Source organism: Oryzias latipes, chromosome 7 (genome assembly GCF_002234675.1).
Source record: "Oryzias latipes chromosome 7, ASM223467v1".
Lineage (NCBI taxonomy): Eukaryota > Metazoa > Chordata > Actinopteri > Beloniformes > Adrianichthyidae > Oryzias > Oryzias latipes.
Window position 1 is genome coordinate 22520527 of NC_019865.2, and position 484686 is coordinate 23005212.

At 41.8% G+C, this 484686-nt stretch overlaps 2 protein-coding genes, 1 long non-coding RNA gene and 1 other non-coding gene across 6 annotated transcripts; 1 reads left to right on the top strand and 3 right to left on the bottom strand.

The window, feature by feature from the left end:
- Positions 1–14225: 14225 nt before the first annotated feature.
- On the bottom strand, positions 14226–23691 carry LOC110015376. 2 transcript variants are annotated; one of them, XM_023956838.1, is made up of 5 exons: positions 23571–23691; positions 23053–23244; positions 21787–21906; positions 20905–21057; positions 14226–14475 (listed from the first exon to the last, which is right to left on the bottom strand). In XM_023956838.1, exons 1-5 carry the CDS (start codon positions 23641–23643, stop codon positions 14435–14437), a joined length of 579 nt encoding a protein of 192 aa, XP_023812606.1. In that variant the 5' UTR covers positions 23644–23691; the 3' UTR covers positions 14226–14434. The 2 variants fall into 2 exon arrangements, with proteins under 2 accessions (XP_023812606.1, XP_020560528.2); XM_020704869.2 differs by lacking the exon at positions 14226–14475 and adding an exon at positions 17907–18176.
- A 2117-nt stretch (positions 23692–25808) lies between these two features.
- mir205 (microRNA 205) lies at positions 25809–25887 on the bottom strand. The gene has a single exon (NR_107117.2). It is a non-coding gene; the product is annotated as a microRNA 205 (primary transcript).
- Positions 25888–99217: 73330 nt separating this feature from the next.
- LOC110015377 lies at positions 99218–100144 on the bottom strand. Its single transcript, XR_002290573.1, has 2 exons — positions 100042–100144; positions 99218–99466 (listed from the first exon to the last, which is right to left on the bottom strand). It is a non-coding gene; the product is annotated as an uncharacterized LOC110015377 (long non-coding RNA).
- Positions 100145–230558: 130414 nt separating this feature from the next.
- Positions 230559–479193, top strand: LOC101158766 (plexin-A2). Of its 2 annotated transcripts, none has more exons than XM_020704870.2 (32): positions 230559–230615; positions 265941–267271; positions 274566–274748; positions 327460–327594; positions 365002–365102; positions 374777–374900; positions 380523–380676; positions 383564–383660; positions 386534–386648; positions 387089–387289; positions 387742–387838; positions 388584–388783; positions 395390–395541; positions 405583–405700; positions 406798–406934; positions 411228–411395; positions 413730–413823; positions 424508–424747; positions 426091–426234; positions 426656–426890; positions 430341–430483; positions 432068–432336; positions 454050–454116; positions 454252–454398; positions 454985–455144; positions 457989–458092; positions 463192–463291; positions 466836–467026; positions 468455–468624; positions 468711–468923; positions 469208–469358; positions 475778–479193. In XM_020704870.2, the coding sequence occupies exons 1-32, from the start codon at positions 230564–230566 to the stop codon at positions 475871–475873; spliced, it is 5889 nt and encodes a 1962-aa protein (XP_020560529.1). In that variant the 5' UTR covers positions 230559–230563; the 3' UTR covers positions 475874–479193. The 2 variants fall into 2 exon arrangements, with proteins under 2 accessions (XP_020560529.1, XP_004071029.2); XM_004070981.4 differs by lacking the exon at positions 230559–230615 and adding an exon at positions 231014–231448.
- The last annotated feature ends 5493 nt before the right edge of the window (positions 479194–484686 follow it).

A 484686-nucleotide genomic window follows, 5' to 3' on the forward strand; every position in this document is an offset into this window, starting at 1 on the left:
CCAGCCGCGGACCCCGAGCCGCCAGCCGCGGACCCCGATAACCATCCACCTGCCGCGGATCCCGAGCCCGAGCCGCCAGCCGTTTGCTGGTTAGACTGTCGATGCTGGTTGGCGCTGCCTCCCGGCCGCCCTCCGAATCCGCTTCGCCGGCCAGGGCGGTCTCCAGGCCGTCCTCCGGACCCGCTTCGCCGGACTGCTGTTGGCCCTTGGATTGGCCTTTCGGGCCCCCTCCTCCTGGACTCTTGGAGGAACCTCGGTGCGGTTCCTTGAGGGGGGGGGGTTATGTAACGGTTTCAGTTCCTTTGTGTTTTGTTCCTGGATTTCCTGTTTTATTCTGTAGTATTTCCTGTTTTGTTGTTGTTTCGAGTTTTACCTTGCCCCATCAGTCCTGAGTGTTTCCACCTGTCTTGTTGCCTTGTATGTATTTAAGTCCTGTCTTTCCCTTCCTCCTGTGCTGGTCCATATTGTATTCTTCCCCGGTTTCGAGTCTTTCTAGTGTTTCGAGTTTTGCCTGCCTGTTGCAGTGGTTTTGTTTTTGTAGTTTCGAGTTTGTTATTAAACACTATTCCCTGCATCCTCCTGCCTCCTCTCCTCTCTGCGCCTGGGTACTTCCCTTTCCCCTTGTGACAAAAAGTGGACGCATCAGACTCTGCTTTGGCTTCTGTGCTCTTGAATCAAATCAAATAGGTTTTTAATAATCTTAAGGAAATTTAAAAATGCCCATCTGCTCACACTCATAAAACACACACATACACACACACACACACACACAAACACCTACACACGCACGCATACCCACACACGCGCACACACACGCTAAAAATAATAAAGATAGTAAAAATAGCAATTGATTAAAAAGATTAATAGATAAAAATAGATTTAAAAATCAGTGGCTAAAAAACATAAAAAACAAAAATGACAAGAAATGACTTAACATGCCCTGACAGAGTTGTATTGCCTGATGGCACGATGAACAAAAGATTTCTTCAGTCTGTCTGCGGAGCAGCGCTGGGACAGCAGTCTGTTGCTGAATGTGCTATTCCTGATGATGATGAAGGTCTCATGTAGGGAATGTGAGGGATTCCTCATGATGGCCCTGAACCTGGTCAGAGTTTTCTGCTCTGCCACCTTCTCCACAAAATCCTGCTTCTGTCTCACCACTGAGCTCACCCTCTTGATGATTTTGTTGAGCCTCCAGATGTTCTTCTTGCTGGTATTTTACCAGTATACAGCAGCATAAAAGAGAGCACTCTCTACCACCAACTGATAAAACATACGGAGCAGTTTTGTGCAGATTTTAAAGGAGCGCCGACTCCGGAGAAAGTACAGACTGAACTGTCTTTTCTTGTAAAGCTGGTCCGTTTTGGTAGTCCAGTCCAGCTTGTGGACACAACCCCCAGGTACTTGTAGGTCTGTACCATCTCCACGCTTTCTCCTTCTATGTGCACGGGCTGAGGTCTTCGAGGTTTCCTTCTGAAATTCAGAACCATCTCCTTGGTCTTTTGGAGATTCAGCTGCAGCTGATTCTACCTGCACCAGGCCACAAAGTCTTCCACCAGCCGCCTGTACTCACTCTCCTCTTCTCCTTTGATTTATGCCACAATAGCTGTGTCGTCCGAGAACGTCTGCATGTGGCAGGTCAAGGTGTTATAGCGGAAGTCGGATGAATACAGCGTGAAAAGGAGAGGAGACAGCACCTTCCCCTGTGGTGCCCCTACACTGCAGCCGAGGGTACTGGAGACAGATAGATCCCCCCATGCGGACAAATTGCTGCCTGTTGGTCAGATAGTCCATAATCCAGGACACCAAGAATGGTTGCACAGTCATCTTGGTGAGCAGCAGGTGAGGATATATGGTGTTAAAGGCACAGAAGAAATCCCCGGGGGACAGTCTATCAGCTGTCCCCAACTTACCCCCTTCCTCATATAACCTCATAATAGGGTGAGGGGGTGGGGGGCTTAGCCTGCGATGAGCCTTGGGGGGGGTTTTGCTAGGCAGTGGCCCCCCTCCTATGGTTGCCGTATGGAGTGGGCCCCCCCTCTTTTGGTTTTATTTGCACCTTAGACATGTAGGGCCCTTGGTAGGGGGGGTGCTTGGACATCACTGCCAGCAAGCAGCGGATGTCCTCCTAGCACCCTACCCGCCAATTTTAACCGCACCTTAGACATTTAGGGCCCCTTGGTGGGGAGGGTGAGGGGACGTCACTGTGAGTAATCAGGAGATGTCCCCTTAGTGCCCTACCCGCCAATTTTAACTGCACCCCCCTTAGTACACACACCCCTCCCCCCTCAATATATACATCCCAACATAAACACACACACATGCACACACACACCCTCTCAAACACACATACACGCACACACATTTTGCAAGGAAGGTGGGACCTGGGTCCATCTGTCCCCTGCCTCTTCCCTGGTGGGGGGTACGGGCCCCTTTGCAACGGCGGCCGTGTCCCCGGGGTGCCGGCTTCCTGGGCCCGGCGGTGCCCTCTCCGCGCGGTGGGGGGGTTCACATTTCATCTGAGCCGGGGGTGTCTGGTCCCTGGGGGGTGGGTCCTGGTCCTTGCTCCTGAGTGCTGGGCCCCGCCAAATTTCCAACTGTGGCCGAGCCTGGTCGGGCCATATTTACAACACCCCTTGTGGGCCCTCTTTTTTCCCCGGGGTTCCCCCCTCCTGGGCGGGGGCGGCGGGCCCCTGCCTCGCTCCTCCCTGGACCAACCGTGGGCCGGGCGGATGGCTGCCTGGAGTGCGGAGCGGGTCTCCCTTGGGGGGTCCTGGCTCGTACCTGGGGTTGGGGCGGGGGGATGCCCGGAACTCCTGGGTGGTGGTGGGGTGCTCGTTTGGGGCTGTGGGCGTCCTTCTCCGGTGGGGCCCTGCGTTGGGTTCTCCCGGCGTGGCGGGGGGGCTGCTCTCCTGGTTGGGCTGGGGCGGCGCTCTCTTTCCCTCCGTGCCTCCCTGGCCTCTGGGGGCCTTGCGGCGGCCCTGCTGGCCCTGGCCTGGGTGGCGGGCTTGGTCGCCCGGGCGGCGGTTGTTCCCTGCCGGTTCCCGTGTGGCGTTGGGGGGATTCCGGCTGCCGCTGCCGCTGCTGCTGCGGTGGGGGTCTTGGGGTGGGGATGGCTGGGCACTCTCCCTCCTTCTTGTCACGTTCCACCATCCATTTTAGAAGAACATAAACACTCACCTGAGCACAGGTGTTAGCTCACCTTTGCACTAACAGTTTGCATGATTGAATGACTGAAATATTTCACACTAGTTGGTTTTAAGGCATAAGTATGCGTGTGAACACTATCTGTTTTGTGTACATGTCGACAGGTGGACATTTTTGCAGCTAGCAGGTGTGTTTATAACATTTGAGTGTGTGTGTGGACAGGCTCCGCCCTTTTTTTTTTTTTTTACTACATTTGAACCTTACCATAATGATTAACAACCAGTAAACTTGTTGCTTTATGCTGCTTCATGGTCTTATCCCCCTTCCCCTCCTATTATCACCCCCTACCCCCCCTCTCTCTCTAACGTCCCTCTCGCTTCTTCCCCTCTTTCCTTTTACGTCCGGTCCAACACCAAAGATTTTCAGACATGATTGAAATTAATAAAGTTTGGCCTCAATTACAAAGGGGTTTATTCAGACATACCTTTGGTTTGTCTGAAGATTAATAACCCCTCTTGTTAAAGTAAAATATGTCCAACACAAGAGGCCCTCAGCTCTCATCTGTCTGCCCAGCTGTTGGACAGGACAAGTTTAAAAAATAAAAAAAATAAAAAAAAAAAGGCACAGAAGAAATCAAAGAAAAGCATTCTCTCACCACCACCTCTTTCATCCAATTTGGAATAGGTGCGCTGTGGCAAGTAGAGGATTGCGTCTTCCACCCCTACTATCCCTGTATGCAAACTGCAGTGGATCTTGGACATGCTGCACCTGTGGCTTCAGCTGCTGAAGCACTAACCTCTCAAAGGTCTTCATCACATGTGAGGTCAGTGCTACAGGCCGATGGTCCTTGTTTTCTTTAGGATGCTTAACTTTGGGGAGAGGAACAAAACACAAGGTCTTCCAGAGGGATGGAAAACGTCCCACATTTAGGCTTTGGGTGAAAAGGTGCTAAAGAGGAGACCCAAGCTCATTTGCACACATTTTCAACAGCCTGGGACACACTCGTACCTGCACCTGCTGCTTTCCTGATGTTCAGTCTCTGCAGTTCCCTCCTCACCTGATGTTCAGTGATGTGGTGGGGAGCACATTCTGCAAGTGGAGGGCGTGGATCACATGTAGAGCACATGGGAAGAGAGAGATCATGGCTGGTTAGTGATGAAGGAGCAGCCTGAGCAGCTGGGCCCTCCTCTGGCTGAGGGGTGAGGACAGGTTGAGGAAAGGGCACTGTGATGGGTGTAGCGTGGACCGGGCTGGTATTGGAAGTGGGGGGGAGTAGCGGGTGAAATGTCAAACCTACTAAAAATGGTATTCAGCTCATTGGCTTTTTCTGCGCTTTCCCCCTCTACCTTTGTCACCTTCTTGCACCCTGTGATTGTTTTCATGCCTTCCCATATTTCCCTGATGTTGTTTTTCTCCAGTTTCCTCTCCACCCTGTCCTTGTAGGTATTTTTTGCCTCCTTCAAGCAGCTCCTCAGTTCTGTCTGCACCTTTTTCATTTCCTCCTGATCCTTTTTGTTGAAAGCGCGCTTCTTTTTGTTTAAAATCACTTTCACTTTCCTCATTATTCAGGGTTTGTTATTTGCAAAGAAATGGCCTGTTTTGTGGGCACAATAATATCCACACAGAAGTTCATATAGTCTGTTTTGCATTGAGATGCTCCCTTGATGTCCTCTCCAGCAGAATGCTCCAGTCAGTGCTTCCTAAACAGTCCCTAAGCTCCTCCTCAGCCTCAGGTGTCCACCTCCTCACGCCTCGTTTTATTGCAGGTTGTCCCCTCACCAAAGGTGTGTAAGAAGACTGTAAGGAGATCAAAACCTGATCTGATTTGCAGAGAGCGGGGAGGGGTGTGGCCTGATAGGCATCTTTGATGTTGCAATTAAACAAATCAATCGTCCTGTCATTGCGAGTTGGGCAGTTCACGTACTGCTGCATAGATAAAAATGGGGAATCCAGGGAGACGTGGTTAAAGTCCCCTGAGATGACCACAAGTACCTGTGGGTGTCGTGTTTGTAGTTCCATGACCGTACAAAAAACCCACCTCCATCGCTGTCTCTGCGTGCGCTCTGGGAGGAATGTAAACACAGACAGCCAGACATGCGTAAACTCCCTTGGTAAGTAAAACAGCTGAATGCGTACGGCTAGCACGGTCAGTACGCACCAGAGAGAAGCCGGGTAGCTCCATGTTGCTGTCGGGTGTGTTCGCTGTTCGCCAAGTCTCTGTTAGCATGAATAGACAGCACTCTAGATCCTTTGACTACCGACAACCCAAGGAGTTCATCTGCCTTATTTGCAGAGGCATTTACATTTCCCATGATCCCTGGTGGGACTGGTGGTTTATATCTCCATCTGCGTTCTTTTTTGGCGATGGCCCTTTTTCTCCTCTTTGCCCCAGCACAGGTCCCTCTGTATCTTCTTCTTAGTGTTCCAGCCTTGCTTTTCATCATAATCAAGAGTTCAGTTCTCTTGTAAACAAGCTTGTGGGTTTTAGAGACTTTTTTACAGTTTTTCCTTTCCCACTCACATTCAAACAGAGCAGTAAACCGGCAGCACATTTGACCCAGCGGCGCCATCTTATCTTATATTTTTCTGACTCTGATAACAGTCATGGGCTTTCTTCTCCAGCAAACTGACCTCATGTAAAAACTACAACATAAGGGACAAGGAGCTTGGTGACAAAGGATAAATGAAGGTTGTCTAAAAAGACGAGGATTTCGTCCCTGCCTCCCTGCTCCCATACAGGTTTTTTTAAACTAACATCTTACAGGATTAAAGTGAAGTTTGAAGATCGTTTTGAGGCCTTTACAGTGAACGAAATCTTTGCACGCACAGATAAAAGTTAGCTTTGAACACACCTTTATCTGTCAGAGGTTTCATCTCTGTTGCATGATAGCAGATCTTCATCTCAGAGAGCTGTTTGACATCAAAAGCTTTACCTCAACACAATTTCAATGATCTTTGTTTTTGTATTCAGTATTGCAGGATAAACAGGAAAATTAAAATGTCAAACCACACCGGTCATGCCTGATGTTTAACACTATTTCAAACTCTACAAAGGGAAAAAAAAGAGCTTTAAAGATAGAAACATACAGTGGCTGCCCTGTTTGTTACAAACAGACACACACTACGTTTGTCAGCTTTCAGCTCTTGACTTGGAAAATTATTCTCTAAATGAAGAATTTACGTGAACATTCCAGTTTCATGCTGAGTTTTGCTCAACAAACTACAGCAAACAGTAAAAACTCAATAATCAGGTTTTTATTGAGCATTAATAAACTGCATTCACTGCTAACTGCTATTATTTTGCTGCAAATAAAAACACTTTTTTGTCAAAAATACTCTTTTTGACAATTTTAAGATTCTCTTTCGCTCCCCAGCATGGAAAGAGAATAGACTCACTGGATGTGTGTGTGCGTAATTCTTGATTTGTCATTTGTGTCTTCCTGTTTGTGTGTGACATTGGATTTGTTCGTGTGTAATACTTGTTTGGAACTCATTCAATACATTTGGACCTCGTAATCTTTGGTGGATAGGCTCAGGGCCGATGAGTTTTTGCATGTGTGGGACAAACTTAGACCGTAGATAAATTAATGTATATTTAGGTATATAAAAAAACTATAAAAAATGTTCATAAATGCGTGTTTGCAGGTTTCTGGGTCCAAAGCTCTCGCATTCATGAGTCGCTATGCAAGTGTTTATGACCGTTTTCAGGCTTTATATAAAACAAATGCAGCTACTGAATGATCTTTGAAAGTTACACCAGATTAAACTACTGGCGGTTCTACACTAGGTTACTCCCCAGGGGCGAGTAACATCCCCCCCGCAAACACATGAACATGCAAACAATCTTGTGTTCCCTATTTTTATTTGCCCATTTTACACAAAAAATGCATGACCGTTGTTCACTCAGATTACAGTGGTGTCAAATTCAGTAACACAGGAGGCCTAAATGCTTGGTGTGTGGTTTCCTGTGTGGGTCTTTGTGAAACGTATCAGAGGGATTTGAATTTTTTTTAAAACATTGAATAACATTTTTTGGTCTTATTAAAAATTAAAAACTAAATCATAAAACTAATGATGGGAATTACTCCAAAAATATTTGGCATTTTCCTAATTGTGTGCAACACCAACAGTAAAAATCCAAAAACCTTAGTACATTCATAAACAAATGCTTTATTGTTTATTATCTCAAAACACCAACTAAACAACAGGCAAACGTAAAAATTACATTTTATATGGAAAATGCCCTTCACCCCTCCCCTTTTATTTCACAAATACATTATTTGCGGCACCTTCTCAAAGACCGGTTACAAACTCTGTGATATAAAAGAAATAGTGAACTACTAGTGGCGCAGGTGTTTTCCTTTTTTTTATAAGCACTGAGCTGCCGCTCCCCTTTAAATTTGCGCCCCGGGAAATTGCCTGTATGTGTGTGCCTAAAACCAGCACTGGATTGAACTTTGACCAATAGGGGACTCGGACTTTGTAGTGACATTTAGATCGCTTCCTTTTTAATTCCAACCAAAGTGCAAACCGTTTAAAAATTAATCATCGAAGAGAAATTCATTATTGCAGTTTTCACCCAGCCAGAATTTTATAACACCAAGTCTTTCATATAACGGAATGGAGCTGTGAAAAAAAAAGCCTGGAGAAAGATTCACGAGATTTGCACCGCTTTCCGCACATTTCACACCAAGCCTCTTCCAACTGTAGGTGGCAGACATGCGCAAATATCAGGTAGCAGTGTGAACACCATGGGCTAGACGCGCTTTCAAGCGTTTAACACAGGGGTCACCAACCCTGTGCACCCCTTGTGGCGCCCGCAGGGAATGCACCCAAAAAAAAATCTTTTTTTCTTTTTTATTGAAGCAAATATTCAACAAACAACCACCGCATGTCTGTCAATGACAACAATATCAATTCTGAGATAAAGGTAGACAAAGAAAACCCAAATATGTAAACAAATATAACTTAAAAAATAATCACTAAAAGTAAGGGTCTATTACAAAAGTTTAAATAGATCAAATAAATTACACAATTTCTGGGCATTCTTATGATTCATGTAATGTAAAGATTTTGAGAATAGGTTGAGGTGGTTGAGTAATCCATTAATGTGAGGATTAATATTCCTGTCTGTTTTTATTTACATTTATGTTTAAAAAGTTAAAATTAAGTTAAAGTTTTAAAGGTTTAAAAGTTTAGCTTTAGTGTGTTCAATAAATATTTATCTTGTTCGGCTGCAACCTAAAGTCTGTTTTGAAATTAGGCTCCCTCTGCAACTGAGTTTGACCCCCCCCCCCCTGTAATACGAGTCTAGAAAATTCATGCATGTTTTTGTGTGTAAAATGAGCAAATAAAAATAGGGCACACAAAAGGAAGTCCTCAAATTGTGTTGTTTTTTGTTTTTTTTTGGGGGGGGGGCTAGGAGGTTTTTAGTGGCGCCCTTCATACCACTTGGTGCCCATGAAATAGCCCTCGGTCTCAAAAAGGTTGGTGAACCCTGGTTTAACACATTCAAGACATCATATTTATATCTGCAGGCAATAGTCAGAAATAGAGGGCCATTCATAGACTGTCTGACCACTGAGAAATTTATCATAACACTCTCTTTCCTCCCTTTACAAAATACTTTTGATACTTTTTGTGCAGGTCAAATATGTTCTTCACTTCACCAGTCGGGGGTGTTGCGACTCTGCACATCCAAACAACAAGCAGGACTGCAGAAGGCCGCTCTGAGCCGTCGTGTGCCTACCTTTCAAAATAATTGTGCAGAGGACCTGCTGAATCTGCGGTCCTGCTGTAATTAACTGAGAGTGATCATGACCACAGCTGTGAGCTGCAGACTAGCCAAGGTGCAGTGGAGTGTGGTGAGAGGCTATAAAAGGGTAACCGCAAAGGAAAGAAGATTTACCCAGAATCAGCACTTTTTTAGCTTTGCCAGGACCAAACTTCCATACCTAAAACTACTAAGGAGGGGAAGTTAAAAATATAAATAAAGTAAATTGCTGGGATATAGGGTTAAAAATGAACTCTGATGGAAGCAGGTGAGAAAACACAACACACAGAGACGCAATCTTAAAAGTGCTGTCACATAGTTTCAATACATTGTTTGAGTAAAACTTAGTGACGAGTCAGCAGAAGTCTAGTAAAAAGTTGTATCAGCACATTTTTTGCTGAGTGTAATTAGTATTTTAATGGAATTTCTTTGATAAGATACTTGATTAGCAACACCGGGCCTTCTGAAGGACCATGAATCAAAACAACCTTCTGTGCGGGACACCAAATGTTTCTCTTGTGCTTAACTGCCAACACATATAGATCTGCAAAGGTATGCTAGAAAGTTTTTTCTGGTGTGATTAATCATGGAGACAATTTTTTTTCCTAATTTTCTTTACTGGCAATCAAGCCAATAAGAAAAATGCACATTCTAGTGAGCAGCAAGAAGAAGAAATTTAAACTACTGGTAGGTTTGAGTCTTTTGAATTACTGAAAAAAAAATAACTTAGTGACAAAAACTTTGTAAATGTTACCAAAGTTCATTCTAAGGTATTCAGACATACCTTTCACTCCTATTTTACAGCAAATCTGCACCTCAAGATTACAAGCTTCTGACACTAATCAGCATAATTTGGAGCCCAGGGAAGGCCTCTCATCGCTTGATGTGGATGATTACATATATGTGTGTGGAAATGATTTTACCTTTTCTTCTCTGGCTTATTGTTTTTCTAAAATTAGCATTTCTCAGACTTTGCTTTTATTTGAAATACAGGGGTGCTCTGATAGAATATTTAAAATACAGAGAAATGTTTTATCTTTTTATAATTCAAGTATTTCATTCATATTATCCCTTTCAGGGTCACAGGGCTGCCAGAGCCTATGCCAGCCACTTGTGGGCAAAGGCAGGGTACACCCTGGACCACAAACACACACCCATTCACTCTCACCTAGGGACAATTTAGAGTTGCCAATTGACCTATGAAGCATGTTTTTGGACAGTGGGAGGAAGCTGGAGACCCCGGGGAGAACATGCAAACTCCACACAGAAAGGTCCCCAGTTGATGTTCTGTTTCAAGTCCCCCAGCCGGGACTAGAACCAGGGGCAAGAACCTGTGAGGCAAGAGCGCTAACCACTGCGCCAACGTGCACCCCTGATTCAAGTAGGCAAAGAAAAATTCTTAAATTCAATGTTTTTGTTTACTCTGTGTTCATTCTGAATGACACAAAATGACAAACACAGTAGCCATTAACTTAGAGACGAGTTCATTTTAACAATCAGTAAGAAACAGCTCTGCAACAAACTAGCAACCTGTCCAGGGTGTACCCTGCCTTCACCAAAACAGTAGATGGGGTAGGTTCCAGTACCCTGTGACCCTTTCAGGTTCAGCAGCAGGCCCTGAAGATGGATGGATGAAAGTAAGAAACAATATTTTTAAAGAGTATCATTCAAGAATTGGAAATCTAAGAGTGAAAAAGATTTATACCAGCTGGCAATCAGTGGATTGATTGTTCTAAAGCCTGATATGTAGCTGCTAGGGTTGGTGCTAAATAAGTAGCACCAACCCCAGGAGCGACATATCAGGCGGAACAGGTTTGTTTTAACCTGTTAAAGATAAATATTTTAAGGCAGAACCCTGGAGGTGTTCAAAGTTTATGACTTACTGGTTCATTATTAATGGAGCAGCTGGACCCCGACCAGCACCGTACATTCTACAACCATTAAAGCACGCAGCTGAGCACCTCTGATTTAGAGTCCTCAGATTTTGTTTGGTTGATGGTGTGTTGGGTCTGCCAAAAGTAAAAACAAAAGGTCATGATGGGGCGCAGCTATGGGGAGACAAGGAGACGCAACATCTCCGCCAACAAACTTAAATAGAAAAAAAAAAAGGTTTTTTATTTTTGCCAAACAAAATCAAAGAATGTGCTCACCAAAAGTTCTGGGAGCACATATTGCAAACCACTGCAAAACTGCTATATCCAGACCGGCAAAGTTTAACCCCATCCCCCACCCTCATAAAGGCTTAGCCCCTCCCACAGGCCAATAAACCAATCATTTCTTTCAAATAAATTTCTGCCTTACAACTAGGGAAGTCTTAAGCATAATCCAAAAAAGTGGAAATATTTAAACATGATTTTAACTTATGAAATACAAAAATAAGTTCAAAATCATTTTGGCAGAAAGAACAAAAAACTGTCAAATGAAATTCTGACATATGAAGTCACTTCCTGTTTCCTGTTGTGGATGCTCATGTGTGGTAATGTGTACAATGCTTTGGTTGGAATGTTTGTGATGGTGAGTAAAATTCCATTTAAAACGAAGTGACACCCCTTGGAATTAAACAAAATTGGGTATTATGTTGTGGTAAATTCCGAATGATTTATGTGCCTGAGTGTGTATTGTGATAGATGGGTGTGTCTGGTGCAAACTATAGACTGCTAATACATTCAGAGATGAATGAAAGTATTTTGTTTTAACATGGTGTTGATATAAGCAACTGCAAAGAAACCTCCAAACAAGCAAGAATTCTGCCCCTGTTACTTCTTCTTGAAAACGCTCTTCTATCCTCCACTTGTCACCTGTATTAATGGCTCTGGCTTAAACTGGTTATCTTTATCAAATACACCTGTCCACACCCTTAAACAGTCAGACTGCAACCTCACCACAGAGACCAAAGAGCTGTCTATGGACACAAGGGACAAGATTGTAGACCAGAAAAAGACTGGGATTAATTTACAATAAGCAGCAGCTTGGTGTGAAGAGAACAACTGACGAAGCAATCATTAGAAAATGGAAAAAATACCAACAAACTTCCTCCATCTGGAACTCCATGAAATATCTCACCTGGTGAGGAAAAAGTAACGTCTTTTTAATTTAACTCAAGTCTGTTATCAATTTTAAGATAAAATTGATAGTTTTAAGAAAAGTGAGGAAACAGTCCAGAACTACACAGGGGGAAATGGGAAAATAGGTGGGACCACAGTAACAAAAGTTACTATAGTAACATACCATGTTGTCATGGATTCAGATCCTGCAGGGGTCCAAAGGCCTCCCTGCTTAAACCAGCACATGTCCAGACCCATCTGAAGTTCTACAGAATCCCCCTGGAGACCAAAATGAAACTCTTTGGTATAAACACCATTTGGCAAAACGTAAGTTACATCCCGAGAATGTCAAACCCACTGTGAAGCGTGGGGATAGAGACATCATGGTTTGGGCCAGGATAACTGATCCATGATGAAATAAATGAATGGAGCCACGTATGGAGAGATTCTGGGCAAAAACATACTTCCATCAGTGAGAGCATTGAGGATGAAACATGGTTAGCTCTCCCAGCACTGATTACAAACACATCGCCTGGGCAACAAAGGAGTGGCTACGTAAAAAGCCTTCTTAGATTCTAAATTGGTCTAGCCGGTCTCTGTATCTCATCCAACAGAGAATCTGTTCAGTAGTTGAAAGTCCCTGTTGTTTAGCACCAGCCCTAAAACAACCCAGCTCTCTAAAAGATCTGCATGGAAGAATGGACCAAAATAGCATCTACAGTGCAAACCTGGAGAACAGCTAAGAAACATTTGACCATTTGACCTTTGACCGGGATTACATAACAAAGTATTGAGTTGAACTTTTGTTTTGTCCAAACCCTTCTTTACTTCGCTCCCAGAGGTCAGAAAGTGAATACATTGACCACACTAAAATACATCCATCTGAGTTTTTTAATGACTAACTGATGCAATGGTCTTGCTTATGAAATCCATATTTTAAAGTTCAGATAAAAAATGAAATTTAATCAATTATTACAATAGATTTTAATTAACAAAGTATGTTCAGTTCATAAAAGCTTTTTAGAAGTCCAAGGCCCAGAGAGATTTTTATGTTAAATTTGTCTGAATATCCAGTGGTTCCACACTATGGAGACTAATTGCAGGGTGTCGGAGGGCATCTCCTTATTGAGTCACAGAACCTTGACATTTAGGTTCCGCCTGCCTTCACAGAAAAGTCTTTGCTGACAAAATTGTTTGCTCTGACCTTTAGAAACGGAAAGATTTAAAATTATGAACAAGAATCCAGAAAATCTCATGTTGTAAAAAGATTTAAACAAAAACATAATGGATGAGAAGGCAGGAGGACAGTGGAGAAGCGGCAAAATGTCTGGAAATGTGAATAATGGAAGCTATGACATTGATTAAGCGACAGTACTTAGCTCTTTGCATATGCATTTCGCAGACAGTGTTTGGGGGTTTATTCTGCATCATTAACAAACCAGATTTTTTGCCAGGAACCATAAATCTCAATAGTGTAACGTCAGCAAAATGTATTTGGACAGGGCTTATTTTACGAACTTGCTGAGAACAAATCAGACCAGCGATAGCTGGCGTTAATTAGTGCTGCACTTTGTCTCACTCTGGTAGTTCAGCAGCAATTAAACACACTAACAATAGAACACTTTTGCATGATTAATTAAGCTATAAATGTATTGAGTCTGCACCTCTGATTGCAGACTGGGTAATTATTTGTACATGAATTAGGCCTTGGACCCTGTGTCTGATTGAAGGTACCACTCCAACCATTGGGGTTTATCTTTAGTAGCTTACAGATGTAATGAATTTGTTCATTATGCCGTCATTATTGCAAGAAAGGTAATCCAATACGTCAACCGTTCTGGAATTATAGTTTTGAGCTGCCTGAACAAGTAGATGCAATGATCATTTTCTCTGGAATTGGGATAGAAACAGGGAGATGTGCAACCACTGAGATAAAGAAAAGGCATGCAACCAATCTCTTTTATCAGCACGTCAACTCAGTAAACACCACAACTGTTTTCATCTTCTAATTAGATGAGGAAATAAAAAAAGGATTGAGTGATAACTGTAGATATATCAGCTCCTTACTGAGCTGCTTGGCATCAACACAGAAATAAGATGAAACAATGTAAAAGCAATGTGGTGCAGTAATCCAGGGGCTCATTAGAAGCCTGCAGCATTCTGTCACAAGAACAGGCAGACTGCTTATTCCAATTGCAGCAGGTTTATTCAGCTAAAAGTCTGCAAAGCTAAACCAGGATCAGGCAGGCAGGGGTCGATGCCAAGCATAAGTTCATCAGAGGAGAGACAGGAGTAGTTAGGATCCAGGAGAGATTTGGGGGAGGTGGCAGGAAAGCTGAGTCAGAGACAAAACAGGGTCAAGAAATCAGCAGATCATGTCTGGATATAATGCTCAGTAATGCAGGCAGAGTGGCACAAACAATGCTTCACAATGAATGAGAGTCAGGTGTACGGGACTCAGGAACTGCACTCAGGGGTTTCTGGGAGATGTAGTGCGTCTAGAACTGGACACTGGAAAAAATAAATGAAAAAATACATAAGTTTGCACGTGGCATTTTTATTACATTTAAAAATAATCACAAAATCAAAGTTCCTAAAGGAAACGAAAGGGAAAAAAAGCAGTGATTTAGCAACCACTGTGCTGCAACAATTAAAAAAAGTCTAGTTAACACATTTAAACAGAAGTAAAAGTCAAATTTATACATTTTTTTCAATATTCTGTATTTTTATTTGGCATAGACTTCAAAAACAAACACCAAATCATTAGAAATCGACATTAGAAATAAACGTTAACTTAAACGTTGTCTAAGATGAATGAACTGGGAATGCTTTGAAAATTGATCAAAACATGATGGGAGGACCCAGAATAAAGACAGATGGACAGCTGTAATGAGAGGTGATGACCGCTAGATGGCACTGTGGTTTCATCTGGGAACACACACAGCCACACATTAGCATCAAAAACTTTGAAGAAGTCTCAGAGCCCCTGAAGGAAACCATGAAAGACAAAGTTGTGAAAGCCCATGCAGAGACGATTAAAAAAAAGAGCTGCTGTTGTGATCTTGCTTCCTGTGATCCATATGTATTGAGCAAAAAGAGAGTGATGGCTAAGTGGGGACTACAGCAGCTCCGTGCCTCTGCAGATGAATGAATTTGCAAATGCAGGGAGGGGGAAGTTAAAACCTTTAATGGCACTAAGCACACCCCAGAGGCCGCGCCGCAGAATGCTCAACCTCAGCACATCATGGCTCCCGCTGCCTAAGCATCCCCTCGGCACGCATTACATCCAGTTCATCTGCATTTTCATGCAGACAAACACTTGACTCCATGTGCAGAGCCGAGCCAGTGACAAGAGACAGATGCGCCCTCCTCAGAGAATCCATCCGATAAGCTGCTGCTCCACAAACTATTAAACACCCCAAAGAAACTACCGGAATGAGAAAACGCTCTATTTTACATGAGAATGGAAATGTCTGGAAATCATACCCTCGTACAGTGGCTTCGCCTTGGCTGCAAATGTCAATTTCATGTCAGACTCCATCTCCATTCATCCATGTGATTGCTTTATCGCTTTGCATGACAATGGAACAGTGGGCTATTCTTTACATCTATGAAAATAAAATAAAAAAGCTGAAAGGATGGAGTTGCAGATGGTCACATGATCAAGTTTGGCTGTGTACAGTACAGAGCTGACTGGGGTTTGAACTTTAGTGACATTTCTAAGGATCTTCCCACTTTCATGCTAATCCTCATGCAAAAAAGATTCTAATAAGCCAAATGAGGAAAAAAAGTAGTCTTTTACTTATTTATAGATTTAAATAAAGACATTCTAAATTTGAAAGCTGCTGGAGTTTGAAACGTCTTTGACTTTGTGGTTCGACAGCAATGGTTCACAAATGGTTTGCCTCAACAAGCTCCTCATCGGCTAAGAGGCATGGTGGTGCAGGCCTGCAAAAGAGTGTCACAACCACGACACTGGCCCCATGTGGCATGTTGTTTCTCCGGCTCAGTCAGGCATACAAAACTGCAGCTTTCCTCTTCACTGCTTGCAGAAATGCAGGCCAGCCTTGGGCAGGTGAACCTGTCACAGTCAGCACCTGCAGGAGCCTAACAGCCAGTGGGGGAATACAAGCAAAACTGAGGAAGCTTTGTCATGAAGTGTTATGAGAAACTCCGTTTTTCTTTTTAAAAAAAAATCTATCGTTAAAATGTTATCTTATTGTCTTCAAAAACCAAGATTTTTCATGATGCAAAAGTCTTTTGTTATTTTTATGGATTACACTGCTCTGATAACTAAAAATATAACATGATTCTTTGGTCTTTTCACTCTTTGCTTGCGTACTTCTTGGCACCATCATTTGTTTAAATGTTGATTTATGAAGTAATGGGCTGTAATTGCTGCTCAGTGCCAGAGTTAATCCAAGCTGCCGTCCTCCTGAAGCACATTAGGCTAGATTTGTATAATGAAGTAATTAGCTCAATTATGACAAAGAAAGTTAGGACACTAAAAAAAAAAGAATTCATGAAGCCAGAGCGTACTCCTGTGCCACTAGCCTGCATTTCTTCTTGCTGTTGTTAAACTGCATACCTCAGAAGAGTAAGTGGAAATAATCTGGCTGTTATTGATTAACTACACTAATTAAAGCCTAATCAGTGCAGTCATTTTTGTTATGGAGTGATATATTTAATTAGTTTTGGTTTTCTTGCAATAGCTTTGCACACACCCCTTCTTCTCCTTTCTAAATGTTGTGTAAAAATTAAAATGTTTTTGTTTTTGTTTTCTGTATGGCATTTATTACCATCGCCAACCCCAAAAAGAGAGCTTCATTTTCGTTGCACTTTCGCTGTTTTTTAGTCTGTTCCTGGCGGAGAATATCAGCAGTCAAGCTGGATAATTAGTAGTTTTTGATAAAATGATGGGAGCACTGCCATTACTTGGAGAGGAGATGGAAACCAGCAGAGTGACACCAGACGGTTTTGTATGAGAGCCATTCTGCTTGCATCCGTCACTTTACTGGTAATTCACTCATTAGTATAAACCAGGGGTTTGCAACTTTCAACTCTTAAAGTGCCATTTGGGTTGATTTCTCACCAACAGTAACCCAACAGGAATGCTTCACACTTAAGACACTGATTTGTGTTTATGTTTGTTACTATAATAATAAATGTATATAAAAATGTGTTTTTTTTTTGCATAAATAAAACATAAAAACAAAAAGGAAATAGCCGTTTTTTGAAAATATAAAATAGTTTTGATAGATTTACATTTTCCTTTCAAAATAAAAGACATCTAGTACCACAACGGATTATCTCAAAGCAGCAAATGTGGGTAGTGCAATGTCAGTAGTAATAATTAACTAAATTCTTTCTTTATTTATTTGTTTATTTTACCATTTTGGTGTATCTCAGCCAGAAATTCATAAATTTGACTACCTAATATTTATACAGAGCTAAGTTTTTAGCTTATAATCCTTGAATTTTTCTGAAAAATAGAAAGTCTGCCTTATTATCTGGGGTACTTTAAGTCTGAATTCTGGTTGTACTTAATTACCTCAAAGTTTTTTTCTGTGGTATAGAATCTGTCTAAATGCCGTGCAGCTTTATGGATTGTTGAGCATTATGGGAAATGTAGTCGGGAGCCTGGTGGAGTCGAACCTACTTCGCATCAACTGTAAAGTTCGAGATATGACAGTTTTTTCTTTTTTTTTTTTTGCTTTTGATGTGCCTTGTCGTTTGAAAAATAGGTAAAGTTTTCAAATGAAAAACATTTGATTTTTCTTTAACCAAAATCCACAATGGAGAGGTAAAGGAGCCACGTCTGGCTCCAGAGCCTCAGGTTGAAGACCCCTGGCATAAAAAATTCATTGGAAGATGTGGTTAATGGTTAATCATTCAATGCAAAAAACAAAAACAGAAAAAAAAAAAAAACATTTTTGCAGCAGTTTTTTTTTCAGTTTTCTAAAACCTTTATTATTTAAATTTTGAGTTTGACATCCCAAAGGTTGCATCTCCCAACTTCACATCTCAGCTTTGGCCCAACTCCCAACATTCTGTGAGGCACTGGCCTCGCTCAGATCTTTTCCGAATGATGATGATGAAGAGGACAGCTGCAAGCAAGGTGACTCCTATTGCCAGAAGTGTGCCGTACAAAAATGGCACAACCACAGATGAAAGGGCTCCTCGGACCAGGTCAGGCCCTGGCAGATCCTTCCCTAGTGTCGAAAGGGGAGGTGGTACAGCAATAGTGTTAATGTCAAGAGGTAATGAGTTGGAAGTGTGCCCACCCCCACATTTAATCCACATCTCATCTGCACTCCAAATAGATTAGGGCAAATACCATAACTCTTTCCTTTTCATGGAAAAAAAAAAGAGTACTTTTTAGGTAGGCTTTATGGAGGCCCACCTTGTTTTGTTTGACTAAATACAATCCTATGCATTTTGTCTTATCTTTTATTGATAGAGAAGTCTACCTGTGTGTAATGCTTTATTAGCACATTTGTTGTACTTTATTAGTCAAAGAGGGTTTTTCATGCCAGGTCCTCAACACCTTCAACCTGCATGTGTTCAGTGCAGACTAAAGACCTGATTAATCTCATCATCGACCCTAAAGAGATCTAGAGCAATAGTTATTAAAGTCAGGTGTATTTGGGAACAAGTCTGAGTTCAAGATCCTGAGTTTGTGTCCGAATTCATTCACTACTCATTACTTTGTGAACTATATAGTGTTTGCCATTTTACAAGTAGTGCTGTCTGAATCTACAATTCCTAAATCCAGCGCTCTGGAAATTTCACCAGTCTATGCAAAAACCCAGTGAGCATACTCACTAGATTGCTGTAAAATAGACCACAATGCATTGCTTTTAAACAATTTTTCATGAATTTTTTTAAAATTAACTTTTTATCCAAGTTTTGATCATCAGATGGATCCATAAATCGTCATCATAAAATGCTCGTATTTGTTAGGTTTTTACTTTTCTGTGATGTTATATTCTGTGTTTTTATAAAAGGTGGTGTCCAAAATTCAGAGCACTAGATAGTCCCTTCACTTTGCAGTTTTTTAGTATTTAGGAAGCAGGGAGGGAATTTGGACATAGCCTCAGTTTCAATACTCATTCAAGTTTTTTCTTTGCAATCATTGTAAATTAGCAATTGACCAGAAAACTGCTAGCGCCACTTTGTTTAGCTAAGAAAGTTATAAAACAACATGCTATCATGTAAACTTAACAGCCTGATTTTTGGCTGTTCATTTTTAAAATTGTTTTTATGACTTATTTCAGACTTATTACTATAAAACATGTAGGTATTTCAGACTTATTACCATAAAACATGTAGGGGTTAGCAGGGTATACTGTCAAATTTGTTAGGCAAACATCTGCAACACCTCCGTATTTTCCTCAATAGCTGACCTCTTTTCCAACATTTCTTGCCTTTAAAAGCACGTCTCTGCTTCCAAGAAAACAAAAAAGGATGACCTTTTCAGTGACTGCTCACATGTTTCCTTTCCTTTTGGTTGTATTTTTTCAAATAGCTTTGCTGTATTTTTCAACTTCTGTGTTCCATAGGGTAAATATAAAGGTGGACGGTTGGAGGTTAGCCCTCTTTACCTTCTCATGTGTTCTTGTTTTGATTTTGCAGGTTTCTTCTGGAGGAATTACGGGGAACTTGGGGCTGTGAAAAGCCAGGAAAGCCAAACAGAGAGGAGGGGGTGCAGCTCCATGCAGCAGGGTTGGTCTGCCTCAACAATCACTGGATGAAATTCAGAAGTGTGTCTGCTGTGCTGCTTTAACTGGGTCTGTCCTGATCAGAATTTTTTGTCCCCGATCATTTGATTTTGATACCAATCCAGAGTCCCGATCCGACACTTTGACTTTCTTCCAAAATTCTTATTGTAGCATGAATGTGATCACTTTCATGAATAGCTCATATTAGTGAAAGCGTTTATTGGTTTTGGTTGTTTTTTTGAGAGATTATGGGTTTATTTATTTATTTATTTTAATTCCCCAAGAGCCTGCAAGCTGCCGCCGCCTCACGGACAGCTCTCTGTCAGCAGCAGGGGAGCGCCGTTCTCATTACAGAGAATCAAAAATCCAATCTTTTTTGTGTTGAAATGCCTTGGTAGGTCATTTGCGTCACAACAAAAAGCAGGAGACACTTGCTGTCAGTTAAACCCCAAAGTCAGAGTCTGCGAATATCTTGCTAACTTTACAGAGCGGTTTTCGTCAGCCTTTAGCCTCCTGCTGAAACTGCTGCCGTATTCCGCTACGCTTTACGGCACTGAATTCTGTTCGATCTGTTCATGATATGCAGACTCCTACTAGGACATTTATTTGAAATATACAGCGCTGATTTAAAATAATAAATGAACAAAAATCAGATCCTGATCTGGAGACAACATCTGATTTACGATTAAGTCAGACCCTACATGATTGGGCCCGATTTCAGATCATGTGATTGGATGGGGACATCCCTATATAGCTTTAACTCTTTACATTCTTTCAACAACTATTATGAAGCAGAGAAAAGCAGCTTTGCACTAAAATGCAATCAACATTAATCTGCTATACAGAGTGAATCGGCGAAAAGTCACTTTTCTCCGCATCAGAATCAGCTGATCATGTTGTTGGCAAAAAGGTTACAGTAGGTCAAAGGTCGTGTGTTATTCAGGTGTTGCCGGTGATATCTCTGGTGTTAAAGGGTTAAATGAGTGACACCATAATTTCTATGATTTATGAATTTGTTCAACAGGGATTTTTTATCGTGCCGTGGATCTAAATCTTCTGAACAAACTTTTTTTTGAATTTGTTTTTCCACAGGAAGCCTGTTATAGGATTTGTTCACAAATCCTGACACAAACCTGGGCCTACACTCTCAGCTTTAAACAACGTTTTTGTGATGCATCAAACTGAACTAGGCAGTAAGCAAAAAGATGGATGGTCTTACCTGCTCTGTTTGAGGCCCTCTGATGTGCACGCTGATGGGTTTTTGTGGCTTCCTTCAGCGATGGGAGGTTCAAAGACATTACATATTTATGGTAATCCTCAACGTAGCGCTTCAAGCTCAAGGCTTTGTCCTGGTTAATGTTCTTCCCCACTTCTGTCAAAAACAAAAGCCCAAAGCCACGTTTATATTATCAAAGTCAATGTCTAGGAACAAAACTTGACTTTATGAAAAAAACAGTTAGAGTTGCAGGAGAAAGGATCATAACTGCTTCATTCTGTTTCACAGTATTCAGAGCCTCTAAAGCCTCGGCTCCCCTCCTGTTTTACAGCTCCCATCATCTCCTTGTGATTTTTATTACATTCTTTTTTTTCCTCTCCAAAGCTGCCGATGAAAGGAGCAGATGGTTTGTTCCCTGACTGATGTCAGATCTGCTGAGTCCTCTGTCAGATCATTTACACCTTCTCCTATCCAACGCCACTCGGCTGTGGAGTGGAGTTGTGCACATGCTGGACGGGAACACATGCCAGAAGCCGGCGGTGTGAAAACTATGTCACTTTTGAAGATCCAATTAAAGCAGATATTCGATTAATAAAGCAATTACACTCTGTTGTTAAAATCTTCAAGAGGCCTTATTGACCAAAATTAACTAGTTTTGAAAATAAACCCTCATACAGGCAAAACGATGCTTTGGTCCATTTTTTCTTTTGTCAAGAGACATGCTGCTTCCAGGGATTTGCTGCAATCAACTCTATCCTTCAAGCAGTAGTTGTTCCAGTTCCAAAGTTGTACTATTTGTGGCATCAAAGAAATCATCTGTAATATAATTACGAAGTGGTACACACGTGTGTTCTTTTTTTTTAATGTCTGTATTTCCTTTCTCACCAATGGCAATATCTGTTCTGCCGATGTGCTGCAAGGCGCGAGAAAGTCTGTCGTAGTAAGTCCTCTCACCGTTCTCCAGCATCCAGCCTGTCAGGGCTGCTCGACACTGAGTCTCATCATCTAGAAAAACACAGATGATACCGCCTCAGAGAGACAGACAGGCCTCTGACTGTCAGCTTCAGACAAACTCTTCAATTTGAGAAAGGCAGATAACAAAACGGACAGCTTTTATAGTGAGCTCTTACATGATATATAGCTTTCACTGTTTTTTGTTTGAGCCTCTCTTTGTTTTTTTCACAAATTAGGGGATAATGGTTGACTGGGGTCAGTGATGCAGAGTTTTTATTTGTTGTTTCATCTATTAATCAGTTTAATCTATCAATTGCTTAGTCTTAGCTCTTCCCCCCAGCGACAGTTCAAAACAGGCCCCTTAGAAATAAATCCAAAATTCTTCCCCCAATTGGTAGATTTTCTACAAATAGGCACAAACAAAATCTGCCAGTGGGTTAGGAAAAATTGTTTTTACCAAGAATTCTTATTTTAAGAAACAAATTCTAGTCACCCAGACACGTTTTATCAAATTAAGAATATTTTGCTACTGAAATGCTCTTTTGAAAAGATGATTTTTCTTGCAAGACAGAAAAAATAACTTTTTTTCTTTACTTTTTTAAGATTCAGTTTTTGCTCTGCATGAGCTGTAGATCAAGAATAAACAGCTATACAGGGGACCAAAATGAGCATAAGTAGGGTTAAGATCTTCTTTTGAAATGTGATGCAAAAATGCTTCCTGGATGCCTTCCTGTGAGGTGAAATATCTCAGCCATGGTTAACCAGGAGGGCCAGGGTCACTCGCTGAAGACATTGTATCTGCAGGTTGGCCTGGGCATGCTGCTGGATCTTTTTCAATAAGATGCAAAACATGGTTAGGTGTAATGGAAGTGCGAGAACCTTTTTGTTGAGTCTTCTGGCCCTGCGACCCGAACAGCAGATAATGAATGGGTGAAAATATTTCTGTCTTTCTCTCAACTGTCAAAGGGTTGTTTTTTTCCCCCAAACGAAATATCCTGCTTGCAGTTTGCAGTCAGTAACTAGGTGGTGGACTCTTACTTCTAGCTAATCCCTTGTGCTATCTTATATGTCCCCACCATTACATTGACATGTTATTCCTACCATGACATGACATGTCACATGTCTTCATCTACAGTTTTATGGAATACACAAAAATCATAAAAGGTCAAAGATCTCATATGTAAGAAGAAGACTAGCCTGCTGCAGTAGACGTGTCTCTCTTGGCTCGAGGTTGAAGACCTAATTGATTGTTTTCTGGCGATAGGAGTTGGATGTGCTGGAAAATGTTCTCCTCTGGGTTTGACAGGGCAACCAGGAGGTCCTCACACTCCTTAAATGTCAGCAGATCCACTAAACGTTCCAGCTGATGCACACTGATGTCCTCTGCCACTAAAGAAACAAAGAAGCACACTGAGGACCGTGCAAGAAGTGGCTTCAGCTGAAAGGCAGAACAGCCAACTGTCACATGACGCCTCGACTGTGCTGAACAGTCCTCAGCTAATTCTGAGTAATGAAGCATGCTGTTGATACCACACAAACAGTACTTGCAGCATGATGGTGCTTTCAATTAGCAACTGCTGCTCATGTGGCGTGAGACTGTCATTTTACCCCACTCAGCTGCCGAGAACGAAACCTGAATAATCCTCATTTTCAAAAGCCGTCTCGTTTGCAGTGTCAGACTGGCGTTGCACCTGCAGCAAGAGTGCAGCTCTCACCTGTGTCCTCCCCAGACATCCAGGTCGGTGGCAGAAACAAGAAAAAAAAGACAAGCACTTCCCAGACCTTCATTTTGGCTGTTAACCTCTGTTGTTCACAAGTAAAGATATTTATTTTCAAAATGCCCATAAAATCTAGAATTATTTGAAAGATAAACAACCAACTAAGTGGATATTTAGAATATTTTTAGGTACATCACCATTGGTTCAAATCTGCCTTATTCTTTCCAACGGAGCAGATATTTGGGGGGGGAAACTTTTTTTTCTAATCTTTTTGCCTTACTTACTCACAATAAAAATCCAGATCACACTAAACCGTCAAAAAGAAATGCCAAAAGTGACAGAAACAATGTTTATTCTTAGTCAGTAAATGGCATTAACTAAAGTTACATTTGACCTAATTCAAAATGCAAAAACGGAATATTAACAACGTAAAAATACTCTTGAGTCTTGGAAGAAAAAAAGTTGCATAAAAAAAATTCTATTGCATAATATTCTTAGTGACAAAACACGTCTTAGTGACAAGAATTTTTTTCTTAAAATAAGAATTCTTGGTAAGATCTTTTTTTACACCCAGTAGCAAAATCAATAAATTTACAATACTAAAGTTGTAAAGTTATGAGCAAATAGTTGTAAATTTATGAGAAAAAAGTAAAAAAGGACAAGAAAAAAGTGGTAAAAAGAATATGAGAAAAAGTTGTAATTTTATGACAATAAATTCATTGAATTTTGTGTGAAAGAGTCAATATTTTACAGCAGTAAATTTGTTGACATTTACAAGTGGACAATTGGTAAGATTAAAGTCTTACATTTTTTAAGCAACAACAACAAAATAGGAACCAGTCTCATGTTTTGAGATGGCTTCATTGATGGATTTAGTCAACATGTAGCCCACTGTGGATGGAGGCTCACACAACCAACACTATATTTAAAAACAAAAAGGCTTTTTCCATGTTAAATTACAACTTGTTCTCATAAATTTACTATTTTATATCCTTAAAATTCTGACTTTTTCTTGCAAATGTATGACTTTCCTCACAATTTTACAACTGTACTTTCATAAAACTATGACTTTTTCTCATAAATTTAAAAACTTTATTTTCGTAAATTTATTTTTACTTCTTTTTTTATGGTGGCCCTAATACTCTATTTAGCTTATTCAATGACCCCCCCCCCCCCCCCATTTTAGGAGTGACATGTTTCTACGGGGTATGTTTTTGTAGTGCATTTACTCTGAGCTTTTTAGATTAACTTTAAAAGGACATTTGTCTCAGGTTGGTTTCAATCATTGTTCTGTCCAGATTTGACATCTTCTTGTTCATATTAGTTAATTTTGTCTTAGGCCTGGATTTCTTACTTTTCATATTTGTTATTTTCCACCATTAGAACTTGTTTATTGACTCAAAATCACCTCATATAAGTCAAATTCTTATATAAGTCTTAACTTCATTGCACTGGGACTGCCTGGAGAGTACATTTAAATTCACGAGTGTATCCTTATATTTGACTTAAATTATAATGGTTTGCTCTTTTGGGCTTTTTCAAATGTTGTAACATGAAGGCATCAAAGAAAGCAACAAAAACTTATTTTTGAAGCCTAAAAGATGAATCTGTAACAAAAAACGTACAAAAACTAAAATCTTAGCCCCTCTATTTGGATGAATGCACCTACGTAGCAAAGAACCTTACAATGCTTAATATTTTTATTAAATATAACACCAATAATTTCAAAAAAGGTGATTTTATTTTATTTTATATTAATGTTTTGCTTTTTTAACCTCTCCATAAAACATAATAGTCCATTAAATGACTCATTCAATGGCATGAATTAGAGAGCTCTAGTGAGGGCATGTTTTAAATTGTTAATAAGCCTCATCTGCCAAGAAGTAAATGTTGTTTGTGTGGGCTGAGTTTTGAATCCACAATGTTGGCTAATAGAAAAATATCGTGCTGTGGGGCTGAGAAACAGAAACTCTGGTGTGGGTGGCATAATGGCTTTGTAACGGTTGGAGATGTTGAACTCAGAAAGAAAAAAAAACACCAAAGACACAAGGTCATGAGATTTATTCACAATACACCACAGATAACATTTAAAAAAAAATCACTGTTTTTGACAAAAAAACCTCAATAAATTAAATAAATTAAAAAAATCTAAAATTGTTTCTTTTGTCTAACGGACAATAACAATCCGGGATCCTTTTTAAACTTCCCGGTTTCTCTGTGCTGAAGTTTTATCCCCATGTCTTTTACACTTCACACCACTGAAATCTGGTTCCATACAGGCACAGACTCCGGTGGAATGAAGGACAGAAAACATGGAATATTCCTGCTGTTTCCTGAAATAAAGCAAACCAATTGTCAAAAAAGAAAACATTTGTCATCTCCATCTCACTCAGACTTTAATTCGGTCCCTGATTTCCGCGTGAAGCAGGAAAGTGCCTTTTTATATGTTGAAAAACAGTTTAACGAAAGCCTCGAGGTTTCTGTGTTGAGCACCAGGAGAGATGGCCCGCCCTGCAACCAGGTGCAGAGCATGCGGCTGTGATTCATCCGAAACCCTCCGGGGGCCCAGGCGGACGCAGTGAGCACAGCAGATTTGGATCAGAGCCTCTCCCTTTCCTACTGGTTGAAGTCAGAGGCTGAGCGAGACCAGGCCTGTCCCGCTGCGTGGCTCCAGGGTTTCCGGCTGTTTTTGAAATCTTCGGCTCTGGCATGTTGTCACAGGTCTGAACCAAATGACTGTTTAGTCATCAGTGATGCAATACCACCGCTTCTCAGCTCCAGTCCAACTTCAGCCTCGCCGTCTGCCCGCCTCAGAGTCCTGCTCACGGGCAAACACGACATGCTGCTTCCCTCTTACACCTTTCTGATCAGTTTTCCATCTTTTTCTATGATTTTAAGGTGATTTTTTTCATTAAAAAAATCCAGTTTGTTGCTAAAACTGGCTGCTGATCTTGAAAAAAAAGAAAGATTAAAATACATTTAACTGTTACATAAAAACTTACCAGCGGATAGATAAATACCTCATCCTGGCTTAAGATCCTCACTTACATCGTTTGTGTCCAGACTTCCTCTGTTACCCCGCTGTGAGTTTGAACCAGAGAAATTCTCAAAGTGGGCTAAAGTTACAACCGACAAGTTGCTGTCAGGTTTTCCTTTGAGTTTTTTCCTGTAGCTTCCTCAGGTATTGGTGTTTTTAGAAGAATCCGCCAGCCAATTAAATGCAAGCACCTGAGAAAGGACCACCCTCTCCTCGGCCATTAAGTCCTGCCACACCTTGCTCGACTTTATTTAAGTAACAGAAAATAAAAAAAATAAAAACGTGTAAACACAAGGAATTACATTTTGATACTTAAAAAGTGACTTAGTATCCAACAAAAAAAAACAAAAAACATTCATCATGAAGAATTCTCATTACAAGGATATTGGAGGAAGACTTGAGGGTAGCAAAAACCTGCAAATCAAATAAAGAGCTTTCATGTAATATTCATCTCATAGGAGCCTTGTGCTCATTGTTTGATGAGTCTCAGCTGTAATTTGTTCATTTTTCTTCACAGCCTCGAGAGGAAGCTCCGTTCTTTATTGAACCATTCCACCAGTCTCCACTGCAAAAACCAGTTTGTGAAATGTAATTTGCAGCAGAACCAAATGAAAACACGTCCAGTTTCTTAAAAAGCAGCTCACTGTCCGGCTTCACCACCGTTCCAACACCCTAACGGTTTCCAAACAAGGCTGCGGCTTTTAGGAGTTACAGGTAAATATCCAAGTCGCATGCTTGAATGAAAAACAAGGGGAGTGACTTCCATGACTTTTTGAAAAGGATGCCTTCTTCTCACAATAGCCAGGCTAAGAAGGGAGGGGTTGGGTTGCTGGCGCATTCCTGAAGTGGAGAGCTGCACCCAGTCCTCCCCCCTAAAAAAGATATTCCTCTCGGGGCCACATCCATTCAGGCCCAGTCCTTTTTATGTGTGATCTTATTGACAGGGACACCAATATCTTTGAGTTATGAGCCGTTATTCTCGGGGGACAGGCTGTGCTTTATCTCTGTGTTTGGCGAGAGCCTGACACCTCTGGACACTGTGACTTGTTCAGAGTAATCCTTTGGACCGTTTGGGGGTGCCAAATGACAAACGAGCATGTAAAAGCAAGCAACTCCTTAAAGACCCACACCAATGAAAAACGTGTTTTTGGCGTTTTGAACATGTTCTTGTGGCATTTTTCTGATGATGGAGGACAGTTATTTCGAAAATTATGCTGAAAATTGCATTTTATGAGTATATGTTTATTCAAATTGTTGTGAATCCGGAGCAGACAAAAAAAAAGCGTATTTGTTACAAAGAAAATACACTGGCTGGTCTCCAAGTATATTTTGTCCAAACACCAAATTTGTCATAGATGTACCTTAGAATCTTCTCTTTCAGAAAAGCACGTTAGCTACCAAAAACAATCCAAAATGTTTGTAAAGATGGCGGTCATAGACTCAATTGTTACAGAAACAATGTTTACTTGTCCCAGTCTCAACAATACAGGCTCTCCATGAGAAAAATCCAGACTTTAAACTTGAGGGGTTTATGCTGAATGTATACTTTATATAAAATATATATATTTTAAAATCTAGGACTTTCCTGTTGCCAACATTCTTTTTCTGAAAGAGGAAATCCTTAGGTACATCCATGCTAAGTTGGGTGCTTGTAGCATAGGATGCACAATTATTTCAAAAACTGGCTCCTATATGTGGCAATGTTGGTGCAGGACACTTCTGTAACACTTTCTAGCCTGTCTCTAAAATGTTAAATATAAATAAAAAAGAAACTTTGACAGTGAGGACACAGCTTCCATGACCAGTGAAAAATAGCATCTTTTTTCAGTGAAATTTGAAACAAAAATGAAAAAGAGACTGTTTTCAAGGAGTTCAATATCAAAAGAGGCTTCCAGACTGGAAATGCACGGTGTGAAAATTGACAATAACTTTGGTGAAAACTTATTAAGATGTACTTGTTTTTTTATGGGAAGAAATTAAATGTTTTTCTTTGCAATAAAACATTCATGAAATAGTTCATTTGCATGTTATTAAAATAGTTTGAAGAACGTCAAGAAGTTTGGACATTCCTAGTGTAAACAGATGGGTGATGGGAAGTGGGGGAGGGAAGTGGGAACAGCCCCACCCACAATTTAGAGAAAAATGTCTCATGAACTACTGCGGCTCTGCAGAAACTATGCCTTAAAAAACAACACTTTTTAAAAATTTATTTTGGCTTAAAACAACACCATCATAATGAAAAGACCACTGGGAATATTTTTACAGAAGATGATGGGAGTGGATCCTTGTTTTTGGCTCCAGAGATTGTTGTGCAGCACTGCACAGAAACACGGTTATATCTCCAGCTGGTGTTGTTGCGTCGCTACAATGAAACCTGCTTTTATTCTCTCCTTTGCAAGACTTTTACAATACTGCCAGCACCCGTCAGTCTGCCTCAGATACATCAACGGATGTCTCCTTGAAGTCTGACAAAAGTGGATGTTGTTTTGAGCAGGCTGTCAGTGCGGGGCTCCACAGTGCTGGTGTTAAAATCCACAAAAATCTCAGCTTTTCTCTTCATTGGTATTGCCAAAACAATATTGCGAAACATGAAAGCATCAAAAAACCGAGTCGTTTAAGCGGTCTTCAAAGACTGCACGAGTGCTTCTGATGCTTTAGATCATGGAATTTGTGTAGTTCTGTTTAATATCTATCAGGAAAAAATATCTTTCTAACAAGCGTGTTTGATGCTTCAAGTAGAAATTATGTAGTGGCTCTGCTGATATCAAGTTTTACATATCCAGCACTACTAGGTGACACAATTAAAAGAAAATGTCTGCAAAACAAGGATTAGGAATAGCTAACCATTCCTATGTTGGTGTGCGACATGACCCTGAAAGCTCAGAGATGTTGAAAGAAGAAGTGCCGTGTTTCAGCATCACATTCCCTGAAGGAAACAAAGGGGTGGATGTGTTGCAACACGTCACACAGAGGAATGTGAGCTAATTAAACTCACAGAAATGCTTCTGCAGTGCTACACGGACATGCGTGAGTTTCCATGGATGTACAACGTCCAGCAGGTCTACTTCAGAATATGCTCAACTGAGCTCAATATAAAACTTTCTTCAATCAGATAAACATTTTTTCAAGTGTGAACTAATAATGTTTAAACGGAAATGATGGAGATTTCTCATGCAGGTATACTTTCCACCTTTTGAAGTTCTCATGACTTTATGTGGCGTGAACAAACGATTCAGGGTTGAAAGATCCAAACTAGTTTTGTTAAAAACATGCACCGTTCCTTTCGGTTCTCACACTGTCACACTTCAGTCACACTTTCAGCATTCATAACAGCAGTAGTTTGCAGGCAAGTTCAGGCATCTTCATCTTTGGACATACAGAAAGAACATTTGAGTTGTGAACATTTCCGCGTGCATCCATTAAGCCTTAATCACAAACATTCCTGGAGTTGTCCGGGCCTGTAGGGGATCGTAGAGAAGAGGGGCTGCAGGTGAAAAGTAGTGCAGGTGGGTCTCACGTTTGTAAGGCTCACATGATCACCTTAAGTGAAGATGTGCGTGTGATAAGTGGATTGTGAAGTATTTCTGAAGTACTTGTAAGAGTTATGTCAGATACATGCACTTATGATGTACGGGTTATAACAGTCAGGGTTCGAGCAAGGATCAGGCAAGGACCTCGCATGTATTACTTGAACAGTGGTATCGAGCCCCGTGCGCAGTTGCACAGAGTGTGTTATATACAGTGTGTTATATACAGTGTTCACTGCAATCTGTTAGCCACAGTGTGTCCAGAGAAAAATATGTGCTCTACGGGCTAACCAAGCGGTTAGTAGCTGCGTTTCCAGTGACTGTGAAATTGCACATACTGGATTTGCGATGATAAATGTGCCAAATGGAAATGTGCCAATTTTTGCACTTGGAGGAGGTGGTATTTGAGGCATATCAAAATTAACGTATTTGGCAAAACTGCCACAACCGGATGCAACTGGGCACAACAGTAGGTTCCACAGCCAACTACGATTCCCCAAAATCGCGTAACCCTTGTGATATCTTAGATAACCCCACCCTTACATTGACATGTTCTCCCTACCATGACAAAGGTGGATAAAGGTGGAAAGATTTCATGTAATCCATGGACACCAGGAAAGATCACAAATCATTGAAGAAAAAAGGTTCAGAGCACTGTCTAGTGGGTTTACATGACCCAACTCCCAATGTTAAAGTGCCTAGGATAGCACAAGGGTTAATCCGTTGCTGTTTCCATGTGTAAGGAGCTGTCTGCTCCATGGCCTGAAACAGACGCCCACGACTCATTTGATGGATGATTATTAGCGCTAGTGCAGTGGCAAAAATGTGAATGCATTTGCTGTAAATCAAAGTATTGCTCAGATCCATGTTTATGTTGTGAGTTGGTTTTTGTTTATTGGCATAATTATCGTTTAATGGAAACAGTGTAATTGCAAAATTGTGTTTTTTCAACATTTCTAGAAATTTGATACAGTTTTTGCATATGTGTAATGTAAATGCAGCTACTCACACTTTAAACATTTATAATACCAATAGTTTGCAGGCAAATTTAGACATCTTTGTCTTTGGACATACAGTAAAAACATCTAAGTGGTGAACATTCCTGCATGCATAGGCCTTAATCACATGCACCCATACGTGGGGCTGACCCGTCCGAGTGCTGCAGGATTCTGGCTTGTCAGGTCCCATTAGGGGGTACTAGAGAGGCTGCATCATGAAGCGAGTGTAGGTGTGTCTGACAGTCTCGCTGAGGCTTGTACGGCCACCTTAAGGGAAGTTGTGCATGTGGTAAGTGTATTGTGTAGTAGGATTATGTCAGTTACACGCAGTTATGGAAATAGGATGGATGGTCTTGGCACTTGGGCTGTGATTAATTGTCTATTTTTAAGTTTTGGGAAATATTTATAACATCAAATGTGACAGTTTGCTCAACAGAAGTTTGGTCATATAAACTCATCTTTATGCATTTTATCAATAAAACAAAAAAAGCTACCTCAAACAATTCATATTTTTCAGAAAACAAGAAATAACAATAGTTGTCATTGAATTGTCATTTAGCAACGTTACGACAGATAAAGTCAAAGCTTAAATGAAGTACTTACTTAATCAGGGAACCATTTCAGTCATTATCAGTATCAGAACTTCTTGTACATAAAAGGCCGGACTTTGGACATGATGTCATGAGATGGTCATTTCCCAGCTCCTGTTTCCGTTCATTACATTTCTGTTAAAAGAAGCTGCACTCGAAAAGCGTTGAAAAAATAAGTTAGCCTGTGCTTTGTTTGAAGAATAAAAGTTCTGGTTATTTGGGAATAAATTGCTTTAGAAAATGCAAACAAAACAAAAAACATATTTATGTTTGGGGGGGGGGGTTCTCTGCTTTAATGGTCTTCTCTTTCTACTGGTTTTTTTTTTTTGACGCCTCATATGCTTTTTCCGTTCTGATTGGTCTGGCCAGGAGTGCCTCTGCTTCCTAATGCACTTCTATGTTCAAGCAAATTGACAATGAGAAGTGCCATCACTTTTTTTCTGCATAAATATTTCATTCTCCATTTAGATGCAGATGCAGGATGTCACTCCCAGAATACAAATGATCTGTCTGACTACATGGAATATAACACAGGCTCCGCGTGAATATGATTTGTGCGGGCTGTAGGTGCGATGTGATTAAGCCTCATCGAGAATCTCTGTCACTGTAAAACAACAAAATAAACAAAGAATGATTTACTATTGAACGGCATCGTTTCAGCGGCTGGAAGCAGGCAAGCGAGGAGCTTACCTGACAGCTCAACATGTCTTCATTAAGAAGCAGCTGCGTTTTTTTTCTCTTCCGAATTTAATGAAAACTGATAAAGCAACACTGACGTGAAGCTGGAGCTTGACAGACGGAGGAATCAGAGATGCTTTTAAGATGCTGGTAGGAGAAATCCTCAAAAAGAAATCAAAGAGAATCTTTCATTTACCACATCAAACACTTATAATGTGAACCTGGGAGTTACTTTAATATGCAATCGATCAAAAAAAAAATAAAGTTAAATAAAACATATTTGATTCTAACATTGTTTCTATCACAAAAATTTCAAAACACAAGAGATCTGGGTATTAGTTCAAGTTCAAAACTTGGAGACGTGAAAAAAAGTGTAATAACAAAATAAGACAAGACAAGATTAGATGAAAAAAGAAAATTATATAAAACAAGACAAAATTATATACACAACAAAAGTGCAAAAGGGAATGAGAAGAAAAAAATCTTATAAACTCTCAGCCCCTTTACCTTAAGTCATTACTTTCTTAGTACATCCACCATCAAAGTCCAGTGCCGTACCCTAGACCATATTCGGTTACACCTGCATACGTAATTCTCATTTCCAAAAACACCCAAATGAATGACGCAATCTTATTTTATAAGCATTCAATGTACAAATGCTGATTTTCTGTCTTGTTTTGTATTTGTAAATATTTATCAATGATCTTATTTCTGTATTTATTTCTGTATTTAAACTCTTTTATGATTGGACATTGTTTCGAGCATTTACTGGTTCTGTTCCACAGCTTCACTCCACATATTGAAACATAAAATCTTTTTTTAAATTTGTACGTGCTTTATGTGTAATTTATATTTTTACCCTAAAATTGTATTTTTCCTCTTTTAATGAATAACCTTTGGATATTTGTCGGTAGGTAATAAATTGATTTCTGCCTTGAAAATTATTTGAGCTGTACAATACTCTACTAGATGATAAAATTATAGTAATTTGGATTGTATGAATAATTTGTTCATGTGGTCAAGGTAACTGACTGTGTATAATTCGTATTGCTCTCTTTTGAAAAATTGAAAGTGAATGTAATGTTGTTTTATAGTTGTTCCCCCAAACCTCTACACAATAAGAGAAATTTGGTAAGACCAATGTACAGTATAACATGTGGACTGATTTGTGCTCCAGAACCAGTTTTGCTTTATTCAACACGGAGATCCTTCTGGACAATTTAGTTTGTAAGTAAAACAAACTAAATTGACCATACAAATGACCATACAGCAGTCAAATTGACTCGCTTTTCACAAGCTTTTCCCTATTTGCTACTGCGGATTATGCTTCTAAATTAGCATAATCACAGTAATGTTTGTTTTAACAGTATCAGTCTGTTTTTTGCTGTTCCAAACAAGGGTGGGAGTTACAGTTATAATGAATATGCAAACTCGGCTAACACTTCTAACATAACTAGAGTGTCGTAGCAGTGTCGGACTGTGTTTTTTGTTTTGTTTTTTATTTACGTGTTACTGACAAGATTGGGATTAAACGTATTAATTGCAAGATTTGGTTCTTGTGGTATCAATCTATTTTCTTTTGAGTTGCAAAACAAATTTGGAGTTATAGGCTTTGTGAATATGCTAACGCAGCTACAGCTTATAAGGTGGCTAACGTCTAGCGTTTTACTGACAATTTGTGGAGTTACTGTAAACACAGTTAATGAAGTCTGATTGTCTGCCTTTTTATCACACCTTATGCGCCTCATAATCCCGTGTGCCATACTGTGCAGAACATTCAGTACATGATAAAATCTATAATGTTTAAAAAGCACTTGTAATTTATCACCTTAAACTTTATTATATATTCTGCGATTTAAAAATAAAACGATCGTTTTGAAAAAACACAAAATTTCTCACAAAATTAACATTTTTTATTCAAATCAAATCAAATCAAATCAAACCAAACCAAACCAAACCAAACCAAATCAAATCAAACTTTATTTATAAAATAGGGGCTTCTCATGCATTTTTGCAGCTAAAAGCACTTTAACATTAAAAACAGAAAACACACAATATTACAGTAAAAACCCAACCCACCCCACTCCACTCTGTTAAAACATATGACCCATGGCCCCCACGTACAATAAATAATGACTATGTAACTGTAAAATAAATAAAAAAAGAAAGAAAGAAAGAAACAAGTAAGGCTTGGCTCTGCTGTGAGGAAATAGTATTTGGAAATCTCTCCATGCCAGGAGCCAGCTTGGCCATGGGAGCATCGCCACAGTGCCCACCCAGACTGGGACACCAACGGGGTCCACTTCACAGCAGTGAGGCTGCAAAGTTAAACTCCAGCTGCCCCAGCCAGGGCGAGAACCGCGACAACAACCACTGACCAAGCTGACAAGCCCTGGAAGAAAAGATCCCCATAAGAAACACCTGGGCTGAAATCATGATAAGACACTCAAATTAAAGACATAAGATATATATAAAAACATAAAATTAATAATAAGATGCATAAAATGAAATTCAATGCATAAAATAGCCTATACTAAAACTAATAAAAATAAATTAGCAGTTAAAATCAACTAAAAGCGAAATTAAAATAATCCCAAAACACCATATTGTCTTTTTAGGGACTTTTTAAGCTTTTAAGTGTTTTATAATGTTTTTTCCACATAAAAAACAACCCCAAAGCAGGACTTTGATCCATTCACACATGTTTGAGTATTCCTTTAAAAACCTGGTCTCTGAGCCCCAGTCCCACCCAATACACGAAAAATAAGGGGTTCTCACATTGTGATGTCACAAAGTGCAGAACAGCCCCAGGAAAAGTCTGCGCTCCCAGCAACTCCCACTTTCTCTGCAGCGCTTTTATTTGCACAATATGCAATCCTGAGAAGTTGTTGTTTGTTTTTGTGGGTGAAATGACTATATGCTGCCGAGGACGGCTACTGTATGACATCATGAAATGGGCGGCACCTTTAGTGCGCCAAAGGTACAGGAATATATTTTCATATGTATGGATAACTCTGACATAACTCTTACTCTGACATGCTTAAGAAAAGCGCGTTATAATCCCTTTAATATTAGGATCTTTTACAGTTTATTTTGGTCAAAAAATGGGAAATTAACTTTTTTTTGCATTGCATAAATTGGTAAATTAACATACCAGGTGATTTACATATAGTGTGTCTTGTATACTAGTTTGTAAAAACAATATGAAATACTACAAGTGTTTACTGTAATTTGTCATCGTTTTTATATCGTAAAGGATCCTAGATCTATCATAAAAGCTTTTCAACACAGAGCAATCAATACCTATTTGATAACCTAGAAGTGAATTAACTTAGCTAAACCTTTGGGAAATATTGTGACTTCTAAATAAAATATAACAGCATTCTATAGAGGCTTTGAGGAGCTGTCCAGGTCCACCTCCAGACCAACTCTGCATCGTGACTTATAATACACTGCATGCATCATTCAAAAACTCATGGCCCAAAATGAATCTGTTAGGGTGAGAGGAGCTGGATAATTCCCCTATTCATGTGTGACAGTGGGGGGCTGTCAGAACCCTGTGTTTATGCACTTCTCTCACTGACGTGGAACGCTCTGTAATAACAGTGGAGGGATGGCATCGCAGCGGGAATGGCTGAAAATGAATAGAAGTGAGGCTGGAATAGCCGCCCGATGCCATTACTGCAGCACACAACCTTGAAGATGCTGGATCCGTTTTGTTTTCCTAATTTCACCAACCATTAAGTTGTAATATGACAGTTTCATTTCATTGGTGTTTTTGCATTTAAACACACTCTTCGACTAAAACTGCAAATGCAAGCGCTTCCCCAAACACTCCCAGTAGTCCTAACGATGTGCCGTGGCGAGCGGGTCTGAACTCGTTTTCTGCTCAGACTGCCTGTCTGGTATTTCAGCAAGCCTCTCCTGTAGAAACCAAAGAAATTCCAGCTGGTTGGCGCTGGAGGTGTCTATTAGAGTGCTTTGTGTTGAATGGCAGGGCGTTCGTCTTCTGCGGGGAGGGGATGGGGGCAGGCGTGGTCGAGAGGTCACTGCTCTTCTACTGAGGAAGGTGAGACAAGCAGGAGCAACCCCCCCATTGATTAGCTTGTCCATTAGTTAACCTGCTCAAACAATAGACCAACATGGGGAACCTGGGTCAAATATCCTACTGCAGGAATTTGGTCCCCTTTTGTCCGTGTCCGTGTGTCTTTGCACAAGCACATAATTCTGTTCTGCCAAGAATTATAGGTGAAGTCCTGCAATCTTGTTCAGCTCTGACTGAGCCGCCGCTCAAACTCTGACATAAATAAATTTAATCAAGAAGCTTCTGCCTTTTTCAACACACAGATTCTTCTCTGGATTGATTTTTGTCTCTTTCAGTTTGGGTACAGCCACATGGAAAGTCGATACACGGTCTGAGGGAGCTGAATGGGGTCACCCAGGGCTAATTTAGATTCCTCGGCTCCTCAAGCCAAAGTTAATCCATAGACAAAGGAGGCAGAGGAAAAAGCAGGGAAGGTGTGACTGGGCCCACATTGTTCCGATTGCACCTTTTTGTAAAGGTTATTTGATCATATACTTTAAGCAGCAGGCAGCAAAATGCCCCATAAATGCATCGGGGGTTTGTTTGAGCTCAGAAATGTTGTACAGAAGTTTGAAACAACGACGTTTTTTATTTCAAAAAGCTTTGAAAAAGCTTTTAAATCCAATCTTTTTATTATTTTTCACTTGACTGTTTTTAACAATTCCTTTAGGTAACCTGCTTCCTCAGGTGAGTGTTGAGACATTTGGAATACAGATGTGAGCTACATAAAGGCCTCCAGCAGCCTTTTTTTAAATGAACAAAATAAAATCTGGTAACAATTTCCAAAGCAGAAAAAACACGGATTTGCACTTTTTTGTGTGTATGTGTGTGTGTCTGTGTGTACCTTTTTGTAGAAAATGAAAGAAAAATGCATTGAATTTGAACTTGTTATGTGGTAATGCCTGATATTCTTTCCACTGAGCCCTGCCGATGCTTAGTTGAGGTTGTGCTGCAGATTTTTTGCAACATTTAAAAAAATCATGTTAAAAATAAAAAAAATCATAAAATACATTTAGAAACGAGTCTTGACTTTACAAGTTAGCTTGTATGTACTGTAGGTATTTGAATAATTTCTTCTGATATCATAAAAGGTTTTTATGATTTGCTTTTACAACCTCACTTGAGGAATGCACCTTTAACTTTTTTTCTCATTCATTTGGTTTAAGGGCAAATGCTAAACCTCTAACTTACACTTTTCCCCATGATTCATGGTGTGACTACAGCCTTTGCTTTTAGCAGTTCTATAAAGTGAATGAAATTAGCATTTGTTTTGAAATTCACATAATATTATTTCCTATGCAATTTGTGCATTTGTGAAAATGACTCATGTTTAAAATATTACATTTCACTTCACTTTGCAAAAATTGATCAGTTTTTGTTCAATATTTTATTATTGAACTGTGACATTTGCTGAGACAGGTTATTTCTTTTTTGGCTTATTTCGATTAAATAGCAGAATTTGGATCTTCTTTTCCGCCTTCTTGGATTTAAAAAAAGTCTTTATTAAATGATCAACAATGAACATTCAGAACCTGCATTACGATAACACCTTCTTTGGGATTTTGACAGAAAGTTTAAGAAAAAATGAGCTTATGATCAACAACAGGTTTATCCTAAGAACTAGGCTGATTGCCTAAAAAACCTAAGGCTGCTTTTTTTTGGGACGCCGTTTGAGGAGTCAATCGTCACCCCTCATCGTGGGCGGGTCCAGCCATTTGTTACCGTTGAACAGTTTCAGTGTGTAGGTGTGAGTGAGGCCTGTTGACAGTGGAAGACTCCATCTGACCGGCCACTGATGTGACCACAGCCTGCAGCTTAACATTACAAAACAACAACATGCTGACCTATCATGACGAGGAACATGAATTTAAAAAATTTCCAACGTTTTTATAAATTGTTGACCAGTTTATGCAATGTTCTCCATGGTTTACAGAAGATCAACATAGGTTTTGCTTGTAATTTAAAATTACTTAGGGTTTCCACTTCATTTTCCCTGTTAGTTTTTTATGTATTTTAATCTGGACTTCCATAGGGACAAAGGGAGAGAATTTATAGGAACACTCCAGTGTGAAAAGACCTAAAAACAGTTTTGAATCTTAAACAAAAGTCACCACAATCATTGCATTGATTTTTATTTTTATAAAAATGTATTAAGATATTAAACCTATTTACTTTTTAGAAAAAAAAGGAGTTTAAAATATTATATTGAATAAGAAGCGGAAAGATGACGCTCGATCCTGGAGGGGATTTGCGAATTGGTTAAGACTGTTCTTGTGATTTCTTTCCTTATTTGTACATAACAGGAAAAAGAAAATGAGACTTCACAATAAGAGCCCCAGCTGCAAGTATTGTCCTTCTTTATCCTTTGTTAGCACAAAGTTAGATGTAGGAATAAATTCTGTATGAACTGGTACTGATAATTTAAGATCTCTCAATAAAAAAACAGGACATCAAAGATCATGTTTGTCGTAAAGTCAAACTAAAAACCTTGGTTATATCTGGCTAAAAGCGGTGTCTCTGATTCGATTGAAAGTAAAGCCATCAAGTTTGTGATAAATATTCATCCTGTGGCCTTTTTAATTCAACTATTGTGAAGCTCAGAATTAATGAGAGTCTTTCTCATCATTAAGTTGAGCCACTAAACCCTGCAGCTGATCCCCGGTATGTCCCAAATTTGTTTTGTCATAGTATAATAATTATTTAAACTAAATTCTAAAAAAGGACTTTGAAGATAATAATATATCTGTTTAATTTAGAGAAAATTTAATGGATAAAATGGTTGACATTGGTTGTAGCTATAGACTATATATGAGAAATACTGCTATTACTCGGTCAATCTGTTTGTCAGAATTTCAATTCTTCATCTGTTACATCTGTCTATGTGGTCTTGCTAATAGTAATTCATCATGATATGTTATCTGCAGTGCAAGTTGTAAACTGACCAATCAAAAGCCTCAATAATAGAATGTGATCTCACATCAAATGTTCTAAACATTTGATTGACAGATTCTCCAGAGTCTGCTTTCAAGTGGTAGGGGTGAAGTCTTCCAGCAAACTCGTACATGATTGGCGAGAGAGGTTGTCATAGAAATCATAAATTTGACCTCCTGGGATCAGTCACTGCTAACTGGCAATGTCTGGCTCCAACATGGCAGGGTCCATATTGTGAAAAAAATGGCGACAAAATTGACTTCCTCTGGTTGGAGCTGAAAAACATTTTCTATAGATGATGTCACACTCACTCAGTACAATTCTCTTATATAGTCAATAGCTGCTAGACCTGAGTGCTGCCTTTGATACTGTTGATCATGGGATCCTTTTGCACAGACTCCAAGACTGGGTTGGCATCTCTGGATCTGCCCTAAGTTGGCTCAAGTCTTATCTAGAAGACAGGAAATATTTTGTTGAAATTGGGAGTTGTGTCTCAGACTACATGGCCTTGACTTGTGGTGTGCCCCAGGGATCGATACTGGGACCCCTTCTGTTCAACCTCTACATGCTGCCACTAGGGCAGTTAATACGCAGTAATAACATATCTTATCACAACTATGCAGATGATACTCAGATCTATGTGTCACTGACAACAGGTGAATATGGGCCGGTGGATTCACTCAGCCACTGCCTCCAACAGATCAGTGCGTGGATGCAGAACAACTTTCTCCAGCTAAACTCAAACAAGACCGAAGTTATTATTTTTGGCCCACAGAAACAAAGAGAAAGTCTCAGCAGCTACCTTCATTCTCTGTCTCTTAAACCCTCAAATCAAGTCAGAAATCTAGGGGTAATCATGGACTCTGACCTGAACTTTAACAGCCATATCAAGTCAGTAACATCAGCTGCATTTTACCATCTGAAAAACATTGCCAAAATCAAAAACATAGTGTCAAAGCCAGACCTGGAGATACTTATTCATGCATTTGTCTCCAGCAGGTTAGACTACTGTAACGGCCTGCTCACCGGCCTCTCCAAACGCGCTGTAAAACAGCTTCAGTACATCCAGAATGCTGCTGCTCGAGTCCTGACCAGAACCAGGAAGTATGATCACATTAGTCCTGTGCTCAGGTCTTTGCACTGGCTCCCTGTACCTCAAAGAATAGACTTCAAAGCAGCTCTGCTTGTGTACAAGTCTCTCCATGGCCGAGCACCAAAGTACATCTCTGACATGTTAGTGCCATATGAACCATCTCGTACTCTGAGGACCTCAGGGGCCGGCCTCCTATTGATTCCCAGAGTCAGAACTAAACAAGGGGAATCAGCGTTTCAATATTCTGCAGCTAAAATCTGGAACAGCCTTCCTGAATTCGTAAGACAGGCGTCTTCTGTGTTCATGTTCAAATCTAGACTTAAAACATTTCTGTTTAGCCGTGTATATGACTGAAAGGTCCTATCTGCACTTTTCTTTCCTTTCCTTCCTTTATTTTTAAATCAGTTTTCAATTTTTTTTTTCTTTTCTTTTAAAGTAAATTTTATGTTGATTATTTCTATGATGTATTGTGATTTTAATGCATTCTTCTGTTTTGTGAAGCACCTTGAATTACTTTGTGTATGAATTGTGCTATACAAATAAACTTGCCTTGCCTTGCCTTGCCTAGTTATAGCCTACAAAAATTAGGCCCAAAACCAAATGAACATGTTTCATCATACATGTAAAAAATGTTGTTCAGGATGAACTAGTTTGTAATAAAAAACAAAATAGTTTGTTCTTTTATAAACTAAATGGATTGCGTAAACTCTGTCTTCTTAAGAGCTCAGTTGCTTTAAGGGCATTATCAGTTTCCTTGAACTAAACTTCAACTCAATGTCGGACCTTCTGCAAGCCCGCTCTCACAGTGAATGCTAGGATCAATGCCTGCGCATTATTACAAATGTTTGACTATTTGCCCCACAAGTAAAAAAAAATCAACTCTTGGAGAGAAAACAGGCAGTTTTTTCTTTTAAATATGTCATTCAAATTTGGTACATTTTGACTTATGGTTTGTCTCATTGAGGGTAGTTCCATTTACACTGATTCATGCTGAGTCATTTTGAACGAGTTTGCTCACGCCTTGGAATGTCGCATTATTCACATCCCCTCTCAGGAAAACTGCACCCGCTCTGGCCCACTTTTTTAAAGGCGGCTGTAAAGCTGTGAGATTGTGCCCCAGGATGGAACAGAGCGTTCACACTAGTCAAACAAAACTCACTCTGAAGGCGAATGTGCTCGGACATGATGTGGATTGACTAGTTTGAGTGTGTACGAAAATGTTATACTGTGCAACTCAGTGGTCACGGAATTTTGTGTGGTATTGTTGGATAGTGGAGATGATTAGGAACAAACATACGTCACATAAGGGTCACTAAATCTTCAAAAGTCCCCAAATGTCTGTGGACTAGGGGAAGGTAATAATGGATTCAGCGATATGTCCCCATATTACATTTGGCGATACTTTTATCTATTTGAAATGCTTCAAGACGATAATTATTTACTTATGTATGAGTGTCCTCCAGCATCTGACTCTTGTTTTCCACGTGAACCTCCAACTGCCAGTTAGCAGCAGAGCGCACTGAGCCTCTATGAGCAGCTCTACACCACACAAAACGACAAGATAACGCGAGAACCAGCTTGTGATAAATGTTCAGTCAGGTCCTTGCAGTTTTTGTTGTTTTGAGACATACACTACTTAGTTTTAACTTGGGATGGGTAATGAACCAATAAAACTCTGTGCCATGTTTCTGCCAGTATCATATAAAAACGTGGATTGCGGTATTTTGTAGCGGGCTCAGATAAGAACCAGTAAAGCACTGCAGCTGCGCAGCAGCTAAGGCATGGAGCATCAGGCAAAATGCTGTTTGCAAAGCGGGTCAAAGTTCTGCTGAACTTACAGCAAGAGATTCTTATTCAGAGACCTGATGAATCAGAGTGCTGTTCACAACGCTCTGAAAATCAAAAAGGCCAACGACGTGGCAATGATCAGTGAAATGTTTAGCTCCATGTGTGAGAAAACTGAGCTGCAGAGCTTCAGTGCAGACTCTCATGTCAGTAAAGCATCTTAGCCATATTTAAGGGTTTTGCATTTTGTTAAGTCACAAAGACATTGCACATTGTGTTCCTTTTCTTCTGTCTTTACCACTCATCCTTTTATGTTTTCCCTCTTAACCTAATTTTAACAATCATGAGTTGTTCTTGAACCCCCAAAAAGGACTAAAACACTGTAGACAAGTCTTGCATAACTACAAAGAATCTCTTAGAAATCCTGCAACAAGTCTGCACAAATGTTTTCTTCTTCTTAGACGGAAGCTTCCACGGAATTATTCAACACTGACAATTATTCCCGAGTTGCATAAACATTTCAATGAGGGATTCAGTCGCTCTCACTTTCCTTTAAAACTCTCCACCCCGTGATTCTTGTAATCTCTCAGGGAGGAATTTTCCAGAAGGGTTTCCACAGAACTGGAATGCCGGCAAGCTGGTACACGTTTCTCGGTTTTTGCCGTATCCAGAACATGTCTTTATTTACCTTTGCAAACTAGGTGTAGTGAAAACTAAGGAGCAGGTAATCTTTGAAGGTCAAACAATTTTGGTCATTTATTGCTTGACAAAAGTATAAGTCCATACATTACGCATAAACTACGTATAAACTGACCAAAAATTTTAAACAGTTCAAAACCAAATTTACGTAAAGATTCTTCAGCTGAAACCCTTGACGGACATCTGGGCACATCGACAAATGACAAACGTATTTGTGGGGGGGGGGTTCGGCCTTCGATGCACCTTGGGGGGAGGAGCCACTTTGCAGTGTTTTTTGTCCAATGGTTGCCGTATGGAAGGCCCCCTCGGTTTTAATTGCACCTTAGACATCTAGGACCCTTGGTAGGGGGGTACTTGGACATCACTGCCAACAAGCAGGAGATGTCCTCTCAGTGCCCTACCCACCAATTTTAACTGCACCTTAGTCATTTAGGGCCCCTTGGTGGGGAGGGTGATTGGACATCACTGTGACGAATCAGGAGATGTCCTCACAGTGCCCTACCCGCCATTTTTAACTGTACCCCCTTAGTACACACACACCCTTTAGCCCTCAAAATATACTCTCCAATACAAACACACACACATGCATTTCACAAGAAAGATGGGACCTCGGACTGGACAGCTGTCCCCTACCCCATCCCTGGTAGGGAGTACTGGGCCCTTGGCAACGGCGGCAGTGTTCCCTGTGTGCTGGCTTCCTGGGCCAGGCAGCCCTCTCTCTACGCAGGGAGAGGGATCCCTGAGTTCTCTTGCAAGACTAAGAGCCGGGGATCACATCACATCTGAACCGGGGGGTGTCCGTGTCCCTGTGGTGTGGGTTCTGGTCCTTGCCCCTGAGCGCTGGGCCTCGCCAAATTTTCAACTGTGGGTGAGCCTGGTTGGGCCATGTTGACAACACTTTTTGTGGACCCCCTCTTCCCCTGGGTGTCCTCCTCCTGGGCGGGGATGGCTGGCCCCTGCCTTTTACTCTCTCCTGGACCAACCATGGGCCGGATGGGTGTAGCCTGGAGTGCGGGGCGGGTCTCCCTTGGGGGGTCCTGACTCCTACCTGGGGTTGGGGTGGGGGGATGCCCAGAACAACTGGGTGGTGATAAGGTACTCGTCTAGGGCTGTGGGCGCTCTTCTGTGGCGGTGTCCCACGTTGGGGGTGGTGGGGGTGGGGGGGGGTTTGCTCTCCTGGTTGGGCTGGAGCTGCCATCTCTGTCCCCCCCATGCCTCCCTGCTCTCTGGCTTTGGGGCCCCCCGTGGTGGTCCTGCTGGCCCTGGCCTGGGTGGCGGATGTGATCACCCGGGGGGCGGTTGTTCTTTATCTGCTGCTGTGCAGGTGTTGGGGGGTTCTGGCTGGCGCTGCTGCTGCTGCGGCGGGGGTCTTGGTGTGGGGATGACTGGGCACTCTCCCTCCTTTTTACATTTCATCATCCATTTTAGAAGAACATAAACACTCACTTGAGCACAGATGTTAGCTCACCTTTGCACAAATAGTTTGCGTGATTGAATGAAATGTTTCACACTAGTTGGTTTGAATGCATAGGTGAGTGTGGGAACATTATTTGTATTGTGTAAATGTTGACATGTGAACGTTTTTGGAGCCAACAGGTATGTTTATAACATTTGAGTGTGTGTGTGGACAGGCCCCGCCTTTATAGACTTGAAGTACATCTGAACCTCACTGTAATGAGTATAACCATCCAGAAACTTGTTGCTTGATGACGCTTCATGGTTTTACACCCCCTCTCTAACATCCCTCTTTCTTCCTCCCTCCTTTCCTTTTCCGTCAGGTCCAACACAAAAGATTTTCAAATATGATTAAAATGAATTAAGTTTGGCCTCGATTACAAAAGGGGTTTATTCAGACATACTTCTAGTTTGTCAGAAGATTCATAACTACTGTTGTTAAAATAAAATATGTCCAACACAAGAGGCCTTCAGCTCTCATCTGTTTGCCCAGCTGTTGGACAGGACAAGTTAACAAAAATAAAAAATAAATAATAGACAAACGCAAGAATGACTTACATTTATCAAAAATGAATCACAAAAGACCGAAATGTCATACGTGGAAAATGCGCAAAAAGCATGTATTGGCTGTGTGACACGGCCTAAAGTGAAGTTTTACCAAAAAGCTTAGACGGAGCTCTTCATGTTCTTTTAAACAAGCTACTGTTCAGTTTTCACTTCCTCTTCCTCCTCCTCCCCCACATCCAATCCAAACAAGCCGAAGCATCCTACTGAGGTTACTGCAGGAATCTGACAGTGGAGGATGCCAGTGTTTTGTCTCCTGAACAATACTGGCACACAGAAACATGAGCTGCAGCTTTGTGAAGCTTGTTCTGTCTGATCAACTCTGGTTCAGTCAGAGGACCCGCCTGGTGGTGAAACCTGATGCAGTGGTCCGTTTTACTTTGAAATGCAGAGGTAATGCACTCAACTCACCTCGAGGATTGGAAACATTTTGAAGCTTCCTTGACTCTGGGCTGTGGGAGTATAATCAAAATGCATGAGTGCCCCCGTTTGTCCATGGACGTAATGGTGTTTGACTCCTACATAATTAGGAACAATTGAAAAGCTCATTTCTGTGGGATGGTAGCAGCAGCACTGCTTGACCATTTTCCACTTTGATGCTGATGAAAATGAGGAGAGATCCCAACATTTAGCAAATACCCCCACATTGTTCTTTAATTAGAAAAATTCCAGTGAGGAGTTATTCCGTTTTCCTTTGGGTAATGGAACGAAGCGAGTCGAAGGTGGAACAGTATTCAGCGGCACCAATGACCTTCAGCAGCAGAAAGTATTGGTGTTACATTACGCAATCAGGAGCAGGAGATGCTCTTTTGCGCCATCTGTTGAAGCAAATATAGAATTTTTCCATTTAAAAATAGGATAAAATACTTTCATATATTTTCTGGCAACCTGTGGGATCATTTAAACCAGGGGTCTTCAACTTTTACTGCTAACAGAGCCATTTGGTCAAATTTTTACCAACCAAACATCCAGCTAGAGCAGCAAAATCACACTCTACCATACAGAAAAATACATTTTGTTTATGTTTGGGACTTTTCAGCCGTTCTAAATAGATACCAACTTCAACATTTTTACTTTTAACAGCAGCACATGCACAGTCATTTCAAAATAAAGTACACCTTGTGTTAAACAAGTCCCTCCTGATTTACTTGCATTTTATTTACTCTTAAGAATTTTGCTTCTAAACAACAAGAAAACACTTTTGTGCACCTGAAGATAAGAATATGTGCTTTAAGCTTATTCTTATAAGAAACAGCTTTGACAACCAGTTAAACCAGGGGTGTTCAAGCTTTTTGCAAAGAGGGCCAGATTAGTTGAGGTGTAAATGTGTGAAAGCCAACCATTGAGCCCAATCTATTTTTCAACTTTTTTAATAACGTTAATTTTAAATGAACTTTTTTATAAACATTTTTTTGCAATAGCATATTTGACATTTCTTCCCATACAACAAATACATCTAAATATGTTTGTTAGTAAAATGACAGTCAAACTGTCATCAATATTTTGCACCATTCATTCTCAGTTAGCTTGTTGTAGATAGTATGTCTCGTCTGGCAGCGCCTCTTCATGGTGAATGTAAAAACTTTATTTAGTCAACTACATTCAAGAAATCGTACACAGTTTTTAATAAGGACTGGGGGCTGCATACTATTGATTTTTTGAAAGGAACCTGTGAGTTGTTGCAAATATGAATGTGGTCCTCAGGCCGGACTTTGGACATGCCTGGATTAAACCTTTAACCATCATTTTGCTTAGTTATCTAATGTCTGCATTTTGGAGGACTGGTAAAGCACAAATAGCCTCTTAATTTAGTGTAATGTAAGCACTGGTTCAAAAACAATATCACTATTAAAAGATAGCCTTAGTTTAAAGATCTAAACATAAAAAAACATTATTTATTCTAATCGTCAGCTTTGGCTTCGGAGCCTCAGGTTGCTGACCTGACCTAAACCTTTAATGCACTTTCTTGTTGATCTAAATTTTAAATAAAACAGTTAATATAGGAAAAAATGCATGCTTTTATTATCTTATGATGTGATAAATAACTGTAAGACATTTGTTTCTTTTTTTTAGCTTACCGTTATATAAATGTTTAAAATTTTCTGAAACTAAAGCAGATTTTTTAACAAATCAACATTTTCTCATGAAAGTCCGATGTTTTTGATACAATTACTTTCTAAAAAAAATAAAGCTGTTGGGTGACTTCTATGAAGATGATGAACAACATTTCTTTCTGAAGGTAGAGTAAAGTGCAGGCTTAAGTAAATGATCTTTCTGGGACATGATAGGTCAGGGGAATAACAGCTTTTGCAGAACCTGACATTTCCTGGAATTTGTCTTTTATCTCCCGACTATTTTAGGGTCAGTAAGTCTCCTGGATCTTTCTTGCTCAGAGTGTTTGAAACCTCTGTAGGAATTTGATTACAATTCTCCGCGGGTCCACCTCATGGCTCTGCAAAATGTGAGACGAGCACCCTGTTTAACACCTTCCCACTCCTTCTTCCCTCTGTGACATTTAATTCGGTTTCGTTCAGTGACTGTGTTCACGTCAGCCTGAAATTTTTGATAAGATTGTGTTTGATGTTTCATTTGACAAAAAGTCGAGCCGTGCTGTTCTTTGTTCTCAAAGTGAAGTCTATAGATATCAGAAAATCTGTGAAAATTTGTTCTGATTACATTCAGAGACAGATCGGCGACATTAGACATCAAACATAAACTATTTAAAACTTTTACTTTTTGTACAAAATAAAACATGGAAAAGAAACCCACACACTTATCCGACAGCTGGTGTTCGCACATCAGCATACAAATATGCACGTGCGTTAGTCTGTATATGTAAAATGCGGTAAAGTCCTGATATAAAGTAAATGTTTCCATATTACACACTTAGTCCTATGTTAATTTTGTATCGTGACTTTCAATCCTCCAGTGGTCGTCAGGTGCAGCTTTTGCAGATCACTACAATAAACTCCAGCCTGAAAACTGTTGGTGGAGGGAAAGCATGCTACACATTTGAAGTGCATTTACTCCTTATGCATCTAAGTAGTCTCACTTGCCAGTTGAGGCCTTAGTCGCGTGCACCCATACAGAGGTTGACCCTTATAGGCCTTTGCAGCTTTTTGGGTGTTCTGGGTCCATGGAGGGTCGTAGAGAGCAGCAGCTGTGTCTTTACCCTTGTGCTTTCTTGTGGGGTCCAGATGTGCTGAACCTTTTTTCTTAAATGATTTTTGATCTTCACTGGTGTCCATGGATTACATGAAATCCTCTTCACCTTTACCTGCCTTTGTCATGGTAGGGATGACATGTCAATGTCAGTATGGGGTCATCTGGACCCCATAAGATAGATCAAGGGTTAAGGGAAGTTCAGGTGTGTCTTGCAGTTCCCCTGAGGCTCATGCGGCCTCTGTAACCCTTGTGCTATCCTAGGCACTTTAACTTTGGGAGTTGGGTCATCTAGACCCACTAGACAATGTGCTGAACCTTTTTTCTTCAATGATTTGTGCTCTTAACTGGTGTCCATGGATTACATGAAATCTTTCTACCTTTCTCCACCTTTGTCTTGGTAGGGAGAACACGTCAATGTAAGGGTGGGGTCATCTAAGATAGCACAAGGGTTAAGGGACTTCATGAAAATGGAACGTACAGTCGCTGTGCGTATAAGTGTATCGTTAGGGATTTGTGAGGTAAACGTAAGTTGCACGTTCTTATGACATACAGGTGATGGTGTCATCCGCTGCACTTACTGACCGCACACACAATGCTTTAGCCCTTGTGCTATCTTAGATGACCCCACCCTTACATTGACGTGTTATACCATGACAAAGGTGGATAAAGGTGGAAAGATTTCATGTAATCCATGGACACCAGTGAGGTTCGCAAATCATGGAAGAAAAAAGGTTCAGAGCACTGTCTAGTGGGTCTAGATGACCCAACTCCCAACATTAAAGTGCCTAGGACAGCACAAGGGTTAAACACGGCATTGCAGGTGATACACAAGAACCCGTAGGATGCCTGCAGATGGGATGCCCATACAAACTACACTTTGATTATTTAATTTCCAAATTTCAAACAGTCAAGCTAAACACAAGCAGCAATTAATTACCACTTACCCTTGCGTGTTTTTAAGTGTTCACAATGACCCGTCACCGCTAGTCTTGAATGGGATTGTCCATTGTTCTTCCACAGACAGCCACATCCACCCGTGGGGGCAGTTGGGACAAAGGCATTTACCTTCTCCACTGTGTATTCGAAAATGTTTGTGGATTGGAGGGAATAATTTGTTTAAGGTATTCATCATAGTAGTAGGTTTAACCCTTGTGTGCTATCCTAGGCACTTTAACATTGGGAGTTGGGTCATCTAGACCCACTAGACAGTGCTCTGAACCTTTTTCTTCAATAATTTGTGATCTTCACTAGTGTCCATGGATTAAATGAAATCTTTCCACCTTTATCCATCTTTGTCATGGTAGGAATAACACGTCAATGGACGGGGGGGGGGGGGGGGGGGGGGGGGTCATAGGATAGCACAAAGGTTAAAGGTCGTCATCTGGACTTGGTTTTTAAAGTTGAAGACGTTTCACCGGTAAAACATTTTCAACTTTAAAATCCAAGTCCAGATGACAACCTTTAAACCCACTACTATGATGGAATCTACCTGGATGACTGAGAGTCTTCATAGACATATTGTGCAAGGTTTTGGAAGATTCCATTTGAGTTAGCCTAATAAAGGGGGTCGTTCCTGTCACTCTTTTGTTTAAGAAGAATCTTGATACAAAAAACAGGTAAATTTTTTTTTGTTTTGCATTTCTCTTTATTTGCAGTGTAGAACCCTCAAGTAGTAAAATGTTTGTGCCTAAAAAATTAATTGCTGCTAGTCTAGATTCTGAGAGGAAATATAAACAATGGCATAACATAAAAAGCCTTTAAGTAGGGAAATTTCTTCTATCCATCTATTAATATGCGTATGTAGGTTTTTATAATTGCTTTTTTCATAAAGGTGAGAAAACTGGTCAGTACTGTATAACAACCATCTGTGTGACTAAGCGCAGTTTTCTTCACATCCTGATTACTTCTTTCTTTTTTTTTAAATCACATATATTATAGCAGGAACTCACATGAAAATACATCACTTCCACTTCTGAAACCTACTGTTTACGGCTTTTTTTTTCTTCCTATGTAGGCGAGTGACTCGGTCGGAGATATTTTTCTCCTGCTGTGGAAAGGACATAAAGAATGAAGCAATATTATTTCTGAAACCAAGCTGACGTTATTGCAGTTTTATGTGTCACGGGAAATCATTGTGTCCTGGGTTGCAGCAAATGATTATTGAGAGCTAATAGTCTGCGATGGTTGATATAAGAGAAAGAATTGAAGAAATCAGTCACAGCACCTCAGGGAACAAATTAAGGGTGAAAAAAAAAACAGGATCTGAGATATCTCTGCAGACAACGAAACTTTATTACCATCTGCCTGCCCCCCTCCTATTTTTTTGACATTACAGAGGCACATACTGCACAGCTGGTTGAGAACTCTATTCCCAGTCTTCTCTGGAATGAGCAGTGTGTGTGGACCGCAGTGTTTACTGTAGCCAATTCACACGGCAAATATTGACTTGTGAAATGCAGGGGGAAGTCAGAGTGGCTGCAAACTCCTGAGGCAATCTGAGGTGTTGCCTCTTTTTTGGCATATGTTTGACTTTGCAGTTTTACTGTCCCTTCATTATAAATCTTGTTTTCTTGCGTGTACGAAGGTAATCAAACGACAAAAAAAGAGTTGGTCAGATCATGCATAATTTACGCCTTTAACCTTGTGCATCCCTGTGTTTGCTGGTGTCAGGGCATCGAATCCCCAGCATCTTGGCCACAAAGCAAGCAGAGGAGGATTTGTCTCATTGACCTTTTTTTTGCGTATAGGTGTGGTCTCCAGAGAGCTACCTGTGTGTGGGCGTGCTTATCAGCCAAAGGAGCCTTTTTTCCTATCCTTCAACAAAGGGCACCTCCAGAGACATCTCTGCACAGTGAGCTAGCCAGAAGCTAGGAAGGCTCCACACAGGGCAAATATATTCAAATAAACTAGCATCCATAATCATTTTAAATGTGAAATTTCTTTTTTTTTCAGTTGACAGCTGTAGCTCAAACAATAGATTATTAGATAGATATAAATTTAACTTTTTGATGGAAGTTTGTGAGCAAAAAACTTTACAGCTTGAAAATGTATTATATAAATGCAGGAAAAATATGATTTTAAAAAACAAGTTAAACATTATCATTAATATTTTGTGTGTCATTATGTGACATTTACAGTATGTCATTTACACCGTGGTCCGGGAATACTGAAAAAAAAAAAGGAAAGACAGAAAAAACATAGGTTGTCTTATGTTATTCCATAGTATATCGCAACAGGAAGACAGTTGAACAGTTCAGTGATTTTATAGTTTACTTTAACCTGTTTGGGTAATTAAATCATTGTGAAGTCTGCGACACAGCAGGGCTGACAGATGGAAAAGATTAAGCAGGAGGAAAAAAGACATGAGGAGGAATGAAGTTATTTAGACTTTGTTTCTTTGAAACAAACTTTTGCTTCATCATCTGGACAAAAACAGAGGTAAACTTTACGTCGTAAATTATGCTTTTTAAATATATATATATTTTTTTTATTTGTCCTGTCCAACAGCTAAGCAAACAGATGAGAGCTGAAAGCCTTTTGTGTTGGACATATTTTACTTTTACAGCAGGGGTTCTGAATCTCATTATACACCAGATGTATATTTAAATAAACCCCTTTTGTAATTTCAGCTAAACTTTATTCATGTTAATTATATTCGTAAATATTTTCTTTTTTGGTTGTTGGACCGGATGGAAAAGAAAAGGAGGAAAGAAGAGAGAAGAATGACAGATAAGGGGGGGGGGGGGGGTAGAGGGGTGATTATAGTAGCGAAGCGTCAGAAAGCAACAAGTTGCTGGAGCTTTGTAATCACAATTGACAGGTTAAGATGCATGAAAAATCTAAAATGGGCGGGGCCTGTCCACACACACACTCAAACATTACAAACACAACTGTTGGCTCCAAAAGTGTTCACATTCAGACTAACACAGGTGAACATTTCATTCAGTCACACAAACTGTTTGTGCAAAGGTGAGATAGAACGTGTGCTCGAGTTAGTGTTTATGTTGTTCTGGGGTGGATGATAGAATGTAAAAACAGGGAGAGAACCCAACCGCCCCCCCACCAAGGCCCCCACCGCAGCTGCAGCAGCAGCAGCCGGGACCCCTCAACACCCGCACAGTACAGCAGATAGAGAAAGACCGCCTGCCGGGCAACCACATCCAGGCAGCCCCCCCCTCAGGCCACAGTTAGTCCAGGAGACAGCAAGGCAGGGGGCGGCCCCCCTGCCCAGGAGGAGGACGCCCAAGAGTAGCGAGGGTCCCCCAGGGGTGTTTTAAATAAGGCCCGACCAGGCTCAACCGCAGTTGGAAAATATGAAGAAGGCCAAGACCAGAACCTACACCACCAGGACACGGACACCCCCAGGCTCAGATGTGATATGATCCCCAGCTCCCGGTCTTGCCGGGGAGCTCAGGGATCCCTCTCCCTGCGTGAAGAGAGGGCCGCCGGGCCCAGGAAGCCACCACCCCAGGGACAGGGCTGCCGTGAGAGAGGGCCCCGGTTCACTTTGCCAGGGATGAAGCGGGGGGACAGAAGATCAGAAGTCCCTCTTCCTTGTGTGATGTATGTGTGTTAGTGAGCGTGTGCGCGTATGGGTGTGTGTGTTGTAGTGTGAATTTGTGATGTAAAGGGGGTGTGTGTACTAAAGGGTGTGGTTAAAATTGGTGGTGGGGGGGGGGGGGACATCTTCTGTTTGCAGACAGTGATGTCCAAGTACCCTCCCCACCAAGGGGCCCTGAAATGTCTAAGGTGCAGTTAGAATTGGCGGGTAGGGCACAATGGACATTTACTGCTTGCTGGCAGTGATGTCCAAGCACCCCCCCTACCAAGGGTCCTAGATGTCTAAAGTTCAATTAAAACCAAGAGGGGGGGCGCATTCCATACGGCAACCAAGGGAGGGGGCCACTGCCAAGTAGCTCCTCTCCCCAAGGTGCATCGCAGGCCGACCCCTCCCCCCCATCACCCTAATAAATGGTTATATGAGGAAGAAGGTCCACCCATCCATCCATCCATCCATCCATCCATCCATCCACCCATCCATCCATCCATCCATCCATCCATCCATCCATCCATCCATCCATCCATCCATCCATCAAGTCCTAAATAAGTCATCCTTTTAAAACCAGGACCTTGGATCTTTTGATGGTTATAGATAAAAGGATGGAGAGTACTTACACAGCTGGCACTGTATATTGTTTTAATAAAAGATTCCCGAAAAGAATCAAACTGCCTAATACACTGAACATGAGCTCATGGTGAAAATAATAATATTATTCACCCCCCCCCCACCACCTTTTTTTAAACTTAATTTACAAGAAATTCAAATAATCCCACCAACCTAAAGGTAGAACAAACAAATCAAAAAACCTTAAATCCTTTTTTTAGTTTAACTTTAACCCTTTAACCCTATTTCTGGCCAAATGATGAGTCGACTGATAAACCAACCTGGATGGTTAATCTGCCAATGTTTGGTATTTTGACCTAATTAGTATTGGCTTTTTTGATAATCTAGTCATCTGATTGGAGGTCAATTTTTAACATGACTTTAACTCCGGACGGACTTACATGTGATTTTCCAAAATGACTGTGCGAGGTCCGAGTTTACTTATCTTCATAGAAGGCTTTAAAGACGTAAACTTTAAAACGTACGGTCTTTTCTCTATCTGTAGCCATTGTAGTTACAGGTTGATCCACTTTTATAAATCATTATTAAAAGTTCAATTACGTTTTTGGATGTTGCTAATGCCAAATATTCTAGAAATTCTTTCCTTCTTTCCAGTCCTTCTGTGTTCAATGAAACCATGGAAGAGACCTTTCCCATTATTTTGAGCAACTAGAAATAAATGATGGGATGATCTTGTTGTTTCTGTTGCAATAGTTTCCCCTTCTCTTTTTCTTTTTCTGTAACTATCTTTCTCTGTAACTATATTGGGAAATATATATACAGTATATCCCTTGTGCTATCTTAGATGAGCCCACCCTTACATTGACGTGTTCTCCCTACCATGACAAAGGTGGATAAAGTTGGAAAGATTTCATGTAATCCATGGACACCAGAGAAGATCACAAATCATTGAAGAAAAAAGGTTCAGAGCACTGTCTAGTGGGTCTAGATGACGTGCCTAGGATAGCACAAGGGTTACACATATACTACTTTGGTTTTCATCACAACTGCCCCTACTAGGTGTCTGTGGGTCAAAAATGGATAAACCACTGAGTCGGCTCTCACAAAATATAATAGTTGTAGACTGTTTGGTGAGCCAGAAAGAGAAAATCTTTTTATTCAACACGTTCAGGTAAGTAAGGGTACAGTCGGTGTGCACTCTTTGCGAGCAGTAGTTAGACAATTAGACTGTAGATTGTGCCAACATCCTAATGGCGTTTCACAGGGACTAATGTTTCACGTGCACACCTAAACCAGTTCCAGCATCTTACCATCGACTGGAGTGTGACATTAGGGTACTGTGCGACCGCATTACTTGTACATCATCAGAGCGTGTAACTTAAATTCTCCTAACAAGTACTCCAGGATATACTTACTATGCTCAGGACAATGGTACGTTCCATTTTCATGACGTCCCTTAAGTAGGTTTGCAGGAGCCTCAAAGGAACTGCGAGACACACCTGCGCTCCCCTTGAGATGCAGCAGCTCCTCTGTACAACCCTCTATGGGCCCAGACAACCCAAAAATCCACATCATGCATACGTGCCAGCCCCCGTGCATGTGACCTGGGCTTTTTTTTAGTTTTTGGAAGGAAAAATTAGTAATAAAGTCATAGCTACAGAATTGCCATAGCTTATGATTCTAAAATGCCAAAATTCTTAATTAAAACCTGTTACACAATGTTTCATAAGACAGAGTTTTAGTACAAACTTGATTTCCCATGTGTCTTCCCAGTTATATTACACAAGGTTGTTGTTGGGGTAGGCCTTAAAGGTACCGAACTATTTCTCATTAGAATAAAGGTTGCTGTAAAAGAGATGATATGGGCTCAGGGTTAGACAAAGTCAAGATAGGAAATGCACTTATGCTGTTTGAAGTGTAGTTTTTTACTTATTGAAGAAACATTTACTGCATCCACTGTCTATACAGAATCTATTGCATGAAAGGAAACAACCTTGGCACTGTGGTTTATGACTTGTTTTGTTGTTTACTTGGAGAAAGCACATAGCTGCTACATAAGTGATATGGAAAAAGTAATAAATGATGGCTGTCATGTTTGCTTAGGCAGATCTGCGTCTAAGTGCTTGTAATTCATTGATAAAAACATAATTGCTGTTGAATGAGTCAAAAATGCTTACAGTAGCTTTCTCCACTGACATTTGGCCCATCTCTGGGCCTCCCCCAGCTTCATCTCGCAGTGCTGGAGGTCTCACCAGAGTGGCAGCGGAGCGATTAGTGATTAAGTTGGAAGGTCAGGTGGAATTGATTCCCATCCCAGTGGTACACTCCTGCAGCACTTAGACAGGAAGCGAGAGCCAATTTGTTTTGGGAGCATAGGATTACTGGGGAAAATCTGCTTCTTCCTTTCATTTCCCTTCTCTCTCTTGGGAATTTCATCCGCTGCCGCTGACCCTGAGGAGCAGCCGGACTGGACGGCAGCAGCAGCGTCTGACTGACTGGGAGCCAGGCTTCAAGTGACCAGACGTGGGGGAAAGAATTTAAGTCAATTGCTCCATAAAACGGCAATTTGGAAGTCGGAACGACCTCTTGTGATGATTCATTGAGGCTTTAATCATCGTTTTAACTAATAGCTGCTGGACACAAAACAGTTTGCTCCCAGTTTTGTGTGTGTGTGTGTGTCTGTGTGGGTGGGGGTGGGAGGGGTCTTCTATTGGAGATGCACAACTAAAAGATGGGCTGGACCAATCATCACAATTACTCTTACTTTTCTACACAAAGACATGCTTTCCTTTCACTTGTATTGAATCAGTGATGTGTGGTCTATTCTGCCATTCTTTTGTGGATGCAAAGGCAGACGTTGTGTATTCCATGTCATGCAGACAATATCCAAGCGGCGTTAGCCTCAGTTTGACAACTTGTCCGGTTGTCTTAAAGCCTTGTCAAGCTTTGGCAGCAAACTATAATTGTTAGCAGAGCCTTCTGTTTTGATAGAAATGACTGACGCAAAGCTGACAGCGCACACAGCCGCCATTAGCTGGGGAATGGCTTATATTGTCCACATTTTATTTAAATAAACTGATTTCTCCTGCTGTGTGACAAAAGGATAACCAAGATGTACATGTTTTTGTCCATGGATATGCAAAATACGATTTTTTTATATACCTTGCAAGTAAAACATTTTTTTTCAACATAAAAAAAAAAATTGTATTTAAGTTATAAACTGACCAATCAGATGCCTCAATAGAAGTATGTGGTCTCACATCGAACGTTTGAAGAATTTGATTGACAATTTCTCCAGAGTCTACTTTCAAGCGGTAGGGGTGTGGACTTCTAACATGCTCACTACTGATGGGAGAGTGTGGTTACCACAGGAATGTGGACTCACACCACCTTAGACCAGTCACCGTTTACTGACGATCCACCAAATTATGAAAAAAAAATAGCAACTGAATCGACTTCTTGTCATTGTATCCTGAAGCAGGTCATTTTCTATAGGTAACATCACAGTGGGCTTCAGGATCCCTGCGACCCCAAAACGGGCTTGAACATTGGGTGGATGGTTGGACATTGGAAAAAATGCTCAGGTTATTGAGTATTGAATGTCCCATATGGAATTATTGGTGGACTCTACAGCAGGTAGTTGGTTTGCTACCACCCCCACCCTCAAAATGTTGGAAACAGATGAAAACACTCCATGTACCATGTAAAAATGCAATTGCTAAACTCAACTCGCTTGGCTTAAGCCATCAGGTATAAAAAAAACTGCGGTAGCCTCGTGATAGTATGGGCTGCACTGCTAGCAGGCCAAACTGCCTCGATACAGCTAGTTACTGCTTGGAATGACAATGCAGTTATGATTACAACTTTGAGGGAATGTCTTCATAAATGTCTGCTCTCAAGGGAGGCAGCAAGGGGATGCAGAGGCTCTTGTGCGGATCGGCTGTTTTTGGCATGAATAAATGCATGTCCACTCTTGTGTGCTGCCGCGGCTTGTTTGCTCATCTCGTATGCAGCTGGCACAGCGGTCTATCCCAGGAGAGGAAAGTTTGTAAACATGAATAATAATTAGGAACAGGTTGACGAGCAGGTAATCTGAATGTGGGTTGCAAAGGTGCAGTGCCCCATATGCTGCCAGTTGGGTGGTCTTTCGTTTGGTCAGAGCCACAAGTAACAGTCTTACCCAAGCATAAAAATTTAATTTCTAATTTCTTTAAAATACGTTTGAATCTTAGAAACTCCTGGGTAAAGTTTACTTGACTTTTTATATAATATTCATCCTATACTTCTCCATATAATAAAATAAATAAGAAATAACAGCAGAAAACACATACATGTGTTCATAAGACTGTTATCCATCCTTGACTGTCAATGAATTCAATGTAAGACTGATACAAGAAAAATAGCTCATTAAAGGTTGAGACACACTGAACTATAGAGTTCAAACAGGTGGGGAATACAGCTGTACCAGGTCCCTGACCTGTTAATCTAATCACTGCTTTCTAATGAACAATTAAAACTTTGATTTTATTACTAATGCGGGAAGAGCGAGCCGTGATCTTTAGATGACTTTGGAGTGGAAAAAAAGAGGCCATATTTTCCTCAGGCACTAACGAGCTCAACAAATCTTTGATGCGTGCCCCTCCATACCCACCCCTCCCCACACTTTTATAGATGGTCTTAAGACTTTAATCCGGATGCAGTGACAGACTCATCCCCAGTCAATAGAGTAAAGAGAATATCATGCGCGGGATGTGCGTGCTATTCCAAAGGCTGCTTCAAATGTACATGTTTAGAATGTTAATCTGGAGCTCACCTCAGACGAAGGGTATCTGCGTGATTTGACTCCTGCTTCACAAACTTTTTATTTTGCAGATCTGTGGCTGGTTTTATGGTGACAAATTGGCAGAATTAGTTGCCTTGTAGTACTTTTTTACCAGTTGAAACAGTCGTCATAAGCAGTCAGGCTTTTGGAAGCATGGGTGCAATACCCCGCATGTGTTCCACTTGGTTCATGCTCATGGTATCTTTATCCTGTCAGCAGTGATCTATGCTCAGTCACATTCAGAGCTTTAAGCAGGGGAGTGTGAAGGATCTTATGGTTGGAATTAGGTGCCCTGCAGGTCGCTATCTGTCTTTGTTAGGCCTGCTGCATGTCCTATCGCACCTGCCTTGGCAAAGACTGATTACAACCATATTCACCAGCATGTGCAGCCACAGCTAATATAGCGATTCGTATGCACTTTGTAAATGTCACTAGTGGCATATTATCTCTGTTCCTTCTGGATAGAGACCCCTCCCTCTTCAATAGAATATGCAAAAACTTAAATAATGAAGCCGAAATTAGATTTTCTTTCTTGATGATTTGTCAGAAATGAATTAAATGTTATGAAAGGGAATCTTGTTCAGGCTCTGCAAGCCAGCCAACATCGATGAGACTCATTGGGCCTCCAGTCTGAGTCCAATAAAACTTAGGAAAGAAAAGTTAAGGCTGAAAGTTAGTTGATGGGTTTATTCACATCAACTTGCTTCCTTATGGTGTCCTGTGAAGAAACACAGTTTCATTAAGAATCCGCAAAAACGAACACAATAAAAGTACAACAGAGAGTTTCTTTTGTCCTATTCACAGAGAGTGACAAACACAGCTGCCATCCTGCACTCAAGTCATTTCAGCAGGCTTCGCTGCTGTACACTTGCAGCACATTTCAACTCTGCAGAACTTTGACTACAACGTGTTGTGATGGATATTTGCATTGATTTCACACTAGGATAGACGCGTGGACTTAATTTGAATATGTGGAGAATGCTAATAAATTTTAAACAAAGAAGAAAGTAACTCGCCCCTCCAGCCCTTTGAATGTGGAAGCCTGAAACGCACATATATACGCATTTACATAGACTTTTAATTGCTGAGGGCAGTGTGAATTTAGCATTCAGCATATTGTGATGCATCATTCAATTCTTCTGGTTCCCTTCCACTATTTTATCTATTTACTTCCATTTACTCTCAATTGAACTGTACTAGAGTCCGTGAACCCAAACCCTTGTTCTCAAACAAACCAAGATTAACCAGGAACCAGGAGTTTTCAGACTTTCCAAAGAAAGCAGAATTTTACAGGAAAGCTTGTGTGAATTTAACATGTTGCCATGAATTCACGGCTCGAAAGCTTTTACATGGGGGGGGGGGCTATTACCACAATGTCAAATGACAGTTAAGAAGCCTTATAGATTTGTGTGTGATTTTCCTAATCAGCACAACACAACTTTGTGTCGAACTCCTACAAAACCCACATGACATCTGTCTATGACATTGCTCTTCTCAGCTCTTCATGAATTTTTGTTTTGTAAGAGAAACAAATCAAATGTGTGTTCCTGGTTAACACAGTCAAAAAATAAAATAAAATCATGGTTGGAATATATGTTTTCATGTGAAAAGTTCATCAATATAGAGCATCCAACACCATAGATTACCTTAACCACATCAAAGAGCAAATCATCAACATAACTGAAAAAACAAAATCTAAAAAAACAACTTTTCTGAAGGTGAAAAGAAGAAGATCTGTTCAGGAACCACTGAATATGTGAGTTTAAATACACTTAAGACTAATTACAGACACAAAATTTCCAATGTCAAGCTGTTCATGGTGAGTGAGAAAAGCAGTAACAGCAAAGTGAAATGAGGGCCAACCGGCATCACTGCCTTGTGCATTCACTGAACTCCGAAACTTGAAACACGACCCTGTCCAACTCAGTTCACAAGAATATTTACTGGCAGTATGAAAAATGTGGAATTGCCTTTTTTTTTTTTTAAACAATCAAAACAAAAAAGACTAAAGAAGACAAACAAATGGAAACACATAAAAGGAAAAGAAGGCACCTGCAAACACACATACAGTTTGAATACCTATTTACATATATATCAATACATGTTGTGTATCTACAGTACATACACAATATATATGGATATACTGTATGTTGTCCATCCACATCCACGTGCCATTTCAACCACACCGAACTACTTCAAGATTCAATCATGTGGTACAGCCGGGCAGCGAGGCTTCGGACATCACTATTTTTAGCTCCGCCCCTAAAAAACACAAACCTCAATACGTACATCGTGGAAATGCCCCCTCCCTTACTTTTGCTAATGACGAAGCCACAAAACAGAACATCACATCACTAAAATAAATCTCTGTTGAATTCATGGACTGTTAAAGGTTAATATTACAGCACAAACCAAAATCAGACCATCAAGCTTCCACATCTCTGCAGCATCACCTCAGGTCTGATTAGCTTAGCTGCCAATGCTATATTTGGTTGGTGTTTTTGATCAAGGCCACATCCAAGCTTGGTCACAAATTCTGGTTGCGGCATTAAGTCAAACAGACTGTCCCTCCCCTTCAGGCTACTCATTGTTCTTCATCCATTCATCCCCCATTCCTCAGTTCAGTACCACCCCCTCCTCCAGTTGCACCCCCATTTTTTATCCCCTTCATCCTTTATGTTTATCTTTATACCACTTCATCCATTCATTGTCCTTATTCTTCATTTTCTTATCTGACCCTCATCCTTCTTCATGTCATTCATGCATTCATTCCTACTCATCCCTCTTCTTATCCACTTATCTGTTCCACCCTCCTTCCTTTCCTCTCTCTATTTATTTTTATGTGCCATCTAGGATCTGACAGGTCCAAGTATTCTCAAATGGAAACGTGACTCCAAATCCCTACCACTTGAAAAAGCTCCTGTTGACCCGAAAAACGGCTGATTTCTCTTCTCCTGTGTTCTACCAGTGGAATAACCTTCTTCAAATAAAGAAACTGACTCAGTTGCCGTCCTTGCGAGTGACGTGACACTTTTTTGTGGAGACAACGAGGCCTTGAACATTTGAGTTAAACACCATAATTTTGTCCTTACTAAGACTGTTTTGTTGCTGGATTCGTAAGAGAACGGACCCACCATGCCCAAGGTGAAACTAAATGAAAGAACAACAATGTCACATTACAGTGTGGCTCTCTTTTACTATTCTCAGTAATTAAGTCTGCCACCATCCATCAAACCTCCACATGTAACCTTGTTTGCTCATTGAAAAGGCGGACGCCTGTGTATGCTGCCAGAGTGTCTGCAAAGAAAAAAAAAAGGTCATTAAAAAAATGGATGGAATTATTTTCTTCTGACAAACCAGTATCATTGGGGTTGCTCGAAAAAAAAAAAACCCACAGAAAAAGAAACATACTTGAACGGAACCATCTTGCAAGTATACTGTGAAAACTATTAACAAGTACATATAGGCATATTAGCAGTAGATACACTCATTGTCTTTCAACCAGAGATGTTTACAGTTGTTTACAGTGGCACTCATCCGCTTGAACACCAGATGTTAATACCTTTTCCTAATCGAACTGACAGGTATTGTACTTTTTTCATTTTAGTTTTCTAGTTTCTTAGTGAAGTGGCTCTCCTGGAGATCATCAGAAACGTGATTTTTCTGCTGGAAATTTTATTCTAAAAATCATTACACCAGTCCAAGTATAAGTTTTCCTTCAGAGTCTGCTGTGGTTACAGCTGAATTTTTGGCTTTGCTGTCTTTAAGGTACATATGAAGTTCTAGTACAGTAGCCCTTTGTTTGTTGTGGGCGTTGCGTTCTAAAAATAACCTGCTATAGATGAAATCTGCGAAGTAGAATTATGTTTTAAGGCCGTAGAACTCCTCAATACACACTTCATAATCATTTTTTCAGACAGGTATGAACGTTTTCACACTTTTCTCTCTTGTTCAAACGTGATCAGATCTTTGTTTTAATTCCATGATAATGGACTTATTTTTCTGTGAAGGTTTGAACTTTGATCGCGATCAAAAATAAATGTAGATTTGAAAAGCTGAATACATTCTGGGTCCCCCTGTGCCGGTTACCAGCCTGGATAAAATACAGGGTTGTGTTGGGAAGGGCATCCTGTCTGAAAATCTCTGCCAAACCACGTGACTCGCTGTGGCAACCCCTGAAGGAATATGCCGAAAGGTGAACAACAACACCCATGTGTTAATCCTCTAGCCCACATGTGTCAAGCTCATGGCCCGGGGGCCAAATGTGGCCCCCCAGGTCACTTTATGTGGCCCGCAAGATTTTTTTTTTTTTTTTTTTTAGTTGATTACTATATTTTATATTATTATATTTTTTCTGTGTATCTGCAGTTGTATTTATTCAATGTTTGCAGGTCTTATGTGTGTATGCAGACAAATTGAGTTGGATGCAAGGCTGTGTGTAGCCTTTTTTTGTAAAACGTTACACGTATAATACATGTTCTTTCTAGCTCAGTTTGTTATTTTTCTTTATTCACTTGGACAGCTTGATCCTGGGTTTTAATAAGCGGACAAAATTTAGAAGGATTTATGCTAGAGTAACAAGCAAACATATGCTTTCTGTGCAACTGTGATTGTCACTATAAAAGGTTATATTAAATAAATAATTCGTTATTTAACATTAAGGAGTAGTTACATTTATTTTTCATTAGATTTAGTTACATGTCAAAGTTATATCTGGCCCTTTGAGGACAGCCACTATGCTGATGTGGCCCTCAATGAAATTGAGTTTGACACCCCTGCTCTAGCCAATCAGAAAGCACACCACTAATACACAAATGTGAGCTCTATTTAAATCAAAATTGTTAGTACAAAATCAGCCTCCCCAGTCATGAGTAAGAGATGAAGAGAAAAGGTTGTATTTGTGTTTATTTTTGGTGTAAGGATTACTCGTTAACATTGGAGTCACTGGAAAATTGTTCCGTTTAAAAAAAAAAAACCTCAAGCGTGTTATGGTGCCTGTCAGTCTCCTCCCCCTCCCCCTCCTGCTCTGCTCCTGACTCCACCAGCTGGGACCAATTCACCTCATCACCTGCTTCTGCTCATAAGGAGATCCAGACTCGGTATCCAACGCCAGTTCGTTGCCCCTTAAGGCCCGTACACACCGGGACGAATATTCGTCAGGCGTTATTCACCAGCGTTTTTCGCCACGTTTTTTGTGTTCACACCCAGGCGATTTTCGCTGACGATGAGCCGAGCGAACATGCAATTTCATTCCCTGACATTAGATGGCGCTTAATGTAAAACAGAAATACTCCTGTACACAAGGTGGCGCTGCGCAACTTTACGCTTCTTAAAGTCGCTTTTCACTCAGAAGAAGAGAGCAAGTATTTACGCGCTTGTCAGAATCATACAAAGAAAACATGAATATTTCAAGCACCAGTGTCTCCAACTGGTGCTTGGTTCGGGGATATTTTAGAATGTCCGTCATTATTTTGTCGCGGCAGTGTAGACGCTACTTGGCATCTATCTTCTTCGCTGATATGCTTGCTCAGAAAGGCAGTTTTGTGTTTGAGCGCCCCCAAGTTGTGTTTTACTGAAACTTCAGAAGCTCCAGACACGTGTGCAAAAGCGCCATTCTCATTGGTCGCATAGTTTTTAACGTGACGCGACGCGTCAAACCAAAAAAACGAACCCGAGGCGTTTTTTAAAAAGTGACGCTTTGACGTGTGGCGTTTTTTCGCGTCGGTGTGCACACTCACATTGGTGCCCTTTGTTTCGTCACGAGGCGTTAAACGTCTGCGAAATTCGTCCCGGTGTGTACGGGCCTTTCGGGTGACTTAAACCTGGTCTCAGTCTAGTTCCTGTTTCTGTGTTCAAGTCTGGCCTCGTATTTAACTTGCCTCTCCCTGTCTCAGGATTCCAGTCTCCCAGTGTCTCCTGTGTGGATGTCAGTTCGAGCCCTCCAGCAGTACGGTGGAAATTTCAAGCTTCGCCAAGCCGCGCTATTACCTCCAGCCACGCCACTAGCCGCTGTCCTCACCAGCTTCATACCAAGCAACCAACAACCCTCCTGGAAGGAAAATAAATACTATTACTTACCTTTCACCTACCCTTGTCCTCATTCTGGGTTTCAGCATCTGGGTCTGTCCTTCCTTCAAGTCATGACAAAGTGGTCATTTCATGAACTGCAAAATTCAGTATTACCTGGTTTGCTTGAAATTCATTCAGTAAACTGAAGCTAAAACCTTGGATACAAAGGTTGATGGTGCAAATACTATCTTACATTTGTCTGACGTTTCGCGACTCAACACTGAGATCGGACTTCACTGGAATAGAAAAAGGCCTGCCATCAGATCTAAGCAGGGTTAAGCTGCTTCAGTGATTGGTTCAGACTTTTAGATTACTGTTACATCACAGTGCATAGTCAATCCATCCAACCCTACATTGCACCACAACTGTGGTGGCTAAAACAAATAAAAAGAGGCTGCGTCCGCTGTGAAAGAAGGCATAAAATTAAGATGGAAAAGCCTGTGTCAGTACCGCACCACTGTGGCATTCCAACCAAAGCGCATTACAAACATTTCATTAAGTCCCAGAAAATAGTGTCAGCTTGAGGAAAAAGGACACAATATGTCTCCTTTAGAAGGATATGTTTTCAAGGTGAAGTAAGGAAGATTAAATGACATTTAGGACATTCAGGAAGCTTTCAGGTCAAGGCCAACTGGATGCCTCTTTCCTCACACTTTCCTTTGAATTGTAGTGAAAAAATGACATTGGCCATTCAGGAAAGCCCTGAAAGCCATTTGCAGGTTCTGCATTTGCTTTGGAAATACAGAAGTCACACAAGTAAACGGGTAAATGAAAGGAGTATTTAGATTGGAAATTCCTAAAAATCCTGTTCTCATTTGAGATAATATTTAGATTAAATTAAACACCAAAAAGAAAACACATAGCCAACTATTTTCTAGATTTGCATCAGCTAAACTGAGTGAAGCAGAGCCTAAATAATTCAAGGTAAGACTTTTTTTGTCACTAAATCTTTGGCATGTTTAGCTCAACATGTCTAAACATGCAACAGATCAGTTGCATCAATCATGCACCACCACCCTTGTTTAAACATGAAGCACCACAGTATTGACATGTTATCTTTATCAGGATGCCAATAACTATTATCGCCTGACTTGTCTTGATCATCCTTTGAGCTGTAAAATCAATCAGGCATAATCCGATCCTTTTCAGTGGGTCAAAAGTTACTGTTTGAAGGTACAATGATGGATTTCTTTTTTCAAGCTTTTGGTTGTCAATCACATATTACCATTTTTGAGCACTAGATGGAAAATATAATTAGCAGCACAATGGCATCAAGTTACCAGCTTCTAATGCAAACGAAGCAGATGACCTATGCAGATGTCAAAAAAACCTGCTCTACTCAACCCCAGTACACACAGAACTGCTCACATCCACCTTACACTTATGTGCCACATCAATACAAGTCTCCCCAGGTTATTAGTCTGTAAGCTCTTGGAATGATTCCATCAAATAAAAAAGGGGAGAGTGAAAAGAAACAGAAGTAGCAATAACCCCCATGTTTCCCATGGCAAATCCAATTTCAACAGCATATTGAGTCTGCATAGGTGTTCATTCTTGGCTGATTTTGATGGAAACATGCAATACCGTGAGCATGCGTTTCTGAGATAATGCAAAGTGACATTACCACAGGGGGAGTTGTTTTTTAAACATTTGTCTTATATAATTTACCGACTCCCAGCTGGGTCTGAAAACTCAGCGTTTAAGAAAACAAACACAGATTTTGATCAGACAAATCTACAAATCAGCAATACAAAAAATTCAGCAGACATTAAAAAGTTCACAGTCATTTGAATAATCAGCAGGCTGCAGCTTTCGTAAGGGTATAAAACAGAAAAGAAAAGTTGCAGGTTATGGAGGAATTTTCCCTGCTGTAGCTGTGGCCCAAGACCTCCGTGTCTCTGGATCAGAGTACACTAATTTGATTTCATGGCATGCTGTTGAAGATGCATTAATCTCTCGTGGACCATCGCATGCCCCAGAGCAGCTGGAGAGGGAGGGAGAGTGAGACGCAGACAGGGAAGTGGGGTCGCCACGACGTGCCTCCCATGCAAACCATGCTCTCCTGCCAGCAGGAGTGCTCCCCTTCAGGCAGGCTGTGTAAACAGTGCCACCATCTCCAAATCACATCACACCCTTTGAGACTTTCCTGGCTCTTTGTCCCTCTCCATATCTTTTCTCCCTCCAGCTGAGAAAACATGAACAATCAGCTTCACTGGCTGATTAGGCTTTTCCTTTAAGGGTCATTTTCTTTGCAATTTTCTGTTTTTGTCTTAAGTAATCATTCACACAGAACTGTCGCTGCTCAATACAAGTACAGTTTCCCCCTTATTCGGTTAGGGACCAGAGACACCCGCAAATCCGTTGAATCCCTCACCGATCCTTACTCATCAAAAACCCTTCTGAAACATTTCTGATGCTTTGTGAAATATTCATTAAAGAACATTGGACTATTGCTCAACATGAAGAATAGTTTTTTTTTTGTTCAGAGCAATAGACTGTACTGTCGTGTACTTTATAACGCACATTTGGACTGACACTCTGTGCCTTAAAGCCAGGAGTCTGTGCTTCCTCCTTCATCAGTTGTGCGAGAGGGCATCTTCTTCCAGAAGAGACCAGTTTGATCAGTCATTCATTTTTTTGGTTCAAAAACTCCTTCACTAAAAAACAATCTTGCTGTTTGCTTTCTCCTCTCCAGCACAGTTCCTTTCGTGCATTATTTCCACTTACTGAGGCCAGGTCTCTTTTATACTTGACTGATATAATGTGTGGAAGTGTGGAGCTATTCTACTCCATGCTTCTCCCTCAATGGGAGGTATGTGCACTGTGAGAAACAATGATCTGAAGAGTATTAATTAATAACTATTAATTAGTTAAGTAAAAGAATATTAATGTTAAGTAATACCTCACTTAGGGTCAAGTAAGAGTAGCCTGATGACGTACACAGAACCCCACTACAAAGTGACACTTAAATGATAAATGCCAGATGTGTTTAGTAACGCCCATCCTAAAAACATAAAACATTTAAGGTAGGATTAGTAAATGTACTTGCAAGCCAATACTTTAGCTTGATAAATCCAAGTAAACAATCAAAATTAATTATTACTTGAGCCATCATCAGAAATACACTAACACATGAATTAATAATTAATGCATAGTAATATATACATAACACTAAGCATTTAAAAAGCAACATTTTTTAGGCTTAGTAATGCGTTAAGTAAAGTTAAAATTATTAGTTAACTACTTACTAATTCATTTTTATTGTATACTCAGTGATGCATAGTATGATTTGTTAATACATTGTTTATTAGAGCAATACTGCTTAATAATGCACTAATTAATAAAGGGACTCTTATTTAAATTGTAACCTGGACGGGTTGTGTAACTATTAAGACTAGACATATTAATATTGCTATATTAGAGGTTTTTTGATAGTTGTCCAAAAGCAACTTACCAAATCAAGACATTTCAGGGGTTTTGCATAAAAGGATGTAGAACACAGCAAGTTTACATTTTGACCAGTTCTTGACCCTGATTTTTGGTAAATCTTTAACATGATAGCATAAAAATGGAAAATTATGATAGACCAAACCAATATTCATAGATCATCCTCCATAGAAAATATTGTTTTTCGTACTTAGTACGCTCAAAGTTGATGAAGTTTATAATTTTGTGCAGTGAATCTTTAGTCCCCACAATCTTGTTGTGGACCCCGTACCCCGATGCAGCTGTGTGCACCGATAACTTAAGCCAAGTAATCAAAGTGAAGACGTAGCTTTGAGGCAACTCCCTACAATTTGTTGCTTCGTAACAAAGTCCATCAACGAGCAAATGCCTCCCAGTCATTTCTGGTCAACGAACATCAAATAAAAGAAGAGAAAATGGGGAGTGGACTGTGGAGGTAAGAGAAGAAAATGATTTTTGTTTTTTTGTTTTGCTGAACTCACCTTCTGTCCCATCGGCCTACCCAGCTGTCATCTCACTCAGGGCGGCAGAACAGGCCTACCAACCCCTTTTTTGTTGTTGTTCCATTGATCAACATTAACACAAAGCGGCAAGTGAATCAAACACCACAAGCCGCGGAGGATTCGGACCTCCCTCCCTTTAAGGGTTTCAAAGGAAATGGTGAAGGAACGAAAATATGAAAATAGTCTTTGTAGGGGTCTCGGAAGAAAGGCCTCTTCCATCATGACCATTTCTATTTTTCATGTAAAGGAAAACAAGCAGTTTCTCTGATGTCCATAAACACAAAGAGGCGGGGCTCTCCGTCTGCTGGAGCTTACAGCGAAGACAGAACAGACTGAGGGCGCCAACAGATCTTTTTTTTTTTAAAAACTGTTTGGTTTATGCCCTGGGGTATGCAATCATAACTGCTGCAGATCTGCAAAACGGCTCATTTGCATGTTTGTGTTATTTGCTCAGATGAAATTTTCCTCTTATCTTTTCATTTTTAACAAATTGTTTTTGTGATTGCAGCACACAGGAGGATTCAGAAAAAGAGAAAAATAATAACTAACATAGCAGATGCTGAAATACATTAATGAACATTATAAAAAAATCTTAATTAAGAGAGTTTAGGTCAAGGAAAAGTGACAAAGCCGAAGAGTTTTTGGATCATATCGTATTTTACGCACTAAAAGGCGCACTTAAAAGCCTAATTTTTTTTCAAAATTTAAACGACAGTGTGCCTTACAATCTGAAGCATTTTATGTTTAGATTCATTCTAGTTGTGTTTACTGATATTTAAGGAATTTTGACATGGATATGTGAAAATGTAAATCTGTCTTTTTTACGAGTTTCGAATAGGGTTGGGTGTTATGGTGAATTTGCTAACACAGCTAACGCGTTGTTGTGTTAGACTGTTTTTTTAATGTGTTACAAACAAGGTTGGGAGTTACAGGTATTGCGAATATGCTAACACTAATGTGTAGCAGCCGTTGACACAGACACTAAAACAAACAAACAAAAAAGTAAGAATCGAAATCTTCTTTACCAGGCAGGGTAAAGTGAGGTCTGAGCAATGTGCTTGAAGGTGATGTGCCCATATTAGATTTTGATGAGCTGCACTTGCCTGGCAAATAAGCAAATTAGTCTTGTCTAATGTCCTTGAGATTTATTCAGCTGGCGTCCTCATAGGAGAGCAGCAGTTAATTAAAATCCCACACAGGGATGTGGTTCTTTTGACCCATTCATACACATCGTGTTTGGGTTGAGTGGCAGACCTTGGCTTTACTAAAGTGCAAACATGACAGAATATCTTCCTTTCAGAGGAAATATATATATTATTGTTGAAAGTTTTAAATGGAAAATCTCCCATTAACAAGCATTTCATGATATAGCGGTCAGGCAAGGTTGTTCTATTGATTAGGTTACATTTTTCTGCTCCTTTCAGCCATCTTTTCTTTAAATCTCTTTTCCATGCAATGCAAAAAGATTTGAATTTCACTACTGATGGAGTACTGAAAAACAAACATCCATTATTGGTTATGCCCTTTACCCAAAAAAAATCTATCAACCAGATTTACCGCAGTCCGTTTTCTTCAGTTCATTTACTTAAAACAATTTGTAACATTTGATACAGCTGGGGCAGCAAGGTGCATTATTATGGAGCTTTGAGGGATCTCAGCAAAGTCTTGAAGAAGCAAAGGTAAGTTATAACCAAAGCCGAAAGGCCCGTTCACACCGGGACGAATTTCGCCGGCGATTTTCGCCGACGTTTAACGCCTCGTGACTAAACAAAGGGCACCAATGAGAGTGTGCACACCGACGCGAAAAAACGCCACGCGTCAGAGCTTCAAAAAAAAAAAACGCCTCGCGTTTGTTTGTTTTTTTCGACGCGTCGAAATCTACTCGACCAATGAGAATGGCGCTTTTGCACACGTGTCTGGAGCTTCTGAAGTTACAGTAAAACACAACTTGGGGGCGCTCAAACACAAAACTGCCTTGCTGAACACACATACCAGCGAAGAAGATGGACGCCGAGTAGCGTCTACACAGCAGCGAAGAAATAATGACGGACATTCTAAAATATCCCCGAACCAAGCACCAGTTGGAGCAACTGGTGCTTGAAATATTCACGTTTTCTTTGTATGATTCTGACAAGTGCATAAATACTTGCTCTCTTCTTCTGAGGGAAAAGCGACTTTAAGAAGCGTAAAGTTGCGCAGCGCCACCTTGTGTACAGGAGTATTTCTGTTTTACATTAAGGGCCATCTAATGTCAGGGAATGAAATTGCATGTTCGCTCGGCTCATCGTCAGCGAAAATCGCCTGGGTGTGAACACAAAAGACGTGGCGAAAAACGCTGGCGAATAACGCCTGGCGAATATTCGTGCCGGTGTGTACGGGCCTTTAGTCACATGCATCTGTACGGGTCCAGCAGGTTTTTGTCAGGCCCCATGGAGGGTCACACAGAGGAGTGGCTGCATATTAAAAGAGAGGGCAAGTGTGTAGCTGTTTGTAGCTGTGTGTGTAGCCTCCCTTTAATCTATGCAATTAAATGCATTTCCTGGAAAAACAAACCTCTTGGACATGGGCCCCTTTTGAACTAACCAATTCAATTTTATGCAGGCCATCAATCATTTTTTGACTGCAGACAGCCTATCCACCCATAAGGGCAATTGTGACAAAGACTTTAAGCTACAAACACACCAGGCATGTGACTCTCATGTATTTTAGCCCATGGTGTTCACACTGGATAAACAGTGTGGAGCTTGTTCTTCTTTTGCTACTGTTCACTAGAGCACAAGTTAAGGTGGTGCAAATCATGCAAATCATGCAAATCGTCTTTCACAGCTCTATTTTGATAATTGAAAGACTTGGTGTCAGAAAATTCATCATGGAGGAGAAATGTATAACTGCGGTTTGTGTCCGCTTGGAATTATAAAACAGTTGGCACTTCCCTGAATTGAAGGGGACAACATGCATAGATCACTACCAAATCCGAGAGCCTGATTGGTCAAAGTTTGACCTGGTTTGACCTTTAACATTCATCAACAGCTGCACATATTGTACTAAGAGCCTGAAAACGTTGAAGAAACTTGCATGGCTATGTGTGAATGTGAGAGTTTAAACGCAGAAACCCGAAATGCCTTTACGTAAACTTTTCATTGAAAGCGGAAACTCAATGGTGCATTGCCAAGGGCGGTGTAAGTGTAGGTTATGTATCATGCCACATATTATATGCAGATGACTTACGGCTGTACTCTTCAGCAGAAATTAACAATGCGGAATTTTTAGGATCTGACTGTTATTGTTTTACTTTTTTCTTACTCAAGAGTGCAGTTTAGCAAAGCAAACAAACAACTTTTAAAGGGATGGACAATATCCGATTTTTTCGGATGATCAATGTGTCTGTATTTTAAAACAGAAAACACATTTTAAAGACTTTTTACTCTTTATGCTGCCTAAACATTAAAAAAAAAAAAAAAGAACAAAAAAGCTTCCTTGGGGCTTATAAAAACTAAATATGCACCAAAGAAGTAACAACCTTTTTATTTAGGTGTTCCTTTCAGGTATTCTAGGATTTTTTCCAAATTTTAAATCTTATGGTATGTCATCAGAAAACTGTTCACCCTGAATTTTTGAAGTTTCTGCTCCTTAGTCTTCATACTTCTGGAAGGAATGTTGTCATTTTTGACTCTGCAGTTATCCTGAAATCCAATAAAACAATTACCCAAAGCTATTTCGGAATGTTAAAACATTTTTTATTTTGCCCTCTTTAAAAATATGAGCTGCATTTGATTTCCATGCTGCTATAAATATCTTCTAATAGTCAGTCACTGTTGCTTTATTTTTTAATGTGACGTTGTGTACTTGAAGAGGAACAGCAGTGTTTGAAAGGGAAAGCAATTCCAACCTTGTTTTTAATGGAAGCTCACACGAGTGTGCACGCCATTAAGGAAGTGCAGATGCTATCAGGGAGAACGCACATCATTATTCCTCACCGTAACAGCTCATTAATATGTTTTTTTGTCTGTTCATTTTATTCCCCTCGCAGCCCCCCTCCCTCCCTGAGAGGATGGGGGCTAGATGGGACGTGACAGACGGATGAATCTCTCCGAGTCCGGGCAGATGTTTCCTGTTCGGCATTTAAATTACGGACACACCTCGACAACAGACTCAACAGATCCACTGCGAGACAAACCCAAGCATCTCAGAAAAATATTTTGGTGTCCTTGTCACATGCTTTAAATCTCCCCCAGTACTTAAAGGTCAAACGGCTGAGAGGGAAGTGTGATCTATTCCAAGCTTTGGGCACAAACGGCAGAGTCTCTGTAACCTTTGAGGGCTGTTGTGACCACGGGTCATCATCGTCTCTGAAAGCAGTTGGAACCTCAACTTCAGAAAAAAATAGTATTCTTTGGTGTTTTATACATGTTCTTATGGCATTTTCTTTATGACGGAGGACAACTATAAAGAAAATTAAGCTCAAAATTGGATTTCTCAGTATTTCTTTATTCAAAGTGTGGTGAAACAGGATCAGATGAAAAAAATTACGCTTGAAAAAACTTGTAGCTGTGAACTAGAAGCTACAATCGACTGGCACAAAGCTCCCTGCTCCGCTCGATTCTGATAAATCCATTTGTACACAAATACATCCATGTAGGTCTTTGATTTCCTGATATGAGGGCAGGCTTGCTCCATGCAAATGCCCTGAATTCAGAGGTGAATTTCTAATAACATACTGCCGCTCTACAAAAACTATGACATAAAACATGACACAGGTTTTTTATTTTGGCTAAATAATTTAATTATGAAAAATCATAATGAAAAGACCACTAGGAACGCTTTTAAAATAGATCAAAAGATGATCAAAGCGGCATAGAAGTATTTTTTTAAAATTATTTTTGGACAGTATTTAAAAAAATGTTTTGCTCACATCACATGAAGCTAATCCTCCCTATTTTTTATCTGCACTCTTATATCTTTATATCAATAGTTGTGTTTCTATTTGTTCTCAGCACAGATTGCATTCAAGGGGACTTTCCTGGTCCAGACTAAAGCTTGTGAACAAAACCATGTGACTAAAGATCTCTTTTCTCATTGGTCATATATTACAAGGGCGGAGCAAAGCAACTTAAGACAAAAATTATGGAAATCCTGTGCTTTTAGTTCATTCAAATGTTATGTTTCACCCACAAGTTTTAAACATACTCTATGTGTCAATGTCAGGTAAAACAATTTTTACTCGCTTTTTTTGGTCTGGTAGAGGCATGCAGGGAGGTTAGTGGCAAAAAACAGCTAAGAATGTACACTGCTTAGTGTCTATGACATGTAGATTGTCGGGAAAACAGTGAGAAGCAATTAGTATCACATTCAAAATAGTTTTATGTCTGAATTCATCCAATCACATTTCAATAAGTTGGTGTGCCTCATTGTTGTGTTGTTATGGCATTATTTTAAGAAACTACAAGGTAGCTTTTAGGATGATGCCATTTAACAAAACACAGAAAAGCATGTAAAACGTGTTTTCAGTAGTGTTCTGAACAACATTCCAAAAAATAAACAGTTTGACCATTTTTTTTTTTCAGACAACAAATGTCGCTTTACATTTCAGTTGCTTCATCCTACTCTGTTTACATCGGCCACAGTGGGCGTTTTGGTTCAGTTGTTCTGCTCTGAGGACAGATTGCATTCAGACTGAGGAATCTAAGAGTGAACTGAAGCTCAATCCAATTGGAAACTAACAGAGACCACCTCCGTAGACGGGTCTGAGAGCGGTTCCTGGTCCCAAACCAAATGTGTCCAGCCTTATGTAGCATATATATTACTAATAGGGATGGGTGTAATCACAACCTGTGAGTAAGTGCAACCCAATCTGAGCAAAATATGTAATGGTAAGTATAATGGACTAGTCCTCAAAAGATTTAGGCACGGCTGAAGGATATAGGAGGCAGAGACTGGAGGATTTGCTTTTGGTTAGTTCCTTGTATTGAGTACCGGTAGACATACACAAAATAACCAAACATGTAACAGAACGAATGGCCATTCCTGAAAATCTCAGTACTTGCAATGGTTTCAATATTCAAAAGAACTGTCCATAAGTTTATCTGGAGCATACAGATCAGTGTGGAACAAAACAACCCAGCAGCAGTTCAAAAGTGGCGAGTGTCCACTGAAGGAGTGAGTGAGAGTCATGAAAGAGCACTGGGTTGCAGGAGAAGTGTGAAATCAAGAGTCTGTTGGCCACAGGAACCTCTTACCACCCCAGAATAAGCAAAGGGATGGAGGAAGTTCCTCGGAAGGCTCCAATAGTTGAGTTTGTTCAAGTTCAGGCTTAACTCTACCATCAACATATGGCCTATTTCGTCAAACACGCAGCTCATTTGGGGCGGGTTTGGACTGATAGTCGGCTTCTCGTAGCAAACATAATCCGGCTCTCCACTTATGTGTTTCCGAAAGCTTCCTGGTTAGCGGATAAAAAAAGCTAAGCCAATGGGTTGGTTGTGGTCACATGAACCAAGGCACGCAAGGTACGTAGCAAACACGCAGAGCAAGAGAATACGGCATATATTGTTTTGGCACCCGTGTCACACTCACATTAGTCTTTGCTCTAAAGACGACTTGTTTCCTCACATGAGGAATTATGTTTTTAAGTGATACTAACTGAAATACTGTTTTTTTATGTGACAGGTCAAAATCTGACGTTTCCTTCTGCTGTTTTTAAAAGGTAACTTGTTTCTTTATTTTCCTTTAACAAGACAAAGTAAAAAAGTAAATCCAATATTCAGCCTTCGACAGCCTCAGCTTGGGCATTCTCAGTTGCTATGTGGCAATTCCACAAAGAAACATTATTGTTATATATGACTTTGTTTACAGTTAGGGCCCTGCAGTTGCACAACAGTTATTCATCTTCAGCACCTTATTACTGTTATATGCTACGTGTTTTTCAAGACTTTTTTCCCGCATCTAACTAGCCCAAGTGGGAATTATTTTGCACAGACGGATATGACTGGGAAGCATCACCATCCGTCCTCCCCAGATTACTGTCATGTTATAGTGCTCCAATATAATTACTGTATGTGACTAATGCAGGCCAATATCTCTTGACAAAGAAGGCCCTAAATTAGACCCTGAAGGAAATCGAACTGTTAAAATGGAGAAAGTGTATGATGTACTGGTCCAATATGATTTCTTCCCCTCCAAATTCAGCTTCTGCTTGGTGCTAAGGCACTAATCAGGACAGAAATTCAAAACACAACTCAACTCTGTATATCCTAATAATTAAAGTTGGAAGTGATTGGTGCCATGTGATGGTCAGAAAGTTTATCACTTATCTTGAGAGAGGTGGACTACTTTTAAGAAGTTATAATTCTCTTCTTTTCAACAACTGCATCCACAGGTATCCAATCAAATCCAATTTATTATTTATTTAGATGGCGTACATGGCGTATACTTGTATAGCGCTTTTCTACCTACAAGGACAAAGAGCTTTTACAGTCACCGACCCATTCACCCAGTCACACACTGGTAGACGCACTGTTGCCAAACACAGGCGGCCGCCTACCACCAGAGGCAAGGTGGGGTTCAGTGTCTTACCCAAGGACACTTCGACTCATGGGCATGGAAAGCGGGAATCGAACTTGCAACCTTACGGTCATGGGTCGACTGCCCTACCACTGCACCACGGCCACCCCACCACAATTTGATACAAGGTAGATACCACCTGTTTGGTGTTGAGAAACTGGCAAATTTTAACGGGGAATGCAAGTATCCCGTACGAAATAGCAAGGTTATAGACTGCTTGGTTTGCCCATAAGGCAAACATTTCTATGTTCATTAGCATGTTGTGAGTGACAGGTTTTAACTAACAATTCTCAACATGCAAGGGTAAGTAAAGGTGAAAAGGTGAAATAAGTGAGGTGCAGAGATGTGTAGATTTTTCATGTATTTTGCACCTGCCCCTCAAAATCTGCGAGGAGGCTTTTAGTGCTTCTTTTCCCTTCCTAGTGGGCATCCTACAAGCACTTACATATCTCTGTGAGTGCAGCAATTGTTGACGGTCAGTAAGGATCCAGTGCGTGTACCTTATTAATGACAAATGTGGCGAAAGGACACCATATGACAGCACCACTCTAATGCAATGAGTGCATGCAACTTCCATTAACCTTATATATAGTGTTCCCTCATTCACCTGCACAGGTGAAATCCATGAAGTAGGATTACAGATGTTTCATGGTTGTAAAACCCCTCACTACACACTTTATACACTTAGCTCAGACGGACATGAACATTGTCAGACCGTCCTCTCTTGTTTACTCCTTTTCACTAAAGCTTTAGTTCCAGTGGTCACATTCTTTCGGCTACCGTAACTATTCAGCCGTTCGCGCAGTTAAGGTAATTCCAGAGAGATTCTGAATCAGAGAAAAACAGCTTTGCACTGATATCTGACACTTTATGCTAGTATGGTGTTGCATATGGGTACAAAAGCTGATGTGAAAAGTCTCATTTCCTTGCATCAGAATCAGCTTATTCATGTTGATTGCATGGATGGTCAAAGAGTTACACTATGTCAAAGTTATTTGAGAGTCACTGCCGGGCATCTCCAGGGTAACAGGATAAAACTGTCAAAGTTCAAAACTTCGTGGAAAAATATGACCAGTATTGTAGAATGAAAACATTGATTGAAGATTCAAGTAACTCTGGCAAACTGAACACATTCTGTGCAGGAGACACGGCACAGAGGAGATTGATCGACAATAGTCTAGGCCAATCAGAACACAAAACAGTGCGCTGTTTAAAAAAATACATGCAAAATTCCACTGAAAAATCAGCGAAACAGCAAGACTATGAAAGGTGAACAGCAATACAGCAAGGGCCTTGTTGGGCTTAGACTAAGTGGCACAGTGGCACAAAAAGGTCATTTCTTCAGACCTTTGTGTGTTTTTTGAATGTTATCTTTTGCGTGTTTCACACCATTTATGGATTTGGGCACAAACTACAGCTGTATGGACTTTCTGGACATTGGTTTCCAATAGAAGATGACTACACGTTATGTGTCATGAATTATGTTATGTTTTTTATTTTGAAAGTACAACCGAAGTTCTTAATTTGGAACCTGGACTTTCCTTTTTCTCTGGATAGCTCTGTTGTTTAATCCAAGGACTGGCACATGGGGAACCAGGGTTTGATTCCCCAGGGGGCGCAATGAGCTCTGTGCAGTGTGGGACCTTAGATACCAGGGGGCCCAAGTCTGGGTCTCTCTGTGCCGGTCCCCAGCCCAGATAAAATACAGCATTGCATCAAGAATGGTATCCAGCTCACAAATCTTTGCCAAACCACCCGTGAGAATCAGTGAAAGATGATTCACGGTACACAAACTTTTAGTTCCAGTTTCTCCGGCTTTTTGCCCCAAAATGGATTCGTCAACGGACTGGAAATAGAACTCCTGCTAATACTTATATGGACATGTCCATATAAACATTCCGATTGGTTAATTCACATTCTATTGTTTTGTGTCAACACAAGGGGGCACAGTGTAAATCAGGGTTTATGCTTACATTTTTTAAAAACCTGATCAGGGATAACAGCAAAAACCCATGGATGTCATCTGTTGGTCACTTTTGAAAGCAATTTTGACACAATCTGGCACCCTATGCCAAATGTAGGAAACAAATCTAGTTTTGTTTAGCACCTTCAGGCAACCTCTGATGTGAACAAGAGCTTTATAAAGAAACTGGACGGACCAAAAGCTATTTTATTCCCATGAACTGCATTGGATCTACCAAAAAAGATAAAAGACTGGCTTTTTTTTCCCTCATACCTCTGAGCATTGTAGATACAAGAAAGATAACCTTTTTATCTCCATGAACTGTAAGCAAACACACAACATCCCCAAGGATTAGCTGGACTGGGTGAGGCGGTCTCAGAACGGCTGTTGGAGTCAAAATATTAAAATTACATTATTCTAGAATGTTCTATTTCCCTCAGGACACAGCACCACCTGGGTCTCCTCTTTATTCCCTCAATCCCTTATCGACTGAAGCCTTCTTCAAACACTGAACACCGAAATGCAAACAGACTAATGAGGAGTTTACCTACTTCCTCCTTTTGGACTCTCACACTTGTGGCCTGTGTTGGCACAGTTTTCATCCTCACTGAGATCTTAATCCATCTGTATGTCCTTGAATGTAGCACAGACAAAAAAGAATCTTTTAAGTCAACAGAGTAGAAGCCACCCCAGTGTTCAATAATCCAATTAAAATCATTCCTCATTCCATTACCAGTGCAACCCAATCAGCAATGCGGGGGGTGGTTAAGCGTTGCATCGCTTCTTGTGTGAGGCTTGCCACAAAGAGCTCCATTGGAGGAAATGCTCTGCCGTGCCTTAATTACCCTCCGGATCGCTAATATTTCCTGTGGATAATCACTAAATCACTTCTAGTTTAGCACAAAGAGCAGGACTGGGACCCAGACACAATAAACGATCAGTCGTAGCTCCTCTTGGAGCTCGTATCATACATTTGTGTCCTCACGCCCAAGAAATATGTAGTGAAATCTTTCAGGAACACATCAATTACTATCTTTAATGGAACCCTCCTCGAGTATTCTGAGAGGGGGGAGAGGAATTCTCACTGCAATCATCCTAAATATCTTTGGACTCCTCTGCTTTGCTTCCCCTGTTCCTACTCTTCATTTTTTTTCCTCTTTTCAAATCTCCTTTCTGTTCAGCAGGAGCTGATGAGAATTGGGACTTCATTATGCTATGAATTAGTGGGGTGTAATTGGCTCCCCAGTCTCAGAGGAGGTGCCCTGCTCTGACTGGTCCTGCAGAAAGGAGCTCTTGTGGCCCAGGTGGAGGCCTTTTGTGGGCTTCAGCTTTCATCTCAGCAGCAGCTTCATTCATTTCCACTTAAAACAAACACAACAAAGTCTCATCCGAGCTGTTTTTGAACGGGTTTTCGTTTAATCCTTCCGAACTTCCCGTATTCATAATCATACTTGTAAATTGCGATCAAAATCTTTCTTCTTCATAATCATAAGTTAATTAACACTTGCTATTGACTTCTGCGATGCTAATTGAGAGCTTTACAGCAAACAGGCGACGCGCTGAGAGAATCAAAGGAGCCTGGGACTGCCGAACGGCTGGCTACAGGTGCACGGTCCATCACTCTTAGAAATGTAGATTTTACAAATCTTTTGTTTTGCTTGGCTAATTACTCCAAAGATGGCACGTTTTGTAAAAATGCTCTACAAATGTTTTTCATTGGACGCAGCCAGATCTGTTTCCTCCATCAGTCGAGTGGATTAGAAAGACTGAGCGTGATTCAGTCTCAGAAATAAATGATCTAATGTTGATTGCTAATTGAAAAATTAGAAAGTCAATTAGAGGCTAGAGATCTAATTAAAGTGGAACTGAATGGAAATCTTTCTCAGGACTCAATTTCTCTCTCTGCTTTCTAATCGCTTTAAGGCTCTGATTTGTCTGGTGAGTGAACACAGCTCTCCTCTGCGTGCTGCAGAAACACAATCAGCTTTTCCAGCACAGCAATCTGACAGATTGATTTGGATTTGGATTCAATCGCCGTGCTCTTGCTAGACGTGTGAAGGATGAAAATAATAATGTAAAGTCAGTACGTGGATGGCAAGTCTCTGAGCAAAAGCAGACCGGTGCGTGTGCTCTTCCCTTCCTGTGGAGCCATTTTCTAATTCGCATCTGAAGACGGTCGGCAGTGGAGTCCGCTGTGAGCTGGCATGCTTCAGCAGCTCCTCCACTGTTTTTGGTTGAGGAAGCTGCAGCTACTCTTGAAGAAAGTCTCACTCTGATCTATTTTAAAAGTGGACTTTGAATCAAAATTATGTCGTTTTTTATGACAGTTTCTGCAGAGCAGCAGGAGTTCATTAGAAAGTCACTTCTGAGAGGAGGGCAGAACTGGAGTAAGTCCTCCCCTTCCCATCATCCATCTGTTTACATGCTCTCCTGTTATAGCTTACAGCCCCTCACATCCCCAACCTCAAATGAGGAAAACAAAGACGTTCAGGAATCTATTTGTTTGCAAGTGGCTTCATCAAAGGGTGGAGCAGGGAGCTTTGTGTCTTCTCCTGATTCAAAGCTATTTGAATATAGAAATACTCAGAAATGCAATTATAAGCTCATGAGAGTCATATGAAAATGCTACAAGAACATGTTAAAATCAACAAAAGCATAATTTTTATTCGAATTTTTTTGCAGTTTTGCAGAAGAAGAAAAAACAATGATAACAAATTCATCCTGATAAAAATTTTCTTTGAGCTTTCTTTCTTGTTTCTGTTTCCCTTCAATCTGCTGCATCTTTTGCATTAGTCTGCTCTGTAGATTGCTATGAGCAAAACCATCTAATTATAAATAAAAACAGCCCCAGGGCTCAATGTATAATATATCAGCTCTGCAGTGTTCTGATGCATGGAAACCAACAAAAACATGAGTTCTTGTGAAGGAAACTCTCAGACAAACTGCTGCAGGCTTAAAACAGAGAAGTAATCTGACTGAACCAACTACTCCTGGCTACAGAGGCGTTGCTCACCGTGAGCGGGGTTAAACGTGTTGCACTCTGCCCACTGAATGTCACTCTTCTTCTTTTTCACCACAATCGCCGTATTTATTTTTGCATTTTATGTTTCCACGTCCAATAATGGCACCTGACGGATTTGGGAGTGTGTCCTGAGATGATTAAACTAAAGCTCTCAACGTACTATTTTTTTTTAATTTAGAAAAAGATTTGTTATTTTGATTTTAGGACATGGACACTCCTGCTTTTTTGAGAAAAACAAAACACACAGCCCTTTTTATTTATGGCTACAGGAACAAGAAAGGCAGACTGAACAAAACTGCGATGTGTCGCTCGCGAACGAAACGGCTCTTATCTCTTACATATAACTCATATTTTGTACTAGACTAGGAAATGCAATTCGCTTCTTTTTTCCGGCTTTGTATTCCCCTACTTCAGCTCAGTGGACGAACACACCAGCCTCTTCTGCGTCAGCGCGTTTGCAGTTCTCACAGACAGTCGCAAGAGAATCTTCATCTAAACAGAGTAGATCATTACTGACTGTAGAAACCAGATCAGCTTTTACAAAACTCATACACTTGGTATTTTTGAATACCAACCTTTACTGTGACGAAAAATCCCATACAGTGGCTCAACGCACTTAACTCCGCCCTCGTTGAGGCACGCCTCGGCCTGCAGACTGCAGCCGGGGGCTTCTTGACTGATATAAATCTCTATTTTTGTTTGACGGATTTTGTGTTCTACTGAGGAGGTTTTTTTTTATAGTGTGGCCTGGATCATTTTTCTTTTTTTACTGTCATCTTCTTTCTTGCCTCGGACATTTGGAGATTCATAAAGAGAAAAGGGCCAGATCTTTCAATATTCTAAAATAGTTCTACCATAAAAATTTGAAGTACATTATCTCCTCACTATGAAGTTAGATTCCTGTATCTTCTGCTAACCTTCTGTGGGCACCTCAGCCTCTTTTTTTTTCTTGCATCCCTTTTCAGTTTCAGTTTGCTCTGGTCAAAAATGTGGTAAAGTAAAAAAAAAAAGATAAAAGTTTTTGCTCGAGGCAAGAACAGCAAGAAAATTACAAGACTGCCGACCAGCAAGACTTTTTAAAGCAATTTAGCAATCACACATTCCTATTTCTAAAAAGTGGATGGATGGACGGGTAGACAGAAGGATGGAGAAATGAATGAAAGGATGTATAAATAGATGGATGGACAGGTGGAGAGATGTGAATGCTGTTTAATTTTGGAAAACTAGTGTCAACTTCTCATGTGTTTAAATTAAGTATTTTTTGCTGTTATATTGGAAACATCAAAACAAAAAATTTAAATAAGACCTTAACAGCTGTGACAGGCACTACATTTTTTGCCCACCCCTAGATAGCCTGACAATTTGTAGAACTTTTTTATGAGCTTTTGGTCACACTTTAACTTCTGTGTTGTTTGTGTCCAATGCGACCTCAATGGGGTCAATCCAGTGTTTTTGTGAGCTGGTCCCATGTCCGGGTAAATGCAGATGGTGGCGTCAGGAAATGTTTGCAGCGTAAAACCAAAGCCAAATCACTGCTGTGAAGAGCAGATTCGCTGTGGTGTCCTCTTAAGGAAGCAGCAAAAAGAAAACCTCGAAGTGCCACGTTTGGTCTATTTCCTTAAACTTATTTGATAAGCCCCTTACTATTAAATGTGCGTGAAAACCATGTTAACTGTGCCATTTTTTTCAGTGAAATCCACAAATACATGACTTTAGAGAACAATGATTCTAATCGGACCTGATCTACAAACACAGAAAACATTTGATCTGTGCTTCATTAACCAACGCTCTTTCTGAAACAAACCAGATCATTTGCTGAGGTTTGACTTTGCCTCTATGAAGCAATTTCTCCCTTCTCATTATCCAAGCGCACTCTTTCATTAACAGGGGGGAACAATTGTTCACCTTTGCAGTTCTGCTTCATTTGCTTCTTTCCTGAGGTGGGCAGAAGTTATTGAGGCAGACCAAACTGGATTTTAGCGATATTCTGACTCACATCCTGGCTTTAAGTTGATTTTGCAAAATATTATTGGTTTTTAGGGAATGATGTATTGTTTTAGTTACCCACTAGTACAGGGGTCGGGAACCTATGGCTCGCGAGCCATATATGGCTCTTTTGATGGTCACATGTGGCTTGCAGACAAATCTTTAATTATACTTTTTTTTTCTTTCATTAGACCAGTCCTTCTCGGGCGCGATGCGATGCCAGAGGCGCGCAGTAGTATCGGTGCTTGGAGAACAAAATCTGCGCCAGCGCTATCAGTTTACTATTATCTATTATTTCACAGAGTTTGTACCAGCTGAAAACCTGTGAATTGCCGTGCCTAAAACTGCGCGCTCCAGTCTCTGAGAAAGAGCGCACAGTTGCGGGGACGGGATGTGTGAGGGAGAAAGCAGAGGGTGGGGCTGAGGTGTTGTGGGGACAGGCAGCAGGTGAATCGCGCAGGGATTGTAATAACGTAAAACCCGCTGCCCGTCACTCACTGCAGCGTGTGAGTGTGTGTTTGGCTCCGCGTCTGCATGTGAGCAGTCTTTGTCACATCTACAGAACATTCAGACCTACGATCACGTTTAAAGTATCAACGCCTGCGTGAAGCAGAAATTCAACACGTATCAACCGGACTAGACAATCAGCAAAACTACCACGAGAAATACTCATCATTTATTAGCAACAGCATAACAATGTTATTAAAAAGAATCCACAGACTTATTGTACTTTAAAAGTGTTGAATTTACATCAAATGCACACACTCATTTGTATATTTAGTTTTAAACATATTGACGCGGACTGAGTTGGATGGCTGTTGGGCCGCGTTAAAAGTTCTGGAGTTCATGAACGCATCAAGAAGAGATCTGATTGGCTCTCAGTTCTGTCGCTCAGCCTGTTGTTAGGTAGTTTGGACCAATGGGGTTCAGCTGTGAGCCGAATAATGGAAATGGGAGGGCTGACGCGGCAGGAGCGAATCTAAAGTTGGGAGAAGCGCTCTCTCTCGTCTCTGCGAGAGAGATTGAGGAGTTGCTGAATTAATTGTACGGCGTTTGTTGCAGTCTACAGTAACCAGAATAAAGAACCTTAAGAGAGGTTAAGTCTCCGTGCCTCAGTGTGGGAAAGGGACACTACATTGTTGTATGGCTCTTTCGAAATTACATTTAAAAATATGTGGCGTTTATGGCTCTCTTGGCCAAAAAGGTTCCCGACCCCTGCACTAGTAGATAAGTATTCTTCCTTTTTGTACCTGTATTCCTTCCTTGTTATATTTTCTTTCAGTGCATTTTAGGGGGAAATCAAAAGAAGTGAAGGTGGGACTTTTTTTTTCTGACCCCCCCCCCCAAAAAAAAAAATTGGATTGTGTGTCTCCTTATGTTTACCAGGTAAAATACTTTCCTCAAGATTCGGTTGAAACTTCGATTTTTGGGTCACGGTTTATTTTTTTCACGGTTAATTTAGACCATTGTCCGGGTGAATACTCGATTCTGATTGGCTGCTGGGTATGCGTTAAAAAGTGATATACCACAGGAGAACCGCACGGTGAGACAAGAAGTTCCGGTCACCTAGCTTAAATGTTTTGTATCACTGCGCCGGCTTCTTTAAAAATAACCTTTTGCTTCATGTGGACAAAAACAAGCGGTAAGAGATGAACTTTCTCTCTGAACTGATGCTTTATTCAACCCGTCGTAAAGAAATCGTAACAAATACTCTCCTTTTTGTGAGAGAAGCGATACAAATCGGAAAAAAAACCAAGAATTAAGGACTAAAAATTGGTTAATATTTAATGCTTTTGTAAGTGACCATGGTATAAGCGGGTTAATGGCCTTTGAAGTGTGCATTATCACTTTTTAACGCAGTCCTTACTTGATCTTTAAGTTTTGTATTAGAGTACACCCTTGTTTTTCGCGGGGGTTACGTTCCAAAAAGAACCCGTGATAAGCAAAATCCGTGAAATAGAAATCTTTTTTTATTTTTACAATTATTATACAATTAAATGCTCTATTATACATTGAAAAGAAAGAACAAACCATTTTACAGGCTCAAGCATTTGTTTCACAAATCAAAGTAGTTTAGAAAATGATTTTTTCAACAAATAACTTCTGTACTGTACTGTCAAATAATAATTTTAATCATCAATGTGAACAGAAGGATTAGCCCCGCCCACCGCGACCCGAGTAATTGGATTAAACAGGAGAAAATTAAAAATGATTATGAAAAAAATACAAAGTACAGTTGGACAAATAGTGACTCAGGTGTATTTCACTGCTCTTCAGACTGAGCCGCTGCATCCTGACTCCACTCTGCAGTGTTTTCTTCTTTTGAAGCCCGCGGTGCAGGTGTGTTTGTTCGGGGGAAGAACATAATGATAGGCAGTTGTCGCTCTTTTTTCTATGGGTTTTAGAGAAACTCAAAATTGCTAGAGAATTTTCATGTATGTAATTTAAATTTGGCAAGCTGTTTTATGAACGTGTACATATTAAACTGCAACGTTATTGACGCACAGGTAGAGAAGAAGCGGAGTGACTTTTTAGCCAATCAGAATGCAGAACACAATGCAGGATGCAAATCTGTGAAGTAGCGAAACCGTGAAAAGTAAACCGCGTTATGGCAAGGAATCACTGTCCAAAAAAATAACAACAAAAAATTTAAAAAAAAAATTTTTTTGACTTGCTAACAACCAAATAAGAATGAAGAAAAAGGTCTGCTGCAATGTAAAAAAAACAATACCAAATCCTTCCTACATTTAGCACAACAACTGCTTTACACTTTCAATGTAAACATAATGGTATTCAGTTGGGATGCAACGATTCACTTTCCCTATGATTTGGTTTCATGGTGTAACACAAAACGGTTCAGTTTCAATAATTGTGGCATCCCAAGTATTAGCAGTTTCTTGGCAATAATTGATATGCTAAAAAATACGAGAGTTTATGAATGATATAGCAACGTAAAGCTTTTATTTCCTTTTTTGAAGAAACACTATATGTCACAAGTGCTTTATAAACATTACAACCAAGTTCGTCATCTCAGACATTTCAACATCTCTCCTACAATATTAGTCTGTTGAATTGATGCATACAGGTTCATTGTACAGTGCAAGCTGAATAACTTTACAATGGCCTGTGCTGATGTTTTTATATATATATATATATATATATATATATATATATATATATATATAATGTATGTATATAGACTGTGTTTACTTTGATTTCATTGTGCAATTTTAAAAAGAAGCACCTACAGACGTACGGCCTAGTGTAACTAAATAAGTGTAAGGGTTTATCATCATAAATCTACTTGAGGAAAAGGATAAAGTTTGGTGCAGAAAAATAACTTTGAGGAATACAATTCTCACCAAGTTACTAAACACTGGAGCTGTCATTGGCGACAGCCAATAACTCACACTCTGTAACTTTTCGTACATTTACGCAATTAACGTAATTCTAATGGATTCTGTAGCAGAGAAAAACAGTTTTGTATTGCTGTGCAACACCATATGTTAGTAAATTGTAACAGTTACAACTGTAAAGCTTTGCACATCAGTGTAACTGCATTACTGCGTAAATGACTGAAGAGTGACGGTGATTCAAAGAACATCCACACGAGCTAAAGCTGGAGAGGTTGCAGGCAAGAAATAAATAACACGTGCTTTTCAACATGCCCTTTAAAAAGCAGCTTTTCATGTCAGCTTTGCACCAATGTCCATCCATTCATCCATTTTCTTAACCCTCTATATCCCTTTTGGGTCACAGGGTTACCAGAGTCTGTCCGGGTTTTTGTTTGACAAAGGTGGGGTACACCCTGGATGGGTTGCAAGTCTGTTGCAGGTTTGCACCGACATGAACCTACATTACTAATCTAAAGGGTTGCATAATGGTGCACAGCTGCTTTTCTCTGAATAGGATCAACTTGAAATCCATTAATTGTGTAAACAGCTGAAGAGTTACAATAATTGACGTAAACATTGAAGCTAAAGCTGAGGTGTAAAAGACTTAAATATATATATATATATATGGTAAATAAATGTACCTGAGTAAATGTACATTTACTCACTGAAAACATAATTAACACAAATGTTAACAACTTTTACACTTTAACACTTGTCGGGCCCTGGTTTATCACTTTCACTTGGCACTATACGCTTGTGTGTTAAAACATGAGGATAAAGCTTTCTCCTGTCTATGGCCAGTTATGCAGAATGTCTTTTGCTTCATGGAAGCCAAATCCTGAATGTGGTTCTAGGAATACTTCATCTTTGGCATTTAGAACTCTTAAATAGATTGACTTGTGGCTATTATCAAAAAAATAGCAAGTGTAATAGTCCTTTAAGATGCCATTAGAGAGTAAGAGGTAATAAATTATGAACAATACGCTAATGAGCTTGTGGGAGCAGCCCTATAGAACTTCCTAATGATGATTGGTCACAGACACTTGATTTAAAGCATTAACACAAATTCATTTGTTCGTTTTGATCAAAATGAGTTTGTGGGGGCGGGAGATGTGAAAAATGAATTGAAGGAGCCAAAAATGCCTCAAATATGAAATGACTATCCTGCCGTTTCATGGAACGTTCTGCTGCAGAGTCTACAAATGATAAAGCCTCCCTGCTTTGGAGCCAGTAAACACTTGGCACCATGCATGCTCTGATGGCTTTGAAGGAAATGAAGCCACACTTTCAGTCTTATGCTACGTTCACACTAGTCGTGTGACACGGGTTTACCATTTGGTGTTTCTTACTGGTTTGTCGCTACCCTATACTAGCACATGTATGCCACCTGCAGTTGGAAGAGGCTTGGTGCGAATTGTCAAAGCAGTGCAAATCTCGCGCATCTTGCTTCAGGCTTTTCCTTTCACAGTTCTGTTCCAAGGTATAAAAGACTTAGTGTCATAGAATTCCGGTCGGACACAAACCACAGTTGTTAATTTCTCCTACAACGGTTGGCACCTCCATGAATTCGAGGGAACGCCATCTAAATGTCACTACCAGATTTGAGTTCCTTATTGGTCAAATTTTAACCTGGTTGAACTTTGAACATGTGTTCACATTTTCAACATACAGCCCGATAACGGTTGTAGTAACCTGCGTAGCTATGCGCGAACGCCAGATTTGTGCGTAGAAGGCCAAAACACGCATTTACGAGCGTTTACATAGACTTTCATTGGAAGTGGTCACTTGAACATGCGCTGCCGAAGGCGGAGTGAACGTAGCTTTACAGCTACTATAGTCAGGAGCCTGGTGTAGTGATATGTACTGTACCTTAACGTAATGAATTGAAAAAGTGAGAGTATTATTGACTTTTCATTAAAAGTGGTCACTTGAACACACTGCCAAAGGCGGATTGAACAGAGCTTTAAAGGTGAGTGAAAGTGTGACATCTGTACATAGAACAGCGGGACATTCCCGTCTTTTATGAGAAACAGTGGAGAGACGGGGTGATGGAGACAAGCAGGGAGGGTCAAGGTCTAACTACCCACTCTCGTGGCTCACCTCCTCATCTGTGAGTACCCCGTGGGCTGGGCAGCTTGCCCCCCTACCCACTCTCCCTGCTGCTGTGTCCCCTGTAGTTGTGTGTGATGGGGCCCGCAGTCAGGGACGAGGGAAAAGTCACTCCCATCTGGTACAATCGGATCAGCATGGACTGAAATGGGGGTGTGAGGGGTCATGTGTCCCTCTAGATCAATGACAAATCTGCTGTGCCAGCAATGACACGCTATTTCACCGGGAAAAGCTGGTTTTCTTTGTCTGAGAGAAATAGGACAAACGTTTGTTTTCTTGGGGGGAAATACACAGGGAAAGAAATATATATATATATATATATATATATATATATATATATATATATATATATTATAAAGTTCATGGATTTAGGGTAAAATTCAGCCTTTAGGAGGTATAATAACAGCACAGAACTAGATCAGTTTTTTTAGTTTTATGTATGTTTTCAGCAAAACAAGCAATGTCTTAAATTTATATTAAAGTAGAAAGGCTAAGTGCATGAAAACTTAAGAAAAAAAATTACCAAAGCATTTAACAAACCCGGAAAAAATGCATAAAATAGTAAATGTAAAACAAAAAACTATTTAAACTGTAATTGTATCAGAACAAATTGTTAGATTAAAAGGGTAAATATTGAGAGAATGAAAGCATTTATCAATAAATTATATTTTTAACACTTGAAGTTTAATACTTTTTTTTATTATAAATTAGTCCTGTACTAAATATTTGTTATGTTGTTGTTTCATCTCTTAAATTTTATACACAAAAACTAAAATAACAAAATAATATGAAGTTTGGCATGCATTTTAAAATGAAACTTTTTTTTTTAATGAAAAATATTGGACACAGGATGATCAAGCAGGGACATTAGGGAGAAAAAGTGAATGATTTTTTTTCTTTTTGTCAAAGCTTCTTTAAAAACTTCCATTGTACTGTGTAAAGTCCTCACAGGAAGTGATGCTCTGCAGAGGAACCAACCCAACATGCACAAGATTCTCTTTTCCCATTTGTAAAAATGCTGGGCTCCAGAATGTGAGTCAGTGGACAGAAACCTTAACACACGCTGCTCAGCACAGACCGTGCACAGCTGCTCACAGACAAACTGACAAATAGTTGGGTCTTATTAGAATTTTAAAAGTAATGGCACTTAGGGGAAAATTGCCTGAAGCCAGTGGTGGCTTAGCTAAGCAAATGGTGTGATTAAGAATTAATGAAATCTATGAAATGGAGGTAATAAATCACAGGATTGGGAATTTAGCTAATCGCTTAATCTGGGGCTCAGAAAGATAGAAAACAAATTACACATTTAACTACTACTAACAGTATTTTATAGTTGAGTAATTTTAGAAAAAACTCTGGGTTTCATGTTTTGCTTATATGCCTTCACATAACAGTGAGTTTGGACTTTAGAATCAATTGAGTTTATTAACGTGAGGAACTAATTATTAAGTATTAAAAAAGATCGTTATAAATAGCCATTCCTCAGTAAGAATTGTGATAATTCAGCATTTCCTACTTTCTTTAACATAAAAAACCTCACCCTTTAAATATTTATGGCTATAATTAAACTGTCTTACATTAATCTTTTTATACCATTTACATATATGCTTCGTCTTACATTTCCTGCAGGTTTTTTTTTTTTTTCTATAGTGATGTGTTACTGTTCAGTCTTCCTGCGCATAAAGTTAAAATATTCCACATATAAAATGCTATTTGGAGATGGAATTTTTACAATCAACTTTTTTTAGGACAAAGGGATTTTTTTTAAAAATATGAAGTCTTTCTGGTTGTAGTTTGTATGGTTGCCCTGAAGTGTAAATGACTGCAACAAATCACTCAAACAATAAAACTTCAAAGATCACAAAAATGTTCAAAAAAGAAAAGAAAAAAAATTACAGTTATAAATCAAAACACAATTCTAGAAAATGTAATGAAAGAAAAATTAGACCTTTCAGAAAATGACATACAATCAGAAACCGGTAAAGGTAGCTACTGTGGGACATCGCTGATTGGATGATGATGTTTAAGTGTTTTTGAATGTATTTTTGATGTCCCGATACTAATAAAGGTTTTATTTTTGGCACAAAGAATATCCTGTATCGCTTTATGCCAAATAACTTTCGGCTTAAATGATGGACAAACGTCCTGATCCAATCAGTAGTGTCCTATGGCACCCACCTTTTTTCCAGTTTCCCTAAAAAAGTTTGAAACTTTTCCAAAAAACAAAACTAAATTCCAGAAAACAAAATGAAATGTTAAAAAAAAGGAACACAGAAAACAGGTTCCAGATCAGTAAGCATAACCAGATTTCATCCAAAAGGGGTACCTGGATATAAGGTGAACTGTTAATTTTTGGGAAAACTTTGGGATTTTAAGCGATTCTCATCGCCCCCAATAATGGCAAATTTAAATAATAAAGGACATTTTATTAGAAAACTGTCAGACGCCATGAGGACCCATTGGTTGACTTCATAGAAAGACAGCCGGCTGTACCATCCAAGTCCTATAGTACCTACCTTTTCCAGTTTCTTGTTGTGGTTCTTTTGTTTTAAACAATATATTGCGATTTCTAGAAAATACTTCGTTTGTTCTCAGAAACGCTTCATTTCTATTTTATTTAATTTTTTTTTATTGTGTTTTGGTATCTGGAATTTTATTTAGATTTCTAACATGTAATGTTGTTTTTGTTGTTGTGATCTTTAAAATGTTTTTGCTTTGAGTGATTTTGTTGGTGTGATTTGCATGTCAGGGTTTGTCCTATTTGGGATTCACTGACTACAAAAGTAAAAGCCTTTGCCAAGTTTTGTTGTTCTCCTTGTAATTGTCTCACCCTGGCTTTTATGTTAGTTTATTCAGCTGCAAAAAACACTTTTCCGTTCCACTGATGTAATCCAGCAGAGTTGAGTCTTTCTTTTAGTCTAAAGGAGCTCAAAACGGCGACTTTTTGAAATATTACTCCTGACCTTTAATCTTACCGGATTAGCGTGGCTATCATAATTATCAGTGAGATTTGTAATTATTATGTGACAGCTCTCCCAGGATTAGTCCAGAGGGTTGGAAGAAAAATCAGAACACAATGAGAGCTACACGTCTTTGCCTTTTCAAAGGCAAAATTGGACACAGTGACGTTCAGTCTATCTATTTCCATTTGCCCTTCTCCGTTGTTCTGCTTTAATTCCACGTCTAATCCCTTTTCCTCTGGTGATGAGATGGTCAGTAATTGCTTGATGAGCAGTCAGGGAACCTGAGCCACAGTTCCACTTTGTTTTTAGAAGGATCTGGGCGTGAAGGGCACAAGCAGAACCTATAAGGTGACTTAAATTACTAATTATTCTCCGGTTGGTCGGTGGAGCATGCCAGTGGTTCTGCCCTCTGCCCTAAACTATCTGTTAATCAGGATGTCACGCACAGACTGATTACTTAGCAGGAGAGGAATACAAAAAAGATAAAGAAGTTCAACCTCCAATTCTGCCGATAAAGAAATTTCATTATATTCTTCTCTTTATGTGATAGTATTTCAATATATATGTATATATAATACATAAGATGATTTATTTTATATATATATATATGATTTAGTGTCTTTAATCTTTAATCCCTGAAAAGTAATGGACTAAGCGTTTTATGTATGATGTCAGCAGTTTCCATGTGCCCTTTCAAATAACTGTCTTCTTCTCCACTCTGCAATTCCAGGAAATCAAAGTGAATAACAGTGATGAAAGTGAACAAATGAAATCAAATAAAACAGGGTCACACATCACTGGAAGGGCAACAAATGGTCACCGAATTGGAAGTAATTCTTTTTTCCCTTGTGTCTCAACAGAAATGGGGAAAAAACCCATCAGTTCTGGTCAAAAAGCAAGTTGTCATTTTGCCGAAGGCTTCGCAATCCGCTCTAAGGGGGAAAAAAATAGGTCCGTAAAGAACTTTGTGTGACAGGGGAGGGTCACTCATTTTAATAGAAAAAGACAGTAAAAAAAAAAAAAAAATGCTGAGCGTTTCAAATCACAAGCGAGTTGGTGTGCAGTAAGGAAAAAAGTTCAAACCAAAAACTGGACAACGGTCTAACAAGTAAAGCTTGTCTTGTCTCTTCCTATGCTAAAAACGTAAAAAAAACTAGACAAAAAAAGAAATGTGAGCATGTGTTTACTGCTAAATAATAACGGTTTTATCTGTTTCTGACAGTTACAAATATGCAGCCTTGTTTTTAATCATTTTTTGGCATGAATAAATTAAAAAGAATGTTTATGATTCTAAGTGTCCTTATGTTAACAAAAACATCATGTAAGTGTTTTTTTTTTTTTTTTTGGGTGGTTATCCTGCCAGTCTTGATTTAAAAAAAAGTGTTTGGAAGACAAAGATCCACACTACACTAATGTTTGAGTCACTTTTTTCCCAGCAGAGCTATTTACACTTCTGAAAATTAACAGCTGCCCGATAAACACATCTGGAGCAGACAAACAACCCAAACAAATTTTAAAAAACTATCTCCTTACTAGTAATTTAGATGAAGATAGAGACAAAGTAAGCTTGGGAGGCCCCTTTTTATATATTTTTTTTAATTTTGCCAGATTTATTGTTATTTTCATTTTTCACATTACATAAAGCTCAGAGTTTCCTGGGGAAACCAGGGCACATGCACTATGTTTTTACTATGAAGGTGACCATTGGGTCAGAATGTGTCTGACAGGTTTCTGATTAAATGGTTGTCCTTTATTAGTTTTAATTTACTGGGGGTTTTTTTGGCTTTAAGGCACACTTAACCTAATCTTTTACTTGTCTCAAAAATTGACAGTTCACCTTCTATTCCTGTGTGCCTTGTGTGTAAATTGTGGTTATGCTTACTGATCTGGAACCAATTTCTGTGGTGCACAGCGCTCAAAAAGCTGTCAAAGTGATAATTTCGGGTTTGATTTCACGCTAAATGTGCATTTAGCCTACAGTGTTCCGACAGGACTAGCAGGGAGGGGTTTCTTCTTCTTTTTCTACAATTTACTAGCGCATGTCCACCACCTACAGTTGGAAGAGGCTTTGTGCGAAATGTCAAAGCGGTCCAAATCTCGCAAATCCTACTCCAAATGTTTTCTTTCACAGCTCTAATCCTACATAGAGAAGACTTGGTGTCAAATAGTTATAGCCAGACACAAATGCAATTTGTCAATTCTCCTCCAATTTTTAAATGTCTGGCAACTCCGTGAATTAGAAAGGACACCATCCATTTGTCACTACCAAATCCAGTTAGGGTGGTTTAACTTTCAAAGTGAGTTCAATGACCTCACATTTAGTACGTGTTTAGTACGTGTTCCCAAAAAATGATTGTAGAAACCTTTGAAGCAACGCATGAACACAGGTTTTGCCCTTTGGAGCCTGAAATGCACGTTTACATAGACGTTTCATTGAAAGTGGTTGTTTGAACGCGCGTTGCAGGGGGGCGGTGTGAATGTAGCTTCACAGCTGCCAAAATCAGGAGCTGAGATAGGCTGAAATATATGTACTTTACTTAGACTTAATGAATTAGAAGTGAACAATCCTAAGAGCTTTTGTCAATAAAGTTTTACTTAATTGTCGTGTTGCAAAATCTAAGAAGACGACTTTTTACAAATAAAAGAGGCAAACTTGAATGACAACATAGTTTGCTAGAAAATCTTCCCATCATCCTCTAAGACCATTCGCCTCTTTGCCCCCTTAGGCCATCTGGATAGTGTGCTAACCACATTATATGACTGTTCCATCTTACATGATGCCCACTATAATCCAGTGAGCATTAGACTCCTAAAAATATAGGATTGTGTTTTAACCCTTGTGCTATCTTAGATGACCCCACCCCTACAGTGACGTGTTCTCCCTACCATGACAAAGGTGGATAAAGGTGGAAAGATTTCATGTAATCCATGGAAACCAGTGAAGATCACAAATCATTGAAGAAAAAAGGTTCAGAGCACTGTCTAGCGGGTCTAGATGACCCAACTCCCAATATTAAAGTGCCTAGGATAGCACAAGGGTTACATGTGTCCTCTGTACTGACACATTCACTTGTGTACTTTGCAGTGGCTCGTAAACTCTTCAAAAATTCAATATGAGTGAATTAAAAACACTCAAACCTGCTACTAAAGGGTAACTGTAAACATCTCGACAGCTGTTAGCCCTCCTATCACACTCGTGTTTCCATCCTTCCCTTCAGCGAATGCCCGGGAGATCCCACGGATGTACCGTTTATCTTCCCTGGCAAGCAACTTTCTCCGGTGATGGGGGGGTGGGGGTGGGGGGGATCTGACACAAGCTGGAGACAGTTAGGAGTCTGTGGCCACCATGTTCACCACTGAGACTGCGGCCTCACCTCCTCCCCGATGATCCAAAGCCTTCTTGACAGCATCCCCGGCATGCAGCCTGCATGATGAATCACACAGAGCGGGTAAACAGTAAGTATTACCTGTCCCACTGTTGATGTACAATTACATGTGTGTTTGGGCCTGCGGAAATGACAGTCTAATGTGGTAACAGCCCGCATTCTTCAAAAATATAGCTGCAAAAGGCAGACTGTAACACTCCTCCTGCAGTTTCCGAATGTGATTGACAGTGAAACAGTGGAATTGTATGGTATTCTTTTTTTTCCATCATGTTCTATAAATTTGCTTTCTGATTTCAAACAGGTATTTTCCTTTTATTTTATTTATTTTTTACCCTGACTGACATGCAGACATGGCAGATTGAATATGAGTCATCTATGAGAGAAACAGGAGCAGTGGTAATAACTGAAGGCCACGGCCCTGTGGGGTGCCCGAACCCACTGCATATTCACCCCCTCCCCTTCCTCCTCCGCCCTCCATCCCCAGCCCTGCAGGCCTGGCACATGTGTGACATATAATTGATTCATTAATAACGCGAACAGATGTTTCTGGTCCAGTCTGGCGTCATTCCAGCTTGCCAGCATTTCCCCGTCACAGCTTGCCCAACTGCATCCTATTAAATGCTCATTGACACAGAATGGAAAGAAGGTGATTTATTTTTAATCCCAGACCGCGCTGAGGCATATAAAAGGCTAGGTTTAGCCAGGATTTGTTGTAGATTTAGTGTAAAACTTGACAGGGTGATTTTGAACACATCCATGCTTTGCTTGGCATTGATAGAAATGATCAGTTCCTCTCTGAATAAGGTTTTCACACTGATCGATGTCTGTCTCAGGATTTGACATAAAAGTGCTGATTAAGGAGCAGACTCATTATGTGCTGCAGGTGCTGGACTCACGCATACATTTGTGCGACAAGCAGTATGCTCATCACAGCAAGGCTGCAGAGAAACAAAACTGGCTCTAAAACTCGTCATGGTGAACTTGTTGGTCTTTACATCATTTAGTGTCAGTGTTGGTCAAGAAAACCAACAAAAAGAAAATCCCAGAAAATGATATATTCTTCGGGATTGATTTATTTACAATGTATTGTTAAAAAAAATTGTTAGGCAAGTTTCTCACTTTCTGCTGCTTCTCAGCTCAACAATCTTAAATCTGATTGTCTGATTGTAACTGCAGTCTTTAAATTTATTTTACCAAAAAAACTGTAGTAGCCAACTATGTTCATGGTTTGGATTAGAACTTGGTTTAGGTTTGTTTTGGTATTAGCTTGTGTCGATTTCAGTTTTATTGCACTGTGTCTGATATTTCTGTCAATTATTGGTTACACAGTGAGCTTTAAAAAGCACCGGTGTCGGTGTAAAGGTGGTTTTCTTCTCTTTTCTTCTTCTGGTGACATGGTTTCTACTGCTTCACTAGGTTACATATTTTGATTTGTTTTCTAGTCAATTTACAAATGAACATGGCAAATACATCTGCTATGCATATATATATAAATATATATATATAAATATATATATATATATATATATATATATATATATATATATATATATATATATATATATATATATATATATATATATATATATATATATATATATATGTATTTTTATTGACCTTTTTTTATTCATAATTTTATGTAACAATTGTCACTCTGGATTTAGTACACAAAATCATCATCAATAAATGGGAACACAAACCCAAAAGTCTTTGAAGCGCCTCATTGGCTCCACTGGCACTTTAAAGTCCCACTCTAACTATATCTTGATCTACAGTAAAATCATTCCTAGTGGTCTTTTTTTAAGACACTTTCTGCAAAGGGGCAGGAGTTTATTAGAAATTTTCCTCTGGGTTGTTGGTGAGACTGTTGGTGCAGAAGTAACCCTCCGCTAGTATCCCATCATCCCTTTGTTTCTGCCACAAGCTCACAGCCTCTTATAACTCCAAGATAACATTAACATTATTATCAAATAGATGTGAGATCATTGAAATACACCCATTTCTTAACTGTCATAAACAAACAAATGAAGTAATATACATTCAAAAGATCCTTAAAACCAGTCCATAAAGATGTGGATTTTGTAGGGGTATAATGATAGATTTCAATGTTTCGGTTGCTGGTACGATTCATAGGATTCATTGGTTCATTCTGAATGATCCAATTCACTGACTTACAATTGAGTCCGGACATCTTTAGCCAAAAATTCAACCAGTGTGACTCAGAGAAAAATACCTGGGTCCTCAACAGTGACATTTTCCAGATTCCTTGTATTCCTTGCAAGATAATCAACTGTAAATTAAATATGTGTACAAACAAACAATTAAAAAGAATTAATGGCAAATCCATTCATATTTTTGTTTCCTAAAGTTCAGCCCAATGTTGTTTTTTTGGGCTGGAAAGATAGACTGATCATGTTTTGCTGTCACAAAATGATCAGTCCATTATTGTTGCCCGCTGGGATACAATTGGTTGTTTTTACGTTATGGTAAAATCAACCTACCATACCTCAATCCAAATAGTATTTTTCCAAGATTGATTACAAGTTAGTTCTGTCATTTATGTCAAATATTAATTTATTAAACAATTAACTAAGTTAATAAATCGTTACACCTCCATTATTTTGGTGCAAAAGTTCCTTGGGTCGTTTCTGCAACTTTCCTCCAGTGGCTATTTGAGGCCTGTATATCATCATAAAACTAACACACCAGCCCATCATGTCACTGCTTCTATTCAAACGGTTATCATCTCTTGTTTATAGCAGCTCAGGATCCTTTTCCTCTTTTCCTTTTTTTTTAAGTCTTTTAAATCTTTTTAATTTGAGTGACTTACCATTAAAAACAAAGGACATAACACAATCATTTCGAATAGTTTTTTTTTGGCAGTGCTCCTAGAAACTCCTTAAGTCGCTTGAGAATTTGCTCTCTCTATTGATTTCTTCCAATTACTAAAATTTGCTTTGCAATTTCCACTTTAGATGGTATTTCCAATCAAATTTCCAATTAAAATGCATTTTTCCTGTTTAAATAAACCTCATAATTGTTCTGCTTCATCCATTCGCCGGTTTATACTGACACCGGGGAACTCATCTATGTCCTTGCTTTATTTTTCCTTAGAATATTGAAGTTCTTTGTCATCAGGAAACATTCTGCGTTTTTAAAAAGGCTTACATAGATGCAGACTTGTGTCTTTTGTAGGTAGCTTAAGAAAACAACACTCCACTCCCCCCCCTCAATCCGCCATCTTTGACTATGACAAGGTCGCAGAACAAAAAAAGGTGAAAAAAAAGACCAAAAGTGTGAAAAATAAAAGACCTTAACTGTGTATTTGTGCTGTAAAGTGCGTCAGGACTCTTTGACATCCTTGCACACCTCCACAGAGTCTCTTTTTTGTGTGTTAATGGCTTGTCAGAGCAGCCTGACCTCAGTTCCTTGCTATTCAGTCTTAGGCCAGAAATAAAAAATTGAGAGCTGAATGACACAAATAAAAAAATCCATGAAGGTATATGATAACATTTGAAATATCAATATCTACAAAAAACAAAAATACCATTAGACCTGTTAAAATTGTGTGTTTTTGTTTTAAAAGCTCAATCTTTGGTTCATCTTTTTAAAGGGTGTTCTTCCAGAGGCTAAGTGACTTTTCTAAATGCATTGTGTGAACTTTATTTTTCAATTTATTGTCTTCAGTTGTCTCCATGATGTTAACTTTGGCTAAAAACATTGAGGATGGTGTTCTATGACCCTGATTGTGTGTTGTTGTTTTGGTTTGTTTGTACCTGAAGTTGCTCTGGAGTATAAGGCAGAGCAGCCAAAAAAATTCATAAAAAAGAAGAAAAAAACAAATCATATAAAAGTCGTACCTTTGGGTCAAATTGATTTATCAAAATATGGGAACAAGAACAGACATTTCATCTGAAAATTCAAATCATACTAACAGAATAAATAAAAATAATAGGCTGAACCGTCCGACTTACAAAACCAATACATATTAAACATTAACCAGTCCGCTTTTTCACAAAAAGCAGACTATTTGTTATGTGGTGCGGCGCGACGCGCCTCATCACCGCTGCAGTCAAGATTCGGCGATATATAAATGCTGATCTTTCCGATGGGTTGAATAAAGCAACAGTTCAGAGAGAAAGTTCACCTCTTACCGCTTGTTTTTGTCCAAATGATGAAGCAAAAGCTTGTTGTAACCCTTGTGCTATCCTAGGTACTTTAATATTGGGAGTTGGGTCATCTAGACCCACTAGACAGTGCTCTGAACAATTTTTCTTCAATGATTTGTGATCTTCACTGGTGTCCATGGATTACATGAAATCTTTCCACCTTTATTCACCTTTGTCATGGTAGGGAGAACACGTCAATGTAAGGGTGGGGTCATCTAAGATAGCACAAGGGTTAAAGAAGTCAGCGCAGTGACACGAAACATTTAAGCTAGGTGACCGGAACTTCTTTTTTCACCGTGCGGTTATCACTGTGGTTTATCCCTTTTTAATGTCCACCCAGCAGCCAATCAGAATCGAGTATTCAGCCGGAACATGGTATAAATCTATTGAATTCCTCCTCTGTGTTGCCTTATGTAACGCTTCTCAGGTTATGGGACTAGACGCAATAATCAGAATTCGTCTCAGGGAGCCCAAAGTATGTAAATGAAAACAAGACAGCGATGAAAGTAAAAGGCAATCGATTGTATTAACAGAAAATAGACATTTAAACAATACAAAAAAACAACAACAAAAGGAACCGGGATATGGGTCTGAGTCCTATTGAGTGGTTTCCAAAAGTCTATTGGTTGGGATGTAGTTGAGGTTTGCTGCAGGTGAGGAGTTGTTATTGAGGGTGGAAGTATCAGGATCTCAGATTTGGGTAGCTCGCCATCAAGTTGTAGATCAAAGAATACATAACAAAAACCTGACCTAGAAAGGGTCAGAAAAAACAAATCAAGAATTGAACAAAAACAAGCCACAGTCATTTCACTGGGTATACTGATAGGTCAGATTAATCATTGTAGAAAGTAAAAACAAGAGAAACAATATTCTTATCAAAAAATCAAATAACTGTTTCAAATAGAATTCAAAGTGTGTACACAAGTCAAACAATTCCATATCAAGGTTCAAATCAAAAATGTACTCTGAAGTTACCAATTAATTTTATCCCATTATTAATCAAAGTAGAATAATTTCAAACAAATTAAACTTTCAAATTTCAAATGTTGCGCAACATGGTTTTTCATTCCATTATCTAATTCAAAGACAGTGGCCATTTTGGCATCATGGAAATAAAAGTAACAGTTCAAAGTGTTCAATTAACACAAAAGGAGGAAAGCGACTTAACAAAATTGCTTCGGCTTGAATTCAGCCAACTAAATTAAAACAACCAAACAAGAACCATTAAATAAAACAAAGTCTCAAAGGTGAGGCAGCATTAGCTTAGCTCTGTGACTATGATAAAGCTTTTTTCTGGTTTCGGTGTCGCGACCGCAAAAACTCACCAATGAGCAGGTCTCTTTGGGGTTAGTTAGTGTCCAAAGGTAAATGCTGAGGTGTCCAAATATGTTCGTATTTGTTCGTATTATTCGTAATATGTTTTAGGCGTCCTGGCAGTGGCGGTTCTACACTAATTTACTCCCTGGGCGAGTAACCCCACCAGCGCCCCCCCCCCCCCCCCCCCCGCGCACACATACAAAATTTGACAACATCCTGTTGTGTTCCCTATCTTCTATTTAGCCATTTTACTCCAAAAATGCATGAATTTTCTAGACTCGTATTACAGGGGGGTCAAACTCAGTCACACAGGGGCCTAAGTTAAAAACACGCTTAAGGTTTTGAGCCGAAGAAGATAAAGATTTACTGAACTACACACTAAAGCTAAACTTTTAAACCTTTTACACTGAACTTTTTGAACATAAATATGAATAAAAACAGGAACACTAATCCAGAATAACTCAAGTTAAACCTTAAATAACTTGTAATATTTTGTTCTCCATTTAAATATATTCTGTCAACATTATACAAATATGAACATGCTGCAGGACAAAAAACAAAGAAAGCCTGGAAATATTAATAAGAAATTACATATCAAATAATTCCATTTTTTTTGCTCTTTCATCATTTTTTAGAGCATTTTTTTAGAGCCGGACTCCTGCTTCATTTTTAGCAATAATTTCTTAATGTGTGACGTCCTGTGTGTGTCTTTGTGAAACATATCAGAGGGATTAGATCTAAAAAATAAAACTTATTGTGATTAATATGTTTAGGTCTTATAAAACATTAAAGACTAAATCTTAGAACTCATCAGTGGGATTACTCCAAAAATATTTGGTATTTCCCTAAATTTGTGCAACACCAACAGTAGAAATCCTCCAAAAAACCTCAATCCATATAAAATGGTCTGCGCTCACCCCCCTCCCCCCCCTTCCCCTTCCCTCTCACACGCGGCTCCGTCTCTATAACGGGAGGCGCAGCTGCGGCTCAGAGTTGATTGTCAGATAGAAAAAGACTCCCCTCACACCTGTTAGTGTGATTCAGCCAGCCACCGGCGAGTTGCGCTCCCCTCTCGAGTTTTTTTTTACTTATGTTCCAAAGACTACCGCAAAGAGGTGTGGCCGCAAGCGTCTTGCAGCAGAGGGCGGTGGTCACGTGCGCATCGGGTCTGCTGTGTCGGAGCAAAGAATTGTGGGAAATAATCCCCATTGCCTGCTTTTGTCGAAATTGGGTTGAGCACGGATGTTTGTTCTGCCTAAATCCTTTTCATGTGCCTGTTTTACGTTGTTTCACTCTAAATTATTCTTTTTTTTTTTTTTTTGCACCATAAGTGTGAAGAGGAAACAGGAGGAAGACATTATTAAGAGTCTGATGTGTCAAAATAAAAGTATTAAGTGTCGGCTGCTGAAGTAATTTCAAATTAAAACTTCAAGCTACCTCTTTGAATGTTGTATGTAGCACATTACTCATCGGACACGGCCAATGCCGCCCCCTATGAAGTGCCGCCCTGGGCGACCGCCCACATCGCCCATATCAAAAACCGCCACTGCGTCCTGGTGTGGCCACAGCAGCAGCAACAGCTGAGAGCAAGAAGCAGCCAACAGGAAGCAGGAAACAGGAAGCAGGAAGTAGCAAGCAGCAAGCAGGAAGTGCACCAGCTGACCAAGAACTTATATACACACCAGGCCTCTCACAATAAGGGCGGGGCCAGGTGCTCACAGTTAGTCTGATGGCTTGTCTGATGCCAAGGGGTTACACTTGGAACAATTCCGCCAAACGTGGTGTAAGACTGAGTGGCAATTCATCATCTCTGTTCCTGTCAGTAGCAAATACTGACACACACATCTCCAGTGCCCTTTATGTTCCTATTTGTTTATTTATTAAATCACATAAAAGTCGCATCTGAGTGTAAGGGTGTATTCAGACTGGAAACATTTTGATTGACTTAAAGTGAACCAGAGTTCATTTCCCTCAATGATACGGAACAAATTTTCAGTCTAAAAATGCCCAAGTGGATTCTGGTCCGGAACCAGGAATCATCTTTGGAGGTGGTCTGGCTTAGCTTCCAATCGGACTGAGCTCTGTGTATCGTTACGTGGCATGTGCCCGGCGCTGCTGTGATGTCATTCTTTTTTTTAACTTGTCCTGTCCAACAGCTGGGCAGGCAGATGAGAGCTGAGGGCCTCTTGTGTTGGACATATTTTACTTTAACAATAGGGGTTATTTTTGGTTATCTTTGGGTTATGCAAAGAACCCTTTTGTAATTGAGGCCAAACTTTATTAATTTCAACCATGTTTGAAAATCTTTGGTGTTGGACCGAACGGAAACGGAAAGAAAGGAAGAAGAGAGAGGGATGTTAGAGAGAGAGAGAGGGGGGGGGGGGGGGGGCTAGGAGGGTGATAATAGGAGTGGAGGGGGGATAAGACAATGAAGGAGCATAAAGCAACAAGTTTACTGGTTGTTTATCATTACGGTAAGCTTCAAATGTAGTACAAAAAGGGCGGGGCCTGTCCACACACACACTCAAATGTTATCAACAACACACCTGCTAGCTGCAAAAATGTCCACGTCAACATGTGCACAAAACAGATAGTGTTCACACACGCATACTTGTGCCTTAAAACCAGCTAGTGTGAAATATTTCATTCATTCTATCATGCAAAATATTAGTGCAAAGGTGAGCTAACATTTGTGCTCAGGTGAGTGTTTATGTTCTTCTAAAATGTGTAAAGAAGGAAGAAGAGTGCCCAGCCATCCCCACACCAAGAACCCCCCCGGAACCGGAACCCCCCCAACGCCACACAGGAGCAGGCAGGGAACAACCGCCCCCCGGGCGACCAAATCCGCCACCCAGGCCAGGGCCAGCAGGACCACCGCGAGGCCCCCAGAGCCAGAGAGCAGGGAGGCACGGGGGGAAAGAGAGCGCCGCCCCAGCCCAACCAGGAGAACAGCCGGGAGAGCCCAACGCAGGGCCCCACCGGAGAAGGGCGCCCACAGCCCCAGACGAGCACCCCATCAGCACCCAGGAGTTCCGGGCACCCACCCGCCCCAACCCCAGGTACGAGCCAGGACCCCCCAAGGGAGACCCGCTCCGCATTCCAGGCAGCCACCCACCCGGCCCACGGTTGGTCCAGGGAAGAGCAAGGCAGGGGCCCGCCGCCCCGACCCAGGAGGGGGGCACCCCGGGGAAAAAGGGGGCCCACAAGAGGTGTTGTAAACATGGCCCGACCAGGCTCGGCCATAGTTGGAAATTTGGCGGGACACAGCGCTCAGGGGCAAGAACCCGAACCAACCCCACAGGGACACGAACACCCCCAGCTCAGGTGTAATGTGAACCCCCTCCCCGCACGGAGAGACCACCGCCGGGCCCAGGAAACCGGCACCCAAGGGACACGGCCGCCGATGCCAAGGGCCCCGTAACCCCCACCAGGGAAGGGGTAGGGGACAGATGGTCCTAGGTCCCACCTTCCTTGCAAAATGTGTGTGCGTGTGTTTGAGAGGATGTGTGTGTGCATGTGTGTGTGTTTATGATGGGATGTATATATTGAGGGGGGAGGGGTGTGTGTACTAAGGGGGGTGCAGTTAAAATTGGCGGGTAGGGCACGGAGGGGACACCTCCTGATTACTCACAGTGATGTCCCATCACCCTCCCCACCAAGGGGCCCTAAATGTCTGAGGTGCGCTTAAAATTGGCGGGTAGGGTACCAGGAGGACATCTGCTGCTTGCCGGCAGTGATGTCCAAGCACCCCCCCTACCAAGGGCCCTACATGTCTAAGGTGCAAATAAAACCGAAAAAGGGGGGGCCCACTCCATACGGCAACCATAGGAGGGGGGCCACTGCCAAGTAGCCCCCCCCCCCCAAGGCGCATCGCAGGCTAAACCCCCACCCCCTCACCCTAATATGAGGTTATATGAGGAAGGGGGTAAGTTGGGGACAGCTGGAAGACTGTCCCCCGGTGGTCAAACCCCCCCCCCACCCCCAGCGTAGGGGCCCAGGTCCACCCAGGCCAGGGGCCCCATCCCCGGAGGCGCCGACACCCCAGGCCCAGCACCACCCACCCCACACAGAGAGAGAGGAGCCAGAAAGCGTGCCCCCCCCCGGAGCAAGTCCAGGCCCCCACCCCCAAACACCAGCCCTAGAAGAGCTCTGGTCAGGCCTCGACGGGACCGAGGCAGCCAACCGGCCAGGGCAACCGCCGCTGTGATGTCATTCTTAAAGCTACCTTGTAGTTCCTTAACAGAATTCTCTTTAAAACAATACCATAACACACAACAATGAAATGTGGTTGGATGAATGCAGGTGATTAACATGATCCACGTTGGTTCAAAAATGGTACAATTGGGACAATTATTTATATTTTATAACGGAAACGCTGAAAATATCGTACCGTGCTCAGTAGAAAAATGAGGCTATAATGATATTCTGACAGCTTGAATATCCTTTTCCACAAGTTTACAGTGGCTCACTTTGTCTTTTTTACTTTGTTTCTTATATTATTTGTAAGGTTTTTGCCATATTTCACCTTGTGCTCAATCAAGCCATGCCCGTTTTTCTCTTTGTTTTTAGTGTAGCCTATCTTTTCCAATCTTGTAAGAGCCTTCCTACACGTGCCGGAACATTAGTTTTGTGACAAATATTAGTGTGCATGCTACTCCTCAAAGGGTGACAGCTTTCTCTTTGAGAGATGGAGTGGAAGTAAAATTAATGATCAGTCTTTATCATGTAAAGTAATTCTTAAAATGGTTTAAAGGCAATTCTAAAAACGGACATTTTTCCCACTGAGATTGTTCTATGTTTTTCTTCAAGCAAATGCTCCTGGTGAAAAAATCACTAGAGGAATTCCTCAAGTGATCAATTTCTCCACCGTTTTTCTCAGGTGTGTTTTTACTTTGTCATTTCAGCCTAAAAGTAAATCTATTTTTATAGTTAAAGTTTTGTTTGAAACGTTTTGTTGCAAACCGAACTTTAGTGGTTACACAACATCCAAACTTCTTTCAGAGACAGCTTTGAGCGTCTGAGGTCTGACACTGAAATCATCAAACCGTTATCATTATCGCCTCCAGCTTCAAGACTCATTGTTCCTTCACCACTGGTCAGCCTGCAGCCTTGGCCGCTGATGAGTCAGAACTGCAGTAATCTGTGGAAAAAGAGGTTGAGATCAAAATAGTTGCGGGGTATGTTGCAAAAAGTAAAGCTAAAGTCATCTCCAGCAACTGTAACAGCAGTCTACACTTAAACCTTATCAGGCAGTTGTGCATGTGGGGAATATCAGTATTCACTGAGCTGAAAGGATAATAAGTATTGTACCCAAGAAGTGAGGGCTTTTGTTCTAATGGGATGGAAAGGAGAGGCTTTAGAGCTCATAGTGACGGACTAATTAATCAGTCTCTGTAGCAGTTTCCCACAGCTATCCATTAGGGTTTCATTCAACAAGTCACTGGAGCCTCAATCGCCTTTCCATTGTTGGAAAATAGGTCCATAATAATAGCATGATTGCGGATTGATCACTGGAAAGCTCTGAAGGGAAAAAGCATGCAGGGAGGAATAATGATGCCCTGTGTGGATAGCCTTCAACAAAGACGTTTGATACAAAATTCAGGAGTCGGAGCCATTTTGAATTTGTTCCAAATCAATTATGTTTTTCCATCAACGGAAAACAGCTTGACAGCTGCCATAAAACATTTTCATCACACTCACTCAAACTGTGTGTATCAAGCGCAATTCTTGTTAGGAGGACTACTGCTAAGAGCCGCCTTTGTTTCACATATTAGGTTTAGCCTCTTGTTGTCAACATTAAACACTGTAATATTGGGCCATAAACTAAAACAGAGTAATGTAAAACGGCCTGGTGGTGTCTGTACTACAAGGTATATCAATGATGGGAAGATTTGGTTACAAAAGAAAAAAAGAAAAAAAGTAACTTGGATGTGTGTTTGCTAATTTTTCCTGTTGGAGTTTACCTGGTGGAAAATTTTGAGTTAACAAAAAACAATTTCATGACAACGGCACATTTTACAGCGGAAAAACTGTTGGTTGAGATCAGCTCTGCCTGTTCACACCCAGTTTACACCCTGCAATAGGCAGTCACCTATTTTCATCTCTATTTTCAGTCTATGTTCACACATCTGACACCAGGAAGTCTGCATTCCATATTTAGTCTCCTGCAAATGTAATCGGTGCTTATGCCCACCAGGATTTTAACCCTATTTTTGCTCATTATTAGCAGATTATGCCTTAGTCTATGATTCTACCTTCTGTGTTTGTCTGACTCGTGACTTCAGAGACTCACAACATTTTTCAAATCATGGAGGACATGTATAAAGAAAATTAAGCTCAAATTTGCATTTCAGAGTATTTGTTTACTTAAATCGTCGTTAATCCTAAGCAGACGTTCAAAACAAATCATATTTTTACATAGAAAACATGCTGGGTGGACCATGGCTCCCTGCTCCGCTCCATTCTGATACATCCACTTGCAGACAAATAGATCCATTAACGTCTTCATTTTCCTCCTCTGAGCTGACATCTGGCTCAAAACTGTACAGCTCCAATATTGCTCGCCATTTTTATTGAACCGATTATGTTAGGTTGGTGTGTGAGGGGCTGTAAGCTAGTGGGAAAGCATGTAAACAAAGAGCTTTTCTCAGTAATGGGTCACAGAAAGAGGGGCGGGGTTGCTCCTTGCCAATGGGCTGCCCTCGATTCATAGGCAAATGTCTGATGAGCCACTGCTGCTCTGCACAAACTTTATTCTAGTGGATTTTGGCTAAAAACTGCATAATCATATTTAAATGACCACTGGAAACGCTTTTTCTAATAGTTTAAAAGATAATCGGAGTGGGACTCTAAGCCCTTTAATTGGGAGTCCCTCACTTCATTTTCTGCACACCTGTTTCTGTTTCTGGAACAGTTTCAGCTCAGCTCAGCAGAGAAGAGAAGAGTACTCAGGTGGAGTGTTTTCAGACCTCAGTCAGCCATTGTTGATTCACCAAGACTGTACTGATCAGTTTCTACACCTGTTACCATCTACAAGAAGCACAATGATGCTAAAATAAACTCTGTCATTCCCTTCCTGTTCTAAATTATCTTACAATTTCCTCACCCATTTAAACATGCACACTCTTGCCTTAAAGGAAGAAGGCACTGGTTCAAATACCGGCTGGGTCCTTTCTTTGTTTGTATGTTCTCGTCATACATATGTGGGCTTTCTCCAGGCTCTACAGCTCCTCTCTGTTCAGAAAAAATGGAATTGTAGGTCAAATGGTTGGTCTAAAATGTTCCTTAAATGTGAGTGTGTGGACTTGTAAAACTATCCTGAGCTTTAGCTCCGCTATTGACATTTTCTGACCACCGTAGCTCTTCAACCATTGACGCAATAATGTATTTCCAGTGGAATCCGAAGCAGAGAAAAGATATGAAAACTTTTTAGCAGTAAAGTATTTACGCAATTCGCATAAATCAGCTGATTCTGTTTACGCAAATAGTAATGTCTGGTATTCTGGTGCAACGGCAAAATTAAAAGCTACTTTTCTGCGTGCCGGAATCAATTGATTTCCGCGAATTGCGTTAATGGTCAAAGATTGACGGTATGTCAAAGACGTGTTATTTACGTGTCGCTGGTGACATCTCGGGTGTTAAAGGGTTAGGAAAGTTTGGAGAATAAATGGATGTATGTATGGCATTTAATTAGGGCATAAACAATGTGCTATTAACTCTGAACTCATTTTATGTTGAGTGTTTGGCTTCTTTTCAGGCTGAGTGTTAGATCTGTGATTTATGCTGCTCACCACTATATGAGCAAAAGATTGGCCCAAAAATATTGGCAATTTGCTAATTGGTTTTAACCAACTTCCCTAAAAGTTTTTTCCTCTGCCTGCATTCATTTTAGTTTTGTGATAAGAAGTCTTGATTTGCACTGCAGCATTTCGTAATTAGACCAAAAACAACACACTCCAGTCTCACACTAAAGTCCTCAGTAATGCAGTTCTAGCTTTAAACTGACTGATATGCTGAGATTGTTGAAACAACGGCAGAGGAAACCAGCTACCTGGAAGATTTAAAAGCAGAGATTTGGCTATTCTGCTGGTGTGGGCCGGCGCTGTTCTTTTGCAGTAGGGTTTGTTTCTTAGTTACCATTGACATTTGTATACAAACCATCTCACCATTTTTCACTTTAAATTCCAGCGCCAACCATAAAAGCAACAGAGAAGTTACGATTTACATTTACAGTCCAACCCATTTGGCTAAGCTGTGCTTGCCAGCCTTATTCTCTCACTTGAAGTTACAAGCCATGAGAAAACAACTCTCCGGGGCCTACTTTGTCAGTAATCAGCCTTGGGACATGTACTTTTTCAAGCAGAGTCAGTGTGGTGTTAATTCTAACAGTTAGCACAGGATATAAAGTAAATCAGCTGTTCTTTGAACTCTGCATCTTTTGTCTGTTATTTTAAGGCAGTGGGTTTACTTTGGGTGTAATATCCAAATATCCAAACAGAACATAGCTTTACAATACTTTTAAAACACACACTTTTGGTGCCTGGCACAAAGCTGCAGATTTGACGTGAGTTGAGGTGTGTTCAAGCAGCAATATTAAATACATAAGAAACACAACCCCTTATATATAAAATGAACTTGTAATACTTTTGTGTTGTTATGTGTCCCTTCTGTGTATTTTCAAGAAATGAGTACTAACATTTCCTTCACCTACCTACCTGCCTATCTACTACAGACCGACCAATCGACCTGAGAAGCACTCACACGGCATCCAGTCTGGTCCGGCCTCTCCGGTGCTCCAAATCCATTTTGTTGGTTTCAAATTTTGGGTGGACTCCGGAGCCAGAATCACCCCCATCCTGTATGATACTGCACATGCTTTTTATTAAAATAACGACAAAAAGGACATAGCCTGGGCTGCAGCAGGACTGCAGCCATCCGTAGCCAACGTGAGTCATCTGCCATAGCTCCGGTGGCTGCACTGGAGCGGTCTGGATACAGTGTGAGCCCAGGGTAAGCCTTAGTCACGTGCACCTGTATGGGGATTGACTTGTACATGTGCTACGGGTTTGGGATTGTCTGGACCTGTGGAGGGTCTTCGACAGGAGAAGCTGCATCTTAACCCTTGTGCTATCCTAGGCACTTTAATGTTGGGAGAGGGGTCATCTGGACCACACAAGACGGTGCGCTGAACCTTTTTTATTCAATGATTTGTGATCTTCACTGGTGTCTATGGATTACATTAAATCCTCTCCACCTTCATCCACCTTTGTCACAGTAGGGATAGCACGTCAATGTAAGGTTGGGGTCATTTTGACCCCACAAGATAGCACAAGGGTTAAGGGGAGTGCAAGTATTTTTTTGCAGTACCTTTTACGATCGCAAGGCTACCTCACGGTGCATCATGAAGATAAAACATACCATTGTCATGCGTGAGGTGAATGTATCGTGACGTATTCGAAAGGATATTACAAGCTCCACGCTCTTACAGTGTATGGATGACGCTGTTCTACAGTGACCTTTACGCAGCGCTCCAGTCGTTAATGAGATGTGCGCACTGGCTCCTTACTGGCCCCGGGTTAATGCTTTGATGTGCACGTGATGTATGAATGCCCGTGGGATGTCCACATAAACTTGGCTCTGATTGTCAAATTTTCTCATTTCAAAATCCAGATTGTGTAATGGACACACATGGAGCACCCACCATTCCCTTGAACAGCACTAATCTGTGCACAGGATTCATCCTTACTTCCCATCACGTGTTTTTTTTTTTGCATGTTTGCTACAAGCTGTCACAACAATCATGCCGGTAGGAAAAAATCTACACGAACATTTTCACCCTGCTGGTTTACTGGGTTCACGTTGCAAGTGTCACCCGCAGACAACCTGTATCCACCTTTAAATGCAGCTGTGACTAAGTCTTTACATATGAAATGGCCCCACCTACTACTAACCGAGTAAGACACTAATTCGTAAAAACACCAAAAACAGTATGTCATCTCTTCAAATAAACAGATATAAGAAATAAGGAAGAAACACTTTGACACAAATAGTCAATAAATACCTGCCTGCTCCAAAAACATTTAAAATGGCTTCTAGTAAGCCCCGCCTTCCCTAACATCCATGATCAAAATGGCTGCCACAGGACCTAACAGGTAAGAATTGTTTGTTCATTTTTTTTAACTCGAATGTATCAACCCATCTTTACCTAAAAAAACACATCTTAAATATAAGCTCTTATAACATCAACATTTTTTTTTTCCCCCCATAACAGTTATTTTAGTACAATGGAGGTCTGGTCATTGTTCAAGTGTCGGAACGTGCAACTGAGAAGTATATAACAGCTCATCTGTGTAGCTGTCAGAGATTTAAACAGAATGAGGGAAATAATCACTTTAACAATGGCAAGAATGTTGGACGGAGCAACGCATGAGCTCCTAAAATTAGTCAATGCTAGTCACTTTGTTTGCTTTCTGTCTGTTTGTCACTTCAGTACTATTATAAGTTGTTTTGTCACGCACTTCGGAAAAAAAACAAGTATGACCGACCAATTAAATTGACATGGGTCAAAACTTCTGCCTTCGGGTTGATATTTTTACAAGAACAGTGAGTGTTCTCACTCCTGGTTTCTATATTTACACATAAAGTGGACTTTCTGTTTAAAGCTGTTAAATCAGCCATACATGATACATGTGTTACTAATGCTGTGTGACAGTCTGACTGTAAAAGGCATGAAAATGATGAATTTAACTGTCAAATCAACCGGTATACAATTGTTGTTTTGAGAAACCGTTTGAAAAGGTTGTAATTTTTTTTCCCATTTAGATAAGACTTAACAGTTATACATTGTCAAACTTTATTTATTTAAAGAAAAACAAGACAAAAAGTCTACGCTTTTTAATAACTGTGCTTCTTTTGTTTCAAAGGTGTGACACCAGTGGACTCACTGTTAAAAAAGAAGCTTTAAATGAATCCGTTTCTGAGTCTATCAGCACAAACTTTGGCACATTGAGAAATATCCTATTTGCGGACGTTCAAATGTGTCTGACTGTGTATATGTCTGTGAAACCCACCTTCAGGAATTATTACCTGCACACAAGGCTGAAAAAATGATCAAGTTAGACAGAGTAATACAGCGGAAAATTAGATTGAGGACAAGTTGTCTGGGGTTTTATGGTGATATCAAACTGAACTGACTCTGTTTGTTAATAAAATTAAATGTCATGTTGATTTACATGTTCACTCCTGATTGGAGCGACTGGTTGCCATAGAAACGTAGACAAAGACCGACACAGACCAATCACGGCCTTACTGAGGACGTCTGGTTCCAACGTGGCGTCGGATACATCACGGAAAATGGCAACTTGATTGACTTAATTTGGTTGTAACCACATGCAAGACATCACAGTTGCTTAGTACAGTTCTTTATATAGAGTCAATAATTGGGCCACAATAAATCAAGGGGTGACATGGTTGTGATGATATTTATTTTCAGTAGTGGGTGTTTGAGGTGTTTGAGTATGTGGGTTAGATTGGATTGGAAATGGTTTATTCAAAGCAATCAAAGCAGAAATAATACAAAAACCAGACAAATAAACGTAACTTGCTTACGATATTATTAAATGTATATAGGGATCATTAACTAAAGACATGCTGAGCTTGATTTATTGCTTGAAAAAGAGTGGGAAGAAGCAAGCTTTTGTTAAATATTACTGAAAGGTCGACATGATTTGGTCTTTTGTCTTCAAGTTGAAAACAAATTCAAATGGAATGAGAAGTTGAGAAAGAATAAGTGGACACACTGATGTTAAACTGATAATCATAACTTTAAGTGTTCTTCTCTAAATCTCTGGAGTCATCCATCTGTGAATTCAGGGAGTGAGGATGATCTTGAGCCAGTGGCCTGATGTTCCATACGTAATTACCTCATCAGCAATTTGTCGTAAATTTTTATACAGCCCGTTATGGGTTATTAACATCAGCTTATTGAAGTCTCTGCCCTTGAATTGTGTTTATGGCAGTCACGGTGCACATATTTTACACTTGTCGCATGAATAACTATTTACCCTCCAGGACTCTCTGTTCAAAAATGGTAAAAACTGTTGAAGAAGCCAAAAGTGGGGGACAATAAATCGGAGACATGGAAGTATCTCCATTCAGCTGTTTTATACTTTGAAGACAGTACCTTTTGCCTCAATCAATAGTTGGTAAAAACTTTGTCTGAGCATCCGGGATGGCCACTCTTTCTTTCTCTAGCAGCTCCGGTGGTAACACCTTTTACTCCAATCAAGGACGAGTGGGACCTTTTGGCTCTTCAAATGTTGTTTTGTTTGCAAATGAAATCACAAATTTTTTGTGTGTAACAAATATTTGGCATCCGCACACACACATTGGCACTGATTGGATCCTTATTAAGGGGAAACTGGAATTTAAAAAAAATACTTTGAGAATCATTAAACAGTGATGAAATGTTGGGGCCTAATGAGCCATGGAAACAAACACGACATTCACACAATGTGGATCTTCAAAGACGGAAGAAATTCACACCTGGGGAATAAACAAGTTTCATTAAAACTGAAATGACTTTCACTCTACGGCAACAAATGGGTGAGACCAATGACGATGCTTAAGCCAACTGATAACCATGAAATGTAGTGACCAAGAGTGTTCAAAACAGAAACGGTGGCTTAGGATGACACAACTTCTAGACTTCCATATGCACCATTCAGTAGATTCTGTTGAGCACTCATTTTATTGGTTTACAATTTAACACTAAATATATACATACATATACATAGCTCTCTGGTCTTTCTTATGGACCACGGTGGTGTTTGGGACTCGGGCTGGGACTCATTTTGAACTTTAGATCAAGATGACATCATAGCTCTGGGGACTTGCCGCCCAGTACATTTGTGAAGCGTTGGCACTACTTCAATACGGAAGATCTATCTCAGTTTCAGGTCCTTGTTGCATCACGCTACATGCCGTTCACCAATCAGTTCACTTTGAACTATTTGCTAAATTGCCCACCACTTTGTTGTCAGTCAAATCACAATCAAAGGTTTATCTTTAGGTTTATGGGTACTTATTTTTCCACATTCTAGTCATCTTCGCCGGGCCTCATCCACCAGGAACAATGTTTTGCTAAGGTCTGGCCTCTAACCATCACCTTCTCAACTGTGTGTTTGTTTGTTTTTTACATCCTGCATGCTTATACCAAGCATAGTGTGTGATTGACACGCAGAATAACTGCCAAAAATGATATTATTTTTTGCACATCTTTTGGTGGCTGCATAAATCTTTACTAGCATTCCTAAGATCTCTTCCTATTGAAATCAATCACAGAGACACCAAAGTGGATGCTCTGACTGATCGTGTGGGTCCTGTTTGAACGTAGCATCAAGGGGCAAGACACACTCCCCTTAAAATGTGCTTTGAGTCAGCTGCTCCCCTTTATGACCCTCCCCGGCCCCAAACAACCAAAAAACCTGCTACACCCGTACGGGTACATGTGACAATAGCTTTAATGGGTTTTGTTTTTTTGTGTGTTCATACTATACCACAAGTATAATTTAAAAAGAAAAGTGTACCATAGATATAGTTTTAAAAGTTTGACATGTATTAAAGCATTATGTTAAGCCTATGGATGTGAACAGAGTTGTTAGTGCCCAAATGTTAATGAAAGAAAATTCCACAAGTTTCCTGATTCAACACAAAACTGGAAAAAATTAAAAATAAAGATATTCCATATTTGTATCCGCATCTGTTATGTGGGTGATGTGTCTGGGTTGCAGATTAACGCTGAAGCTGCTAGCTTTTTCATGAAATGTAAACTGTTGCCACACTCGCGGGTGTTTGGAGACCGCGCAGCACTGCACCCTGCAGGGGGGAGCATTCCTGAGAGCAGCACACCATGTGGGAGAGATATGGCCATCACTTCCAGCCACCCCTCTGGTCCTGGAGCAGGCCACCATGGTGCTGAGCTGTGTGTCCTTGTTAACATTATTGGCAGGTGGCGCATGAAGCCAGTTGTCCTTGTCAGGACCCCTAAAGGCATCTTCCCGAACAAAACTGAAGTCCTGGAAACGTTGCTAACTTCTTTTCAATGGTGAGTGGGGATGCCACTGTGGATCAGGGGAAACATGGCTTTATTCTGAGTAAAAAAATGGGAAAAAAAGATAGTTCAAATAAAATATAAATAAAATGCCATGGATTCCATGCCCTGACATAGAGGTCAGAGAAAGCAATTGGATAGCTCTGAAACACTTTTTTCTGCCTGAGGAAGGGTTAAAAGGGCAGTCAGGAGTCTTGTACATTTCTTGACCACATTTATATTCAGTGCTTCTTTTCCTGTAATCATCTCCCATAGAGGGTGAAGCTGAGCTGACACTTGCAGCACCTAATTTAAGCCACCAATGAAGACGTAAACACTGATGAAGCTCCAGTTGGGACTTGAGTGAAACCCATCCAAGGGATTTGTGTTTGAAATCTTTGCTTTAAATCATATTTTTAATCTTTACACCAGAGGAAACCTACTCGAATAATGTATTTCCTCTGGAATAACAAATTTTTGTATTCTAACTGCAGGATGGAATCAGCTGCTGGTACTTCTCAAGAGTGCAACCAAAAGACTGATGAGAGGATCCTGGCAGATCTAATCCTCTAAACGTGGCTTGGAATCATATCCAGATCGTCGACAATTCATCAAGTTGGAGGCTTGGATATAATGTATAAATATACTTGCAGATGTTTATTTGCTCTCTTCCTCTGGCAGGCTATCTTGAACAGATTGCCTCTCCTCAGCACTGACACTTAAGTGCTGACACATAGACAGATGGGCTGCTGGTTGGCCCATTGGTCTCCTGATGGCATCTACGAGGATGGATGAGCTCATTTTTAAGGTACAATTGGTCATCTAACATGCTGCTGTGTATTTACTCAGTCATGTACTTGCATGGAGCTCATTTGCGCGTGGTAAATAACTTTAATTGTGAGCACATGCTGTGCTGAAGGCAGGAGCAAAATAAAGAAATACGGAAGACGGACAAGGAAAACCTCAGCTTTACGTTTTTTTTTTAGTTTTGTAAAGAAATGCCAGCTTTTTGACACAACTCCACTTCTCCCAGCTGATGACAGTTACAGCAGAAAGAGATTCGAGCTTCCCGTTCATGAATGGACCACATCAGTTGGTATTTTTGAGCTTTCTGTCTGGGAGGTTGCTGTGCCAGGCCGGAGAGGGGATCAGAAAGAGTTCCACAAATCTAGACATTAAACTAATGTTCTGAGATCAAGGGGCCGGCGCCTCACAAGCTGTCTCTTTGGCGAAAGGCTATAATATGAACGGGCAGTGAGTGAGCTCTGGCATCGGTGATGGCACAGAAACGCAACACCTGCCTCTTCCAGGCTCCATAAACACATGCATTTCCATCCAGTCATTGCATCCTCCACTTGTGATTAGTGTGATCAGCAGTGGACGCAGGATGAGATGGCTGTCTCTGGTTTGTTGGCTGTTGAGAGTCAGAGACAGAGGCAGTTATGTGTGGGAGCTAATAATTGGAAACGCCATTATGCTTTCAGCAAGAACACAGGGGATGGCTGTAAATGTGGACTTGCTTTGTGCATCTAATCCCTGTCTTCAGCTCCTACTGACTTACAGCTGGTGAAATGTAGCTTCAGGAGGACGTATTCTCTTATCCTCTTTTATTTCTCTAAAAACCTCTAACAGCAGCGATCAGCGGAATCCTTTTGGTTTGCAGCCATTAACCATCAAAATGATTCTTTTTTTAAATAAAAGCAGAAAGACATTGAAATTTCTTAGCCCTTATTCAGAAATGGGGCAAATTGAAAATGTCACCCAATTAGCACATTTTCTTGTAGTCCACCACAATTTCAGTGCATCTAAAAGGTTATTTCATGTTTTCAATTTCCTTAATTCTTTTAGGTTTGCAACATGCATAAAAGTTTTTTTAAACAAGTGATGGTCATCAACACCTGTTTCTTGATATTGCATTGAGTCCAACAAACTGATTCATAAATGTACATATATTTGACAAAAAAAAGGACATTTAAATATATAAAAGTCTGCAAATTTTAGTTTATAAAAAAAGTCAGGCCAAAATAGCTCTTCTTGCACATAAGCAACATGGAAGCAGAGTTTCTTTTGTCTGCTTTTAACAATTCTCCCTGTCAGGTTTTCAGATAAATCTTTTTTTGTTGTTATTTTTGAAAGGTCTGCATGACATTCACTTTAGACCAATGAAAATGGTTCTCCAGGATGTTCTCCGCAACAAGCCCAAAAAACAACCTCCTCCTTAATTAGGCCATAATGCCTTTCAGATTCTTTACTATAATATACAAAGTATAAGGATAAAATGTAGATACTTATCTCTTTAAATTATCTTTATATTGACTTTTCTTGGACTGGGATAAACAGCTGCACAAAATTGGCAACACATGAATGATAGCACGCCTCGTTGTTTTAATAAGCAACTTAAGAAATTCAAAAGTATATCTGCTGTGCTGCTAAGAAGAAAAAAAAAAAAGAAAGCTCAATGTCATGGGTTTATTGAGATGTAAAGAAGCAGGCTTCAGCTAGTCAGGAGCTGTATGAAGCTGCATTTGAAACCAGAGAGACTTATAACTAAAACCACTAAGTCTGTGTTCAGAACCGATGGTCAAAGCATAGTTCTGAGTGTTGTGAAAAGTTTGAGTCTGGGAATGATTTTATTTTGTTTTTTAATAAAGAAACTTTAAACAGCTCAAAACCGAATTGACATAAAGACCTGTCGGCAGAAACCCTTGATGGACATCTGCGCATATCGACAAAGGATGAATGCAAGAAACACTCCTGAATTGCATACTGTATATCACGCATAAATCACGAAAGACTGAAATTTCATACGTGGAAAATGCGCAAACTGAGACACGGCCTTAAAACTGCTTGTTCTAAGCTGGAAGAAAGGCAAGAAGACCCAAAGGTGGCCGAGGAAAAGTGGTTGACCTCTGATTGGAAGACTACATACATGTTCAGTTCCCGCCTTGTCGGTGTCAAATGTGTCAAATTGTCCTTGGGCAAGACATTGTCCTTGCAAAGTAGAAAATTGGCATACAAGTATGCGCCATTTGCCATTGCTTTAAAACATGTTGATATTGCAACTCATTTGGAAAATAAAATCACCTAATCACCTCTAATGTCAAATGCACAATGATTTCAAGCATCCCAACATATTTATATGATAACAAAATCTAATATTTACCATATTAATGTGTGTGGATCCATTCAATAGCAAATTAAGAAAATAAGAGCTGTTTTAGAGAAAAACCGTCACAGCTTTAACTGATTTTAAAGCTTGCAGATGCAACATTACCTCCGTACAGTATTTTATCAGCAGTCTCTTCTGGAGGGATAACTGTGACCTAATAATTTAATATCAAAGAAGCTTTATTTTTATTCCCAGAGATGAATTTTTCCTGACACGCTCCCTGGTGAAGCAAGTTTTTGCCACTGCGCTCTGGAGTGTAGCCTTTCCTTCTGGTTAAATAGATCTTTTTTTCCCCCCAACTCCTAAAGACATCTTTATGTCGCTCTAATTTCATCTCTGATCTGTCTCTGCCGCAGCGTTGCCACATCAAATTCAAGAGAAAGGGGTGCCGAGGAAAGAGGAATGGATTTGCTGTCTTAGCGCTGTCACATTTAAGCCCCCTGACACTGAGAGTAAGGTAAAGAAAATGAAAGTTGGATGTTTGAAAGGTGGTGCCTCCTCAGAAGGATGTGATCTAGAGCTCCTTTTCATTATCAGGAAGGTTTGGAGGGTGGAGAGTTGTTGGGTTGCACTCACAGCCTGCTGAAGATGGCTGGGAGATCATTTTCCACCAAACTAGGACTCGCTATCTATTCCCTTCCTAAAGTCCCGGCGTCTGTTCTTGATGCTGTGGCTCATGAGAGAATAACATTCTCTCCTTGTCTGACATGAGCAATTACCGTCATCGCGGAAAGGTCAAGAAATGTTTTTAAAATGCAACCCAGGTCTTTGCCCGGCTGCTCCGCAGAAATGTTCTCATACATTTATTGGGGGATCAAATGAGGGATGTGCGCCTAATGCCAGGAAAAAAGCCTCGACACGCTGACATTTCAGAGCCAGGGTGAAAGGCTGTCAAAGGACGCCGCTGCACCCTGTCCTTCCATCTCTCCGTAATCCTCGCTGCTCCAGAGTTTAAACGAATTTGCAAGTTGACGTTCCGACTTGTCCCTTAGGTGTCAAACTTTGAAGGAATCAAGTTCAGAGAAAGAAAGTTACTTGCTGGTACCTGCTGATAACTGTGGATGAAACTCAACGCTGGAGAAAAATGTTGCATTGCTACAATTTATTTATCTGTGACCTCTTTGGAAAGCTGAGCAGAGGAATGAAGAAATACAAAGAATACATGAGGTCACAGAAAAATGAGATCTCCCTTTTTTACAAAAGAGAATCTAGAGTCTCGCTTGTGTAAAAAGTAAAGTTATGTAAATAAATAATACATATTGTATTTTCTGCACTATAGGATGGAATTGTGGGGCACACTGTCAATGAATGGTCTATTTCTGAGCTTATGTCATAAAACTATCAGGTGCATAAGGCGGACAAAAGAGTCAGTCATGGTCAGTCAAATGTTAATGTGTTCAGTTTAGGTCTAGAACTTGTATAACGCTAGATTTGATGTAATTATATTTTCAAACACATAAAAAGGGGAATTACAAACAGACTTAAAACAATAAAGTGCTTGAAAAAGGACTGGGTAAAAGAAAATGTATTAATTCCCACCCCTAACCTCGGCACATTTTATTCTTACATTTTTACACCCCAAAAAGACGCATTCCTGTATTTCATCCGGGCTAGGGGCAAGCACAGGGAGACCCAGACTTGGTATGATATATTGGGTAAAAATATTCCCGGCAAAAGTAATGGTGTAACTTTTTAAAGCCAAAGTGCTTTAGGGTTTAAATATGGTAATGTCTTTTTTTTTTTCAAGTTGAAATGCGATTCTACATAGACCATCTGCAAAAACAGCTAATTTGATGGTTCAGTCAGTTAATGTGGCAAACTTCACCCTCTTCTACCAAAGATGTCAATGATGACGCTAAATAACACGTTCTTCGCACTACTGTTACTTTTTAAAGTGTTGCATATCAGCACAAAGCTACTTTTCTCTACTTCAGAATCAGTTAGAATATTGGTAATAGCGTAAATGGTTGAGGAGTAAAATGAATGTCAACAGTGGAGCTAAACTCCGGTTTTAAAGGGGTTAAGATGCTGAGTCATGAATCTACAGTAGGCATCTACATGACAGATTGTTAATGAATGCTTTTGCACCCCTTTATTTGCACCGAACAGATTTTAAAAAAATAATTGTACTTTTGGTGTGTCATAAAGTGTAAAAAAATGTTTCCATTTAAAAAAAAAAGTTTATAAGAATGGGGGCAAATGCATGTCGGAACAAACCACCTACAGCTTTACAGTCTTTAATATAAGATATCTAAAGACTAGATATTGTGGATGATTAATAAGTAGCTGTATATGTAAATGAACCTGCTGTGGCAACAGACCTCTCAGGAAAAAAACTGCATTGAAGATGCGTTATGCTTCATTCCTCTGAGTTCAGCCTAAACGTTCTTTTCAAACACAGATATGCAGATGGATGAAGAGCTGTTGGCTTATAGCAGGAATGATGTCAAAAACACTGCTGATGATCCCTTTACATGCACCTTTAAAGCAATGTTGTTTATACCGTGTTTTACTATTTGATTTTGTCATTTGATCCACTTAAACTAACAATTCTTTTAATTATGGTATTCCTTACCTGTACAGGCACAGATTTAGCCAACCCCACTAGTGCAGGTATATCAGGGGGGCAAGTCTGGGGAATGGAAATCACTTTATTACAAAAACCTTATTTCTTAAAAGTTATATTCAAAGATGCTTTTAGAAAGAGTTGCATGTTATTTTCCTTTGGTGTGCTGAGTTTGGGCTGTCATATCTGTCTGAGCCCCTTAAATGCATTAAAACCATGCTGCCATCATATCATTTCATCTATCCATATATCTATCTTCACCTATAATCTGTTTTAGATGTCTTTAAAGTTTTATTTTGAATGCTCTTCCTAACACTGCCCACTGCTTTTTACCGGGCTTGGGACATGCACAAGTAGGACACTAGTTTGTTTGTTTGTTTTCTTTTTATGTCTATCCATCTCTCCATCCAACGTTACCTTTTTTGTCTTTTAGTGAATTTTTACGTGTTTGTATTTTTACTGTTTCTTGTTTTGTTTGGGTTTTTTTATGGGGGGGGGGGGGGGGGGTAATTTTTACGTCTTTAGTTAATTGTGGATTTTTCTGGGTTATCACGTTTAACCCTTGTACATATTTACATTTAGGTCGTTTCACACAGTTGAGTTATTTTATTGATGAACTGCAAGTGAACCGGGTCCAACCACCCTCAAAAGATACTGGGTGCTGTGTGTGTCCTATTGATGTTGATTTAGAACAACACAACTGCTTTAGTCCTCAAGATCCCACAGCTCTCTGTAAGCAGAGAAAAACACAACAGTTACTATAAAATAAAAACAAGTAATGATAAACTTTCAGCTTTTTACTCAGAAGCAGCTGACAGTTGTTTCTTTGCCTTACCTAATTAGAGCTCATCTAAATAACAACGTTCCGTTTTAGAAATAATTGCATTTTGGGAGTCGACACTAATGCCAAAGGCAAGAAAATGAATATGTGTATTCACTGGGTGTTACTATCTCACCTAGTTAGATGGAAAACCGATTAAATGTGTGAACAACAGACATTACACAAACAGACTTTCCATAAACTTCTGTTTGATAAAGTCTTACATCTGTAGATTATACTTTTACATATTTTTATTTCAAAGATTTAAATTCTCAAAAACACGTTATTTATAGGTTTGGTGCATCTTTTCCGCACTGTAATTCATCATCATTCCATTAGGAGGAGTATAATGGCTTTTCCCGCTTATTTCAAAATGGCTGCCTCCTTGAAATCTCACAAACACTTTTTGGCGGGAAACATTTAGCTAATTTTCTAAACTTATGATGAGAATAACTTATCTATTGTTATTCATTTTTAAATGACTATCTCCTGCAAAATTTGCTGGTAATTAATTCTTTATCGTACTGATACTCTGATCAAATTTGAGACAGTGGGTAAATAACGTGTTTTTTTCCCCCCTGAACACAGCAATATTTTTGCAACATTGTTGTGAGCAAAAACGTATCAAATCACCAAATATATCATAATTTAAATTATCTGTATGTGTTTGATGTATTGGGCTGTGTTCAGGTTGGCTTAAGGGTCAGTTTTTATTAGGCTAAAGGATCTAACTAGTTTCACTTTGGTTTTAAAATTAACAGTAAACCCACTTCGGAGGTGAATCCACTTCACTCCTCTACAGCTTTGGTTCAGCTTTATCCATCATGGTTGGAAGTGCACGGATGTCAAAATTTCAGCTTTATTACACGTGGAGATGCAAAATTGTTTCTTATTTGAGCTTTGGTAATGCAAACACCCACTGGACACCTAGTAGAAATAACACCTTGCTCTGTTCTTTCCTTTTTTAGTGGGATTGTGAAGATGGAGCACAAATAAGAGACAAACAAAACATGTATTTTAAAGGTTACGTCTGTTTGGATCAGGTTTTGTTTGGGTCTCCTGCTAGTGGCTTTTGGCAATTTGTAAAAACAAGTCATGTAGCAGAAATGCTGCATCAATGAAGAAAAATAAAAAAAAAAGTTTGTCTTCCTATATTTAAAATGCAAGTTTGTGCAGTTTTTCTTCAAAAATAAGTAAAGATTAAAAGGCAGAAAACGTAATTTAATTTGTCTCAGTGACATTTCATTTGTTTTCTGCTCTTTATGACAAAAATCTAAATAACTCCCAAAGATAAAAACAAATTAAATGGCAGATGAGCTATATGATCACTTTGAAAAATATATTTTATTGGAGTAAAACATTTCATAAAAGCATCCAGTGGATCCCAATGGAAGACAACTCATTTGTTTTGTGTTTAAAAATGAGTTCCCCAAAATAATCCTGTAATGCGTGATGGATAACATTCATTCATTCATTCACATTCATTTTTTTTTTCTGTTAAAACAATGTTAGGAGATATGAACAGGGTGCTGAAGAAGGTTATTAATCTCTGGATTGGCTGGATCGCTATCGCCTGGCCTGTTTTTTAGCTTTCCAGAGATAAGAGGTCGTATTATTTGTCTAGTTTATAAATGAATAGTTTTTGTTTCTGTGGCCTTTTCTTGCATTTGATGTGCCCTTACATGCCATCACATGTATCCCAGGCTGGCTCTGTAGATAAAAAGTTCTCAATGTCTGTCTGGTACATTATAGATAAAATAAACACACATTTTACCACATCCGTTGTGATGATAAAGTTGTTGAAAACGTTGACTGTGAAGCTTTTTGTTTTACTCCCACATCTATTTGTAAAGTTGAGTTTACTCTGCTCTCTCCTTGTGATATGTAGTTTTGTTACTGCTTTGGTTTTACATCTTTTGACATCAATGTGGTTGGCCTTTACTCTGAATTTGGCTTGTTCCTCTGGAAAAGGTCAGGCAACTGCAACAGCTGTTTGTTTGGGAGCAATAATATTCAAAAATAACCAAGCGACCCCCCAAAAAAAAAAAAAAACTGGGATTGTCAAGGTATAGTTTTCAGACTTGATGAGCAGATTCAATTCCTCACAGCACTTTTACAGATCACCTATCAGTAATTCCGTTTTTTCAAAATAAATAGTACTCAAGTCACTTAATATGTTATTTAATATAGTTGTGCTCTTTGATCCTTTGGAAAATTGATGTCAGAGGTGGAGCTACAGGGGGGCAAGGGGGGCAGCTGCCCCTCCAGCAAAAAGCTTTGCCCAGAGCTTGTCCTGCTAATTTTTGAGTCAAATTTTAGTATCATTGTTAACAAAGATTAGGAAATCATCAACACAAGCTTCTTTGAGCCTTCGACATAGCACTTTATCTTAAAGAGCTGCTGTTTAAATATTAATAACAGAAATACAACAGTTTTAAATTGGTGTTTTGGATTATTTTCAAAATACAAATACCAGGGTTAAAAAGGATCCTGAATTGGCTAAATCTGATGCGGAAAAACTGCTTTTTATTTTGGTGCAAAGACGCCTTTCTATGCATCAGAATCAGCTGATTTCTGTTGATTGTGTTGAGACTCACTACTGCTTTTCTCTGCCTTAGAATCCGCTGGAATTGCCTTAATGGTGTCAACGGTTAAAGAGCAGGACACAGCTGTATAAAGAATGAAAACACTGGAGCTGAACTTCTGGTGTTAAACGGTTAAGCCTTATTTCCTTTCGCTATTTCAACTTTATTCTTCTTGACTAACACTTTACTGAAGTATACTCACCCAAGTGTAAGAAAAAATGAATCGTGAAAAATGAACTACTTTGTTTTTCCTGTATAGCTGAGGGGAAAAAATGAGACCCAACCTGAAAAGCATTTGTTTTTTCTCGTACAGCCAAGTGAGCACACTCAAGTCAATGTGGACAAGCTTTGTAGCAAAACACAATCTACTACTGCTGCTTATTTCTGCTGTACAAGACAAAGCCACTGATCCTCTCTGTCCATGTCCTTAAATTAAACCCAACCCCGACTTGGCTTGATGTGATCTGCTGGCAAGGAGAAACCAAAACAAAAATCAAAGTAACAACACATTATGCTACCTAGTAGTAACACTTAAAACTCCAGGATGGCTCAGTTGGTCAGGTGCAAGAATGGTTGTGGGATATCAGGGTTCGATTCTCAGGGTGTTCATTGGGTCCTTTGGCAAGACCCTTTGCACTAACTTCTAACTATGTAGCCACAAGAAGACCCGAGAATGGATCTCCCTGTGCTGGTCCCCAGCCCAGATAAGGTGAAGAAAAAAAAACATTCAAACTGTTCCAAACACTGAGTCAGCACTAATAGAAACACCCCACACCAATCACAGCAGACAACACTTGTTTCCCTACAGCTGCTATGCCCTAAAGAATAAATCTGCTTAACAGAACTTTGCTTCAATAAAAGCTAAAGGATAAATCGTAGCTAACACTCAAGCTAAAGGGAATGTGATTAGATTGGTTAAAGAAGAAAAATGAATCCGAATGTTGCTCAATGATGTAGAAAAGTATTGCAAAGTTTGGAGACACACATTAAGGATACGCAAAGTTTGAAGGATGATTCCATTTTGCTTTAGAAGTGTTTTTTTTGTTTTTGTTTTAAATGCAAAAAGAGCAGAGAAGAATAACAAGCTGTCTTCAAACTTAATATTTACAATAAGAACATAACAAAGAAAAATGTTGTGATGAGACAACTGCATGAGGATATAAAGAGAAAATCAAGTTTCTCTCAAACGCATAACAATCACAAAAAGCCCTGTGGCTGCTGAAAGACATCAAATCTCCCACACATCTAATGGGAAAATAACACCTTCATTTACAGTGTGAACAAGAACTGCAGGATGTTGAAAATGTCTGAAAAGAATGTTTTTTTTTCTACAGAAAGAATGTTCAGAGAAACGGAAGAAAAAAACCCTGTGTTACTGTCTCATGATGATCATTGATATCTCGGAGCCCCTCTGACCTTTCTGATTAATTAATGGAGTTCATGCAACTATAACAGGGTTTCTTGAGCGTTTGTTTGCACCGGAGTCATTTACAGGGTTTGGGTTTTGGCCTTTGTTGGTTCCTAGCTTTAAACCTTCACCAATTAACCCTTTAAAACCAGACTTTTTGGTTCAGCGATTGACATTTTTTTTAATTCTTCAACTGTTTACGCCAGGGGTGTCAAACTCATTTTGGTTCGGGGGCCACATTCAGCCAGTCTGATCTCAAGTGGGCCGGACCAGTAACGTAAAAGCAAAATAACAGCTTTGTTTTAGTTTTTTTACTCAGGGGAAAAAAATGCCTCAACAAACATAGTAGCCTAATCACTTGGGGCCAATGGATCTCAAATAAAATTTATTTTACTTCAAAAAAAAGTTGCTCTATTCAATTTTTTCCAGACTGAATATTTGACATCTGACACTGAATCAATCCCGATAATAAGCTTAAAAGGGGCTACAGAAAAAAAACGAAACACCGTGCCTAAAATGTAAATGTCCAAATCATTAAAAATTAAATTAAAAATTAAACCTGCTAACATTTGTGAACATAAGAATTTAACCTCCCTTTCTCTCCTTAAACTTCTCCTGACCATCAATATCAGGATTCAGATCCTGTGCAGAAACACATTTACTGTCATTCAAGTGTGCAAAACACAATCAAATGTCCTAGAGTCTTTTCCTGGTTTCTGCCTGAATTTTGTGGCAACACCTGCATTCTTCCTGACCTTTGATGGGGCGCCATCAGTGACCAGACTGACATCAGTGACCAGTTCACTTCAACATCGTCTGGCGCAGTAACTAGAGCGCTCACTATGTCATCAGCTGTTGTTGTGTCCATCAACTCAAGAAACTCAGCTGTGACGGTTTCTTTAACATCTTTAATAAATATGCATGGCTGTATATATCTGTGATGTTGGTGTTTTCATGAACAGCAACCAAAAATGCAATAAATGAGTGAACTCCTTCATTTGGCGTCCAAGCCTTCTCAGAGATGTATCTGTAATCGTAATTGACAGACTCATGTTGGCAAAGGTCGACTGCTTTTTGGGGCACAAGTTCACCTCTGAAAATGGTTTAGATGTTTACACCAACGTGTTTACAATAAGGTTGCTGTCACTGCTCCATCACTGATGTACATGCTGCAGTGAATGCAGACGGTTGTTTTACAGTCCCGCTAATTGTTGGTAAATCTTCTCTTTTCTTAATTGGTCATTAGAGTGTCGCTACTGATCATTCTAATATCAAGATAACGGGTAAGGATCATAGGGAACCAAAGTGCATCTCCCCAGCTGTTAGGTTTGCTTTTGGTACATACAGAGATATGCTGTCTCACCTGTTTTACTTTTCCTTTGCTCCCCCTAGTGGCCGAATTGCGCATTTCTGTTTTTTCTTTAAAAAACAATAACTCGCCACAGGAATGGACTAGAAACCTGCTTTCTTTTTTAAACATCTTTATGATTTTTACTCTTCGTGCATGGGCCAGACTTAACCACCTGGCGGGCCGGATACGCAGCCCTTTTAAGTAGTACTCAACATAAAATTGAAGTTATCTTACTTAAAAATTATAAGTTAATCAGAACTTAGAATGTTTGAGTTGAGGAAAATATAACACTTTAACAAAATTTCAACTGTAACTTTTTTTTAACTAAATCATAGATTTTTACTTTACTAAACTTGCATATTTGGATTTTATCAAACCTTAATACATTACTTACCGGTAAATAACTAAAAAGTATAGGGAGCTGGTTTAGCTCGTGCTGGTTTGCGGTGCCTTCCGTCCGTGAAACCTGGGTTCGACTCCGGGCTGCTCCCTGTTCCCTTCTCTACTTCTTTGCCGGTCCCAAGCCCGGTTGCTTTGAGAGGGTTGCATCAGGAAGGGCATCCGGCGTAAAACATTGCCAAGTTTACCGTGCGACTCATTCGCTGTGGCGACCCCTGATGGGAAAAGCCGAAAGGGAAACAAACAAATAACTAAAAAGTATTCATCTTCTAAATCCGCTTTGTCCCTTTCGGTGTCACAGGGCTGCCGTAGCCTATCCCGGCCACTCGTGGGTGAAGAAGGAAGGGGACACCTTGGACAGTGTGTTGCAGGGCCACAATCACACACCTAAGGGCAATTTAGAGCGACCAATAAACCTATGAAGCATGTTTTTGGTGGGAGGAAGACGGAGTCCCCGAAGAAAACCCACACATGCACGGGGAGAACATGCGAACTCCACACAGAAAAGTCCCCCACTTGCTGGTCCTTCAGCCGGGACTTGAACTGGGGGCCTCGTGGCTGTGAGGCAAGAATGCTACTGTTAGCCACTGCGCCACCGCATCTTGAGTTCACGTTCATGGGCGTACGTTATGATGTAATCACGTCTCTTCACTTATGAGTTTTGACACAGAGGTTTCATTTACTCAAAATCTTTTATTCCAATAAAGATATAACTGAAGCTGACTTGACTTGGTTGCTACTTTTGAGTTCTATGATTATAAAACTTTTGAGCTCAGTGTACTGTTTGGGTTTACAGTGAATGTGTAAATGGTCATTATTCTGAAGGTAGACATTTATAAAGAAAATTAAGATTAAAACTGCATTTCTGAGTATTTATTTATAAAAATTGTTGTCATTCAGAAGCAAAAAAAAAAATGCTGTTGGAAAAACCTTGTAAGCTGCAGCACTAATGTCATGTTGAGGTTGTGAGGGGCTGTAAGCTAGCGTAAGAGCACGTAAACAGTCTGATGACGGTAAATGGCGCCAACAGGTCCACCCACAACTCAGAGGTAAATTTCTAATGAACTCCTGCTGCTCTGCAGGAACTATATCCTAGAAAACGACACAATTTGTTTGATTTGGGGTAAAAACTGCATAATAATTAAAATACCACTAAGAAAAGAACGCTTTTAAAATAGATCAAAAATGATTATCGAACTTGGACTTTAAAGTTTTAAAGACTTTTTCTGAAAATCAAAACTAGTTTATTGACCTTTTTCAATACTTTATTAGGAATTTCATTCTAAATATTTCTTTAAGCAAAGGGCGGTTTTTCCTCACACTAGAGACTCTTTGATAAAAAAACATCATCTTCAAAATGGGGAGAAAGATCTCCACTTCAGGGATTTATGAGGCATTTGAATTTCATCATGTATTTTGGCGACTGAATGAATTATGATGGAACATACGGCACCCTCATATGTCAGTTATGTTGCAGAGACTGTGCACCAAAGCAAAGCCATTGTTTTGTCCCGTCAAGATGGCAGGAAGGAGGATTGGCAAACACTGTAGCTGTGATTGCAGGACAATGTTGATGCCATGTGGGCCTGTGATGTTCTACCAGAAAACAAAAACATGTGATCATAGAATCTGCAGGAGGAACATGACAGATGGGTAAAACAGTACTCAGAGGAGGTACAAAATATGTAGTTTAGCTGTACCAGAGCCACTTAAGTCTGGGAATAGATGTTTGCTGATGAAAGCGTTGGATGACAAAAAACAAATGCAGGAACAATGTTTACTCAGTTCCTGCAAACACAGGCTTGTATCATGAACAATGAGGCTGCATGTACCAAGTTAAAATAGATAATGGAATTGAATTGGAATGCAAATACGAAACAAAGCAGGGCTTTGAATACCTGCAGCTCTGCCCCTGAGGTTGAAGGTTTTAGGCTTTTGTTTGGATAAGAAACTAAAGTATTTGCCGTTTCCAAAGGTTTTCTGAGTTTCTCCCCATTGACTGTATCAGAGAACTGGACTGAGCGAGTGTGACATCCAGTCCCAATGACATGAAGTCAATTCAGTAGCCTTTTGTTATTTATCTTTTTGCCATGTTGGAGCCAGGCGAGCTAGTAAGCAGTGATGGGTCCGAATTAGTCTACGTCAGCATTTCTATGGCAACCACAACCAATGAGTTGGAAGAAATGATTACATTATGTTTTGAAAGTTAAACATTGTAAATATTTGTCATTAGAGGCATAGGAAGGACATTTTGATATGGGGGGGGGTGACTTCAGAGAGAACAGTGGAAGGCCATTACAAATGAAAGGGTCAAAAATATGTTTTTATGTTTTATTATTGCTACTGTTATTGATACTAAAACAGAAGCTAATGTGTTACTAAAGATGCTTGTATTTATGGTTTCTTAATCTTTGTCAATGAAAATACTAATATTGACTCAAAAATTGGGGGGCGCACTGCTTTTTGCTGGAGGGGCAGCTGCCCCCCTTGCCCTCTTGTGGCTCAGCAACTGTTTATCATATAAACGAATGTGTTTTTTTTTGGTCTAAATCCTTATTAAAAAAGTTTTTTAAATCCTTTTTAAATATATTTGAATTATTAAACGTTATTGGTTGAGTGTGAGGGTTTGACTGTGTGATGACCCAGAGCTTTTGGGGTTCACTGCAGACAGATTCCCGCCCCCCCCCCACTGCATCAGCGCTCTCATAAGTTAACGCGTCGACAGTTCCCCATTTGCCTCCGGTCGTTGTCACGGGACCTCTGACAAACTCCTCCCAAATGCCGGTCCGCGTCTGAAGCTCTCCATCTCGATGAGTGAGTGCTACCTGGACCCAGGCAGACACTGTGAAATGGGTCTGGATCTGGGAGCCCACACTACCCATGTCTGCTCCATTTACCAGGGGCCCATTTGTGAGATCATACTTAGCTGGCTCCACAGCTCAGCCGTTTTCTCATTCTGCTGCGCTAGGAGAGTTTGACCAGACTAATGTTGAAGGTAGTCTGCTCAGCTCACTGGGTAGCTGCGGCACTAATAGCCCCGAGCTCTGCAGGCTGGTAATGACTCCAGACCGGCTCAGACAGGCAGGATTGATAGTTTTGATTAGATGCAGTATCGTAGGGAATTAGATGCTTAGCCTTATTGATTTGTTTTGGGTGTTATATTAATCACTGCAACACACATGTTGGGAGATTGTGGGTGATTAAATTCTTATTAACTGCTATGCTATCTCCCAACTGTCAAAACAAATAATCACACAAAGAAGATCAATAAAGTTACCTGTAGTTCAGTGCTGCAACTGCTACATCGTCTCATGTGCTTCTTTGTTAGTTTATGAGTTCTCTGCTTATGTGTTGTGCGATTGTGTGTCATAAGGCCACTATTTCTGTCATCCCAGTGATTTATTACTTAGCCAGGCGCCCTCTGACCTGGCTGTGGCCATCTCCTCAGGCCACAGGAGTCACAGCATGCAGACATCACACAGGCACACATGCCAGCGTCTCCCTGCCTCGCTTCACTGATGCAGATGACACCTGCATTTTGCCAGGAGAAACTGCGGCCTTATGTTGCAAACCTCACAGGTCAACTGCGGTGGCCACAGGTTAATGTGAAAATAGATTAAAAGCCATGCGAGGAAAGTGGGGTGGCATGTCTCTTCTCTTCAGAAATACTGGAATGTATCATGTGGAAGGTTTCCAAAATATTTCAGGGACTCCATCTCACCCTCCAGTCAGTTTTGCACAAACTTTCATGAAGAAATAGGAGCAGAAATGGACACGCGTTCATCTAAAGTCTGTACTTTGATTACGCGCCATTGCACATTTCAATAGATCGATTTAGGGTCATTTCTTTAACATAGCACATGCTACACTGCTAGTTATTAATTTTTTGCTTTTTAATGTAATGATATTAACTGCCCTAAAATTGATCCAGGATGCCCAATACTGAACAGTGCAGGTAACATTTTCCAGATTCCTTGTATTTCTTGTAAGATAGTCAAGTGTAAATTAGATATGTGGACAAACCAACAAGTAAACAACAATCGATGGAAAATCCATTACGTGAAGTTCCTATTGAAGGCGGTTAGGATCATATTTAAGACAAATCGTGCCTTTTCCGGTACAGACACCAAATTTGACATGGATGTTTCTTATACCTCTCTTTCATATATATGGTCTGTCCGTCCGTCCCTCCCTCTCTCCCTCTCTATCGGCTAAGGTGCTTTTCTTAAAGAGGGGATGCATGCATACTTTGGTGCTTGCACCTCAAAACGCATGGCTAGATAAACAACTGGCTCCAGTATCAGTCCACTGTTGTTCTTCCACATCAAAATAATACAAATGGAAAATTTTACTACACACACATCTTTGTAAAGTGTTTCCACCATTGAACTTTAATGATGGTTGGATATTTTTTGCTGATGCCATCACTTTGCTGCACTTGGTCATTTTTAGTTATAGTAAAAAAAAACTATCATGCCACAATTCAAACATTATCTGTTATAATTGATTTCTTTATTTTGGAAATGATTTTCTAATGTATGGGTCAATTTGATCATAGCCTCAGACAGATTGATTCGGTTGGATCGTAGAAATAGAAATCGATTAATCATAAACTTTCACACTTTCCTGACAAAGCAGACTGTAAAATATTTTAGCAGTAAAATAAATCTGAAGTGAAGCCAAATGACATAAAAAAGGCTATTGTAAAAGGGTAACTTTAAGCTCATGTAAGAAAAGGAAAAACACAGATACTCTGCAGCCAAACTCAAAATTATTCTCACTCAGTGGTTGGATGGATTTCATGGATCACTCTAGATTTTCCTTAAAATTGTATTCAGGCTCAGGAATCTGGTGGCAAAAGAAACAACAGAAATGAGCCCTTTGGAAGTGCGATTTAACCATATGTGCTCTAATGAGGCTAATGAGCGATGGTGAGGGCTACTAAGATGCTTCCCTCTGGCAGATGCTTGTTAATGTCACTGTCACTTTGTCAAGCTCTGGGCCTTAAGATCAAGGGCACGGAGTGGTACGCCACCAGTGGGAAAAGAGCCTCTCATCATCCTCCAAACCAGAACATTTCACATTTCTCACGCCACCTAATTGCCCTGTGAATTATTAACCTCAATAGAATGTCTGATGTGACTCATACAATTCTCCCAGCCTTTTGTGAAAACGTGAGCGTTCTCTTTAGAAATTCTTGTCTTGCTTCTTCTAGAATTATTTAATTAGTATGTTGTTTAAATATTGAAATATTTATTCAAAATAAATGTTATATATAGTGTAAACAGCGCTTTTCTACCTACAAGGCCCAAAGCGCTTTATAGTCACAGACCCATTCACCCAGTCACACACACATTCACACACTGGTGGCGGCTCCGCTGCCGAACACTGGCGCCAACCTCCCACCAGAGGCAAGGTGGGGTTCAGTGTCTTGCCCAAGGACACTTCGACTCATGGGCTTGCAAGCCAGGAATCGAACCTGCAATCTCACGATCATGGGTTGACCGCCCTACTTCTGCACTACGGCCGCCTGTCACTGTATATATACAGTCAGGACCATAAATATTTGGACAGAGACACATTCTTTCTAATTTTGTTTCTGTACATTACCACAGTGAATTTAAAAAAAATCAACTCAGATGCCATTGAAGTGCAGACTTTCAGTCCATGGAAGAAAATAGTGGTGGATGATTGCAGAATCATTTCCATGGTGAAGAGGAACCCATTCACAACACCCAACCAAGTGAACAACACTCTCCAGGAGGTAGGCGTATCAATATCCAAGTCTACCATCAAAAGAAGACTGCATGAAAGTAGATACAGAGGGTACACTGCAAGATGCAAGCCACTCATAAGACTTTGCTAAAAAGCATCTAAAAAAACCAGCACAGTTCTGGAAAAACATTCTTTGGACAGATAAAACCAAAATCAACCTCTACCAGAATCATGGCAAGAGAAAAGTATGGAGAAGGCGTGGAGAAGCTCACGATCCAAAGCACACTCCATCATCAGTAAAACACTGTAGAGGCAGTGTGATGGTCTGGGCGTGCATGGCTGCTAGTGGCACTGGGACACTATTGTGTATTGATGACATAAGACAGGACAGAAGCAGCCCAATGAATTCTGAGGTGTTCAGAGACATACTGTCTGCCCAGATCCAGGTGAATGCAGCCAAACTGATTGGGCGGCATTATACAGATGGACAACGACCCAAAACATACAGCCAAAGCAACTCAGGAGTTTATTAAAGCAAAGAAGTGGAATGTTCTTGAATGGCCAAGTCAGTCACCTGGTCTTAGCCCAATTGAGCATGCATTTCACTTGTTGAAGACTCAACTTCAGACAGAAAGGCCCACAAACAAACAGTAATTGAAAGTCATTTCAATTGTCCAATTACTTATGAGCCCATGAAATGAAAGCATTGTGTTTAAAAAATGCTTTAGTTTTTCACACATTTATGCAATCTTTTTGTTAAACCCATGGACTAAAAGCTGATAGTCTGCACTTCAATGGCATCTGAGTTGTTTTATTTAAAATTCACTATGGTAATGTACAAACAAAAAATTAGAAAAAAAGTGTCTCTGTCCAAATATATATATAAAACACCCCTCTGACCATCCGCGGGTGGCTCTCCTCCAAGCTCGGGTCCTCTACCAGAGGCCTGGGAGCTTGAGGGTCCTGCAGTATCTTAGCTGTTCCTAGCCCTGCGCTTTTCTGGACTGAGAGGTCTGAGGTCTTTCCAGGTATCTGTTGTAGCCACTCCTCCAGCTTGGGGGTTACTGTCCCGAGTGCTCCAATTACCACAGGCACCATTGTCACCTTCACTTTCCATGCTTTCTCCAGTTCTTCTCTGGAGTCCCTGGTATTTCTCCAGTTTCTCATGTTCCTTCTTCTTGATGTTTCCATCGCTTGGCACTGCCACATCCACCACAACGGCTTTTCCTCTGTTCTTTATCCACCACTACAATGTCTGGTTGGTTCGCCATTACCATCCTATCAGTCTGGATCTGGAAGTCCCACAGGATCTTTGCCCTTTCCCATTTTGACCTTCTTGTATTCCTTGATGTGGCGCTCCCTGTATGCTTTACCTGCCAGCATCTTACTCCCTGCAGCTATGTGCTGGATTGTTTCAGGCGCCTCTTTGCACAACCTAAACACAGCATCTTACAACAACATACAGCATACATATATATATAAATTCCTAATGGGATCTTTAGGCTTTTTTTTTACATGTAACTTCAGAACAGCTGCGGTAAACTGAAATCCTCCACTTCCATGTCAAATCGTCTCCTCTGTTGTTGAACCCCATATTTGCTGATTCCACTGTAGATCACAGCCCTTCTTAGTGTTTTAATCTCAGAGCGTTCCCCGTGTTGAATTATTCAGCAAGCTCTGAATGAATAATGATTTTCTACTGTCTCTGTAAATGACAGTGTAAATGCCACATTCTTTGTGCATGTGAATGACTTATTTGAGCAGACTCTGATAGCATTAGAGGCGTCTGCGGAGAGGCATGACTGTGCACTGTGAGGCGGGGGGAGAAATTCAATTCCCATTGATCGGTGCGGTTAGTGAACTTTTCATTTCGTCCTAAGGAACTGTACTTTGGAGGAAATTCTACTCTAACCTTCGAGGAACATTCTAGAAAAAATGGAAGTATGGCTTTCACCTGCCGACACCGTGTTCACAGACTCAGCTTAGAGCCCGTTATCTACAGGGTTTGGAGTTTGACTTGGATGTGGTGCAGCAGGCCTGTCCTCATTATAGTGTCACTGTCGCTATTCAATGGAAACCTAAACCTTGCAATGCAGTATTAACTGTGAAATACACCCAAAAAAACAATACTAATAATAATTCTAAGGTCATAACTTCCAGGCATAAATACTGCTCAGGTTTCTCCTTCATCCTACAAAGTCAGAGTTCTGATTAATTTGACCAAACTAGCATGGATGTGAGGTTAGCTTCATGATCTCTTCCCCCATGAAGATCCATCCCTCTACAGGTGATGAAACAAGTTTCAGTTTTTTGTGCAAAGAAAAGTCTGTTACCTCTGCTGAATACACTTACTGAAATAAAAAATTACAAAATTGTGTGGACGCAATTCTCATCGATATAAACAGTAAGGATAAAGGCTCTGGGTCATTTGGAAACATCATATTTTTTGAAGTCCCGATTTTTGCATAGTTTGGTCTGAGGTACCACTCATACTCAGGTGCGACTTATATGGGATTTTTTTTATAATCAGCAACAACCACTAGAGGGCACTATAGGTGTGTGTATCAGTAATTGCTACTAACAGCAACACAGAAGAAGTGCCACTCAGTCTTACAGTGGCTTTGGCAGAATTATTCCAAAGTGACACAGAGGATGAAGAATTTAACAGATTTAGTGATTTAAAGAGTTTAGTTGATGTGTTAGCATGTTTTTTAGGCTATGGTTAACTGATTAAATGTTCATATGTTGTTAATTTACTAGATTCCTCCTATGTTTCATTAAATTATTTGTCACGGTTTTAGGTTCTTTGCCTTTATGTTCTAGTTGTTTTATGTTCGGGCCTGTTTGAGTTACTTCCTGTTTTATTTTGTAGCATTTCCTGTTTTGTTGTTGTCTCAAGATTTACATTTCCCCATCAGTCCTGAGTGTTTCCACCTGTGTCTTGTTCCCTTGTATGTATTTAAGTCTTGTCTTTCCCTTCCTCCTGTGCTGGTCCATTTTATGCTGTTCCCTGGTTTCGAGCGTTGTGTATTTTCGAGTTTCTAGCCTGCTAAGCAGTGGATTTTGGTTTGTAGTCATTTGTTATTATTAAAGCTCCGTTCCCCTGCAACCTCCTCCCTCCACTCCTCTCTGCGCCTGCGTACCTCCTATTCTCCCCGTAACATTATGGACCAGCCATACCAGTACCCAGCAGAGGGGACCTGTCTCTGGTGGACCCCTGGGTCTTCCCCGGTCTACAAGGACTTTAAGGGGAGTCGCCTGGCCGTAAGAGGGGGTCGTCGTCATCACCGCCGCCCCCATTCTGATTCCTCCCCTGTTTCCTGGATGGAGCAGGACGTTCTCCGGCATAGGTCCTTCCTGGACCCCCTGGACCAGGACCTATGGCTCTGGGAGGACTTGTTTCTGGAGGAGGAGGGGGCCGCGACCCAGTGGACCTCGGAGTGTTTTCAGCTCCCCGCCTCCGTCTTCAACGGGAGTCGACTGGCTGTGAGGAGGGGCCGCCGTCGTCGCCACCGCCCCTCTCGACGCCCCGTTTTAGTTCCGGAGGTGGACCTGGAAGCACCATGACCCGTTCCTGCGTCCAGGAGGGTGCCGGACCCACCACGACCTATTCCTGCGTCCAGGAGTGTGCCGGACCCACCGCGACCCGTTCCTGCGTCCAGGAGGGTACCGGACCCACCACGACCCGTTCCGGCTCCGAAGTGGGTGCCGGACCCACCACGACCCGTTCCTGCTCCCAGGAGGCTCCTGGTGAGGGGGAAGGCAGACCGGAGGGAACTGGAAACGCCTCAACCCCTTCCTGCACCAGACGTCTGGCCCGAGCCCCCTGCCCCGGACGTCTGGCCCGAGCCCCCTGCCCCGGACGTCTGGCCCGAGCCCCCTGCCCCGGACGTCTGGCCCGAGCCCCCTGCCCCGGACGTCTGGCCCGAGCCCGAGCCGCCTGCCGCGGTCCCCGAGCCGCCTGCCGCGGTCCCCGAGCCCGAGCCGCCTGCCGCGGACCCCGAGCCTGAGCTGCCAGCCGTTTGCTGGTCGGACAATCAAGGCCGGAAGGCGCGTGCTCCCGGCTGCCCTCCGGACCCGCCTCGACGGACAGAGCGGCCTCATGGCCGTCCCCCGGACCCGCCCCGCCTGACTCCGTGGCTGTCCGGCCGTCCTCCGGACCCGTCTCGCCGGTCAGAGCGGTCTCCGGGCCGTCCTCCTGAACCTCCACGCCGGACAGAGCGGTCTCCGGGCCGTCCTCCTGAACCTCCACGCCGGACTGCGCGGCCTCCCGGCCGTCCCCCGGACTCCCTAAACTCTGTTGACCCATGCAGTTGGTCCTCAGGGCCCCCCCTCCTCTTTGGTTTACTTTGGAACCTCGGAGAGGTTCCTTGAGGGGGGGGTTATGTCACGGTTTTAGGTTCTTTGCCTTTATGTTCTAGTTGTTTTATGTTCGGGCCTGTTTGAGTTACTTCCTGTTTTATTTTGTAGCATTTCCTGTTTTGTTGTTGTCTCAAGTTTTACCTTTCCCCATCAGTCCTGAGTGTTTCCACCTGTGTCTTGTTCCCTTGTATGTATTTAAGTCTTGTCTTTCCCTTCCTCCTGTGCTGGTCCATATTGTGCTGTTCCCTGGTTTCGAGCGTTGTGTATTTTCAAGTTTCGAGTTTCTAGCCTGCTAAGCAGTGGATTTTGGTTTGTAGTCATTTGTTATTATTAAAGCCCCGTTCCCCTGCAACCTCCTGCCTCCTCTCCTCTCTGCGCCTGGGTACCTCCTATTCTCCCCGTAACATTATTAGCATCAAACGTGCAGAAATTCAGGTGATTATTGTATTGCCGTTACTTTGATTTGTCTTTCAAGATGAAATGCATGTTTTTGTTCATGTATTTTGTCAAATAAATTTCTCCCAAAAGTGTCACTAAAGTGTTTTTTTTTCTTTGTTATACACTTTTTGGCTACAGGCCCGAAAAAATAGATCTTTTAAATGTCAATAGTAATGTTTGCATTGCCTCCATGTCTGCATTTGATGTCTTTCCCTCTGCCATACAAGCTTTACGTAGACGTTCTGTTTCCAGTCCGTTGACCTGTCAATATGGTGGCATTAGGGTTACTTTGTGGGAAAATCTGCATCTGAGTACACTCAAAGTATGTTTTAGAAAACTGAAACACATCCTAAATGTGCATTCATTATTTAAAGAAAGATGAATTGCTTCTTTGGCACAGTTTTTTTTCTTTCTCTCGAATGGAAGACAATTAAATCTAATACCTATACTTGTGTGCCAAGGGGATCAAAAAGAAAAAATATATATATCTTTGCACAATCTGAGCTATAAATGTGGATCTCAAAAAGACCAAATAGCTTGGCAGCATTTCAAGCCTAAAACATTCAGTGAATTAGTAAAAGGCAATAAAAACAATGCTCATTTTAAATATTATTGGCTGACCCTTACAGCCCGTGTAAAGTTGGTCTGTTTGTTTGAAAATATTTACTACTACTTTGTGTTCGAACGAGTGCTGTTCACACATAAATATACATATTTCATTTTAAAAAATTAAATTAAACTGATAGGATAAAATGTATTATTTTACTTGCAATAATCCTGAACTGTTGGTGAGCACCCATACAGATGGGTTTTTTGACACTATAGCTTTAAACTACATCCAACGCGATTTGTAAGGCAGGGGCGTCCAGTTTCAAAGTTAAGCCGATGCAAAAAGGCAACGAGAGATCCTGTAGTGAAGCATTGGGTTTGACGTGATCCAATATTTCTAGGAATGTCTACACTCTGGCGAAGAATTCACATCGCATCAACCAATAAGGTCCAAAACTAACATGGAGGAGAATCTGATTATTGCCATTTGCTTTCCTCCTGAACTTTGGTATGTTTCTTATTCGTATTGAGGAAACAATAAAAAGGCCCTCAAATTTGTATGTTCCCTTCCTCAGACTGACGCAGGACAGCGAGTTGTCAAACTGGGTCACAGACAGACGGAAGCATTTTTGAACAAGCATCGAGCAGAAAAGAGGCGTTGAATCCAAATTTGATGCATGAATTGCGTATGGTGAAGCATTATTAGTCACTTGTACCAGTGGTTCACCTGTATGGATGCTGTGGGTTTTTGGGTTGACCAGACCCATGGAGGGTCATAGACAAGACCGGCCACATCTTAAAGTGAGCGCAGGTATGACTTACAGTTGTACCCTTGACATTTGTTGAAAATGGAACGAACCATTGTTGTCCTGCTGGAAAGTGTATCATGAAGTATTCATAAGGCTAATGCTACTTCCACACACTTTTAACATACTGTATGAGTGATGCTGTTGTATGGTGCCCTTACACGACATTCTAGTGGTTAGTAAAGGCTGTGTCACACGGCCACTACATCCATTTTGAGCATATTGCACGGATGAAAGTTGGTCGCACGTGAATATACGTGGACAAAGTGAGAAAAGTTGTTGTCTTTATGTGAGATTTTCACAGATGTATCACGAATGAACCACAGATGTACGAATAAACTGCTCAAAGAACACATAAATCAATGTAGAACATGAACTGTATGTGCAAGTCATTGGTGATTTGAGCGTCAATTACGTCATTTTTGCGTGTTATGTGCGCCGTATAAGCGGTATTAAAGTTATACATTGGTAATACATGCGTGGAATGGACATGATTCCTAAGTTAGACCTAAGTGGACGTATGAGGAACAATTATGGAAAGCCACAAATTTGGCGTGTGCATCTTGCGAAAATCAGACACAATGGGGTAAGATTTGCGTAATAATTGGATACACAAAATACACGAGAACTGCTTAATTTTCTTCCGACCAAAAATTTTAAACAGTTCAAAACCAAATTCACGTAAAAAACCTGTTGGCTGAAACCCAGGACGGACATCTGCGCACATCGACGAATGTCAAACGCAAGAAACACTAATGAATATCACATAAATATCCCGAAAGACTGAGATTCCATACGTACAAAATGCACAAAATGTACATAGTTACTGTGCAACATGGCCTTTAGGTGCAAGTATTTGACCCCACATGAATACCGTACATATGAACGTAAGTAGTAGTTGCCCAAGGGAGACCCACACAAACTACGCTCTGATGGTCTAATTTCCTAGTTTCTGACATTCAGGTTGCACTTATCACATGAACAGCGCTAAGAGGCGCAGACTGGAGGGTTTGGGGGGGGGGTTAAAAAGAAAAAGAAAAATCTGCACAACGTGCCTGCATCTCACCTACTTCACCCTTACTTACCTTTGTGTAAGTGTTCTCCATGACCTGTCTCTCACAGCATTCCCGTAGAAAAATGAACATTTTTACACTATGGGCTCACAAAACAGTCTACGACCTACAACCGGAACAAGTTTACCTATTTTTCACCTGCAGACAGTCTGTATCCACCAGTAAGGGTAGTTATGACAAAGGCTTAAGTAGAACCAGTGCCTTAGTTCATTGGAACCATTTAATTGCCTCATGCCAGTAATATTTATCCAATGGCTTATCTGACGACATCATTTCCACTTTGCTAAACTTTAGGTCTCAAGTGCCAGCAGGTTAAAGCTGATTGTGTGTTTCTTTTTGTCCTCTTCTTCTTTGTTGCAGACAATGTTGGCCTCATCTGTGCCGTCAGGGGTTTGACTAACTTTGTTATTTGCAGCTGACTCTGTGTACTGTAGGTCAGCTGTCTCCGCTGAGCCTCGTTCTGGAGCCTTCAGCTCCCCAGCGTCCCTCACAGCCAAACAGCCGCGCTCGCTTCCAAGCCAATCCGACTCCTGCAGCTGACATCTCACCGAGCCATCTTTGTAATTGAAGACGTAATTCCCTTTTCCTCTGAGCAGTATAAAATCTATATTGCAACCATAAAGCAATCCAGGCTTTCCTCTGAGCCTTTTTTTTCTCTTTATGTATGCAGAGACTTATATTGGAGATGTGCAATGGCAAGCAGTTGTGATGTCTGAAAGGCCAAGCTGCAATAAAGAGAAATGAGGCCACATCCCTGGTCATCGTTGCAGAGCGGATTTCTGCCCCTACTTTGGTCCGTAGACTTTATTTGACTGTAATGCAAATTTGGTTTCAGCCTCTTCTCTTCTGCAGCAGCAGCATGTTTGTCGCCATCCCGTAAACCCACAGCAAAGCATTTTTTAAAAACAAGACTGCTCACTCTCCCCAGACTTCACAGGGTTTTTCTTGTCCATGTTGAAATGTTCCTTTTTGACCGTGCGGCTTTTTTGTTTTTTTTTGGCGCTGGCTACTGATTCTTGACTATAAACAGTGAGCGAAATAATGATTCTCCTTTTTTTTTTTTTTTTTTTTTTTTTTTAGTTATTTAGCCTTTGCCTGACAGAAATGTCAAAAGCACTGAAATTCAATTTTCTATTGTTGTGCAGTGGGGTAATTATGCATGTCTAAATCTCCAGCTACCGTAACAATTTGTGCTTATGAGGCTGCTCATCATGGCAGCTCCATGTATCTGCTGCCGCTGAGGTTCCAGGCATTATTCCACTTCAGCCTGACACCGTTGTCTCTTCCAATTCCGTCTCAGCACGTTAGTCATTAAGCCCGGCACTGACACCACCCATCATATCATTTCCTTAATCACGTCTGAGCTCCACTGTGTACATATGACCATATCATTAACACAGACTTCCATCCCGAGTCTGCTCCGCTCTCTGCTTTGGTTTTATCTCCTCTCGCAGATCTGACCCTGTGTTTCATCCATCACACTTGGAAGTCCTCGGGTCTGTTCAGTGACTAATGATATTCACTTAACACAGATTCACCCGCTGATTATTTCCCCCACCATCTCGTATGCAAAATTATTCATCCCAGAAAAGGTTTGTGGGTGGTAGAAAAGGTTTGTGGGTACATAAAAAAAAAGAATGAAAAGTGAGGACTTAAGGAGTTTTTTTGTTGTTCTGTGTACAGGATACACAATAAACCAAAAGTACCGGATGTTTTTTTTGTGGAAAAACACATATTTACATCTAAAATTAGATTTGTCAAGAACTTTTGGGACAGGGGGTCTGATTCGGTGAGAACATTTTTTAGGAAACATGCCAGCCAGACATTTGTGAATAATTATTAATCACAATTTTCTTTATAGTCATTGTATGCACAACCAAATTATGATGCTCTCCAGGGGACGGCCGTGGTGCAGTGACAGAGCGGTCAACATCGAATTGGAAGTTCGGTTTCAGCTCTGAGCACCTATGTGTTGAAGTGTCCTTGGACAAGACCCACGTTGCTCCTGGTAGTTATAGGTTGGCGCCAGTGTTCGGCAGCCATTAGTGTGGGAATGTGCGTGTGTGAACAGAGCTGTGACTGAAAAGCAATTTGGGCGATATAAGTATATGCCATTTACTGTTTATAAAAGTCAGGGTTGGAAGAAAAAATTAAAATACGTTTAAAATGTAAAATGTGAAAAATCTAAAATATGTAAGGTAAAAACACAGAAGGACAATAACAGACCGCGCTGGTGACCAGAGAGCGGTGTCTTTTTGCAGTTGTGACCAATAAATAGCCTATAATTACACTTATATAACCACATAAACATGTAAAACAGTTTACACATAATATACATTTTTATTTGTACATTTAAATTTAAAATTTAAATGAATCTAGCAACAGAGCTTCAGCTCTAGTGTTGACTTTCTTTGAATATATATACTGTAGCTCTTTAACTGTGTAAACAATTAACATAATTTAATGGATACTAAATCAAAGATAAGTGCTGAAATGCAAAAATTTACATTAGCAGGGTATTGACAAAATTAATGTGAATCAACTGATTCTAATGCGGAGAAAGGTAGCTTTTTGCCGATATGTGACCCTTCATCGATTGGAATCATGTCCATCGAGTAAATGTTTACTCAAGAGTTTTACAGTAGTTTGAAGAGCGTGGGTTGTTTCGTGCTGCCGGTGATAGTTCCAGTGTTAAAGAGTTAATAAATACTAAATGTTGTTCACCTTTCTACACATCCTTTCAGGGGTCGCCACAGCTTTCTCTGATTTGCAGGTTTGATTTGGCAGAGATTTTTTTGCCTGCCGTCCTTCCTGACATAAGATTGTATTATATCCAGGTTGGGGACCGGCACAGGGAGACTCAGATTTGGGCCTCCTTGTGGGTTCACAGTTAGGCAGTATTGTGAATGGTCTTGACCAAGGACCCACACTGGATGAAGCTTTTTGCACCCCCAATGAAATGAACCCTGGTATCCAGTGTGCTTTAATTATTAAGACAGATTTCACAAACAGCTAGCTTTGTCATTGCTTCGGCTAGCCATTATTTTGCCAAAAAATTACTCTTCCTTTCATGCTTGAAGGCAATGTAAAACCAAAATATTCCTTATTGGGGAAAGTGTGTTGTTCCCTTATGGCACAGATTGTCTTGTGTGATTGGTGGCTGTCACAGGACCTCAAAGTGTGTCAAGCATAACACTGCTTTGCTAACAAGGTGCTAACCAAACTAAATAAAATTGGCATATGAAGACAAGCTTTGTAGTCTGGCTGGAGAGCTGCTGCCATCTTCTAATGATATATAAAATACACCTTTTCTCCATAATTTCATGTGAAATAGATAGCTAACTTGCTTGGCCAGCAGGCCAGACTTTGGACATGCCAGGCTGAGTCCCACTAAAAATAAAATGACCCAACACATCTAAGAGGCAACCACCATAAATAAAAATGCATGCAAGAAAGTCCAAGTCGAATTTCTCATTTCTAACAGCAAAAAATAGTCTTAGCAATCACCTGCAAATGGAGAAAAGCTTATTTTCACCCACAATTCCTTGTGGCAACATCATTAAAGTGAAGCACCATCCTCTACTTTTGGTAATTGGGATTTCTGCAGATATCTCCAGTTTCCCGCAGAGTCCACTGATGGCTATGAATGAACTGCTATTCTCAGTCTGACCGCTATTTTCCTTTGAGAAGTTGTGTTTGATGCATATGTTTTACAGTCCTTCACACGTCTTCAGGTCTGCATGACACAGATGAGAAGACCACACAAGGGGAGAGACATCAAACTGAGTTAGAAAGTTTTGAAAACAGTGATAACATGCATACAGTGAAAGCAGTTGTGATATCTGACACAAATGTAGCTCTTAATAGAAAAAAAAAATTAAGTGAACACACAATGAAAATGTTTCAATCATAAGAAATGTTTTTAACATGGTTTTTTGAGCATGTTTCTCATGATGGGAGACATATAATGAGAAACTTCAATTTAAAATTACATTTTTAGGTATTTCTTTATTAAAATTGTGGTGAATCAGAAGCAGGCAAAGAATGCCATTGGAAAAACTTTGATTGTATGACCTAAGTGGTTTTCTACCTTCCTTGAAGGCCCAAAGTACTTTACAGTCTCCTGAGCTGCAGCTCACCGCTCCGGATGGGTCAACTGTGGTCAAATGTGGAGAACATTGTGGGAAAAATACAGTATAATAAAAAAATAAAGAATGCTTAGAAATGTATAAACAGATCAAATACCACTTTGGGATTTTTTTGTGTGAATAATTAACATTATAATACACTTAAAAGCTTAAAAAGTAGATTTTTCATGATAAAGGCGCTTTAAAGAATAAGAGATAGGATGTGTATTGTTATAAAATTTCACACACATCATATTTAGGTTTGCTCATATTTTACAGTGTTACTTTTTGTCACATATATTTTGTTGCTCGTTTTCAGTAGTCTTTTGTTGTAAGAAAACATTATTGTTGATTTATTTAAGAAAAAAGAAAAAAGTTTCAGGTCATGGCTGTGAATTTTTTTTAAACCAGCCCCATAATGCATTGGGGCAATGCATCCCCTCCCCATTTTTCTTTCTTTAAGAGAGAAATCTAATTTAGGGGAAAAAGTTACTACTTTTTGAACACTGTATTGGAATTTAGTGTTGCACTTTCATCCCTAACTTTCCTTTGTAGTGTATCTTATTAGTTTTAGCTCTGGGTAAAACCCAGCAGATAGCTCTGCATCAGGACATAAATGCATAAAAGCACTTTCATCTGCTGGATGACAGTATATACACCATGGCACATAAATATGATACTGCAGTGGGTTTTATTTCACCATCACCTTGTAAAGAATTAATCTTTGAGTTTGAAAGTGCAGCCATGATTTCTTGTTAGCTAACATGGGATGAATTATTTCTGATGCCAAACTCTGGGCTATGCTTCCATCTCATTGAGATGGATATATTCCTCTCAAAGTGCAATTTCATTGACTTTGTCTTCTTCATTTCAGGGCACTTCATAACAGGCTATAGTGGTTAGATCTTGACTGAAGCTTCTTTTTTTTTTAAACAAGCAGGTGTTTGATGGATTAAATGCAGAGGTACCATGACATTTTATCACAGCAGTGATATACAGTTCATTTCCTGAAATCTTTCCTATTGTGATCTAGTTTTTGTGTATTGACTTTAAGACACTTCAAGTAATGCCTTAGTCACAACTGCCCTTACGGGCACACTTGTACGATGCACGCACATACTTTAACATCGCAGACCGCCCGGTAAGCCTGTAAAGCAAAAGTGTTCATGCAGGCAACAGGTCGTTGCAAACACTTACAAAAACACAAGGATAAGTAAAGGTGAAGTAGGTGTCGTATAGATTTTTCATTGTTCAACACCTCTCCAAAACTTGTGGACTGTGCAAGGGGCCCATTGGTGTTGTTCAAGGGAGACGTTTATGCTCCTTGTGCGCTCCATTCGTCGAGCCGGACTGTTAAGAATGAGAATGTTAAACGGTCAAAGAAAATGTTGTTTGTATTGGCGTCCTACGGGCTCTTACACATCATTTGCACACCCTGTCGGTGAGGCATTTGCACGCAGCCGGTAAGGAGCCAATGACCGCACCATACTAATGACTAGAGCGTGGTGTACTGTCACCATACAACAGCATCCCCCGTACGTCATAAGTGCGTAGAACTTACATTAGCCTTACAAATAAGATTAATCCGAATTGCTTCCGTACCTACCTACCTATTGATACTCCCTATTGGTCCAATTGTAGGGGCATTTGGAGCTATAGCAGTGTCCGAAAGTTTTTTTTTATCCCTTGTGCTATCCAAGGCACTTTAACATTGGGATTGGGGTCATCTGGACCCCACAAGACAGTGCACTGAACCTTTTTTCTTCAATGATATGTGATCTTTACTGGTGTCCATGGATTGCATGAAAATCCTCTTCACCTTTATCCATCTTTGTCATGGTAGGGATAACACGTCAATGTAAAGGTGGGGTCATTTTAACCCCATAAGATAGCATGAGGGTTAAAGAGGAGCCGAAGTGACTTAGGGATGGCTATCCTTCCGCTGATAGGGTGACCTGCACTGCACTTGTGGTGCAGAGGAGAAACACATTTCTTCACACAGGTGTGAAGGTCTGTGAAGCACAGACGTTTACACTTAAATGTATTGACTCTTTGTGTTTGAGTAACTTTTTAAAGTTATAAAACTGATAATAATTTTTTCGAAAAATGGCAGCTACACGCTATCGTGGCTTACCGGCGACTATTGATGAAGTCATTAAGCGGTAGTAAGGTCCGAATCTGAAGACACTATTTTTTCCCATATCTCTCCGCTTGGAAGAATAAATGTAGGAGTAGGTAAGCAATTCAGATTCAGCCACACGTCCAACAATCGAGTGCCAATCGTGAGCCATTTTTATGACGTCCCTTAAGGTGGCTGCATGAGCTTTAAGGGATCTTCAAGAGACACCTGTGCTCCCTTTAAGATGCGGTCGTACCTTTCCTCCATGACAACCAAAATACCCATAGCACCCAACTCCTATGTGGCTGTTTTCTTTTTTACTTGACTGAACTCTGTCTAGTTACACACGGATATAGTGGCCAGCATACGGTGAATTTGTCTATTATTTCCTTGTAATGTTTAACAATGTGGAGAAAGTTCTCAGAAACTAAGAAGGGTCTTTAGTATCTATGACAACAAAGGTGTGTGCTCCTCCTTGGGCTTCGGCGGATCAACTCTTCTCTTAACATGCCCCACTTTTAGTCGTGACTGATGGTCGTTACATCCCAGGACCTCAGGAGACTGTGCAATCTGCTGCAGTCAGAGGTTTAGGAGGAGTTAACACAGCTGCAGTTGATGGTAAATGACAGATGCTGAGTCCCACCAGGGACCCACCTTAGCCATGCAATAGTACATCTGCCTGCTGATTCTTCAGCCTGTGTGATGCGGGGTAATGAGTTTTGCTCAGCCACTCAGGTCCTCAGAGATATGAAACCTCTCATTGACTCTCCACACCTTCCTGATAAAAAACTGCTGCGGGATCAGACATAATGCCAGGAACATGCCGGAACCATCTGCAACACAGCATCAGGACTGTGACCAGGGTTGAATCAAATAACCAGTTCTGTGTTCCAGTTTGCAGTTGTGCAAAAGTGGATGGGTTAATGCAATTGAGCAGTTTTTCTAGTATTTTTTATTTTGAATACGTACAAAACGAACGTATTGGTCTATTTTACTACACAGAAATTATGTTGTGTAGCTGTCATCAAAGTCAAGACGTTTGGGTTTTTCATTTACTACATCAAAGCTGTTCCCGTCATAATCAGAAGAAACGTTTTGTTTAAGGAAATATTCTCTACTCTGCTTTGTTAGTTGCCAGGATTGTGTGGAGGGTCTTGTTGATTGTGTTTATTGGGGACGACTGAACCCGTCTTTGCCTCTCGGCTGCTCCCTTTAGGAGTTGACACAGCATGTCATCCATCTAACCTATCCTCCTCGCTAACCCCCCCTCCCATGTCCTCCTTGACCTACTTTGATTTGGTCTGCCTCTAGACCTCCTTCCTGGTAGCTCAAACCTCAGCACCCTCAGCATGTCAACAAGTTTAAGTCATGTACTCACTCCTGATCCTATCCATCCTCGTCACTCCCAAAGAGAGCCAAAACATCTTCATCCCTGATACCTCCAGCTCTGCCCCCTGTCCCTTTCTCAGAGCCATTATCTCTAGTCCAACAAGATGGTGGAGTAATCATACTGTAATATACAGTGGTATAAAGACATCTTTGATACCCTAACAATGGAAAGAATTAATGCAAAATTAAGGGATAAATATGAAATTTGTATGGAACTACGGCAGCCTCTGTTGGAACATTAACCCAGTGATCTGATATTATTCAAAGGGGTGTGGGTTCACTGGAATGGGGTGCCTGTTATCTGACTGTTCTATCTGCTTGATATGACCTTTGTCATGGTTCCCGGAACGTGGCGGACCCAGGTGCTGAAACCCAGAAACAAGGCCGGCGAGTAACAGGTAAGAAGAGTTTAATTGGATCCCTCTCCGAGGAGTTTTCTGCTTGAGATGGCGATGGTTCAGAGATGGCTGGTGGTACTCGTGATGAGATTTTCTTGTAGCAGGAGAACAAAGTTAGGGCAGGAACAAGAGCAGAATAACAGCAGAGCATCCTAGACGTGAGACCAGGGTAGTCACCATAGAGGACAACGATCTGGCGTTGAATGATGGGGTTGAGTCTCCTTTTAAACAGCAGGGCTGATGAGGTTGAGTGGCAACAGCTGGAGGTGGTTTGGAGTGGAACTGAGATGGAGGGGGAGGAGACTGACCAGACCATGACAACCTTCTCATATACCCTTATCAACATCACCTACTACTTTTCAACTTGTATGCATAAGGAGATTGTGTACATGTGAACATCAGCTATTTATGCAACTTGAACTTGTCCACGGATCTATCCCTAATTGTACGTTCATTTGTTTAACTGCTGTTTTTTTATGTGGTTTTTATTATAAATGTCGTTTAAATTTGATTCGCAGAAAATAAGGTGGTGGAGTAAACACTCTTCTCTCTGATAAACGGTCTTTATTTTGGACCATAGACATATTTACAATAAACAAATAATCTCTGAAATCAACTAAAAAGACTCTGAGCAGACAAAGCAAAGCCCGAGTTTGTTCCGCCCACCTCAACAACGTACAAAAAAGAGTGACAGGAGAGTTCTGTTGGGTCCATATATGAGTCCACCCATCTGCCAATCAAAAATCCCACCAAGAATAGTGCAGAAAATGTTGTTCTAATCAAAACAAAACAACACAATGGTAGTCGCACAACTTCATAGAATTACACCGTAAATATGGTTTGCTTGTGTAACCCCCCGCCTCAGCCAGTTGTTGGGAATAGAAATAAAAACTAGCGAAAGAGGTTGCAACCTGTCAGGTAAGTTTAGGTCTTTACTTCAGTGTCCTCTGTGTGAGTGGCAGCTCTGTCCTATCAAAAGGTCTTTCTTCTGTGCCTTTGTCCAAACAGATCGAAGAGTTTGGCTGCCCTGTGCTGCTTTATCTGCAAACTTCCAATTGTCTTCAAATGATGACCCCCCCATGCTATTGATTTACAATCCTTCCAAAGAGTCGTTTGACCCTCCAGACAGCTATTCCTGAGCCAAATCGCATCAATGTCAGAGAGAAACAGAATGCACAGACTCAGAATAACTGACTGATTACATAAACGATTCAGAGAGGACTCTGCTCCACAGCTTTCTATTTAAGCAAATATTCACATTCACACTACACAGCTTTGTTTTCTCTGTAAAGTTGCTATTTAAACTCACTCGGAAAATGTGTCTCTGTGTCGAACACGTGTTGGAAATAATAGGGAATAGACTCTCAAATTATTTAAGTTGAAGTTTGAATTATTTAACCATTTGATGGCTTCAAATGACTAAGAAATATGTATTTTTTAAATTCAAAACAATTAGGTTATGAATTAGGTAACAGGAAATGGACTGTTGGACTCTAAACAAGACCTAAATAACTTTTTTTTCTTCACTTTTTAAACATTCTGATTTCTGACTGGTAAAATAAACGACAGAAAGTCGAAAAGTCCTGTTACATTAGCAGTGCAAATAATCAAAGCCCTACTCACTTGAAAAAGACCCATCTATTATCTATCTAAATGACTATTCCAATGTTTACAGCTATAGATATGCATTCTACATTCACGAGAAAGCGATGCACAGAGTTCTATAGCACAACTCAGTTTGAACATCTAGCAAAAGACTATCTCACTCATTGTATAGCAGTCCATCGTGTTTTCCCAGTTAGAGCCACCTTTATTTAACAAAAAATGATACATAACAGAATCCATTTCAGAATCTGTAAAAATCTTCTCCATCAAGAAACATACGGTAAGAACAAATGGGTGTGGCTAGGAAATGTATTTTGTTATTACCAATTAAAGTATTGCTGACATTGTTGTAGTTTCCCTGTGTGATTGACTAAAGAAAAAACATGCATCCCTCTGAGTGTGTATCATGAATTAACCTGTAAATCAGATCAACTAGTTCAAGTCGCATCAATTCTGACATCTTCTAACATCCAAAGTCATATTAAATACCAATTTAAAACTTTATCTTGATTATATAATAATTAGAAAAATAGCAATAATTTAGAAGGTGCATTGATGGGGGTTTTGTGCTTTACAAGCCATTTTTTCAACCTTTGAGAATGCAATGGAGGGCGCATAAAGAAAGATCTGAAATGGTAAAGCACAATCTACGCAGAATCACTTTGGTGAAAGTGACTGTTCAAAATAAGCATGTTCAAGGATTTACAGTATATATATGGCACGGATTGTTATACTGTTGTAATCTGCCTTGTCATTGTAAAAGTTTTGGGTGTTTTTAAAATGTCCTAAGTAGGATTTGGTTTGTAAGATGACGGAATGTTCTGATTCTTCTGAATGAATGTTCACACATAAAATTGCATAGATATTTTGGATTGCTGTTTTGATGCCATTATCTGAGACCTTTCTAGCCCAAATGGGTTTCAGTAGAAACATTTGGTACGTATTGGAAGGTAAAATGTCGTCTGTGAAAAAAAAATCAGGAATAAATGTAATTTTGAAATCGGAGTGTTTATTTAAAATCTAAGCACTCTAATATACGTCTACAAATATCCAAAGATTAGGTAGCTACAAATGGATGTGTAGAAGACCTCTATTAACAGATATCTTTCAAAACACTGGTAGACCTCTAAGAGAGCATCAATCAAGTGGTCTGAGATGTCCAGTAGACATCTACAGTAGATAGACATAGACATACTGTGCACTTTGGGTACGATTCAACTTTGAATTGCTCTGTCAAACGGTGTGTCCTTTAACTTCAGCAAACAAATGTAACAAACACACTGCAAAAGTTCATGGACTGCGTTTAGACGTAGTATACAAGTACTGCAAGAGTTGTAGATGCTAGGGCTGTGACAAAACTTGGTTGATCGAAAGGGTTTTATTAGGACGACAACAGATAAGATGTCTTTGTCAAAACTGAGCCCATGACTGATGTGTACTGCAAATGGGCTTATGGCATCATCTTGTAATGTCATTTATTCTGAAAAAGAGATTAAAAAAAACTTTTTACCTGCACTACCAAGATGCCATTAATCATTTTTATTAGCCTGACGTATTTGCTGTGCCGCCTACAGGCATCCATATAAACTCACAGGCAGAATCAGGAGAGACTTGAGTTAGAAGAGCAAAAGCAGAGACACTCTTATGCTACATACACACCGTGTATTATACACCCATTCAAGAATGCGCTAAATGGGCAATCTTTAGCATACAGTGTTCACACAAGACTGTTCCAACCCGACACTAGCGTATGTACTCACACTTGGAAGAGGCTTGGTGCGAAATGTCAAAGCAGTGCAAATCTTACAATTCTTAATGCTGAACGGACACAACCCGCAAATATTAATGTTTCCTTCATGATCACTTTGAAAACTGTACACATTTCTGTGTTTTGAAAATGATGCTACCCATTTGTCACTACAGAATATGAGCTCCTGATTGGTCAAAGATCAACTGATTTAATAATGATAAATCATATAATAAAATGGTTGAGGTATAACGGGTTGGATTATATAAGTTCGCTTTCTTCCACTCCCTATCAAGCAATATTTTTTAACATGTCTAAATATCCTAAGTTTGATTCGTCATTTGAGTGCCAACCATTTCAAATCAAATCAAAAATTTAACTTTTAATGTTCAATGGCTGCATATTGTGTACATAGCGCCTGAAAACAGACTTAAAATATTTGCATTGTGACTCGTGAACGCGAGAGTTTTGAACGCAGAAGCACAACAAACGCATTGACACTGGCTTACCTCACGTGTTTCCGACCCCAGTGGGAAACATAGCTTTAGCTGTGTGGCAGATGTTTTAGGAAAAGACAAAAAGCTTTCTTTAAAACAAACTGATGATGTTGCCAGAAACGGCAAGGTTTGCTGCCTCAGTATAGAGACAGAGGACAAGGAGTCACTTTAAGAAAAGAGACACAACATTTTAGATTAATTAATTGGAAAAATGTGAAAAAAGATCTTTTGCAAATTGCTTTGTAACACCATATTTTAAATAACATTTTTAAAGAGGAATTCCATGATTCACTATGATGGACTATTAATTATTGGACTTTGAAAATGCATATAAAAACACAAGCTAAAAATGAATTAATTCGTAATATCTATTAAAAAAAACCTTTTTGTTGTAAAGTTTTTAAAAAAACACAATTACTTTTTCAATCCATTTTTCTTTTTCTCAGCTGAATTTTCCGATCCGTTTTTGCGATTTGGATGACAGAAACGGACTTATCGGGAAATACTGCGACATTTTTAAATCGTAACATTAGTCAATCTCGAATAAATAATTCCAATCCCTCTTCTGAAATGCAATTTAAAAATGTAAAAAGGCAAAAAACTTTGACGTTTAATTGATCTGTAAATTAATCGTTGGATTAGAAATCCTATTTAACATTATTTACATTTAATTCACAATCTGCTACCCATCATTAAACAGCAGAACTACTATTTTAAAGTCACTCCTGGTCCTGGATAGATAAGGACACGATGTGCAAAAAAACAGGAGCTTTTATAAAACATTTTAATGACAGTGAACAGTGGTGATAACGGGCACTTGTCCCGTCACCATCTGTTCACTAACAGTCGCAGCAACTATGCAGCTCTTTGTGTCAAAGACAGCCACCTGCTCTGTCTAATATACTGCAGACACCTGCTGCAGGAGGCATCACAGGCAAGTTTTGGTCTATTTAGACTCACCAGCTTAATCCCATTGGGGCAAAGCCATCAAGTTAGCAGCATAGTAGCACGTCCTGTGGAGTTGATTAAACTTTTGCTTTGACTTATGGTATCTTTTATGCACAAGTACTTTGATGCTCCTTGTGAGTCGGTCATTGGCGTAATATTTTTACAAGCTTTCTTAGCCTTGACCTTGACAGTTTTTTTGTGGTTTTCCCGTTGACTCTATCTGAGAACAGGACTGAAAGACTCCTCCGGCCTCACGTTCACATTAGAGATAAACCCAAAACCCATAGCTCTTTAGAGAAATAAACGGCTATTACTCATTGGATTTGTCAGAAAACCATTCAACTTTTTCTTTTTTACATGTTCTTTTTTTTTTTTTTTTTTTTTTTTTTAACTTGTCCTGTCCAACAGCTGGGCAGACAGATGAGAGCTGAGGGCCTCTTGTGTTGGACATATTTTACTTTAACAAGAGGGGTTATTAATCTTCAGACAAACCAAAGGTATGTCTGAATAAACCCCTTTTGTAATTGAGGCCAAACTTTATTAATTTCAATCATGTCTGAAAATCTTTGGTGTTGGACCGGACGGAAAAGGAAAGAGGGGAAGAAGAGAGAGGGACGTTAGAGAGAGGGGGGGGTAGGGGGTGATAATAGGAGGGGAAGGGGGATAAGACCATGAAGCAGCATAAAGCAACAAGTTTACTGGTTGTTAATCATTATGGTAAGGTTCAAATGTAGTAAAAAAAAAAGAAAAGGGCGGAGCCTGTCCACACACACACTCAAATGTTATAAACACACCTGCTAGCTGCAAAAATGTCCACCTGTCGACATGTACACAAAACAGATAGTGTTCACACGCATACTTATGCCTTAAAACCAACTAGTGTGAAATATTTCAGTCATTCAATCATGCAAACTGTTGAAAGGTGAGCTAACACCTGTGCTCAGGTGAGTGTTTATGTTCTTCTAAAATGGATGGTGGAACGTGAAAAGAAGGAGGGAGAGTGCCCAGCCATCCCCACCCCAAGACCCCCACCACAGCAGCAGCCCCCCCCGCCACACCGGGAGAACCCAACGCAGGGCCCCACCGGAGAAGGACGCCCACAGCCCCAAACGAGCACCCCACCACCACCCAGGAGTTCCGGGCATCCCCCCGCCCCAACCCCAGGTACGAGCCAGGACCCCCCAAGGGAGACCCGCTCCGCACTCCAGGCAGCCACCCGCCCGGCCCACGGTTGGTCCAGGGAGGAGCGAGGCAGGGGCCCGCCGCCCCCGCCCAGGAGGGGGGAACCCCGGGGAAAAAAGAGGGCCCACAAGGGGTGTTGTAAATATGGCCCGACCAGGCTCGGCCACAGTTGGAAATTTGGCGGGGCCCAGCACTCAGGAGCAAGGACCAGAACCCACCCCCCAGGGACCAGACACCCCCGGCTCAGATGTAATGTGAACCCCCCCACCGCGCGGAGAGAGCACCGCAGGGCCCAGGAAGCTGGCACCCCGGGGACACAGCCGCCGCTGCAAAGGGGCCCGTACCCCCCACCAGGGAAGAGACAGGGGACAGACGGACCCAGGTCCCACCTTCCTTGCAAAATGTGTGTGCGTGTATGTGTGTTTGAAAGGGTGTGTGTGTGCATGTGTGTGTGTTTATGTTGGGATGTATATATTGAGGGGGGAGGGGGGGGTGTACTAAGGGGGGTGCGGTTAAAATTGGCGGGTAGGGCACTAAGGGGACATCTCCTGATTACTCACAGTGACGTCCCCTCACCCTCCCCACCAAGGGGCCCTAAATGTCTAAGGTGCGGTTAAAATTGGCGGGTAGGGTGCTAGGAGGACATCCGCTGCTTGCTGGCAGTGATGTCCAAGCACCCCCCCTACCAAGGGCCCTACATGTCTAAGGTGCAAATAAAACCGAAAGAGGGGGGGCCCACTCCATACGGCAACCACAGGAGGGGGGCCACTGCCTAGTAAACCCCCCCCCCCCCAAGGCTCATCGCAGGCTAAGCCCCCCACCCCCTCACCCTATTATGAGGTTATATGAGGAAGGGGGTAAGTTGGGGACAGATGATAGACTGTCCCCCGGTGGTCAAACAGCTGTCCCCCGCCCCCCCCCCCAGCAAGGGGGCCAGGCCCACCCAGCCCCGGGGCCCCACCCCTGGAGGCGCAGACACCCCAGGCCCAGCACCACCACCCCCACACAGAGAGAGAGGAGCCAGAAAGCGCCGCCCCCCCCCGGAGCAAGCCCAGGCCCCCACCCCCAAACGCCGGCCCTAGAAGAGCTCTGGTCAGGCCTCGACGGGACCGAGGCAGCCAACCGGCCGGGGAAACCTCCGATGGCCTCAGCGGAGACCCCGACCCGTCAACCCCCCCTGCCCCGTACCAATAATGCCCCCCCCCCTCCCCCAGAATGCCCCCCCACAGGACAGGGCCGACAAGACCCCCACCCCACCCCCCCCCAGACCCCGCAGCCGAAGCGGATGACACCCAGAGCGACCGGGGGCCCAAAGAGGGTTGCCCCGTCCCGCCCCAGGGCCAGGGAAGGGCCGATCCCAGCCCCAGGTGTAGATGGGAAGCCCATCCAGCGCCGCTGGGCCCCCCCCCCCCGAGCAGCGCCCCCCGCCAACCCCCCCCAGCACAGGCAAAGGGACCACCCCCCCAAGCCAAGCCAGACCACCACCCCACCCCCCCACCACGCACCCCCACACCCAAGCCCAGAGGACCACGCAGCGCCCCAGGCCGGCCCACCCAGGCGCCGGACCCGACCCCCCGACCAACGGAGCCCCCACCACCCCCGGCCAGGCACCGGAGGCCCCGACCCCCACCCCGGCCCACGGGGATTAGCAAGAACATTTTTTACATGTTCTTGCTAATCCTATTTTTTTCATTACATCTTTTCTTTACAGCAAGTTATTCAAGTTATGAACTGGCCATACTGATGCCTCAATAAAAGTGTGTGGTCTCATGTGGAACTCTCGAAATGTTTGACAGATTTCCTGTAGCCTACTTTAAGGTGGAAGGGGTGTGGACTTCCAATCACACCCATTGACTGTAAAAACAATGGACAGCTCAACCCCTACCTTCTCCTGTTCCCATATCGGAAGTACCATTGCTTCCTAATACGGGCACCGGCATGTTGAAACCAGTCCACATTGATTGGTCCGAGTCGTTCTGAGTCATCGTATCTATGGCAACTATTGTCACCATTGCCACAGATACGATGACTCGGAGCGACTCTGACCGACTGTCGACTGGTTTTAGCATAGCGGCATTCGTATCAGGAAGCAATGGCGAGGAATTTTGCCTCATTTCGCGAGAACCAGAGGTAAGGCATTTTTTTATGGGTGACGACACACCTCGATTCATCTCTTATTTTTTCAGTCTATGATCAAAAAACGGCTGATTGGCAAGAGTGGTTGCCATAGAAACAATTACCACTACACTACACGTGGCTTGCACGTTCAAAAAAAGCATAGCTACGTACATTATTACGTTTTCGGCCTCTGCGTATAAAACGTGCGGCCATTGAACGTACGCTAAAAGGTAAACCAGGTTGAACTATAACCAATCAGGGACTCCTTTTTAATTGACGGAAGTGCCAACCAGAATTCTATGACACAAAGACTCATATCGGAATAGAGCTGTGGATAAGAAAAAGCCTTTGAAGAAGATTTGCAAGATTTCATCCGCTTCAGCATTTTTTATCAAGCCCTGTCCAATTGGCAAACAAAGGTTAGCAAACAGTAGAAAAAGAAGAAGAAGCCACTCCCCGCCTGTCCAGTGTGAACACCATGGGCTGAAAAACACTTGTTTAAGAATGCACATCACATGTCCGGTGTGAACGTAGCAGGAGACACTGCTTACTGACCTCATCTGGCTCCAACATGGCAGCATCCATTACCAAAGAAATACGGCGACTGAGTTGATTTCTTTGGTTGGAGCTGACAGTAAGCCATTCTCTACGGGTAACATCTCATTGCTCTGTCTAGTTCCCATATACAATCAATGGGTGTTCCATATGCGCATTTTAGTTTAAAGAAAAAAAAAGTGTCCCTTTTAATACAACAGTGCCGTTTTGTTACTGTCCGTTTTGAAAAGAACAGAGCCTCCCTACCCTTCAAACAACACACTGAAAGAGTGCAGCCATGTAAGGACATAGAAAGAAACTTGGTGTTGTGTGCATCCGGACAGCCTAAAAATAAAAAAAGAAAATCATCATTTTGCTGAATAGAAGACCTCAGCAGCAGCCACAGTGCAGCATTTCCTCCCTGCGGCGGAGTCATTTAACGAATGATGCCAACAGCCACAGCCAAATATTAGTTTTCTCCGTCTCCTTCAGCACACAACTGGAGGGGCTCTCATTCCTTCCTCCCTCTCTGTCCCTTACCCCCGCCCCCCACCACTCTCCCCACCCCTAAATTACAGCAGCACTCATTACTTCTGCAGAATTGATGTTTTCGTTTTTAAAAGCGCCAAGCTGATATTGCATGGATTTAGAATGAATAAAATATGAAGAACATTAATATTTCCAGCATTCACATTTTCATGTCATTACAGGAGAGGGAGGGAGGGAGGGGCGGTTGAAGCCCCTGACTCAGGCTGCCTGTCAGTCACCCTCCATGCACGCTACAGCAGGCGGGCTGGAGGTGAGGCTGCTGACAGGCTTCAAGCATGTGCCTCAAGGACACCAGAGGGTATGTTGTGACACTGGCAGCTTATTTCTATACCGTCCTCTGCATTTAGGACAGCCATGTGGGAAAGCAACAAAAAACACGTCCATCTTTGATTTCTGTTAGCAGTTTAACTGTTTCAACACAGTCATAGCAGAGTTATCTGTTCTGAAATACAGAAAAAAGAAAATAAAATAAAAAAGCTCCCTGTTCCGCTCCATTCTGATTTATCCACTTGCAGACAAATAGATTCCAATATTCAATTCAATTCAAGTTTATTCATATAGGCCAATATTACAGAAATAGTCGTCTCAGTAGCTGCAGTTCAATGCCCAAAATGTCTTTGATTGGATCAAAGTTTGAGTTAGAATTAAACTGTGTTCATGGGCCCAGAAAAACCTTTTCCAAATATAACAATTGTTTACGCCACACTTTCGATCGGAAAAAATAATTCTTACATGCGCAGAACTCTCTGAAATATCAGAAACGACCGTAGAGGAAGAAATAGCGAGTTCCGTTGTAAACAAACAAATCTGCGTCATAGAGTGAGATGATCTTCTTAACGTGCTTTTAATTATTTTTATTATTATTATTGCCAACAACATTTAACCGTGGGCGCAGTTAAAATCTGTGCTGTCAATGCCGCAATGTGCATCTTGGCTGCACGCAAATATGTGGAAATAACATCGGTCTTTATTTTGTCTGGACACAACTGGAAACATGTTTTTTTACATGGTTTCTCAGGACTGTGTGGAGCGGCATTTCTGCATTCAAAAGCCGCCTCTGCCAGCTCACACACCTCCCCAAAGCCACTCCTCTTGCAGCTCGCTCACACAGAGCAGCCGGATGGACTGGGGTCCATGACAAAGCACCCTTCCCTTGCCCACAAACACGAAGCTATCCCTGCCATTAGACCCTCTATGTGAGCCTTAAATGATAAATCCTGGTCAAATAAAACCCCTAGGTTTCTAACTGTAGAATTAGAGGCTACATTTACGCCATTCAGGGAGACTATCTGAGCAGACAGGGCATCTCTGAGGTTTTTAGGACCTAGTATAATGACCTCTGTTTTTTCTGGGTTTAAGAGGAGGTAATAATATTGTCATCCAGGTTTTAATGCCTTTAGTGAAGGCATTAAAATTCTCTATGGTCATTCTGGTTAGGTTTAATGAATAAACACAACTGGGTATCATCTGCATAACAGTGAAAATTAATGCTGTGTTTCCTGATTATGTTTCCTAAGGGTAGCATATAAAACATAAACAGGATGGATCCTAGAACTGAGCCTTGTGGGACTCTGTAGCTAACTGGAGTGCATTGAGAGAACTGTCCATTTACACATGTGCTGATCGTCCCGATGGGTTGAATAAAGCATTAGTTCAAAGAGAAGTTCACCTCTTACCGCTTGTTTTTGTCCAGATGATGAGAGCCTCAGGGCCGCAGAGACTGTTCTTGTTTTTAAAGGAAGGCTCAAAACCTACCTTTTTAATCTTGATTTTATTGAATTTTAGGAATTCATCGGATATTTTTATTTTCTCTTTTTGTCAATTTGATATGTGTATATATATTTTTTAGATATTTTTGTTTTTTAATTTTTTATTTTGAATCAATCTATTTATTCATTTTAATGTATTTAGTCACTTTTACCATTTCATATGTCTGCTAAGGTTTATTTATGTATTTATTTTCTTGTTTAATTAAGTTATTTTATCTTTTTTTTTACTCCTTCTACATTTGAGCTGTAATTCCAGTTTTCCTCCTTGGGATCGTCCACATCGGTGATGGACCCTTCTCAGTGAGCGGGGTCGCTGCAATGGGATCTCCCAGGTCTGGCTCTTTGTCTAGATCTGGGTTTTTTTAATTACATGTTTGTTTGTCTCGACCTTTGTTTTTATATTTCATCTTGTAAAGCACTTATAATACCTTGTGTTTTAAAGGTGCTATAAAAATAAACTTTGATTTGATTTGATAAAGGTTGTATTGAAGAAGCCGGCGCAGTGATACAAAAGATTTAAGATAGGTGACCGGGACTTCTTTTTGGGGCGTGCGGTTATCGCTGTGCGTTATCACTTTTTAATGCACATCCAGCAGCCAATCAGAATCGAGTATTCACCCGGACCGTGGTATAATGAGTCATAATCGTGTTTGACTTTAGTGCTAAGAAGTGAGCTAGACTGTGATTTTACTGCCAAACCACCTCCTTTCCCTAATATCCTGGATTTCTGACAGTTATTATAACTGAGGAGGGTTGCTTCATTCAGCAACATAGTCATCTTGTTGTAGCCAAGTTAACTTCTCACTATAAGGTAACCACACAGGCCCTATTTGGGTTATATTAAGTGAATTATACATAATCAAAATAATTCCTGAACTGATTAAATGTTTTCTATTACTTGCTCTGAAAAATCTTCTCTTTTTTCCCCACACTGTTTTAGTGTGTAGTTCAAAGGTTAATGAGTCTGTCTGTTGCTTGATTAGGTCTGCTACTGTAACCAGCAGGTAACCAGTAGTCCGGAAACAAAAACCGCATTTAAACAGAGCACGATAAGCTAAACCTTCATGTTTCTCCCCTCACTGGTGCACAGGTCGTCTGGCATTGAGGCTGCAGGTGGGTTCGCCTGACAGTCTTTAAACGCCTCAGATAAGAGCGAATAATTAATTTATCAGAGCAGTCCAGGCTTTAATCCCGTGGTGTCCTGGCGATAAGGGAAGGTTTCTTCTGCCCTGATCCTCCTGCCGATAAGAGCCTTTTCCTTGGCGGTTTCCTGTTAATAAGCCTGTCAAAGAGGCAAACGGCTCGGCGCTCCGTCCCATACAGGTTATCTCTGTGTCGCATGTCCCCATCTATTCCCTGACAGTCAACAGCATCCAGGCTGCTGTGCCTTTGAAACCCCGGGAGAGTAGGGACTTGGGGTGTCTCTCTGAAGCGGCCCCCGTCAATTTAACCTGCTTATTTACACATCATAGGGCTTTGAATTTAAACATGACAGAAAAAAAAGGGGAGGAGAAGGAAGAATACGTTCTGTCGTGACACAAAAAATTCACCAAAATTCCAGTTGCATTTTTCTTCTTGAAGCTCTTTGCCATCATTTCAGTTTCCTCTTTAATCAGTGTATCCATCTCAGTGAGCCCTATAGTGAGGCTGTTGGTTGCTTTTCAGATTAAAATACTTTTTTTAACATTGACATATTTTGAGTTTTAAGTGTGTCTGGAAGGGTGATAAAAAATCTTCTGTGGAGCTGCTTCTGCAAAGACATATGGTAATCTTTGTCAAACCAGACCGCAGCTTTCAGGAGGTGGAATTCTTTAGAATGCAGGCATAGAAATAATAATCTGACATATCCTCAGACATCCTAAAGCGCAATTAAACAAGGCATATTCTTGTCAGCCTCCTTTAAAACAGGAAGTATTACCATCACACTGCCTGACCTTTTGAACCCAAAGGGGGAAAAGTAACTCAATTAACTTCTTAGGACTGAGTGCGGATGTTTCTGCAAATAACGGGCGACACAAAGGCATGTTCAGTTTGAATATTGAGAGCCGGTGACCTGCAGAGCCAGTCAGGGGCCAGTGCATATCGCAGCGGAACAGGAGGGTATCGGTTAAGCAGGAGTGTGTGTGTGTGTGTGTGTGTGCTGGCCTTTTCTGCCATGTGGTGACTCCACATTTCCCTAAAGCCTCATGTATTCTGCAGGCTGGCTGCATGCATTATCATATTTTACCTGGGTCAAAGAAAAAAAAAAGAAAAACAGATGAAGCCACAAAAAAGTTGCTCCAGAGAATTTGTATGTATAAATAGCCGGTGTGTGTCCTTTACTTAATTATAATATTTTTTTGATCTTTACGATTTTTCTCATTTATTTTCTGTATTTTCCACACTAAAAGGCACCCTGGATTTCAAGAGGCATCATCAACGAAAGGTCTATTGTGATATGCGTCTATATGATGCATACCGAACCATAAAGCTACGTTCACAGCACCGTCAGCAACGTTCGTTCAACCAATCACTTCTAATTATTGCTTAAACACGCATAAACATGTGTTTTGGACTTGCGTGTTTAAAACCCTCGTGTTCACATGTCGCTGTGCAAGTTTCTACGACCGTTTTCGGGCTCTATCTACCAAACGTGCGGCCATTGAATGTGCATTTAAAGTTCAACAAGGTTGAGGTTTAACCAATAAGGGACTTGGATTTGGTAGCATAGATGGCGTCCCTTTTAAAACACAGAAATGCCAGCTGTTTGAAAATTGATAAGGAAAATTAATAATTATGGTTTGTTCTTGGCTGGAACTCTATGACACCAAGTTTTTTTTATATATCAGAATAGTGCTGTGAAAGAAAAAGGCTGGAGTGAGATTTGCACCACTTTGACATTTTGCACCAAGCCTCTTCCAACTGTTGCAGAAGACTACCTTCCCACTCTTCCAGTGTGAAGACTATATCCTAAAAGTGCTAAGAATACGCGCTTGGCACATTTTTGAACGTGCATTTAATGCCTGGTGTGAAAGTAACATCGGGCACATTTAGCAAGACAAAGAGTAAGGTTGTGTCTGAATTCCTTCCCTACTCACTACGCAGTGGACTATAAGCGTGTTCGCCATTTCGCAGTGCTGTCCGAATCTACCATTGTAAAATCGAGTGCCCTAGAAGTTTCTGCAAAACACCAGTGTGCATCGATGCTCACTAGATTGGAAAATATAGACCACAATCCATTGCGTTTGAACAATTTTTGCAAAGAAAATGTATCAAAATGCATCTTTTTATCAAAATATCAACGTATAAAAACTTTAAAACACAGTGGATTTATAAGTGGTCCTTGCAAAACGCTCAGATCAATTAGATTTGAACTTTGTGAAATCGATGACGTCATATTCGCCGTTTAAAAAAAAAAGTAGTGAGCATGGTGTCTGAATTGCTTTTAAAATCCAGGGCACTACATAGTACCGCACTATTTAATTTTTTTGTAGTTAGGGGTTAGGGTGGAATTTCGGACATAGCCTAAGAGATAGGTTTGCCTGTCAGTCAGACTTTATCAACACAGTAATTCTAGAACTTGTTTGTAGCACGCTACACATTATCACGTTTGCGTTTTCACAATACTTGGTATTGCAAACACCTAATAACTCCAACCTTGATTGCAACACATCAAAAAACGTTTTGATATTGCTTCAGCAAACGTTACTTTGACCACGATAACTCCAAACCTGATTAGCTAAAGGTAAAAAAAAAAACAGTCCAACATTGCTACCCATTAACCGCATTGGCATATTCAGTGTCACGTACCTCTCAAAATCACTTTGATGTAAGATGCTCTAAATTAAAAGTGGTTTTATTAAAAAAATTAAGGCTTTTAGGTGTGCCTTATTGTGCGGAAAATACTGTATTTGTTCATTTGACGGGGACATTGCACATTGAAAAAGCATCACTGCAAATGCACCAGTTACCCAAAAGACTAGTTTTCATCTGTAGTCTCTATAAATATGTCCCCCTGAAAACAAAGTGAAAACGTATTGAAATTAACAACAAAAACACAACAGAAATTTAGAAGTATATATCAAGGGTAAAAATAGAATGTAAAAAAGAAATATATAACATTTTTATGGGCAAAAGCAGACAAATGGAATTAAAATACAATGTAAAGCTAAGTTTTTTTTCAACATCCTTCTTGATGGTTCATTTGATTGTTACTTTGCTATTGATCGGCTCTCAGCTTTTTTTTTCTTCTTCAAATCTTCAGATCTGCACCCCAGTTTACCAACAACAAAGTCAAGGTCAGCTCTGAATGGTTCACTTTGTTCTGCCTATCCGTCCGTCTTCCCGCTAACTGGAGCACTTCGATCAGTCTATCCCAGGAAAAAAAAAACATTTAGCCAATGCTGCTTCTTATCTTTTCTTGCTTCTCTAATCTCTTGTGAGCTGCAGAAGTGGAAGTACCGATGTGTGTGTGGGAGTGTGTGTGTTGGGGGGAGAGGTTGTCACTGTCCAGGGCAGTGAACCTGCAACCTTTTCAATTTCTCTCTACACCTCAAAGCCCTTCCACCTGGACCATCTCACGTCCCGGATAAAGGTGCCGTTTGCTTTTCATTTCATCTGCGATAAGTGGGGGGAAATAGAGCATTGTATATTGCAATGCTCCCTCACCTTACTGACATCAGCAAAATTGAGGTGCGGGTGAAAGATCAATACAAATTAAAAGTAAATACAAGAAAAAAGCCAATAAGCAAGAGATGCATGTTTTTGGACTACATTTGTTTTGTCTGGCTCTTTTTCAACTATCCAGTTTAGTTTGTTTGGCAGACAGTAAGAGCATTTTTATGACTGTATTTTCTGCAACTCGCACTTAAATGCTTTCATTTTTTTTTACAAAAAACAACAGTGCGCCTTAAAAACCGCTCTGCCTTTTATATATATATATATATATATATATATATATATATATATATATATATATATACACAAGAGTGAAGTAGTTAAGACACAGGCGTGTTGTAAGATATGCAGATTCATGGGTCCATATGACTAAAGCCTTAGACTGCACATGTATTCAATTCAATTCAATTCAATTTTATTTGTATAGCTCAAATTCACAACAACAGCCGTCTCGATGGGCTTCGTATCTGTAATTGAAAAAGTTCAACATAAGATCAAAATGATGATGTATACAAAGAGTTCAATAGGAAAATACTAAATTGAACTAATAAACTGACTAAGCTAAACTGGCATCCCTGTCCTTAGAGCCCCCTTCGCGGTAAGGAAAACCTCCTAAAAAATAATGGATTCCGGAGAAAACGAAGAAACCTCAGGGGATGCCCACATGAAGGAGGGATCCTCCCCTAGGATGGACAGGCGATTTAACAGAACTCATAGAAAAGAACTAACTTATCTAACTCTACAACTACATATTTAAAGTCCAGCAGACGAGCTTCATCCAGATGGAGTTGGGGGGACAGTCAGGGGCGCGAGTAGAGCCAGAGACAGGAGCCACAGCCAGGTGTAGGAGTAGCAGCAGAGACGAGGTACACAGCCAGGTACAGAGCAGAGATGAGCCAGAGACGAGGTACACGGTCAGGTACAGGAGCACAGATGAGCCAACTGGAATCTGGAAGCACTCCCACTCCCCAGGAGGGGAGAGGAAAGAGGGACAGTACATGAATTGCACTGCACCAGACAGAGGCATGGAGAACTAAATGATGAATAATAATCAAGAATAGAGGAGAGAAGGAGGGTAGAAGTAGATGAGAAAAGAGGACAGAACCCCAGTGCACCATAGCTACCCCAGCTTCAACTTCTAGCAGCCTACTAAAAACAAATAGTTATTGTTATTAAGTTTAATTTAAACACATTGACATTAAATTAAGTAATCACAGAATACTAGCTAGTCTGATAATAAGCCTGTCCAAAGAGGAATGTTTTGGCATGTACTGGCTACAGTTTGATTCTGAAGCAATTTTAAAGCCTAAACTGTCAAACTCTTTCCATACTCTTGTCATTAAAGCTTTAAACAGGAAAATGAGTTACAAGAGTTACAAGTACAGAACTGGTCGTTGCTTTGTGGTTGTTTCCTCAAACTCAAACTGCCACCACACAGCAGCTGGTGTCACCAGAATAGCATGATGGCTCATCTGGACCAGTCCACCGCACTCCCAGCTGTGTGGTCAATGTGGTGTGGAAAAAGTGTGTGTTTTCACCCACTCTGCATTCACATAAGAGCAATGAGCCACGGTGGTGCTGTGGAAGTGTCCCGATTTGATTGATTGCAGCTTCATTTCTCAAATTCTCCAACTGAACATGCCACTTAAAAACTTTTCAATTCTGTTTATCCAGCATGCCCTCCCTGCCACACATGTCCCGTACTAAAATTTGAGGAAACACAAAACGTGACATTAAGCAGATTACATCTAGCTGGAAGCGTGTCCCAGTGTCCAAACACACACCCCTCGGCCAGGCAGGTGCGGCTGCACATCAGTCAAAGTCACCACTGCCAAGGCTGGCTGGCAGGAACAGGAAAGCGCGGTTCACAGTAATGGCGCCTGCTTCCACTACTCCACTCTCTGATGGCACCAAATTACCACCGGAATGGCAGATATCACACAAATCCACAGGAGTGCATGAGAGCTGGGAAGGTGCTATTTTTATCTGACTACAATTTTTTTTTTTTTCATGGATTTTGAAGTTATAACTTTATCAAACAACAAAACCCTGAAAGACAAATAAGTCCAATTGAATCCAGATCAGAAAAATAACGTTGGACATTGGATTGGAATCAAATCAAATCATATCAAATCAGATAAAAATCTTGGAGTCTGGAGCCGAAAACAACCAGTTTTAACCTTAAAGCAGAATTATGAAAACTTTGTTCTGTGGAGTAGTAAAGAAAAAAACAAGAAGCATTACGCAGTTGCATAATATAGCCTGGAAATAAATCTTTGCTGGTACCAAAAATAAAAGCAGATAAACTGTTTGTATTCTTTATCATAAATGTAAAATAATTAGAGTGAAGTCACAAATTTATGAGAAATAGGCTGTACATTTCTGAGGAAAAAGTAATTTTGCAAGAATAATGTGGTACATTTATAATAAGGTTATAAAAAGTTATAAATAAATAAAAAGAGTAGTAATTCTATGACAAGTCATACGTTTCTGAGGGAAAAGTTGTCATTTTAATAGAATAAGGTCTGAATTTGTTTTAAAACAATTAAAAGGTCATAATTTTACAAAAAAAAGTTGTACGAGAAAAGCTCCTACATTTATGAGGAGAAGAAATCGTAATTTCACAAGAGAAATGAAATACATTTAATGAGAAGTCCTAATTTTACGATGTTTTTTTTAGAAAGTTCTAATTCTATGTGAAGTGGTAAATTTATGAGAAATAAGTTGTGATTTTAAAAGAATAAAGTCTAGATTTTTAGAAGATATAACTTTACAAAAAAGTCGTATATTTATGAGAAAAAGTTGTAAATTTATGAGAAAAAGTGATGAGGAAAGAAATTGTAATTGTACAAAAATAATATCATAAATTTATGAGGAGTTTTAATTTTACAAGAATTTATGAAAATTATTAAATATTTATGAGAAAAACTTGTAATTTTACAAGAATAGGGTCTAAATGTATAAAAAAAAAGAAAAATTTGTAATGAAAAAAAGTTGTGAATTTGTGATAAAAAGAGGTCGTCAGTTTATGAGAATAAAGGTGTAATATTAAGAGAAATTATGAAAAATACATGCTATTTTAAAAATAGTTGTTTGTGTAGGCCTCCATCCACCGACTAAATGCGTGCAGCCATTTGTTTTGTCATAGAAATACCATGATGCATCTAGACCTCTGCAACTAGGCCTACTGCCGACGGCGTACGCCAGAAATCAAGTCCTCATGGGTCAAAAATCTTCTTCTGAAGATGCCCAGTTTCCTGCAAATTCTTTTCCATGTCCTTATATGTACAATAAAACTATGTTAACTCACTTAAAGACTTAGCGTTTCCTTATTTGTAAAACAAAAACAATGCGCGGCAAACAAGAACATGTTTGGTTCTTATTTTGTTTGTTTTTTCGTGATAAACAGACTTTTGCCTCATAAAAGTATGACTTTGAATCAACTTCTAACTTATTAAATTATAACTTTGTCCTTGTAAAATATTTAGTTTTTTCCTCATCACTTTAGAACTGTATTCTTGTAAAATTACTACTTTTTTCTCATAAATTTACGGACATTCATTGATTTTTTTCCCCACATTTATCAGCCCATTGTATAAATGTGATTATACACAAACAGACACATGTGAAACATTAGCGTGAATTATCTATTTCCTAAACCAATGGCTGCCTGTATTGCTAGAGTCTATGCAGCTGAAAATATTTGCAGGCTTTCGTGTCAACATTTCATGTCAGTTTGGTGGAGAGATGTCCGTTGCAGCTAAAAAAAATAGCAGCTTCACTTCAGATTTGGTGCACACCCTTCTCTCCTGCCAGGGTTTGTTTATGTTGCTGGTAGGGAGTCCTCGCCACGTTGCTTTAAAGAATCTCTGCATTCTAGTCGTGACCAAAATGCATCAGTCCTCTCCGTCTCCTGCTGACTCCCTGACACGGCGAACACCACGATGAGCGTTGAAAGAGAATGGAAACACTAACCTTTAGGAACCGAAAACACAGATGCAGCGTTTATGGTCATTACGAAATTACACTTCCTTTCCCATGAATATTTATGGAAATTTAAAGCAGAAAATTAGGTATTCAGTGTCTGCACACACAGACAACGAGGAGCAAGCAGCCCTGTGGTTCCAGAAGCTCAGAATACAAAATAGAAAATGTAGCAAAGATTTTTCTAGAATGAAGTGAAACTGAATTTAATGTGTTTTCTGCCCTGTAGGGCACATCGGATTATACGACGCACCGTCAATAAATGGTTTATTTTTGAAATGATGTCATAGCATGCGTTGTTTACACTGGAGTGTCGCTACCTTAACCCTTGTGCTATCTTAGATGACCCCACCCTTACATTGCCGTGTTCTCCCTGCCATGACAAAGGTGGGTCAAGGTGGAAAGATTTCATGTAATCCATGGACACCAGTGAGGTTCGCAAATCATTGAAGAAAAAAGGTTCAGAGCACTGTTTAGTGGGTCTAGATGACCCAACTCCCAATGTTAAAGTGCTTAGGATAGCACAAGGGTTACACAAGCACGTGTACCTATTGGAAGAGCCTTGGTCAAAGCGCTCCAGGCTTTCACAGATTTATTCCAATTAATGAAATACTTTGTGTCATAGAATTCCAGCCTGTCACAAACCGCAAATCTTCATTTCTCCTCTATAATTAATGTTCAAATGGTTGGAACTTCTGTGTTCTGTTTTTCATCACTACCAAATCCAAGCCCGTCATTGGTCAAAGTTCAATTTGTTTTACTTTCAATGCAATCAATGGATTCATGTTTTGTACTTAGAGCCCAAAAACGGTCTTAGAAATGTGCCTATACTCGTGTACACTTCTCAAGGGGCACACGTGGCTTTTCATTGATGCTCATGCGTCCACCTTAAAGGACGTCATAAAATCAGACTGTCCAAGTGTACGTCACCTGTGCAGGTGATACCATATAGCATCCACACAAACTACACTCCTCATTTCTAACAGTCAGGCTCTCACCCCAACAGCACTAATATATATCTTAGCGTATTGTATGATATATATATATATCATACAATATGCCTGCGTCTCACCTACTTTACGCATTGATTTGGTGACCTGCAACCTGCGACCTGCAGAAAAAATGTGCACCACCATTTTCACCCTACAGGCTAACAGAGAGATCTAGGGTCTTTACATTTCATGACCCACGTGTCCCAAATATGTTTGCCCCTTTTTTGCCCACAGAAAGACCATACCCACCCATGAGGGCAGCTCTGACAAAATGTGATATTTATAAACCCAGGATCTTTAAATTAAAGCATCACTAGAAATGTTTACTTTGAGGGTAAGTTTGGTGAAAATACATTGGTTCAAAACAACTTTTTGATGAAAATGGTGTTGCTTTAAATATTTAGTTAAACTAGAATTAAGTTATTGTTTCAGAGATTTGCATCAAGTAAAAATTTGCTTCAAAAGTGACCCCAAAACCAAAAAAAATAGGAGAAATATCATAAACTTTTTTGCTGTATTTTAGAAGTAATGTTTTAAAAGAAAGCTAAGAAACCTAGGAAAATATGAAAGAATATTTTTATTTTTATAACCCATCCGCATTAAAAAGATTATTCTCAAATCGTATAAGTTACAAAGAAATCCTTTGGTAAACAGAGAAGTAGAACATAATAGTACATGCCTACCGTATTAGTTTTCAAAGCTTTGGTCCCTGCAACCCCAAAGCCTTACCTTGGGCTGCCAAACACCAGACAGAAGTCGTCTGACATCCTGACACCTGATCTCAATTCTGCTGTCATCCCTCTCATTGTCCGACCCAAAGGTCCCCTCCCCGTTCTGCAGACACAGCCACTTGATTGTAAAAAGTTGCTGTGTTGGAATTTGCAGCAGTGACCTCCGTGGTGTACGCAGACGCTTCTTTTCCTCACGATTAAGTGAAAAAGAAAAGTCCTGATAGCACAATGTCATGGTAGCAGGTGAACATTTGAGCAAAATCAAACCCCCCTCCCTTAAAAAATACCATATTGTGTGTGAGAATGCATCCTGACTGCAGAGCACAAAATCTGAGGCTTGGAGAAGAAATAATTGAGTAATTTTCATATCTGGATCATTTTCTAGTCTTATTTTTGCTTTTATTCAGGCAATTTCTTAAGACATTTTTTTTCTTTTGTAATTGCTCGTGAGCAACTGCAAAATCTAATCATTTATTTTCTTTAGGAGCGCCTTTCAAAAAATCCAAGGACACTTGAATAAAACTAAACACACAAAAATACAGCAAGAAACAATATTTTATTTCTAAACACTGTGTTTGGATTGAGGTCTCATTTCCAGGCTGCCCCGGGTAAGTAGACCAGGGACATGCGGTTATCATCATCCTCATCTGCCCCTATAAAATACACTGTTACCAAAAGTATTTGCTCACCTGCCTTGACTGACATACAAGAAGGCCCGGCTCTCAGTCTTCGCTCTGATTCATCCCAAAGGTGTTCTATCGGGTTTAGGTCAGGACTCTTTGAATTTATTCAAACGACTCTGGTAATTTCCATGTTTTTTGCTATGTTTTTTCAGTATTTTTTTGTTTTGTTTTGTGTGCGAATTTCGAAAAATGTCTGCACAAAGTTTCCTACCTGTAATCTTAACATCCTGCTTACATTTACACCAACTGTATAGGTTTGTATATTGTAGTAATAAGGAAAGACTATTTTGAACAGCACTATCTGGGTGCACAACTAAAGATCTTGGACTGTTATGATCCTGAGGACTTAATAAAAATCAGTAGGAGCTTTACCTTCTCCTCTTTGCATCTAAATATACGAAGTATCAAAAAACTTATTTAGATCTTTACAACTTAGATGGATATATGTTGCATTGCAAAAATAGAGCTGGTAAATTTGGTAGAGGAGTTTGTCTATATGTGAGCTCCTTATATTCAGTAAGGGAACACACAGATGTTGTATTTGACGATTGCTTTTCAGGTTCACTCTTTCTAGAACTTAAATGTAATAATGCTAAAAGTATAACTATTGGAGTAACATTCCGCCCACAAGACTGATTATGATACTTTTAGAGACAAACTTGAAAACATTCTTCTTGACATAATTCTAATGAAGCATATATGCTAAAAGGGAAAAACAGGAATCTACAATGTACCAGTTTTTCTGTCTGCACTAGAGTCTTCACAATGATGTGAAACAATCTGCGACAATATAGAGATTTAAAAGGAAGCTGAAATTGCAATTATTGTTAACTCACCTATAGCTGTCTCTGTTATTTCTCCCCGTTTGTGACAACACTTTGTAACACTTTCCAATAATATTTCCGTTAAATTCTTATATTATCATTTTATTTATTTGTTATTATATTTTTCTTTTCCGCCTCTCATTTACATTCTTTTGTGCTTGGCTAAAATATTGGACCCCTGATAATGAGCATCTGCTTTGGGGGTGTCCATTTTTTCCACGTTTGTACTGGGAAATGATTTCTTGTTTGTGACACACTGTTGAAAAACAAACTAAACTAAACCAAACTCTGTGCAGGCCAGTCAAGATCATCCACACCAGACTCTGTTATCCATGTTTTTAAGGACCTTGTTTTGTGCAGGAAGAGAGATCCCTGAGTTCTCTGGCAAGACCATGAGCCGGGGATCACTTCACATCCGGGCCTGAGGGTGTCTGTGTTCCTGTGGTGCGGGTTCTTGTCCTTGTTCTTGCGTATTTGTGCGGTACAACACAACTGCAACACCACGGAAGTACCTATCACAATCTCAAGTTGTGATAGAAGTTCCTGTTTGTGGATGTTGGAGAATTGAGCTACTATAGTTGTTTGGCAGTTAGCCTTGATTGTGGGTTTCGAAGCACCAATTCTCTCCACACTCTCTGCATGTAACTTCTCTGGGTGAGATTACTTGAGTAGTAACATTCTAACAGAACCTTGTTCTCACATCTAGTCCATTTTTTTCGTGTTCCAGTAGCCCACTGTCCATCAAGTAGCTCTAGTTTCCCATCACCTGACGCAAATTCTGTTTGGCCGGGCGACATCTGAGGTAGGAAGGTCTTGGGTAATTCCAATAGTTGGTTAGTTAGTTTGGTAAATTGGTTTTGCAGGGGCAAACTCTACTAAGTTTGCAGACTTTTTGACGCAAACCTTTGAGCAAATGTGTACAACAGCACATTAATGTACAACAGAGTATTTATGTGTGAAAGATGGGCAGCAGGTCAGACTGTACCAAATAACTTACCAAGACTGACTTTTAACAATTTTCTTCACCTTAAAATTGTGCTCCCAAATGTGCTGAAAATTATGAAAATTATGTTTTTGGTATTTTTAGCATGATCTTGTGGCATTTTGCTAATGATGGACAACATATATATTAAAAAAATTCTTAAATATTTATTTCTGAGTATTTCTTTGTTCAAATTGTTGTGAATGAGAAACAGATGACAAAAGAGATATTTGTGATGCAGAAAATATGAGGGCTGGCCACAAGCTCCCTGCTCTCAGCAATGGGGAGGGGAAGGGGGGCGGGGTTGCTTGGGGTCATTGGTCCAGCCCACAACTCAGAGGTGAATTTCGAACTAACTACTGATGCTCTGCAGAAATTATGTCCTAGAAAACAACTCGAGTTTTTTTTTGTTTTGGCAAAAATGGCATAACTATCATTAAAAGACCGCTGGGAACGCTTTCAAAACAGATCAAAAAATGATCATGGTGGGTCTTTAAATGGTAATTTTTATTTTAAAAAAACCTAATTATTATGAACTTAAAACTAAAGTAATCACTCCATCATTCAGTGTCAGTCACTTCAGTTCCCACCTTCCACAGTGGGGGAAAAAGCACACAGTAGATGACAGGGCGGGGAGATGCAGGGGCCTTTCCACTGTTATTGCTTCTGTAAATCCCAGTGGAACCGAGGGATTATCATCTCAGCAAATTAAAAGCAAACAGAGAATGAGGAAGAAAGAAAAAGACAAAAATCGGCACCTATTGCTCCCTGATTCACGGCCCTCGCGATCCTCAGAAGGTTGGGTCAGAGGAGCTAATGAGTGTGCATTCCAGTCCCGGTGCCAACTCACCTGCCAGTCAATAACCTATTTAATTTAATGTCACAGCCTATATGAGCAAAGCATATTGACAAGCTGCAGAATGCAACCTGAGAGGCCTGCAGCTGGAAATGCCAGATAAACTGCATTTGGAAAATTCAATCTTGCGTCCACGGATGCCCCTGAGTGCCTATAAATTATTAAAGCTTGCCCACCAATAAAGGGTGGAGGGAGAAAAAAAAAATCTTCAGGAGCTCATGTCAGCGATTTGAGCCGATGGGGTGTTACCTGCAGAAGCCACTGTTCCTGGATCATGTCTGCAACCACCTGGCCTCAGAGGTGACATGGACACAAACTGGCTTCATGAATCTTTCAGAGGAGCTGGAAAATACCACTTTTCCACATTCAGTTAGCGTTTTTTTCCTCACTATAGGGCAAACCGGATTATGAGGTTCACCATCGATGAATGGTCTATTTTTGAACTTGTGTCATATATAATGCGCAAAAACTATCGCTAAAACAAACGTCACTGTGACTACGCTAACTCCCAACCTTGTCAGTAATTTATAAAAATCGGACTGATATCGCCAAAACAAACGTCACTGTGACTACGCTAACTCCCAACCTCGTTAGTATTATGTAAAAAAAAAATGTCAGACACCACAACATGTCAGTGCTTTAGAAGCGTTAGCCATGTCTGCATATTCACAAAACCTTTAACACCCATCTTTGTTTGCAACATGTAAAAAAAAACGATTGATACCACAAAAAACAACGTCACTGTGACTGCGCTGATTCACAACATTGTCAGTACAGTATAATAAACATACACGACATCACTACATGTTAGCAATGTTGGCCGTAATAGCCACATTAGCTTATTCACAATACCAGCACCTCTCATATTTGTTAGTAACAGGTAAAAAAAACAGTCTGATACATAACGTTACTGTGCACTAACTCCCAACCTTGTAAGTGACATAAAAAATAAAATAAAAACGTTAGAGACCGCTACACGTTAGCCATGTTAGGGTATTCGGCAAACACTGTGGCAATGCAACAAGACTAACTGTTATCTGTTTTGTTTTTTGTTTCTTTTAATTAAGGCTTTAAGTGTCCCTTATAACGCGGTAAATATGGTGTCATTCCACAGAAAATGCTGGCTCCTTGCAATAGACAGACTTTTTTTAAAAAGAAAGAAACCCCTTTGATTTTTTTTTTGCTGACTTTGTCTTACAATAGTAACTATCAAAAATAATTAAAAAACACAAAAAAAGGACTATGTGATCTAGGGACAGCTGGATGCTAAAATAACATCAGACGGTGGTGTGTGAAACCTTTGATCCACCTCTTTGTGTGTCTTGTCTGCTCGGGTGCCATCTGAAGGTGACTTCCACTACAAGTCCACATTTTTGATGCCTCTGTCCTGTCACAGTCAATAAGCCATTTAATCTCGGGGCTCAGGCGAGTCGATGCGGCCGATGTCGTGTCAGGGCTTTACGGGAGACGAGATGAAGGCTCTGCACAGCTCTGATAAACCATTCATTTCCTTGAGCTTCTTTTGTCTTCCGTCTGATTCAGGAGAAAAAAGAAAAAACGGGGAAAAAAAAGAACTCTTGGCCTGTTTCGATCCCGGGCACCTCCTTTTTAATGAGCTCTTTAATCCATAACAGGGAATGCAGCTTGCCTTTCGGCGTGACACAAATGCGCCAGATTAGAGGATTACTCTCATTCTTGCATTCATGTTCTAATTTATGAACATAAGTCACCCTCGGAGTCCAATGCTAAATAATAACAGTGATAATGAGGGAGTGTGTTCTGTACATGTCAACGTTCAAAAGCGTGTGAAGTGACATTAATAATATGGAGTGTTATTTGGCAAATTCCCAGATAAACACATGCCGCCTTTCCTGTTAGGAACGTAAGTGACTTTACATTTCCATTCACAGATAGTCAAGAAAACTCCATATCTTACAAATCTTACAAAGCAACATGGAGCACTGATTAATACTCAACTATTAAATGCCTAAAATGGATTTTTAAAATCCATTTTATTATTTAAATACACTAACATAATATTATAGGAATATATATTTTTTGTCTTAATTCTTGTGGCATATTTGGCAACTTGAGGTCAATCTCTCCATCTATTTATTTATTTGGATTGGTTTTGTTAAGATTTGACAAAATGCCACCGCTCTGCGACCTAAATGCAAGTTTTTCAGCAAAATCGTCAGGTGGCCGTGCAGCCTTTGTAGGCAGCTATTTCATTTGTACACACCATGCAGCGGCCATGGATATTTTAGGAACATTTTGAAAATGAAACAGCAACCGGACAATATTTTGACATTGGGCAGTGGCTGCCCGGGCGTTTTGGAGGTTGCGTGGTGGTAGTCCAGTGAGAGGGAGGTGGCATGAAGGCAGCAGCGTGGTGGCGTTCATGTTGCACAAAACTCATCATGGAGTTGAAAGCACCACAGCGACTCAAAGACCTGCGTGTTGACGAATTGCAGTTGATGCTGAGAAGAATATGAAGAAGACAGAACAGCGTGCTTTCTAGGGAGGCATGTCATCTGAAAATGTGTAAATTGACAATGTTTGCTCAAAATCTGAGTGGTGCACAATGGTCCGCTTTTAATATACCCCCACTGGCACTTGATATGAACGCCTGCTGTCCGGAGACATTTAGACACCGTCCAATCAGAGCTGCTGCAGGCCTGCGATCTGGCCGGCCACCCAGCTGTCGCCCGATTTGGTAACAACGTTATCCCCGCCTGCCTGACGGCCGCTGTCTACATTCATGACCACGCCAACGATTTTTCCAAAAACTTGGGCAGCTGCAGCTGATCTTGAAGATTCTGCCATCGCATGGTGGCAGTTGTATATGTGACCGTAGCGGAAGCAGGATTTTTTCTCCCAGTCCTTTTTGGTTCATGTTGTTTATTGTTTAGAAGTATTAAAATTGTTACATTTGAAGAACCAAATAAACTTCAAACTTCTTTTGAAAATGCCAGGAAATCCATCCTTCCATCCGTTTTCCGTTTAACTTGCTATATTCTTTTCACTTGGTTGCCGGAGCCTGTCCAAGCAAATGTCGGGTGAAGGCATGCCAGGAAATGAGATGAGATTATTTGAAGTGGCCAAATTTTTTTTTTATTTATGCAGTTTTTTTAAACTTTTACATGTCCACATTGTAATTGGAATTTATCGACTGTTTGTAGTTTTTGTGGGATGCATGTGCGTTGTTTTTTTTTTGTATCTTTTATGATTGCTATTTTTAACTAATATTTTTTACTATTATTTATTTATTATGAAGAGTGCTATTAGGATACTCTTTAGCAGTAAAAGTGCTATAGAAATAAAGTTAAATTTGAATATTTCAAACCTTATTATCTGTCAGCATTACCTCCTTTAAGTACGACGGAGTTTTAGGGCCACGGGGAGGAAAAAAAATTCTGGCCAACATGACGAGATTAAAGTCGTCATGTCGACTTTAATCTCGTCATGACGAGAAAAAACTCGACACAAAGTTTCGAGAAAAAACTCGTCCTGTCGAGATAAAAGTCGAAATAAAGTTTCGAGATTAAAGTCGCAATGTTGCGCGCGAGCAGTGAAGTTGAGTCTTTCAGGAATATTCTGTGTTATGGCTAATGTTAGTGAGCTAGTGGCTTTGTATTTAAGAGTTTACGACAGAGTTTTATGGCCACCAAAAAAAAGAAATTTTATTAGGAGATAAAAAACTCGTAAATTTACGGGAAAAAAGTCATAGATTAACAAGGAGAAAACCCCGAAGTTGTCTGTTTATCGGAGCCTAGCTTGAAGAGGAAATATGTGGAGCCTTTTGTGAAGCTTTATTTCAGGATTATAGGTTTAAAACAAAGAGATTCTGAGTCTTTTGGCGACTCAAAATCAGATTATTTTCCGTGTAGCAGTCTTTCCGGGGTTCGGTGTCAGTAAAGCGGACTTTCATATGTAAAATAAGGAGCTCAGAGACACGTTTGGGTGTAGAGGACCGCTGCAGCCTTTATTCTCCTTTTCATTCACATAACCTGAAGTTCATCTGTCACATTACGTCATGAACCTGTCATCCGATCACCAATGCGGAAGTAAACAGTGTTACATACGCCCCCTCCTGCAGATGAAGCGACCCGTTTGATCATTAAAAACAAAGATGAATGAAAATAGTCTATTATTAGCATTACAACGTTGAAAAAGGCAAAAAGTGCTTCTCCTCCTCAGACGGAAGCATCACACAAACGTAGAGATCTGGTCTTTGGTGGAGGAAGAAAGGATTCAAGCAAACAGCTGCAGGGACACCCGATGACGGCTTCATCGGGCTGCAGTGATCCTGCAAACCAACCATCAATAAATAAAACTTTAATAACTTGTAAATCAAACAAATGAGCTTCCAGACATTTGGAACGTTATCAATAAACATTCAGCTCACCTGTTCAACAAAGTTTAGTCGGTCTGCTCTGCGGCTGCACGGCGTTCACCTGCTGCTCTGCATGCTGCTCACTTCCACAATAATCTCGTAAATTTATGAGTTTTTTTCGCTCGCGCGCAACATTGCGACTTTAATCTCGAAACTTTATTTCGACTTTAATCTCGACAAGACGAGTTTTTTCTCGAAACTTTGTGTCGAGTTTTTTCTCGTCATGACGAGATTAAAGTCGACATGACGACTTTAATCTCGCCACGTTGGCCAGAATTTTTTTTCCTCACCGTGGCCCTAAAACTCCGTCGTATTTAAGTGCTTATCAGGGTCTACTTTTTTGGAGCAATATGGTTGGGTGTTGTTGGGCAGACAAAACGCAGCGAGACGCCTCCCAGGCTCCTCTGGATGTGGCCACAGAACATCTCAGTAAATGCGGTCAGACAGATGAGTCTCGCCTCAGAGAGCTGCCTCCCAAGGGCAAAGTGACATTTTCTGAGGGGACAATATGGGACCGTAGTGACACAGAAAGCAAAAAAAATCTTCTTAACACTGCTGACTTTAGTTCCTCCAACCCTTCCTTTTTTTTCTGTATTTTTTCCAACTTTTCTCCCTCGTTCCTTCTTCTCTGCTAATTTCCTGAGTCCTGAGTGCTGCAGTAAGTGACTTCTGCCTTTTCATTCCGTTACAGGTCAGGAAACTTGACAGAGTTCCAAGAGCCTGCTGGCACTGCACCAGGAAGCAAAACTGACGAAAATGTGACTGCGCTCAACAAGGCAAAATGATTCCTGACAGTAAAGCAGCATCTAAAGGGTAGACGGAAAGTTTCCCAAACATAATAAAAGGCTTTTAAGCGGTTAAAAATATGCTCAAATGGCTCCCCGACCTGCTGATGAAATATTAAGAACAATTAATTCTCGTCCCAGTCGTATTCACTGCTCAGCCGAATATACTGCGCTGTCATCCGTTCGAGTCAAACTGCACATCTGTCAGTGAGGATCGGCACGGCGGTCTGTGTGACAGATGAGTCCTTTCCCTCTCAGCGGGGGCTCTCTCCGGGGAGGTGCAAATTTCTGCGCATCCAAGCATTGGCAATCAGGCGCGGCACCTTGATGAGAGACAGGCCCCCGCCGCTTGATTGACGGGCACGCTAACATGACGCGATGGCGACAAACACCACACATAAAGACCTCGGGCGAGCGTCGTCGACCTCGACAAGCGGAAACACGCTCCGATCCACGGAGCAAATCGCTGCACATTAAGAGCTCATCGTCCGCCTGTCTCCTTTGTACGGCATGGCGCAACTAGCTGATATCCGTGCCTAATCTCATTATGGGATGTCACAGAGCGGAGGGTGGGTTGCATTGGAAGAATGAGGTGTTCACACAAATACACTCTTCACTGTCCGCTTCAGATGAGAGTTACGGATTCAATCAGGACTATTCAAATCTGCTAAAAAAATGAAGGTTAAAAGTATCCAGTTTGTTGAATTTGATTATTGATTTCTATTTATGCACCCACAGAAATTGGAGAACTGGGAGCAATGAGATATTTACAGATTGACTCAAATGTTGGTATCATTAGACAATCCCGAGAGCTCTAGGGCTGTCTGAGCCGGGTGGACATGGGCTTTCTGTGGGGGCAGAGTGGGCAAACCTGCAGGTGACCTGTATGAAAATATCAAGGTTGTAGACCGTTCATGGAACCCGTAGAGAGAAAATGCTCACAGGGTATAGTGAACACTTATACGACACGTAATGGTGAATTAAAATTTACATTTTTTTAACCTCCTCCCAAACCCTGAGAATTGCACAAGGCGCCATTAGTGCTGTTCAAGGGACAAGCTCCTTGTCCACACCCTGTCTGTTGGAAAGGAGGAAATTAGACAGAGTGTAGTTTGCCTGTGCGTCCTCCTGTATGGGCACTTACATATCACGTGCACATGCAGTGCGTGGCGCATATGTGCGTGGTAATGAGGCATAAGGGCACCATACGACAGCTTTAATTGTGAGTCAGATGTGTGTGTATCTTACATCATCCCATTAATACATTACAATACACTTAGCATGTGGTGTTGACACCAGAATGTCGCTACCCGATACTAGCCTATGTACTCACAGTTGGAAGAGGCTTGGTGAGAAATGTCAAATCTTGTGAATCTTACTCCAGGCTTTTTCTTTCACAGTTCTATTCTGATATATGAAAGACTTGGTGACATAGAATTCCGTCCGGGCTAAAACCAAAAATATTCATTTCTCCTCCATAATCAATTTTCAAACAGTGGGTACTTCCCTGTTTTGAAAAGTACACTAGCAATACATCACTGCCAAATTTCTGATTTATCAAAGTTCAACTAGTTTAACTTGTAACGCATGTTCGATATGCGTTTTGTGCGTATAGAGCTAGAATGGATTTAAAGATTGCGTAGTGGCACGTGGACAGCAGAGTTTAGAAGCCTGGAACATGCAGCTATATATATATATATATATATATATATATATATATATATATATATAGCTCTGGTCCTCTACCAGAGGGCTGGGAGCTTGAGGGTCCTGCAGTCTCTTAGCTGTTCCTAGCACTGCGCTCTTCTGGACTGAGAGGTCTGAGGTCTTTCTAGGTATCTGTTGTAGCCACTCCTCCAGCTTGGGGGGTTACTGCCCCGAGTGCCCCAATTACCACAGACACCACTGTCACCTTCACTTTCCAGGCTTTCTCCAGTTCTTCTCTGGAGTCCCTGGTATTTCTCCAGTTTCTCATTTTCCTTCTTCCTGATGTTTCCATCGCTTGGCACTGCCACATCCACCATAACCGCTTTCCGCTGTTCTTTATCCACCACTACAATGTCTGGTTGGTTCGTCATTACCATCCTACCAGCCTGGATCTGGAAGTCCCACAGGATCTTTGCCCTCTCATTCTCTACCATCTTCGGAGGTGTTTCCCATTTTGACCTTGGGGTTTCCAGTTCATATTCTGCATACGTGTTCCTGTATATTATTCCAGCCACTTGATTGTGGCTCTCCATCTATATTTATTGGGTGTGAGACTCAGATCCTGCAGGGAGCGGGGTAGAGGAAGGACCCAGCGGTCCAGCTGTTTGTTTAAGAGCAGCAAAGCATGTGGAAAAGTCTAATGGCTTATATATATATATATATATATATATATATAAATATCAATATATATATATATGCGCGTTTACTTTTTTTTTTTTTTTAAAGGGGTCACCCAAATGTGCATTTTCCAGCTCGGTTTTAACGTAGCACAAGACATAATGTGGAACCATCTGCAAAACAAACAAGAAGCTGCCTCAGATATATGCCACACTTCCCACAGTGTCAGGTCTTGATAATGAGACTTTGTGTTCTGCGTAGGGTTTACACACATCCACAGACAAGAAACGTTGACAACAAATCAGATAAACTTGAATACATGGCTAAATCTACATCTGCTAATTAAAATAATCTGTCCTAAATTGAATTTAGGACCTGAGACTGTTCTGCCTACATGAACACTTGATGAATGTGATGATTCCAAACAATCGTATGATGTCAGGATACAGAAATAGGCATATTGTTGCCCTGTTGGATCCAGTCACCTCTGGTTTAGATGCGGCTCTGTGGTGTCCTGAAGGTCCACGTGCCCACAGCAGGAACCGGTGTCTGTAGAGGGCCGTCTGTAACACAAGAAGTGCCTGACACTCCCGCTTTGATTACTTTTTTTCCTGTTCTGAGGCTCGCTGTTGGAGGCTGACAGGCTCCGTTCGAGACAGTCTTTGTGTCTGTCCCCTCAAACGAGCACCAGCTCGGGGCTCTCGCAGCAGGATGCTGATTGGGTGTGAGACTCAGATCCTGCAGGGAGCGGGGTAGAGGAAGGACCCAGCGGTCCAGCTGTTTGTTTAAGAGCAGCAAAGCATGTGGAAAAGTCTAATGGCTTAATTGGTGTGAGTGGCAACGGACGGTACCTGACGAGACCCATTAGTCAGAGCGGGGGATTGAAAAGGCTGCAGGCTACTTAGACAGAAATGTGTGCATTGGTACCACTTGTGTGCTTGCAGGGGGGGGGAGGCTTTAGCAGCCTTCTATTCCTGCCTCCCACCCGCCTGAGACACCCGCTGACACCCTTACAGCTGTGGCGTCGCACTCGGCTACTCAAGCCCAAAGCGAGCTCAAGTAGTTAGAATCTGTTCTTCCTCCCAAGTGTGTTCTCCGTGCATGGCACAGACTCATCAACATTACGCCATTAAAAAATAAGAAAAAAAACCTCAACACCGTGCTCTACAGAGACAAGATCTCCTTCCTCTTTTGCTTTTAATCTCTATTTATCATTACCCAACATGGATACTCTTTTTAGGGGACGTTTCTGTGTCACACATCTCTGAGAGCAATCCTCATGAGGCTGATGCACATGCCCAAAACACACAACACACACACACACACACACACACACACACACACACACGCAAAGTCAAAGTAAAAACAGGCACAAGCTAAAAAGTTCTCCCTGAAGGCCAGAACTTCAAACAACAGCTAATGCGCAGCCTCTTGATTTTTTTTTTTTCCACAGCACGAGATGAAGAAATGCTCTTTTCACTGCCTCGTCTTTCTCACTGCATTCCTTCAGCTCATTTGCCCTGATCTTGTCCAGGTCACTTCACCTAATGGAGGAAAATGAAGGCCCTGAGGGCAGAGCGTGTCTTCCAGACACAAACATCCATGTCGCAGAACAACGCCTTGCTTTGTTTTTCACCGCTCTGCCCTTGTTTGTCTCCCCTCCGGCCCAAAGACGGCAAAGTCCGCTAACGGTCTCTTCCGGCCCGTTTTTCTTTTTGTCCTGGCAATAAATGGGCATCCCATTGAAGCAAAGACTAGCCTTTTAGATTTGTGCCACTGCTCCTTTGGATGCCTCCTGCCCTTCAGTACTGTTCTTAATGGAAGCTTGTTAACTATAGTTTTCCCTTGGTTATTGTGGAGCGGCATTCGAAAATATCCAGCGATAAGTGAACTCTGCAAAGTAGTCAACTTTATTTTGTTTACAGTTAATTTAGATCTTTCAAGGCTGTAAAACTCCTCACTACACACTATACTTTTTTCAAACATCAACATTTTTACACTTTTTTCCTTATTTAAACTCTCAAAGCTCAAACCTTTGTAAAAAAAAAATATATATATATATTAAATGATAACAATAAAAACAACTAGACAGTTTATGTAAATGTGGTAAGCTGAGGCCTGGGGTGTCGGCGCCTCCGGGGGTGGGCCCCTGGGCTGGGTGGCCCTGGCCCCTTTGCTGGGGGTGGGCTGGGGGACGGCTGTTTGACCACCGGGGGACAGTCTACCAGCTGTCCCCAACTTACCCCCTTCCTTATATAACCTCATATTAGGGTGAGGGGGTGGGGGGTTTAGCCTGCGATGCGCCTTGGGGGGGGGCTACTTGGGAGTGGCCCCCCTCCTATGGTTGCCGTATGGAGTGGGCCCCCCCTCTTTCGGTTTTATTTGCACCTTAGACACGTAGGGTCCTTGGTAGGGGGGGTGCTTGGACATCACTGCCAGCAAGCAGCAGATGTCCTCCTGGCACCCTACCCGCCAATTTTAACCGCACCTTAGACATTTAGGGCCCCTTGGTGTGGAGGGTGAGGGGACATCACTGTGAGTAATCAGGAGATGTCCCCTTAGTGCCCTACTCGCCAATTTTAACTGCACCCCCCTTAGTACACACACCCCTCCCCCTTCAATATATACATTCAAACATAAACACACACACATGCACACAAACACCCTCTCAAACACCCATACACGCACACACATTTTACAAGGAAGGTGGGACCTGGGTCCATCTGTCCCCTACCCCGTCCCTGGTGGGGGGTGTGGGCCCCTTGGCGATGGCGGCCGTGTCCCTTGGGTGCCGGCTCCCTGGGCCCGGCGGTGCTCTCTCCGCACGGTGGGGGGGTTCATATTACACCTGAGCCGGGGGTGTTCGTGTCCCTGGGGGGTGGGTCCTGGTCCTTGCCCCTGGGCGCTGGGCCCCGCCAAACTTCCAACATGGCCGAGCCTGGTCGGGCCATATTTATAACATCCCTTATGGGCCGCCCTTTTTTCCCCGGGGTTCCCCCCTCCTGGGCGGGGGCGGCGGGCCCCTGCCTTGCTCCTACCTGGACCAACCGTGGGCCGGGTGGGTGGCTGCCTGGAGTGCGGAGCGGGTCTCCCTTGGGGGGTCCTGGCTCGTACCTGGGGTCGGGGCGGGGGGATGCCCGGAACTCCTGGGTGGTGGTGGGGTGCTCGTCTGGGGCTGTGGGCGTCCCTCTCCGGTGGGGCCCTGCGTTGGGCTCTTCCGGCGCGGCGGGGGGCTGCTTTCCTGGCTGGGCTGGGGCGGCGCTCTATTTCCCTCTGCGCCTCCCTGCTCTCTGGCTCTGGGGCCTCGCGGCGGTCCTGCTGGCCCTGGCCTGGGTGGCGGTCTTGGTCGCCCGGGGGGCGGTTGTTCCCTGCCTGTTCCCGTGTGGCGCTGGGGGAATTCCGGCTGCCGCTGCTGCTGCGGCGGGGGTATGGGTGTGGGGGTGGCTGGGCGCTCCTCCTCCTTCTTTTCACATTCCACCATCCATTTTAGAAGAACATAAACACTCACCTGAGCACAGGTGTTAGCTCACCTTTGCACTAATAGTTTGCATGATTGAATGAATGAAAGATTTCACACTAGTTGGTTTAAAGGCATAAGTATGCGTTCGTGAACACTATCTGTTTTGTGTGCATGTTGACATGTGGACATTTCTGCGGCTAGCAGGTGTGTTGATAATATTTGAGTGTGTGTGAACAGGCCCCGCCCTTTTTGTACTACATTTGAACCGTACCGTAACGATAAACAACCAGTAAACCTGCCTGCTCTATGCTGCTTCATGGTCTTACCCCCCTTCCCCTCCTATTATCACCCTCCTACCCCCCCCTCTCTCTAACGTCCCTCTCTCTTGTTCCCCTCTTTCCTTTTCCGTCCGGTCCAACACCAAAGATTTTCAAACATGATTGAAATTAATAAAGTTTGGCCTCAATTACAAAAGGGGTTTATTCAGACATACCTTTGGTTTGTCTGAAGATGAATAACCCCTCTTGTTAGAATAAAATATGTCCAACACAAGAGGCCCTCAGCTCTCATCTGTTTGCCTAGCTGTTGGACAGGACAAGTTAAAAAAAAAAAAAAAAAAAAAAAAAAAAAAAATGATAACAATAAAAACAACTAGACAGTTTATGTAAATGTGGTAAGCTGACTGCATTCTTTACCAGAGACACGACACAAAGAGGACTGACAACAGTCTACAGCCAATCAGGATGTAGTTTGAAATACCTTACATTATTTAAAAAAAAAAGAAAGAAAGAAAAGAAAATGCATGCAAACGTGTACTGCAAATAATTCTGGAAACAGCGAAACCGCAAAAGTTCAGCCAGCAAGGTTGGTACCCCAATTTTCCCAATTTGAACAAGCAGCATGACTGTTCACCACCCTCATGCAGAGAAGCTGCTGTTCCACCCATCAGTATTGTTTTTAAACGGAGGCATCTCTATAGATGTCTTTGCAGCACAGAGTACCTACTTGTGCAATCCCACACAGCAACCCCCTCCACCACCACCATCAAGGGGATGGCAGTTTTTTTTGTGGCAGGCACGGTTTTCTTCAACTGTCCGCCCACAAAAAAACTCATCATGTTAACAGAAGGGACAGTTCTGTTGAAGTAAAATTTAATAAAAGCTGCAGGGAGCATTTTGAATAGATGCCACTGCTTGGGTGTCTGCAATCCTGACAGCTGGAGGAGAGCTGCTACTCTTTATTAGAAGGAGAGAATGTGTGTTTGCATGGGTTTTGTATTTGGAGGGGACAGGTAGAAAAGGGGGAGCTGCTTCTTCATTATTGCCATTTGAAAAGCGGTTTGCTCTGATGTGTGGAAGCACATCAGTGACAAATTGCGTCTGCATTGCCCACCCTCTGTTTTATTTTTTTATTTTTTTTTACATAACCTTGCTGGTAGTGCATCGCAAATCTGTCTCTTCACATTTGTAAACGTATGTCGGGTTGCTTCACGGGGCATGCATTCCTCATTCACGGCGTAAAATGGGGAGGAAAAAAAAAGCAACGTAGGAAAACCATCAGGCGCTTCCTTTTTCACATGACTGCACTCGACTCATTGCTCTTTGATAGCACGGCCCTGTGACTTTAGCTGTGAATAATGATGCTTTTGAGTACTTTTGACCTTGACTCGTACACATTGAAGTCACATTTAACATGTTACACTCCTCACGGCCACTGTCTCTCGGGATGATTGGGGCGCCAAACTCCTGTGGAGGTCAAGGAGTGGAAAGCCTTTTGGTGTCGCCCAGGTAAGCAATTGCAGGCAATCGCGCGGAAGAAAGAAGTATTTCATCTAAAGGGCTGCATACTCTAACGGGAAACTACTCTGCAAAGAAAGCGGTCGACAACACAACGGGAAAAGACTTTGAAAGGCCTTGATGAAGTCTTTTTTCATCAGCCCCGTCTTAAAAGCTTGACATATTTTCCTTTTCTTTAAGTGGTATTGATCAGAAGGCTGAGACAGCAATCAAGACACTCTTACATTTGGAATCCATGTTTTTTTGAAATCCACATTGATTTTTATCAAAGTGGGGGCTCTTCCAATTTTCAGGTTGTACTCTCATCCAATTCTTTTCTTACCAGCAATTAGGCTTTTTTTTTTTTTTGCAAAAACTTCAAATGTATTCTAAATTAAAGAAATGTTTTTAACTTTGCTTTGCATAGATTTGATGATATATTCTTAAACCACTCCTCATCTTCATACTACACATTTTTTTTAAAATAATGTAATCTGCTGATACTGGCACAATGCATCAAGTTGACAAAGTTATGTAAAGGCGAAATCACTGTGACGATGCTTGGTGGCTTATATGGAGAAATTATAAGGCACACCGCCAATGAACGGTTTATTTTCTATCTATTCTATCGGCGCAATAAACATTACATCACATCAAGCGAGAAAAGCAAGACTTTATTAACTGTGTTCACAGTAACTAGAACTTTATTTTGTAATGCGCTACACATCAGCCAAGTCAGAAGGGTTGGCCCCATTAGCCTATTCACAACACCTGCAGCTACCTACCTTGTTTGCAACACATGATTAAAACGGACTGATACAAAGCAAACATTACTGTTACTACACTAAATTCTAATCTTGTTAGTAACAGGTAAAAAAAACTCAGTCTGACACCACTACTAGCAAAGTCAGAAGCGTCAGCTGCGTTAGTATATTTAAAATGGCCGACCCGTAACTCCCAGCGCCCTGGATTTTAAAAGTAAAGCACCACGTTCGCTGCTTCTTTTTTTTTTTTTACTGCGAATATGACGTCATCAATTTCAAAATTTACTTGATATGAGCTTTTTTGGATGGTCATTCATGAGTACACCGTCTTCTGATGATAAAAACGTTGATTGGTTTATTGAAAAAAAGAAATTCATTTGAAAACACTTTTTTGGCAAAAATTGTTCCGATGTGGGTACCTGATGTTCTCGGGTTGCCGGATGTTCTCGGGGTCCGTCGGGGTCCTTCCAATGAGTTATATCACCAGAGGAGACATCACGTGGTTCCTCATGGGAGGAGAGCACCGCCATCTTGGCAAGGTCAAGTTTTGAAGACCAAACCACTTTTTATAACATTTAATAAAGAGCTCTGTTTTTACTTTCAATCACTTCATTATATGAAAAAGAAGAATGGCTTGAAATTGCTTAGTTTTGTTCAGAAATACAAACTTCACGAGTACCCCTAACTTAACTACTATTAGACTATTTAGATTTTTTCTATGTTCCTTTTTTTTATTTTACTTATGTTTTTATTTATTTGTGTGTTATGTTCATTGTTTCTTTTTTACCCCTCTATTCTTTATTTTCTATGTTAATATGTTATGTTTGGCAATGGTGACTGATCTTCGAAGCAATATTCATTACATTGTTATTGTTCGTTGTTAACGTTAATGTCATTGTTAATGTATGATACCGCAATTGTCAATAAAGTTTTTTAAAAAACTTAGCGACGTTAACTCATTGGTCGTGGCAACTTACAGCCAATCAAATAGTGTGACGTCATCATTGGTCGAAGGACCCTGAAGGACCCCGAGAACATCCGGCAACCCGAGAACATCCGGTACCCACACCGACTCAAAGCACTGTTGTCTATATTCACGAATCTAGTGACCATCCATGCACACTGGTTTTTCGCAGAGACTTCTGGGAAACTTTTTAAGGCACTCTATTTTGGAATTGTATATTCGGACAGCACTACGAAATGGCGAACGCGCTATAGTGCACCATGTATTGAGTTAGGAAAGAATTTGGACACAACCCCAATCTTGTTTGCAACACGTACAAAAATAAAATCAATTCTGTCACAGCTACAACAGCGCAACGTTAGCATGTACCTTTCAAAATTGGTTTGAAATCTGAATTAATTCCCATATAAGGGACTTAATTTGGGTGCCATTTTGTTTTTAGAATAATGTTGGGCGTTTAAGTACAACCTAAGGGACTTAAAAAGAACAAAATCAAACCGTCAGCTTGGCTAAGCATTTAACACTCATGTGTAGCTTCCATCTTAAAATGTTATTTGAGCTTTGATTAGCTAAAGTTTAAAGCTTACAAGTGCGTCCCAGCATGTATTCTTGCAATTTATCAAAGAAACACGTATAATAACAACACAGTATTTTTATTTCTTCAACAAGGAAAGGGAAAGAAAAAATATGAAACGGAGCCTAAAAAGCTCTAAAAGCCCATAAAGCTGTCAAGTGCTTCTGGTTGTTTTTGATTAGCCAGATCATATTCATTATTAAACATGACAACTATCCAAACACCTAGCCTCTGTGATTTAGGGTGATTATTAATTATTGCTAATTAATTCTGCTAATACTAATTAATAACTGCAAATTGATAATAAGTAATATTTAGATCATGCAAACATATTGCTTTTCCACAAAAAGGTTGATTGTGTAAAAGCAATAGGCTAAATTTAACCATATTTTCCATAACTGTTTTCTTTCAGGACTTCTCTTTTTGTCCGTGTGATTTAAAGAATGAGCAAAAGTAAAAAAGATCCCCCCCCCCCCCCCCCCACAGTCATTGCTCGTGCTGGCTAACACACTCATCGCCTCCTAGTTTGTTCCTGTTTCTCTGTCGCTCTTCATTAATTATGAGCGCAGCATCAGCACCGCATCTCACAGCACGGGGTTAATGTCGAGAATATGCCGCCTGGGGAGGCTGAGGCATGACTCGAGTGAGTTCTCTGCACCTCGCCATTCACACAGTGTCACCCCCATCCACACTCTTGCTGCTCGAGCCCGCCTAAGTGCTGCTCTTAATCTGCTTAAAGAACTTTCCTGAACATTAGCCGCATTACAGTGAAAATGTAATTTTACCTGCCAAAGTGAAATATCTAGCGCTGTTGGTACTCTGCTTTTCGAAGTGACTCCCACTGACAGGAAGAAAGCGTTATATTTGGACACATTTTAACATTCAGATTAATGCAAAGGTTTGTGGCTTTTGTGTTTTGCATTTCATTTCCTTTGTGAAAAGAAAGTCTGACAGAGTTGACTCAGAAAAGGGCGTGGAGCCAACTTTTTAGCATTTGTTAAGTTCCAGATGTCCATTGAGATGACTGTTGTTGTGAATTTCGGCTAAACAAATAAAATTGAATTGAAATGAATTGAATAGATGTGTGTCTGTTTTCATAAACAAATTGGCAGTATTGCATTCTTAAAACAGTGCTTGTGATCCTGCTACTCACTTATATTACTAATATTTCCCAAAGGTAATTTGTACACAAGTTAAAAACATTGTCTGATTACATCTCTAGGATGCAACAACTGACATTTCAAAAACCGTAGACAGTTCGTGTTTAATATTAGCCCAAATAATTTTTGTCCCTTTCTAGACAAATCTTAAACAAATGTCAAATAAATGATTATTTCATCATCTTTACCAGATGCACACATGCAACAGTACACTTGCATACATGCAACAAAAAGTGAACTACCAAAAATTACCATATTTTTTGGATCATAAGAGTTTTGGGGTTTTTTGTTTGCATAATTCGGCCAGGTTTACAACTTAGGAGTGACTTATATGGCATTTAAGATACATTTATATATTGGCTCTGTTATTTTCCCACTAACAACCAGTTGCCCTTTAGCGGTTCTTTCCCACTAACAGCCTCTAGAGGGCGCTGTAGGCAGGTGTATCAGTATTTGTTACTGATACCAATGTAGAACAAGAAGCGTCGTCCAAACTATTCACGATCGGTCTCCTGAACCTTAAGATTTTTTCTTATTTGCATCAAGACATATTTACTCTTGTTTTCATGTTTTCCTTCCTCAGACTAATGCGAAGCAGCAAGTCATCAACAGACAGACGGAAGTACTGCTGAACCTTTCTCCCAAAAGTGTAAATTATAATCCGGAGTGACAAATTTATGGTTATTTCTTCTTTGTTATGTTTTTTTTTGGCTCCTGTGACTTATACTCAAGTAAATACTGAGTTTTTCCACAACATGTGGAAGTAATTTGTTAAATGAGTGATCACGTTTGATTCATAATATTCTATAAATTGAAAAGTCAGATGGTAACAATGAAGGTAGTGGTGGAGCTGACAGCTCACTGCTGGTGTGGCTTGAATGTTTAAAAAAATATATGTATTTTTTTTTAATATGCTGAATTTTAATAGTTTACTAACCACGTTTTATTGAGTCCCTGTTTTCTCAAGGAACATTCATGGACACAGTTATAAAACTAGAATTTTGATGTAAGTTAAATACAGATTTATAGTTTAATTTAGTGCGGGACGAGTTGATGTGCTTCAGGAGGCGGGATAAGCCCAATTTTCTCATCTATACTTCTCCATCTACAGGAGGTCTCTCCTGATCTGGTGGACAGAAAAGGGGACAGGTCCGATTCTAATCTAAGTCATAAACTCCTGTGGAGATAATCTGGCCTACAGCATCACTTCACTGAAGTCACACAATCTGCCAAAGCAAAGATGGGGCTGCTTAGGCTTGACTCGCAACTGCCCCTACGGGTGAGTACAGGCAGTCTGCGGGCAAAAAATTGGGAAAATCTACACGGGGAACTTGGGTGGTCCACATGAAATATAAAGGTCGTAGACCAGCGGCCTCCAACTTTTTTCAGGCCACGGACCAGTTTAATGTTAGAAAATATTTTCATGGACCGGTCCGAAACCAGGCCAAAGTTAGTGTTTCATATTTTTAGGCTTCTGAAAAACGTATTTTCCAAATAAAAAATGTTCCTACAAGAAATTTTTTTTTTTAAATCGGAAAATATCAGTAGATTTGTATTTATTTATTTATTTATACTACAGATGATGAAGATTCAATAAAACAAAGTTGTAGATTTGTAGAAGTTGTTTCTGATTTGTAAAAAGTTGAAAGGAAAGCAGCATTACAGTTTTTTTTCTCCATAGAATACCATTATAACACAGAGAAGTCAGTCAACTCTCAGAGAATTATTCAGATTTATCCTATTTTATTTTTACATAAATCCTGATTAACTGTGTGGGTTTTTTTTAAGAAAGCGGAACATTGTCTTTGCTAAAATTTCTTAACAGATGCCTGCCAAAGTCGCCCTTGGTGTAAAAAAAAATCATGAATTGTTACAAGTTTTCACATATCAGCAACTTTATTTGATAGAATCTTTCTTCTCTGTGAAATCTTTGCGGCTGTCACGGTGCCCCCGGCCGGGCCCTCGTCATCAAGTCCACCTGCTGACAACGGCTGTGCCTCGTCAGCGTCATCAGGACCCAGGCTCTTAAGGAGGACCAGGACCTGTACTCGACGCTAGTTCGTTGTACTCCACGGATCCTGCCTTTGTCTGGAACTCAAGGCCGCACTCACCTCTCGCTGTTTCCTGTCTCGGCGTCCCCTTTGGTATACCATTGGACCACGGTGTTCGCCCGCAAGAACCTCCAACCATCTCCTTCGGACTCTTTCCTGCAAATTCTGTCCACAGAATTAAAACTCCTTACACTTACCATTCTGTCTGCCGAGTATCCTTCCGGGTTCCAGCATCTGGGTCTGCCACAGCCTGCTAGCCATGACAGCGGCTGGTGTAAACTGAAACTTTGTGATGAAGATTTTCAAATTTGGTTTTTATTAGCTTTTTAGTTTTGAGCTACTAACAAAAACCATGATATAAACAACCCAACCATCTGTTTCTGATGATTAAAAATGAGTGAGGGAGATGATGAATCAGGATTTTGTTTACATAAACCGACCATGTTTCATCTAGGTCTGTCAAGACTTGCCGGATCCATTTTGTCTTCTCCTGAATGCATCATGCATTTCCGAATCAGAAGTTGTAAAAGAAATAATATATTTTTTTAAAAGTGTAAAAAATGAAGTGGTGTAATTTAATTTAATTTGAAAACTAAAAATGCTGCAAATCTGAGGTGTACACCGTGAACCGGTATGGAGAGAGGACAGTGCCCTTTGGGGCTCCCACACCACTCAGCACCACATTGGACAGGACACCAGCCAGTCGGACGAACTGTGGCCTGTCTGTCAAGTAGTCAGTGATCCAGGAGACGGTGGACGCACCAGCCCCCATCAGCCGCAGCTTCTCACATCTGCACAGTCTTTCATTGAACTCTCTTTAAAAAGCATTATACCCTTCTTGTGTCATACATGCTGTGATGTGCTTTTTCATTCCTTTTATTTGCTCTGTTGGATGAGTTTCAGAATCCATGAAGGCTCTTCGGAGAAACTGACTATCATGATTGATTTGTCACAAAACATTACTTTTTTTTGCACTGACTCAGCTGATTTCAAAATGTCTTCAAACAAAGTAGGGATTTTTGCGGCATGCCTTTGATTTTGCTCACGCACAGTAAATCTCACGCTCAGTCAAATGCAGCCCCCCCCCCCACTAGCCGCCTGGGAAATACAACCCATTATTGCTTTGGATAAGTAAATTCAATTACCTCATATGTATCAAAGAACTTGGCTCTGCTTTGCTGATTTCAAAGTGATTAATGTTGCATAGGGAGCGCTAACAGAAACATGGGAGAGCCTTATTGACATTAAAAAAGATATCATCATTGCAGAGCAGACTCCACCTGTCAATGGAAGCCTCCCCAGCCAAGAGGCGAAGCAGAATGAGAAGTTTCTAATTTCAGCCTCAGCTTATTGAGGCGTCATATTACACCTGCTGCGGGCTCTCACTCGGGTGGCCTCTCAGACCTTAGCCTTTCTGTCTCAATCAGGGAAAATGATTGCCTGGCTGGCTGCTGCCTACCTTCGTCATCCTGTAATTACACTTGCTTCCATTTAGAGACACATGCCTGGGAGCTCCGACTGGGACGCGACAGCTCCCACCGAGGGACTGTGGGGCATGTATCTGCAGGGGCTCAGCTTGGGGACACTGGATGAGGTCACACTTTTCTCCGCTCTGCGAGGGACCAGAACGGGTTCAACATCTCTGGATGTGAAAAGGTGTGATTTCTAATTGAATCTGCTTTGATATGTTTTTGTTCCAACCATTGACACTATATGAGAACTGGACTGAGTGACCCCTCCCACTTTGCATTTCAAACAGGAAATATCAGAATTCCATCATTCCACCTTTCAAAATAACCATTTTTACTCTTCAACGTTCTGTAACATGTTCTTGATAATCCTCATTATTTCATTATATTGTTTTTCTTTATTGGAAGTTATTCAAGTTATAACCTGGCCAATCAGATGCCCCAATAAAAGTACGTGGTCTCACATCGAATGTTTGTAACGTTTGATTGACAGGTTCATCCAAACCTGCTTTCAAGTGCTAAGGGTGTGGACTTCCAACAAGCTCACTCCTGTTTGGTGAGAGGGGTTGCCATAGAAACGTTCTCTCATACTAACTGGAACCCATCCCTGCTTACTGACGATTTCTGGTATCAACATTGCGGCGTTTGCATCGCAAAACTCTACGAATAAGTTTGAAAAAAACGGCGACTGAATTGACTTCATTTGGTTGGAGTCATTTTCTATGAATGATGTCACAATCACTTGGTCCAGTTTTCACGCACAGTCAATTGTTCCAACAAATGTTCAATTAAGACAATCGCAGAGTCATCACTGTTGTCTACCCCCCCCCTCCACCAACTGTTTTTACATTTGTTTCAATGAGTCAGCTCATAAGGTAGAGAAACATAAAATATCAAGTAAAAACACAAATAGCAACTATTCTCTGGGATATGTTAGTCTTTGTATGCTGTGAATATTGCCTAAGTGCACGACAGAACTTGAGTTAAAATCAGCCGGGGCTTTACAGTTATAGCCTTATTCACAAATTCCCTTACGGCTAGATATGGGAGCAAGAAACATCGTGGTCGTAGGGAAAAATTAGACAACACACAAGGGTTAGGAAAGGAGTAATAGGTGGGACGCAGTTGTACGGAATTTTTTTTTTCGACCCCTCCGACCTGTGGACTGCACAAGGGGCTCGTGAACGCAGTTCAAGTGACTAGGACAGATTCCTCGCACGCAGCTTGACTATTAGAATTTAGAAAATTAGACAATTAAAGGGTAGTTTGTGTGGGCATCCTTTACATTTACAAATCACGTGCACATCTCATATGTCCGGCATTCGCGTAATGTTAAGCCAGTTCCTGCACCTTAGTAATGACTAGTGTAGCATAAGGTCACGGTATGACAGAATCATGAGTTTGCACAATTTCCATTAGTCATACAGATACTTGACTTGACTTACCACACTCGTGAAAAAACCTGCAGCACCTGTTTGGAGGCATGTGACTAGGGCTTTAGGGTCCAACCCCTCCAAAGTTTGCAAGCTGTCAACAGTGTCAGATTGGTGCCCATAATCTCCAGTAGATCCAACCTCCGTTTAACAGGTCAACAACCCTTCAGATGTTGTCTCAGGTTAACAAACATTCTCTGACTGCAACAAAACCCAGGATGGCTCTGGTTGAACTTGAAACGGGCCGGAGATACCAGCATTGACCCCATTCACAAATGCAAACATTCCGATTATCTTTGAAATGCAAAGCTGCAGGGTAAACTGGTAGTTTGCATCATTCAAATCTTCATCCAAATCCTTTTACTGTGTGGATTTTTCCTGTGGGTCTTCTTCCAGATATCTATCTTTCTTCCTCAGACTGAACACAAGTTTCATAGATTTACAGATTAAATTGAGTTTCACTCACAGTCATTGACTTAACATGAATAAGACAATAGAAGAAAAGCACACATTTGTGTTTTATTAGCCTAAATCCATCTGTCTTAGACATTTAGATCTCACTCCCTGTCATGACCACATGCAGCTGAGAGTAACACTGAAACACTCGTTCTCACAGTGGGAATCCCAAATCGAGCGTTTAATCTCTTTTCAAAATATCTCAAAGCCAACTTGAGTTAGCCTTGACTTTTTAACCTCACAAACAGAAGCACAAAGCTGTTGAAGCACCACTACTGATTATGTAAACCCATCAATAAAACCCCAGTGTTTAAATGCAAATGTGATGATATAAAAAAAAAAACTGCCCTGACAGCTTTTTTCTAAAATAAACTGAGAATAAACTTTAATTGGTAAAAAGACCATCCCTTTAAATGTAAGAAAAAAATGTAGCCTTGATTAAAAGAAATGCACAATAAAGAGGGACAGTAAATGCAGCCACTTCCAAGCAGAATCCCAAAGCTTCTGACACAGCGGGCGTGTGACAGCAGTTTGACAACGTGCTAAATGTGCTAAGCACGTTAATGCTGGTCCTTCAAATGGGGTTTAGCATATGATGTTTACACTGAACAAGGACATTCTTTTGCTAAGGTTTACTAGCGCATGACAGTCCTCCACCTTGGTAAAAGAGGCTTGGTGAGAAATGTTAGAGCAGTGTAAATCTCTTAAATCTTGCTCCAGGCTTTTTCTTTCACAGCTCTATTCCGATATACTGTATGAAAGACTTGGTGTCATATCATTCCTGTCTTATTTAAATTATTAATTTCTCCTCCAAGATCATTTTTTCAACAGTTGGTAATTCTGTGAATTAAAAATGACATCCTCCATACGTCACTACCAAATCCAAGTCCCTGATTTGTCAAAGTTTAACTTGCAACGCTCGCTGAACGGTTTGATCAAAGAAATACTCAGAAATGTAATTTTTCTCAAAATATGTCCTCCATCGTGGAAGGCCCACAAACATATAAAAGAACAACACAATTTTCATCGGAATGTGACTTTAAGAGCTGTCAAACAGCTGCAGTCTAGCCCGCTCGCATGTCTGCTGTGATTTGACATTTTTCTTGTTTTGTCCCTGTATGTTCATCAAAACAGGCAGAAAAAGCTGGTGTAGTTTTCAAGATACAGCCCAGCTGGAGATGTTGGCTGATTATCAATTCAATGGAGTTTCCATCCGTCAGAGAAAATTAAACACCTGTCTGTTAAGAATCAGTCATTTTTTTACAAACTCTGGGAAGGAAAAAGTACTTGATAGTACATGTCTGAAAACTGTTGCAAACAAACAGGTTGAAATCTCTTAGGTGGAAAATATTTTGTGAAAGCAAACACATATAGACAAACTGACGGATTTAAAACGAACACATTTGGGATCTTATTGTAGCCTATATGTTATGAGCTGAGGTTTTTTCATTCTCTGGTTCTGGATTTCTTTAGCTTTGATCTGGTTTGCACTGGCAGCTCATTTCATTGCTGCTATTCTTTATGGAACTTGGCAGAGGAAGGAAGTCCATTATTGGATGAGCACATAGTTGCAAAAAACCTAGAGAATTTTCCTCAGATGGCCCTGACATGCAATGCATACTGGGAACTTTTATTCCATAGCTCCAAAACCAACTTTGAACACGTCTATTTCAAATCTTGCTTTGCAGATCATTATATCCACTTTGGGTAGCTGCACTTGTTTTCACACTTGACTTAATGATTTCTCTGAGATCAAGTTGAATCAAAATCAAGTCACTTTCATCTTTATTTTCAATTCCACCTAAATGAAATGAGGTAGAGACAAAAATGTGCAACTTTATGCAACTCTGATATAAAAAACGTGAATTATTATTTCCTGCAGCATAAAAAAACACATTTTTATATATTTGGCTCTTTTTGTGCCCCCTTTCTCAGCTAGCTGAAAGAGGTCAGCTAACAGACATTAACAGAGAAACACTTGCCTAGATTTGGGCCAGGCGAAAATCATACCCGGTTGTGCTAACAAAATGAATTGCAGTTACGTTTAGTCTGTGGTGTTTGAAGCAAACATTAAAAGCATTAGCATCACGACAGAGACAGGTACAAATAAGACCTACAGCTGGAATACCAAGACGAGTAACACACATGCTGTTTGTGACACACCACAGCTGAGGGATTTGACAATAGCTAATTTATCTGTCATGTCCGTGGCATGTGCCTCAATTAGAAAGTAATTTTCTCTAAAACTCTTTTCAATTTTTTGGGGGCTAATTTTCCTGCTTTCCACTGGGGTTCGGCTGCAACAATGCCATACATTAGAGGCATTATCGCTGCCTCCAGGGGCTTTTTGATCACAAAACATTGCATTCAGGTTTTTAGGTGGCTGAAAGAGAAATGTAGGGCAAGGGTTATAAATTGTTTCATGATGACGGGCCATTTTTGGTGAATGGAGCCCGATATGGAATTACTTCCTTTAGGAACTGCAGAAATGGCCATCAGAGCTGCAGGCCAGAACAAAAAGGCTGCAATATCATTAGAGGCTTACATTCTGTTACTCTCGGAGCAAAGAGGAATCAAATCGAAAAAGGAACCAGCAGAGACGAAAAAGGGAAAATGCCAAGATAAGAAAAACAAATTGTTTAAATTACTTTTCAATAATTGCATTGACTTTTAGAGACAATTATGTCATGTATCTGCTGTATGTAAATGACAAATTAATGTTGGTGTGCAGTAATCATAGACCATGTGTAAGATTGATATCTTCAATGTGATCGAAGAGATCCCGATTGACAACAGTAAAGTCTACAGTAGGACAGAGACTTTAGTTAGAATGTATTCTACTCACCTCAACAATTGACCAAAATAGGCAACTGGGTGGGACACATAAACATTGAGTTTTGGTTGTGTTCACTCATGGGTCCACCTCCTTTCTATTCAATAAAAAAAAAAAAGTCTTCACCTAATTGACCTCAAAACAAAAACAACATAAAGCAATACATACAGAATTGATTATGAATATGTTTATTGGTGGTGGCAAACAAGATTCTTTCACTATGAAGTTGATGGGAGATCATTTCCTTTCACAAGCTCTCTCCAGCGGCCATTTGAGGAACTGCAAGATTTGCTACTTCTTTGTTTGCAGTGAACCGAGGAAGGATAATGGCTGTAACTGACTTTTTTGGAGTTAGTTTTTTGAGTTAAAGTTAAAGGAATGCAGAAAGAAGTATACCGCAGTTCCTTTTGTCCCTTATCGTTGCACCTGTCTGCGTTCATGGAAAGGGCTGGTGATAAGTTAAAGTCCCATTACAGTAGTTGTCAAACATGCATTCTCGTATAACCCATCACCTAAAGGTCTAGTCACATGCAATCGTACAAGGTTACACCTGCATGGGTGCTCTGGATTTTCAGGTTCTGTAGTGTTGTGGAGGGTCGTGGAGAGGAGTGGCTGCATCTTTAAGGTGGCACATGTGTGTCTTTCAAATTCCTTATGGCTCTTTAAAAATGAAACATTGATTCTTGTGCACGTGGTAGGTGTATCGCGAAGTGTTCGTAAGGTTAGCGTTGGTTAAGGCTAGCGTACTTATTACATACAGATGATGCTTGCGTTGGCAGCTCCAAAAATGTGTTCATAAAATTGACACTCCAGCTGGGAGTGGGAGGATTTACTGCCAAATGTTTGTCGCCTGATCGTTACATGGAACAGTGTTTTTGTATATCATCTGAATGATTGACTTAACATTGGCTGCCTCTGATACGTAAACCTCGTTTGGTATAAACACAGCTTTAGGGTTGCAAGGTTTTTCTTTTTTCATAGCAATATAGGGTGCTTCTGGTTCCAGCCAATGATTTCTGGTTTTGGACGTTGAAGTCTGCACCGCGACCCTCATGATTAAACTGAACTATTTTTTTTAAATAGTGAAACATCTGCTTTCCTTTGTAACGCAACATTCACACACAAGCACAGCCTTATAACTTATTTTCCTTTTTACAAAAGATAGTTCATATACAACTACACTAGAGTAAGATTTTGCCAGAGGGCCAAACAAGTCCTTTTCTATGTCTTTCTTGGAATTCCGAAAGTAAATGTCTAGTTATCAAGCTGTTTGTCAGACCTCAGTCTTTTACCAACCAACTGACTCTAAATTTCCAGCTCCAGTCTGTTTCTCCCCCGTGTGTGTCAGAGCATCCTGTTCTTCCTCTACTGTATTTTAGGTCTCCGTGCAGAGTTCATTACTCTCTTCTTCGCTTCATTACAGCCTAAAGATGGGCTGTCATCACCGCTGACATTTCTGTATTACTGTCCCCACCTCTCTCTTTTTCTCCGTCTATCAGGATGGCAGGACACCTGGTGGGGCACAGCGGGCATGGCGGCGCCGTGTGGCACGTGCGTGTTTTCATGTCTCTTATTTTCTAGACGGAATCACTAGAGCACTCCTGGAAGAGCTCCCAAGAGCTGTTATCACTGGAAACAAAAGTCACCTGTCTTTGAGGGATCCACGCAGATCAAGCAAGGCAGACGCGGGGGAGGAAAGGGGGAAGGAAGAAGGATGGTTCTAATTAAAGCTGATGGTGAATTTTTTTTCAGCAGCGGTTGTTCGCTGGAGATGTCTGCGTGATGCTTCAGGGACCTGGTGCTCCTCTTTAGCCTGGTACTGGCAACATCCGAGGTCTGCATGTAGAGATAATCAGCCTCTATTCAGATGAGCATCGGGCAGGTTTTGTTTTTGCTGGAATGTTTCACTCCGGCTCCCAGCCACATCAAAACCATGCCTGGCTGGAAGCTGTTGCTGCTGTCAGAGGTGATGGAGAATAAGCATAGCCTCTGATTGAATTACAGCTTTCATCAAGTCATTTTGTTCGGAGTCGCTGAGAGTCACAGCCGCTATCTGGTCGCCTGCTGAAAGGCTTTCATAATCAGGAAAAAAGTTCAGCGAGCAGATGAGCCCGTTAAACAATGACTTATCAAAGATCGAGTTTTTTCAATCTGTAGAAGTTCTTCTGTATTCTTTAATGTGTTACTAACAAGATTGGGAGTTGCAGGTATTGTGAATACGCTAACATAGCTAACGTTGCTAACGTGTAGCGGTGTTGGGCTTTTTTGTTCTGTTACTAACCAGGTTGGGAGTTAGCATAGTCACAATAACATCCATATTAGCGGTATCAGTCTGATCTTTACATGTTATTAACAATAATACAAATACGCTAACATGGCTAATGTGGCTAACATTAGCCGTTTTAGCTAGAAAACCCATAAAGAGAGTCACAACCTCAATTCATTTATTCCCTTTTTGTTTCCTATAAATGTTTTAAAAAACAACCGTTTTCATTTCTTTAGGGCTTTAACTTTTCTAAGAACCTATAGTGACCTCAAGGGGGCAATATGAAAGTCCAGTCCATCAAAAGTGTTTGACAAACTGGAGCTTTAATTGGGGTCTAAAATCAGTGGTGGGGAACATTTTATATATCGAAGGGGGCCAGAAGATGTTGGAAGGATAGGAAATCAGAACAGCAGAGTGGATGGCCATTACAAATGGAAAGATCAAAAATACATATTTCCAACAGTTTCATTTGTCAGTGATTCTTCTCTGCAATGCTCAAAAACAATTATTTTCATGATTTCTTAGTCTTTGTCGATAATTATACTCATATTGAAACAAAAATTAGGGGGCAAGTGAAAGAGCAAGCTGTCCCGCTTCCCCCCCCCGTAGGTCCGCCCCTGGTTTAAATCATGTATGGATGGTCAAATCTCAAAGTAATAGCTGCTTGATTATCCTATTAAAAAATGATGAAAAGGAATTCTAAATTATTGTGTTGTAGAGAATAAAAACACGTGGGATATCTGTGAAGTGTGTCAGTGTGGAACTGGAGTCCATCTGTGACAAAACAAGAAGGTTCCTGTGTCATTTCCCACTCGGCTGCACTAACATCTTCAATTAACAGCAGCCAGATACTGATTACATGCTTTCAGGATGTTGCTCTGCCTCCGTGACCGATCTCCTCACACTCTGCTGGCTTCCACACCACCTATCAGAAACCAGAGTTTGCACAGATGTACCGCGGAAGCGTCACCTCGCTCTTCATTGGTTTCCACTGCTTTCCCTTTGGGAAAGAAAAGCTAAGTGGAACTTCAGAATTGGTGTATAATCACGACTCCAGGTGTAAAGGAATTTGCAGCATCTTTTTTCCCCCCAAGGCAGCATATGGGATGCATAATCAGTTAACACTTGACCTTGGTTAATTTAGCGCGTGAACTGTCACCAGCTGTGCTCGGGACTGTGATCTTTGCTTTTTGAAGGTTAAGTTTGAAGAGTGTTTACTTTCCTTTGAAGAAGAAGCCTCATCAGACATCTGCTACAACATATCTGTTCATCTTTGGACTTTTTTTTTTTAATCTTAAACACTTTAAAACTGAAATTGCATTGAACTAATGGCCCCAATGGTTAAGTTGCAAAGAGCTAGAGACCCACACTGCTCATCTTTGGTGCTATTTTTTAAAGCATTTCAGTGGTCTTCTATTATGATTACCATATTTTCCCCACCATAGGGCACACTGGATAATAATTTGTCTCGTCAATGATTGGTATGATTGCTCTATTTTCAAATGTATGTCATAAATAAGGCACATCAAACTGTATTGCTACGTTCACACCAACCTCAGCAACGCACTTTCAAGCGACCACTTCCGATAAAAAGTCTATGTAGATGTGCGTTTCAACGCACCTTGAAAGTTAAACCAGTTCAACTTTGACCAATCAGGTACTCCGATTTGGTAGTGACGTATAGCTAGGTAGCGTTCCTTTTAACTCATGGGAGTGCCAACTGTTTGTAAATTGATGATGGAGGAGAAATGAACAATTGCGGTTTGTCTTTCACAGGTTGGAATAAAGCAGTGAAAGAAAAAAGCCCGCAGCAAGATTTGTGAAGTTTGCACCGCTTCAACATTTTGCACCAAGACTCTACAAACTAAAAAAATAAATAAAATACTAACGCTAGGGGTGAAAATACTAACTGTGCTAGTATATTCACAATGACACCTAATCTTGTTTGCAACAGCACCACCAAAATAAATCCATATATTAGGCACTCTGGATTATAAAACATACTCGGTTTAGTCTTTTGTTTAGTGTAGTTTTGTTTAAGTGAAGCTGTAGAGGTAAACTGACTTTTTCTTTAGTACTCATTTTCTCTTGTTTATGTTAGTCCAGGGAGGTTAGTGTTTGTCTTTGTTTTCCCTTTTCTTTTGGTTCAGGTAAGAAAACACATTTCGGTTAGGTGGGGCTTTGTTTGTTATTTTGGCCTTGGTTCACCCTGAAGCCTTTTTGCTGCACTTTAAGTTCTTGTTGGTTTTTATTCATTAATTTGTAAATAAATGTTTTTTATTTTTATGGAGACATTCATTTGGTGTTATGTTATATTTAAACGGGCAAAAACATTTACTTTGTATGTTTTGCAACTCCAATTACCCCTAGACCTAAAAAGGGGCGTAACATAATTGGGGGCTCGTCCGGGATTCAGGACGAGTATACATAGGACCAATTTGGAGAAATGGAAATGAAAATGATGTATTTAGTTGTTTGCTATTTGTTTATGTATGGCAGGTTATACTGTCATCGCAGTATTGATAACTAATATCGCAAATTGAGAGTTTTCCTCATATCCTGCAGCCCTGAGGCACACCGATATTTTTTACATTTTTTTTTTATTAAGGCTTATAAGCGCGCCTTATAGGGCCTTACAGTATGCCGTTTTTAGCCAAAATTAAAGAACAGTTTAGAACCAGATCCCAGCTTGGACGAGGAAACCAAGATGTACATGGATCTAGTGGTCTACGAGTGGATGCAGGGTATAGAGCCCAGCGTATTTTCTACATCACCAATACACTGCTTCTGATTCATAATAAATGGAATAAAGAAATACACAGAAACATAATTGTAAGCTGAATTTTAAGTCTTTATGTATGCCCACATGGGAGGACCAGGGTTAAGAGATGGACTTCAAAAAGCTCATCAAGCCAAACACGAATTGGCCTTTGAGACCTCGGATCTTCCCGGTTGGCGTCTCCTCATCTCTGGTTTGGAAGGATACATCATGGTGTTTGCTCTTCCTTGTTTGCAGAACCAGAGAGCTCAATCAAATAAAAGCGCTGATTGAGGTGGAGCCCGTGAGATATGTTCCTGTCTTCAACCTGATGGGGCTATCTCAGGTGAAATGAACTGGAAAAGCGGCTGTCAGGAGGTGCCAAAAGGAGAAACGGGGGAAGGAGGGAAAATGGATTGTAGTCTGATCCAGATCAGACTTTTGATAACAGGCCGGTCGGTCTGTGAGTCAGAGGACAACTGATGTGCCGTTAGCAGGTGCAGTCAGCCTTGGAGTCGATATGAGTCACATGAACCATGAAGAGCAGAGGTCAGTGGAGGTCAGCCGCTGCCTTGCAAACCAGCAACGGGGGGGAAACAGCAAGGCCGGGGGCCGTTAAATGACGGGGAGCATCTTTGAATAAGTGAAACCAATCCATCTGAGAGGAGACTGTGACCGCTCAGCTCACCTGAATAAAGGTGACCCTCTGTGGAAGTGTATAAATGCCTTATATTCTTGAAAATTTCAAAATAAAACAAAAAAAATTTAGAACTAAAAACAAAGTCTATCATTTCTATGGATCGTTTCTTTTTGCAAAAATGTACCAGAAGAAAACGTTTTTTTATTCATTCTACATTTTAAGCAAATAACCTAGAAAAAGAGAAGAAGAAAAACCTTCAACATTTGAGGCTTCGGGTAAATGATATGATCATTTTATGACAAAAAACACAGAGAATCTCACAAAACCTTTCCTGTTCTAGATTAATTTAATGTTTATATATATTGAAGAATCAATACAGATTCATGTAAAGCAAGAAATGTATATACTAATAAAAATAATGTTAAAAACATCTTAGTCTGGCAAGAAAAACTATATTTATAAATCAATTTTACATTTTAGGAATGCAAGAAACTCTGTTGGAGTGTCATGCTTGGAAAATCATTTACAGGTTCACAGTAATATGCCAACACGCAATGTCATAAATAAAAAAAACTCAAACTCACAGAAATATGAAGGCAAAAAGGACCGGCTCCTACCCGCCTCACCCACAAGCAAGCTGAACAACGTTGTCTCTCCTCTGTGCAGAACATGCATTAGAAAATTACACATTATGGACAAAAACTAAAATAGAATAGTCCCTGAACAGATGTGGAAATTCAAAAACAAACTCACGCCGTCCCGTAGCTCCGTAGCCTTGCAGAACACCCCGCTAGTTAGCCTTGCGAACTAGAGCTCTTTTGATCAACAGCGCAGCTCACTTCAGTCTTTACCACACGCCGTCGCGCAGCTCCGCGTCTATTCATTTCACCAGCTAATAAAAGCTCTTTCACTCCAACAGTGCAGACTATGTCGGTACTGCACCAACATCTCTCAAACCCTTCTTTGCCAAAGCACATGTGACGACCTAGGACCGCCAGGCTGCCAAACTGTTACCCCCTGCCGCCCGTGACGACATCCTGGCCTGTCAGCTTTGAGTCCAAACAAAAAACACACAGCGCCACTTAGTGGCCCCTCCCAGCACCAACAATTTTAAATTAGCTTAACTCCCTTGACCTGGTCATATTTAATAAATTGTAAATTATATAAATGAGCTTCCAAACATTTCAGTTAACATTCAGCTCACCTGTTCGACTAAGTTAAGTTCTCTGCTCTGCTGCTGCACGCCGCTCACTTGAAGCTCTGTATGCTCTCTTCCACTTGAATCTCGTAAATTTACGAGATTAAAAATGAAAATTTATTACTTCAAACCTCGTAATATTACTCTTTTTTTGGTGACCTAAAACTCTGTCGTACTTCTGTGAAGAAGCTAGAAAACTGAGGACAATAAACTGTTGCCTAGTATAAAAACAGGTGATAATTAGTCATGTGACAAAGTTTGTTGACTGGAGTTTTAGGATCTTCAAAACGTTTGCACATTTTGGTTAAGATAAGATTCATATCTCCAATAATATTTCCTAAAGATCGGAAACGACTTTCTTTCAAAATTGTAGCATGAATATGATTTTTATGACGAACTCGTACTAATGTAACCATTTATTAGAATTGTTTTTTTGTTTTTTTTAAGATTATAAAAGTGTTTTATACCTTTTCTCAGAGCTTGCACTTTGTAGACAGTCCTTTGGCAGCCATCTCACTGCCATTTCTCCATTTAATTCTTAGAAAAAAGAACTGGAAATAGAACAATTACAATTTCATAGATGCACATAGAGACAGAGCTTTAACATTCAGCACGTGTGAGTTTTTGTGTGACAGAATAAAAATGTCCTCTGCTTAGTCCTTTTCTGTATGCTGTTCTTTGCATTACTTCAAGCCAATAGAGACACTTGTTTTTGGTTTTAATTGAAGGAGTCACTGAGGCTGGAAGTCTGTGAATATCTCACTAACTTCACCAAACTGTTCGTGTGCGTCTCCTCTTAAAACTGGAGCCGTATTCCCTTCCTTTTTCTGGCAACACAATTTTGGTACCAAGTTTATGATATCCTCAAATATGATCTGAACATTAAGAATAAAATAAATATCCAATCCCTTATCGGGATTCAATATCCGATTGAAATCGAAACGACATGATCAGACCTGATTTCCGATCACCGGATCGAGTCGGGGCGGCGTCTTTAATCCAAACTGATACCAAAAAGATCTTTGTACTGTTTTCTCAAAGATGTATGAAGAGCAAGGTGGTGTTTTCTTTTCCAAATTGGATGTCAATATCTGCGTTAAAATCGGAGTGTCCTCATTTCTCTCCCATAGATTGGAAAGGAAGTTGAAAAGGTTTGTGTGGTGAACGGAGGCCGTCTGAGAATGGTGGGGGTTTAGAAGTGGTGGGGTGGTGAGTTTGAGGGATGGATCAGGGGAATCTGGATCAACAATGAGCAAACCGAGACGGTCACAGCCAAAGTCACAGCACCGGGGCCAAGACGAACAAAAACACCCTCCCACACACCCTGCCCTATTCACCCGTAGGCTCGTCCATCAAACGTTTCCCTCACACTTTGCTGTTTCAATCTAAATACTGTTTCCATTTGGTACCAAAAAAAACCCCCAATGTGCTAAAAAAGACAACAACAAGATTTCTCAATTCTTTCTCCCATTGTGTTTATGGATTTCTGAATCAACATCATCATTTTCTGACAGTCCAGGGCTGTCTTTACAGCATTTGTGAAACGTCGGCCATCATGAGGCCTTTCCATCTCGGCTGACCCAAACAGCTCCTAAACGTTAGGAATTGAGGCTCCCAACGCTCAGGCGTTCATGACACCCCACACCGCCCCCCCCATTTGTTTGCTTTCTCCCCCCGAAGGTCAGAGCAATGCAGAGAATTGTCCGCTGTAACCGAATTAGCAAATTTAATCTTCTAAAACAAGATCTCGTGTGCATCAAAAAGGACTTACTCCACACTTTTAGCGTAATTGCTGAAACAGTTATGCTAATTGGGGGCTTTTGCACACGGTGCAGAAGACGTTTTAACCAAAATCCAATGCTAATTTAAAGAAAGCGTTCTTCCGTCTGAGATAAAAGGGTCATGGAAATTGCATGGCCTTTTTTTGTTTTTTCTAAATGCCTATAAGTATTTTTGTGCTGGAGGTTTTACATTTTATCCAGTTTTGCCTTTTATTTTTCAATTTATTTCAATATTTTCAACATATGAAATATTTATTAAAATACCAAAATAAAAACAGTTGTTTAAAGAAGAAACAAAATCATATTTTATTGTCAGTTAAACTAATTAGGGAGAAATGCTTTCAGGCTTTTCCAACCCCAGTTGCTCCATTAAACGTTGATTCTCCCTGCGACGTGTCAACAAGATAGGGCAGTGCATGAAGAGTCACATGTGAGCGAATTTGTCTTTCCTTCTCTGTAGCTGATCACATCTGCCCAAATGAGCAGAAGAAGAGAAGAATAACAGACGTTCAGGTAGTGGGTGCACAACCCTCAGGGGCGGTGGTTGCTCGGCAACCCTAAAACTCCAGGTGATTGGGGGAAGTCTGCTTGCCTTGCTGATGGATGGGGTTAAATGAAGAGGTGATGAATTGGAGCTGAAATGGCTGCACTCAGCTGCAGACGACCCGGCTACCACGCTGTGAGTGGACAGACAGAACATCTGAGCCATAAATAACCATATTTAGATGATTTTCAAACTATTACTAGAATAAATCATCGGGAGCGAACACGACCAATAGAGAGGGGGAAAAAGTCTCAGGTATTTAGAGAAGACACTTTGATAGCAAACAGCGTGTTGTTTTTAGGACATAGTTTCTGCAGAACAACAGGAGTTCATTAGAAATTCAAATTAAAAGTCACCTATCTTTTTACACTCCCGCTACCTTTCAACCCTTACCCTAGCATTAGAGGTGCAACAAAAATGGCGAGCAATATTGAAGCTATCCAGCTGTACAGTTCTGATCCAGATGCCAGCTCAGATACTAAATTTATTTATAAAGCACTTTAAAACAACTACAGCTGAAACTAAAGGGCTGTATATCTTTTACAACTAGAAGCAAACAGGCATCAATGTGTCCACATCTCCTGAAAGTTCCTGCTCTTATGATTGAAGATTGAAGGGTAGAATCCTTCCACCCAAAAAGAATTGCCCGTCTGGCCTATAGGGAGGCAAAAGAGAGAGTTTGTTGTTTTTCTCGGGTCATGGTCACCCTCTCCCCAGTGATCCCAAACAGAGCAGTCATAGGGTTTGGCCGCTGAGTGACTTTAAGTATCCAGGACAAGGTTAGAGACACCTCCATCCAGAACCTGCTGAGGGATTGACAAGACCAGTACATGAGGATGAGTGTGGCTTCACCAGTTTTACATGTATCACAATGAGGACTGATGTTTGGGTCGATGTGGGATAGTTTAGACTTAGAGATGTGTGACCTGTGTACAACTTTAAATTGGATTAGACAATGGCGAGCACAAAGAGATGAGGAGTTCACTTGTCTAAATATTAAATTCCAGGCTTGTGGAGAAAAGGACCAGATAAGTCCAGATCCTCCTCCCATGCAGTTCTGAGCTGGGCCACACGGTGAGATTTTAGGTCTGACAGAAGGTTGTAGAGGACTGAAATAAGTCTCTTGAGGTACAGGTTTAAGGAAAGGACGGTTTCAACAATTGTTGAATCTCGGAGAGCGACAAGGACAGGCCTGAGGGAGTGGAGGTGCTGTCTAATTTGCAGGTATCTGAAAAAAACTTTTACTAGACCAAATGTTCTGCTTAGCTGCTCAAATGAGACCAGGGTGTTCTCCAAAAACAGACCTTTAATCTTTTAATGCTCATCTTGCGCCACTCCCGAAAACCCATGTCGTGAAGGGGAGGGTATGAAAAGATGATTCGAAGCAATAGGACTTAAAGGTTTATTTTAAAGAGACACACTCCGCCCCCACACTGCTGAAAGACTTGTCTTTCATTAACCCCATAATTCTATACAACGTTTACTCGTGGTTTACGTTTTACAGTCTCACTTTTCAGCAAATGTTTTTCAGTGCAATATTGCTTTTGTTTGTTTGTTTTTACATGGCAAAGTGTGTTCTTTGTCTTGATTGGCCAGAAATACCCTCAACTGTTAAAGACAGAAAACTGCCTTTGCTGATGCTAAATCTTATTTATTTATTTATTTATTTATTTATTTATTTATTTATTTATTTATTTATTTATTTATTTATTTATCTGTTTATTTATTTATTTATTATAATAGCGGAGCTGCATTTACATGCGTGGATGGATGGATGGATGGATGGATGGATGGATGGATGGATGGATGGATGGATACATGGATGGACGGATGGATGGATGGATGGAAAACTTGTCTGCATAGTGTTATAAAAAGAGCAGAAACTAAACAGAAAAATATTATAATAAGTAAGTGTCATGGTCAGCATTTAATCTACCTCACCAAGTTTATATAAAAAATAAAAGTGCAAAAATTAAAAAAAATCTGAAATACATTTATTAAAAAATGTAGATGTTTATGGGTTTAATACATGCTTTTATTTTGTTAATTGTGTCACTTTTAGTCCACCATCTAAAATTGTCTATTTGTGGTATGCGTCAAAATGCATCATGATGCTGTTTGAGTGCAGAGCCTCTGGGCGCAGCGTTCTAATTGCTGCATTTCTGATCCAACCCTCCACAGGGAGCAGAATGTACAATAGAGCATCAAAATGGATAATTAACTTCATTGTCAAGTAATGTAGATTCTCTCAAATTCAAAAGAAAACACACATAATGTTAGAGATATGATTCAACCAAAAAATCTTTGCAAGGATATTTTTCTAATTTCCTGTTTAATTAATGATCATGCTTCCTATGAGACATGATGACTGAACTGGTAATATACTGATTTTTTTTCTTTTTCATTATTTATTCACCTGCATATGCAACACTTTGGATCCTAATATTACAGTGGCCCTGAAGTGCAAATCGCATCAATAAATCAGTCGTTGCAAAGTCACAACAACAATTAAAAAAGCAAAACCAATAATAAAGCAACAATATTACAGTTTAGAAATCATAATAAAATTCTAGAAAAACCATACATAAAATATAAGCCATTTTAGACAACAAAAGTAATTCCCACAAATCAAAATAAAATCTTAAAAATGAAACAAAAGAATATTTCATTTTGATTCCTGGAAATTACTTTTGCTTTCGGAAGCGTTTTATTTATTTATTTAGTTTACCTAGCCAAATTGTTTTTTGTTTTGTTTTTAAAATATTGTTTTGGTTGTTCTTTTTTTTTCAAAGAGCAGTTAAACTATGGAATGATTTTTTTTTTCCACCTTGAAAAAAGCTTCCTCTCTAGAAAAGTGTTGCATTTAGCAAAACAAAAGAGTCAGAGATAAGTCCGTCAGTCGGTCAATCTTTATTAACTGCGCTCACAGTAACTCTAGAACTTGTTCGTGATACGTTACACGTCAGTCAACTCAAGTGTTAGATGCATTTGCTTACTTCCCATTCTTGAAACTCCCAACCTTGAAAAAAAACACATCAATATTGTTAAAACCAAAATTTACTGTGAGCACGCTAACTCCCAACCTTGTTGGTAACACGCAAAAAAACTCAGCGCGACACACACTACACACCGCGTTAATGTATTCACAATGACACCCAACACGAGATCAAACAGACTGTTACCGCTAAGACAAACGTTACTGTGACCACGCTAACTCCCAGCATTTTAGTAACAGATAAAATAAAAACAGTCCAACATCGTCACGTGTTAGCTGCATTAGCATATTTTTAATGATACCCAATGTTGTTTGCAACACATAAAAAGACTGATACAACTAAAACAACGTAACTATGACAACGCGAACTCCCAACCTTGTAAGTACCACGTAAAAAACACTCCCAATGTTGTTAGTAACAAGAAAAAAAAACAACACAGTCCGAGCACCACTTCATGTTAGCCACGTTGCCATATTTACAACAAGACGTAACCTTGTTTGCAACACGTAAAAAAGCACACTGATACGGCTAAAACAAAGGTTACTATGACAACGCTAACTCCCAACCTTGTAAGTACCACGTAAAAAAACACTCCCAATGTTGTTAGTAACAAGAAAGAAAAAGCACACTGACACGGCTAAAACAAATGTTACTACGACAACGCTTAAGCACGTAAAAAAACACAGTCCAACACCGTATTCACAATAACACCCAACAAAACATTTTGACAGAGTACAGTGTGCCTCTGAAAATCCCCTTCAAATCAGTAAACACAACCAGAATTGATCCATACATAAGGCGCTGTAATTTTTTGAAAAGAACAAAAAAAAGGGTTAGAGCGAAAAATGTGGTATATATTGATTTTTCTTTGATTTTTTTTTTGCTCCAAAGACTAATTTTTCTTGAATTTGAAATGTTGTAATACAAGTCACAGAAAGGTACTTTTTAAAAGTAAATGTTTAGAAATGACAAGGTGGCCTAATTTACGCAGCTTCTGTGCAACACCTGGTCATATCACCATGGCGCCCTCGCAGTCTGGCAAAGAGCAGTCATGCATGGTCAGCAATCATGTGGTGTCTGTCATGTGCCTGAAGCTCCCAGTCAGGATTCAATCAACCCTGGGCGGCTTAGAGGCAAATCAACTCTTCTGCAGGTGGACAGGACAGAGCATCTGACTGGCAGCTTATTCTGTCTGTCAGCAGAGAAATGAGGAGAAATCCAACACAGCCTTCCTCCTGCAGAACCCCCACCCCCTGCTGAGATTGTATGAGTTTTTCAGAATGACTGCCCATCGTTGTAATGATGCAGCAGCAAATTCAAAGCTTGATCTTCACTGCGTTTTCCAGTCTCCGGGCAGCATAACGAGCTGCTCGAGTGTTTGAAAACCCGTGAAAAGGATCGCGCTGGATTCCAAAGTCTGGCGTGAAATGAGACGATGGAGGGTTAAGAGCCCATGTCATTTGGTCGGCAGCTGATCATTTCACATTTTCACAGCCTGATGCAATGATTGCAAACAGCGTCAAAGAGGATATTATCGTGGAAGAAGGCATGGTAAAAGGCAGGATCACTTTGGACAAATTTAGTTCTTCAGTCCGTTTGCACAACGGATAAACTCAAGGGACAATAATGATTTAATGGTCAGATTTGCCTCTTGTAGTTAAAAACATCAATTTTCTTCTGTAGGAAACAGGAAGATCAACATGGTTGACCTTAATAATGCCTTGGTCACATGCACTGTATGAGGGTTCACCTGCAGGTTTTTATGTTCTCCGTGCCTCTAGAGGGTTGTAGAGAGGAGGGGCTGTACAGACTTGCCCATTTTTTGCCCACAGAAAGCCTGTATTTATCCGTGAGGGCAGTTGTGACTAAGCTGTTTGAAGTAACACTTCAGAACGGAGTTGTATTTGAGATTTACCTCAGTTGTTAAGTTTATAGGAGTTTTTCGTATTATTTCATGATTTGTTTTTCATGACTTAGGTGTATTTCTGTCTGTCTACTTCCGCTTTTTCATTTTGTGGGGAATATTTTCAGCAAAACTGTGTTTATTCCAGGAGTGGTCTGGTTTGTACTTTTACTCGTGGAAAAACAATCCTCAGGGGATTGAAAAAACTCTGTTCAGTCACAACCTCTGAACCTCACGGCTTAAGCCTTACCTCAGCTTTACACTGGTCCGTCTGCAGTGCATCTCTGTTGCGTTGCGTGGGGAGTCCGCAATGCAGACAGTTAGTTTACATTGCCTCTGTTGCGTCTCCGGTCTGTCCCCGCTCCCCCTGGCTCCCAGAGGAGTGGTTTATCCTGCCAACCCCCCCATGTCTTTTTGTTTGTCACGCTCTCTTTGCTCGTGCAAAACTTCAAGCAACCAGGCCCCATGCCCTCTCCTCCCTCACCGAGTCCGTTTTTAATGCATGTTTTGTGTCATAAATGATGTTGTGCTTCTGTAATTCTAAAATTAAACTTTTGTCATCCATGGAAAAAATGGACGCCGGTGTTATCTGTGGTATTAACGTGTGTTACTGCGTGAGCACATCACCGTAAATATAAAATACATTTTTATAAAGTTTTTATTTTAAAGTACAGCAGCAGTTATTTATTTTAAAATCGCGTCAGTGGACTGGAAAAAGAACTCGTGTTGCGTTGTGGAGAGACAAACGTGGGACACAGACACGACGGAGACGATGTAAACATTCCGATTGATTAGTGACCACTCTATTTTTTATGTCAACACAACAGAGAAACACCGCAGACAGACCAGTGGAAATCTGCCTTTAAAGGGATCACAGGTGTGTCCTGCACTCCCTTGATCGTCATTGGGCTACCTCAAAGACAGCCATAAAAACATAACGTACGATTGTTTCCGTGTGGTACGTGTATCGTCAGGCTTTGCAATACATCTTTAAAACCCAGGAACAGGAATGTTTATTAATATGTGCTGTCCCTGTATCAAATAAATAAAAAAATCTTTAAAAAAATTTTTAGCCAAAAATAAAAGTATTGTAATGTGGGCTGAAGGCATCCGCTCAGTCAACATGCTGCACTGTTGACCCTTTTTGTTGTTTACAACAACAGAAGAACGACATTAACTCCAGAGAACAACAAAAGTTTCACGTCCTCCTTAGAAGTTCATTTCCTCCTCCCCGAGCAATCGAGGAGATGCATCACTCAAGGAAATGAGAGTTTAATTTCATGCAGCCACTGCAAAACTCGTTCTAACTTCATTAGCCCTCTGGTCAGGAAGATGCATGGAAGCTGGAACCAAATGCAGTTGTGATTTAAGAGAGCCAACTTTAGAAATTATTCAGAAGTGCTGTTAGCTGGTTTCATGACATCAATGCATCAGAGTACTTTAAGCTAAGCTAGAAAATATCATAGAAAGGTAAGAGTGATTGTAGACATGTTTCTACAAAAAAATGTCGCTTCAATTCTGTTTTGCCATCATGCTTCTGGTATTTAGTTAATATTGTAGTTCAGAGAAAAGGTATGTCAGAACATTGCATTTGACAGCACCAATGTGACCTCCAATGTGGCGATAAGCAGTCCCTGTTTTGCCTCGTGAACAGGAAAACAAGCCTAAGGTGAAGGATCCAGTGTAGCAAAGTTTTGGAAAAGGTGGACACACCCCATCATGAGTGATGTTCCATGACATTTGGGTCAGGCTGCACAAACACAGTAGCATTACCCGGGGTCTTAAAAGAGACTGGGTGCTGGGGGGAATTGACGGGGTACACACACACACACACAGTCTCACCTTTTATCATTACTTAACCCTTGTGCTATCCTAGGCTCTTTACCATTGGGAGTTGGGTCATCTAGACCAGTGTTTTTCAACCTTTTCTGAGCCACGGCACACTTTAACCTTAAAAAAAATCCCGCGGCACACCAGCATCCAAAAATTTTAAGAAAAAGGAGAAACTCATAGTCTGTATTGATCTACAGCCCCTCCGCAATCTCACATGCATTTTTGTGATAATTGTTGCAGAAAAAGCTGGAAGTTGCAGCTGTTTTTTCTAAAAGATGCAATAAAAGATAAGTTAGAAGATTTAAAAACAGTTTGATGTGTGTTCGTTGGTTTCAAGACGTTTAACAACAGATCTCCGTATGCGCTGTCACTCTCACAACCCAATGCATCATGGGAGATGTAGTGCATAAAACGGCCGGAGATTGCTTTTCGGAGCTTCATTGTTTTGTTCACTTGTTCCACGGTCTGATACCGGATTCTGTGGAAAGCTACACCACTAAACATGAGCTTTAGCTGCTATTTTTTTTTAGAACTGAGCGACTTTACGAGCTAAATCGGGACAAGGAAGTGAAGACTTTAACCACTTCTGATTGGTCAGACTGATGACATGTGATTAAGCCTTCAAGAATGATTGGTGGAGACAGTTAAAGGGACGGGACGTTATCAAAATACAGCCGAAGGTGCAGCTGAATCGCGGTACCTTATCAAAATGTCTTTAATAAAATAAAATAAACGCAAAGAAAAAGTTTTTTATGATCTTTTATATTCCTAACTCCTCAGTGTTTTATCAGGGCCTGTTTGGATGAACAGAGAGCTGAAATCCTGGAGATGGAAAATGTTTTTAGATCAGTTAATGAGGGCAATTTCCCACGGCACACTTGACCATCTCTCACGGCACACTGATCTAGACCCACTACAGAGTGCTCTGAACCTTTTTTCTTCAATGATTTGTAATCTTATTATTTCATTACATGAAATCCTCTTCACCTTTATCCACCTTTGTCATGGTAGGGAGAACACATCAATGTAAGCGTGGGGTCATAGGATAGCACAAGGGTTAAAAACCCGCTGGACCAAGTTATATCCAGTGGGTTAAAAACCCACTGGTCCATGTTTTTTTTCCACTAGGGGCAGTAGAAGGGCTTTTATTTATTTTTTTTAATTTAATTTTCTGAATTTTACGGTAAGGATAACTCACCTGTTGTTATTCTTTTTTTTAATTTCTACTTTGTGACTTCAAAGAATGCCAAGTTAGTTGACAATTGATTCATTATAAAACAGTTATACCATGTCAAAAATGCCTGGAACAATTTTGAGACGGTGGGTAAATAAAGTGCTTTTATTGCTGAGCGTTGTCAATTTTGCATCTTAAACTACAATTGTTGTTGAGTAACTCAACGCGACATAAAAGGTACTATCAATAGCATTTTAAAAAAATGAATTTGCAAACTGTCTTTGTGGATTTCATCAAAGGGTTTAAAAAATATCATTATTCCCCAAAAGTTGAATCGTCTGTCAATTTTTAAAACAGTGCAGTGACATCCGATCAGAAGAGGCAAGTGAGGCACAGCCTCACCTGTCATAATTGTGATAAAACAGAAACATGTAAAGTAAGTAAATATTATTTTTTACTGATCTGTGTTAAATATACATTTTTAGTCAACTCAACATGTTTTCCACAGTTTCTGAAGTTAAAATCACTGAATTTGAGTGTTGCGCGATCACAAACGGAGCGGAAACTCCGGGTGAGGCCCTGAAGCGCTGTGCCTCATGTCTGACTGCAGGGCTCAATGTTAACAGAGACGTGTGCTGAAAACACTGGTGTAGGCCCACAGAAAAGGCTTTAGGTGAGGCATGTCTCACCAGCAGGGGCCAGACGTGAGCTGACAGCTGCTCTGTAGCTACATTGGTGCCGTAGAAAAAGAACAGAAAGAGGAGACGTCTGCATTGGGAGGGAGAAACTCATTAAACTAAAGGAAAATAAGGAGGACACATCATAGAGCTTTTTTTGTGGAAAAGGATCGACACATGGATGTGTTTTTCAATGTTTGTATTTTAAAAATAACATGGGTGGAAAAAAATGTAAGTAAAATAATTTGATTTATTTTTATGATCATTTTTCACAGACAGCATTTAATAACACTGATTAAAGCACTAGAATTTGAAGTTGGAAAAACACCAGAAATAGTTAGGGGTCAAATGTGTGCTGAACACTTTTGTATACTTCTGTATAATTTGTTTACAGTACATATGAATAATACACAAGAAGAGTGTTCTATCCATGTCTATGAAATAAATATTCTCTGTAGGACAAACATGTTCTTGTGTGTATTTAATTAGCTGCCGTTGGATGAAAGGTGAAATATTTAGTTCTTTTATTGTAAATCTGACTCTGGAGGAGTCAGTGCCTCACCAGCCATCAACCTCACCACACGTCACTGATATAGTGGGCTTTACAGGGTTAGTGTAGGCAGAGGAAGATGGTAGTTTTTTTGTCTCCTGGGATATATCAAGAATGATAGAGCACTAAATAAAGGGATAAAAAAATGGCTGGATTTCAGATTCCAAATAAGAAATGGAGCTGATTTTAGCTATGATCATACTATTATTGATGTGCTTACAGGTGTTTCTGAGTTTACTCTGAAAATTACACCACCAACAAATAACCATGTTTATCATACATGTAATATTTTTTTACTCACCCATTTTCTTTTTTTTTTTTTGTTGTTCCACTGGTGGAGTAATTAAGAACATTTGTCCACTTTCCCTGAGTTGCCAGGAAAAGTGTGAATAAAGTTTCCAGAGTTCTAAAACAGACTGAAGAGACAATTGAAACAGCAAACATGTCACTGTCAGATCCCATTTGAAATGTTCCAGAGAAATTCTACTCCTCTAACCCTGCTTTACTGAATTTGACCCCATTCCAAAGAGAACATTTATGTGGATTTGTCTTATCAATTATAAGAAATATTAGCCGTGGTTACATGGGCAAAATATCTTGATCAAATCAATGGTCGGATTAAAATTCAACCGTGCACATGGGCCCAGAAAACCTTTTTCCGATTAGAACAAACGTTCACATGCTCACACTTTCCGTCGGAATAAATGGTTTGGGCGTGCGCAGTACTGTTGAAAATACCGGAAAAAGGAAGAGTCCCACAGTAAACAAACCTTTGCTGTCATATACACTTATGCAGCAGCTCGGTAATATACGAGACGATCTTCTAAATGTGCTTTCATTAATGTTATGAATATTATGAAGCGCCTGTTCGCTCATCATTATATATTTAATCTGTGTGGTCAGTGCTTTTCTTGTGGAAGAACGGAGCTCCCAGGAGAAGCTAGCACGCGCTAACAACATTAGCCTTGTTTGATAAACTCATTCCGGATATGCCCCAATCTGCATCTTGGCTACACGTAAATATGTGGGAACAACATCAGCCTTTATTTTGTCAGGACACGACTGGAAACAAATCCCCGTGATTGTTTGAACGGTTTCTAAGGATTGAGCGACATTTCTGCTTTGAAAAGTTCGCACACCGCCCCAAACCCGGTGCTGGAAGTCCGAGCTCTGCTTGGACACACGGTTCTCCTGACAGCAGCTAACCGAGAGCGGAGGGGCGGATTACAGTCACACAAACAACAAAACGCACACGTAACAAAGCATCCTCCCTCCCCTCAAACACAAAGTTATTAATCCAGCTACTCTGCTCAGAGACACAGTTCGTTCGGTCCACCGGCACAAGAGCCAGGACCGTGCAGGGTCCCGCTCCTCCCCGGCACCCCCCTCGTGAGGGATGTAAGAGAGGGGAGAGGCGGAGTGGCGCTTCGCACCGGGCGTCCGCAGAGCAGCCGGTCGGTTTGAGCTCCAAAGCTTTCTCTGCGAAACACTGTCTATCCATGACGTGAAACCAGAGCAGAAGTGACACACGATCGGAATGAACCGTTTACATGCAACACGATCGGATCAACAATCGGCATAACCCACCTATCTCAATGGGAAAGAAATTTTGATCCTAACGAGTCTGATCGGGGCAGACTATTCCGAACGGCGTGTTTACATGACGCGTTTTCCTTCCGATCAGGCATTCTTTCCGATTACTTTTGCCCATGAACGCAGCTATTCTGCTGAGTGTTGCCATTGACTTTAAATTGGCTGCCTGCTAGCATGACTCTACAAGAATATTTGACCTTGTCTTAAAAATGTAAGATTACCGTATTTTCCACACCATAATGTGCAGATAGAAACCTTAATTTTTTTCAAAAAACAACAGTTCATCCTATAACCTGGAACACCTTATATACTGTATGGATTAATTCTGGTTGTGCTTCATGATGTTGTGGTGATTTTGAGAGAGACTCTGAGCTCTGTCAAAATGTTTTGGTTTATATCAGGAGTCGGGAACCTATGGCTCGCGAGCCATATATGGCTCTTTTGATGGTCACATGTGGCTCGCAGACAAATCTTTAATTATAGTTTTTTTTTTTCATTAGACCAGTCCTTCTCGGGCGCGATGCGATGCCAGAGGCGCGCAGTAGTAGCGGTGCTTAGAGAGAGAAATCTGCGCCAGCGCTATCAGTTACTATTATCTATTATTTCACAGAGTTTGTACCAGCTGGAAACCTGTGAATTGACGTGCCTAAAACTACGCGCTCCAGTCTCTGAGAAAGAGCGCGCAGATGCGGGGACGGGATGTGTGAGGAAGAAAGCAGAGGGTGGGGCTGAGGTGTTGTGGGGACAGGCAGCAGGTGAATCGCGCTGGGATTGTAAAAACGTAAAACCCGCTGCCCGTCACTCACTGCAGCGTGTGAGTGTGTGTTTGGCTCCCCGTCTGCATGTGAGCAGTCTTTGTCACATCTACAGAACATTCAGACCTACGATGACGTTTAAAGTCTCAACGCCTGAACGAAGCAGAAACTCACCACGTATCAACCAGACTAGACCATCAGCAAAACTACCACGAGAAATACTCATCATTTATTAGCAACAGAATAACAATGTTATTAAAAATAATCCACAGACTTATTGTACTTTAAAAGTGTTGAAATTACATCAAATGCACATATTCATTTGTATATTTAGTTTTAAACAAATTGTCGCGGACTGAGTTGGATGGCTGTTGGGCCGCGTTAAAAGTTCTGGAGTTCATTGAACGCGTCAAGCAGAGATCTGATTGGCCCTCAGTTCTGTCGCTCAGCCTGTTGTTAGGTAGTTTGGACCAATGGGGTTCAGCTATGGGCCGAATAAGGGAAATGGGAGGGCTGCAGCGGGAGCAGGGGAATATAAAGTTGGGAGAAGCGCTCTCGTGTCGGCGGGAGAGATTCAGGAGTTGCTGAATTAATTGAACGGCGTTTGTTACGGTCTGCAGTAATCGGAATAAAGAACTTTAAAAGAGGTTAAGTCTCCGTGCCTCAGTGTGGGGAAGGGACACTACATTATTGTATGGCTCTTTCGAAATTACATTTCAAAATATGTGGCATTTATGGCTCTCTTGGCCAAAAAGGTTCCCGACCCCTGGTTTATATGAATACTCCAATCTGGCTATCATGCAGCAGTGTCAGACGGTTTTTGTTATTTTAACGTGTTACTAATTAAGTTGAAAGTTAGCGTAGTCACATTAATGTCTCTTTTAGCGGTATCTGTCCGTTTTTTCATGTGTTGTAAACAAGGTTGGGCATTGTGAATATGCTAACGTGGCAAACGCTTCTTACATGAATAACGTGTTGCTGTGTCGGACCGTTTTTCTTTTACGTGTTACCATGATTGAGGGTTAGTTCAGTCACAGTAAAGTTTGTTTTAGCGGTAAACGCTTGATTTTTACCTGGTTCAAACAACAGTGGGAGTTATAGGTATTGTGAATACACCAATGCTTCTTACACAGCCAACATGCAGCGTGTTACAAAAAAGTTCTAGAGTTACTGTAAACACAGTTAATATAGTCTGGCTGACTAACGGACATATCTCTGACTCTTTTGTCTTGCTTTATAGTTGCGCCAACATAATACCGAAAAACAGACCATTCATTGACGTGGTGCATTATAATCCGGTTCGCCCTATAGTGTGGTATACAGTATTTTGTCAGGTTGGGAGGGCTTATAAGCGTGAAGGACCCAAAATACAGAGACGGGAGGCACACGGTGCTAGGGCAAGGGGTTTATTCAACTTAAAAAGTACTGCAGAGCAGGAAAACAAAATTAAACTTACTATGGGCTTACTGTGGGAAGACGGACAGGGAACAGACTGTGGTGGACCAGCACAAGAGGAAGGCAGAGACAAGACTTAAATACAGACAGGACTGACAAGACACAGGTGACAACGATCAGGAGAGATTGGAACCAGGGAAGTAAAACTCAAAACCATGACATAACAGTAAACCTTGCAAAATAAAATAGGAAGCAGGACTCAAACATGACAGAAACAAAACGGAAAGCAAAAGCCAATACAAAGAAACCCAAACCGTGACATATTTGCTACTGATTTTCTTCTTAAGATTAGTGGGGGTTTTCCTACTGTTAGGGTATCTCTTTTTTCAGTGTAGATATAATCTCTTCACTCCTTTCAGAACCACCTGTCCCCTCATTCCAAGTACTCATTTTCATTTCTTGTTTGTAGCAGCACTGCTACAAACGTTGAGTGCCCAGAAAGGCGCCATATAAATAAAATGTATTATTATTATTATTATTATTATTATTACTGCAGTTCGTGGACATTGTTTTCAGCTCCTCACACTGCGTTTCTGCCTCGTGTCCTAAAGGCGGTGCACTTTCCTTTTGCCCTGCATGGTGGAGTTCCATCTGCCCGGCATCCTTTCACCAAAGGTCGTCTCCGAGATGTCTGGGCGAGAGCAGATGTGGAATCGTAAAAGACAGTCCTCGGGCGAGGCGTACATATTTAATATCATTTTTATGGGTAATGATGGAGCTCCTCCGGGATGCATTTGGGAACGCTTTGGTTATTTCGGTGCTGAATAATTCATGGTTGAAAAATGAAACTTTGACTTAATCTGATTTGAATTTTTCTTTTTCTTTTTTTAAAGAAAATAATGATTCAGGTTTGGTTTTTTTGTGCGTTGGTGTGACCCGTTGGAAGACAGAGCTCCAGATCACAGGAAGATGTGGAGTTGCGGAAGCATGAATATGCTAAACACTAAAACGTAATTACCGAGGATAAAAAATGTGTCTGTTTGTTCAGTTGGTGCAGAGGGATGAACTCATGAAACCATATTTGCATTTCTTTCTTTCTGATTATGACCCCCAGATTGTGAGGCAGAAACTTCCTGCTTCCCAGTTTGCATCTCATATCTGCTGGAACCACCGGAGCCTGGTGTGAAAGGCCAAGTTGGATTAAGGTGTCTCCTTGATGGTATGATACCGTATGGACAGGGAGGCCCCCATAAATCCCTGTCTGGAGCAGAGAAGGTCTCAAGCTGCTCTAAGCTCTCATCAGTGACATCCCCTTTTTCACTCACCCCACCACCCCCTTAAACCAAACGGATTGGCAGGCATGAAGGCATGTACCGGTAGACATAATTGCTTTGTCTTCCATCTATCTTTTTTCTTATTTCCTCTTTGAGGTGGAAGAGACCAAATGAAATTAAGTGACACACGAGGGGGCCACAATCAGTCACAGGGCCCGCAGCTCTACGACTTCCATCCATAATGCCTTAGCCGCAACTAGCCTTACAGGTGGATACGGGCTGTTTTCAGGCAAAAAATGGGTAAATCTGTATGAGGCACGTAGGTAGAAAATGTAGGATCGTAGACCAATCAGTGAATCCGTAGAGCGAAAATGTTCACGCACATTTTTTTCTACAGGTACACTGCAGTGTATCCGTAGAAAAAATGTGCGTTAACATTTTTTTAGCAGCCGGTCATTGTGACCACTTATAAAGGGTAAGTATGGGTGAAGTACGTGCGACACAGGCACACCTTACAAATCTTTCATTGTTTCTGGGCTGAAACTTGTTAGTCTGTAAGTGCCACTCAAGTGATGAGTGTCCTCAATCAGAGCATAGTTTGTGTCAGCCCAAGCGTGCAGCATTTGCGTGGTCAGTAAGGAGCCAGTGCACGCACCTTACTAACTGCGTAAAGGGCACAGTATGTCATGAGTGCGTGTAACTTCCCGTATCATGACAAATACTCTGAACAAAAATGCAAATGAAACACTTTTGTTTTTGCTCCCATTTGTCCTGAGACGAACTCAAAGATCGAAACCATTTTCTACAAACAAAAAATAACCTCTTCTCAAATCTTGTTCTCAAATCCTATCTAAATCCATTTTACAGATGTGCCATATGTAGATGCTGATTAGACAGCATGATTACTGCACAACTGTGCAATCACACAATAAAACACAATAAAATAAAAGGCCACAATAAAAGGCCACTCTGAAACGTACTGTTTGGTTTTACTGGGAGGGTCTGGGGACTCAGAAAACCAGTTTGGTGCGACTACCATTTGCCTCATGCAGTGCAACACATCTCCTTTGCTTTAAGTTTATCAGGTTCTCGTGTGGCCGATAGTGGGGTTGGGGTTATAGTATGGGAATGTGTATGTTATGGACAAAGAACATAGGTACATTTGATTGCACAGACAAACTGCTCATTGTTGTACCATACATCTAAGATCATCACCTCATGTTGCAGCATGATAATGCACGGCCCCATTTTGCTAGGATCTGTACACAAGTCTTGGAAGCTGAAAACATCCCAGTTCTCGCATGGCCAGCATACTCACCTGACATGTCACCCATTGAGCATATTTGAGATGCTCTGGATCGGTGTATATGACGGCTTTTTCCTGTTCCTGCCAACATCCATCAACTTCACACATCCATTGAAGAAGAGTGAACCAACATTCTACCGGCCACAATCCACAACCAGATCAACTCTATGGGAAGGCGATGTGTTGCACTGCATAATGTAAATGGTGATCACACCAGATACTGATTTCTGGTTTCTGAGCACCCACAGCCTCCAGTAAAACAAAAAGGCATGATTAAGAGTGGCCTTTTATCCTGGCCATAAGGCACACCTGTGCAGCAACCATGCTATCCAATCAGCATCTTGATACGGCACACCTGTGAGATGGGATGGATTACCTTGGCAAAGGAGAAGTTCTCACCATCAAAGATTTAAACTGATTTGTGAACAATATTTAAGAGAAACAGTTGTTTTGTAGAAAATGTTTCAGATCTTTGGGTTCATCTCCTGAAAAATGGGAGCAAAAAGAAAAGTTTCGCTTTTAAATTTTTGTTTGCGATACCTTTACCCCACACGCATAACACAAGATTTATTTTCATGATGTCCTTTAAGGTGGCCGCAAGGGAACTGAAAGACACAACCTTGATTCCCTTAACCCTTGAGCTATCCTAGGAACTTTAACGTTGGGAGTGGGGTCATCTGGACCCCACAAGACAGTGCGCTGAACCTTTTTTCTTCAATGATTTGTGATCTTCACTGGTGTCCATGGATTATATGAAATCCTCTTCACCTTTATCCACCTTTGTCATGGTAGGGATAACAAGTTAATGTAAGGGTGGGGTCATTTTGACCCCACAAGATACCACAAGGGTTAAGGCAAGGCAAGGCAAGGCAAGTTTATTTGTATAGCAAAATTCGTACACAAAGTAATTTAAGGTGCTTCACAAAACAGAAAAAATGCATTAAAATCACAATACATCATAGAAGTAATCAATGTAAAATTTACTTTAAAAGAAAGAAAAACAAATGAAAATTCATTTAAAAATAAAGGAAGGAAAGGAAAGAAAAGTGCACATAGGACCTTTCAGTCATATACACGGCTAAACAGAAATGTTTTAAGTCAAGATTTGAACGTGAACACAGAAGAGGCCTGTCTGTCTTAAGATGCAGCCGCTTCTCTCTACGGACCTTCGTTGGCCCGGACAACCCAAAAACCTGTACAACCTGTACTGGTCAACCCTCCAACCAAATGGTAAATGGGATATACCAATGTAGCTTTGCTACTTTTTCAGAAGCCCAACTCGCTTTACAGTCACACTCCCATTCACCCATGCACACACACTGATGGTGGCTCTGCTGCCAAACACTGGCACCAGCCTATAACCACCAGAGGCAATGTGGGGTTTAGTATCTTGCCCAAAGACGCTCCGAAATATGGCCGGGCAGGATGGGAACCCACAATCTTTTGATCAGAGGTCGACCTCTCCACCTTTGTACCACAGCCACCCAATAATGTATTGGTGCAACGCTGGACTGGCTGCAGTCCAACACCTGGCAGCAGTTTGTTGTGTGCATCGGCCCTGCTCAGCATAAGTCATCTGTTTTGGTATGGGTTCAGACCAGATGCTGCTGATGGAAGACACTGTTATTTCTCTGCTCCGCAGACACTACAAACATGTTTTAGCTCAGCAAAACACGCTCATCAGCACCGGTAGCTGCCAGCGTATCAAGACCAGCTAAGCTGGATACACCCTTTCCTCCCATAGACTCCCCTGGATTAAGTGAATGTCTCCCGCTTTGACTGGGAAAAGGTTTCTCGTTGTAGCAGAAAATATCCATAAGCGTGAAGGATGAGGATATCCAAGGTCCTTTATTTGTATGCAAACCAATGCATCCTATTTTTCCACCGTGTCTCATTTTCATTTTCAAACGGGGGAAGGAATGGAAAATATGCAGGAGATTACTGTGTTAAACAATTTGGTTCTGCTTAATAGTGGCTCCTTTGATTCGGCGCAGGGCCCCTGAGACGAGCGCCGACGTGGAGTGATTGAGATGCGGGGCGCGCGCCTGTTCCCGAACGCTGGCTCGACTAAGCAGGCCCACTTCACAATAATAAGAGGTCATTCCTGGTGGAGTGTGGAAATGTCTCTAATTAAAACAAAATGCTTTATCAAGACTCCAGTCTGAATGAGCAGCCTCGCCAAAATAAATAGCTTGCAATTTCTCCAGATCCCGACTCAGATAAGTATCTTAATAACAGTCCAGCATGTAATGGAAAACCTGCTTTTATTTGCTGTTTTCTTTTTCTATTCTGCTCCTTTTTTACCCATAATTCCTCCTATTTCAATCTTTGAGTATTTGCCAAAACGTATAATTTCTTGCATGCAAAATGTTACTCAACAAAATAAAAGCCTTGCTTACTTTGCCGGGCGTTTTGGATTTTGCTCACCTGCCAGTTGGGCAGAGTGTAAATTGCTTTGTGCTGTGGGCACAGAGGGCTTAATTGTTTTTTTTTATATCTTCATTTTGTGTGAAAGCTGAGTTGAGGCTCTGATGTGTTGAAGGATCTGTACTCTCTTTCTCACTTCCTCCTTCTCTGTTGCTATTTTGGCAGATCCGTGTTTCCATACTGATCCCATCTGAGTCCATGGTGGATTTTTTTTTTTTTTTTCATTGCTGATAAATGAGATTGCAGTGAAAGCCTGGTGCCAGTAAAATATCTCCATGCAGGAAGAGCATAAAAATAATAAAAGGAAGAATTGCATCTTTTGGAAATTAGTTTTTATTTTATTTTATTTTTTGCGTTAAGTAAAATTCTGATGAGCTTGAAAAATCCAAAAAAGCAGCTTCACTTCAACTTTGGGGGAATTCTTTTGACTGAAAAAGAGAAAAAATATCATAACTGGAATCAAACTAGTGGAGAAAACACCCACAGAGAGTGTCAAATTGAAAATTGTTTCTTACTGATGTAGTAGGAATCAAATTCAGTTAATATATTGTGTTCAGATTGTGTTCTCAAGAAAGGTTTGAGGCAATTTATTACATTTTAGATCAATTTGGTTCCATATCTGCTGACTAAATTTTGGAAATGTAGTTTATTTTGAGTCCAAATGTGAATACCAACCTCTGATCTATGGACGGATAAAAGTAAATTACTGAACTCCAATGACCAAACATTCTAAAGTCTTTGTCCTAGCATGTTGCTGCAGTTTTCTTGTTGACTTTTTATGCTAAAATTTAAAAAAACAACAACAGCAAACAGCGTAAAAATAGTTTTAGCCAACTACCAAGGGCAGCAAAACTTGCCTAGTTTTGGGCTCCTGTATTTGCACTATGTGTGTGTGTTTGTGTAGGTTTCAGCAGCTGTTAGGTGTACTGTATCTAAGTGTGGATGAGCGTGTCTGCAGACAGGCCCAACGCATTTTAGTAAACATCTACATGTGAAAGTTGTATTGATACATTCGAGCAACTTGACGCCTCTTTTTGTTTGTAATACCGCCTCCATCTTTTGTGTTACATTTCAATGAAAACTGTGTGTTTGCTTTTTTTTTAATAGTCACATGTGGCATTTTGTTAATGATGAAAGACATATATTAAACTCAAAATTGCATCGCTGAGTATTTCTTTATACAACGTGTTGTGAATCAGGAGCAGACAAAAATTGTTTTGAAAAATCGTATTTGTGACGTATAAAATACGCCACAAGCTCCCATTCCGATCACTTGTAGACAAACGTTAGAATAATAACGACGTTGCTCACCGTTTTCGGTGGACCAATAACGTTAGTTTGGGGGTGTGAGGGGCTGTAAGCCAGCTGAAGAGAGTGTAAACAGAGCTCTCATCAACAAGGAAGAAAAGAGGGGGCAGGATTGCGCCACGTGAACCGTCTCACCTACAGCTCAGTAGAGAATTATGTCCTAGCGAATGACACAATATTTTATTATTTTGGCTAAAAAATGTAAAATCCAAATCATAAATTTTACAGAAAAACTGGCAGCTGTGGTTACCCGAATAATTGCGTTGAAACTACTGTGTTCATATAAACATTTCACTGAAATATAACAATATTGAATTTTAAATATTACAAATTGTTCCACCGTTTTATTCTGTAATGCCACCATAGCTGTAATATTTGGTGCAAACTGCTTTACATGGTGGAAAAAAAACGCTTTCACTCACCAAATAAACAGCAACCCCCAATTTTATGTATAAATATGAGCTCTTTGCATTCTAAATACACGTAAAAATCAATAGCTTTTAAATAGATGTGCCCAAAAACGGACTTTTAAACTGTCAGCATTTTTGACTTGTGTTTCTTTCTTTTTTCGAAGCCTTTCCTCCCATTTGTTTTTGTCTCTCCTAAGGCCGACAGTTTGATAGAAGAGAGGGAATGGAAATTTAGCAGAGTGGACACGTTGCCCTGCTCCCTCGTGATTTCTTCAAACATGGCTGGAGGGAGAAAAAGAAAGACGTCACAAGTGGACGCTTTGAAACCCTCCAACATGGTATGAAATCGCAGCGCATGAGCACTTTGATCAGCAAACGGACAGCCACAGCCCCGCTGTTTGCCATCTCTCCGTGTAATCACTGAGTGCCTTATTTGGAGGAATGTGCACATCCGTCCACCAGACCATCATTTCATTTGAACATTGAGCTCATCTTGCAGTTACACTTTGTGCTTTGCTTCCAATCAACTCCATTTTACCATGTTTTTTCATTATACATATATATATAGAGAGAGAGAGAGAGAGAGAGAGAGAGAGAGAGTTTGGTCCATGTTGGCATGACAGCATCAAGCAGTTGCTGCAGATTTGACAGCTGTGTTCATCCATGATGTACGGCTGTCTGCTGTACATCTGCTGTACAGGGCGGCAGTGGCTCAGGCGGTTGAGCAGGTCGTCCAATGATCGAAGGGGCGGCGGTTCGATCCCCGCTCTCCCCAGCCAACTGTCGTTTTGTCCTTGGCAAGACACTTCACCCTCCTTGCCTCCAGTGTGGCTTCACTGGTGTGTGCATGTGTATGAATGATACCGGTGATGGTCAGAGGGGCCGGAGGCGCGAACTGGCAGCCACGCCTCTGTCAGTCTGCCCCAGGGCAGCTGTGGCTACAACAGTAGCTTACCATCACCAAGTATGAATGAGGAGTGAATGAATAATGGACACAATGTAAGCGCTTTGAGTGACTTGAAAAGCGCAGATAAATCTAATCCATTATTATTATAACAATCTCCCGTTCCACCACATCCCAAAGGTGCTCTGTTGGGTTGAGATCTGGTGACTGTGGAGGTCATTTGAGTCCAGAGAACTCATTATCATGTTCAAGAAACCAGTCTAAGATGATTCCAGCTTAATGATCTGGCACCTTATCCTGCTGGAAGTAGCCATCAGAAGATGGTACACCGTGGTCATAAAGGGATGGACATCTGGAACCAGTCTGATCATTCTCCTCTGACCTCTGGCATCAACAAGGCATTTCCACCAACAGAACTGCCGCTCACTGGATATGTTCTCTTTTTAAGACCATTCTCTGTAAACCATAGAGATTGTTGTGGGTGAAAATCCCAGAAGATCAGCAGTTACTGAAATACTCAGACCAACCCGTCTGGTATCAACAATCATGACACGTTCAAAGTCCCTTCAATCACCTTAATTCCCCATTTTGATGCATTCTGATTTATTTCTGTTTGATGGCCTGTGATGTACCCACACTTTCTTTGGGAAGGGGACCCCTGGGTTAGACAGATGGATAAAGGCTGTGGAAGTAAATCATGATTCCAATCACTGCAATGTTTTATTTGATTTTTTTTTGTGTCGGCTATATTTAAAATAAAAATCTTTAAATTAAAAAAAAAGGCGCTTTCAGGGCCTGTTTTTTCATCTTGCACTCACAAGAGCAGCAACTCTGAAGCTTTGCATGTAAACATGGTTAAAAATAACAGGGGAGCCTGATGGACCAATCCTCTGCCTTTTCAGAGATTCCGAGTTTAAAGTTGACGGCATATTTGGCCGTACAGTTAAGACACTCAAAAGGCTCTGTAGTGACAGTACGGTATGGACAACCCAGAAAGGCCCAGACTCATGCTCTGGAGTGGAAGGATTATATGTTTAATTAAAACTCTGAGGACTCCAACCAGGGGTGCACTGCAGCAGCCCAAGGCTTGACGAAACGAGCAAATCTTCCGGTGGCTGGAGCTGAAGGAGACAAGTTAAGTCCTTCTGCTGAGTGCGGGAGCGTTACACAGCGGGAAAATGAGTCTTGTGTGACTTCTGCTTGGTACACAACATGACTGACATGAGTGAGGCTGACGGACGCTGGCTAGCAGGCAACGATGACGGTTAAGAAGAGGCTTAGTGCTGAGTCAGAGTTTACAGAAGCTCTTCAATGACAGGGTCTCCTACAAACTGTCAGACAGCAATGCAAAAGGGTAATCTACAGGAAGCTCCAGGCCTATTGACAAAAATCTAATGATGAACGCACAGAGGGAGAGGAACGGTCAGGAACAGTACAAGGTCAAAACTAAAACTTGAGAAGCAAATGGGTGCTCGACTCTACCTATAACTTATGAACCAGAAGACCCGGTAGAGCTGTTTTGAGTTGTTGTTCGAAGGATGTCAAAGTCATGTGACCACAGAAACGAGGCCTTGTGACATCAGGTCTACGGGTTGATCAGCTTGCTGGTTTGTCAAAAAACGTGGAGGTGTTACAACCTATCAACTTAACTGATGAATCGATCTATATCCCAACAATCCAATTAGATTGATCTGTCTGAGGCAAGTTGTTAATTGAATCGACCTAAACCATTACAAATAGTTTCTAAATGAGATAAATGGATTGTTTTTTTATGTTTGAAATACCATTTGGATTGAGGCACGATAGATTTATATTTTACCATGAGGTAGACTTGGCCATGTGAATCACATATCGACTATAAATCATATCAACAACCTCAAATTATGATGGGAATCGAATCATTGTTAAAATTAATCATTACACCCCTACACAAACTACAATTCTGAGCAACCCTACAGCAGTTGCACTTGCAACGTTCATTGCAAACAAGATATGAAGTAGAGAACATTTGCTTCATGGCAACGGCAATCGCATCTGGAACTCCAACTCTGTAACCACAGAATGTGCTGGAACCCTGAAAATGGAGAGCATATCTCTGTCAGTGCAAGCAGGTTATGACTTCTTGTTTTAAAAAACAGTTCACATAATTTTCAGAGAGTTTACATTTCATTAGGCAATGGGAGAAACAGCTACGTCAGCCACAACACCTAAGCAGGACAATTTATGGGAGCTTTTGGACAGCCCAGTTGGTCTATATTTACCATGCACATTTTTATGCTACCTGACTAAGTTTTTTGTTGTTTTTCTGGATCCCAGAAGTCGCAGAATGATTCAGCAGATACTGGGCGACACAAATAATGCTTCACCTGAGCCTTTACAAGCCGGCATCTGCATATGCAGCCACAAATGAGAAAATTCCCAATATTAATGTTGATTTGGTTGGTGAGCACTGAGAATCCTTTCTCTCGTCTGACGCCTGCAGTCTGCTGATGGCGCTGTGTTAGAAGCCTCGACACAATGTGTTGATGCACTGCTCTGTCAACCATTGTGAAGCAGAATCCCCAAGTGTTGGATTGTCCGTTTTTCTCTCCTGATGAGTTGTTGGAATTGCTCAGGAGGTCGCTGTGATGCCGTCCTTGTTACTTCAGTTTTAATATAATATCCCCATTAATTGGTGGGTGGAAAACCACATTGAAGGTGCATGCCCACCACCGAACGTGCAGGAAGTCAGAGTGAGGGACTTCTCCTGTGAGGTAAAAAGAAAAAGGGAAGCCCGAAGGTTCAAAAAACTAACATACTGCTTAGGGTGAATGTAATAGTGTTTGTGGCTGCCTCTTCAACCAGCCAGCATGTGTCTTCACTACAAAACTGACTGATGGAATTGAACTATGGGCAATGGCTTGGCTTCACCTCGAACCGCAAGTTAATCTGTCATCTTTCTCTGCCGAAAAGCAGGACAAGCTCTTCCCAGACAGGCCTGGACCGTCTGCTCCCTCAATGTGAACCCAGTTATTTTCCAATCAAAACACAGCGACTCCCTCCAAACAGGACTGTGAGTAATGGATCGAGAAAGTTTGTATTTGATTACCCCCGCCGCCCAGAGTTGACGAAGATCCATCTGAGAGGCAGCGCAGCGGAATTCCAATATGGACGCCCTCCAGCTATTGACCTTATCTTTAAGTGGGCGCTGTGCTTTTAGTGTACTTACACTGGTTGCTCCACATCTCCCTCCTTCTGGCAGTTTTGCAATACTTTTGATGGCAGACACTGGCTCCATTTTCTCCACTCTGCATTATTGATGCATCAGAAAACGTGGATAGCCTACTTTTTTTTTTTTTTGTAATAACCCAAAAAGCACAAAGTTGCATAAAGGTCAGCGGTTTGAAACTTCTTCTTTCTTCTTCGTTCTTTTTATTTAGTTATTTTTTTCTCAACATTTTCTTAAAGTGAAGAAGCCCATTTGTTGAAGTGGATAAAGTTTGCAGCCTTACTGCAACAGAAACGTATTGATAATAATTGTCAAAATCTTGCAACTTTTATTGGGGCATCTGATTGTTCAGTTTATAGCTTAAAAATGATCATTAAAAATAGGATTACCAGGAACCTACTTTCCGGCCCTTTGACTTATGCCGCCGCGTTCAACGGACTAAAACTAGACCTCCTGCATAAGCTAGCGTCGCGGTGCGGAGTGACGCAGCCATGACGTAGGCGATGTAAACATTGATTAATAAACGTTCCATTTCTTTATGGCAACACAACGTTATTCTTAAAATAACAAATTGAAAGATTGTTTTTGCTTATTTAAATAATTTGTTTTCTTCAAATTTGAAGAATGTCCAACTTATTTCCATGGGGGTTGTGTCAGGACACTGGAAAATATGTTTTTACCTTCATAGAAATAATAATAATAAAAGACATTTAGGTAGTTGGTCCTGTACTAATAACTGCTTTGACGGTGGACTTCTGAATAATGACTCGACCAAATTTCCACTTCCGTTGGCCAGCCATGACTCAGCAGAAATTAAGCTAGCTTGTGAACAGCGTCAGGGCATCATGACTTGCTTTGACTTTAACATTTTGTACTTTTTTTCATGAAAATATTGGTGAAACATCACACATTTTAGTATTTATAAAAATATATATTTATTAATCCCCCCCCCCCCCCCAAAGTGTCTAAAACTTTTAAGTGTTTTTTTTTTTTTTTTTTAGATTAGATTTAGATTTTCAATAAAATGCCCAACATACAAACAAGCACACAAATAAATACAGTCTGTGACCGTGTATGGGGGGTGGGTTGGTGGGTGGGTGGGAGAGCAGTTTAAAAACTTCCCCCTTTGGTCCATAGATGGCAGTGTTCTAATAGGAACAGCTGGATGAGCGCGCGCCAGGGTCCTGTGTCCCGTGAAGACGGAATTCCTCTGACGGGTAAGAAGACTTGAGTCTTTTATTTTTGATAGATTTGTGGATGAATTTGATTTAGCAGATACATTGATGAGGTTTTTTTTTAAAGAAAAAAAATATGGAAAAACGTTTTATTTTTTAATGATCAACTTTTATAATAATTTTATAAATGACTATTTAAAGATGTATTTTTGAGAAAGATACTTTATTAAATGGTTTCCAGATGTCTGAATTTGATTTTCAAGCTGTTTTGACCTCATTTCCTATAAAATGTTCATTTATATTGACATTTAAATTAGATTAGATTTTGGTTAAAAAGTGGTTTGATTGCGCTTTGATTGATTACTGCGTTTTTGGAGTGAAATGGTTAACACCACGGCGCGCAGGGGTGTGAGGGGGCTGGGTCTGCGCGCGCGGCGTGCCAGCGGCGGCTTTTCACACACGTACAGCGCTCGGATGGAGCCGCCAGTCTGTGCGCCTCCGACAGACGAGGAGCCCACGCTGCGGGTTTGAAGTGCGAGTCCGCGCCAGGGCGCACGATGGGCCGCGCATAACCTTCCTTCCTTCCTTCCTTCCTCCTCCTCCTCCTCTTCCCCACCTGGAAGAAGCCGGAGAAACGCGGTCCGCGCGCTGACACGCTCCACAAGAGCCGCGTGACGGGGAAGTTTACGCGCTGAATCCGACGCAAGGGCTCCCTCACTTTGAATGAATGACGCCGCAGACACGCGGGTCCTCTCCACGCCGAAAGGATCGGAGCCTTGACTGATAAGATTGCGCGGTGTTTTTTTGTTTTTTTTTTGAGTGTATGAGAAGAGCCGTGCCGGAGCGAGCGGAACCGGGAGAGGTGGACGCAAAAGGTGAGCTTTGGGCGCAGACACACTGCCACGGCAATCTGCAAATATTTCTTTATTATTTCCTCCCTCCTGACAGTCGAAAAGAGCCGCTTTCCTCTGCGTGGAGCTCATTTCACTGCAACCGGCAAAGAGGATGCAGGCTCTCCACATCCGTCACATCTCACTCCTGGACGCATCACCAAGCGATGCCATACATGCTTTTAATCTAACCTCACACCGGAGCTCCTGCAGAATCCAGACTGCAGCCTCCAGCATCCCTGCTCCATACTGTCTGTCTGTCTGTCTGTCTGCAGAGTCATTGACTTCCAGATCAGACTAGGTTTGCAGCATTCCTTATCACCACAGGCTATTTTTAGTGTTTTTTTTTTTGTGTGTGGACTCAGTTGAAAGATACACAAACACACAAAAATCTCCTTTGCAGTGAGATTCGGTGGCGGCTGACCTATAGACCCTTTGTTTCCCCCCCTGCAACAAGTGACTGATTTACTCTGAGGTAACAAATCAAATCTGCGTCAACTCAATTTTTTTCTTTTTTTCTTTTTATCCCAAATGGTGTAAAATCTAGAATGAAATGTCCAGTTTCAATCTGCATCTGTCCAATCCAGCAGATGCAGCTACAAATCTTAATTCTCCGTCAGACTGTCAGCGCTCCGGCTGGCGAGCGCCCACGACAATGACCCTAAAGGAAATAAATGTTGTCCTAAGTGGGAAATTGCCTCGCATTTGCATGAAAATAACTTAACATCTGCCACGGCTGATGGGTAGCATATTAATCCCTCTGCCCTTGCAATCAAAACCTATTTCTTTTCGGGTAAAATCGCTTCTTTTTCTCCCCCTTGAGTTTATTTTCCTTTCTCTGCCACTGTTCATTCCAAAGTGATAAGCAGAGCCTGACCCTCAAAGCAAACCACCGGGGTGGAAATTGCTGCCTTTGGAAAGAACAAACCAGCCCTCAGAATTGGTTTGATTAGAACATGCTGATTACATTCAGCCAATTAATTCCAATCTAAGGAAGAAGCGTCGTGTGACGGACCAGATCCGCTCATTTTCTTCATATCTACAACTTCTTAAAAATTATTAATTTTTTTTTTTTACGTTTTAGCATTTTTTAAGTAAAACCTCCCAAAAAGTGTTTGTTTCTTTTGTGAATCATCACAAAGTCAGCGCTCTGCAGAAGGGAAGCCTCTGAAGGCTTTCGGGAACACATTCATCCGATCGATAAGGGTTAATCTCAAAGCTGCAGAGGAATTGAGTGGAGTGGACAAACTCAGATCTCGCTCTGCTGTTCCTCCTTTTGATGGGATTTGATGCCGGATTGGGATTCCCGGAGCGGGTTTTCCACAGCTGGAAAGATGAGGGTCTCTTCTGGACACTAAAACTTCCACGAGATTTTTCTAACGGAGAGACGACTTTCAGTCCGAAAGGTTTTGAACTTTTCTGCCGTCAAAGTTTGACGTTTTTTTTTGGTTTATCCAAATGGATTCATCTAAAGAGTCCTAGATGGATGCTTCCATTTTTGGGGGCTTCCTTTATAGCCTGTCGCTACGGTTACCAAAGCCACCATCAGCATCTTTGAGTGTTTGCGCCAAACAGCCGGCTCGAGAGCGACCCCTGTTGAGCAAAACTTACAAACATTCTCCTTTTTGAAGCTTTGAGCCACCAGGAAGCCTTTTCTCCGGCTCCAGTCGTTTGGCTCTGAAGGAGTTGTTTCTGCTTTTTTTGTGTGCATTGTCACCATCAGGGTTTGTACAGCATGCTGCACGCTCCACCACAGCACCCCCCCCTTCCCTCCCCTCAAGGCAGCCAGACTCGCCACAATTTAGCTTGAGAGCTTTTGACAAGTTGCTACGCATGCGGGCAGAATCCTTGACCTATTTCTTAATGAGTGAATGCTGCAAACGTGCTCAGTGACTGTGAATTCTGAGCCCCCCCCATACAAACACACACCCCGTCCTAACTGTGTTACACTTCCTCACTCATTGAAAAAAATAAAAAAAGCGTCTTTGGCTGACTCCCACAGACAGGAGGTGCTTCTTTTCCGATCTGCTGAAGTGGACAAACGGAGCGTGTTTGTTTGATTGCGTCTGGGCCGCTTTATCTGATGCCTCTGGACCGTCCAGCTGTCACAACGCAGATCTCAATCTCAGAATGCGACCCGCGTGTCTGGGGTCGGTGCAGGGGAGGGGAGCGAGCCCAGCGGAGACTCAGATCGCTGGTGACGATTCATGGAGTGGAGGGCAGAAAGACGCCACTTCGTCCCCTCCGCAGATTACAACTTCAGCTGATCAGGTGGGGGGATCGTGGTGAGGCTCCTACAGATCAAAGAAAACATTTACTAGCCTTGTAATTGCCACACTGTGATTCGGAAGCTCCCGAAGACGGCAGAGCAAACAGAAAAGTTAAAGTCTCATTAGTTGTCACACACTAGGATGAGTGATTCTGTTCTCTGCATTTAACCCCTCCCCTGGGGGAACCATTTAATCCCCCCTTCCAATCCAACCCAAATAGTATGACTCATTCGTGGATTTGAACTCACAACCTGCCAGTCTCAGAATGGACACTGTACCATAAAATGAGTCGGTAGCCTCAGACTTTCTTGGGTACCTCCTCAGCCAATAGATGCAGAGAACCACGGCGGAGCTCCATTATTGCTCCAGTCATGCTGCTGTGGCCGTTTCCATCACCTTGAGTGGCGGCGTGTGTGCGCGCCCGCGTCTTTCAGGGACTTATTCAATCGTTGAAGCCATTTTAAATTGACGAACTGCGGGCCGCTACATTGTTAAGTAGCAGCTTGGTCTGTATGAGCAACGCATGGCGCAGAGTGAAAAAATCAATGCCACTCTAATTTCATTTTTCTTGCTGCACGATAAGCCAGTACCTTTTAAAAGTGCTGGGAGCACTTCAGAGGAGGGGGAGCACCTTTTTCCATCTGTTGTGGCTATCTCAGTGGGATCCTTTTTATTTTTTTTTTTGAAAAACCCTCTTTAATGTTCATAACAAGCTCTTGTGGTTGGACATAAATAAGTACAAAATTGTGTTTCTTCGCATCGTTTTTTTTAAGCGTAAGTCACGTTTTTTAGCACAGTTTGGCCGGGGGGTGACTGATATGCAGGTGCAACCTATTAGTAATTTTTTTTAAATAAAAAGCAATGACCACTAGGGGGCACTGGAGGTGTGCGTACCAGTAATCGCTACTGACAACAAAGTAGAAGAAGAAGTACCGCTCAGTCTTTCGCCGGGTTTGGTGGAATTGTTCCAACAGAGGATGAAGAATTAGATGAATTTATATCAAGATTTTAGTTGCCGTGTTAGCATGTTTGTTATGCTATTGTTATCTTATTGTTTATATGTTGCGCTAATATACCAGATTCCTCCGATGTTTCATGAAGCTCAATAAGCATCAATGTGAAGCGTACAGATAGTCAGTCTGTTATCTATTCTGTTTTTATGATTTGCCTTTCGAGTTGAAATATCCGTTCTTGTCCCTTTATTTGGTTAGATATATGTCTAGCAAAAATGTGACATTTGTACGATTTTTCTTCTCCTTTGGCAGCAGGTTAAAGTCCGGATAATACAGTATCTTTTGTACTCAAATTGTTGTGAATCCGGAGCGGACAAAAAAATCCAGTTTGAAAAAGATCGTGTGTGTTATGTAGAAAATACGCTGCATGGACCACAAGCTACCTGCTCCGCTCTATACGACTAGATTCATGTACGTCTTTCTTTTCCCCATCTAAGCTGACGTGTGGCTCAAAACTATACGGCTGGATGGCTCTGAGATTGCTCGCCTTTTTTGTTGCATCAGTAATATTAGGTTGTGAAGCTAGCGGAAGAGCGTTTAAACAGAGAGCTCTCAGCAGCTGTGAGGGAAAAGAGGTGTGCGGTTGCTAAGCGCCACAGTCCCTCCCAAAACTCAGAGGCAAATTTCTAATGAACTCATGCCGCTCTGTAGAAACTATGTTCTAGAAATGTAAAGACGTTGGTTTTTTTTTTTTACATCTTTGCTAAAAAACGGTACAATCATTATGAAAAGACCACTAAAATAGATCAAAAGATGATCGGAAGGAGCCTCCAAGTAAGAAGCGGGACACGGTTAACCTCTGGCGGGTGCATCCGTGCCCGTCCAGCTCCCACTCCCTCTATTGATGGCAGCAAGTCAACGTTGAGCCCCAGTGTGCTCTCTGCCGTCCCAAAGGCTTGCCAGCTTTCTCAGACAAAGCCCTTTGTAAGGGCACTAAATCCAACAGATGGAGAAGTGAACAGTAAATGAAAGTAGAGAGGGAAGGGGGGGTTGAATAAAGGAATTTAGTGGAGCATGTTTGTGGATAGGCATTTAGGCTACTCCTTTGGGAAGCCCTAACACCCTCACAATGTAGGACTGGCAGGATCCAAACGTCCTCTCGTCAGCAGGCTGCAAAAAGCAGCTTTGGGCCCCTGTGTGAGTGGAGAAGGCAGGCTGCTCATGAGGGCTCTCCGGGGCCTGGGAAGCCTTTATTGGGATGTATTAAGATGTTAATAGAACTGCCTTCATGAGACATTTCCGTGGGATGGGAACCCTCTTCTCCACCATCCTCTGTCTTTTTTCGCTGCCAGTTTAGGCATTCCAGCCCCGTCTCCACATCCCGCTGGCCCAGACACTTTCCCTCCTTATCAGATCTCCGCTGTCACAAGCCGTCCCATATTTAGCACGTGTAACAAAATGCCTTGATGCCAATGATAAGGGTGTGTGTGTGTGTGCTGGGGGGACGCTTAGGTTTGTGCAGAGGGGACTGGCATGAAGACCCGGCTGTTTGTTTTGGTTTGGTTGTGGCTCAGGTGAGTCTCACGAGGGTTTGTGTCATTTCGTTTTTTTTCTTCTCCTCATATCTTAATACGGTTGATAGCGTCCTGATCTCTGTCTGGTCCCGGAGCTTTCCGAACTCTCAGGTTTTCACATGACTTCTAATGTCAGTCATGTAGCCTGGCACCGTAGAGAATCAATTAGCGGGTGTCGCAGGAGGACGCGCGGTTTTCTATGGAAACTTCACAATAAGTGATCAACAAAAGGGAGACAGGCAGAGAAGAGAAGGAGTGGATGTATGTGTGTGTGTATGTGTGTGTTTGGGGGGGGGTTGTGTTTAGCGCCAAGGGGCATCTGTCAGGAGCAGATGACAGTGTGCATGTGTGTGCGCTCGGCTGCATGTGTTTGTGTCCGTTTACATTCGGTTTGACTGCGTGTCATGTGGGTTGTTTGCACAATCGTGTTGTGGGTGTGTGTGCAGGATGAGACACCAGGGTTGCAGTGTGGGCAGCGCAGTGTAGTGCCGCTCACACTGCCCCCTGGTGAAGAGGATGCCTCTGGCTGCCACTGTCGCCATAGTTACTGCAGAAAAAAAAAAAAAGATGCGCCGTCTATTCCACACATGTGCTTCCGTTATACCTGCAGTCAGACCCAAAAGGCCTTCTTGTGCATCAACTATTGACTGTATGTGACAACTGGACTGAGTACCCCCTTTATGTTCCAAACAGGAAGTACCTGCTGGCTCCAAGAAGCCAGAATCCCACTTCTATTCATAAATAAACAGCTATTACTCAGTCATTCTATTTGTTAGAATAACCATTTTTGCTGTAAAACCTTTTTAACAAAACTTAATTAGGGTTGGTGTATCACAGATAAATGGCGACTGAATGTACCTACGTTTTTTTGGAGCCGGAAGTAATGCCTTAGCCACGCTGGGTGGATGCGGGCAACCTCTCCTGTCTATGACCCTCTATGGGCCCGTACAACCCAAAAACCTGAAGCACCCGTACGGTCCCCCAATCATTATCAATAACATCATACTCACTTGCTCCAGTTCCCATATACATTCAAGTGGCATCACCTACAGCCTGACCTCAATATTTTGATGTGTTTTGTAGATGATAGAGGATTTTCAAGGCTTTTCTGAACTGTCTACCATTAGATTTTTAGGCAGAACATTAACAAAACTTCCCTCATCCTGCTCCATGCTAGTGACATGCAAGCACTTGCTCTTTGGCTCGTTCCATTGTTACAAATTGTCAGGAACCATGGCCTTATCTGGGTGGAAAGCTGCCCTCAGTGTTAACCAACACTCAGAGGGGTGGGAGGAGAGAAAAAGCAGGGAAATAAGGTCTTCCAAATTCATTCCCAGGACAGATAGAAAACAGAAAAGTCAGCCTCTAACCCCCCCCCCCCCCCCCCCCCCACACACACACACACACACACACACACACTCACCTTCCGCTGCTGCTGTATCTTGTTCCGTCTCTCCTGTTCACGCACATCCTCTTGATGAACATTTTCCTCTGTTTCAGACCAAAGCGAAGTGTGTTTAACTGCTGATGAAAGAGCTTGAAACTCCCATATTTTGGGGGGAAAAAAATACCTAAATGCATCACAGGGAATTTGGATTTCTAGACAGTGTTGACCGACTCACAAGGAAAGCTAAACAAAGTTTGAGGTCACATTTCCAGGCTCGCCTTCGGATGCATCATGAACCTAAGCGGAGGGTAAAGCTACTGCTGCAACTCCAGACTCTTTACTTTGGCCCTGGGTGATTTATTGTGTCTGGGCCAGGCGGGGTGGAATGAGTTCTCCCGTGGGACAATATTCACGCTGACTCAGATCCTCACAGGGAAAACCAGCAGGAGCAGAAGGATGAATGTAAAACTTTAGGAAAAAGCAACGCAACTTCTGTGAGGATGTGTGGCTAACTGAACTTCATGAAAACAGCTGGCGTATTTTCCACATAAGGCGCACCATCAATTAATGGACTATTTTCTAGCTTGTGTAATTGGCTATATAAGGCACACGTTAGCCGCTTTAGCTTATTTACAATACCTGTAACTCCTAGCCTTGTTTGCAATACATAAAAAACAGACTGAGAACGCTACAATAAATGTTACTGTAACTATGCTAACTCTTAACCTTACGGGTAGCAGAAAACACAGTGCGACAACCCTACACGTTATCCAAATTAGGAGCGTTAGTCGTGTTAGCGTAGGAACAATACCTGTAACTCCCAACCTTGTTAGATATACATTTAAAACACTGATACCCCTAAAACAAATATTACTGTGACTATGCTAACTCCAAATCTCGCTGGTACAAAAAACAGACCAACAACTCAACATGTTAGCCACGTTAGTGTAGTTACGATGTCTTTAAAGGCGGAGAACAAATTTCACACACCTAGATTCATGACAACTACTGGGACTTTAACTTAACTCTAGAGCAAACGTTACTTTGACTTCCAACCTTGCTAGTTATACAAGAACGCGGTCCGACGCATTAGCCGTGTTAGGAGCATTAGCCGAATAAGTGTATGAACAATACCTGCAACTCCTAACCTTGTTTGCAATAGGTAACAAAACAGACTGACTAACTTTACTATGACTACGCTAACTCTCAACCTTGCTATTAACAACCAAACAACCCTACACGTTAGCCATGTTAGTGTATTCACAATACCTGTAACAATAACAAGAAGACAATGATTGTGTTCAAATGTTTTCAATACTCACTACATAGTGGACTATATAGTGTATTTGCCATTTTGTATTGCTGTCCGAGTGTTTTTTCTCTGCGAAAAACCAGTGTGCATCGATAAAGTAGTCTGCATGGTGTCCGAATTGCTTTTCAAATCCAGGGCACTGCACAGTCCCGCACTTAATAGTTGTTTATTAGTTGGGGATTAGGGCAGGAATTCAGACATAGCCAATAACACCCAGCCTTATTTGTAACTCGGAAAAAAAAAAAACAGACTGACATTAAGACAGAGTGCCGTATATCTCCCAAAATTGCTTCAACATCGGCAAACAACCAGAATTAACCCATTTATAAAGTGCACTGTTGTCTTTTGAAAAGAATCACGACTTTTAAATGAGCCTTATGATGTGGAAAAAACTGTAATATTGTCTTGATTCCGACCAAAGGTCAATATTGTATTTATAAATAAAGTTTGAGCTAGAACGAGCAAGAACTATAATCTTACAGATTAGAGTCCAGTGAACTATAGCTTAGGTCTTTGAGATATATCTTCCCTTAAACCCTGCTTTGGAGCTTGAATCATCAGTTGAAATCAGTGAAACCACCACAGCTCGTCACTTTAAAGGAAAACCACCAAAGGGGAAGTTGAACATGTTGTTTCACCAACTTACTTCCTAATCCTCTTCACTATCAAAGGGAAACACTATGCGGTGAGCAGAGGGAGCTCGCCCAGACAGACACTCTTTTCTTCCTCTGCCACATCCAATGAAACGGGGGGGAACACGACAGCAGCATCTCCACGAAACCAACAAATAAAATCATTAACATAGAGCAAATGACAGGTCGGGATATTGCGGCGAAGCACGAAATCAAAATCCACCACAGTCTCACATGTCACTCTCCTCATTGTTTTCCTTGTAACGTTTAAGAGGGAATGAAGCCGAGAATCAGGGTAAATTATTCTTGGTGTGACAGCCGAGTCTTTTGCGACGGGAGGACATGAGAATTCCTCTGTTGTCCATAAAGATGTTGATTCAATATGACTGTTTGGAAACGATTGCTCGCCCTAAAGGGAGGCAGTGAAAAGGAAAAACAGGGAGAAAGAAAGCAGTAAGAAAGTAAGCAAAGGGGGACTGGGCAGGTTTGTACATGAAAAGCCATGAATGAGTGTCATTTTCTCGCCTTAATCTGCAACAGTTAGGGATTTACACGCATCGTGGAAGGTAACCACTGCTCAGATGGACGGTTTATTTGACGTCCCATTGATTTGGTTTCTCTTTTAAACTCATTCATTATTGCAAGGATGAGATTAAAATTCTAAACTAGGGATTTTGAAAAAAATGTTTTTGTAATTGGTAAAAAGGCATTTCTCAACTTGTCGTAGTTTTTCTCGTGAAATGATTTTGTTTCCTTTGTCTCCACAAACACATTTCACAGGCACGTTTGCCGGATGAACAGATGAGGGCGGTTTTTATGACAAATCTAGGCTTCATGTTGGCGAACATACCTTGAGATTAACCTTTTTAAAACCAGAGCGTTAGCTCAAGTGTGACATTCTTTCCACTAGCATATCTATTCAAACATTTACGTAATTAATGAAATTCCAGTGGATTAGGACATGGACAAAAGCAGCCTAGTGCTGATATCCAAGTTCTTACATAATCAAGGTAAATCCGTTACACTGTTGTGCAACACTACACTAGTAATGTGTAGCCTAATGGCGCAAAGCCGCTTTTCTCAGCGTCTGAATTGTCTGATTCACGTTGATCTTATAAACGGTTGAAGATTTACTTAGGTGTCACCAGTCTTGTCTCCAGTGTTAAAGGACCACTCTGATGAAAATTGTGTTTTTACATGTGGCATTTTTCTGATAATGGAGAACATATTTAGAGAAAAACACAAGCCCCCTGCTCCGCTCTATTCTAATGCATCTGTCATGATTTGAATAACGAAGCAGACCCAGACGCTGGACCCTGGAAGGAAACTCAGGAAATGAGGATTGAAACAAAAAGGTTTAATTTCCAGAATGGAACTTAAAGATGAGTCTTGACGAGTTTCGAGTTCATAACAAGGAGTTATGTGACCAGAGGCTGCAGTTTTGCCGTGGCGGGAGTTTAGGTGTGGCTGAGGAAGCGGCGTGACTGGAGACAAGGCTTGGCAGGAATCTTGACGTGGCTTGAGATTGGAAGTGTGGAGTCGGACCAGAGAAGGTAGACCCAGGTGGACACTCATGGTGAAAGGACCTGAAGATGAGGCGAAGAAACAAAGTAAGTAAATGCTAATACTTGGAAGCCGAGACAAAACTTGGTGATCAGACTAAGCATCATTATGGTTACTGAACTGGCGATGAATGCTGGAACAGGATCTCCTTATGAAGGCAGGAAGATGATGAGGTGAGTGTCCACAGCTGGGTCCAATCAGGAAGGTAGAGGGAGGAGAGACTGCCAGAGGCACCATGACAGTATCCACTTGTTGCTGGGAGTGACTCAAAACTGTACGGCTGTGTAGCTCCAGTGTTGCTCACCATTTTTTATTGCACCGATGACGTTAGCTTGGGGTTGTGAGGGGCTGTAAGCTAGCTGGAGAGTGTGCAGATAGCACTCAGTTATGGTGATGGAAGGGGAGGGGCTGCTCTGCACCAACAGCCCTGCCCACAACTCAGAGTTCTGCTCTGCAGAAACTATGTCCTAGAAAACCACACCAGTTTTTTTTTTTTTTTTTTTCATTTTAGCTAAAAACTCCATAATCATAATTAAAAGACCACTGGGGGCACTTTGAAAATAGATCAACCATGATTGGAACAGGTCTTTGAAGGGTCAAAGCTCTAGACTTAACCTCAAGCTCTGTAATGAATATTTTCCGTACTTAGGATTTGATCAAGGTGTTGTAAAAATGGGCTCGTCTTCCCTCTTTTTTGTCTGATCCTGTCTTCATCTGCCTCCATCTTCTCTGGGTTGTTTTTTAGGCTGTTAGAAGAGCCAAACTGCTCCAGGTGGAGGTTTGCCAGAGGGGGATTGACTTAGACGCTTGGAAGGTTTCAGCATATTTCACCTGCGCTTTAAGACCCATCCTGCTTTTCCATCCTCAGACAAATCTAACAAAAGACAGAAAATAAGAGTTTCAGAACGCACACATGCAGACAGCATTCGTGCTTTTCTTTCTACAGTGTTGTCACGCTGTCCTTGTGCACAGACGCTAAAGGACGATAAAGGACACCTTGGTGCTGTTTATTTTACCAAGGCTGTCATGTTTGCAGCTCGTGTTGTACAAAAGCATTACTTGCTTGCTTAGGGTTTGAAAAGCAAAGACGTTGTGTGTCTGCTCTGGCTGGATCTAACCCCCCCCCCCAGGCGCTGAGCATGTGCGGCAGCTCCATGTCAAGGCAAACAACCCCACCTGTCTTTGAATGGTACCGCTCAATGTGACCAATCAGCAGACGGGGAAACAAAAACCGAAACACTACAAAGGAAAACCATGTGATGTGACATCTGAGGCGTTTGTAACACGCTGCAACAGAGGCGCTTTACTTGGGTTGTTTATCTCTGAGTACAAATTACGTCACTGTACGTAAGACTTGAATTTAACCAGCCGAACTATGGGATGAAGGTAGAATACCAGGGGGGCAAGTCTGGATGTGCTAAGAGTTTGGGCTGCCCGTAAAATGCTTAGAAAACTGTGCTATCTTCATATCACTTCATCTATCCATATAAAGTATCTATCTTATCCTTGCATCTGTTTGTGATGTCTTTAACGTTTTATGTTAAATGCTCTTCCTAATAAAACCCACTGTATTTACCGGCCTTGGGACATGCACAAGCAGAACACTAGTTTGTGCCCCTTTAAGGCTGCATTTATTTCTTTTCATGTTTATTTTGTCCGTCTGTCCATCCTTAAGTTTTTGTCTTTTATTTTATTTTCTTTTTTGTATTTTAGTTGTTTTTGTGGGATTTTTGTTTGATTGTTTTTAGTGTTTTTTTTGGTGGTAATTTTGATTTCTTTTTTTAATTTTGGTTTTGGGGGGGCATTGCCTATATCCGGCGTTGCTGTAGATGACTTCATTTCATGGAACCCCTCTCCCAGCGGTGTCACCGCCGCCTGACGGGCCGTGGGCTGCTGCCTGCAAAGATGAACATGAAAGGCCTCTCTGAGAATCCGGCTTCAGGTGGTGCCAGCAAGCCGGCTCAAATCTCCCCTTCGCCTGAGTTCAGGAGAAAACGCAGCATTCCTAGCCTTTGGTCCAAAACAGCGGAAGAAACAGGGTGGCTTTTTTTTTTTTTCTCTTTTCTTTGCACTGAGTCAGACAGGAAGAGGAGAGGAAGCTGAAAGGGAGGGACGGAACAGGAAGGCAAATTTCTTTTTGTGGAAGTAAGGGTTTCTGTGTGGCTGAAAGATGGACGACTAGGCAGCTTTAATATGGTTAGCTACTCTGGCTCACAGAATCTACATGCAGTGAATAAAAATGGTCTCAGTCACTCCTCGTTGCTCCCAACCAGACTGAAACAGCAATGAACCAACCACCAAGTGTCCTAATTAGCCCACTTCTGCACGCCAGTGTGCCCCAGCTGCTCCTATTTATGTTACCAATGAAATGCTGAATGGCTTTTTTTCCTCCTCTCCCTTTCAGTTACATTTTCTCAAGGGTAACAAACAGTCGATTTTTATCTTTTTTTTTTCTTCCTCCTTCTTTCCTGTTATTGCACTCTCTTGCTGGAGCATGATTATATGTTTTCACTGCTGCTTATGCAGTTTATGGGGAGCAGCAACAGCAGGAGTGTTTTGTTTGGCCTAAAATGTTGGCTGCCAAGTACCCTCCTCCTGTTTTCTTCCTCTCGATCCCAGCAGCTGACTGGGAGGACGAAAGCGCAGTTTCATGTTTGTGTGGACTCAGGCGTCATCAGAATGGCCTGCGTATCGCGGAAAGGCTTTAGCTGCATCCCATTCTCCCATGGATGAAGAGGCTGGCTAGCGACTCCAAACCTCACGTTGCTGCGGCCCCTGAGACAGCGATCTGTGCGATCGCTTTCAAAGCAGCCGAGCTGCAACTTCCTTCGACTCGGCTTCATTTTCCGTGTGTGCGGTCTGGGGAAAAAAAAGTTAATACGAGGTGGAAGCTGTCATAGAGGAATTCAGATCGTCAGGGTTTGGCCAAGACTGTGCTGGCCAAGCATGAGAACACTCTTTTCTTTGATTAATTTTGAGTTAATTCTCCATCTCTGAACTGCTTTTGTTAGCCACAACCTTCTAGACTTTAACCTCGCTTACTGCCTTGTCCTGTGGAGTTTGTCCCATTCGACCACAACAAAGACAAAAAGGCTCATTTTATTCATCGCACTAGCAGGAATTCGCCTTTGATCAGAGTTTGTGGTCAAAAACTCGGTTCCAGTCGAAGAAGAGGAGACGTTCTGTGCCTGAGATTTGGCATCTGTGGAAATGCGTGGTACTTCACTAGAGAGCTGCTGCTTTTGAGCGATTTTCAGACATGTGTCTTGCCTAACATTTTAAGTCTTAGTCACATTTCAATTCAATTTAATTTATTTATAAAGCCCAATATTTACAACAATAGTCGTCTCAATGGGCTTCATGCCGGTGATTGTATAATAAACATGAATCATAAAGAACATGAAGTCGTTGGAATTCAAGAGCTGATTGCTAAACTAAACTAAACAGACTAAACTAAACTGGGCATCCCTGCCCTTAGATCAGGGGTGGGCAATTGTTTTAAGTCTGGGGCCACATTGGGTTCTAAAATTGGATAGGAGGGCCAGACCAGGAGCAGATGCGTGGAGTGAGAATTATATAACATAGAATGTAGATGAAAACATTTGGATTGAAAATTATATTCTAAAACAGAATATTCTAGAGTTTTTAGTTTAAAACTTTTGTTCCCATTTTAGATCAATTTTTGATTGTGAAGCCTTTTGGTACCTTCAAGGAGTTGTAAAGTGCTGTATGAATAAAGTTTTATTCATTCATGATCTTTTTTTAATAAAATAAACAACATTATTTATGAAATTAAAGAAAGACCAAATAACACTCTATGAATTTCAAAGACAAAAATTCAGGAAAAATACACTGATACATTTAAAAAAAAACATAAAAAAAATTAAATAGTGGATCCTCTCCCATCATAACCTTAATAAAGACTTTGAGGGCTGCTGTTCCTCACGCGTCTCACAGTTTGTGCAGCTGCGTTGTCTCCTGCACGTCTGTTTCTCACCCAGTAATAATGTAAAAGCACATTTCTATGTCTTCTGCTGCAGCTATGCATATATCTGCGTTACCTTTTCACCAGGACAGAGTTCCCTCTTTTATTGCAGGAGTTACGTTCTAAAAATAACCCGTGATCGATGAAATCCACGGAGTCTGTCTGATTACAATAACAGACGTTTATGGCAGTAAAACTCCTCACTGCCCATTTTATACACATTTCTCAAACAGACATTAACATTTTCACCCTTTTCTCTCTTGTTTAAATTCTCAACCCTTCGTAGAAATTAGGTCCAGGATCTTAGATGATCTTAGAATGAAGATCTGATCGATCAAAGATTTCTGATCTGAAGAGCTCCGCGTTTTTGTACAGGAGACACGGCTCGGATGAGATTGATTGAAAAGGTCTCCAGCCAATCAGGACACAGGACAGGGTGCACTGTTTGAAAAAACAATATAATCGCTCTAAAAGAATGAGCAAAACCGGGAAAGATGAAGTGCGATGTAGAAAGGGAAGACTGTCTTCTGTTCTGTTTGACAGGGATTTTAGAGGGTTTCAGGTTGGAGCACAGACTGCAGAAGGGGGGAATAAAATGTCATGTCTTGATTGTGTGGCCAGATTAAAAAACAAACAAACATGGGTCTCTGATATTGTTCAAACATGGAGGCGGGCCAGATCCAGCCCGTGGGCCGTAGTTTGCCCACCCCTGCCTTAGACCCTCCTTCGCGATAAGGAAAAACGTAAATAAAGAAGATACCACAGGGATGTCCACATGAAAGGGGGGTCCTCACCCTGGACGGACAGGCAATATACCAGTACTCTTAGAGAGAATTAGCTTATCTAACTCTACAACTACATATTAAAATAGTCCAGCAGATAGGCTTCATCCAGATGAGTGGGGGGGGCACGAGACGAGTCAGGGGTAGGGTCCATATGCCCTTGCAGGTGGATACAGGGTGTCTGCAGGTAAAAAAAATGGGCAAACCTGTACAGGGAACACAGGTGACCTGCACGAGATTTCAAGATTGTAGACCGCTTGATGAGCCTGTAAAGTGAACATTTTCGTGCAAACTATTTTAACCGGCATACTAGATGACAGGTCATAGCGAACACTTAAACAGCATGTAAGGGTGAAGTAGGTGAGATTTAGGTGGGTTGAACAAATTTTATTTTTTCAACCCCCCTGAAACTTGTGCACTGTGCAAATAACCAGTTGTGATACGTACATACTCCTCAAGTCATGACTGTTAGAAATTAGACAGTCAGAGTGTAGTTTGTGTGGACATCCTACAGATGTCCTGCAGGCACCTGTGTCACCTGCACACTTCGTGCATTGCACACGGTCAGTATCCGCACCTTACTAACGACTTCCGTCTTGGGTAAGGACATTGTACCACATTATCACGCATACGTCAGGTGGAAGCAACTTACATTATCCTTAAAAATATTTCATGATATCCTTTGCACACACACGACAATCGTACATTCCATTTTTATGATGTTCCTTAAGGTGGCCGTACAAGCCTAAAGGCCCGTTCACACCGGGACGAATTTCGCCGGCGTTTTTCGCCGACGTTTAACGCCTCGTGACTAAACAAAGGGCACCAATGAGAGTGTGCACACCGACGCGAAAAAACGCCACGCGTCAAAGCGTCAAAAAAAAAAAAACGCCTCGGGTTTGGGGGCGCTCAAACACAAAACTTCCTTGCTGAGCACACATACCAGCGAAGAAGATAGACGCCAAGTAGCGTCTACACTGCCGCGAAGAAATAATGACGGAAATTCTAAAATATCCCCGAACCAAGCACCAGTTGGAGCAACTGGTGCTTGAAATATTCATGTTTTCTTTGTATGATTCTGACAAGCCCGTACATACTTGCTCTCTTCTTCTGAGTGAAAAGCGACTTTAAGAAACAAAGTTGCGCAACGCCACCTTGTGTACAGGAGTATTTCTGTTTTACATTAAGCGCCATCTAAAGTCAGGGAATGAAATTGCATGTTCGCTCGGCTCATCGTCAGCGAAAATCGCCTGGGTGTGAACACAAAAAACGTGGCGAAAAACGCTGGCGAATAACGCCTGGCGAATATTCGTCCCGGTGTGTGCGGGCCTTAAGGGGGACTATAAGATACACCTTCCCTCCCTTTAAGATGCAGACGCTCCTCTCTATGACCCTCCACGGGCCCGGACAACTCAAAAAATCCCTGTCAAATCATTGCTACCAATTTGGTACGTAAAACAGGGTTTCAGGAATTATTTCTGTATCTGTTTCTCAAGACCTACTACTGCTGACACAAGTACATTTGATTCCATCACTGATTTCCTTCCCAGAGAAGTCTCCCTTCTTCTATCCAATACAGACGTAGCAGAATAGGAGTAATGAGGGAGGCTCAGCGGCCATATGCATGGAATATGTTCTACAGCATCTGTCTAGAGAATATGGATGGCTTTGACTGTCTCTGTGGTAAATCTGCAGCACAGCGGAGGATAGACTCTGGAATCGGTGGCCTGTGAAAATGAATTCAAAGCACTTCATCCCAGGTTCACTGATGTATCAGACTGGCTGCGGTTGCTCTTCATGATGCCCTGACATACAACTCTGACTCATGCGCAGAAACAAACATTCTGCCAGGCCTTCTTCACCACTGGCCTTAAGTTTACTCAATGGTTGACCTTCTCCACCATACTATCACCAAAACAGTAGTCACAGTATACTCTGTTAATGCGTCAGCCTGTCAATTTGAAACCTTAAAATATTATTTTTTATCTTAAGACTTACTCTTGTACAACTATATATTGAACATCAGTGTCAGTTTCTCTAGAGAAGCATTGAGGAAATGTACATAACACCATGTTATACATAAGAGGATTGTCCCCAAGCGGCACAATCCTAACAAGCAGTCCTGAGTTTACATGTGTGCCAATATTTCCAGCTGTAACCCAAAAAAGTTCTTATCCAGCTATGCCTGAAATTTAGGTTTTTAGAATTGGTGGGGGAAAAAAACTCATAATTGAGATCAAAAAGTATTTTGCGACAAAGTCACACAAAGTCATACAAACAGAATTTCAATTTCAGTTTGTTGGTGGATTATGCTGACATGCATAGCTCAGTGTGAACTTTGCCAGTGGTTAGTTGTAGCATAAATGATGCAATAATCATTCTTCTAGTTGCTTAACTTTCCATGATTTAGCAAGAAAAGGCATAACACCGGCCTGTTCCTGCAGGTGTAATGATTAGAGGGGTGTGTGAGTGGAAGGAAGAGACGAGGAAGCTGATGGAGTAAGAGAAAACCCGGGCAGGAGGCATTTCGGTATTGCCTGACTATTAAAGTTTACACAGCCATTTCTCTTTCCTTCCTGCCCTTGCGGCTTTGAACATAATAAGTGTTGGACTTCCCCTTCTGATCTCTTGCCATTTTCTGTGCTTCATCACATTGGGGCCCAAATAAATGGATGCATCCATCTCTTGTGCACAGTGCAATACTCAACCTTCACTGCAGTGCCGAACCAAAGCCTGAAATGCTGTTAGTCTGCCAACACCCTGTTTTTTACATCTTAGACCTTTTAGGTCACTATGACATTCTTTTCTTGCTCACCAATCCTAATATGAGAGAGAGGGAACAATTGTGGCACAAGGGTAACTAATAATCTTATGTAGGACATATACTATATGACTGCCTGTCTTTATCTATTTACCAAAATACATATATATTCTTTTTTATAAAAGCTAAAAAATAGTTTATTGCAATAATTCTGTTTGTTGCCATAATTTGCATACAATTTTTGTTTGGAAACGGACTTGTTTGTGGTGGTGACTCGCCTGCTCAGCTCTCAGGACACCGCCTCACAGGAAACCAGCCAGCGGCTTGACTTTCCGCGGCCAGCCAGTGCCGCATCCTGTCCCGGGTTCATTCGGCACGGGCTGGAGGGAGTTCTGATCCAGCAGAGCTGCTCTGTCACCCAGCCAGCTCGCTCTCTGAGCTCAGTGCCATCCCATTCACTCGTGTCCTGGCACTGCCTCGCGGCAGCTGCTGCACTCCACGGGACGATCAGGTGCATTTTTCTACACGGCGCTCGCTGCTGTTGTATAATTCATCAACATCGCAAGGCCCAGTTGGACTTTCATGCAAATGTTATGAAAGATACTCTCTGTTTTGCGACTTTGGTAAATCTAAATCATTGATGGAGTTTTATTGGAAACTTCTGAAGCTCCTGTACTGCTCTCCTCTGTTTCTCACACTGCAGCTAATAATGCATCAGACATCTCTGCATTACATAAATCTCCAGTATGTGCTCTGTAAACCCATTGAATTTTCTTTAATTTGCTCAATTCTGCTATTGCAGCTGTTGTAGTCTTAGTTCTCATTCATTTCGATGCTGCTGCACCCCGGACAAGCCCCCACCGTGGTTTTAATCAACACAGGAACCAGTGCATTTTGTTTGCTTGCTAGCCATGTTCCTGTGTGAGTAAGCACCCAATTTCCTCACCACATGCTGTTATTGCTCCTCATCCAGTGGGAGATTGGGCTAAGTAACTAGCTGTAGACTTGATTCTGCAGAGCTTTATCACATCTGATAAAATTAGGGGGAGCCTCTGTCAGGCAGAGAGGTGGGGAGGGAAGTGGACCGGGAGCGCGCAAGAAAGAGGCTGAGGCCCTCATGCTGCTGTGATGCTGCTACACCGCAGCAGAGGTCCAGATAACAGGCTTTAATGGTCCTCCGATGGTAGGGTGATTTAAAAGACAGGCGGCATTATGCTCAGGGTCACAGCAGGTCTGTAGCACAATGAGTAAAGGTTTCTTTCTTTCCTCCTGGTGAAGTTTACATAACATTACAAAACCTGCACAATCTCTGTTAGGAACAATGGATTGTGGGAAATGTTTTCGCAGTTTTCAAGCGTCTCTTTGTGTTTTTGCTAAACCGCTACTCTCATGTGAACACGAATCAACTTTAATTACAGCAAATTTTCAAAAAATGTAATCGTATAATCCCTAAAATGACTGCACTCATGCAGAGGGAAGAAGGTATTATATATCACAGCTTTGTAAGAGCAGACATTTTGAGAAGCTCTCAGGAACGTCTTAACTTCATTTGAATAGTGATCCTTAGCTGTTTTCACACTGGAGATAGTCCGCCATAATCTGTTGGATTAGGCGGGGCATATTTGAAAAATGTCACAATTTAATTTGGTTTGCTTTTACAAACAAGAAAAGGCTAAAGTGGACCAAGGCAATAAAAAAAGCATGTTGAAGAAGTTTATAGAAGGTGCAGTGGTTAGCGCTCCAGCCCCACACCATGAAGGGCCTGGTTTAAATCCTGGTTGGGTTCTTTCCATATGGAATTTTCATGTTCCCCTTTTCATGCGTGGGTTTGCACCGGGAACTCTGACCTCCTCCCACAGTCCAAAAACATGCTTCATGGGTTATGCGATGTCTCTAAATTGTCCGTAGGTGTGAATGGATGGATGGAAGAAATTCATTCTTCTTTCCATTCAATCATTGAACTTATGAGCGAACCAGGGTTTGTTTGGTCGATCAACACTAGAATACCTTTAGAATGGCTTTAGATTTGTTGTAGATTTTCCAAATGAGGGCAACAAACATTGAGGCAAACTAACACAAGGAACCCAAGAAGGAGCAAATGTTGCTTTTGATTGTCCTTTAAACAATTGTAATACAATATCTCTCTCCCCTAAAAAAAAAGCAGAAATTCAATCATTCTGGATTAAAAGTAAAACTCACAATTACACATTTCCATCCTGACAATGACTATAGGTTAAAGCAGGTCTTCGGCAACAAGGGTTCTAAAATTGTTTGAACAGAAATGTTTGGTTAAGCTCAAGCAAGGAAAGTCATGTTGTCAGGAAGATCAGTCCTTCACAATTGCTTGCGTCATCCAGATAATGTTAACTCGCAGGTTTCAGTGATGAAGGATGTTCTTTCCAGGCTTTTAATCTGCTCTTACTTAAAAACCTTAGAACCTAAGGAAAGGTAGACTTTTCTCTGGGCGGGATCAGCTGACAGATGCCGTCTGTCTCTGCTCTGGTGTGAATGTTTAGAGTTCTGCAGCCGTGAGCGAGTGTCAGAGGAGCAGACGGCGCACAGGCAAGACACCGTGTTTATTCTTTTGCAATCAGTCTGGAAGGAAGAAGTCATTAAGGTCGGACAGCTCAGCGTCTCACAAATGCTTTGATTTCAAATGCTCGTGCTTTTTACACAATGAAGTGTCTGTTGTTGTCGAGCTGGAGCAACCTGGAGGAGCACTTGGGCAGAAAAAAACAAATTACAGATGTGCTCACGGCCATAGTTCCATGATCTCTGTGTTCTTAGCCAGAGGACTTTTTTGTCTTTCTGTGTTTGCTAGAATTTCCATAACGAAGCGTAAGAGTAAGGCTAGCTGTGTGCGGATACCCAACAGAAACATCCAGAAGAAATAAAGACTTTTATACTTTATGAGAACCACACACTTGCTTCTTTTGTGCAAAGGTGGTGGAGGGAAAAGAAAATTGAAAACATTGGCAGGGATAGTTTTTTTGTTTGTTTGTTTGTTTGATGGACGAGAAACCCATATGAAAGTTTAAAACAAAGATGGAGGAATTTGTTTTGCAAATTTAGGTGGTTGTCAAGGAGATTACAGAAGAGGGACTAATGGACTGGGGTTGATTACCCCATACAACAGCTCAGTCTTTCAACCCCGTAAAACAGGCGGAGTTACTGGTGACCACTAAAGAACAAACGCTCTATGACATTTCACAACTTTTGAATTGGTCATAACAAAATTGAATTGTGAGCAGTTAACACCACCCAGTGAGGGCCCTTGGGCAAGACCCTTAACGCTACTGCCTACCAGCATGAATGCGCATGAACGATCCCGGTGATGGTCAGAGGGACCGTAGGCGCAAACTGGCAGCCACACCTCTACCATCACCAAGTATGAATGAAGAGTGAATGAATAATGGACGCATTGTAAGCGCTTTGAGCGTCTGGAAAAGCGCAGATAAAATCCAATCCATTATTATAACTGCTCGGCCATTTATATGATCATTGTGAATCAGTGGATTACGTTACTGGCGTAAACAATTCACTGCTGTAAAGTGTCCCATACCAGCACAAACCTGGCTTCTTCACTAAAGAATCCACTAAAGAAAGAGAGTTTGTTACAAACCGGGCATGTCCAAAGTCCGGCCATGGGCCAAATGAGGCCTGTGTTCAAATTTCCACTGGCATTTTCATAAAACTTTGCAAAAACTTAACAAATTAACAGTATGTTTGCTAAGTACATATTTAGTTTGACCAGTTTTCAGATAATTTCATACGCGAAAAAACGCAACTGCAATGAATTGTTCATTAAATAGTTTATTTGCTTTTGATGTTATTGAAGCTGTTCCGCGAATGTCAAAGATTTTCACCTCACCAAATCTGGCCCTCTTTGCCAAACGTTTGGACACCCCTGGCGTAAGCAAATGAAGACTTACAGTAGTCAAACGAATGTCAACAAAGAGTTCAATTCTGGCCACTCCCACTGAATTTCACACAAACTTCCTTGCATAACAATTGAGTTCCAAAGTTCAGTTGAGTTCCAAAGTTCGAAATTTGTTTAAAAAAATGACCAGCAAGAACTTCAGAATCCAGCTGTGAGAAATAAATGACATAAAGGAGAGGATATATGATCTCGCTCGTGAGAAAAATACATGACTCTGTTCTTGTTGATAATGAAAGAGCCTTAAAAATTTCCTGTTCACCTGTATGACAGGTTAGAGACACTAATGTGAACGTGGCGTGAACCCATGAGCAAACGAAGCTACTGCAGCTCAGGACACCGGTGAGTTTGTCTCATTATAGCTGAACCAAACTCGACCGTAGCACTGCCACCACGAGTGAGATGCTTTTACAAACCAGTAAAGGAGACCAAGGGCGCAAACGCCCCTCTGTCATTCTAATTGCATCGACACAAAATTGATTTCAGGCGTCGGTCGATCGCCAGCTGTGTTACATGAGTCTGTTACATCACAGGTCTCACTGTTATCCCTGCAGCTTGGAGCCCCAAACGAATAAGCAACCTTCAAACTCAACCCCACCTGTGCAGCGTGTGGTATCTAAGCAGTGTCTGGTGGGTGGTGGTGGTGAGAGGGGGTCGATCATGATGAAGATCAGTGGAAAAGTGTTCCTCCTGTTGAGCTTCTAGGGCTTGGATTTTAGCCAATCCCAACTAGCCTCATCCTTTCAGTCAGCATGTGATTACAGAGCTGCGGGCGATATCATACAGTCCTCAGATGAAACAGTAGCAGGGGATTACGTTGACTGACACAATCATTTTTCCAACACCCCCCCCCCCAGTCACTATTATATAACAGATCAGGGTTTTGGCTGCTGGAACAATGCCTGTCATTGTCTAATAACTGGATTTCGGATACGTTTTGACCAAAGGAATAAGCCTATCACCATTTTTATTTATCGATGTGACTTCATTATCCTCTTTCTGTCTGAGTCTGAGTGTAACAACCCCCACCCCGACTTGAGTGTGGCAGCCAGGCGGTGCAAATTTGCTCCAGATAATGGTGGATGTACCATGCCAGCTTCTGAAGTTGTGGCTGCCGCGGCTTGTTACTCCTCTTGGAGTAACAACCGTGCGGCTTCCTCTCCCTCCTTTTTTTTCTCCTTCACTCAAACTCAGAGGGATTGGTGTGTTGTTTGACCTCATATACCCACTTTCCCCAAACCATCTTTCACAGTTTCTGTCCCCTCATCTCATTTCTGTCTCGCTGTATTTTTACTTCCAGCTTCATCATCCCCTCATTCCTAAATCCCTTCATCTGCAGTCATCTTGGCTACTGAGCCGTTCTTTGGCGCTGTGATGAGACAGATGATTAAGAGGGTTGCTGGATACATGGTGATGTGTGACTGCTGAAACGGAAGCCCCTCTCAATGTGATCTCCGCTGGCCTGATTGCAGTGTTTCACGCACGCCCCATGCAACAGGGGACAGCTTTACCCCCCCACGTGCAGAGCAGCGCTTGGTTTTGACGTGCTTATTTGGCGTTCAGACAGGGGCTTTTTGAGGAGCCGACCGAAACATAACACCTTTGTGAGGATCGCCTGCAGATAAGGGAGGTGCTTGAAAAAAGCAAACCAACGCACGCAGACAGTAACTATCATAGTGCTGGACTTCCCGTGCAAACACACAGGTCAACTCTGTGCTCTGACCCTGTTTGGGTTACTGTCATCTGCACTCACTCGGTCGCCGTCGTCATTGCATCACATCTAGTGCTGCAGGACTGGATGCAATCTGAATGCAACAGAAACCATTTGGGCCGTTTATGATTCTCAAATTCTCAGTAGCTCATAAAGTGTTGTCCCTCTGTAGACCCAACCTGGTGATCTTTAGCACCTGGAGCTCCATCATAACTCCTCATTCTGCCATGTCTATTTGTCTTTTTCCGCAACTGATGCTTCATTCTCATCCCTTTCAAGTGACCACTTTCAATTGAAAGTCTTTGTAAACACATGTAAATGTGTTGTGTTTTCGCATTGTTGCGCAAGTTCCTATGACCGTTTTCAGCCTCTACATACAAAACGCATGTTCATTTAACCATAAATTGAACTTCGACCAATCAGTGACTTGGATTTGGTAGTGACGTATGGTCTTTTAATTCATGGAAGTACCAACCGTTTGAAAATTAATACATACAGTTGAGAATTAGTCTTTTTTCAGCATTTTCTGCTGATTGTGAGACTAATTTATGGCAACAACCACTTTGCCCCATAGATCCTCGACTACAAAGATTTCAACTGGACATTTTTGCACCTATACATTTTATATTGTGCGTGTGGTGTTGATCAAAAAGCCCAATACACGTCAGTGTATTTGTTAATCCAGGTCAGATTGCTGTTTTCTCACCCAAGATTCTTTTACAATTTCACTTCCTAGATTTCCTCCAATACAAACAACAGTGAGGAGGTGAAAACCTTCATATTGCAACACTGTACCTGAGAAGACTTCACATTTAATACTTTGGTTAACTCAGCAAGAGTGCTGCAAAGCTGTTATTTTGAAACGCGACGGAGACAAAAGACGTAGCAATTTAGTGTAGATCTGAATTTGCATGTGTAGCTGTTGTTTGCATTCGCGGGAACCTTTGTTTGTTTGTCTGAAACACCCATTCTCTCTTTGTAGGAACATTAGCGTGGATGGGAGTGAGCTGGTGTAGTTGAAAAGGGTGTCAGCTGTGTGTGTGTGTGGGGGGGGGGGGACAAAAATCACTAGATCTACAGAGACACTGTAATCTCCCTCAGTGCATGTGGGAAGCTTTAGGTGAACACCAGCCTTTTTTTCCTCTGAGTTTCAAGTGTATGAAGTGCAAGGGAAGCTAAAACCGGTGATTCCGACTTCCTGATTGACACACTTTTAGCATTTTTTTCTGCGCAGCCATTCGCTTTAATAACCGGCAATGTATTTTTGTTTGAGTAGCTACTGGAGGCAGACTGAAGCAGTGTGACCACTCTGTTTTCAGCTGAAAGTGGTGGAAGGCCTCACAGCACGCCTCTGAGCTTAAACAGTCGTGAGCAAGCATGCTAATGTGGGTCACTAACAAAAAGATAGTTTCATTAACCGCATGCAAAGTGCTCAGTTGGAGTGCCCTCTGAGCACATGCTTAATTGTGGATAAGTGCACATTAATATACTGTGCGTCAATAACTTGCAGCTCTTTTCGACGCTGCTCTGAGTCTTGTGCGTGTCATTCTAAAACATAAATAAAACAGCAGATTAGCAAAGCTTAAAGTCACATTTTTATTAATCATTTTAAAATGCCATTTTTATCTTTTTTTATAATTACGCTCAATTTTTCATCTCCAAAGGCTTGTTTATTGTATTTTCCACACTGTAAGGTGCACTTAAAAGCCTTAGTCTTTTTTTTTTTTTTAAAGAAAATGACCCTTCCCCTTACAATCAGTAATGCTTTGGGTGTGCTCTGTCAATATATCAGTCTGCTTTTGTTTGCAAGTTGCAAACAAGTTCCGGTGTTGGGGATAAGCTAACATGACTAATGTAGATAACGTGTAGCGGTGTTGGTTATAGGCTAACGTGGCTAACATGGCTAATGTGTAGCGTGTTGGGGATAAGCTAACAAGGCTAAAAGGGCTAACAAGTAGCGGTGTTGGGGATAAGCTAACATGGCTAAAATGGCTAATGAGTAGTGGTGTTGTGGATAAGCTAACGTGTAGTGGTGTTATTTTTACATGTTACTAACAAGGTTGGGAGTTATACGCTATGTCCAAATTCCTACCCTAACCCCCATATGGTGCACTACATAGTGTGTTTACCATTTTTTAGTGCTGTCCGAATCTACAATTCCCAAATCGAGTGCCCCAGAAATTTCCCAGAAGTCTCTGCGAAAAACCAGTGTGCATTGATACTCACTGGATTGACGAATATAGACCACAATGCTTTACTTTGGAACAATTTTAGCCAAAAACAATAAGTACATGTATGTTTTTAATAAATCATCGTTTTTATCTTAACAAGACAGTGGACTCATGAATAATCATCGCAAAACGCTCATATTAATTAGATTTTAACTTCGTGAAATCGATGACATCCACTGTTTAAAAGAAAAAGGAAAAAAGTCGTGAGCATGGTGTCCGAATTTCTTCAAATTCAGGGCACTATATAGTGCCGCGCTATATACCGTAGTTTTTCAGGACCTGTAGTTAGGGGTTATGGTGAGAATTCGGACACAACCATAGTTATTGTGCATACAAGAAATGACGAACACTTGTAAAGTGGCGTGGCTCAAACAAGTTCTAGAATTATTGTGAACGCAGTTAATAAGATTTGGCCAAATCGGAATTTTTCCCCTGCGGCTTTTTCCTACCCCGGCAATTGTAGGGGCATTTAAAGCTGTAGTGGTGTCCAAAAGGCTTTTTAATGGAGGAATGGTAGGAACTAGTTTAGGGTTAGTTATTCCTCCGCTAGTAGGGTGATCTGCTGTATACATGTGGGCGAAGGAGAAACACATTTCTTAACTTGTTTCACAATGAGCGACATCTCAAGTTTTCCATATCTCTCCGTTCAGAGGCCTAAATGTGAGAGTAGAGAGAAGCTGGAGGGAAAGAATTCGAATTCGGTCTTTGACTGACCGACTGACAGATCTCTGGTTCTTTTGTGTCACTTAATCTGCTTATACCCGATGAACCTTATTATATATGACACAAGTTCAAAAGAATACAATTCATTGTATACCTAAAATCAGGTGCACTCTAGAAGTGCGAAAAATACCACATCTCTTCAAACTCACCTTTTTAACTTGTCAAGCTATTAAAAATGTAAAAAATGTAATTTTATAATTCAAATTACATGGTTACAATTCAAAAATAATTAAACTAAAAGAATTTTCAAAAGTAGAAATGGTAGAACTAATCCCTAAATCTAAAGTTCGGGTCACCTTATTTCTTTTCATTTTTTTTTTCATTTCTAAAATATGTGAAGCCAGTGCTGAACATTTTCTGACCACACTTATTTTGAATGCTGATAAAACATTGCTTAACATAGCTGCACTTAAAATATTCACTCTGCCATAATTACCCCTTCAAATACGTGCAACAAACAACATCATTTAGCCCTGGACGCACTTAAAAGAGGGGCAGGCTCTGCAACAATGTCCATTTTGGCCCCACGTAGCATGATTTTCTGTCCATTTTTTGTGCATAGTCGCACTTAAAATATGTGCGATTGACATCAGTCCACTTTTTTTAGACTTTCTGTTTTGCAGCGTCTTAGCCAGTTATGCAGTTAGAAGCTTTTGCCTTACCCTGTGTTAGTATTTAATAGACTGGCATTCGTTGGTGCATGCTCAATAAGGCTGATCTAGAACTGAGACGCTTGTGATGTTTTGTGGAACTTCAAGGAAGAAGATTTAAATTGACAGGTTTCATAGAAATCCAATCCCTAATGAAAGTGAAATAAATAATAAATGTTGCAAAAAAGGTGGAAAACAACGTTTTTGAGACTAAACTGTACCTTTGTTAAATTGCGTGAATGGGGAGAGTGTTGGATGTGTAAGCCAACCATAGTGGTTATTTGTTGAACTGCATCTTGTTTTGCAACTGTAAGGTCTTGTATGACAGCAAATATGTTCTTCAAATAAAGCTGAATTTGAATCGTCTTAAAAGGAGCTAAAGGTTTTCCACTTGTATGGAGATCACCCTTCATGCTAACAGAGTAGCTTCCATGATTCTGCGTGACATTACACAACAGTTTTTTCCTAAAACAACTACATTTGTGAGTTATTGCCTTGTAGAAGGGCTGTTTTTGAAAATCCTTTCCCCGCAGTAGTATTATGGGTATAGTTAAGTATAAATCATTTCACATCCACATACACAGCCATTTTTTTTTCAAAAATGTGCTATGTTGCCTTTACTTTTTTATGATTTTACAAAAAAATGTCCCCATAGGCAAGATTAAATTGCATCACTTAAAAAAAAAGCTCTTTTTTTTTCTTCCAAAAATGGTATGATGTTTAGTAGATTATTTTTGACTTAAGCACACACATTTCATGCAATTTTTTTAATTATTTAGAGTATAAAAACATTAATCCAAACCATGAAATTAGGATCTTCCATGTCCTCTTTTTGTTTGTATCCATCGACAATAATTTAGCTCTGTAAACGGATTTGGTTAATGCTCTTTATCTTTACATAAATAAGAATTTAAGAGATCAAAAAATTTGGGTTTTATTGTTAAACAGCTGAGCGTGCAGAGACAGGCGGGTCGTCACAAAGAAGACCTCGTATCTATTTTAAGTAAATCTAAAGTTCAGAGTGCCACTCAAAGCTCTCCTCTGGTTTGATCAATGATAATCTGCCATCAGGAATGTTTTTGGATTGTTTGTGAAGCCAATCACCTTCTCCAATTCTCATATTTTTACATATGATCCTGTTGTTTCTTTTATCCTTTTATCGTCTTTCCATAAAAAGAGCTCCTTTGATCAAAGTCATTGCGTGTCGTCCAGTGGGGTTTCAGCAGAGGACTGTCATCCAACACGGGGCCGGCCCAAAGGCGGTTGATGGGGCCAGTTTGTTTAACAAGCTCTCGGAAGCTGCCTGCATTGAGTGGGCCGACGCTGCGTTTTTGTGTGCCTGCCTTCTCATTATGAGTGGGAAGTTTAGCAGAAAGCTGCCTTTTCTCCGAGCCATGATCACAGCTTGCGAGCTGGAATGCGAGTGACTCTTGACTTCGTGTTCCTCTTTGCTTTGCCTTTCTGTGTGAGCCAAAAAAATGCTCCAGATGAGTGTTTGAAGGCAGATCTTCATCACAATAACCTTTTTTTTTTGTGGGTGGAAGTTTGTTTTTTAAATGTAGTGTATCTGCGTCTTGTTTTCTCCGATAGTTTTGCATCTTAACGGGCAACAGCTGCAATGCCTCTTTTAAAGTAGCAGGATGTCGTTGACTGGACGTTCACTGTAAATAAAGATGAGTGCGATGGTCACATGACCAACTGGGTTCTTAAAAGTTGATTGAATACTATTAATAATCTGTTTAATCATTGGCATTATGGCAGGATATATGATGTTGCCAAACCCTGAAATTAAAATAAAAATTGGAAAAAGTACAGTTGACAGCTTCATTGACAATTGTTGACCTGTCAATGAAAAGGCTGCATCCCATATGAACACAATTCTGAGGTCAACTCTAAAATATCCATCCATCTATTTTGGTGTAGTCCCAGTGTAGTCCCAGTTGGGGTCACAGGGTGCCGGAGCTTACCCAGATCCTGAAGGCCATTGAAGGCGGGATACACCCTGGATTGGTCCACCCATCCATTTCAGGGCTATAACATAGCATGTAGTGTATAAAAATGTACACTTTGATTCAGAATCCAGCCACAGAGACAAAAACATGCCTGAAACCAATAGATATCAATAAATATACATTACGGAGGAAACTTAACGTTGTGCGATATTAGTGCTGAATGTTGCAACGACGATGAGACTTGCGATGTTTCCAATTTTTTGCAACATTTTAATTTAAATAAAGGTCAACACAACTTTAATTATACTCCAAACCACTCTTGTCTACATAGAAGGCATTTAACATAAAAAGCCTCGATTTGATCTGGTCAAATGTGTGAAGGACTATAATTTGTTAAATACTGGGACGCCAAATTGTCGTTACATTGTTTTAGTATGTGTCCAAACATGTAAATTAACAATTTATAGGAATGCAAGCCTAATATACGTCTATGTTGGTTTAAAGTTGAACAGTTTGGGATTGGCTTAAACTGAGACTAACCACAGGCTTTATTCAGATGGACAGTGTGGGTCTACCATTAGTTTGTAGCCATTTGGCCCATTTAAATTCAAGTTTTAAACTCTTGCCATTCTTGTTGGTTTTTTAAACACAGAATTGTGGTATTTCCAAAAATTATCCAATAGCTGCTGAAAAATGTGCCCAGTTTAAATCACTTTACTGCTGATGGACCATATTTAAGGGCTATTTCACTTTCAAATATCAAACTGACAAAGTTCATAGAAATGATCCCCTGTTTTGTAGACAAATAGTAATAAAACATTAATTTTTTATTAGATTTAAGTAGCTAACACTTCAAACAGGAAGTCAAAGTTATACTAGCTTAATTTAGTAGCAAAGCTGCTAAATGAAAGTCGCTACTTAGTATTGTCTTTATTGACCACTTAACTAGTTTTCTTTCAGTATTAATGCTAACTTTGCTGCTTTAACTAAACGTTAATATCTGCTAGCTAATCTAAAGAACCAAACTGAGAAACTGGAACCTCCGCTTTTGATTTGTTTCCCCTCCTGTAATTTTATTGATCGCCACAACAGTTGTTTCCTCCCTGCTTTTCTTTAGTTAACTTGGTAATTGTGTCTAAGTGTGAATTATTCCTTGTTGCATTTATATGTTAATGTTCTTCCCCGTAAACAAAAGAGAGGCTTTGATGTACAGAGCACCATGGGTGATCCGGTGTTCTTCACCTTCTTTTCAAGTCTCCCGCACAGCTGCACAGTACCGAGAACTTAGACGTCAGCCTCCACAAAGGGCTGGTCATGCAATCAGCTTAAACAAAGGCTTCATTCCCGGTCTTGCTGAAAGTAATATGAATGGATAACCTTGGTTGAGGCTTTTCTTTGCACCATTCAGGCCTTTCCTTTCCTTTTTTTTTCTTCTTCTGCTTCTGCAGCTGTTGTCACAAGTGAGAGAATGATGCGTTTATGTCTGACAATGGCCGACGAAGCTGGGAAGAATAAAAAAATAAAAGAAGAGTAAGAAACGCTAGATGGGAGTTTACCGCCTATACGTGTATACAATTAAGGGGCGGAGGTGTATCAAAAGCCTTAAAGGGCAAAAGGCTGCGGGGTTGGTGCAGAAAGCCAGCTCAGCAGGAGGTTGATTACACCACCAACAGGCTCCACTTCACACATCCAGCTTGTAAACTCAAACAAAGAAGCGCAGCGGTGCACAGGCAGCTGAGAGGGAGGACTAGGGCCTGACCCACGCCGCTTTTTTTTTTTTGAGGCAGTGGCACTTTTATGACCATGCTAATAAAGTGCCTCTGAGACAGAGCACCTCCCATAGCTCCCGCCTTTACACACGCCACCGACAGCTTGACTGGGCCTTAGCGCCTCTGTTTATGGACACATGGATCGATGCTTTTCCCCAGGATCTATGTTTTAAGATGCTGTTGTGTGGCCTTTTCAAGAAATGGGTTGGAAAGGCAACCCAAGAGGGTCATCAGTGGGTGTGGTGCAAAGTTGGAAAAAGAGCTGACACTGTTGTAAAGGGAATCCCTAAGCACCGTCTGGGAACCTGTCCTGAACACATTTGGTGTGGTCTCCTGGACCATCTAAGCCCACCTTGAGTTACAAGCATTAACTGTATATAAGAACTGGACTGAGTGGCTCCTCCCCCCTGGTGTTGCAAACAGGAAGGACTGCTGGTTCCAAGAATGCAAAAGCCCTTAGGCCTTTATAGAGAAATAGACAGCTATTAATCACCCATTCAATTAGTCAGACTAACCTTTATTGGTCTGATACCTTTTTTAACACGTGTCGACACATGCCGAGTTATCTAAATGTTTGACAGTGGACTTCCAACAATCTCACTCCTGGTTGTGGGGATGGTTGCCATAGAAATTTACACCAGCTCGGACCAATCACTGCATACTGACGAATACTGGTTCCAACATGGCCACATCTGGATCATGAAAAAAAAAAAACAATTGAATTTACTTAATTTAGTTGTAACCAAAAGTAAGTGATTTTCTACGGGTGATGTCACACCTTCTCTATCCAGTTCTCATATACAAATAATAGATACGAGTGCTTTTAAATTCAAGGTGCAGTTACTGATTATTCCAGCTGCATATTTCACCCTTGATCCCCCCCTCACTCATCCCCTTACTGCTGGAAATGCAAATTTGGAGCATGACAAATGATGTGGGGCCGTCTCTGACACGTTTGAGCCCCCGGCGTCCCCGTGTTGCTCCCCGGCTTACCTCTTTCAGCTCCACAGTAATTACCCTTGTTGGATCACTACGCCTGATCATACTTGATTTTGGGATGCACTGCCATTCTCTCCACTTGTTAGCCCCTTCACACTGCTTGGTGGTGATGGAGCACGGCGATAATATAGCGGGAACGAGCTATAAACACACGCGCCGCATATTCTCCAGGCTTTTATGAGGGGATTGTGTACGGACCCAATAAGGGTTGCTGATTTACTAAAGACAATTGGCGTACCGGTGATTAACTCCTTTAAAATCTGATCATGGCATCAAAAGATGAGCAGCATAAAAGGATAAAAAGAGAGCAGACAAGTTTAAAAGAATTAATTAATAGATAGTGATTCTATAAATTGTGCCCCTTAAAGGGCAGGAGGGGGAGGAGGGTGTATGCAGAAATGGTTTCCAATTTGTTCTCCGTTTGTTTCAGTAATAAGATCCAGGCCTCCTCTTCCAGTGGATGAGATAATTAACTCCTGGGGACAGAGTGCCCCGGGGCTTTATCGTTGTGTTTATGGCACACGCAGTGACAAATCTCTGCAGCCATGCTGAGGCAGGGATGCATACTTAGGGGTTGATCATATATATTTTCTATAAGTGGTACCAAAGGAAGTCAAAAATACAAAGACAAGAGGAAATGTGCAAACAAAACAGGGAACCAGACCATTAAGATGAGCATGTGCAGCTCACACATTTATCTTGACCATACAACCATATAACCATACCGGTCTTATTTAACACCTCTAAACCTACCAAATGTCGATTAAAATTCAATTTGGTGGGAAAAATTGAATCTCACTACCATCTCCTGTTATGTTCTTTTTGCCTTATTCCTTAGTTAGTCACTCAGACCTGGATAGGGGTTGACCCATATGGGAGTACTGTTGTTTTTTTGGGGTGAATCATAGACAGGGGCAGTTGTATCTCACAGGGAGCACAATTGTGTCTTGCGGTTCACTTGAGGGTTGTACGGTCTAAATGGATGTCATAAAAATGGAACTTACCATCGTAATGCATGTGATAAGTGTATCGTATTAGTATTAGTTTGGATAATGTAAGTTACACACATTTATAACACACAGGTACTGCAATCATACTGGTGCCCTTATGCCACACTCTAGTTGTTAGTAACTGGGTCTTTACTGGGCACATGTGCCCATTGGACACCTGTAAGATGTCCACACAGCCTTGAAACCACTGAAGAAGTACGCATAAACCACGCAAAGAACACGTTAATCAGCGTAAAGGACTTCATGTCCGATTCTTGGCCTCACCCACACAGTTCTTTGTCTTCTCCTACTCCTTCTCTGCCTCTGGTTTGGGAGCGTCTGGAGCTGGACCAGTTTGTTAGACATACGTGGACATACATGCAACAGTCGTGGAAAGCCACAAATTTGCATGTGCATCTTGCAAAATCATGCACAATTATGTAAGATTTATGTAATAATTTTGTATAAACTACATCAAATAAGCATAAACTGTGTAATTCTCAACCAACCAAAGATTTTGACCAGCTCGGTGAAACCCATGACGGACATCTGTGCACATCGACGAATGACAAATGCAAGAATCACTTATGAATTACCAATATCACGCACATATCATGAAAGTGCGCAAAATGTAGGTAGTGATTGTGTGATGCACCCTTAAGGCATTATGGGTTGGAGCTCAGTCACTACATTTTCTGTGAACCCTTCACTTTGACGCTTCATCCATTCAGTGGTTTTGTGCTGACGTAGCCACACTTGAGTGAGGGTGTGTGGGTGTTTGAAGCATATTACATCAAATTGTTTCATGAAGCAGGATAAATGGAAGGGACTTTTTAATGTACGGCAAGGATGAGAAAGGAGGTGAAGCAAAGCAGAAGAGGGATGTGTGGTCATGAAAATCTAGTCTATGACCACAATTACAACATATTTGACTTAACTGGCCTGATTGGTAGTAATAGTAATTGTATCTATCAACAACTCCCCGTCACCATCTTCTGTCTCGTGCAATACTTTCTAGGTCTCTCCTGGTGTGACTGGTCTGCTAGATGTCAGCCTCCTCCACATGTTCCTTAGTCTTCCTCACTTTCCATTCCCCTTGGGATTCTAGGTCAGTGCCTGACGGGTGATGCAGGATTTTGGTTTCCTCATGGTGTGGTCGATCCAACTCCATCTTCTTATCCTTATTAGTTCTTCTGCTGTTGGCTGGGTGGTTTTTTGCCATATCTCTTTGTTGCTGATTTGTCCCATTTTAATATCTTTTGAAATACATGACTTTAAATCCCTCTTTAAGGGAGGGGTGGCCATGGTGCAGAGGTGGAGCGGTTGACCTCATCAGAAGGTCGCAGGTTAAGTTCCCACTCTGCCCGCCTATGTGTCAAAGCGTCTTTGGGCAAGTAACTAATACCCTCATTGCTCGTGGTGGTTATAGATTGGCGCCAGTGTTAGCAACAGTGTGCGATGGGTGAATGGGACCTTAGCAATTTGGGCCTTCTAAGAAGGCAGTAAAGAGCTATACAAGTAAACACCATTATTGTTAGTGATATTATAAAGTAAATCTAATATAAAAAGTTTTAAATTAGATCAAATTATTTTCTGTAAGTTCCTCAATTTATTGATAGAAAATGGAAATGTAGGAAATATTTTTTCTGGTGCTTTTAATATAAGCAGATCAATGAAAGCAATTTATAGCAATTGATAATTTTCCTGCTTTATAAGTAATATATATATGTATATATTTTCCCCCATAAATAAATGTTGGCTAGTTGAATTTACTATATGGGATTTGGAATCTATTTTCCATAGTGGATAGAGTTTTAAAAGTTAGTTTGGAACCCTCCTACTGTACATTTAGATTAGCCAAATGTGCTATTTTTTGTAAGGTCAAACCTTTAATATGTGAATTTTAAATTGTGTTTCAGGTTCCGGGGTGATTTCTTTTTTCCCTCTTTTACATGAAACCTTGAGAGATGCTGTCTTTGTACTGTGTCTCCGTCAGCTCTTACATTCTTAGAAACCTTGTGACAGAGACAGATTGAGCATGAGTCATATCAGGCTCATTTCCGCCGCTGCTCTCCTTCCTGCATTGCCTTGCCCTGTCCACTGGCTCCTTTGGAATGTGCACCATAATGGTTTCCCCATATTGTCATTTTTTAATCTCTACTCCCACTTACTCCAAAGTCCTTTGCTCTGTTGAATTTAAACTGTTACAATAAGCCTTTCCGTCTGCCCTTGTGGGTCCTTGTGTGTGTGAAGTTATGCGATATCTAACTCAGTTTATTTCTTCTTCTTTTTTCCAGAAACATGTGAAAACTTCTGCGAAACCTCGGCCTGCAAGTTAGCCCTCGAGAAGAAAAAGGCACTCACCTCTACTCTTCCTCACGTTCGTTCTCCCTGCTTACTAAGCAGTTTCCTTGCAGGTCTGTCAAAAATGGAGGGCCAGTGGGCTGCACGCACAACATCATCACCCTATCGTACATATGGTGCAACAGCCGCTCTGCTGGGACTCTGGCTTCTAGCAGTCCCAGCCGAATCAAGTGGGCAGACCTTCACCAGCTTCCACCCTGAAAGACGGGACTGGGTTTTTAACCACCTCACGGTTCACCAAACCACCGGTTCTCTGTACATCGGAGCAGTCAACCGGGTTTACAAGTTGTCAGGAAACTTGACCCTCCTTGTTTCCCATGACACAGGCCCCGAGGATGACAACAAGGCCTGCTACCCTCCTCTGATTGTCCAGCCATGCTCTGAGCCCCTTGTTTCGACCAGCAACGTTAACAAGCTTCTTCTGATCGATTATTCTCAGAATCGGCTGCTGGCCTGCGGCAGCCTCTACCAGGGAGTCTGCAAACTCCTGCGGCTGGACGACCTCTTCATCCTTGTGGAGCCCTCCCACAAAAAGGAGCACTACCTCTCAAGTGTCAACCAAACAGGGACCATGTATGGGGTCATCGTGCCTTCACAGGGCCAAGATGGCACTCTCTTCATTGGTACGGCGGTTGATGGTAAACAGGACTACTTCCCCACTATTTCCAGTCGAAAGTTACCGCGGGATCCGGAATCCTCCGCCATGCTTGACTATGAAATGCATACAGACTTTGTCTCGTCCCTCATCAAGATCCCGTCTGACACGCTGGCCCTGGTCTCCCACTTTGACATCTACTATGTTTACGGCTTTGCAAGCGGGAACTTTGTTTACTTCCTGACTGTCCAACCAGAGATCCCAGAGAACAGCATGTCATCCAGTGGATCCAACAACGACCTCTTCTACACCTCTCGCATCGTTCGCCTCTGCAAGGACGATCGGAAGTTCCACTCCTACGTCTCACTGCCCATCGGCTGCGTGAAGAACGGCGTTGAATATCGGCTCCTGCAGGCCGCATACCTCGGCAAGCCAGGCCGCATTCTCGCCAGCTCTCTAGGTATCAGCGCCCAAGATGACGTACTATTCACCGTCTTCTCCAAGGGCCAAAAGCAGTTCCACCGACCGCCAGATGACTCAGCACTCTGTGTCTTCACCATCCGGGAAATCAACGCAAGAATTAAGGAGCGCTTGCAGTCCTGCTACCAGGGGGAGGGAAACCTGGAGCTCAACTGGCTCCTCGGGAAAGATGTGCACTGTACCAAAGCGGTAAGAAAAGCACATTCTCACTTTCTAGGACATTCAACCTCTTTGCATTTCTGTCACGACAAACAACTGAAGGACAGCTTTACCATGATGTGATAATTAGTTCAAGATGAAATCCCAAATGGTCTAGAGGTTGAACATCTGCAGGTTACGTGTCAAACATGGTGCAATTTTTCCCACTTAACCTAAACATACCAGAGCACCCAGCACTTGGACTGCACGCTCTAATGACATAAACAGCAATCACCTGGAAATGTTTTGAACTGTATATTATTGCATCCACTCTATTTTTATGTAACACTGTCAAGTTCCTGATATCCAAGGTTAAGCGCTCGCACTCGTGTGTCAGCAGCAGACACTCCAGAAATTAGGCAGGTTTTTTTTTCACAGCCATCAAAAAGAAAGTATTCTCCATGAGCAGTTCCCAAATAACACCCTGCTCTAGATCGTAAAGTGCATACATGTGTGTGCACTTGTATGACTTGCTATTTTAGTAGATATAATCAGTAGGGATGTAGATCTTTTCCTCTCACATTATATGATACGCTCCTCAATACATAGTCAATGAATTGATACATAAAAGATTCAATTAGCCTTTCGGCAATACGACTCAGTCCAATTTCTATTCTTAAATAGGTACAATTTAGTGCTAAAAAGCCTTTTAAAAGCCTTTTTTCACCACTCAGACTTAAGATGGTTCAAATAGCTTGTTACCGCCAACAACTGTGGAAGGGCTTACAGTACACATCCCTCTCTGTGGTTCACCTTTATCTAAGTAATGTCTTTTTGCTTGCATCACATGTACATAAAGAGGCAAAGACAAAGCCAATTATTTACATCCCAGTCAGTTTTATACCTTTTTACTAACAATAATTTGTTTTGAACCAATACTACTGTTACTGTCAGTGCTGTATTGATCTGTTATCCTTTACATCCCTATTAATTACCCATCTAAGCATCACCAAAATTCTGAGTCTACTGCAGAGAAGGGGCTTTAATTGGCTTTAGTTTAGAGTTAAACACTAGTAATTAAATGTCTGTTAAAAAAAAAAGAAAAGTTTTGGGGAGAGTTGACGTGTCTGTACTCCCCACTGTCTTTCATCTCTCAACTTTAGACCCCACACCATTTTTATTTCTGTTAAAATACCCAATTATCCTGTTAAAAGTCAGTGTATCTGCCACGTGTTGTCAAAGTAGAGTTATGTGTCTTGATTCACCTCGTTCCCTGGTGGTCGCTGTTCCTTTGTGCTTTCATTATGCAACTGTGAATGGTAGCTAAGGATTATTAAAAATTAATGACTGCCTAAGTGGATGACTTGCACATTGGTCTGTGCATCAGAAAGGCTTGGTGAGAGTGCACACTCTGTGGAGTGGGACCTCAAGACATCTCCGTCCCTTAGGGTGATGAGTGCCACTGATTAGCTTCTTTTGTTGCTAATCTGCCAGACCGCTCTTATTAAAATCAGTCAATTCGGCACTTGTACCATTTTGGAGGTGATTGTCAGGAGCAGGGAGACATGATCCGGAGCTGTCTGTTGGGCTTTATTAGCTCCACCGAGAAGGCAGGGGAAGATGTTGAAGAAAGCAGAGGGGAGGGGGGCGTGAAAAGGAGCCAGCGGTGCATCGCGATGACAGCGGTTGGGAGCCTCATTAACGGTTGGAGCTCGAATTAGAAAAAAAAAAGTTCCAGTTTCCCAGAAGAGCCCCCCCAGTCATTGGCGTGTGCATTGAAGGTTGCCAGCTGCTACCTGTAAAGCTCTACCACCCACTGCCTTCTACAGAACAGCAAGTGTTTGTCCTTTTATGGTTTTCACCAAAGCGCTCTGCCTTTTGCTTCATCAAATTATGTCTTTTTTTTTTTTTTTTTACTTGTCCTGTCCAGCAGCTGAGCAAGCAGATCAGATAAGAACTGAAGGGTTTTTGTGTTGGACAGATTTTACCGTTACAATAGTACCAGCTCAGTGGCCTTGTGGTAGAGTGTCCGCCCTGAGACTGAAACTTCATGAGTTCATACCAAAGACTCCAAAAATGGGACCCAATGCTCTCTTGCTTAACACTCAGCATTAAGGGGTTGGATTGGGGGGGTTAAACCACCCAATGGTTCCCGAGCTAGGTTGTGTCTGCAGCTCACCGCTCCCCCAGGGGATGGGTCAAATGCGGAGAACAAATCTTACACACCTAGATGTGTGACAGCTACCGTATTTTCCGGACTATAAGTCGCCTTTTTTTCATAGTTTGGCAAGGGGTGCGACTTATACTCCGCAGCTACTTATATTAGAACTAAATTGAAATAAATACATTGTTAACCCTCCTGTTATGTTCATTTGTGAGGAACAGAGATGATGTTCCTGGGTCAATTTGATGTATGAGGTATGTTAAGTGACTCAGAGAATCAGCAAACTTTTTTTAAAGTAAGATCTTGAAAGCTAACAACATACTATTCTATTTTCCAATGATTTCATAGATTCAGAAATACAATAAAAATGACAACTGTTCCTACAAATACAGGATGAAAACAGAGTATTAGTTGGCCAATGATGCTTCATGAAAGGAATAAATAAATAAGTATGAGAAAGAATTACTGTGAAATTATGAGATAAACAGTCTGCTATGATTTATTCATATGAGTTTGTGCAAGTTATTATATCTTGGTCTCAGATTTTGTCAAATAAATTTCCCGTCAAAATGCGACTTATAGTCCAGTGCGACTTATCTGTGTTTTTTTCTACTTTATAATGCATTTTTGGGCTGGTGCGACTTATACTTCGCAGCGACTTATAGTCCGGGAAAATACGGTAAGAGGACTTTAAGTTTAACCTTAATAGGGGATTATGAATCTTTGGACACATGAGGAGTATAATTGTATAAACTCCTTTTGTATTTGAGGCTAAACTTTATTTGTATAAAATGTTTAGGCATATATGTTTTTTTTTGGACCAGAAAGATAAGAGAAAAAAAGAGTGGGGTATTAAAGATGGGGACCAAAAAAAAACGTTGGAGGACAAAAAAATAAGGATAAAGAATAGGAGGGGATAGGGTTACAAAAATAAATGATGCTTTTAAGATCAAGAGTAGATTATTTGAAAATATTTGATGAAGGAAGGTTTAAATCCTTGCAAGGTAGCAGACAGATGTGCCAGCCATGTTGATGTTGGCAGGCAGATGTGAAATCATCAGCCTTAAGGAGTGTAGCTGCTCTCATCCACACATTTTCCTTCCTGTCTCTGGTTCTCGGAGTCTCTGTGTGAGGTTTTTGAAGAGAGCCCACGTGTTCAAATCATAAAATCCTCTCACTGTGATGTGATTTCGAGTTCCACGCACCTCAAAGATGGAATTTGTTTGCTTTGCCGTTAACTCACCCCCTCTTAGGTCTGCAGGAGTGCTTTTTGCATTTCAGTGTCTTGCAACCAGTGAGTCGCTGGCACACTGAAACTCGTTTTAAGCCCAGCTCTCTGTTTTTTTGAAGATGTTTCCCTGCGCGTTCTTCGAGATCAGGCTGAAATGAAACGGAGGCTGAGCCAAGGGATTCAGACCCAGCAGCCAATCAAAGATTTATCTCCCATCCGTCCAGCCTCCTGCCATCTGGAGACTCACACGTGTGGAGGAGCGCCATGATGGGATTCTTTTGTATCCGGCCTGTCTGTGAGGGCGTCTACTCCCAGACTATCACCGCCGCGCTTTTTTAAATATACATTTCTGCTATCGTCCTGCCAACTTTTGTATTTTCCTCACTATAGGGCACACCGTCACTGAACTGTCTATTTTTGAACTTATGTCACAAATAAGGCGTACAGAACTATAAAGCGCATAAATGAGACAAAATAGTCGGAGATAAGTCCGTCACTCAGTAAGATTTTATTAACTGTTCAAAGTAACTCCAGAACTTGTTTGTGACATGCTACATGTTAGCTATGTTAGAAGTGTTGGCGTATTTACAATACCTGTAACTCCCCAACAACACAGCAGATCACCGCTACATCTTAGCTGCATTAGCGTATTGACAATACCTGTACACCCTTTTTTAACTGCACTCATAGTAACTATAGAACTTGTTGTAACACACTTCATGTTAGCCACGTTAGCGTAGTTACAATATCTGTAACTCCAACCCTTGGTTGTAACGTGTAAAAATCAGACCAATAACACTAAAACAAACATTACTGTGACTACGCTAACTCCCAACATTACTTTAGCACCGTTTACATACCTACTATAACACCCAACCTTGTTTGTAACTTCTGAAAAAAAAAATAAAAAAATAGACCCATACCGCTACATGTTAGCTGCATAAGCGTATTAACAACTAAGCACCAAATCTGGTTTTTGACAGAGCACCGTGGAGCTTTTCATCAGTAAATGCTACCAGAATTAATCCATATCTCTGGGTAAGGTGCTCTGTTGTTTTTAGACAAAAACTAAGGCTTTTCAGTGTGCCTTATAGTGGGGAAAATAGGGAAGAAAAGGCAAACCACTGATTACAATTATATGCCCTAACGCTACGTTCACAACAGGCATTTTACACACTCAAAAAAGCACGTTTAGCACATGGTGTTCACATAGGACTGTGGCTACTCAATACTAGTGCATGTCCGCCATCTACAGTTGAAAGAGGCTTGATGAGAAATATCGTAGAAATACGAATCTTGTGTATCTTGCTCTAGGCTTTTTATTTCACAGCTCTGTTCTAAGACTTGGTGTTATAGAATTCCAGCCAAATAGCAATTAATGTCTCTTCTATGATCAATTTTCAAATAACAAACTTGGTTTTACGTTCAACCCGAGCCCGAGAATGGTTGTAGAAACTTGCGTAGCTACTCGTGAAAGCGCGAGTTTTCAACACCTAAGGCCAAGATGCACATATATGAGCATTTACATAGACTTTCCTTGAAAGTGGTTGCTTGGATGCCCGTTGTCAAGGGCGGTGTGAACGTCGCTTAAGAGGTAAGCTGTGATAGGAGGTAAGCCATCTCAGCTGACCCATCCTTTATTCCAAGTTTGAAAAAAATAGATCCAAATTTTGCTAAACTACCTTAATTTATCTGCTTTAGAGAGAGCAGAATGAAGCCCTGCCAGGTTGTTCAATAAGGAGTTCGATGAATCACAAAACTTTTTTTACTTTTCAAAAAAATCTGTTTCCTTTCCTTTCTACAAGCCACAAAGAAAAGGCAAAAAGGAAATCTGCGAGGGGGTGAAGAAGAAAACTCAACCACACAGATTCCAGTGGGATTTAAGGGTGTTTGCCAAGTTTGCTAAAGCGTACATCATCTGAACAATCTCGATCTAATCAGAACCAAATGGTCTGGAGCCCGGCGGACCATATGTGGAATAGCTGCAAGATTTTTAAGAGACTCGCTGTTTGAACGGCAAGAGTCTGGATGTGACGGCTGTTCCCCGGGATAGCTGCGAGCTCTCCCATCTGATGCATTCTGTGCAGCCACACATAAAAAACATGTTTAGAAAATGAAATAAAAAAGTTTAGCATTATTGCTTTAGAAAAAAATGTACAATAATAAGCTTGCAATGTTTTTTTTTTTTTTGCTTCCTTCTGCCTGATTAAAATTCCGCAGCCGAACACTTCCTTTGCTCTCTGGGCTATTTTAAGCAGAGGACATAAAAAGAAGTGCCATAAAGTGAGGGGCGGGACTATAGTGGCGGATGCGATTATTCACAGTCAGCGTTATTGCTGTAGGAAATGTGTGCGGAAAATGCTTTACAAGCGCGGGGTGCGCTGAGAGGCTGATCTGAATCCCAGAGTGGGAAGTGTCACTCATCTGTGTGTACAGTACCTCTGTGACAGGGACATAAACAAGGACACAGGGATGCTCCACAGATGCAGCAGATGAACTGACACCAGAAGAAATGAGTCGATGGTAAAGACAGGGGGCATGAATATTCAGCGGTTGTGCACAGACGATGGGATGATAGCATATATAGTACAAAGGAGCCTAATTCAGGAATAGAAAACGATTGTTTTTCCACTTCATCGCATGTAATCTGATCTAATTCAATAAGTCCTGTTCTTGGTATTTACTGCAGAGTAAGCTTTGTTGTTATGTAATTGTAAGTGCACCCAAATGTGCCAGATTTGTGGGAACAAACTCCATCCATTCATCCATCAATTTGTTTTCTAAACCCGCTTGATGCGATTTGGGATCAGAGGTAAATGGAGCAAATCCCAGCCTCTAGGTGAAGGTGAGATGCACCCTGCAAGGGTCGCCAGTCCATCCTAAGAAAATATCAATAAATTAAAGATGCACTCAGATGAAAATTGTGTGTTTGCTGTTTTTAACATGTTCTTGGCAAAAATAAAGTTGGAAAAGGCTTGGAGCAGTTACGTACAAGCTATTACGGCAGGCTTGTAGACAAATAGATTCATGTATGTCTTTGTTTTCCTGGTCTGAGCTGGAATCGGACTTTAAACTGTTCACATGGACAGCTTCGATCCTGCTCAACATTTTTGTTCCACCACTGATGTTAAGTTGGGGTTGTGAGGGGCTGTAAGCCAGCGGGAGAGAGTGGAAATGACGGGATAATGGTAAATGAGGGCAGGCTCACTTTACACAAACTGTTTTGCTCACAACTCTGAGGCGAATTCCTGATACATTTTTATCATTTTTGTTTAATTGTTTTTGTTAATTCATAGATCAAAATATTTATGTTTTTGAATAATTTACTTGTTTTCTTACTTAATGTAAAATCATGTAAATTCATCTTACTTCTTTCATTTTTTTCCACATTTATTGCTTGATTATACTTGAATTTTGATGTGAGCTTGAGCCGATGTTTTCGTCTCCACGGCCCGCCTTGTTTATAATCAGATGATATTATCGGCTTACAGTTATTGATAACTCCTGAATCAAACTCTGTTTCTATCACATAAGTAATTAAAACATAAACTATATATGTGGAAGGCTTCAGTGATGTTACATCCGAAGTGAAATTCTTTACATTTCATTATTTCACACAATTTTTTGAACAAACTTTATAGTTTTCTGTGAAAACAGACTTTTAGGTAGGAGTGAATTAGAAGTGAAAGCAACCACAATGCTCTCCTCCTCGCCACAGTCTCTCTTTTTTTGGTTTGAAAGTGTCATCCACAGCATTGCCCATCACTGTCTTTGCATCTGTCATCTTGTAACATGTCTGCTGCGTCTGGAGAAGGTTTTCTACACTCATTGTATCTCTGACCTAATTCCCAAACTCTCTTTCTGACATTTGTTTTTCCTTTTGAACTCTCTTTTGTTTTCTCCTTTCTTTGGTTTACATTTCTTCTCGTTTTTTTTCCCTCTGCGTGCAGCCGGTTCCCATCGATGACTCCTTCTGTGGTCTGGACATCAACCAGCCGCTCGGCGGTTCTCAGCTGGTCACTGGCCACACGCTCTTCACTGAGACTCGGGACCGTATGACGTCTGTGGTTTCCTACGTCTACAATGGCTACTGCGTCGCTTTTGTGGGCACGAAGAGCGGACGTCTGAAGAAGGTGAGCACAAACTCCTTCTGTCGTCTCGGTGGACTTTGCTTCAGTCTTCATTCAGTGGCTCTTTATCTTATTCCATCTGTATACTTTAGGGACACATTTATGCAACAAAATAAAGGCACGGTACTTTCTAAGGTTGCTGTGGCATCTGGACAGTTAAACAAAAGAACATTTAGTATTTCTGATTGTGGTGTGTTGGACAATTTCATCATTTTTTTTATCATCAGAACAGATAATGAAGTTAATAATATGAACATTCAAATGTTTGACCAACAGCATCATGGCTGTCATTAGTGTTTGGATGAAAGTTGGCTCTGTAGATTTTGGTGGTACACAAAAATTACTGATGCAGCCAGAAGTTTTGCTAAAGCTTGTTCACAGGCAGCATCACCTATTCCAGCTTGTTGGATCCTTTATGACATGGTCAAATCGTTGGCTTTATATCCACACGTTCTGCAGACTTAAGAGCTGCCAGACCTAAAGGTCAAATCATGGTCCAAAACATACAGTAGATGTCTGATGCTATGTACACACCGGGCATGTGATGCACGTTTAAGATTTCGATAAACAGGCATTCTTGAATGTGATTTTACGACATAGTGTTCACACTGGATTGTGGCTACCTGATACTAGTGCATGTACTCACATTTAGAAGAGATTTGGTGCAAAATGTCTATTCTCTCTCTATTCTGATATATAAAAGACTTGGTGTTATAGAATTTTAGCTGGGCAAAAATCACAGTTATTAATTCCTTCTCCATGATCAATTTTCAGTTGGAACTTCCGTGTTTTGAAAAGGATGCTGCCCATATGTCACTACCAAATTCAAGTACCTGGTTGATCATGGTTCACCTAGTCTAACTTTCATCGGGCGTTCAATGGTACAATTGTACGTAGAGCCCAAAAATTGTCTTGCATTTCTGAGTTTGGTGTGATGAAGGCGCACAGAGATGTATGGATGATTAAACATAGAGTACATTGAGTTTTAACACAGTAAGTTACATTGTACATTACTGTTGTATAACCAAATATTTGCTGTGAAAGAATGTACAAAATGAAAGTCTGAAAGCTTTGTGGTCTGTTAGCCTCCTTTCCAAAGTCTTTTTTTAACTCTATACGAACTGGTATGTCAATGTAGGCTCTCGATCATCCGAGTGACACAGTCTTAAAGTTGAGTCATGGCGTCCAGACGTCTACTGAATCGTTTCATCATACGGACTTTGAGAAGTGGCCATGCAATTCAAGATAAGAAGACTTTAAGTACAAATGCCACGACTCAACTTTAATAGTCTGCTGTTCTACAGAAGTGATGTACGATCTGAACATCAAGTCTGTTAGGTTTTATAGACTGAAAATGGGCTTTACGTTGTACTAAGAGGTAGAATTCCCTACTATCTTGTAGATCCATTAAACGCCTAGGGGTGTAGCTGTTCCAGCGATACCTTGCCCACCAAAATGGACTTAACAAGCTATTGGTTGAGTGAGTTCTTATAACTCTACATTTGAACTTTGTTACCTTTCTACTGGTCCCTACATAAGGCATAGGGACAGTAGTTGCTGTAGTGAGAGACTGCAGCAGCCTCAGAGGGCAAAGGGGCTCCCGGCCAGCTCATAATGATAGATTTCACACCCCAGCCACGGGAAAAAGGGTATTAGATGAAATAGCACTGATAGGATAACACAATGAGGACAATAGGCACATGTTCTGAGTTCAGAGATGAGAACTCTGGTTTCCATTCGGTTCTGAGCCTTTCCTGAGTCATTTGAAGCACAGTCAGTGGTTGATATCAATCAAAGCAGTGCAGTTCTATATGCTTTAAGCCAATAGATGGTGCATCAAGAATACATATATCCCATAATGCCATGTTCTTTGTCTGAAAGATGTTTATCCACATTTGTTTGGTCTTAGGTCATTTATTATTTATGTTTTCACCCTTCGGGCTGCTAGTGGTGGAGGGTAACATTCATGATGCAATTTCCTGTTGGAAAAACTCTTCTCTTCTGGGAAGCTCAAGGAAATGAGACACAAAGGGAGGGTTTGCCGCTCTTTTTAAATTTTTCTTTACACACCATTTTTATCTCCTTGCTTCTTCTGTTCGCCACGTTTCGGTCTGCGGCTGGGCTGCCAACCCCCCAACGTCAGAATCCATGCAATCCATGCAGAATGTGTGTGTGTGTGTGTGTGTGTGTGTGTATATATATATATGTGTGTAGATGTGCGTGTTTACCTAGACTGGCTTCTCACAGGGCCGTGACGGTAACCACAGTAACCCCAAACAAGAGGGGGAAACCAACAAGGATGTCAGAGGAGACAAAAGCAGCAAGTTCCACAGCAGAATAGAACTAGCACCTGCAGAACGTGCATGTGTCACCTCTTTAATTCATCATCAACTACCATCCAACCACTACCAGGTAGCTGGTAAACATATGCTAGAATCCTCAGATTACACGCATTTTCAAAGGTTTGGGTAAAATAAATCATCAATTTAAAGCATAACTTTCAATGGCTTTAAGAAACGTTTCAATTTCAATGTTGGAAATGTGATCATACTGTTGGAGCTGGATTGTGCTTGACTGAATCCATTGTGGTTGAAAAGATTTGCCCAAAAAAGACAGAGGGACAATAGTCAAGTCTTTTGCATACTGCAGGAGAAGGACAATTACAAGCTCTGACTGTTTCCCTAACATGGGAGAACAACCACAATTAAAGGCGGGGAAGAAGAGAAATTTCTTATGAAGTATTTGCCCACTGCGTCCTCGGTGTAGGGTATGCCTTATTCCATTCACGCTCTCCAGTGTCAGAGGCAGGGCAGACGGATCAGGTGACCCAACCATGTTTGCAACTCCTCTGCAGAAAGAGGATACATTCGCTGGGATGCGTCGGGCTTCCTGTCGATCCAGGAACGACACCGTTTGGCTGCCAAGCTTTGAAGCATTTTAAGTGACACTGCACTATACTGTCAGCTCTTTACTGCAAAGATGATAGACAGATGGGAGAAATGGAGGGGTGGGCAGGAATGCCTGCTGTAGGGGTGTCTGTGTGTGTGAGCCACGGCGGGAACGGCGAAGGAGTTGGAAGACGTGTGAGGGGGAGAAAGAAACTACTGAAATGTGAATTTAGAGTCACCAAAGAAACCAGGACTGCGGTGCAGCTTGTAATTGGATTGGCTCCCTTCCCGAAGTTGCCCCCTCCTCATCCTTCCATTTCCCACTTCTCCATTGAATTGCGCATCCCTCCCCTCCACCTCCCCCGCGCTCTCCCTGTAGACTGGCTCCTGTATATACTCTGCTGTTTCCTGGGCTTTGCTGGAGCATGGCGAAGCATGAGGGATGGTGCAGGCGGATCTCGCAGTCTATGGCAGACCTGTGTGGGGGATTGATAGAGGAAGAGGAGCTAAGGGGGGTGGGGGACAAGCAGACATAGGGTAAGGAGATTGGACATGTGGTTAGATCGACCCAAAGAAACAATAACATTACACTTGTGAGCTGCATTCAATGCAACAGCTCTTTTAGTCCCGGTTTGATGTGTACACAGCATGAAGTGATTACATTTGACTGTGTGATCCAGGATCAAAGGCCCTTGTGTGTGTTTTGGATGTTCCCAACGACACCATATGAAGGGGTTCTGCTCTTGTTTTCCTTGCAGTTCAGTATATTTGTGTCATGAGACCTCCAGGAGTCGATTCAGGGGTCTTTAGGTCGCACCCTTGGAGGCAGTGTTTGTTGTAGGGAGCAAGGGCTGGAGAAATCTCCACCAACAGTCCAGGACCTCGCAACATAAAAAAAAAAGGATTTCATTCTCCAACAATCCAACAATCTCTTGAACATAAAAGGACTGTAACGTTTTACATAAAAAGGCTTATTCACAACTGCCCTTGCCGGTACACACAGCTGTATGCGGGCGCAAAATGGGTGAACCCATACAGGGCACGAAGTGAAGCATGCTGCGAGGAAGTAAGGGTGTGTAAAAATGAAGTAGGTGAGATACATGATGTTCAGATTTTTCATTTTTAACCACCCCCCCGTGCAAGAAGCCAGTTGAAGTGATGAGTGTTTGTGTGCAGCCAGACGGTTAGAAAAAAGGAAATTTATTGGACAATCAGAGTGCAGTTTGTGTAGACCTCCTATAGGCACATTTGTATCACTTGCTACTCCCATTTGTGCAGGTCAGTAAGGAGCCAGTATGCGCACTTTACTAACAACTAGGGTGAGGCATTAGGGCGCGCGATGTGTTACAACAGCATCGCATGTACATCATAAGTGCATACAATTTCCATAGTCCTTACGAACCCTTCAGGATAGACTTACCATAGCGTGACAATGTCATGCTAGCATGACAATGTCATGCTAGGGAACTGCAAGACACACTTGTTCTCCCTACAAAGATCAAAGTATGTGGCACGTTCAAGAACCCGCTAAACAAACAAACAAACGTTTGAATGCACTTTCAGTGTATGATGTTTCCAAAGGTCTGTCGCCACCCAATACTAGCACATGTACTCACAGTTAGAAGAAGCTTGGTGTGAAATGTCAAAGCAGTGAAAATCTTGTGAATCTTGTTTCAAGCTTTTTCAGTCACTGCTCTATTCCGAGTATATTTGGTGTTACAAAATTCCGGCCGGACACAAACTGCAATCATTATTTTCTCCTGAATGATTTTGTAACAGTTGTCAGTTCCGTGTTTCGAAAAAGACGCTACCCAAATGACCCTTAAAATCTGAGTCAAAGTTCGACCTGGTTTAACTTGCAACACGCATTTGATGGATGTAGAGCCCAAATATGGTTGTAGAAACCTATGTGGTGATGCGTGAACATGAGATTTTTGAACATGGAAGCCTGAAACACGCATATGTGTTAACATAGGTTTTTTATTGGAAGCGGTCGCTTGAAAGCGCGTTTCCGAGTATGATGTGAACACAGCATTAGATGCACCTGCTCCCCTCTACGACCCTCCATGGGCCCGAACAACCCCTAAAACCCTCAGCACCTGTACACATCAACCTTCCGTACAGGTGCATATGACTAAGGGTAAGTTAATAGGAATCTGGTTTATCCTTTGTTATCATCATCTAAACAAGTTCTAGGTGTTCACGTTGAGCACAGACGTGTTCCTGACAGGAACCAGGGACGGTCAAAGTCATGGGCAACATCAGGGAGGAAGGGAGTTGAGGGATCTTAGGCTTTAGTGCACGTTTAAAAGTTGATATCAAAGCTATCACGGCAACACATAAATCAAAAGGCAAAGACAGGATCAGCAGAATCACATCAGGTTTTTACTCAATGATCAAAGCCAACTGGTACACGGTGAGAACTACTTTTTACATTGCCGGTTATCTTAATCTACTATCATATACCAGACTCAATGGTAACTTCATAAAGTTGAAAAATTATAGCACAGAAAGGAAAATACAAGCTCTCCTGCTTAAAAGTGCTGCTTAAATGTTAGATATTTTGTTTTCTCCTCAATTTTACAAAATGAAATACTTGATTTCTGAGTTGTACCACAGTCAACTAATCTGACTGCACTACGTTTGTCCAGTTTGGTTCTTAAACAGAAATCATGTTTTACTATCAAAAATTGAAATGCTTGTTTCAGATAAATAAAACTTCACACTCACACTCATTGATCGTACTCACCCAAAAAATATGAATATGTGAAATAAAATACTGTAAAACAGAAAGACATGAACCATGGCATACATGCAAGAGAGAAAGTGTCATCTGGAAGGTCATGGAGGACTGATAATAGCTTTTTACAGTTGAAATTAGCTACTATCAATTCAATTTAATGTTTGCTATAAAACAAGTGCTTTAATCTCGTGATTTAACTATTTAACATTTCTCAGGGAACCGAAAAACCACCATTAATAGTTTTTATTGTTAAAGGGCAAAGAACTTTGACCAGTTCTAGCTGTTGCAAGCTATCGTTACCGAGATTCTTTAGAACAACAGCTTGTACATGAGAACTGACCCGAGAAAGAGAACATTTGGGTCAATTCTTCCAGATGCAACAAACTAAAGTCAATTTGGTCTCAATTTTCATAGAGATGTTCGTATCGCAAAAGAATTGTCAGTAAGCAGCGATTGGTTAGAGTTGGTCTGTGTCGACGTTTCAATCACAACCAAATCAGAAGTGCACTTGTTGGATGTCCACTATCACTGAAAAACAGGCTATGAACATTCTATCAATCAAACATTTGGTACGTTTGACATGAGACCACATACTTTTATTGAGGCATCTGATTTGTCTTTTTTTTATTTGAGTAACTTTCACTACAGAAAATATTCAAATGATCAAATGATGATTTTTGAACATGTTAAAAAAAAGTTTTAGATCAAGAAGGTTTATTCTGACCAATAGAATGACTGAGTAAAGCTGTTTATTTCTCAATAGAGGTCTATGGGATTTTGGCTCCTTTGGAACCAGCGGGCACTTCCTGTTGGAAACGCAAGGGGACAGGAGTAACTCTAGTCAGTTTTTTATACAGTCAATGAGTTGAACGAAGCAAATGCACACTGTTTAATCACACCTACTAATCAAAAGGACTGTGTTTGTTTCTGATAGAAGTTTTAAAAAACAGCAACAGTGGAAACGTTTTTCTATCGCTTTGTGTCCTAAAGAAAGTATGGATGAGTACAAATGATTCCAGTTCAGAAATTCCTTTTTTCTTTTCATAATGCACCACTACATAATTGTGAAGTGGTTTGGACGGTGTGCTTTGCTGTTGACATAAAGGACTTTAAAGGGGTGGGATCAGGTGTCTGGATGGACAAATGTCCTGGTGAAACTGGTTCATGTAACAGAGGGTCACAAGGCTCCCGCGCTGGCCTGAATAAACAGCGTGTGGCGTGCAGACTGTCACTGAGGCTAGCAGCTGACCAGAGCGCATGAAACGATGCAGACTTGAAAGACTTGTATGTAAGAGGGCAGCTGCTACTGCAGAGCCCTGGTGGACACCATCCCAGAACGTCCATATATGGTGAACGTGATCTGAGAGCGCCGATGGTCTGGCCTGCAGGGCCAGAGGCTGCGCACCAGCGTTAGCACGTTCTTGTATTCATTCACCTTTCAAGTGATAGATAAGCTCATCGTTGATGTGTTCTCTGATCCCTTAAGCTCTGTGTTTGCTGAAACCCAGCTGAGGTTTGTTTCACTTCAGCTCCAGTGTTAACTTTCTTTTAATTGCCATAACTCTTCAACTCTTGATGCGATTCCAACAGATTCTGAAGCAGACAAAGCAGCTTTGTGCTGATAGGCAAGACTATACAGTAGGAAAGTGCTTGCCCGATCAAATCATGTAAACCCGCTGATTTTGCCTGTCAGAATCAGCTGATCCACATTGATCCCCGAGACAGTTGTAGAGTTGTACTATGCCAAAGAGCGTGTGTTATTTAGGTGCTGCTGCCATCCTCTCTGGTGTAAACGGTGTAAAGTCAGTGTGTCCAGATCAGGTTTGACAAATTCGCCTTGAGTTTAAGTCAGAATTGGTCCCTTTTTTGCTGACATGGACGGCAGAAGTCCTAAATTTGGTAGTGCGACTTCTGTTTTGCCGCCATGTCCGTGCATACTTTAATAACTTTGCTCTACTTTTGCGGCAAAATTGGGAGAACATTTTACATGACTGGACATTTTTAGCAAGCAAGGAGAGCTCATGCATGACAGCAGATGTCAGGATGTAATTTGGAAGATAATGAGGATGATGTGCACCACCTGCAATTAGGGATGGAGCCGTGAGACGGTCTCTAAACAGGACTGTGATTAAACTGGGGTTGACAACAATGATGAACGCATCTTCCCCACATCAAAAGGCAAAAACGAGCACAGTCAGGCATCCTTTTCCTTTTAGTGTTTTATAGAGTTGTGTGGAAAAAATAGGTTTAAAACCAGCCCAGATTTGGCCAGCCCCACTATAGGGGGACAGTAGAATTTCAGAAGGGATAGTCTGGGTGTGTTGAGAGTTTAGGATGTCATATCCCTCCAAGGGATTCTATCGTCATATCATTTCATCTATCTATATATCTATCTATCTTTTAGCTCTTTGATTTATCTTATTAGTTGTATGTTGAATGCTATTCCTGACACTATCCTCTGCATTTACCGGGCTTGGGACAGGCACAAGCAGGACACCGGTTTGTTGCCCTGTTGAAGCTTTTTTTCATCTTTTCTTTTCTTTTCTTTTAATGTCTGCCTGTCTATTTGTCCGTCTGTCCTTGTGTTTTTTTGTTTTGGTGTATTTTAACTTTGGGGTGCAGTTACGGCATTTTAGGAGGGCATTGCCCCCCATTGCCAATGCCTAAATCCAACCCTGTAAAAGTGTGATAAAAGGTAAATAAAGAGATATTAAAAGTAGAGTTTTAAAAATCTTAATTGGCAAAACAGTGGGCTGCTAAAATGTTGAATGTGTTGGTATCGAAGATACATTTGCGTCCCAAACTTTTGATTGACAGATTCTCCCAAGCTAGCTTTCAGGTGGTAGGGGTGTTGCCTTCCAACAAGCTCACTCTTTATTGGCGAGAATGTTTGCCAATGGAGCAGTAACTTGAACCAATTCAGATTCTTAACCGAATTGTTCTGTGGCATACCGATTCGGACCAGTCACTGCTTGCTGACAATTAATTTTGGGTTCCAACATGGTGGCGTCCATTTCATAAAAAATTGCGAAAGAATTTTATAAATTGAGAGGGGGTTGGAACTGCATGAAAGCTCACATTTTGTCTGAATTATAAAATATATAATTAAAAAAACAGATAAAAAGCATTAAGTTCCGTTTATTTTTGCCTTTATTTACTGTTCCTTATTTGTAATTTCTCACCCGATTGCAATAAACAAGAGAAAGGTAGAAAGAACGATTCATTTTAATTACTTTATTATACATTGCTGTTATCTCAGCGACTGGGGGTGTGTTAACCTTGTGGTGCCATTTGAAGAAACACAATTGCAGGAGAAAAGAGCCACCAGGTAGAATTCTTTCCAATCATCGTAAGCATGAATTGTTGTTTCTCATTAAATGGCTCCTTTTTTTGTTTAGTTTTTTGTTTCAATGGCTGTTGCATTTCTTTGTTTCTTTAAAATGGTTTGGTGTAATTAATCCCTCGCAGAACAAATAACTGCACCCTTTGGTTAGCCCATTACCCTTGCTTTGTTTTCATTGCATGAAATGAAACGATAAACCAAATACACCCGCCCGACTTATTATTACTGCTGGCATTAGTAAAAAGGAATCAAATTGCTCGGGGCAATAAGACCTAATTATTATTTTATCAGAGGAAACAGGTACCGATCCACATTTACGGTGGCTATCTTTAGGACTCCTGCCTTAAAGATCTCATTTCCAGCAATCCCATATAATTATTTAATCCCACCAGCTCTTCCTCGGTCGCCCACAGGCAAAAGCTGCAGGTTTGACATAGCCCAGAGAAATTGCTTTTTGCAGCAGGCAAACCGTTTCCGTTTTAAAACATCTTGCAGCACTTCTGCAGAGTGTCAAGCTTCTGTTTTAACCTTTAAAGCGAGAGGCCGACCGAGTCGAGAGCAAGCAAAGAGATGGCGTTTTGGGAGCGCTCCTGACGAGGAGGAGGTCTCAGAGTGAACACGTCTATAAGAAGCCTCGAGTGAGGTTGTTTTCACTCCAAGGTAGTTTGGTGGACTTGGTTTAAATAGACAAAGAATGGAGAAAAGGGGAAGAAAACGCATCAAAATGGATGTTCTTTTAACAAATTCACATTTTATTGCAGACTGGGGTTTGGTTGTTGGTCTGCATCAGAGTTCCGGTAAGCGTTCACCTGCTTCCAAACTAAGCAGAAGGAAACAAACCTTGAAGTGGAGTAAACATGAGCAAAAAGTGCAAAAATCTTTTCCTTTGGCCAAGCATAAGTGCGCATACAAGGAAATTTGACTCACGTAGCTTATATATTCATCCACAAAGGCAAAGTATAAAAACAATGTCTTCCAAACTATAATGTGCAAAAAACTGCAGTGCTCATTATAATCCAGTATGAATTAATTAAGGATTCATTCTAGCTGTTCTTACTGATGTCAAAGTAATTTTAAGAGGGCTGTGAAAAGGTTTAGTTTGGTGTTATTGTAAATATGCTAACACAGCTAATGTAGCGGTGTCTGATGTTTTTTTGTTTTCGTGTCACTAGCAGTCAGTTTTAGCAGTCTACATGTTGCAAACGCAGTTGGGAGTTACAGCTATTGTGAATATGGTGACGCTTCATACGTGGCTAACGCGTCTTATGTGGCTAACGCTTCTAACATGGTTTGCACGCGGCTAACAGTTCTGGCTTGCATATCTAATACTTTCAACATTGATAATGTTGCTAACGCTTCTAATGTGGTGACACGGCTAACAATTCTAACAAGGTTACATTTCTTATGCTAACGCTTCTTACGCAAGTAATGCTTCCAATGTAGGTAACTCTTCTAACAATGCTAAATGCTTAAATGCTTTTAACATGGAAAAGTTAGCTAACACATCTTATGTGGCTAATGCAGCTACCAATTCTAACATGGCTAATGTAGCTAACCCGGCTAACACTTCTCACGCAGATAACACTTCTTAAACTGCTAACGCTTCTTACGCTGCTAACGCTTCTTAAGGCCTGTTCACACCGGGACGAATTTCGCCGGCGATTTTCGCCAACGTTTAACGCCTCGTGACTAAACAAAGGGCACCAATGAGAGTGTGCACACCGACGCGAAAAAACGCCACGCGCCAAAGCGTCGAAAAAAAAAAACGCCTCGGGTTCGTTTTTTTTTTTCGACGCGTCGCGTCGAAATCTATTCGACCAATGAGAATGGCGCTTTTGCACACGTGCCTGGAGCTTCTGAAGTTACAGTAAAACACAACTTGGGGGCGCTCAAACACAAAACTGCCTTGCTGAGCACACAAACCAGCGAAGAAGTTAGACGCCAAGTAGCGTCTACACTGCCGCGAAGAAATAATGACGGACATTCTTAAATATCCCCTTACCAAGTACCAGTTGGAGCTACTGATGCTTGAAATATTCATGTTTTCTTTGTATGATTCTGACAAGCGCGTAAATACTTGCTCTCTTCTTCTGAGTGAAAAGCGACTTTAAGAATCGTAAAGTTGCGCAGCGCCACCTTGTGTACAGGAGTATTTCTGTTTACATTAAGCGCCATCTAATGTCAGGGAATGAAATTGCATGTTCGCTCGGCTCACCGTCAGCGAAAATCGCCTGGGTGTGAACACAAAAAACGTGGCGAAAAACGCTGGCGAATAACGCCTGGCGAATATTCATCCCGGTGTGTACGGGCCTTTACGCTGCTAACGCTTTTTACCTGGCTAACGCTTCTTAGGCTGCTAACGCTTCTTAGGCTGCTAACGCTTCTTAGGCTGCTAACACTTCTTAGGCTGCTAACGCTTCTTACGCTGCTAACGCTTCTTACGCTGCTAACGCTTCTTACGCTGCTAACGCTTCTTACGCTGCTAACGCTTCTTACGCTGCTAACGCTTCTTACGCTGCTAACTCTTCTTACGCTGCTAACACTTCTTACGCTGCTAACACTTCTTACGCTGCTAACGCGTCTTACGTGGCCAATGCTTCTTACACTGCTAATCTACTGAGGCTAACGCTTCTAACATGGCTTGCATATCTAATGTTTTTAACATGTATAATGTAGTTAACGCTTCTAATGTGGCGAACGCGGCTAACAATTCTAACACGGCTAACAATTCTAACGCGGCTAACAGGTTTAAACATCATAAAGAATTGTTATTTCAGATGACCCAAGCCAGCCTTGTTTGGCTGATGATTGTCTGGATCAGCTAAGTTCAAGTCAATCCAAATATGGAATCCTCTGATTTGGCAAAATCTCCCACAACTGCAGTTGGAGCGCATACGATCAGGAAGAGGAAGTTAGACATGCTAGAACTATCTGCTCCTGGCTCATTCTAACGCTGTTTATGAAAGTGTGGCCCAGCAGGAGGTCCTTGTAACATTCTTAAAACTCACCCTGATCTTGACCCCCTCCTTACACACTGCTCAGATAGTGACCCCTGGTCACATGAAGAGGAGGCCGGGGACAGCCTGGAGCCCCAGGCGCAGGCCGCCCCACTCTCCTGACACTCTGCATGCCCAAGCCTCTTCATCCACCAGACTCTGTCCCAGCGTCTTTTAAATGCTTTCGTTCAAAGGCCAGCCAAAGACTGAGAACCCCCGTGGTTTGCCTCATATCTGCCTTTTTTCTCCCCTACACAGCCTCCTTCATGCGATCTCATTCCCTCTTTCTTTGAGTTAAATGTAGTCTGGTCAGCCAGTTGAGTTCTCATCTCCTTCTTGCTTTTTTTCCTCCCCCACCCCTCTCATTCCCCTCCATCTTCTCCCCTTTTCTTTTTTTTTACTCTCCGTCTCAGTCTTTGTGCCAGTCTATTTTTCCTGCTTTTACTGCACAGACTATTACAATGACACCGCCTTCCCTGCAGTGATCTCATTAATCACATTCAAACAGCTCTCTTGCTGTCTCTCCTGCTATGTGTCTCCCTTTCCTTTCACTTCCTCTAATTGCTTGCTCTTTTCTCCGCCAGCCTCTCCAAGAAAGCGTCTCTTATTATCTAACAACGCGGGACAAATACTTATATTGTGCATACATTTGATTTCAGATGGATGTTATACGCTCAGACTTAAGCTTTCTGGAAGATAAGTGGGCGCACGCATTCGTATGCAGAAACAGCAAAAAGACATGCAAGGTTAAATCTGCCTTGCTTATTAATTAAGCACCGAGATTATTTTCATATTCTGATTGGGCCACTTGATTTTATTTATTCGATTTGCTGTTGTTAATGTCTAGCGCTTTTATTTATTTATTTTGCAGAAACCAATTACTGCAATGAGTGCTTCCCTTATTTGAACTTTACTCAATGACCAAGATTAATTAACCGGTTATTGATTAAAGCTGCTTCTCTCCATAGAAACCAACCTAAAAAAAGAGACTTTCTGTCTGATTTCTAAAAAATATTTTCTTGTCAACCTTGCTGCAAATGGAGCTGTGCACCAACAAAAGTATTTTGCTTTTCTAAAAACTCTATTCAATCAAAACCACTCAAATGTTCAAAATTACTCAAACAGAATGGATCATTAAGTTAAATTTAGATTAAATTAAAAAAAATTAGATGGAAATTTTGAAATTGAAAATAAGTCCTGAAATGTACTTCCGTAAGTTTGTATACAGGATTTTTATTCAGGTTCTGCACCTTTATTTCATTAGAAACACATGACAAAGTCATTCAAACAGGCCAGAATCCAATGTAACCGAAATTAGAACAAGGAAAACAGAAGGATGACAGAAAAACTGGCCCAAATTCACACAATACCAAAGTCTTGTAGTCAACTGGTTTGTATGGAGTAACGTAGTAACGTTATTTACATATATATATATATATATATATATATATATATATATATATATATATATATATATATATATATATATATATATATATATATATATATATATATATATATATATATATATATATATTACTATATATATATATATATATATATATATATATATATATATATATATATATATATATATCTTTATTTATATATATATTACTATATATATATATATATAAAATTTATTTTTATATACAGACCAACCTAAGATGAAGAGAGAAATCTGTGTTTCATGCCATTTATGTGTTTTTATACTTGAAAGCCAAGAGCTGAAACTATATTTCAAACATGCTACTCTTCTCTTTTGAGCATTTCTTTAGCAGCCCTTTAGCAGCTTAGATACAAAAGGTAGATGCTAATGTGAGCTAGCTGATGCTGTCAACAATCCTTAAACTTTTCTAGAGATACTCCTGGTCTTTGCCGGATGTCGTCGCGTGAGGAGGAGCTTTGGACTGACTTTAACCCTTTAACACCAGAGCTTTAGCTCCAGTGCTCACACTCTTTTGACTGCCATAACTCTTCAACCGGTTACGGAATTCACGTAACTCTGTAGAATAGCAGCCTTGTGATGATATGAAACACCTTACGGGAGTGAAGTGCTTTGGTGATCAACCTAAATCAACAGATTCTGTCTTGCACAAATGACAGAACGGATTAGAATGACGTAATATTCGTAAATGGTGGAGACTTACAATGGTTCAAAGAAGCGTTGTTATTTAGGTATCACTGGCGACATCTCTAGTGTTAAAGGGTTAAGTTGCTAGAAGTGGCTTGATAACATTAGAATCTAATGTGGAGTTGTTAAAGTGCATGTAGTTGGTATATCTGATTCAAGAGAAATAAAGTTCCCCCTTTTCAAGTTTTTCTTCCAATTTTTTTTTACCTACATCATTTAACCTAAAATTCACTTTTTCCCTGATAGGTTAACACTTACCTTTTATGTGTCAAATATTGTTAAGCTAAAGTATTTTATACACAACTGCAGTTGCTGTAACTCCAGCTACAGAGGATACTTTTCCCTTTGATTCTCTTGGTCTTATTTGTAGGAGAAGCTGCTTGATGAAAGTTCATCTTTCAAAAATTTTAACTAAAGGTATGTAAACACACTCAGTAAATACAACTATTTAGAAAGATCTTATCTACCCTACATTAGAATATACACAAAATTAGAATTTTGAAAGTTATTTTTTTGTAGATACATTTTTGCTTAATCAGTAATTGTTGCTGCCAAAATAAAAGCCCTTGGACTTTATGAAGAGTTTAAAAAACAAGCTCTTGGTATGATCCACTTTATACTTTCATGCCAATAATTTAGGATTGATATAGTACCAAACAAGTTTTCCTAATATTGTATTTGAACTTGTCTGCTAGTCTTTGTTGATCACTGCATAAACCCATGTCCGCTGTGACATTTGACCCCTTACTTGTAACCAGGAGGTGTCGGAAATTTCAGTGAAATCCATAACTGCCCCTCTGGACGGTAGGTTCAAAAGATCAGGAAAAAAAAAAAAAAAGCTGTAAAGTTGCCACAGATGTCAGTGTTTAAATGTCATTTTTTAAACAAACTGTAGTGTGTTTTTTTAGGATTAGCCTGTATTCATATCCCTTAACGTGTTGGTTTTTTTGCACCGAACGCAATAGAACAACTGTGTGGAAAACATTATGCAAGCAAGCAGCGGCAGGAGGCACGGCCTTAAAGTTGATCAATATTCCTGTTTAGTCTGCAGCCAATGAAGACACCACAGGGAGCAAAATTGAAATTCATAGAAATTCTTATCAGTTTTTTGGTTTCTGTTTTTGATCTGTTACTGTGGAAAATGTAGTATGAATGTAGACCTCATTTTCTCTTTTCTTCTTCCTTTTTTTTTTTTGGTCTTTTGGCCTGAGGTGTAAAACTCGGACGACTTCCAACGGTTCTGGCAATCAAAGAGTGAATTTCTCTCCGTCAAATGAGCTAAAGTTGGAGAGAGAGCTCGTCTTTTGTCCTCTGGAGTTGCCAGCTGGCATGGCATATAAGTTTTTTTCTTCCCTAGCATCCCTGCTGACCTATCTGAAATGCAAAAAAAAAAAGGGCATACAGAGAACGGGCAAACATCTTTTGGAAAGAATGAGTATAAAATAAATTTAAAAAACAGTGAAAGAGATTAGTGTGCAACATCTGCCAAAGTGGATGGTTGGCTCAATGCCAGGCATTATTGATTTGCTTTACAAAGCACTTGAATTGGCCAGATAACTGTGATTAGCCAATTCATTACCGCTGGCTGGAGTGGTCCAAAATTAGATAAAAGAGGAAATGGGAAGGACAGAGGGGCAGTTAGAGCCTGTTTGAAACTTTTGGGTAGTAGCTCTCACAGCAGCCCACGATGGGTGGAAATCGTCTTGAAGATCTCAGTCAATACTTCCATATTTTTTTAATATATCATCCTCATAAAAAGTATTTACAAAGAAAGGTTTAACAACACATGTGAGTATCCAAGTAACTGCTGCAACCTCTCACTCAAATGTGTGTCGAAGGAGTCTTGTTTTTTATTTTTTATGCCTTAGTCACAACTGGTCTTACGGGTGGATTTGGGCTGTGGGTGAATAATGGGTGAACCTGTACGGAGGTCAGTATGCACAAAACCTTAAGATTGTAGACTGCTTGATGAGCCCATAGAGAGAAAGTGTTCCACTGCATGTAGTGAACACTGCAACAACACCTAAGATTGAAGTACCGGTAGGTGAGACGCATGGCGGACGGGTTCTTCATTTTGCAACCTCCCCCAAACCTACGCACTTGACCCATACAGGTGCATGTGACGGAGGCTTTAAAGACAATCCCTCAGAAATGCTAGCCTTTTTTGGCTTTGATAGTGTGGGAAACTGCTATATGGCGATGTAGAGCGCATGTGACAGCAATTAATGCGTTTTTGGGCCAGTCAGACAGCTTTACTGCTCCGGTTTCCCACTTCATAGAAGACATCAGCAGCTATCTGTTCCCCCAAAGCTCCCCTTGTCAGCACTGGTAAATGTATTTCTATGATCACAGCGACTTTACAGGAGGCGGCAGTGGCTCAGACGGTTGAGCAGGTTGGACAATGATTGAAGGGTCGGTGGTTCGATCCCTGATCCCCCCAGCCAACCGTTGTTGTGTCCTTGGCCAAGACACTTCAGCCTCCGTGCCTCCAGTGTGGACACATTGTAAGGGCTTTGATCATCTGGAAAAGCGCATTTTTATTATTATTATTATTATTTATGGCCTCTACACAAAAAAACGTCTCGCCATAAGTTTTTTTTTGTCATTAAGTAGCTGTTTGGTGGGGATTTAGGAAGGCAGTTCTGATCAGAGCTTAGACATTTTAGGAGTCGTATTCTTTCTCGCTTCTTCTGTCCTGTTTCCATTTAAGCCCACTGCTCATTCCTGTTCCGACAATGACGGATGGTATCTAAAAAAACATGTTTTTTCCCCCCAGGTTGTTCTTTTAGCTTCCCTCCTTGTAGTTACTCTCTCCACAATCTGGTTCCTTTCCCTCCTCAGGTCCTCCTCTTTCTTTCTTACCATCGGGCTGTCCAGACTCTCCGGCTAGCCATCAGCCTAATGAATAGTGATACAGTGCTAATAGCATGTGATAATATTTCAGGCTACTCATAATCCTCCCTCATCTGGCCTCTACCTGCCTGTCACTCCTCCTTTTGCACACGCTTGTGCACACGGGGAGCATCTCCCTTCTCTGACAGCTGCGTGTCAGATCTTGGGCTCATGCGTTCATGAGACAAAAACCGTCCGACCACACTCCCCTTAGCCGCTGTGTCATGCATGAGGGGCGGCTTAATCGCATTGGACAGTTTGATCTGTAAAGCTGGTAACAGATCACACACAGGACAGGACAATTTCTCAAACAGTTCATTAGTTGACCTCCTGTTAACCCTTTAACACCTGAGATGTCGCAGACAACAACTACATAACACGCTCTCTTTGACATACCGTAACTCTTCCAACTTTAACGCGATCAGTATGAATCAGCTGAATATGACGCGGAGAAAAGCGGCTTTTATATCGGCTTTGGCCGCTGTTGAGCAACATGTTTTTCTGTGACGTTAATTACGTGAGCACCACATTACTAAAAAGTGTTATATATCACCACAAAGCTGCTCTTCTCTGCTCCTGAGTTCGATTTAATCACGTACATTTCCATCAACAGTGGAGTTACGGTAGGTGAAAAAAATGTAAACACTGGAGCTAAATCTCCAGAGTTAAAGGGTTAATGATTAATCACATTTGTATTTATGGAGCCATGCTTTTGCGTTTATTGTTGCCCGGCTAGAATTATATGACTCTGTATTAGATGACACACAAGTCTTTCATATGTTGTTACAGAGCTGTGAAAGAATAAGCCTGGAGAAAGGATAACAAAATTTCCATTGCTTCAAAATTTCGGACAAGTTTTTCTACTTGGCTTGTGTAGGTGGCAGATAAGCCACCTACACAAGCCAAGTAGAAAAACTAAAGAAGAGGAAGTCTCTCCCTGCCACTTCCTGTTTGTCTGGTAATCGTCCGATGTCAACACTACGGACTGAATGCTCTTGAATGTGCAACAAATACCCAGTGTGAATGTAGCATAAGGGGGTAGTAGGTGAGCCGTAGAGCAAATTGCACAAGTGGCCCGTAAGTACTGGTCATGTGTGCATGCCCTGTACAGATTTGCCTATTTCTCGCACGTATGTAGCGTATATCTACTCGTAAAGGCAGTTTTTACTAATGCTTTAATAACGACTCGAGTGCGACATAAATACACCGTACGACAGTGACACCCGTATGTCATAGGTGCGTACAACTTACCTTGGCCTAACAAATAGGATAAACTTACCACACACGCGTTAATCGTAAATTTTTTAGGAACCTTAGGGGAACTTCAAGACACACCTGCGATCCCCTCCTGTTTACGACTTTCTACAGGCCCAGATGAGCTAAAAACGGATCAACCCCCTGTATAAGTTTATGTGACTAAAGCTTTCTGTTTTGAATTTTTGAATAGTCAAAGAAGTGACCGGTTCTTTATATTTCGGAGGATGAAGGAAAGGAAGACGATGAATCAAGAACTTTTATCGCTCCTACCCTCAATGATTCATTCATATGCTTGACCTTTGTTATATTTTTTTATTTTTCCACAAGAGTAACTGACATGAAGCCCAATTTCACAGAAATACAAAGTCATTACACACAGCTTGACTCAACGAAACCCATGGCGGATAGAGAAACGTAGACTATAAAGGAGGGAAACAGCGAAAGTATTGACTGGAGACGTCGGGTGATGAGAAAGTGCAGCCGTTGTGTCATGTGTGAAACATTAAAGTGGTTGGGTTTCCGGCAGATTGAGTCCATTTTGTCGGAGAAAAGGAGTCTTAAATGAAGACTTGAGGTCCAGAGACACCTGCGTTTTAAAAAAACAAACAAAGACAAAACCCCCGGCAGGCCACTAAGAAAACACCAACCAGGTCATAATATCAAAGAGCAGAGCAGAAGCCAGAGGCCGCCGTCAGGCTCGGGTCATCTCAGCCCCTGCTGTTGTTCATTAAACTGTAATAGTAAGCGGTTGAGAAAACATTATCCCGCCCCCCGCTGAACTCCACTAGAAGGTAAAGGTCGGGGCCAGGGTGAGACGTGGCCGTGTTTTGGGACTTGCGCCTGCAGTGTCACGGCACATTTTCAGGCCAGGCGCAGACGTGATAATTAGATAAAATCACAGGCCCGGCGGCAAACCATCAACATTCTTCACAGCAGAGCACGTCTGCAGGGAATAACACGTTTCTGTCCGTTGGAGTTAAGCGTTTACACGAGTTTGGGAAACCGAGTTTGGTGCTGCCGGAAGCAGCCGTTTGCTCAGTGGGGTGTGTGGTCAGCTGAGGCGTGGCTTTCTTGCTTTTAGGAAGAAAAAGAAAGCCGACTCACTGCTTTTTTTGTTGTTGTTTCTCCGAGTAGATTCAGGGATTTGGAAGGCAAACATGCTGTCTAGTTGAATCTGCATATCGATTCTCCAAGGAATTGTGCCTTTAGTGTGAAACAAAGGTCCTTAATTCAGTGCACACGGCGCATGTGGCGCTGGCCTTTTGTGTTTGTACCACATGATGTCTTTGGTGCGCGCGCTGAGATGTTACACGTTTCACATGCATATTTGGATGTGGGAGGTGTGTGTCAACTCCATTGATCATACACTCAAAAGGCACTTCACGTTTCAGCCTATTTCAGGAGTGTTTCATCACACGCAAGTGCGTGCACTCGCACACGGGGCCCGGGGTTTGGGCCGGGGTTGGTAGGGTTTGCCTTCTAACTGATTAGGAAATGAGAAAGGCTTCTGTCATGCAGGTTGTTTTTCTTTTTTTCTTTTTACCTAACAGGCCCAGATTGCTCCGGATGGTGAAGCATGCTGTGTCTGAGCTTAGAGTTGGAGGAAAAGGAAGTGTGTTGGTGGTGTTGGACGGAGTGGTAGATTAGATGACGCCGCAGACCTCTCGCCGTGAAAAGCGATAGGGTGGTGTTTGGGTGAAGGCACGCTGGAGACGCTGTCCTCCTTAAATGAGAGACACTGGAACAAAATGCTGCTGATCAGATTAGCGTGCGGGCTGATCGGGTTTCTTAGCAGGCTGTTGCCCCCCACCCCCTCCCTGTCTGAGCATCTTGAGTGTTAGTGCTGAACGCAAAAAGGATACAACACAACAGTCGGTGTTGGCTACAATTGATAGCAGCAGAGTGGCCTGTTTGCAAGTTGTGTTCACGTAGCCTTCCTTTTTTTGTGATGTTAGTAAAGAATTGTGAAGACTAGTGGACCTTCATGACAAAAGAAACACAACAACTTGTGCCATTCCAGTGTGTTCTGTTACTGTCTACTTTTAGTCTACGATGCGTCCTTTACAACATTCTAGGTGAAGTATGTCAAAAGAAAGAATTCCCCTTGCCTCCTCCTTTTTTCCTTTTGTCTTTCCTGATCTTTTCTCTTGAAAATGTCCGGTCCTTTCCCATCACTCTGCATTTTTCAGGCTTCGTGGCTTTTCACCCGAGGTGCAAACCGCGATCCCTTTTAAGGCCAAGGGAAGCTCCCATCTGGCTTCATATTTCCATATCAGATCTGCAGTAACAGACAGGGTTTATCCAGGATCATGCCCGGAATGTGGGGCTGCTCCTCCCGTCGGCTGTGCCAGAGCTTACTGGGCTTTCTGCTCCTGGGCGTGAACCTGGTTAAAGCCTCTCGTCTATGCTCCTCTTCTGCTAGCGCTCGCTTTCATTTGTCCTCCTTTTTGTTGAGTATTTATTGTTTCCTTCCTCCCTTTCAAATTGATGGGGACTAAGGAGCTCATTGTCTCAGCCGTGCTGTCAAAAGGAAAAGCTTTAGGAAATCATTTAACCTTTTAGCCATTTAGCTTAGCTCTGTGTCTCAGGTGCCATCACACTCTTTGTGACATGTAGGCTAAATCCAAATTGCTTCCCTACCCCTATGGCTTCTCCTTGTCCCTCCTTTTATCCCTACAAACGGAGAGATGTGAAAATGATCTTCAAATTCAAACGTTACTACCACATGATGTCGTCTACGTTAGCGCGTAGCTCCCAGTGTAAAACTTTATTCGCTCATCGTGAAACTTGTGAAGTAATGCCTTTCTCCTCCGCCCACAAGTGCAATGCTGATCGCCCTACCGTTGGAGAGATAGCTAGCCCTAAGTCGCTACAGCTCCTCCTTAATAAAAAAAGTAACTTTTAGACGCCGCTACAGGTTCAAATGCTCATACAGGTGGAGCAATAGGGAAGAGCCAGAGCGGTTGTGAAGCAATTCGGATTTAGCCGTAGACTGCAGGGTTTACTAATTTGAGACCCTACAAAGTTTAGTTAAACAAAATGTGTTGTCATGTGACTGTGTTTGTATTGGGATGGTCTGAAGTCATCATCTTTAAGTATTAGTCACATGCACATGTGCGGGTGTTGACCTGTGTGGATGTCCCATGTTTTAGGGCTCGTACGGCCACCTCAAGGGACATTATGAAAACGGAACGTACGATTGTTGTGCACGTGGTGAGTGTACTGTGAAGTACTTTTTTAGGATACTGTGATTTGAATGAACCTATAATGCACAGGCTGTGATGTCGTACGGCGCCCTTACACCCAACTCAAATCAGTAGTAGAATTTGGGCACTGGCTCTTAAATGACACACATGAAAATGCTGCTTGCATTGACTGTACAGAAGAAAACCGTACGACACGTCGCCGACTCAACTCTTTAACCCTTACTCTTGCATGTTGTATGAGTGTTCTGTACGACTTGTCGCCAACAGCGTGCCTGTAGAAAAACATTTTGAACGTTATTACTATACGAGCTCACTGAGCGGTCTATAACCTTGATATTTCATGCGGGCTACCTAGGTGTCTTGAACGGGTGTGGTCATTATTGGCCGCAGACATCCTGTAACCACTTTCAAGAGCAGGCGACTAAGGGTTTAGCTCACCATCTTGCCATATATATCACCGAAGCCTCATCTGTCTGTATGTGACAAAACATGTGAAACAAACAAGCCTGACAGGCATCTGAGTGTCGTCTGGGAAACAGTTCTAGAGCTGACAACTTTGATGTCAAATATGAAAGAAATGGTGAGGCTCATTATTTTCATTGGTAGTACAACCATCATCTCTAACCACAGGATTTAAAATGGTTGCTAAAATTATCCTGTAAGTATGTTTTAATTTTTATTTTTATGTTAGGATCTACCTATTGGTTACTTTTTGAACTGCACCTAGTTTTACTTTTCAATGCGCTTCAATCCGGAAGTCAGACCAGCGCACCTGCACAGCATGGTATTTCCTTCTGGTATTTATCTTTTTTTATAGCTCATCCGTTGTTGTTTTTTGTTGTTTTTAATTGAGTTATGCATTTTTGGTTGTGAAAAAATGGATCAATAATCTATTCATTAATCGCACACTTCAAACAATCTCCACTTCACAAAGCTAAAGGCATTGAGGTTTTTTCTACTGAAAGCTCAAAGCGTTCCTAAATGAAGCCAAACAAGAGACAAAGCCACATCTGAGAGGAACATACCAAAGCCACAAAACATAACCCGCATTTGAAAAACTCACAGGACATCTAAAGTTTGAGCTTATGTATCGGTTTTTGATTTAAAAGTTCCCGTTTTCCATCATCATGCTTCCTTTTCATGCTCCCCGAGCCTGTTCCTCATTACAGTTTCATGTTACCAGGGGCTTTCTTTGCCTTCCCTGCCGAGCTTTAATATGTAAAGTGTCAACTCTCTTGTGCGTCTGTGTGGTTTGGTTTGTTGTCGTTGAGAGTCTGCTTTTGATTAAGCCGGCTCTTGCTAAGCTTTCCCTTCTCTGCCACATTGGGGTTTTGCTTGGCAGTTGAGCCCACAGAGTGAATCTCTTCCAGGCTTTAATTGTTTTAAAAGACTGGCAAACCTGGTGTTCTCTTTGGCCGTCTTGCATCTCCCTCTGTCCTCCTCTGTTCCTCTCCCGCGTCTCCTCTTCCGTGGCACGCCGGCGTCCTTTGTTCCTCCATTCTCTCCCAGGGTCTGACACAAATAAAGGGATGTAGGGATGAGAGGGGATCTCTTATAACCCATAATGCCTCTCCCCTTTGGGGGCCCGTAGAGCTCATTAACCTATGTCGGTCCCCACATGCCTCCATTAAGGAAAGACACCTGGATCCTGAGGGCCCAGCAGAGGAGGAGGAGGAGGAGGAGGAGGGGGCAGGGCATCAAGTCCCACCTCTGTTTTCCTTCATCAGCATCCCAGATGCACACGAGGGAAAAAGATCTGGTCATTACCCTTTACGGCGGCTATTGATGCTGAAATGTTGATTCCTTTTGTCAAGTCAGCTGTGCTGTAATGTGACATGAGCGCCACACATTGAAATAATGACATCCAGATTATAGATAAGTGGCCTTCCGGAGAGTGAATCGCGACTCACTTTAAAGGGAAATCAGCCGAGTGCTGAACGTAAACAATGACATGCAGCGGCGCCCATTCACAGAGGGCGGCGGGATTTTGGTGCAGTATGGTGGCAGCTCTCCGATTAGCTTCCCGAAGGCCCGTCACAGAGTCGGGGGTCGGAATCCACCTCGTTTCTGGCGTGGCGTGTTACAAGCCTGAACTCTGTCACATGTTTTTTTCGCCACGCAGCGTCAAAGATTTCGGAGATAAGTGACCACAAAACAAATGAAGGCAATCTCTAAGACTTGTTTTATAACAAATCAGGGCATGCACAAATGTGGGCTTTTAATATCTAATCTATATTTGATTTTCAGGTTTTTATTCGTCAGCATCTCAGGTAAAGTCCCCCTCCGATGAAAATCATGTTTTATTTTCAGTTTTTGACTTGCCCTTGTGGCATTTTTTTCTCTCAAAGAGAACAAATGTAATAAGAAATAATTTCATTTTTGCATTTCTGAGTAATCCTTCCTTTTAAAGCTGCTGTCAATAAAACTTGGTTTGAATTATTGAGCCATTGGGATGTCACAACGTGTATTTTAAGTGCGTCCAAGACTGGATTCTTGTTTTGCTGGCTTAAAGTTAAAGTTCCAAATATGTTTTCTGCATTTGTGTTCTCTCTTTGACTGAGTTTGAAGGCTTCTGTCCCATATTAACCAGAGAGGCTAAACAGAAAAACAAGAAAGTCAGAGGACCTTTTGGACTATTGCCTCTATGTAAATAAGAAAACTATCATAACGTTCAGGAGCCCTGAGCAGGCTGGCTCTTTGTTTGGCCTCCAGCTCGTATCCCAGGAGCCGGCATAGTGATCAGAATCGGTAGAACCCGCCTTCGCCCAACAGTTGCCTGGACGGGTACTGTTGGACGATTTGGTTCAGAAGGGTACCGAATAGTGCCGCCCCACTGAAATCGCGCTGGCACCGCCGCTTAAATCCCACCACTGGACCTCTGGTGGGGCCTGTTCCATCGGACGACAAAAACAAATGGTTCATAAGATAATGGAGCGGAACAGGGAGCTTGTGGCCCGCCCATCAGATTTTCAAACATTTTTTTGTGATTCACAACAATTTGAATAAAGAAATACTCAGAAATGTAATTTTAGGCTTAATTTTCTTTCTACATGTCCTCCCTCATCATGTTGAAAACCCCAAAAAACCCTTTTTCCTCTGAGTGGGTCTTTAACGTCAGACTTCATGTTTTCTACAACACTGACCTCTTTGTCTTTCTCCGCCTGCAGTTTCTTTCTGTCCCCTCCTCCGTCTATCTGTGTTCTTGAAAAGAATCTTGAAATTTGCCTTTTAACAGTTTCTTCTATACATTCCCTCCCTCTCAAGTACTGAGACACACGAGCACATTATTGCCGGGAGGATCTTCAGACTTCACTTTTAATTGGGTGGTAATATTTCTTGAAGCCGTGGTATTTTGTGTCTGTGCCTCTTAATCTTCTCCAGTGGGAACTCCATGGGCGGCTTGCTGGAATCAAGAGCTTCAGTGGAACCGGGGAGAATTTTTTTTTTTTTTTCATTTCTCTTTTCAAAAATGCGGTTCATTTGTTAGGAGGCTGCAGTGATTGCAGTTTGCTTTTCTTTCACTCCAGCTGGATTTATTGTCCACCAGAGCTGAAGGTGTTAAGGTCGGCCACATGTGTGCGTACATACATTCCTTCGACCAGCAGAGACCGTTTACATTTAACCTCATCATTCATGTTTGAGTTTTCCTGTGATTCAGTCTTCCCACAAAGGTTAAAAAAAAAAAAAAAAAAAAAAAAGATCCCTTCTCTGAGAGGACCACCAAAGCTGAAGTGATGTTTTAAGGAAAATAAACACGTCTCTCGCCTCATTTGCTGTGGTGGTACATTTCATCTGAAAAGAAACTGTTCAAACACTTTAGATTTATGGGCAAAGATGTCATTTACCCCAATAAGGACATGATGTAAAGATCCAGGAGCTGCTTTCAATGTCCAGACATTCCAGCTTTGGCCCTAGAACACTTCTGCTATAAAAACTTACACCATAGGGCACTACATAGCCCCCGCACTGTATAGTTTTTTAGTAGTTAGGTATTAGGGTGGGAGTTCAAACACAGCCTAAACCTAAATAGCTTGACAAAGGCTAAAGGTTTTTGTGAAATACCATTAAATTTATGGGGCTATATGCGCAAAAACCTTAGCATAATACATAGTCTAACTTAATATTGTTAGGTTTAGGGTTACCTTTGATTATAGGAGATTATCATCTGTGGTTTTTGCTAGGATATGCTATACAATCAAGTTAAAGATAGCTTCTGCTTTGGCAGATTCTCTGTAAGATCATGTGTGTCAGTTCTACTGGTATTTTAGCTGAAATTTCCATGGAATTTCCATTCTGGAACTTCATGTCATATTTGGAACAAGAAGACGTGATTCATGAGAAGAAGTGAAAACCAAAACTAAACTTTGCTGGTGCTATGTGGAAGAAGCATAGACTGAAATGGCTGAACAAAAATGGCTGCTTTAAAGCTTTTTCTGGATTTTCTTTACAATAGAAAAGCAGTAGATGTCCATTCTGAAAGATTTTGATTTATTATTGCATACCACCTGCCTAACGAAACCGTATATAAAACTATAGATGTAGCACAAGAGACAACTGAACGCACTTAAAAAATAATAAAATATATAAATATAGAATATATACACACACACACACAAACACACACACACATATACTTATGCGGCCAACGACTCTAAATAAATATAACTTGATGGAGGTGAGACTTTGTTAAAGTCACTGGAGTCTTCTAAGAAATTTTCATGCCCCAGCAGACATCATGTGTTTAGTTATTGTTTGCTCTGCCGTCCTCTTCAGCACTCGTGTAAAAATGATGAAGACTTCACTGTCCGTCCTTGTTTTCTTTCCATTCAACAAAAAGAAATGATCCAGGATAGAAAAAATCTAGTCCATCTGAACGGACTCAGGGATAAATTAGTAAAGGTCAGACTAGCAGCCAGAAAACAAAGGTCAACATGTAGGTGAAAAGCAGCCAGAAAAGCTCTTTGCTCATTACATTTTCTGTCCATGGAAAGAAAATTAAACAGGACTGAAGACCTTTTTTAGCCTGCTCACTTTTGCATTAATATTACAGATGTTATGCAGCAAAGTTGTGTTAAAGCAGAGTTTTCCTCCTCTTCTGTGTGTGTGTGTGTGTGTGTGTGAACTGCAGGGAGTACAGTAAGTGCTGATGCAAGTTTTAAGCCTCCCTGTCCAGGTAATGGCCCGAAGCGGTACTGCAGCCTGAGGCCTGCCAGAGGAGGAATGACATTTACTGCCACCTTAACTAGCTCATTAGCCTGCCTTGACAGTCTTTCTCTTCATTTGTTCCTCAGAGGGTAATGAGGAGAGCAGAATTTTTTACACCACCAGTTGTTATTCAGCTCATGTCTTTTGGGGGCTTCAGAGATTGAAAATTCAGATTGTCCTAAAAAAAGATGGCTCCCTGTTCTCTTGCTGACTGCCGGGGTCTGCACCACAGTGCACTCCGGCTGTCTCCGAAAGGAATTGCTGAATCTCCTGTGAGTGCATTTCATTGTCCTCCTGCTGGGATATCACTGCTGCGTACTCACCTACGGCGAGCTCATCTTTTAATCAGGCCTGATCCGGAGACTGATTGGCCCCATTGTTGGAGGTAAAGGCTATTGAAATCTGACTTTCATTGCTCTGAAATAGACACACAGTTGTGTTCACGCAAGCGCACACACACACACACACACCTGTGCAGACACTTTGACGGATCTGCCTGCTCTGTTAAAACAAACTGGCATACTTATTACTCCACTTCTGCGGTTGATTGGATGTTTTTTTTTTTTTTTGCATTTGAATCTCGGCTCCTCTTTAGCCGTCTCCAGTTTCTCTGGTTTTCATTAGGGATAAAGAAAACAAAAAGAACAGAAAGAAATGCAAATATCACAGATGTAATCAGAATATTACCAATCCTAACAGAACTTCACTGAACCCTTGAGCCTCTTTTTGTTTCTTTTACCTCCAATTAGATTTCCATCGAAATATTCGGCTCCAATATTGCTCTCATAATGCTAACGGATTCTTTTTATTATATTTTTTATTGCGATTAGAAGCCATTTTTTAATGTATTTTAGTCCTTTTTATTTTGTTTTTACTCCAGTTTTTTCCTCCACATCAGTGATTGAGCCTTCTCCGGGAACAGGATTGTTTTGGTGGACCTTCCGGGTTTGGCTCATGTGGTAGTATCCTCTGTGAACATGAGAGTTGGGGGGGGGGGGTCCACTGGCGTGGGTAGGTCACCAAAATATTTCTTCCCCACCGAAGTATCAAGCCAGATCTTTATTTCACATCTTACCAATGTATCATTTTACCCTTGTATGCTGTGCTGTGAGTGATGTTTTTTTTCCCCTCTTTTTGGGGGGAGGGGGCATTGTGTGTGTTTAATCACTTTCCTTGCATTCTGTATTGAAAATTGGAAAATGTTTTTATTTAATTTTTCCTCTTTTCTAAGTTGTTTTAACCAAAAGACTTTCAAAGATCCTTTTATTTTAGTAATATTGTGTTGTTTGCACTGGCAGTGTTCTTGTTGAAGACATCAACTTGAACTATTTTTTTTTTTTTTTGTTATCATCTATCAACTTAGTTGCTGTAAGTTGATTGGTACAGGTCAAAAGGCAGGACCTAAAACTCCAGTTTGCACACAACAAAGCGGTAGTTTTAATCTTTGACTTTGGAGGTCATTGATGATGATGCAACAAAACCAAAAATGACCAGAAGATTTCATAAGACACGTAAAATGTATTGAAAATAGGGGAAAAAGCAGCCAATATCAGCAAAAAAATAGAAGTAGGAGAAGCCATCAGAAAGCCCAAAGAGCTTTTGGTTCCTTTGAAGTACCCGATGACGAAATGAGGGATGGCTCAAGACTTTCAGCATGAAGCAGCTGAAACCAAAAAGCCTGCTCTCTGGTTTCTACAGCTTCTCTCTGACATTCCCACCTTTACATTAAGAGATGTTTGTTTTGTACAGTGTGACACGCACCAACCATAAGGATGCGGAGCAAAGGGTTTGCAGTCAGGCTGGTGGAGTGCCTCCAGGCTCAGCCAGTTTTCTTTGTTCTGGTGATGTTTTTTCTATGGGAGCTTAAGGACTGGAAAAAAAAACCTGCAAGATGACACTGACTGGGAACAAAGCTAGCTGCAGTTGATTGCCAGGCAATGAAAGAAAATACTCAAAACGGTTTTGGAACAGCTGTCTGCACTACCCTTTAATTTATAGTCTTCTGTCTGTTTCATTTAATCAATTATAGTTGTAGCTTTTAGGACTCCAAAACAGCCCAAGGCTTGTTTCTTATATCCGGATCCCCCTTCCTTTTTGGTAGAACCCTGTAGAGTGTAAGCATGTGTTTGCAGAGCTCCATCCCTGCTGCTTTGTTGCTGTGTTTATGACATGTGTGCAAAGATTTAGACTCTGTCTGTGGCTCATAATGAGGTAGAGCCCATGTGCAGGTATGACCGGGGGGCACAGCACAGAGTCCTCTATGTGCCTGCCCTCTTAACACATATCAGACGGGTTCCCACATGAGTCGGATTAGACGGCACAGAGTCATCTCCTCAAAGTAAACACACCTTCGCCTTCTTTCCTTGCCGGCATCAGCGCGTAGACGGCGGCACTAAACTAATGAAGCACCACTAAAACCCTGCTCGGGAAGCAGCTAAATGAAGATGTCTTGGCTTTGTTTGGAACGTCTGGCCCCAGACTACATTTAAACAAAGTCGGTTCCTCTGCCAAAGTGTGGTGCCCATTTGGCCGGTGCTCTATTATTCTCTACTAAAAAAAAAAAACCACAACAAGGGAAGTGTCCTCAGCGAGCAAATATGCAGCTGTGGCCAATCAGGAGCTGCTCTCTCAGTTCTGTCGCAATTATTCTCTGCTTTGCCCGGCCAAAATTGTAAAGCCCTTTTATATTATCTTTCACGTCAAAATAACAACAAAGTGTTATTTGGTTTTTCTCTTTTTTTATGTTGCTTTAGCTCATAGTCTACTCGTCATTAAAACAATAACTCAATTTAAGCAGCTAAAGTAAGCTGAGATATTTTTTCCTACAACGTTTCTTTAGCTCTGCTTGTGTTTCTGTCTCATGAGATAATAACAGTCTCTGTTTTTGACTTCCATTCTGTAAGAGATTGTTAGCAAAATTGTATCTTTGTCTGTTTTGTCATGGTTTTTCACATTGAGGATGTCTGGATTGTCAAAAAACATGCTGAGTTTTCAGGATTTAACAAGTAAAGACCTTCGACTTAACCCCAAAGTGCTTTACGGTTATAGTCCCATCAACCTTTTTCACACACATTCAGACATCGATTGGTTGGCTGCTTGTAGGACTTTGCGCATGGGAAACCGGGGTTCAATTCCCAGGGGGCGTGACGAGCTTCATCCAGTGCAGGACCAAGTCTGGGTCTCCCTGTGCCGGTCCCCAGCCCGAATAAAAACACAGGGTTGTGTCAGGAAACGCATCTTGCGTAAAAAAAATCTCTGCCAAACCACCTGTATGGATCAGTGAAAGCTGATTTGCTGTGTCGACCCCTGAAGGGATATGCCAAAAGGTGAATAACAAGTGTTTCGCCCAAGGACATCTTGACACATAGATGGAAACCTGGGAACCGAACCTGCAATCTACAGATTAGAGGTCAACTCCTCTGCTTGTGTGTCTTAGGCGTCCCACAAAAAGTTTCAAGGCTGCTAAAAGCAGGGCAATATCTTCTGGACTCCTTTATGGGACTTTTCTGTGTGGAGTTGCATATTCTCTCCGTACATGCCTGGGTTTTGTCTGGCTTCCTTCCATAGTCCGAAAATATGCCTTATAGGTTGATTTATGATTCTAAATAGTCCAATTGTGTGGCCATAGTATGACAACCTGTATAGGGTGTATCCTAGCTTTCCCGAATAGTTGCTGGGATAGGCTTCAGCTACCCCATGACCCTCAAAAGGGGCTTTATAAGATGGATGGATGTCATGTCAAGCAAAAAACAATGGGTTTTTTTTTTATTTGACATACAACAGATCTTGAACATATGCCCCTATTTGCAAGATCTGTTGACAAATTGATACACAACATGGGGCATCTCCAAACTAACAACCCCCCAGCATGTTTTGATATCTGCATTCTACCTCGTCAAGCTGGCTATGATGGACTTACCAAATTGTGCCAGATCACGGATTGTAACAATCACACCAATCAGACCATAACTTGCTTTGTGTTTCTAAGGGTCTACTGGTAGAACACCAGTGGGTCATGTTGACCAGTAGCACTATTCTCGATGTCGCTGTCTCGATTCAAACGTGTATGTACCGTCAGCGTCCAGGCACCTACACCGCTTCAGTAAGAGACTGCCATCCTATTCTCAAGTCCAAGGGACTTCACATCTACCAAAAGAGCTCTACTTTGAGGCCAGATGGACCCTGGTGTGCTGTCAGGCTCCTATGTGCCGGTTTGATGCTGGATAGTAGATTAACATGGAGGCCTCAGTCCTCAGGCGCATTCTGTCACAGATCTGTCAGGTCTTTTGGAAACCCTTCTCCACTCAGCTCTCATCTGTTAACAAGCTGTGCATCACACATGTTGAGAAATGCAAGCAGTCACAGAGGCACGTCTGCACAGATGAATCACTGCGCCCTGCAGTGACAAATGCACTCCCGTAAAGATGGAATGTTTCTTTCAATGTATGAACTTCCCCAAACTGTTAGGATATTGAAAGCGATTGTTTCCTCCGATGGTCAGCTAAGCAGACTCGATGGGCTGTCAGGAGGAAATACCAAAGCTCTTGTTTAATTTATTGAAGACAGCTGTACAGCATTGTAAAGCCATTTCAACAAAAAGCTTGAGTTGGACAACCACTGAACGCAGCATAGGTGCTTGATCCATGAGTCATCCGCAAGAAAAAGTCGAGTAAGATCCTAAATATATTTACAGTAAATATTTAATTTAACTGTTTTGTTTTCTAGTAGCTTGGAACTCCGAGCCACACAAGGGGGCTCTTGCACCAACAAATGTACCTTTTAAAAGATCAAATAGATTACAAGCTAAACAGTCTGATGCTTTAATCTACCTGCACCTTTGCTGTTGCTGTGTGTTAATGTTGTTGGCTGGTGTGAAAGCATTAGCGAAAATTTGCTCAAATTCCTGAGAGGTTTTGCACAGACAGGAACGAGCAGATTCAGCACTTCATTCTGTGATAATTATCTCTAAACTAAGATGATCCCTTAATGAAGCTCATTATTTCACAACCTGAAATTGTGCACACACACACCACTCATGGAGGCACACCCAGTTGTTTAACTGTAATAGTGTGTTCCTCCCAATGTAATCTTTCATTATTCCATCAAGTTTTCTTCTTGGGGAAAATTGTCTCCTAAGAATAAAAACGTCCGGGTCTCTAAAGGTCAATCGTCTGTCTCCCCTCATTTAAAAGACTTGTGATTGATTTGAACAGAACATGATCAATGGGCGACCGCATGTTGAGACAGGATTCCCTATCCTCAGCCTGCGTAGGCGTCACTTGTCAGCCTCTGCGATTTTCTATGGGCGTATTCGGTTACAGGCCAAGCTAGCGGTCATGGGCGCTCCAGCAGCCAGGGAATTATGGGAGTCAGCTGCAGTCTCCAGTCTCCTGCTCGGCAGGGGTGGAGGTCTGGGTTTAGGTGAAGCGAGCATCAATGGGGAGGGAAGGCAAAACAGGGGGGGGGGGGGGTAGTCTTCCTTTCTGTCTGCTGGCTGCAGGCGGCACGTCAGCTGGGCTTATTTCCCCTGAATCCCCCCAATGCCAAATCAGTTATGGATGGATGGCTCAGAGGAGGAGGATGCCCCGTTTGTTCTGCCCCACTCAGCCTCCTTTATTGGACCTTCATTGGGGATTAGTGTTATTGAATTATGGAGGGAGCTGCCTACAGATCAGGGTCTAGCAGGAAGTAAGGGTGGCTGGCCTTCATGCAACCACTGATCTGGAACCCTCTATAAAAAAAACCTCTCCAGCCTTGTACAACCACCCACCCTTCCTCCAAGCCTGCATGCACACAACTAGAAACACACTGCTAGACAACTCACCACGAGTCTCCTCATTTGATGAAAATGAAACACTTTGAAGGCTGTTAGACAAACAGATTGGGGTACAAAGGGGGGCTCATATGGTCAGGACTCTACATGAATTGTTGGGGGGGGTTAACCTAGTTTATCCTTGTTTCGCCTCAAAATTATGCACCCCATCGTATCCCCCCATCAATCGTTGCTCCGCTGTCCCAGCATCCTTCACACTTGCGCTTACACCCAGAAAACCAAATGCCATTTCCGCGTGTGCACTCCAAACATACATGTTTTCTGCACCAGATTTGGTAGTGAGATGATGATTCCCCATTGTGCTGCACCCCAAAGGATTTATTTTGTATTGCTGATGTCTAGGACCTTCGTGTAGCCACTTGACTAGACGATGTCATCCACGCGGAATCACACGATTGGCTGGTGTCGTGAAACTGTTGTGGCTAGGGACCAAATTGAATTCCTTGAAATGATGTTTAGGAGATTATTGTGAGGTAATCTCGTTAAAGACGCACCGTGGGCTAAATCTAAAGGGATTAGCTTTAAATCCACCAGGAAATAGTTCATGATACCATGACTAGCTCTTTCTGTTTCCCCTTTGACCTTTTCCTGCTTCACGAGAGCTACTTTGTGGAGTGATTTAGGTGACCTTTGACCTCACTCCCCATGCTGCTAGATTTACACCTGCATAAGAAACACGTCCAGCACATACACATAGGAGGTCCTCTTGGGAAGTCATCGTCGCATTAGCGATGCTTGATTGTGCGTGTGGCAACACAACTGCACTGTTTACGGTGAACTTTCAACCCCCTGAAGAGTCTGTGTACTTTATCCTAAAAATGTCAGCTGTTACAACAGCACAGGGACCAGATTGATGTCAATCCCCCACCCACCCACCCACCCACCCAATCGCCCATCCCCTCAGGTACAGTAGGTCATTTCTGTGCTCAGCCAGAACTGAACAATGTTTGTTCTAGTCCATATGCTGCATCCGAAGAGCACATGATTGACTGCACTCCTCCATCTGCAGCTTTTTTTTTTTGTCTCAACCCGTTTGTTGGGAGTATGGAGGGACAGTGAATTAAGTTTTCCCGTCCAGATCAATCTGGATGCTCTGTAACCTTTCCTTTGAACTGATCCTGAAGGGAAACTGGGGATTGGGATTGTTATATGCATCTTTTCTATGTATCCACTGAAATACTTCAATGTGCCCCCCACCCCACCCCCACCCCGCTCCGTGACGTGCCAAAAACCGTTAAGCGACTAACCACCCTGTCCTCCTTGTCCCTCCTCCTCCTCTGTCTTCCTTCATCTGGACACAATTATTTAGCCCCTTGTTTTGGAGAAACAAAAGTGGTAGAGACATTACATTTGTGCGCCGCGACCCTCCCCAGAGGGCCTCTTCTCTTTCACTGTCTACCCCCACATTCCCACCCCACCTAGTAAAAACGAGCAGCAAATGTTTATGTTGACCAAAAAACCGTTTGTGTGTGTGTTGTTTTTTTTTTAACAGTAAAAGCAAGGCAGGGAGAGAAAACAGAGAAAGATGGATGTATTTTTTTTCCAGAGAGAGTCAGAGAGCCTGGTGGTGGGAGAACAGGAAGCCAAAGGGAGTTATGGGGGATCTGGACTGAGGTAGCCAAAACACAACGCCGTCTGTCCGGAGTCTGTGGTCAGCTCATGAGAAGGGGAAAAGGCAGCAGAAAAGCGTTTGATCTTTAAGCTTCTCTATCCCACCAAAAGACCCAAAAAAGGACATTGTACCTGATCTGGCACATAATCCCACATTACTCGTTACACTCGAACCGTGCCCCCCCCCTTTTTTTTTGCTTTGTGAGGAATCATTCCTTCCTTGATCCGACTGAGCCTGGGTTCTGCAACCGGAACACAAAACGACAGCACAGCCGAGCCTGCTCCCCTTGTGGATTTCACGTCAGGCCTGTATGCTTGCAGGAGATATTTAGTGTAACAAAAAACTGCATGTCCCCCCACCCACCCACCCACCACTGCTTATGCTAGACGTTACCTCATAAAAGTGGATTTATGCAAAGGAAATAGCTAATCCCTCAGGTAACATGGGCAGGAATCAGGCAGCGGGAAAGATCACACTTTGTAGCCCCAGTTTGAGGAGGAATAGCCCCTTGGTTATGCAGTTGTATTGAATCAAAGTGGGCCTACAAAGATGGAGGAACCGCAATCACACATTTTTAATGTAATGACCAACTGACTCAACCCTTGTGCACAATATGTATCTAGAAGTACATAGCGAATCAAAACTACCAAATAATTGCTTGTTTGTGACGCGCGTTCAAGAATGTGTGTTTACACTAAACAACATGGAGGATTATCTCTTTCTTTTGGTACTGTTTACTATACATGTCCTCTACCTACAGCTCTATTCCGATATATGAAAGACTTGGATTCATATAAGTCCGGCCAAATAACTGCAATTATTAATATCTCGTTCATTATCAATTTTCTAATGATTGGTACTTCCGAGAGTCAAAAGTGACGCCCTCCATATGTCACTATCAAATGCAAGTCCCTGAATGGTCAAAGTTCAACCTGGTTTGTCCTATCTATCTATCTATCTATCTATCTATCTATCTATCTATCTATCTATCTATCTATCTATCTATCTATCTATCTATCTATCTATCTATCTATCTATCTATCTATCTATCTATCTATCTATCTATCTATCTATCTATCTATCTATCTATCTATCTATCTATCTATCTATCTATCTATCTATCTATCTATCTATCTATCTATCTATCTATCTATCTATCTATCTATCTATCTATCTATCTATCTATCTATCTATCTATCTATCTATGTAGCAGCCCTACATCCATCCATCGAGAAGGAGAGAAAATTATTGTTATTGTTGATGGTTGAATACTTAGGACTGCCTCTGTTGCGTTGACACAAAAAAATAAAACATTCATTAATCAATCGGAATGATTGCATTGCCTCCGGTATGTCTGCGGCTGACATCCGACTCTGCAACTCAAGGCAAGCTTTATGCTGGAGTTCTATTTCCAGTCTGTCGACATGTCAATCTTGCAGCAAAATGCAGAGGAAACAGGAAAGAGGTCCGGGTTTCAAAATAAAAACTTCTGTTGTACTTTTAAATTAAAACTATAACATTGTATTTCAGATCTCAAGTGATGTGCCCACGCGATAACGCATCTTAACAGCGGAAATAACACTGGCGTCCATTTTCGCCATGGACAACAGAAGTTTAAAACAAAAACATGACATCGGTTATGACACCAAACATGCATTTTACAAGCATTCAATGAACATGGAGAGAACATGGGGCCTGATTGTTCACGTTTTGGATGAGTGAGGACAGTGGGACAAACAGACAGCGGGGAGGGGGGACAGACCAAAGACACAACGAGACAAAGTGAACCAACTGACGGTGGTAAGACTAACACCCGGAGATGCACATCAGACAATACTAACTCCAGATCTGGAGTTAGTATTGTCTTGATTCAGGAGGTTGTAGTTGCACCCTTGCATAATCCTAAACCCAGCTACAAAACTGACAGTTGTGCTGTGTTGTTATTTTTTTTTTTATGTTGAAAGACCTTCAAGTCAACACTGCTTCTCCCTTCTGCTTACCTAACTCTATCACGATGTGGCAGACGGCGGCGGTCTAAGGCAGCTGAGAGGCTGCAACAGTCATGTGGAGCGCCTCAAACTGACCTCTTATGTACCCGTCCGACCATGAACTTTCCATTATGAGACCTTAGAAAGCGGAAGAGCAGAAGTGTCATGGTGCGACAAAGGTGTGTGTGGATGAGGAAGGAATACTGATGAAGGTTAATAGAACTGATGATGGCGCCCCTGACGGTCATAGAGGATTTCAGTGGTTGCAGCTGCGCTGCAGATCTATGACAGGAATATCTTCTCTGTTCTACTGTCCTGCTTGTAGGATCTTCTCATTGGCACCCGTTTAAATGGTTCAAAGCATTTTTATTAATGTCTCTGAGCTTATTGGATTGAATGAAGTACGTTTGATCAGTAGGTCTCTACATTTCGTGGGTGTGTGTGCCTTTGTTTTATTATTCGATGCACGTATTATAAGGCAGGTTGTGTGTGTTATAATGGAAGGTTGACATTTAAAACAGTCTATTTAGTCCGAGTAAATTAGCATACTATAACTGGCTGTTCGGGAGCCGGCATTAAACCCCGCCTCAAGATTGGAAGGCTATTTTTTTTTTAAAGAGCTTTACAGAAGATTTATAGACTACAGTGTGCCAACATCACACACAACCGTGCACTAACACACACTCCCTGCTGCCTTCTCTGTGTCTGTGCCTCCGTGTCTTTTCCGGCTGGCTTTGACCTGACTGCACGCCGCTCTTCTGTTCTGCATACGCTGCACTTTTCCTCCGCTGCCACTTCAGAGCATGTGTTTGACTTATGACAGTGGGTTGGGAGACTGTGTATGTGTGTGTGTGTGTGTTGGGTAAAGGCAGGCGCTGTGTGACCGAAACGCCGAGGCCTCTTGCCGTCCTGCCTTGCAGTAAATGTCCGAAATACTGACAGAAATGTTGCGGCCGTAAGTCATCCCTCAGAGTGCTCTCTAATTAGTGGAATAATGAATCAAAGTCTGCTTTACGGCTCGCACATTGAGCAAATATGCCTAAAAGTCATTAGCTTGTTTTACGCGCGGACGGCGTTCCGCATGCTTGCGTGTACACACTTTACAGGCTACAAGTACAAATGTCATCTGGACTGTGGGCTCAGTTTAATTACTTTATGCCTCTTTTTTTATTCCTGTTTAGGCAGTGATGTTTATGGACTAAAAGCAACCAAACACAGAACACATTGATCAGTTTGGCTAAATGACGTCGCGTGGACTTAAAAAATGAACACATTTACAGCATCATTTAGAGATTTTGTACCTTTTATCCATTTCTTCTGTGTTACATCTTTATCTATCAAATTGGAGGCCTTTTTTTGTCCAGTCTATGTCTTTTGGATGCTTTATGTACCAAAGGTGGTCATAGTTTGCTATGCTAAAAGGACTAAAAAGTAGGATCATTCTGACCTCTTACAGTGTCTGTAACCTGTACGTCAAAATGTACCCACTGAGAGGCCTATGATGTCACTTTGTCATTTGAAGTCTAAAGCCTTAAAAACCTATAGGGAAACCGTCAGAAGATTGGGTTTTATAGACCCAATACACCTCATGGCCAAATTTGACTTTTTAAAAATGTATTTCTTTAATATATTTGTAACTTTTTTATTTTTTTATTTTTGAAACTTAAAAACCCAAAGCCACCCACACACTACACTCAACATGAACACACTTTCGGTTGATTCCCTGCTGCTCCTCTGTCCATGGGGAGAGGGGGTTACCATAGCAACCCTTGTCCAGCGCAGGGGCTTTGGCCTGATTTTCTTGTCAACTTTCTGAAAGGGGTCATACAATCCCACCCCTCCTTCCCAACAGCATCACCAAAGTAAAAGACTGATTGGACAACCCCTGTCCCTCAAAGTTCATCCTGCTTTTTTTTACACCCTTCTTTATTTCTGTTTGCTAGAAGGGTTAAAATTCTACGGCATTGCGTCTGCCCCCACCGCTACCCACCGTTTCTTTCAGGGGTAAGCGCATTTATCCCCAGGCTTGTAGGAACTTGATAGGTGAGAGGGTAAAGGTTGTTGTGGTGGATGGATGTCTCCATGGTGGTCAAATGGTATGTGTTGAGCCTGGAATGTCCATCACCGGGCTCTGCTGCCCAAATCCCCAATATCATGTTTGGGCTCATATTATAACTTTTATAAAATAAAACATACATTTGTAAATAAATCAGATTCTCATATAAGTCTTTTATTTTGGTGAATTCCTTGGTCTTCTCGTCATTCTAGACTTTACGGTACCTTATCAGGGGGCTCAAACTGCTGTGTTTACAACTTTATCACCGGAGATGCCACACCTATATGACACACTCTCTCTGACCTACCGTAACTCGTTGAGCACTTTTACGCAATCAACGTAAATCAGCTGATTTAGAGAGAAATGACTCGACGGCCCAAATCTGCTTTTCTTCCAATCTGCTGTTTTACATTGAACGTGTAAACACGTCACTAATGTAAGTGTGGGAGTTTCACCTTAAGGCTGCTTTTCTCCATCTCAGAATCCGCTGGAGTTACGTTAACCGTGTACGCGGTTGAAGAGTTACGGTAGTCAAAGTATTGTAAACACCAGGGCTGGGTTGATAAAATCGATTAATCTATCTGTATCAATCTAAGCTTAATGTATCAATAATTGATCCATAAAAGTAGATATTGATCTTTTATGCATTTTCTTTTCCGCATAACAACAGTAAAGCCAAAATCCGCCAGCTTGATGCTAACGTATAATGAAATTTACCATAGGACAGCTAATGCTAACGCTTGGTCAACCTAAGCAAACATTGCTGACTAAATGAACAGATTTATATACTCATTTGAAGTCCAAAGAATCTTTTTGGGTTTAAATTTTCTGGAAACTAAAGTGTCATGCTTTAGTGTGAGCTCCACCTAGTGGCCAAACTGAAACGCCCTCCAGGAGAGGCAAAATGATCTCCACATTTTTGTTGGAGTCTCTCCTTTTGTGAATTCCTGTTTCACTGTATGGTGTTAACCATCTCATTGGTTAATTATTTCACTAATGATTTCTACAGTATGTGAACTGTATCAGATTAATATGAAAATCTTCAAAAAATACATAGAGTATTAATGTATTTCTACACCAATGTGTCTAAATGTGTAAACCATGTAAATTTAAAAATAAATCGACTTGAATTGAATCAAAGTGGCCTGAGAATTGGGTTCATGAATTGAATGGGCTCAGGCTCTGGTGAATCGAATTGAATTGATTCTGGAAATTATTGGTGATATCCAGCTCTAGTAAAGCTCCGGTTTACTAGGAGCCACAAATGTTTGGACTTTTGTCCAAAACTGTGTCCCCGATAACGCTTGTGATGAAGTTTTTCAGAGTCTTTGCTGTAAAACAATAGTTCAGAATGCCAATGGGTTATGCAAATGGGGATGTACTCACTTTAACAAGCTGTTTACCAAAAGGAGCAATTAGCATGGTGTAATCCCTGGTGCAAAGACAGCTGGGACAGGCCCAGCCGACCTCTGTGAACCCGATTAGGTGCAAACGGGGGAAAAACAAATGGACAGACGTGATATTTGGTCCTTTTGGCAAAACAGCTTCATTTTGGGAATGCTCACCTACCACAGGCGTTGCTGCAACCGGTTAGATCAACCCTTTACAGCCTGGCAATACATAGGTAGATCAGACACATTACAGGTGAGAAATACAGGCTCAATGGAAGCTTCTTTTTGTTTCTTGCCCCGCCGGTAAGCATCTCATTCCTTCGCGCCCATCTCTGTCCCACATTTGAATCTTGCTAATCCACTGGGAAAAATTGAAACAATTTTAGCTAATTTTCTCCTCACCTGAACCCTCCCCAAAGCCTCGTCTGATTCATGGATCTTCCTGATCTACTTTAAAGTATACCAAGAGAGACGGAGAGTCAAAGGTGGGATGTTTTCTTCTAGTGCTTGCTGTTTGACTTTAACATAACATCTTTTGTCTCACTATCAGTCTCTGTGTGCACTGCATGTACTGGAATTGCTTTGTTCCTTGTTTATTTGCCCACAAAAATGAGTGTTTCTTCCTTCTTGCTGCATGTGCATCCCAGCAGAGAGCCTCCTTTGAAGCAGCTTTTGGCCATTTTTAAGAAAACAGGAGCTGAACTGAATTTTAAACCTGGTAACATGCGTTGACATAGACTTTTCATTGAAAGTGGTTGCTTGTAGGTGCGTTTCAGAGCCTAACACTGACCTATTTCTGAGTGTGTGAAGTTAGTCTCAACTGACTTCCTGATTCTTTAACCCTTCCTTTTTGGGGTTTTGCTTTAATTTGCATCCATTTTTTTCCTTTTTTCCTTCATTATACTCCCTATAAATGGTTTACACAAAACTTCCACATAAAGTCTCTTAGAATGCATATTTTCCTTGTTTTGATATTTAGGCTTTAATACTACATATGCGGTTGGAAAAGGTGACAGAAGAGTGAATTTTTTTTTTTTGCTAAAACAACAGGGGAACTCCATTCAAACCATTAGAATTTTGTTTTTTCTCTGTGTAACTCCATATTCACTGAGCACTATGTCTCCGTCTCCACTCTCCATTCTTCCTCGGTGAACCATCTTTGATTCCCGTCCCGCGTTCCTTTAATCCCTTCCTCGCTGGAGTCAGCTAATGAAGGTGAACTTATGCAGCGTCAGCCGTTTAGTTTGGTACACAAATCACTTGTGGCTCACTGTGGCTTTTTAATTTAATTTTGTTATATTTTTTATTTTAAGTGTATTCTACTAGGGGGCAGTGGCTTTTTCCTTTCCCCCCCAACCCCTTTTTTTTCAAGGGCTAAGCAACATTTATGAATTCCCCTCACCACATCCCCTCTGTTTCTGCTTTCTCTGAACATTCCTGGCCCGCTTCCATCAGCGCCACGCTGCTCTGCATTTCATGTTTAAACGCTGGGCTAAATATAGGCCTCACATTGTGCTGCTGTGCTTAATATATGTGTGTGTGTTTGGGCTGATTAGAGTTGAGGTCTGACTTCATTCCATTACAAAGCCCTAATGCTCTCTACAGTCTCTGGTTTCTTTTTTTTTGTGCACGGAGGTCAAAAAAAAAGAAGCAGACAGAAGAAAGTGCTGATGTCATTAGGATTGGGAACCTGTAGGTTGTGAATGTTATTAGGAAGGAGTGTAACCATCTATCCATCCCTTTTCTTAACCCGCTATATCCCTTTCGGGGTCACAGGGTCGCCATTGATAGAAAATGACTTACTTCCGGCTCCAAGCGAGTGGAGGCAATTCAGTCTCCTTTTTTATTGGGGATACCCTTGTTGGAAGCAGACGATATCGGTAAGCAGTGATTGGTGTGAGTCACCATTTCTGTGGCAACCACTCTCACCAATCAGGAGTGATCTTGTTGGGAGGCCACACCCCCCTACTTGAAAGCCGACTCTGTTCAAACATCAGACAAGAAACCACATACTTTTATTGAGGTATCTGATTGGTCAGTTTATAACACCAATAACCTGCACTGCAAGAAGATGTAAAAAAAAAAAGTATAGTACTACATGAAGAAAATATAGCGTGGTAAGATTGGTTATTTTGACAAATACATTAACTAAGTAATAGCTGTTTATTTCTCAATAGAAGTCAATGGGATTTTGGTGAGTATTTCCTGTTTGGAGCATAAGAGGGAGGGCTATCATATACTCTACACTCAATGGGTGCAGCCTGGATTTGGCCATTAACGAAACAGCTTTTCCGGGATTCGTGGTGACAAAGGGTTAAAGCTCCCTTTAAAAAGAGCCTTTTTTTTCACTAGTCACAAACAATCGATGTTTGTAGTTGCTGGCGTGTCGTTTGTTTTGTGCAGCAACTTGGACCAAACTATTAGCAAGATGGAAGGGGATGTAGAATAAAGGGTTAACCGCTTTGTTCATGGAGCAGGAAGGCAAATCAATAGACTTTATGGGGGCCAGCCAAAAATATGAAGCAATTGCCCATTTTATTGATTCAGGTCGGGTCATTTTTGCTGATATACTGCCACCTCTACCTTTAACGCCGGTTTGTCTTCCTGTAATTTAGCCCAACCCCTGTCCAGCCGTGTTATCTAGTTTCCTTTCTATCTTCTGTACTTTTTATCTAAGGCTGCACTATTTTTGATTTTTATTTTTGAAACGCGGTTTCCTGTCTTTTTTAATGCGTTTCTCCTCCATCGCCGGCGGTGTGGCCTCTCCAGCCAAAGTCTGTCCGATGGGAAGTGACACGCAGGCAAACAGGCTAACATGAGCCTTATGGGATCTTATACTGTGCAATAGGAACAGGAACAAAAGAGACGGCAGGCAGTGCTGGTGGGAGCCACCTCACGCACACACACACACAAACACACACACACACTGAGCGCACCTCCACACGGCGCTCGCTTCTGACACCAGAATTCTTCAGTCTGACATCGGTGATGGATTAGATGTGTTATCGAGGCAGAGAGAGGCTCCATCTCTTTCTCCCACTGTGAGTAGAGAGAAGTGGAAGGAGACACACACAAACACACAACACAGCTGTGTAGCTTCCACCTGAAGTAAAGAAATACTGCAGCAATCAGCTGGATTTTAACTTGGGTTTTTAGGACAGAAGCACAAGACTTCTCCAAACAGACAAATACGTACAGCTTAAGTCTCAGTCACAACTGCCCTTACAGGTGGAAAGGGGGCTGTCTGCAGGCAAAGAAAATGGGCAGATCTATACAGGTGCAAGTGACCGGCACAAACTTTCAATGTTGTAGACCCCTCATTGAGCTTGTGGCGCAAACATTTTCCGTTTTTTTTTTTATGGGCATGCTGCAGGCCAATGTCGTAAAGAATTCTAAAACAACACTGAAGGGCAACTAAAGGTGAAGTAGGTGAGACGTAGGGTCGTCGTACAGATTTTTTTCAGTTTTTCAACCCTGCACACCCTGCAATGAGCCAGTGAGTGCTGTTCAAGTGATAAATGCGCAGTCCTTCTATGCTGCTTAACTGTAAGAATTTAAGAAAGTAGACAATCATAGTGTAGGGAACTGCAATACACACCTGTGCTCCCCTTAAGATACATCCACTCCTCTCTATGACCCTGCATGGGCCTGGACAACCCAAAAACCTGCAGTGCCTGTCCAAGTCAACCTCTGTGTGGGTCTATATCACCAAGGCTTAAGCAGGAGCAGGAGGTCAGGGAACCTAAGGGTGACCCTGGCAGCAAACCTAAACGTGTGCAACTTAAATTATCCTTACAAATACTTTGCAATACATTTACCAAACACATGACAATCGTACGTTCCTTTTTCATGATGTGAGGTGGCCGTGCGAATCTTAAGGACAAGGCAAGACACACCTGCATTCCCGTTAAGATAATTAATATAGACGAATTATTTTACGCAAGATTATTGGTGTTAAAAGGCTTTTTTATCAATGCGTTATAAGTGACACCTCTAGTTGCTAGTAGTGTGCGACTCCACCTGAACCAAAACAAGTAGACGTTGGCCCGTCTGATTTTAAGAAGGCTGTAATCAGCGATAAACGTCAAAATAAGAAATATCGGCCTGGCCCGTAATGGTTGACCCTTGGCCACTCCTTTTCACGACCCTCCAAAACCCAACCCAAAATCCTGCAGCACCCGTGCGGGTGTTTGTGACTGAGGCTTTTTTAAGCATTCGGCTGTAAAAAAAAGAAAAAAAAAGATTAGCATCTCACTGGTGCTTACATTTGGTGCAGGAGATGACTTGACCTCCTTGTTAGTCATTGGAGTGGTCCGCTCACTCTGATGCATCCCTGATGCCTTAAGGGGGGCGGAGCCTGACTTGTTTGGTTGCATGTCCTGTTCCACTGGGGTGGACCGTAGATCTGTGAGCATGGCTCACACGCCCAATTCACTCTTTCACACTCACATGTTATATGTCATTCTCACACACTTGGCTGTTATATAAACAATCTCTATTATTCATTTGAGGTTACGAAAGGAAACAAAAAAGGGAGGGGGTTGGGTTTACATAAAGCTGCTCCCTGGAGTCTGGAGCTGTCATATCTCCCTGCTGGTTATCCATGTAACATCCATCCTTCTTTTCATCTTCAAGAAGAAAGCACATTTTCTTTTTTGTCTTTAAAGAGTTAAAAAAAGAAAAACAGCCCAGAAATTAGCTTTTGACCAGAAGCCGTGGCTGTCATGAAGACAGCCTTTGAATTCATAGATGCCTCTCGACGATCTTCGCTCGCCTCTCATAGACTGTCAGGCTGTCACTTGTGATTTGGTCCGTGCCGTCGCGCAATCCCAACATCCAACTCAAGGTCATTTATTGAGGCCAAGATCCCATTGGATGATTTGATAGGTTCATGTTGGTCATTCTCTGATGTCTCTGCCCTGAATTATTCCCTTTTTTCTTCTTCTTTTCCAATCAGTATAACCCCAATTGACTGCAAAGCTCTGGTTTTGGTAAGCTACTCCTCAGCATCTCTGCGAAAGGGTCGGCGCCTGTGGACAAAGCGTGGAGGCCTGTGTGGTTGTTTACTTCGTCTCCTCCGGCGGGAACGGGCAGATAAAGGCAGTGGCTGTCGGTTCGGCTCTTCAGGCTGCAGAGTAAGATTAGCGCAGAAGCAGAAGATAGTTGTGAGGCTGGTCATTGAGGAGGCTGGAATTTGCCTACCATTCTTTTTTATTTTTGGGTTCCTCTTTTGCAAAAGTAGCACTATTTCTCTTAAAACAAGCACCTTTTTCATTTTTCATTTCTTTATTTTTTTGCATTGTGTGGTATGGGTTGAAAAAGGGTGGGAAAACATCATCCACCCAAAGTCTGTTTTCGTTTTGGCAAACACCTGAAGGCAGGGGTAAACCCACCTCAAAGGTAAGGATTTAAAAATGGACTTGAGTGTGGGTAATGTGTAACAGCTGGACCATTAATGGAGGAAAACGCTCAAAAGTGTCTTGACTTAGCCTTCTATGTCTTTCCATGGGCTTGACGCCTTTGGTTTTAGTCTATTCTTGGGTATAAACGGATGGATCTGACTTTGAATTTGCTAGATTTCCAGGGAAATAACAGTCTGCATTTATTCCAAGTATGAATCGGTTCACTAACACAATCTTGTGCTTTCTAACTAAAGCAAACTGAGCACTTTAAACTTAAGCAAATTGCTCCGCACAGTAGGGGATCCAGTGTCTGGCACAACGTTCAAACCAGTACGACCAAGGGGACAGTCCGGCAGAGGCAGAGAGAGACAGGCTTTTTTCAATTGGAGTTTGGTCTCTCTTCAAATGTTTTATTTTTTTATTTTTTCCAGGATGTTTACACGGCCTGATCAAAAGCACCCAGCTGGCACGGGCCCTTGTAACTGCAAGAGGAGGCCCTCTGATGCCTCTGCCATCACTTCCCCGTTAGCCAGCTCTCTCTTATCCCTGAAGCCCTCGCACGTTTAGGTTGAAGGTGCTCTGACAGTTTTGGCATAAAAGTCGAACCCCCATTGGACTTGTTTCGCTGTTTTGGAAGTCAAAGCTTAAAAATTTCTAGAGAAGACCGCACCCCGTTGCAATTAAGTTTCAAAAGGCTATTTTCGCAGGATCAGTATACGGATTTTAAGGGCTTTAAAGCTCTAAAGGATGGATAGAGATGAGGTGATATGGCGCCAATTTTTTTCCAGCGCTGTTGTTGTTGCCACTTTAGCTGAAACGGATCTTATCAAACCCAAATTTTTCAAAATAAGGGCATAAAGGCATGCTAATTTTGTTTAGCAGCTGAGCTTAAAATTAAGCCTATCTACCAAGACTTAAATGTTTACCTTTCTGCTAATTCCTTTAGGAGTCGCCACAGCGAATCAGCTTTCACTGAATCGCACAGGTCATTTAGCAGAGATATTTTACGCCACATGCCCTTCCTGACACAACTGTATTTTAGCCGGGCTTGGGACAGGCACAGGGAGACCCAGACTTAGGCCCCCTTGAGGCTACACCGGTAGTCAGTAGCCTAACCACCAAAATGTAAATACTAAACATTGAATTAAACACAATCACCCCTCTTGAAAGTAATCTTAAATATAAAATCTGTGAAGTGAAAGAAAAATGTCGGAACCACTATGTAAATGGGTTACAATAGACGTTTCCAATGGAGAGGTGGATCATTTTACAGTGGATTGATTTGGACTTAAGAGGTAAACTAAGCCCAGTCTCAAATGTTTTCTATACAACTAGATCTGTACTTAAATACCTCCAACTCTATGAAAATATGAAGTGACTGTCAAGTCGTCGCTGATTTAGTTTACCATACTTCCTATTTGAGTTAACTTATCCATCCATTTTCAGAATCTACTGAATCCCTTGGGGGGGTGAAGGGCTTTCTCGACCCAACCCAGCTAATGTCGGATGAAGCCGGGGTACACCCTGAGGTCGCTTATCTGTTGCAGGGCCGCACACTGATGTACACCTAGGGGCAGTTAAGAGATAACAATTACCCTATGAAGCATGTTATTGTACTGAGGGAGGAAATTCACATGCACGGGTGAAACTTGCAAACTCCACACAGAAAGGTCCCAGCCTGGATTTGGACCAGGGCCTTCTTGCTATGAGGTGAGAGCGCTAACCACTAAACCACAGTGCAGCCCTGAGTGAAATCACTGGGAGGTATTTTTTTTTGATGGGGCAGCAATCCAAAGGCTCTGTTTTAATGTAACCCTCAGTGGTTTAGCCCTCCCTGTCCCATAAGCCCCGGTTCTTGCCCTCTGACACGATTGCTTGCCAATGATGAGACCTTTCTGACTTTCAGCTATCATGTCTAAAAAAGGCGTTTTGCGCTTATTGAAGTTATCAGTCTGCATGAATGAAACTTCTCACACTGTTTTGGTAAAATGTAAATAGGTTGATGGGAATTTTTTGAAAAAGTCTTGTGCTAAAAAGAAAAATCTCTCAGTAATAGGGATACACATGGTGGGTAAAACATACAGTACAGACCAAAAGTTTGGACACACCTTCCCATTCATTTGAATGAGAATGTGTGTCCAAACTTTTGGTCTGTACTGTAGCCGAAGAAGCCAAACATTAGAACTCCATGGAAAAATAACTTAAAGTATTACAACCAAAGACATGTCTGCCATTAGGAAAGCCATTCATCAGTGGATCTAGTTAAGGGGGGGGGCTTTTTTTCTATAACCTGCATGATACTTTCCAGAGGGTCAAGGAAAAGACAGTCGTTTACTTTGGCTACTCAAAAGTACTCGATGGCGCCCTCATGAGTTCCCGGGTTGTTCATAGACTTCAAGGGAATTTTTTCATTAATTATCGGAAAAAGGTTAATCCAAGACTGCTTAGTCACAGCATGTTGGGGGGTGGTTGCAGTGCTCCAAAGAAACCTTAATATATTCAGTCAACGGCCACCTGAACTTGTTTGGAGCCAGACTTTTAAAGCACTTTTATGCTTTTAGAGTTTTTTCCGGACTACAAGGCTCACCCTAAAAGCCAAATGGTTGGGTGTTATTGGGAAAACGCTAACACGTAGCCCTGTCGGACTGTGATATTTTTATGTGTTACTAACAAGGTTGGGAGTTAGCGTAGTCACAGTGATGTTTGTTGTAGCGGTATCGGTATGTTTTTTTGATGTGTTGGTACCAAGGTTGGCAGTTGCAGATATTGTGAATACTCTAATGTGGCTAATGTATACCGGTGTTGGACTGCGTTTTTTTAACGTTTTTTACGTGTTACTAATAAGGTTGGAAGTTAGCGTAGTCACAGTGACGTGTGTTTTAGCGGTCTCAGTCTGTTTTTTGTGAGTCGCAAAAAAGGTTGCGAGTTGCAGGCAATGAGAATACGCAAACCCGGCTAACGCTTTTAACATGGCTAGCGTTCAGCGCTTTACAAACAAGTTCAAGAATTACTGTGAACACGGTTAACAAAGTCTGACCAAGTGACAGACTAATCTCGACCTCTATTGTCTCGCTTAATGCGCCTTATATTTCGGTGCCTCTTATAAATGACATCATTTTGAAATTAGACCATTCATAGACGATGCACCTTTGAGTCGCTGTGCCCTATAGTGCAAAAAGTCCGCTCTGTTCGAAATATTTAAAACTGATTTTATATAGACTAAGAAAGCATAAGATTGAGATACAATCCACAAACTAAAAGTTCCTCAAACCAAAACATTGATTTGATCACAGTAATGAGGAAATGGGACATTTTAGCTGAAAAATTGTTGTAATTCTGTAGAATGAATGAGCCCAAACAACAGTCTGTGTTCTCTTTCTCTTGTTAGAGCCTTTTCTATATTAAACTCTGGTGCTGCAAAGTGCTTTGGAAAGAGTAACTGAATTTGGCAGCCTTGTGTGCTTCTGGGCTTCTCTAGGAAGGCCTCCCACTGCTTCTGTTTTACATGAGGACGCTGATTTCTGAGCTCTGTCATCCTCACTGCTTTCTCTATCAGTGTTTGGGACGACGTTCCGGGTTATGTCTTGTTACATGAAGGACATCAAATCCCTCCTGAAGGTTAAATTTAAGCACCGGTTGCCATTGTTTTCTATCATTTAAGACGGCAATGTTTGCTCTTTCTTTAAACCTGCAAACTCAAGCCCGCGGTGCCCCTCGGGTTGACAGTTTTCCCAACACTTTCATCCATCTTTGCCTTTTTTCTTCTGCTCCTACTTTTTTTTTGTGTTGCAACTCTGTGGCATTGCAGACAGAAAGAAAATGTCTAATAGCTGCTGTGGTGAAATGGGGATTCTTGTCAAACAGTATCAAACCAGTACACAGCTGTCTGGGGTGCTGTGGATTGTATTATTGCAAACTAAAGACAAGGATAAATATTTAAAATAGTGTTTTTTGGGAATGGATACTCGGTTACAGTTGAAGTAAACTGTAGTTTTTGCATGAGAAGAATAGAGGTGCTTTCAGAGCAATGGAATCTGTTTACTTGCAAGAGAATCCTGGTTCATTCCATGGTTCAGTTACAGTGCAGGCAAACTATTAGTGGACCAAAAAGGAGAAATCAACCCAAAAAAAAGGGGGAGTGGAGATGACTGGAGGGTTTTATGAAAGCAAACCAGACAAAAGTGTCATCATTTTTGAGTTCTCTAATTGACAACCTGTCTATCGTTTTCCACGCCTTTGTCCAATTGGGACCTTATGACCCCCCAACAGGACGGGGTGGGTTTAGTAACTGGATGCAAAGATTCTCCGCCTAATAATGTTACATGGGATGTTTTGGTCTCATGAGTTGTAACTAATTTATAAGTGACAAGGCGGTAAAGAAGTACAGTACAGGTTCATCTTTTGCTGTCTCATTGTTTCGCAGATGATTTTTTGGGTATTTGTACATCCTTTGTGTCCTGATTGGTCATAGACTACTGTCAGTCAAACTCCTCCGTGCGTGTCTCCACTCCAAAATGCGTTGATTTTGCCACATTTACATAAATCGTTAATCACAATCAGATCTTTGTTTTCATTTCATGATATTGGACTTATTTTACTATGAAAGTTTAAACTTTGAGACTTTAATGAAGAGAGAAAGAGGGAAAATGCTCATGTCTGTCTGAGAAAAGAGTGTAGTGTGTGGTAAGGAGTTTTACTGCCTTAAAACATCTTTAATCCCACTTTTTGGATCTCACCTATCGCAGGTTATTTTTAGAGCGTAACCCCTGGGATAAACAAGGAAACACTGTACAACTAAGTTGAAAGAGCACTGGAATATCTGCGGTTTAAAATGGTTTGAGTTGTGTTTTATATAGTAGAATAACATTTTAAGTACTACCGGTAGTAGTACCAGAGAAAGTGGACTTTTCAAGTGGAGTTTAATTGTTCATTCTGCGGATGGATGGATGAATGAATGAATGGATGGATGGATGGATGGATGGATGGATGGAGTAGTAGCACACAACACTCTAAAAATTGAGTTTTCATTTCCAACATTCTGTTTTTGTGTCCATTTGTCCGGTGTTTGCTTCCTGTTTTCATATCCTTTCTGTACGCAGATCTGTGAGTTTCCAGGAGTCGCTATGGAAAAGTCAAAAAGTGTATTTAAAAAGCAGATGGATGTGGGATTGTTTGCGTGAAGCGTTAGGGCGAGGAGGATTTTGGCTCAGCAATGTGGGCCCCAATCACTTTGTGAGCAGATAGAGGTTAGTTTGTCTTATGGTTTTTCCACATGACGAGACAGTCTTGGCTTTGGCTGCTGACACATTCCAACAGTGAGTGTGTACTTGGAGGGAGGGGGGTCTGCTTGTGGCTATGTATGAATTAAGAGGCCTCTGGATGGTGGTGAGAGAACGTGTGATAGAGATCAGCTTCAGGCTCACGGAGGGGAAGTCTGGGTTATCTCACCCTTCCTCAGGGCAGCCCACTAGGACGCATATCACAGTATGACAGACCCCCTTTTACTGAGGTGACTCATACAGAAGCGTGTCCACACTGAACTGCAATGAGCAGAGCAGCTCTGGGCCAGACAAGAATGCGCATGTTTACTGAGGTCTTTGCGCTGCTGTGTCAGTGTTCGGACAAATGCTGGCTCTAGTGTCAGACTCCTCCCCCTTACACACAGCTTGTGTGTCCTGTGGACGTTCATGTTTGCTGCCGGGGTCAGCTGCAGGTCAGCCAGGTCAGGTTCTCTGACCTCCTGCTTCTGTGAATCCAGCAACCTTAAGCCTTAGTCACATTTGAGGGTTGACCCGTACGGGTGCTGCAGGTTTTTGGGTTGTCTGGGCTTCTTAGGGGACCGCAGGCCTGTTTTACAGTTCTCTTGAGGCCCGTACAACCACCTTAAGAGTCACAAACATGGGACATACAATTGTTGTACTTGTGATAAGTGTATAGTGTAGTTTTTCTAAAGTGACTTTGTTGAAGGGTGTCCTTACAACACATTAATCAATACTTAGGAACGAGTACTACTCTCTAGCACTAGCATGCTGCATGCACAGGGTGTGTAGATGATGACGTTCCCATTGCATGACAGTACGACCTACACAAACTACTTTCCTAATTTCCTATTTCAGACTGGACTTATCATGGGATCAGAGCTCAAGGCATCCTGTGCAGTCCGTAAGATTTAAAGGGGTTGAAAAAAATGAAAAATCAGTTTGACACACCTGCGTCTCACTAGTTTCACCATGAAGCTACAAACGAACTAGGCATTTGACACGCGCTCAAGAACGCGCTGAACGCGCTGAACGCGAGTTCTTGAATGCGCTTTTAGCAAACGATGTTTTCACTGGACTGTCAGCACCCAATACTAGTGCATGTCCACCCTCTACAGTTAGAAGAGGCTTGGTGCAAAATGTCGAAGTGGAGCAAATCTCGTGAATCTTGCTCCAGCCCTTTTCTTTCACAGCTCTATTCTGATATTAGAAAGTCTCCATGTCATATAATTCCTGGCGGGCACAAACCGCAATTATTCATTTCTTCCTTCATGATCAATTTTCAAACGGTTGGCACTTCAGGGAGTTAAAAGGGGACACCATCCATATGTCACTACCAAATCTGAGTCCCTGAATGGTAAATGTTCAACCTGGTTTGACTGCCAACGTGCGTTCAGTGGCGGCGCATTTTTGTATGTACAGCCTTGAAACAAACTTAAAAACTTGCAGTGTGCGACTGTGAAAGATTTGAGCGTGGAAGCCTGAAACGTGCCTGTACGCCTGTTTGCATAGACTCTTCATTGGAAGTGGTTGCTTAAACGCGTGTTGACGAGGCAGGTGTGATCGTAGCTTTACTCATGGTTACGTGTTATCTAGGTGTTCTCTATGACCTGGATCACTCTTGTAGAAAGAACCGTGCAGTAGCTTTTTCATTCTACCAGCTTACTGATTAATCTACAACCTTGTTGCCTGCGTGCCCCACACAGATTTACCCATTCGTTAGCCCATATCAACCTGTAAGGGTAGTAGTGACTAAAACTTTAGTGTCCAAACGCTTAGAATTTTGACTGTGCGCGGGGCTTTGGCACGCAGCCTACCATGTAATGTATTTGCTCATATACCCCTCTTCCCTCCCATTAGACCTTCTCCTGACAGACACAAGACCCCAACGTGCCTCTCTTGGGTATTTATTCGAGAAGCTGCTCTTTTTCCCCCCTGGACAGATAGATGAATGTTTGGGTGGCAAAGGAAGACCTCAGCTTTGATAGACTCAGACCCATAACACTTGATTTGCTGTCCTGCTCATATGTTCGTCAAGCATCATCTGCTAATACAAACTATACACAACCTTGTTTGACGTCCGTAAAAGGCCTTAAAAAAAGAGGTCCCAGCCTCAGTTTCAAAGCCGTGGAACAGAAATCCGTCACTCATCAGGAGGAAGAGGAAGGGAAAACAGGGCTAAGGTTTCACAGGGTTTTACATCAGCAGTCACTTCCTCACAGTTTTTGTAACCCAAGAAAGTACAAGGAAATGACGTTGGCCTGACATTTCCCTGAGAAACATTCCAGTTCAGCACACATCATCGGCAAATTAAAAAAAATCAGTTCATTCTAGGAGTGTGAAACTTATTACTCTTCTGTCATCTAAATCTCCAAGCAAGCGTTTTTTGACCCATGCCTGTCGCTGCTGTCAATCACTCTTTGCCTGTTTTTTTTTTTCCCACAGTTCCCAGCGCTCAGATATAAATAGCTCCTGCTGACCTGCTCCGTGTTCTGCTTTTTTCTTCGCAGATCCGTGTGGACGGACCGCCTCACGGCGGCGCCCAGTACGAGACGGTACCGGTCATAAAGGACGGCAGCCCGGTCCTCAGAGACATGGCCTTCTCCCTGGACCGCAGCTTCCTCTATGTCATGTCTGAGAGACAGGTAGGGGTTGGGAGACTCACCCAAATCTGCCCCACCCACCAACAGCACCACCACCTCATTACACAAATGCTCTGACGGAAGGACGGATGGTTTCAGTTGCAGGAAAAGTGCACACATGCAGATGTTTAAATGTCAGGAGAAAGTGCCGCTGCTCCAGCAGAGCCCGGGATGGCTTCACCTCCACACATCCACCCGCTACTGTTGGCTATAAATAACCTGCACGGCACACCGGGGGGTGGGGGGGGGTATCCTGACAGCGTTTGATAATGAAGGAGAACAATGAGTTCAGGGACAAAGAAAGAAACGGAGAAACAAGAAAAAGATGAGGTAGACGGAGAGTTGGAGAGAGGAGGATGGGAGGGAGAGTAATGAGAGAAAGAGGGACATCTGGCGAGAAGCGGAGTGCAAGGTCATCCCTTCACACCTCTAATGAAGTGACACAGCATTGCAGGCCGGGTTGGAAGCAGCTGATGGCCATCAGTGCGGCCTGACACTCTCTGTAGGTAGAAGGGACAGGGCCGGGCAAGGGTAGAAGGGGCACAAGGACGGAGTGGAGGTCAGGGAGAGAGTAGATGTGGCTGGAGAAGGAAGGGATGACAAGACGAGGAGTGGCCTGGGAGACGGACAACGTGCCTGGCCAATGGTGCTGACTGATAAACATCCTTCGTCTTTAAGGCTGTATCTGAATTCTTCCCCAACCCTTACGACTTCTCCCTATCCCTTCAATTGTAGGGGCATTTTGAGGGATAGGGGTGTCCTAGATAGTTTTAAGAACGCATTTCTTCACGTAGGTGTGCTTACATGTGAATGTATGTAAAGACTTTTTGTTTCAGCATGACTTTTTAAAGTTTTAAAACTGATGTTATCCATTTTTCTGAGCGCTGGCGGCTACTCACCAACGTGGAAAACCGATTACTATTGATGAAGCCATCGAGTGGGAGTGAGGTTTGACATTAGAAGACTATTCATTGACTCTACTCATTTAGCCCTCTGTTTGGATGGCTAAATGTATGGGTAAGGAGAAGAATTTGAATTTGGCCAAACTCTTATCCTTTGTCGATGCTCGTAAACCCTCGTTCTAGCAACCGCTTTGAACGAAAGTCGATGTAAACACACACATATGTGCGTTACGGGCTTCCGCATTCAAAACTCACATCCACGTGCAGCAAGTCCAATTTTCTGTACGTACAAAACTTACAAAATGCACGACGATTGAATACACTCAAAAGTTAAACCAGTTGAACTTTGACCAATTGGGGATTCGAGTTTGGTAGTGATGTATGCGTAGTGTTCTTTTGAAAAACAGAAGAGCCAACCGTTTGAAAAAGCAATAATGAACGTGAATTTATTGATTGTGGTTTGTGTCCAGCCGGAATTCGATCAATTCTATGACACCAAGTCTGTCATATGTCGGAATAGAGCCGTAAAAGAAGAAGGCTTTGCAAGATTTGCACCACTTCAACATTTCGCACCAAGCTTCTTCCAACTGTAGGTGGCGGACGTGCGCTAGTATTGGTTAGCAACAGTCCTGTGTAAAAGCGTGTACATGATCCCACGTTCAGCGCAATCTTGAACACGTTGTGTACGCAGATTTATGCTATGTTCACACCAAGCATGGGTTGCGTGTCCTTGACTGAACGTTCTTGTACGCGTGTTTAGCATATGGTGTTCATGCTCGACACAAAGGGAGGGACTTCCTTTTTTTCTTTTTCTACAGTTTACTAGCTAATGTCCACCACCTACAGTTGAAAGAGGCTTGTCGTGAAATTTCAAAGCGGAGTAAATTCTGTCTAGGCAAAAACCGTAATTATTCATTTCTCCTATATGATCAATTTACAAACAGTTGGCACTTCTGTATATTAATAGGGACGCCATCCTTAAGTCACCACGAAATCAGGGTCCCTGACTGATCAATGGTCAACTTGGCCTATCTTTAAGGTGAGTTCAATGGCCACGTGTTGTATATATAACGGCCAAAAACTGTTTCATAGCTACGCGTGAACGTATTTGTGCATTTCCATCGACTTTTATTTGGTATCGGTCGTTTGCGTGTTGGAGAGGGCGGTGTAAACATAGCTTCACATGTTACCAATCAGACAAACGGCCATTTTCCCAGAGCAATTGAACGATTTACCAAGGTAAAAAGTTGCTCTCTGGCCTCCAGCAGACGATTAAAAGTTAAAGCCGTCATTCGCCGTTTCAAAAGAAAGTAACAAAAACTTGCTGGATCAACACAAGGCATCGTTATTTATTTATTTATTTGTTCAATTTTAAACATTTTTTTCATTTGATAAAAAAACAAAACATCAATACCGTATAAATAAAATTATAACAGTTAATAAATGAGAAGGAGCAGAAAAGCAAAGTTATATTATCTGATAATAATCTGACTCAGAGACGAATCATCTCAACGCTGACGGCCTCAGTTTGAAATATCCAAATAACGATTTAAGCATTTTAAATATTAAACTAAAAGCGGAATCGTAGCGCTGCTGAAGAACAGTTTGCTCTCAGTCTGAAGGTGCGCTCCCCAAATTTGCCAAAGTCTTTATTCCCACTCATTCCCCAGATGAAACAGGCTTTTGATGGGCGCCACTAACTCGCAATCATCTGAATGAGAGGCCATGGCAGCAAATTATTATTAGTATTCATCCCGCAGCCTCTCCAGCAGAGGCAGGGGAGGATGGAGGCAGACGCACGTCTGCTTTGAAGATGCTGCCCTGAATGTTCAAGGGTACCACTCCGTTTTTTTTTCATACCTGGGGAGGGTAACTAGATGCGGATCCAGACTGCCTTGTTTCCGAACCAAAACCCTTCAGCATTTCTTTGACCTCTGGGGGTTTAACGTCACCCTGATTGGCGGGAGTTGCATCCCGGACGTGGATGCGTGTCGTCTGAGCTTGTTCCTGCGAGTTTGACCATTCAGGTTTGAAGCCAAGACGCGTGGTGACGGAAGGCGGCAAGAACAAAAGCAGTTTGGGATGGGCTTTATCAAACATGAACCTAGGCAGATTTGGCTCCAGTTGCATTTCCTACTCTGATTAACAAAGGAGTCCTCTGTCTCTGTCTGGCACGGTGGGAAAAGAAGAGAACGGAGGGAGTGGGGAGGGAGACCGACCCTGGAAAGGAGGAGTAGACACAGAAACAGGGAGGAAAGGGTGTTATTTGCACGGCAAGGCCGTGCACCGTAGCTACTGCTCTCCTCCCTGCTCTGTCGGTGAGAACTCAAGGATGTGCCACATTCTCATTGATAAAAAAAAATACACACGATAGTTACTTCCTTTTGGTCATTTTTCATACATTTAGTAGATGAAGCCAATTCCCATCTTTAAGCACAGTGAAAGAGCCCAAACTGGAATTCCCTCGACTGTTTTTTTAGTTTTATAAAAGACTGCCAAAGATGTGATGCAATGAAATGTATAGTAGAAAACAAATGAAGCCAAATGGGTGAAGGGAGTTAGATGAAAGCCGACAGTGGAGGCGGCCTGAGATGAACCGTCTGAGGTCAAAGATCATTCATGCCTTGGTCACAACTTCTCTTACGACTAGATATGGGTAAACCGGTATGCGGCAAGTCTGTAGAATGAAAATGTTCATGCACCTTTTTCTCTACAGGCATGCTGCAGGCAACAAGTCGATTATACAACACGTATAGGGGACAGCAGGGTAAACTAGATGAGAGGCAGGCACGCTGTATCCCTTGTTTTATCTTATGGGGTCCAGATGACCCCACTCCCAATTTTTAACGTGCCTTGGAGGCACGTTAACATTGACAGTGCGCTGCACCTTTTTTCTTCAATGATATGTGATCTTCACTGGTGTCCATGGATTACATGAAATCTTTCCACCTTTATCCACCTTTGTCATGGTAGGGAGAACACGTCAATGTGAGGGTGGGGTCATCTAAGATAGCACAAGGGTTAATGGCTGCATGTTATGTTTGCAGAGCCCAAAAGTGGACTTAAAAAGTGACACATGAACACAAAGGTTTTGAACGCACAAACCCAAAATGTGCATATATATATATATATGCTTACGCAGAGTTTTCATTAGAAAAAATAAAGAAAAACCCCCACCCTTACATTGACGTGTTCTCCCTACCATGACAAAGGTGGATAAAGGTGGAAAGATTTCATGTAATCATGGACACCAGTGAAGATCACAAATCATTGAAGAAAAAAGGTTCAGAGCACTGTCTAGTGGGTCTAGATGACCCAACTCCCAATGGTAAAGTGCTTAGGATAGCACAAGGGTTACACGCACGTTGAAAGTTAAACCAAGTCAAACTTTGACCAATCAGGGCTTGGGTTTGGTAGTGACACACGGGTAGAAGTGCCAATCGTTCTATGATTGATCATGGAGGAGAAATCAATAATTGCAGTTTGTGCCCTGGACAGAATTCTCTGACACCTAGTCTTTCACATGACGGAATACAGCTGTGAAAGAAAAAGCTTGGAGGAAAATTTAGGAGATTTGCACCAAACTGTAGGTGTCGGACATGCACCAGTAAAAAAAGAAGAAGAAGCCCCCCCCTGCTTGTCCGGTGTGAACACCATGGGCTATATCCGCATTCAGGGCCCTGCGTTTAGCGCGTTCTTAAGGCTTAAGCAGTTGGGCGGGGCATCGTGAAGATGCGATTCTGCAAAAACAGTTGGAGGATTGTGGCGTAAACAGCGTTTTAAATTTGATTGGCTCATGGGAGATTTGCTGGGAACGGACTTGGACTTGAATGGAGGTTGATAGTAAACGTGTGATTTAAAAAAAAAAAATCAGCAATGAACTTCAAACTGTCCTCTGATCCCACCCCTCCTCTCCCTCCTTTTAGTTCATCCCTTCAGTGCATAGTTTGAGAAAACACATCTTAGTGTTTTTCCTTAAAATAAGAATTCTTTGTAAGACTTTTTCTTACCCAATGAGCAGGATTTATTTTTTGTTTTTTGCTAACTAAAGAAAAATCTGCTAATGGGGTCGAAATTGTTGACTTATTTGACTGTTTTTTCAGTTTTCACTCCCACACAAAATACCATCATTTATCATCTGCAAACATATCCAACAGCTCCCCGATGGTGCTGCCAGGTTACAGTCTGCCTTTTGTTTCGCAGATGAAATGACAATAGCATCCTTGTTATTAATGGGGAACTGACTTGATGTGTGCATTCTTTTCTTTTTCTAACCATGCATTGGTGCTCATGCAGGATGTTGCAATTGAAACCCCTGCATCCTTAATTCTTAGATTGTTAACCACATGGGAACGCCTCGAGCACACATGGTGGTAAAAGGAGGGTAAGTTAAAAGCTGCTTTGAGGAACTCCTCTCCTCCGGCCTTTCTGGTCCTCCGTCCGTGTCATATGTAATGCGCTTTGAAACGCCCTGCATTCTTCAAACAACTCGCTGCGTTTTAATTTTGCATCAAAAGCTGCGGATTTCAAACTGAATTTCTCCGCTCGCAGACACGCACATACAAACTTCCCGACGTCGGTACAGATCACCTTGACGAGGAAAAAGCGCCGGCTTTTGTTCTCCGTCCATCCATCCAGGGGTTGGTCTCTCCACCAGCTCCGACAGTGATTCAGTTGGACAAGGTCACGGTTGCAGATGTTCCATTCAAATGGTGGCGTATGTAAAGCAGAGTCGTCGCTGCTGCTCATGCAAATCGCTCGTTTCAGCGGCGCGTGACCGAAACAAGGAAACAAATGACCCTGGGGTCATTTTTGACCCCATGACCGGTGCCATATTTGCATGCATTTGCTTGGACTGCTTTAGTTGTTTATTTTGGTGAATCCAGAATTCATTGTTGCTCCTTTTGGTTTATGAATCCATCAGTTCAGCCCCCCCCAAAAAAAGATAAACTACCCCCCCCCCCACTCCTGTATCAAATGGAGTCTCGTGGGGCCGTCAGCCTCTGATGCCTTTTCATTTCCTTTGTGATGCTCCGTGGAGCTGTGGCTCTCGGCTCTGAGCAGGAGGCCGAGCGCCCGCTCCACGCAGAGGAGAGTCGGTAACTGCATTATTCGGGTTGCTTCGGTCAGCAGCCGCTAAGCACAGAACGGGCTGTAATGTATTATTCATGGGAAACAATCAAGATTTAACGTCAGGGAAAAGAACTTTGAAGTGAAAACCTGTGGCGTGGCTATCTTTCTGCCTTTTTATGGCTTTTTTTTCCAAAATAAAACACCTTTGAAAAGAAGAAAATAAAATATTCAAGATAAAACAGAAGTTAAAAGTTTTTATCTAATTTAAAAAGAAGCAGATGCTACAAAAGTCAATGGTTTTGTTTATAGTCCCACTACAATCATCTTTTGATCTACTGTAAAAGTGTTCCCAGCGGTCTTTAAATCATTGTTATGCTGTTTTTAGGCTAAATCCAAAAAGCTGTGCGGCACACTGGTTGAAAGAGATGGTCAGATGGTCAGGTGTGCCGTGGGAAATTACCCATTCACTGTTCTAAAAACATTTTCTGTCTCCAGGATATCAGGTCTTCTTCATCCAAACAGGCCCTATTAAAACACTGAGAAGTTAGGAATATGAAAGATTGTAAAATACTTTTTTCTTTGTTTTTATTTGATTCTATCAAATACATTTTGATAAGAATAACGGTAACGTGATTTAGCCGTAGCTTCAGCTCTGTTTTTGGAAAAGTCCCGCCCCTTCAACTCTCTCTGCCAATCATTCTTGGAGGCTTAATCATACGTCATCAGTCTGACCAATCAGAAGTGGTTAAAGTCTTCACTTCCTTGTTCTGACTCTGCTCATAAAGTCGCTCAGTTCTAACAAAAATACCAGCTAAAGCTTGTCTTTAGCGGTGTAGCTTTCCACAGAATCCGGTATCGTATCGTGGAACAAGTGGACAAATCAATGAATCTCAGAGAAACGAGTCTTTCTGCCATCTGCGGCAGTTTTTAACACATCTCCCATGATGCATTGGGTCAAAGTGACATCGCCTCAGCGTAAAATGAGTCTTCCCTGTTAAACGTCTTGAAACCACAACAAACACACATCAAACAGTTTTTAAATCGTCTTGATGAGATCAGAGGTAAACAGTTTAGTTCTAATTCAAGGTTTGTGTTTATTAACAGCCAAACATCCCATAGTTTGGTCCAAGTCATTTTTCTAACTGAAACACTTCTAATAGGTCTGGATTATTTATATGTTAAATTTAAGAAGAAGTAATAAAACAATTAAGAAACAGGATTAAGAGGAAGTGGCCAACAGACACAACTAAACTAAACAATAATTTAATTATCTAAAAAGAAATACAACATTTTTTTAAAATTTTTCAAAGACTTCATTTTGTATTAAGACCAGAGAAAAACTAACAAAAAATTCAACATGTTCACTTGCAAACACGGTTGGGAGTTGCATATGTTGTTAAAATGCAAATGTGGCTAATGCTAATAACGTAGCTAACGTATAGCGGGTTCGGACTGTGTGTTTTTTTTACATGTTACTAGCAAAGTTGGCAGTTAGCGTAGTAGTCACAGGAATGTTAATTTTAATGGTATCAGTCTGTTTTTTTATGTGTAGCAAACAAGGTTGGGACTTACAGGTATTGAGAATAAGCTAACACGGCTAGTGCTTCTAACGTGTAGCGTGTTACAGACAGCTTCTAATGTTACAGTGAATGCAGTTAAGCCTGACTGATGGTCTTGACTCATTTGTCTCGCTTAATGCGTAGTTCGGTCCGCCTTATAAATGACATCATTTCAAAAATAGACGGCATGCCTTATAATCCGCGGCTGCACCCTGTAGTGCGGAAATTACTGTATGTGTCCTCCATCATGAGAAAAATGCCACAAGTACATTTTTAAAAACACAATTTGTGTCTGTAACGGCTGTGCCACACAGGAGTGGATAATAGACCAAATGTTCCTGTGGAAATGGTTTTTCTCTAATTGCCGGCTCTTTATAAGGATAATGCGTTAATTCATGCTAGCATGACCAGCTGAAGGATACTGAGCTGGCCATAGGAAAAAAAAAGTCTAACATTTCATAGACAGATCCTCCCAAAGCGTTCAGCCATGTGCTGCTGTCACTCTTCAGGACTCCCTTGGCTTTTGAGCAAACATTAAACTGTGTGGTGAGCTTTAAATCCTCATCCTCCGTCCACTTTCATTTTGTCTGGATTGGAACGGCAGCATTACAGCTCACAGATGACAACATGAAAAGACTGTCTGAGGCCTGCTTCTCTTTTTTTTGTGTGCTCAGCTGTGAAATTTGAAATGTATGCATGACTTCTTGTTTTTTTTTCTCCAAAGAGGTTCTGCACTCAACCTTTACCTCCCTTTAACCCCACCCCCTGTCACCTCCCCGCCAGCCGTGTTAGGATTCTCCATTCTCCATCACCTTTTCCTCTAAGTTAATTGTTAGTTGATTGTTTGCCAGGATGGGCTTAGTGGCTATTAGGACTAGAGCAGCAGGGTTTGCTTAAAATCTTAAGAATAACAAACATGCTACTGGGATTTTATTGTGAAGAAACCTTAAATCTGGAGGGGGGCAAGTACTAATATGCAAAATCCATTTACCTAAACATGCATTTCAATTATGAACTATTAATTGCTGCTTGTTAATATTATAATTCATTATTTTTTGTTTTTTATAAGAACAATTTGTTTGTCTTTATAACAAAGAAAGGACCCAGATGGTTGCAAAAAGCAGAAACAGCAGTTATTGTTGTCGCACCAGACGTGGACCCATGTGTTCCAAAAGCAGGATGGAGCGCCGCCCTACTAGTAATAAGTGTATTCGTTGTATAGTTTCTACTTTTTTGGGGGGATTCTACCTTCAGGCGTCACGCAGGAAGATTTTTTGTGGCCTTCGATAAAAGAGAGCCAGAGCAGGTTCTTTGAGGATAAAACGTTGTCCAGGAGAAAAGGCGCTTTCAAGCTAAGAGGACAAATGCTTACTTTGTCGTACCTCAAGGACTGGATAAAGTCCTGTGCCTTATTTGCAAGCAGGTAAATGCAATGCTCAAAGTATTCAATACAAATTGTCACTATGTTACAAATCATAAAAACTGTGACAAATTTACCGGCGCAACAATAATCTCCAACAACTACAACGAGGCTATGCTGTACAGCAGATGTTTATAAAAATGGCTACATCCAGTGAAGCTGTGACAGAAGCTAGCTACGTTGTGGCTTTGGAAAAGGTCCGGCGTAGCAATCCCTTAAGTGACGGGGAGTTTGTAAAAACAATGTATGCGGAAAGTAGCTGACATTGTTTGTCCAGAGCTAAAGAAAGTCTGTCAAATGAAACTATTATCAGACGAGTAGAAGATCTGGGCAGCAACCTCCGACTGCAACTGGGAAAACATCTGGAGGGCCTGGATAATTGCACAAATGACACTTGGTCATTAAAGTTATTAAAAATAACTTTTTCTGTTTATCCATTTTTTTCACCAAAATTGGCCCCCAGTCTAATGTCTGGTTCCTAATTTGGCCCTCTGCTACAAAAACTTTGAGAACCCCTGCGCTAACCCTTTGATACGAGATCTTTAGCTCCAGTGTTGGCATTCTTTTGGTTTTCGTAAATTTTCAACCATTTTGTTGTGGAGAAAAGCAAAATGAGTTGGTTCACGTTGATCGTATAATCATTCAATAAAGTTAATTGTGTCTCCAAAGTTAACTGACTTCTTAAAGACAAAGTTTGTGTTTGTCACATACCTTACATGTTTCGGCGGAATCACTTCCGCTAAGTCTTGTCTTTTGGGTGAACCAGTGGTTGCCTGAGTTTTTTATATGGTTGCAGGCGGAAGTGATTCTGCCGAAACATGTAAGGTATGTGACAAACACAAATCGTGTCTGAGAAAAAATCACTTTAAGAAGTTGATGGTATAAACAGTTGAAGAGTTATGCTACGTCAAAGACATTGAAGTGTCGCCAGTGTTAAAGGGTTAAGTTACGTATCTGTTTAATTACGACCATTTTTGTTGGAAATCAGAGTCTCATAATAAAAAAAGAAAGAATCTGTTTTTCATGTGGGAGAAGCGACGTATGTTGCTTGGCTTGGGACACGCCGCGTGTTTTGGCGCGTGATCCCACTCTCAGCATCGCTTTTCCCAAAGATTGAAAGAGTGGCCACAGTTCACTTGTGTTGCTCTGTTTTTCAACAAACCTTGACAACAGACAACATCTTTGGGACAGCGAGCCATCAGTCAGGCAGCAGAAGCCGGTTTTGATAGATAGGCCGTCATGCTTTATCTGAAATGTAAGCACAACAATGGCTTTTTTTTTTTTTTTTTGACAGCTGGAGGGGCTCAGGCCAGCAGATCATTCGCTTGGTTGCATCTGCAACCAGGCGCTATGTTGTCAAAAAGACGGCCAGAGCTGCAGCTCCAAACTTCAGCCGCAGGGTTTTCTTTTTTTTTTTTTTTTTTTTTTTTTTTGGTAGACAGCCTGAGTTAATATTGACAGGCAGACAAATTGGGATAAATTCCTCCGTCAATACACTCGTCCAATGGTATCGACGAGCCACTTAGCATTAGATCACCAAGAAACCGTCGTTTACCTGATTCGTCAAACGCACTCAATCTGGTGTTTGCTGGGATTTACCACTGATGCAATTCCATAAAAGTACTTTGCAAAACAGAAATATTCCGTCTTTTTTAGCTTAACTTTGCTGCATCAATGACATTTTATTTTGTCTTTTATTTACGTTAAAGAAGCAGAAATGAATCCCATTTATGGAACTTTTGTTATAAGGCTTTTGGTTTTATTACAATTTTGGATAAATTGTATTAAAAATAGTTTATCCATCTTTTCCCACTCAAGTTTTAGGAGGATTTATGTCTTTTTTTTTTTAACAAGCCCCCATTTCCTGCCTCAAACTCACCTGTTTGACGGCTTCTCTGCACACGTGTTGCCCCTCACGCTCCATTTGTTTCATTTAATCGTCATGCCATTTCTTTGCGAGTGCCCTCCCTCCGCTTTATGAGGTCAGGAACGGCAGGAAGTTAAACACTTGACTGGGTTTGTTCATCAAACAAAACAGAAGCCCCTGCAGGTCAGCTGGGGGACCCTTTGCAACAAGAAATGCTGGCACATCATCCATCTGCCTAACTTTTCATTCTTATCATGACCCACATATGCCCCTCCACCTTTTTTTTTTTTTCCCCTGGTCTGGTAATGTTTCACATGTTTGGATGAGAAGGTCTGTTAGCCCCCTTCTGCTCATGCCCACCAAACCACAGCCCCCCCTCATTTGCATGACTCCCCAAACTGGCATTGTTAATTGACTTAAGCCAGGATTAGTGTTAATCAGGTTTCGTGCCCTGGAACCATTGGCCAATCCTAACCTCATTATTTGATAGCAGCACGCGTCCTGTCAGCCCCATCAGCTGTTAATTATGAGGAGCCCAAACACACCGGTGTCCCAGCCTGAACCCCTTGTTGCCAACCCCCCCCCAATTAGTCCATGCATTTGTTGTTTTATTGTAGATCAACACAAAGGAGGGTTCCAGACATGATTCATACACTTGGATGTCTTATCGTGTTCATTTCTTGTGCAGCGTCTATGTTTTGCTGGAGCTCACCCAAACTCTGCCGCCAACCTTAAGCTACGTACAGACGTGTGGCACGTTCAAAGAAAGCGCTGATGGGTTTGCATCTCTATTCCAATTTATGAAAGGCTTAATGTCATGGAATTCCGGTTGTAATTATTCAGTTGTCCTCCATGCGATATGGCGCGATATGGCCTTTTTTTTAATTCGATATCCGATTTTTCCCCGATTTTCCCCGCATAGGTGATTGTTCTCCACCGTGCCCCTTTCCTGTCATATGTGGTGGCTTGTGCCAATTTGGCTACAGTTAGCTGTTTTTAGCTATGTTTTTTTGGTGACTGCGATTTTGTAATTTTTGAAATCGCCCCTAACAGAAAATTCAAATTAATTAATTCAATCGATTTTTCGCCAAGGCCTAATTGGGAGTGAGGTCATCTAGACCCACAAGACATTGTACTGAACCTTTTTTCTTCAATGATATGTGATCTTCACTGGTGTCCATGGATTACATGAAATCCTCTTCACCTTTATCCACCTTTGTCATGGTAGGGAGAACACGTCAATGTAAGAGTGGGATCCTCTGGACCCCATAAGAAAGCACAAGGGTTAAAAAGAATGCAACCAATACCTCACAACACAAACTGAGTCATTGATTTGTCTTAGGTTAACTGGTGTAACTTTCAACGTCCATACAGTGGCCACGTAATTACCATGTAGAACCCGAGAACAGTCATAAAATCTTGCGTGAATGTGAGAAATTTGAATGCAGAAGCCCGAAACGTGTACATATGCTATTTCTGTTGACTTTTTATTGAAAGTTAATCATCAATAGGTCAACGGCTTAGATATTTCATGCTGTCCACCTGCGTGCCCCATACAGTTTTGACCATTTTTTCTCCTGCTGACATTTTGCATCCACCCGTAAAGGCAGTTGTGACTTACTCAACTCCGGTCGACCTAACAAAGAGGTTTGGGCTAAATGCAAATGAACTCTGGTGTGGTTCCCTTACAGTGTCAATGCTGGTGGACCAAAAGATGTAGGTGATGAATGGGCTACGTTGGTGGCACCCACCCCTATAACTGAGCTACAGTTGTAGCTGCAGAGCACTTACAGACAGTTCGCTTTGCTCAACTGTAAGAATCAATTCTAATCATACGGATCGGGGTGGAATCCACCAGACCGTCCCGGTCTGAAAGGACCTCTGGATATCAGAGTAGGCGTTTCGAGACCTGCCTCATAGTTTGTGTCTGACTTTTTGATCATCCAGCAGTGCAGACTCCAGCCCTCTGGCTGCTCCAACCCCTCTGCGGGCATCTTTCACCAGTCTTGTGACATAATAGGAGATAATGGGTATACCTGATCCTGAAAGAGTCTGACACCTCTGCTTCTGTCTGCACGAGTCCACCACTGGCCACTTACCAGTTGCCCGTCACAAAGTCTAAAATGATGCATGCTTTGGAGGTTCACCACAGAAACAAAAGAAAAGAGAAAAAAAGCAATCGTTGGGATATCAGCGCAGATAATATGTCCAGTCGAAGTGCTGAAAATGTGCTGGAAATGCCATTACTGTCACGCGCAGGCCAAATTTCAGCTCTAACACTGTCAGCATTTTCATGTTAATTTCAGAATAAATCAACCCTTGCTGTCTCCATGCACTCTGTACTTTAATATGACTCAGTGTGTAATTGAGTGTAGTACAGTTTATGCATGCACACTTTGAAACCGTGAATGTGAGCCAAAGGAACAGTCCAGTGAGCCATCCTGCTGGAATAATCAGCTCTATAATTAAGAGCTGTGAGTACATCAGTCGCCTTCATACAAGCTATAGACCCCCCCATCACACACACACACACACACACCCCGCCACCACACACATAGACACGCACAAACGACCACCCTCCACCCCGATCGGTACCTTTTCACTCTCACTGTCTGTCTGCCTCTATAATGGCCCCGTTGTTGTCGCTGCTGAGGCAGAATGCTCTGTGACATTTACTGTGGGAAGTAATGGCTGGGCTTTAGTCCTTCTAATTGTAGGCTTTAATTGCAATAATTATTTACAAGTCTAATTAAAGCCTGGAGAGTGTCAGAAAGAAGCAGGACTTTCCAGTGGAAGCGATGACAGGCTTTGTCAGGAGCCGGGCAGAAAGGAAAGGGAGTAAAGCTGTAAAGTTGGGTCTGTAATTGGACGGTGGGGGCTACGTTTGAATGTCCATCTACCACACTCCCTCCTCCCTTTGCTGTTCTGTTTTTTTTATTTTTTATGCCAGATGCAAAGCAGGTGGGCAACAGTCAGCTTGGTTAACAGCTCTGTGGCAATGCAGACTGGCTATGAATACATCGCATAGGAAAAGATAAGAAAATTAGGACTTTAATTGTTGACAAGGAGCTCTAGAAAGCTGCATACAACAAAATAAATGCAGTTGAAAGTACAGCTCAGACTTGAGCTGTCGACTTATTGCGTTTCCTAATTATTTTTTATTTCTAGGTGGACCAGAGTTAGAAAAAACAGTTCAGATGAGACCTTACGTTTTTCACACCTGCAAACCAAGTAAATAAATGCTAGCTCAAATTTTGATGTGATGGAACACTCTACCTGCAATTACACTTTAAAGGTTGGGTGCAAAATCCTAAATTCTCTCATTTGTTCTTTACATTTTGTACCTTATATCCCTAAAGATTGTGCTGTGTAATGCCCGGATACCAGGCTCGGAAATGCAGGTTTGTGCAACTGCTTTCAATAAAAAAAATCTATGTAAACTTTCTTATATAAGCAATTTGGGTTTCTAGGTACAAAACTCTTGTGCTCACGCGTCGCTATACAGTCCTTTTTCAGGCTCTACGTACACAATGCGCGGACATTGAACATGCATCAAAAGTTAAACCAGTTGAACTTTGCCCAATCAGGGACTGGGATTTGTTAGTGACGTTTGGGTAGTGTCTTTTTTAAAACGTGAAAGTGCCAACCGCTTGAAATTGATCATGGAGGAGAAATTAATAATTGTGGTTTGTGGCCGGCCAGAATTCTATAACCCCAAGTCTTTCATGTATTGGAACAGAACTGTGAAAGTGAAAGCCTGGAGCAAGATTCACAAGATTGGACATTTCTCACCAAGCCTCTTCAAACTGTAGCGGACGTGCGCTAGTATCAGGTAGCGACACACCAGTGTGAACACCGTATACTAAAAGCGCACGCAAGACCCAAGTTCCTGAACACGCCACGCATGCTCTGTGTGTATGTAACATTGGTGTCCAAGCACCATGCTGCATTTGAGAAAAACAAAAACAGTATCTTAACACTCAAAGTAAATAAGAACAAAAGCCATTGGAACAGTCAGCAAGGGGGACTGACTATTACTTTCTTTGATGTGTTCTTGAAAAGTTACCGACGACTCATTTTGTAACATGAACAGCTGCTGCGCTGAGGCCATTGTCACATGCAACCACACCAGGGTTTGCCTGTACAGGTTGGGTTGTCCGGGCCCGTGGAGGGTCGCAGAGAGGAGCGGCCGGTTCAAGGCGCATCTTAAGAGGAGCGCAGGTGTGTCTTGCAGTTCACTTGATGCTTGTTAAAACACAAGATTGTCCTGTGTGTGGCAAGTGTATTGTGATGTACTCGTAAGGTTAAAGTAAATTGCGTACCGGTAAGTTGATGACTCTGATATAAAGTGCCCTTTTTGCCACTTTAGTCATTAGTAAAGTGCTTGTGATAATCAAGTGCTTGTAGGACGGCAATAGGATTCTGACATAAACTACGCTCTGATTGTCTAATTTCCTCTATTTTATCTGTAACCAGCTCAGTGGCCTGTGGTAGAGTGTCTGCCCTGTGACTGGAAGGTCGGGTGTTCTAATCCAGGCCGAGTCATCCCAAAGACTCTAAAAATGGGATCCAATGCCTCCCTGCTTGACACTCAGCATTAAGGGGTTGGATTGGGGGGTTAATCCACCAAATGGTTCCCGAGCGCGGCTGTGTCTGCAGCTCATCGCTCCCCCAGGGGATGGGTCAAATGTGGAGAACAAATTTTACACACCTAGTGGTACTTTAACTTTAACTTTAAGGGTGCATGCAAGGAGTGCACAATTATCACATAAACATTGTTCACTAGCCCTTTATGCAATCGACCAAACTTGGAGGAGAAAGAAAACCCAAAATCCATATGACATTACTTTACTCTTACTTACCCTTGCGTGTTGTTCAAAGTGTTCGCTACGACCTGTCGCCCACAGCATGCCCGTAGGGGGAACAAATGTCGTGAACATGGTCACTCTACAGGTGCACAGAGCAGTCATGACCTTGATATTTTGTGCGGGTCACCTGTGTGTCCTGTACCAGTTCGCACACGTTTCAGCCGCAGACAGCTTGTATCCACCCGTCGGTGCAGTTGTGGCTGAAGCAAAAGGTCTGCAAATGTGCATACATATGAAATCACGCCGTTCTTTTCAACCAGGTTCCTTTGCGGTGGGCAGACACTCAGGTGGTCGTTGACACTTGTCAGAGTGTTATCACTGAGTGATGTGGCCGTGCTCTCCTCTGTCTGTCCTTCACAAGGCCAGTCTTAGTAAACAAACTGCGGCATGAAAGCGCCAGGTTTTCAGATGCTCTTTCATCGGCTGCCTACCCCCCACCCTCGCATTTTACAGAGTTGTGCAACATTTTTACCAGTTCCCTCCCACCCCCTCTTCCCCTTTCCGTCTTTTCTGTCAGAGCAGCGTCCGACGGGAGGACTCAATCCCACAATGCCGCTCCCCCATCCCCTGCGGCTCACATTGACACGACTGTCAGTCCAAGCCCCGCCAATGTCTTCAGCCTGATGCAGCTAGCGCTGGCGTAGATTTCCGCCTGTGCACTGCCATGTTTATTTCAGGAGAGTTACACAGTTGAAAACAGATCTGGTACCTTCTTTTTAAACGCAGGCGGAGGAATCATCTCAGCACGCACAGGGAATCCATTAATCATAAGCAGATACCAATTACAGATATGTTTGTACCCGTCCTTTGCTTCCTGCGCTATGAGTTGGTGGTTTTTGGATGCCGTTTAGAAACTTTGCATTAAAAGTTATAAGTGTCTGGGGCCCTGAAGCAAGCGATAACATTCACAAGCAGCCATGTGGGAATATTCCTGTCTTTGTCAACATGTGCAGACACAGGTGGCACTTCTAGAACGTTCAATGACCAGATAACAGCAGTCATTTCAACCCTGTGATCCAATAGGAGCTTTTTAATCAGATGAAGACGTTGGGTGTGGACTGATGGGTAGAGGTTGGGATGGATTTGGATGAATAAAAGCTACCGGGTCTTTCACTCTGTTCTGAGGTGATGGTAATCAGACCATGGGGCTGCAACCTTTAATGCTAACTGACCAAAACACAGCGAGAGTTGCCAAGTCCCACTTAACCTTTTAGAAAAAAAATCACTTTATTTATGTTTTTATAAACCATTCATTGATAAATTCTAGATTTTAAATATTAAAAATGGCAAATATTTTAATAGCACCTCATAACCTTCTGAGAAGGCCCAGAGCACTTTACAGTCACAGGCCCACTCACCCACACACACACACACACACACACATTTACACACTGATGACGGCTCCACTGCGAACATTGGCATCAACTATAACCATAAGAAGCAATGTGGGGTTCAGTGTCTTGCCCAAGGACACTTCAATGCATGGGCAAAGTGGGAATCGAACCTGTGATATTCTGATCCGCTCTACCTCTGCACCATGGCCCCCAATTATTTTTTATAATTGAATAATAAAAGTGTTTTGTTTGTTTTTGAGTAACAACTATAACTTCTTTTACTTTTGACAGAAGTTCATTCCAAAATAAAATACATCCCGATGCTCTTCATCTGGAGAAATAAGATATGCCAATATACTAATGAATGCTTTCAATAAAAATATTTGAAACAAAATAAAATACATCCCTGGTCCGATTCCAAATGCAAGAAATCCAAACCAAACATTGGCATTTTCTGTCATTATGACTTTAGTGCGCCTTCATCTTTTTTTTTTTTTTGTACAATCAAAAATAATCATGACAACATTGGTGTACAATCCATTTTTTTCAGGTATCCTCCTGAGAACCAGCCCATTCATTCATGTCTCCCTAAGACTTTAAAGTTCACTAACCTTACCCGAACACAGGACATATCAATGGAAAGACATCAAATGAGTCAAAAGACCTCATTTAAAAACAAATGTCCCCTACAGAGGACGATTGGGTTGGCTCTCAGGAGGCTATACGTGTCAACGCCATTTTTTAATTAAAGGACCTATATCATGCAAAATCAACTTTTTTTAGGATTTAACCCTTGTGCTATCATAGGCACTTTACAATTGGGAGTTGGGTCATCTAGACCCACTAGACAGTGCTCTGAACCTTTTTTCTTCAGTGATTTGTGATCTTCACTGGTGTCCATGGATTACATGAAATCTTTCCACCTTTATCCACCTTTGTCATGGTAGGGAGAACACGTCAATGTAAGGGTGGGGTCATCTAAGATAGTGTTCAGTCTTCATAAAAAACAACCTCAGAGAGGTATTGGCGAAACCTTTATGTCATTACAAAATTAATTTTTTGTGTGCCAAAGTAACATAGTATCATATATATACATGTATATATAGTTTACTCTGAAAAGCTTAAGAAAAGCATGATATGGACCCTTTAAGGGAACCTCTAAACAACAACTAGAACCCATTGTGCTGCATAGACTAGAACATGTTTTTAACCAAATGAGCGAACTTATTCTTTTTTTTTTAATAGTAAGCAAGTTTTTTCTAAAGCCAAAGAGCTACAATGGAGGGTTTAAAGAGACACATGTGGCTCCAGAGCCTCAGGTTGCAGACCCCTGGTCTAGACCATTCCTGTACCCCAAAAGCATTTGAAGCTTCAGAATCTTCCTCTTTTTTATTTTTTAGGAATAACATTTTCTGAAGCAACTGGGGAGTATTTAATTTAGCTGCATGGAGGCAGCTGTCTGAGAATCGTTCGAGAAAGAGACACAGGGTGGAGAAAAAGGGAGACACAAAGGCAGTTTGGGCTCATTATGTTGATTTTTTTTCCCTCTTCTGCCAAACAAAGACACCCAGGCACTTTCAGACACCAGCAAAGATCACTCATTGCCTCCTTTTCCTCCCTCCTCACAGATTTCCTTCAGAGACAAATCTAATCTTTTTTCTTTTCTTCAAGGAAGAAGTTTTCCCTGCAATCTTTGTTTTTTTCTTTTTGTCCTTTTAATGTTTTTATCGCTTATTTTTTTTTTTTTTTGCATATAGGGTAACCCCCATGAGACCTGCCCAGTTCTGACACCTGAGTGTCAATAAATCCCTTTCTGTATGTCTGTTGTTTTTTTTTTTACTTCTCCACCAACATTCATCATGCAAACACACACTGAGCCCTGAGAGCAGTGGGGTGTATCCAAACCTTTCATTTGTATGTACATCATGTACACCCGGAGAGATGCTGAAACAAAGAGAACAAACATGCTCACGTGCACGCGCGCACGCGCACGAAAAAAAAAAAACCCGAACAAACTCCACATGCACCGCCGAGTCCCTGTGTGGATCAGAATTCATTTCTGTCTGCTTTTACCCCGGCAAATCAATACCCCCGATGGTGGACAGACAGCCTTAAGTGTGCCAGGGAAGCTCTCTAGCCTTTGCAGCCTCCACACACACACACACACACACACACACACTCCTGCCTGTTGATGTGTGATGGCCTCTGCTGCTTCTTTATTAACTCCTCACATGCTGACTGAAGCATACACCTCATTACCGGCGGCATTGACAGCCCCGGGATCCCGCTGAGAGACACTGGGACGGCTCGGACAAAGACCGAGCCGGGATGGATCAAGACACAAAGGGGTGCCGACGAGGCGACAAGCGTGAGGGGCTGTCATCGAGACGAGCAGCCGAGACAGGTGGACCAGGAACAGGTTAGGGAGGGGAAGAAGAGAAAAAAAAAATATCCATCATAAACGCCGCACAAGAATTAGGGAAGGCGTAGACCTGTCACTGTCAGGGGGGGGGATGGCATTGTAGGAACAAGAATGAAGGAGAAGGCAAACATTAATTACAGTGAGGAACTGTTAGAGGTTGCTTTTCATTAAGTTCCCTCCTTTTTCTTTTACTGGAAATGACAAAAAGAGCTGCTTTGCCAGGAACCTCACACCATTTGCATGCTGGTCTAGTTTGTCATGTGTCTAATGGTGAAGGCGAGCTGCATTCTGTGACACAAACAAGACATCAAAAAAAGACTGAATGCTCCATTTGCACTTTATTACAGAGCTATTGCATATTGTTCTCATTCAAATCTTAAATGTTTCCTAAATACTCAAAGAAAAGCATTAAATGGCTTTAAAGACTCACTCATATTTTGATCTGTTGAACAAGTGTTCCCAGCGGATTTTTATTTGTGATTATCCATTTTTAGCCAAAATATATATATATAAAAAAAGTGTCGTTTACTAAGACATAGTTTCTGCAGAGCGGCAGGAGTTCATAAGAAATTTACTGCTGAATTGTTTTGGCAGAGCAACCCTGTATCCCATTTCCCATCACCCATAACTGAGAGCTCTCTGTTTACACGCTTGACCGCTAGCTTACAGCCCACCTCACACTCCCAACCTAACATTATACCACAAAGTATTTTTTGTCTAGTTTCTGATGAACTCCTGTCGCTCTGCAGAAACTATGTCCTAGAAAATGACTTTTATTTCCATTTTGGCTAAAAACGTCATAAACATAATTAAAAGACCACTGAGAACACTTTAAACTTTAGGACTATAGGTTTATTATAGTTTAGACGTAAGAATAGTAGAACTATATTGCCAATCTAAATAGGATATATTTGAGTGAAAAAGTGTATAAATATACCCAATTTACAATTTATTTATTTTTTGTTAACTTGTCCTTTTTTATAACTTGTCCTGTTCAACAGCTGGCCAAACAGATGAGAGCTAAAGGCCTCTTGTGTTGGACATATTTTATTTTAACAACAGGAGGTTTATGAGTTTTCTGACAAACCTGAGGTATGTCTGAATAAACCCCTTTTGTAATCGAGGCCAAATTTTATTCATTTTAATCGGATTTGAAAATCTTTTGTGTTGGACCGGCGGGAAAAGGAAAGGAGGGAGGAAAAAAAGAGGGATATTAGAGAGGGGGGGGGGGTAAGAAGGTGATTATAAGGGGAGGGGGGTAAACCGTTAAGCAGCATAAGACAACAAGTTTCTGGAAGTTTATCATTACAGTGAAGTTCAGATGTAATACAAATCTAGAAGGGGCGGGGCCTGTCCACACACTCTTTTTTGAAACTCTTTTTTTAAGCAATACACGCATATTTAATACATGATATGTCCATTTTACAGAGCAATATACTTTATAATAAGTGTTTATTACTAATGATGAAAAAAATGCTACAAGAACACAGCATTCTTATTGGAGTTGGTCTCAAAAGCAGAGTGCATGTGGGCCCATGCATTCATTTCCAAACTCCTTCCTGTGGCCGTCTCCTAAATGTCATGTAAACCGGTTGGCAGAGAGCAAGCGGGATGACATGGGGCTTAAAGTTCAAAGTGCTCCAGGATGTAATTTCCTTCTTTTAGGCTCCTGAGTGAATGACTTAGCGAGGAGGCCCCCTCGATAGGAACAGCGGGGAGCCTGACGGCTGGGGGGGAGCAAGAACAAGATCATATAGCTGATGACCATCACAGCTCATGTGAGAAGAGGGAAGTTGGCATCTGGAAAGGAGTCCAGTCTTTGGAATTAGCAGAGCTTGGTATTGTGCTCCGACTCCCGAGTCAGGCTGGTATAAATAAATAAAGATGTTTTCTTCTCGTTCGGTCTTTAAATCCATTCCTTCACTGTAAAGAATGTGAACGGAGAACAAAGTAGACAGCAAAATCAGAAATCTCCTTGTGTTTACGGTGTTTTTTTTCTTCTAGTAACTAAGGTATTGAAAGCCGTTGTTGGCATTATAAAACACCAACTGATTTGCAATAGATACAAAAGCACCTTTGGAGCACAATCGAAATCGCACATTCACACATCCCCTCCTCCTCCTCCTTTTCCTAAAAAAAGGGCGATTCATTCCATAAATAATTGATGGACTCCTGGCTGTATTGACTGGCTAGAATTTTCATCCCTCTCACTGGTCGATTCCTTTACTCCATTACCTCTGCATTCGACCTCGCAGTCCTTTGTGATTTCGTCCCGCCGCTAATGTCTCGACACACACTCGCCAACGTGCGTAAACGCGGATTAGCAGAGGCTTCCGTCTTCTCCGAGCCCAGCTGCCGCGCCTCGCCGTCAGCGCGTACAGCGGACCATCAGTCCGGTCAACACATGCTGAAACCCGATCCTGCGTTAGCACAAGCTTGTGGAGGATTTTCTTTGTATACTTTACTCACCTGCGTGTGTAGAAGAAAAGCTTGTTTTGTCAGATGTTGTGCTTGAGGACGCTGTTGTGTCACCTTTAAATTAGAACAAACGTCTATGTTGCAGATAAGGACTACACTATTGTTAAAATCAAGAGAAGAACCTTAGCAGGGCTGTACCATTTTCACATTGAACGCAATTTGTACGTCAGTTTCACTTTAATGTCAATGCGCACATACGATTGGAGGTCCTGCAGAAGTTTTGAGTGTTTAAATATCTGAATTTTGCTAAAGAAGGCACGTCAACCAATCAGGGCCTTGGCTTTGGCCCGTGACGTGTTGAAAAATGTGGAGAACGTAAAGAAAGAGGCAGAAAAAGTTAGGGTTAGGGTTAGTCTCTGCATTGACACAATAATAAAAAGAACGTCTCGTTTTATTGTTATTTTTGTATTTTCCCTCCTCGGACTAATGTGGGACGTCAAACCGTCAAACTGGGTCACAGATAGATGCTAAAAGCGGTCGTCATTCAGATGCAGCTCCTGCAGTAGATGGTGAACCTCACCGTCTCTGAACGATCTCATGAACCCGGACGTTAAGACGTGTTTACCGGTTTTATTTAGAGCTCTACAGCAGAAAACAACCTGATCTGTTGACATCATCTGTGTCTTCCATGCATCGACTGTGTGAGATAAACAAATAACGACAATGCTTCAATATAGCAATGAGGCCCAAAACTTTTCACCAGGGGGGGGTCAGAATCCAGGCCTCGACACATAGCTGTGTCCGAATTCCTTCACTACTTACTTTATAGTGCACTATATAGGGTGTTCGCCTACACCAAATGCCTTAAAAATTTCCCAGAAGTCTCTGCAAAAAACCAGTGTGCATCGATGCTCACTAGATTGGCAAATGTAGACCACAATGCATTGCGTCGGAACACTTTTTGCCAAAAAAATGTATATTTTTAACAAAATACCAACGTTTTCATTTTTAAGAACACAGTGGATTCATAAATGGTCGTCACAAGACGCTCATATCAATGAGATTTTAACTTTGTGAATTTGCTAACATCATATTCGCTGTTTCAAAAAAAAAAGTAGTGAGCATGGTGATGGTGTCCAAATTGCTTTTAAAATCCAGGGATAGTCCCGCACTTTATAGTTTTTTAGTAATTAGGTTGGGAATTCGGACTTAGCCCATGTTTTTCAAGCAACCTGCCATTGAAGCTCTTTATTGGCTAAACACACCTGATCCAGGTAATCAGCAGCAGATAAGGCTGGACTTCTGGAAATCTGGAAATGTGGGCACCCCTGCTTTAGACAGTAGCTCCTCCCACATGCACCAGAAGTGTCAAATTTATGAACACATTTTTGGACAGCAAATATGACGCACAAATCGCGTTTAGTTTGAACACACTGTAGCAGAAAACAGTTTCATATGAGCTTTTTTCAGAGCAGAGGCAGAACGTCTTGGCGATGGGCCACAACCATCACAGCTGTTTTTTTTGATTGGGTCGTATCTCCTGTGGCGGAGTCCTTCCTGCTGTTTTCTCTTTGAGTCAGCAGACTTTTATGCACTTCTCTATTTAGGCACTAACTGACCACAGCGGTAGTTTTTAATGCACTCTTTTTTTGTTTACTAAAAAACAAGTTATTAGCATATTTCCTATGGTATAATTAGTTTTGTGGTGCTGTAAGCGTTTTAGTAATGGACACACAGTATGAGGGAAATATGTTGCTTGTCTGCCTCTGTATGATGTGAAAGTCACACCATTGCTTTGGGAATTGCAAAGTCGCTTGTGTAGTTGGACTTTGACACATAGGATTTCACGCTGAGGTCACAGACGCTGACAAACATGCATGTAATTTAAAACTCACACGTGTACTTATTTTACTCCTCCATGGATTTACATTACATTAAAGCTTGAATAAAAAAAAACTGATGTGTGAGGTTAAAGTACACATTCTTTGGCTTTTTAGCAAAAATGTTTTTTTTTCATCATATTTCGAGAATTTTTTAGCACAAAATGTGTTGCAAAACTTAATTCAGGTTCAGTAAAATTTGTCTTACCAGTAGGGGGCAGACTTGTGCCCGTGTGAATAAATATTACTGTGCGTGCAGCAAAATGTGGCCTTTTGTGTCACACATCTTTTATATACATCTTCAAGCTTTTTGCCTTGCAAGTGCGAAACAATGTGACTTCAATCTATTATGTTCTTTCTCTCATGGTTTAGGACACGTATTAAGAAAATTAAGCTTAAAATTCCATTTCTGTGTATTTCTTTATTTAAATCATTGTGAATCAGGAGAATAGGTTAAAAGTCGTCTGAGAAAAATGTATTTGTGACGTAGAAACTACAACGGGTGGGGCTGCAAGCTCCCCTGCTCCACTCCATTCTGATGCATCCACCTGCAGACAAATAGATCCATGGACGTCTTTGTTTTCCTCGTCTGAGCTGGAATCTGGATCCAACCTGAGCGACTGGATAGCTCCAATAATTGCTCGCCATTTTTGTTGCACCGATAATGTTAGTTTGGAGGTGTGTGGGGCTGTAAGCTAGCAGGAGAGAGAGTAAACATAGAGCTGTCAGCAAAGGAGTGGAGAAAGGCGGTGGGTTTGCTCCACGCTAAAGGTCCCGCCCACGGCTAATTTCTAATGAACAAAAAATAAATAAATAAATACTTTGGTTGATGTAGTAATTAACTATGTCTGCGGAACAGTCTAGCTAGCTAGCCAGCATGCTAGGAGGTTTCTAGACAATTTTTTTTGGCTACATATTCTGTTAACATCAAGAGTAGAGACTGATGTATATTTTGGTAAAACATTTCAGGTCTTCTGGGAAAATCTTAACTTAAATTTATGACTTGGAGCCTTTTGGGATTTTAAAAAATATGTTTTAGTAGCGAGAAAATCCATGTATATGTAGATGGTGTAAAGTTGTTTGTTGACCCATTTAGAGAAGTGAGATTTTCCGTTTAGTGAAGTCAGCTCAGACCAGTGTCGGTAATCTGAAGCGAGGCGGCTGGTCTGTCACAGCAGGACCGGCTCCTGTAGTCTGTTCCTGGTTAGGATTCGGAGGAACCCTGTTTCCTGCACTTGTGTGACTTTGTACCTCCTACACAAACCTCAGTCCACACAAAGTGTCAAAGCAAACCATGACTACACAGAAACACTACCCATTATGACACACTGGGGAGTTTAATTGAATAATTATTGCTTCACTTGAAGCTTTAACACCTAATGGCTGCTGAGCTTCAAAGTTCAAACTTCGGTCAGGCGGTGCATGCATGACCTGACACGCCCCCACCCTCTTGTTGTTGTTGTTTTTTTCTCCCCCTGCCTGGCAGTTTGTCTTTTACCGGTCTGTTACTTCTGATGAGCTGCCAGGGCGCGGACCGAGGGTTTTGGGTGGGGCCCAAGGGTTTGATCGAAGCTCTACATTATGAGGATTTGGAAACTATTCCATTACATTTCAGCAGCTCCCTCCGTCTGCTATCAGGTTTGAAGGATTCATGGTGTGGGGCGGGTTCGGTTGCTTTGTGTACAGCCTCTCATTTTGTCCCAGCGCTGCAGGGTCTTGACGTTTTCAATTGACCTAAATCGAGGAGCTCAGGCCAAATCCAATTAGCAAACAAATCGTTTTTGTCTCCATAACTGTTTGTTTTTTGAGTGGGTTAAAGGCACAAAAGGGGGGAATCAAGGAATAGGTGTACCGGAGTAAAATGGCCTTGACAATAAAGGTTAAAAGCTTCAATTTTCACACCAAATCATTTTTTGGAGTGTGTTGGTGTGAGGGAAAGCTGTGTCATTTCATTCTGCACCAACCTTGTTTCCCCCCCCGCTCTTGTTGGGCCTCTTGAGATCAGAATAATATCTACTCTGAATGCTATTTCTGCTACTTCAAAATCAGTTTGCATGAGACCGAATAACCCGGCCAACCATCAGAAGAGGCTCCAACAGCGTTTCATCCGGGAGTCTCGGATTCTGCACTAAGCGAGCACTTGAACGTTTTTGCAGTAGAAGGAAATCAATCCTCCGTATCTAACAAACAAACCTTTACGTTAGTCTAACAACATCCACGGCGGTTCTTCTCGGCGAGCCGCTCGGAACAATGCGTCTCCGGGGGATAAAGCTTGTGGCGTGTCTTGATGTACACGATGAAGAGATTGCGCGCAGGCATGATGAGCAGATGAAGCTGCAATAATTGCTCTCTGCACACCCCCCGCCCCCCCTTCCCCCCGGATATGCCTCTTAAACCCCCCGAAGCCTCCAGCTGCTGTGGTGTCTTGGCACATTCTCCTCAAGGCCTCCTGAAAGATCAGCACCCACTCACCCACAGCAATCACGGCCGTGCCCCCGACGCGTCCTTAATCAAGCCAGCAGTAATTGGCGGCAGTCTCGAGGCGTGATTATCCTCAGACTAACCGCAATCCTTCAGGCAAAACCTCTCGCCTCCTTCTTCTTGGGAGCATCTGACTATTGAGGGTATTTCTTTTAAAAATAAACTTTATTAACAAATATTGCACATACAAAATACCAAATATTGACACTCCACACAATGTGCGAAAGACAACATTTTCACATTTGCCAAGGAAATGAAGAAAAATGTCAAAAAGCCATAAGAATAGCAAAATAAAACAGGGTAAAAAAATAAAACAAAATGAATAAAAGCAAAGGAATCTGTTAAACATTTCATTTTTCAAATTTCGACTGTTCTATCAGCTTTTCTGTCAGTGCAGGATTTAATACTGTTTACATACAGAATCATTTTTTTATGGAAAACATTTAAAAAAAATGTTTTTTTTGTTAGCATATTTCCACTTCTGTGTGAAATATTTAGCCATAATTATAAGTAAGTTAACTACATACATTTTCTCTGCATTTGGTTTGATTTATTGAGTTCTTTCAAGCATTGTAGTCAAAGCAATAAAGAATTTACACATATTTATCAAACTCATTACAGAAATGTAGAAATGCATAGATTAAAAAGACAGAAATTAAAAAAAAGGTCACTTAAATCACATTTGCTTAATTAAATACAGTGATCATTAACTAAAGTCAAGTAGAGCTTGATTTATTGCTTGAAAGGGAGTGGGAAGAAGCAAACTTATATAATCCCACCCCTACTGAGTTCATTCATTTGATAGTTTTACATAGTTTTGGTAATCCGGTTCTGATCCGATAGATTCTTTTCAAATAACAAAATGATTGATTATCTTACAAAATAATTGATGATCTTTAAATCTTTAAATCACCCTTGTGTAAAATCTCCAAAAAATATGTTCATTGAATAATTTATAGTCTCTACATAGATGGGTTGTTATAAAATGTGTCAAATCTTTCCAAACAACTGCTGGACATGACAAGTTAAAAGAAACGAGGAAACAAGAAAGTTATAAACAAGTTATAAACTGGCCAGTCAGGTGTCTTAATGAAAGTATGTGGTCTCATGCTGAACGTTCGAAACGTTTGATTGACAGATCCTCCTCCTTTTCAAGTGGTAGGGGTGTGGACTTCCTTCAACATCACTCCTGATTGGCCAGAGGGGTTGTAATGGAATTGTAGACTCAGACCCATCACTGCGAAGAAAAAAAGGGCGAGCGACGGAATTAACTTTATTTGGTGTGGAGCCAGAAGTAAGTTATTTCCTATCGGTGATGTCACACTCGCTCAGTCCAGTCCTCATTTACAGTCAATGGGCCAGACAAATTCCACTCACATGTTGTTGAGCCAAAAACAGAAACCCCCCCAGGGAAGACATTCCCACTTCTCACTCTTTTTTTTCTAAACTGGCAACACAAGGAAACCAGAAGTCATGTCATTTAGAACACAAAAAAAAGGAAAACTCCCACCTTGGACCTGATTCGGTCCAAGCGAGTTCAGCCAACGGATGTTGAGTAGAAAACAGGAGCAGATGAAGAGAGAAGAAAGAGATGAGAAAAGCGTGGATTCTGGATTACTAGATCAGATTAAAGGGTGTCCTGCAGTAGGGAAAGTTCAGACCCCCCCACCCGGTGCCCGGTCACTGTGGGAGGAGGAGCCTGACAGTCTATTTCATCTGTTTTCATTCAATCAGCAGCAAGTATTTGTTCTGCCCTCGTGCTTTTGTCATTAGTCCCACTCAAACACATATACTCTCAAACACCCCCCCCCATGCCTTCCTCCTTCCTCTCTGCTGGAATGGTGTTCCACTCATGATCGATGTGCCTCATTGCCGTGATGTGGTAGCCCGGCTTGCTCTCATTAAAAATGGAAAAGGGTGCAGAGGAGCCACCAACGTGTGCGTGTTCACATGCGTGTCGAAGGGAAGGTGTAGATGGCGGAAAAGTCCCCGGAGGGGCTGGCTGTTTACCATGCAGCGCTCAAGGTTTTGAAGGTTGGAGGGATTGGTGATGGTGCTGCTAGATGTAAGAGTGATCCCAAGGTCAGAGTCTGTTACCTTGACAACAGCATGCAAAATGCTTCTTCTTTTTTTTTCATTTTCTCCTCTCTTTGCCATTCGGAGTGGGATTTTTTTTTCTTTATACCGCAATTTCTTTTGCTTAACCTGGTCTGGATCCAATCCGAAGTTGTGGGAGTGAGCTGTTTCCTCTCTGCACTCTTGTCTGTCTCATCTCCATCCACTCCTGCGACTTAGCCCCCGCGCCCCCAGCCATCACTGAGGCGCAGCGAGCAGGGTTCCAGCCAAACTAACCGAAATATAGTTCCTCCCCTGCTGTTTAATGCACGGACCTGTAGGTCTAACCATACTGGGGAAAGAAAACGTTCAAGATGACAGAGTGTTCTTCACGTCTGCAATGAAATTGTCGTGTTTCCTGAAGCAGCAGTCAGCAAACAGTGGAATGTAGAAAGTCTGCTTCCCAGGCCACGGACCACATTTCTACCAAACCGTCTTTTTAAGAATTGTTTAGCTTCCAATTTCCCTTCTTTTTCAGGGTAAAAGTGAATCTTCAACCTCTGTCCAATATTTCCTGTTGGTTTAAAATTAATTAAAATTAAAATGTCGATTTTCACTTAACTTAAACCGTAAAAGCGGAAGCTTAAAATAAGACGCCAACTTCAACTTCGTCTGGCTTTTAAATGGTGGTAGATAAATACTGCAAAATAAAATGACATGAGTATTGTCTAAATATAAGAACAATCCAGCGTGTTTTAAACTTTATTAGCAGCATCCTCGTAACACTAGACAGCCGGTTGCTGAATATCACAGGTTCATTTTATGGTTTGTGGAACAGCAATAAATCCATATTTCAGACTTTTGGTTTTGTCTGTTAAATCCAGATTTCTTGTACTTTTACTCTTTTTTTCCTTTCCTCTCTGGACTTTCCAAAGATGCTCGTTTTTGGAAGTTTCAATGTAGCTGTCGAAGCTGCAGCTTTAAGAAAGTAGCGAATAGTTTCGACACGTGATAGAGGAGAACAAGAGGAAGATATTTTGGAGAGAATCCAGTAGTTTAACAAACGAACACTTCCTTCAGACTTTGCTTCTTCTTTCTTTGCGGCCCGGTACCAAGTGATCCACGAACCGGGGCTAGTCCACCATCCAGGTGTTGAGGACCACTGTTCGGTATTATCTTGAATTTTCTAGTGCTGCAAATACATTTGTAACTTAGAATCGTCTTTTAGGGCCGAACAGTTTGTCATCCTAAATGTTTACGTTGATTATAAAATTCGTAAACACGGAAACTGACAGATTTTTTTTTTCCAACCAGAACGTGGTTAAATCTTTTAAAGTGATGATTCAAAGGAGATCTATGAAACTTTGAGACTTTAATTTCAGTTTTTCCAGAAAAACATTTCCTGCTTCAAGGCTTCAATTTAAGAAAAAAAAGGTGACATCTAGTGGCAAACTGAAGCCATAGCGCCCTTTGAAAACAGCACTTTTTGTTATGGTTTCTGTTTCTTTGCCCTTGTGGTTTGTTTCCTTTTTGTTCTGGCATGTTTTGAGTTACTTCCTGTTTTTATTTTGTAGCATTTCCTGTTTTGTTGTTGTCTCAAGTTTTACCTTTCCCCATCAGTCCTGAGTGTTTCCACCTGTGTCTTGTTCCCTTGTATGTATTTAAGTCTTGTCTTTCCCTTCCTCCTGTGCTGGTCCATATTCTCCTCTTCCCCAGTTTTGCGTGATAAGTGTTTTGAGTTTCGAGTTGTGGTTTTCCTGCTTTAGCAGTGGTTTTTGGTTTCCTTAGTTTAAGTTATTAAATTCCTTCTCCACCTGGAACTTCTGCCTCCTCTCCTCTCTGCGCCTGGGTACTCCCTCATCTGCTCCCCGTAACACTTTTTCTATCCAGCAGTAATAAAAGTTCATGAAAGTTGTGATTGCATTCTGCTGATGTTTTTCTTTATTTAGAATCAATAAAATGATATTGTCTTAACATTTATATGTGCTATATTTCAATAATTTAAAAAACGTAGGATATTTGTTTGATATCTGTTCAGAGTGAACAGTTTTCGTACTGTAGGTATGACAATAAACACTTTGAATCTTAAATCTTGAAAAAGAATCTTCATAAATACTTAATAACACAAATAAAAACACTTAGAAACAAAAACAAACAACATAAATCATCATTTAAAGTTGAATGGGTTGCGCAGCTGGGTTTGTTGTTACGCTTCAAAAACTGAAACTAAAGTGGAAGCAACGAAAATCATGATTAAAGATCAGATATATCGGAAATTTTAAAAAGTGTTTTTTTGTAACTAATTAAACATAAGAGGCTGTAGTTTACTTAACTATACTCCTTTTAGACTGTGATAATACAATAACAATAAGCAAACGAATCATCGGAAATGCTTCTCTGCAGCTCTTTCTACATTGTGACTTAGTTTCATCAGTGAAGGTTGGACTTTCAGAACAAGTCTGCAAGAGAAAAGAGGCAGCTTGACCCCGCCTCCCGTCATCGCCACCCTCTGTGCTCCCAGTGTAGGACTCCACTGTCTCCTAACTGCTTGAATAACCCGTCTCCTCAGGTCATCAGAGGCTGGAATTGGATTAGCATTCATTTGTCGGAGCCCGCAGCCTCTCGCTGACGGACGCCGCTCAGCTGGCCGTGAGTCAGCCGTGTGTGCACCGGCAGGCCGGGACGGGAAAGGTTAGAGGTGTAATGAGGTCACGCGCAAAGCTTTTTTATGTTCCTGCAGAACTCAGAAACCCCGATCCATGCGTCCGCTACGGACGGCGGGCATGTGTGCGTTGAAACGGCGGGAGGAAAAAGGAGGCTTCATTGTGCAGCCCCCGCCGTGTTGAGTGACTGTAGCGTGTGCTGGGCAACAGCTGCTATAACACCCCCCACCCCCTTTCTGACCCATGCTGCTCTTGGTAGATGCATCTACCATGAACAAAACACCTAAAATCCTGTCGTCCTTTTTTTTTTTTACATTTTTTGCAGATCTTTAAACTGGATTTTTTCAGCGGGAGCTGCTCTTTGCCCCCTCTGCTGTTTTTGCCCCATTGCCCCCGAGGCACACTCGAAAGTACACACGCAACTCTGACAGCTGCCTCCACACTGTAACCCTTTCATGGGCCTCTGCGAAAGTTACACTATAAAGTTTCAGCCCCCCTCGCGCTTGTATGTTTTGGCACAGAGCTGAAGACTTCAGCTGCTCTTGAGGTTCACGCTCTCTCCAGCGGAGCTGCTGTTCAAAAAAAAAAAAAAAAACTGCTCTTGGTGGGCTTGGTTGTCATCAGACGCCGCTTCTGCTGCCGATGTGACCCCCGTCTGCAGCTCATTACAGCGCGCCACCTGTTTGTCCCGGAGCTAAGCGAGACGGGCGCACAAACAGAGTTTGTTGAAGTGACGGACGGGGGGGGGGGTCAATCTAACAGGAGCGTCCGGCGCGGAGCTGCCACACATACTGCCAGCTCCCCACCGTGTTAATGGCTTCTTTTGTCCTCTGGGACCGTCTCTCTGTTGCCACCGGGCTTGGGACAGAGCAGACAGGTGGATTTGAAAAGACGAACACAATTAAAACAAAAAAAACTTTTTAGAGTGGATGTCACAGTTTTTCCCGGCAGGTGATGAGTTTTCAGCAGTAATAAGCATGCGCACGTTACCAATTTCACTGTCAGCCTTGTTTTTGAGTGTGTCTGATGAAGAGAAGTGAGCTTTTTATTCCAACCAGCTGACAGTTTATTCAAGCCCTCAGCGCGAACCGTAATTGATACCGCCCATTGGGTGATACGCCCGGGGTCAGAGGAACACTGGAAGGATGTTATTTGCACGTCCACTCCCCCACGTTTTACACAAGAGCAGCTTATTAAGTGTTGATATGAGCTTGTGGTTTGGAGCTGAACAGGGCCAGGCTCTGTCAGAGTCTGCTCTCGTCATCAATCAACTGACAGAAAATGAAAAGACAAACAGAAAGAAAATGAATCTCTGCCGTGTTCAGAAACTCTATTCATCAGCCTTTACCAGACTTCTCCATTGCCCGAACATAATCTCTCTTGAAGGGTGCTTCAAAGGCCCCTTTCACTCCAGGATAAGCTGGAGACTTTAGTCTGATTGTGCTGGATAAAGCTGAAAAGGTTCACGCCTTCATTGGGATGGTTTTGCTTTCACACTGCACTTTCGAGAGCACATGAAAACATTGAATTGATTCCAAACACTTTTGATGATCATTTATTGATAAGTACCTTCATTTTCCTTCTTTACTTTCACTTGAAAGTCATTTTTCAGCCTTCGTAGTTTTGTACTTTTTTGGACTCTGGGTGTTTATTTTTTCAAAATATTTTCTTGAAATGTGAGACATGGGTAGTATAGTGGTTCAAATCCCGGCTGCATCGTCTCTGTTTTGAGTTTGCATGTTCGTGTTTCATGTTTAGGCACTTAAGTTTCCCCCCATTGTCCAAAAACAGTAGCTGAGCTTAACGCTTTAACACCAGAGCTTTAGCTCAAGTGTTTACATTTTTTTTACTTGAATTCTTGAATTGTTCACATAATTAATCTAATTGCATTGAATTCTGAAGCGGAGAAAAGCAGTTTTGCACAGATATGCAACACCTTACAGTAGTACAGCGTTTACGCCAGGGGTTTCAAACTCATCTTGGTTCGGGGGCCACATTTGACCCATCTGATCTCAAGTGGGCCGGACCAGTAACATAAAAGCAAAATAACAGCTTTGTTTTAGTTTTTTACTCAGTTGGAAAAAATGCCTCAATCAACACAGTAGCCTAATCAATTGGGGCCAATGGATCTCAAATAAAATTAATTTCAATTAAAGAAAAGTTGGTCTATTCAAATGAATACAGACTGAATATTTTACATCTGACACTGAAGCAATCCAGAAACTTTTCTTTATGGTAAGTCTCTTAGTGGTGCTGTGAATGTTATATTCTTTGAGCACTGCGATGTTGATGACATATAAAGCATTTGGGTTTTGCATTCAGCTTCGTGAAAGAAAGAAAAAACTGGAAGGCTCTTCACTCCACTTCACATTTGACAACATTTTGGTCATTAGGGTGTCGCTAATGATCATCCTTATAGTAAGATAACAGCGGTAAGGCTCATAGGGAACCAAGGTGCATCCCAACCAGACGCGTGCAGAGATTTGCTGTTTCAACTGTTTTTCCTTTCCTTTGCTCCCCCTAGTGGCGGAATTGCACATTTCGGTTATTTCTTTAAAAAATCATAACTAATTGTGATTTTTACTCGTGGTCCGGAGTAAACCACCTTGCGGGCCGGATAAGGCCTGCAAGCCGTATGTTTGACGCCCCTGGTGTACGCAATCAATGTACATCAGCTGATTCTTATGCAGAGAAAAGCTGGTTTTCGCCGTTATGCAACACTTTACATTAGTAATGTGTGACATAATGGCACAATGTTGAAATGAACTTCTATCTACGTCACAATCAGCTGATTCACGTTGATCACGGAAATGGTGGAAGATTTACTGTTCGTCAAAGAGCGTGAGTTATGTAAGTATCGCAGATGACATCCCCAGTGTTAAAGGGTTATTTGATGACTCAAAAGCCTCGTTTCCACTGGGCGGAATGGTACAGTCCAGTTTAGGTGAGCGTTTCCACTCATTGGGCACATGTGGGTGTAGACTGATTGCGTAGCTTTGCTTTCATAGTTGTGAAACAAAGTGAAGCTTATTAACAACAACAATGTATGGAAAGGAACGTCTATATTTCCAGTGCCGACCCGACCTTGATGTCTGTTGCAGGCATCTTTTCCTGATACACGTCAACTGAAAGACAACAGTCGAATGTTTGGAAACGGTGCTGATTTGGCTTCTTTCTTTTGTCATTATGGCTTTCCGCCAAACGACTGGTCTGTTCCATTTTTCAATGGACCTATAACTAACTGGGGCCCGAAAATGGTATGGTTCAGTCCGACTTAATGGGTCATAATGGAAATGCTCAAAATAACGGACCGTACTGCTCTGTGGAAATTAGGCTTAGATTTTCCCTAAGCATGAATGTGTGTGTGTGAGATCATGGCTAAATTTGACAAACTGGCAATCTGTCCAGGGTGTATCCCGTTTTGGCCCATTAATAGGCTCCAACAAATCCCAAAAGGGATTCACCACCCCTTTTTCAGGTGGACCAGAGTTTAAGCTGTACCTGTTCCTACAACCTTACACAGATTTGCTCAAACAAAGCATTCTGTTTGAATAAATTGACTTTGGGGTATCTCACATTAGTTTGGAAACCAACAGCAGATTTTTATTGTTCCTTTTGAAATATCAAACCAAGTTTTAGGTCCACGCAAATAACAGTAACAATAATGATAAATGTGAGAGGTCGCGAAATGGATTAGACAGGTTAATGGGATTTCGTGAGAGCTCTTCTTGCACAGTTTTACTGTTTTACAGACCTTTTCTTAAAGACTTAGCAACTGTTTTGAAAAGCAGCCTAAATTTGATCAATCTCCACTGTGCTCGTTTTTGTAGCATGTGTTCAGAAGAACGTAAAAATCCTTCCCAGATTAGCAATACTTGGGTCTGTTTTTGCAAAGAGACTGCTTTTGACACCGTGAGAAGAAATGTGAGTTAGCCTGCCCTTCGGGACACTTAAAGATAGACAAGTGTGTTCGCGCTCCTACATCTGTACCTGCATTTGTGAGGGGTATCTAAACATTCAGAAGCATGTATCAAGGAAAGAAAGCAGAGCTGGATTTTGTTAAATCCACACAACATAGTTTGACAGGTATAAAATAGGATTTTTGAACCAACAATGTCGTCCCCAAACAGGTATTAGCCTAAACATAGCGTACCTTTGCATAGTGGACAGTGTGACCTTGAATACTGTGAGTAAAGTGGACAAGTTGAGGACAACGTGGAAAAAGCAAAATGCTTTCGTATGCTATCATCACGACACTGCCTCATCTTTAGAGCCAAATGGCCTTTTTCTGTGCAATTTATGGGTCACTGTTAAGTACTAGATTTTTCTGACTTTGAGGTGCATTCCCTTTAATTTTCTCAAAAATATAATGCGGTGCGTCTTATGCACACATTCTGGTTGTGCTCACTGACCTGGAACCATTTTTCTGTGTTATACAGCACTCAGAAATCTGTCAAAGTGTTTTAGTACCACTTTTGTAAACTACAAAGCCGCTCCGCTTATTAGATTTTTGGAGCATTACAGCTAACAGGAACCTGGTGGAACCCACTGTATTCCAATTGAAAAAGTGAGAGTATTGGGTTTCTTTTTATGTGTTACAACTGAATAATGATAAGCGTTATTGTGAATAAAGATTAAATTTCTGTTATAATGCACTTTCTGCAAAGACTACCAATTGCAGAAAAAGGAGACAAACATAAAGAACAACAGTTTAATAGAAAAACTTCCCATCGACCCTTCTGACAAATCACTTGTTGCTTTTTGGCCCCTCTAGGCATTGTGGGTAGTGTAGTGATACTATGTCATGTGACTTTTTAAACTGTAATATAAGAAGATGTACCTACTATATGAACCTAGTAGGTACTATATGTACTGCTCAGCTTCTCTTTCTGTATTGACTGTGAACCCAAAACGGGTTCCTGACAAATTTGACATTTTTGTCATCAAGTCTCTACATCTGTCCCGACTCGTCCATGCGTGGGTGCGTTCCAGGCTCCCGGTGTGACAGGCAGATATCCTGGGTGAGAAAGAAGCCCATTGATGGCAGAGAAACAGCCTGCTCCAGCCAACTGATCCCAGCTGCTCACAGCTGTTTATGGCTGGGGATGAAGACAACAGGAGTCGGTGCAGCTCACATCTCACACAAAATCATTCAGAGGCATGATGTGCCCCCCTCTGTGTATCAGGTTCACAGGCAACAGAAACGGCTTAACTCTGAGACGAAGAAGGCGTGGGTAGCTAGGGCTGCAAGCTCGGGCAGCAAGCTAGGACTTTAAAACCTTTTGACTTTATTGATACAAACTTTTATTTAACAGGTTTTACATTTTATACAAACTTGTGTTTCTTAGCGTATTTGCTACTACTAGCATACTAGCCATAAGGAGTTTGCTACTGGAAGTTTAGCTCAGTAACATAGAAGAAGAAAAATTGACAGTATTGATCTATGGCAGAACAAAATATATTCAGAAACTAAAAAAGAGCTAAAGCATTTAGCTAAAAACAAAACTGAAGTCTGGAGCAAATTGTAGGTTTTTAGCTTTTCACAAAGAATAAAAGTTTTGGGATTTGGGGACAAATTTTAAGAGTCAACAGGTAGTATTCTAAAAAAAAAAGAATAATAAAAATAAGGAAAACTACGATTTTTATGGACTTTTATAGCAAGTTCCTGTTAGCGATTTGCTGCTACTAGCTTATTGGCTACAGGAAGTGTGCTAGTGAATGTTCAGCACAGTAGCATAAAAGAAGAAGAATCAGCATGGCTGAAAAATAAACATATTGGGAAACAAAAACAAATAAAAGGGAAGCCTACTAATTCCAAGCGCAAAAAGATTTTTTAGCCAAAAACAAAGCGGAAAGGTTGTTTAGGTCTCGAGCAAATCTGAGGTTTTAACCGCTCATCCATTTAGCAGCTAGGTGGCTAAACTGGCACACAGGAAATCAAGTTTCAATTCTCAGGGGCTGCAATCAACTTCATCCAGTGTGGGTCCCTGGGCAAGACACTGAACTACCTAACTATGCAACCACAAGAGAGCCCCTGTGCTGGTCCCTAGCCTGGATAAAATACAGGGTTAGGTCAGGAAGGGCATCCGGCGTAAAAATCTCTGCTGAAAAGTGAACAACAAGTACTTTTTATCCTTCTGCAAAAGTTCAAAGTTTTGGGAGTATGAGAACATCTTCATCCCAACTAAAACCACAGGGGACAAACTTTCACAATCCACAGGTTGTAAAATTAAATTAAAAAATTACAAATTTGTGTTGTAAATAGAAAAATGAATGGAAGTTTAGCAGAGTAGGATTGACAAAGTTTCACAATGTTTAGCGGTAAAAAGCTAAAGCAGTTCCCCTGATTGATACCAAAAAGATCAGTCAGCAGCTACATGAATCCTTACCTCCAGCCCTACTTCTTCCCACATTCATTTTCTCTTTATTGGACTTTGTTTGGTTTACGGTGCCTGCTTGTCGTTGCAGGTCACTCAAGTCCCCATCGAGTCATGTGAGCAGTACGAGACCTGTGGAGAGTGCCTGAGCTCCGGAGACCCCCACTGTGGCTGGTGTGTTCTCCATAACATGTGAGTATCCCTGTCTTTGGACTCTCTTCCAGCAGATTCTCCTCACTATCCTCCAAATTGCTGCCCCCCCCCCCCCCCCACCACCACCACAAAGTGTGTTTTTGCCAAAATGAGGTGGAGCCACGGTGACTTGCTCTGAAATGATTTCACATTCATGGAAAATGACACCGTTCGGTTTAAAAACTGTGTGCACTGTGGTTCAAAGTCACGCTTCTTCAACAAGCTGTCATGCCTGCAACAACCATAGACAGCTTTGGCTGCGCCTCCCGTCATCATTAGGTGAGGGGAGGCGCACCAACTATGGAGGAAAGTTTGGGGATATTTGCCTTGTAGCTCAAGGTTAAGGTGAGAAACCGTGAGTGACACCTACTGGAGCTGAACAATTACTACAAGGAAGATTAGGGGGAAAGGGACCAAGATACAAAGATAGAAGACCAGTCATTATATAAATTAGATATAAGCATGTTGCTATGCTTATCTGAAATCAATGAAGCCACATTTAAATGGAATGAGCGGGACAGAGGATGAACGCTGCACCCTTCTAGGAAAGCTTAAAGCTTTGTCTCCATCTGTCCCACTATGTTTATGTAAGCGCACACCATCACTTTTTCTCAGTTGCTGGGCCTTAAGTTCCTCACTTATAGCATTCCTCCAAATGCAAACGCCTCATCTGAAGGTATAGCTGCATATTTGCGTGCGTCAAAGCGCCACCGCTATTATCCCCATCGTAATGGCGGCCCCGGCAAAGTGCACTTAAAGTAATTTACATCACTCTGAAGCTGGAATAGGACAAATAATTGCCTAGCGACAAGATAACTCAGCATGTGAGGTGGTGGGAGTGGTGGTGGTGGTGGTGGGGGGGGGGGGGTGCAGATTAAAGGCTTGTGTTGTCTGCAGCCTGCGTGCCTTCACACAGGGATCATTTACCACAACAACATCCGATGTGCCAGCCTGTTAATCACATGCATTTTTGAAGGTGTGGTAGGAAGTGAAAAAATTCATGTTGATAAGAATTGAAATCATGTAAACGGCGTTAATCCTGGCCACTGAGCAGGTTTCAGGGGCTGCAGCAGAGGCAGCTGTGACAAGCAAACATCTGTTCGGCATGTAAACACCGTCTCCAGTATAACTGTGCGGGGGGGGGTTGGCGGGGTACACGTGCACTGATCTTTTTTTGTGTACGCGCACAAAAGCCCGCGTGGACTGTACTTTGGGGGAGAAAAGGTCAGCACCCTGATTTATGCTAGATCTGCCATCTGTTCACTCAGCACCGGGAACCTTTGTGCCACCTGTCTCTGGTTCTAATCCCCCCTTTCTCTCTCCTGACCCTGCGCCGAGTGTGGCAGGACCCCTGTCCGCTCCGGCTGAGGCACAGCTGAGAGGAAGTACAGTTGGAAGAGGGCGAGGTGGCTCTTTGCTCGTTTTTTGTGGGCCTCCATATGGACTCTCCCACAAACCATCAAACTGGGTTTTGATGATTTTTATCTATCTATCTATCTATCTATCTATCTATCTATCTATCTATCTATCTATCTATCTATCTATCTATCTATCTATCTATCTATCTATCTATCTATCTATCTATCTATCTATCTATCTATCTATCTATCTATCTATCCATCCATCCATCCATCCATCCATCCATCCATCCATCCATCCATCCATCCATCCATCCATCCATCCATCCATCCATCCATCCATCCATCCATCCATCCATCCATCCATCCATCCATCCATCCATCCATCCATCCATCCATCCATCCATCCATCCATCCATCCATCCATCCATCCATGTGTCCAGAAGCATAACCAGAAGTCAGTAATTTTTATCAAGGTTGTTGGACCTTAAATAGTATCATTTACTGGTAAATTGAAGCCTTGGAACCTTAGAGGTTCACAAATGTTACAACTTTTTTCACTATTTTGAAATGATTGGTTTTTTTTTTTTTTAGTTGTGGTGTCATATCCTTTCAGTGGTCGCAACGACAAATCAGCTTTCACTAATTCTGGATGTCACCAGATCCTCTTCCTGACCCAACCCTGTATTTTCTCCGGGCTGGGGACCGGCACAGAGAGCCCCAGGCTTGGGCCCTCTTGTGGTTGCATAGTTAGACAATAGCGTGAAGGCTCTTGCCCAAGAACTCACATATTAATGCTCATCACACCCCCTGGGAATTGAACCCTGGTTTCCCATGCGCCTGTCCTACATGCAACCCACTGAGGCATCCAAGTGCTTAGAGCCATCATGATTTGTAGAATTTCTATAGCACATAATCTATTCACAGTGTAGAGTTTCATAACGCGACAGACCAATGCTGAAAGTCAGTAGAAACTTCTTTGTAATCAACACCAACAATAAACATTTTCAGCGCTGACTTTTAGCAAGTGGGAGCTGTGCAACTAAATAAACAGCTCTTTTTGGGACTGGACACATCGACAAATGACAAACGCCAAATAACATTTATGAATAACGTATATTACGCATGTATTAAAAAAGACCAAAATATACGACGTAAAGTGCTGCATATCGGCACAAAGCTGCTTTTTTTGGCTTCAGAATCCACTGGAATGATGTCATTCCATAAACAGTTGAAAAGTTCCAGGTGAAAGAATGTCAACGCTGGGGCTAAAGCTGCAGTTTTAAAGGGTTAAACTCAAGACTGCAATCAGGTCAAAATAACTAATGATGGCTGTCAGAGAAGCCAGTGACTAAGAGTTACTTTGTTTGATGAAAACTGATGTCCAGTTAATTTACCTGTGTGTTGGAATAATAATTTGTGGTCTTTCTTTGAAACAAAAGTGGTTATAAATAGCTTTTAAAAGAAAAAAAACAGCTTCAGATAAAAATAAGTCGGTCTAAAGTCTGCCATGAAACCAAAGCGCAGAACCAGGAGTCTGTCAGCCTCTGCAGGAGAAAAGCAGCTGCATCCTTCTGCTGATGAGCTCCCCACATCCCACTCACTCAAAATTACATATCCTGACAGCCGGAGTGTCATCCACAGCTGTGATCGGCGCCATTTCCCCTCTGCCTGCTTCTTCTTCTTCCTCAGTTTTTATTTTCTGCCCATCATCCATCCTTCAGTCATTGTTGATTTTAGGGAATTATTTTCCCTGTTTCTGCAGCTCCCTCTGCCGCAGCAAAACGCCGCCAGACGTCACGTCCGGCTGTCGGCCCCTGTTGCAGTCTAGAATCATGCTCTTCCTCATTTTCAGAGATGGTGGACTTGCCGCACATAAACTCTGCTGCCTTTCATCCCCCTCAGAGTTCCTCCTGTAGCTCCAATTTCTCCTGCTTTCCTCCAAACCTCCCTTAGCTCTTTTCCTTTACGCTTGTGCGCGACTATCGAAGTGCAGCACTCTTCTGCCTTAATTAGCAACATGGAAGGGCATTAGCTCGACATGATGAGGGGGATGGAATGTTTTTGAGGGGGAGTCTGCAAGTAGCCGACCGAGATTTTCTTCTTTTTTTCAACTCGGTTTGGTTTCCGACTCCAAAATCCTATAATTACCAGCAGCTGCTAGGCATCCACTGAATGCACGAAGAAGGGGGTCGAAAGAGGAGCTGAGAAAGGGTGTTTGATGCTCTCATCGGCTCAGAGGCAGCTCGCCGTCTCGAGCGCTCTTCAGTCCGGCGGGTGGGCAGCAGCGCGGCCTCCATCTGACCAGCGTCCAAGAACGCAGACTAACTCCCGGCGCTCGCGTCTCTGTGCTCACGGATTAGCCGTCTAATCGTGCCCAAAAAAGAAGCTTTTCCGTCTCAAAGTGTCCCACATCACTCCATCCTCTCGACTCACTCCAATGCTACAGCGGCGAACCAGCGCTTTCCTTCAGATTTGACCGGATTAGCAGCCAGGCTGACTCTGCCCATGAGCAATCCGTCGCCAAGGTCAGTAGATAAGCAGTTTTGAGGGTTTCTCCACGTAAAACATGGATGAGAAGAGACAATTCCTTGTGTGGATGGCAACTGAAGGCTGATGGCGCTGTTCCCCCCAGCAAAGACTGAGTCCCTCCCTTAAATATGTAAAAAAGATCATATCAATGATCCTGCATTGCAGCACATTGTAGATTTTTGGGTGTTTTTTCACATGTTCTTGTAGCATTTTTTCATAATGGAAGACAGAGGTTGGTTGTAAACTGTGATTGGTTTGAGTCCACGTTTCTATAGCAACCACTATGGCCACACCCCTACCACTTGAAAGTGAGCTCAGGAGAACCCCCTTATACTTTTATCGAGGCATCTGATTGGTGAGTTTATACCTTGAATAATTTGCACTACAGACAAAATAGAAAACAAAAATTAGGATTAGCAAGAACGTGTCACAAAATGGAAGAGCAAAAATGGTTATTCTGACTAATAGAATGAAAGTAACAGTTGTTTATTTAAACTAGTGGCTTCTTGGAGCCTGAAGGTACTTCCTGTTTGGGATGCGAGGGGGGAGGGGCCACTCAGTTCAGTTCTCACACACAGAGAATGATTCTGCCAAAAAAACTTCAATAAATCACATTTTTATACCTCAATCTCAAACACAGTTGAGCTTCAGAAGCAAAAAGGAACGTTTTTTGTCTTTTTTATTCCATTTTTAATTCAAAGTTTTAAACGGATGTGACGATGTTGCATTTCTGTCCAAATATATATATGTATGTATTTTAAGCAGCCTTTCAATCACTGTAGCTGTAGCTCTAATGATCCCAGGCAGCAAACATTAAAATCCCCTCTAATTTGCCATCGGCAACAACAATTAGCACAGCGGTGGAAATGGCTACTTTAGTTCATTGTAAATGTCGGGCTGTGCCTCTAATGGCCGGCTCATCAGCTCCAGTCTCAGTTAGCAGTCAGGGAGCGCGCCTGCATCCATCTTACCCGTTTTACCTAATGAGATATCGATCCCAAACACGCCGCTCTGTCAATATTTCCATAGATTCCTGCCGCTGTATGTCGGCTATATGTGAGGAGGCAACATATAATGTAGTTAATGGCCCCAGAAGCCCCCAGTGTCTGAGCAGAGTGCTAACTGCTTCTGCGCCGTCCGTCACTCTTCTGTCTGCTGGACTCCCAAAAAAGATCTGTTGCTTTCCACTATTCAACGGCTGACGAGTTGTGGAGTCACAATTTAAGATGCTGAGAGACACACAGCTTTTTTTTTTATATATATATATATATATTAATATCAAAAATTAATCCATCAGGAAATAAAAAGGTTTTTAAGTCACACAAAAACACAAAATTTCACAATTTTTTGTGTAGTCTTTAATTTAAATATCTTATTACACTTAATACAAGATGTATTAGTAACGTTTCAGTAAGATCTAGCGACTTGTTTAAAGACCCACTCAAACAAAAATGTGTGTTTTTGGTGATTTTTTCTGATGATGGAGGACATAGATGCAGAAAATAAATCATTAAAATAGTATTTCTGAGTATTTCTATATTCAAATCCCTGTGATTGAGAACCAGAGGAAAAAGGACTTTTAAAAGAGATTGTACTTGTTTAATGGAAAATACATAGAAATCCCAACACATTTATATTTTTGTCAATATGAGGATTTTACTTTGCCATGAATTCACTTTTCTGACTTCTTTAGCTGGAATAAGGGGCTGTTGAAGAAAAGACATAAAGGAACATTTATTTTTTTCTTTATCCTGGAAAATAAAACACATTTTGTTTTACAATACAATGCCAAAATGTGTCAAATCAAAAAAAATATTAAATCAATTTTCTCTCAATAAGGAAAAAACACAATCTGCCAAAGTGGTAAAAATAATCATTTTGGTATTGAAAAGCCTTTTTAATAAAAATATTCTTCCGGCAAGACAGAAAATAAGACAATTTTTCAGGATCTGCATCACTTTTCATCATCTGATGGCTATAAATACAAATAATCTATAATTAAAAGTTTTACCGACCTGCTTTACATTTATAAACCTATGATCAAGTATACGCTATCTTATTATAGCTAACTGTTAAAGGTAAATGTTATAATATGATATTAGCAAGCAGCCGGGCTAGCATGAGCAAACATTTGTGAGCTGTCGCTAACATGCTAGCACCATTTTTTTAATCATTTGAAGATGAACTAACAAGTTTGAAATGGTTTTGTTGACAGAGCACACGTCACCAGAAATGATTTCTTCAATTTTGCATTAAAAAAACAAAATCTGTTACATGTTATTAAACCTGCTTTGGGTGAGTGGAGCCCAGTTACTGGCTCCAACCGTCAATCCGTTTTTAACACCCGTTTGGGGTCACATGGTTGCTGGAACCTATCCCAAAGACTGTTGGGCTAAGACAGGGTATCGGGGACCCAAGATGGGTCGCCAGTTCATCAGCGGGCGATTTTGATTAATTTAAAAACACATATATATATATATATATATATATATATATATATATATATATATATATATATATATATATTTGTATATATAGCAGCAGTACTTCACATCTGGGTTAGATTCAAAGGCAAGAAGGGATCACATGATGATGACATTGTTTATTGTTGTTTAGTTTACATGCAGAAGGGTCCAAAAAAAGAAATGCTCTTTGTTCTGTAGTGCATAAGTATGTTTTAGTTTGTAAAAAAACTTTATTCTAAAATAAATTTCTAACATTCAGGCTACAGTGATGGTCGGGTGATCCACTCGCAGCAAAATAGAGCAGGTCTTGTAGAATGGAATTTTAGGGAAACAAAATAGATATTATAAATATATATTTAATGATCAATGAGAGCAAAATCACGAATGCTTTTATTTTGCTCGCATAATCCATATTTTTCATAAAACACCGGACTGGAGCATCGACTTCAGCACCATGGACAGAGATTTGTTGGCGATGCCTGCCAGAAAAAAAAGAAGAAGTTGCTTTTGACAGGAAGCGAGTGCTTTTGGAGTTATGTGCTTCAAGGCGGATGTTGGGGAACATGGATGCGATGATGTAACAGCGCACGCAGGTGAAGCAACGGAGTGACAGGCAGGCCTGCAGGAAGGGGGGCTGGGGGGTCGGCCATGGGAATGGAAGGCAGATTTTAGTCGACACTTAGAGGCTTCCTCTTCAGCTAATGAGAGAGACAAAGGGGTCAGCACCTAACCACACACAGATAATGACCGTCTCCGGAAACCATGGCAACAGCAACCCTTCCTGCATGTCTCACACCCTCAGACGCTCTCATCTTCCCTCGTCTCACCAAAAAGGACATTTTTATTCACAAAAAACAAACTTCTCACATAGAAAAATCAATGCAGAGCTTTTTTTTCATAAGTTCATCGCCTATGAGGCTTGCATAAAACATGTTCCTTCGCCTGAAAGCATGCCAAGTACGCCATTTTCTGCTACCATTGAAATCAAGAAGGAAATGGCAGATTTTGTAGAAGGAGTTTCCCAAAGAAAGGTGTGCTGATTTCAGTTTGTGAAAGAGCAAAAGACGAGGCCTGCCCGGCAGCGACGGAGTCAAACGCTGAAGGCGACAGGAAGTCACCAAACCACTGGAAGAGGAGGCGAGGTTTATCCCACTCCAAAACCCCAGAGGGAGGGTCCGTGCGCTCGTTTCACACCAGCCTGAACTTTTGACAGCATAATCACACACGCCAGTGGCTGTGGATGAAGACGCGGCAGCCAGTTTGTAAGTGCGAAAAAAATATGTTGTTAAAAAGACGGGATACTGCACACAACACACTGAGTGTGCGTCGAGTGCAGCGGTTGACCTGTCGGAGCCCAATTAGGAGTCGCTGTGGCCAGTCAGCCAAGTCACCCAGGCGCTGTGCCCGCTGCGCTGGATGAGGATGGAGAGCCTCCAGTGTGCTAGGGTGGAGGAAGCACTTACTGTCAATGGGAAGCAGAGGTTTTAACCCTTGTGCTATCTTGTGGGGTCTAGATGAACCATCTTTCTTCAATGATTTGTGATCTTCACTGGTGTCCATGGATTACATGAAATCTTTCCACGTTTATCCACCTTTGTCATGGTAGGGAGAACACGTCAATGTAAGAGTGGGGTCATCTAGACCCCCACAAGATAGCACAGGGGTTTTTAATGAGGGATGTGCTGGTTTGCTTTGGTCCTTGATACCCCGTTCGGCCATTAAAATCTCTTAGGATTGAGCCACTTTGCCATTTGCACTCGCTGTGCCCCCAAAGTTCTGCGTTGACTGCTCGATTTTTTTCTGTCGGCTTGAAAAAAAAAAAAGCCAGCTTGACGTCGGGGGAGGCGTGACATCACAATCCATGTTTTCAGGGTCCAGGTTTTCCCACCTTTTTTTTTTTAAATTGAAATATAATCATTAAAAAACTTTCGCAGACACAACCACGCAATGATGCAAGGCACAGCTCCTCACAAAAACAAAGATAAAAAAAATAAAAACAAAACAAGAATGTACACATATATAAAAAACTTTCAGCATAAATTAAAATACAAGGCAAAAAACAATCTGGACCTTAGATTTGTAACCATTCTGTAGCAGATTTACAAATGTCATCAATGAAAGGACTTGAGTTGTGAATACATTTCAATGAGGATAAATACAATATGACTTCATTTTTAAAACACAGGAAATTCGGCCAATCTTTTTTCCACGTTTTCTTATGAATATGATATTTTCCCAAAATCAGGAGGATGTTCACTAATTTTATTGTCTCTTTTGGCAACTTACTGTTTTTTTTGAATAAGCCAGTTATGAAAATCTTGCCAGACAGGTTTTCCCACCTGCAACCCTCAAGATTTGAGGACTGATGGGTAATTAACAGAATCTGTAAAGACAGGAAAACAATGGAGCAGTTACATCTCCGTTTACCATGTGCTAAGTAGAACAAGAGTATAGGAAAAAAAGAAAAAATACAGACAGGTAGCAGGAATAAAATTTGTCGTCTGTCTCCGGGGAATATCTGCCGCCTTGATCAACAGTGAAGGAACAACTGTGCATGGCTAATACAGACAGCACAGAACCAAACAGTCGCAAAGCATTTAGTGTCAGCTATAATTGCATTAAAGAGTGTAAGTGAGCTGTTTAAATGTCTCTAGACAAGCAAATAGGGATTAAAAGGTAAATGATATTCACACATTTTCAAAGACTTTTCCGAGCTCCTCTGTTTGATCTTTTAGTTTTTAATGTTTAAAGACGCTCTTCATTGGAGATTGTGGTTTTTCTTCTAATGATGGAGGACAGAATGAAGCTCAAAATCCCATTTCTGGGTATTTCTTTATTCAAATTGTGAAAATGCCGTTTAAAATAGATTGTATATGTGACGTGGAAATACACTGGGCGGGGCACAAGCTTGTTGCTCCGCCCCTGTCTGATCCCTCCACCTGTTGACGACTAGATCCGTGCACGTCTTTGTTTTCCTCGTCCGATATGATCGCCAATTTTTTTGCGGTGTAATGTCAGGTTGGGAGTGTGGGAGGCTCTAAACTAGGGGGAGAGCATGTAAACAGAGATCTCTCAGCAGCAGATGCAGGCAGGGGAGCTCTCCACCAACGGTCCCGCCCACAACTCAGAGGGGAATTTTGAATGATGTTCTAATGCACTGGGAGCGCTTTTAGATCAAAAGATGATTAGAGTGAGTCTTTCAGAGCTTTTAATTTGGTAAATTCCAGGAAAGTCTGAGCAGCCTCTCTGAGAAACTATTTTGGCTAAAAGATAATTTAAGAAATGAACCATCTCGTTTGCTGTTCTGGTGTCTTCCCAGGTGCTCCCAGAAGAGTCGCTGTGAGCGCGCGGATGAGCCGTATCGATTCGCCGCCTCTCTTAACCAGTGCGTGAAGGCCGCCGTCTATCCGGACAGCATTGCTGTGTCAGAGCCCAGCGTGCCGGTGAGTTTCATGACCACTTATACACCTGCACACTGCAAAAATAAAAAATAAATAAGAAAAAGCACCACAGCGGGCAGTTGTGGGCCTCACAGAGAAAATGTCGTCTGCCTCACACCCCACTGTCTACCCACATAGAAACAGCAGCTCGCCTTGATTGCGGCTGTTGCATAAACATTAGTTGGGGAGGCTTGTGAGGGCTGCATGTGGGTGTTCAGGCATGCATATGCTCACTTGTTTCAGAGCAGGCAGTTTGTGTGCCAAGACATGTTGTCTTGTGTGTGTGTGTGTATATGCGTGTGTGTGTAGGTCGGTGGGTGTGCGATCGTGTGGGTGTTGAGGTTGTCAAGGTGCAGTGGAGTACACTGCATTATTTCCACATGGACTGAGGAAAAATGGGCAGCAGATCATCTGGGAAGGAGTTTGCCGGGCCAAAGTCTGATGAATGCTCTTCATCTGCAGCACACAGACTGACACATGCTTTGGCTTTCTATCCCCTAACAGGAAACAAAGCTATTTTTCTCCCTTTGGCTTTTACCACTGCTATAGCCAGAATTCAGTACAGTTGGTTAAGAATGATTCAAATTTGGAACCATTCACCCCAACTCCACCTTGGCAGCGATTGGTCGGAAATCTGTCAATCAAACTTTTTCAATGGGAGCACTGAGTGACTTTTTTGGAATATTGCCGTCGCCACATCGGAACCAAAACTCCTGAGTAAGCAGTGATAGTTTTGAATTGATCTGAGTCTTCATTTCTATGGCAACCACTCTCTCCAATGAGGATTGAGTATGTTAGAAGATAACACCCCCCTCTTCTGAAACCAGGCTCAGGAGAATCTGTCAAGCAAACACTTTAAAAGTTTGACGGAAACATTGATGAAAAGAATGATGAAATAATTTATTATTAGCAAGAAGATGTTTAAGTAGAGCAAGAATTGTAAAGGCCCGTACACACCGGGACGAATATTCGCCAGGCGTTATTCGCCAGCGTTTTTCGCCACGTTTTTTGTGTTCACGCCCAGGCGATTTTCGCTGACGATGAGCCGAGCGAACATGCAATTTCCTTCCCTGACATTAGATGGCGCTTAATGTAAACAGAAATACTCCTGTACACAAGGTGGCGCTGCGCAACTTTACGCTTCTTAAAGTCGCTTTTCACTCAGAAGAAGAGAGCAAGTATTTACGCGCTTGTCAGAATCATACAAAGAAAACATGAATATTTCAAGCACCAGTGTCTCCAACTGGTGCTTGGTTCGGGGATATTTTAGAATGTCTGTCATATTTCTTCGCGGCAGTGTAGACGCTACTTGGCGTCTATCTTCTTCGCTGGTATGTGTGCTTAGCAAGGCAGTTTTGTGTTTGAGCGCCCCCAAGTTGTGTTTTACTGTAACTTCAGAAGCTCCAGACACGTGTGCAAAAGCGCCATTCTCATTGGTCGAATAGATTTCGACGCGACGCGTCGAAAAAAAAAAACGAACCCGAGGCGTTTTTTTTTTTTTGACGCTTTGACGTGTGGCGTTTTTTCGCGTCGGTGTGCACACTCTCATTGGTGCCCTTTGTTTAGTCACGAGGCGTTAAACGTCGGCGAAAATCCGTCGGCGAAATTCGTCCCGGTGTGAACAGGCCTTTATTCTGGTGGTTTGTTTCTCTATAGGAGTCTATGGGATTTTGGCTTCTTGGAGACGGCATGTACTTCCTGTTTGGAACGTGAGGGGGGAGGGGTCACTCTTTCCAGTCTCACATACAGTGAATATGGAGAAATTAGGCCTGTACAAGAAATCGCAAATTTATCGTTATCGCGATAGATGGAGAAAAGATGGAGAAAACTGCGATAAATGGCAATCAGATAGACGCCTTCACGTCGTTGACCAATCGGATGGAGCTTTGTATGTTAGATGCTGGCCTCCTATGAAGACGAGGGTTAACTCTAATTTAAATTAAACTGCTGCAGTAAAAAAAGGACGGTTTTGCTATTTTTTCATGTATCGGAAGTTATATCATCATTGCAACATTGATCATTTAAATTGCACATTGCGTGCAGACCCTAATGGAAATTAGAATATACATAAAAAATGATGTATTTTTTGACATTTCATGCATAGAAGCCTGCTCCTCAAAAGGCCAGATCCGTCCAGAGATGTTTTTTTTTTTTTTGCTTTTTTCAACAATCTTTAAAGCATTGCAAATTCTTTTGTTGTCCCGCATCAACATCCTTAGAGATTTTTGGCATTTTTTAGGGCTTCCCTCACCCTGACAACCACATAGAAGCTCTGAAATGAAGCTGACTATCAATGTGATGAGGAACAGCAGGACTTTTTTCATGGAAAACAGGAGTCTTCAACCTTAAAGCACCAAACTACACAATTCTTCCATGAAGTAAAGAATTAATCTAACAGTACTTCAAATTGTTAGTACTTATATTAACCCTTGTGGTATCCTATAGGCACTTTAACATAGGGAGTGGGGTCATCTGGACCCCACTAGACAGTGCGCTGAACCTTTTTTCTTCAATGATTTGTGATCTTTCCTGGTGTCCATGGATTACATGAAATCTTTCCACCTTTATCCACCTTTGTCATGGTAGGGAGAACACGTCAATGTAAGGGTGGGGTCATCTGGACCCCATAGGATAGCACAAGGGATAATATTGTTCTCTTTTTCTAACTTTTGTGTAATTCCCATTTCTAACAAATGGGTGTTAAAACTGTTTGGCATATAACCCAACTTACTGCAAATGTCCTATTCCCATCTACCTTTTGTTTGTTTGAATTTTATCAGACATTATTCCGTTTTTTGTCTATTTTCTTCCAGAGCACAAAAAAAAAAAAAAGAAGGAAGTCAAATAGACGCTGATCTGTTCTGAATGCTTTGATGTGGACATTTTTGTCTCACTGAACTATGGGGTGGACCAAAATTAGACGAATCTCGGAGGATGGCATATTTATCTCCATGACAACGCAGCCTCCTCATTGGGGGTAGCTGGACAGTTAGAAAAGCACAGAGGGAAACAAAATAAATGTAATTACCCTCACTAAAAGTCTACCGCCAATTAGGTTGGTCGCTGCCAAGCTACAAAAAATAAATAAATAAAAACACCAAAAAAATAAAAATAAAATAAACACCCACGAGCATCATCAGGGATGACAGGAGAACAAAAAGAGCATTGGATACACAAGAATTTAGCTATTTGTGTCTGATGAAGATGAGAACTAATTAATGTGAGAGGTTATTCTGGTGGATTAAGAAATTAAACCAAACACACTGACTGTCAGCGTCATAGGACGAGAGGCGCTCGGCGTCCCTCCTCAGCCGCCTCGCCTTGCAGCGTTCAGCGAGAGGCAGATTGAAACAAAGGAAAAACTTCAGACGGTGCGGCCCAAAAATAACCACTGATGGAAGGAGGCTGTGAAGTGCCACAGTGATAATTATCCAAGGCCGCCTCTCCTAGCTGGAGAGCCGGATTCCACAGCCAGTGCAGGATGCATGCGTTTATAGATGAAGCAGCTGAGTGGTTCTGCCGTGACTCCAAACACCTGTATGTTCATCTGCATCTACTCTGAACGAACGCTGGAACTTCAAAACATCCTTTTTTTTTTTTTAAATAAAAAGGCGATGTATTACAGCAGATACATACCTGCTATTCCTTTAACCCTTGTGTTATCTTGTGGGATTCAGATGACCCCACACAGGGCTCCAGACTAACTTTTTTCACTAGGAGCACAGTGGCCCCTAACTGATAATTTTAGGGGCTCAACCAGAAAATTTAGGGGCGCATACCGTAAATCAACATTATAACCAAATCTACTAATTTCTACTGTATTACTAATAAATACTTTAATAATAGATGCAGAAATTACAATGTGCTGTTTCAAATTCAGTGTCACATTTTATTCTGCACTTTTGAAGATGCACCAAGAAGGTAAACTGACAAAAGCATCGCTGTCATGACAGTACAAATAGTAAAGAAAACTGATGGAAATTTATCTTGGTGACACCAAATAAGTGCAGCCAAGATGCACAATAAGCGTGTTTGAGATCACCCAGGTGAACTCAACGCTGCGCAGATCACCTGGTGTGTGAAATATATTTTTGTTTTTGCTCCAACATCAACTGTCAATCGAGAAAGGGGTGGGAGCAAGGGGCAAACCTACCCGGACACAGCTGGAAACTGAACTGACTGAAAGCTGCCCTACAGACTACAAAACAATGCATTATGGGACATGTGTCCTGATGGTTTTTGTAGTGGAGTGATTAATTAAAATAATTTAAAATACCAATTCATTAAAAAAGGCTACATACATCACAAAACATTAAAATAATCATAAAATATATAATTTCACAGATCATACTAAGGGGGAGAAGAATATTAAAACTAAATTGAATGTTAAGGACTACTCCAATTTCCTGTTCTCCTTCAGTATGCTGCAGATTCGCTTTCATCTCACAGCCCCCCCGCCTGGTCTCCCCAACGATCCAGGCGAGGTGCTGGTTCATCTCAAACACGTCTATCGTTGCATTTTCCCCAAGTATTTTCAGTGAGTCTAAAACTAATGTTGTTTTTGCTCACACGTGTTTAAAGTTCAAGCCCCGTTAGCTGTCACGCATGTAGGTGTTGGACATTTATTCTCCTCAGCTGACCCGACTCCCGCGGGAGCGGTGTGCTGCCGTAACGGCCGTGCATAACCGTCTGATGCGCCGCCGTAACCAAAACCTAAACCTTCCTCCGGGTCTGTGTGACCCAGAGAAAAGTTCAGCACGGACTGCATGTATTTAGAAAGTTACGAGCGAATAAATACGTTCTAAAGGAAAGTAAGGAACTCCTTAATGTGGTCCGGGGGGGGCTGTCAGGTTTCCTGCTTTCAAACCCTGTCATTGTCACGCCCCCAAGAGTCATTTACCCCACTGTGATTGGTTGGTCAGCTCCACGCACGACAATGAAAAAGTGTCATTCATACAAACCGGCGGGCTGCAGTAACATTAAACCTTCATATTAAGGCGGGGACCGCAAAATATCATCTTGGGGGCCGCAAATAGCCTGCGGGCCGCGAGTTTGAGACCCCTGCTGTACACTCTGGCACTGGTACACTAGCCGCAGGTCGGAAGAACGAATCAATAGTTCGCTTGCTCATAGCTCAGACGCACATATCAGGTTGTGATATTTTTCTCCGTTTCCTTCCCACAGATGTTTACGCACACGCTCGATTATCTCTAGGCCCCTCCCCCTCCACGCATTTTAGCCACTTAAAGTGGCTTTCCCTATTCTTCTCACACGCAGTGGCCGCCTCACACACAGGCATCACGCGAGAGTGTACGTGCTCGCGTTTCATGAGTATGTGCGCGAGTGTGTGTGTCTGCCTGCGTGCGTGTGCGCTCGCGTCTCATTGATTATTTCATTGATCATTGACGTGTCCCTTCCATGTTTAATGTATAAAAAAATACGGAGAGTGGGGGAGGCAAATTTACTCGTCGCACATGTGCGACTGGATGTAAAATTCAGTCGCACACTCTCAAATTTTGGTCGCAAAATGCGACCAATTGCTCGCAGTCTGGAGCCCTGCCCACAAGATAACATAATGGTTTTTAATTGATTGATTGCTATAACTTGTCTTGCATTTCTGTGCAGCTGCTGGTAAAAGTCAGTGACGTTCCGGACCTCTCTGCCGGCATCACCTGCTCTTTCGGTAACTTAACGGAGGTGGAGGGCCAAGTCAACGGCAACCAGATCCTCTGCGTGTCTCCTGCAGCCAAAGACGTCCCTCTCATCCCCACTGACCAAGGTACATGGACCGAAGAGACACCGCCATCACGATGTTTGTCGTGCAAACACAGAGGCTCGGATAACCCCGAATGCGACGGATGGAGACAAACAAACAGAAGGATTTTGTCTCTTTGAACTTTTAACACCGGAGATGGCAGGATTCCAATTTCCTATTATCATTTGCGAAGGAAGCAAAGTTCTTAGTGCAATGAAATTCTCATTTTGTCATCTACCCCGTGCAGACAAATATAAAAACCTACAGTAAAAAGGCAAGTAATAAATGTAGTAAGTAAACAGAAAGGAATACAAAACAAAGAATGCATTAAAGTTAAAGATGCTGGCAACGAATCGCTCTTTGACGTACTGTAACTCTTCAACCATTCTATGTGATTGACATCATTCTTATGGATTCTGACGAGGCGGAAAATCAGCTTTAAACAGATATGCAACACTTTTAGTCATTTAAGTTAGTAACTTAAACTTTACATTAATAAAGTTACCAACTTTACGTTAATATATTTATGTTAGTAAAGTTACTAAGGTCAAGTTAATTTACAAACGTAAAGTAAGCGTGAAGGTACTCTTGTAAAGTTTACGCTTACTTTACGTTAGTAAAAGTAAGTGTAAAGTAAACGTAACGTACGCGTAAAGTTACTCTTGTAAATTATGTGTAAAGGTACTCTAGTAAAGTAAGCATAAAGGTACTCTAGTAAAGTACGCGTAAAGCTACTCTAGTAAAGTAAGCGTAAATGTACTCTAGTAAAGTATGTGTAAAGGTACTCTAGTAAAGTAAGCGTAAAGGTACTCTAGTAAAGTTTACTGAATAACTTTACTTTAGTAAACGATAAGTTTACTCATGTAAAGCAGCCAGCAGCCAATCAGAATCAAGTATCCAGCTGGACCAAGGTTTAACACAAAGTAACTTTTCCTTCGTAAAGTTGACTTTACTAACATATTTCTAAGTTACATAAGGCACTTTTATAAACTAGCATATTGACATTAGTAAAAGTACGTAATTTAGTAAATGTTACGTTTAGAAACATAAAGTTACCAATGCAAAGGGTTTTTTTATCAGTAAAGAAAAGCTGCTTTCTCTGCAGCAGAGTCAGCTCATTTTTGTTGATTCACTACTGTAAAGTGTTGCATGTCAACGCAAAGCTCATTTCTCCATTTCAGAATCCTTTGGAATTCTGTTTTTGCATTCAGGGTTCAAGAGTTCCGGTAGTGGAAAGAATATCAACACTGGAGTTACAGCTCGGCTGTTAAACGGTTAACACACACAGACAGTTTCAGTGATTCAAAAAAGCTGTGTTTAAACCAAAGCTGCTTTCCTAACAGCCGCCCACCAATTTGGTATGAGGTGTCTTGTTGTGAAGTGTGCTACAAACAGGACAGGGCTGCATTAGTCCTGATGAAGGATCTCACCGGGGTCCCCTGACCTGCAGTCTAGCTGCAGGGCATCCAATCACTGCAGCCGGATTTAGATAATAGCGGTCGGTGTGACGTTAGCATCAAGTCAGGGGACTATTAAATGGCAGGGCTGATGCGGTAGAGTACAAGCTAAGACAGCAGCTTTACTTTAAAGTAAACATTTAAAACCAAAAAGTGAAAGGATGCAGTCAAAAGTTGCCAATTCCCTTTTCTTGAACTTCTCCTGCGAGTTCTCGACCTTCTGACTTTTAATCCACACAGATCCTGCAATATAACTATGCCTGACGGCTTTGGCGTTCTGTTTGTTTACACGCACATACCATATGCTATTATGAATCTTAACATCTGGCGTTTTGACAATGGATTACCGCGGTTTGTACGCCAAGATGGCTGCAGAGTGACAAAGCAAACACCCTGAATAATATATCACATGCAGAGCGTGAGGAAATCTCTGTGTGGTTTTTAGGGCTCAGTAATCCTCCCTCCTGTGAGTAAATGACAGCCCTGTTTGCCCACAGCTCCCGGTGGGGGCGGTGCATCAGGAGCTAATATAAATGTTCCTCCCTCAGGTAAATGTCAGCCATTCCTCCCTGTAAGCCTTCCCATCATTCCCAGCTGTTTACCCCCTCAATTTTTCCCTCCCCATTCATTCCCTGAGGCGGCTTCCTGCTGACCTCGTGAATGTGAAGCGGTGGGTTTCTCGCTGCTGCACGTTTTTCATATCACGCCGTGAGAATTATTTGTGGAGAAATTTAAAGGTGAATTGAGGGGAGTGTAGGAACAATTAAAAAGAGAAAATGGAAAAATCAGGAGAGCTGAGGAGACAACCCTGCAAATAGAGGGAAGGAGAGATCGCGATCCAACTATGATGACCCCCGTCTCATTAAAGAAAACAGTTGGCCTGTTGTCCACGAAGGAAAAAGCTCCTAAAGGAGGGTTAGGTGCAGAGAGGACCCCTGTGGACCGCTGTCAGGTCCTGAGAGACCAGAATGCAGCATTAGACGTCTGCTTCTGAAAGCTGTGCCAAATGAGCGCTGCCTCCCCACAGGTGCTGAGGAGCCAACGCAGCACCGAGGGTCAGTCCAGCCTCCTACACAGCAGTGTTGTCTGAAACTCTGCCGCAGCACATACTACCCACATACCAACACTTATTAATGGAGTCTGGATTCTCACGGGGACAGATAAGAGGCACTTTTGCACACAACACAGCCACAAATCCATCTATAGGAAAAGAAATCAAGTCAAACTAATTAAAAGCTTCTGTGTGAGGCGCCATTAAATGAATCATTTATGGTTTATTTCTCTTATCGACAACAACATTCCTTCAGCTTGAATTTACTGCTTAAAAATATGTATATTCTTGTTTTTTAGCTGCTTTTAAAGGTTAAAGGTCACATTTAGCAATGTGCTATATTTTTTATTAGCATTTAATGACGTTTGACCACATAAAAGGGCTCAATCTGTTTTTCTTTCAGACTGGTCAGGCGTGGATCTGAGGCTCAACTCTAAAGAGACTGGTCAGATGCTAATCAGCACCGAAATCAAGTTTTACAACTGTAGTGTTCACCAACTGTAAGTATCAAAGTCATTGAAGCACATGCGAATCCAAATAAACGAGGTAGCAGCTAGTACCTGTGCTAATGTTAACTATACAAAAGGAAAAGCTAATGTGAATTCCTTCACTACTCACTATAGTGAAGGAATTCGCACACAACCTTAAGCTAGCTAACGTTAGCTAGCTTAAGGTTGTGTCCGAATTCCGTCACTACTCACTATAGTGCACTATTTAAAGCTTTCACCAGTTTGTGGTGCCGTCCGCATTTACAATTCCAAAATGGAGTCCCCAGGAAATCTCCCAGTCTCTGCGATAAACCAGTGTGCATTGGGGCTATGTCCAAATTCCCACCTTAATCCCTGCTAAAAAAAACTATATAGTACGGGACTATGTAGTGCCCTGGATTTTAAAAGCAATTCGGAAACCACGCTCACTACTTTTTTTTTTTCTTTTTTTTTTATGGCGGATATGACGTCATCGATTTCTACAAAGTTATAATCTCATTGATATGAGCATTTTGCGACAATCATTTATGAATTCACTGAGTTCTGAAGATAAAAACGTAGATGGTTTATTAAAGAAATACATTTAAATACATTTTTTTGGCAAAAATTGTTTAGACACAATGCATTGGGGCCTATTTCGAACTGTTTTAGTGAGCATCGATGCACACTGGTTCTTCGCAGTTCGGCGAATATAGAACATAATGCATTGCGTCACAACATTTTTTACCAAAAAAAGAAGGGGAAAAAAAAGTAAAATTATTAACTAAAACAAGAAATTACACACAAAAAAACAACAAATCTATGGCTGATTTTGGACATTTTAACATACAATTCAATGTTATTTGCCGCAAAGACATATATCTGCTGTTGGTACGGTCCGTTCCGCAGCATGTATGCTACATCTAAGTATCTCTGTAGATGTTTAACTCTTCAAGTTGACCTTCATTTTACATTCTTCACACACCAATGTTGATTATCCTACAGCCTATCCTACAGCCACGTCTGTATTCATTTTTAACAGGAAAGACAATCCAGACAAAGACCAGACCGCTCAACAACTGCTCATGAATGCATCGTGAGGCAAAAGCCGTCACAATTAAAAAGGAGTGTTGGCTTTGCTATGGCAACCTACAGAGAGCCCTGCAGTTTCATCCACCTAACAAGCCAAACACTGGATGGCATATTTTCTTTAATAACCTTCTGAAATATGGCCTAGAGATTTCTCTTGTACTGGTGGGAACATCTCCACTAGGAGAAGCAACAATGGATAAATGATAGATTATTTACCATACAAGTTAACGCTGTTATGATACACGTCTCACTATTCATTGATATCCAAGTATAGTTTTATTTCACCACTTTAAACCAGTTCAAACTCAGTTTTATAGATTTTTTTTAACATATTATTTGACTGTCATTATCTCTTTTCAGACTTTTTCCACTCTAGAATCTACTGCTTTCTCCAATTTTCCTCCCTACTCCCTAATTACTAAATTCTATATAGTGCTGGACGATTTAGAACCCTGGATTTTTAAAAGCAATTTAGACACCACAACGCTCACTTCTTTTTATTTTTTTTAATAGTTAATACGACCTCACCGATCTCCCAAATCAAAATCCAACAAAAAATATAATCATTTTATGAATCCACTGTGTTCTGACGATGAAAACTTGGATTGTTTATAAGAAATTATTTAAAAAATCCAAACACATTGCATTGTGGTTTAAATTCAACTATTTTCTTAGAAGGAACTTTATTGACTAATATTGCACATACAGTACATCGTTCAGTGATACTCCATTCTAAGTGCAAACAAAAAAGCAAAGCAAGAACATTTTTGAACTTTTCAAGAGGTAAAATAGAAAAACCAAATCAATAAAAGCAATAATACATTCAAGCTGCACTATGGTTTTTCACAGAGCCTTCTAATATTTTTATGGCTTTTAGAATTTAGACACATTTGTCGACACAACCTTAATTTTCTAGTTTATTTTAGCTTTATTTGTGCTGTTTTTACAGCGTTTCTTAGTTTTACCCCTCTCTGCATTAGTCTTTGCTCTGAATTTAATTAAGAAATGCAACATTTTTGGGTGTATTATTTTTTTTTTTTATTGTTTGGTTTTGTTTTTTCCTTTGCTCTTATGGTCACTTAGCTGCAGTTCACAGGCGGTATGTCAGATCCCGATTAGCCCGGAAATGTCCGCATCCATTTCAGGGATACGGATGGGAGCAAAAACTTGTGAAATAAAAAACCTCCAATGAACCAAAGTGAACCACATATAGATAGATGCAACTCGATAAATCTAGCCAAAAAAAAAAAAAATAGAAGTGCGTTTTTGTGCTTACATGCAGTTTTACCACGTGAAACCTCAGAGTTTCATTCATCTAGCCTCAGGTAGTTTGGTACTCAACTTTAGCAAAGAGGCGGCTGCTTCTGCCACGGGCAGTACAGTATGCATCATAATGCGGTGCAAACACTCATGCCTACATGTTCTGTACGCTAAAACGCTTTCATGCAAAGACACATATATAATCAGCTGGTAACCATGGCAACCTCCCAGCCATGTGGGGCTAACAATAAAAGCCGGATCAAGCCGGGCCAATCTATTCGCTGTACTTGGGTTTGTGTTCCATCACTCCTTCAGGCTTGTGCTTTGTTTTTGTGGTTTATTAACATGCCCAAACACCAGGGGAAACGTTACAGTATGAGAACAGGAAACAAAGGGAGGAAGAGCCCGTTCGTTCCACCAACAACAGCAAGTCACGTGGACGGATTTTCTTTGTGGCGCTTCCTGCACTTTTGGCGATCTCCGTGGCCTTTCTCCAAGCGCTCGCCCCTCACTCATTGTGCGTTCTGGCGTGTGCTTTTGTTTGCCGCACGCAGGTGTCTGTCATGTGTGAACAGCGCTTTCCTCTGCCATTGGTGCAAATACCGGAACCTGTGCACCCACGACCCCTCCAGCTGCTCCTTCCAGGAGGGAAGAGTCAACACCTCTGAGGTCAGTGGGGCACACACACACACACACACACACACCAACTGCCACATGCAAATCTTGTTTTTGTAAATCAGATCTTGCTCTTTTTGCAGTTTGTTTTTAGAAAGACAGGCGCTGAAGCTCTTCTATTTTCAGAACGCTGCCTCTCTTTCAGAGGGCTGCTGAAGCAATTAACAGTCTATTATCCCTGGAGTTATTGAGCCTAGCAAGTTGGAACAATGTGACCAGATCACTCAGTCGTATGAAGTGCCTTTTATTTATTTTTTAGCTTGATAACTGGAACTCAGGGTGGCGTTCCACTTTTCCCATCGCTGAGACAGTCCCCGTTCTGCCCAAATTTGCCGTTGACCTTTGCGTCGACACTCACAGCTTTTGTTTTGGTGTTGTGCCGACACTCCAGCGCTCTCTGCCCTGTGCTCCCGCCCCTCCCCTGTCCCCCGCAGGACTGTCCCCAGCTGGTCCCTTCTGAGGAGATCCTCATCCCAGTTGGGGAGGTGAAGCCAATAACCCTGAAGGCCAAGAACCTGCCACAGCCCCAGTCTGGCCAGCGAGGCTATGAATGCGTCCTTCACATCCAGGGGGTCAGCCATCGAGTCACGGCGCTCCGCTTCAACAGCTCCAGCGTGCAGTGCCAGAACAGCTCGGTGGGTCGGCCAAAGCAGGGGCCAAATTTCACTGCCGTTTGTGCCTCTTTTCTTAATGTTTGCTTTTGTACGTTCGTGCATGGACGCCACTGAGTCACAGTGCATGCATCCTCTGTGATTAAACTGGAAGGAGCTGCAGCTCCGGCTCGTGCAGCGTCCTCCAGAGGAGCCACAAACGCACGCACTCAATGAAAGTCAGGCTGGATTTAAGGGCAGAGGAGGCAGTTAAGGACAGCTTCAATAAAGGCCAGAGCTGCAGCTTCTGCCCAGCTGCCCCCTTTTCCCTTTTGTCAGCCCAAAAGTACGGAGTTGATGTAAGTCAGACGTAACATCCGAGGGGACCCAGTTCTGCATCTGCGGCACGTCCGGGTTTATGGGAGTAAAAAACCCTCCATCCTTTCACATCCTGACGGCCATTTCCCTCCTTCTCCACTCGTCCCGTCTGCCTGTAGTATCTGTACGAGGGCATGAAGATCAGTGAGCTGCCTGTGGAGTTCTCTGTGGTGTGGAACGGCAACTTCATTATCGACAACCCAGAGAATATCAAAGGTGAGAAACAAAAATACAACGAATGTTATTCATCGATTGTATTGTTTTCAAATCCTGCATCCTCTATACAAAAAGCCTAACAGTGTAAATGATGTTGTTTTGTGCTCTAAAATGTGAGGAGAGTGTCGCTGATTGACAGATGGAAAGTGTAAGTGGTTGATTAACCCTTGTGCTGTCCTAGGCACTGTAACATTGGGAGTTGGGTCATCTAGACCCACTTGATAGTGTTCTGAACCTTTTTTTTTCAATGATTTGTGATCTTCACTGGTGTCCATGGATTACATGAAATCTTTCCACCTTTATCCACCTTTGTCATGGTAGGGAGAACACGTCAATGTAAGGGTGGGGTCATCTAAGATAGCACAAGGGTTAAATAGAAATTGTGGTCACCTTTGGTTCTATTGTCATTGTTTGGTTGAATTTTTACAATAGCTAGGCGCGCTGCTCAGCTTGAGAGAAGGAGCAATAGTCCAATATTCTACAATCTTTACTTTAAACAAGATGAAACATTTAAATGTTTAGGGACAAAGGAGGACAAACATGACAACATATTGTTTATACAGCCCTGCAACAGACTGGCGACCTGTGGCTGGGATAGGCTCCAGCATTAATGGAGACAAAAGTATGAGGGTTGATATTGCCAAGTAGATTTCAGTTTGTTTTTTTAGTGCAAACATTTATGATAGTGGCTTCTCTTCATCATCAACACAATCTTGAAAGTGTCTCCATACGCTCCCCTCCACAGTGCACCTGTACAAGTGCGCCGCCCAGCGGGACAGCTGCGGCCTGTGCCTGAAGGCGGACAGGAAGTTCCAGTGCGGCTGGTGCAGCGAGGAGGGGAGGTGCACGCTGCGCCACCACTGCCCCGCCATCAACCCCTACACCACGCGCTGGCTCAACCTGTCCAGCAGGAACGTGAAGTGCACCAACCCACGCATCACCGAGGTCCGTCGCCACGACTAACCTTTTCCCTCCTAACGCGCTAAAATGACCGTCCACCATGTGATAATCAGCTGCTGCTGGGAGGCGTCAAACATGATACTCCGCTGTGCTTATTAAAGCACCGGAGGTGACGGCGCTTTTTCACACTCAAAGTTGTTTCTGCTCTCCATTCCTTTCAGCTGAAAATGGTCTCAAACCTCATCTTTGCTGAGTTCTGGTATCTCTGAGACATTAATGGTTAACTCTAGCTAATGCCGGAGCTCTGGAGAGCTGATACGCATCTTTAAAATTTACCTTAGGAGGCACCGCATAAGAGCCAGCCTCGCCTTTCGGGTTTGTTCTTTAAATAAGACGAATAAGCCCTCACCGAGCTCCCAGAGGTGCCTGCCTCATCTACCATCTTTCAAAGTTTGCTGTCTGTCAGACTTTTATCTCGTCTTTTCTTTCCTCCTGCTTTTCGGTTCTCTTTTATCTAATTGAGAGAAGAAGAAAAAAAGAGTAGCTGTTTAATTGTTTATGTGCTTTCGGCGTGTCTTGTTCACCTTCCAGATTGATGCAAGGGCAGGCTGGAAGCGCAGCAGAGACTCGCCTCTCTGTTATTTTATTTTCTTCTAACAAAGATGACTGCTCACATTTGACTGTCTCCTGGATTTTGCACAAGGTCATTCCAGATCTTTGAAAGTGGCTGCGGCACCAACAAAGGACTTCTCGTTTTCTCCTTAAAGTCCTACTTTGATCATCTTGTAGTCTATTTGAAAAGCATTCCCAGTCGTCTTTTCATTTTGATGATGCTGTTTTTAGGCAAAAATGTAAAAAAAAAAAAAGTTTGTGTCGTTTTCTTGATTAGAAAATGAGTCCTTCCCTACCTTGTAGCTGAGAGCTCTCTGTTTACATGCTCCCCAACTAGCCCCTCACACTCCCAAGCTAACAATCCCGGATTTAAAACAATGGTGAGCGATATTGGAGCTATTCAGTCAAACAGTTTGGATCCAGATTCCAGCTCAGAAGAGGAAAACAAAGACGAACATGGATCTATTTATCTGCAGGTGGAGGCATCAGAATGGAGCAGAGCAGGGAGTTTGGGACCCGCCCAGTTTATTCTCTACATCATATAAACAATCTTTTCCAACAGCATTTTTTCAACTGCTCCTGATTCACAAACATCTGAACAAAGAAATACTCAGTAATGCTATTTAAATCATAATCTATGTCCTCCATCATCAGAAAAAGGCCACAAGAAGAGCTTAAACACACTATATTCATGGTAGTGTATCTAAGAATAAGAAAACCTCCCCAACCTACTTTGTAGACCTTCAAAGACAGAAAAAAAAACCTCATAAAAGTCAAACTCAGTTGAATTCATCAACAGAACCTGGGTCATGACCTGGAAACACCTTAACCGTTCCTCATAATTAGGGTTTGACCTACGTTCTCATCTGCTGTGGTGCATTTGCTGTCTCAGAGGAGTTGATCCAATAGTGGGGGGGGGGGCATACTATTTAATTAGGCTTAGTAACACACCAGTGCTTTGTGGTTAACCCAACAGAGCTCTCTGCCCCTAAATTGATTCTTCGGCTTTCTTGTTCCTCCAGATCACACTCATATCTACTCCAGCCAATTAAAAGCTGAAGTTAACAAATTGGTGAATGAATCTGGTTTAGCAGACAGAGGCTTTGCACAGAAACCTATGCTTCTAAACCATTTCACCTCCATTGCTTCTTTTATATATATTTTGGGCTGACATTTAGGTCTCAGCTGTAGTTAAAAAAAAGAAAAAAACCCTGGTTAGTTATTTAACAGACCCACTCTGATGAAAAGGAAAATGGTGTTTTTGGAGGAAGACATATATACAGAAAGTTAAGCTCAAAATTGCCTTCCTGAGTGGTCATTTATTCAAATGTTTGTGAATCAGGAGCAGATGAAAAAATGCTGATTGGAAAAGATGTTTGTTACATAGAAAATACACGGGGCGGGTCTTCCTGCTGGGCTCCATACTGATGCATCCACTTGTAGACGACCACAGTAGATCCATGTAGTTCTGTGTTTTCCTCGTCCAAGCTCCAATATTGCTCACCATTTTTTCTGCGCTGGACATGTTAGGTTGTGATTTTGGCTAAAGAATTAAAAAAAAAGATCAAAAGATGCTCGGAATGGGACTTTAAAGTCTCATTTTGCTGTTAATTCTCAGTCGTAAAGTCAGTTTGTAGAAAATAGGGTGCAATAGGTCTCAATAAAGATTGAGCTGACAATCAAACATTTTATTCCTCAAAGAATCCTCAATAAGAGGCGAATGAAACAGGCAAATCAGGAGGTGCACTCAGGCATTAATCATTTTCAGCGCTGAAACCTTGAATTATTAAATCCATTCTTGGTCCAGTTGTCTATTGATTACAGCTCTTGCCAGGTTGACACAGTGTCACCTTCAGGTGTTTCCAATACAAATAAAGCATTTCCTCATGAGCGTATCTCACGTGTTTGCAGTGCATGTCCGGTTTGGGTGAGACGTTTGTTTGTGGTCAGCAGTCAAGCACAAATCGATCTAGAAGGCAATAAAAAAAAAGGAAAAGAAAAGTTCTGGAACTTCTTTTTCAGCAGTTTGTGCCATTTTTGAAATATTACTGTACACTGAAAAGAAACAGAAAGAGCCCCAACAAATGACCCTTTTTTATTAAGTTTTTGTCCAAATTCTTTCATATAATCCTTAAAAACCCAAGTGGAAGTTTGTTTTTTTCTCTCTTGAAATCGAAGCTGCACGATGACAGAAACAGCTCGTTTCTCCTCCTCATTGCCGGTGACGGCGGCTCCTCCCCGGCCCTCCCCACGTCTCCCGTTGATTACAGTTTCTTTAAAAAGCAGACGCTCCCCTCGTGGGCTGAATTCATTAATAAATTTGGTTTTGATTGTGTGCACCAAAGCTCCCATCACGAGTTGATTTGTATACATACTTGCACATTAGTAGATGTGCCTGCCAGAAGATAGGCCTTTTGAATAATGAATGTTTCTGTTAAGTGCGACGTTGCCTCCCACCTCGAGTCATTAATATTGAACAGGCGTAAGCTCTCGCTAACAACAGAGGGAGCAACGTCAAATGAAGCAGGGAGCCGGACAGGCCAATGAAAGGGATCTCCTCAATCGTCTTTGGCGGGGAATTTACAGTAAAGAACGAGGCTCCTCCCCCTTGACAGGGTACATAAACATCTGTCTGTAGCCTGAGGAGGAAAAAAAATAAACCTTGAGCTTTTTTTTGTTTGTTATCTCCTTCCCCCATCCAGATGTTTTTAAAGGTGATTTGGGAGGATTTACATCGCACGAATAGTGATTCTGAGACAATTCAATTCTAATCGCATCGGAAACCCTGACTGTGCTTTGGTACGAACCAATAAAACCTTCAATCGTAAAAGGATTTTCACTTATTTTGTCTCTTTTGACAACAAAAGCTTGTTTCTTTAAACTTCCCTATAGTCGACCGTTTACTGTGTATCAGAACTGGAGATAATGTACCCCCCCCGCCGGCGTTCCACACAGGAAGTACCTGCCTTCTATATATAAAGCTATTTCTCAGTCATTGTGTCTTTATTAGTTTTTTCTCCTTTTTTAACATTTTCTTGATAATCCTATTAAACTAAGTACGTGGTCTCACATTAAACATTTGAAACATTGGATTGACAGATTCTCCCAAGCCCACTTTCAAGTGGTAGGGGTGTGGCCTTTCAACAAGCTCACTCCTGATTGGTGAGAGTTGTTGCCATGGAACTGTTGACTTAGACTTACTCCGGCCAATCAGTGGTTACTGACAGTTTCTGATTCCAACACGACAGTGTCCGTACTGCCAAAAACCGGCAACTGAATTGACTTCTGTTTGAAGCTGAAGTCATTTTCTATGTGTGACGTCCCACTCACTCCGTCCTCTTCTCGTACACACTTCAACCAAACAGCCTCCATGGGAAAGTATCTAAAACTCCATGGACGGAAGAATAAGCTCATGGCTTTGGATCCGGTCAGGCTCCACCTCCATCACCTGGTGTCAGCCGTGGGAAATGTCTGCTGTCGGGAATTCCTGGACACCGTTTTGAGTGAATAAAACACAAAAGGTTGTAATCAGATTCCTTCAAAAGGAAGATGTAATGTCCATGGAGAGCGTTGAACATTATTGGCTAAATTCTAGCGGAGGACCTGATGGGATCGGGATGCATCTACCAATGAGAGGCCAGGGCTGCAGAGCCTGCAGGCAGCCAGGCTGGTGTATTACTTTCTGCTTTATATATTGAGTTTCACTGCGGCTGCATCAGCACATCTTTCCCCACAATTACTTTAGCCGAACATGTCAAGACCACACTGACAGCCAACCCCGGGCTGTTCACACAGGAAAACCATTCCTTTCTGTCTCCAGTTTGTATTTGTAGCCTCGTAAGCCATTCTTTTTCTTAAAAAAAATCCTTTTCTGGTTTGTTAGAAATGTTTAATATCATTGCTTTTCTCTGTAACCTTTTCTTTTTAAATAATAGGCACATGTAAGGAAATAGGCAGACACATCTGTGGCACCTTGAGGTAAAGAGAAATGGATTATGGAAAAATGGGGAGCCAGGCGAGCAGCTTTTCAAGCTGACTGGCTGTTTGTTGGGAATTACCATGCATCGATGGGGCGACAATGGCATGCAAGCAAAAAGCACTGCTTCTAAAGGGATTACACCGGGAGCGTGGAATGGCAGCACTGGGTGGGAACAGTGGGAGCAAGGGCAGCAGGGCGTGCATGCATGTCCAATGAGGCTTCCTCCTCCCTAAAGAAGGTTAGTGTGCTGAGAAAAGCAGCGATGGTGCTTAGAGGAGGACAATGTGTCACCTAACCAGGGATGGCTGAGATAAAAGAAAGGAATGCAAAGACCATGATGCTGATGTGGAATGGATGTCAAATGAAGTCACAGACACAGCAGAGACTACAGAGCGGCGCTTCTCCCACTCCTCCGCCTGGAGACATGGATGGCGTGCATCTTTGATGTGGTTGGTTTTTCTGTGATCTCGATGAATCAAGGCCGTGTGCGCCAATGGGGGGATCTCAGTCAGATGGGTTTCATCCGTGGATTATACCGTCTTCCATTTGCTTGTTCCACCATGGGAACGGCTCCGTTTCTTCCTCCGGGGTGGAGAGGGCCGGTCTCCATCGGCTTTTCGACGCCTCCATCTGTGTGTGATGGCCTCACCTGTCAGCCATTGCGACCTTCTGGGAAACTAACGGCGTCGTATCCACTTTCTCCTCCTCGTCCCTGCACTCTCTTCTTTCAAGAATTTAAAAAATAATAAACACCCACCCTTCCCCTCCCCCACCACCCTCCGTTTCCCCCTCCCCTGTTCGATTTGACGCCGGTACTGTGGTTGCATAACAGCTACCGTCGCCTGACAAGGATTTGAATAAGCCATTACGTCCTCCACCCTCGTCCTTGTCTTGCACGGCCAAGAAGTGCTAAAAGATTCATGTGTTCAGACACCTTAGGCGGTGCAGTGACACACTTACTTTACATCCAGAGCAATTAATGTCCACTAAATCTGGATCACAATGCCAGCATCCCAAAGGAACAATGGCGTGTCCTGGTGGGTGCATTAGCACCTTTTAGAAAACTAGCCATCATGTGATGCTTTGCAGCTCAGTGAGCAGGTACAACTGTCGGTACTTTTCTTTTTTTTTCCTCTTCGCTTGCATGGCCAGTAATAGCATATTGATTGTTTACACAGCAGCAGCAGCTACACACAGCAAAGTGACAGCCATACCCTCCCTGCTGCCCCTTTCTTTCTTCGTCCCTGTTTTTCTTCCTTACCTGTCCACTGAATAGTCTTTTTGATTGTTTTGTGTTGTTGTTGCTTTCTTGTACTTTTTCTTCCTCCTCCTCGCCCTCTACTATTACCAAACTCTGGATGGCAGCCAGGTTAGAGCCTCAACAGGGCTCTGCAGCCCAGAAGGCGCCGTGCCGCCGTGTGCCAAGGTCATGCTGGGCCGCCATATTTCCCTTTATGAGTAGGAGGTCTGCACTAAGTATTCATATGTTAGAGTAAGCATCCATGGCAACAGCAGCAGATTTGGAGCAGACAGTTATCCAGATTTTCAATATTGCCCATTGCTTCTTTATTGTGAAGGTTGTTTTAGTTGAGGAACTCTTCCAACGTGCACAGAGAATCCGTGCTGAAGGCAGGGAAGCTTTAAAATGCACAACTTGCGTGTGACATAAACGTGACTATATTGATCCGGAAAAGCACAATAGGTGGGGGTTTTATTCAAATGTATGTTGTGTCCTTATTAGAGTTGCAATGGGATATTAGTGATAAATGTTGCAATGATGATATGACTTGCGATACATGAAAGAGGAGCAAAACAACAAATACGTCATTTCTATTTCACTGCAACAGTTTGGTTTGAATAAAAAGTCGACATATCTTCAATTATACTCCAACATCACAACTCATTCCTTAGTGGGAGACTAGAGGTCAGTGATTTGTGCAGCGGTCTGCCAATCGGTTGTTGGGGTTCAATCACCAGATATGATGTATCGTGAAATCTATGTAAATTGACGAGATGCAGCATGAATCCTAACCTGTTATATGTTTTTTGACACATTTTAGGTGACACCAGTGGCTGGACCGCCTGAGGGAGGCACACGAGTGACCATTTACGGCACCAACCTCGGCCTGTCTTTCTCAGACATGGAGGACAATGTGCAGGTGGCAGGGGTCCAGTGTACCCCCGTAGAGGATGGATACATTATCGCTGAACAGTGAGTCATTGAAGGCACAGATACTGCATGTGCTGATTTTTAAAATGAACTGTAATTATTCTAGCTAACAAGACAAAAATTGCGCCATTTGTTCACAACTTAGCCTTCTGACAAGCCCATCCATCAAATTTCCAAACCCAGTTGATGCTTACCGTACTCTTTCTGTCACTGGACAGGATTGGCTCCTTTACAACTCACCATATTTTCCTGTTTGGAAGCTGCAGTTTTCTAGTTTTGACATCAGAGCTGAACAAATGGAAGCTTAGGTTAGTTCGATGTTAAATTAAAGTCTACACTTGGTACTCAATTAAAATGAATACATTAGCAGTAACCTGCAGACAACGTGGATACTTTGTTTAGTTCATAGAGTTTAGCCAATCATGTTCATTTTCTAGTTTCACAACTAAGAAAACAACACAATGCAGGTACACAAACACATGATACATTATATTAGCAAAAATATGGTCTGATGACAGGTGTATAAGATCATCAGTCAGACATGCAGACGGTTTTCACTAACATTTGTGAAAGAACGGGTCGCTCTCAGGAGTTCAGTAAATTCCAGCGTGGAACTGTCACAGCATGCCACAAATGCAACAAGTGACATTCCCTCGCTCCTTAATATTCCACAGTCAACTGTCAGCTCTATCAGAACAAAAATGGAAGAGTTTGGGAACAACAGCAACTCAGCCACGTAAACTGACGGAGAGGGGTCAGCGGCTGCTGCAAAGACGTCACAGACTTTCTACACAAACGTCACGTGACCTTCAGATAAGCTCAAGTACAGAACGCAGAGAGCTTCATGGAATGGGTTTCCATGGCCAAGCAGCTGCATCCAAGCCACACATCACCAAGTGCAATGCAAAACGTTGGATGCAGTGGTGTAAAGCACTGCCCCTCTGGACTCTAGAGCATTTGAGACGCCTTCTCTGGAGTGATGGATCACGCTACTCCATCTGGCAATCTGATAGGCGAGTCTGGGTTTGGAGGTTTTCTGGAGAACGGCACGTTTGGGACTGCATTGTGCCGAGTGTGAAATTTGGTGGAGGACGTATTATGATGTGGGTTTGTTTTTCAGGACTTGGACTTAGCCCCTTAGTTTCCAGTGAAAGGAACGTTAAGATATAAAAAAAACATTGTGGAAAATTCCATTCGCCCAGCCTTGTTGGAACAGTTTGTAGCGGGCCTCTTCCTCTTCCAACATGACTCTGCACCAGAGCACAAAGCAAGGTCCATAAAGACATGGACGACAGAGTCTGGTGTGGAGTCCTGACCTGAACCCAATAGAACACCTTTGAGGTGAATTAGATTAGAGACCGAGACGAACACTCTTATGGACAGCCTTTCCAGAAGAGTTGAAGCTCATACTACACTGCATAATCTGTGCGGTTCATCTGCTTTTTTTTAGGGAAAGTAAAGGGAATTTCTAAAATGCTGATGCAGTAAGGTCCTCGTTAAAGAAGACTGTATTGGGTCCACACAGCATGGTTCTAGTTTGTTTTGTCTCTGCTGCTAATCTGGTCATCAGCAATCTCATAACAGCTGTGTCCGTTCAGTCCTGTTTACCTCCTGAAACGTCTCCTGCTGTGTTTGCATCACGATAACGTTAATCCTGTTCACCCTGATCTGAGAAAATGTGGCCCGTGCTTCACAACCTGCCCACCTCCCCCCTTTGGCTGAGTATGTAAATGTGTGTTCACTTAAACACGCACTACCTTATGGTTTGCTTTATCACCTTAGGTGATGCGCGCCTCACATGGGACACAGGATATATACTTACATTTACATTAAATCTACTTGTTTACACTTTAGATTGCTGAAACCTACATTTGAGGTCTGCAAACATAAAATAAAAATAATAGATCGTTTACACCAAGTCCTACAGAAATGCATTACATTTCTGTTCTTAAGGACATGTCTCTCTTAGAGGTTTTTGTCAAATCACAAGTGAGTTCCGCAGTAATGTGTTACATTTCATTCAGTTATTTTAGTAAAAAATTGTACTTAGTAAAGTAGTTTTACAGCACTTTACTTTTTACTTCACGGATTTGCATCGTGCATTGTGTTCTGCATTCTGATTGGCTAAAAAGTCACTCCGCTTCTTCTCTGCCTGTGCATCAATAACGTTGCAGTTTAATATGTACACGTACGTAAATCAGCTTTCCAATTTTACAACACGTACGTGCAAATCATTTTGCAATTTCGAGTTTCTCTAAAACCCATAGAAAAAAGAGAGACACCAACTGCCTATCATTATGTTCTTCCCCCGAACAAACACACCTGCACTGTGGGCTTCAAAAGAAGAAAACACTGCAGAGTGGAGTCAGGATGCAGCGGCTCAGTCTGAAGAGCTCTAACATACACAAACGGCAACTCCTATCACAACTTGAGATTGAAGCGATACAATACAATGCCACGGGAGAGCCAGAACAGCAGGTCAGAGAGGAGGTTATACCACACTCCCACCCTGAGATTGGGTACACAGCCCCAACAACCACAATTAAGCTGAGCAAGGCAGCAACTGACCTGAAAGACAAGATCATGTCTACAATGAACACTAGGCAACCCCGACACCAGCTACAACGGTTAAGTGATGTACTGCCTGAAAGTCTACTGGAAACTGTGAATAAAGCATTGAGGCAATTCCTACCACAACCATCACAGAAACCAATGAACTGGTTTACACTTCAGCAGCAGTGATCCTTGAGATGCTTGGCTACAAGAGCAACCATGGAAGAAAACAGTACCCACCATGGAAGCAACGGTTAGAGGCCAAAATCAAGGCAACTCGGAAGGATGTGAGTAAGCTGACAGAGGCTCAAAGAGGTACAATGAGAAAGCAAGTACCTAAGAGATACAGCCAGATGCCCATACCTGAAGCACTGGAAACTGCCAAACAAAGGCTCCTAGCCTTGAGCACCCGCCTAAAGAGGTACACAAGAGACAATGAAGCCAGACGAATAAACAGGCTCTTCGCAACTCAACCTGCAAAAGTGTACGCTCACTTTTCTGTTGGGGTGGGGGGCTTGTCGGCCCTGTCCTGGGGGGGGGCGTTCTGGGGGGGAGGGGGGGGCCATTATTGGTACGGGTCGGGGGGGCTAACGGGTCGGGGTCTCCGCTGAGGCAATCAGTGGTTTCCCCGGCCGGTTGGCTGCCTCGGTCCCGTCAAGGCCTGACCAGAGCTCTTCTAGGGCCGGCATCTGGGGGTGGGGGCCTGGGCTTGCTCCGGGGGGGGCGGCGCTCTCTGGCTCCTCTCTCTCTGTGTGGGGTGGGTGGTGCCGGGCCTGGGGTGTCGGCGCCTCCGGGGGTGGGGCCCCTGGGCTGGGTGGCCCTGGCCTCTTTGCTGGGGGGGGGGGGGGGGGGGGGGGGGGCTGGGGGACAGCTGTTTGACCACCGGGGGACTGTCTACCAGCTGTCCCCAACTTCCCCCTTCCTCATATAACCTCATATTAGGGTGAGGGGGTGGGGGGTCTAGCCTGCGATGTGCCTTGGGGGGGGGCTACTTGGCAGTGGCCCCCCCTCCTATGGTTGCCGTATGGAGTGGGCCCCCCCTCTTTCGGTTTTATTTGTACCTTAGACATGAAGGGTCCTTGGTAGGGGGGTGCTTGGACATCACTGCAAGCAAGCAGCAGATGTCCTCCTGGCACCCTACCCGCCAATTTTAACTGCACCTTAGACATTTAGGGCCCCTTGGTGGGGAGGGTGAGGGGACATCACTGTGAGTAATCAGGAGATGTCCCCCTAGTGCCCTACTCGCCAATTTTAACTGCACCCTCCTTAGTACACACACCCCTCCCCCTTCAATATATACATTCCAACATAAACACACACACATGCACACACACACCCTCTCATACACACATACACGCACACACATTTTGCAAGGAAGGTGGGACCTGGGTCCATCTGTCCCCTACCCCTTCCCTGGTGGGGGGTGCGGGCCCCTTGGCGATGGTGGCCGTGTCCCTTGGGTGCCGGCTCCCTGGGCCCGGCGGTGCTCTCTCCGCACGGTGGGGGGGTTCATATTACACCTGAGCCGGGGGTGTTCGTGTCCCTGGGGGGTGGGTCCTGGTCCTTGCCCCTGAGCGCTGGGCCCCGCCAAACTTCCAACATGGCCGAGCCTGGTCGGGCCATATTTATAACACCCCTTGTGGGCCACCCTTTTTTCCCCGGGGTTCCCCCCTCCTGGGCGGGGGCGGCGGGCCCCTGCCTTGCTCCTCCCTGGACCAACCGTGGGCCGGGTGGGTGGCTGCCTGGAGTGCGGAGCGGGTCTCCCTTGGGGGGTCCTGGCTCGTACCTGGGGTTGGGGCGGGGGGATGCCCGGAACTCCTGGGTGGTGGTGGGGTGCTCGTCTGGGGCTGTGGGCGTCCTTCTCCGGTGGGGCCCTGTGTTGGGCTCTTCCGGCGCGGCGGGGGGGCTGCTTTCCTGGCTGGGCTGGGGCAGCGCTCTCTTTCCCTCCGCGCCTCCCTGCTCTCTGGCTCTGGGGGCCTCGCGGCGGTCCTGCTGGCCCTGGCCTGGGTGGCGGTCTTGGTCGCCCGGGGGGCGGTTGTTCCCTGCCTGTTCCCGTGTGGCGTTGGGGGAATTCCGGCTGCCGCTGCTGCTGTGGCGGGGGTCTGGGTGTGGGGGTGGCTGGGCGCTCCTCCTCCTTCTTTTCACATTCCACCATCCATTTTAGAAGAACATAAACACTCACCTGAGCACAGGTGTTAGTTCACTTTGCACTTATAGTTTGCATGATTGAATGAATGAAAGATTTCACACTAGTTGGTTTAAAGGCATAGGTATGCGTGTGAACACTATCTGTTTTGTGTACATGTTGACATGTGAACATTTTTTGCAGCTAGCAGGTGTGTTGATAATATTTGAGTGTGTGTGAACAGGCCCCGCCCTTTTTGTACTACATTTGAACTGTACCGTAATGATAAACAACCAGTAAACCTGTCTGCTTTATGCTGCTTCATGGTCTTACCCCCCCCCCTCTCACTATCACCCCCCCCCCCCCGCCCCCTCTGACATCCCTCCCTCTTCTTCCCTTCTTTCCTTTTCCGTCCGGTCCAACACCAAAGATTTTCAATCATGGTTGAAATGAATAAAAGTTTGGCCTCAATTACAAAAGGGGTTTGTTCAGTCATACCTTTGGTTTGTCTGAAGATTAATAACCCCTCTTGTTAAAGTAAAATATGTCCAACACAAGAGACCCTCAGCTCTCATCTGCCTGCCTAGCTGTTGGACAGGACAAGTTAAAAAAATAAAAAAATAAAAAAATAAAAAGTGTACGCTCAGTGGCAGGGTCAAAACAGCTGAGCAGACCCACCAAGCCTAGAAACTGAACAGTACTGGAAAAGTATATGGGAAAAAGAGACAGCACATAACAGCAATGCCCAATGGCTGGTCTCTCTGAGAAAATAACAACCTCCCTGAACAGAATCCAGTAACCATCACAGTGGCAGATATCCAAGAAAGAGTCTCAGGTATGAAGAACTGGACAGCACCGGGCCCTGAAATGATACATGCCTACTGGCTAAAGAAGCTTACCGCACTCCACGAGCGCCTGGCAGCACAAATGAACCAGCTGCTAAGAGATGGGACTCACCCCGAATGGCTAACGGAAGGGCGAACGATCCTGATCCAGAAGGATCCTTCAAAGGGTGCAGTCCCATCCAACTACCGGCCAATAACCTGTCTCTCCACAACATGGAAGCTCATGTCTGGCATCATTGCAACCAAGATAAAAAGGCACATGGATCAATTCATGAGTAACACACAGAAGGGCATTGGTAGAGACTCCAGAGGAGCCAAACACCAACTCCTGGTCAACAGAACAGTCGCTCAAGACTGTAAGTCACGACACCACAACCTGTGCACAGCCTGGATTGATTACAAGAAGGCCTATGACTCAATGCCACACACATGGATCACTGAATGCTTGGAGCTGTACAACATCAACAGGACTCTAAGAGCCTTCATAGGAAACTCAATGAAGCTGTGGAAAACCACCCTTGAAGCCAATGGGAAGCCACTTGCACAAGTGTCCATCCAATGTGGGATATACCAAGGTGATGCTCTGTCCCCACTGCTGTTCTGCATAGGTCTGAACCCCCTCAGCCAAATAATCACCAAGACTGGCTATGGATACCGACTCAGAAATGGGGCCAACATCAGTCACCTCCTATACATGGATGACATCAAGCTATGCGCTAAGAGCAAGCGTGACATTGACTCCCTGATCCACACCACCAGGATCTACAGTACTTACATTGGGATGTCATTCGGGCTCGAGAAATGCAGCCGGATGGTGACTAAGAGAGGCAAGGTAGTCCACACAGGAGGGGTCTCACTCCCAGAAGGAACAATAGCAGACATTGAGGACAGTTACAAGTACCTTGGAATTCCACAGGCAAATGGCAACCTGGAGCAGGCAACAAGGAAAGCTGCAACAGCTAAATACCTCCAACGAGTAAGGCAAGTCCTGAGAAGCCAGGTCAATGGCAAAAATAAGACCCGGGCAATAAACAGCTACGCACTGCCAATTATCAGATACCCTGCAGGAATAATAAGATGGCCAAAGGAAGAGATACAGACCACGGATGTTAAAACACGAAAGCTCCTCACCATGCATGGAGGGTTCCATCCCAAATCCAGCACCCTGAGACTGAATGCTAGCCGCAAGGAAGAAGGCCGAGGACTAGTGAGCGTAGAAGCCACAATCCAGGATGAAACATCCAAGATGCATGAGTACATCAAGCTCAGGGCCCCAAATGACAGTGTGCTCAGTGAATGTCTCAGGCAATGGAGAACAGAGGATACAGTGCTGGAGTACAGATCCTCATGGGAGGACAAACCCCTGCATGAGATGTACCAGCGGACCATAACTGAAGTGGCTGATATCAAGAAGTCCTAACAATGGCTAGAAAGGGCGGGCCTACAGGACAGCACCGAAGCGCTCATCCTGGCAGCCCAGGAACAAGCCCTGAGCACCAGAGCATAAAGGCTCAGATCTACCACACCAGACAAGACCCAAGGTGTAGGTTGTGCAAAGAGGTGCCTGAAACAATCCAGCACATAACTGCAGGGTGTAAGATGCTGGCAGGGAAAGCATACATGGAGCGCCACAATCAAGTGGCTGGAATAATATACAGGAACATGTGTGCAGAATATGAACTGGAAACCCCAAGATCAAAATGGGAAACACCTCCGAAGGTGGTAGAGAATGAGAGCGCAAAGATCCTGTGGGACTTCCAGATCCAGACTGATAGGATGGTAATGGCGAACCAACCAGACATTGTAGTGGTGGATAAAGAACAGAGGAAAGCCGTTGTGGTGGATGTGGCAGTACCAAGCGATGGGAACATCAGGAAGAAGGAACATGAGAAACTGGAGAAATACCAGGGACTCAGAGAAGAACTGGAGAAAGCATGGAAAGTGAAGGTGACAGTGGTGCCTGTGGTAATTGGAGCACTGGGGGCAGTAACCCCCAAGCTGGAGGAGTGGCTACAGCAGATACCTGGAAAGACCTCAGACCTCTCAGTCCAGAAGAGCGCAGTGCTAGGAACAGCTAAGATACTGCGCAGGACCCTCAAGCTCCCAGGCCTCTGGTAGAGGACCCGAGCTTGGAGGAAAAACCACCCGTGGAGGGTGAGAGGGGCGTTTTTATATATATATATATCCATATGTATGTATGGATATGTCCATGTATATGGACAGACTGATACCACTAAAATAAATTTCCGTCACCGATCCTTATCAAAAACATTTCTGATACTTTGTAAAACATTTATTAAAGGAATATTGCTCAACATAAAGAGTTTTATTTTTTTTAAATTCAGAGAAATAGATTTTAACCAGAAGCCTGTCCTTCCTCCTTCATCAGTTAAGTGCGAGAGGGCATGTTCTTCTAGAAGAGGCCGGTTTCATCCATCAGTCATTCAGCTGATGCCTTTTTGCCTTTTGTGATCAACCGGAGGAGTCACGTGACTGAGAAAATAAGCAAATTAGCGGAAAAAAAACTGTTTGTAAAACGTAAAAAAACATACCGATACATCTAAAATAAAAGTTACTGTAACTAAGCCGACTCCCAGCCTTGATGAGAACACGTAAAAAAATGCATTCATGTATTCACAATAACATAATATCAATACCGGTATGTTATTCCATATATAAGGTGCTTTGGATTAAGGCACACTGTCTCCCATGAGGCAAACTTAAGGCTTTTAAGTGCGGCTTATCGTGCAGCAAACAGAACCATTTTTTGGAAGCTCTGAGTCACGGAGACTCTTGAGTATCATCACCTGGACCCTTAGAGAAACTTTTCACCAGAATAACCACCTCCAACTCTAACTTCCAGTTGTTAAAAATGCGTCTTATCCAAACGCAGCTCTTGCAGACATCTTGTGAGAATAACATGAGGATGTTTGTGCGGTACAGTCCGCAGATTACAGCATGTGTGCGACGCTGGACCTTTGCACCGATTGATTCAAATTCACTGACTGTCTGGACTGTTGGGGACAATTTGTCTGCAAATCCACTCAGGTCAAACCAGGGAATTCCTTTATGCAGTTCCAGAAATAAATGGACTTAGCAACAATCCTAAATTAGCTAAATGTCCCTTTCTTGGATCAAACTTTAAGAGATGAAGATGAACTTTCATCATCCTCTTTGGGTCAAATTGACCCAACTATGTTCCTCTCCTGATGTGAGTCTCAGGGTTTGCTTCTGCTCTCAAATTAGTCGCCAAGCTTCCCAAATTATTATGGACTTTATGAGACAAAGACTCTGAAGCTTCCATATTTGAATCTTTTATACCATCACTTCAGAGGAGGGAGGAAGAGGAACTCTGGCTTTGAAGAAAAAGTCTCAGCCTCTGCGTCTTTCACAACTTAGACACTGGATTTTCTCTGACAGACGAGCAACTTTAGCTGCTTTTTTTTGTGCCTAAATTCATTCATTTACAAGAACTAAACACTTTGAATTTTTCCCTTAAGTGTGAAGGGGAAATCTTACTTAGTGATCTGTTCTTAAGAGCAAGAAGTGTTCATATAGTTGCAGCTACAACAACAAAAAACGGCACATGGTTTTTGGCGAGAAAACAGGTCATTTACAGCTTTTGTGTCACAAGAAAACGAAAAAGAAAAAAAAAATTGTAATCAAGATGATTAGCTGGTGGAAAACAATACATCAGCTCCACATCTGCTTCAGCCTTCAGAGATTTGATCTCCCTTTTCATGCAAGAATGGACTTCTTGTATTTCATTCCAGGCTGGCAGCAGCGATCAATAGACATCTTCACTTTACTGTGTCACTTGATCTAATCACATGCTGTTCGGGGTGGCACCTAATAACAGAGCTGAGGAACAGGATCGATCATATGATGGGATGTACATTGAGGCAGCGTGGCACTGGCTATGGGTTTGTGTGGCTATGAGCGAAGGAGGTGGGGCTTTGAACAAAGTAGGTGGAGCTTTGAACAAAAGAGGTGGAGCTGTGAACGAAGGAGGTGGGGCTTTGATCACATTTCCAATCTGTTATTAAAAGGGAGGTCTTAAATCCAGATGTGTCCCCTAATGTAACAATAAAGGCAAACTGCAACTTATGTGAAAGATGAATGGAAAAAAAAGGTGAATAAGGCTTTTGTTTAGTTTGATAGCAAATCTTTAGGAGCGTTTCGGCAGGAATGCCCTTTTGGTCATGGAAAACATCCATCCATCTTCAGAACCCACTTAACCCCTCTCAGGGTCATGGGGCGGGGTACACCCTGAACACTCATATCAATCACTCATATGCACAAGTATTAGGCACACCAATTCATTTATGAAACATGTTTTCGGACTGTAGGAGGAAACAAATGAGCCCAGACAAGACACAAGCATGAACGGGGAGAACAGGTCAACTCAGAAATGTCCTGGTTGGGATTTGAACCCCGGCCCCCTTGCTTTGGGAGTGCTAACCACTATGCGCCCTAATGGAAAACACACAAAAGGTTTTTTTTTTTTAAAACATGTCCAAATTGATTTTTTCTTAAAGTGTTTTTTTTGTTTTTACGCAGGATCGTCTGTGAGATGGCCGCCGCTCCTGCGAGCAGCCGGCCCGGCCCGGTCCAGCTGTGCGTGGGGGAGTGCAAACCGGAGCTCAGCACCCGCTCCTCGCATCTTTACTCCTTCGTGGTAAGGACACATATGACCACAGTTTGTGGTTTGTTTTTGGCATCTCCTCTGAGCAATGGAGCTGTTTGTCTAAAAATACTGTAGGACTCAGTGTTGACACATCAATTGATGGTAATTCATCTTTTTTGGGGGCTCACGTTAATAAAGTTGGGGTGGTTGCTTATGCCAATCCTTGTAATTAGGCAGTGTTTATCTCATTTTTAGTAAGGCATTTTGATTGACAGCACTAGGGTTGTCTTCAATAATCTGCTTTGTTGGTACTTTGTCTTTTTTTCTGATGAAATCTCAAATTTAAAGTCTCCTCACAGAAAATTTACACTTGACAGTGTTGTCTCTGGGGTCACTTGGGTTTCTTATTGGGGGGGGGGGTGTTGTTGTTTCTTAGTTGCGTCAGTAAAACATTGAAGTTGATGTTGGTTAGAAAAAGAAAAGACAGTGTTTACTGCCGTTGTTTTTTGCCCTGGAAGTCGTGCCGCGCCACACAGTTTGAGTTTTTGGGGCTTTTTATCCACCAGTGACCCTGCTGACTTAAAAGTGTCCTTGCTTGCTAATTGAACGGAAAATAAACTTTGAAGCATATATTGCAGAATGTTTCTTCAGCGTCTGCGTTAAAGAAAAAAACGATCTATAAGAAGCGGCGCGGGCTAAGGACTCTTCCCTGCAGACAGAGGCGGGTGTGTGAGCGCATGTTCTCATGCATGTGAGCACAACTGAGTATGACGGGCTGTCTTAGTGGATATTTACCCATCTGCCTGTGTGATGGCAACCTAGCTGTAAACACTAGTTATTTTCAGAGCGTCTTTAAAAAGCTTCTCTCGGAAACAAGCCCGAAACGCGCAGCAGTGCGATCTCTCAGGGATTGTAAAAGCTCCTAGTTTCATCCTCCCTCCTCTTGCTCGCTCTCCGCGCTCCGCTTCCATCAACCTGGCAACCAGAATGACTGTAATTTTCCTGGGATCTGTGGTAATACATGAAGTTGTCAAGTGTTACAGCTGGGATGCTTTCTTGTTTACTCTTTCTGTACTCATCTCTGTTTTTTTTTTGTTTTTGTTGTTTTTTTTCTTCTGCTAATCCTCTGTCTACCTACACCCGTTTAGACCCCAACAGTGACAGGGCTGTCCCCCAGCCGGGGGCCGGAGTCTGGAGGCACCAAAGTGACCATAATGGGGGAAAACCTGGGAGCCGGCAGTACCGTCAACGTTCAGTTTGGGAACCAGACCTGCGAGTTCTTCAGGTGAGACTCTGTCCTGACAGGTGGATGTGGATGACCCTGAAAAGTGTGGAAACCGACGGGAGGGGGACCACAGCAGAGTAGTACAACCCCCGAGGGGCATCGCAGGCCGAACCTCCCCCACCTCACCCTAATTAGTGGTTGGATGAGAAAGGAGGGTAGTTCAGAATGACCCCCAATCGGTGAGACAACTGTCCCAGCATTGGGCCCAAGTCTCTCCAGCCCAAGGCCCCATTACAAGAATCCCTAGGATGACTTTTCCTTTGTAGATGGCACATGAGAAGATTTTTTTTTTAAACTGAGGGGATTTCTAAGGTCAACGAAACTTCAGTTGTGGTTTTAGACTAAACCCGGTGGTGGGTTTTTATACTTTTCTTTGGAAGTTTTCTTCCTATTTGTACGAATATGTGAAAACCGCCAAACGTCACACTTTGCCACAACATGGGCGTCCTGTAAAAATTTTAAAACTTCCTTTGGACATTAGTTTAATAAAGTTCATAGTGTCTGTATCGATAACTAACATCTTAGGGTCTTCTAATATCCAACACTGATGTCGGACATCCGTTGAAAACATTCCTTTGATATCACCAACACGTGTGTTAGGGTTTGGGGTTAGCATTAGCATTACGGTTAGGGGTTAGCATTAGGATTTGGGATAAGCATTAGGGTTAGGAGTTGGCATTAGGGTTAGGGTTTATGGTTAGCATTAGGTTTAGGGGTTAGCATTATGGTTAGGGGTTAGCATTAGATTTAGGGTTTAGGGTTAGCATAAGCATTGGGGGTTAGCATAAGGGTTAGGTGTTAGCATTAGGTTTGGGGTTAGCATTAGCATTAGGGTTAAGGTTTTGTTACTAGATTTTCGCAATAATGTTTTTGAGCCCCATAAGAGATTTTGACCCCATTTTTTTTTTCGACGGTTTATCACGCTGTTATGTCATCATTTTTTGGCAGGGGTTGTCCACCATGCCTGAACATTCATTTTGTAATGGGTAGAATTACCAAAACAACACGGTCCTTAAAGGCTATAACTGCCAGGACTTACAGACAACATAACCCAGAAATAAGAACGGATGCTGCAGATTTGAGTATCACAAATCTGGACTAAATCTACTGGGCTCTTTTAGTTAGCTTCATGCTGGTCAGTAGGTGGTCGTTTGTTTTGTTTTTTTAGGGTGTAGTGTTAAAAAATGTAAATTACTTTTTCTAACAGAGCTATGTACATGTTTATGTCAGAAGAAAAAGTACACATTTTGTTGTGGAAAATGATGAGTAATTTTCAGCAAACTTATACACACCAGGTGTTTTACGAAGCCTAACTCCACCGTGGGTGTCTGCCTCTTGGAGGCATCCTGCTTCTTTTACATGCACCCCTCCTTCTGCTGCTTTCGATTGGTAGAAGCCACCTGATCCAGTTAATCAGCAGCAAGTATGGGTGGGCGATCTGAAAAACAAGCAGGACCCCTGTGTAGAGTCCACATTCTGAATCAGCAAGTCCTAACCCACCGGCCCTAGCATCCCTGCCCTGTGTGCTCGTTTCTTTGTTTGGCCTGATTCCACTCATCAGCTTGACAGAAACCTGAAAATAGGCAGCCATTTGAATCAGGAGATAACAAGAGAAAAAAAAGGGTTAGGGTTAGTGGAAAAAAGCCAAGACCAAAAGTCAGAAGTTGGCAGACCCTCGCAACAATGCTAGCTGAAGAGAATCTCTGATCCTCACATGTTTATTTTGCGCTCTTCACACAAGTGGTTCATTAGCTGAAACAGCACGATTAGGCTTCTGTTTAACACCAAACACTCTTCATCCAGAAACTGTGATCAGGTGGAAATGTGCTGAGATAATATTCAGAGCAGTGGTGTGACATGACACACCTGTGACACTCTGCTTTCACTCTTACAATAACAGCTGCACAATGAGGAAATGACTCTCATGCTCCCATAAAAAGGCTACTTGTACCTTCCTTACTTGCAGTAAAACCATTTTTCTGTTATTTGTCATTTCTGCCCCTTCATATTGTTTCATTGTGTTTTGTTTTACAGATTAAGTTTGAACAAATTGACAAAAAGTTTTGTGGATTGTTGTCATCAAAGTTATATTTTGCAACCACAAAATAGTTCAACTATATAAATGAAATACTAATTTGCGGTCACAACGTAATAAAAATTTATAAACAAAATACTTTGTAACCACAAAATGGTTGAATCATTCAAAAAAAAGCTGATTTGTGGCTCGGAAATAGTTAAACTAAGAAACCTAATTTGTGCCTATGAAATAGTTAAATTGTATTAAAAGAAATGCAATTTGTGCCACAAAAAAAGTAATGTTGTACGAATCAAAATTCTAATTTGAAAAAGTGAAAAAAATTGAAATCGTAAGAACAAGAAATATTAATTTAAGACCAAAAATTAGTAATATTAAATGAATAAAATAGTAATTTGTGGCTATGAAATTGTTAGATTGTGTGAATGAAAAATAATTTGTGCTACTTTTTGCAAATGAAACAATTCGTGGCCACAATATAGTAAATCAAACAAATAAAAAACACCAGTTCAAGGCTATGAAATAGTTCAATTGTGCAAACAAAATAATTGATGGCCGCAAAATAGTAATATTGTATAAACAAAATACTTATTTGTGGCCACACAATATTGACTTTTTGCCAGTCCACTGAGAGCCCATTTAAGCCAATGTGGGCAAACACAGGTGGAGCCACCATGGAAACTGTGGACAAAGCCATTTGGGGCCATTTTCTGCCCCACTTTTAAACCATGTGGGGCCCACTTGGCCTTGCTGGCTGAGTTGTTACGAAAAATTAGCCAAAAAAAAATGCAGTTCGTGGCTACGAAATAGTTTAATCATGCAATCAAAAAACGGATTCATGCCCGTAAAGTAATAATTTTTTACAAACAAAATACTAATTTGTGGCCAAAAATATTATACGAAACTATGTTTTACGAAATAGTTCAATTGTGCAAATGAAAAATAGTTTGTGTCTATGAAATGGTAAAACCATATGAACAAAATATGGTTTTGTTAAATTAACAAAACTGTTAAATTGTTCATGTTAAATTGTTAATGAGGAGTTTAATTGTGTGAACAAAAGAATTCCTAGCCACAAAATCGTTAAATTGTCGGAGCAAAATCCTCATGCATGGCCGTGAAATAGCAATAATGATGTTATTATCCAAAGACAGCTGGGTAAATAAATTGAGTGCACCTTCTAAAGTAACCTGGCTCTCAACAACGCTCGGAAATGATGGTTCTTTGCAATGCCAGGTTTTCAGGATGCATTAGTAGCTCATTTGAAGCCAAAACTACAGTTAGATTCTAATTATGTCCATATGATTCATTAGGGGCCTATGTTGCTCGTATGTTTTAATTATTTCATGGCCGCTATTTATTCATTTTCCTCATGCAGACTCTATTTCCTTATCACTTGTTATGTTTTTTTTCTTTGCTTCTGCTATTACTGAACACCCCCCTCCTCCCCCCCAAGGGGAATCTCTTTTCCTGCCTTGGACACAAACGTGGGCAAATCCTAATAAGATTTTGATGACCCGCTGCATCAAGACTTGAAATAACAGCTTTTTTTGTTGTTTTTTAAGAACATCTCTTCCTCCTCCTCCTCCTCCTCATCTTCCCATCATTCTATTTACGCCGGCACACGCAAACACCTCCCTCTGAAAGTTTTCCTCTCTGCTCAGTCCTCCCTTCTTCCTTTCTTTTTTTTTTTTGCCTCCCCATCCTGGAGGCAGACTATTTTAAGCCTCGCCGCGGTAGTGTGACTGTATTATGTCGTAGGGCTGAGAAGTCGAGTCGGCTTTAATGAGATATGGGGCTAATTGCTGCTTCGTGCTTCTTGGGCTGTAGTCGTGGCATGGGAGGAAGAGGAGGATGGAAGGGGTGGGTGGGTGGGGGCATTCTCCCTACAAGATACCCTCTGCTAATGAAGGAGGACAAATGCAAAGGGTGTGCAGGTAGATAATGAAGTCTTGTAGAGGAGAGTTAGAGTAGTTTCTGTTAGTTTGTGTGTGGGGGGGGGGGGGGGCACCTGTGTTCATGCTGTGTTCTAAGACAGATAATTACAGAACAAGGCTGGGGGAACAAATTGCTTAATATATTCTGTTGCTGTAAGCGCTGGCTTTTGCTCATGTAAAGTGGATAATATTTTAGGGTAATGCAGCATTTAACAGGGTTATCATCAGTTTATCTTATTTCCCTCCATGTTGACGTTCCCCCCATTCCTCTTTTTTTCATTGGGCGAGCGTTTGATACCTGGTCTTTTCCCTTACCGGCAGACGGACCACAACGGAGATCGTGTGCTACTCCGCCCCATCCTTGTTTGGCATCGGCCCGGTCCAGATCAGCGTGCGTGTGGATCACGCCAGAATCCGAGAGAGCCTCCCTTTCGAGTACATAGAGGACCCCACTGTGCTGCGCATTGAACCCGACTGGAGCATCGCAAGGTAACCTCCTTTCTCCTTAGCGCTGCCCATCAAGGAGAAGTTTTCCCTCTCAATCCAGACTTTTGGGTCGGCAGCGATGAGTGACGATGAACAACTAGTGACGAGGTTTCTTCAAATAAGTCTGGATAACTGCATCTGAGAGACACCAGGGTTCTCCAGTAAATCTGCCGACCAAAGTCAAATGTCCATGACGGATCAACACATTAGGAATAAATAAGACTTAGTCGACCGGGACTAGGGCTGCACCGCATGAGTAAAATGTGTGCATATAATAATAATAATAATAAATTGGATTTCCCTGCGCTTTTCCAGTTGCTCAATGTATCCAATAATTCCTTCCCTCCTCATTGATACTTGGTGATGGTGGGGCGCCTACGGCCCCTCTGACCACCACTGGGACATTCATACGCATCCACACACCAGTGGAGTCACACTGGAGGCAGGGAGGGTGTGGGGTCTTGCCCAAAGACACAACAACAGTTGACTGGGGGGGGGGGCGCTAAACTTGCGGTCATTGGCCGACCTGCTCAGCCACTAGTGATCAATATTGCGATGACAATATGACTTGCAATGCAAAAAACTAAAAACAACTAAAACATCATTGATATTTCACTGCAGCTTTTTTATTTATATGAAAAGTCAATGTAACTTCAAATATACATCACGTGAGTATCTACACAGGAGGCAGCCATCTAACATAAAAGAGCTCTAGTTGATTGGTTAAACAACATGAAGGGATTTATCCGATTGTTCAAATACGTAAAGGTCTCTATTATTGCCATTTATGCTGTCTTTTTGCGATACGCATATTGCACGATGATATCAGCTCAATAAATCCCAAATACATTCTGGATTGATTAAGTTGAGCTAGCTAGGACGAATCTGAGCTCTTTAAGAGTCTTAAAGGGTTCAGGTTTTCTCAAGGTCATTTGTCCTTAGAAAGGTTACAACAGCCATTGTTCCACAGTGAATTCAGTTCTGTGATCATGTTTGTAAAAGGACGGTTTATGCTGTGGAAGGTTCTGAAATATTGATTTAACAAAATAAAACAACAAATGTCTTAAAGTCCCACTCTGATCATCTTTTGATCTATTTCCAGTTGTCTTTCAATTCTGATTATGCCGTTTTTAGCCTAAATGAAAAACCTTTGTTGTTTCCTAAGACAGTTTCTGCAGAGCAGCTACGATTAAGAAGAAATTCACCACTGAGTTGTGCGGGGAAAAAAGGTCAAAAAGTGTCAGGTAGGGAGGGCTGGTGACCATGAAGGACCCCGAATGCAGAGATGGGAGGCACACGGTTCCAGGGCAAGGGGTTTACTCATAAACTAAAGCGCTGCAGAGCAGGGAAACAAAACTAAACTTACTGTGGGTTAACATGAAAACATGGAAGAAGACAGGCAGGGAAGAGACGGTATGGACCAGCTCAAGAGGAAGGCAGAGACAAGACTTAAAGACAAACAGGACTGACAAAACACAGGTGAACATGATCAGGAGAGATTGGGACTAGGGAAGTAAAACTCAAAAGCATGACAAAACAGGAAACCTTCCAAAATAAGACTAAAAACTAAGGCAAAGACATCCAAACCATGACACTAAGCTTTTCAAAATAATGGTAACATTCTTGGAGTAACACTTAGGCAGGACTCAGCAGAAGCTCTTTACAGCATTAATATTGACACAGAACTGTTGGTGCTACTAGAATCCAGGCTAAAAGTGAGTTTTTCCCAGAATCCCATTCCCAACTCTGTGGATTTTTATTATTTTTAAGGGGAAAAAAAGAATTTTGAAACTTTTTCTTTTTTTTATGCTATTTTCTGTTTGTGGAAATAATTATACCCCAAAATGCTTTTATTTTGAATCAGCATTCAGCATCAGATTGATAAATGGGTCTTCGTTAGAAACTGATATTTTCCTGCAAACGTTTATTTCCCGACACTTTTGCTCGTCTTTCAACTGTGAGGAGCACAGGGAGAAAAGCAGCAGCCTCTTCTCTAAGGAGACCCAGAAGGAGCTCAGCACCTTAGTATGCTTCAACCATCTCTACTTCAAACACAAATGTGTGGCAGTCCACAACTCTGAGCGGGATCACTTCAAATTCAGAGTCTAATCATCCTCCACTTCAGAGGCTATTACCTCCAAAATAAACCTGAAGATGAGATTAGAGTTAATGCCTTTAGCGTTGCCTGATGATTGCCTTTGGACTTGCCTTGTTTCTGTTTACGTCCATCCTTTTTTTCTTTTTAGCAACTAGACAAAAATTGAATCCGATTAGGAAAAAGCATTTGGCTGAAAGTAAACGATGCTTCAGAGATGTCTTTTGTTTGTTTTCTTTCAGTGGAAACACCCCGCTAATGGTAACTGGAACCAACCTGGATGTGGTTCAGGAACCACGGATCCGGGTCAAGTACGCCGGCCGCGAGTCCATCAACGTAAGAACCAATCATCTGTCCTTTTCTGATTGTGTCCAAAATAAAGGGTCTGAGTCATCTGGAGTCGGGATGATTCCATGTTTGGATTTTATACCGTGCCAGTGCCAAACCGGTTCTTCTGAAATGGTTCAAGTCCCTAAACGGTGATCAAACCAGTGCTTCAAACAGGAACGCCAGTTTTTTCCAAAAACATAGATAGAGGGAAGGAAACCCTTAGCAAAAAGTAAAGTAAAGTTTATTTTATTAAGTATACTTGAGTATAACAATAGCCAGTATACCATAGATCATGAACGTGTAGTCTAGGCAGTAGACTAACTGAAACCTTTTTCAGACTATGTAGATAGTACACTGCCTCATTTTTAGTACAGACTAAGTATACTGGTAGTACTGTACTCTTAAATAGATAACTATTTCCTAAGGAGAATGCTTTGTAAAAAAATCTTTTTTTTTTTCATAGAATACCATTATGATACTGAGAACTCAACCAAGTCTCAGATCATATTTCAGGGCAGAATGATTGATCATACTTTGTTTTTACATAAATCCGGATTCATTGTGTTTCTTTAACACAGGAACATTTTCTGTGCCACAGTTTCTTAACAGATGCCTGCCTAATTCACTTTTGCTCTTGTAAAAATAATAAATGTCCTTTTTACAAGATTCCACAAATCATTTGATAGAATCTTCATTCACTGAAAAAGGTTTGCGGCTGGTTTAAACTGAAATTTTGTGATGAGGATTTTTCCCTTTAATGTCACAGTGGATGCTAAAAAGTGGATGCTAACTTCAGCCGTGTCGCCCTCTTAAGGTGTGATGGATAAATAAAGCAAATTGAAATGACAAAATATAACCCTAAACATGAATCTGCCGTGTCTGGAACTTCATTATCTGTGTGTCTGAAACATTTCAAAGTCATTCGCCGCATTTTAGGCAGAGCGGCTTCTGGTACGTGAAAAAACTGTCTCAAGAAATCCATATTTGGAGGAAAATGTCTGGTTTTGTCGGTAAATAGCAGCTTTATTTTTTCTTCTTCGGTTTCCTCACTGGCTCTTTTCTCCCCATAGAAACTTTCCAAATGTGTTTAAATCCGCCCATAATCGTTTTTTTTTTTGTTTTTTTTGTAGTACTGCAAACATCTGTATGGGAACTAACTTGGCACAGAGTTTTGGGACCCATCCCTAATCAGAAGATGCCATACAAGCCAAGACATGTTTAGCTTTTTGGGAAAAAAAGCTTCTCTGCTCCTCCTTCGTAAAGTGCAGCCATCTTAAGCACGGGAGCTGGCAGTTAGAGTGACCTGCATGCAGTATTTATCAAACACTTTGAATCCATCCCTCTATCCATCTCCTGCCACTTATCTGGGTCAGGGTGGCTGGGGCGCCACAGCTTGTCCGGCTTGTCTCTTTTTCTTTGGCTTTGGAGACGCGCTCCCCGGCGTCCTCTCCGTGTCCTCGGATCTCCTTCAGGTTTCACATGTCTGAAACATTTCTCCTGGAAGGCGTCCAGGCAGCTTCATCCTCCGTCTTTAGCCCTTAGGACGGCGTTTTGGCTGGCTGAGGGCCCAATGGACTGGTACAGAGATCTTTAAACGGACAGCTTGTTTGAAGCTCAAAGACAGCAGGACGGCAGTCTCCGATTGGTGGTGTTTGGTGGTGAGGGCACAGAGACTCCTAATGGCTTTCAGCCGGAGATTAACGACAGTCGGGAGCCTTTGGTCAGCAGAAAAGGGTCCAGTTTAATCAAAGTCTCGGCTGCAGGAAAATCTTTGCAAATGAAATGAGTCCGTCCCGAGGGTCTTTGTTTAGTCAGGAGGAGGTTTGGGTTCAGGTTGGAAGGGCAGAAAAAAAGAACCGTGGAGGAGGACGCAGAGAAACAAAGAATGAATAATAATAGCGGCTCTTCTGAGACTGTGGCCCCCAACCCCTGGGCCTTGGACCGGTACCAATCCGTGGGTTACTTGGCAAAAGACAAAACAAAAACACAACAGCCACTATTTCTGTTTTATTTTTCATTTGATTGTTGCAGACGTTTTATTTTGAAAACCATCGGATTCTCTCTCTCTCTTGGATGTTGGCCCGTCACGTGTTTTACATTCCCTAATTCTTAACCCTTGAACACTGCAGCTGTAACTCCGATGTTAAAGCTCTTTGAGTTTACCGTAACTCTTCGACCGTTTGAGTAATAACCAGAGTTCCAACGAATAATATTTCCCGTTTCCAGGGAAACCTCAGACGTTAAAGGCTGCTCCGAAAGCTCAGCTGAAACCCTTGAGCTAGCAAAGTTACCAAAAGAAACCCAAAGATTTTTGGAACGTTTCTTTATGCAGAAAACAATTCACTGAGAAAACATTTGAGCCTGTAAGGAACAACAACCATAACAGCTAGATTTTAACAGACAAAACTACTCAAAATATGGATTCATTGCAACAGTTGTTCCTACACACTTAACCCGACCTCTCAATGTTTCAAGGACATTGCTAAAAAAGTTGCAAAAACGGTGGATTGTTTTTATGTTTAGGAAATACCAGTGTTTTTTTTGTCATGATTAGCCATGACGAGAACAGACCCAATCGCTGGAACCCGGAATGATCACGCACGAGGACATGACTTTAAAACGTTTTTATTTTGTCCTCGGGAGTTGACGAAGAGTTTCCCTTGTGTGTAAAGGACACAGTTTCGACGGGGCAGGTGAGGTTGGAGCTTGCAGCTTGGGACCTCACTGCGGAAACGTGGCGTGGAGAAATGGCGTGGCTGGAGGTCTGGATGGCAAGACGGACTTAATTGTCAGGAGCTTGAGAGCGAACAAAGGTCGGCACTTGTGACGGATGAAGTTCTGTAGACAAGAATAATAAGCTTGGTTACTTGAATTATCAAAGGAGAGGTTATCTAAACGAGACTTCACAAGAGAGCAGGTACTGCACCATAGTGGGCAACGAAGTGGCGATGAATACTGGAGAAAGGCCATCTTAAATACAGGAGGGTTGATGAGGTGAGTGCCAACAGCTGGGTTCAATCTGAGGAGGAAGAGCAAAGAAGGGAGGGGGGAGGAGAGGATTCCCGGTGGTACCTGACAGTTTTTTGTTGTTGTATCTATTCGCCTTAACTGAAGTTTTACGAAGCGGAAGTTGACGTCTGTCTTTTAGCTTCCACTTTGATGGTCGAGGGTAAAATAAGTTAAGGTAAAAGTTAAGCCTTCAACACTGGAGCTGTCGCCGGCGGCACCGGAATAGCCCACCGTCTTTGAAATACTGCAAATCTACGCTCATTTACGCGATCACCATGAATCAGCTGAGTATGACGAGGAGAAAAGTGGCTTTGCAGGATCAGCTTTGCAGCAATATGCAACACAGCATTAGCGTAAAGGTTGAAAAGTGTTGCATAACATGGCAAAGCCACTTTTCTCCGCATCAGAACTGGCGCATTTATGTTAATTGTGTAAACAGTTGAGGAGTTGCCAAAAGAATGTAAACACTGGAGCTAAAGCCCTGGTCTAAGGGAAAATCTGGATTGCATTTTATTGCAATCTCTAGGAAATCTAGTCAACAAAGAAAATTTTAAGCCAGCTGCAGATATTTTTCAGAGGTTGAAGATGAACTTTTCCCTTGGTGGAAGCTAAAACAATTGGCTGGTCCGTTACAAAACATGACATTTAACCGGCTAATGACCTAAAAAAGGTTGAGGACCGCTGCTCTTAGCTGGGAATAGGGCTGCACGAAATGAGGAAAACTCACGAAATGCGATATTGGTGATTAATAATGCGATAACGATATAATTTGCGGTATATAAACAAGTATCAAACCAACCAAAAACATAATTTCCATTTCAATGCAACAGTATAAAATTATACTCCAAATGACCCTTGTCGACATAGGAGGCAAACATCAAACATAAAAGGGCTCATCTGATTGATCAACAACGTAAACGGATCCTTCTGATTGGTTAAATGCATAAAGGGATTTATTTCATTTATTCAATATTTCAAGCTGCCATGAGTTTGTTTTAGCACATTTAACCCTTGTGCTATCTCAGATGACCCCCCCCCCCCCCCCCTTACTTTGACGTGTTCTCCCTACCATGACAAAGGTGGATAAAGGTGGAAAGATTTCATGTAATCCATGGACACCAGTGAGGATCACAAATCATTGAAGAAAAAAGGTTCAGCACATTGTCTAGTGGGTCTAGATGACCCCACTCCCAATGTTAAAGTGCCTAGGATAACACAAGGGTCAAGGTAACCATTTATTGCGATTTTCGCCGTCTTTTGCGGTATGCATATTGCACAGCTTGATGTCGCGATAACGATAAATTTGCGGTATATTGTGCAGGCCTAGCTGGGAACGATGGTTTGTGTGGCGTTGGGCGTTTTCCTTGTCGGTAACTCTTGCATTGCCTCGTGTGTTTTTTTGTAACACAACCGGCGTCCAAAGCCTGGTCAGCAGACTTTCAGCTGTAACCCTCCTTCAGTTCAACTAACCAACGCCACCTCCACACACTTAAAGACAGTCTCACACAGCCTTCCACTAACCTCTTTCTCTAACAAACTAAATTTCATGCTTCATTTATGGCGTTTCAGAACAGGTTAGCTCTTGTGTGTGCGGAAGCACTGTTTCCTGCAGATTTCAAAGCAAAATGGGGCTTTTTGCATTCCAAAACTGTGCCCAAGTGTCTCTGCTGCTTAGTTAATGTTTCTTTCATAGAAAAAAAAAGTTTGCGTATGCCCTGGGGTTTCTGCCACAGTGTAGCTTCCCTGAAAAGACCTCTGTGGGTTCAGAGCGCATATTAGCGGCTACAAGTGAAGTTCAGATCTGTTCTGATTTCTGCTGAAAGAGGAGATGGGAGCGCTCGATTGACGAGGTGGGAAGAGACGCGCTGGAACGTTGGCGTCATCGTCTCCCTGACTTTAGAAAGAGCGAAGAGAAGAGATTTCTGTTAAATGCTAAGGTTTGCCCCTCTTTTCCCCCCAACTCCAACCCCATTTCATCGCTGGAAGGCAGCAAAGCGGTACAGCAACAGACCTGTCTGTCAGCCGGCCTTCAAACAATCACCTGTCTGCGGCTAAATTGCTTTTCTTCCCTCGCGTCACGTGCGGGGATTCAAACAAAGAAGAGGAAAGAAGTCATGTTTTCTTTAGGAAAGGCTTTACATCTGTCAGCGGATCCCCTTTTTGAACCCTATGGGGGATCTTGATTACGGCTAAAAGAGGGTCGTTTTTCAGCGGGACTGAATCTCGGCACACTTAAGACGTCTGTACTGTGTCAGAATCGGGTCATCGGCTGCACTTAAAGCCCCGCGTGGTGATGGACGGATTGTCATTGGGACTGTTTTGTAATGTTTTATGCATGCCGGGTCTTTTAACCCACAGTCCCTCATGCTATATCCTGAGCCGTACATCTTTTGCTACTGAGCTTTCACCGCTTCATTTTAGTAGAATTTTTGTTGCTGTTCTCACTTTGGTGGATGCGGTTCCTAACACACACACACACACACACACCCACACACACATACATACACACACTAAACAGCTACATCCTTTTTTATTGCTGATTACTTTTTGTCAAAGGTGTTCAATCGATTGACTGTATAGGGGAACTGGACTGAGTTAGTATGACATAAAAAAAGGCTTACTTTTAAACTGAACAAAGGCTTACTTACGTCAATTCAGTGGCCATGTTGTAGTTGTAAGCAAGGATTAGTCCGAATGGGCATGACTTATCGTTTCTCTGGCAACCACTTGCGCCAATCCAGTGTGAGCTTGTTACAAGTCCACACCACTACTCAGGAAGGAATTTGTCCATCAAACCTTTTGGACGTTCAACATGAGGGCCAGCAGGAACCGCATACTTTTATTGAGACCTCTCATGGGTCATTCAATGCAGTTCTCATATGCTGTCAATAGATAAAATGCAAAACTAGCTGAAAACATTTTTTTAAAGAAACTTTATTAACAATTGAGTGATCACACATAGATTAACAGTAACAATATAAACAACCTTACCATGAATAACATTCACCATTGGCTAACATAACATATATATAGAACATAAAAGAAAAGAATAAACAAATACAAAAACAAAAAAGAACATAAACCATCCAAATAGTTTAATACTTGTTCAGAAAGTTTATATTTGTGAACAAAACCAAGTAATTTCAAGCCATTCTTCTTTTTCATATAATTGAGTGGTTTGGTCTTCAAAAACTAACTGCAAGCATTGTAACCGGATTTTAGCAACATTTTAGCTAGCTTAATGAAGAAATGATAATGGCTAAATGATAAGTTAGCTAAGTAAGCTAGAATAAATATTATCAAAAACGTTTTACAAAACAAAAAACAGAATATTGCTAAAAATGCTTTTAATTAAATGCTAAATAACATACAGATTATGAAAAATAGAATTATTCATTTTTGTAAACAGGTACGGTAGCGCAGAGATGGCTGGAAAACTTTTTTTAAAAAATTTTTTTTAATTCAATTTATCTTCAAAGTAGCATCATCTCACAATCCCAAAGATTGACCTTCCACTGTTCTGTGAAGCAGATCTGTGCATCCAGACCGGAACCACGGTCCGCCAGTTGGCGATTCTGGACATAGATGTTGGCGAGATGAATGGAAGCTGAATTTCCAGCTAATGCCAGTATTAGCAGTTGGTCGGAGCAGCAGGCGAGCAGGAAAATAAACACAAGTGTGGGAGGAACCAAGTACAGTGCTCCAAAGAACCAAACGTTAACCCCCAGATGACCTTTGACTCTGAACCTCTCAGATTTATTCCTACACATCTCCTTTCACTCCGTTTCACCAGCACCCTGGCTAGAGACCTTTGAAAGACTGAGTGGGTCGTAGCAGCGCAGTAGATCATGGTAATGTATTCAGCCAGAGGGGCTGGAATGGTACTGCTTTGAAACAGCCCGGCTCCATCCAGCACCACAGAAGGAAGACAGATGAGGCCAAGATTCCAATTATTTTCTCTATCTGTTGGCCTTAGCTCACTTCATCAACAGTGGACAACATGCAACCTCATGTTGCCTAAAGGAGCAGACGCAACCAAGTGTGTGTTTTTTTCCCGAACTTACTGGGTATCGGGATGTAAACAGAAAGACGTGGAAATAGGTTAGACAAAATACGTTTTTCTATCAGGTGACTTGAGGCGAAGTTCAGCCCTCATCCCTTTTGTTTTCAATTCTGACGGATGATAGCAGCAGGTTTTAGTGACACAGTGGAGGAAAGGATTACAGAAAAAGACTAAAGGCAGTTCAGGGTGAAGAAAGAAAAAAAAACGCTATCCAGGCAGAGCAGATGGTAGTCAGAGCTTTCGTTGACTTGCAAATGTCCTGCTGTTCTGATGTAACAGTCACAAGGATGCTGCGGAGCATCTGGGCTTGTCCATACGACATGTCACTGCGCCAGCAGTACGGCAGAGGCCCACAGCTAGCGTAACCTGAGCTCGCCTAGCTATTAAGCTTTCAATGAATGTGTCTATTTGATTTAAAAGAGCACACCGGCTGACTGGCTCCATTGTTCCACAACAGCTTGTGCTCACACCAAATGGGCCAAAAAATAAAAAAAGTGCAGATGACCTTATAAGAAATGCTTTGGTGTGGATAAAAAAAAAGGAAGTTTGCATGTTAAAATCCTAAATTCAAGCAAACAATTTTCTACTCATCCACAAAGCGCTCGTTGTTTTGCCAGTTGGCCACAAATAAATGCACAGGTTTTATTTTTGGCTCCCAAACAATGCTGTTCACATTGTTTTTACTCCTCTTGGTTCACTGCAAGGTGGCGTTCATGCATGCCAAAGCCCGTGTAAAATTTTCATTAACACTCGTCTTTCCCCATAACTTTTTCACTTATTCATGTGACTTCACAGAACCTCAACTTGGTGAAAGTGTGTCAGGGGTCCTGTCTCCATGTGCTATCTATTTTTCAGAAGAGCTTATCTTGTTCGCTCTCGTCATGCTCAGCCGCTGCTGTAGCTCGCAGAAATGGGAAGTTAAAAGAAAATGTCAACAAACCAGGACAAGTTTCATCCAAGCATTCAGAGTTTAAATACTGCCACAGATGTATTGCTTAATCATTTATGTCATGGAGACGCTTTATAAAAGTGGAAACATAGAGAACTGTTAAGAAAATTAAGAGTTTAGTTATTTAAGCACTAGGCTTACTGGTAGAATATTTCTATGAAGTTTTATAGGCATTAAGATTTAGAAACATTTTTGCAATTACAGCGTTCCCTCATTTGTTCTTAAAATAACCTGCTGTACACAAGATGCATGAAGTAGTCGTCCTTATTTTTTTAAGTTAAAAGCCTAGATGTTTTAAGGCTGTAAACCTCCTGTTTTCAGACAAACATGAACATTTTTTTTACAATTTTCTCTCTCGGCCAAACCTTTGTAGACAAATACGTCTAGAATGAACGATCTGATCGCGATCAAAGATAAATGTAGAGTTGGATAACTGAACACATTCTAATCAGGAGACATGGCATGGAGGAGATTGATGGACAATAGGCTACAGCCAATCAGAATAAAAAACGAAATTGCTCTCAGTTGCTCTGAGAGAAATAAACGAAACACACGAAATGATGAGTCGGCAAAAGTTGAACTGTGATGTAGTGAGGGGGCGCTATATTGTCCTGTTTTTAAATGGACCCAATCATTGACATATTGCCATAATTACAGATTATTCCGTTTTAGCTCATTATGTTTATTTATTTGAATGTATTTAGATTTTCAAAAACTATTTCAGTACTCACTTGTTTTGTTGTTTGGCTTTCCTTGTGTAATGTGGAATTCATTATATGAGCTCTGTGTTAGTATGTATATTTTATCTTTTATCTGAACGTATTTAGCTTGTTTAGCCTTTTCTGCTAGAAAGATTAGCATTTAGACATTCTGCTAGCATTTTTTTGTAGCATTCTTTAACAAAAAAAAATAGCTAATTACATTTTTCATAACCTGTTTATATCAATTAGCATTAAATTTTAGCATTTTAGTAATACTCATTTATACTTTTTATAATGATTTGTTGTGCTAATTTAGCTTTTAGCTGTTATTGCATATTTGACATTTGGCCAATTCTAGCTTTCTTAGCTAACTAGCCTCAATACTTTAATTGTTAAGCTAGCAAAAATCTAAAATGGTATTCACAGAAACATTTTCAGCTAGTTTTGTATTAAATCTTACTGTTAGGATTGTTCAGCAGTGTTCAGCATTTCAGCTTTTAAAAATGTAATGCACCTGTGATTTTGGGGGAGCAGGGGCCTGAAGGAGTGACAGGTAGCTTTAAATAGTGAAGGCTATTAAACTTTCCTTTAACCATGACGTTTTTAAATATAATCTTGCATTTGGAATGGTAGATGGCGTATACTTCTATTGCGCTTTTCTACCTACAAGGTCCACACACAGTCACACACACATTCACACGCTGTTGGCGGCTCCGGTGCCGAACACAGGCGCCCGCCTACCACCAGAGGCAAGGTGGGGTTCAATGTCTTGCCCAAAGACGCATCAACTCTTGGGCGTGCAGGGGGGGAATCGAGCCTGCAATATTGCGATCATGGGTCAGCCGCCCTACCGCTGCATCACGGCCGCCCCCAAGGCTGCAGCACCTTCAGAAATGTTGAGACAGAGGCAAAGTGGAGCATCTTTCATTTTTTTTTTACAGCCCAAGTGTTCATAAGAAACAGCAGCAAAACATTAACAGACTGCAGTTGTTGCACCTGTGCTTCCTGCCATGTTTCAATGAAGTCACAGTGGTCCTTAATGAAGTTCAAAAAGGAGCATTTGTAATAATTAAAACTGATGAAAAGCCTTTATTAAAAAGTACCTGATTATTGGGGGTTTAACCACTAAACACCAAACTCCAAGGACTATTTCTAAGAGGTACATACTAATCCTCTTCTCCAATCACGCCTGTGCAACTCATCTCTCAGTTTGCTGCATGGTAAAATCCAATAGTTGTACCCTGCACAGATAGGTTTGGATCGATCTCGCCGGCTCTCTCCACAGCAACAGACAACAGGTAGCAAGCATGGTGGACGCATGGTGGTTGCTAGCTATCACCACCTTTGATGATATTTATCTCTAATTAAGTTATTTCCCCAGAGAGAAGGCAGGGAGGGCGTGAAAGGATAAAAAACAACTCTTTGAGCTGGAGGCTGTGTAACAATCAATCCTTCCTTAGTTCCCCCTCTAAGGCTGAGGCAGGGAGGATAGATGGAAGACAGCTCTCTCATCTGGGCAAGCTGGAGAGAAGTAATAAAAGAGCCATAGCTCAGCCTTTACCTGCGGAGACAGGGGAGCAATTTCTCCTTCCTTTGTGGTGGTTGTTCTGAAGTATTTTACAGTCAGGCAATCGCAACCATTTGTTTCCGGTTCTATCAGGGATTCTACTACTAAAAGCATGGCTTTAGAAAACAAAAAACACATTTTGGATGACTGATTATACATTCAAGATTAATATTGTGTTTGAATTTAGGCTTAAAATAAACGTGATGTGTAGATACATACATACAGATTCATCATGATTTGATTAAAGACTCAGAAAGGCAGTTTTCAGTTTTTTCTTTATATATGTCCTCCATCAAGAAAAAAATGTCACAAGAATATGTTAAAAACACCAAAAACACCATTATTAATCGAAGTGCTTCTTTACATAATTAATTTTCTTCCTCGTTGTTCTGACTTTTCAGGTCTGTAAGGTGCTGAACACCAGCACTTTGAGCTGCTTTGCTCCCTCCCTCATGGTGGAGTACCAACCGGGCTTGGACACGGTCAAACACGCAGACGAGTTCGGCTTCATCTTCAACAACATCCAGGCGCTGCTTGTTTACAACAACACCAACCTCCTCTACTACCCCAACCCCTATTTTGAACCTCTCAGCAACACCGGTGTCTTGGAGCAAAAACCAGGATCTCCGATCATTCTCAAGGTACTGATTGGCATCTATGTTGATGTTCAGATTTCTGATGGTAAATCCACACAAACACAATGACAAAGACAATGAAGGCAGTTTTTCCAATAGCATTAGTGGAAATAAGGTCATACTCAAGATACCCAGTTCTATGTACGAAACGCACAACCATTAAACACATGTTGACAGTTAAACCAGGTCAAACTATGACCAATCAAGAACTCTGATTTGGCAGTGGAGGACGTCCCTTTTAATTCTCGGAAGGGCCAACAGTTTGAAAACTGATCATGGAGGAGAAATTCTATGAGACCAAGTCTTTCATGCATCGGAATAGAGCTGTCAAAGAAAAAGCCTGGAGCAAGATTTGCTAGAGTTGCACCGCTTCAACCCTTTACACCAAGTCTCTTCCAACTACGACGCTCTCTGCTCGCCCAATGTGAACAACTCAGGCTATAATCGCATCCAACACACATCACATACCCAAAGAGACACGTCCTAATCTTTCTCCCTGTATCGTGAAGGTATAAAAGTTGTGCTAAAGCAGGAAGGTGGTCAGTTTCCTTCCTGTGATGATAGATGTAATAAAAGTCTGTAACTGAAACAAGAGCTGCTTCATGGCACCATCAGCACTGGCACATAAAGAAAATGATTCTACAAGATGTGTGAGGGTGTACTTTACTAGAATAAAGAGTACTCGTCAACGAAGTTGTAGTTTTCTTAGATTTTCATCATCTGCCTATTTGTGTTGCTTTTCTTTTTCATTACCTTCTTATAAGTCTTAAAAATGGCAGGAACATATTGCTGTCTATGGTTCCGATCATCAGCTATTCTCATTTCACCAAACTCTGAAGAATCTTACAGTTTCACACTAGAGCCCTGGTTCAGAGCAGCTATACCCTCAATATTGAATCTCATTTTGGTGACATTATGGGATATTAGGGAATTTTCCTTCTGATGTCACACCTCTATAAGCTTAGATCAAAGGTCTTCTCATCTTGGTTTGTTAAGAGGCATCTCCACTCATCCTTAAGACTTTCTTAGTTTTAAGCATCTCTTGTAGAGTTTCAGACGAATAAACTGTTTGGGAAATCCCAATGTCCCTGACTAAAGTCTACATTGGTCACTTGGATCACATGACTGAAGGTGGGAACTAACTCAAGGGTGCTGTGAAAGTGGTAGTAGATGAGGCTACCTCCTACACTATCCCCGTTTTCTCATAAGGATTGTGGTCATCACTAGTGTCCACTGTCCCTTACATGCAGGTGGATTGTTGAGGGATGTTCCAACTTGTTGTCCCTAAAGATGAACCAGTCCTTAAGCCCTAATGTGCTCAGTGTCTTTCCACCTGTGTGTGTCAACAGGGTAGAAACCTGGTTCCTCCAGCAGCAGGAGGGGTCAAGCTGAACTACACAGTCCTGATTGGAGAGACTCCCTGTTCCGTCACCGTGTCTGAGAGCCAACTGCTGTGTGAGCCGCCCAACCTAACCGGCCAATACAAAGTCGTGGTCAGTACTGATGTGAATTGCCTACTTTGCGTTGGTCCTGATGTAAGCCATGGGTTTTTCTCAAACTTGCCCCCTAAACTCTTGATTTGGAACTCATTGTTCATTGGTCAGCACCAGGGAAGGTGTCGGCGTGGAAAGGTTTCTCAGAAGAACCGTTGAGACCGAGCCCTGCACTTTTTCTCTCAACTCTCAGCACACAGATGTCTGTCTGTTTACACCCAGCAGACAATATTTACTCAGGTTTTAGCAGGAAGAATTAACCTTGACTCAAGCACGGCTGCGTGCCAATTACAAAGAGAGAAAGAGACCTCAAACTGCTGATTACGTTTTTGGGAAACCTAAACACGTGTGTGTGTGTACATGGGTGTGTCATCTCCGTCCCAGACAGCAGAGGACTTACAAACGTGTGTTTTTCTGGCAGGTTCAAGTGGGCGGCCTGACCGTTTCTCCCGGAGCTGTCCACATCATGTCTGACAGCTTGCTGACCCTCCCCGCCATAGTTAGCATCGCAGCAGGTGGCGGGCTCCTGCTCATTATCGTCATCCTCGTCCTCATCGCCTACAAGAGGAAGTCCCGGGAGAACGACCTCACCCTGAAGCGCCTGCAAATGCAGATGGACAACCTGGAGTCACGAGTCGCCCTGGAGTGCAAGGAAGGTCAGCTTCTCGCAGTTAGTAGATTCCAAGCTGTTCGGCGGCGGCGTCCATCTTTGACTGAGGCTAAAGTTTTTCCGATGGTTCTAGAAGTTGATCGATTTGAAGTTAAGCCGATCTTTAGCCTTCCATGCAGGTCGTCCAAAACAAATAGACTCAATCTGACTTCAGGTAAACGGCTTAAATTATTAGAAATAACACATCAAATTCTGTTGCTTTTTGTTTCCTTTTAGCCAAAGTTGGCCAGCCGACATTCTGGGTTTGACACTTTCGAGTGGATTTTACCCCTTCCCTTCCACACACACACTTGTCTGCTCTTGCAGTGTCAGAAATGGGGGCAACAAACATTTAGTTGCAGCAGAGAACTGTCCAACGAAGACAGGACAGGAAAGCAGATCCACAGAGTTTACTGACTTGGAGAAGCAGCCTTTGGGGAAATAAGGAGATTAATGTTTTAACCATAAGCTGTGGCAAGGAGAGTCCTGCCTTGCAGGATGGATTTAGATAGGTACCTGGGCTGCCGCGTGAGTTCCCATGAGTCACCGTGTGGAGGGGTGGGGGGAGCTCTGAGGCCAGAAGCTGAGGCCCAAGACTAGTTGATGGGGTTGGTGAGGAGGGTGTTAGGGGGCTTGCCGCTGTTTCTGTGATAGGCTGCGGGCAGGGAGCCTCCCCAAGGGCAGCTGAGCAAAGTAACAGAGCCTGGGCCTGAATGAGATGGAGCCAATTAAGTAGTGCTCACCTGCAGCCTCGCACGGAGATGCCACGCTCTTTCACGCTTTCGCCGCAACCAAATTAAGGAGCAGTGGGTAAAAATGAGTTTGAGAATTGGGAAGTGTGTTAGCGGGCTCTGCTTTGTCTCATTTGTTTTAATAATAAATTGATAGGGAGAGTTTCTCTGACACTGAGGATGATCATTCGCTTGCAGAATATTTATATAAATCCATGGAACTGAGGAAAATGTCTGTTTTGATTTGGGCTGTAACAAGTATTCGACTACTTGGATATTCACAATCTGTTCCCAAAAATTCTAGTATAAATAATTGCGATGTCCAAGTTTGCTGATTTACGGTCTTTATAAATATAGTAGACTATAGTAGAGTGGTAAATAGCATATACTTGTACTTTACAATCACAGTCCCATTCACACACATTGATGGCGACTTAGTTACCAAACACTGGCGCCAACCGATAACTAGCAGGAGCAACGTGGGTTTCAGTGTCTTACTCTAGACCAGTGTTTTTCAACCTTTTTTGAGCCACGGCACACTTTAACCTTGATAAAAATCCCGCGGCACACCAGCATCCAAAAATGTTTAAAAAAAGGTGAAACTCATATTGATCTACAGCCCCTCCACAATCTCACATGCATTTTTGTGATAATTGTGGCAGAAAAAGCTGGAAGCTGCAGCTGTTTTTTCTAAAAGATGTCATAAAAGTTAAGTTAGAAGATTTAAAAACTGTCTGATGTGTGTTCGCTGTGGTTTTCAGACATCAAAGGAAGACTCATTGAGCGCTAAAATGCTGTCACTTTAACCCAATGCATCATGGGAGATGTAGTGCAAACAGCCGCAGAGCGCAGAAAGACTCGCGTCTCTGAGCTTCATTGTTTTGTTCACTTGTTCCACGGTCTGAGATCGGATTCTGTGGAAAGCTACACCGCTAAAGACGAGCTTTAGCTGGTATTTTTGTTGGAATTGAGAGACTTTATGAGCCAAATCAGAACAAGGAAGTGAAGACTTTAACCACTTCTGATTGGTCAGACTGATGACGTGTGATTAAGCCTCCAAGAATGATTAGTGGAGACAGTGAAAGGGGCGGGACTTTTCTGAAAACAGTTATAGCTGCAGCTAAATCGTGGTACTGTCATTCTTATCAAAGTGTCTTTAATAGAATCAAATAAACACAAAGAAAAAAGTATTTTATGATCTTTCATATTCCTAACTACTCAGTGTTTTATCAGGGCCTGTTTGGATGAACACAGAGGGAGCTGTGAGGGAGCTAGTTTAGCTCGTGCTGGTTTGCGGCACCTTCCGTCCGTGAAACCCGGGTTCGACTCCAGGCTGCTCCCTGTTCCCTTCTCTACCTCTGCCGGTTCCAAGCCCGGTTTGAGAAGGTTGCGTCAGGAAGGGCATCCGGCGTAAAACATTGCCAAGTTTCCCATGCGACTTGTTCGCTGTGGCGACCCCTGATGGGAAAAGCCGAAAGAGAAACAACAAACATTTGGATGAACACAGAGCTGATATCCTGGAGATGGGAAATGTTACTGGTTGAAAAACACTGCTCTAGGACACGGGCAGGAAAGACGGGAAGACGGGAGAAAAATGTGGATGTTGCTCTAAAATTGCAGAACAATGTTGGATTTCAAGTCTATAAACTACACAAATCAAATGTGCTTCTGTGTTGGTGAAATTTATGGTTCTCAAAGTAAAACTGTCAAGTGATTTTCCTAAATGAAAAGATGAGACTGAAGTTCCATTTGCTGAAATAAGTTCTCCAAACACGATTTTCTTTTAAATATACCTAACAGTTTGAATACAAATCAAACACATATTTAATTAGGAATATTACAAAAATTCTTCCAATTAAATGACATCATATGACAGTATGCTAGCATACTATAAGGAGCATTAAACTAAAGAGTCAGAGATAAGTCCGTCAGTCAGTCAGACTTTATTACCAGCATTCACAGTAACTCTAGAACTTGTTCGTAGCATGCTACATGCTAGCTACATTAGATGCCTTAGCTGCATTAGCATATTCACAATTTCTGTAACTCTCAACCTTGTAAGTAACATGTAAAAAAAAAACACAGTCTGACACGCTATATGTTAGGCATACTAGCCTATTTACAATAACACCCAATCATGTTTGCGACTCGGAAAGAAAAAAACAAAAACCCGACTGACATTTTGACAGCACCTTATAGTACAGGAAATCGACTATCTTTTTATCACCCATCGACTGAAACTGTTGTGAACGTTACTTTGAGGGTGGAAAAACTGGTAAACATTTTCAGGATTTGTTAAAAAAAAAGATAAAATGGCTACACCGATGTTTATATTTCGTTTAATGGTGTAGTTAGCTTGGAAGTTGACAGAAAAAAGGTTGAGAAAAAAGGTTGAGTGTGACTTTTTAAAGTGACTAATACTATTTCTTTCTTTTAAAATCTTTGTATTTTTATCTGTGATGTTCTTTTCATTCTTATTTCCTATTCTGAATGAATGTATAATCGTAATTAAATACATATTTTCATGTTCATACATCCAGTTAAAAGAAGTAGCATCCTTTCAAACAAAGTATGTTGAATAGTAAGAATTGGGTTTTGATCTGTGAATCGTTAGCCTTATTCATGAATCAAATCAGATCGCTGCCTAAGTAACAATCCCGAACCTTTTGTTTGATATTACATTTTCAAACTGGAATTGCTCACTTCCTGTCTTCCTTCCTCACCAGCCTTTGCTGAGTTGCAGACAGACATCAACGAGCTCACCAGTGACCTGGACAGGGCTGGCATCCCTCACCTGGACTACCGAACGTACGTCATGAGAGTCCTCTTCCCCGGCATCGAGGATCATCCGGTCCTCAGGGAGCTGGAGGTAACTACCCAACAGCTGCAAATATGACAAACAGTGAAAGGCAAGTCCGTGAAGTTTGGAGGAAGACACAAGCGGGGCAGCTGAAGAGGGCCTCTTCCCTCACCGTTGCCCCTGTAGGGCAACCTCTGCTGGCGTGAAATTGCTCAAGGGGGAAAGAATGCCAGAGTGTCAGTTATCCTTTCCGCGCTGCGGCCTCGCACGCAGCGAAGTCAGGCTGGGCGGCATGCATACACATAGATAGCGCTCGCACGCCAGCTCCCTCGTGCTCCCAGCACATTGCTATTTCATCCACCAGCGGCTGCAGGATGAGGGGTAATGAAGTGAGTAATTCACACTCCTCCAGCATGAGTGAGGGCTCCTTCATTGGGAGGGAAAAAAGCTGGCCGGAAAACACATTTTACCCTTCGTGGGGCCAAAGTGAAGTTGGTTTTATGAAGAATCCAGTCAGATAAAGGAGGAAAGTATAGATTTGAATGGAATTAGTCACAGATATGTGCTGTTTAAAACTCTGATGGGACTAAAAGTGCAGGCAAAAGGAATGGCATTTAGGTCGCAGAGGCATTCCCAGAACTCTCAGAACACTTTCTCCGGTCGGAGAATCTCTCCTAGATGCCAGGGTACTAGCACAAGACCTTGTGGAATTCTTTGTCCCAACCACGTGAACATCCTCTGAAAGTGGAGGCAGATCTGCTCCGAGCTTCTCCCAGATGAACTCCATGTGATGCAAACTTCCATCCATCTTCCGAACCTGCTGGATCTCCTCTCAGGGTCACCGGGTTGCTGGAGCCTATCCCTCCAGGCGGGGGTACACCCGTGACCGGTCACCAGTGCGTTGCAGGGGAAAATAGGGCATAATCATAATTAAAAGGCGCTTTTACAATAGATCAACAGATGATTGGAGTAGGATTTAAACATTGCGTACAGGCACACCTGTGTGTCCCGTACTGGTTTGCTCATTTTTTGCCAACAGCCCGTTCCACCGGTAAGGGCAGTTGTGACTAAGGTATCTAATGTCGCCAGCCACATCTCCGTTTAATACTTACGATCACAGATAAATGGAGGAACCACAACGTGATGAACCTCCTCCTCTCTCTCCTCTATGACAAAACAAAGCATCCAGTGATGTAGAGCCCCACCTCCTTTTCCTCAAACGAACTTCAATGTAGTTCATCACCATCAATCCGCATCAGACGGACGTCACATCCTCCTCTCGGAAGACATTCAGTTTGGAGAACCCATCTGAGGGAACATTTTGTGACATTTTTCCACAGAGGATGGATAAGATGGTCACTTCAACTTGTATTGGTGGGGGAGGGGTAGAAAAAGGAAAAATATATTTGGGTTTGTTGGATTTGGTTTCCTAGAAAGTTTGACATTTGTCTTAAAAGTGAAGCTGCTGGTTTCAATAATTGATTGGGATCTTCTTAGTTCCCTCAGCGAGAGTAGGGATATCTGTCTGGCTGAGGTGTAACATGAACAAGGCCTTTGATGCCTCGGTGGCGTGAAATCGTTATTTTGTGTGACTCAAGGTCAAACGGAAAAAGTGGAAGAAAAAAGCCACTTTCCCTCCTGCTTCTCACCCAGGTGTCGGGTAACGGCCAGCAGAGCGTGGAGAAGGCGCTGAAGCTCTTCGGCCAGCTCATCAACAACAAAGTCTTCCTGCTCACCTTCATCCGCACGCTGGAGATGCAGCGCTCCTTCTCCATGAGGGACCGCGGGAACGTGGCCTCGCTCATCATGACCGCCCTGCAGGGGCGGCTGGAGTACGCCACCGACGTCCTGAAGCACCTGCTGTCCGACCTGATCGACCGCAACCTGGAGAGCAAGAACCACCCCAAACTGCTGCTGCGCAGGTACCCAGGCCGAGTGACTTCTCTCTGTTCCGTCCTGCACTTTGATCTTTTTGTCATCACACTCTTCTAACTTTATTTGTAGTCACCAAACAGTAAAACAACACAACTCTTTATTCTTTAGGAAGAAACCATTTTAAGCAACAGGAACAACAGGAGACTGGCTTTAATCCTGACATAGTGCGTAGTGTAGGATGAGGAGACTGCTGATGCGTGCAGGCAGATAGATTCTACCGCCGCGCGCTCTTCTACTAATCTATTCTGACTTTGCAAAGGAGACGCTCTTCAAAACAAGCCGTGTAATAAGTGCTATAGTTCATCTGCGCTTTGTAGGGGGAGAAACGGCAGGTTCTGTTGGCATCAAACGACGCGGCAGAATTCTCTGCATTCTCTGCGTGGCGCCGTCTCTCCTAACGTCAGACTCACTTATGCTCCAAGATTTCGCTCCTTATAAAACATTCAGATGTGGTTCACCTGATTTTTTTTTCTTTTCCTTTTGAGGTGGGGGTTCTGATAAAAGTATTGTTTTCCTGAGGTCTTTGGAGATTACGTTGGAATATGAAACTCTTATCAGGTCCATACCAAACTGACCTCACCTGACTGTTTTGAAAATGATAGGATCTAAAATCACTTCAGTCTTCTAGGGCTAAAATCATAAATACCATTTATGAAATATTTTTAATCACTGAAATAAATTGGATCTTTTAAGCTTTTTAATTCAAAGTTTCTTATTCAAAGTAAAAAAAAACATTAGCATTGTTTTTAATCTACGTATGACAACATTTTAACTTACTGGTACAAAAATGGATGAAAAGAAAAAAAATTGGATTTCTTTTGTGTGTCGGCCATGTTTGTAGTTTTAAAAACAAGTTACCAGTTCTGGTCTTGTTCTGCCAAGATGTTGTGTTCTACCTGGTGGTTGTCCTGATATTACCCCTGAGAAAACTTTGCTCTTGAACGAAGGCCAACACTTCCCTTTGGCGGTAAATTTCAAAATAAAAGTACAATTTTTAAAAGTACATTCACTTAGGGCAGGGATGCCCAGTTTAGCTTAGTCTGTTTAGTTTAGTTTTGCAATCACCTATTGAATTCTATGATTTCATGTTCATTATATAATTATTTAAATTGTATTGTGTAATAATATAATTATAAAACTCATTAAACTATTGTTGTAATATTGGGCTTTATGAATAAAATTGAATTGAATCTGAAGTCCCTAGATGCCAACAGACATCATAAAAATATAAATCTGTGTTTTTTTTTAATAAAAATTCTTTTTCTTTTTAAGCTAAAAATGAGACTAGATAAGTAAAGCCATAATTCAAAGCTGTATTTGATTTTTGATTAGGTTTCCAACAGGAAGTTGCTGTGCCTTCACCACCTGTGCTCTAATATTATCCCTTCTGCCGTCCCCATTTATAATCCCCACGTTAACAGTTTGAGAAAATTGCTGCCAGACAACAAGAAAAAAAAAGACATGCTTATAGACACAGAGGGGTGGACAAAAGCAACGCAGCGTCAAATTAACCTGCACTGAGCTGTTTTTTTTTCCATGTGACAGCGGGGCCCCATGTCACCTCTAAGTTCCATTATCCCATCTCATTAAGAACACAGTGGTACATAATCCTGAGGTTCTTGCGTTGCAGCCTGGAGGGGTAAACGTCCTACAGCGCAAAGAATTTAAGGGATTACCGATTTGTCACGGCTCTTTGTTGTTGTCTCTTTTGCTTATTTAGAGAAAAGGCGACAGTCAAGACAACCAGCTGACGCGCCGCGGTGACAGTCAAACCAAACATGTCCCTCTGCGGAAATTGTGTTTGCGCGGCGTGTACAATGGCGTCATGCTTTGTTGCCTTTTTTTCTTCCTCTCTTGCCTCTTTTACACTCGCCATCTAATGTGTCTTTTCATATCAGAACAGTCAAATTATTGCTAGTATTTTGGGTTAAACTCTATGGAGTCAAGCTCAAAGGGAATGAAAAACCCTTTGTAAACTGAAAAAATAGGCATTGCAAATTGAAAAAAAAAACATTGAAACTTGAAATATTGAAAACTCAAAAATTCATTTGAATTTTTTAATTTGAAGAAAACATGACTGAAAAAAACTTTAAACCGAAAAAAAATCTACGGTTGTGTTCCAATTCCTTCACTACTTGGTGCACATCACAGAGCGTTTGCTCTATAAATCTTTAGAAATTTCCCAGAAGTCTCTACAAAAAAACAGTGTTCATCGATATTGGTGAATATAGACCACAATGCATGTGTCTGAATGATTTCTTTAGGTATAAAAAATGTTTTTCAATAGAGTTTTCATTATAAATAGCCTTCTTAAATGTTCATGTTTCTACTTCGGGAAACTGGTGACATCATATTTGCCATTTTAAAAAAGTAGTGTCTGAAATCCAGGGTACTAGACAATCGCCTGTCATCGTTTTTAAGGGACTTTATATACAGCCTGTTTTTGTAACAGCTGCTGCTTTGTATTTCTTTCATTTTCAGTTCTCCATTCACGGTTTCACTTTGCATCTTTTGGCGTTGACCCTAATTATATGTGGGGGCGGGGCTTTGAGCCCATTGGCTACTGGGACTTGATTGACGTCAGGTGACAGAGGTTATGGTGATGTCATTTCAGCTCCACACCAGTGTGTGTTGGCTGTGCCGCCTGCATCATCCCTCCTCTGATGTACTAACCTTTAGGATTGCATTATCACTAATGGTCTGAAGAGTGCTAGCATGACTAGACGAGTTCAAGTGTTCAAAAAAGAAATTGAAGTCAAACAATTTCATTCTTGATTTATAAATCCATATTGAAGTGGGTTGTAGGTACATCTTTCTTTTAGCATTTCTTCCCTCTCAGCTGTCAAACACTTTTCTCCAGAGGCCATCACGCTCACAAGCTAGCACGCTAGGCTTTTATTTTATTTAATGCCAGTCAAATTAGCTTCAGCTATCACGTCTTGGCAAGCTGTCTCATGTTCCCACCATTGGTTTACTTTGTTCAACACATCCATGCAAATGTTTATTCACAGATTTTGCCGCCTTAATTCTGTCGGCACATTCTGGCATCAAACGAGTCTAACAGACGAGTAGTAAATAAATAAACAAGTAGCATTAGCATAACTCTCTCTGTTCACTGCCTAGCTAGGTGGTTGATCTCAGCTACAACCTCAATTACAGCAAAAGATGAAAAAAAAGGAGCATTTGACTTTTTAATTTAAAAATTAATTTGTTTTTCTGAAGAATTTTTTTATATTTATGAAATGAATTTTAAGTTGTTTTTTTAGCTTTTTCAAATTGACATTGGCTTGATTATTTTAATTTTATTCAAAAGGGGTAAAGATTATTTTGATGGAAATATTTAACTTAAATGTTTCTAAAATGGCAAGTCACTTTTTGAGTAGTGAAAAACTCATATAATTAACTAATTAGCATGCATTTCAAAACAAAGTTATGTGCATTTTTCTTTTGTTTCTATGTAAATTCTGTGCAAGATGTGGATGAAGTGATCAGACTGCCACAGTATTCCCTTTTAAGGCGAAGCAAAGCACTTTTCATTACTGCACCGACTTTCCCTGCTGTGGTTTGTAGCAGAATCAGTGGCACCATCAAAAGCCACCAACAGTTAGAGAAATTGCATCACATAAAGACTAAAGATTAAAGGAAAACCTGTTGTGGGCAAATAAGTTTAGAATTTAAAAATGAAAAAAAGCAATGTTTTTTTTTAACAAAGTGCGTTTATTCCTTTTCTTTTCTTTTTTCTTTTCAAATGGATTCTTCAAGTGCATTTCAGTTTAAACCTTTAATACTCAATAACATGCTATTTGACCGTAATTCCTCGACGGTTTACGCGCTCAACGTAAATCAGCTGATTCTGACGTGGAGAAAAGTGACTTTTCATATGGGCTCTGCGTAACGCATAACGCTGCAAAGACACTTTTCTCCATGACCGAACCAGCTGATTTTTGTTGATCGTGTAAACTCTCCAAAAGTGTTTCATTGCAGCGCGAAAGCGGATTCTGTTGGATTCAGGTTAATTGCATAAATGGTTGAAGAGTTACAGTAGTTGAAAGAATGTCAACACTGGAGCTAAAGTTCTGGTGTCAAAGAATGATTGAAATAGGATGTTTCCATGCCCTGCAACAGACTGGCGACCTGTTTAGCTATCACCTCGCCTTCACCCAACAGTTGCTGGGATAGGCTCCAGCAACCTCATGACCCCAAAGGAGATTCAGCAGGTTTGGAAAATGGCCGGTTGTCCGTTTTTTCACTCATGAAAATAAATACTCTCACAAATATGTGCTTTTATTTTTCATTTCCAGTAGGTAATCCCGAATTTAACTGGCACATTTTCATGCAAGTTATAACTTTAAATCAACCCAGTGTCCAAATACATTCATTTCTATATTAAACCCAACAAAAATGATTGACAAACCCTATTTTTAACCTCTCTATTTTTATTTTTTCTGGGAGTAGACAGAGTGTGTGTGGTGTGGTATGTATCAACCCAAACAGCAGGGATCTGAAAACTTCTTTAGATCACAGATCTCAGTGAGAAAACACCAAAAAAACTCCTTAGACGATATATTGAGAGTTTACGTGAACGCAGAGTAAACAGTTTGGACGGCTGACATTTTTATGAGGGATAAAGGAACTCCCCAACAGCAGCAGCAGCAGCAAGATGGTTAATCTTATTGGCTGACTCAGTAGCAGAACAGTGCCAAAAGAAAGTCTTTTTCTATTTTTGTTTCAAGAACCTTCAAAGTGCTCGCTCTCATTACAAGCTCCTCCTGACCTCCTTTCTAGTTGTTCACTCAAGCTACTCTGAGGTTTGTTTTTCAGGAAAAATGCGCTTCTTTTCAAGAACTGAAGTTTTCTAAATTTCTTCTTCTGTCTTTATCCGTTTCTTTTTGATGTATAACAGATTTTTATGAGGGGCCGTATAAGACATTATTTATTCTGAACCATTCACATTCATACATTCTTGCTCTCACAGTCATATATACTCTCTTTCGCATACATATATTCTCACTTGCACATCCATATATTCTCTCTCTCGCATGCATATATATTCTCTTACGCATTCATATATTCTCACTTGCACATCCATATATTCTCTCTCTCGCATGCATATATATTACTTTACACATACATACATTCTCACTCTCATTGTCACTCTTAAAAAAGAATGTATGTATGTGAAAGACAAGTATATATGAACGTGTGAGGAAGAGTTTATATGTGTGTGTGAGAGAGGAGTATGCATGAAACGGAAGTTACTTTGCATGAAAAGGAAGGCACTTTGAATGAAAAGGAAGGCACTTTGAATGAAACGGAAGGCAGATGATTTCTCGTGCTCTGATTGGACGAGAGGCCGCCACCTCCCATTTTGAACACACTCTAAACCCTATCACTTGTACTGACTCATAACTATTAAGGTTACACAACTTAAATGTCATTTTGTAGTTGATTCAACTATAAAGTATTAAGCTCTATCAAGATTTTTTCAAATTTAACTTAACAGTGCTAAATATTTTAAAGCTTATTTGTATCTGGCACTCAAAAATTTTAAGATCCGTGAAGTAGCGTTATGACGTCATCACGTACTGGTGGGAGGGTCTTTCGTTTTCTCTACGTTAGCTCAGGTGGCCATGTTGGATTTGCCGAATGCGAGTATGCGACGTTTGAAATTGAAAGTCGAGCATTTTATTATTCTGCAAAGCGTTGCGATTTCGACCCGCTTCCAGACGCCCCAACCTCGGGTTTTTTTTTCATCCGCCTCATCGCTGATGGTGCCGTCTTGTCTTCAGCCCTGATTTAATTTGGTAAGTATCGTTCATGGTTTATGAATGAATGCTTTAAAAATGCTCTTATACTACCGTAAATGTGGTTTACTGTTGTTTAAACATATGTGTGTTATGATTGTTTTAGAGATTCATGTGGAAATGTATACATGATTAGTTTGTCATAGCAGACGTATGGCGAGCCAAACCCAAAATGCATTTCTGCCCGTAAATTACGACAGTGATGAGGTTTTTTTTTTTTCAGAGGTAGAAATGATCTGTTATGCTGCAATCACACTAAACATGATCCGCGTGTGAAATTCGCGTTGGAGGCCTCTGTCTGTGGCTAAAGTTTGCTGCTGGACATTTGTCCAAAAATGTCACTCAAAGCCTCTAACGGTTGTGTGGGAGGAGCTACCGCCAACAGTTTTAAGCCTGGTTGCTACATGGAAGCATTGGGTTTTGAATGCAGCTTTAAGCTTTTATAAATCACTGATCTCCGTTATAAAAAAGGTTTTTGTAAAAATAAATTAATCAACGTGCTCGTGTTGTGTTCAGGTACCGAACTACAGAGTGTTCAGTGTTTCACCTCCAGGTAGACGCCAAGGCCAGCGAGGTAACTTGTCTCAGTTATTTGTCTAGAGCTATTTTAAAAAAACAAAAAATGCAATAGGTTGTGTAGTGCAATAAATGTTTTTTGATCAGAATATAATTGAAACATTTTTTAACATTGAAAAATCTCTTTTGGACTTTTTCAGATACTGAACTTCAGAAAGTTCACCAGAAAGTCACCATTTCACCAGAAAAGAGGTGTCAATGGGTGAGTTTTATACTTATTTAATACATTCATCCTGAACTATTACCATTATTAGATTTATACGGCAGCATGGAAACATTTATGCACATTTTAACTAGCCAAAGGTCTAAATAGAGCTGAAATTATTTACAATTTAACTAAACATATTTAGATTGCAGGCTGAAGGTGGCACAATGGAATGGAGGTGCAAGTTGTGTTCTGTTACTTTGGCACTATGCAGTACTACATATAATACTGCAGTACTACATAGCCAATATTCCAAAGTGTTTCCACTGCCATGTATGTGGAGACACTTTGGAATATTGTCATGTCTTTGACAGTATATTACAATAATAAAATGATGTTGCATTAGCACCATTCCATCATTTGAAACCATGAAAACTCATCTGTCAAGATCTGAAATGGATTTATGTAGAGTAGATGCAGTCAGAGGAAATTGTGCAGTTTTTACATGTTTGTGTAACTTAAAGCTGCCCTTTTCTGAGACTAAGTCCACCAAAACAGACAGGAACTGGCCAGCTTGGTTAGGATTTATGACCTCCAGGTGAATTTCTAATGTGCATAATTCAAAAACGGATAACAAATCATTTGTAAACAGCTGTAAGAAGCCACGGTGTAACTTGCCTTCAAATGACTTTGGGTCTTTGACCTGAAGTGGATCATGACATAAACACTGTATTGTCCTCTTACTAGAAATAGACATCTAGAAAAGGTATCATTTTATTATTTCTTAAAGTTCCTTAAGTAAATATTGGAAGTGTTTGCTCTGCATTTGCTTCAAAGGTAATGGATATTTCTTTTTATTCTTTTAGGACCAGCGTGACGTGAACATGAGACGGGCACTTGTCCTCCTTGCACTTCCTGTTTATCTGCATGAAGATGCCTCCAACTTCTTCAAGACCTGTACAGTAAGTGCACACAACTCCCTGTCAATGGTTTTCACTAATCCTTTAATATTGATTGAGATTTTATTGAGTGACATAATAAATAGGGCAATTGTTTGTAGTTTGTAAACTGAGTGATATTTTTAAATGGTTTTAAAACTGAGACGGAAGATGAAAGGCGAACATCAGGGACTCCTGATTGGAAGGAGTGGGAACATTTTCGTTTACCTTTTCTGCTCCTGATCCATCATTATTTGAATAAAGAAAAATGAAGCTTTAGTCTTAAATTATTTTATAAATGTCCTCCTTCAGAAAAATGCTAAAGAACTTTTTAAAAACACAATTTTAATTGGAGTTGGTCCTTAAAACATCATAGCCAGTTGATTAAAAGCTAACAGAATGTTAGCATGAAAAGATTCCTATTGACAGATGGCAGGAATGGCAGTTTTGGACATTAGTGTGATGAATATCTTTGAGGGTCTGAACTCATCTGTGTTTTTTGTTTTGTATTTTCCAGAATACCAGACCTCACAGACACTGCTGTGGGTATCTTCTCAGTTGTCGTGGTGACGCTCCGGATGCTGCCGTCAGTGGTCCCACAGATCTGGCTGACTAATTTCTTCTAACTCTTCGGGGACATCTATGCTCTGGACCTACAGCACCCCAAAAAACTTGAACTTGCCTTCATATTTATTCAGAATGCTGTCTTGAGCCTTGAGGACAGCAAACCACTGAAAGGACATTTATTGACGCTGAAGAATGTTTCGTTGAGTGAGTCTTCCAGAATGGACTATTTGTTGGTTTAAGTGTTATGTAACTAATGTGTTTTGTTGTGATCATATGCTTTTTCTGCCGTAAAATACAAAACCAACTCTTTTTGTCAATATGTTGTGTGGCACTCTTATAATGCAGTTTTATTGCACTGATTGTTTCTTCATCCTCTTGATATTTGTGCTTTTTTTTAAAGAGCAATTAAAAAAAGTGTATTAAGCAATCACTATTGTGTGGCCTTCACGTTTGTTGGTTTTTATCAATGTTAGCCTTTAAAATGTAGTGGGGCAGTATCAATATCTCTGTTTAGAATACATTTTAAGCTGAAGAATTTTAAATATTTTCAATGCTACACATTTAATGAGTTAAAGAATTTATAAAGCATTTGAGTGAATTTTACATATTTTATGAGTTGAGTAATATAAAAATATAGTTAGTTAAAGCGTTTTTTAGTTGGAAAATATTAAAAACTTTAAGTAAATAATCTCTCTTTTATAAGTTGAGGAATCTTAATATTTTTTATATGAAATAATACAAATGTAAGCCAACTGACAATATGAATTTTAATAAATGTTAACTTAAAAGTTTTAATAATATAACTTAACTGTTGCGTAATCTGTTACAAAATAATTTTTAAGTTCAGTCAACTCGCTAGGGATTACAGTGCAGACGCTAACATGAACCAGCAAGAAATCCCAAATTAACAGACTTGTGTTGTGGAAAGGTATGTTTTTTAGCTAGCAGTAATAATCAAAGTATCCGTTCTCTGTTTTAAAATGAGATTGCCACAAAACCGTATGTTATCTCATACTGGAACAGCTTTGGATGTAGAATTCAGTGGGAAAAGGTTTGGACCCTGCCACAAAAGTATTTCATCACCAATAAAATCAGAGAAATTTCTTTCAAAATTCTTCACAAATTTTATCCAGTGAAACATTTCTTTACTAAGTTTAAAAAAGATCTGGACATAAACTGTTCATTCTGTCATTCCTCACCAGAAACTGTGCCTCATCTTTTTTGGTTTTGCTCTTTCACTCAACTATTTTGGAAAGATGTGATACATTTTATAAGAACTCATCTATGTGAAGATTATAGATTATTTTACGACCATATTATTTTGGGATATTTTACACAAGAAAGACTTAATGCAGAAAAAATATATGTAGTTAATTTACTTATAATTATGGCTAAATACTTTATACACAAGTGTAAATATGCCAACAAAAAAACCGTGTTTTATGTTTTTCAGAAAGAAATGGTTTTGTATGTGAACAGTATTAAATCTTCCACTAACAAAAAAGCTGTCAGAACAGTTGAAACATGGTCTCTCCTGAAACTTTAACAGATTCCTTTGCCTTATTATTTTTGTTTTCTTTTTGCATAACCTGTTTTACATGGTTATCATTATGTTTTTTTGTTCATTCTCATGGCGAACGTGAAGATTGTATTTTGCACACAGTGGAGTTTTGTGTTTGGTATTTTGTATGTGCAAGATATTGTTAATAAAGTTTATTTTTTTTAAAAAACGAACCGGCAAGAAGTAGCCACGGGGGTCCTGCAGCCATCGGAACCTTAACAAATATTTCATCTCCACCTCACCGTTGCCTTTTTTAAGAAATGACAGCTGGTTTTCCCACATTTATATGTAGTTATGGATCGAAAACAAGAGGAATTTGTTTTAATGTAAATGCGTGTTCCAGCGTCTACAGGAAGTGTCGCCCATAATTCACGCAAAGGCTCATGGGGGCTAGGAATAAGGTGGATACGGATTTTCTGTTTCGGTGGCACTTCTATTACCATTATTGGTATTTGAGACATTCCTTTGTGTCTCTAGAGATGCAGACAGATTTGTGACCACTTGAGGTGAAGATAAAATATTTCTTAAGGTTCCGATGGCCTTCTTATTGGTTCGTGTTAGCGTCTGTTCAAAATGGGAGGTGGCGGCCTCTCGTCCAATCAGAGCACGAGAAATCATCTGCCTTCCGTTTCATTCAAAGTGCCTTCCTTTTCATTCAAAGTGCCTTCCTTTTCATTCAAAGTGCCTTCCTTTTCATGCAAAGTAACTTCCGTTTCATGCATACTCCTCTCTCACACACACATATAAACTCTTCCTCACACGTTCATATATACTTGTCTTTCACATACATACATTCTTTTTTAAGAGTGACAATGAGAGTGAGAATGTATGTATGTGTAAAGTAATATATATGCATGCGAGAGAGAGAATATATGGATGTGCAAGTGAGAATATATGAATGCGTAAGAGAATATATATGCATGCGAGAGAGAGAATATATGGATGTGCAAGTGAGAATATATGTATGCGAAAGAGAGTATATATGACTGTGAGAGCAAGAATGTATGAATGTGAGAGAGAGAATATATGGATGCGTAAGAGAATATATGTATGCGAAAGAGAGTATATATGACTGTGAGAGCAAGAATGTATGAATGTGAATGGTTCAGAATAAATAATGTCTTATACGGCCCCTCATAGATTTTAACCGCTTTCATTCTCATCACAGCTTTCTAAAAGCAGCATATAAGCTCAATGCTTAATTATTCACCATCTAAGTGGAATCCACACAGGAGCCTAGAATGTTTAGACTCTTTGTAGACTTATTAATTACAGCCTTTATTAGTGCTCAACTATGTCTTCCTCACATTTCCATCTTTGACTTTCTATTTCTGCCGACTGCCTTTGAAACTGGATAACTGGGATGTGTAATGTGGAGAAAAATTCAGATCTAATTTAAAATCAGGTTGCCTGGTTCCAACATGACGAAGGACATATCACGGAAAAATGGCGACTGAATTGACTTCATTAGGTTGGAACCGGAAGGAAGTCATTTTCTACAGGTGACATCACACTCAATCCATCCAGTAATATTATACTGTACAGTCAGTGGGTGCAACATACCACCCACGCAAGTCATTACCATTGACTGTATATGAGAACTGGACTGAGTGCCCCCTCCCCTTTTGCATTCCAAACAGGAAGTACATGTTGGCTCCAAGAAGCCAAAATCCCATTGAGTTCTATAGAGTAAAAAACAGCTGTTACTCAGTCATTTTATTTGTCAGAATAATAATTCTTGCTCTCTGTTTTAACACTTGCTAATCTAAATAATTTTTTTTCCATATTTTTCTGTTATTAAAAGTTATTGCAGTTGGAAACTGACCAATCAGATGTCTCAAAAAAGTTTGTGGTTTTATGTCGAACGTTTAAAACGTTAAAAAGATTCTCCCGAGCCCGCTTTCAATTGGTAGGGGTGTGGCCTTCCAACAAGCTTACTCCTGGTTGGTGAGATCAGTTGCCATAGAAATTAGGGCTAGGTTGATAAATCGATTAATCGATCTGAATTGATCCAAGCTTAGTAAATCAAAGATCAATCCATAAAAATAGAAATCGTTTTTTTATGCCTTTCCTTTTCCGGTGACCTAATGCCTAACAGCAGTAATGCCAAAGTCCACTAGCTTGATGCTAACGTATAATAGAATTTCCCATATAGGATATATATGACGATATATATATACGATATACGATAGGATATATATAGGATATATAGGACGGTTAATGCTAAACATACATTGCTGACTAAATATAAAAATGTTCAAAACATAAATAGATTAACCCTGCGACAGAGTGGTGAACTGTCCAAGGTGTACCCTGCCTTTGCCCACAAGTGGCCGGGATAGGCTACGGCAGCCCCATGACCCCGAAAGGGATAAAACGGCAGAGGGTGAATCATGAATATATTGCATTTCTATACAGATATGTCTGAATGTGTAAACCATGTAAATTCAAAATTGAATTAGATCGAGGTGATCGAAAGAATTAAGAAAGAATTATTTAAGAATTAAAAAAAAAAAATTGGAATCCAATGGCACTGGTAAACTGCACTGAATCTGGACATTATTGGTGATACCCAACCCCTGTTGACTCTAGCCAATCACTACTTACTGACAACGTCTGGCTCCAACATGCAGCGGTGTCCAAATTGCGAATAAATGGCGACTGAATTTACTTAAGTTAGTCATTTTCAATGAGTGGCATCGCAGTGACTATGTCAATTTGGCTTTTACAGTCAAAGGTTATTACACTCCAGTAAATATTGTTATCGATGCATTTACCATTTTTTTATTGTTGATTTTTCTATTAAAATACACTATGAATTCCTCAAAATATTGTTTCTTTTTTAATGTTTTATCTCAAAACTTTAAAAAAAAACATTGATATTTGTTATGGATAGATGACCAAGAAAACTCTCTGTCTCATGTCCAATGCTATTTTGTCATCTACAAAAAGATTTTTTTTTTTTCCCTAAATCGATTCAAAAAAAAAAAGTAAAATGCACTGTATAAAAACTAAATTCAGCAAACAATTCATATGGGCTAAATTATTGTATTAGATTTTGATCACAGACACATCAAAGATGCTTCAGAGTGAAAAACTAATTCAAGAAATGTCTAAAGCAGCCAGTAGCTGCAGGTTTTTGCGTTTATCCTCATTTCTTAGTGATGCCATTTACTCTTATATTGTGATCTTTCCTCCATTCTCTCCATTTCTGTTGAAAGTTTTGTCTCCCACATTTCCAGTTCCTTTATCCTGGCCATAATACTCTTTTAATGGAATCACAGAACATTGCCTCTATCAGCACAGGACTCTTCAATCTTGTGTTATTTTCCTCCTCAGCGTTTTTATAATGAGATTTCCTCCCATGCAGAGCAATGAGGAACAGCATTATTAAGAGTGTGAGGACTGTGTTTGGCATTAGTTTCAATGGAAGACATTTCACTGACTTGCTGATATAGTGACCCCCCCCTCCCTCCCTCACCCACCACAACCACCACCACTGTCTTCCCACCATTAGAGATTGGGTTGGGTGAGGGGGGGGGCTGTTCTTAAACACCACGCGGGATAATGAAATCCTGATGTTCGTTAATGAAACTCCATTAATTGAAAGAAGGAAGTGGTGAGAGATGAGGAGGAGGAAGAGGAGTGCTTCTCCCTCACGACATTCAAAAGGAAAGATATTAAGGTAGGAATGGGGGGGGGGATAGAAAGCCCTCCACACACAAAAGCCTTTTTTTTGTTATACCTCCATCTTTGAGACTTGCTGAGCTTATTAAAATGCTTAATAGGTTCCATTAACTTCGAACACACTCAAGACTCATGCAAAGAGAGGGACACGCTTGCTGAAGGGATGGGGGGTGGGGGGGATTGTAAAGGAACGAGGGCGATTACAGAGGGATTTGGGGCATTGTCCAGAACGATTTAGTGTATTTGGGAGTGAAAACACACAGCCGGAGGCTCCTCTTGTGGCTCCTTCAAAGGCTTCCACTTCATTACTTCTTCCTGCAGCGTTAGTTCTTATGCGCTTCATTGTATTTGCATACAGCTTCACTTTTGTCTTCATACGTTTCTAGAAGCCGGAATGACGGCGGCAAAAGGGAAAACGGGCTGCTGAGCCTCCGTCCATGGTTTTAGAAAGCTGCCGTTAAACTGCCCATCAGATTTCCAGTGTGGACGACATCCTAATAGTATCACATACTAAACAATGACCAAACTGAGGGGGAATTCAATTCAAAGATCAGCTTTACACATCTTTAGTCTTAAGCTACGTTCACGGCGCCCTCTGCAATGCACATAAAAGGTCTACGTAAACCCAGGTTTTGGGCTTCTGCCTTGCAAACTTGCATCGTTTTGCACATTTCTAAGACCTTTTTTGGGCTTTATGTACAAACACATGCTGAAAGTCAAATCTGGTTGACCTTTGACCAACAGGGACTCTGACTCTTTGGATGGTGTGTCTTTTAATTCACAGAAGTACCAGCTGTTTAAAAAAAATTGATCATAAAGGAGAAATTAATAATTGCGGTTTGTCTCCGGCCGGTGTAGGTACCATAACCGTTCGGCCTGGAACTTCTGTTCGGGGTCCTTTTGACTGAAGGTAATGTCACACTACGGTAACCCCACTTGGACAAACTACGTAGCGTCGAGATCTGCTCTGGTTTTTTTCATTTCACATTTCCTTTCATAACCTTAAGTTATTTTCCCTCATAAATTGTGTCTGACAATATTCTTTGTAATTTCTATAAAGACATGTTGCCACAATCCGCTTGTTATTCCAGTTTAAATTCAGCCTTGGCTGAAAATGTTGTCAGCACGGCTAAATGTTGATCTTCCGGGTCCGTTCTGCCAATAATAAAGCACTCTGCACACGGATTAAAAAAAACTATAAGCGAACATGCATTCAATAATCATAATAAGAATAATAAAGGCACGTTTAGAAGACACTCTCGCTCTATGTCGGAGCTCTGTTTGTTTACAACAGACTTCATAATATTTTATTCTATGATAGTATCGTAATTTGTCCAGACCAATCACTATCTGACACGTCATTGGACCAACGGACAGCCAATCACAAAATGTGACGTCAGCATTAGTCCGTGGAACCCAAACGGAAGTTCCAGGCAGAACGGTTATGGTACCTACACCGGAATGATGACACCAAGTCTTTCACATATCAGAATCGAGCTGTGAAAGAGAAAGCCTGGAGCAAGACGTACCAAATGTACACCACTTCAACCTTTTCCACTAAGACTCTTTCGACTGTAGGTGGTTAACATGCACTAGTATTGGGCAGCGACAGTCCAGTGTGAACACCGTAAGCTAAACACACATTCAGCATGTTCAAAAACACATCAGTCAAATGCCCCTGTATGGGTGCTGCAGCTTTTTCGGTTGCTCGGGCCCGCAGAGGGATGTAGAGAGGAGCAGACGCATCTAAAGGGGACCACAGCAGTGTCTTGCTGTTCCTATGAACCTCATTGAAAATGGAACGTACGATCGTCACGCGTGTGGTAAGTGTATCGTAAAGCAGCGGTCCCCAACCATGTGGTACCAGGCCACACAGAAAGAATAAATAACATTACTTTCATTTTTATTTATTTCGGAATCTGACAGATGTTTTATTTTGAAAATTGCCTGATTCTCTGTCAAATCCGTTTCTGTTACTCTTGACGCAGGCCAATTCACTCCTCTTGGTCATGTGATAGGTTACCGCTAAAATAAAACCCAGGAGCTTGCAAAATGAGTAAAAAACAAACGTCTTTGGAAAGTTTCTTTGCCAAGGGGAAAAGGCCCAGCCAGGAGACAGAAGAGGAGCCTTCAAGCTGCATTGAATAAACAGTACTTCTTTTTTGCACGATGAGTGTGGGAAGGCGAGAGGATGATGACACCTGTGCGATGTACAATGTCATGCGTGTCAAAATAAAAACGCTCAGGCTTCGTCCTGTCATGTCTCTGTTCCTCTTTTATCGTAATGCTGCTACAAGAATAATCCGCCTACAATTTAAAGACCAGGTTGTGAAAAATTTCTGTGACGTGACACCGGTCCGTGGCGTTAAAAAGGTTGGGGACCACTGTCGTAAAGTATTGGTATGGCTGATGTGAGTCACACACGGGGTGATGGTTTTGTACGGGGCCCTTTCACCACTCACTTGTGGCGTAGGGGTGATGGTTTTGTACGGGGCCCTTTCACCACTCACTTGTGGCGTAGGGGTGATGGTTTTGTACGGGGCCCTTTCACCACTCACTTGTGGCGTAGGGGTGATGGTTTTGTACGGGGCCCTTTCACCAATCACTTGTGGCGTAGGGGTGATGGTGTTGTACGGGGCCCTTTCACCACTCACTTGTGGCGTAGGGGTGATGGTGTTGTACGGGGCCCTTTCACCACTCACTTGTGGCGTAGGGGTGATGGTGTTGTACGGGGCCCTTTCACCACTCACTTGTGGCGTAGGGGTGATGGTGTTGTACGGGGCCCTTTCACCACTCACTTGTGGCGTAGGGGTGATGGTCTTGTACGGGGCCCTTTCACCACTCACTTGTGGCGTAGGGGTGATGGTGTTGTACTGGGCCCTTTCAAATTCAAATTCAAATTTCAAATTCAAATTCAAATTTTATTTGTCACACACACAATCATACAGCGTACAATGTGCAGTGAAATGCTTAGGCGACCGCCCGCGACCTCAAACAAGAAAGAATATCAATAGGAATAGGAAGATAGATATAAAATATAGGAATATACAATATAAAAACATAAAAACATAAAAATAGAATGTCCGAATGTGTGCAAATATGCTCTAAAGTGACATATGTGAAAGTGGCTTGTGTGTATAATGTCCATGATTACTGGTTAAGAGTCCGTATCGCCTGCGGGAAGAAGCTCCTCCTCAGTCTCTCTGTGTTGGCCTTCAGAGAGCGGAAGCGCTTTCCTGACCGCAACAGCGAGAACAGTCCGTTGTCGGGGTGGCTGAGGTCCTTTGTTATCTTCCTGGCCCTGGTCCAGCACCGCCTGCTGTAGATTGAGTGCAGGTCAGGGAGCTCGGTGTGGATGATGCGCTCAGCTGAACGCACCACCCTTTGGAGAGCTCGTCTGTCCTGCATGGTGCTGTTCCCGAACCAGGTTGTAATGTTTCCTGTCAGGATGCTCTCTATGGTGCACGAGTAAAAGTTCCTAAGCACCACAGAGGGCAGTCTAAAGTCTCTCAGACGTCTAAGATGGTAAAGACGCTGCCGGGCCTTTTTCACCACGGTGTTGATGTGACAGGACCATGACAGGTCCTGCGTGATGTGGACACCGAGGTATCGGAAGCTGTTCACTCTCTCCACTGGGCTCTTGTCGATGACGGGGGTCTGGTAGTTCCTCTTCTGCTTTGTGGCGAAGTCCACTATCAACTCCTTTGTCTTGCTGACGTTTAGGAGGAGATTGTTCCTCTCACACCAGTTTTCCAGATGTCCAATCTCCTTCAGGTAGGCCGTCTCATCATTATCAGTGATCAGGCCCACCACAACGGTGTCGTCAGCGAATTTGATGATGGTGGTGGAGTTGGTGGACGCCACGCAGTCGTACGTGTACAGTGAGTACAGTAGAGGGCTCAGAACACAACCCTGAGGGGCTCCAGTGTTGAGAGTGATGGAAGCTGAGACAAATCCGCCCATCCTTACTGCCTGTGGTCTGCCAGTTAGGAAATTGGAGATCCACTGACACAGAGATGGGCTGAGTCCCAGGTGCTCCAACTTGGTGGTGAGTGTGGAGGGAATTATGGTGTTAAATGCTGAGCTGTAATCAACAAAGAGCATTTTAACATAATTTCCCCTTCCAGTGTCCAGATGAGTGAGAGAAGTATGAAGTAGATGAGAGATAGCGTCGTCCGTTGAGCGGTTCGAACGGTAAGCAAACTGTAGTGGATCCAATGTGTCAGGTAGTGAGGAGATAATGAAGTCTTTGATCAGTCGCTCGAAGCACTTCATCACTACTGAGGTGAGGGCTACAGGTCGATAGTCATTGAGGGAAGTAGGATGGGGTTTCTTTGGGACTGGAACAATAACAGACTCCTTAAAGCATGTAGGGATCACCGACTGAGATAAAGAAGTGTTGAATATCTCTGTGAACACAGGTGCTAGCTGGTCTGCACAGGCTCTGAGGACTCTACCTGAGATGCCATCTGGACCTGCTGCTTTCCTGGTGTTTACTCTCCTGAAGGCTCTCCTCACGTCATGCTCGGAGATGATGAACGCGTTACTGGTACTGGTAGTGACTTCCTGTCTGCAGCCGTTAGTACCGCTAGCATTAGCGATGCTAGCATTAGCATCGCTAGCGTCCTTGGCTGCAGCCTCGAAACGAGCATAGAAGGTGTTCAGTTCGTCTGCCAGAGTCCTGTCCGCGTTCGTCACACCGGATGTTGGTGCTCTATAGTCCGTTATTGTTCTTAGTCCCTGCCACAGGCTCCTGGAGTCACTCTGTTGGAGTTGTGACTCTAGTTTCCTCCCGTAGCGCTTCTTCGCCTCTTTCACCGCCTTCCGGACGTTGTATGACGCAGCCTTATACAGCTCCATGTCCCCGGACGCGAGTCCCGCGTTATAGGCAGCGGTGCGAGATCTCAGAGCGTCACGGATGGTTTTATCCACCCACGGCTTCTGATTGGGAAACGTTCTGATCTTCGTTTTCTGTACGGTGTCATCCGCTAGTTTCCCCACAAATCCCACAACCGCTTCCGTAAACACGTTGATGTCATCGGAGCTGTTTCGAAACATGCCCCAATCAGCGTCCTCGAGTGCGTCCTGTAAGGCGGCCACCGATTGGCCCGTCCAGCGCGCGACCTCTCTCTGAACCGGGCGACCTCTCTCTGAACCATTCACTTGTGGCGTAGGGGTGATGGTTTTGTACGGGGCCCTTTCACCACTCACTTGTGGCGTAGGGGTGATGGTGTTGTACGGGGCCCTTTCACCACTCACTTGTGGCGTAGGGGTGATGGTGTTGTACGGGGCCCTTTCACCACTCACTTGTGGCGTAGGGGTGATGGTGTTGTACGGGGCCCTTTCACCACTCACTTGTGGCGTAGGGGTGATGGTTTTGTACGGGGCCCTTTCACCACTCACTTGTGGCGTAGGGGTGATGGTGTTGTACGGGGCCCTTTCACTACTCACTTGTGGCGTAGGGGTGATGGTCTTGTACGGGGCCCTTTCACCACGCTTTAGTAGTGTGTGAGTACTGGTCCCTTACTGATCGCCTGCAAATGGAGGACTCACGGGGTACAGGGGATGCATAATTGTTTGGAGACGCGCCCTGATTGTCTATTTCCTCATTTCTAACAGTCAGGCAGCACGCAAGGAGCGCTAACTTGTCCGTACCACACACCTGCATTTCTCCTACTTCATCCTTACGTATTCTAGAAGTGTTTGCTATGACCGGTGGAAGAAATGCGCATTTCCACTCTATTGGATCACATGCGTGTCCCATCCTGTATCCACCTGTAAAGGCAGTTGTGACATAAGTTTTTCCCTCATGTCAGTGGCTAAACTCATGCATGAACCTCTCCAGGCTTTAGTCCTAGCCCGGGCGCCGATACGCGACTCAGCAAAGTCACGTCCATGTTGGACTGAAAAGCTATAATCATGCGTTGCGCTGCAGAGGAGACGGAAGCATTTCCACATTGCCATTAATACCTGCCTGCTTGGATTCCCACTAATCCGCGGTTCATCACCTCCCGCCGTAAAGCCCCTCGATCATATCCACCAGACTAATCACAGTCATTTACTGCCGCATTAAGAGGGTCATTTTCTGTCAACGCACTGCCGTCTGAACAGGCAGTGCTCATTTTCCAGCCAGTCTGGCAGGGTTCATCTGCAACCAGGTGACAATCCCAAGCTGTCAGTCTCTTGTAAACCGCAGTGGGATGGGGGGGGCACGATCCACGTGTTATTCCTCCATTATAGCAGTTGCCCACAGGAACACGGCGCAGGCAGAGAGAAATCTCATTCTTTCGAAAAATATTTTGAACATTTCTGCTTCACTTGCAGATTTTGTTTGGATCTATGAGTTTGTATGAAGTGGGGGAAGGTAAACTTGTTGACTTCTATCAGAATTTTCTTTAAAAAAAAGGTGATATTTATATTGAAGTTACATTTCAATTCATCATTCCTCCTTCTTGTAAGTCAAACTCTTATGTTTGTAAACGTTCCCTCAGAAGGAAAATCACTACATGAAGGAAGAGGAACTTTCATCTCTAGACAGAAAGTCTGTATAAGCATGCTTGGAAATAATTTGTTAAAATATACATTTTCTTTCTAAAAAAACGGAAAAAAAAGAAAAGAAAATGTTAAGTTGGTGACTCATGAATTGTTCTGCTTCTTGTTACATTTATATTAATGCAAATTAACAACAAATACAAAGTTTTTATTTAAATGTTTGCGAAATATTTAAACAAATATAACAAAACACATTAATGTCCACCTGTAAACGTATAAATGAGATAAAGTTTCATTTTTCATCCCTATGTCTATAGAAGTTTGAACTCATAGAATGTGAAACAGAGAAATGATTCAGAAATGACGCAGGATTTGCATTCCAGCCACAACTAAACACCGCTAAGAGGACCGGCCGGTTGCTATGGTGATTCCCGCTTTGTTCTTGCAGTTGGAGGGAGAGGAAGAACCGGTGTCGAACAGGTGGAGGCAGACAAAGACGCGCTAGAAAAAGAATCTCAGATGAAAAGCTGAATCCAGAAGAAGAAAACATCGTGTTATGCTGGATATTTGTAAAAAAAAATATTCTGAAGGACACAATAAACCAAAACACACTGCTGACAGCTGAAACAGGGACTTTTTTCTACTTCTAATGAGAAATAATAGATCCTATAGACACTTACTGCTGGTACTTGTGATTCATCATATTCACATTCCGCTTGTTTGAGAAAGAAAATCTTTAAGCCCAAAAACTACAATTTACCAAAAAATTTGTTTTAAATTTTCATTTAGATTATTATAATCACCTAATAATGTAAAATATGTTAATTTCATTGTGCAAATGTTATAAAATACATGACATTTCAACTACAGCCGCAATTTCTTTTAGTTTTTCTGTATTATTTTTAAACTGATCTGACAGAGGACGAACATTCAGCCAAACACAGAAAGTGACGGGTTAAAAAGAGCACATTCAAAATCCTACATATTTATATTAAACTTAAAAAAGCTAAGTATAAATCATAATCTAGTTTCAGGTAAAGCATGTGAAGCATAACAGCCCTGCTTTCCAGTTTGTTCATAGTTTCACATTTATATTCTTTTGAAATAGATTTTAAAATGTGTTGACAACAGAAAAACATGCAGAGACAGAATTTAAAAAAGATCGATTAGTTTACGACTTTGATACGATGTTGACGACTAAAACACAAACGCACCAAAACGGTCATGCAGCAAAAATAAAAGCACAATAAGAAGCTAGAAAAAAGTTTGCAAGCTGATGGGAAGGATGCTTCGATGCTCACGCACTGGAACCCATAATCATTATGGGATGTATACAGGCTCCCCTCATCGCCTGTAGAAGCAAATATTCACAGGTCATCGCACAATTGCGTTTTTTTTTATTTGTTTTCATGCCCAATCAAGCCCAGCAGAAAGCCTACCTCCATCTGTGATTGACTGGGAAGGGCGGACAAACTGGAGAGGTGTGTGTGTGTGTGTGGGGGTGTGTGTGTGTGTGTGTGTATGCGGTGGGGGGCAGCAGAGGAAGGAAGGAAATGAGAGGAGATCATTTTGGCGTTACCTGGCTGTGACAGCACTTGTCTCTCTCAACAGCTGAGGCTTGTCACAGCTGCTGATGTCCCGCTGTGTCGAACCACACATGAATAATCAACAATAACACACACACACACACACACACACACTTATACAGGGCGTGTGCGCACAGATGCCCTCCGTCTCCGCTCGGCTTTGCTCACTCACTGTGACCGCGAGCGCAGAAGCGAACCCGTGTGTCGGCGAGGCCAACATGTCAAGATAATGTCCCCGAAGATTGGCCCCCAAAACCTCATGAATTATGGAGGATTTCGGTTCCGCTCGTATTTTATCAAGAGGGAAACTTCATGTCGATCCTCTAAATGTCCTGTCATTCCAGAACGGAATCGGTTGCAGAGAAGATGCTCACAAACTGGTTTGCCTTCCTCCTTCACAAATTCCTCAAGGTCAGTACGCAGAACAACACAACCTGCTGTGTGTGGGCGTCTCCTCCTAAATGGCCTCTTTGTTGTTTTATTTTGAAAGTTATCAAGTGTGAGGGTTTTTGTTTTTTTTAGCGTGATGGCTGTGTGTGTTGGCAGGAGTGCGCGGGGGAGCCTCTGTTTATGCTGTACTGCGCCATCAAGCAGCAGATGGAAAAGGGGCCCATCGACGCCATCACTGGAGAGGCCCGGTACTCCCTGAGCGAGGACAAGCTCATCCGCCAGCAGATCGAGTACAAAACCCTGGTAAGGCCACACTCCGCCGAACACCGCGGGGGTTTACACAAAGGCTCAGAGCAGACGCCGCCGCCGCCAAGATGCTTTTTTAACTCTTTTCACAATGAACTGCTTCTTAGATGTGTTTTATCGCATCACTCAGCCGTGGGAAGAAAATTAGCTAAGTGCCTGACAACAGGACACCGTGTTGGTCCAACATCCAGATAGGTGGTTGTAGTGATTGAAACCCCCCCTTTGTATCTACACACAGCTACACGGGAAACATAAAGGAAAAGCCCTCACACAACCAGCATGTGACATGACAACGCTCTGATTGCTCCGACTTTGAATTTGGCTCATTACGTGCTAATACCCCGGCAGAGTTGGAAATTGGTGTCCCGCCGAAGGTGTGAAATTAGATTTTGGGATGGCTGTAAGAGCGGAAATGGTGTTTCCGAGCTCCTGCTACGCTCCGAGGAGACTCTAATGAAGGCGAAGCTCCGAGCCTGGAGCCAAGCCCAGTTGGTAGCGGGACATCTCAAGCTCCTCTCCTTCTGTGATGATTGACTCGTTCTCTTCTCTGTCCACGCCCTCCACCCTTGTCTGTACAATCCAGATCCTGAACTGCGTGAACCCCGACAATGAAAACAGTCCGGAGATCGCAGTGAAAGTGCTGAACTGTGACACCATCACCCAAGTGAAGGAGAAGATCCTGGACGCCGTTTACAAGAACATGCCCTACTCCCAGAGACCCCGCGCCGTCGACATGGACCTCGGTACGGCACACAAGCGCAGTCAACACCTGTCATTTTCACAGATTGCCAGATTCAACCTTATATAACCACTGCTATCATATCTGATACTCGCATTTCTAAGACCTTTCCTTAACCCTTGTGCTATCCTAGGCACTTTGTGTACAACACAATGCACTCAATAAATAAAAATGTAAAAAAAAAACGTGCAAAATTGCACTAAAGGAATCCACAAAACAGCAAGACCATAAAAATTTTACTAATTTGGTCCATGTTTTCTGCCCTGTAGTTTATCATCATTCCACTAGGGGCAGTAGAAGGGATTGTCCTGGTCATTTCAAAATGGTTGCCTCCATTAAATTTAAAAAACACTTTTTGGTGGGAAAATATCATAAGTTTACTAAATTTTCTAAATGTTTAGATTAACTTAGCGATTGGTGTTAATTATTAAATCACTACTTGCTGTATTGAAACAATGCAACATTTGTGGATAATAAATTCTTTCTAATAGAATTACGCAATGTAAAAATGTATTGTATTAGAGAAGTGGCTAAATAAGATGCTTTTTTTTCCCCTGAACACTAATGTCAATAGTTTGCGTCTTAAAAGAACATTATAAGCAACAACTTACCAAATTACTCAACATAAGTGAAACTATATATATCTCATCAAAAAATGAAACTGAAAATCTTTAATGTGGACTTTATCCAAGGGTTAAAAATAGCATGTTAATTCCAAAAAAATGAATTTTCTGTCAATGATTTCATGTAGTGACCTATACAGGGAGGGAACATCTAGGCGTGTGTACCAATGATCAGCACATTAGTGAGATAAAACTCCAGCAGCCCGTCAATGGTTGCCAGGCCGTCTGTCAAACAGACAGAGCGGAGCATCAATGTCTGTTGGCGCTCTCTGGCTGGTGGGGCCAGGAGGACTCAGTGCGTTTAGGCAGAACAGAGGGCTTGTTTTACAATGAGTGTTTTTACATTTGTGACGTGGACGATCGTGCTTAGCTCCACTCCACTCCCACGCAGTCTGCCACTTCCATCCTTGCTTGTGTCTCTACCTCCACTCTGTCCTAGTTTTATTTATTTTTTCGTCCATATCTAACAATTTTACAGCTTCTTGTTGATTTGAGCCTAAGTGGAACCCCACTGAGATAAAGAGACGTTTCATGCTCATGCAGCAGGGGTGTAAAGTTACACAACCCAAATAGCAAGCTGGAAATCAAAGCAACAGACAACACAATGACTCAGCGTTCCCTCTTTGTTTTTGATTTCGACTTTTTGACTGTTTGCTTTTTCCATCTGCTGTGCTTTCTGAACAAGATGGGCTGTGTTTGACAGACATTCACCAGTTAGGAAACATAGCCTGCCTGCCTGCCTGCAAGCATGCAATAGTCATGTGAAAGGTAAAAATCAGGATAAATCCACCCCTGTCTGCGTGAAGATGCTAGAGTATACCCCCCTACTACACTGCATTGGTGCTCCATCATATGATCCGTTTTTTTCCTGGCCAGCATTCCTGCAACCAACCTGCATTTTTACATGTTTCAAGCAAAACTGTAATTATTCATCACGCCTCGTCAACCAACAGCATTTGGATCCTAGAACAGGCATACATTAATGTTGCAGAGCCCATAAGATAAGAGTGTTTGATGGTTAAGACCACAAATCCATACAATGGGAGTAATACCAGAGTATAACGAGGAGTTTTCCTCTACAATCATGTTTTTTAGATGCAATACTTCACTCAGCTCAGCAGTTGGGAGTCGCAGACAGAAGGAAAACCTGATCAGAAATCGTAGTTTAGAATCCGTTTTTTGTTTTTTTCAATTGCCCTCAGAGCCCAATGTTTGTTGATCCGACTGTAAATCCTTAAGGTATCAAAAGTCCCTGATCTAGAGGTGGTGGACTAATACTTAAGTCCACGGATAAATACTACATGCCAAATTCACTTTAGATGCACCATTAAATTGTTACTTAAGAAAAAATGTATAAACACTGGAATACTTCACACAAAAACTGAAAAAAAACTTATATATACGCCTTTACAAATAATATTGAATGTTTGCATACATACCAATATACTTTTACACTCAATATTTTACATTTATATTTTATACACTTATAATATTTTATACTTATATTTTACACTTCAATATTTTTAAACTTTTACACAAATACTTTTAAACTTTTACACAAATACTTTTTAACAATTACATACGTATTAAAAAATAATTTTACATACATGCTTATATACACAAATACTATTACAGCCTTATGTACATGCTAATATGTATTTAACGTGTGTAGGATTAAAGCAGTGTGACTGTAACTGTTTTGTGCACGGAATATAACAGTATACAGTATATTCAAGAAGATAATAGTTTTTATAAATGAATGTACTTTGTAGGTGTAAGAGTACCCTCAAATTTGTGCAACAAAGTGTGTATACTCTGTTGTTTCTTCTTCTCAGTGAGATACGTAAAGGTAAACTGCTCAGAAAAAGTACAGCGCTTCAATGTTGCTAACTCATATAGCATTTCTCTTCAAAGTACTTCTCGTGGTTTAATGGTAGTTAGCGGTCTGAGCCGCTACGCCAGCAGCTTCGCCATGTGCTGCACATATTTGAACGTCAGCTGAGAAGCAAACTTAAAAGTTGTGTGACTCTAAGAAATGAAGGATAATATTTCCATTGTGTTTGGTTTGCATTTGGCTAGGTTTGACACTGCACGTGTAAGCTAGCTCTGGGGCTACACCAACCAAATCGCAAGTGTTGGCTAGCTGTGAGCGCTAACGCTTGCAGAGAAAAGCAAAGGGAAAAAAGAATTCCAGCGAGCTTACGCTCTCTTCTTGGTGCTTTCAGAGTGGCGCCAGGGACGAATGGCCCGTGTGGTTTTGCAGGACGAAGACATCACCACCAAGATTGAAAACGACTGGAAGAGACTCAACACACTCTTGCACTACCAGGTAGAAAATGCACACAACAAACAGTATTCTGCTTTTTAAAATCATCCCTCAAACTTTACTCTGGGTTTATCAGGATTGTTTTCTCCTGCTCCTATTATGGAAATAGCTTCACTGACACTTTAATGTTTCCTGCTCTCGATTTTAAGACAGCCGGTTTCTGAAGCCTCATCTCCATGCACAGATAACAGGCTCACAGAGCAGAGGACCATTACCGTACACAAGGAGGGAGGGACCAATTATTATCTCTTCTCGGTTTTGTTTGTCTTTTTACTCTCTAACTACTGAATTTACAAAATAATTTTTTCTAATACTTTCTTGAGTCCAGTTCAATGAAGTAGTGAGATAAAGTGGAGGAAAATGACGAGTTCTGCATCTAAAAAAAAAAGGAATTTGTGTCATTTATATGAATAAAACAAAGAGAGAAACAGCAAAAGCCACAGATAAAAAATAATAAGGAATGGAATAGGAAGTGTGTCTCCTCTTGCTTGTAGTTATATATTCACCCGGCCCTCATTAGCCAGCCAAAGGGGACCATCTGCCTAAAAACTGCGTGAGTTTTGATTCTACCTGCGTCAGAGCGGAGGGGTTTGACAGGGATGCATCACGGGGGCGGCTCCATCTTAGCAGCAGAGCCAGAGGACGAGGTAGCGAAGATCTTGACCTCACAGGCGGAGGCCGCTCTGAGCTCCTGGGCCGCCAGAGAACAGGCAGAATCACTTAGCAGATGCAGGAGTCATTAGAAGAAAGGGACACATCGTCGTGTCCTTCACAGAGAACTCGGTATCATGCTGCTTCTTCCTCCTTTGTCCTTTTTCTCGTGACGTTGTCCGTTCTGCTCTTGACCTACTTTCTACTTATCTTTCTCACTTTTCCTCTTTTTTTTGCAGCTTTTTTAATGTTTTCCACATTATTTTTTTAAACCCATGTTTAAAAAGTTTCTACCTGCAAGCAATCATATGTGGGAGCACTTCACCTGCTTTGTTTCTTAACAGTCCTTAGTACGTTAATCCATTACTAGCAACAACTACTTTATTTGCAGTCACTTTCCAAGAACAGCTTCACCCTGCTGTGTCCACAGCTTGATCTTAAAATGATTCTGTTACCCCGGTAACAAGAGGACAATTGGTAACCGTTTGAAATCAATTGCACTTAATTTTACTCTTTGGAACCAGATTGTAGAACAAGTTTTTTGATGCATTTGCATTGCGTACATAGATAAAACCTCAAGGTTTCACACTGCAAACCACAGATAACAAGTGGTTTACTGAGGGCCATGAGTCTTTTTCTCTTCTAAAACCGTTAAGAAGCAGAAGGAGACAGATTGAAAAGAAATAAAAAAAATGTATCAGCTTTGCACCAACCTTTGAGTGACCAGCTAAGAACAAAGCTAAATGCCCCTCGTCTGACCTAAAATGCCCCTCGTCTGATCTGAAATGCCCCTCGTCTGACCTGAAATGCCCCTCATTTGATCTGAAATTCCCCTCATCTGACCTGAAATGCCCCTCATCTGACCTGAAATGCCCCTCGTCTGACCTGAAATGCCCCTCATCTGACCTGAAATGCCCCTCATCTGACCTGGAATGCCCCTCATCTGACCTGAAATGCCCCTTTCTCTTCAGGACAGCAATAGAGAGAACACAGATGATGTCACCGACAGAAAGATCCAGTTGCCTGTCTATGTCATCGGCCGATGCTGCTTGGCTGTTTCAAATCAAACTTTATTTTTTATAGCAACTCATGCTACTCAAACTGCTTTCCATAAAAACATCAAGTCCCAGACCTGGATCTCCCACTCTGGGGTGGGCACACAACTCAGAAAAGATGTAACTATTCTCTTTGTAAATGTTAAACAAGAACATAAAAAAAGGAAGTAGGACATTGGATCACCCTAGCTCTCAGCTGCAGTTTTGCGATTTTTGCATCACAGTCCTTTTTAAAAAAAAAAACATTTTAGAAAAGACTGTGAATCCATTGCTGCGCTGAGGAAAATCCTCTGAAAGGTGTCGAGATATGACAGCATGAGTCCAGACGAGATGGGAGTACTGGGTAGGAAAGACTGTGGTGGGGGGTTGAGAAAAGAAAGATAGAGGATGACCACACTCTGCTGTCTGGTCGACTCACCGCTGTCTAATGGAAGGTCTTATCACAGGCGGGCCTCGCCGCTCTTATCACACCTGCCCAATATCAGCCCCACACTGGATTATCCCTGAAAGGCGAATCTGCACGCCTTCAATCATTTGGGCTATCACAAGGACCCATCTCTGCTCCGGCTCCTGTGTCAGCCATGAAAGGCAGAGAGAGAAAAAGATGGAGGGACTTGTAAAAGGAAAAGGCTGCTGAGAAGCTATTTCATGCTCTCTAGAGTAAATGTATCACAGCGTTGGGGTGGAAACTTTGCGGAAAGTTGCTGGCGGATTAAAGGGAGCGTACATGCCGGCAGACAAAAGGGAGCTCACAGAACGGGAGAGTTGATCAAAATGATGTTGAAGGACTCAGGAATGAATGAGACGCTTTAATGGAGGATGAATGAAGGGAGAATTGAGACGTTTCTCCTCAAGAAACCCGAAATTCATCCTATGGCCTGTGTAGTGTGTTCAGAGTGGCCAGTTAATTCCAGATCCAATATCATGGTCAGGAGTAGCTCCTAAAGCCTCATGCACCTGTGCTGTGTTGACGTGTTTGAGTTGCCTGGGCCCGTGGAGGGTGGTAGAGAGGAGCGGACTGCCTCTTATGAGTGCAGGTGTGTCTCGTAGGGCCACCTCAAGGGATGTTGAAAATGGAGCGTACACGTGAAGTATTGGTAAGTAATGTAAGTTGTATGCACTGATGAAGTACTGGTGTTGCTGTCGTATGGTGCCCTTATACCACACTGTAGTCGTTTCTTAAGGTGCCATTACTGGCTCCTCACTGACAGTGGAAACAACGCACACACAGGGTGTGCAGGTGATACACGAGCGCCTGTGGGATATCTGCACAAACTGCACCTTGATTGTCTAGTTCCCTCATTATTAATGCTGCGTTCACACCGAACGCAATTGGGTGTTAAGTTACGTTCACAACTGGGCATGTGATGAGCGTTCAAGGATGTGCTAAACAGGAATTCTTGTGCTGTTCACACTGGACTGTCGCTGCCAGATACCAATGCATGTACTCAAAGCTGAAAGAGGCTTGTTGTAAAATGTCAAAGCGGTGCAAATCTCATGACTCTCGCTCCAGGCTTTTTCTTTCACAGATCTATCCTGAAATCTGCAATAATTGGTGTTATAGAATTCCGGCCGGGTACAAACCACAATTATTCATTTCTCCTTTATGATCAATTTTCCAAAGGTTGGTACTACCGTGAACCGAAAGGGACGCCGTCCATACATCACTACCAAATCTGAGTCCCTGATTGGTCAAAGTACGACTTTCAGTGCGCATTCAATGCTGCACATTTTGTTCATAGAGCGCAAAGACGGACTTAAAACTGTTTGTAGCAATGTGTGAACACAGGAGTTTTGAATCCAGAAGCTCCAGACACGTGTGGGAGGAGCTTATGTCTTTTTGAGCCTCATCTCTACATGGTAGCATTGACTGTATATCTAATTTAAAATGCACGGAACACACGGAGGATGTTTACAGATCAGCTTTGTTTATTTTGAAGAACTCCCCAAAAGTTTCAGTAAGCACGTCTACATGTCTGGGTTATGAGATCATTCATATCTCTGTCATTTATCACACTCAAACATTGAAACTGGACGTCTTTGATGCACAAATCCCATTGGATGTGAACGCAGCTCAACCGCCAGGCTGCATGCTAGGAGCGTACTGTTTCCACATGAACAGCGCCAACGAGCTCCTCGGACAGTCCCTATGATTTGGCCGGTCGACACTATTGCATCTTACCTTCCTCACCCTTACTTACCCTTGTGTGTGGTAAAAATGTGCATGAACTTTTTGCACCCTGAATGGTCCATGACTTTGATATTTCCTGTGGGCCACCTGCGTACACGTTTCCCCAATTTTCCCCCTCAGACAGCTCATATCTAACCGTAAGGGCTTAGAGAGCTGCCTCTCAACAACCAATACAAACTCTACCAAAAACACTCAATGAGTGATCCATTTTCCATCAAGAGAAGGACAAGACCTCCTTCTCTTTGAAGGACACAAATAAAGAATTTTCAATCCTTTCTGTGGATTCTTTGAGGTATCTTTCTGAGGGTGGAGGCCTGACATTTGCCTATTGTTTCTCTTGTGATGGAGGCTCGTCAGTTTTTCTTTGTGGGGCTTGAAGCAGAAAGCCCTCCTGTGGGTAAATCTGTAAAGGCCAGCCAACAGGCTCTTTTGTTTTCAGGGTAAAAAGGAAGAAAAAAAGAGAAGTTCAGTTTGATGCCTTCTGTTTTTCCTTCATAAAAGCTGGACATGTGAGTGCGCTCACAGTAGTGACATCAATTATGACAGCGAAATGATGTCATGCATTAGCTGAAGAGGATCCAATGGACCATTTTATTTCCCTCAAATTGAAAGTTTTCTTAATTTCTGCAGCAAGAAAGGGATACAGGAAATACATGTCAGTGTTGGTTTCCTTTTAAATTGTCATACCTGACTTCACATTAGATGTTTGCCGTCTCTGACGTAATGTTAGCTTGTCTTTTTTTTTTTGTCTTTGTCTCCATCTCCAAAGCTTACATCATGTCTGCCAGAGCATTGACAGTCATGTTGAGTACAGCCGCGATGCAGGCGCAGCACTTTGCCGTGCCGAAAAAGCCACAGGGCTGCGGCACCGAGCAACAGGGAGCACAGATATGACACGAAGAGATGAAGGCTTCTGAGATGTATTTTACTCAGGGGATTGCTCACTCGGGGTCTTACATCCTCTCATGTTGTTTTCTCTGTGGTGTGAAATAAATCTGTGAACATGTTGTAAACAAATATTCTGACAGGCTTTCCAACTGAAGAAAAAAAAAACCTTCTTGGAATTGATTTTATTTTATGTTTTTTGTCACAAAGGCTGCGACTTTTTCTAAGGAACTGAATTAATTTAACACTTATAAGGGCCAGAAAACAGCTATTTTTCTGCATATAATCTCACTGAAAGGGTGTTGTTTGTCTCGACTCAGGTGTCAGACCGCTCCGTGGTGGCTTTGGTGCCCAAGCAGACGTCCTCGTACAACATCCCGTCCTCAGCCAGCATATCGCGGACTTCCATCAGCAGATACGGTGAGTCCCGACGTTAGAGCTGCCCGATCCTGGTCCTTGAGATCTACCAGCATGCTAGTTTTGCTGTTTTCTCTGCTTTCCACGGATTTGTTGACTCAGGTTTCTCCTCAATTTGATTGACTGGACACACCAGGCAAACAGCAGCAAAGACGTGCAGGGAGAAAAGTGGAATTAGTCAGGATGGTAGATTTGGCGGATCAGGAGTGGACAGCCCTGCTCTACTTGGGCTCCCCTCATTTGAACTTGATGAAAAATCAATCGGACACAGAACCTTTGCACCATGTTTGTCAGTGACGGAGCTATTCAGGTTTCAATACAACACAGAAGTATGGTTCTTTTACACACCAAGGCAGGGGTCCCCAAACTTTTTCCAGCGAGGGCTACTTGACGTTTCCATTCTCTGATCGGGGGCCAGGGTCAGTTTGAAACAGAAAAAGTGTGACGGTCACAGGGGGGCCTAAATGTAACTGAAAGCCACACATAACCAAATGTTATTAACCCAATCTGATATCAAATAATCCTCTCTGGGTTCTTTAGCCAAAAAAAAAGAATTATAATAATGACCAAATATATAATTAGGCTCTTTATGAAATCAGTAAAAAAACAAATAACCCTCTCTGGGTTCTTTACATAAAACGTCAGGAAATATATAATAACAGTATTTTAGATTTAAGAAAATCAATAATAACCAAATAAATCTCTGTGGATTTCACAGAATAAAGCTTTTGTTGTCAATGCACAATTTAAGGTAAATATTAAACTTCAGTTTTTAGAGCAGAATCTCTTAAATGACTCCTATGAGCAGCAGGCTCTCAAAATTTTTGTGTTCTTTCTTTATAATCCAGTTTTGGAGGCTTCAGGAGGCTAGCCGAGTAGACACCATTGTTTGTTCTCTCTGATCAACTTCCTTGGTTAATTTTTCCATCATTTTTCCGTTTTAAAGGGGGGCGGGGCCACGTTCAAGTTCTATGACTGGGGCAAAATGAGGTGGCAGTTGCAACATTTTTAGCTTGGCTCACATTTCAATTCAATTACGCTTTATTTACGTAAGGAAACAATTCTAGGGATTCTGTTTTTCATGCTTCCATGAGTCTCGATCCTGATGCCAGGATAAAAAAATAATAATGCAAAAGAAATAAAAAAATAAAAAGGGTCTTTCTCTGATATCGTTCAGTCAAACGGGTGGGAGGGCCAGGTCCGGCCCGCGGGCCGTAGTTTGGGGACCCCTGCACTAAAGGGTGCATCAGATTGCTAATGAATGGTCTGTTTTCTGAGCTTTTGTCAGAAAGTTATATAGAGCGCACTGTACTATAAGGCCCATTTAACAAGACAAAAGAGCTAGAAAGAAGTACGTCAGTCAGTCAGAAGCTGTGTTCACAGTAAGTCTACAACTTGTTTGTAACACGCTTCACGTTTTTTTTGTTTTTTTTGGGCTGGGTGGGTGCCTGCAGCATAGGGCGGGTCTCCCTTGGGGGGCCCTGGCTTGAACAATCACTCAAGCACAGGTGCCGTCCCACCTTTGCACCAGTAGTTTGCGTGACTGAATGAAATGTTTCACGTATGTTAGTCTGAATGCATAGGTTTGCGTGTGCGAACATTAGTTGTATTATGTCCATATTTAATTTTTTGTATGGGAACATATGTAACATTTGAGTGTGTGGACAGGCTCCGCCCCTTTAAGATATTTTATACATCTAAACCAGACAGTAATGATTATAAACATCCAGTAACTTGTTGCTTTATGATCCTTTATTATTTTACCCCCCACCCTCGGCCCTTTCTATAATCACCCTCTTATCCCCCCCCCCCCCCCCCTCTCTAACAGGCAGAAAATAAATAGTAACCTAGAAAATTGAATATGGAATTAAAAAAATCTGAGATTTTATTTTTTTTGGCCATATCGCCCAGCTCTACTTCATAGGTTCTTCGGTTACTCTGAATTACCCCTAGGTGTGCATGTAAGGGTATGTGGGTGGTTGTGGTATAGGCCTGCAACAGACTGGTGACCTTTTCACCCAACAAGAGCTGGGATCTGGCTCCTAACCTCATGGCTAGATAGCTCTGACATCGCTCGCCACTTTTGTCCAACCGTGAATGTTAGGCTGGGGTTGTGAGGGGCCGTAAGCTATCAGGAGAGAGTTTAAACAGAGAGCTCTCAGTTGTGGGTGACAGGAAAGGGGGCAGGGTTGCTCCGCTCCAACGGTCCCGCCCACAACTCAGAGGTGATGAACTCCTGCCGCTCTGCAGAAACTGTGTCCAAGACAGTATGTTGATTTGGGCTAAAAATGTCCGAATCATAATCAAGAAACCGCTGGGCCATCTTTAAAAATAGATCAAAAGAGGATCCCAGTGGGTCTTTAAAACATGGGGTTGTTGGCACACCTCCGTGTGGTTTGTTGTTAGAGCCTCTGAAAAGATGTCGTCTCCTGCTGCTGGTCCCGTGCCACTCCAAGTGGATGTGCGTGGCATTGAAAGGAGCCGCTGTTCTGGCGCCGGCCCGGCTCTCATCAATCACTTGTTGGCACAGCAGCTGTTCTCCGACACCTGCGGATGGATTTTTACCAATTTCACGTCCAGCACTTAGCATCTTGACTCAATCTGCACCGCTGGCGCGCCTCCTCCTCGGCCTGATCGCACTCCCGCCGTGCCGGCCAGCTGCATCCTGGAGCTGACGGTGAAAGTGCAGGGAGGCTGAATCGTGACGGGATTCCCAATCTCAGCCCACCCCCGCAACTGATACCATATATAAAGCAGCCTTTGTCCCCAGTGACCGCGCCACATTTTCACTGTTTGGGCTCATTTGAAAGGTATCAGGGGCCTTAATGGCCGCCATGCTTTGTTGTTCGGCTCGCCTTTTGAAGGTGAGAGAGAGAGATCCTCGCCGGATTCCTCAGATCCTCCAGAGAGCCGGCCGCCTTGAGGAGATGCTGACTAATTAGGAGGGGAACCGGTGTCATTCAGAGTGAGGCGGCAGATGAGGGGGATGTATGGATGAAGGATGGTGGCTGTAGTGCCTTTACAAATTGGGTATCTTTTGATGCCTTGATTAGACTGTGACAGGGCTGTTTTCAACATGGCGCCGAGGGAAGAGCCAATTATGAGCGCCTTTACCAGAGGCCAGGCGCAGCCGTGAGACAGGGATTATGTAAGAAAGAGAGAATGGCCGATGAGTGAGATAAGAAAGACTGTAATTATCTCCTGATTCATGACACAGAAAGAGGAGCGAAACAGCTAATAAACAGATGATTAAAAATGCAACATCCCTCCTGCCCTCCACACATCGGTCTGTCTTTTTGTGCGGCAACACAAGAGGTGTTGGAGTGTTTTTTAGACTTTTTGTGTGAAATCTGGATTAGTGCTGAGAACTGTTGCTGTGCAAGCGACCGCGATTTTCCCCAAATCCTCTTTGTCCTCAAACAGATCATCATATGTTGCTGTTAGAAGACATTCTTTTGGAACCACTCACTTATTTTGATGCGCTGCCTCATTTCCAGCGACATTAATCACTGCAAACACTGAATTTATATACTTTTTTCCTGGACAGACTCTTCGTTCCGCTATACGGGGAGTCCAGACAGCCTGCGTTCCCGCGCTCCGATGATCACCCCCGACCTGGAGAGCGGCGTGAAGGTGTGGCACTTGGTGAAGAACCACGAGCACGGAGATCAGAAAGAAGGAGATCGGGGCAGCAAGATGGTCTCTGAGATTTATCTGACCCGGCTGCTGGCTACCAAGGTTGGTACCCCTCTGGATCCCCGCTGCCCCTTTAGAACAAAAGTGACTTTTTTAAGCAGACACAGGTCCAAGAGAATGCAGAATAACCAACGTAAATTGGAATGAAAAAAAATGACAATTTAATGAATTATTGCTTTAAGTTGCCACAAAGGATGGTTTTTCATTCAATGCATGTCCATCAACTGCAAAATGTTTATATTTATTAAAGGAAACAACCGTAATCCAAGAACTATTTTCAGTAGTTAAGCAAAATTGGTAGAAATCAGCATTTCCCAGTCTTGATTCCAACACCATTTTTGGTCTTTTCCTTTTTTTTTTTTTTTTTTTTTTTTTTTACTTGTCCTGTCCAACAGCTGGGCAGACAGATGAGAGCTGAGGGCCTCTTGTGTTGGACATAATTTTTGGTCTTTTCCAAAAAAAAAATCTTTTTGTCACACAGTCAGCACAGCTCATTTCCTCTGTACTTTGGTTTTAAATGCTCCTACTTACTTGGTATATGGTATTTTAACACGTGAGAGATTTAGGTTACATATTTAGTCTTGATATGACAGTATTTCTCAGTTATTTTAAGGTTATGTTAAGGTCCATCACAAAAAAATGACTCCTATACTAACTAGCATTGCTTATGGTGTTCCACAGAGTTCCATATTGAGCCCACTTTAGTTCTCGTTTGTGTTTCTTACACATGTACCGTATTTTATTTTCCTTTTATCATCCAATTTAACATATATCCAGCCTGATTAAAGATGAACATTGCTAACTTGTGTTGGAGAACACAGGATTCAAACATCTGATGGTTCCACTCTTAAACTATCTGATTCCCTTTCTTTAAGACCTGGACCTTTAGCTTTTCTAAAGTAACGTTTATTAATCACCATATGTCTGAACATCTCTTCTTTGTGCCTTGTAGACCTATTAAAATAAACGTTTTGCTCCTCACATCTGAAACCATCAACTGAAAGGCTTTAGTGAATCCCTCAGATCTTCATGATCAGCCTATGACGCCTATAAGACGTCTTTACTGGGGGAGTGCAGGTCGACTCAAATCTCACCTCGACCCCCTTATACTCAACGTTTAGACTGTTTCCTGTAAAGAAAAGCAAACTTTTACAAACTTCTGCACACGTAGTTCTATTTTTTGTTGGGAAAGGTTCTCTGTGAAGTTTGATGATGAACAGAATCTTGAGGGTTGAGCTGTGAAACCATTCAGGACAGCCATGAGAAGTGGTGCTGAACCGGCACATCTGCCCCTGATATTTTTGCATTTCCATGTTTTAAAATATTTTCAAAATAAATGTTTTTTATTTTTTTTGTCGCTGTATTTCTTTGATATCAGAGCATCTGCTTGCTTTTAAGTTCCAGCTTTTATTTTGTTTTTTACCATCAGACTTCCTGTCTAACCTGCATGTTTTTTCAATCTTCCACCAGGGCACGCTGCAAAAGTTTGTCGATGATTTATTTGAGACGCTGTTCAGCACCGTCCACCGGGGGAGCACTCTTCCTCTGGCCATCAAATACATGTTTGACTTCCTGGATGAGCAGGCGGACAAGCACGCCATTTATGACACGGACGTCCGCCACACTTGGAAAAGCAACTGGTAACATTTGATCGTTTAGTTTAAGCAAATAGATATTTTTGTTCCAAACTATTGATTTTGATCTCCGTTGTTTTGTATCTGTTCAGTCTTCCGCTGCGCTTCTGGGTGAACGTGATAAAAAACCCGCAGTTTGTGTTCGACATCCACAAGAGCAGCATCACAGACGCCTGTCTATCTGTAGTAGCTCAGACCTTTATGGATTCATGCTCCACTTCAGAGCACCGCCTGGGAAAAGACTCCCCATCAAACAAGCTGCTCTACGCTAAAGATATCCCCAATTATAAGAGCTGGGTAGAAAGGTAGGTGCTGATCCTCCACTCAGATACCTTTTTTTTGTCTCCTTTTACCATAAAAACTGGGATCTTTGGGCAGCTCGATTCATTCGGCTCTTTCTTCCTCGAATAAAAGCTTAACCAGATTTTGCTAAAGCACTTTTGTGGGGGATTTCTAGCACGCATCGATTGTCAGAGCAAGTGGTATTATGGCTCAGGAATTTGTCCATTAAATAATTCAGATCTGGGTTAAAAATATGACATGAGCCGAGGGGCTGACGCAGAGCCTTTCCTCTTGTCTGCGTTTGCAGGTACTATGCTGACATCAGCCGGCTGCCAGCCATTAGTGACCAGGACATGAATGCCTATTTGGCAGAGCAGGCCAGACTCCACTCCACAGAGTTCAACATGCTCAGCGCGCTCAACGAGATCTACTCGTACGTCAGCAAGTACAGCGAGGAGGTAAGGGACATCTGGAGGCTGGAACAGCCGTGGATTCTTCTGGACCATCACCCACACTACATTTTTTTCTCTCTGGGTTTTTTCTTTTATGAAGCACAAAGTGATTTGAGTAAGTTTGATTGTCTGAGTATCATCTCCTGACTGATCATTGTGTGAAATTTCATGCATAAAAATCCTACAGAGTCTTTTTTTTCCCTTTTGCACGTTGTCTGTATTTTTTCCCATGATTCTTTGAGTTTCAGTGACTCAAAGCTCTAAGGAGACGCCATTTTTTTAAAACAGTCAACAACAAAGACAAAAGAACTTGTCCTTAAAAGATTACAACAGAGATCGGCTAAAGCAGTGCAAAGCATAAACGAATGAATAAAACTTTGTTTAAAACTTTGCACTTTACAACGACATCGGGTAACAAAAAGCTTTAAATTAAAAACCGAGAAAGAAAGAAGAAAATTCAAAGAAAATTTGAGCTTATTAAGTCCAACAGCATAAAATAACAAAAAGACAGATAAGAATTTAATAAAATGGGTTAAAAAAAGATGGCACTACCTACGTTTTGAGTTCAAAATAGTTCAGGTCTGATATCAGTTCTCCGGGGTTGTTATTCTATAACTGGGGGGAACCAAAAAAGCCCGGTGACCCCATTGTTTCTGCCGTGACCTGGGCCCATCAGGCAGATACTGCAAACGGGTAACAGTTCTGTTTGGTTAACGGAGGTAAGAGCATGAAGAGCTTTAAGAAACCTTTCCCACAGAACCACACATGGGTGGAAAAAACCCTGTTTTACATTTGACTAAACTACGTTTCTACAAAGCAGAGTTTTATTTTTTAGACAAACATCCCAAAGGTTTGATGATGGCGGGTTGGACAGATTATTCTATTTTTAACCCCCAAACTCTGTGTCAGGTTTTTGTGTTAGCTGTTCACGTAACAGGTGTGTGATCCTAGCGTGTAGACAGCCTGTATGCTCCTGTAAGGACAGTCATGACTAAGACGGGCAGCGTGAGGACACGGTACAGCATCAACCCTATGTCATAAGTGCGTGCAACTTACATTACACTCACAAACACTTCACGATACAATTACCACATTGTCAACAAGCCTTCAGGGACCTGCAAGACCCACCTCTGCTCCTGTCCGTGACCCTCCTTGGGCTCAGACCATCCAAGAACACACAGGACCGGCACGGGTCCACTTCCTGTTCGGGTCCATGTCACGATGCCGAAGACCTTTTTTTTTAAACCAACGTTTGTCAGAAAAAAAACCCTGGAATGTCTCAAATACCACAATAGAGGAACCAAATAGTTTTAACTTGGTGAATTGATCTTTATTTCAATGAAGTGAAGGCAGTCGCGCTGCACACCAAACAAAGCCAAACACAAAGAGAACACAAACAAACCACAGTTTTTCCTAAATGCAGAAGATTCAAAGGCTTTATTCCTCACTTCTCACTCTGTGTATTTGTCCTACGGTTGAAGTGAAATGATGTGATTCCTATCATGCTGTGATAAGAGTAACACCATGAACAAAGACGAGGAAGCCAAACAGAAAGAATGTGTAAAAATGATTCTGAAGTGCGCTGCAAAGTTTTAAAAATTGAAAAAGGCTAAATTAAGGGATTAAATGATGGAAAACCCAAAAAAACATCAGTGAGACTATTTGACCATTTTTATTCTCCACAAGTGCTGCAAATAATGGGAAAAAAAACATTAGAATTGGATTCTTTGACTGCAAAGGCACATATAGAAGAGTTGTGGAGCATTTGCATGCAGCAGGATGCTGCTGTCCTTCATCTGCAGATTTTACCTGCGGCAGTCCTGATTGCACAATGAGCCGCTGCCTCCATAAATCAGCTGCTAATTGCAGAGTGTGAGCGCGATCTGGACGAGAGGCGAGCTCGGCTTCTGCTGAGTTTAACCAGGCAGGCGACACATATGTGAGCAGAACACAGTGGGTGTGGACAAACCGAGACACACACACTGGGATCACAGGAAGCATATAAAGGAAGGGAGAAGATTGGGAGGGAAAGCATTTATGGAGACATTCTGCGTGTAATGTCAGCTCCTCCGCTGAGAATCTTTAGCCTGACCTTTATGTCGAGCAGTGATATCCCTCTCCTCCACTTTCTCCCTCCGTCCCGTCTCCTCATTATCCAGTCAGCTCCTCCTCTGCTGGCCGTGAAACCTCATTGCGGCTCCTTCTGATGCCCCCGCTGACGCAGACGTTTGCCAACACGGCGGTTTTTACGCAGACGCTCCTGCGTCCGCTGTCCTTCCTCCAGCCTGAGTGTTCGTCGTCCGGGCCAGAGCTGGGGCCTGTCTGAATGGATCTGGGGAGCTGGACCTGACTGAAGAGCAGCAGATTAATAATAGATCACAATCAGGCTCGAAGAGGAGGAAACGTTATGACTGCAGCTGCGAGCCTTTAAGAGCACTTGGGCTGATGAGCGAAGCGCAGTGGGTGGGCAGACGGACACTCTGTTCTGCATCATCAGGGTGTGACGGTTCCCCGGGATCCTGTGGAACTTTTAAGAACATGCAAAACATTTCAACTTTAAAAAAGAAGCCGTCCAGATTTTTCAGGAATCATTTCTTTTACCCTTGTGCTCTCCCAGGAGGTGGTGTATATTTGTGTGCATGTGGATGTATGGGCCATTTTAAAACCCCTACCCCCCAGGTCTCCTCCCTAATAAGCAAAGACATTTTCCGTCCGTCTTAGAATCTAGCCACAGGGGTTGCAAGCCAGTAACTTCTGTGCCGGTCCCAAGCCCGGATAAATAGAGAGGGTTGCGTCAGGAAGGGCATCCGGCGTAAAAATTGCCAAAATAACCATGCGAATCATCCACAACACTTTAGACATACCGGATCGGTCGAGGCCCGGGTTAACAACGACCGCCACCGATGCTGTTAACCTACAGGGTGTCGGTGGAAATTTGACTACTGTTGGTGGAAGAAAGAGGGGAGGCAGAAGGGTCCGTGGCCAGAGAGAGAAGGGGAAAGGCAGGAACATAGGTTTGAGAATAGGGACTCTTAACGTTGGCACAATGACAGGGAAAGGCAGAGAGCTGGCAGACATGATGGAGAGAAGGAAGGTAGATGTACTGTGTGTGCAGGAGACAAGGTGGAAGGGCAGCAAGGCACGTAGTATTGGAGGAGGATACAAACTTTTCTATCATGGTGTTGATAGGAAGAGAAACGGGGTAGGAGTGATTCTGAAGGGGGAGTTTGTGAACAGTGTTCTAGAGGTGAAAAGAGTCTCAGACAGGATGATGAGCCTAAAGTTAGAAATTGAAGGGGTGATGGTGAATGTAGTCAGTGGGTATGCGCCACAGGTTGGCTGTGAGTTAGAAGTGAAGGAGAGATTCTGGAGTGAGTTGGATGAGGTCATAGAGAGTTTTCCCAGAGGAGAGAGAGTTGTTATTGGAGCAGACTTTAATGGGCATGTTGGTGAGGGCAATAGAGGTGATGAGGAGGTGATGGGCAGGTTTGGTGTGAAGGAAAGGAATCTGGAGGGACAGATGGTGGTGGACTTTGCGAAGAGGATGGAAATGGCTGTAGTCAACACTTACTTCCAGAAGAGAGAGGAACATAGAGTGACATACAGAAGTGGAGGTAGGAGTACTCAGGTGGACTACATCCTATGTAGACGAGGTCATTTGAGAGAGGTTAATGACTGCAAAGTGGTGGTAGGAGAGAGTGTAGCCAGACAGCACCGCATGGTGGTGTGTAAAATGACTCTGGAGGTCAGGAAGAAGAAGATAGGGAAAACAGAAAAGAAGACCAAGTGGTGGAAGCTACAGAATGAAGAAACTTGTGAGGAATTTAGGCAGAAGTTGAGGCAGGTCCTGGGTGGTCAGGATGAGCTTCCAGAGGACTGGAAAACTACAGCAGAAACTATCAGGGAAACAGGTAGGAAGGTGCTAGGTGTGTCATCTGGAAAGAGGAAAGACGGTAAAGAGACTTGGTGGTGGAATGAGGAAGTACAGGAATGCGTCCAGAGGAAGAGGTTGGCTAAAAGGAAGTGGGATGTAGAAAGGACTGAGGAAGGTAGACAGGAGTACAAGGAAGCGCAGCGTAGAGTGAAGAGAGAGGTGGCAAAGGCCAAACAGAAAGCTTACGATGAGCTATATGACAGGTTAGACACAAAGGAAGGAGAGAAGGACTTGTACAGGCTAGCCAGACAGAGAGACAGAGATGGGAAGGACGTGCAACAGATAAGGGTGATTAAGGACAGAGATGGAAAGGTGCTAACAACCCAGGAGAGTGTACAGAAAAGATGGAAGGAGTATTTTGAGGAGCTGATGAACGAGGAAAATGACAGGGAAAGAAGGGAGGAAGATGTGGTTGTTGTGGAGCAGGAAGTAGCAGAGATTGGAAAGGATGAGGTTAGGAAGGCTCTGAAAAGGATGAAGAGCGGAAAGGCCGTTGGTCCTGATGACGTACCTGTGGAGGTATGGAAGTGCCTAGGAGAGACAGCAGTGGAATTTCTAACAAGGTTGTTCAATAGGATTTTAGAGAGTGAGAAGATGCCTGAGGAATGGAGGAGAAGCGTTCTGGTCCCGATCTTTAAGAACAAGGGTGACACGCAGAACTGCAGCAACTATAGAGGAATAAAGTTGATGAGCCACACAATGAAGCTGTGGGAAAGAGTAGTGGAAGCCAGGCTTAGGAAGAAGGTGGAGATTTGTGAGCAGCAGTATGGTTTCATGCCCCGTAAGAGCACCACTGATGCCATTTTTGCTTTGAGAATGTTGATGGAAAAGTACAGAGAAGGTCAGAAGGAGCTGCATTGTGTGTTCGTAGATTTAGAGAAGGCGTATGACAGGGTGCCGAGGGAGGAGCTGTGGTACTGTATGAGGTCGTCTGGAGTGGCAGAGAAGTATGTCAGAGTAGTTCAGGACATGTATGAGAGAAGTATGACGGTGGTGAGATGTGCTGTAGGTCAGACAGAGGAGTTCAAGGTGGAGGTGGGACTACACCAAGGATCAGCTTTGAGTCCTTTTTTGTTTGCTATGCTGATGGACAGGCTGACAGACGAGGTAAGACAGGAATCTCCCTGGACAATGATGTTTGCGGATGACATTGTAATTTGCAGTGAGAGTAGAGAGCAGGTGGAGGAACAGCTAGAGAGGTGGAGGTTTGCTCTGGAAAGAAGAGGCATGAAGGTCAGTCGTAGTAAGACAGAATACATGTGTCTGAACGAGAGGGATCAAGGTAGAAGCGTTAGGTTACAGGGGGCTGAGGTGAAGAAGGTGCAGGAGTTTAAGTACTTGGGGTCAACAGTTCAGTGTGATGGGGATTGTGGAAAAGAGGTGAAGAGGCGAGTGCAGGCAGGTTGGAGCGGGTGGAGGAAAGTGTCAGGAGTGTTGTGTGACAGAAGAGTGCCAGCAAGACTCAAAGGAAAGGTGTACAAGACAGTGGTGAGACCAGCTCTGCTCTATGGGTTAGAGACGGTAGCAGTGAGACAGAGACAAGAGGCTGAGATGGAGGTAGCAGAGATGAAGATGTTGAGGTTCTCCTTAGGAGTGACCAGGTTAGACAGGATAAGGAACGAGTACATCAGAGGGACGGCTCATGTTGCCTGTGTTAGCGACAAAGTCAGAGAAGCCAGACTGAGATGGTTTGGACATGTTCAGAGGAGGGATAGTGGATACATTGGTAGAAGGATGTTGGAGATGGAGCTGCCTGGCCGGAGGGCAAGAGGACGGCCAAAGAGGAGATATATGGATGTCTTAACAGAGGACATGAAGTTGGCTAATGTTAGGATAGAAGATGTTCATGATAGAGTGAGGTGGAAAAGGATGATTCGCTGTGGCGACCCCTGATGGGAAAAGCCGAAAGAGAAAGATTTTCCGTCCGTCTTAGGCACCTTCTTCAGCTCGTGTCCACCAGGGGTCGCCATTTCCACGTTTCCCTTCCTCCTTTATCCACCAGGGGTCGCCATTTCCCCCGTCCACTTTTTTTGAACAAACGTTAGATGGCGCTTTGCCCCACTAGATGTCACTGTTTGCCAGTTTCGCTGAACGAATGGCGAAGAAATGGCGCTTTGAGGGGGAGTAACAGCAATCATCCACATTCATGGCGTTTTTCAGCATCACCTTCGTCATCACTCAAAATATTTGGCACGTCACATGACGTAAGTCGGGTCAATGAATCATTTAGTTTTAAAATCCTGGGAGGGGAATCTCGTTCAGTTGGAGAAACAAAAGTGATTCCGAAACGTCCATGTTGGAATGGGCGGCGGCCTCTCTGGTTTCCGCCACCCGCAGAGACAACAACAAACAATACAAAACCCAGAAGCCTCCTGCAGAAACACCTCTGACTATTTATGAAGAATTCTCCATCATTTGATATCAGACTAGCGTTTGTTTTTCTAGAGTCTAGATGAAGTCGTAACGGTTGGTGTTTGTCTTTTCGGCACAGATCACGGCGGCGCTGGACCAGGACGAGCAGGCCAGGAAGCAGCGCCTGGCCTACAAGGTGGAGCAGCTGATCTCTGCCATGTCTCTGGACAGCTGAGGCCGCCTCCCCCTTTCCCGTGAGGGAGGAGGGGGCCGTGGGGACCGACAGGACCCGCAGAACAGGTCGTAACTTACCTCTCAACGTGGGACCCGCAGCCGCGAGCCACACCCCCGAGGGCCTCTGCGTCGACAGCCAGATGAACATGCAGCCGCTCTCATTCTCAACCCCCCCCAACTGGAAAACGGCGGCGGCATGGAGTCCTCCTGTCAGGAAAGCGGCTTGTGAAACTACAAATGTCATCTGAAGGAAAGAGACAAACCAGCAGACGACGAAGATTGCATTCAGATTTTTATTTTTCTACGCTGCACATTAAAAAAAAAAAGCGGTTCTGAAATATCCGCCGCCGCTGGAGAAAGTCGCATGGCGGCAAAAAGGAAACTCCTGGTGATCCGTGTCTTCTCTACTTCCTCTTCGGTTCGCTTCAGTCAAACCAAACTGCTGCTCTGCTTTTAATCAAAGGTGTACAGGAAAGCCTGGATTCAGAGAAGGGGGAGGGGCCTTAGGAAGGGGGTGCCAATGGCGTCGTCCTGCCGTCTGGTCACCTGGTTTGGTTTGGTTTGCCACTAAATGTTTGTGAATGTACTTTTTTTTAAATAGTTTTCTCGCTCCTGAGAGTTTTGCAGATAGCGTTGCTTCCGTTGAGCTGAGCAGTGTAGATATTTACGGCCGATGTGAAGAACTTCCCAACTCCAGCTCCAGCATTTTGGTGTTTTAACCCTTGTGCTATCTTAGATGACCCCACCCTTACATTGACGTGTTCTCCCTACCATGACAAAGGTGGATAAAGGTGGAAAGATTTCATGTAATCCATGGACACCAGTGAAGATCACAAATCATTGAAGAAAAAAGGTTCAGAGCACTGTCTTGTGGGTCTAGATGACCCAACTCCCAATGTTAAAGTGCCTAGGATAACACAAGGGTTACACATTTTTGCCAGAGCAGAGCGCCGATCTGAGCCGTTTTCCTCAGCGGTGGAGATGGTGACGCCGGCTACACAGAAGTCTGCTTCAGGTTGGAAAAGCTCCTCTGAGCGTTTGGTTCGACCAAAAACATCCGATTCCTGGTTTGGTGTTCATGCTTTACATGAGGCGGGGAAAGTGAAAGTAGGAGAAAGTTTGTTTGGGTTCTGAGGCAAAGCGAACAAACTTAAAGGCTGATGGGATCTTCCAGACCAAACTGTAGATGGCACCACTTCCTGGGATGAACTTGTTTCCTTCCTGTTGGTGTTTGCTTTAAAGGAAATACTTGAACCGGGTTTATTTTGAACGCTTGTTCGTCATGCTGCAGTTGTGCTTATGTTCTCCGAGGCCTTAGAAACCTCGCCCACTTCCAGTCATGCATCTTCAAAAGGGGGCGCTACTCTCCGGAAAACATTTGGCTACCACAAAGTGAGAGGAAAGGGGACGCAGGAGGTCACGGAGGTCGATGAGGGGGGCCGTAAATCCTTGCAACGTGATCAGACTTTTAAAGGAGGAGGAATGACGGATAAAGACTCGACTGATAGGGATGGAGGAATCGAACCAACCGGTCAAGAAAAGCGTAGCTTTTTTTTGGGGGGGGGGTCCACCAGCAGAAGAAACTAGACGTTTTGTGGAACAACCATTAACTTTTAAAGAGAGCTGGATTGAGGACTTTGCTGCCTTTTTTTTGGCAAATTATTCAAGGCATAAACTGACCAATCAGATGCCTCAATAAAAGTAGGTGGTCTCACGTTGAAAATTCAAAACCTTTGATTGACAGATTCTCCCGAGTTATCAAGTGGTGGGATGTGCCCTACTCATAAACTCACTCATGATTGGCCAGAATGGTTTCCATAGAAACGTTGACTCAGACCGTCAAGAGCCAATCAATGCGTACTGCCGTTTGCCTCAACATGGCAGCATTCGTATTGTGAAAAAATGGCAACTTAACTGACCATATTTGGCTGGAGCTGGAAGTCAGCCATTTTCTATGGATGATGTCACTCAGTCCAGCTCCCAATTACATTCAATGGGACTTTTTTCCATCTTTACTTCATAAGGAAGGACAGAGAAAAATTACTCATAAAATAACTTCTAACTAAAGTTATATAATCTCTAACTAATATTTAAAATGGCTAAATCTGCCAATAGCAAGACAAACATTACCGTTGCTGTGTGCCAAATGCCCCGCCCACTTCATCAATACCGTAGAGCCCCGCCTCCTCCGTTTGTGTCTTCAGTTTTATGGTCACGTTTTGGGCTAAATCAACATTTCCTGTTTCGTTCATTTCTTCTATTTATGCAACTGTAAGGAAGACCAGAGTTTTGAGCACACATCTGCAGGGTTCCTGCTCAAAGGAACCATGGCCGATGCACACAAACAGAGCAAAGCTTCTTCCTGTCCATGAAGGCGTCTTCCCAAGTTCAGCGGATGGAATTGTATCTTCCTCATACCTCACCGAGCTTGCATGGAGCTGTAGGTCCTTTCCGTCTTTCAGATGTCCCTCTCTGAGAGATCAGCTGTAGATCAGGACGCCGTTTCCTTTGATTTATTGTTTGTGCATGCAGTTTACTTCCTGCTTTAGTCCCGCCCACTCTCTCGCATCGATCCGTGCCAAAATCTAATCAGACGACAGTTCTTCCATTTGGAAAATGTCTTAGATCACAGCTGAAAGCACCTTTTTTTTGTGAAAGAGATTTTGTGTGAGTGTTGCTTGTTTGTGTTTCCACACTTAATTGTGCAGCTCTTTTGATTTAATTTAAAGAGAAAGAAGAAAACGCTGGCTCCTCTTTGTTCCTCCTGCAGAGCAGAACAGGAGGAAAGACTCTGAACTCCCACCTCATTCCAAACCGAGATTATTGCTGAAAGGAACTGGCTCGGCACTTTTATGCTTCCAGCAGAAACGCTCTTGTGGTTGTTTTTTTTTTTCCTTACAGGAATCCACGCGTCTCTGTGTATTTTCTGCCTGTTTGATTGCTCGCTTCTCGCCATCAGTCAGGGGAAGTGAACTGACCATCAGCATATTACTCTCAGTATAAATGAGACCCCGTCACCCCCCCCCCCCCCCCCCCCCTGTAAAGAAACCCTTTGTAGACACTGGAGTTCTGTAAAATAATAGATACTGGCAATGGTGACGATGATAATAATAATGGCTGTCTGTTTTTTTGTTTTATAAAAGTGTTGTGAAAATTGTAAGAAAGTATTTAAAAAAAAAGTTGTGTTTTTTTATTTGCTTTGATTATTATATATTATTGTGTACTTATTGTAAATATGAAGCACACCTATTTTGCAAGCCAAGGATTCTCTTTGTACTGTTGTTATATATAAATAAACTTTGCTGGGTGAAAAAAACGCCACAAATGCTGATTCTGTTTGACGTCCGATGGAGCAAAGGTCGCATCCTTTAAGGGTTAGTTGATTTGGTCGTGCTATTGAATTATGGGAAATGAAGTTGTAAAAACTCGAGAGAGGACACTGGCTCCCACATTCTGCTTTCCTATTATTCCAAGATTCCTTCAATAGTTTTTAGAATTTGACAAAACCAGGAAGTACCAGATGTTGCAGTACCTCACATGACCACTAAGGGCAGAAAAAGTGCGCTATTATCCGTTAGCTGTTGTATTTAGAAAGAAGGGTTTTCTTAAAGTGGCTACGATAGCACAAGGGTTAAGAAAATTGAGCTCAACCCAAATGTAACAATAAAATCTGTAAATCTGTCCAATACAAGAGGCACTCAGCTCTGATATGTTTGCTCAGCTGTTGGACAGGACAAGTTATAGAAAGAAAAATAAAAACAAAATTGAACTCAAAATTTGCACATCTAAACAAAAAATAAAGAAATAAATACGTAAAGACATAAATATGTTGGACAGGACCAGTTGAAAGAGAAACCTAACTTGCTCTGCTGGTTTGTTTCAGGGAATCTAGCTACTGGAAGCCTAATTAGGGGGTGTTTTGGTTTTTTTCTGATCTTAGGCCTGATGTTTGTTGATGTGACCTTTGCACAGAGTGCTGCCCTCTTTCTTTAATGAGAGCTGTGACGGTCCCCAGAGACGGTGACCATGATGACAGGTCTGTGGAGCAAACTGATGGATGGACAGACTCTGACACATGACATCACGTACAACCGTGGGACCCATTTTAAAGAGATTAAGCTACTAAATGACTGGATGTTACCTCCAGTCACGTTTCTCGGTATCTTGTGGGAAAACTTCTGAAACTCTTCATCCACATTTTTCTCTGCTTGGAGTTGGTTGAGTTGGAAACAAAAAGCATTTCTCCATCCGTCCTCTGCAGCTCCGTCTTCCTCCCGACACGTTTCCAACTGGCTAGCAGCTGCGGCGTGCTGAATTGCGATCATTTGTCTTCATGCGTGTCTATTTGCACAGACTGGACTCGGCTTCTCCGCTCCGCCACAAGGCCTGCGATCACATTAGCCTCCTAATGGTGGTGCAGGTCGGTGTGCTTAGCTATAATGAAATGCCCCTGAGGTCAGCCGTTTCCACAGACGGACAGCCGGGACGAGAGGCGGAACATCGACTCATTTCGTCTTTTTGACACAATCTTCTCTTATTAGAGAGAATAAAGTGTTCAAAGAGTGCATCAGCAGTACAGACAGGAGCAGGAAGGAGTCCCTGTGCGTTTGGAGCAGGAGAAACATCAGCGATGATCAGGCCAAGGAGAAGCTGTGCATGCATGCTATCATTTTATTCACATGAAAGGACTTCAAAAACCCACTCCGATGAAAATCTGGTGTTTGTTATGAACTACTGCCGCTCTACAGAAACTATGTTCTAGAAAAACAACACAGGTTTTTTCTTATTTTTCGCCAAAAACGGCACACTCATGATTAAAAGACCACTGGAAACGCTTGAGAATATGATGAGCGAAGTGGAACTTTAACAGTTTTCAGTCATTGATGCTGATGGCCTAAACAATCAATACTTTTATTTGTGATTTCTTTGATTTTTGAAGCAAATCTCATCGTTTTCCTGTTGTGTGAAAAGTGCTTTATGAATAAAATTTGATTTTATCTTTATGACACTTCTTTTAATATAAAAAAGCAAGTTGACCATATTTAATTGCTCTTGTTAAACAACCCTAACTTTTCACATTTTTCAATTCTTTTTTTTTTTTTTTTATCAACGAAGGCCGTTTTGGGGGGAAATGAGGGAGAATTGTGAGAGTTTAACCCTTGTGCTATCTTAGATGACCCCACCCTTACATTGACGTGTTCTCCCTAACATGACAAAGGTGGATAAAGCTGGAAAGATTTCATGTAATCCATGGACACCAGTGAAGATCACAAATCATTGAAGAAAAAAGGTTCAGCGCACTGTCTAGTGGGTCTAGATCAGTGTTTTTCAACCTTTTTTGAGCCACGGCACACTTTAACCTTGACAAAAATCCCGCGGCACACCAGCATCCAAAAAAAAAAAAAAAATAAGCAGAAATTCATGGTCTCTATTGATCGACAGCCCCCCCCCGCAATCTCACGTGCATTTTGTGATAATTGTGGCCAAAAAAGCAGGAAGTTGCGGCTGTTTTTTCTAAGAGATGAAATAAAAGTTAAATTAGAAAATTGGGCTGGGACACTGGCCCTTTAAGCCAATGCATCATGGGAGATGTAGTGTGAAAACTGCCGAAAAAGGGGTGAAAGACTCGCGTCTGTGAGCTTCATTGTTTTGTTCACGGTCTGACACCGGACTCTGTGGAAAGCTACACCGCTAAAGACGAGCTTTAGCTGGTATTTTTGTTGGAACTGAGAGAATTTATGAGCAGAATTAAGAACAAGGAAGTGAAGACTTTAACCACTTCTGATTGGTCAGACTGCTGACATGTGATTAAGCCTTCAACAATGATTGGCGGAGACAGGTAAAGGGGCGGGACTTTCCCGCAAACCGCTATAGCTGCAGGTAAATACCGTCATTCTTATCAAAATGTCTTTAATAGAATCAAATAAACACAAAGAAAAAGTAATTTTAAGATCTTTTATATTCCTCACTACTCAGTGTTTTATCAGGGCCTGTTTGGATGAACAAAGAGCTGATTTCCTGGAGATGGAAAATGTTTTTAGATCAGTGAATGATTAATGAGGGTAATTTCCCACGGCACACTTGACCATCTCCCACGGCACACTAGTGTGCCGCGGGACACTGGTTGAAAAACACTGGTCTAGATGACCCAACTCCCAATGTTAAAGTGCCTAGGATAACACAAGGGATAAAAGCTCTGCTTTCTTGTCCAAAAATGAGATGTGAGACCAGCTGATTGTTCACTAACGTCGGATTAATGGAGTAGATTTGAAACAAAGAACCTCTGGATGTCCTTGTGCTTTTAACTTGGAGCTGCAGTCGGAGTATCGAGTGATCGGTCCTCTAAATCTTTGCTCCTCTCGGCCATCTCCTCTCCTGCGTTTCCTCCAGGGAAGCTCTAATCCCTGCTGCTTCTAATCCTGCACTGCTGAGACCAATTCAAATCCGCGCGGGACTTAACGCCCTGTAATGCCTTTACAAGTAGTTGCGTAAAGCTGACATCCCATTCGTTCTGGGGAGGATTCCCAGGATTACAAGGCAAATTCTGAAATAATTAATGTATGTTGGAGGAAGAGGACAAACGGGCTAATTTTTCAATCCTGTTTCCAAGAATGGGTTTGCATTTAATTCCCTGCTGACACTATGTCAGCCTCCATTGATTCCTATTCCGATGGGTTTGTCGGGAATTCCAGCTACTGCTTTTTTTGTTGTAATACGTTGAAATTCAGCATCAGAATGTCTTTTCAGAAGTCACAAGCATTCAAGTATGTTCAGGCACCAAACTTTGGGGGGGGGGGGGGGGGATCCAAAAAAGGTTAAAGTGGCAGGACAAATCAGACTATCATGGGAACCTCGGTGTGACAGGATGACCAGATTTCAGGTGACTGACTCCTTTTCAGCCACAAACTCCTCACCAGCTTCACTGTGACTGCAGGAACACGTGACAACAGCGTCCCCTCATGACTTACAGGTGAGATGATTGTTCAGAAGTCCATCACATGGCGTTTCTGGGAAAAACACGAGCAGGGATCTTTACCGGGTCCCATCAGCTGTTAGATTTAGCAGATTTAGTCTGAAAAGAGCATGAAATAGCAGCTCAGACTCATTGAGAAACACAAACTCCAATTTGTTTCTGAAAGGTGGCACTTTGACTTCCTGTTTGAAGCAGGTTAAAAACCAGAAGACATTATGACCGGGTCATCCGTCCACGGGGAGTGAACCTACCCGGGCCCTGTCAGCCAGGCCCGAAGACAGTGTCAGCTTTTATTTTTTTGTAACATCACAAAGAAAGCAAGTGCATGGCTGGCATCTTTTGGACCACTTCCCTCCGCCCTTTCAGCCCTTCCTTTCACAGCGTTCTTCCAGATTGTGCAGGCGTCAGTCGTTTTCAGGTGTGCTAATGAACAGTGGCATTAAAGTGCACAGGTGCACCCGGGAACAGGACTGTGCTGTGAATGCAGCCAGGAAACACATCTGATTGGATTTTTTGTGGGTCTGTGTGCTCCTTCTGTTGCCCACACACAGACACACCACACACACGCACACACACGCACACACACTGACTGAACTGCCCCGCTGCTTTCAGGCGCATGGTGCAGGTGAGGAGCGCTTGCCAAATTTCCCAAGCTGGAGCGCTCGTTTGCATATGCAGATGTTAATTACTACCGGTGCTTGCATGGGACAATCAGAAGGCTAGAACAGCTTGTGCACTCTCCGACCAGCTCTCCACACACACACACACACACACACACACAAACGGGCTGCTGTTTCCACGGTTACTCCCATGGCTGATAATAAAGATAATCACCTCCGATTTCCTTCATGGCTCATTTTCTTCTGCTTGCTCCTAAAAGGCCAGGGCGCCTGTCTGATTCTCCACGGCGAGCCCTTATCAGAGCGGCGGGGTCGAGGAGGGGGGCAAGTCGATGAACCACCTGCCACACAGTCACCGGATGGCGGAGGGGGGGCATTTGTACATAGATATGGTGGGAATATAAGAAGTTGATCATCTGGAACAGTGGAGGGAATCAAAGGAGACTTTAAAAGAACCCTTAAAGGACGACTCTCTCCACCGATCGAAGGATCAACCACACCACATATTTGGAGCTTTCTACGGTCAATCAAACCTCAAAAAGCGAGCAGTCAGCAGATCTCCCAGCCATCAGGAAAAGTCACGTTCCGCCTCTTTTCAAGCAATGCCTGTAGGAGTAGCACTGCACATCCAGCTGACACCTTTCTGAAAGGGAGCCATCTGTTATAGACACAAACAATAGATCTAAATCCAAATCAGTGTTTCTCCATTTCTGCCTCCCCTCCCGTCCTCTCTCTCTTTTCTTTCCGCCTGCCTCCCCTTTGCTCCCCTGAATCCATTGTCCGGATACAGAAACGTGCCTTGGATAGCAAAGCCTCGCTTTCCGCGCACTTCTTTGAGAATTATTTAAGGCTTAGGAGATTCTGTGAAATGAATATTTGATGTGGAGGACCTGAGCGTCTCCCGCCCGAGCCCAGAGCAGCACTTCAGAGAACAGCTGGGGTGGAGGTGTACAGCTTCAAAACGTTGGAGGACACCAGCTGAGCTCTCACACACCCGTCCATTCCTGCACGTGCCCAGAACACGCAGTGTACCTCAGGTCTGGAGGCCATTCCCTCTAATCTTAGACGAGTCAACTTCTTTTTCTTTTACTTCAGTTTCATTTTGTTCTGCTCACAGAACCAAGAGGTGCTGGTTTTCTTTTGGAATTAACTGCTGAAAATGTCATTTCATTTTTTATCTTCGCCCTTCTGTGTTTAATGTGAAGAAAAAAACAAAAAGGA

Coding starts and splice junctions, on each gene's coding strand:
- LOC110015376 (XM_020704869.2), bottom strand. CDS start 23,643: ATGAAGGTCTGGGAAGTGCTTGTCTTTTTTTTCTTGTTTCTGCCACCG. Junction 21,907..23,052: donor AGACACGTCTACTGCAGCAG/GCTAGTCTTCTT, acceptor GTGTTTTTCTAG/ATGATGAGACTCAGTGTCGA. Junction 21,058..21,786: donor CAGAACAGATATTGCCATTG/GTGAGAAAGGAA, acceptor TGTTTTTGACAG/AAGTGGGGAAGAACATTAAC.
- LOC101158766 (XM_020704870.2), top strand. CDS start 230,564: ATGAGCGCGCGCCAGGGTCCTGTGTCCCGTGAAGACGGAATTCCTCTG. Junction 267,272..274,565: donor ATGTGCACTGTACCAAAGCG/GTAAGAAAAGCA, acceptor CTCTGCGTGCAG/CCGGTTCCCATCGATGACTC. Junction 365,103..374,776: donor TGGTGTGTTCTCCATAACAT/GTGAGTATCCCT, acceptor GTGTCTTCCCAG/GTGCTCCCAGAAGAGTCGCT.